Source organism: Dermacentor albipictus, chromosome 6, assembly GCF_038994185.2.
Source record: "Dermacentor albipictus isolate Rhodes 1998 colony chromosome 6, USDA_Dalb.pri_finalv2, whole genome shotgun sequence".
In the NCBI taxonomy this organism is placed as follows: domain Eukaryota; kingdom Metazoa; phylum Arthropoda; class Arachnida; order Ixodida; family Ixodidae; genus Dermacentor; species Dermacentor albipictus.
The window spans coordinates 56,364,483-56,941,198 of record NC_091826.1 but is presented as its reverse complement, the minus strand read 5'-3'; the positions used below and the strand labels follow the sequence as shown (position 1 = coordinate 56,941,198).

General features: G+C 46.8%; 5 protein-coding genes, 2 long non-coding RNA genes and 1 other non-coding gene across 12 annotated transcripts in view; 2 read left to right on the top strand and 6 right to left on the bottom strand.

The window, feature by feature from the left end:
* The window catches only part of FoxP (forkhead box P), a 501,832-nt gene extending 364,119 nt beyond the window's left edge, over nt 1–137,713 (bottom strand). The window contains exons 1-2 of the mRNA XM_065439573.1: nt 135,959–137,713; nt 72,190–72,253 (exon numbers count right to left, since the gene is read on the bottom strand). The gene's annotated coding sequence lies outside the window, so the exon portion shown is untranslated. The remainder of the gene's footprint in view (nt 1–72,189; nt 72,254–135,958) is intronic.
* Nucleotides 137,714–207,883: 70,170 nt separating this feature from the next.
* Nucleotides 207,884–517,456, bottom strand: LOC135907833 (uncharacterized). The gene is made up of 3 exons (XR_010566131.1): nt 517,236–517,456; nt 251,272–251,376; nt 207,884–208,000 (listed from the first exon to the last, which is right to left on the bottom strand). It is a non-coding gene; the product is annotated as an uncharacterized lncRNA (long non-coding RNA).
* LOC135907839 (U2 spliceosomal RNA) lies at nt 280,049–280,247 on the top strand. The gene has a single exon (XR_010566132.1). It is a non-coding gene; the product is annotated as a U2 spliceosomal RNA (small nuclear RNA).
* LOC135907816 (uncharacterized) lies at nt 303,893–315,306 on the bottom strand. The gene is made up of 4 exons (XR_010566126.2): nt 314,973–315,306; nt 313,722–313,778; nt 306,504–306,694; nt 303,893–305,205 (listed from the first exon to the last, which is right to left on the bottom strand). It is a non-coding gene; the product is annotated as an uncharacterized lncRNA (long non-coding RNA).
* LOC135907832 (glutathione S-transferase-like) lies at nt 484,662–529,914 on the top strand. Of its 5 annotated transcripts, none has more exons than XM_070540596.1 (3): nt 484,662–484,743; nt 526,422–526,689; nt 529,426–529,914. In XM_070540596.1, exons 2-3 carry the CDS (start codon nt 526,424–526,426, stop codon nt 529,820–529,822), a joined length of 663 nt encoding a protein of 220 aa, XP_070396697.1. In that variant the 5' UTR covers nt 484,662–484,743; nt 526,422–526,423; the 3' UTR covers nt 529,823–529,914. The 5 variants fall into 5 exon arrangements, with proteins under 5 accessions (XP_070396697.1, XP_070396694.1, XP_070396695.1 ...); XM_070540593.1 differs by lacking the exon at nt 484,662–484,743 and adding an exon at nt 515,889–516,001; XM_070540594.1 differs by lacking the exon at nt 484,662–484,743 and adding an exon at nt 515,897–515,991.
* A 4,439-nt stretch (nt 529,915–534,353) lies between these two features.
* On the bottom strand, nt 534,354–544,394 carry LOC135907831 (uncharacterized). Its single transcript, XM_065439590.1, has 5 exons — nt 544,112–544,394; nt 543,880–543,979; nt 539,903–540,095; nt 536,194–536,363; nt 534,354–534,879 (listed from the first exon to the last, which is right to left on the bottom strand). The coding sequence occupies exons 1-5, from the start codon at nt 544,295–544,297 to the stop codon at nt 534,461–534,463; spliced, it is 1,068 nt and encodes a 355-aa protein (XP_065295662.1). The 5' UTR covers nt 544,298–544,394; the 3' UTR covers nt 534,354–534,460.
* Nucleotides 544,395–546,055: 1,661 nt separating this feature from the next.
* Nucleotides 546,056–557,196, bottom strand: LOC135907830 (uncharacterized). Its single transcript, XM_065439589.1, has 5 exons — nt 556,898–557,196; nt 556,665–556,764; nt 552,046–552,232; nt 547,493–547,662; nt 546,056–546,601 (listed from the first exon to the last, which is right to left on the bottom strand). Exons 1-5 carry the CDS (start codon nt 557,078–557,080, stop codon nt 546,165–546,167), a joined length of 1,077 nt encoding a protein of 358 aa, XP_065295661.1. The 5' UTR covers nt 557,081–557,196; the 3' UTR covers nt 546,056–546,164.
* An 8,415-nt stretch (nt 557,197–565,611) lies between these two features.
* LOC135907815 (uncharacterized) lies at nt 565,612–575,764 on the bottom strand. The gene is made up of 5 exons (XM_065439568.1): nt 575,514–575,764; nt 575,281–575,380; nt 571,152–571,335; nt 569,016–569,185; nt 565,612–566,186 (listed from the first exon to the last, which is right to left on the bottom strand). Exons 1-5 carry the CDS (start codon nt 575,694–575,696, stop codon nt 565,747–565,749), a joined length of 1,077 nt encoding a protein of 358 aa, XP_065295640.1. The 5' UTR covers nt 575,697–575,764; the 3' UTR covers nt 565,612–565,746.
* Between the last annotated feature and the right edge of the window lie 952 nt (nt 575,765–576,716).

The following is a 576,716-nucleotide window of genomic DNA, read 5'->3' as shown; positions in this document are numbered from 1 at the left end:
TTAGGAACAATTGGGCTTTGATACGAGATAGCGTATATACGATCATATACTTTTAAGAACTGACTACAGGGGTTGTGAACCACATCTGCTTTTTCGATAGGAACTGGCTTTCAAAATAATCTAAGGCACCCAATTACGAAGGCTATGCACGGACACTCTCCTAAATTCTGCGAAGAAACATCTATAAATTAATAAAGTAAATTTTACGGGAACAAAGGACAAGAACCGTGCATGCATGCGTCCTGATCCGTCGGATCATTACTGGCTTTCTTTTTTTTTTTAGGAAAGAATGCCACATAACACTCTATTCTTATAAGACCAAGAATACGTGACAAACGCCGTGCAAAACATACGTAGTGCTCGCTCGAAAAGTTCGAAAGCCAAACACATATTTTCGACTGGAACGTAAGACCGAAAATGCCCTACCGGTGACACACATAACGGTCAACTTTCCTTCCCTCATCACCTCACGCAGGTCTCTACTGCCCCCCGGGCTGCATTTCGTTTCCGCTGGCATCCGTTCTTGCACCGTAGACAGCATGCACCGGCTATACAGCTGCCTCTCGTTATCCAGTAGCGTAGGGACAGCGTATGCGCAAGATCGTCTATTCGTTACCCTGCGTGTTTCGATATCTTATTTACGTGTGTCAACAAACAATACCACACTGTCACATGCGTGGGGACATGTTTCTTCGTGGCGACAAACGCGCTACCCATGCTGAAAACACCACAGTTACATGGCACAGAATTCACGCTGCTTTTCGTCGCAAGCGTTCAACTTGCTGTACCTACCGGGGCCGGCCGTCGCACTGAAGGGAAATGGCAGGTGGCCCTGCCAAAAACAGCAAGCCCTGAGTTGTGTGAAACGAAGACACCGGTGACATCGTAATACCTATACGCCTTGCTCTGTAAAGTTTGGAAGTGACACCCATATTAAGGACGGACATGCGAAGCAAAGATAACGGAGTACGAGGAATAGTAAAAAGAAGTAAACAAGGTCAATGGATGTCTAATTGTCTGCACCTGAATGCTCAAGGCAGCGATATGACCAATCACATAGTTCTTACATTTTGCTAAAACATAAAAGTTTAGCGCAACTAAGATCGCCCAGAAACCGTCACAGATTTCTATAGTATTTACGCTTCTGTTCTGAGGCACCCGGTACAGAGAAGCATGGAAGATAATTAAGTCCACGGTGAAATTACCGCGTTCTCGCGCCTCTCGATTTCTCCAGCTGTGGACTATCATTGGAATGCGCGTCTGTCGGGAGGGGAGACGGCGTTTAGACGATGCATACTGCCACCGTAAGACTTAACTCGAACAACGAAGAAACATTCGTAGCGGTTCAAATTTGACGAACAGCGGACTGTTACGAGCAAACGTCGTACGCTTTCGGAAGGAGGCCCCACGAAGCTGTGACTTTCTAGACACTCCCGCGAAGAACCAAATGCCCCATCAGTACTAGAAGCAAAAATGCGCTTAAGGCGCGTTCGGCCGGAATGAGACGGTGGCTGCATCCCAGCGGAGGGGGTGGTCTTCGGTCCTCCCACGTTGCCGTGAAAGCGACGAAACATCACCTGCGGAATCAGCCAAGGAGTGGATGCGAGCCTAACTCACCGGAAGCCGCCCTGACGGCCGGGAGCGTAAGGAACAGCCCAAGGTTATACGTCACGACCGAGACAGAGGGACAGCGACAACCGACCGCCGCCTAAACAAGCAGCGAAAATCCGGCCGGGGGTGGGGGGGGGATGCAGCGTAAAAATGCCAGCGTCACTGAAAACCGGTAGCAGCGGCGGCAGCTGATTACATACTCCCGTCATAGCCCGGAAAAGGCGCGCGCTGGCCGCGATTTTGACGGCGATATTTCGTCGAGCCCGAATAAAGAAAGAAATCTCCACGGCGAGAAACGCCGAGGCAGCGGGAGAGGCAACGCAGGCACGTCCTACACTAACCGGAAGTAGGTTAAAACGTTCCTCCACGAAGGCCGGGAGGGGGGGCAATAAAAGTTGCGCTGGGGAAGTCGCCGCTTCCGGAAGGAAGAGCAGCGAGAAGGCGCTTTGAATTCGCGAACACACACAAGTGTTATAGTGCTCCGCGAGCAGCGCCAAACATACGGGCGAGAAATCGTAAAAGGAAGAACCAAACTTAAAAAAAGAAGGTCGCCACATAGGACCAACGGATACCGCCTCCACCGCGACCTTGGCCCACTAAACCCGAGACGCCGTTTCTTTTTTTTTTCCTCCCAGTCGGTCACATCGTCAACATCGCTCAACCGACTCCCCTGTCCGCTTCGTAAGTCGGCCGTCGGGGTTTCAGCGTCGAGAGATCTTACTTTCACTCCCTACCAAAGAGAAAGCGCCGGCGCGGTACATCGGCGTAGGTGCGCCGACGGTTACTTGCTCTACACGCATCTGGCGCATATGGCGGGCGCCCCATGCATGCGCTATAGACGTGAAACTACCCTGCCCCTACTCTCTCTCCTTCATTTTTCCAACGGCTCTCTCTCTCTCTCTCTCCTGCGAGCGGGAAGTGCTGGAGATAGAGAATATGGGGGAGGATGCAAACCAGATGCCGCGCGATTTGTAGGCCTCTCCTCAAGAGCACGTAAACAGGGTGCTCCTCTGGTAAAGCTTCCACCGAGAGCTCGCGTACGCCCTCCTTTCCCCCCTACCCGTCTCGCAGCTTCCGCGTCTTGGAGGAGTGGGAGGGGAGGGTACGCAACCTTCAGCCGTCTCGAGCGCTCCCACCGTTTTTTTTCTTCGTCGGGCCGTAAACAAAATTCATAACCGCGTGCGCATAAGGCCGCGAAATCGGCCTGCGATCCTTTCATGTGTCTTGCTTTCTTTCGTTCGTTGCTTTCTGTTTTCTTTTTGTTTATTTTTTTCTTTCTTGCGAGAGTTGTTTACCGCATGCCGCAAAGCACGAGCTCATAGGCGCGGGAGGTCGGCAGGCAACTTGTTTACTGCCACTTCCCTTCAGACATACAATTTTCGACTTGCTTTTCTTTTTTTGCAGGTCACAGAGGAACGTTCCCACAGCCTTCATTTTGAAGTCTCAAGCACACAAGAAAAGTGCAACGAAAAAAAAAAAATTCACGGAAGTTCTATTAGGGAAGTAAATACAGTAGAGGGAAATAGAAGAGGAAACATCGCAATCCAGAAAAGAAAAGGCGGCGGGAGTGGCGGGGCTTCTTCAGACGGCGAAGAAACAAAAATAAGAGTTTTTTTTTTTTTCCAGACACCATAAAAGGCGATGGCGTTTTTTATACCTGAGTGACACTTTCACCCACCTTGCATTCATGGTTCCTGATTTCTTTTCCTCTCTTTCATTTTCAATCGATACATAAAAAAAAAACAAGCAGGAGGCCCACGTAGAGCGCACCTGAATCGCATCACCGACTGACCTTGCGCACCGGCGCCGTGCAATCGCCGCAACAACGCAAAAAAAAAAAAACGCGCCCGCCTCAGTGCATCTGTATGCGGGGACCGCATAAACCAGCGTCGCCAGCGCCCTCCGGCGTGTAACAAACAAATCACCCGGAACTGAACGTCGCCATCGTCATCAGCTCACCCGACCCCGCATCGTCGTCTGCCCCACTTTTCAACTCGGGCCGCACCAGCACACAAAGTACCGCGCCACGACCCGAATTCACACGGGGTCGAGCCCTACGCGCCGCACCGGCTTCGGAACGGGTGTTTACAAAGCGTGGGAGACAACCCCGTCCGAAGCAAACAACTAACAACGAACGTCTGCTCCGGGAGGTCAACAACGCGCACAAAGAACGAGACAGCAGCGCCACCAACACGCAACCATCGGCAGCTCTCTCTCTCTCTCTCCTTATTGTGAGGCACGGGTGCGCCAGGCATGGTGTGACAGGTCTTCGCAGATTGCGCGCCAGACAACAATAACACCCTGGGCGCCGCCGGCAGACAGCGAAAGAAAGCGCGAAAAAAGAAAGATGCGGAAAGAAAAAAAAAATGAGTCAGGGGCGATGAATGGGGTAGCGGCGGTGGTGTGGTGCGTTCCGACGCATAAATAAGGAAGCCCGGAGGGGGGACGGACAAGCCACGGTAGCGGCATTGCAAGCGGGGGGGGGGGGGGGGGGTGGAGGGGAAAGTGCTAACCCTAAATATCAACAATCAACATGGACGCCGCCCTCCCTGCCCCCCTCCCTCCGCAATCACCGCTGCGTACCGCATTCCCCGGCCTTTTATTCCGCACGGACGACGGCCCATCCTCTCACTGAAACCAGCTTCCCTCTCGGCGTGCGTTTTATTTCTTGATTTACCCTACAGTCTCTGCAGCCCAGGGTAATGTTGCAGCTATAGTAGACGATAGCGATAGAAAAAAAAAAGAAAGCGAAAGGAAAGAGCTGGCATTTATATTCAGCGCGGGTGTTGTTGTCCATGCAAAGCGATACGCGTTCCCCCGCGGTGGCCGCTTCTGGCCCGATTTGCATGTTTTGTTTGTCGCCAGGAGCACGCGCGCTCGCTAGCCTCTTAACCCTTCATTAATTGGGATGCAAGCAGGCGGGGTGTCGGGTCGCGTGCACGTGTTGCAGGGGGCGTGCTTGTTTATCGTAGTTTGTTTATCGCCGTTGTTTCTTGCGTGTTTAGCTTCCTTTCTCGCCCCGAGAGGGCTTGTTTGTGGGTCAATCTTGATGAGCCGCTGGCAAAGCGAGGCGCGACACCTGTAATTAGGAGCCGAGTGGGCGGCTGCTTTCACGCCCTTTCCAGCGGTGATTGTGAGCCTTATTTAACCAACTAATTGGGAAGGGATGTCAGGCTTGGCTCGACGATGGCACGCTTGAAGAAAAAAAAGAAAGGGGGTAGAGGGAATGATCCGTCCTGCTTGGAGTGCTGAGCCACTCGCAAATGAAGGCGCTGCGTGAAAAGTTTTGGAGTACGTTGTTGTGGTACTAGCAGGCCGTGAAGAAATTACTGCAAATACTAGTTTCATTCGTACAAGAAAAGCTGATTTCTGTGCATTTATATCTTGGCGGGCGGTAATAAACTCAGCTTCGCCTTTAACACGGCGCAGTGTTTGGGATAGTTGCTCGTAAGTTTTCGAATCGTGCTCATGCAATGCAATCGCCACGACAAAACATTAATGCGTTGTCAATTACTTCATTCAATACAGAAGAAATGTTGCAAGCTAAAAAAAAATATACACAGACAGACTCACAGGAAGTTCAATAATAGCTACTGTGCCTTCGTCGGTCGGCTGTCTTGAATTTTCGTTCCTCATGTGTAAGTGTCAACAGGCACAAGTGGGAACTCTGTAACAAGGAATAACATGCAAGCAACAGTTCTAAAGCGAAGCTTTCAGACATTATTTCTTGTGCAGTGTACACCTACCACCACGCGGCAGGTCTACACTTTGCCTACATAAGAAGCACTGCGAAAAACACAAAAGGAAGGCTCATCAGCGCCCCCTGCATGCAGTGTATGGCAGTTTGTGGTAGCATGCAAAACACAAGCCTCTAAAAGAACGATACTATGAGGCTGTGGTTCGTGCGAGTGCTTTGAGAATCGGCGCGGCAGCGCAATTTCAGGGTATTTTCCTTAGAAAAGAGCGTTCTCAGGTCTCCTGGTATTCGCAGACGAAATAAATTATTGCATTACACAAGTAGTCATATGTATCGGGTGCAGCTAAACTCCCACTCTGCCGAGCTGCAAGTAATTGTTTCGAGACGTGTACATTCGTTTCGAATGTGTTGGCTACCCTGTACGAGGTAAGGGAATACGTAGAAAAAAATGAGAAGAAAAAAATTATTATGTGAAATAAAAGTAACTTTTCATACATGCGGCGAGATGCATGTGAACGTTCGAAATTGCTTACGCATCCTCGATGCTTGAAAAAAGAAAAAAAAGAAGAAAGAAAGAAATGCACAGGAAATATTTCTGCTTATTGTCAATGCAAGTGAATAGCCCAATGCTTCTAGAAAGACTTGAGACATCGTTAGTTAGCATAGAAACTTAGGCCCAAACAATGAAACGTTCCTTTCCTTCGAGCGCTTCCTAACCTTACGTGAGGCCTCCTTACAGCGAAGGACCGATGGAGGAAGCAAGCATACTCTGAAAGCTCCCTTCACCCGTCCTCACGTAAGGAGCGGTTGCCGCCATGCCTGGGTTCGAGATTATCTCTTAAAAGCTTTAGGCGAACACCAGAACACCCCTATTCAATAAAAAAGGTTGTATCGTCGCACAATCTCTAAGTTGATGAGCTAATATAGAGAAGCGTGGACGCTATTTTTTAGTTTTGTTTACTAAATCTAAAGAAGCAGTGCATTACAGTGCGAAACTTGACGTGCTCTAGCAACGCTGGCACGCCGGCGTCGTGCAACGCCTAGCAACGCTTCCATGCCGCACGCGTGACTGAAACGAACGTGCCTGGCAAAACGTACCGTGCTTGCGCTTCTCCGAAGGTGGGCGACAGCACGCACGCGCAAGCAAACGTCACGTGGTTAAGCAGTGAGGCGAAGTGCTCGTTCAGGGCCAGGAGCAGCGTAAGAACGCATGAAGGTAGCTTGGCCCAAACAATAAAACGGTCCTTTTAGGGGTGTGCGAATATTGAAATTTTCGATTACGAATCGAATACGAATAAGACGAAGAACTCTCTTCGAATATCGAATCGAATATCGAATACATGTGTAGTATTAAAAAATTGCAAGAGAGGTAACAATAGCTTTATTACCCTTTTAAAAATAACATTGCATTTTACAAAGTTGCTTCAAATTAAAGAGGTACTCAATTATAGATAACGGACTCAGGTAATGCCCTCAGTCAGGTAAAACGCTTGTTACAGATTGTCGTGAAGGAAAATTAACTGCTCAATATGGCCAGAAAGTAAACGCTCTCTATGCACTGTCACATTTCTACCGGTAGAAAAGACTTTCACTAGGAACTGAAGTGGCAGGGATCGCCAAGTACTTCCGGGCGAGTGCACTTAAAAGCGGGTACCTGAAGCGGCCAATGGACTGCCACCACTCACAAGGATTCATGCCCCTTTCCAGAAGAGGCTTTTGCGCGTAGTGTGTACCTTCCCTCTCAGGGGCAGATGCCAAATGTGTCTTCTCTTTGTTCATCACTAGATCGTCAAAAGCATTCCATACACTCGATGCCACCAGTGGACACGAAGTCGACGCTGGCACGGCGGTGTCCCCATGGTGTTCCACGACGGCTTCCTGGAGCTCCCTTGTCACAAGGTTTTTCAGCCAGATCATCTGACATGATCATCTGATGAACTGTGGCCATAAAGCGCGGATCAAGAAACATGCCTAGGCTGGCCACTTCATCAAATTTCCACTCCTCACAAAGAGCCTTGATACATCTTGAATCAATGTTAGCAAACCCTGAGTTGCCTTTGCAACCTTCAAGGCAATGGGGCATTCCAAAATAATTGGAATTATAAAGCTTGGTGAAAAAGAAACCGAAACTGATCATGTCTCAAATGCCTGAAGCAGATAGACTGAAACAGAGCATACAGATAATGAGCGGATCATGCGAAGTTCTCAGTTAATAAACATGTTCTTAGGAGAATGCGGAGCAAGCATACAATTGGTTAATTGCTCAATTATTCGCAGTCTATCCGAATATTCGCCGTTTCCACCGTTATTCGGCCGTCCTCGGATATTCGTGAATTTCCGAACATGCATTTCTCGAATCGAATACGCTTCGAATATGGAAAATATTCGATTCGTATTCGAAATTCCGAATATTCGCACACCCCTAGTTCCTTTCCTCCGAGCGCTTCCTAACCTTACGTGAGGCCTCCTTACAGCGAAGGACCGATGGAGGAAGCAAGCGTACTCTGAAAGCTCCCTTCACCCGTCCTCACCTAAGGAGCGGTTGCCGCGTGCCTGGGTTCGAGATTATCTCTTCAAATCTTTCCGCGAACGCCATTATTCTATTAAAAAATGTTGTATCGTCGCACAATCTTTAAATTGAATAGCTAATATAGAGAAGCGTGGACGCTTTCTTCTAGTTTCGTTTACTAAAGTTAAAAAAAAGTTGCGCATTACAGTGCAAAACTTGATATGCTCCAGCAACGCTGGCACGCCGGCGTCTTGCAACGCCTAGCAACGCCTAGCAATGCTTGCATGCCGCACGCGTGACTGAAACGAACATGCCTGGCAAGACGTACCGTGCTCGCTCTTCTCCGCAGGTGGGCGACAGTGCGCATGCGCAAGCGAATGCCATGTGGTTAAGCAGTGAGGTGAAGCGCTCGTTCAGGGCCAGGAGCGGCGTAAGGACGCATGAAGGTAGCTTTGGAGCTACCTTATGCTGAGGAAGCACCAAGGAAGCCTTCACCGAGGGCCCCTCAGTAAGGAAGCTTTCAGAGTGACATAAGGTAGCCTCACCCCAATGAAGGCTTCCTTAGTGAGGTAAGGAAGATTTCATTGTTTGGCTTCTTATGCTGAGGAAGTACCAAGGAAGCACCAAGGAAGCCTTCACCGAGGGCGCCTCAGTAAGGAACCTTTCAGAGTGACATAAGGTAGCCTCACTGCAATGAAGGCTTCCTTACTAAGGTAAGGAAGATTTCATTGTCTGGCCCTTAGTATATTGATTAAAAGAGGCATGGAACAGTGATGAAAATTAGGAAGCGTTTGTTATTTCATTACGTTATTTCTCAGAGATCAGAGCTCTTAACATGAGCATGTGTGCTGGTAGCTATCGGTGGCTATGCATATATGAGCCATTTCGTCACCTGCATGTTGTCTACTGCTGCGTCAGCGCCGGCTAGGAAGGCGACCTTAAAAGCAACAGCTGTTTGCACCGTAGCCTTCGTATCGGCGGCTAAGTTCAGACTACGACCAACCGCCATCCAACGACCACGAAAACCGGGAGAAAGAGGCAAAGAAAGGCATTCGAATTAAAAACCGTTACTTCAAAGCTCACTCGGTCCGGCGTCGTGGTTGGGACTATCCTACAAACATCTCCTGACTGGAAGTCGACACACCGAGAGAGAGAGAGAGAGGGAGAAAGAAGGAGTTGAGGGCTGCCTTGATGATCTCAGGAGGGTGAAATGACAGGGAAGATCAGCTGCAATGTTGCCAAGTTGAGCCACGTACGACCGGAAGGCTCCGTCAGCTGTCCTTTAGTTCGCGCACAACCCCTTCCCCCCCCCCCCCCCTTCTATCCGCATCTGGACACAACTCTCCTGGATCGCGCTGCAAAGAGGGCTTCACGAGCTCATGCGGTGAAACATTCTTTCGTGCCTGCCTGCGAACGGCCCGCTAACCGAATTCAAGGTGAAGACTTCAGCATCGCGATAAAGGAGCTCGAAAAAAAGAAAGCAAAATAGGATGATGCTATTTTATTCTACTTCAACATACACTTCCCCCCGCCTCTCCTACTGGTCTTTCCTTTTTTAAATTCCTTTATTTATTGTTTCTTTTGCACCCAAGAAGAGCCCCGCCGAGACCTCGTCTCCAGAAAAAGGGGCCCTCAAGTCGGTCTTTCCAGGAACCGCGCGAAATAAACCTCGCGCCAAGCAAATGCATACTATACAGAAAATGCTTGAACGCAAATGCGGCGGGACATAGGGATGCCGCGCGTACGGAGACGGCTGCATGCATCTGCGAGCAAGACCGGTGCGTTCGCACACGCATTCACACACAGACGCGCGCGAGAGAGAGAGAGAAAGGGAAAAGAAAAGGATGTTGCGCGAGTGTGGATTGAGAAGAAAAGAAGGGGAAGTGGCGGTAATTTTTAAGCCTCGCGCGAGACCCCCACCACGCTGTCGTACCGTAAACGCGTAGTATACATACGCTCGCGTACGCTACGCTATACAAGGGGGGTGGGCACGAGAGGAAGTTGCCGGCGTCTCGCTTCCGGTCCGCGAGAGAATTCGATACGGATTTCAAGGTTACGTTGGTTGCGTACACGCCGGCATTCTCCGCCGGTTGTAGCTTCCTCCCCGCCGTCCGTCCCGGCTCTCTGCTCACCCTTTATAGGTACACTACGTAGAGCCGTACGCGTTCTCGCGTTCTCCCTCCTTTACGAACTTTCTCGCAATCTCCGCGTACAATCGGATATTATTTCCCCTCCCCTCTTAGTTTTCTTCTCCCCCCCTCTCTCTCTCCCCTAGATTTCTCTTTTATTTAAGGTTTAATTCCAGCTCCTTGCATCTGGGCGCTTCTGGTGGCGGATGGCGCCATTTTGGTAGCTCTGTTTTTTGTACTTCTTTCCTTTGATTCTTCGTTCGCTTCTCGATTTTGGCGAAGAGTCACGTGTGCGCGCCGCCGTACGGGCGCTCGCTCGGCGTTTCCACACACACGGGGAGTCACGTTTTCTGCGAGTCAGCTGTCTTCCGCTTTGGCTCGGAAGGCGCCCGCGGGTGCTGCTTCTTCGAGGTTCCGCCCGCCTGACTCGGTTCTTTCGTTTACGCGCTTCTCTTTGTTTTGTTCTGTTTCGGCTTACTCTCGGCGTAGTATACTACGCGCGTATCGCACCGCGTACAGGGGAGGAGGTTGCTTTCATTCACGGATTTCATTCATAAGGATCCATGCCGCGCTGCCTCGAGAGCGGAGATGAGATGTTGCTTTAATATTGGTAGCGGAACACCATATATATGCGTTATTTTATTCAGCCCATAAATAAGAACTGTGTCAGAAATTATTGTTCAGGTTCTTCTATTCTTTTTTTTTAGTTTGTCTCGAATTCGGTCAGTAGGAATAACCTTTGCTGCATTTGTTGTCTGGCCAGTTGGCGATCTTCCGAAGCATTAGTTCGTGATTCTTCTAAAGGGTACCCACAAAGAAGTTGTCTGTTCTTTCTTTCTCTCTCTCTCTCTCTCTCTCTGTGTGTGTGTGTGTGTGTGTGTGTGTCTGTCTCTCTCTATTTCTTTTTTATGTGGGCCTTCTGCACACATGTTTATTTCTGAGGCGGTATCGCGTACAAAACTACCCACAAAGCACTCCTGAATCGCTGTGCGCTATAGATCCCGTGTTTCCACAAAACACATAGTTGAACTTCAAATCCGAGCCCTCGGTTGCCGCCGCTGGAAACGTGAGCTACAGGCCGAGTCCCCGCGTACGCCCCATAGCGTCAAGTCGATATACTGTCGACGCCGGCTAGCGGAGAGGCGGCGACAGCTGAATAACGGCCGCTACACGTATATACGGTGACATCTCTCGCGTGTCTCTCTCACCGCCTCTTGTCCCGTCGTCAAGCGACGATGTCGTCCATTGTCTCTGCCGAGACGCGTCGGTGATGTTCGCAACAGTGTCAACTTGGAACGGAGACCGCGTAAGAGGAGACGACCGCACGCGCGCGCGTGGAAATATACATTGCGTCACCATGCCGTCGCACCACGACTGCCTTACTTTTTTTTCCCCCCTATAGCCGAGACTGCGCGCTTGAATCGCGGGGCTCTGTGCCAGTGTGGTGCGGATACGTACACCTTTGTTCTTCTCCTGCCTACACCCCAAGAGAAAGAAGAAAAACAGGGGGAAAAAAGTAAACACTGACGCAATATGCGACAAGAGAAAGGAATGGCTATTGCGACAGCGAGAAGCTTATGCGAAACGTTTCAACTGAGTGAGCGGCGAAGAATTTCGTTAGGCACCCACATACGTTGAGAGCACTGCATGGATATAATGCAAGATATGCGCGTCATTATCTGACAAACCAGCTCGGCCACGCATGCAGTGTGCGCGTGTGCATGTGTGTATTTGTATAGTTATGGTGTTGTATGATTCTCAAGCACTTTTCGGCAAGCACTTGTCAAATGTCACATTGTCGTCGCATATTCATTATCACCAGCCATACTCATTCGCTCTAACAGGGCGTAGGACCACGCAATGATTTTTTTTTAGTGAAAGTAGCGACGCGTTAAGCAAACACTTAAGTATTTTTAGCGTCGGGACGGTCTGCACAGAGAGAGGCGAATTCACCAGAGAGAACCGGAAAGAATCCATTTAGTTCCTCCACCTGACGTCATAAACGCAGGTCACTTTCCCACAAGCTTTGATGCTCGAGGTGAGTAAGGCGGAGTACAATTTAGGCCATGCACTGACGAAGCGAGACCACAGACAGCACGGATGTTACACGTCTCGGCGTCGTGTTCATCCAAATTCTCGCTCGTACTAAACTGCTTTACCGTGTACACACTGATAACACATCTTTATAACTGCAGACTTCAAGCTAGCGTCTATGCAAACGCTTATTTGTAGTTTGTATACGATCTTGGTCACCTTGCTGTGTTAACAGAAATCGTATACTGTTCACTGCAGCTGCTTTATACAAGTAACCCCGCTGTCAAAGCTACAGGCGCTGTTTATTACGGGCTGCCCAAGGTTGCCGCCCGCTAAACAAAGCGACAAAACAACTCGCACCTGCGGCAAGCCTTTGCGGCCGCGGCAGATGTGCCATCCACAAGCTGCAAGGAGCGATGAGAAATCGTTCGGCGCCGTCATACATATTCCGCCGGGCCAAGTTCGCGAAATACGACGTCGCCTCGAACGAGACACGGCCGGCACCTTCGAAGACGTTAATCGATTACGACAACGTCTCTCTGACGCAAACGACTAAAACAATAGCCGACAACACGTCCGAGACTTGAGAGATGCTTCGTCCTCAGAAGACGCACGCACGCCGAGACAAACACATGCACGCACGCACGCACGCACTCAAAATCGCCATTCGGGCGGCAAATCCCTATACGCAACCCGCGCCGAAAACCACGTTGGGCGCGCGGGCGGACTCTTATTCTGAAGGAGAGAGCGCCCACGCCGATGATAAATAATGCTTCACTTCTGGGTTCAAAAACGAAATTTAATTTCCCAATGAGTGAAAGAATGAAAAACAAAAGGGGGGGGGGGGAGAAATGCAGCGACGGTGAAAGCATACCCGTCGTAGGAGACCGAAGAACAAGAGAGAGAAAGGGGACACGTCTCGCGGACGCGTCGTAGCCGCCGTCGCAGTTCGGCGTGTTACAGGCCAAAAAATCGTTGCGAGCGAAAAAGACCGGTCAGGACCATTAATCAAGCGCTCCGTTCCCGTACAAAAATGAGTGTTGATTAACCATTGATATATTGTTGGGGAATTGTTGAAACAACTGACTTCAACAAATTTTCAAGAGCAGTTGAGTTCACTCAACCCTTGCACAACAATATTACCGTTGAGTGTTCTCAATAAACAATTTATTGGGTAATTTCTGTTGATTTTTCTAGTTATTCTTTTGTTGTGTAGCAGTTGAGTCCAGTATACAATAATTAGGACTCGCATATGAAGACATTCCAAACATGTTTTGCGATGCGTTCCAACCTCATTCCTGTCACTTTGCGGCAGGTAGGTTCTTCTTTCGCCTCGCTTTCATTAATAGAAAATTATGTGTGACCGATGGGGTGGAATCGAACGTCGGCCGTCGAGCCCGGTACTCTAACCAATAGGCCACGAGCGCGCGCATACTCCTCTCATTCGAAAGCCAGTGAGCTCTGAAATGCTTGGCGTGTGCGCCGCGTGCCACTTCCCGGTGCTGTCGCTTTGAAGCGCCTATCTCCGGGACCGCCCCACTTTCGTAGCCATTTTCGCTACGTAAAAACTGCAACGTTAGACCAGATTCATGACCGCCCAAGTTCATAACGATTTATTTCTTCGCCGGTGTACAAATGCCATCGTCGTTTTAACATACACTAGATGACATAACCATTGGTACGATCCGAAATGAGCACGTTTTGGGGAGCAGAAGAATGCGAAACTCACTTGCCAACACGGTGACTACGCGCATGTGGAGTTCCCCAAAAGTAGACACGGCGGCAGCGCGGCCGGCGATAAGACAGGTGCCGACAGGCGACGACGCTACCTTCGAGCATCGGACGCACTGTGGGAACCGTAGGATGCAAGCGCGCACACGCTACAAACATACACGGGTGAGGTCTTCGAATTTCCTGCGACGTACCCTCTGTCCATAAAGCAAATATAGTTTTTGTCCAATGTCCGTGGTACTAGAGATCAAAGAATGAACGCGCTTTGAGATCGCAGCGCGCAGCCGCTATAACAATTGACTTCAAAGAGCTTCAGATTCAGCAACAGCCGCAACAGTATCACAGCTAATCGCTGTATCTGCGGCTGCTCCCGTTTCTCGCCTTGCAAGCATCACGCGATTTATTTGAGCCTCGCCGAACGGTCGTCCTCTCCCAAGCCTGCAGGTCTCGTATGTTCAGTTAAGAACACCAAAAGGAAATGAAAGAAACACAGGTAACGGACTCTTATTGTACCTTACTTGTCACCTCGTCATCTGCAAAAACGCTACAAACTATTTCAGAAGCTTTATTTTTGTAAAAATACCAAAACTAGCAATAATTTTTATTTCTAGGTGGCGCGACAAACGTTAAGGTAGCGTTCGGGTGTGTATGTGTGCGCGCAAACGGGTGCAACCGAGCTTCGTTTTGCGCACACTTTTGCAACAGTACACATGGTTACCGCTAGTTTCGTAGTCGCATTTTTTGGTCGTAGTATTTATTGTTTACGCTATAAATTAGGTAGTTCTTAATAATTTATGAAGGTTAGTTGATAAAAAATTATTGCTAATGAATTAGTGGTTCTTAAGTGCCGTTATTTTGTGTTTGAAAGGTTTTTATAACTGAATACGATAGTGAAACCATGTGAAGCTGTGAACGGCTTTCGGACTCAGTTATTCGGTTGCAGTTGTGCGGTGGTTCACGCCTCGAGCTTCTTGATGAAAGTATTTTCTTTGCGGACATCATGACGCACATTTTATTAAATGCTTTAACGACGATAAGTGGGACGTTTATCCGGTGAAGTGGTTGGCTCACCCAACAACTAGTCTTCTACTGATGTGCGAGCCTGACGGTTTTGATGAGTTGCGCGGCAGAGGCCATGATGCCTATTGGAGAGAAGGCACCCCGAAACAGTCGCAGCCGCACTTCTGAAGATAGGTAAGTAATCTCGTTTTCTTGGTCACGTAGCCTTCTTTTCTATTTTGACATTGACGAGCGTGACATGTTAAGCACACCGTTCACTTTCTTGAAGCAAACCGCATGCCCCGGAGCAAATGCGCGCGATACTAACTCTCGCTGCCGCCGTCACTTCGTTTGAAACAATGGTAAGCGAAGAGGCCGCGGCGTCCCATGTGCGTAAAATTGCATTGCTTCATTTGTTCCTGTCTAATAATGTTTCCTTCATTTGTATGAGAGAACACAATTGGAACATAAGGATCGGCTTCTCTGCGCAGTGATAATTTTGTACAGTGGCCACGTCATTTTTCATGGCGGCTCACGTATGCCGTCTAAGCGCTTGTTATCGCGTTCCGATACGCGAGAGGCGCGCTGCCTTTCAAGGTATTTAGACAGGCACTACGAGTTTAGGAGAACCGTGACAAATAATCGTGCAGCAGGTGTGCAGCTGTGCTACGCTTGTACCACACCCGTACCGGAAGGCAGTGTTGCACTTCACGCTTACGCATTTCGTAACTATGGCGGCCTCCGTGACAATTTGGGGATCGAGGTCGTGGATACGATCCCTGCAGCGGCCGCATTCCAAAGGAGCGCAATGTAAAAACGCTCCTGCATTGTGCATTGTATGCACGTAAAAATTTCCAGGAAGTCACAATTAATACGCAACCCCCAACTACGACGTGCCTCATAATCATATCGTTGGTTTGGCACGTGGAACATCAGAATTATTTTTTTTCCGTAGCGGCTCATCGTATACCATACGGTTAGTGTGATCACCTTTTGTGCCGTAGCGGTTAAGCGCGCCTCGATTTAGGTTGCGTCTAATGATGCGGCGCACCGCGAAATATATTTCGCCTCTCTGAGATTTTCGGAGAACGGCCAACCGATTAGTCACAGCTTCCGCGCGGTGACTGTACATGGATACGCAGCGCAAATGAACAGAGGTGTGGTGACGTGGTCAGAGAACACAGCCGCCGACGGGCTCACCTTATCGTCTATCACCGCCAAAACTACCGCAGTAAGCACCTTTATCTAGCGCGGAGGTTTGCCGTTGACGACGTACCGTACAATTTTAATAAGCGATAACCGAAACATGCCACCGTTCTCTGCTGCCTCTTTGAGTTGGACCGATCCGAATATGGGTTGTTTCCAGAAGCGAACGGAGCGCCAATCGGCGCGTTGTCGCCTCGAGCTAAGCGTCGCACTCGAGCACCGTTTGCGCGGTGAAGAATGACGCGTGCATGAAGCAAGCTCACTGCACGGACGCTACCGCGCAACGCAAGGGCGTGTACGCGACGTTCTGCACACAAATCGCGCGGGATGATCGGAGCCACGCCGGAGCGCGGCTAGCTTCAAAGAAGCGGTACATGTTCTCACTCGTACAGGCACGCTCACGCTCGCATCGGTCTCGGCTTATGTTTAGGTCATCCCTTCTACTGGACTTCTACCAAAAGATTCGATATCTGTTTGGTATGGGCTATGCACAGTCGCGTGGTCTTTGGTTCTGCGAGAGAGCCGGGAATATTTTCCCCACTGTGAAACATCGCTGTGCGTGTTTTAGCTAACATTTACCGTAGCAACCCATTCCTTCCTTTTCTCGACGGCACTCGTAAAGAGTCCCAAATTTTTACTTGTCAGTATAGTGTGTACTTCTATTTCGTGCGTAGTTATGTGCAGTGCGTGGCAGATTCTTAATCCGCGCAATCTCATTTTCTGTCCACATTCCCTTCTCACAGGTTACGTATGCAGTAAATTCCCAGATGCTAAAGTGTTCTACGCCAAAAGCACCTTGGCGTCGTGCAAGAGTCACCCGTTGATATGTGGCTGATTCACTAGCAAGCTCGCATCTCTGTTGCCAATCTCCATCAAGTGGTATTTTCAACTATTTTTTGTGTTACTCTTTGGCGTACCAGCTGCTGCATGGACGCTGTGAAGGCTTACTTTCGATTTGCTCTGGCGTTTAGTAGTAAAGGATGGGCTACCTTTTGAGGGGAGGCATTTACTTTTGTTTTTGAGAATGTTTACCAGCCTAACCAAGTGATACGTGGATACTGTAAACAGCAGCACGAACAGAGGCGGACGACGAAATAGGTAGGAGCACACACGAGCGCAAGCTCTACTAAATGTTTGCTTTTGATGACAAAGGTATTAAACACACTGGTCAACTTGGCAAAGGTAAAAATCCGTGCGTGCGTGGCAGAAACAGCCACGTGCGACAAGAAAAAAATATGAAAAAGCCATGTCATGTAGAATAAACGTGCGTGAAAAACGAGAACTATCGGTCAAATCTATTGAAAAAGCGAAAGATTTGTCCGATAAGTGATACTACCCAACGGGAAATACTCTTTTGAGAACAACTTTTTCCCACTAAGGGCAACAGATAACTTGGTTACGCAATTGTTTCGTTTGTGATCAATAAAAATTGGTTCTGGAACTCCTCTGGTGTTGCGGTATAGAGCAGAAAGAACGATTCTTTCATCACAGAGACCAGAACACAAGAGGACTTATGGAAGCATTATTTATTGATCACGAAGAAATATTCATAAACAAGATTTCTGTGACCCTTAGTGGGAAAGAGTCGCTACAGTACTTCTCGTTACTATCGCTTACAGGAGAAACCTTTCAGTTTTGATGTTTTTGTTAGTTTTTGGCGCACATGTTTATTCTACAGGACGTATTTCGGTCTTTTTTTGTTGTGCCGGGCTGTGTATGCTGCGCATCCATGGCTTTTTCTTTGTGAAGTTGGCCAGTGTGTTTAAAGTCTTCGTCTTCACGAATAAACTTCTACTTGAGTCAGCGTTCATGTGTGTTCCTACCTTAATTCATCCTTCTCGTCTCTGTTTGGGTGGTTGTGAAATATAAATGTACACCGAATTGGCGAAGTATCCATAGAATTGATACATGAAGTTATTTGCGCTGTTCATTTCAGGAACAACGCTATAGGGTCTTCTCTTTGTTTTTGACACTGAGTACATTTTTCTAGTTCAATTTCAAGGAGTCCCCTCGGGAAGCCAATAAGAGTGATGATAACTTCCTTTGTGTGTAAGATTTATGAATTTCATCCATTCAAGGCATGACATGGCACATGCCTGATTGTAGGTTACAAGCATTCGTAGTAAGATCTACTTTTCGCTTGCAAGATTACTTTTCGCTTTTCGTGCGACGCATGCAAGCGGGGTCGCTAGCGCATCCAGTGCTCTTGCATAAGATGTTCCCAACAGAGCATGACACTTCATGCCCTTTTTGCAGACGGTCAAAAGGCACTCTAGCACACATCCTTGCAGAGTGCACTAAGCTCAAGAACCCCCCACCACCCCTACCCCCCACCCTCCCCAGCCCCAACCCCCCCGAGCGATGGGAGACCTTGTTGTCCAGCCCTGACCTACCGACCCAGCTCGCGCTGGCGGCTAGGGGCCAGGAACTGCTGGACACATATGGGACCTGAGAATAAGGTTCCACCCCATCTGGTGCAAGCGCGCACCACCCGTCACTAAGGGCTCAGCACAAAAGTTGATTCTCTCTCTCTCTCTACTTTTCGCTTCTCATGACGCTTCTTTGTACTGCGCTGCATTCTCCAGGCACATGAATCTTTTTATGCTCTAAGTGCATGCGTTCTTTTTCTATATGTTGGAGCGAAAATTGTAAACTTAAATATGCATATATATCATTTTCCTTGTAATCTTTTTCAACATGGGTGCGCTGTAGCTCCCTCTGTCTTTCAGTTACTGCTTTGTCCCAATTTTTATGCAACCTTTATATATTTTATGCAGCAAAATTCTGGTGCTATTTTAATAACATTTTATCTGTGAAATTGAGGTAATTGGTGTTTCGTATATGGTTTATTTGCGTTTTTCACTGTCTCAGCAATCGGGCTGTCGAGTCATTGGAACCTTTTCTCATACTGTAAGACTATTTCTGGGGTGCTTGATACTGAAAGTGCAGGTGACCATTTATTTGGCTGTTTGGAATTGTGTTAGCCATGTGTTACTACCAATTTTCTGTGCTAAATAATTATTTTTTCTCTTATCGTTCAAGGTATTAGCCTTTCCTTATCTCTTTATTGACAGAGGTAGCACTTCGTTGCTGGGTATAGGAAAAAAGGCCCCAAAAAGTGCTTTAATTAGCTTTGAGCAAGTCCAGAAATATTACCTGAAAATGAGCTCACTAAATTGAGGAAATGTCACTAATGAACTCTTCTGTACCCCAAATTAACATAATCAAATGGCGTAATGTTTGTTCTTGACTTGTGCCAGGGAGATAAGCTGCTTTCATTACACAAAAGCTTTACAAGTTTATTTCTGAAGAAAGCAATCCTGGCTTGTCAGAAACACGATTCAGGTGTTCATCATGCCCGGCAACTTTCTAAATGATGTTTCGTCAAATAATAGCTGAGTGATGTTATTTTATAAAATAATTGGGCAACATGAAAATATATATATCTCGAAGACAAAGCTCAGGCAAGTCTACTTTGGTACTTCATTAAAATTTAATCACGGTGAAAGACGTGTGCTAAAAGGTTGTATATATTTACGTGAAGTCATTCGTTTCAAGTTGGTTTTTTTGCCTTCTCACAGTCAGCCGTAGCTCTTCCTGTGATGTGTTAGTGTGCGCAACATTTTAATGTAACATATTCAGATGTCTTTTGTGTATTCACATGCAAGCAGCTCCAAGTGTTCATGTGTTCAAAGTTGGTTGTTACAAGGGTATGCTTAAGCCCTGCCTTTCGAGTCGCTTTGCCTTCTAGTCATAAACTTAAGTCGAAAGTGAAGAGCACAATGATCGTTTTGATTGGATTCATATGTATAGGTTTTTTCAGATGTATTTACACTGCTAGAGTGCTGTAGGTACTAGCCTGTGTCTCCAGGTTCGATGTAGTGGTGCCTTATGTACTGTAATAATGTTTCACGTGCACACATCTTTAGTGTAAATAAAGGTACTTCAAGTTGATCAGTCTCTCCTTTGATTTTGTTTGTGTTTGGGAAAGTTATGAGCAGGCACCGGGGCATGCAAGTGTGAACAGCGAAGCAACTTCAATATATGAATAAAAATGCACTAGCCCAACGAAACGTCAATCATATTTCAATGGCGACTTTTGAAATCTCAATGGCATCTCAACTGTGGCACGATATGCTTTTCAATGCTGTGGCAATAATAACTCAACAACAGGTCAACAGAACTACCACAACGTTAGTTCAACGCAGTATCAATGGTAACTCAACAACCATTCAACAAAACGGACACAACGGGCCGTCTAAGCACAATGGACTTTCAATGGTTACTTAACAATTACTCAACATTGAGGTACCCAATGGTGTTTCAATTCGATTTCAGTGGCCAATATTCAAGAGTGCTCAACACTCAACCCAACAATTCTCCAACATACTCTCAATAATTCCTCAATAAAAAACTCAACATTGACCAACAATATTTCAATGCCTTCTCAAGAATTTTTTTTGTACGGGTTCCTCAGTCTGCCGGCAGGCGAGCAGGCGCGCAAGCGTCTCCTTTTGCTCTCCGGGCTCCCGCGTCTTCTTTGCTGCTTCCCGCTCGGAAAAAATAATTAACGGCTTTCTCCTCCGAGGAAAGAAGTAGGGAAGAAAAAATGAGGCGGAGGCGCGTGTTTGAAAAGTAAGCAACAACGACGCCCGAGACCGCGCCGTACATATGCGTTACCTGCGCGGACCAACGGACGCGTACACGCATGCACACATGTATGGCCAGCCGGGGAAGCCACGCGGTCTCTGCATCTTGTGCGTGTCATGCCTCGGTGGACCGGCCGGCTGGTTCATTCGTTTCACAGTTCGCCGCTAATTTTGCGCACCGCGGTTCATAACGCTTTGCTTGCTTGCTCGCTCGCTCGGCGAGTGATGTATTTTTTTATTCTTTCTTTTTTTGGTGATCAAAATGAGCGCCATTTGGCGACCGAGCCTCGAAGAAGACCCGAGAAGCAATGCGCACGTTGCTCGAATGGTTTCGAAGTTTCTGGGCCGGCATGCACGAAACACGAACTGTCCGTAAGGGCGAATTCCAGAGAATCCTGATACTGGACTAGTGAAGATTAGTGAAGATTAGATTAGTGAAGCCGACTTGCCAGTGGTAAAGAGAACTTACGAGCGAAAAAAAAAAATAAAGCTTCGTGGATTCAATCTCTGATGTACGCAGTTCACCTTTCCCACCCGACATGGTTGCTCGATGGCTAAGGCGTTGTGCGGCTCAGCGTGAGGTCAGGGGTTCGGTTACCAGCGACGGCGGCCGCATTAAGATCGGGGCTGAATCTAATGACGCTCCTGTACTTCGATTTAGGTTAGGTTTACATTTAAGTGTACTTGGCCTTAGTGTGCTGGTAAAGAAACCCGGGTGGTGAGGAAACTACCGAGGCCACCTAACTAGATGCCCCCTAATAAACCACTGTGTTGTTTCGGGACCTTAAGTCCATAATTGCTCTAATTATCGTTTCTCGTTGTGCGTTCATGCGTAACCGCCTCCGACTCCTAACGTGAATTGTTTAATCGGTTTGCTCGCTCTTGGTGTGCGCTATTGAATATTAGTGTTCCGCCGAAGTGCAGCGAACTAGATATGTCACCTCAGAGGAGCCACGGTAACAAATTAGTTTCGATACCGAAGAGACCACGAATGGATGAAGCCAAGAGAAGCACTCGAACTAAGTTCGTGTCCATGAAGATTCAAAAATTAATTCCTATGTTCATTGAATTGTTTGTTAATGAGCACTAAAGCAGCGTTTGGGTACACAGTGAATAAATTGAAGACACAGAAAGGTATCAAGAACAAAACACGCATAACTTAGAGGAGTGTAACTCAGTACTTTCCTTTAAGAAAAAAAGAACACAGGTATCATGTATGAAAGATGTCAGCATCGTTATTATGCCTCACAGTGCTAAAAAAAAGCATGAGCCATTTCACTTTGTGAAGGTGGTTGACCAGAGAAGCTGCTTAGCACACAACACGGAGGTGACACATAATTTTGAACAACGGTACGAGCTCGTCCGTTGTCTCGATAGGTGGTCATCATGACGATAGGTACGCACACTCATTTGTCTTGATCGGTGGGGTCATTATTTCACTAGCAACAGCAATCACATTATTTGATAATGTTAAATCGATGCACGTACGCCCCTGGGTGGTCGGTTGGGCCGGATCGGTGTGGCGTCGCAAGGGATATGTCTGCAACATGTGACGCATAAACCACCCCCTCTTTGGTACCGACACATCCACACTGAAATCACCGACAACAGGGGTAGTGTCATCGCAGCTAATTCACGCAAAGTGAGTAGCCATGAACCTTACGGGACTATAAGTTATTGCATTTTTTCTTGCTTACGGGAGTGTGAATGCTTACGGGGGCATGAACCCTTGATGATGATAGTTTTTGTTCACAGAGAACAAAAATGGACGGAACCTTAGCCATATACAGATTCGCTGTAATAACGCCGTGAGTGATAATCCATCAATAAATTATTATCCCTGCAATGAAAATGCCTGAGGACCGCTGTGACTCTGAGGACGGCTGTGACTATGACGAACCGAGCCGAGAACCACCGGGAACTTGGGAGAGAAATCGTGAAAGCGATTGAAACCGAAATTTCGTGCGTCAATCTCATCTGTGTACTGTTCCCACCTGCGTGCTCTGTTGATCTCATAAGATACGTACCAACCTCGTATGCCCCTTCAGCTCTTGGAAACTCCGATGTGTTGTGTACTGTGCAGCCTATATAATCTCGCCGTTAATACAGCATGCCTATTTAGGTTTTCCAACAGGCAGCTTTTCCAGTGTTTTCCAGCCATTTTCATTTCCCGAGAACGGCGACAAATTATTCGTTGAAAGACAAGCGTACGCAACGCAGTCTTCAACGTGTCCGTGCTAAACGTGGACGTGAAGACTTCACAAGCGGGGACATTCGCTTCAGCACGTTCCGTGGATGAATGCCAAGAATACGCGGTAAAAAAAAGAAAAAAAAAGAAACTCCACTTTGGACATTGGCGTGTTGTTTTTACCATGCGCATTTCTTTTTTTCTTCTTTTTGGTGTCGGTGTTTAATTACGTGCAAACACAGCGTTTACAACCGCGCGATAAGAGCGACCCCCCCCCCCCCCCCCCCCCGTCTGCGCTCACATGTGCGACTGTATAAGCGAATGCTAAAAAGGAACCGCGCTTCAAAAAAGCTGCGCGCTGGCATCATCCATTTATAATTTCAATTAGCGGGCCCGCTCAGGACCCGATAGAGCCGGACTCGGAAACCTAAGCTCACTGCAAGAAGGCGAGACAACTGAAAAATAAATATATACATATATAATTACACGCGACGCGAAAGAGAGATAGCCGCAGAAGCACGCACATGCACACACGCGCGCGGGCGCGTGAGCAAGTCGTGAAAAACTTATTAACGAGGCAAAAGCTCGCCGAAAAGCAAGCGAGCCCTGTCCGCTCTTTAGCCAGGGCGGCGAGCAGCTGGCGTACAGCGGTGGTGAAGGCGTCGTCGTCGTCGTCATCGAACCGTCGGCACGGGCATCAACAAAAGAAGCGACTCGGCGCGCGCGACCGCGGCTTCCCACTCGAGCAGCTGCCCCTGAATTTGTGATGCGCAACCTCCGTCTATGCGCTCGCCACGGCTGTAGTGTGTGTATACAGCTATAGCGCCAAAAAAAAAAAAAAAAAAATTTGCGGGATGCAGGTTCCGCGAGAGAAACCTGAATTTCGGCGTCGTTACTCTTTTCAAGTGCGTGTGCGTGTGCGTGTGCGTGCGTGTGCGTGTGCGTGTGCGTGTGTGTGTGTGTGTGTGTGTCAGCTTGGCAGTTTGCCAAGCTGATGACGACACTGCCATACTTGAAATCCACGTATAGAAGAAGTAGGAGTGTTTTATTTCTATTTTGAACATACATATCAAGGAGTCGTGCAGATAAAGATGCCCCCGAGTATAATACTGCAATGAGACCGTTTGTATTTAAATACATAAAGCATACGACTATTAGGAGGATACAAGCAGTTGTAGCATTATCATCTATAGTAAAATAAGTAAAAAAAATAAATGAAGCAGAACAAAGATGAAATACATAGAAGTGATGCATGGAAGCAGAATTACCTCTGTTTTATACATCCATACAGAGAACGCTTAAAAAAAAAGAGGAGCACAGTTAGCCTGTCTTACGGGACGGGAAACGTAGGCGCGGCTGCCATGACGAAACCATGCACGATAGACAAGCCCTTGCAGGTGCAGCTAGCGAGTTGTCTTCGTTTGAACCACGGCAGGCACCGCCAATAGTTGGGCAGATAAGTGATGCGATGAAGAGTCCTTGAGAATTTGGAAACGGGTTACTGCAACACGGTGCAGCCAGCGTATGAGCCCGATTTCTTGAGTGTCGAAAACTTACAAAATCTTATTCCGACTTTGATAACTACGATGTACACTTGTGGAAATAATGGGCTTTTTCTTTCCTCTCGAAGTTTTGCACATATCCGTGTTTCCGAAATCTGCGTCGATACAGTGTTCCCGTGACTATACGGGCGTCATTTCTACTTTAACATGAATATTGCGTTTCAGCGAACTTGTGAAGAATACTTGTCTCTGTGTATTTATACTGCTCGCCCGTATGTGAAGTATGAAAGTGTATTGTTTGTTATAATCTTTCTATTCATTGTTTGTAGCTGTTTTGGAACACATATACATATTAATAAGAGCGGTGTTGCCGCCACCAGCTATAACCCACCACCGACTCCTTGAACACAGTGAATATCATTAATAATAAAAAAAACAGCATTACAATGTTGGCCGCGTATGCACTATAGTGCATGTAAGAAATTGAATTCCAAGGAGCTCACCCTCCGCCCCCCCCCCCCCCCCGCCCCGTGTCGGCTCAATATCAGAATACAATCAGTTGTCTTCCAAGATACCGCGCCGCACGAGACTTTGCGAGTCTCGCTATAGTCGGTCCAACTGAGCAGATGCTTAGTCACAATGCAAGTGGAGAAACACCAGCTACGCAGAAAAGAAATAAGCCTACATCGTCGCACCGTGCACAAGATAATATCGTAAATGAATTAAAAAATACTATCGCATAATGGAAATAAACTGAATCGAATTGAGTTTATGCCGCCTTGTGCTGTCCCCTCCGTAAAGAAACTCGCATCGCAACAGACAACCGATGCGCCGGCACGCCAGAAAAAACAAAAACAAAAAAGAAAAAAATCATTGTAGTCGTATTCGTGCGCATGACAGCCATTAAATAGTGAGTGTGCGACTACGAAATGGCGCATACACGCTTGCACTAACAACAGCGCGCTCAGACAGGAGCTAGACTCCGTTTGACCAGCGGTGTCTGGATAGGTGTGACCACCCATCTCACTACGGGCACCGGGCAAACAAAGCGGACGAGGCGCCATGGGCCACATCGCACAGAAGGCGGCGGTGCCAGAAGCACGGCAAAAAAAGGACAGAAAACAAAAAAGAGCACGCCATCTCTGAGTTGTCACAGAAGGCATCGCGTTATGCGCGCGTGCAAAGGCGCATTCCGCGACGCATTATGTGCACAGCAAACGTGGGCCTCCGCGTGCGCGTATAGTTAAGCCGACGAGCGAGAGACAACATCCGAGACCGATGGTCGTGACGCATCGTGGGTTAGAAAGATGGGCGAGAGTCCTGCTTAAATATCGATCGATAACTCTCGGGGATGATGTTATAGTTTCGCTTTTTCGGAATCATGCTCACGGCGTCCATACTTCCGCGCTCAGCTGGAACGATGTTATGCTCGAATAACCGTGCACTCGAGAGTTACGCGTAGAGTAAATAATAGTGATAGTAGTATTAATGAGGTTCATATAGGATGTGTGTTACTGCTTTCGCGAGACCGATATCCGTTGGGACGCGACCGACGGTGATGCAACTGAAAATGGTCAGTTAGTATGGCGCGCATGAATATGTCGCCACCAAGTGACTTGTCGAAAGAATTCGCGACCAGGTGGAATCGGTCATCTTCTACGTCATGTCGTGTCGTAGACATACCGGCGGGCACGTTGTGGAGGCATGTTTCATCGAAGACGTGCACTGGCCAATCATGTTAGCAGTGCATGAAACCTGCCCTCGGTAGGGTTTTAAAGAGGCGGTAAAGGTAAGCATTGCATCAGTTTAGAATGATGATCATCATTCTAAACTGATACAATGCTTATCATCATTCTAAACTGATGCAATGCTTGCCTCGAGTGCCTCGAGTGTTTAAAAAGTGCCTCGAGGCACTTTTTAAACAAAGCTTTCGTTAATTTCGCCTTAATAGGCTGATTATTAGAACAAATAAAGGTTAAATTTAAAACATTTTTTTTTAGTTAGCATTTGAGCTGTTGCGGCTACAGTTATATTTACAGAAAAATATCAACTTTGGTCTTAGGTGGCGACGGAGCCTTCAAATTCTAGAGACGTCAGCCATGACATCATGAATTTTGGCAGCATCTCCTCGGGGCTAAGTAATTTTCCATCACCGATGATCGACTGCACTGTATCCTGTAAGAGCCAAAGACCAAAGTTGATATTTTTGTGTGTGTGTTTGTGTGTATTGGAGTGCTTACCTTTTTGTGCTTTTTATTGGCTTAGTAAAGTGCTCCTCACTGTAAAAGCATTCTTTTCTTCTTTAGTATTATAAAAGGGTAGTTTACCCATAGAGCTCAGATTGCTTTTCTTTCCAGGGCCTCTGATTGTGACAGAGACACCGAAGAAGTGCGTTTCATAAAGTCTGATCCCAACAAAACCATAGTTTCGCTCCAGGATGCGCTAGACGCTCATCGACTACTGTTTGTGCAATGCTTATGGAAACATCCAATGTCCTATAGGTAGGCCTTTGCACTACTATTACTGATAATAGTCTATATAATTCCGATAGGCAAACTTATTATAATGGTCGATAGATAGCTTTTTTATAGACATATGCCTTATTAAAAAAATTACAGAACAACAAAACAATCTACAATAACTCTACAAAAAGTCTACAATTATCTTAAATTTATTTTACAAGAAGGACGAACAAGACAGACACAAAATAAGCAAATGTCAGTTAAAATTAAATATAATCAAAGATGGCAGGTATCAGTGCCGGCGGAAGTGTGAAAGAAATCTCACACAAAATCTAATCAAAGCGAAAAATTGAATTTCTTTTTGTTCCCCTTCTCGCTGCCTTAACTGCACAATATACCCTACACTCGACTCCAAATACAACCGCCCTCGCGACACGTGCAAATGCGCGTCTAACACGCAAGCTGAATGAAAAGAAAGTTTAAAAAAAGAAGGAGAGAGAGAGTGAGGGAGGGAGAGAGAGAACCGTAGTTCGTGCGATCGGGGCCGTTCTCTTTCGAATAGACCTTTGCCCCGGCCGACCTTTCGTTATAGCGAGCGCGGGATCGGGGGCTTGCGCGTTATACGCGCAAGAGTCTAACTGCCTGCGCGCTGTTTCTTGCAGTGCGAAAGCTTAGATCGCGCGCCCGCGCCCTCCGAACGTACGTTCGCAAGCAGCTCCATCTCCCGCTCCCACCCACCTACATTTTTTTTTCAATATCGTATACATACATGCATCGACTTGTGCCACGACCGAGTTCGCTTTTTTTTTTTTCTGGGGAAGCACGCACGCGCGCGTACGCGCGTTGCTCTGCATAGCCGCATTAAATTTTCATCGTCCTTTAATGCTGATTTATTCCAGGGCGAGCACGGCGCGCGCGGCAAACCGAGAGTTTGGCTGGGGCTGCGTGCATCGGCAGAACATAAAGTAATAAAGATAAAGTACTAAAAAATCACGAAGAACGAGAAAAAGAACAGAAAGAATCTCAAAGAAGGAGTATAGGGAAACACAGTGTGATCGGATCGTGGATATATTGAAAGGAAATGCCTTGTGGGGGGGAAGGGGGAGAAAGAAAGGTGGAAGATATGGAAGTGTTGGGGATAGCAGGGCCGTAAATATGAGCGAGGCAAGCCGGAACGGCGTCGAAATGAGAAAAGCCGTAAAAAACGAATGCAACGGTGGAAACACGACGTATCGGGAAGGAAAGCGACGCATTGAGAGAGAGAATATGGGCTCGGTCGTGTCGGGGTCAGATGTTCTATCACGGCTCGCATGCGGCTCCGGGGAAAGCGTTTAGAAACACTTGTAGCTAGCTGCCTGTGCGAAAGAAAGAAAGAAAGAAGGAAAGAAGGAAGGAAAGAAAGAAAGAAAGAAAGAAAGAAAGAAAGAAAGAAAGAAAGAAAGAAAGAAAGAAAGAAAGGAAAAGGAAGACAGACGAATGCTTTCCTAGGGCGAAAGACCGCGGGGGAGCGTAAAGCAGCGTCGAAAGCTTTAAAGACTGCAGCGGAAGCGATACGCAACTCTGAGGTTTAGTAGTGTTCTCGGCTAGCTTCTGTTTCAAATGGCGAGTACGGCGATTTCTTAGGAGAGCGGGCCACGCCACCTACACACCCAATTTACACGGCTACTTTGGCGACCTTATTTGGGCAATGAACGTACCTTTATTTTGCACACGATATATATATATATATATATATATATATATATATATATATATATATATATATATATATATATATATATATATATATATATATGTATATATATTGTTATGGCTGAGGGAATCACGCGGGCCCCGGTAGTAAAATGAAGAAAATGGGTACGACGTAAGTTGAAAGCAATATATTGGGCTGACGCATCGGCTAGTGGACCAGCCCTTGTCATATATATATATATATATGCGTGTGCGTGTGTACGGTTAACACACGCATAGTACAAACGCGCCGTTGATAGAAGAACGACAAACAAATAAAATTTGCCCGTCTTAACATAAGGCACACAGATCTGGATACGAGAAGCGAGATAATGACATGCCGAAAGCCGGAAAAGGGGATTTAAAGCCCATCTTACGTGCGGGGTCTTGCAGTACGCATAATCGAGTTTAGTTTCGTCCGTAGACTTCTTACCTCTTACGGAACAGCCGATTAAAGAAGCCGTGGCCGGCAATAGCAAAGCCGGCAGCGCAGTGGCGTAGCTAGGTCGTCCGGCACCCGGGGCCCATAGGTCTTCTGTCACCCCCCCCCCCCCCCCCCCCCCGGCTGTAGTCGAGGAAGGCGAGGTTATGAACAAGTTCCGGGTGTTTTCAGACGTACATGGCACCCCCCTCCCCCCCACAGGCCCCTTGCACCCGGGGCCCACGGCCCCCCGGCCCCCCCTGTTGCTACGCCACTGCGGCAGCGACATCTTGTGGTGCTTCGACCAAAATGCAATGCGTTTCAAAAACCTCGGAGGACGCTTAAGCTTCGCCTTTAGGAGTGGATCGAAGGCGATAGCATTCAATGATCCCTGACTGCTGCGCACGCTTCCCGGCAACTGCAGCTCATGTAAGCGTAATGTTTACCGGGAAGCGATGGCGGCGGACGCTACGCTCGAAGGCTAGCGAGCTTTCCGGTAGAAACGCGGCCTCTTGCGTGGGCCGATCCCGGAGGCAATGCACAGCCGTGCGAAAAAAAATAGATCATTTTCAGGTTTTTCGTATTGTTTCGCACTTCTAATATTTCAATCTGATAAGGCTTAACATAAAAGGCATGCGCCATTGGCGTTTCTTTTTTTTTTTCAGGACATGCGTTCGTAGGCCATCATTCTGAATATTCTGAGGAATAACTTTCTCAAGAAAGTAAGATAAGGCATTGGCAACTTTAACGATAGAAAAGCGCGGCAATATAACCCGCGTATACCGCATGTCATATAGCAAGGCGTGAGATATACATATAGCATATATGCGGCAATATGCATACTGCATATATACGGAAATTTTCGCTCACAGGACGCCAGCGCGGGTTACGACGCCGACACCGGATTTTTTTTTTTTTGCGACACTTCGCCCTTAGCGCTGTCGCGTTAAAATCTTTAGGTTGCGTTAGTTTTACGCTCGAGACAAAAATAATAAAAAATCTGCATGTTAAGAATTAGGTTCCTACGAACGGTTTATATCAACAGTTAAGTAAATATGGCAGGTCACCGCTGTGCGTTAGCTTTCAGTGATGGTTAAAGTATGCGTCACAAGATGTGGCTAGCATGCTACCGTAAACCTCTTGCGGCTCTCAGTGAACCAGGTATTCTGCAAACTGTAATCGGTTTACAGGCCAACTAGAACTATCTGAAGTAAAGTCAGCCGCAGAAGTTTACCGACTCTGGCATTTGAGAAAAATCCGAATACATCCACACCTCCGGAACGCAGCTTGTTCGGTTTTCTAGCGCGCACTAGTGTGTGTAGTGTGCGTAGTTACTTTTGAAGGAGAGGAAGAGAGAAGTGCAGTGCCGTAACTTTCTCTCAGAGGAGGACACCTCAACAGCACTGCACAGGGAAAGGAGAGTGGGGAGAAAAAGATCAGGGAGAGAAGGAAAAGAAGGCGAAAAAAGAAATAACAAGAATGTTAAAGTAGCAATGCGGGGCTCACAGCCGCGCTCGCAGCTGCGTTTCACGCACAAAAAGAATGGTGCTGCGAGGGCTTACTAGCTACGGGTCGCAACTTCTCGTAAATTCATCCTCTTCTCAGATCCCACTGTCCGTAAAGTTTTGCACTTGACTGTAAACGTCATACACGGAGGGAGCTCCGAGGGTTTCGGACGGAAATCGGGCTCTGCTGTGCATCCTATGTCGAAAACCTTATACCAATTAGCTGCTGTTTCGACGCTTATACTGTAAAAGTTGTGTCACACATGTATGAGTGACAGCGATTATACAGCGGTTGTCCCATGTGTCCGTGCACCGCATACGCTCAATAAACTAAACAACGCATTTAAGCGTTAATTAAATCGGCACAGAGGCCTTGGTTAGAGCATGATGCAAGCAGGTCTGCGTTGTGAAGCTGCACAGGCAGGATGCCAGCAATGCCAGCGAAAGGAGCTTCAGATTAAGCATGTGTTGTTTTTCTTTGACACCTGCGGAAAACGCAGTACACGGGGTACTCTAACATAACGCTACTATCACAACGAAGATCTTCGGGTTTGGGATACGAACCCGTGACCAAATGCGCCGCAGTAGAGCGCCATCACTTCGGCTATAGTTTAACGATAGCAGGAAGTTATCAGTCAGTTTTAAAAGAAAGAAAGAAAGAACGATTTGGAGGGAGTACTTAAATGGTCATCTTTTCTACACAAATCGTCGTATTGACCGATTTGCGTTAGTCCTAACCGTTCAATATTCTTACAAGCTGCAGAGGTGAATGGGCAACCAGCGCTGAAGCTTCGCGTGCCGACAGCAGCGCCGTAACACACAGCCTAGCGAGCGGTAGACACAGTTTCGAGTAGCACACGCAGTGATTTCGTGTCAGCAAATTCACCGATTGTCTTGAGTCACACTTTTCACGGCTCCTCAAACGGCAGGGAACCGTCGTGCTAGGACGTAGCAGCGCATGCGCTCTACGCAGCGCGCATGGCCATGGACAGAACTTGGCTGGCCGCATCGGGCTAGACAAACATTGATACAGGCGCACGTTTCTTATCGCTAAATATGTCGTGCCATCTTCGTAGCCTCCCTATCGGACGGTTTCAGCATATTTTAGTAACACATGAAAAATGTCGTAGCGCCTCCTGGCCAGCGCTGGTTCCCCATATCAATGCTGGCATGCAGCAGCGGGTACCTACACTGGTATCGTTCACTACACTCGTGGTTCAGTGGCTACGACGTTCTCGTCCTGACGATAAGGCTGCGGGTTTGGTTATCGACCGCGGTGCAAGCCTTCACGCGAGGGTGAAAGAAGAAGAAGAGAGAGAGAAAGAAAGCTCATGGGCACATTGATAAAGGCGCACATTTGAATACGCCAGTTGTCCAATATAAACCTATAGCCCTCCACTACGGTGTCTCTTATAGCCAATATGTTGGTTTGGCGCGTTTCACGAACGAAAGAACGAATGAACGAACGAACCAGTGATGATGCAATTCCGCCTTTTGCAATTGTTCCTTTACCTTGTACAATGTATCGAGCTAGTCCCGAGCATTTTTCTTGCTAAGTCAGAAATTCACCATATGCTTAAATAAATTTGAATGTTGAAGTACGCACTGTCACACCAGATTTGCCACGCTTGTGCTTCTCCCACTTATTATTGTTATTTCATTTTACGCTGCAGTTGCTCCTTCAAGAGTCGCACAGATGACATAAGCATAAAAAAAAAACGTAGACGTAAGGAGTGAATCTAAGAGAAGCGCCTCTCCTCTGGTCGTCTCGGTAAGCCCCGCGTATCCAGCATCGGGTCCCTACACCGAACGATGGGATGCCAATTCTCGCAAGAAACTGCCTAAAGCCCCGCGGGTGTCTCAGAGAGCGTTAGAGAATGAACGACTTGCGGCTTCTGCGCAGAGGAGAAGGGGTTAGCAAGTTTCGGCCTGTCAACCGCCCGCGCTTAGCGCGAATCTTCGAAGAAAGGAGCCGAAAAAAGGAAAAAGAGGAAAAAGCCTGAGCGCAGGATGAGCAGGAAAGATTGCCGCGTCGTTCGAGCTGCAATCGGAATACCAAAGCTCGGAGAGTAAAGAGGGATGGGATGGGGAACCAGGAGACTATACGGTGGACAGTAATGAAATAGAGCGCGCCATACTAGACATCGCGATGGGGAGAAGTGGGGAAAATAACGCCGTCAGAGGGCAGGACGGGCGGATGCGGGGAGAAGGAAGAGAACAGAGTAGCTGCGGCGCTGGCGTTGAATCGGGCAGGCCGACGCGTTGGTTTCTTGCCGAGGAGTTGCAGGGGCGAGGATTACACGGGAAACAGAGGAGAAAGTAAGAGCAGGTGGAAGAAAGAGAGAGAGAGAGAAAGTGAGAGCGAGAAAATAAATAGGCGAAGAGGGAGATACGGTTCGGCAGACGAAACAAAAGCGACTCCGCCCAATCCAAGACGGGCGAAATTGTTTCCGAGCCAAGCGCGGTTTCTACGAAATGAAGAGCGTCGTTTTCGCCTCCTCATCCTCTTTTACGCGTGCAGCACCCCTTCCCCAGCTCCCCCCAACAGACGCACCGATCGTATACAGATGCATGCAGCAGTCACCGTGGTACATCGGGTAGCGAGGAAAGAAAGAAAGAAAGAAAGTTGAAATGGTGCGGTTTGCCTTTCATGGCACGTTGCAAGGCGCACTGCGAGGGTTACGTCATGTGGCGCTCGAAGCCATCTCGTCAAAGTTGGGTGCCAAGGAAGCGGCTAAAACACAAGAGACGGTTGCCCGTTCAACGTAAGACGAAGGAAGAGCAGCATTCCCCTTTCCTACCAGCCCCCCTCCCCCCCTCCAATCTCCAAACCTCTTCCTCCGAAAGCGGAAGTGGCGCCCCCCAACTCTCGCTGCGGGTACTGCAGCAGCTGCACAGGGAACCGCTGCGGTTTCCTGCGAGCGGCAGTGCAGAGAGGTGCACGAAACGTGATCCTACGGATGGCGCCGTTCGTGCTTTTGTTTTCCTTTTCGTATTTTACGTGGCGCAGCCTTGTGAAGGGCATTACTAAGCTGTGCTATCCGTAATAGGAAAAGTATGGCATGATGTAATAGTGGGATGGTCGGTCTGCTTTATTTCGGTTATCAGCCATGGACATCAACAGTGAACACACAGTTGAGGTACTTAATTGAGGCAATACCGAAAAAAATACGCCCATCCGTCGTTCGTGCTTTTCTTTTTTTTTCTTTTCGTATTTTACGTAGTGAAGCCTTGTGAAGTGCATTGCTAAGCTGTGCCATCCGTAATGGGAACAGTATGGCATGATACAAAAGTGGGACGGTCGGTCTGCCTTATTTCAGTTACCAGCCATGGACATCATCAGTGAATACACAGTTGACTTACTTATTGAGGCAATACCGAGAAAAATACGCTAGGGGGAAAGAGACCATCAGGTTCAAGAAGAACGTAGAAACCACGAAGCATGTACTCGAGCGCATTCACAAAAATGTTTAAATGACGGCTAAGAAGAAATTTAATTTGGGAAATAGTGCCAATAAAGTAATAATTTGTTGTTTTACAGTTTCAAGGACTTAGGTACCTGTTTATAAAGCTCGCAGGAAAATCCGAATCTTCCCAAAGAACTAATACGAAGGCGCACGTCATGATATCATGAGCACTGCCACGGATGTAGAGTATACTACAGTATTCACGAAATCCGTCAAACCTCCAGGGTAAGCATGGCATAGCTTCGTAACTATAGATGAAAGTGAGGTACTGTCATATGCCGGACTGAAGCATGAATCTACAAAGGAACTATACGGGGAAGCTACATATACTGAAATCCGTATGGGTTTTCTCTGTAGCTCCATGTTACAATCCGGTGGCTGAGAATTGATCCCTTTCATGAACCTTCCTTCACAATGGGGGCTTATGGCAGAACTGATTTGCTGTTTCCGTGACTTCAGACAAATATTTACGCGCGTACTCAGGTGGCGGTCATCGAATGCTTAGTTCGGCGTTTTCTACGCCTACGAATTCAGTCATATTCCACTGAGTCTGGTCCCCAGCAAGCTGTAGTTCAGTACATCGTTTGCCCAGCACCGCTGCCTATATCCGTATCGTTTACGATCTTCGCAGAAACGAAACAGCGGCCAAGTGTGGCAGCTCGTCGCGACGCCCATAGCGATCACTCCCGTTCGCACTTAGTGTGACGTCAGTCATGCGTAGTGTGATTACGACACCCGTAGTGTTGCGTTAGCACGCGTACATAAGCGCGTACCGGTGTATAATCACGACCAGACACTGTCTCTCAATCTTTTTTTTTCTTTTTGTTTGCTGATGCAGTCGCTCTGCGAGCGGCAAGGGTGTGCCGAATCTCGCTCGACAATTGCGCTTGGTGCGACAAAAATAAATGGCTATAAAAACCGTCCCTATACGTTCGAGCGCTGCAAACGAGAAAACGAAGATCGCGATGGCGAAGGGGGAAGAGGAACCACAGGGGAAGAAAAAAGAAGGAGGAGGAGGAATGAAGGTGTTGTCGCTTAGTAGGAATGGCTTCGAGAATCGGGGGGGGCCCCCTCCATGAACGGCGTCGTCGGAACGGCACTCGACGAAACACGGTAAAGGCGGGAAAACGGCGACGCCCCCTATTAAAGCTTACGACCGCGACGCCAAGGCGATATAGCGGCGATTCTCCCTCTCCACCCCTCCTCTCCACCCCCGGTGTGACGCATCGCGCGTGAAATGGCCGCACCACGGCGCGAGGTGCCAGGTTCGCCGAACCCAATCTCGCCTTAGCACCGTCGTTACATACACCGTGTTACCCGGCCGTCAGCTTCGAGAGTGCGACTGCGAATGGGGGCTGTGTTATTGCAGGTTCGGCAGAGACCGACTCGGTCGCCAACGTTTGTGTCTCCGAGCGTCAGGGTTCGTGTTACCGCCGATGCTAATGGTTAGCCGTCGCGACGTTCGCGGAAGTGAGAAAGCCTTTTAGTCGAGTCGGTTACGTTAAAGAAGGTCTCACTCTTTTCTTTTTTTCAATCAGTTGCGAGCTTAATGACATCGAAGACGAGTTGTGGTTCTGACGCGCGACCCGCTCATGAGCGGAAGACGAGACCTGCCCTATTATCCAGTGACTATAAAGTTTGGTACTAGTTCTCTCGTTTAAGTCAGTATTGGTAGATACCGTGAGTTATCGTCGTTTTCATTAGTACATTGGAAAGAAGGGACACGGAACGGCCTTCTTAAGGTCAACGAACGCCTGGTAGCTTTCTTCTGTCATTGTACGCTGAGGCAGTAAAGGCACACAACTACAGAGCAATCGATTGTTACTGCGCCATGATTCTAGGCAGGGGCACAATTAGAAGATAACACGATGACAACACTGGAGTACACGACATAACGAAACGTCTGAGAAGAATTCGACGGAGTGATACTTAATATTTATACTGATACTGAATATAGAGAGGTAAACAAGCGCCATGATTTCACTTAACGACAATAACAACACATATCACGCGCCTTATAGTGGTAGGAAAATGCAGAATAAGTCGCGAAACAGTGGTTCATCCTTGTACTTCTCTGGCATGAAACACCAGATGCGATTACTGCGTTGTTCGCTCGACGATATTTGCAAGCAAGATGTGCACTACGGGAGCCAAGGCAGTATTGTGATTAATGAGAATTGAAATAATATTTCGCAAGGACACGCGTAGAATTGACCCCGACATATTTCGGCCTCAACAAGCCTGAAGCTTACGCAAAGCAACGCGTTGGCTAGTTCAACCTTAACGCTATTTTCGAGATCTTTTCCAACGAATACTAGGCACTGAGATCTGTGGCACAGTACAGGAGACCGCTGCGTAGAAAAGAATTACACAGGAAGGATAAAATCCACAAAAAAAGAAAAGTTGTCACGTGGTCCTACGTGAGATCACTAACAGCACTGGCGAGGCGCAGGCCTCCACCATATTTACCTGCCCCACCCAAACGCATGCGACAATTTGGTGGTGTGTACGTGTCATCATCCACTCGGCCGCGGAGCTGGTAAATCCCCGAGGGTTCCCTTCCTAAGCCTTCTTGGGGCGGCAACATCTCTCTTATTTACTTCTCTGTCGGTGCCGCGTGATGTCAACGGGGCCCAGACGCTACACAAACAAAAAAACGCCACAACAAAAGCGTTCACGGGGAAGGAAGCACAAAGCCGTAGGCGCCTCTTGGCGTAGTCCATTGTTTTCCCGCCCTTCATGGCCCTATAAAACTTGCACGATTTCTCGACAGGTGTCATAACCTGACGCGGGGCAATGAATTCCAAACAGGAGGGCCCGACCCGGCTTAGCGACGCCAGCGACGCTGCGCGGTCAAAGGATGAACTAAGCATGTGACGCGCCCGGACGCGCGGTTGCCGGCAAAACGACAGGCTTGACGCGGCCTGTCCGCGCTTGGGTTTGTGGCTGAATATCATCGCACACACGCACGCAAGCACGGTAAAAGAAAAAAAAAAGAACAAGAAGCCACGTTCTCAAGACAAAGCACAAACAAACAAGTCGACGTCTCACGCGAACACCGCCTCACTGAGACCCGAGCGCGCGTTGAAAGAATAAAAGGAAACAGAAGAAAAAGAAAAAAAAAATACTCGATTGAAAAAGAAGACTCGAGGGGCCACACCCTGGCCAGGGAGATCGACAGCGATGATGGACGTGCTGGCAATGCATCTCGCCGACATTACGGGTGCTCACCGACGCATGGAGTGGCCGTCGAGGCTTATTCACAATGTGGAAAGTGGTGCGAGTGGTAAATAGGCTACAGTAGTGACTTTGTCCGACCGTATTTCATGAGCCACTCAGCAGAGAGGAAAACACACCGAAGAAACAGTAACTGTCATTGCAATTAGCTCGACTCGTTTACAGCAATCGCGGGCTTATCACCCTTTTTTACACCGCACATTTGCCTTGCTTTAGGAAGGCCGTCACTGGAGTCAATGACAAGTCGAAGATAAAATACGGGATCTATCTAATGTGCGCAGATACTGCAGTGTCTGTCTGTGAAAGGCCGAGATGAAACTGCTTTTGACCTCTTAGCACTACAATCTTTGCATGCCGACTACCCCGAAAATTGGTTACGTGTACTAATCTTGCCTTCGGAGAAAATTAAAGTTATGAGGGTTAGCCCACTCCCCTCCGCCGAAATAAGTAAGTAAGTAAACAAACAAACAAATAAATAAATAAATAAATAAATAAATAAATAAATAAATAAATAAATAAATAAATAAATTACCAGGCTCCGACGCCTGTCAATATAATTTCTCCGTATGTGTCAACGAGAGCGCTGCGATGTCACTAATACGTTGCTGAATGAATGGATTTAAGTTAGGACTGCTGCGTCGTAACCCGTTCTGTCGGTTGCTGTCGCTTCGATTGTACGCTAGAGTATTCTCCTATTCAAAGTGCTATTTTATATAACGCAACACGCACGGTTTCCCGATGATTTGCTCCGTTGGTTTACTTCGATGGTTTAACTTGGTTATATAGGAATACTGCGAGCGAAAAAAAAATATGAACGTGGAAAAGAAATATGAAGTGGCAAGCTCTATGCATAAATTGCACGGTGATTTTGAAACTCCAAAGAAAGCGGCACTTTATGAAAGGTGGCCGTGAGCTATAGATAGTCTGGCCAAGGCAGCATCGTATATGGAAGTCGTATTCGACGAATAAAGATAGGTTTTAAGAAATGGCTCTTTAATATCCTTGCACAAGACGAGGCATGCGCGTGCTTCTGACTCACCGTTTTGCATAACGCGGCGCGGTGTTGGTGGAAGCTCACACGGTAAACATAGTCCGGGAAGCGTGCAAAATACTGAACGAACACGACAGTCTGGTTATTCAACGCAGCGCACACATTAGAGAGAAAGCGAAGAAGCTTAGAAATGAGTTCCAGCATCTCACGCGCGCGAGACCCCGCTTCTTAGAACGGCGCACACTAAATCGCACGCAATACGAAATTCAGGTGATGAAGAGTGGCATGCTTCCGGTTCACTTACGCCGTCATTCCCATTTTTTTTTCTTGGTTCGTTTATTTCAATTTTTTTAGGTGTATTCTAGGCTTTTACCGCACCTACGAATTAAACTGCGCGTTGAGTTATGACTTACGGGGGACGCCTTAGCACAGAACTTTAATTTAGACCACCTGGGGTTTCTTAAACTGAACCCAAACTGCGGTACGCCAGCATTTTTGCATTTGGTCTCCATCTATTCCCGCGGCCGGGCATCGAACAGGAGACCTCGTCCGTATAGCAGCGCTAAGCCGGAGCCACTGAGTCACCGCGGCGCGTTTAAGTTGAACCTACTCGAGGTAATGTAGACGCATAGTCACAGAGCAGAATTTTCTTTTTTTCGCTTTCGACGTACGGTCAAGAAAGAAAGGAAATAAGGATAAAAATATAACGCGGAGCAGAGAGCGGTCTCTAGCAGCACAGCCATGTAGCGGGGGACCACCACGCTATAAACAGCCCTACAGACGTGCCAGCAACGTGCGAATTGACCACGAAGCGAAATCGGGTGCCCCGTGTCAGTCGACACCCACACCAGTTGCGAAAAGGCAAAAAAAAAAATACAGACAAAACAACCGCGAGACGCCAGACGACGCCGAAATGGGCGACACCCTCCCCCGTCTGCAGCCTGTGCCGTTAGTACTCCCCCTCCCCCTCCCCCCTCTTTGCTGGCTTGTGCCTACTTCTGAGCGCTGACTCGTTAAATCCATGCAGTGTGGCTAAAGCTACAACGCGTGTTGTAGCAACAGCCGATGACCGGTAGAAGCTAGCGCAGAACAGTTCCGACGTTGCTCAGTGGCTATGGTGTTAGGCTGCTGAGCACGAGGTCGCGGGATCGAATCCCGGCCACGGCGGCCGCATTTCGATGGGGGCGAAATGCGAAAACACCCGTGTGCTTAGATTTAGGTGCACGTTAAAGAACCCCAGGTGGTCGAAATTTCCGGAGTCCTCCACTACGGCGTGCCTCATAATCAGAAAGTGGTTTTGGCATGTAAAACCCCATAATTTAATTTTTTAAGCTCAAGGAGCATCATCATCATCAGCAGTAGCAACTTCTTCTTTGGCGCCGTTTTCTATAGAACCTTCTTCATTTCTTGCCTCCTCTACTTCACTTCTTCAGTTTATTTTCTGCCACTTCTTCATCGTCATCTTTTTTTTTTTTCTTTCAGGATCATTGCATTGCTACGTCCGCAAATTTCCTAATTTCATCGCGCCACCTAGTAGCTGTCTGCCATCCTCTACTGCGCTTCCCTTCCCCTTGGCGCCCGTTCTGTAACTCTAATGGACCACCTATTATCTGCTCTACGCATTACACGGCCTAGCCCAACTCTATTTCATCCTCTTTATGCCCACACCTGTCTGCTCCCTTATCTGTTTTCTTCCTGTCTCTAGGAGGGACCGCCGCTAATTCCCATTCCATAGCTTGTTGCGCAGTCCTTATTTTCTCAATTTCATTGTCTCCAGTGAACGGATGCGAAGACGCATGCAGTAAACAAACCCGCACTTGTTAAAACCATTAGCGCAAATGTTCTAACTCTCGGCGACGCGGAACAGTTGATGAGTCAGCCACTTCTGCAACTAATCGTATCTCGTTCACTTCCATGCGTAAATGCCAAGCACAGGGGCAAGAATTAGCCTCGCTCGTTCTAATATTGCTGGACGATGTGATACCGGTCTGAAGTACGAAGAAACGGCGCATACGCTTCGGAGTGTAACGTGCTTCAATACCAAGGCTGACACCCTACTTAGGAGTCGCGGAGAGCGCCCTCCAACGTCGTCTGCTCTCCCTTTTCTGCGGCAGACGCCGTGGCTGAGTGCAGAAGTGCAACTGAGTATAGAAAAATGCAGTTCGTTTGTATGACCAAACTATTGAAACTCGCGCTAAACCTTATATCGCAGTACATTTTTTGCCCCTGGTTAAGGGGATGTCCCAGCTTTGTAGGTGGCGCTGCTTAGTCGTCTGCTCAAAGTGGATATCATTAAGACTTGAAAAGCATAAACAGAGTGACATGAGTAATAAAGTTGACGCGCAGAACAAATGCTGCTGGGGAGACCAGAAAACTCAAATCTTTCTGGGCAGGTGCAAATCAGGGCTCCTCAGTGTGCCCAACTACAAGCACACTGCCGACGATAACGGAAGCAACAGCCACGGAAACACGACAACAGGCAAACTAGAATATATGCCATTTCAGAAGGAAATGGTTCAATAAATACGAGATACGAGTTACTAAACTGTGCAATCTTTCCTGCAATTTTTTCTGATGGCTATAGACTCAAGGCGTGGCTTCAGCGAAGAAAACTGCTGGACCGCTTTATGCCAACGACCTAACAGCGGCGGTGTGTGGTGCAGGGTGATGAACTCTCTTAAGGAAGTCACTGCGCAAGCGAAACTTTGGATAAACGCTCGCATAGTCACTATACTTAATACTTATGCAAATGGCTTCCTCCTCTCAATCCTCTTCGCTATCCTTCCTCTCTGTCCTTTTCCTCCCCTCCCCCAAATCGCTATCGACATCGTTCACGTGTCGACAGACTGCTGAAGACAGGTACCGTGTGGTCAGCAGTAATTTACTTCCCTCCCTTTTCTCTTATTTATTTTAATAAGCGACCTATTACTCAGTACACCGTCCGCACCCTCTCAGCTTCCCAGCATTCCCTCGGCGGGCAACTGTGCATAGCAGCGGCGGCAGACGAAGGAAGCTGCAGCGAACAAACCGAAAGCGAGTTCCCGGCTAAACGCCGGGACCTCGTCCATTCCCTCGTTTTCCTCCTCCCCCGACTCTCAGCGGGTGCTCCCTCAATAGTACTACTGCCCCCGCCGCTGTGAGCTCTCAACGCTTCGTGACTGACCCGTCCCGTTCATGCCGTACCGGCCCCCCTGCCTCTCCTGCCACACGCTTCCCAGATCCCGCGTCTACTCCCCTACTCGGACCGGCCTGGTCTTCTTCGTCAACACAAACAGCGCGCAAAGAGACGCTTCGGGAGCTGAGCAGAATCGCGGAACGGAAGTACAGCCGTTTTCACCAACGTCAGAAGACTTGGACGACGGCTCGGGAAGAAAGTGAATTCTGTTCCGGGCTGCGAACGTGCTTCCAGCATTGAATTGTTCTTCTGTTTGTTTCATCTTTCTTGCCCCTCTTTCCTAGTACAAGGTAGCCAACAAGGTAGCCAACTGGGCTCGCCCTGCTTAACCGTGAGTAGGACTTACGTTGGCCTTATTGCTAGGGGAACATATTGGATGAAGTGGCACAATATAAGATACAAAGCTAAACAGAACAGGTGACTGTTCGGTTTCCCAGTCTTATCCGTCGTCTTATTTTGTGCCACTTCTTCCAAGATGGTAAAACTCCCTGCCTTTCTCTGCTCTCTCTCTGCTAATTACAGGGTGAATGGATTAAATATTAAGTAACAGATCAGAGGCGGCTTGCAAGCGATTGAGATGTATTGCAATGTGTAGTGGGCAGTAGAACAAGTCAAATTACCTTCCGGAAAATAAACATTCGCAAAAGAAGAGAGTGGGAGGAAGAAGATCCAAAGAGCGACTACCTTTCTATCCACATCACTGCAGCTACATCCAGCATATCAGCGGGTTTATTATTATTATTATTATTATTATTATTATTATTATTACTATTATTATTGGACGACGCTTAAGCTTCGCCTTTAAGAGTGGAACGCGACAGCATTCAAAAGATCCCTGACTGCTTCTCATGCTTCCCGGCAACTGCAGCTTATGTAACCGGGAAACACTGGCGACGAACACCAGCACGAAGGCGAGCTTTCCGGTAGAATTGCGGCTTCTTGTGTGGGCCCAATCCGAAGGTAGTGCAGAGTCGCGCCAATTTTTTTTTATATTTTCAGCTTTCTGTTATTGTTTCACACTTTTATTATATCAGCCTGAGAATATTTAACATAAAAGGCACGCGCTGTTGGTGTTATGTTTCATGATATTTGTTTTTGGGCGATAAATCTCAAAAATTCCGAGGAATAACATTGTCAAGAATGTAAGACAAGGTATGAGCAACTGTAGTGATAGAATGGTGCGGCAGTATACTCCGCATATACCGCATGTCACATAGTGAAGCGTCGGATATACATATACCTAAATATATATGCGGCGATTTTCGCTCACGGGGGCGCCGGACGCCGACGCCAACACCGGATTTTCTGCGACACGGGGCCCTTAACGCTGTCGCGTTAAAATACGCGTATGCGGGCCGCCTCCTAGGGCGAAGACGTCGTTTGCTCTTCTGTGATCAATAAAGTTTATTACTAGTTGTACTCTACGATGTATGCAAACGTAAACGAACCAGAGTTTTGCTCGATCGTTGTCAACAAGGCCGCTTGCCGTACGGGTGAGAAAATATTGTTAAGACTAATGACCCGACCCGAAAATACCCAGTTTGAGAAGAGAAGAGAAGAGAAGAGAAAGAGAGAAAGAGAGAAAGAGAGAAAGAGAGAAAGAGAGAGAGAGAGATAGATAGATAGATAGATAGATAGATAGATAGATAGATAGATAGATAGATAGATAGATAGATAGATAGATAGATAGATAGATAGATAGATAGATGATAGATAGATAGATAGATAGATAGATAGATAGATAGATAGATAGATAGATAGATAGATAGATAGATAGATAGATAGATAGATAGATAGATAGATAGATAGATAGATAGATAGATAGATAGATAGATAGATAGATAGATAGATTCGAACAGGATACGCCACTAAACAGCGCTGAACAACAAATTTGTTTCTTACACGATCTCAGACCTTCGTTATGTGACCGGCATGCTGCATATTCAGCATCTCGTTACACAGACCATCATGCGCGCTGCCCTTTGGCATAGACCGGGGCTTTTGTCCTTATGTCATTCCTGCTGGTTTGGTAGCTCCGTGTCTCGCTGTTCACACCGCCGTGGTGCGTCGCTTTCCTGCTCTCGATGACCACCTACACCCCTCGTGCGCGTAGTTCATTCGGGCGTCCGGAAAGGGAAGGAGACTGTGAGCTACGCTGAGTGAAGGCGAGCAGCAACGCAGCATACGAGTCACGTGTGCAAACATTGCCTCTACCCGCCGTGGTTGCTCAGTGGCTATGGTGTTGGGCTGCTGATCACGAGGTCGCGGGATCGAATCCCGGCCACGGCGGCCGCATTTCGATGGGGGCGAAATGCGAAAACACCCGTGTACTTAGATTTAGGTGCACGTTAAAGAACCCCAGGTGGTCAAAATTTCCGGAGTCCCCCGCTACGGCGTGCCTCATAATCAGAAAGTGGTTTTGGCACGTAAAACCCCATATATTATTATTATTAAACATTACCTCTGTTTACTTCGGTTATATGGCCACTGGTGGTGGGATCGAATGGAGAGGGGGCAGTGCGGACCGAGAAGCATTGTTTCCTTCGTTTTTCTTGCGAGCGTTTTGTTAGGATGACTGTCAATGTGATGTGTGGATACCTCTATTTGTACGCGCCTTATTTCTTATACTGCTTTACTATCGTACAGCGCTTCGAAAATGCCCCGTCAAAAGTAATTCTTTTATTATATTTTTCTTGCTTAGTTTTACGGTCTTATATAAGCGCACGTTGACTAAAACAGAAAGCGGACAAAGCAAGCGAGGACTCGCGGGGTCGTTGTGAAAGGTGGGCGGCCATAGTCTTCGAAAAAGAAAGAAAAATGGGATTTATATACGTATCCATTACTTGTGTAACGTTATAGCTTTTCCTTCTTTTTTTCTCTCTCTCCATTTTTCTCGTTCGGCTACTTATTCAGAATTTGTGAAACGTGATTAAACTTTGTTTTGTGTTTGTATTCGCCATCGCGCGTGCTTTTGTACAGGCCTTACGCGTCCTCTATTCATCTAGATGCGCTATATATATATATATATATATATATATATATATATATATATATATATATACATATATATATATATATATATAGATTTCAGGGGTGTATGACTATTTGCAGTGGGATGCTTTTTTGTCAATTGTATATTAGGCATCACGGTTTGGTCAGGTCGTTGACAGCGGGCTTTTTTTGGCCTGCTTTAAAGAATTGCGCAACGGGAAGAAATATACTTCCAACGAGAGTGGTCAATGCTCCCTCTTACTGTTACTAGTAGTACTACTAGTATTGGTATTACTAAAAGCATTAACAGTGATAATGGCAGTGTAGCAGTTTATAATGAGAAGAATAGGAAGACGGCAGGGTACTTACAAGGGAAAATATGTTCGCATAGAACGTTTTCTTTTTTCTAATCCGATTAATTTGCTATTTGCTGTTTTTCGCCTTTTGCGTCGCGCATTTGCATCACCGGTTCACGGAAGCCCAACCACGAACTACCAAACACGGAAATGGGCGAACGAGCCAAAGAAAGGTATTGCATTGAAAAAAAAAAAAATGTCGACTCGCGTTTATCTTTGTCGTTATCAAGTTTTCATAGTCGTTTGTTACTCCTACGTCAACTACTAACCTCTGCTACTAATAGTCGTAGAAGCAGTAATAGCACGTGTGCGCCTTTTCAACCCCCCCTTCCCCCCTGCCTGTGGTCTTCTTATGCGGCTCTTTACGTGCATGGTATACTGCAGACAAACTTTCGGACCTATTTCGAGCGCCATTGCGGGCGTTGAACTGTAGTGCTTTCCGTTGCGAGGCTCGGTTACCGTCCGGCAATGTCACCTGTCACGACCGGTGGCGCCTCCTGCAGGCGGCGACCGAAATCGCGCGTTAGTCTAGACTGGTTAACGTTCGAGCACCACACCGAGAAACTGTGTTCAAGAGAAACTGTTCTAGAGAAACTGGCCACCCTGTATACGCAATGCCTCATAACGTCGAGCGTACCGGAATCTTGGAAAAATGGTAACATAATCCTAATCCATAAGAAAGGGGACGCCAAAGACTTGAAAAATTATAGACCAATCAGCTTACTGTCCGTTGCCTACAAACTATTTACTAAGGTAATCGCAAATAGAATCAGGAACACCTTAGACTTCTGTCAAGCAAAGGACCAGGCAGGATTCCGTAAAGGCTACTCAACAATAGATCATATTCACACTATCAATCAGGTGATAGAGAAATGTGCGGAATATAACCAACCCTTATATATAGCTTTCATTGATTACGAGAAAGCATTTGATTCTGTCGAAACCTCAGCAGTCATGGAGGCATTACGGAATCAGGGTGTAGACGAGCCATATGTAAAAATACTGAAAAATATCTATAGCGGCTCCACAGCCACCATAGTCCTCCATAAAGAAAGCAACAAAATCCCAATAAAGAAAGGCGTAAGGCAGGGAGATACGATCTCTCCAATGCTATTCACAGCGTGTTTACAGGAGGTATTCAGAGACCTGGATTGGGAAGACATGGGGATAAAAGTTAATGGAGAATACCTTAGTAACTGGCGATTCGCTGATGATATTGCCTTGCTTAGTAACTCAGGGGACCAACTGCAATGCATGCTCACTGACCTGGAGAGGCAAAGCAGAAGAGTGGGTCTAAAAATTAATCTGCAGAAAACTAAAGTAATGTTTAACAGTCTCGGAAGACAACAGCAGTTTACAATAGGAAGCGAAGCACTGGAAGTCGTAAGGGAATACATCTACTTAGGGCAGGTAGTGACTGCGGATCCGGGTCATGAGACAGAAATAATCAGAAGAATAAGAATGGGCTGGGGTGCGTTTGGCAAGCATTCTCAGATCATGAACAGCAGGTTGCCATTATCCCTCAAGAGAAAAGTGTATAATAGCTGTGTCTTACCAGTACTCACCTACGGGGCAGAAACCTGGAGGCTTACGAAAAGGGTTCTACTCAAATTGAGGACGACGCAACGAGCTATGGAAAGAAGAATGGTAGGTGTAACGTTAAGGGATAAGAAAAGAGCAGAGTGGGTGAGGGAACAAACGCGAGTTAATGACATCTTAGTTGAAATCAAGAAAAAGAAATGGGCATGGGCAGGGCATGTAATGAGGAGGGAAGATAACCGATGGTCATTAAGGGTTACGGACTGGATTCCAAGGGAAGGGAAGCGTAGCAGGGGACGGCAGAAAGTTAGGTGGGCGGATGAGATTAAGAAGTTTGCAGGGACGGCATGGCCACAATTAGTACATGGCCGGGGTTGTTGGAGAAATATGGGAGAGGCCTTTGCCCTGCAGTGGGCGTAACCAGGCTGATGATGATGATGATGATGATGATGATGATGATGACCACACCGAGAAGCGGCGAATCTCGATCCTCCGTAGAGTTGCCTCGGCGCCTGTGTATGGCCTGCCTTTCCCGCCAAACCGAGCGGCCACGGGGAGGTGAACCCCCGCCTCGAATATCTCGGTCGGAAATTCCGGCACTCCATGCAACTATACATACGCGGCCGCCGCAGCCAACGCGAGAAAGAGAGCAGACAGAGACAAAAGGGAAACAAGATAGACGCCCGGTACACACTCGAGCCGGGCCAATGGTGTCCAGATTCCTAACTCTCCGCGTATACGCGCGTCCCATCTTCCTTCGGCGGGAGCGCCGCTTTTGTAAACACCGCGCAAGACAGACCGAAGAGAACCCGCGGCGGCCCAGGAGACGGCAAACAAGAGAGAGAGAAGATGCCCGAGAGGAAGACCTCTACTTCCTCGCTTCGAAGGAGGCAACGCTTTTTCTTCCCTTTCCCTCGCCCTGTCTCCTTCTTCTCGGGGGTCGCGCATCAGACCCCTGCCAGCCTACAGCAGTCCCCCTCCCCCCCTCTCCTCCTCCCGCTGCCAAACTGCGCGGCGCTGTCTCCCGAGCGAGTGGATGCCCCATATGGCTATTGTTTGTGCATCTCGCCTAGGGTAAACAAGACCATCTGCGCAAGCGAGGCATTGCCTCGACCGCCGCCGCCTCTTTCTTCTCGTGCCGACATCGGCCGGCCAAGGACCCTGGTTTTCCGAGAGCCGCGCCAGCCCAGGCCTCTCGGTTCGCTTGGTTTGATGTGCTCCTCTGCTTGCCTGCTTGCTTGCTTGCTTGCTTGCTTGCTTGCTTGCTTGCCTCGTCACCCTCCCGTCCTCTTCAACCTACCATGCAACAGCAGCTTGGCAACTGCGTGCCTCGGTTTTGTTTGTCTCCAGCTCGAGCCTACTCGTTGCGTCTCTTCCTTTCCTTTTCTTCTTTCTTTCTTTTCTTCTTTCTTTCTTTCTTTTTTCTTCTTGCCTTGCGGACCTCTATTTTTCGTCAGTCGATCTGCAGAATAACTTGCCCCCCCCCCCCTCCCCCTTTTTATTTTCTTTTTGTTCTCCTTAGGCATTCGTTAGTGTTTCGTTTGTCTTCGACCACCGGCATAAACTCCAAGTTCGCTGGAGCTGAACAGGTGACTAAAGTGATTCGCCGCAGGTTTCAAGGCTGATAACTCTATGATGAGCTGCGGTGATTTTGGGTCGCACAGGTAGAACATTCCCGCGCCCAAGAATCCTGCAGGGATGGCTAGACGCTGTGCCTTGGCTTCCCGCTGCGAAGAACAAATTACTTCAAGTATAGGTGATCTTATGTTGTTTGGTATCGTTTGCGTCTATGTCGTAAAGGGGGCGCACTGGAAAACAGCTGGTCAAACAATTCAAAGCGGAATGCACCGAAGCCATACGATGGTGACGATGAAGAAGAAGAAGAAAAAAAACACATAAAGATGTGAACTTGAAGGTGGAGTGGTGGCAGTTGTGGCAAACATGCTTTCACCGTCACAATTATTGGAGATAGGAACTGCGGCCCTACGTCAATCCAATCCCACTGTTGTCGTGTTGGCTAGGAGCTCCTCTAAATCTTCATTATGTATTTTTCTTATATTGAATAGCGCAATTGTCGTTAATCCCTACACACGAGTGATGTCGACAACAGGGCCGAACTTATGCTGTTCGAAGGAGGACCTGCAAGCGCTCAAGTTTTTCTTTTTGCTCTGTCAAAGGCAGCTGGCAGCTATAAGAACGATTTGAACGTTAAAGCACAGTGAAAACCCGTTAAGCTGAATTCCTTGCTCCCCACTAGCATCGAAATTGCCAGATTGAGTTTTGCTTCTTCTGCCCATTTTTTACGCGCTTAATGGCCCCGACAACGAGACGCGCCAACCAACAGTGCCTTATGATCGAGCCAGCGCGCCTTGCAGCAAATGTGACAGGGTTGCCCGCAACAATTAACGCTTGTCGCAGCGAAGCTTCTTAGCGTCATAGGCACCAACGTCTGTTTCTTTCAATGGGCCACTCTCTTTAACAAAGCGGGGAGCGTGATTCAGTGGTGCGCTCTCATGAGAAAGCAAAGAAAAAAAAGGAAGAAAGCGCAGACAAAAAAAAAAGAAAGTGTAATATATCGATACAGACAATGGGCAGCAGTACACAGGCGCGCCTCATGTCCAAACCGCCAATTAATATCCATTTAACGTGACAACGGCTTTAATTACCCTTCTATTCTTTCGGTACGCCCGCTTGCATGGATCGCGCTTTCTTTCTGAGACACCTCATTTTCTCATTTTCTCTTTCTTTCTTTTTTGTTATCTAAGCAAAAACAGTGGCTGAGAAGGCAGGCCTGGCATTTAGCTTTTGTGCATCCCTTTTTCTCTAGGCGAGTGTTGAGTGCTATGCGTCTCTTTGTTTCAAGTCCTGCTTGTATCTGTTTGCTTCCTTTATCGTATCCAGGCGCGTCCAGATGCCGTACACGCCTGTAAGACCAGAGGCCATTACTAGTTTTTTTTCCCTCGGTTGCTTTTCCTTTTCTTGTCTACGTATGCACGTCATTAGCCTGTCCCGCAGCTCTTTTTTTACTGCGGCCACAAGGGGGCGTTCCAAACAAGATGCGGGGTTAATTGTTGTCGCTGTTCGACGCTAATGGCGTCCCCATTTTGGTGACGCAGTGACACAGCAGGGCCTTCTTTTTTTCTGCCTTGAGATTTAGTCAATGTATTCTGTTTATTTCTACTTTGGTTCTCCTTGTTTATTTCATTTATTTTTTGCGCGCACAACTCTTGCAGGCGCGCGTGTGCGTTGACTTTGCGCACAGCGATAACGGTTCCGTTCAGAGGGGAGAGCAAGACAGATATCCGAAACGTCTCCACCGCAGAAATCAATGTGGGATTGCTTTTAGGGCAGACTTTTTCGTTTGCACCGGGCAGCTGCTGCGAGGCAGAAACTAGTTACACCAGTATATAGATGAAACGCGTTCCAGATACTTGGCGGAGGCGTTTGGAGGGCATGGCTCGTGGCCAACTGCTGCATTGTCCGTTACGGAAACGGAACAAAAAACATGCCCAGAATTCGACATTGCGCACAATGCGCACAGAACGATTAATTTTGCCAAATTCTGCGGGCGTACGCGCATTCCAGCTTCGGCGGTTTTTCCTTTCGATCAGCGGCACGTTTCTGTGGTCGGCAAACGAGCTGAACAGGTTAGGAATAAAAGGAGGTGGTGTCGGACACGGAGTAACCGCGAACGGGTGTCGGAAGGAGCGCGAAAAATTCGAAAGAAAGGTTCTGCGCTGAATAAAATGTCACGTCGCGGTTGGCAGCCAATGTCTGCGTATTACGCAGGCACGGCTTAAAGTTTGACACAGTTGACAAAGGACTACTAAGCTGCACCGAACAAGAGAGAGGAACGCTAATATCACCGACACGGTCAGAAGTTTATTCGCTTGCCGTTCTGGTCTGCGAACGTGAGTGATACCGGCCGCCAATGCGACAAAACCCAAAATTATATGACAACCAGGTTGCGCTAACACATGTCGGGGTAAAATGGAACCTGGCAGATGTCACCGAAGCTAGATGTCGGTTGTACACGAACCACGAAGTGTTAATGGGGATGAGTAGGCCAATCGCTGCATTCTGAGCTGACTCTGAGAAGTGTGGTTTGCCGTGAAACCGATAGACATTACTCACGGCGAATATGTTCAAATGCATCCAGCCCCCCCATAGGTTTCCGGACTTCCCACTTGAAGCATTCGGAACCTCCCACTGGTGCAACTCCAGTACCTATACTTTCTTAAACATTAAAAGTGGTTGACTCCTCGTGCTGGCTGACGCAGAGCGATAGCTAAGATGGTTACGGGTGTGTCCTTCTTACAGATGCTATGGTCTGAGTTAGTTTCGCGTTACATTAACGTGGTAATTTTCGTTAGTAGGGCTCGACGTCGACTAACAACATTTGGTACGATTAGTCGGACGCGTCAATTTGATTCGTTATCTGATTAATCAAACTTGCGTATCCACAAACGTGAGGTAAATAGCAACATGAACCTGTTGATTTATGCGCGAAACTTCGCAGACAGAAAAGAAAAAGACCACGACATGTGCATTAACAGTGGCCTGTAATAACGCTTGTCATGTCATTCTTACTTTTGTCGGCGTCTTTTGTGCTGTTAAGGCAACCACGCGCATACGTGTAAGGTCACCCAAATTTCAGTCCTTGTTGACCTGTGCGCGACCCTTGCGTGTGGGGCACATCAAGCCCATCAAGCTTCCGCGGGCGCCATCGAAGGTTCAGCTGCTGAGGCGTAAAAGCCCGTTAACTGTTCCCTAGTTGCAAGAAGTTCCTTCGCTTGTTAAATATAGTGCGAGATGCATTGAAAAAGTGTTCGCATGGCATAGCATTTTCTCTTCGCCGGCTGGTAGTGCAACGCGCATAGGTGGCCCAGGTGCCTCAGTGATAAACTGATGCTGTCTTAGTCGTAACGTTGAAGCCCAGTCCGTGGATCAATTGTGTGCTGTCGTACGAGTGGTCAAGTAGGGACATGGGCATCCCGAATTTTCCCACCTTTCTTGTTACTTGTGCCGAGCAAGTAAGGGTAATTTAAAGCATTGTTCGGAAGGCTAGGGGATCAATTGACCAGCCGTTGTTACTGGTTTGCTACGGTTCATGAAATCGACTGACCTCAGTGCCTGGTTGTGGGCGTGTAGTGATGGACAACCGCACGTGTTTCGCATTGATAGCACCTCACTCCCTCCCTTCTTCCTTCTCTGCATCTCTTTTATTTTGATATCTGAACCCCCTTCCTCCGCGCAGGGTAGCAAACAGGATGTGCGTATTCGTTGACTTCCCTGCCTTACTTTCTTTATTTTCCTCCTACTCCTTAGGATACAAAGAACGCCAGAGAATGAAATCAGCCAATTTTGTTCGAGAGAGTGCCTCTCCTATGCGCAGCGCAGTAGCATCAATATTAAAAAAAAAGAAAACGATGGGAAGGTCTTACCCTTCCATACCGAAGATACGCCTACTCATTATTTTGGGAACGCAACGGTTACGAGCCTTACTCCCACTTTCACACGAGAATAAATGCCAACCGAGATTCCAGAGAATGACTGTGCGGTTGGCGCAGTCCTCGACGCAGCCTTAATAACGTTTCGCGTGCTTTGAAGCCACTCATTATTACGCACTGCGCACCACCTTCTGTCAATGCCCTTCACGCACCTTTAACGTTCGGCAACCCCTACATCAAGGAGAGTACCCGAAAGAAAAAAAAAGAGAGGAAAAAAAGAACTATTCCCACAAAAAATCTTCACGCACAACCGACGAGAGACCTAGAATGCGGCACCGCCTCCCAGTGAACGCGCAAACCTGTCCGCAGGCGTCATCATCATAAAAATGCAGCTGACACGCGTATAGTAGCCCGCGTACGTCTTTCACTGTACAATGGCAGGGGCCAGCGCCCTTCCTCACCTGCGCACGTATTTTTTTATCCCTACGCAGAGAAAAATGCCCGTTCCGCACCCAAAAAATCTCGCCGGGCTACGGAAACGGGCATTGTGGAGAGCAATGACTGAAAGGGAGGGTGTACAGAGTGCTCCGAGGGAAACGAGTCTAGACCAGGGCGTAGAAAATAAAATTAGAAAGAAAAAAATTGGAAAGGCGAATATAACAGAAATGACGCGAGGATAGGTACAGGTAGGTGCGTCGGGCAACCTTCGAACACTCCCGCCGCCATACCGTTGCTGTGGGAGAAAGGGAAATGCGCCACGGAGGAAGAAAGGAAATTTCATAATAGAAATGAAAGTAATGGACGGAAAGCACTTGCGGGAAAGCCGAGATCCGTTGAAATGAGGCAGCGAGGCACAAACAGGGAAGAGAAGAAAGAGGAATAATTCCCTCTTTCATTCCCTTTTCCCCTATTTTAGTCGGGCAACTAAGGACAGCCAATCGGGGTTCGAGGGGCATGCTTGCGAACATGCGAAACGGGGGAGATAGCTAGAAAACACCTTTTATTTCTTTTTCTGTGCCACTCCTTTTTTATGCAATTCCATATGCTTCCTCAGCATTGAAACTCCAATGCGTCGTTACTTTCATGTCGATGATAAGTCGCAGCAACACTGATTCGTTACGAAGACTTTATCATTTACTTTTCTGAGTGAATTGGATATTATATGCGAACCAAGATTCCGTTGCAAAAATATAAACAATACATTGAACAATTGTTCGTTTCATGGTGAGAACAGAAGCAGTGGGTGTTAGCGTTAATAGTGCCACCTACGTAACTATGTAGGATTCCAGTTTCGTGAACTATGCACGTTGGTACAGTATCACTGTGGCAGTCAGTAAAGAGTGCCTACATCTCCGACAAATCACATTTGGCCGCGTTCTGACGTACGTAGAAACAATCTTTCGGAGTTGGACATGCATTATTAGAAACAAAAGAGAGACAAGCTTTCCGAGAAACGAAGCTTTCTGAGAAGTGCCTATGGGTTTCCTTTGTAGCTTTGTTGTACAGTCCCTTGACTGACAAATTTTCACTTCCGTGAACCTTCCTCAACCTCACTGGCTTCCGCAGAACTGATTTGCCACAAGGATAGCGCGTGCCAACATGAAAACATTTTGCAGGACAAGGCAGACTTCAGGATCATCAGACTTCACTATCGGAAGTCATTTTATTGTCTCGGTAAAGCTCTATTGATGTTTTCTTCAACTTAGCGCTGCCCCAATGCCCAGAAGCGACCTGCAGAATACCTGTAGGATGGACAATAACCAGCAAAGCGAAAGCTCTGTCGTATTAAATCTGATTATTTTGTAATCCGTTTCTTTTTCTTTTCTTTTGCCTTCATGCTGGATAGACCAGATGTGAATGTGTACTCCTTCCTCGTGCTCCGTTTACACAACCGAAGAGAAATCTCGCACGCGATTGTGTAATTCTCATTGTGGAACGGTTGCGTAGAAACTGAGTTTCTATAGTCAGCCTCGCGCAAGACAAACCCGTTCCTTACAAACGTAGCAGGCGCTGCAGACTAAGGCTACCTGAACCGAGACAAGCAACGGAGCCTGCGGTCTCCAACGGTTTCCCGTATTCGAAACTGTCATCCACAATGCACCGCCGAAGATGCCGGCCCGAGCACAAGACGCTCTTGGTTTCGTCGTTACTTTTGGACAAAAAGAGCGCGCGTTTATTTGAAATGCACGATTTTGGGTCGTGCTACAGCGCCCAATGCAAGCAAGGAAAATACGGACGGACAGGTCGAGCAACTTTCTCATGCACCGGAGAAAAGGAAGGCTGAAGGAACAAGGCGCAGTTTGCATTAAACGAAGGGAAAATAAAAAGAAGAGAGAGGAGGTTATTGTACGTCGCCAGGTCAGAGCCTAAGCATAGTACAAGAAAGCCAGCCTCTGCCATCCAAAGACGCGGCGATTCCCATGCCACATTTTCCTCGGGGTTACGTAAAAATTCGAAACGCGGATGAGCCATGGCCCAGGCGTCCTTTCACAAATTCACCCAAAACAAACTCTTGGCGGATAAAGGGAACACGAGTAGGGAGGGGGAGGGGGGGCGAGGCGCTTGAATGGGACGACAACTCTCGAAACACCCAGCATCTCAGAGAGAGAGAGAAAGCAATGTCCAACGCTGCTCCTGCAAACAAAGTCGGTGTGAGACGGATAAAATGGTGGCGAATCCTGTTGCAAGAAAACCTGTTTTCCTCCGAGAAGCGGAACTTGACGGTGAAGATGAAAAATAACTGTTACACAGAAGTAACAGAACGAGAAACGTGACGGTTCGCACGCCCTCTCTCTTTCTCTCTCTCTGGGGACCCGCTAAAGGGTCAAAGTCCACTACAAAACCAAGCCACCCTGTACGCCGCGGCTTGCCACACCCTTTAGGCGCAGCGCCGACACCTACTTCCCCATCAAGCCACATGTCCACAACTCCCGCGGTGCTCCCATTTTGATCGCGGAATTCCCGCGTATATGCAAAAATCTGGACGACGTGCAGAAGCGAAAGGGAAGGAGCAAACATTAACAAAAGCGGCCGGCTCTCCTTGCCTCCGGAGCCTGCGAGCGCGACACAGGATTCCGTGTACACGCGACATTCCCTTCGAAAGCCATCTTCTGAGGTGCAGCCCGTCAAAAACCTTCAAGATCGCGCCCAGAAACGGTGTCCATAAAAAAACACAAGGAGAAAAAGAACGTAACCCCGTTCCTTTCGCACGCCCCGTCGTGCCCACCAAGCCTTTAAAAAATACCCGGCGAACAAAAAACAAGGGGGAAGCGAAGGAGGGCGGTGTCTTGAGGGGAGGGGGCGCACATCCCGAATCGTGTACACACCACACCCTAAGAAAACCCTTTCCATTCAAGCGAGCTTCGCGAATGCAAAGCCCGTCCGCAAAAACAGTCGCTTGCGCTAGAAGAGAGGCGCGAAAACAGGACCAGGGAGAAAGAGGGAAGCGAGGAAAGAAGTTGCCGACGTCGAAACAGGTTCCACGTGTAAAGAGAGGGAAAAAAAGGGAGAAAGCCAAGACGGGCTCGCGGCGACGACGCAGCTAAACAATGGCCCTACTGTCCGCTGCATCGTCTCGCGACACGGATAGCGTCTCTGCCGGGCGCCGTCCCTTCCCCGTTTCCCTTTACCTGTCCCCACTTTCCCCTGCCCTTTTCCTGACGGCCTCTCCCCCGCTACCCCAAGTACGCCTCTCACCTTCGCATGCCCACGCTGCACCCTCCTTTCCCCCTCCACTCCTACGCCGCGCGCCTGCGCTGGGGGAGCGCGAGAGAGCGCGCGGTTTTCAAAACGGCGTTTTGTTCCCCAAAAAACCAGTTTTTGCGGGAACGAGCGCTCGCCCGTCATTGCAGCATGCTGCGCTGCCGGCGTTCCGTTTTATCCCGATGCGTCGGCGCGCATTCTGTGTTTCTTTTTTTGTGTGTGTGTGTGCGTAATCTGGTAGCGGGTATGCAATCTCACGCAGGGCGTGTTTTTTTCGGGGCCGGCCTGGCTGAGAGACCCGTAGGTTCACCTCGAACTCTCCCCCTTACGGTCCCTCCTCCCCCATCCCAACCTTACACCTTTCTCACCAGTTTTATTTTCTGAACAACCTCGTCGCCCGCGGAGCGTTTCCCACGAGAGGTGAAGAGGACACACCTCGTTTACCTCGTTCCTGCTTCGAAACCAGCTTCCTTTTTTTTTTCATCACAGATAGAAAATGTGAGCAAAAGGAGGAAAATATATATGCCTGTATATACGAGCAATGCAAACTAAGCCTGCATAGCAACGCATCGGTGTGAACAGCGGAGAACGTCCGTGCGGCCGTGCGTGTGAAATACCAGCAGTTTCCTCCCCCCCTTCTTTTTCTCTACGACCCAGCTGTCTCATAAAGCTGAATTCGCGCTGTGAATTGCATCGAAAGATCCGTTGCCGAGAGAGATGACGTCGGCCAGATGTACTGCCGAGACTGGTCTTTGCGAAAAGATTTGAATCTTTGACTACGCGCGCGTTTTTTTTTTGTATTATAGCTGATAAATTTTCAACGCTTTTTCTTTTTCTCTCTCGCAATATTGTCACGTTGATCAACCAGGCAACGCCAAAACTGTGAGTCACGAATAAACAATGTAGGCGTGTCAATATTAGGCTGGTAGGTGCATCTCCCCCCGGCTAGCTGTATGTTACATACTTCTGTTAACTTTTCCTAACATACCTATGCTTTTATGAGGCAGCCCTTATAACCAACATTAGCACTTTCAAGAAACGTTTTTCTCACTCTCTCCGTCAGTAATGTAGACTTAATTTGTAATACCAAGATGCATATCATGCAACAAGTAGAAGAAAAAGCTCGAATCAATGTTGCTAGTTGTGTGGTGAAGTACTTTGTGTCTGTCTTCTTTGAGTTGTAACGCATATACTAAGCATTAGTCAGAGAAGGTTAGTTGAGGTGCCTCGGAATGCAACTGGAAGATGATGCAGGAATAGTTTAAAACGCAACTCAGAGAAGCTGGCCAGTGTGCAAGCCTGGTGCTGGGCAAAGGAGGAGCTGCTCCGTTCAATCTTTGCCTGGTTGTCCTTTACAGTTGCTTAAACCACTGCGAAAATGGACACGACGCACGGATTACTAGCGCACATAGGTATTACTGACGCGAAATTGGATAGTTTACCAGCTTTGCTGTGCTGCCTGCAAGCATGAGCCAAGCTTTCCACAGGTCACTTCACATCAACGCCCAAGACAAACGCATAATAGGAAGGCGAGAACTGAGAGAAAGCTCACTATTTCAAAAAGGAAGAAAGAAACAGTGTCCATATGAACAGAAGCTATAACCCGGCTATTTGCTTCAAATGTATCGTTTCCAGATTGTTATGGGATGTAACGATAGCGAAGCATTCACTGCGCATATCTGGATAATAAGCTCAGACTTCGACTAAAAAAGAAGGTCCTGCAAGACGCTAAACTGCATTACAAGAAAGAATTTGAGCTATTCGAGCAACTTGCCTTGAACCGTTCGGACGTACGTAACTCACTGAAGCACTGTGAAGCTAAATGCCTTGGCAGCACTAATTTGCGCGCTCAGTGGCTATATGGAGCTGCACTGCTGATCACGAGGTCGCGGGGTCTATCCAGCCCAGCGCATTTTGATGGGGGTGGACTGCGAAAACGCTGGTTTTTCCTGAGTGGGGTGCACGCTAAAAAATAAGAAAAAGAATGACTATCCCGTGGTCAAAATTAATGCCGTGTCCTCCACTACGGTGGGCCTTATAATGCCATCGTGGTTCTGGCACGTAAAACCCAAGCATTTAATTAAACGCTGTCTCTACTCATAGCTGTTTACCGCGCCAAAGGGAATCATTAAGTAAATAAGACATAGATAGGGAGAGCCATAGTATTCGACACGTGTTCACCGCCCTGAACGTTTCGCAAAGCTGACTCCAATTTGCAGAAGAAAAAATGGACTGCGGTATATCGAAATTCGACGAAGGGTTACACGAAGATTACGCAGATTACACGAACCAGGGGGGGAAGTGGGCTCGCGTACACACCGACTTCGTTATCGGTAACAAAAAAATAAGGACGCAGTACGTAAATAACCCGAAAACCGGAATCCCGTGACGCAAAGGGTGGATACGAGACCCGGAATAGCAATAACCAAACAGAAGCGGGTTCCAAATCGGCGGGCAAAGCTCCTGATGACCCTGCAACAATGGGCCCGATACATGTATATAAGGCGCTTTTTGCGCGTGAGAAACTGCTGCGCTCGGCAGTCAATAACAGAGGCGGCAACATTAGGGCATCACGGCAGCTTTGATAGCGAGAGAAGTATAGAAGCGAAAGTTAGACAACGAAAAAAAAAACAAACAAATATGAACTCGTCCGGCCAGTTTCTCTCCAGGCCCGCGCCGGTCCAAACCGGTCAGGAGCGCGCAAACCGTAACGGTTCCTTACGGGTGGCGTCTTGTTGATGTTTACAGAGTTCGACCGCCTCCCCCCCCCCCCCCTACCGACGTCAGGGTGGAACCTTTCATTGTTGTCTGTCGGTGATGAGTTCCTCTAAACAGAATCGACCCCTCTAAACAGGGCCAAAGGACTCTGCTAGGCGGCAGCTGCGATGGTCCTTTGTTTGGCGGGATATTAACTGTCGCATCTTGCCGGAGGCTATGCCGCCGGAAGTGCCGAAAGAATGACACATGCCCGAGGAACCTCATATTTCAATAAAACCGGTTGCCCGACGAACGTGGTAGGGACGTGGAAACACGGCGTAAATGGTTTAAGTGGTCTCGATACCATCGAACGCATGAATATTAAGTGAAAAAAAAAAAAACTTTGTGAGTGGAGTGGACGATCACGTGGGGAGTAACATAAGAATGAACTGTGCGAGCCAATAGCAAAGGCCGTCGAGCTGAGCGCGGAATATTGCAGCAGCTGCTGCTTGAAAAAAAGAGATTTTTTTTGTTGTTTTGCGTACAGTGATATCTGTATAAGATATCTGCTTATTACCTCATCATTCTTTCTTTTATACACGCAAACTGTCAGGCTTTCGAGCTGCTTATTCATACAGGCGCTGAAGCTGAATGTGAGGCTAGAAATATGTCTGCGAATAACAACCGTTAACTTCAACAGAAAATAAAACTTCAGCATCCAAATGTTTCCCCACGCTCCATTAGCAATAGGGATATCTAGACTCGCAGTAAGTGCTGTCTGTAATATGGAACGCCTCAACCAGTGGCATCTGCATACACACTTTCACTTGTCTTGGAAACAAAAGTTCCCGAGTGCATTCTGAATGTACGACTCTGTTGTAAATATTGGGCAGCATTCTTGTAGAAAAAAACGAGAGAAGAGCTCAGTGGCCTGGTTCCGAATTGCACGAGTTTGATAAATATTGCTAGAAGCTTTTTCACTAGGCAGAGAAAACTCATTGCGTAAATTGCTAGACGTTCATTTGACTATTCTCACGCAACCTGCTTTTGTTATGGTTCAGGAGCCGGAAATCGATCTCGATTTGTACGTACAGTTGAAAAACCTTGACATATGTTGCAATCTAGAGTTTCTTTCTTTTCGTTTGCCAATAGGCAGCTTGACAACCTACGGGTTGTCGTGCTGCCCAACCCGTAGGTTGACACATTTTGCATCAGCGGGGTCGTGATACATCAAACCCAACAATTTGTTTAGAATTGCTATTCTTAAAAGAGTTATAGCAATAGAGCTTAAACAGCTATGATGTGGATCTTTACGTGGATGAAATCCGCGACAAAAAGAATGAACTAGATAATGTCACGAACTCGCATCCGATATTGCCACGTTCTTCAACAGGCTGGCGTAGTTCAGCCTCCGTTATAAATTCCGAGACTCCTGCAAAATAAATCAGGATAGACGTTTCTGGACCTCGCAAATGTTATCTGATATGTAAGCATGCTTGTATGTCACTCAAAGCACCGGCGTTAAGGTACCTTATACAGCCAACTAATACCGATACGAAGCGCTGGGTGTGTTAGTGCGATTGCGTATGGTGAAAGTCTATAACTGGTACAAGTGGAAGATCAAATCCTTACCAGCCAACGATTGCCTCACGTGACCACCAGTTGCCGTCTTCACAGCGATACTCGATGCTAAACAGAATACTGCAGAGTTCACATGCGGTAGTTTACATACAAAGAAATGTCTCCGCGCGATACGCAGGCCGTAGCCGTACACCTCGTGAAGTGTACAGGAAAGCGGCTGTATGCGATGCAAAAACGACACGTTGCAGGCGGTGCCTCCTGCACAACAAAACGAGCAGACGACGGCGAGCAGACGACGGCGCTAAACTTCCAGACCGGCTAGGATGCGGGCGGCAAATAACAACAGGGGACCAACAGCAACGCAACAACGAAAGAACAAAAAGCCATTAAAAACAGGCGAACCGTCGCGCACAAAAGGCACGTATATAGAGTTCGTTTCGAAACGAAAGCAGATTTAACCAGAAGTTGAAAAAAAAAGAAAACAAGAATGGAATACAAAGCTAGTCAGCATTAGCTTGACCCGAAGCGGAAAACAGGTGGTCGTGAGGTGTTGTCAAGGTCTCCTTGTTTTGTATTTTTTTTTTCACTGGTCTGCTTGAAAAGCCTATAGGCCATGTTTATGCGTCTTACTTTTTTTGCGACGCTCGCACAAACGACTAGGTCGAAGACAGGCGCAACAAAAGATTAGATGCGGTATAGCTTTGGAACGGGCACTGCGTGGACTGAAAGAGTCTTAGACAATGCGGTGTGGAGCTGCTGACATGTGGCGCAAGCGATGTACACGTAGACTATAAAATATGCATATTTTTTCTCTTGCCACACTGATCATAAATACTGAATACGCATTGCAGGCAGTGGTCTCTGAATGTGTGTGTGTGCGCGCGCGTGTGTGTGAGTGTGCGTGTGAGTGTGCGTGTGTGAAGAAAGAGCAAGAGATACAATTCAGAGACCACTGCTGCAATTCGCATTCAACATTTATGATCAGTGTGGTAAGAAAAAAAAAAACATTCATATTCAAGCCCGAAAATTCACGCAAAATTGCCTTGCGACTGGCCGCTCCAAGCACTTTGCGTGCACTCGCGGGCTTCTTTCACGCTCGGAAAAACGCTTTTATGTGGCGCATTTCAAGCGAAAAAAAGCTGTATTGGGAGTTTTTCATGTTACTCTATAATTTTCTCATTGACGCTTTTCATCTAATAATATTGTAGAAGTTGGTTAATCAATTAAGACTAATTATAAAATTAGGCGGAGTGCAAGAAATAATCTCACTATCTCCAAGCGACGGCAAACAACATTACCTTGGTTACGTCCAGCTACGTGGCATTTGCATATCTTTAATGTTTGGTTCAAGTTACGTGCGACACCCTGTACACTTCCGCGTTTTCAACGAATCAATCAATAGACATCAATCGAAAGAGATCAATAGCGGGCATCATATTTCAATATGTAAAATAACCCATATGTTGCCACGCAAATTCATATAGTAACGTGGAAACGGCACTGAGTAAATCGGCCCTTCTCTAACAGGGAGGTATCATTAAATAAATTCGAGGGCTCAATCCCGCCAGGTGTATGATGACACAGGGGACGTCGCAAACTCAGGAAAAAGCTCTCGTAAACTTCAATTTACTTCATTTCTCAACAGGCCTAGAGACACGTGATCGATCTAAACGCACCTGCTTAAAGCCTTTCGTCAAACTTGTTATGCTTCGCGGTTCGCCTGCTTTTTGGCTAACCAGCTTCTGACATTTCATATTTAACGGCCAGACATGGAACGGCGGAATAATACAGACTTCCGCGTGTTCAACCTTCTCACGTGTCTCAGTTCGAGACCGGCCCAGGAGTAGACAACGCTGCTTACGTCGAACAGGTAGGGCGCAAAAACAAAAAGACAGACAAAGGAAGCGTGTTGTCCATTCTCATGGCGATACGAATTATGCATTCAAAAGAAAGCGCTACCGCAAGCCGCAACGGGGGATCGGCGAAGACAAAGTATTACTGAACACATATCCACCCCGTTGTGGCGAGGCCACGTAACAGCCTGGTTGTCTTGTCTCCGGTCCGACGCTAGACATTGTAAACAAGTCGACCGGGGTACATTTTATGCTCGCATCTGTTGTCAGACGTTTTGATGCGTTGCACCTGCTTCCTAGAAGACGGCGCCGTGGAAAAACAACAGAGGGGACCGAGAAAGCAAAATAGAAAAGCAACGCTCTACCATATACTAGCTAAACCAAAAGGCCGACTGCGTTCGAGAAACGTGGCCGACTGTAAGAGTGCGAAAACATTGTAGACGAAAGGAAAAAAAAGAGGAATATGTCGTCAGGTTAAGTCTATTCAATATTCAAGAAGGCTTGTTTTCTTTTCCAGCGGTCGAAGCGGAGACGACAGAGTTTCGAAAGCAGTTTTCGCTCATTCTGCCGCGGCTTCTATATTCTACGCAGCGACGAAACAGACCGATTTCCGCGTGTATTTCAACTCTGGTGCAGACGACGCATACACGTCGCAGAAATACTTGGCGGTACTCCGTGTCGCAGAAGTTGTTTGAAGAATACCTGAAGAAATAATTTGTGGTCTCACTTGGTTCTGCGCAGTTCAAACTTACGGACCTGGTATAGAGAGAGCGAAGTGAAAAGTGAAAGTCGCGAGAACGTTTAAGCAGGCTGAGCCCGATTGGTTACCCTGCACTGGGGAAAGGGCAGGTGAAAAGTTCATGTGGTGTCATTGTTGACAATAACACCACATGCTCGATGGTGTCAACGAACCTCGTGGACCTCGAGAGCGTGTCAAGCTACGGCTTTTCTTCCCAAGGTCCACTGCTCTTTGAAGCAGGAAAATAAAATGGAATGAAATGAAATGAAGTTCGCACTTTTGCACGGGGCCGCTATCGCAACCAAGCGTTCGTCGTTCAGCTCACCCCACGTGGTCGTACAGGCTGGCGCGCATTTCTAGAAGCACTGCAGCGGTTCTGTGACTTTACCTGCCGCTATACTCTGACGTTCGCATCGCTTGCAAAGGGGTCGCAACGTGTTGGCCATACTCAGACAGACAGTCCTTTTACTGACGAGGCGCCAGTTGCAGATCCACGAGTGATAACCCTACTGTTCTCATTAACGGGCGTTATCCATGTGCTCTTACACAACAAGCGCTCCAGGTCGTCTCGACGTACTATGCATGTGCTCGATACACTCAGTGCGGCCCTGACGTGCGTCCCTCGAACGCTCCAAAGTGTAACATCCTTCTGTGCACCGGAGATTGGCATCGCAGAAACGATTCAACGCAGAGTATTTCGCACTTATTCGACCGTTGGCCGGTGAGAGTGGCTGCAATAATCGAACGCGATGTTGTGCTTTCCGTACTCCCGGTCACTGCATTGAGCAAATGGGCGCTATTAACCCCGCAAAGCCGAAATACCATTCCACATCTAAGAAAAAAGAAGTAATGACTTGTTCACATTTATTTCTTACCATAGAGAGCATACGCTCGTGAAGCAAGCAAACAAGCAAACAAGGAAACAAAAATTGAAACAAATTGATTAGTATGGTAAGGTATTATTTATTATTTATATTTGCTGAACTATCCACAAGTAAAAATTATCTCGAATGTATCAAAAACGCTACAACGGGCTTCTCTTAAGTTTAGAGTGGTGAAATCAGAATATTGGGGTACCAGATTTAGCGTATCGAATATGATACGCTAATATACTATATACGTATTGCTTGTATTATCGTATATTACAGAGACAGGGTGTCCCAGTTAACTCGGACCAAGATATATAAACAAACTTGAGCCCTAGGGAAATCGTACCGACTGCATAGTAGCGGCAGTCGTATGTACCTACAGCCAGTATTTTTTTCATCACGAAGTATTATATAGTTAATTGCTTTTAATTAGTGAACGCTTTAATTACTGCTTGAATTACAAACATATTAATTTCAATGTCGTAGGGCACCTCAAATAACCTCCGAATCAAGCATTTCTTTCGCGCTGAAGTGGCCCTGGTTGTTTTATTCCAAGAAAAAACAAAAGCCCGCGAAATACGCGACATTCGAAATAGCTGTGCACTCGCACGCTGCTACTCAAGCCGCCCACAAGCAACCATTCAAAGATATACGGCTGCATTCTCTTATCGCCGCATCGTAGAAGGCTCGGCTACGCTTATCGATGCGTCAGCGGCGTGTTCTCTTCATGCCGCGACCATCATATAGCGTGGGGCTGCTGAGCACGAGGTCGCGGGATCGAATCCCGGCCACGGCGGCCGCATTTCGATGGGGGCGAAATGCGAAAACACCCGTGTGCTTAGATTTAGGTGCACGTTAAAGAACCCCAGGTGGTCGAAATTTCCGGAGTCCTCCACTACGGCGTGCCTCATAATCAGAAAGTGGTTTTGGCACGTAAAACCCCAAATATTATTATTATCATATAGCGTGAAGCCCTGTATCGAGCTGCCGCCGCTAGTAAAGCCGTGTGTGCGTGGTTATTCGCTTGGGAGCGCTTGAGTGGCGGCGCGCGAGCGCGTGTCTATTTCGTGTATTGGATGTGTCGCGCGCTTTTGTTTTTCTTTTCTCGAAAAAACCAACGAGGCAAAGCTGAGAACTAAACAAATGCTTGATTCGGAGGTTATTTGAGGTGCCCTACAACTTTGTAATCGATATGTTTGCGATTCAAGCAATAATTAGTTAATTCCTTTTAATTAGTGAACGCTTTCAGTGATACTTCGGGATGAAAAAAAATGCTGGCCGTAAGTACATACGACTACGGCTACTATGCAGTCGGTACGATTTCTCTCGAGCTCTTGGGTATTTTTTAAATCTTGGTCCAAGCTAGCGTGTGTGTGTGTGTGTGATATACGATAGTATAAGCAATATGCATATAGGATAAGGAATTTTTCGGTCATTCAAAATCTAAAATTGTAATGTAGCGACACGCAAAGGCTACAACGGCAATGTATTTGCCGCTGATCCAGTCGTCTGTCGTATAAAACCATGAAATAACGAAAGCAACCACCACCGCCTCTATCTAGACGGTGTTGAGTCGGCTGTTCTGTCAAAATAAGCCTCGTCAAAATAAAGCTACGGATGTGACCACGGTGTCTAGATGTTAGAACGTGATAGCTTTATAGCGCACGCTCGAAGTAGAACCCGTCTGTGTCGAAATCAGAACGAAATCACCGCCTCCTAAATTGTTTCGTTAATTCGGGTTAATGATAACATCTAACTATATGAGTACCTGCCGGGGAATGCAAATTACTTCGTTAAATTGGGAACTTCGTAAAATTGGGTTTCGCTATATCGAGTTTTAACTGTATACGAATGTCAATCTTGGGATTTGTAGGGTTAAATACAAGGGCAATAAATTCGGTGGATCGACCGCGTCTTGATCCTGACGCCGCAATGACGTCATAAATTGGGGAATAATTTGGACAATTGATATTAACTCACGTTGTCATCGTGGTCCAAGACGCCGTGCACGGAAATGCGCTCGCCCCGTGCTTCTCACCGGCTACAGAATTACATTAACAAAGCAAAACGAGAAACGAATGATCAGCACTGCAGAACGTTGATGTGAGGCTAGGAATGTAAAATTCACCTCCTTGAGAACATTCAAGTTTGATTTCCCAAAGATGAGCTATACTGGCAGAAAAGGGTGTTTCGACGTTTGTTTCACGATCTCGGCCACTATAAAGGGGTTGATTGCTTATGTACAACACTGCGGTTCTGACGTCGTCTTCCGAACACTTACGGAAATTTTAAGGTTGCTGCAAGTAGGTCGGAAGAAGTGCTGATGGGCTTCAAGTCAGTGAAGTTACTGTTGCATACCACACTGTCAACTGAGCGTTCTCCTTGCTTCTTAAAAAAAAAACGAAAGAAAAATATCCCTTTCATTACTGAAGGCTAAGAGAGAGAAAAAGAGCAAGAAGAGGAAAGGCAGGGAGGTCAATCAGAGGAGCACCCGGTTTGCTACCCTTCACTGGGGGTAAGGGAAGGGGGAATAGAAAGAGGAAAAGAGGGAGAGTGAGTACGTAGTGCGCGTGTGGTGATGAACAGGGTCTCAAGCGTCAAGCGCCTGTAAGAGGTCCGTATTCTCGATGTCAAAGGAGCGTACGACAACGTCGCCCATAAGGCCATACTGAGGGCAGGTTTTCAAGCAAAATCTGCAGGTGGACCTTTGTAAGTTCAAGATGTGTTCCGCTGAATGATTCTCGCTAGAATAAGATAAATTCGCGCTCATGTCTTATAACTGCGCGTGTACATGTGTGCGGACTAGATTTGAGTGTAATCACTGTATACACGTATAATGGTGCGTTTGCCCCTTTCCTAAGATCAACTCGTTTTTCTGCTGCGCAAGTTGCTTGCAAGACAGACAATTTTAACAGGGTACTTGAAGTTCAGGTATTGTCGGTTTCACGTGTGTTACGTTGCGTAGAGTTCACAGAAGCCAATCCTTCACACGGGAACGTCAAGAAGGATAAAAGTCTTGGAATACTATCTGGAAGTTTGGTGCCACAATCAACTGATACAGCTTTGCGATCGAGATCTGCTATTGAACTGTGAAAAGGGCTCTTTACTTTGGTTACAAGACTTGCACAACTTTGGAAAAAATTTGATGTTATATAGGTGACCTCCTTGAAGGTTGTATAAAAAATATTCAACTAACGTAAGCCTGTTAAACAATCCTAGTTACGGTGCATACCACGAAATGGCAGAGTTCAACAAGGATAGTTGTGCTGGTGTAAGAATGCCTTGCATTCAGTGCTGAGGCCTGAAGTACCCTGTCCGAAAGCGCTGGTGCGCCAATAACTGAACCAAGTTATTGCACAAGAGAACGATGGAATATATATCCAAAACGGCTATAGTACCGGCTTAGACAACAATACGTTCCAATACTGTGAGCGCTCACTTTATTTGTTAGCGCTTGATGCATTAGATTACAGATAAAAGTTATTTACGAATTTTGAGCTACGTGTACATTCTATAGTCGTCCACTGGTTTTAATGTGTCGCTGAAAAATAATCACTGTTTTATCCCCGTTACATTTCCATTTATAAATGATAATAAAATGAAGCTATCTCAACTCAGCTGAAACGAATGTTACACGTATACAGGCGCTACCACGTTCGTAGATGCAGACATCACATGACCCACCTGAAGTGACTGCCACCAATCGCCGAACAACCTGCATCAGGGTAGAAGTCCACAGAGGAGCACACATATAGTCCGCCAGTCTCGTCACAGTCATAGCGCCGCGTTGAACAAGGATAGTCGTCGCGGCACTCAGTCCTTAGGTCAGAAACAACTTTAGACATGTCGTAGCAAAGTCCAGTTTCGCAAACAGGGGATAACGTGTTGATGCACTCCATTTTCTCTCGCTAATTACGGCCGCACGGCTCTTCACGGTTTCTGCCGAAGTTGAACTTCCAAAGCACGCGGTAATCTTTTCTTCACTTTAGAGCGACACATTGTCGAGGGGACGTATAGTTCACCACACACGTCGAAAATCTGCATTTTCTTGGTACTGATTTACTATGGCTGACTGTACCTGAATGAATAGCAAGCTATAGACAGAGGCTCCGTGCAGTTTAGTCATAACAAAACGTTTTGCACATTTGCACAATCCGGATGCTGAATTAGAATTGTGCGGCTAATTAAAGCAGCCAGGATGCCTTTACGGCAGCAAACACGGTTTTTCGGAGCGCATTTCATGGCGAATCGTCAATGACTAGAGTGAAGAGACGCTTCGAAGAAAGTGCAAAATGGACAACGGACACGTTTCGCCAATTCTCCGCAGCACAACGTCAAACTGAAGCCGGAAAAGAAGAGAACCAAGCGCCGAATGAGAAAGTCCCATCGTAGGTCGGAGTGTGTACCTTGGCGTTTCCGACATGGTCAAGGTGCGCGTGCCTTCAGGCTCCGTCACCCGCGGTGCCGAATTATCGCCGCCGATCGCTGGAATTTCTTCGCTGCGCCGAAATTTCGTCACTTGGCCGAATAGTAAGCCCGAAACGAGTGTTCACTGGCCAGGGGAAGCATTCAATGACGCTGCAGTACTCGCAGACGATGGTTCACTTGCGGTTCACCTTCACTTGCGGGACGTCCGCGAAGCGCGCATTCCGCATGCCACAACTTGACTGCGCCGAGGGGGCAGTCCGGAGTTGTATGTTGCCCAGAATTCCGCGAGAGGGATGCCGTGGACGAATGAAGGAGCTGTGATCGCCTTCTTGCCCACTTCCCTACGCGCCCTTTCTCTCTCCTCCCCCGTTTCGGTTTAGCGCCCTACTAGGGCGTCTCTTCCTCCTTTCCAGCGTGAGGTGCTACTTCAAGACAAGAGCCCGGGACAAGTTATTACGGCTGTCAGGGGAGATTTCGCCTCCTTTCCGGCCCCATTTTCTTGCAATGACGGCTGAAAAGTTTTTCCCATTGCACCTTACCGAGCCCCGCCTTCCCCGTTGCACCTTTCTTTGTCCTACTTTCTTAAACCTGTATTTTTTTCTTCTCACATCAGCGGTGTTTTCTTCCGTTTCCTCGTTCCATTTATTTTAAACGCTAGGCAAGCTTCCCTTTTTTTTTATGCGCCGTCAACCCTTTTGTCCCCAGATTTCGCCTGAACCATGACGTCACGGTTGAACGGTTCACTACTCGGACATTTACCCGGTGTTCTTTTGTTTTCAGTCACGTACTCATTACTCCATGCACTTTTCTGTCTCTCTCTCATGATGATATTTTTTTTATTCCACAATATCGGCGTTTGACACCGAAAGAGACAAACGGTTGTTCCAGCGAGGTAAAGAGAAATGATGGGTTTGTGGATGCACGACACTCATGCTACGCAACGAAAAAAAAAACGTTAACACTTTTCAGTATGCGAAGTGAGGAGCGACGTGGTCGTCGTTTTAGAAATTAGCCGCCTTACGCAGAAATTTGAGGATCCCTCGAAGCCCGCTTCGGGACCAGCGCATGTTTTACCGAGCATGTATTCTCTCAAAGTACTTTTCCCGATAACGCCATACGCGTCCCCGCAGACTTGCATTAATAATGCACTCCTGGTTATAGTATATACGCCTCCGATAGTACATTTTGTGATTGGCTGCGTAGCATCGACAAAATTTATGTGCCTAGCACGTCCCAGCGCATCGGTGGCAGCCAATGCATGGGAGGTGGCTCTAGTGGGCGGAGGTAGCTATACCATGCGCTGTGGCAACGTAAGCCGCTTGTGTATTTGGAGCAGCAGCAGTCATATTAGTAGTCGTCGCAGAAGCAGTAGAAACATTGGCGGAGCCGGTGGTGGAGTGGCAGTAGTCGTGATGTAAGAACTAGCACAGCCGAAGGAGCCACGCTGAAGCACTTTAGTAGCATGAGTTTATAGGTAAACATAGATAGAAATCTGTGTACACTGCGTAATGTCTAACACACCTTTGACACCTAAAGGCTTAGTCACACTAGGCCAACACGACACCGATGGCGACAGCGTAATTTTCCTTCGTGTCGGCACAATGTGACCTCTGTGACAATATGACAGAGGTGCACAATGCACCTCTGTCACACTGTACCGACGCCGAGATCTTCGCCGACCGTCGGCACAATGTGACAGAGGCACCGCCACTAAGGAAAAAACGCTGTCGCCGACAGTCGGCAGACCTAAATCGATGTCGCGTTGGCCTAGTTTGAATGAGCCTTAAATGTGCCGTACGCGCATACATAGACACCATCGAAGGAAACGAGGACCTATAGCTTTCTAGAAGGAGTAATAAGTGCTTGAGAGGTCGCAGGCGTCTCGACAACCGATATGGCAGTTGATATCTATTACAGTGAGCGCCACCAGCCGGTAGTCGGTCGATACACCCTTAATCTCTTTTCAGATAGGTGCCAGTAAGCGAGGCACATTTGCAAAAGTGTTTCACTTGCTATGTTGAGCACATACGTGGAACGAATATCATTGAGCGTCGTCTCTTATCTCTTGCGTCGGGCCTCTTGCGCCGCACTGTTACTGTATATCACACTTAATGTCGTCCCAGATAGGTTCCACTTGGTGCAACATACGTGCAAAACTTTTTTCACTTAGTGAAACTTATGTGAAATCACCGACATGTGAAATGAAATTAAGGGTGTATACGAATGTTGGTGCGCACTAACTGTACTTCGAATAGAACCTTCAAGCAAAGATCCATTGCAGTCTTGTTTCAGTCCCTCTCCATATGGGGAACCGGCGCTCGCCAGAAGGCGCTATGGCAGTTTGGGTGGGCAACTGTACTACGCTGATGGCACGTGGTAAAGGCGCCACGAAAAACAGCGGGACATTCCGAACGTTAAAGGAAGCGCGCCTTCTACCAATGTTCGTTTCAGCCCTAGGCGCGCAGCCAAACTCTGTCCATTGCCACGCGCGCTGAGAGGTGCGCATGCGCACCAACGTTCTATAGCAAGCCGGTGCATAGTCGGCAAAGGAGCTGGACACATGTGCCTCAAGATGAGCGCGGCAATCTTGCCCACGTTAAATCGCAGCACGCGCTACTACTGATAACTGTTCCGTTCGCCCGCTAGGCTGTGTTACGGCGCTGCTGTCGGCGTGCGAAGCTTCAGCGCTGGTCGCGCGTAGCCCGATGTGCAAATTAGTTAAGTCAGCAACAATGACCTCTTCCAACTTCAGGTATCTCGTTATCTGCTCAAACGCTATTCATCCGTAAGTTATCAACCATCCACAGAGTCAAGCGGATAAACAGCCGCAGTATCTACGATTGCCAGTCGTCAAGGTTAAGTCCCACTTCAGCACGTGGAGCCGCGATAGCGTCTCCTAAATATATCAGCCTAGAGTCCAACACACGGAAAGCATAGGGAAGAAGTATTGGACGACAGCAAACAGCAGATAAGGAAATGAGATGAAAGCTATCGATACGATAGATAACTAGAAGCAACTTTTCTGCTTCAGCGAAAGTGGCCAGCCGACCGGGCAGATGATTGAAGTCGGAGACCGCATAGAAAAACTTATCTCATCCGAGAATGTAGCGGCACTTAGAAACGTCGGGGAAAACGCCACAATGCGGCACACCGCGTGTTCTTTATCGTTTCTCAGAACGATGGCTGTAGCTATAGGAGGGAGGGGGGGGGGGGGGGGGCTAAAGGCGCCTATGCTAACATTGAGGGTGCTTGCATCGCGAGAAATATAGGAGCATACGTTGTTGCAGCGTGTTTCTTTTTGAACCTAAGCAATGGTTGTGTCGAAAGAAGAAAAGTTACGGCAGATACGACGCAGACGCTCCCCGGCGATAACCCACGTCACAGCTGCTGTTTCTTTTCCACATCGTACTTCAATTGCAATTACAACATGATACTTTACCCGCGATTTTGCTACAAGAAATCGCCGGTGTGCGTTCATAATCAGAGCTCGTATATCCGCCTCGTGCGTCTGTAACCGTTCCTTGCTTCACCGCAGTAAACAGGACGTACCAATCTAAATCTTAGTTTTGTAGCAAAACGAAAGACGCAAATGTAAAATTTCGAATTGTGCCTGCATTTCTCGGAGATGGTGGGCAGTAAAAACACAACTTTCCGTTATTCACGGGGAAAGCTATGAGAAACGTTGAATAACCAAAAGGATAACAATTTCGTCTTGGCCTGTACAAAAAGATACCCGTGGGCCCGTCAGGTTGCGGTAGGTTGGTTCAGGCTTGAGAGCTTTCATACGCACGCCAATCTCCTGTTTTAACAGCGCTTGGACGCGTGTGTATATCCCTATATATAGCACAACCTATCACTGATAGTTTGGACTATAGCTTAGCTGAGCGTTCAGTTAGAGCAAGAGATTCTGAAAAGATGTAAATACATAGTCGAGGGTTCGTGCTAGGGCATTGCTTTGCGGTGCTAAACATGGCCGATGTCGTAGGTGGGGCACGTACCCAATCAAGTGTTACAAAACGTTATGCCGCGCTCTAGGCGCATTACAGGCCGGTTGTGTGAACACATACTGCGGCGTATCTAGAGCTTGGACACTGTCACGCTGCGGTATACTTTAAATGTATACGGAGTCGTCAACGGAGCAAGTGCCTATAGAGTTCGTAATTTCAAGTTGCGTGCAGGAAGCACTGCTGTACGGTACTGAGCTTATAGTAGCGAATATGAACAATGGGTGATGTAGACTACAGTTAGTCCGTACGAGAGCACGGAGTGGTTGTTTCCGGTTCCGGTTCAAAGATAGAGCTTGATGTTACCCAACACTGCCAGGAGAAATGATACAACCGAGCTCCAAGAATTCGCCGCTCGCGTCAACGCGTAGAGGCAGCTCACGGTTTTTCTGTTTTTTTGTTTTTTTGTTCTTTTCTCTTCGGCACAATTTCTTTGGTGAAACGCGTCGTTGCAAAAACATCGAGGGCGGAAAAAGAGTCGATTCATCCAGCAGGAGTATCGAACAGTCACGATAAGATATAGTCGTCGACGGCTTCATCACAGCCTTGTGTCCTCAAGCGGTACGACAGAGATTGGAAATCACTACCAGCGGAGGGCGAAGTGACAAAAAAAAAATAAAATAAAAAAATAGGGGAAACAAGAAACAACTGACATAGGTTTTTTTTTTTTTTTGATGTCACGTAAGAAAGCGTGGAGGTTGCACACCCGCCACGAAGTCAACAGCTCGGAACTCACCTTCTTAAGTCAGCGAGGCGAAGGGCCAGTCCTCAGCCATGGTGAAGCTCCAATCGCTGTTTCACTGGAACAGATTAAAAAAAAAGACTTCTTTTACTCTGGTGCGAAACTTCGCCAATGGAACTATTAAAAGGGCCAACATCTCCTTCAATCAATTACGCATACAAAAAAAAAGCGGATGGCAAATAAAGTTTAAGGACCAATGCAAATAGATACAAACTAGTAATTACAAATCTGTTTTTATTCTACAGAGACAGAACGTCCACGCTTTCTTCGCGCAATAAATAAACAAACAAACAAATAAATAAATAAATAAATAAATAGAAAGAAAACGTCCCTTTTGTTCGACGGCAAAGCGTTTAAAGGTTTCTCAGAACGCTGGAGCGATAAGGAGCACCTCCAACGGCACCTCTGCGGCGCACGAGATGAGACTGACGAGAAACCGTAAGCGTTATCGTAGGCGACCAAATCAAGAATTACTTGGAGCTTGACGTTCGCAATGTGTTCTGCTCAGACTAGTGTGTGCCACATCGTCTCACAGCAATTGTGCTGTTACCCTAAAGCTACTGCGGTATCACGAATTCTTTACGAATTTTCTAAAAGGCACTCGTTTGGCTGGGAGTCCCCTTGGAGGATATAAATGACCAAAAATACCAGAAGCACTTCAGTAGTATGTGAAAGCTCACGAGAGAACATGAGTTGAAGGTTGCACGTGTGATAAACGTTAATGTTCACAGGGGGGATAATTAGGCATAAGTTATACTTTGCCTATCTTTCTTCCAATATTTGAATGAAGGCTCGGTGCTTGTTTAGGAGTGCAATGTCGAGCCTTCAAAAATGTAGGTATATGCGCAGTTCAGTCGGCTGCATTTGAAAAAAAGTTACGCACAAACCTTGTCCCGCTGTTGTTACTGAAACGAAAGAGGTCTACATCGGAGGAATGAAGATAGCTTAACCCGTAGCCTTCGAATTTGAAAAAAATGGCTGTGGCTTAGGTAAGGTTAAGCCCAGGATGCGAAGCATACTAGCCTTTATTTTAGTTGTTGAACCACTGTTTAGCCTGGTGAACTGCTGTTGCTTGGCTATATTTCGTTCGGCTAGACGAAGAAACAACTCATGCATTACTGCTTCGCCTTCAAGACTGGAACGCGACAGCGTTCCCGTCGACCCGCCAAGGGGTGTAAGACAATGGGCTACAGGGCAGCGACTACGCGCCCCGCATTGGACGCGGTGAGCGTCGAGCAAAGCAGCTTTCGGCGCGGCAACGAAATGTGCGCCTGAGCAAGAGACGCACGCCTTAGAAACAGCTCGTTTCTAAGGCAACACCGCATTCACTAGAGGCGCTTTTGTACCGCTTTGAAGCATCGTACTCGTGGCTCAGTGGTAGCGTCACCGTCCCACACTCCGGAGACCCTGGTTCGATTCCCACCCAGCCCGTCTTGCAAGAGTTGAGCCAAAGCCACTTCTCCTCTGTCGTGACGTCACGGTGTCACGTGGTTTCAAGGCGACACCGCCGCGCCTGAGGAGCTGGGTTGAGCTCTCGTAATATGCTTCGCATAAAAAAGTTACGCACAAACCTTGTCCCGCTGTTGTTACTGAAACGAAAGAGGTCTACATCTCAGGAATGAAGATAGCTTAACCCGTAGCCTTCGAATTTTCACTGAGTACGGAAATATTTCCGGTGCTGCGCTAAATTTTTCAAAATGTCGTTATTTGTTCATTGGTTCACCACAGACACGCCTAAGTCCCCTTTTCCGTCTTCAAAAGAGCAATTCTCTTCGCATTTTAGGCCTTGACTACACCTCTAATGGCATATCAGACTCTGTGTGGCTCTCAATTCTTGAAGATGTAAGGCGAAATATTGAAGATGTTCAAGGTTATGATTTACCCCTATCAGAAAGAAGGTACTTAGCGCAGTCTGTATTTTGCGGCCGAGTGTGGTACGTTTGTCACGTCGTACAGCCACCATTACGGGTTACTAGGTCCTTGCAGTCCCTTCTTGGTGCCTTCTTCTGGTCGGGCCGTACAGAACTAGTCTGTCGCGCGGCGCTTGGGCAACCACGCTCTCGCGGTGGGTTCGCCTTCCCATCCGTGTCTGTCCGCTGCCGGCTGCTTGCTCTGCGATTTCTGCTCCGTCTGTTACAGCATGATCAGTGTCCAGCGCGTGAACTCGCTTGCTATTTCCTTGGCACGAAAATTCGCTACATGTTACCGGGCGTACACTTAAATCGCGGCCCACAAGTGTTAAAGGCGCCTACATTTTACTGTATGACCGTGGCATTTTATCGACACATACAACAGGTATGTCCTGATGTAGACGTTCTCCAAAACCGTGTAGTAGATACTATGTCAGCCTTACTGCTTCCTCTAGTTCCCCCAGCGCGCCTCGCACGTTCCAATAATGTGTCGTGGGATGCGATAACGGCGTCATTTTTGCCTGGCCACCTACGCGACTTCATGTGGCATCTAGGGTGGCAAGTGCTTCCAACTCGGGACAGGCTTGAGCGGTGGGGCGTTGTCCCATCTTCGCAGTGTCCCAATTGCCCCCTTCAAGAATCCAATAAACATGTACTGCTGCAATGCGTCGTTGCCAGGATATTTTGGAGGGCCGTGCATACTGGATTTCGTGGCCTTGGAGTTAACCGCTTTATTACATCTGGTCGCTGCTCACGTGGCCGCTTCGCGCGACTTTTAATTGCTGCGGGGGCCTTCTGTCTATGGCGTAACCGGTGCGAGGCAGCTGCCATGGGACGTCGTCACCGCGCTCTGTTTCCACTTATGGGGAGGCTCTACTCTGAGCTACTGTCGTTTCTGTCGGAGGAGTTGTTCTTCCTTGGAGAAGAAGAGTTCCTTCGACAGTGGTCATGTCGTTTCCTGTCGGTGGCTAATGGACGCGTATGGCTGAATTTTCGTCCAGCCTGGTTCTTGTAGCCAGACCATCAGAATTATTCATTTAATGCACATAGAATGCAGGTGCCCGTGATTTCTGTGTGTGTGTCCTCTCGTATACATGATCATTTTTGTATATACACATCTCGTGCACATCACTTCAAAATTGTGTAAAGAGTTCTATCACATCATCATTGTATATAACCATTGTGCACACTGTATATATTGAAAATCATTTTGTACATGTGGTATTTAGTTTATGTGTAACTGTGCCTTTCCGTTGGTATACGTGTTTATATGTTGGTGCGTGAGGACTCGGACACTACTCGCGTTGACAACGCGCTGTGTTTCGTGTCTTACGTGTTATCGTCCGCGTGGAATTGTGCCGTGATTATGACTCAGTGTGCGTATCGTCTCTTGTCGAAATAAATTTTTTCTAAACACATTAAGCCACACAACGAGCAATGTCTCCTGTGAGATTCAAATTTGGAGTTATCCAGAGGGCCACTTCGTTGTTGATGGTGGAGAACGCTTCCTGCGTCGCGGGGCAACGAAATTCTTGAATGTGTGCAATTAAGACATCTTCGATACTGAACTAACGGGCGCATAAGTAGCTTCATGTCCTCAAATATATCAAATTTTAGTTATTTTAATTAAACAGGCACTACGCATAACATTACTCGAGCGGACATCTTTCTTGCTTGGAACAGAAGCCACAAAGCCAAAAAAACAAAGTCAATGTTTGTGTCACCGGTCGTGACCTGACGCGCTGGTGTAGCGCCGATGCGCTGTTTCTGCAGTAATCGTTTATGGTCGCTGTGAGGTGGTAGGATTAGCAATGTCACTTGCTGCCTTTTCGTTCTTTCACCAGGCAATGTCAAAGAAGCGCACACCACTGGAGAGCCAGTGGACATTTAAGCCGGCTGGCACTGATATTACTCTTAGAGATCGCGAAATAAATGCCGACTATATATCAGTACATATTTTTGCCACTGGAAACATGTTCTCGGTCAGTCCCGTCTTTGCTTTCAATGAAATCAAACGCACACCGATTATTTTTCTTTTCCTTTCGAGAAGCTGTAGAACAGCTTAAACGGCATGCGGGTTGCGCCTGTCTCAATCCTAACGTCGCCGTCGGTCCTGCTCGTAGTTCTCACGAAAAAGAATATGATGATGGGGCTATATCATGGCCTTTCTAGTTGCGGCTATTAACCACGCAGAAATAACGACGGCCTTCAAGCTTTTATTTAATTGTTTTGTAAAGCTCCTCGTCAAGATTTGATAATGCGTGCCGTATGCACTCCAACCCATTTTCATTCTCCGAATAAATTACCCTAGCATGATCAGGGTCACATTATATATATATATATATATATATATATATATATATATATATATATATACAGCAGGTGCACATACACTTGGCGCAAACTTTGCACGTACAGCCGCTAAGGTACCAATGGTGAACAATGCTAAATGTTCAGGAGTACCTACGTTCTCCCTTGGAGTTCACGCGCAGTGTTCAGGTGTGAACTTATTTCTAAGAAACTGAGGGACGAGTGCATTTATAAGTGTAAGTTGTAATGGGAGCACACTTTTTGCTTGCAGTAAGTATAACTACATTTGGAAAGATTCATCAAACGAACGGCTCAGGCTATTACCCTTCGTACATTCTAACTGATTAGCCAAATGACTTACGAGAAGAAGGACATGCATACGATCTACGACGAGGAGTTTTATGCGTCAAGAACAATGCATTTCATTTCCCCGAGCCACGAGAAACCAAGGTCTAGACACTCAAGACAAACTCGACCAGCAGTTACATTTATGGGAACAGACTGAACGGGAAGTTCAGAAAAGAAAAGAAACGAGAAATGAAAAGGCGACGACAGGTTAAGCTGAACAGTAAGGTCTTGTTCCCGAGAACTGCTCTTTTCACCGCTGCTGCATCGTCGGCCCCGACCGAACGTGCTATGCAAATCGACCGAGGCGTGCTCGGTGCTGCTCGGCGATCCAATCGAAATGCTGCGCCGAATAAATAGAGGCGACGTGTGAACGGCAAAAATCAGAGCAAAGAAAGAAAGGAAGAAAGAAAGAGGCAAGCAACGGCTCCTCCAAAACTCGGCTGCCTTAACGGGGAAGAAAGCGACAAAACAACGGCGACAACACGTCGATGAAAAGAAAGTTGCAGCCGCCGTGTACGGCAGGGCGGGTACGCGAAAGAAAGAAAAAAGAAAAGAAATGAAATTTGGAACGCGAGGGGAATAAGAAAGCGAGAAGAAAACAAAAGTAAGGAACGGACGCCTTCGGGAGCACCGCAGCAGCTTTTTTCCGCCAATCGCGACGCCCCCGAACAAAACAAGATGGCGGTCTCGGACCAATGAGAATGACGCGTCCCCTTTCTCTTCCCCCCCCAACGAAGCCCTGCGTTGAGGCGACCAATCGTCGGCGTCGTTGCTTTTTCGTTCCGCCAAACGCTGCCGCGAGCGCGCTGCAGCGGTTGCGGCGATGGAAGGGCCGAAGAAAGGGAGAGGCATTGGAAGCGGGGGGGGGGGAGAGGGTAGAATAAAAAAAGAGAGGCGGTAATAAGGCACCGCGCGCCTCTAGCGAGCAGCAAGCAAGCGCAGGCCGCGAGAAATAAACAACGACCAAAGCCTCCCCGACGCGCAGCGCAACCTCCCCTTCTCGAAAAGCGAGAGAGCCGGGAAGAAAGAAAAAGTTGAAGCGGGAGCAGGCGCATAGCAGACGACGCAAGCGCAGACGACGCCAATGCCGCCGCTACCGCCATCGACGTGCAAACGCGGCGAACTCGGCGCGCGCTGGTCCGGCGCCCATAGGAAACAACAACGTCCTTTCCCGAAAGTGAAAAGAAGGGGACCGCAGGAGAGAGAGAGCGAACGGTTACGATCCCTCTTTCTGCACCCCTCGCTTTGGAAATGTCCGCGGAAACGCCTGTTTCGCAAGCTTTCGAAGTTCTACCCCCGACCCCCTACGCAACACTCCTGCTTCTGATGCTCTTTCAAACACTCCCTTTCCCTGCGCTTTCACGCCAATCGTTCCCGATTTTGACCAACGCGTTCTCGCTTTTCAACGCGAGCGTACCTCCTTTCTCTATACATCCTCTTCCTCTTTTCCATATAATCCACTTCTTTCGCTTTATACCTAGTAAGTACGTGCACCGTGCCTGCACTGTCATTTCGCTACTGGACGTGGATTGAAGAGAAAGAGCGGGAAGGGGGGGAGGGGGTGGAGTTGTATAGGCGCACATTAGCCGGCAACGATCACGAACGACTGGTATCTAATTATGATTTCATCGTCGTTGCCTTTATTTTTGCTCTTAGTAGGCTGACGTGGTCAGGAGGTGAAGAAAAAAAAAATGAAAATGGAGAAAACCCATTCGTGCCTAGTAGAGCGGGCACGTAACTTCTCTGAATCGTACAGGTCGTGTTGTACGACGCTTGTCTCTTCCGTTTTGACGCAACGTTAACATATGACCACAGGACCAATGCGAGAGTTACCGCGAGACACAATCTCATGTAGTAGCTCACGTGCTCCTTCCTGACTTGTTACGAAACTATTCGTTAACAGTCTTTTATCACAGAAAAGGAGGATTCTTTGAAACGCGCACATGAGCATATACAAAAAGCAAAAACCGACGTGTAAGGATGCGGGGTTTGCTTCACTGCATAAATAGTCACTATGTGAGAAAACAAACTTTACAAAAGCATGTGCACAGTTCTTGCGTTTAGCTACCAGTTTACAGCCCACCCGTATCGGTATTTCTTTTCTAGTTTTAAAGATAGACCAATAAGTGCTTTGCTGCACTTGTGGTCGCGCATGTAAAGTGTTAAATAAGTTTATCGACCGCCATTCACACGTTTACAACAAATCGAATTGCTATAGTCACCTTTCCAGAAATGAAACTCTCACCACAAGTTAAAGACGAAAAATCTCTTGCATTAAATGCTTCTCGTAGTCGTCTATTCTGCTTATCGTTTTATCATTTTGCTTCTATCGATGAGAGGGCATGGATTAGTGCCATAAAGTGGAATAGAGAGGGGAATACAGATATAACTGCAGCATACTAGGCCGAACGAATAAGAAAGCCGGTACGCATGTGTGTATGTATGGGTAGCGCCGCTGCGGCAGCAGGGGCCACCGCGAGGGAATGGCATATTGACACATCCCAACCTTGGACTCTTCTATAACAGCCGTACATACACGAGGGGTCACCTCCCGGCATCGGTTCGGTCGACCCCCAAGGGGGGGGGGGGGGGGGGGGGGGAGGCCGTAATAAGCCTCTTTCGGGGGTGGCGTCCTTCCTCGCTTCGAGCAAGACGAGACAAGCCGAGAGCAGACGAGACGAGCCAGACTCGTCAGGTCAACGCACACTGACCTTTCTCTCCTCCCCCGCTCCCTTCTACAGCTTGTGTTACAAAAAGAAGGAAACGATCAACCGTTTTCGAAGTGCGCCTCTCTTCTTACTTGCGTACCCTTGTTTCTTTTTTTTTCTGCTTTCTAACGCCGTTTTTAGTAGAATACGGCGCTTCCCGCTCGTTTGCGGTGCATAAAATGGCCATAAAAAGGGACCTTCGATGCCGGAGGCTCGGAGCGATTTGCCCGATGCAAGGCGCCTGCCAGGTCGGAGCCAATAAAGCGAAACAAAAGAAGACGTGGAGAAACGCCTAGGAGACGACGTTTAAGAGCCCGCGCCGGCGACCCCGATAAGCCAAGGCGAACAGTGTGTAAGTAAAGCAACCCTCGGCCAGAGCGCCTGCGTAGGAGCGATCACGTGAAAGAGGCTTCACGTGCCACCGAGCTCGGCCCCAATACGCCCGTTGTTCGTTGGGAAAAAAACGCGAGAAAAAAAAAAACGCGCCGAGCGATTCCTCGTTTTAGCTGAGACCAGACCCAAAGGAGGAAAAAAAAACATAAGCGACGATGCGTAGAATAGAAATCTTTTCCTCCTAATTTGCAAACGTGCTTCGCCACGCTGCACGTTTTATGCGACTAATTGCAGCACCGGTGAGCGCTCAGGTTTCGCACGCCCTGTAAGGCTCCCGCCAGCCGTAAGAAACTTCTTTTTTCTTTTTTTTCAGAATTAAGCGCTACTCTTCGCGATACTGTAGTGGCTTCTGTTACTCCTATAGGTTGTAGGTAGAAGCATATACCCACAAACCAAAGAACCTTAATATACATAAGCTACTGCGACAACGTCAGCTAAAGGGAAAGAAGATTGTTTTTAGATAACAGTGACTTGGGTGCTGCTGGCCCACGAAGCTGTTAAGGCAATTTTGTCTTTCTTGAGCGCGACTGGCTGGTGTAAACGTGTTTGACTCGCTCAGGCCCTCCGCCTGCGTGCGCCAGCTCACCGCGGCTTGACTCCCCCTCTCCTTCCTCTCTATCTTATCTTTCTATTCCCTCTTTCCCGTAACCCAGAGTAGGGTGCCAACCAGACGCATTTCTGGTTAACATCCCTGCCTTCTCTCTTTATTTTCTCCTCCTCCTCTAATTTCACCTACTTGTGAAGTTTCTGTCAACTTGCTCGAAGCAAGTACAGTCTTGCATCCTTTCACCATCAGAAGACTTCAGAAGACATCTTCAGACATCAGAAGCCAACACTCCCTTTCGAGGTGGTCTACTGGGTCGGGGACCGACAAGCGATATTTGTCCACGAGCAGAATGCGTTTTTCGGAAATATTGATGGAAGATTCGCAAAATCGCAAAACGAGTCCAAGTTCGTAAAGTGTACGAAAACTGCCGGAGAGCTGGCAGGTATGATACGAACAACTTAAGCGCTAGAGTAATATATAAAATCAGCTGGCGGCCAATTACTATCTAGCAAAGCTAAGCATTATTAATGAAGGTGGCCGGAAATTGACGGAGTGCCTGTAAAGGAAGATTTTATAACTGAACACTGCATTTACGTGAATCTAACCACTCCACTTTTATTTAACGGCCACGATGACCAATGTCTGGGTGGATGCTTGGATTCGCAATAAACAAAAGACGATCGATCTATATGTTTATATTCTAGCTCTTCCGTACAAAGAACAAGGGGACACTTAAATTCAGTGGTTTACCTTGAGGAAATACGATGCCTGCCCCCCCCTCCCCCATAAAGTGAGAAAGGGAAAGATCTAAAATAAATTTTGAGGGCGCGAAGTTTCACACAAAACACCACGTATACACACACATAGCCGGCACTTCGGCGGAGTGTTTCAAATTTGAACCGCTCCGCCACATGTGCCATACGATTCCTGCGCAAAACGGGAATCGGTGCTCTTGCATCCCTACTCGAAAGTGTGTTTTTACGCATAACCTGCATCCCGGCTGGCTTACGAACGCAGTCTTCGAAGAAAGAGCCCGTGGCGAAGAAGAAGAAGAAAAAAAAAGAATGCTCTCTCCCACGATAGCCGAAAACCACGACAGTACCACGTCGCGTCTTCCGGTGGGACCGCAGGCATGAGTCGACGTAAACGCCCCGTGTCCCACGGCGTAAATCTTTCGCAACCTCCGCGCACTTAACCGGGAGAGTCAGTAGTGTGCCTCTAAAGACAGGCTTCCGTTATTTCTTGCGATTTCTTCTTCGTCTTCTTTCTCATAGGTACCCACGGAGGGGGGGGGGGGGGGGGGGGGTTGGCACCACACCATCTTGTCAGCTCTGACACGTCGTTCGTCACACAGTTGTTTCTCCGAAGCGGAGGAGTCCCACACTTTCAACGGTCCGCGTCCAATACAGCCAGAGCTAGCCTCGCCAACAGACAGACCACAACAAGCACGCACAAGAACGCGGTCTCCCCAAAAACATGTGTTGTAAACGTGCCAGCTTCGAAACGGCAGAGAGTCGTGTGTACAATCGCCTCCGTGGTGGTATAAGGGAAAAGTTCGAAAGGACATCGAAAAAAAGCCGATACTGTCACGTCAGGGTCTTCTTTTTCTTTGGTTTCCGCAACATTCTCTAAAGAAAACGGCCATTTAGAACATGCATTGGAACGCCCTTCTTAAATACCGGTGTCACATTTCTGACTTGTCAGCCTTTTGGGTTAAAGTGCAAACTTCCTACATTTCAGATTAAAAAAAAAAGCGCACAAGCATCACAGTGGCCCAAAGGAAAGAGCCCGTGGCTCTTTCCTTTGGGCGTTTCTACAGTACTCGGTTCTATTCGGCTAGATACCGATGTGGCGGATGAGTCGTGACGCCATGAAAAAACTGGCTCACTCCTTTCCCGCGATAGCCGCGATTGCCACATGGAGGCATTGTTTCGGCGTGAGGACATCGTGAGATCTTTTTAAATAGCATTTGTGGGAAGAACTTGAAACTTATTACGAGCAGGTGGTAAGAAAAAATGTCGCCCGGCCGATGTCCCCAACTGCCACAACGGCTACCTCGAAGCACTGCCTACGGCATTGCAGTTGAGTCCCCGCTAACTAGTGTGTAGTATAGAGGGAGAACACAACGACACCAATCGCTGATGGAACGAAAGCGTACAGATGGAGATACTGATTCTTCGTGTATGTGTTTGTGGCTCGTGTGTTTGGCTAGGGCCGGCTTTGCAGTATGTACTAAGTGAAATGTTTGCATGTACAATCACCCACAAACTTTTGCGGACCAAGGAATCGGAGAAAAAAGCTTAATATCTCAGCAGCCTCCCAAAGGAGCCTGGTGTTCGCATTTCCAGGCGCTGATGGTATATGCAGAACAGCATAGCGATGCACTGTTTCGCTGGCTACTTTTTACAGGCTGCTCGTAAATGTAACGGTTTACGTAATCCCGTGGTCCGCGAACTTTTGTAGTTGACTGAACCTTGCCAAGTGGATCGCATTGCGCCGAGAAATACGCATAACTCGTATAAGCGGTTTCATGCGTCATATCAAGGGGCTCACTCACCCCAACCTAGTAGCCCACTTATTGTCGGCATCGACAAGCAAAGTCGACTTGTGCCAGCCGAAACTGTTTAAGTGCACCCTATAGGTAGTGTGAGATGCGTGTGTCCTGATCATGCCTGAAATGCCTTTCATGTAACCGCGGAGCTAATTTAAGCGTCCTCAAAGCGCCGCGCTAACTGCCATATACCTAAGCGGCACCCCACTTCGGCTCCGTAATTCATCCAGCGTCGAGTCTTTGCTTTACACCGGAGATGCCGGGACGTATCATGCCGGCGCTTATGAGTCATGTCGCTGTCGCCAGGTGTCACCACAATGCTGCACAGTGTAGCCCCGCCAGGCACCCGTAGAAAAAGGCGTTCAACCTACTCAAAGACATCGCCGTTATGATTTCATTTCTCACGTTCAAAGATGAAGTGATGAGTAACGAGCCAATGCTGGACCTTATGAAGCGTGCGAAGAGCCTGTTTGCGTTCTCCGATGCGACGTTTGATGTAAGTTTGCGCTGAGCTGCGGGAATGTCTTTCTTTCTTCTCCTCAGGTGAATGTCAGCGCAGAAACTGTGCCAGCCCTGTCGGCAAAGGAAATCTCTCGTGTAGATAAAGCACCCAAATTTTCTTCTTCTCACAATATGAGACGAAGGACAATAAGAAGGAAGAAAATAAAAAGGAAGAGGAATGCCTCGAATATAGGTGTGATAAGTTGGCTGCGCAATGGTTTTGTACCAGCCGGCGAAGATTAACATGTCCGTGGGTTTAATTACGCCCATGATCAAAGTAACGTCAACCTGCGTTCGCAATTAAGAACTTGCATTCGGCTGCAAATTTTGAACCATATTGCAGCCACTTTCCCTTAGAACATGTGCACGAGCTGGTTTTAAGCCTGTGTGGTGTGCATTCCTAAAAAGAAAGGAATGAAAAATACAAAGCCATGTTATTACATAGCCCAGCAACCTGTGTTTCGCTGTTGCAAACAAGTTCAAGTATTTGTGACAACTGCGGCTGCCGCATATCGACGGCGCCACGTTTCAAAACGCACCTATTCACTCTGCCACTTTGCTACAAGTCAAGGAGCTACATAGGTCTAACTTAGCGTAAAGGCCTGTCGACTGCAGTGACTATTATTCGGTTCATAGGTTCTAGGCGTAAATAAGTACACAAGCAAGTAAACAGATAGCCCGGCCTATTAATTGGTTTCATTCGATCAAGAGTACCTTTCCCGCGGCTGCGTTTTCACTTATGCATCCCAACAACGACGGCTACGCATTTCGCATTATACGAGAACACTATACTCCCCCCTTGAAATATCAGACAAACGGTTCCTGAGAGGACGCGAGCTTCGCTTGGCTTGAGACTCCCTCTTAAGTTTTCAAGATAGACATAGAAATAATGAGAAAGGGTGTAAGGTGAAAGACATTCCGCATTGCAAGAAACTTCGTCTTTGGTGATGTCACAACGTTTAACATTATCGCCCCCACACGAACTAGTGGCCGCCAAATAAGTTTCCAAACATCTTTCTGCACCAACAACTGACGGCGGCTACGTCAGAAAGACGGTCATATAGCGAACGTTGCTCTCCTCACACACCGACTGGAATCCTGAACGCAACAGGACCGCGACAAAGAGCGGACACCGAACTAAGCCTAACGTCACGTGACCTCGGGCGCAAACTGCGACACCTAGTGAACTCGACCGGCAGTTCCTGGCCGTTCTTCCGAGAAAGACCGCTAGGGAGGGTCGTTGACCTCGCGTTCTCTTCTCCCCAGTGCACTGCGCCCTACACCTCGCGGTGCAACAGTGGCTCTCGCTTGAGGCAATCCCACAGAAAACACTGGCGGGACGCCTACTATAAGGGAGCCGCCGACGTGAGTTGTGTTCGGTCCGGGACTCAACCGTGGCCCCGGCTTCCTGAGCTGGTGCAATCCTACCCGCCCCCCCCCCCTCCTCCCTTTCCACTCATCTTTCGCCCCAGAACAAAAACCAACAACGACGCGCTCATAACCGGGTTCCGCGGAAAAACAGCGGCGGCCGCCTCTTTTTGGCGGCTAAGGGCTCGTAACTAGCGTCACCCTAAACGTTGCGTCCCCTCCTCCCCCATTTCTCAGCCTCCACCTTCTGGCGTTCTCTCCTTACTATACAACGAGTCTGAACCGACAAGCGCATGACCCCTGGGCTAAAACACGGCTATGCGACGGAGCTGCCAAGCAGTGGCGGTCCAGGGCCGCCGCCAGCAGTGCTCGAGGATCATCGCAGTGAAGGCAGTTGCGGAACGTATAACGCAGCAAACGAACGCGTGGCATAACAGGAAAAAAAAAAGAAGGCAGAAAATAAAGTGCGAGGGAAGGAGACGCCGACGCCATATTTGCGGCCCGAGAGCGTTGCGAAGCTGGCCGGCAAGCGAGCAAGTAGGACGACGCAAGCAATCGCGCTGCACCCCCCCCCCCCCCCCTCCCCGACAACCCGGTCCCGTCAAACAAGCAGTGAGCGCAAACAAACCGTTCTACCGCCACGCCGCACAGCGTACCCGTGTGTTTGTACTCAAATTCTGGGCCCTTCCCCTCCTGCAGTCTTGCCAAAGGCATACCACTCCCCCCCCCCCTCCCTCCTTCCCAACAGTGGCGCATCCCCTACTTGGTCGCAAGAGCAGACCACTACACTTCTTCGAGTCGACGGCACGTCTCCAAACGGCGGTTCCCGAACTTCGAGGAGATGGCGTGGTGCCGTAGCGGCGCGACGAACGGCGAGATTTGCGTGTAAATAAAGGTGGCGCTTAGGCGGGGCGGGACGGCCTGAGGATGGAATATGGCCGAAGGAAAGGGGGAGGGGAGGCGCGGGGGGGAGGGGTGGTGTGGTAGTGGTAGTAGACGGCAGGAGCGGTTACGGCCAACTAGGTTGACGCTTCGGCGGCGCCGCCATTTCTGGACGACGACGGCTCCCAGAAGTGCTCGAGACGTTCAACCGTCGCGAGACCAGAGCGCGCGTTTGTGTGCCGAGTCACTGCACGTACTACGTGTGCGTGCGGACTGGTAAACATGACGATAGGAGGTGATCCAACGTGACCTGTCCTCCTCCTCCTTTCCCTCGGTGGCTCTGCTTCACGTGCGAGCGGATGCCGACGCGGGAAACGCGGAGAGGGGGTTAAGACGAAGGAACTGGCTAGAGGAGGTGACCCCCTGGTGAGGTGAGGTGTCATTCTGGCGGGAGTCAGAGGTCAGCGGAGAGATAGCGCCGCCGGCGCCGGGCCGAGCTGTAATCTAGCTAGAGGCCGGAAACCGGAGACGTTAAAAGAAAAGCACTTGCACAGCACGAGGACCCCCTTCTTGTGTGCTGGTTCTGTCATAAACAAGAACAAGCGACGCGGAGGGCTAGGGGAAAAGAATGCTCGTGAGGGCGGAACGTACTTAAGCGAAGAACAACAAAGAAATAAAGAAACCTGCACGATTCAGTGCAGCCCCGTGCAAATTATTTTGATAGTGCACATCCGGGCCATATACTGACCAACACAGCTCATTATTAAACTACCGCAGGCGTAATCTAAGTTGCGGCGCATTCCTGTTGCTCTACAGAAGACCGTGCACGTCCGTTCACTGTCAGTATATACCACATTTACTAGCGCAAGATAAGCTCTTTTTTTATTCTGCTTCAATATTTTGGTAGGTAGGGTCAGGAGACAGTCCAAGCTCAAGTATCCATCAGAACACAAAACAGATGCGATGGTCACAATTTTTTTTCTTTTCCTTCGTTAGGAAAACAATGACACTAAACAACCAATTAACCATCGAAACAGTCACTGGTTGTGGGTGTTACGTAGGTCGAGCGAATGGCTATTTGGTGATATCGCACATTGAGCCTTGACCGCAGATGCCAATATGAAGCCACTGTTGACCTTCCAGGAGGAGGAAGGGGACGGTATAGTCTGAGCTTGCACGTGTGAGTACACTACTCTTTATTGAACGTTTTCCGTCATCATATTTTCAAGTCATGAACGCAATAAGAATTCAGCTAGTCGGTATGAATTCATGATGGCTGAAGGGTCATGTATTCATGTAAGAATCATGAAGTCACGGACGGTCACACCGAGTAAGTTGGGCATCTGCAGGCAACGCTAGCAGCACGGAAAACATGGGTTCGCATCTGTCATTCTAAGGCGGTTCTATCTACGCCACTACAAAACAATTTTGTTTTAATTGGAACGCTAAATTTTAAAACAAAGCTTTCTTTCTCGAAGCGAAGGAAGTCATATGATAGAGTAACCTCTCACTTTAAATATTTAAATTGAAATGGACAAATATTGCTGCCTGTTCTTATCGTCAGCTCGCCCACAACCTTCTCTTTTCTTTATTCTTCCCATTTCCACCGAGCATTGCGGCAAGCCAGAGAACTTATCACTGTCACGCTCTCTGCTTTCTCTCTAATAAATTCTATTCTCTCTCTATTTACAGCAATAACAAAAACATTAAATTAAACACTATACAGATTTCACAAACCGTGGGAATCAATTCTTACGCAAAATTTTTTACAGGTAGCTGGCAATCTAGCATAGCTTGGGCTTTCGCAAAGCGTTAGCAGATGGTGCGACACGTCCATGGAAGTCCAGCAACGTGTGACGCGAGCTGTGTCATGCGACAATGGCAAGGCCCCGGGCCGATGTCAAGACGATGCGATGACGCCCGATTTATTGTACTTCGGTGAATTTTGCAAACTGTTTCGTTACGACCCGAGTCGATCGCGAAGGTGTTGCAATGCCACATATTGCCTCAAAGCGGTAGCTTCGACAGCGAAAGAAACGGGCAAAAAACGACTCTCTGTCGATTTTACGCTCAAATCGTTGCTGAGCGAAGTAACGCGGGCGTCAATCGTCTCATAGCGCTATAGCTTGCACGAGGCAAGGAAAGTGGCACGACTGCTGCTCACTCGTGCCACGCATGCGCATATGCTCTAATTGGTACAGCATCCGTCTATTACGCTGGCGGACCCTTGCCCAAATCTGACAATGTTACTCGCACTTAAGTTTTTTTTTAATTGAAAAGGTCCCCATACGAGGCGATGCGGGAACCTACGTATCGCAAAGTGCGTGGAATCAGGCGAAGAACGCTTCGCATTGAAATTAAACTCAATTTCTCCTGCGCTTCATATACCTTGGCTACAGCTTCGTTTGAATTCCCGTAGCCACTTCTCTTGTCAAGGCCTGATCATACAGGCCTTGATCACGCAGGCCTTGATCATGTAGGCCTTGATCATTTAGGCCTTTATTGAGATGATAGGTGGTGGACATGCATCTGTGTCTTCGAAAGAACTTGCTGCGTTTACGATATCATGTAGGCCTCGATCATGCCGGCCTTGACCGTCCCAACGGGAGACTCTGCCGTGGTACTCGCCTTTAAAACGAGCTCCAACGAGACGTCGCTGAGATTCGCACCACTGTCTGCCCTCGTACAGACGCATCGTATACTATATTTTTTTTCGACTTCGACTCCCATATTGCCATCCTTCTCGCGAACGCACACAGATGCACACCGAACGGCCAAGCAGCAATAGAAGCCAATGGGAGAAGCGCCAGCCGAGAGACTCGGCAAACACAGACACACATGCGTGCGAGTGGGTCTGACTGACTGACGGCCTGCAGAGATGCAGCATCACGAAGAGCTCGCCGAGGCGGCGGCGGCGGCGGCGGCGGCAAAGCATGCAGCCAAGACAAGCCTAGATTAAAGAAAAAAAAAAAGAGAGGGGGAAAGAACGAGAGCTCCGAGTGTTCCTAAAAGAGAAGGGCGCGCCGTCGTTCCAGGAAAGCATGCGTTCGCCAGCCGCCGCCGTCGGTGACGACGATGTTTGCCCGCGTAAACAGGACGCGTGTAAACATGGCGCCGGCGACTTTGGTCGAGGGCGAGAGAGGAACGGCGCTTGCCTCTTCTCCTTCTTCGTCTCTTCGCTCCGAGCCCTCCGAAAGGAGGAGGAGGAGGAGGAAAGGAGCGAAGGAAGGAGAGGCAGTGGACACGCATCTGTGTCTTCGAAAGCACTTGCTGCGTTTACGATATGTATGCGGCTCCCCAATGGCTGATTGGAACTCGACATATGCTTGCTGCCTTGGAGGAGGCAACTTAGGGTTGAGTGTGTATGCTATACGAAGACAGTGCAGAGTAAAAAGACAAAATATAATGCATATGTAATAAAACAATGCGCGAGAAACAGGTTTCTTTAAATTTGAGACAAGAATATGACAGTCTCACTCGCAACAGCTTGTACTCTTTGTTACTATTATTCCCCCCCCTTTTCCTTTTGCCTTAGCGACACGAATCTCTCCTTTGATGTCAGAGACATGCTTGAATCATCAAAAACCGAACAGCTTACTTTACGACCGTTCACATGTTGCCAGATCAAAATTCATACCATGAAATTTATATTGCACAAGAACTAACATTGTGAAGGGCTACAATGCAGAAAACACGAGCTATCGTACAAGCTATTGTTCACTCGGGCCGGTTTGAAGCCACAGCGGCCCGTCTCCAAGCAACATAAGCCTCGCGAAAGCTGCGCATACGAAACGCTATGCGGAAGCGGTGAATCAAATCGGCGATGTTAACTAAAATGTGGGGCATCTCATTTTTTTTTTATAAGCCATTAGCCATTTCCGTTATCTCAGGTGAAACCTTAAGGTCATACGTGTTTCAAGTTTTCAATGCATATTTTACGTATTCTTCCCGACAGAGCGCAGGGTGACAATGACGCTCGCCATCTCCGATTACCGCCTCGCTGACCGATACAGAGCTCGACGACAGAAGTTAGACGTCTGTTCATTCGGTTTGACGCGACGGAACCCACAAGACCACACGGCTCGTATCCCACGCGTGCTACCACGACAGAGCGTAAGCGTTGACATAGGCGAGTACGCGGTTTGTCGAGAACCGCTATGTCGCACTCGACATCACCCTCGCCCCCGAACTCCATGTCCGAACGTCGCGTGAAAAATGTCATAGCTTGTGGGGCATGCAGCTACGGACGACTTACTCACAAGCGACACTAGAGGAGGGGCGGTAGCGTACATCAAATTCAGAAGACAGAGACGGCAATGGCGCGACTCTTTCTCCGAGCAGGGCAGTCTAGTACGACGAAGCGCGCGCGGAAGCAGACGACGAAAAAAAAACTAAACAAGAAGAAACGAGACAAAACGTGAAAACAAAACAAGTCGAAAGACAAACAACAACGCTGGCTGTTCCGAGCGAGGGGCGGCGAACAACAAGCCGTGGCCCAGTAACGAGAAGCGTTCAAAAGCGAAGCGCTTGACACGAAAGGAGGCGGGGAAGGAGCGTGTTTTAGAGGCAGACGAAAGACTGGTGGAGTGCCCGAAGAGAGTGGGGAAGGTAAGGAGGCAGATGCGGACCAGAACATGCACAGGACGGGAAGGAGGAAAGGGGAAAGGAGGCAAGATGCGAGAATGAGAGAGAGAGAGAAGAGGACGAAGCGGCGCGTTTCAGAGGGCATCCGTCAGCGCGGCGTCCAAACAAACAGGCGACTTTTGTCTCGCAAGACACCGCCCTTATTAAACAGAGAAAAGAGGCGCGCTGGCAAAAGGAAGAAGGACGCCCGGCTGACATGCCCTGCGCATGTGCGGGGGGGGGGGGAGGGGGGGGGTCAGCATTTCCGTCCAAACAAGAGACGAGAGACAACATCCGGGCCTTCACAGTCGGCTCGCAGCGGAGACGCGGCGCGGCATCTTCGAAGCTGTGCCGATTCATGCATAGACGTTTTCTCTGCTTGCTTGCGCCCGACTGCCGAGTGTGCTGAGCGCGCGGGAACAATATTCTTCACTATAATCTTTTTTTTTTATGCGAAGCATACTAGCCGCACAACCACGCTCTTCCTTGCTGCGCCGCGCGCGGCCGCGTAGCTACCATATGACGTCATAACAGCTGCAAAAGCGGAGGCTCAACTCGTGCGCTCGCTTGCGGCCGCGTAGCTACATAGCCGGGTCTCAGCTCGTGCGCTCGCCTGCATGAGTTGTTTCTTCGTCTAGCCGAACCAAACATAGCCAAGCAACAGCAGTTCACCAGGCTAAACAGTGGTTCAACAACTAAACTAAAGGCTAGTATGCTTCGCATCCTGGGCTTAACCTTAGCTAAGCCACAGCCATTCTTTATTTACCTGATTAACAATTCTTAGCCTACTTCCTCCACTACAGATTGTAAATAGAGGTGTCTCCCGCAATGTGATGCGTGGCGACATTGCTCTAATGCTAATCGCATTAACGTGATAAGTCGGCGTGAAATGGGTTCTGCGGGATTTTTCGTTCTTTTCTTTTTAAATCGTGACGAAGCATGTGCCTGCTGGTTCTTGGGTGTGGCGGCGTTCTTGTTGGAGCTCGCGATTGTCCCCGGAGCTTTACATGTGGCAAAGGTAAAATGTCAATGCGTGCTACAATAACTCTGATATGAGAACCGTGCACACCCTTTTACAAACAACATGCGGTGGCCGAAGCATCGGTAGGTGAGCCACGTGAGGCGCTGCTTGACGTACGGCCAATATCGTCTGCTCTCTGCGTGGCAGAAACCCCGGCGCATTCGGGAAAGCTGAAGTATAGTTCTACAGCGGCGTTCAGCCTTTTTGCTCTACTGCAAAATATCCTCAATGCTTGTTATCGGGCTAGGTGCTGGTTTCCCTGTTAGGTGAGTACTGCCCGTATATCTAATGTTGGAGGAAAGCCCAGTTCGTGGTTTATAGCATTTATTACGCTAGAAGGCTCGCCACATGCAGCAATGCTTCTTGTAGTAACTAACCATTTAAGTAGAGAAGCGCAACACATATTAGCTGACTCCTGGATCATAGTCGCTGGACCATGACTGGCGCCAACCTCTGACAATGTTGATAGTCTTCGTATTTGAGAGTGACGCAGCGGGTATCATGCTTCTTTTGTTACCACATAAGGCCGATCCTCGCAACCTTTGAAAGCCAAATAAACAGATGATCATTACCCGAAAGACCCTATTCAGAGAACCACATGTACCGAGCGTCTTTAGTGAGAATAAACGCGTCGCTGACTCCAGCTATTAACTCGAAACGGGCGCAGTATCGCCGGCTTAAAATGTTGAAGCATCGTTCAGTGCGCCACAAATCGCGAGAAGCGCCGGCTCCAAGGACACCACGTGGGTGCTCGACAAAAAAAAAAAAAAAAAAAAGCGGTGCTACCGCGCAACATGCAAACCCTTCTCCAGACTTGTACGGCTGTATCTATCGCGCTGAAAAGTTGAAAGCGTTATAAAGACGCGAAATGAACGAGCAATACATCTGCAAGCGAGACAGCGTCGAACAGACGACCCGACATCGTGCGACAAACAGACGACAGCCACCAAAGAGTGCGCCTCGCATGTGCCAGCCTTCCCGACACCCCGCTCCCCTTTCAAGACGCCGGTTGTCGTTGTTTGACTCCTTAATAGACGTGGAGTAGAAAAAAAAATAGAATTGTGGGGTGGGGTGCATGCGCCTTAGCGAAACAGATGGTTAACAAACGCTGAAGGGCCTTCCGATATGCATCCCTGCCCCATCATTTTTTTTTAGTCCCGATGAAAGACTGTTGAATAAAAAAATAAAGAAATGAAAAGAAGCAAAGGTGAGTGTCGTGGGGATAAGTCGCGAGTTTACTTCGGCGTGTACCGTTCGACGTGCATATTGAATGTGTATACCCAGCCATTATGGAGGCTTAAGTGTTCTTTGAGGTGCCGCACATAACAGGGGTGTATAGAAAAAAAAAAGACGGGCATGGAGAGAGAGAGAAAAAAAAGGTTTAGTTTGGCTACTGACGCGTGCGCCATTGGTACAGCAAATCGTGATGGGTGGAGAAGGAAAAAAAAAGTCTACTTCGTATAGGCCGAACTGCAAAGCACGTTCGTAGCCACACCTTGCTAATAACGGGAACCCGTTATTAGTGACACCCCGCCTACGGAAGGGCAAGGTGAACGGGACGCAGACGCGAGCGGGTGGAGTTCGCGGATTTGCCGTTTTTAGTATACACACACTACTTGCTAGTCGAACAACCTAGTAGTAGGAAGTTGTTATCGTAGCGCTGTCTCCGTGTTAAAGTTGCCAGATTTCGCATCCTCAGCAAGGAGTGTTCGTTTGCAACGTTGTTAAAGGGGGAAAAAAAGCACGAAGTTGCAAGATCGCTGGCGTTACGAGGAAATCACATTAGGAGGTGTTTGAAGCGACAGTAGCGACACGACTTCCCCTCAATGGGAGTTAGAGAGAGAGAGAGCAAAGGGAAAGGCAGGGAGGTCAACCAAACGAGCGCCCAGTTTGCTACCCTACTCTGGGAGTTAGGGAAAGGGTTAATAGAAAAATAGTGCATACACCTTATAGTGCAGACGTAATTTCCTTCTCGCTCTTACCTCACCCATTCTCCTCGCAAATGTAAAGTAGCGAACTTCACAAAGCATAGATAACCACGTGTCTTTTCCTTCATTCACCTCCTCTCTCACTTTCTTCGTCTATTCCACACGTTACTGAGCGCAAGTGTTGATATGGAACAAACGAGTGTACATACAGGGGTTGGATTTCGGCCTTGCAAGAACGACGTCTCCTCCAATACTTAGCGAAGAAACTTGGGAGAAAACAGACTTGACGCAACTTCTCGATCGACTTCTGTCCGTTTTGTACAATTTTGCTCCACTGTGCAGCAGTAGAAAAGATACGCCAGGTGCGTTACCTGTGTAGCGTCAATTTGTTTCCTTTGTCATTTCAATGAGATTGTTTTGCAGTCCAAGAAAGAGAGAGAACACTAAAGATGACCGATGTCCCGCCGAGAGAGAGAGAGAGATAAAACTTTGTTATGTCCTTGATGGGGTTCAGGGGTGGGGGGGGGGGGGTCGGGAGACTAACCCCCAATCCCCCCCTTCCTCAGACGGCGGCCAGTCCTTGCTTTCTGGCGGCGTCTTCGGCCATCCGGACGGCCCAGAGCTGCTCCTCTGAGTCCAAGCTGAGCAGCAATGTCTCCCACTGCTCGGCCGTAGTTATGATGCGTGTGTCAGTGCGGGAGGTGTTAGTGGGTGAGGCTTTGGTGCATTGCCAGATAATATGATCGAGGCCAGCGCGGGCCTCGCACGCTTTGCAGAGTGGGGAGTATGCATCGGGGTACATGCGGTTGTAAAGCACTAATACATGGAGGAACGATAGTTTGGCCCGCGGGTATGACCAGGATAATCAGGTCGCTTGTTGTAGTTTAGGTCTACACAGTGTACGTTAACGTCGTGAAGGATGTTCAAGCAGCTTTAAGCAAGAAGACGTTAGATACTCGCCAGGCCGGACAGACGCAAGACAGAATGGACAATTTGTGGAGGTTTGAGTATACGCTCGTTCAACACAGGTTGGAGGCAAGATCGCACTATTCACGCCAGCTGTTTGAAGCGACAATCCCCTCTCGCGAGAAAGAAAACCTGAAGTATGGAAAGCATTTGCAGTACTGAAAGATCACGTGGTGCTCTGGATAGGTTTGTTGCGATTGCGCCGGAGAATTCACGGATGGCTGCTTGATTAGAAGTAGAAGGCATATCAGAAGCTTTAGAGCTTGCTATGCAGCGTCCTCCAAGATATATGAGCATTAGGGCTAGAACACCAATACCAGCTGGTTCGAAGAGGAAAGTGCACAGGCATTTTGAAAGGCTTTGACACATTTTCCTTTCGTTCTTTATTAACCTAAGACAGTAGGTACATTGGAGTACCTCAACGGAATAGTACCTACGACAACGGCTGCACATACTGCTCTCCCTGATATGCAAACTAATCGGTAACAGCTGTCTTTTTAGTTTTTGTATCCATGTTTCGGGCGCCTACTTTTCCGTACCACGACTCTCTACAAAAATACGTCAGCTGTCTGTTGCTGTAAGCGTCCGTCAGCGTTCAAGGAGAAGTCGTTAAACTTCCGGACGTTGCATTGAAACGGTTCCGCCTGATACCCAGTAATGGTGTAGCAGAAGAATGGCGCCTTCGAACACCAACATAAATAGCGCTGTCAGGTAAAAAAATTGGCCCAACGACGTGACGCGTTCATTCCAGCAGATTGTGATCATCGTTACGAGCGCCTGTACCATGTGTCACCGGATGGTTCTTTACTCTCTCTCTCTCTCATCTAAACTCCTCTTTTCTCTTGCCCTTTGCAAGGTAGCCAACTGGAGATTTTCTCTGGCTAACCTATGCGTCTCATTTTCTTTCCCTCTTTCGCAATGCACAGAGAGGCTACGTCTTGCTTCTTGTGATTGTTGCAAGAGATAACAGTTTCTTCTTTGTTTTCAACTGTGCCACAGTCTACCATAAATACACGCTTACGAATAACGCTTTCTTCCCGTGTGTGTGTGTGTGAAAACTTTTATTGTAATGAGGTCCGTAGGCTCGACTTCTTAAGCCAAGGCGGGCCGCTCCCACGTTGGCACTGTCAGGCCAAGCCTTTCAGCGACATCATGGGCCCTCTGGACGGCCCTTAGTTGGCCCTGAAACAATGGGCTTTCTATCCTTTTCTCCCACTGAGTCCATTCTTCAACAAGGTTGTGGAGAGTCGCGGGACACCCCGCCAGCATATGTCTGATTCCAATGATGCCATTACAATCATTGCAGTCCATCTTAATCTCCCTCTCTGGATATATTTTATTAATGGTGTACGGTGTGGGATATGTGCCTGTTTGCAATAGGCGCAGTGAGACTGCCTGAGCCCTGTTCAGTTTTGAATGTGGCAATGAAAATTGCCTGCGTCCTAAATAGTAATGTTTGGTAATGTAATTGTATGTTATTAAATGATCTCTAGATTGCCTGGCTTGATGGTGAACGGCTCGGTTGTGACTGTCACGGTTAGCAAGTCCTCGTGCCAAGTAATGCGCAACCTCATTGATGTTTACTCGAGTCTCATCCACCTTCCCCATATGCGCAGGAAACCATCGGATTTCAGTTCTGATAATCCCAATGTTTTCAAAAAGTTTAGCTGCAATTCCAGCTACGTAGCCTTTGTCAAAACACTTCATAGCGGATTTCTAATAACTGTAAATGCAGGCCCACTTATTACTCCTGATGGCTAGAGCAATCGCCGCTTGTTCCACCGCCATGGGGTCCTGGGTAAAAATAGTGATAGCGTCTTGCACCTTCCCTTGATAATTTGAGACAATGGCCGTATATGCTTCTTTACCTATCACCCAGGCAGCATCAACTACAGCTGCCTGTTGGTTCTGCTGCTCTATTTCCTGCAAGAGTGCTTTAGCTCTTGCCTTTCTCCTTTCGACATTATATTCTGGATGCATGTTTCTGGGGAGAGGGTTGGTCCTGATCTTCCTAACGTCAGTCCTTAATTCTACTTTAGCCTCTACTGGGTTCCTTCATGTATTCAGTTCTGCACCTATTGCCTGTAATATGTTCCTGCCCGCTGGTGATTTTGTCAATCTTTCGTGTTGCGCTAGCTGTTGGGCCTCCGCGATTTCTTGCATTGTCTTGTGCTCCCCTAGACTCATGAGTTTGTCGGTTGCAGCGTTACTGGGTATCCCTAGGGCTACTTTAACGAGATTCATGAGCATCAAATTAAGTTTGTTAAGTTCTGCCTGCTTCCATTTGAATAATCCAGCCACATAAGTGAAGTGACAGAGAGCAAAGGCGTGTATTAGCCCGAAAGCGCTGTCTTCTCCTAAGCCTCTGTGTCTACTCGTAATTCCCCTTAGCAACCCAATGACTTCATCTGTTTTATTCGAGATATGTTGTATTGTTCAATAGTTCGCATTGTTTCCGTCTATGTGATAACCAAGAAGCTTGATTTTTTCAACTAGCCTGATTGCGTATCCTTCATGAGTGTATAAAGACACTCTTGGCTCATCTTCCGGAATGTAACCTCTTGGTTTACGACCTTTTCTGCGATGCTTAATGACCAAGAGTTCTGATTTGGCTGCTGAACATTTCAACCCCATGTCTTTGAGTGTGTTCTCTACAACATATAAACTTTCCTGTAATCTGGTCTCTGTCTGTCCTACATTACCCTTGGCACTCCATATGGTTGTGTCGTCGGCATATACCACATAATGTATACCCTCAATTTTCTCCAGATTTCTTGCAACCTCGGACATTGCTAAATTGAATAGCATGGTTGAGAGCACAGCCCCTTCTGGCTACCTTTGCAAGGTAGCCAACTGGAGATTTTCTCTGGCTAACCTATACGTCCCCTTTTCTTTCCCTCTCTCGCAATGCACAGAGAGGCTACATCTTGCTTCTTATGATTGTTGCAAGGGATAACAGTTTCTTCTTTTTTTTTCCACTGTGCCACAGTCTATACCATAAATACACGCTTACGAATAACGCCTTCTTCCCGTGCCAACGACGACATCATCTCGCTTGGTAACGACGAGGCTGTCAACATTTATTGTTGGACGCGATGCGCTTGATTTAGTTGACACGAGCTGTATATACGGCTGCTCCGCCGTAGTTTAAGCGGCGTCGACCGAAGCTACTGCCTTTACGGCGGGGTGGTCACATGGTCTCACACGGCTACGGATAACGTCGACCTCGGCTAAATCAGCGACTCTTACAGATCGAGCGAGAGAGAGAGGGGGGAAAAAAAAAACGCGTGTACAAGCAGTCGACGACGACTGACTATGCAGCAGGGGCTCGGCTAGCGAGAGCCCAAAACTGCTGCCAAGTCAAACGCGCCAAACGTGCGGCGACCACCCTGTTTACCCAGCGCGGCGACGCGTCAAGGCTTTTTTGGAGCTACGAAACACGCCAGGGTAAACTGCATTTCCAGTGCGGAGTGTCTTGTGCGACTGCGCGGAAAAGCGACGGCTTGGGCGTGCTGAATTATTTCCTGGTTGCACTATAGCCACGCACTTCGCTTCGGGTACACAGTGGACGCGAGGTGCTTACTAAGCCTAACCTTACGCTTCCTCGTGAGCTGAAGCGAGAGGGTGCCCTTAGCAACAAGCGAGTTTTCTCTTTGGTAATCTTCGCATGAAATTATTGATCGTAAGTTATTTTCTGCCGCTACTGTCGCGACTTGGAACCCGTTCGCTCGTTTACTGGCAGTCGCACACGGGCTATCCCTCATACAAAGTTTCACTTATAGTCGTGAGAGCCGGATTGAGCATCCTGATTGAGTATACCTACAGGTAATACCTGCGATACATTTGCACTTTTCTTATGCGAGAAGCAGCAGCCGGCACCATCTTATGGTGCCAACAAATAGTTTGCCTCGTCAGGTCAATAAAGAGATACAGAAAGGACCTCCCGCCCCACCAGCCCCTCCATCATTACCCGAGCACATTGCTGGCGTACATGGAGAACCTAAAAAATATGAGGCAAACGCTAGAAATCACGTGTGCTGCTACTAACAGCGAATTTGTCCATTGCGCTCATGCATGTTCATGTTCCTTTTTCCTAAAAAGCGTTCCGGATGAATCGCCAGCTCGGGGCAGCAGATTTTTGGCTGAAACCTTCAGCCCGCAACGTATCACTCGTCCACTCGCTCGCTCGCCCACTTACTCGCTCGCTCGCCCACTCACTCCCTCGCCCACTTACTCACTCACTCACCCACCCAGCCGCTCGCTCGCTCACTCACTCACTCACTCACTCACTCACTCACTCAGGCCCAAACAATGAAACGTTCCTTTCCTTCGAGCGCTTCCTAACCTTACGTGAGGCCTCCTTACAGCGAAGGACCGATGGAGGAAGCAAGCATACTCTGAAAGCTCCCTTCACCCGTCCTCACGTAAGGAGCGGTTGCCGCCATGCCTGGGTTCGAGATTATCTCTTAAAAGCTTTAGGCGAACACCAGAACACCACTATTCAATAAAAAAGGTTGTATCGTCACACAATCTTTAAGTTGATGAGCTAATATAGAGAAGCGTGGACGCTATTTTCTATTTTTGTTTATTAAACCTAAAGAAGTAGCGTATTACGGTGCAAAACTTGATGTGATCCAGCAACGCTGGTACGCCGGCGTCGTGCAACGCCTAGCAACGCTTCCATGCCGCACGCGTGACTGAAACGAACGTGCCTGGCAAAACGTACCGTGCTCGCGCTTCTCCGAAGGTGGGCGACAGCACGCACGCGCAAGCAAACGTCACGTGGTTAAGCAGTGAGGCGAAGCGCTCGTTCAGGGCCAGGAGCGGCGTAAGGACGCATGAAGGTAGCTTGGTCCAAACAATAAAACGTTCCTTTTAGGTGTGTGCGAATATTGAAATTTTCGATTACGAATCGAATACGAATAAGGCGAAGAACTCTCTTCGAATATCGAATCGAATATCGAATACATGTGTAGTATTAAAAAATTGCAAGAGAGGTAACAATAGCTTTATTACCCTTTTAAAAATAAGATTGCATTCTACAAGGTTGCTTCAAATTAAAGAGGTACTCAATTATAGATAATGGACTCAGGTAATGCCCTCAGTCAGGTAAAACGCTTGTTACAGATTGTAGTGAAGGAAAATTAACTGCTCAATGTGGCCAGAAAGTAAACGCTCTCTATGCACTGTCACATTTCTACCGGTAGAAAAGACTCACTAGGAACTGAAGTGGCAGGGATCGCCAAGTACTTCCGGGCGAGTGCACTTAAAAGCGGGTACCTGAAGCGGCCAATGGACTGCCACCACTCACAAGGATTCATGCCCCTTTCCAGAAGAGGCTTTTGCGCGTAGTCTGTAACTTCCCCCTCAGGGGCAGATGCCAAATGTGTCTTCTCTTTGTTCATCACTAGATCGTCAAAAGCATTCCATACACTCGATGCCACCAGTGGACACGAAGTCGACGATGGCATGGCGGTGTCCCCACGGTGTTCCACGACGGCTTCCTGGAGCTCCCTTGTCACAAGGTTTTTCAGCCAGATAATCTGAACAGATGCCTGATGAACTGTGGCCATAAAGCGCGGATCAAGAAACATGCCTAGGCTGGCCACTTCATCAAATTTCCACTCCGCACAAAGAGCCTTGATACATTTTGGATCAATGTTAGCAAACCCTGAGTTGCCTTTGCAACCTTCAAGGCAATGGGGCATTCCAAAAATAATTGGAATTATAAAGCTTGGTGAAAAAGAAACCGAAACTGATCATGTCTCAAATGCCTGAAGCAGATGGACTGAAACAGAGCATACAGATAATGGCAACTCAGGGTTGCAAAGGCAACCCTGAGTTGCCTTTGCAACCTTCAAGGCAATGGGGCATTCCAAAATAATTGGAATTATAAAGCTTGGTAAAAAAGAAACCGAAACTGATCATGTCTCAAATGCCTGAAGCAGATAGACTGAAACAGAGCATACAGATAATGAGCCGATCATGCGAAATTCTCAGTTAATAAACATGTTCTTAGGAGAATGCGGAGCAAGCATACAATTGGTTAATTGCTCAATTATTCGCAGTCTATCCGAATATTCGCCGTTTCCACCGTTATTCGGCCGTCCTCGGATATTCGTGAATTTCCGAACATGCATTTCTCGAATGGAATACGCTTCGAATATGGAAAATATTCGATTCGTATTCGAAATTCCGAATATTCGCACACCCCTAGTTCCTTTCCTTCGAGCGCTTCCTAACCTTACGTGAGGCCTCCTTACAGCGAAGGACCGATGGAGGAAGCAAGCATACTCTGAAAGCTCCCTTCACCCGTCCTCACCTAAGGAGCGGTTGCCGCGTGCCTGGGTTCGAGATTATCTCTTCAAATCTTTCCGCGAACACCATTACTCTATTAAAAAATGTTGTATCGTCGCACAATCTTTAAATTGAATAGCTAATATAGAGAAGCGTGGACGCTTTCTTCTAGTTTCGTTTACTAAAGTTAAAAAAAAGTTGCGCATTACAGTGCAAAACTTGATGTGCTCCAGCAACGCTGGCACGCCGGCGTCTTGCAACGCCTAGCAACGCCTAGCAATGCTTGCATGCCGCACGCGTGACTGAAACGAACATGCCTGGCAAGACGTACCGTGCTCGCGCTTCTCCGCAGGTGGGCGACAGTGCGCATGCGCAAGCGAATGCCACGTGGTTAAGCAGTGAGGTGAAGCGCTCGTTCAGGGCCAGGAGCGGCGTAAGGACGCATGAAGGTAGCTTTGGAGCTACCTTATGCTGAGGAAGCACCAAGGAAGCCTTCACCGAGGGCCCCTCAGTAAGGAAGCTTTCAGAGTGACATAAGGTAGCCTCACCCCAATGAAGGCTTCCTTAGTGAGGTAAGGAAGGTTTCATTGTTTGGCTTCTTATGCTGAGGAAGTACCAAGGAAGCACCAAGGAAGCCTTCACCGAGGGCGCCTCAGTAAGGAACCTTTCAGAGTGACATAAGGTAGCCTCACTGCAATGAAGGCTTCCTTACTGAGGTAAGGAAGATTTCATTGTCTGGCCCTCACTCACTCACTCACTCACTCACTCACTCACTCACTCACTCACTCACTCACTCACTCACTCACTCACTCACTCGCTCACTCACTCACTCACTCACTCACTCACTCACTCACTCACTCACTCACTCACTCACTCACTCACTCACTCACTCACTCACTCACTCACTCACTCACTCGCCCACCCACTCGCTCACTTGCCCACCCAGCCGCTCCCTCGCCCACTCACTCACGCGTACCTAAGCAGGGTAACCAATCCAAAGACCGCTGGATAGCACGTGCAACAGCCCGCTCAAATTTATCGAGGCTTCCGAATACGCAGTGTTCATCCGTCAGCAGATCTGGTCACAAGAAGCGCGAACAAACTGACGCAATGGCAACAGTCAGGCGACACTGTTGCCTGACTCCGCGCGTGCGTAATTAAGTTGGCCAGTGAATATGGCAATTCATTCATTAAGTCGAGATAATCAGTAACAATAAATAACCGACTGCTGCCATTTATTAAATAATAAGTCGTTTCTGGTGATACGGCAAGCGCCCGTGCAATTTTGAAATCGGAGCCCGCACAGAAGACAAGTGAAGGCAGTTAGCGATAACAACACTCGCTTAATGAGACACGAGGGCAAAGAAACAAAGTTCAGCTACCAACACAGCAAGCGCAAACTAGCCAGGCTATACCGCAACACATTCTGGGTCACACGCCGAAGCGCGCACCCCCTTCGTGAGACCCCAACAGAAGCAAAACCCAGAAACCTAGACGCCGCGGAGGCAACAAGGGCAATGTGTTTGGTGGCGAGAACCGGTGAAGAAACCATTAATCATCATCCCCACGGCGTGCTCCTGGTTCGAAGAGGGAGGCGAAGGAGAGAGATTGGGCGGGGAGGAGTGGGGGGGGGGGTGGCGGTTGTGTCTCGTATCCATGGGCACGTGCCAAAGCGACTCGCAGCCGACCGAAGAAACGTCATAAATGACAACACCCGAGCGACCGACAACACAATGCTGGCGTGAAGAGGTCAGGGTCGAACCCAGAAAGTGGGCTCCCCTGCACGGCGGCGGTGACGCACGGGGTCGCAAGAGCGGCAGTATACCGCGAGCCGCGCTGCTGTCCGGCCGAGTGATTCGGTGATTTATTTTCGCGTCAAATGGCGGTGGACAACGGCAGCCAAAAAGAGGGAGAGAGAGAAAGAGAAGAAGAAATACATGTGTGTGTATGGGTGCGGAGAGAGAAGGCGTAGTTTAGGTAGCAACGAAAGCAGCAACAAGAGGTAGCGTGAAATGCGGGAATTCGGCCGCAATCGATGGAGGTTAGGATCGAAGGGCCCGGGGGCGTGTAAGCAGGCAAAGTTTCAAGGAAGGGGCTTGTGCAAATGGCAAATAAAAAATGTGTATAAAAAAAGAAAGGAAGATAGAAAGTAAATTCAGTTTACTATTGTTGTGAGTCGGGACAGTCGGGACGATGGCTTTAGCTAAGTTGGTGGTGCCTTGAGAATGTGGCCAGATGTTAAAGAAATCGACTATGCGAAGGGTGCCACTGATGTACTGCAACGACACACAAATGTTGTTGGAATGCGTTTGCGTAACGTGGCAAGCTCGAAAGCCTTCGTATCGCTCACGTGTTACAAATTTCGCGAAAGTTGAAGCACCTCTACTTTGACGACTGAGAAGGCAACTTCTCAGACCCAACGGAGATTGAAAAGTGTCTCTGCGCTTCGACACCAACTCGTATTGTTGAAAGAAGCGAAAAAAAAAGTGATACGAAAAATGTAATTTTCTTTGCATTTTATTTTGTCCCCTTTTGAAAGTTTTGCATGTGCCAACATAATGGAAATACAACGTGACTTACTTAATGTAGCCAAGAAAGGCTGTACTACACGTAATTGACAGAGAGAGAGAGACGAACGGAACAGAGAAAAAGCGAGGAGGTTAATCAGACAAACGTATGGTTTGCTACACTGCACATGTTGAAGAGGATATGGCAACACGTAAATTTTATTTTACAGCGATATCTATTATGAGCTAATCAAAGGAACTTGATCCTGCCTTGCTCGTTACTCACTGGAGTCCCGTTTGCACTTAATCAAGGACGCAGCTAAGCTCTGATGAATTAGTATATTATAGTTGTAGCATAAGAAAAAGAAGAAAAAAAAGCTTCTGTACCAGTTAGCAGTGGCTTCGCAAGTTCTAAAAAATACAAGGATAGGAGACAGGTCGCGATGTCATGTTGAAGTTCTCGCAATAGCTGTTTGTCGCGTCACGAATTTGCTTTGCGCGCAGGATTCAGGAAGCTGAAGCTTCGTTTTCATTTTGTCCGTCATCAATCCTGCTCTTTCCGGCATACAAATGCGAAACAAAGTTTTGAACGAACACTTTACGAGTGTGAAACGATTTAATCTCACTCAATAACGTTCTTTTAAGAACTCGTTATGCATGCATTAAGCGCATGTAAAACAACAACAACAAAAACAACAACAACAAAAACAAAAAAAGAACACAGAGATACACCTCGTTCAAGTTTTCCGAACACTGCACGAGCCCAGGAGTCGAGAGAACTCAAAGAAACGGCAAGGGCAGAGCTAAACGAACGACAAATTGAAGACGGAAAACGGAATATCGAATCAGATGCCCACGATTTCTGTCGAGCAGAGCGGCCTGCTCCTGCCGCTGACAGTCGACCACCGAGTATACAAGAAAGCGAAGCAGGAACAGAACACAGGCTGAGACGGACTATAGCATCGCGGGTCTCGGCTCCATGCGCCTCACCAAGGCTTGGGCGCGTGCGGGGAAGTTCGGAAGCACTCCAGCGGCCCATTCACTGCCGCTCGCATTGAAGAACAGGAGCGAGCCAGGGTCTCGCGAATGAGTGCCGGCACGCTTGCACAGTTGATGCGCCCGCATCGGCGGTTGCCAGATGGAGGAAGGCGGGGGGGGGGGGGGGGACTTGAAACCGACGTTCCGATTCGCTCCGCCTTCGTCAGTCGGTTCGCGCTGGCGCGGCGTCTGCACACGGCGCGACGACGTCCCGACGCGTACACGAGCTGGCACGAGCCAACGCAAGAGGAACCTTTCATTCCCTTGTGCCCTACTGCTGTCTCGGGACAATGGGAGGCAACGAAGGGAGGACAAGGAAAAGATAAGGAAAAAAAAAAACGCCGCGACAAGCGGCACCGTGTCGGCCAGGAGGAAAGCGAACGCGTAAGCGCGATGCGCGGAGGAAAAAACAAAAATAAAAGCGATACACGCGACCTTCAAAGACGCGTGACGCGACGATATATGAAGAACGGGAGTTATGAATATGAGCTATGGAACGAACGCGAATACATACAAAAAAAGTATGGGGCAGGGGGTGAAAGGGGAGCAGGTAAGGGGCACGTGGAAAGAAAAAGGGGGCGGAATATGATTGGGAGAGGGGGCGAGAAAGAGATTCGATTCTTTGGGAGGGGCATTCGGTCAAGGTCACACGCGCGCCGATCAGTGAGGAGAAGCGAAAAACAAAAATTGAAATCGTCGTCACCATCATCACCGCCACCCTTCTTCAATTCTATCGCGTGCACGCAGCACCCCCCCTCCCCGTCCCACGTCTCCCTTTCTCCCCAAGAACACCCCGTATATAGCAACCAACACATGTACGCACACATGGCGGAGAAATAGCCTCCACCTCGCCGCAGCCGTCCCGTTCGACGCTGCTGTCAACCGCCGCGCCCCTGCGTCGGACGCCCCGGTGTCATCGTCGCGGAGGACCTACACGGCACACCGCCCGCGTCACCGCATTGTGTGTCCCGCCCGGGCCGGCCCGACCCCTCCCTGCCTGTCCGTACCTACCGGGGCTGGCGAAACGCCGCCGAAGCCTGGCAGAAAAGGTACGCGGAGAACCCGCAAGCCCTACGAGCGGAGTTCCCGTCACCACGCTCCTATATACGGGGGGAGCACGCAACAAACGTCGTAACGGAAACTAATAATATGCAAATAGAATCCGAACAGCCGGAGAGCCGTCGATGAGGAACGACGCAGAAACGAGCCCACGTTGGGTATAGCTCTGTCTACAATCGCAATCGTCGTATCTATATAGGGGAGGGCGAACGCGAGCATGAAGTGTCTGTTACCCGTGACGAGTAGCGGGGAGAAAGACGACGAAGAGAAGTGGCCCGCGAGGAGGGACCCGCTTCTCTTGGCGGCGACGCTATTATTCATACACAGGGCGGGTCGTGGCGTAGCCTACACGCGCTGTTGGCGGCGTCGCCGGCGTCGCGAAGCCAAGCACGCGACTCGACAATGAAGGCGGCTCGAGCGCTGACAAGGAGCACGCCGTGTCTTTGAAGAGAGTGCGGAGAGAGAGACTTGGGTCGCGGCGGCCTCGCCCCATGTGTGTGTCACGTGCGCCTGGAAGGTGTAGTGGTGGTGTGATGTTTCGAAGACGATGGGTCCTCCTTACCTTCGCGCACCGCCCACTTTTTTTTTTTTTTGCTGATTCGACGCCACTCGAGGAAACGTGTTCGGCACTCGCCACCTGTCATGTCTACCGCACTATACTTCCGCGCCCGAGCTCTGGTCCCTCGTCGCGTGGCTGTGACGATGACGATGGCACTTTCAGGTTCCGAAACATCGCTTTTTTGGCACTTCGAGTGCCACAGTTCTTCAGACGTGAACCTCCCTCAAAATAATTTTCAAGGTAGTCATTATGCCTGTCGAATCATTGCGCCCCACTTGCGTATTGATCGCTAGTTACTCTGATAGTGAGGCGGTAAAATGGAAGGCCTGCACTTCTCTTTGGACAGAGTTGCAGAGCCGAAGCGCGTCATCGATACCAGCAGCCAAGCCGTTACACCTGAAAGACGTCTACCTTCACGTTCCCGTTTTTTGTTTTTTTGTTTTTTTGAGAAGTCGCATCGGTCTGCATGTTTCGTAGTCGCAGAGCTTGCGCACCGAGGCATTCAACTGTAGTCCAAAGCCTAAGTATATCAAGTCAAAGCACCTGGAACCCCCCTCTCCTGAACTCTCTGACGAGAAGGTAAAGAACGTATTTTAAAGCGGCTTCTCTTCATGTGCGGAACATGGCTGAATGAATGGCTTGGCGTTGTTTGCCCCACTGTTCGAGAGAAGGAGGCTTCTCCAGGTTCTGTCTACAACCGCTAGAAAGAGAGATAGAGAGGAATATAGGAAGGCAGGGATGTTAACCAGTCAAGTGTCTGGTTGGCTACCATACGCTGGGGTAAGGGAAAAGGGGAAGAGAGAAAAGGGAGAGAGAAGGTGCAGAGACGTAATGAGAGCAGCATTCCGGGCAAGTTGGTAATCCATTACTCAAATGATATTGCGCAACAAAAGACGACACGGACGTGAGAGGACGACACACCAAGCGCAGTGGTGCGCTTGGTGTGTCGTCCTCTCAGGTCCGTGTCGTTTTTTGTTGCGCAATATCATTTGAGTGTAGAGACGTGTACGGACAGTACTTGAGTTAGAGCCGCTCGAGGAAACCAGACGTTCTGAGAAAGCACAAAAGTGCTTTCACTGCCTTCTGAGCCGATGATCGATGGGGACGGTGCTCTAGTACGGTCTGTTGACTGAGAGGACGATCATCTAATTTACAACCGCTAGTACTTCGAAAGATGGTTGCCTTGCTTTTGCACTGTCTGATAATGTGTGGCATCTGCTCTACAAAATGCTATTAACTCGATCGCACACGGTTAGCTCAACATTGTTCGGTAGTAAACTAAACACTGCATTAAACCTACAGCAACTTAGCTATCAACAATCAACTCCAAGTCATGTCGCGAATGGTGCTCCCGACCCTGTGGCAGGGCAGAGGTAATGCTTTTTCAAATTAATTCTCACCTATATAGAGAAAAGGTTTCATTAATGTTTTTTTTTAGCAAATATGACGTCCTGCCTTCTAATGGGTCGTTTTTCACACGAAGTTTAGCGTAGGTATCCCTTCAGAGATATACGATTTCCGAGGATATCGGCAGAATACTGTCGAAAGCTCTAACCGTTAACATGAATAGTAGTGCCAAGTTGTGCCGCTTGCGTGCCATCTATGTCGACATCAATTCCTCTGTACGAGTAATATTGTGGCTGAGAAAAACCTACCCAAACCACTTGCGATAACGCCAACAATACTGTCGTTCAGTACTAAGTTACGCGATTCCTTTAATCGACATCTATGCCTGTTAAACACGGCGCTTCCTCATCTTCTTGAGATATACAATATGCGAAATTTCACAGTACCCTTAAAGAGAATAGTACGTCCCCTGATATTAAACTGAATCAAATTTCAATTCAACATGTTGCGATAAATATCTCGAAAGCACAAACGACGTTGAAAAATGAGTCATGAGTACTGAAATATATGGTGCTGGTAGTGAAATACGCTTTTATTACTCTGTGAACTGAACGACAACAGTGCTCAACTTCAGTTTTTTTTTTAAACGCTACTCTCAACACAGCAGTGCAATGCGACGTGCGCACAGTTAAGTGATACCTCTTCTGTGAGGGAATACAACTCCACTGCATGTGGTGCCCTTGAAAAGACGACTGCGCCTACACTTACAACTCTCTAGGGGCACATTTTTTTTTACTGACGAAACAAACAAAAAAAGAAATAACCTGGCAACGCCACTCCATCAGCCAAGAATTTCGCAACGTCGGCAACGTGACTCAATTTCGGCTCGCGCGAACCGAAAGGCCAAACGCCACAAAACTCGCGCGGCGCGTTTCGCGACGGCGTGATGGAACGACCTTCCCCGAGACTGCGGCGATCCACAGGTTTCCCTAAATCGCCGCAAAACTTGTTTCCTTCTCCCCGCTCCCCTCCCTCAACTCTCTGCTGAACCTAGAACAACGTTTCGCTTTCTCTTTTTGTTTATCGCAGGCGATTACCGCATCACTACACGCACACATTATATGGCGTAGCAGCCACTCCCCGTGGCGCCTCGTATACGGCACGCCCGCGGATAGGGAGAGAGAGAGAGAGCGAGAGACGGAGAGAAGCAGCGATGCCCGTTTTCCCGTGGAAGTGGGGAGGAGGAGGAGAAGGATCTTCGTGCTCCCTAGCTCCCCTATCCTCCTTGCACTTCTCCCCTCCGGTATACCGCCGCCTTTGCCTCAAATCGCGGCGGCGTCGGTTGCGTCGGGCCCGGTGCTCGCCGAGGGGCATTTATTACTTTCTCCCGTGTTTTGTGTACAGCTCCCAATAGCTGCCCGCTCCTTCCACGCACCGCGCCTCTTCTTCACGGCGGGCTGTTCGTACGGCTTTTTTCCTTTTTTTCCTCCCCTGCGCCGCTGTGTTCCTATTCCTTCCCTATATGTGTGTGTATACTTTGCCGCCATTCCGGAATCCATCCCCGTCCCTCCATACCCGGCGCGAGGCTGTCGTTTTCTGGGCCCGATATATCGCATTGAGAATCCTGCCTCTCTCTGTATGTATATATATCTAAGTCTGCAGAGGCAAAGGCAGACGCTGGTGGGGGATTGGCTGAAGAAGGTGGGGGGGTGGGGGAGTTAGGGAGGCATAGGTGAGGTGGTTGGGGAGCGAGAAAAAAACGGACGCGGTAGCGAACAACAATCGGCGAGACGCGGAGTAATATAACGATAAAGGAAGCGCACAAACTGGCAAGGCATGTCCGTAGGAAGAAGCAAATGGCAAAGAGGCGATACACAAAGACGAAAGAAGTGATAATAAAAGAAAAGAAAAGAAAGAAAGAAAGAGGAGGCGTCGCAGAAACGAATAGCAGGAAGCGAGAGCTCAGACACGCGAAAGGAGACGCCAGAATAGGCTTACTGAGGCAGCAGAACGCGAACAGATGTAATGCAGGGAAACTAAGTATGAGAGAAAGAGAGTGGGGAAAAAGAAAAAACACAGAAGCGAAGGCGTGACCTTGAGGCTTGCCCGGGTGCCTCTTGGAACACCCGCTTGTAGGTACAGACGAAGCGTTGCGTAATCGATGTCATACGGACGTGATTTTATTTCTGCGTCTTTTTCTTTTTTCTCCGTCGTATTCACGGTCGCGCGCGGGCAGCTGCGGTAACGTTTTATTTCATGGTGTTTTATTTTGTTTGCTTGTAAGGCATTATCAGTTTCATGTTACTATGCGGTGTCGAGCGTGGTATCTACTTAGCGTTCATATTCGACGGATGCCATGGCGACAGACGCAATGAACTTTGAAGCAAGATAATATCTTTACACATCAGTCCTGTCATCGACGTTGCTGTGCCTTATCTGCAAGATCGCCAGGTTTAAGTATACATATTACATTAGATCTCAAAATCGTGACGTGCATATATGAATGGTGCACCTTGGGTGAGTCGTTCTAACAAGGTTGAAGCGTGTAACTGTCACGACGAAACGATATTATGAGGAACACAAGGAAAAGATGTCTCAACGAATACATGATAAGCGAGTAAGAACCCGACCTCCAAATGTGAAGGCATTCGCAGATTGTCTTAACACCTATGTAGCACATTACAACCGAGTATACGCTAGATCTCGAAGTGTTATACGTTTGGTCCCTTAACTTGTTTCTGTTATGCCGCGAGCTATAGAACATTACGCTGCCGAGGGACGTCTACAAGTCTATAGTGTCTGACGCACAACATACAGCGCTCTTATTTCAAAGATTCCTCAGTACTGCAATAAATTTCGAAGTACATGTGTTCTTTTCAGAGTGACTTGCTTTTTTTCAGTTGCTTGAGCGTTTTGATGATCAGTGACCGGCCAGGTAATCCTTAACTTCGCATAAACGCTACGGCGAAAAACACAATGCAGCCTGGATATATATACGCACACGGATTTCGAAAGGAGCTGCATTTATTATATATGATTTCTTGCGACAGGCATGCGGGCGGTGTGTGCTGCTTAGTGAGGAGGCGACATTTACGTGAAGATCACCTGACATTTACGTGGTATTAACGTTGGCTGAGCGTGCGCGGTAACATGGACTGCGTGTGCTGGATGCGTGTACGCATAAAGCTCTCTCCAGCGCAGATGGCGCAGGTAAGATGGATTCTAAGGAGAGTTTAAGACACACTGTTTAAAGATCTATCTTCTTTCTGATTCCATTAGTTACAAATCAATCAATCAATCAATCAATCAATCAATCAATCAATCAATCAATCAATCAATCAATCAATCATAGCTTCTCCCCCATTTGACAGAGACTACAGGCTCACCTGCACTGACTGCGTTTTAATGTGACCATAAGTGCAGCACAAGGGTCTCATTTTCCGTGTAGAAGCCAGTGGCGAAACTGTATTTTAAAATAGTGAAGGTAAACGGAGAGCTCGGCAATGGCGTATCCGTTCGTTGTGCAACAAAACTGAAAGCGGCAGCCAATGAGCTCCGATAATTTTTTTTTCAAGGGCCTTCGAGATGCTGCAGAGATGCTTCGACGCACAAGAAAGACGAAGATAAACACCGCATCAAAATATGGAGCATCGACATAAATTAAATTATGTGGTTTTACGTTACAAAACCACTTTCTGATTATGAGGCACGCCATAGTGGGGGACTCCCGGTAATTTCGACCATCTGGGGTTCTTTAACGTGCACTTAAATCTAAGTACGCGGGCGTCTTCACATTTCGCCCCCATCGAAATGCGGCCGCCGTGGCCGGGATTCGATCCCGCGACCTCGTGCTCAGCAGCCCAACACCATAGCCACTCGGCAGCCACGGCGGGTAGCATCCATATACGCCCTCGTCAACTGTACACGTGCAAGCATGCAGTGTCTCGCGATATCGCAACACACCCACGTTATCACATAGGACTTTTATCCAGAGGCGGGACCGAGCATGCAGAGAGGGTCACAGAAAGCACATGCAAGCAACAGAGATCTACTGGAGGTGCAGATATATATATAGATAGAAATAACAGTCGCATGGCGCTACATGGGACTCTGCATGTTCGCTGTTTGTCGCGACGACGCACTTCAGCCGTGCCGTTAACGGCGATAATCGAACGACGCTGAGTACAACGGCGTCTCGCTTTCCCTGGAAACATTGCGCAACCGTCTGACCTTTGATGTCGAAAGTGAGAGCACAGCTAGCGGCACGACAGCGTCGCGGAAGTGTGTGCGTGCAGAACGACGGTAGGGCATGGGGAAAAAAAAAAAGGAGCATCCTCACAGAATCTTCCAAGAAGTGTATACCTTATCAGGAATTTGTTATCAACTTGATGATGTGTGGTGTTTTGTGGCGCAAGGGCCAGGTTTGGCCAAAGAGCGCCATGACAGGTGGTAGTGTTATCGATGTATTATGGAAGATGTGACTTGGCTGTAAAGAGGCCTAAAAATAGTCGCTGTAAATGCGTAAAATCTATGTACTATAAAATTATGGCGATGACTAATGGCGAATACTCTAAACACTAAAATCCATCGTAGAATAATGATGCAAAATATAAAATATATAAGATGGTAAAATTACTTGGAGCGCTGCTGCCTCGCCTGAGCCCTTGAACCACAAGGGCCTAGAGGCATGTGCTATTCAAAATAATGATCACAGCGGCATCCTCTGAAGAGAGGAAGCGCTACGAATGTGTGGGGCTAATAACATGCAATACAACATCTTTCAAAAAGCCTAGGACGGCATTGGTGTCAAAGAGTGGTTCTGGACCAAGTAACATAACAGGATGAAGGGGGATCTGCTGCCGGTATGCTAAGAGAAAATGTTTCCTTCTTTCAGATTCGGCTTCCCGACACTCCAGTAGAACGTGGAGGACGGTCAGCCTCTCCCCGCATCTACCACAGGTTGGAGGCTCGTTTCCTGTGAGTAAAAAGTTATGTGTCCCAAAAGTGTGTCCTATTCTTAGACGGCAGAATAGGACATCTGTCCGGCGGGATTTTGTTACAGGAGGCCAGAAGCCTAGTTGTGGCTTTATTACATGCAGTTTATTATTTATTTCTTCGTCCCACATGCGTTGCCAGTGGTTTCGTAGTTTCCTTCTTAAAAAAGGCTTCAGGTCTGTGACAGGGACCGAAGCAGTAGAGTTAACTGCATGCAATGAGATTGATGTGGCCATCTGGTCGGCTAGAACGTTTCCCTCGATGCCCCTATGTCCAGGCATCCAGCATATAATCACATGTTGGTTAGATATATATGATTTGCACAGTGCGGAGTAAAGTTCAATAACTACTGGATTTTTATGATTACAGAAAGACATCAAGGCCTTCACAACACTGAGGGAGTCCGTATATATCACTGATTTCGGGAGTTGTGATTTGTTTATATGATTTACGGCCGACAGCAGGGCGTAGGCCTCAGCCGTAAAGATACTAGTTTCCGGGTGCAGTACGTCGGATTCTGAGAAGGATGGACCGACTGCTGCATAGGACACCCCGTCGTGTGACTTTGATGCATCTGTGTAGAACTCCGTGCAGGAGTATTTGTGCTGGAGTTCCTGGAAATGCATCTTGATTTCAATCTCTGGAGCATGCTTTGTGACTTCCACGAAAGATATATCACATTGTATGAGCTGCCACTCCCAAGGAGGTAGCAGCTTGGCTGGATGCATTAGGCGAAGCTCGAGGAGTGGAATGTGCATTTCTTCACTAAGCTCCCTCACACGCAGCGAGAAAGGCTGTCTTACGGAGGGACGATTGCGAAAGAGTGTAGCATATGTCATGTCATGAATGGTATTAAAACAGGGATGTTGAGGATTTGAGTGGACTTTCAGAAAATATGTATGGCTGATGTATGTTCTCTGGATATGAAGAGACCACTCATTCGATTCTGCATATAAACTTTGTATGGGACTCGTTCTGAATGCGCCAGTGGCCAGACGGATTCCTAGATGGTGGACCGGATCTAGCATCTTTAGCGCGCTCGGGGCTGCAGAATGATAGATCACGGCACCATAGTCTAGTCGTGATTGAATGAGGCTCTTATAGATATTCATTAAACACTTTCTGTCACTACCCCATGTAGTCTGGGATAGAAGTTTGATTATGTTCATTGTTTTCAGACATTTTTCTTTAAGATATTTAATGTGGGGGACGAAAGTGAGTCTGTAGTCAAGTATGACACCTAGGAATTTGTGCTCTTTGCTGATAGGTATTCGTTGTCCACACAGTTCTAAGGAAGGATCCGGAACCAGGCCTCTCTTTCTTGTAAAAAGAACGCAAGAGCTTTTGTTAGGATTGATCTTAAATCCATTCTTGTCTGCCCACACTGAGACTTTATTCAGGCCATGCTGTACCTGTCTCTCGCAGACTGCGAGGTTACAAGATTTGAAAGCTATTTGGATGTCGTCCACGTAGACAGAGTAAAAGATGGCGGGTGGTAAGGATGCACGAAGCGTGTTCATCTTTACGACAAAGAGCATGCAGCTGAGTACGCCACCCTGGGGTACCCCAGTTTCCTGTATAAATGTACGCGACAGTGCAGGACCTATTTTCACTCGAAATGTACGGTTCTCTAGGTAGCTCTCTATAGTATTTAACATATTCCCGCGGATACCTAGCGCGGAAAGATCGCGCAGGATTCCGTACCGCCAGGCTGTGTCGTACGCTTTTTCCATATCCAGAAATACAGATAAGAAAGATTGCTTGTGCACGAAGGCATCGCGAATGCTCGCTTCGATCCGCACAAGATGGTCGATTGTAGATCGCCCTTCACGAAAACCACATTGAAATGGGTCAAGCATTTTACTGGAGTCGAGGAGATGCACGAGACGGCGATTGATCATTTTTTCAAATACCTTACAAAGGCAACTTGTCAGGGCTATCGGGCGGTAACTTGCCACTGAGGAAGGATCTTTGCCTTGTTTCAAAACCGGGATCACAATGGCTTCTTTCCATGCAGTCGGGAAGTATCCCGCAGCCCAAATCGTGTTGAAAATTGTGACTAGTGTAACTTGGGTGTCTTTATGTAAGTTTTTGATCATTTCGTACATGATTCTGTCAGATCCCGGGGCAGAGCTCTTGCATGCGCTCAAGGCAGCTCTCAACTCGGCAATGCTAAAAGGACAATTGTATGGTTCATTCTGTTGACATTTTCTCATGAGTGGCTTACATTCTTCTATTTGTTTATATTTCAGAAAGGATTGCGAGTAATGGTTGGCACTTGACACGCTCTCAAAGTGCTCCCCAAGTGAGTCCGCCTGATCTTGTAGGGTATCGCCTTCTGTGTTTACCAAAGGGAGTGCATGTGCTTGTCGCCCTCTTATGCTATTGACCCTGTTCCAGGCTTTCGCCTCATCTCTGAACGAGTTAATACTTGATAGAAACTTCTGCCAACTTTCTCGTCTGGCCTGTCGGCGGGTTCGCCTGCCTTCGGATTTTACTTTTTTAAAATTGACTAGATTTTCTGCAGTGGGAGAAGCGCGTAGCAACCCCCACGCCCTGTTCTGTTTTTTACGAGCGATCCTACAATCGTCGTTCCACCATGGGACACGCCGTTTGCAGGCCAAGCCTTTTACTTCTGATATGCATTTATATGCGACATCTATTGTGAATGCTGTAAAAAACTCGACTGCAGCGTCAATTCCTAACGAAGACAGGTCAGCCCATGAGATACTAGTTAGAGATCGAAATTTCTCCCAATCAGCTGTCTCAATCTTCCACCTAGGAGCGTATGGTGGATATTCGTTTTCTTTATATGATCTTAGCAGTATAGGGAAGTGGTCGCTACCGTAAGGGTTGTCGGTAACTTCCCATTCAAGTTCAGGCAGTACAGACGGGGAGACTATACTGAGATCTATTGACGAAAAGGATCGGTTTGCAAGAGAGTAATATGTGGGCTCTTTTTTATTGAGAAGGCACGCTCCAGAAGAGAAAAGGAACTGTTCAACAAGGCGACCTCGCGCATCTATACGAGAGTCGCCCCACAGGGAGCTGTGCGCATTGAAATCGCCAAGAACAGCATAAGGTTCTGGCAATTGATCGATCAAGGAGTGAAATTCATGTTTGTTCAGTTGGTAATGCGGGGGTATGTAAAGGGAGCAAATGGTGATGAGTTTGTTTAGTAGGACAACTCGAACCGCCACTGCTTCAAGGGGCGTTTGTAGCTGTAAAGGTTGACATGCAATACTTCTATGAGTAAGAATCGCAACACCACCCGATGATGCGACGGCATCCTCGCGATCTTTGCGAAACGTAAGATACGTACGGAGAAAGTTTGTGTGTTTAGATTTTAAGTGAGTTTCCTGTAAACACAGCACTTTTGGATTATGTTTGTGGATGAGTTCGTGCAAATCATCAAGGTTTCTAAGGAGACCTCTGATGTTCCATTGGATGATTTGTGTATCAATGTTTAAGGTGAATTGGTGCTGTGTTTACGGAGACGGAGTGAATGCCTTATATTACAGAGCCCTTTCGAGGCCCTGTAATAGGTGTTTTGTTCTTTCTGAAGCGTTCGAGCGATTCTCGACGCTCCTTAGGCGTTTGGTGCGCCTTGGGGTCAGGTGTAGTGTCCATTGCCTCGTGTGAGGCGCCGGACAAGCGCTCTTGCGAGCGAGAGGTTTTCAGAGGGAGTCCCGCCTTGGAGGGCAAGACCCCTGCGCCCACCAGCCCGGAGGTCGATGGGGTTCCCTGAGGGATTTGGCTGCGCTGGACGTTGCCAGCGCTGGAAGGGGCCTCGGAGGTTGGGGCAGCCTCGGCTGCACCCACCTTTGGGGTGGATGGTCCCTTCTCCTCGGTTGGCGGAGCAGCGCTAGCTGCAACCGCCGCGGGGGCAGATGGCGTAACTGCCGACTCACTGCCTGTGGGTCTGACAGCCGCCGGAGGCCGTTGCGACGCTGCCCCCTTACGCGCCACATCGGCAAAGCTGCTCTTAGACATGTATGACACCCGCCTACGTGCCTCCTTGAAAGATATATTTTCTTTCACTTTGATTGTCACAATCTCTTTTTCTCTTTTCCAGGACGGACAGGCGCGCGAGTATGCGGCGTGCTCGCCATCACAGTTGACACAATGTGGAGTCTTCTGGCATGTTTCGGAGGAATGTTCAGTGTCACAGCACTTGGCACATGTCAGCCGGCCTCGACAGTTCTGTGAACTGTGGCCGAACCTTTGGCACTTAAAGCATCTGAGAGGATTTGGCACGTATGGCCTAACACGAAGTTTGATATAACCGGCCTCGATGGACTCGGGGAGGACACTTGAACCGAACGTGAGTATCAGGTGTTTCGTGTTGATCTCTTTACCGTCTCGCCTGATCTTAATTCGCTTAACATTTATTACATTCTGTTCACTGAAGCCCTCCAAGAGTTCAGCTTCAGTGAGCTCTAGCATGTCATCGTCCGAGACAACGCCTCGGGTAGTGTTCATGGTACGGTGCGGGGATACTGTTATTTGGGTCTCCCCAAATGAGACAAGTTTCGGCAGTTTCTCGTACTGCTTCTTATCGTGGAGCTCCAAAAGAAGATCACCACTTGTCATTCTCGATGCCTTATATCCTGTTCCAAAAACTTCAGTTAAAGACTTCGAAACAAGGAACGGTGAAATGTTGCGCACTAGTTTGTCTGGGTTTTCCGAGTGAATAACATGGTATCTAGGAAAGTTCTGGACTTGTTGTCCGAAAAACTGGAAGAGGTCTTCGGTGCGCCCTCGTTTCTGAGGGCGATCAGGTAATTTAGGCAGCCGTTGGACCTTTGGATCAACGGTTAATCCACCGTGCGTGCCGTGTGCAGAGGCGAAGTGTCGTGCGCAAATTTGTGGGACTAAATGTTCGTCCTTGCAAGGTAACGGTCGACGGTGGGGATCAACGGCACAATTTAGTCCTCTGACTTTAGTCCCTTAGAGAGGGGGGCTCCGTGTCCTCCCTCTCCTCCCTGCCTGGACGGGGTGGCAGCGGGTCATAAAACACTGTCGCTCTGCTGTCATCCCGCCCGCACGAAGGTCAACAGGCTTTCGCCATTGGCTAACATTTTGGCGGGAATCGGGCCCTGCTTGCGTGCACTCCGGGTAAGCGCGCGCAAGTCGGGTCCCGGGGAGACCACATCGGGGCGTCTGAAGGTGCGTACGTGTTCCTCTCTGCTGGCGGCGGCCCCCTTTGTCCGACGCCGGCCCCCTTTGTCCCGGCGGGCGCGCGCGCACTCTTCCGTCGTCTCGATGTCCTGAGGCAGCGTCTGCCGATTATGCCCCCGTCTGTTCGTCTGTCATTTCTTTCTCGGCTTTTGTTCTCGATTGCCGCAAGGCGTTCATGCGCCGTCTGGGCCGGCAACCGGATACAAGAGGCCGAGACGAGGCATACGGTCGGCCAACCTATTCGAACGCACTAGGCCGGAGTCACAAACAAGAAAAAAAAAACTGCAACATGTGCTGCGAACGAAGAGTACCGAGCGCCGTTGAGTCCCCTGACCGGACCCATATGGGTGACAACACCCGATAGAAAACAAAATAAATAAATAAAATGACACGTGCAAACGATTTGTCTGCTTCGCATGGAGGGTTTGTCGAGAACAACGAGAGGGAGAGTGCGGCACCGTCGTAGACATCGCAAATTGGCAGTGCGTGTCGTCTGCTAGGAAAGTGTCGTCGGTTAGGAAAACAAGTTGTGGGGCTCGCGCGACGGCCGCGCACCGCATTTGGTACGAAATTGCTGTTCTGTCAACAGGCTTTGACGCTGGAATGTCGCACTCACCTACGGTCTCCTCCCAAGAGAATGCACCGCAACGCAACACAGCAGCCCGTTTTAAAGAAGACGAAAAGAGCCTGCCGACGACACTCCTGAACGGCTACAAGCATATTGTGGAATGCAAGAAAACTGATGTCGCGTCGTTGACCAAGAAGAATCAGACATGGAAAGAAATAGCAAAACATTAGAATGCCAACCACGGGATTACGCGGCGCGATCACCTGCAACTGAAAAAATGCTGGACCAACCTGAAGCAAAAGCGGAAAGAGGAAGCTGCGGAAGAAAAGGGAAAGCGCCACAAAACTGGTAAGCGCACATGTTCTGCATGACTGACTTATTTGGGCTACTTTTTATTATATGTAGTCACAGGAGATGAGAAAATACGCTCGCAATCAATCTTTCCGCGACTGCGGGAAGCGCACCAGCATCGGGCGCGGGTGCTTCGCGATGAGCAGTCACCTTTCCAACTGCGCGGCACACTGTTGACTGAGGAATGCGGACCGGACCTCCGGTGACTATTTGAAACGTGCCAGCGCCGTAAAACACACGTAGGCACACAGTCGGTCCTCTGTTGTCCCCGCTTACCCGGATAGGTAACATAGCGAGAAGTCGCACGGCGTTCTTCGTGAATCTGTAGCGACCGAGGAATTGTTCGTCGTCGTACAGCTCCATCGAATTCCCTCGGTCACGTAGGGTGGGTCGCGGAATTTTCGGCAAGGGCTGCGCCTCTGAAAATGCTGTATCCATGGCGTAGCAAGCAAACTCGAAAGCAGCTAACCTCCGCGCGACGTCCGTTCGGGAGGCTGCCATGTTGGAATAACACACGAAGTCAGTTTCAAGCTAGCCCGGGAGCAGACTTCAAACTTGAGCGGACTTCGACGCAGCCAAGTCGTTCCCAAGTCGTCCGCAAGATCAAGCACGATTTACGACGCGCGGCGAAGCTGTCTTGAGACTGCCTGAAGTCAAGTTCGAGCCAAGTTAGATCTCTGCATTCGGGGGTTAAGATTATATTTGACTGTGACTGCTCCTGACTTAATTTTATTTTCATGATTTTACTCTGGCTATGACACCTTTCATCTGCTGTATACTTTGGAGTTGTTTTATTTTGTTTGAACTGCTGCATATTTTCAGTCAATTTTTTTATCTTCTGTATTTATATGTCATTACTGTATACCAAGGACTTGGCATTTGTATGCTAGTATTCCTTTTTTGTTTTGTTAATTGTGGCTCAAGATGATGGTGGCAATATGTAATCAAAAATAAACATGGGTTACTTGAGTTCGATCATTGTTTTTGCTTGAAAAGCTATGGCAACCTGGAATCATTGGAAAAGTGATTTCGGACTAACTGGGAAGGACTAAAAGTTGCTCCTGCAGTTACTCCCTGTGGACTAACCTGAACAGACTAACCGTTGGTCCTCTAGCGACTAACTGGGAAGGACTAAAAGTTGCTCCTACAGTTACTCCCTGTGGACTAACCTTAACAGACTAACTGTTGGTGCCCTAGGGTCTAACTGGGAGGGACTAAAAGTTGCTCCTGCAGTTACTCCTGTAGACTAACTTTAACAGACTAACCGTTGATCCTCTAGGGACTAACTGGGAGGGACTAAAAGTTGCCCTCACTTTTAGTCTGCAGTAGTTGCTCCCCCGGTTAGGCCGCTGCATTTGCTCCCGCAGTTAGTCCAAAATTGGTTCAAAATCTGTGGCAGGTCATTTAGTCCCCCAAGAGACTAACAGCCATACCCGTTTTAGTCCTTTTTGGCTTAGAGTGCACCATGGAGCCCAACAAGGGGGACGTGACAGAAGTTCCTGCAAGGGAAACCCTGCCAACGCCAGCCGTACATCGCTGCTATAACCAAATACAGCATAGCCAAGGCTGGCTAGCTACACAGGGTTAACCCTTGCCGCCGGGAAACTAGGAAGTGAGGAGAAGTGAAGAGAAGACAGGAAAGATGAAAAAGGCAAGAGAGAAAGACGAAGATGGGAGAGGAGGACAGGAAAAGGCGACTGCCGATTTCCCCCGGGTGGGTCAGTCCGGGGGTGCCGTCTACGTGAAGCAGAGGCCAAAGAGGTGTGTTGCCTCCGCCGGGGGGCCTTAAAGGTCCAAACACCCGGCATTGGCTCAACCCCCAGGATCCCCCTTTCCCCGGACACGGCTAAGCCGCGCACGGCTACACGCGGGAGGGTCCAACCCTCGTGTGCTCGGGTACGTGGTGTCGCAACACACCAAACGCCTGCTGACGCAGACGCCCCTGCGGGGTGTTATCAACTTCTCCGCAGATGTATTTCTTTCCGCGCGGCTGGCACAGGCAGAGCTGCGCACAGGTCTCAGATGAATTTCTCATAAAAGCCGTGTCGGAAGAACTGTATAGACCAGAAATGCTATACATTGCGACTAGAGTCACACCTCAGTATCAGTCCACGCTTGCTTGGACACTACCTGTAATAACGAGTAAATCAATCGTGTTTAAAGGTGACTATAAGATCCATGCTCGGTTAAAAATGAGGCGACATTACAGTTTTAACATTTTAGGCTCTATGAATGCCACAGGCTTGAATTTTATTAATACCACGCCGAGTCTCAACCCTGTAGAGAGCGGCGTGTGCGAGACGCCGCCATAATATTGACTGCTCGTGTTTAATTGATGCGCAACGCAAACCTGTGAACACAGGCGCTTTCCCTCGCCCTTGCGTGCGCTCCGTCCCACACATTACGTCACCACCGCGGCTTGCAATGGAGCACGCGAAATCGCTCCCCTCAGCACAACGCCGTACACAACTATAGTAACAGCGGCGGGTGAGTGGCGCAGCTTTTGTAAACCAGCCTGTGGGCTTGCCACGTGACTGCCGAGCGAGAGAAGACGCTCGTTTCGCAATAACACGAAATCTGTGCGCAGTTGTATGACGTCACTCCGTTGAGAAAACTAGCAATACCAGACGAGTGTCCACGGCTCAGCGAACCTGTGGGAGATGTATTCGTTGACCGGACATCGAAAACTCGATATGCACCAGATATAGGTTTTCTGTTAAAACCGGAGGTTTTAACTCTGGTTAACGTCCCTGCCTTTCTCTCATTTGCATCTCACTCTCTCTCTCTCTCTCTCTCTCTGTGTGCGTGTGTGTGTGCGTGTGTGTGTTTATTTAAAACTGCGCACGCGCGAGGCCATTCATTTCCAGGTGGTTTTTGAAGACAACTCGACACGTCAATTTGATCAGAGGTCGTTCTCACATCTATTTTGATAGATTTCTGCCATGCGTGGGAGTTGGCAAAGCAGAAAGAGTGGTTGTGCTTGGACCTTTCCATGGCGCTGAATTTGGTTTCTAGCAGCAAACGGTGGACAAAAATATCCGAATAATTAAAATGCAAGGGGCATCCATACGCACGGAATCTTTCAGCAGTGGTTTGGCATGGTACCTGCTATGCTAGTACTTTGTATTAGTCTCCGTTGCGTTGCGTTTCGTACCATGTTCCATGAACTTAGTAGCACGGTTTTCTATGTGTGTGCATTTTTGTTTATCTTTCCGTCTCCTCTTACCACTTCCCGGCTGCAGGGTAGCAAACTGGATATATTTTTTCCGGTTAACTTCCCAGCCTTTCGCATCTCATTTATCTCCCTCAACTAGCACGGCGGTACGAAACTCAAGGGCCTTACCAGTTGTGGCGCTACCTGCGGCAGAAAACAAATTGGGGTGATATATATTTTTTTCAAGGATGTTTCAATGGAGTGCAAAGGCGCCAGATTGAATGAGAACAAATGGGGACAAAGTTTGCTTCGTCGAACGCGGGAATTTGATCCACAGAACAGACTTGAGCAAATCTTTTGGACACAGTTTTATTCTGTACATGGCGCCTCTTATCTGAGTTACGCGGTAGTGGTGTCGTCAGTTCTATTAAACATATATGACGGGACGTACAGTGCTCAGCCAATTACAACGCAATACTCGAAGCGCATAGCTGCCGACGTTTTCTGCGCCTCCAGTGTCCTCTGGAGACACCGAGCTGACTAATTGTGGCAAAGAAAGAAGTCGAGAGCTTTTGTGACGCACTGCGACTTCACTTGGCCCCTCAGCGATCACTCATCGCTCAGAGCTTGCGTGAGAAGAGCCGACCGCCATGTAGTCCGATTATCGTCTTTGTATCGCCGAACACTGTACCTGGGAGGTGTTATGTAGGAGTCTACCTAGTGGACTGTCCATTTCGGCCGCTGCTGATTGGCTGGGGCCACCCGTCTCCTCCTCGCTCGTACAGCTGCATCCAATTAGCAGCGGCCGAAATGGACAGTCCACTAGGTGGACTCTCACAGAATACCCCCCTGGAGAAGCCACACAGAATACGTTTTCCAGTGGAGAAAGAGATGCCGGAATGGACAAACGAGCAAACATCAAAACATGTTGTCGGAGTTTGAGTGACCCTTTCTGCGAATGGTATGACCCGGCGAAACGTGAGAGAAGATGACATTTGCCGCGAGGCCGTGAGCCACAAAGCGAGGCGTGTAACAGAAACCTGTCACCTCCACCGACACGACACCACGGACAACGCTCCGGGACCGCGTCGGAGGCAGTTACGTATACCACCCCTAGTAATCAAAGCGTCCTCGGCTCGGAATCACCCCAGCAAAAAAAAAAAAAAAAAGAAAAGAGGCTGAACTCATAAAGCGAGGGAACATTGTGAGGAGGACAACAGAGAGAAAGAGAGAACGCTGTAAAACAGAGGGAGGAGAATCGACGACCGCTTTACGCGTTTGTGCGTCCGGGAATGGAACGCAGGCAGTGTGTACACGCATAGACAGCGACGCGAGAACGCGACGAGGGGCGCTTTGGCATGGCGTCGCTCTCCTCCGCCGCTTCTCGATCGCGCTGCCCAATCAGGAGGCGGCGTCCGTATTCTTTCCCCCTCCCCCGCGCTCTCGTCCACCTGTTTACCCACCCACCCCACCCAGCGAGAACTCGTACGCTACCATACACTGCGTCCGTAGGCCGTAGCAGCGCCAGCGCCATCTATCGCCAGAGCCGGGCACAATCTCTTTCATGCGTTTCGGGCCGGGCTCTCGTTTGGCTTTTTTTGATGTTTTGTTTTGTTTTGCTACATGTACTCATCGCAGAGGATAGTTCATCCACCTCTGGGACCCCGTTCCAGCTAACCACTCCTCCCGAATAATATGGGAGTCTTTGTGCGAGTCATTAAAAGCGAATGTTAGCATTCGTGCGGTCGGGCCACTGCCGAGAGAAACAAGTTACACGCTTCAAATAATAATAAAAAATATATGAAAAAGGTTGCAGGAGTCATATTTGGTTATTATTATTATTATTATTATTATTATTATTATTTGAGGCGTCTGGCGACTGTAATAAGAAGGGGCATGACTTCTGCCTACTCTTCAGTAATGAGGATACAGAAGCATAGAAATAGAAGATAGGAAGAAGCGAAGGAAAGAGGAAACAGATAAGATTACAAACCTCAAGCAATAAAGCAAAGAAATAGGGTAAAACCAGTCACTGCAGCTCGTGTTACTAAAGGAGTGTTAAACAATATCGGAAAACGTCCATAAATCATGGATAATGAAGAAAATAAACTTTTTTCGGAGTGTGAGAGCAGCAAACGCATGAAGACCCCAACTCATGCCTTATAGAAAATAATAGCAAAAATATTACGTAGAATCTCCTCCAGGAGTTATCTGAATGATGCTTAAGGATTTCGTAGTAACGAGGTGGTGTTCAGGGCTCACGCTCAACACTGCTGGTGATCCTGGCACTGCTCAGCGGCCGCAATCGTCTCGGCGACATTACGGTAAATGCGACAAGCGCTGCGGCGACACGAAGTGCTGCGGAAGGCGGCGCAACATGAACTGATGAGGCAAGCGGACTACTGCAGGTGGCGGCGCTATAGGTGCGCTGATGACGTTCCGATCCGGAGCCACGGCTGCTCCAGAGTTCTGGCTTAATAAAGGCCCGCTTAGAGCGTGCCTGATTGACACGTCACGTGGTCACAGTGACGCGCTCATGCCACTGCTCTCGCGTTCGTCGTCGTCTTCCACAATTGGCGAAAACAATGCTGCTGCCTCCATATCTTGAAAGCGATCGTCTTCCGCGAAGGACGGAGGGACGGAGGGACGGACAGTTTTGTCGTTGGTTAACGACAGCAATACCTACGCATTTAAAATAAAGGGCGCCCGCATAAATTAATGTTCACGTACAAAACAAAATGATCACGTCACTGCGCACGAGAAAATATCGTGGACATATCTTTGAGAGTGCTGTTTGTTGCCGTATTTAACCGTTACCGAGAAACATAAAGCTCGGCGGATCGCTTAGCCATTCCTTCGGGGGAGTTCTAGATGTTCATAAAAACGCGACCCTTGTAGACGACTATAGAACAAACTATATACATTAAACCAAACCGCTCTGTCGTCTTAGTCGTCGACTATGGACAAACAATTGAGTTCACGCGACATTTTCTATAACGAGGTTATTTCGCGAACCACACGATCTGTGCAGCAAAGCGAGCATCCCGTGCTCGAGTTTCAGGCGAAGGCAGCTGCAGTGACCTGCGAACATGCACAAATTAAGCGGGATAAAAAAAAAAGAAGCCGGAATGTAGCCCGACAATGCACACCTGGAATAAACTTCCAGCTGATCGGGGCATCGGATCACTTAAGAAGCGAACGTTAGTCATTTATGCATTGATACCACTGCGTAGACATCAATAGATGATTATTACGTAAAGCAGATGGCGATGCCATTCGACTTTCACATTTTCTGTACATCTATAGCACAGAAATGCGCATCTAAATTAACCTTTAAATGCGCATTTCGAAATTACCAGATATGTTTCATGGCAAACAATAAAGATAAGTACATTCTGTCGCGAATTATGCGCTTCACTTTCACATGATCACTTATTGGTCGGCGACCAGCGAACTCAGTGAACGAGATTAAATGCGGGAGAATAGGCACTAATAGCTGTACAAACTCTTAGGCACTTGTTGTTTCGACACTAACACGCCTTATAAATCATTCGATAATAGTTATGTGCTCACGTCCAATACGTATACGTTCAAAATCACACTTACTCCAACCTAAATGTCCGTTGGCGAGTTGTGAGTTACTCGGGAGCATGAGTGAAGGGCTCGATGACCAGCCTCAAAGAGCTGCTGCTATTTTGAAAGCTCTGTACCATCACACGTGGCCTGAACAGACGACGAATTGTCATCGAGCCATGTTAACAAAAGTGAATGTAGAGCAATCTACGCATTCATTCTGAAAACCGGTTCCCCATTTTGAGTTTCAAGAAAGTTGTGCGTACTCTGCACGTGAAGCTTTCATCCCGCCCAAGGAAAAAGCACGTTCCAGAGATACGTCGGTGTCCTTGTGGAAGCTTGTGCATTCAGCTGGACTGGACCGTCGAATGTGAAGCGCGCGCGGTCGCTTGCGTGCGTGTGTTCTTTCCCCTTGTTTTCCTATCAAAGTTAGGCCACACTGCCATAACTGTAACCAGCAAATGAGTTTAATCAAATCTTACCACGCGATGACGAGGTTTTGATTGATGCATGCGAGCAGCGTTTGGTCAATAACTGCGCTGTCTACATATACTTCCAGGTCGTGCTAACTTTCAGGAGTGCGAAATTCTCTTGAATTATGAAGTTCTGAACCATTCAGGGCATGCTTAAGGTGCACTTAAGCTGCATGAATTAAACGCCTGTAGGATATGAAAAAAAAAAGAAAACAAATCTGAATGCTATTTCTCGCACTATAGAACGGCGCGATAAAACACAGGCAGCTAAATGATTTGGCATTTGCAAATGTTCAGTGTAGGGTAAGTATTATAGATTTACGCTTTCAGTCCTCCGCTTGTAAAAATAGCAAAGACGGGCAATGCCAGTCTTTCGTTCGTTCTTTCTTTCTTTCTCTTTCTCTTACTCTTTATTCATTTATTCATTTCTTTCGTTATTTCTCTCTTTATTTTCGAGGACTTTACTTTTACACCGCACACTAAAAAAACATTTTACACACTTTGGGGCGTATATATGTTCTCTTCAGGCAACACTCATCATCCGTCTTGCATTCATTTCCATGCTTCAACTTGCCGCGCTCGCTATTTTCACGTCAAGAACCCCATGTCGCGCTGATAGGCGCATGCCGTTCCTGACCTTGATGCAGTGGACGCGCACCATTAAAGAAAGGAAAGGCGCGCCAGGTTAGATTTAGGAGTTTAAAGCCGATTCCCAGATTATTGTTTGGGGACAACGTAAACCACGAAGTGTTCTTACTTTGTGGTACAGAAAAACCACACTGCTCTTACTCAATTTACGCGACTGACAGCCAGAACATACACGAAATGACTATTCTCCGGTCAATATATGCTTAAAGAGCAAACTCCGAGTCGTTCACGATTGTCGGCAATTAAATTTTATCAGCCATGCATGACTGGACTACAATCCCTATTTAATGTCAAAAGAAAAATGGATGTGGCTTAGGTAAGGTTAAGCCCAGGATGCGAAGCATACTAGCCTTTATTTTAGTTGTTGAACCACTGTTTAGCCTGGTGAACTGCTGTTGCTTGGCTATATTTGGTTCGGCTAGACGAAGAAACAACTCATGCGTTTCTCTGCTTCGCCTTCAAGAGTGGAACGCGACAGCGTTCCCGTCGACCCGCCATTACAATGGGCTACGGCGCAGCGACTACGCGCCCCGCATTGGACGCGGTAAGCGTCGAGCAACGCAGCGTTCGGCGCGGCAACGAAATGTGCGCCTGAGCAAGCGACGCACGCCTGAGCGTTGGAAACAGCTCGTTTCTAAGGCAACACCGCATTCACTAGAGGCGCTTTTGTACCGCTTTGAAGCATCGTACTCGTGGCTCACCAATAAAGAAAAAAAAAAGTACTCGTGGCTCAGTGGTAGCGTCTTCGTCTCACACTCCGGAGACCCTGGTTCGATTCCCACCCAGCCCATCTTGCAAGAGTTGAGCCAAAGCCACTTCTCCTCTGTCGTGACGTCACGGTGTCACGTGGTTTGAAGGCGACACCGCCGCGCCTGAGGAGCTGGGTTGAACTCTCGTAATATGCTTCGCATAAAAAAAATATTGTGTGCGACAAATTACTTCAGCGTCAGATATCACTTGAACAAACTGTTCTGGTTGACAGAGAACTTCCTTTGAATGAACTTTAACTTCAGCAAATAGTTATTAGAGGCCCTTAACTATTCTCTAAAAGAAGTGTTGCTGCATTAATTGATGGCGCATGCTTATTAGGCGTCCGACGAGGCTGCGTGCTACGCGGTAAATCACCGTGAATTGAAACAAATAAAATAGCAATACGGACGGGTTTGTTCACTCGGCGACCACATTGCTTGCGTGGTTCGCCTAGGCTTTTCCCACTCCAGTGGCTCGTGCCACACGCGGCAACGCTGACGTCATCGCACCGGATAACGTGACTCGAGATACACGCGAAAGGCAACAACTATAGCTGAAGAGACAAGAGTCACAAGAGGAAACGAGCATTTTGTACGCGTCGCAAAATAAAGGTTGCGCACATGCTACGCACGCACACGCGGAAGTCGGTGCACGCAAAGCTTACACAAGCTGACAAAGATGACACGTTACGAAATAAGACGCTTCTGCGCAGGTTTCGATGAAGAACGCGTACCTCTGCAGCCAGCATGCTTGCACCTTGGAAGCAGTATATAGTTTGACTCAGCATCAAAACTAGTTGAATCAAAACACACGACGCGCTCGACGCGTCGTGTGTTTTGATTCAACTAGAAGGAAGGAAGGAAGGAAAAAGTGGAGAAGGAAAGGCAGGAAGGTTAACCGGTTTGCTACCCTACACATGGGAGCGGGATGGGGGATGAAAGACGGGGAAGAGAGAGACAGAGCACATAGATTGGAGTCACTGTTCTGATTTCAAGCTGCACGATGAGCGCGTAAATAGTCAAGTTCCGTGGACTAGGTTTAAGGAGTTTAAATTCGATAAGACTTAATAGTTTGAAGTCGATTGCCAGTCGCAGATACGTCGGCATTGCGTACCATGCGGCTTGTGCGCAGATCGGTGGTTACGTTCACGAACATGATTTAGGTGCTTGCACCGCCAGAGTTTAGCAGAACCGACGTGCACGAGCCGATGAGGCAAGCAAAATAACTGCAGCAGAACACCCGAACAGGATAGAAAATAGAATGTATTCAAAAAGCGAACAAGCTGAATCGTGTTGCTAAAACGCCCCGATAAGCAGTGATATATTCATTTAGAATCAGTTGACCAAAGAGAGCGGTAATTGGAGATAGCTGGAAGGAACCTTTGTTCTACCCGCCGCGGTGAGCTTTAGTGGCTATGACGTTGCGATGCTAAGCAAGAGGTCGAGGGCCCTATGTCCAGCCACGGCGGCCGAATTTCGACAAGGACGAACTGCGAAAGTGCACGTTTACTTAGTTTATGTGCACCTCAAACAACCCCATGCGGTCTAAATTAATCTGCAGACCCCACTACGGTGTACCTCACAATCATATCGTGAGTTTGACCCGTAAGAGCCAAGAATTTATGTTTCAATAAGCCTTTGTTCTGCTGCGAACATACATAGGCCGATTGTGGTGAGAATGAGCCTCGAAAGAATAAATTACGTTTTTTGGTTCTGCCAGCACTTGACCGCGATATTGTAAAGATTCTATTCCAATGCTATTCCTTCTCTCGCTTCATTAGTGGTCCAAGTGGCAGTCCGCCCATGTCGTTGCCGGGATCGGGTGGCCCTGAACGATGGCTGACAAAGGAATGAAATCGAGCTAAAGGAATCCGTACAAGATACCGGTCCTGACTTATGGATTCGAAACTTCAGAATTAACAAGGGAAACTTAAGCAAGCAGTAATGAAACAAATTAAAATAATAGCCTTAAGTTCCAGGCGGGAAAAGGTGGCCCTGTGGATTGGATATCAATTTGACGTAGGTAGTCTCCTAGTTAGACTTAAGAAAAAGAAGTCGAGTCGGACAGGTAATGTAACACGTGGAAGAGATAAGCGGTAGTCTATACTGGTGCAACAGAAAAGCGCTTTACGGAGAAGGGAACGGACGATGGAAGATTAGATAAAGGGAGGAGATTAACGGAAAATTTCAGGCATTTTACGTTCGAGTACATAGGCTGCGTTTAGTCGGGGATCACGGGTGGACCCCTTTTTCTTGCGGCGGTGTTTAACATTAGGCTCGTTATGACGCTTGTGAATAAACTACATCATTACATCTGAGAACAATATGGGTAGTCGCGCAAAGTGCAGAGGTTGCGCTCGAAGTTTTGATTGCAGATTTGATTGCATTTGTCTAGAACGAATGCGTAGATAATGTTTAACCCCTCCAGTAAGAAATAACGGCGCGATGCCAAGGCTTAAAAGCTATACGCGATTTTATTTCAAGGTGCGGCAGGCTGCATTGAAGAAAGTAAAGATGATAGGATGATCCTTCGCTAATTTTTTAAGTGAGTGGTTATTTTAGGAGTAAATAAATATTGATTTAGCGTGAAGTCAGCGACGCTTTTCTTTTCTTTCATGAAAAAATATGAATCATTGGCTCAAACTCACATGTAGCAACGCTGGGTGTGTGTGTCTGTGTTTCTTCGTCGCGTCTATGCGTTACGCCAATGCATTGAATGTTACGCAACAGCAAGCCCAACCTGCAGCCTTAGTCCACACGTACAAGTTAATCTTCTACTGCAGGCATTACGAGTAAGGAAAAGCTATTCTTCTACTATGGCTAACAAAACAAACTACCTCAAGCATCCCTTCATACAAAGTAGTCCCATTAGTAAAGTGGCCGTGCGCTGCAATGCTATGCAGTCTGGAAAGAAGTGCGGCCATGTTGGACAAACTAAAGCTTTAATTGACCCGCAGCTTAACGTCCGGGAGTTTATTTTTCTTGCTATTACTTCACACAACTGGGACAAAGGCAATCACGCAGTATAATGCGTGCACTGCGAGTGCAGGTTTAACCATGCGCCGCCTGCGAGTATAAATTGCTTCGATACGAACGCTTCTTGGTTCCTAATTCTATGGTACACGCGGCTTTGAAAGTATCCATGCAGCACCTGTCGTGTCAGTGCCCTTCTTTGGAAGTTCAGAGGGTTGCCCTTCCCTGCTGTTTGAAGTACTTGGACGACCGACCACTTCTCAAAGAGAAGATCGTGGGACAGCGGAGTCCCAGATGTCTGCGACGCGAAAGGCCACGACAAGATCCGCGTTTACTGGAATCCGCCGGAACGGGCAATCGCGTGTGATCGACCTAACGATTGGTACGTACAGTCGCGGACAGAATATTACGGACCATGAAATCTAAGAAAAAGCTGAATATCTCCGCAACCTCACAACGCAATCTGGTATTTGCATTTTGGACCTCGACTAGAACACGCTAACAACGTTGTCGTGGGCAGTTTCACTGGTTACTGCTACAGGCTGCTCGGGAATTGAACGTTTTCGGAGATCCCGTGGTCCATTTTATTCTGTCCGCGACTGTACATGTGTGTACCGTATTTCCTTATCTTCTTCTCATCTTTCGGGTCAGCGCTTTCTGCCCTCCCACCTTCAGAGTAGCCAACCGGGATCAGCCTGGTTAATTTTCCTGACTTTCCGTTATGCAATTCCTATCTCCTCCTCTCTCTCGACAGGAATAAAATTGTGCGATCATAAGTGAAGTGGTGATAGTCGCTAGCGTACGAACCCTTTCGGATGACGTCTTCTGGGTTCGCGGGTGCGCGTTCTCCCATACCGAGAAATGACGATCAAGAGGCAGCGCGAAATGAAGGCAGCGTCCCGGCCCAGTGTCTGCACCAAAACGTCACTACCGCAACCTTAGGCACGCCATCTTTTATTCTCTGGGTAAGTGCCGTTTAGAAACTGAGCCTGGAGCTACAGAGCTTTTTGTATGTAACAACGACTACTTAAAGCGGCCGCAGGTGGATTGCGACAGAGAATGCGAGCATATTGTAGTTCTACCTGGTCACGGTTCTTAGGATATTTGTGTTTTTTTAGAATCTGACGTCAGCATCTTCGGAACTCACTCAGCCAAGTGGATGACCGGCCCTTTACAAGGGCAAATATACTGTGTGTTTGGTCTCACTGGAACACAGCCGAAATTTTAGAGAAAGGCAGACAGGACAGCTCTTCTGTAAATTTTTTTTCTGTGTTCCGGTGCCTTTCGAGATCTGTTCGACATGAACTTTACCCACCGGCCCGACTCGCCGCCGTGCTAGTCTCATCCATCCTCAAATCAGAAAGCTAGGCGTGTTCTAATGATTTTTCCTGGGATCCATGTATATGAAAAGACGCTTATAGAGCCCGTGCGCCTACTAATGTCTGAGCGAATAGTTTCCTCTTTCTTTCCTTTCAATCCCTCATCCTCTCTCCCCCATGCAGGGTAGCGAGCCCGTTGTCCTTCTGGGTAAACCCCCTCGCATTTTCTTCTCTCTCTCTCTCTCTCTTAGAAGACTCAACGTTCACGGAGGCCATCATCACTGCACACAGTGTGAGTCACACTTTTCTGAATGGTCGAGTGGCCCAGATGTTGGGCTGCGCGAGCGTCCGCAGGCGGCTCGCACGCGCAGTGCGGTGCAGCTATCTTGCGGGATCTGCTGGGCTATAGACCTGTCATAGACCGAGCACGAGGCGTGGCCTTGCATGGTCCTACTGCGGCGTGGGCCCGAGCCTCTTCTTTTTTTATTTGTTTTGTGAAAGATGGAGACCACATCAGCTAATTGACCCCTCCAGACAAAGCGCGACTCGCACTGCACAGCAAAGCAAAACAAAAGGCAGCCGAAGCCAAATTTCTGTTATGCGCATGCGCAAAGAGGTCAACACCACTTCTCGATATTCGTTTAAGTCTCGCCATTGCGCATGTCTGAATGTTTGAATGCTTTATTTAGACAATAAATTGTCCGGGATGTAGGCGCTAAAGACAGATGCAACTGCCTGACAAAGGCTCCCCTACAAGTATTCAAGTCTACCAGTATACAAGTTTTCAGCCGTTCTATTTATCTATAACTCTTAGTTCCTCGCCTCCTCATAACAAATTGGGCAGTGTGTACATTTGTGGGAGATAAAGTAAAAGCTTCGGGAATAAGGCGACGCGTACACAGAGCGGCCGACGCAAGTAACCATTTTCTACTTCTATCATTTGGTTGTAGCATTACAGTTCTCGCTGAGAATGTAGCTTCTTCAACGAGAATCGTAGACGCCTAGGGTTGCCGCGTGAACGCGCATTTGAAAAGTAATATCTGCTCATATCTTAAACGAGTGCGTTTCGTTTCATGTTATCTAACGCTGTATCACACTTTTGTCGGTCCGGTGCGCAAAACACAGCGATCGGTGCTTCGTATCAGCGATCTGCAACGTCCGCGATGTAACAAATGCAACAGTACGTTTTATCTGCAGACTTCGCACGAGGCTACTTTGTTTCGCAACGGCCACTGCCGTTTTAGAGTGGCGCGAACATGTTTTCCAATCTGGCCTGCTCTCAATTTTCGCGTCAGCGTCGCCTACAAATCGGCTCGGTTAATTCCGAGCGACATACATGCGACCGTGGCATGAAAATCGCCACTCTGCTTTCGGACTTATGCGCGTGTATATATCCTCATAGGGGCATAGATTTAGATACGAGATAACACAATGTTGTCACATATTCTACCAAATGTTCAACAAACTAAAATGTGATATTACACGTCCTCGCACTTAACTGTGACTAGCTCGTTTACACCAGCGATACGGCGGCAAGAAGTTTCTCGAAAGAGGTGCTGTTTTCGAATTATGCGTTTACTGGAACCAACGTGCTATAATTCGGCAGTGACTACAACTCGGTTCATTCATTCAAATAACTTTATTCAGTGCCCTGCGATTTGGTGGGGTGGGCCTGGACCCCGCCTGTTCTGAGAAAATATGTGATAGTTTCCGCAAATGATGATAAAGATTGCGGCACCCCGGTAGATGTTACTGATTTCAATTCAAACCATCAAGCTTCCAACGTTCATCGTTGGGCCTAACGGCGCTATAATCAAACTAATGTGTTACGCTAGAAACGTGCGCGCGGTAATGCCACGCAGAATGTCGAACAGCAAGCACTTATGTAGCTACACGAATTCGTGCTTTTAGAACGGACATTTGAGCACATATAAGCTCAGGAGCTAACATAAAACGACACTCATCGCACGCCTGGTTTTAAGATAGCGCATAGAAAAAGAAAAGAAAACATTCTCATGGAATGACCAGACAACAGCTATTTTCTGGTCATACGAAACCAGCAAATACCCGTACCTTTAAAAACGCTTTCTTTATCCGAAACTTATAGTTACACAAGAAAGTTTGACGATCCTGAAAACGAAAAATGAACGGAAAAAGAAGAAAAAGGAGGAAGAATCTCGCATCATACGCTGGATTATATGCTCTTTGCAACGCACACTCAACTCTTCAGGGCTTTTGCCACGTACCGTGAGATATGACGGGAAGCAGCCGTGCGCCATGCTGAGATAACAAAGCTTTGCGCAACCTCATCGAAGCTGTAGCCTTATCAAGTGCTATGCCATGAATTAGGTTAAAGAATAAAGCTACTCTTTGATTCTTTTGCGGGCGACAAAGATATTTACAGCTATGCGTCATACATGTTCTAACTGGGCTTTGCACATGTTCGCAATATATTTGATACCGCTTAAGCGCGCTGCAGCCTTCAGGATGAAACTTACCTATTGTATTTCTTAGTCCGAACACGAACCATGCCAGAGCCAGCGCAAGATTATTTGACATTTGCCTACGGACTTCCATTTCCGATGTAATAGGGAGCATTCACTTGACCTCATCATGAGACATCTTGTAGTCCTATTCAGAGCGTCCACTGTGCAGATGAGCGGATCGAGATGATGATGATAAAAATGGCTTTATTATTCTAGATAACGCACATATTTTCACCGTGATGGCTATTCTACAATATGCCAACAGCGATCACGTCGGTGCCATAGCCCGATATAGTCGATTTTATAGAGTGGTGGCATCTTCATGGGCATGAAATGATCCTCGGGGCATTTGTGACGGACAGGCTCCGACCGCTTTCCGGGAAAATCAACCGCGTCAAAAGCAATGAGAAGAGGCACACAATGTCTGAGACAAATGCCGTTACCTGCAGGCAACGCGGCATTTAGTAGAAAATTGAAGAGTTTGTACTTTCAAACTGAATTGAAGCTGTATTGTTCATTGAGACGTTTACGACGATTTCTGCGGTTGGCGATGTGGAGCGGGGACCAGAAGCTATCTCGCACCGCGCGAGCTGCAACGAAGTCGTGCGATTAGGAATGGAATTTCGCCCCATGATCGTGTACAGTGTCTTATAGGTCACAAGTGTGCGCCCTGTAAGCATAAAGCTTAGTTCTTCAGATCGCGAGAGCAATATAGTTAAAGACTTACAAGAATTCTCCTTAATTACTAAAAAAGAATCACATTGATCGTTATGAACAAACTCGGCTCTGACGGGATACCGACATCGTGCACGTTGTGCTTGTAATGGCAATTATACGTCCACCCTTGCTTTAAACATGCTAAAAATTTGCCGCTCAGTTTGGTTTCTTTAGCTTTTTCCGTCGATCTCACAAAAGTGGGCCAGCACACCCGCTCGTACATGAAAGTCATCAAGCTGTACCTATAGCCGGCTTCTCGGAAATTCGTTTGCGCGCAGGCTGTTAAACATCCTTGCGTAGCCTACGTGTACGAACTTTACCGAGAAGCATTATGCTTACCATGTTTTGTTTCGTACACTACGAACCATGTTGTTTCATGAATTGCACCAACTCACGCAGGGCCATCCCTCAATCTACGTCATCCGCTGGTAAGAGTGGTGAAGCCGTTCTCGAATAGGAAACTTATCCGTGTTTCTTCGAAGCCAGCAAAATGCTGCGATAAAGATGGGTACGCCTTCATCAGAAATAAGCCCCATCATTGAAGATGGATGCATGCTGGTCCGACAGTCGAACCCAGGACCACTGTCTGACGGGCAAGTCGTTCCTCCAACAGTACAAACCAGGTAAGCCAACGACAGTAACTAAGAAGATTGGTCAGTCGTCTTCAAGGAGGCACCTGCTAGTATTATATCTTAGTTGACATACCTGCAATAGTATGCTTAATTACGCAGTCATGAGTTACTTAGAACGAGCAAACTTCGATGCGGGCTGGACTGTATAGTTAGTTCGGGTCCGGATAACACTAGTCGGAAAAGAACGCTGCGACCCAAGAGTCATTAAACTGAACTCATTGTGGGAAGTGAGCCTTAAAGTCAATCCTTAAACCCGGTTTTCGACCATCCCCACTCCCTGTTTATTTATTTTCACCTATGGTCTGTAAAGAGCGCATGAAATTATATTTTACTAACGAAATGCGTTGATTTACCGAAACACGATAACTTTAGCATGACGGCATAAATAGTAGGAGCTCCAAAATGTCTCAACCTTTTTCCATCTCGGACTCGGTCAGTGACTGCACCTACTTCTCCACTGCGTTACCTGCCCAGACAAATTTCCGTCGAACTGTTCACTACATGGGACAATATGTTTGGGATACGTCCTCCGGATGAAATACCCTGCTTACTTTGGGACAAGTGAGTCGTATAGCGCAGACAAGGCACAAGGACACGATGAGGCACATGTAGAATACCCAAACGCAGCGCCCACGTATTCTGTGTGCACCTTTTCGCGTGCTTGTGCTTTGTCTGTGCTGCACCTCTCTCGCGTCATGAATGAAACACCCAGCAAGCCCGTAATGCCACACTCATTGGTTACTGCGGGTTTGTTTTACGTTGTTTTTGGAACGCCATGATACTTGTTCGCTCGAGTTGATCAGGCAGCACTCTTTCGACAACTCGAAATGTGCCTAGCATAAAGTCGGGACAGCCGATTATGGATGGCGCAGACTCTGCCTGTGCGAGTCCCTCGGACCACCGCCGTTTTCGATTCCGCGGAACTAGCTACTAACTAACTAGTTACCAGGGCGAGAGCTATGCGGTGTCGCAGTGTGCAGGTTGATACCACGGAACTAGCTACTAACTAACTAGTTACCAGGGCGAGAGCTATGCGGTGTCGCAGGGTGCAGGTTGATACCAAGACGGGGCCGAGACTCACCGCCTCACTGCATCCTTCGGCGCCGCGGGAATTGGTCGTCACCGATGGGTAGGGTAGGTGGAGAAGCACGTGGTCCTCGTCGTCGATGTCTCGTCCGAGAGGGGGTCAGCCGCACTGCACTCGTCCGTCAGTCCCGCCCTCTCGCAAGCGTCGTGGTTCCTCTAACGTGCTTTCTTCCTCTTCATCGGTGCCGCCCGATATCACAATGTCACCGGTGTCGCACAGTTCGAAGAACGCGGCAACGGTGCGCAGGATGTCGTCGATTCACGGTTCTTTCCCTCGGAAGCCGCCGTTCGCGGTGAACGAGTCGTGCGGTTATACGCCGTTACGTTCTTTCGGCCTGCAACCGTTCCAGAAGTACGTCTTTCGCGTTAAGATTAAAGAGGAGAGAGCGAGGCTAGTTTGCGGTCACGTGCTCGTAAACGAATGTCGGGATCTTGCAGACGATGTTTGTCAATCGTATCGTGATTTGAACGCCAGGATAGAAAGAAAGTTACGCACTGGAACTGAAGTGCCGGGGGCCGGACAGCAACGCGAGAAATCCAGATGAACAAACAAGAGCCCTCCTTTGAACGTGTGTTTTGCTCACGTGCGAACAAAGCAGAAGAAAATGCAGGAAAGATGACCGTCTGCACGATGGCCGGCGATGGCGTGCAAATCTTTGAACAAATGATAGCGGCTCGCTCTATTTCGTTATTGCAGTGGGAGAGCTCCAAATCCTCTGGGACGGCACCGGAACACGATAAAATATCCGAGGGGATGTGTGTGTTCTTAAAAGGCGCAACAAAACACAACAAACAAAGCACACGCTGGGAACTTGAAGAGCAGCACAGAAGGTAGTCGTTTCTGGGTCTCACGAAGAAGGCGGTCGCGGTTAGCCCGAACTTGTGTATAGAACACAGTCAGAAGAGCACCGGATAGGGGTCGCGGGTGTCGCAACAAAACACACACTCGGAAACAAAGAAAAAGCGGGTGAGGTGACAAACGAGCAAATTTTTGCCGAAGCGAGCAGAAATCAAAACGCGTCACCGGACCACTGGATCGGTGCCCGTTGGGACAGGGGAAACGGTCACTAAGCCTTGGGTTCTCGGCGAATCGGCACTTCCGCGCTGGTTCCTTCGAGAGGAACGACGTCTGCAGTCGGAGCCGGCGCAACAGAAGGAAACGACGAATTAATTAGGTGCGCAGGGCCGTTTAGGAGGGGTTTTCTTCCGGAAAGAACACTTCGGGAGCGAGGGACACCTGCTTGGCTCGATGCCCGAGTGCGTTCTTCTTTCCCGTTTGGGACAACAAGGCAGGCGGGAGGGCTTGCTGCTTCGGCGAGGCGCCGAATGCCACGCAAGGGAAGAGAACACCGGCAGATGCGCAGCGGGGAAGAGGAAACAACACACCGGGTGGGGAGTAAGTAGGGAGCAAAAAAAAGAATAACGGGAGTAGGTAACAGGCTCTCTAAATCGTCTCAGGCGGTTCGTCGACGACCTGCGGCGACGGCAGCGTCTTCCAGTCCGGTGGCCGCGGGGCACTTGGTCGACCCGCGCGTCGGATAACGGTCCGCGACGAGGGGGCGCGTCGAGGCGCCGAGGCAGCAGCAGTCGTAGTCGTAGCGGCGGCGCCGCCAACGGCCGCTGGCGGCGAGGAGGAGAAGGAGGAGGCGGCGACGACTCGTAGCGGTGGTATCCGGAGGAGGCCGAGCTGCGCCGAGCGCGCCAGGGATCATCGCGGCCGCGCGCCCACCAAAGCCGGCGACGTAGCCATGTGCCCGGCTGTGGCTCGTCTGCGACGGACGCTCGGTCGGCGCGGCATCGGCGCGGGAGAGGAGGGTCCCCGTGCGCCCGCGTTTGCGCGCGCGCTCCCGAGCGCGCGCGTCTCTCGCGGGGGGGGCGAGGAGGAACCACCCGCCCACCTCCTCGCCCTCGTCTCGCGTACTCTTGGTTTTCCATGCTTTTTTCTTTTTTTCGCATTGGCATTTCTTTTTCTTCTATGCGCACTGACTCCCCCACCTACGGCGGCAAACGTGTGGAGAGGAGGAAAACGTTTCGGACCGGGGGTTGCTCGGCAAGAAGGAAAAACGAAACTCCTGCACCACGGCGGTGACTCTGTCCCTCACTCTCTAGGCGCCCGTGTGTGCGTGCGCGTGTGTACAGAGGTGAAGAGGGTAGGAGAGGAGGATAGCCGGTGTCTGTGTTGCGAGGCACGCCCTCCCCCCCCCCCCCCCGTCTTTTTTATCCTCTTAAGTTATCCTTCCCGTTGTACCTTACATTTCGGCTTGCATCACAACTAGTAGTAGTTCTAACTATTACTAGTACTACTACTACTCCTACCACTATACCACGACAGTAGCGCCGTCACCGGACTCTTCCACTTCTACGTGTCTCGCTTCGGATGCTGTTTGTTTGATGCTATGCGCAGCGCGCTACGTTTGCTTTCGTTTCTTTTTTCGTTTTGTTTTATTTTCTCCCGTACTCTGTCTTTCCTAGGTAAATAAAAAAGCGCTCTTCTCACCCTCTTCTTTTTTTTTTTCACTGTCCACTGGCTTTTGCTTTTATTCGCGTTCTATCGCGGACACACGTTGTAGCGTCGTTCACCGACAGACGAACGTTCCGCAAGCTCGTTGAGTGGGCCCAGGTCCAGCCAGTCGAAGAGTGATATGAAAATGCAAGAAGATTCATAACGAAAGAAGATTCATTATTTCATCACGTTAGAACACGTCGTATCCGGTTGCTTATATGCCTGGATATTTTTATGAAATGCTAATTGCTTCACTGTTTCCAATAGAAAAAGAAAAGCGAGTTGATGGAGTACCTGCATTGCAGAGTGTATGTCGGCACCGAACGGAAAAAGACGTTTGCTTTTCGGCTTAAAAGCGTGTCAGCTGCGTTTTAGCCTGCTTGCAAGTAAAAGCGAAGCCAAAAGATAATGGCGTTATAGAATAGTCGGAAGGTATCGAGAGAGGCGCCTCTTAAAAGTTAGAGCTTATCAGTTGCACCGGGACGAAGTTCTCGAGTGAGACATGATGTAAGCAAATACACCTGTATCGAGTGGATACAGCGATAAGGAGTTGCCTTGTGCACTCGCTCGTGGTTGTTGTACGTCGCAACACATATGCAGTACATCGTTTCGCTTTCCTGTCGCTCGCCGATTTCGCCGAATTATTCCTGTTATCAAACTGTCGCTCGGTGCAATACGTGCTTGATGTATCCGAAAGTTCGTGAACGCCGCACCCCATTGGGTGGCGAGGCACACGCATCAGGAGAGACGTGAGTGGTTAGAATCCACGCGAGTATACCAGCGATTCTATGGAATGCACTATCAAGCGTGAACTGCTTTGCTTTTTTTTTTTTGCAGGTAGCCGTTCTTCAACGAATTGTCACTGTTATCGAGTTATCGCTCGGATCAAGACGCGCCTACTGCATCCGAAGTTACTCGAATGTTGTCGCTGATTCAAGAATGAGAGGGTCTTGTCTAATCAGACTGGGTGCGTGATGCGAACACTGTTCTACACACTCTCCAACGTTCGCTGGTAATGTACGGTGATTGATGCATAAAAAAAAAAAACTTTCAGGCAGAACCCATCTCACGACGAACGTCGACATTAAAGCGATCAGCAATTAAGCAATGTGAAGACACAATACGCCGACACCGTCGGAAACGCGTTACGGATGAATCATGTACCATAGCCGGGCTCCCGTTTCACGCGTTTTCCTGTGCACGCAGCGTCATCTTGCGGCGCGCACGCGAAGTGTCTGTCCTGTTGCGTGGCTTCCGAGATTGCCGCTGTGGCACGGCGCTAAAGCATCGCGCCACCGTGACCCACAGTGGCTGGAGTAGGTTAAAGAATGATGTGTGCATATTTTCAAAGGGACTTGACCAATCCAGTATTTGGCGACGTACCGATGTCAGTGCTCGCCGCGATTGCTGTGCTTCCAGCTTTGCTTGTTTTTCTTTAGACACAAGTTCTCTCCCCCCTCCCCCCCCCCCCAAAGTTTCAATTCTTAACTCACACATTGGGCAGCATTCATTTCTTGACCCTGACTACATGCGACGAAACAGTGTTGTGGCACATGTACTATAATAAGGAGACGGCCGTGGGTGGGGAAACATTAGATTCGATGACCATCGGCCGAGCTCACCAATATGGTTATCGCTGATATATTGCTATGATTTTTCGGCAGACGTTATTCCAATCACTGGAAACCCACCTCTGTCAGTTTAGTGTGAACGGCACTGACCGTATACAGCCAGATGACAATTATGAAATTGCTTCAAAACAATCATATTATAGTACATTGACATGACAGTAAACACAGCAAAAAAATTCGTCAGAGACACTTTAGACTGCTTACGTGTGGGAATACATCATAGTCACTTTGGTGAAATGTTTGTTTCTGCACGTTCCCTGTCCACCCAAGTTATCGCCTGCGTACTGAGTGCGCCTCGGTAAAGCCAAATCGAAACGTGCCACGCATCTCAACGCACTCGCTTTCTCGCGAGGAGTTCGCGCATAACTCGAAGGACCGCTCAGCGGCGTTCAATCGGACATTAACGCGATTAATTCTATGCACTCATCTTGTACACTCATGACGTGGCGCCACCGATCCCCCATTGGTTGCGCCGTCACGTGCCCAATGACGAGCGCACTAGGCCACGCCTTTCGACGTGACGTGTGGAATGACGCACGCGCGAGGCCCACCTTTAGTTAACCAGAACCGTGGAGCTCCCACGTGTCGGGAAAGGGTCCTCGAGTCTCGTACCCTGGAGGTCTGGGTTCGATTCCTGCCTAGGCGAAAATTTACAGTATTTTTATTTTCAAAGCCATTGGTTTACATCGTTTACGCTCTAAGTTCTGATACTCTAAAACAGTAGCGGGCGGTTGATCTTAATGTCTATCATGCCGGCCCCTAGACCGCAGGAACCTCATAAGCAAATAAAGCTTTCTGTGCGAAGTGAATTTGGGAACACTATCCTAGAATTTTTAATTCTGATAGTTGGAGATTGTCCAATTGGTCCAGCACTACGCGCGCATCACTTGCCTCTCAGAACTATAGTGCGGGCAGACAAAGATAAAGTGCGCGAGTGTCTCAGTTGCATGTGTCGCACGTGGGGCTGTTGGCCATTCTAAAAAGGGGAGGCATAAGAGCTTGTAATTGCGACGCCTAGTCGCAAACGGTTCAGCATGATTTGGTCACGTCGTGGTAGCCAAGGCGGCAGATATGTATCTGTATATCCGGCAACAACGAACGTGAACTACACCTCTGTTGAAAACATTCGAGTCCCGCACGGGCAACGTATGTTCGCGGGACATCGATCGCAGCACAGCCGTAGCGTCGGTTCTCGAAAGCGGAATGAAAATACACTTACCGCTTTCACGTGCAGATTGGGACTTGGCGTTGAAGGGCATGGTCGTTCCCGCTGGTACTTCAGCGTCCCGGAAGACATTTAAAGAATGTGTCATGTCCTTCGCTATGGCTCCGATTATAGGCCTGTCGAATGTCTCAAGCCAGTTGTTCATTGGGCCCGCGGCGCATTGCCTTTCGTATACGCTGAAGGGCTGCCTTGGAATAAAAGAAAACTGCCAAATAGGGCAGAAAAGTAACCAGTAACCCCAGTATGGAGAAAAGTACTCCACAGCAACTGCTGAAAGCCAGTACTATTGCCTCTGTGGTAAGCTTCGTATGAAGAAAGAGTAATTTTCGCAAGAACTGCAGTAGGCAGAAGAAAGTAACCACTGCAGTAACACCAATGGCGAGACAAGCATCATCTGTAGTGCGCCCACTAATTAAGGAAGTTCCGTTGTAACCCCGATAACGGGTAAAGGTAGCACCCGAAGTAACCTCGGTAAATATTTCACCAGTGTAGTAGCCCTGAAGACTCCTCCCATAATATACGTACACGTTCTGCGCAACGCGCACTCACACTTCCAAGGTTACTTGCAAAGTTGTCGACTGCGGTTTTCATGGTCAAACTATATCTACACTGAGTCTACAGTGCTCACGGAATGAAATGGGACACGAAGCATTTAGTAGAATCCTACATATGTGCAAAGTACGCGAGAGCACCGTGTCATGTCACTAGGAATATGGTTACCAAAGGTGACGAGGACTCCGACGTAAGTGTACGCACCAGAATTACGTCGATGTGACACGAACTGCAGCCGGTTGAAACAAAAGTATGCGCATTACTTAGCCCTAAATTGACGCGTTTCATTCCGTGAGCACTGTACATGGTGACTCCATTACAGAAACTTGACACACATTTTGTTCTTGCTCAGTACGCTCTGATACGGATACTGAAGAGCACCTCGTAAAATTATGTGTATATATATAGGAGGAGAAGTTATAGCAAGGTACTTCCTTGTGTGTCTGAGAGCGGCCGCGATGGGACGAGTTGGGGGCGGGGGAGGTGGCGAGAACCTGACCTTCAGGGCCTAGGAATAGAACAGTGCACAGGTGTGCGAACTACACCGCAGTTTGACGTTGTCATGGGTGACATCATGGGCTGATAAAAAGTGCACATCAGATTAGGCGTGGAGCGCAGCGGTGTTGTGTACCGAGGTCAGCGAAAGCTCGTTGCATGCTCGTCGCGCTGGTGACAACTGAAGGCAGCCGGCGGCCAGGGTGACGCGAAAGCGAAACTTTGGGTGAATGAAACTCGAGAACTGATGCAGAATACTCGCCCCCGATAGGCGGGGAAAGGGCGGCATTGTTTGCGCCATAATTAACAGTGCGTTGTTTGTGAGTGCTGACGTTTGTCAGGCGTGCAATAATTGCTCTCACAATTACTGATGCATGCGTGACCGGCCGCAGTGGCCTTTAGTGGCTATGACATTGCGCTAACAAGCATGAGGTCAGGGGTTCGATGCCTGACACATTTATGATGCGGGATGAATGCGAAAATACTCGTGTACTCAAACTTTGTTGCTCGTTAAGGAAACCCAGGTGGTCAAAATAATTCGGAGGCCATCTCAACGGCGCCTTTCATAACTCGCTGTGCAGTCTCTGTGCTCTAAATGTCATAGTTTCATTTTAGCGACATATACACGCCTTCTGAAAGATTGGACACGATTATAAAGATTTCCCCGCAATTCCATTTTTTTGGCAAGTAATTCTTCTGTAGTCACGCCTTCCTTAACTATAACCTAACCATAACTAACACAGTTCGATTTAAAGTTCCCCTGGAAAGCTGACTTCTCCTTTGAAAATAACTTATTGCGGTGAAGCCAGCTATGAGGAACTCTGTTTAAAGAGAGACGCACGAGCAGACGCCATTGTAGAGCAGCGTACGTTTCCACATGAGTGCGGAACTGTACGTGCGGACATTGCTGCTTCACATGCTTCTTCTCATGCGATGGCCCTGAATTGACTGTAAGTGAAAACATACGTGGTTTTAAAGGTGTCTGCACATTTACAGTTTAAAAAAAAAAGTGTTGCTGAAAGATATCTTCTCCAGGCTAAGGGCACTTGCAAGGAGAAGCCACCATCTGCAAATCCAGTCCTCCTGAGGACACAGTCACTATATTGAAATTATTTGTACGTCCGTCCATTTAGAATACCAAGGTAATTTTGGCGTGGTTATAAACATTATAGAGATACAATAACGTAAAATAAATGAATCAGTGAAAATAGACACCTAGTAGGGGTGGACGAATATTCGAATTTTCGTATACGAGCTTATATTACACACTAACTACTTGTATTCAAAGAAAGAACTCGTTCGAAAATTCGAAACTAACCATACATTTCGCAACAACCGACTGTTAAATTCGGGTTCCTGCCCTACGTCTGCTTGACAAGGTATACAAAATTATCAAAAGTGAAAAACCACCACAAAAGCAAAATGGGTAATGCAAGCTGTATTTGCGGTTTCTGGGTGGAGGCCTTCATGAAAACCTGCGGAACTTGTTTGTAGCCTTGCATTTAGTGTTTTTGGCGGACTAGTCGTGTAGCAGCTTTGTCTTCTACGCTGAAACTATGTTTTCCTTGCAACGTGCCCTTCTACATGTATCTAGGGCACAAAGTCCTACAGCTGCTTTCTTTTTTTAAAGCAAGGCTTTTCTTTGCGAGTAACCATGGGTGCTCCGGCCTGGATGTTATCTTTCCGAATAGGCCAACCAATCACAACTGAGGACGCGGGTCACGCGCGCTGCAGGGTTCCTTGCACCGCCATTAGATGGCGCTCGCATCCACGCATATTCAGCAGCGGTGGCACTGGCCGCGTGGGGGAAAGAAAAATAAAGAACCTGAAAGCTCGCCCACACGCATCCGTTGCAGCGGCATTGCATTAGTCTCTCTACAATGCCTGAATAAATCCTTCCTTGTCACTTTTGTGCTGAAGTTAAATAAACACAGACTCGCGTTCCGACTCTTTATGCACTCACACGAAGCTTCGCTGTATATAGATTCTAACTCCTTGTATTTGTTGCATTTTTTTCTTCTTCTGCAACTTTTGCTCTTCTTTAAGCTACCGTTTACTTAGCGCTTCTTTAGAAATCCAGTCATGTGCAGCCTTTCGTAATTGGAAAGCTTGTTCAAAATCAGGCTCTCAGGGTGTTGAGAGCATATTGGTGTGTAATAATGAAAATTAATAACCTCGTGTTTAGAACTGATCCTTTGTCACTGATAGCTAGCTGCCTTTTCTGCACACGTCAGTGCAGGCGTGGTACCTAATTATACCAAAATAAAAATTTCTACTGTTAATATATGCGTCCGCGTCGAACTACGCGCTATTCGATTCCTTATTTGATGCTCACTGTTTGCATACGATAGCGATTCGAAAAAAGGTTGATTTTCACCCACCTGTAATAGATAGATTTAGTTAGCGGATCAGTTGGAGAGGTTTGAAGCATATGTCGCCTGCTACTTGATTTCAGTTTTGATGGGCCAACTGCTATAATAACAATATTATTTGGGGTTTTATGTGCCAAAACCACGTTCTGATTATGAGGCACGCCGTAGTGGAGGACTCCGGAAGTTTTGACCATCTGGGGTTCCTTAAAGTGCACCTAAATCTAAGCACACGGGTGTTTTCGCATTTCGCCCCCATCGAAATGATGCCGCCGTGGCCGGGATTCGATCCCGCGACCTCGTGCTCAGCAGCCCAACACCATAGCCACTGAGCAACCACGGCGGGTGGCCAACTGCTATGAGTGACGAAAAATGCAGAAAAAGAATACTGATAAACATGGGAAAATGATAGAACCGAATGGCGGATGATGCAATGTCACTATTAAGCGCGAGGATGAAAAAAAAAGAACGAGAACAATTCAATTTAATGTTTCAACATATGCGCACTCAGTCCAAGGCAAAAATAAATACATTCAGACTCATATACAGCATCAGTACTTTGAACAAAAGTTGCACAACACAAATAGAAGTTCGGCACAGCACACAATGCCCTATTTAGAATGCCTGGCGAACGGTGCAAAAGTAGACCTTAAAGAGAAAGCAGGGCTCCATATCGTTTTAAACTAGACACAAAAGTTCTCCCCTATGCTTGGCATAAGACGGACAAGCCAACAGAACGTGCGCGATGCCCTCATCTGGTTCGCCACAAGCACGTGATGCTGATTCGGTGCGCCTTATCTTTTGCAGGAAGTGGTCGGTGAAAACTTCGCGTATAGCCAAATTTCACGAAACAATGTTCCTACGGCTCTCGGTAAGTTAACAGAAACTCTGAATTTTAGTTCAAGGTCCAAGGAATAACAAAAAAAAAGGATCTTTTCGCTGCGTCACCAAACCACTTTGTCAAAGACCAATTTTACATGGAGGGTTTCTCCGCGAAGTTTCCTTTATGTCATGGCTGAAAAGAGAAATGACGCACGTTTCGGCGTAATAGTGGACCCGTCTTGACATTTCAACTGCCCGGTCGTTCCCGGGTAATCCAATGTGGCTGTGCAACCAATTGAGATAGAGAAAGATACAAGATTTAATGCTATGCTGGAGTTGTTAGCCTGGCCGTTAACCTGATATGCTACTCCAGGGGCTGGGTGGCAAAGCACCACTTGTGCTTTACACGTCACGATGGCGCTGCTGTCGTCCTTGCGGTTCACGAGCCTTAACGAAACTTTGTAAATGTCTCTATAGTATATATATATATATATATATATATATATATATATATATATATATATATATATATATATATATATATATATATATATATATATATATCTGTGTGTGTGTGCGTGTGTGTGTGACTGTATGTGTTGTTAGGTGTTTATCACTGTATATATCCAAACCCAAATGACGCACAACATCATGGTGGGTATAATTGATTGCCTTCAGTTTCCTTTGGGCTATGCGTTCTAAGTGCGAAGTAATTTATTATTGTAAATGTCTCTTATTTCTTTCTGCTCCTTATTCCTAAGTTATGTTCAAAGCAGTTTAAAGACTAGAAGCTTGCACAATTTAATACTCAAGATTGACTATGCAATTCGTCTTACCGGTAATTTGTGTGAAAGGTTGTAGTGATACATCTTTAATGAGTGTACGTAATGTAGTGTACGCATCCTACGTGTTGTGAATCTTTGTTTTATATACATTCAAGTATTTTATGTATTGTTGTGATGATGTAAGTTGAACTTGCTTTGTTTTGCTTCTAACGCTGCTAGTTGACCATGAGTGAGTGAGTGAGAAAACTTTATTTTGAATCAGAATGATTCGCGTCCGGTGAGTTAGTGGGCTGGGGCACCCGCCGAAGTTACGGCCAAGAGTTCTTGCATCTCGGTGGCTTCCTTGGCCCGCTGGACTGCCCAGAGTTGGTCTTCCAGGTTCGAACTGAGCAGCGCGGCCTGCCATCGCGCGCGGAGGCTGTCGATGGAGGCTTCGCTCGCATTGTCCTTTACTAGTTCCTGGCATTCCCATAGCATGTGTTCTAGCGTGGCTCTGGTGCCACACACCTTGCATCTATCTGTTGTGTATATGTCTGGATAAATGCTATGATTAGTACCGGGCTCCTTCAGGATTTGGTTTGTAGTTGTCGCCACTGGACAGCTTGCAATCTGGTGAGTTGTGGATGGGGTGGTGGATAAGTGCATCTTTGCATCCTGTAATGGTTGGTGATATCGTTAAACCTGGTCATTCTATCTTCTCATTCCCATACTTCGGAGGGCCCTGTCGAGGGCTCTACGTTCGTCGTAGATCGGAAAGTCAGTCCTCGAGCTGCGTTGTGTGCCGCCGCGTTAGGATTGTCCTCTCCCGTTGAGTCGGTGGTGTGGGCTGGTATTCATAGGATTTGGACGCACCTGTCTTCCCGTGTTGCTTTGCCTTTTCTGAGTATGTTTAGCGCCTCAGCTGAGATCTGACCGTTTGAAAAGTTGCGTACTATAGCGTATATAATCGCTGATTATATAGTATGCGCTGGTTTGTGCTATGGCTAACGCTATAGCCGCTTCCTCCGCCATTTCGATGCGTGTCGTGTTTATAGTAAAGCTTGTGCAGCATTGTCTGTTGTGGTTAAGTACTGCTGCGAAAAAGCTGCGTTTGTGTTTATAACGTACAGCGTCTACAAAGACCGCGTCCTTGTTCCTTCCGTAGTTCTTTGCCATGTTCTTTGCCCTGCTTTTTCTCCTGCCCTCGTGGTGTACAGGATGCATATTATTTGGTAAGGGGGGTACTGTAAGTTTGGCCCTTATTTCCTTGGGTATGTCCCGTTTGTCTCCGTGTTGTGTGTGGTAGCGGCACCTTAATTTATATAGGATGTGTCTGCCCGCCGTCGTCTTGGAGAGGCGTTCGTATTGCGCTATACGTTGCGCTTCTATTAGCTCCTCTATCGTGCTGTGCCAGTCCCAGCTCTAGGAGTTTCGCCGTGCTCGTGCTTAGCATGAGTCAAATCGCTTGTTTGTATATCTTCCTAATCAGGCCGTCTAGCTTCTTCTTTTCTGCGACGCACCATCTGTGGTCAGTGGCGTAGCCAGAAATTTTGTTCGGGGGGGGGGGGGGCTACGCCACTGGCCCACGATATATATATATATATATATATATATATATATATATATATATATAGCTGCACGTTGCAGCTCAGCCTCCTCCTTAAGAGGACGCTTTTGCTCGGGTGCTCCTATTTAAGTACATGTAGAAGGGGAATTCGTTTTTCCCTGCAATCACTTAACCAAATTTGAGGAGGTTTGTTGAATTTAAAAGAAAAAGTTTAATTGTAGTGACTATTGAATTCGAATTTTTCATTTAGGTGGTCAATTATTTATTAAAAATTGGCCAAAATTGAAAATTCTGAGAAAACGAAACTATTAAGTTTAGAACTCCGTGACTCAACAATGAAAAATGATATCACAATTCTGTGAATTGCATCTAATAGTACTTCTACAGCGGACAAAACAGATATGTTACACATGAATCTCAAAAAAATCTAGTATTGTGGAAATACGGCTTTTGCAGAACCCTTGTACACAACGTAACCAATTCACGTAAGATACAAATTGACAGACAACTTGTCCGCTTTGACTGTTATAATAAATGCCGTTTACAGAACCACAATATCTGTTCTTCATGCATAGCTATTAGTTTGTAAACGTCGTGCTTCTATTTTTCAAACTTTTCAATTTTCCAAAATATTTTAAACAAAATTCAGGCCCTAAATCGAAGTTCTGTTTCCAACAGACACTAGGATTTAACTTTCTCTCTCAAATGCAACCAATTTCAATAAAAGCGATTAGCAGGATTATCTCAGAAAAGCGTTTCTGCGTTTTACAAGTATTTGAACAGGCCGCGTCGGATTGGGCCCGAGCTAAAGCTTCCTCTTGAACAATTTATCGAGGGATCAAATACATGAATAATAACTACATTGTCATTGCCAAAGACGCTGCAAATGAATTATTGAAAGGTACGCACTGTAAATACAAGTAAAATATGTATTTTTTCATAAAATAATATACTCGTATGTGCCAAAAATTGTGCCCAACATGACTGACGTCAATGCTTCCATGTTTTTTGTCTATTTATTAAGTAAAGAAAATATCACACGAACTTTAGAACTATATCAGTTCGAAACCAGGAAAGCAGTGCATGCCGCTGATATGAAAAATTAAAAGGCAGTGAACTGAACAAGTTGAGGACAAATATGTTAATGAAACTGTCATTCAAGAACCGTGCTCACATTCTTGTATATATGCAATAGCCAGTGAAAAATCTCAATGACGCTGTCGTTTGTTCCAATGTATTACGCAGGAGTAGCTGTCCCTTGTCGTGTATCGTGAGTAATTGCACTGAAGTTATAGTCGCGACAGAGAGCACGTATAAAAAGCAGGAGTTCTGCAAGATATATGAGGGCAAGTCAAATGAATGAGCCAACAACGGGGTACTTTATTTAAAAGTAGTCTTCATGAGAATTTAGACATTTGTCCTATTGACTAACGAGCTGCGTGATTCCCGTCTTATAAAACTGCTTGGGTTGCTGCTTCAAAAAGTCTGTATCTGGTTCCCTTGAGCTGTTTTTTTGGTTGCCCCAAAATGTAGAAGTCGCAAGGTGACAGGTCTGAGCTGTATGGCGGATGTTGCAGTGTTTCCCACTTGAACTTTGCCAGTTTTTTATTAACCACATAAGCGACGTGGGGACAGGCATTGTCGTGGAACAAGATGACCCCATTCGTCAATTTTCCACGTTGTTCGTTCTTGATAGTGACACGCTGCCGTTCTGGCGTTTCACAATATCGGAAACAATTGATAGCCTCTCAAGATTTAGCAAATTCTCTCAGTAATGGACCCTGTCGATCGAAAAAAAAAGTCAGCAACACCTTTCCAGCGGAAATGATGGCCTTTACGTTCTTTTGGCGTGGTGAATTCGAATGTTTCCACTGTAAGCTTTGCCGTCGTGTTTCAGGCTCGTAGTAGTGGCACCAAGGTTCGTCCCCGATCACAGTTGCAAACAAGAAGTCGTCATGCTCATTGTGATACCCGATCAGATGAGTAAAGGCAGCGCGAAACTTTTCCGTCTTCTCGCGATGGATAAAAATCTTGGGGATCCATTGCGCACCAAAGCGCCGATAACCGAGAAGCTCATGAATTATGGCGTGAACCGAACCGTGACTGATGTTCAGACGGTCTGCCAGTTCATCGATGCTTATCCTCCGTTCTTGTTTCAGCAGCTCATGAACCTTTGAAATTGTGTGGGGGGTGATTGCACGATGGTTTTGGCCCGGTCTTGGAATGTCTTTGCAACGTCCTTTGAACCGTTTGCTCCAACGCTTTACAGTGGTCAATGAAATGCAGTGTTCAACGTACGCGGCAGTCATATGGTGATAAGTTTCTGTTTTGGAAACACCTTCAGCTGTCAAAAACTTCGCGACACCGAGCTGTTCAACTTTTGAAGTGTCCATTATGTGACGCAACCATATTCAACCCAGTGTATGAGAGCATTAAAGAACATTTATCTTCACACCTGCGTGTCACTTTTGTAAATGAGACATGCCGTTCTCCTGCGCGCATGCCTCGCAGATAATGAACCGAACCATTATTGCGCGTTTAGAGTAGGCTCACTTTCATTTGACTCGCCCTCGTACATTAGAAATGCAAAGATACAATGGGATATGCAAATGCGAAAATACGGCTTGATAAAGGACAAAAAAGTGTCACTGGAAACAAAGTTCACTGCATGTATACACAAAACCTCGCAACAAGATAGTTAAGTATACGTATAAGTATCCAATGAGTCTATGTATGTAAGAAGAAGTAACTGTATATAATGCGTCAAACAAGGCAAATAAACATGTTGCACAATCATAGATTCACAGAATCCTAGATTCCGCTCCCATTCCATCCACTCCCCCCGATGTATTGCGCGCGACGGAAGGCGGCGCGCTTGCTCCCCGCTTTTCTCCTTTGCGCACACAAGACTGAGCCACCATTGTCGGCTCACCCATTCCACTTCCGCTCCTACGCTTTCACTCGCACATACAGCATGCAGCGCGTGGTCACGATGTTATCACCCTTGGACTTTGTACGAAACGTGAGGGCGATGGCAGGAATGCGCCTGGAGTGTCCATATAATTGCTTTCGCAATAATATAATAAACGTATCCGGCAACTGAAGCGTTCCGTCGCCCATTACTTTTCGCAAAAGAAACATCAAAATCGAACTTTCACCATGCGACAATTCGCTGCGCCGCAACAATGTATTTTTTTTCTGTGAGGCGGAGGCACCGAAATGAAAAAAAAAAACGCATAGGAAAGTATGTTGGCCAGAACCTAATGCCTACTTCCGGCACCTAATGGGGCTACGGAAGGAATACCGAAGAAAACATGAGACGCTTGGTCCACTGAGAACCATACGCATACTGCTCAGTATCCTACAGGGGCGAAACAAGACTTTCCGGAAAGGTTCCGCTCAAGGAATGTGGTGCAATCCTTCGAGTCCCCACAGTGATGGCGGCGAGCGACCATTGTTTTTTTTTCTCGTCTGCTAGCCAGAAAGCGTCCAAAACCCTGTCCGGTGAAAATCCACTCGGCCAGAGCAAACCGAACGCGCACCGAAGTGCACCGCACGGTGGTCGGGGCCATACGAGAAAAACGTATGCGCTCTGGCTGGCTCTGGCAGCCCGCGGGTAGGGTAGCGACAACAAACAAACAAACAAAAATTGAAGAGGCTCAATGTGTCCTCGCGAATAAAAGTCAAAGTAGAAAAAATAAATAAGAACGTAGTTACTTTGGCTGGCTTTAGTGTCATGTTCTGGCGTAGGTTAAAAAAGAAATGTTGATATTTTTATACGTGACATGACGGCACAAATGAACCACCCCAGCGCTTCGTCTTATTGGACCTCGCTGCCTGCTTTGTCAACTCGTCTGCTAGTGTGTTGATTTGGCTTGTCTCGTTGTATGTTCCGATGTAAGACTTTAGAAAAATCAATAGACCTTTGGCGTCAAATGTTTATAAGAACATTAAACCCACAAAGTTCCGCAATTGAAAATCTAAAGCACAACTTTGGAAATGTCAATGCACCTTTCACATCAAGAGCTTATGAGATTTATACCCATAAAGTTTCGCAATTGATATCCATGCGCTCCATAGATTCCGTGGCCTCAGTGAGATGCCGCGGCGCACAATCAAAGCGCCCTTGAAACTTTGTGCTCGGATGGTACTGCTTGGCGTTATGTGACTCCCGGTGTATGGGCGTTGCCACGAAATCCAGCCCGAGTTTGCAATCTTCGCGGTTAAATGTCTTTTCGAGCGTCAAAAAGACTTTCTAGACAAAATCCAGAGTGATTTCCGGCGCCGGGGGTCGCTCTGGTCGGCGGTGCATGGTCAGCACGAAAAAATTTCGGGGGGGGGGGGCTGAAGCCCCATAAGCCCCCCCCCCCCCTGGCTACGCCCCTGTCTGTGGTATGCCGCCACATAAGACATCTGACTTATGACGAACGCTGGATGATTCTCATGACGCTTGCTTATTTCATTCCCTCGCGCCTGTTGGTGATCATCTTGATGAAACGCATCGTCTGAGAAACTTTGGCTTCGATATTGCGAATAGTTTTTCCGTTGGTGCCCTTGGCTTCTATGATAATTCCCAACTTCCTTATCTTCTCGACTTTGGGTATGGATTGTCCATCAAAGACTTACAACTCATACAACTTGACCATGCTGTGTTTATTTTCTGCACTGAATTTGAGCGATCGCCTTTGCCCAATTCTAAGCGCAGCAGGAGCCTCTGTCAGGCGTTGATGCCTTTTGCTCTTGCAGCCGTCGCTGTAACAGACACAAAACGATTCTTTATTTTTGTTTATTAATGTCCACGAGATGCTGCCCTAGGGCACATTTCCTGCAACTGTGACAATAACTTCATTTTACGATTTGATGATGGTGATGTATAGATTTATTGGCGCAAGGAGCAGATAGGGCCAAAGAATGCCAAGCCGAAGATAATAAATGACGTATCGATGGTAGAAAATGACAAATGTCAGGGTTGTGAATCAGTACGTGAATGGTACATGTAACGTGGCAGTAGAAAGGCCTAAAATTAGTAGCTGTAAAGTGCGTAAAATGTACAGGTATTAAAATAATGGCAATGACTAGTGGTGTATGCTATAAACATGAAAGTTATATTACCAAGGGATTATATACTGAACGAGTGAGTAACAGTATCACTCGTGCCTCACCAGTGAGCCCTTGAACTTAAGGGCTGGGAGGCATGTGCTTACAAAAAATCCTATCTTAGCAGCAGCCTCTAGTGAGAGGATGTGCTACGTATACCTTGGTATGATAACTTGCAGTGTGCCAACATCTCGCAAGAACGTTAAAACTAACTTCTTGTCAAATAATGGTTCAATGCCAAAAAACATTGCGGTGTGGTGGAGATATGTTGTCTGTATGCCGAGAAAAGGTACTTTTGTCGTTGAGCTTCTATTTCTCGACACTCTAAAAGGACGCGAACGAGCACAAGCGTCTCAGTCCATTTATCGCAGACAGGAGGATCATCAGCGGTGAATAGGTAGAAGTGAGTTCCATAAGTATGACCTATCCTAAGGTGACAGAAAATTACCTCAGTCTGTCTTCTCTTTGTTAGTGGTGGCTAGTTCCTTACGTTGGCTTGACAACGTGGAGCTTATTAAGCATTTCAGTGTCCCATGTACGTTGCCAATGGCCCCTCAGTTTCTTGCGTATGAAGAGCGTTAAATCTACAACAGGTTCAGCTAAGAAGGAATTACTTGGTTTTGTAGTCACTGCTGTAGGTAGGCGGTCGGTAAGCATATTACCCTCGGAGCCTCCGTGGCCGGGTACCCAGCACAATGTGATACGTTGATGAGATGCGTGCAAAGCGCAGTTGATTGAATAAAGCTCAGTAAAAACAGGATTTTTATTCTTTCGTAGATATATTAAGGCTTTGATGACGCTCAGTGAATCTGTAATTATTATTCCTTTTGTAGTTTTGTTTCTTTGATGTGCCCTGAAGCCGACAAAAGTTCGTAGGCCTCCGCTATAAAGACGCTCCTTTCCGGGTGCAAACAGCCTGACTTTGAGAAGGATGGGCCGACTGCGGCATAAGAAACCCCGGCGTGCGACTTTCAAGTATCTGTGTAGGATTTTGGGCACGAGTACTTCGACTGAAGTTCTAGGAAGTGCGTTTTTATGTGTATTTCTGGGGCATTCTTTGTAACTCCTTCAAAACATGTGTCGAAATTTATCATTTACCACAGTCACGATGGTAATGGCTTGGCTGGAGCGATTAGCGGGTTTTCAAAAATTGGGACAGCCATTGCTTCGCTGAGGCTCCTCACACGCATCGAGAAAGGTTGTCTCACCGTTGGACGATTGTGGAAAAGTGTGGCAGAAGTCGTATTGTTTAGTGTTTTGTTAAAGGAATGTTCAGGGTTAGAGTGTGCTTTAAGGAAATACATGAAACTTGACAACGATCTTTGCGGATGGAGTGACCACTACAAAGAGGGACTCTAAATAGAGACTTTGTACTTGGCTAGTTATGAAAGGGCCTGTGGCCAGACGCATGCCTGAATGATGAACAGAGCGAAGCATATTTAGGGCACTTGGTGTAGCAGATTGATACACTCCAGCACCAAAGTATAGACGCGATCGTACAAGATTCTTTCAATAAGCATCTTCTTTCACGGGCCCAGTTGGTGTGGGAAAGAATTTTCAGCAAGTTCATTGTTTCCAGGCACTTGGCCTTGAGGTATCCGATGTGGAGGATGAAACTTAGTTTTGGATGGAGTATGACACCTAGGATTTTATGTTCTCTATTCACAGGAATGTGCTGTCCTTGCAGTTCGATAGTGGGGTCAGGGGGCAGGCAGCCGTCTCTTTCTTGAAAAAACTACAGAGGAGCTTTTATCGGGGTTGATCTTAAACCCATTTTCGTCTGCCTATTTGTATACTTTCATTAGCCCAAGCTGCACTTGCCTCTCGCAGACTGCAAGCCAACCGGATTTAAAACTTATCTGTACGTCATCTACGCAAACAGAATTGAGAATGCGTGTAGGTAGTAAGTAATGGAGCGTGTTGATCTTCACAATAAAAAGCGTGCAGCTGAGGACGCCTCCCTGAGGTACTCCAGTTTCCAGTGTAAATGAACGAAAGAGTGTGTTGCTTATGTTTACGGGGAAAGTACCTTTCGTGAGGTAACTCAATAACGTTCAGCATGTTCCCTATGATACCTATTCGTGACAGATCTCGGAGGATTCCATGGCGCCATGTCGGGTCGTAGGTCTTTGCCATGTCAAGAAATATGGATAATAACTGCTTATGGACAAAAGCTTCACTAATATTAGCCTCAACACGCACGAGGTGGTCAGTTGTAGACCGGCCTTCTCTAAATACGCATTGGTATGGGCCATGCATTTCGTTTGATTCAAGGCTATGTAGAAAGGGACGATTCATCATTTCCTCAAACAAGTTGCAGAGACAACTTGTTAGCGCTATCGGACGATAGCTCGTTACTGAGGCAGGATCGTTGCCCTGTTTTGACAAAGGGATGACAATAGCTTCTATGAGGATGGAAGATGCCCAGCTGCTCAGGGAGTATTAAAGAGTGGGAGTAGTGTGATTTGTGTGTCTTTGTGAAGCTGTTTAATCATTTCGTACATAGCTGTCGGGACCCGGAGCAGAATTCTGATATGCGTTTAAGGAAGCTTTCAGCTCAGCAACGCGCAAAGTCTGGTGAAAACGTTCGTTTGGGCTACATTTACGGTTGAGTGGCTTCCATTCCTCCGTTTCTTTGTATTTCAGGAAAGATAAGGAATAGTGCATATAGCTAGAAACGCACTCAAAGTACTCACCAAGAGAGTCGGCTTGGTCCTCCAGACTGTCTCCTTGTTCGTTTACCATATCCGTTGCCCCTTCAGCCTTCTCAGCCCGTACCATATTTTCACCTCCTGTGTGTATCAATCAATACCAGAAATAAACCTCGCCCAGCTTGCCCTCCTTGCTTGCCTTCGCGTCCTCCTTCCCTAATATTTAATCTGCTTAAATGCTATAAGGTTTTCCGCATTAGGATATCGACGAAGAATGCCCCATGCTTTCTTTTTATTTCTTTCGCACCTGCATACAGTCATAGTTCTACCAGGGGACTCGTCCTCTGCATGGCTTCCCATTTGTCTGCGGGCTGAATTTTTCTGCTGCATCTATTATAAAACCTGCAAAATACACTACTGCCTCGTCTATGCTAAATTCACTGATAAAATATTGGGATATACAACTTGATTCTTTAAAATTATCCCAGTCAGCGGATGATAGTTTCCACCCAGGAACACTTGGAGGGCATTCGTATTGCTGTATCAGGTTTAGGGTATGCAGGGAAGTGGCCACTTCCAAAGGGATTTTTTATCCCACTCCATTCTAAATACAGGAAGATGGCTGCAGAGCCAACTGCTAAATATATTGAAGAGTACGAATTATGTTCGACACTGTAATACGTGGGCTCTCTTTTATTAAAGGCTCAGAGTATTCATAATCATCATCATCATACCACCACCACCACCACCACGAGGGTATGAGTGATTGGTCACGATAGTTTTTGATCACGGAGAACAAAAATGCACCGAACCATAGTCAAATACAGCTTCGCTGTAAAAACTGAGAGTTAATCGGTGCGCCCTCTTTTTTGAGGGCGATCAGGGAGGGGAGGGAGGAAAGAAATAGCCATAGATTAATGTTTAGTTTTTCAGCCGTAACATTAGCTACCCATCGTGGAGCCCTACAAGCTGCATGGCCTGTAAGAACAGGTCCTACGAACGCCAGCTGTGCGTTACCGCTATAACCAAAAATGACATAACCTAGGTTGGCTACTCACACAAGGTTAACCCTTGCTGCTGTGAATACTGGAAGTAAAAAGAAATGAGAGATGACATGAAAGGCCAAAAGTGCGAGAGAAAGACGAAGGTTGGAGAGGAGGACAGGAAAAGGTAACTACCGATTTCAATCGGGTGGGTCAGTCCGGGGGTGCCGTCCACGTGGAGCCGACGCCAAAGCGATGTATTGCCTCCGCCGGGGGGCCTTAAAGGTCTAAACACTGAGCATCAGCTAAACCCCCCGGATACCCTTTTCCGCGGACACGGCTAAGCCACACACGGTTAAACTAGGGGGGAGGGGGAGGGGGGGGGGAGGTCCTACGCTCATGTGCTCGGGTACGTGGTAACAAACCAATTGCTTGCTGATGCAGACGCCCCTGTGAGGTCATTTTATGGTTTCTCGGCTGCGGGGTTACTCTGGAGCTCTATAGCGCCGACTTCGAGTCCGAGCAAACCCTGGTGCACCCAGTTAACAGGCGCGTCACTTTCGGCAATAAACTTGGTTGCTTCTAGTACGGTACATAGATTTGCTGTGAGTGAAAGACATACCAACCACCATCGAACATGGCCTGTTTGACAATAACATCCTAGATTTTTGCGTAACACACACAACTCTGCATAAAAATACAAAAAAGAAAAAACAAACAAACAAAAGAACTCTTCATGCGACAACGTGGGATTTGAGTGCTGTATACGCTAAAAGTTGATTTTGGTTTGGCAGTCAAGTGGCGGGATAGCTGTGGGACGCATTTATGGGACATGCATTCAAGATTTAGGATGTGGAAGCGATACACCTGTGGTAATGCAGTAATGAGTTTGGATGTTGGCAAGAGTATAAAGTGCGGATATAAGGAGCAGCCCGAAGGTCGCCAACGAGATGCGCTAAATGCAGTCACATCGTAGTGCAGAGCTACTGATGGCTTTGCAAGAGAGCGGTAGGAAGTCATCCGACAGCTCATATATATTGGTCATCTGCTAATTATGATCTCCTTTTTTCTTTCTAGAGCACATGCACGCACGCACGCACGACTATACACTCTTAAACAAAATTACACAATTTGGGTCGTACCTTGCCGCACAACAATAATCGTATCTGTCCTGTGCGCATTTAATTTCTTTAACGCTGCGAGCCCGGTACTTCTAAGTAACGAACGGCATGCGCTTTATCAGCATGACAGATCATTCTCGACAGGAAAGTAGCGAGCTCAGCTTTATCAAGAAAGGAAACGCAAGCAAGACATTGATGACGATTATTGTTGTGTGGCAAATATACACCCCAAATGGTGTACATTTGTTTAAGAGCGTACGCACGCACAATCTCGAAGACGCAGTTAGCATAGAGTTTGGGCAAACGCAAGACAACTAATTCATAACTTGTCTCTTACGTAAGTGCAATTAGTGACTCATTCATGCCCTGGCTTTCGCCTCGCGATCATCTCTATCGCTCTTACATTAGACAGCATCCTGTCAGCGGTGAATACCCAGGCGCGCTGAGTGCTTTGTGAGTACAATGCACTCTTGTTTGAGATATTTCCAACTGTGCAGTATTATTGAATGCACCATGCAACTAGCGATGTAGTGTAGTCGCTGCCAAAGCAACTTAGTCATTCCCCCTGGGCTCTGGAGAAGCTGACGTTGCAATTGCTGTACCAGAGATACCACCAAGGACGCCTGCATATATATATATATATATATATATATATATATATATATATATATATATATATATATATATATATATATATATATATAACGAGAAGAAAGGGGGTTAACCGAGGGACCCGATATTTATTAGTCATATAATGAGAAGCCAACAAACACTGACACCAAGTACAACATAGGGGAAATTGCATGCGCTTAATAAATGAAATAAAGTAATGATAAATTAATGGAAATTAAAGTGGATGAAAAAACAAGTTGCCGCAGGTGGGAACCGAACCCACAACCTTCGCATGTCGCGTGCGATGCTCTACCAATTGAGCTACCGCGGCGGCGTTTCCCCATCCACTTTCTTGGGTATTTATGTGTACTAGTAGAACCCTGGGAGTGTTAGCCAGCGCCCCCACTCACAGACCTTGGCGGCGGACGTGGAACGTCCTTTTTGCCGCAGGCGTCACGAGAACGTGATCTTTTTCGGGTGAAGGCAACTGGTAAATAAACCCACATATGCTACCTGAAGGCATCAATGTTGCCGGATTCGAGACCCTCGTTAAGTAATAAACGAGAAGAAAGGTGGTTAACCGAGGGACCCGATATTTATTAGTCATATAATGAGAAGCCAACAAACACTGACACCAAGTACAACATAGGGGAAATTGCATGCGCTTAATAAATGAAATAAAGTAATGATAAATTAATGGAAATTAAAGTGGATGAAAAAACAACTTGCCGCAGGCGGGAACCGAACCCACCACTTTCATCCACTTTAATTTCCATTAATTTATCATTACTTTATTTCATTTATTAAGCGCATGCAATTTCCCCTATGTTGTACTTGGTGTCAGTGTTTGTTGGCTTCTCATTATATGACTAATATATATATATATATATATATATATATATATATATATATATATATATATATATATATATATATATATATATATATATATATATATATATATATATATATATATATATATATATATATATATAAACAGTGTGGCTTCGCCAACGGGCGAAGCTGCTGTTTTTGCAACTTCAACAAAGCAGGTCTGGCTGAGAGCCTCTGTTGTGGCCACCTCTGTTTATGTAGCGTACTATCGCATCGGCTGTGGCCAAGTTTTTTTTTTTTAACACGAAGTCACCCGTGCATTTGTGCTCTTAAAGTGCACTAAATAATGTCCGGAAATGGCGGAACGCTTGAAAATCAGATTTTTTCTCGGTAATATATAGTAGGGCTTGGAATCAATCGAGTATTTTCGACGCTATATATGTAAATGCGAATTGGATTTGTTTGTGATGTCGTCCATTGAACACTTTCGCACGTTTCCCCTCTACACGCAGTATTCCTATAAGGGCTGAATACCAAAACGATAAATGCTGGTAATTTATGTTTTTCAGTTGATGCCGCCCGGTGGAGCTTCGTACGGGAACCACCAGTGCTCACCTGGTACCACAACGGGCACAAGAAGCCCGGAACGAGCATTTATATACAACGAAATAAACATTTCCTCATTTGCAAGGCGTTTTGCGTCTACTTTATGAAATTGCACGTGGCACAGATTCGACGGAGGCTTGTAAAAATCGTTCGCAATCGTTTTAATTAAATAAACAAGTCCGCACTAAGGCCGCGGGTGACTGAGCAGCAGAAAAAAAAAAGCACAGACAGGTGGCCGACGTTGCCCTCAATGCTCTCAATGAGATAACCAAAATTTTATAAATTTTGGCAGGTCTGTTTGAGTAATTATAGGCAAAAATTTGCTATATTGTATTTTAAACGTACAAGACTCAACGTTAACAAAACTTTTCTTGAGACAAAACGACTGAAATTTGAGTGCACGCTATGGTTTCTTCAACGTTGCACGACGTAACGGCGAATGGCTTTCGACGGGAAGTAATAAACAAGAAAGTAATAATATAAAAGAAATGATTAAATACGATGAGTAACTAAATACTATTAAACTAAATGCGACGCGGACAAGTGCTTTATAGTCGTCCTACGCAACGCATGACCTCATGCAATCTACATGTTCGTACAATACACATGCATGCCGCAATTTCGATGTCACGCTGTGTTTGTGTTTGGGCACTGCACCGCTCACACGTTATGACGAAATGACAACAGCAGTTCACACGAATGCACACTGCGACACGTCGACGTAGTGACGTCACTAGGACGAAGACGATGTTGTTTGATGTTCGTCGATGGAAGAATAGTGAGGAGAGCTGCACGCACACCGAAGTATACGGCGAGAAAAACGGTAGTAAGGTCGACTATTATTCGCCGGTTTTATTCATGAGTTTTATTCCCGCGTAATACACGTACCAATCGTCACATAAATGCATTATAGATTAACTATAGTTGGCGTTTGCCCGATGTAACTACGAGTGCTATCGTGACCTAACCCCTCAACTGAACAAAAAAAAGAATGACGATTGAGGCCTAATGGTTAGAGCATCAGGCTGTTGCGCACAAGGACACAACATCCTACATGTCGCTTTTTCAGAATGCTGCGCGTGAACTGCTTGGCAACACATCAACAATTGGCCTAAGGGTTAGGACAAGTGGTTTTATCGCAATAGTGATAAGGTACGAGTGCGCCAGGCACTGTACCGCCATCGGCGCCACGGCCGTATAGCGATAGTACAGCGATATAGCGATAGTGCGATAGCGATAGTGCAATCGCAAGACACACCCGGAGGTTTAGAGCATGGAGTTTCATACAATGATCACTAGAGGGCACTGTGGCGCTAGTGTCTACGGGAGCTACAGTGGGAGCGGTTGTACCAGCATGGGATTAGTGGGAAGTACATGGATTTGCCTAAACTTTGTACTTCTGACGGCTTCGTGCCTCTGTAAACTCGTCAATTTAAACAATGCATTGCGTAATGAATAAATAAATTAACATTATTCAAATTGTTCGTCGGCAGGATTAGAACACAGGACCTCTAGCACAGATGCCCGATGTTGAAACTAATACGCCACGGACGCACACACCATCAAGCGACATATAACGCCCACCTGAATTTGTCGCGGGCAAGCCAGTGCCTTGAGACGCGTGGCGCGTTTCGATTTGGCCAGCTCGACAAGCTGAACCATTGCAATTGGTAATGATTGTGCGTGCTCGCCGGTTCTTCTGAACTTAGTAAAGTATACATTGCTTTGAAGTTCACGACAATGAAGGCATAGAAAGCGTAATAAACGAATCCACACGAACGTTTGAATCCAAAAGCACGAAGATCGGACAAATCCACGTACATCCCATCATTCCCATGGCGGCTCAACGATTGCAGCTCCTGGGTTACCTGCAGTATATTCTAGGAAACTCTATGGTTTAGAGGCTCTCTAGAGACGCCATGTGCATTTGTCTGCAAAAACCAAGCAGTCGACGCCTCGGTCATTTGGCTCGGTGGCCGAACCATGCAGTCCCGTGCACTTTGCTTTACAACGTCTTCTTACTTGGACCGAAATTTTCATGGCCGAGCCCTGTCTGACGAAGGCGGAGCCGTCAAAATCACCGCCGCTTACTCGGGAGCGGGCATCTCTATTAGATTTTATGGGCAGACGGGCAAGGTAGCATGACGTCATGGATTGAAGCGCACCGGCCTTGTGGCCAGGCCCGCGTTCTGCGTCGCGGTGCTGACATGAGGCGTTGTGCCCGCGCACACTAGTTGCAAGCGCACAAAGCATTCCTATTCGGAGTTGCTGCGTGGGTGCAGCGGTCCCAGTAGAACGGACAGCGAACGTCAAGCCATCCTTATCTAATATTTTCGCTAAGTGCCGACTAGCGTCAAGTGTTTCCCGTCGTTCTCACATCTCACGAACCATCGAACTGCGACGCCTTCCTGACGGCGCTGCCGTCACGCGGGCGTTCTGAGACGCCTGGTAACTTCCGGGGGGCTGTTCCTTCTGCACAACATCAGTTTGCCTTGTGCGCTGCGTCGCGCCAAGATGTAACACTCGCGTTTAATTAGAACACCGTGCGAGTCATGGAGGAAGGAAAAAAAATTGAAGAGAGCATTACGTCATGCAGCCAACTTTGGCAAGCGACTCTCCGTGCAGTCCCATACATTTGCTCGGCGGTTTCCCAACGCGTGACCTCTTGATCATGGAGCAAGAATCGAGATTTACTGAGACGTTTGCTTCCCAGTAGTTATGCCGGTAGTTTTTATTCGGCGCGCGCTTGTTAAGCTGCCCTGCCGTGGCTTTGCCAGCAGAGCGGGAACACTAAAACCAACCGCGCACTTTGACGGGCGACCGCGTGTTTTGCCGACAGATTTGACTTCCGTCGCGTGGCGCGATGCTCCATACAAACTTTTTCCTTCCTCCGTGGTGCGACGAGTTGCAGCGCTTAGCGGAACCTTGGTGTCGTTGCCAGTGCTTCGTCCTTCTGGCAACACTGGCAATGTTTTTCAAATTAAATACATCCTTCAGGTACACGTACAGTTAGTCTATTTGCTTAAAAAGTTCGAAATAACTTTAAATGTTAAAGGAAAAAAAAAGCAATGCATCGAAATCGAAACTGCATCAGGTAAAGGGCTCCACTCGCGTGATGACGTCAGAGCCTATCTTTCGCAAACCCGAAGCGTCCTCTTTCAAGTGTCTGCCGCATAGGTTGGCTTTGCCAGTCCGGAAGCTTCAATCGAGTTCAAATGTAACAACTACACAAAAATCGAACGAGCACGAACGAGCACAGTCTGTGCGCTTTCTTGCTCTATGCCTACAGGACAAGAAATAGCCCTAGTCGCGAGGAGGGTTTGCGTAAAATGACAACTCTGCAAGCACTTGCTCCTCCTCGCTATCATCCGCTAGTAGGCGTTGGCGCCTAGAAACTCAGGCGTGTCAGTGAAACCGAATCCGTGTGCACGAGTCAGGAGCATGTATGACAATACTTAAAATTTATTTGAAGTGAGGCCAGGCTCAATTTTATATTTTACTGGTGAAAGTAAGCTCTCAATGGCACCATTTGACGCAGATGATCCGAGTGGGAAACTTCATAAAAAGTATTCGACCTCAAAAAAAAAAAAAAGGAAGCACCGGAGTTGCCCTCACATCTCCCCCGAGATGGTGGCAGCTGGCATGTGAAGCGAAAATATTTATCCTATTCCCACTTTTTTAATGTTGACATTAAGCATATTAGGCTAAAAGGTAGGCGGTACCAGGGAAACGTACTATGAAGTGGGAAAGCATTGCGTGAATAAAAAATATGCTGCTGAAATAAAAGGGCAAAAGCCTTAAAGGCTACCATAGCAACATATATAGTCGTTACAGTCCCAATAGCTGCAATGTCACTCGAATTGCCGTTTTAATGTCTTAAAAAACTAGGTCCCTTATTCCGTTCATGGTTCAATAATGCTTTTGCGTGGATGCGGTAATGAGTTTTGTTGTTGTTGTTGTGTGTGGCAAAGCCAGTGTCAAGTAGTCACCATTTATTATATCATTTGTTAATCTGTTTAGTTTACATCAAGTATGATGTATTACATGTGATGTACTTGTACTTTTCGTTCATACCACAGTTGTAAGCGTGCCTACGGGTCAATAAATTTCATTGTCAGGTTGAATGTTTGTGTAAGATATAGCGACTCAAGCTTTATTAAAAAGTATTAGCGCATGCGTGTATTCAGCAGCTTCTTGTTTTTGTCGAATAAACTTCGCTTTGTTGGAGTGCATTCTGCAGATGGAAAAAGAAAATATAGGCGAGAAAATAGAGCCACGAAATCTCAAAAGCATGCTATCGCGTACTTAGAATGTGATGATTATGTCCTCACGAAAGCTGGGGGCGCATGCATCCGTGCACATTTCTCACACATGCTTTCAAGCCAAGCTAAAAGATATCCGTAATTAATTTTCATTGGGCGCCGACGAATTCCGACGCTTTTTTTTTACACCTTCGTGTCAGTACCGAGGTTTGACTCCTGCAAAGTGGTCACGGGTGGCTCTCCTAATCACGCTATCGTTGCGACAGGATTGATAGTTACCCGGTTGCTGATTCTGCTAGCAGTTGGTTCACGGGCTGCGCTGCGTAAACATGTCGTCCCTGCGTATTCTTAGAACAGCGTCCACTCGAGCGCAACGCCAAACCTAATTCGAGCGGACGCTCATTCTTCGTTCTACTCTGCTTTAGACGTCTTTCGATGTCATTACGGTGCAATTTTGGCACTTTTCTCTTTCGTTGTTTCGGTGGGATTAGCATTCGTTGTCTAGTTTAGGCACCATTCGGACATTTTGTATGTATGTATGTATGTATGTATGTATGTATGTATGTATGTATGTATGTATGTATGTATGTATGTATGTATGTATGTATGCATGTATGCATGTATGCATGTATGTATGTATGTATGTATGTATGTATGTATGTATGTATGTATGTATGTATGTATGTATGTATGTATGTATGTATGTATGTATGTATGTATGTATGTATGTATGTATGTATGTATGTTGTCAGGATTGGGGGCTCAATCCCATCGCTCGTGGTCCTTTGCCAAGATTGGAGTACGACATGAATTCGAAGGTAGCTGGCCCATGCCGTCGTCCAACTTATTTACGCTGAGGACGTCGATGAAGTGGAGAACTGCTTCTCATCGAGAACGAGGAATATGGGTTTATTTACAGAAATTAAATCAGTCTAACATGACTGCTTGAAAAAGAAGAGTGTCAGTCCAACATGACTGCATGAGAGAAGTGTATCGAGCATTCGCACAACAACAGTTTTTATACACTCGGTCCGCCGGCCATACGAGGCGGCGACTGTTCGTTTACTCATCGCCAACTTGCTGCCGCTCCGTAGAACAGTTTACGTACACAAAGGCACACACATTCCGATGCCCAAACGACGGCGTTGGAGGGGTGCCGTTCCGGGAAGTTTTGGTGCCAATAGTGGGTAGCTCGTTGTCTTGCGTCACGCCGGGGCATGGGAAGCACCAAAATACGGCTTTCCCGCGGCAGCTTGTCCATGCGTATCAGATCAGGTCCGCGCTGGAGAACTCCGGAACCATTGTTCGCACACCGAACTCGTTCCGTCACAATGTCGATGGGGCTGGTGGAAGGAGGCGGTTTTCAGCACAAAGGCCGCTTCTTCGAACGCCTCCTAGCGGCAGCGACGGTGAGTGGGGGATGCGCGTCGTGTCCCCCAGTCGTAACTGGGTGGCAATCTTGCCTTGCAGCTCGCCATTCTTAACAATGTATGTATGTATGTATGTATGTATGTATGTATGTATGTATGTATGTATGTATGTATGTATGTATGTATGTATGTATGTATGTATGTATGTATGTATGTATGTATGTATGTATGTATGTATGTATGTATGTATGTATGTATGTATGTATGTATGTATGTATGTATGTATGTATGTATGTATGTATGTATGTATGTATGTATGTATGTATGTATGTATGTATGTATGTATGTATGTATGTATGTATGTATGTATGTATGACTTGGGTCTGTGGTCAGTGGCCTAATGTGTAAAATGCCAGTCTGTGCTGAGGGAATTGGGTTCGGAACCAACCGTCGGACTAACTTAGGTCCCTTGGTATGTGACACTGGCTACGCGCCTCTCTTCAATGAGCCTCTTTGTCACCAGCTTAGGTCACGGGGTATGCGCTGATCTTCAATGAATATCTTTGGCGCCAACTATGTGACGGTATGCGCCGCTCTTGAATGTATAAAAAAACGAAGAAAGAGAAAGGAATCTTTTAAAGGTTATCCGGCGCTGGGTCACACATGTGACCCCGTGTCATGCATGCTCAATCTTGTCTGTATATACCAGGTATCTCAACTATCATGCACCAAGATTTCAAAATATCCAAACGCCACGTAGCTGGACAGAACGAACGTATTGTTGTTTGCCGTCAATTGGAGATGCTCATACTATTTTCCCGCCCTACGCCTAATTACATAGTCTTAATTAATAATTCAACTTCTCAAATATTATAGTTACATGCATTGAGCGGCCACTCGCGCGGAAATTTCGCGTCTATGCGCAGGCTTCTTTCACGTTCGAAAAAAGAAACACTTATATGTAGCACGTATTTAGCAACAGAAAGCTGTATCGGGAGTTTTTGATGTTGCTCTACAATTTTCTCACTGACATTTTTCATCTAATTAAATATTACAGAAGTTGATCAATGTATTAAGACTAAATATGTATGTAAATATGTAAAAAGCTCCCGTAGAGTTTCTTGTATACTCTATTTCACAAATCATTTAAAAATGAAATTCTAGGTATTTACGTGCCAAAACCACGACCTGATATTGAAGCGCGTCCTAGTGAGGGACTCCTAATTATTTTGACCATCTGGGGATCTGTAACGTGCCCCAAGCGCATGGGAGACAGTAATTTTCTTGCGTTTCACTGCAGTAGACATGCGGCCGTCATATTTTGATCCACCGACCTCGTGCTTAGCAGCCCAACACCACAGCCGCTAAGCCACCGCCTCTGGTACAAGTCGGTTGCAGCGCTGCAGAAGGTGCGAGGTATACACAGGCAATATCCTTGAGCAGCAGAATATAGTTCCGGTTGTGGCTGTCTGATTAGTGGCAGGATTTGAGAGTGTTGCTCTTGCTAACTACGTGATGCATTACAGCGATACGCTACACACTAGGAATTTCGCGCAAGCACTTCATACACCGCGAATTTAGCAGCCGCTGAGCAGACGATACAGCGCGGATCAACACATCTCGAGTCAACACATTCGGCTTTCCTATTGGCTAAGGAGCGCTGCAGCTTCCAAAGTGCTGCAAACTAAATGTGAAATGGAGTGCAGTAATTTTTCTACAGAAACTTTATGGCTTTCATTTCCGATATTAGAACACGCGTCCTAGTGTCAATAGTTACAAAGCTAATTAGCAAATAGTTGGTAAATGATAATCTGACGGGCGATTAATAGCGCGAATGGTTCATTCCGCTACTATTACGAAGCTTTGTCAGCAAAAAGCAACCCCCTTGTCTAGAATTCTACGTATTTAACTATTTGACAAAGCCTTCGCAGAAATACATCGTACTATACATGCTATATATATGTATTATAAATCCTTCCAGTGGATATGTCGTTGAGATTCCGAGCTCTATGTCGCGCGTTGAATCCCATCCGTGGTGGCCACATTTGGATAGGGACGAAACTCAAAAGCGTTCGTGTGCTTAGATTTAATACAGGTTAAAGAACTCCGTATGGTAAAAATTATTCCGGGGTCCCCCGTTATAGTCGTGCCTCATAACCAAATCGTGATTATGGCAAGTGAAACCCCCAGATTTTTAAAAGAAATTATGAATCGTGTTGATATTGACCATAAACGTGTAATTTCTGCTACCATTGCCGCGCTTTAAGCGGCTTCCAGCGATACTAACGTGACTGGACGCTGAAAAGAATGTGAACGTCGCTCGCTGAGAGCTCGTATGATATTGAATTTGATAGAGTCCGCTGTATGACATAAATTCGATTTAATTCAATTCACTGAATTTACCAGATAGTTCTGGCTGGCTACCTGAGGTAAAAGCTGTATGAGCAGCTTGAAAGGGTTACAGGTAGCTACTACAGCACAGACACAGCAAAAATAATGCTAGTAACAAAAATAATTGGCACATGAACAAGGCAAATCACAATACAAGAAGGGCAGTGCGTGCATATTAAAAAAATTAAGAAGCAGCCACAACAACATGAATAACCAGTTCCACCAATTGAGCAACAAGGGTGGTGACATGTAGAATCACTATATGAACCAAATCAAACGAACCGCCATTATTTTTCCCCTCCCTTGTTTTCTCCCACCACGCGTTTGTATCACCATCGATAAGTACGTGTCACGACAGGATAGCCAAACCGCAAGTATCTGCTAACGTGCTCACCTGTATCAATCTTTTGGCGCCGCATATAAAAACAGAACCGCGGGCGTATTTGCATACGTGCTATGAGCAGACAAGAAAAAAAAAAACGTTTCTCGATGAAGGAATGAAACAGCCATAAAAGAGTAGATACAGTATCAGTAAAGCATGAGATACTTACCGTGTTTCACGATGACGCGCATAATTTTAACTGACATATGCCTCACCATCCATGGAAAAATAGAATAACTGCATCCCAATTACACGGCACAACGTGCAGCCGCGTTTTCAAACTTTGTGGCTGGCGTTCGAGCCGTATCAGTGGCACGCATGTCTAATGATGCATCACGGCCTTAACTTTAGAGGAGGACAACATCCTGGTGTATTATTAACTTTGTCAGTGCATCGCACCAGATTTCGCGCTCATCGTTATTCGCATAGCATCGGCTCCAAATGCGACTATCACATGCCGAGTGGCTTTACAAGGTTCGGCTGCACGTGTTTACACTGTATACTCGGTTAAACATCGCTTGCACGAACTGCATGTTGCGCAAGCAAACTGCACTTGACACGTTCGCTGCTGTGCAATGAATGCAATGTGTGTCATGTCTCGAACCATCTCTTACGCATATGCAGGCCCTATTCGGCCTAAAGGGATACATTAATATTTGCTCTGAATTCGCGTGGCAATGTCTTTGAGCTTCTACATGTAGTCAGATCTTGGAGCAGCGTCGGTAGTGCTTTGTCGGCAATGACGGCGCTCCTGTAGCATTACTTGCAGGCTGGCCTCAATGAGGCATGTGTTGGTGTGTGTGAACGTGTGTGTCGTGTGCATTCGTACTGTGCCTGAAAGCGTAATTTCAGGTGTCCCCTTTGTCATTTGTAGTAGCGTACCAGACGCATGGATGGCCACGTATATAACCGGAAACCAATAAATAGTGCTTTCTGCTCTGTCTCTGCAGTCTATGGAGTCACGTGATCAGAAAGGTACACATACGTTTCCTCTTTTGCGTGCTATTGAGGCAATAAAATTGAAGTCGAGATGAAACTCGAGCAGCTTAACCTGCATGCAGAGAACTTCTCGGACGGATAAGCCTTATCCCCATGGGTTACGTTCTGTCATCTTGTGATCATGGTATCGACCGCCGTGATGAGGAGGGCACGGCCTGCGTGGCGGCACTCATGCAAGGCAAGTTTCGGGAGTACTGGAGCTGTGTTCTTTTCTCGCTCGAAGACCTGCCTTGAATATGAGGCTCGGGCAGGTAGGCGCGCCATCTCGTGTGCATGAGAAGAAGGAACGTTTGACGTCACGTTGAAACAGTTCTTTTTTTTCTTTTCACCGGTCTAAGCATCGACCAGCGGCTTGCATCAAAAACGCGGAGTATTCGTTAACAGTCACAAGCGTTCGCACAGTTCAGTCATCTTCAAGAAAAGCAACAATATCATCGCTCCTTTTTCTTATCTGTCTTTCCCCCTTTCTCCTCCCCAAATGTAGGGATAGCCTACCGGACACGTTCTTGGTTAACAGTTATGCCCTCTCCTCTCTTCTTTTCTCTCTCTCTACGTCAGACGCTACAACCGCTGGATTCACTGCATGGGGGTATCATGGTGGTACTCATTTCGCCCAAACGCTACTCAAGAGAACGCTCGTGCTGAGTATAGGCAAGAAGACAGGGTTAGAGAGATGATGCAAGACACGGCGCCATCTTTTCCACGCACTTCACGCAGTACATCTATACCTCGGCTGCAGCTGGCACAGCTGGTGCATACAATTGCAAGGAAATGCGTCACCGCACTTGCGCTGTTTACACCACCGCGTTTCCTGCTAAAGTTACTATTGGAAACTCTGGTGCCGCAATTGTTCAGCCGCATGCATGCCATGAAAATGGTGGGTAGCACTTGCGTATCCCTAAACTTCATGCCTATGGCGTGGGACGTTCCTGTCGTGTTATGAATTACGATTTATTGTTTTTTCCCCATATTTTTCTAAAGGCACCAGAGAGAGAGAGAGAGAAAGAGAAGAGAGAAAGGCATGGAAGTTAACCAATCGTACATCTGGTTGACCACCCTGCGCTAGAGAAAGGAGATATAGGGACGAAAAGAGAGAAAGAAGGGGGAGAGAGAACGCTAGTTACGCGCATGCGTGAAGATGCGCCGTGCGTCTATTAACGGTCGCAGGGACTGAAGGCGATGGGCCTCAGCAAACATGAATAACCATTGCGAATAGTTGTACTTATAATGCAAATATTTGTAGAAAATGTCAATTGACATAATCACGGAGATGATTGAAGCCACAAGGTTGGGGTATGAGCGAATTAATGTAGAACTCCGCATATCTCTCTCTCTCTCTCCCTCTCCCTCTCTCTTTTTATTTTACTGATATGCAATTGAAGGAGAAGTTGGCGTCTTCATTCGCGCCTGCTAGTACTCTTCGTCACTGAGTAAATAGAACTAAAAGCACGAAAGTATTGAGACAGTTAAATATCACAAACGTTTGCGAGGTTCCACACAACAGTAAAGGCAGTCACAGAAAAGAGTAAAAGAACAGTGAGACACGCACACTTCCAAAAAAACAACACCTAATCTGACATCTTCGCAGAATAGGTGGCTCACAAATCGACACATATCTACATAGAAACACACAAAAAAACATTACAAAACCACACCTATGCTGTAAGCAGGCAGACATGAGCTATCTATATACAATCTACAGTATTAAAAATATAACAGTTGCGCGAGCTAGGAACATTTAGTATGAACCAAGTAGTTTTGTACTCCAAACAATGATTTTAAAAGCCATAAGGGCTATTTGCTGTATCGCCATTGTTGGCCATGGACCAGGTATTTTCTTAGCGTGAATGAAAGACGGTCTAACATCATTAAATCAGCTTTTAATCTTCGCGTCGCAGTATCGCGTCACTGAGTAACTGGGTCTCAAAAAGGATGAGTTGTACGCCTTCATCAGTGTGGCAATAATGACAACGCGGACTAGCAACGTGCTGAATTTTCTGCAAAACAAAGTTCCCTGTATATGATGTGCCAAGCCACAAACAGTGAAGTAATGTTAGAAAATTTTTATTCTTGTTCAACTTTGGCGGGATGAACGATTTGATCTTATGGTTTATGGAGAACGAGTCTGAGCACGTTGATTTTTTATCACGCCAGGTGCTTGTGCTAACTCGGCTGGATATCGGTCTGAGCAGCAGGCGGACATTATTACGGGTAGGGTAGCTAACTGGACGTGCGTCTGGTTAACCTTCTTGTCTCTCTCTCTCTCTCTCTCTCTCTCTCATTTTCGCGCAGTGCAGTGCTCTCAAAAATACTGCACTGCACCGGTATCCACTGATACGCCATAACGTGATTTCTAGCGCTGGCTTTTCTTGTGTTTCTTGAGGCTTTTCATATACGAAATGTGTACTCAACGCAGTTCTTTCCGTGCTGATTAGTGACGCGCTGACAGCTTGCGAATCGCAACATTTTAATCCATTTCTGCCCGATCTCTACTGAGGCTATGAAGTGCAAAAGCAAAAAGGACAGCAAATAGTTCGGTGATGGTAGACGACGTCACTCTAGATAACTTAGACGTTCGTTATAACTACAGGTCCGGCAAGGCAAATGCGGATGCAGACGAAATATTCTGGCACGACCCATCCGTATGCAGATGAACACACCGTGGACGTCACAAGGAAATCTGGCAAGCACGAGCTGCCCGCGCAGCTGTAATGAACATACCTCTCTTGCGCACATGATTACCTTCGATTCAGCATCCAATGAGGGTAACTGAGTTGCAATCTGCATATTTCAAATCTCGGCAATAACGTTATGTGGCCCTGAATAACTTATGAATTTTGCGTTTGTTTCCTTCGCTAAGAGAGTCCTTGAGTAGGTGCTCTTCATGTTGCCTTAGGGCATCGGTACGCATGTCTACATGCATCACATGTTCATAAAACTGAAAAAAAAAGCCGCATGACGAGCCTCAGCGATTATTCCACATGTAGGCACAAACTCCATTCTTGTTGCTCCTGCAGGCACGAACGGTATACTTTGTTTTTTTCCTGTAGTAATTATTGCGGGAATGCTCTACGATCTATAATGTCCGAGTCGCACAGCTGCCGAGATGGGCCGATCACCAGAGCCTCGCGAGCGATAATGAGTAAAGGTAGGTGGGTGGGTGGGAGGGGGGCAGGTATGCCCACAGAATACACGTAAGTCGACCTGTATCTATTGCACAGGTAATATCTGCTTTCTTGCGCATTTCGACACCCTTCAACAAGCGCCAACCAGCCCATTTCAGCACACTCGTTTGGACGGCAAACCAGGGGGTGACACTCTGGTAAGCGTCATATTCCGAAATATTTGCCGCGTTCGCCATCTCGACAGCGTTGACAGCATCACGCGACGGCTATATGCGCATTCTCTGATTGGCCCAAAGCGCGAATGTAACAAAATTTTGCAATATGGCAGAAATTTGAAATCGCCCAGAGAATTGTCCAGTCGAGGGCCCGTATTCCGAAATATCCTATTGCGTGACAATGTCCTCCTGTTGGACGGTATCCGGGCGCCCGCTATTCCTGACAGGGATCATCGTTATCAGCGTATAATTACACGCGAAACTTACGCAAGGCTAGTTTCGCGAATGCGCGAGCCGTGTTTTCCGGATCGCAACTGCTTCAGCGCCAAAAAGAGTACGCATAATCGGCAGGGCGAGCCAAGGAGCAACCTGTTCACCGACGTGCTCCGTGTGCGCAGCCATCTTGTCCGTGCCGTCCTCGCAGAACCGTGACAGCGAGCTCAGCAGTTCGCCTTACGTGTCTCCCACCCGTGTGCCGCAATACCTGCCACACTTTTCCCCTGCTCCCCTGCTCCCCCTCCCACCCACCCTTCTGTTTTCGCGTATTTCGGCATCGGAGAAGAGCGCACTCCGCGAGAAAAATAAATCGCACCACCAAACAGGCCGCACCAATCACCACATCGACCGAGTTCCTCGTAATAACGGCCTTCATCCGTCTCCCTTTGGCGAACGTCACATCTCCGTGCGCGCGACGAACGGTTCCTCACGCGAACGAATGTCACCATCAGCGAAACTATGACTCGTACATCTCGCCACGCGCTCCTGTTTTTTCCCCTCTTACTTTATTTATTTTCTGCTTTTTTCAATGTTTCCGTCGCAGTGCATGCGCTTCGCAATCCGTGCCTCGGGTGGGACAAGAATCGAATTCGCAGATCGCACGCGAAAGTGTCTGAACGTCTGTCAGAAGATGAGAGAGAGAGTGAGACAGAGAGAGAGAGAGAGAGAGAGAGAGAGAGAGAGAGAGAGAGAGAGAGAGAGAGAGAGACGCAGCGCGAGAGACGAAGGGTATTCGCGCTGACAAATGTACCAAATGCGTCCCGGCAGAAAGCGGGCTAAATAGACCAAAGGAAGCGGCGGAAAATGAGGCACGGTGTGTGCCGGATAAAAACAGAAACGAGGCAGGCCCACAACGCACACACACACACGCACACATACACGCGCGCACTCTAATCTCCACGACGCGAAAGCACGTGCGCGTATATATGCTTCACCTCCTTCTTCTCTCACACGGGTGCGAGAAAAACTGGCATCGCAAGAGAGCGTCGTCAGCCACAGCCGCATATGATTTTGCTGCCGATGCGAATACGAGTAATGACGAAGTAAAGAAAGAAAAAAAAAGATAGAAGTAACGAGGAAATTACAGGAAACTAAAAACGAAAATGGGAGGAAGGACCAGCTATTCCATTCGTGCTGCAAATCCTGACGGTACCGAAAGCACGTTATTAATGACGGAGAGAGCTTTCAGCTTGCAGTGGAGGAGGAGGAGAGAGAGGACAGGAGACGAGGCCGTGTGCATTCGCTGGTCGATTCTGGATAAAAAAAATAAATAGTACGACCGGGTGCTGAAGAGGGCGTGCGGAGAAGTAATAATCACGGCGCGGGCAAGAAAAGAGGTGCCGGGCCATGCGTGTTGTCAACACGCGCAGCCAGCGAGAGCTGTCATCTCTGTCAGTGTCAGCCGATGAGTCGTCATCAGGAGGCAAGATTACAGCCGCAGCTCCTTTACTTTGAATGCTCACTTTCGACGTTCTTTTTTTTTTCCCTCCATTTCATTCAAGCAAAGAGTTCAATCTCTCCTCGAACGTTTCTCGAAGTTGGTGATTTGCTAAAGCAACTAGGCTAACGATAAAAAAAGAGATAGTGTGATCGATTGGTTGCAGCTGCTAACTTGCAGACGGGCATCAGAGCTGGTGGAGGCAAGTTCGGCTCTCGACAGGTCGTCCTGCTTGGTGAAAAGGTTGTGGAAGCTAGGATTGCCAAATATTTCCAGAGAAATACAGAGAGAGATTTTGTTCACAGAAAACGGCAGAGAGGTCGACCTGAGCTGGTGCGCTCTAGTCTGCTGCACTGCGCTGGGAACGAGGGAACGGGAGTGAAAGTATTGGGATGGATAAATTGTTTCTACGCATAATGAGGCGCGCGGCGATGGAAACATGGAAACGTGAGTGAACGCGAACGAATGCCCCGTTTTATTGCACCATGAAGCTTAAGGACACTGATGCATTGCGGTATCGCTGGCTATTCGTCGATGCGTGTCCACGGGAAGCGGATGTGAACGATAGGGGGAAGAACTGAACAGCACCAGTACTAATTCACAGTGTCCCAACATACGGTTCAGCACGGATCTACTGGGAGAGATTGACGCTTAGCTTTCAAGGACGTTCGCGTGCGCAGGCATACGTAAACGTGCGAAGAGAACGGCGGAGGAAGTATACCACAGAAACTATGTTGCATAAGCTTGGAATGTTGTTTCATTAGGCGCTTGCTCACAACCATCATCATCATCATCATCATCATCATCATCATCATCATCATCATCATCATTATCATTATCATCATCAGCAGCAGCAGCAGCAGCAGCAGCAGCAGCAGCAGCCTGGTTACGCCCACTCCAGGACAAAGGCCTCTCCCACACTTCTCCAACAACCCCGGTCATGTACTAATAGTGGCCATACCCGCCGTGGTTGCTCAGTGGCTATGGTGTTAGGCTGCTGAGCACAAGGTCGCGGGATCGAATCCCGGCCATGGCGGCCGCATTTCGATGGGGGCGAAATGCGAAAACACCCGTGTGCTTAGATTTAGGTGCACGTTAAAGAACCCCAGGTGGTCGAAATTTCCGGAGCCCTCCACTACGGCGTGCCTCATAATCAGAAAGTGGTTTTGGCACGTAAAACCCCATAATTTAATAGTGGCCATGTCGTCCCTGCAAACTTCTTAATCTCATCCGCCCACCTAACTTTCTGCCGCCCCCTGCTACGCTTCCCTTCCCTTGGCATCCAGTCCGTAACCCTTAATGACCATCGGTTATCTTCCCTCCTCATTACATGTCCTGCACATGCCCATTTCTTTTTCTTGATTTCAACTAAGATGTCATTAACTCGCGCTTGTTCCCTCACCCTATCTGCTCTTTTCTTATTCCTTAACGTTACACCTATCATTCTTTCCATAGCTCGTTGCGTCGTCCTCAATTTGAGTAGAACCCTTTTCGTAAGCCTCCAGGTTTCTGCCCCGTAGGTGAGTACTGGTTGCTTGCTCACTTCAATGATTAATTTGGAGCCCAACGAGAAACTTCCTGCTATGACTGAACCTAACGAGAGTTGTTTGTAGAGGTTACAGAACCATTACGAAGAAAGTAACGTATCCAACTTGCTAGTTGCTCATATGAACTCGCACCTGCCAAATCTTCTGCGTAGCTGACATCTTAAATTTTAGCACCATTAGGGACGCCGCATGCCAATGAAAACTGCTGTGTTGGTTTGCATCTTTCAGGTGGTTCTCTCTTGGACAGCTTTCTTCGTTCTTTGACACTGCGGGGCACAGTTGATCGTGATTTTCAATCAAAGTAACATATTAAACAGGTCTTTCGCTACCAGTGCAATAATGAAGTAACAAGAGTTCATCTAATGCCAGGACATTCTGGCAACATCATCCAGTAACAAGAAAAGAAAGAAGGAAGAAGGAACACGTGCAAGGCCGCGGGAAGCACCTTGAGGCTCTATCAGGATTGCTGTGCATACTAGTGTTGTTGCTACCGGTTCTGCCTCACCGAAGCCACGCAGCCAAGCACGTGGGCCCCATCCCGTACACTGCGTGTACACCACGCCGCCGTTGGCCAGCTTGCGCAAGGCTTCTCTGGAGACGCGTAGTGCTGAGTACAAAAGGCCCGGAAGCAAATATTTGCTGACACGCTTCTGTAAACAGTCAAGCTGGGTCCTTCGGTGCTAGGCTTTTAAAATTGTTGCATTGCCCATAAAAGATGATCGTCACAACACGCGAATAGCCGTTACGCGCACAACCCAAATCAAGCGGACACAGTATCAATGCTTCCGGGGTATACTGCTGCCGTCAACGGTGTTTGATGATGGTGGCACAAATGAATAAATCGAAGATTTTCTTGTGTGTGCCTTCGACTTTCCCGTTGCTGCTACGGCTGCTGTTTGCTGCCTCGCCAAACAGCTCATACACACACAGGACGGCACTCTTGGCTTTGCTGCTACTTCTTGTGACAGTTCTGGCGTGGTCATGTCGTCCTAGTTCTTCCATCGTCATCATTCGGTCGTAGTAATTCTAGTGTCGGATTACCATTTAGCATCGCCATGCTATCGCCATTATGTCATCCTCGTCGTTACAGCACCTGCACTGTAGCGCCCCACCATCGTCGCCTTGCCATCAGCATCACCCCAGCATCGGCGTCAGGCTGTCGTCACGCTGTCGTCGTCATAGCAACGTCGTTACTCCAGCGTTGTGATGGCGTCGTTGGTACATCGTCGTCGTTATTCCATCATCGTCATGGCATCGTCGTCATACAGTCATCTGCATGCGTCCGTGGTCGTTCCACAATCATGATGTCCTCGTCGTCATGAGCAGCATGTGTATTATCTAGTTCATGTTGGCTGAGGTGGTTTCGGGTGAAAATGTGTCCAACTGGGTCGTGTGGGCTCTACCTGCAAATGATCGCTAAGCAGGAACAACATTTTTGAGAAATTCCAATTAAAGCTTCTCTTACACTCCCACAAGGTATACAATTCGTACATTTCTTGTCGCCACGGTTGGACACACGATATGAGAGCTTGACGACGATGATCAATTAACGGCGATAGAGGTGATAACGGCTCGACGACGACGGCATGTTCACCAAGCCGTCGTGTCGACCGCAGAATAGTTGCAGCGTGTGGGCGATGGTATGACTACAATGGACCTACGATATCGTCACGGCAACTGCGTGGCAACGGCTGCGCGCCTGCGTTTTCTTCTCCGCTCGTTTAATCCACGGATGCCAGATGCTGCACCGACCAATCTCGCTTCAAAATTGGGCAGTTCTCGAGTACTCCGCAGGTCGAGCAGTGGCGGACCGACAACGCGAAATGGCGCGTCGCGACAACAGCCACGCAGTGGACGTCGGTAACGAATGCTCCATGCAACCGTCAGTCCAGGGGAGGGGGGAAGCGAGGGAGGGGCTATTCTGTACAGTGGCGTAGCAACAGGGGGGGCCGGGGGGCCGCGGGCCCCGGGTGCAAGGGGCCAGTGAGGGAGGGGGGGGGGTGTCATATACGTCTGAAGACACCCCTCTTTCCACCGGCTACACCCAGCAGGGGGGGGGGGGGGGGGAGTGACAGAAGACCTAAGGGCCCCGGGTGCCACGTGACCTAGCTACGCCACTGATTCTGTAAGAGTCCACCTATTGGACGTCTCCATTTTGTCTGCTGCGGAAGTTCTGTTTGGCTGGGCTGGGGCACGCTTTAGTAGGAGGCAGGCACTGCAGCCAATCAGCACTTCAGGAGCAGATGAAATGGACATGTCCATTACGTGGACTTCTGCAGAATACCCCACCTGCCGCCTCCTCCCCCTCCCCTGGTGGCGAAAGAAAGCGACACAACTACCATCGCTCGCGTTAGACTGTCTAAACCATCAGACGTCACAAAGCTGCAGCGCGACAGCACGCGCGTTTTGAAAGAGAGAATTGGCATTCGGTGACGAACGTGCACCGCAACGCGGTCGCGCGAGAGCTCGTGCTATTTGTATTGGTGCCTTTGCATAAGCGAAGAAAGTCCGGCTGGTGACAACGACGACAAAAAGGGCCAAATTTGCCAAAGAAATCTATTCACTTCAAAAAACGTATTTTGGGGGGTTCAAAATTTTGAAGAAACTCTCGTTGATTATGAAATACGACGCAGTGGGGCGCTCCGCATTCCAACATATGATTTACCATACTCCCCTTGAAGCTCCGCATTACTTCTACTAGCTCGATTTCTCTGACGTGCGGCTAGAGCACAATACACAGGTATTGTTTACGTTCCGCGCCCCCCTCAGTACGACACCGACATGGCTGGGAGTCGAAATCGCGACCTCGTGCTCGTCAGCTCAACGCCGTACCGAAAAGTCACACAGCGGCGTGGGTAAGTGCCAGATGGTTCCCAGGATTAAACGAATGTATTGAGAAAGGGTACCACTTCCAATGGCTGATTATACTGTACGTTCGTCGCGACAACTCGCTTGCTCCGCTTCAGGTATATGAAGTGCGCAAGGAAATAAAAAAAAATGCGCGACAGAACGGCACAGAAACGACAGAGGACACAGAAAAACGATCATGCTTGTCTCAGTCGTTTCTGTGCTTTTTGTTTTGTTCACGTTTCGTTGCGCTGGTTTTCTACTTGAAGCTGAAACACACCAACTGCTGTGAGACAACTTTTTCTTATAGCTTTCTCAAGGTGCCCACAGGAACGCTATCTGACAACAGCTGAATGGCGATCTTCCGTGTCCATCGGCACAGCAACAGTTTCAGCTATGCTTCCTGAAGTACACAATATTCGTCAATTATTCCGGAACCATTTCAGCATCGGAGTCGGGTCCTGTTGTGTGAGGTGCTGCAACACGTCCAGCTCTCTTAAGCTCAACATATGATTTTTTGTAGCTATGTGGAAGGTCTACAGGGTGCTGCTCACTATGTGGACCGACGAGTGATTAGGGTCACGAACGCAGCGGCTTCGAGACTTTTATTACAAACTGTGTTTGACAGTTGCAGTGGCGCCCTTTAACCTTGTCCACTTAAGGAAATTTAAAGAACATACCGCGGATGTCGTTGGCGGTCCGCGCTAAGAGGTGTTACTGAAAGCCGCCGCATAGAACCCAGGAGTTAAGGAGCATGTGTTGTCCTTGTCTGCGTTTTGCTCTCTGGCCTTGTCTTTTAATAAACTCATTTTACATGTATTTGGGGATACACCATCACTGTGGTTGTACTCAGCCAGCTTGCCGCCTGTGTTTCCGTTTCCGCACAATGTTTCCATACTGTTGTTCTATCGTGCTTCACTATATTCCGGCTATTTCAGATTCCTCCCCTCTCCTCGTACACTGAAACGTTCGCTTTGTGCAGAGCAGTAAGATGTTATCATTTCCCACCGAGAAGCAGCTTGGTCAAGTGTTTAAAAAATAAAAGAAAGAAAGCAATAATACTCTAATATCGATCTAACTCAAAAAGTAAGATGACTATTATATATATATATATATATATATATATATATGTGTGTGTGTGTGTGTGTGTGTGTGTGTGTGTGTGTGTGTGTGTGTGTGTGTGTGCGTGTGTGGGTGCGTGTGTGTGTGTGTGTGTGTGTGTGTGTTTGTGTGTTTGTGTGTGTGTGTGTGTGCGTGTGTGCGTGTGTGTGTGTACATACCATTATATATAACCGAGTTCTCTGCAAGAGGTAATTTCGGCACTAGTGCTTTTCATGTAAATCAACTGGACAAGATATCGCGGCCTACGTATATTTAATTTTTAGCAGTGCAAGACACGTATACAAAGTCCACTTGCTTTTTTTATTGCCTCTTATTTTCAGTACTCTCAAGACTCATACAACATCACACACACAAAAAAAGAGCGGGATTACATCATATGGTAACGGAACACACTCTTAAGGTTGGTACTGTCGGTGATAGCTGCGACGGAGGTAGGGAAGGGGTTTCATTCTGTACTGGTGCGCGGTATGAAGTAGTTGAGCGTCAAATAAGCACTCTGACCATGGGCTGACGGTCAACGAGTGACGAAATGTAAGAAGAAAGAAGTTAGAAGTTGCTCTTTAAGGTCAAGATTAGTGTAATAAGCTTGATTCAAAAAGACATAGGCGGGAATTCCGGCGCCGCAAGGCGATGTCAGTTAAACCAAGGTTTTGTTTGATGGAGGAGACGCCAGCATGACGATGATAACTGGACAAAATGAAATGGGCGGCGCGGTTATGAATGGACTCAAGAATATTTGAGAGGGAAGCATGCCAAGGGTACCCTATGGAACGCACATATACGAGCTCAGGTCGTATTAGTGCTTTGTTTAACAATAACTTTACCGGGACTGCGGCAGATGACAAATTGCGTCGTAAGAACCCCAGCATTCGATTAGCTTTGTTAGATATGAATTTCCCATTCCATATGAAATGACGCTTATCAGTGGCGTAGTATTGAGAACATGTGCTACTGGGTTAAGATCATTTGAATGACGCGAGATAGGCAGCCTTTTGCACTTGGTTACGTTGAAATTCATTCGGCAGCCGAATCGCCAAAAAGAACTATTATCCAGATCTTTTTTGCAGCATTGCATTGCCAGAAGAGTTAGTTCGATGAAGAACACAGTCGTTAGCAAACAGTTTGAGAGAAAGAGAGAGAAAATAATGCAGAGAAAGGCAGGGAGGTTAACCAGAGGTAGTTCCGGTTGGCTACCCTGCGCAGGGGGAAGCGTTAAGAGGGATAAAAAGAGAAACAGAGTGGAAGGGGGAGATAGAAAGAAAGGGAGACAAGCACGAACAAAGCGCGTACACTACAGAGTGGTAGGGGGCGGCATTCTTAGAGTCTGTTGTGAAGCCCCGTGGACCGCAAGAACATTAATAGCGCGAGTAAGGCCTTCAACGCGGATGTAGATTTGATTTTTGTACGGGGGTCGGTAACTTACATTAGAAACGACAGAGGGCCTGGAACAGAGCCTTGTGGCACGCCGGAGGCCACAGTATATATAGAAGTCTGGAACATGAGCCATTAGAGAGTTTTAGAATAGGGGCCTCAATAGTTTGGGGCCCCAAAGAGCTTTGCGGGCGTAAGCGTTGGGGCTCGCAGAACTGAAGAGTTTTAGAATAAGGCTTTGCGTTTGCGGATAGCGTCTTGGGCGGACAGCGCCACTGCGGCGTCAAAGAAATGGTATGAGAAATAATTAAATAAAACATACCATTTTATTATAAGAATAGTAATTTTGACTTTCCTGTTTAGCTATTAATTACAATTCAAAAGTTATTCTATTAGCAGCAAACAATTTGTTGCGCTTAGTTTAGAGTAAGCAACTTTACCTGCCTTCACCAGCCAAGCTAAGCCATGTTAGGCCTACGAGCCATGAAACTCACAATCAAATTCGAAATCAGCGGCGCCTAATGAATCAATATTCATAACACCCGCTAGTTGAGAGAAAGCGATAACCGCAGTCACTTCTCCTAGCTTGCAAACTTCACGCGTTACCACGAATCGAACCCACTTTGCTGCTAGGCTAGAGCCGTCGCTTCGATGGGTGCCGTCATCTTTGTTTACGCAATCTCTAGGAGCAGCTTTTGGGGCTCCCACTAAATAAGTGAAATAGCGTGCCCGATGCAAAACCCAAACGCAGTTTGCGTCTCGCGCATGCGCAGTGGCTTCGATGCTATTTCTTTGGGGCCCCAAACGCTATTCCAATACTCTCTATTAGCAAACACATATTGGGAGCGGGCGCAAAGAAAACATTTAATCCAGTTGATGATGTTCGGAACGACGTTAAGCTTGGTTTGATTATAGAAAATTAATTAATCTGAAACGGACTCAAAAGCCTTAGCGAAATCGAGAAAAAGGCGCTCTATCAATAGGCCAGAACAAGGGGCTGAAACAAATCATTAGGAAAGGGCAGGAATTGTGTTTCTCACGGGAAAGATATAAAACCGTGTTGACCGGAGTTGAAAAACGAATTTGAGTCAGGAAATTGTACGAAATTTGAGTAGATAAGATGTTCCTTTAGCTTTATATGGGACACTAGCAAGCGATATTGGACGATAGTTAAAAGGCGAGTGACGGCTACCTGATTTATGCACGGGAACCACCTTCCCTACTTTCAAATCCCGTCGCATGCTGCAGGACGGCAATGACTGCGAAAAAATTTCGGGAAGAACGAAAGATGACAGTATGGCAGTACCCTTTGGCAATTTACAATTTGTACCATCAATCCCCAAACAAGCTCATGTTTTTGAGTTCTTACTCAAGGAAACAACACCATCAGAATGAACCGATCGAGACAAGATTCATAGGAATAAATGTTTTTTTTTTTCACAAGCAGATACGTAAGTGGTTGGTGTGTCGTGGGGAAAAAATGAGGTGAAAACATTGTTCAGAACTTAACAACAGCCCTCTTCATTGACAGGCAAGTCATCGTGGTCATAAAATTCAATTGTGTTGCTCTTTTTACCGCCGACTATGTTCCAAATTTTCTGCGGACAGCATTGAAGACAGGAAGGCCAAGTATACTAAAAACAAAAACGGTTCTTTTCGCGTCTGATACTGCTCGCTTGTATTCTTTATCGGCTGCGACGTAGGCATTACAACGCTCGGCAGTTTTCATAATTTAGGCTCGCCGAGAAAAAAAAAACTTTTATTTTTATTTAGCAGACGTTTAAGTTATGCATCGAACTAGGGGGACCGTGAGCTGCAGGTGATATGTTTTTTATGGAATGTACAGAGTTATGAGGGAGGTTAGTTTCTTTTTGAACAGAGTCGAATTTTCTTCGACTGTACGTGCATGGAAGTTAGGGAAATAGACGGCAATGAAAAGTTTTAACTCACTGGCAATGCACCGAAAATCTGCATTTCTGTAATTTCGCATTTTTGTGCATACACTACATGATATGTTAGCCTGCAAATGATACCAAATAACATAGTGACCACTCAATCCCGGTGAATAGACGATATAGAAAGCAAGATGAGGTGTAGTGGTAAGTATTAAATGCAGTGCCCTGTTAAAAAAAGGAAGCATTAAAATTACAGGAACATCCTACGGGACCACATCCGCACGAACACCGTACCTCCCGCGTCTTGTGAGGAGCTTAAACGGCTACGAACCGGTTTCACAACGGAATGTTATTTTAGGGTATGATGAATAGTTATGTTTAGTGTAACGGATGTGTTGAGTATCGTTATTGTCTACGATTGCCAGGAGGCTCATCCTACATCCTTTCCTCTAATGCAGCATTAAAACTTCAATCGAACTAACTTTTTTTGGCTCGGAGTATGTGCGACTGCTCCACCGTACGGAATAACACAGACAGGCGCACGCGGGCCTGGTTTCTGCGGTGCTTTAGGATGTGCGAGCGGCAGCGGCTTCGTCCCGGGTTTAAAAATTTCCCGCGTCTTTAGCTGCCGCGCGGTGCCACCATGGAGTATTGTGGATTCTCCAGCTCCGGTAAAAGGATTGCACGGTAAGTTCGAATGAGCTTGAATGATTTGATGTGTCAAAAAGTTGTTCATCCGCGAATCGCTGATCCACCGCCTGGCCGTGTGCCTGCCTTTCTATATATGGCAAGCTTCGCTGCTATAGGTTAATATTCTAGACCTCATTCGAGTGCGTTTGGGACGTTCAGCCGTCGCCATTCTTTCTGGGCATCCAAGTGAACGGCGTACCTTGCTCTATCACACTCTGGGAATGTGAAATTTGTCGCCGAATTGCCGGCCAGTGCCCGCTTGCCACTTCGTCTAGCCACTCACAGATCCGATATATGTAGTTGATGTGCCTGTGTGGCGGTGATTTGTATAGCGTGTCGTTTGCACGAGTTTCTATCGGCATTGACGGCGCGCGCTGTCTCCTGCGTGTACTTCACAACTGCTAATAATAGGCAGTTTTAGTCGAACGTCCGCAGCTGCTCTGCGTACGCTGCAAACCTGCGGAGGCGTCAGTGCGCATGCGCAGGAGCACGCACGGTATCTTGCGCGCGCCCGCAGCTTTGCAAAAGCTGCGTAGCGTCCGCTGCGGGCTCAGCGGCCTTTGCGGGGCGATCTTTCGCGTGTTCTCGCGTGTCCACGAGAGCGCATTTTTTCTACATCGCTCTTGCCGAAGATATGACTCCGGCTTATGGCTCGGCTTCGTGGCGTCTGATGTTGGCTACACAGTTTCAGAAGGTGGCATGTGGCTGCGCTGAGTAGCGCACTACAGGTTCCTACGCGTGCAAGTCAGCAATCCCCCTGTCAGCTTTTGTGTCTGGCCAACTATTTCCGTATCGTGCGCGCGCGCTACGCTACGCACGCACAACCTCGCGCCCTGCGCACGTAAGTGGTTGCGGACGCCCAACTAAAGCTGTCTAATAACGCGTGAAAGCACCGGCCAGAGATGGCCCCCTCACCTTACACTGGCGCACCGGCGTTAGATAACGCGCCGCTGCTCAGGACCCGTTGTACTAACGCGGAAAAGAAATTCGCAAGTCAGCTGCGGTTATCAGAGCACGATTAGGTTTTGTTGGGGCATCACACACCGTTTCTAACGCTGCCGGCAAACGAGGCGCTAGTAAGACAGCCCTACATCGACAAGAACACCACTCTTATAGCCACGCGCCAGCCGGCTCGGATCAGATATCACGCTGTAATCGTCCCTGGAAAGATGGCCCGGCGAATTCATTTCTTGGTTTGGGTCGAAAAGGCCCTGAGCAGTGCCTATGGCATCTCTGGCGACTCGTTCGCATGTTGTTAACGGATGTGAGGTCTGTACTGCGTTCTAGAGAGGCTCGAGGGACTGCCTAAGTCGGGTCGTGAGACTCTTTCTTCACAGAAGTCCTGCGGAGGAATCGCGGATAATGGGCCACAATTGGCAATAACTCTCACTACAGATATTCGATGCAGAAAGCGGGCCCGTGTCTCACTTTCGGTTTGCCCTCAATACAGGATTCTTGTGATGGAAAGACAGCCTTATTAATTTAGAAGACTTCCGCACGCTCAGAAACACTGAGAAAGACGTTTTGCTCGATTGAACAATTACCGTGCAACATACTTGCACTGTCCAGCATTTCAGGACAACTAGAATAAATGAAACCCCATCTGACCAGTGGATCTCGTTATTCGGGCAACAGGACAGGAATCGATTGAGCGTGTTCACGTAAGCACAAAAATACAGGTGTTTCGAATATGTTTTTGTTTTTGAACCAAATTTTTATTACGTAAAAAAGGTCACACCAAGGAATTGACTCAATATCAGCGACAAATGAGGAAATACTTCAGAAATGCTTCATTTACATGCCTTTCCTGGAGGTGCCTAAAAGAGCCCCGGTCGGCTATCGCTACGGCCATCTACGTCACCGCACCGTGCTTACGTCACCATCTGCGGATGATCCGCACGGAACCACAGAGCTGTTCATCGGTCTAGAATCTCACCTTTGAAACGTTGCCTTCTAAAACACCCCAAAAGTCCAGCTGTAAAAAACTGGGCACGTTTATGCTCATACGAAGCCAAAGTGCTCGAAATTACAATAGAATGACGACAGGCACACTAGTGACGACAGGCATACGCGACCGCAGCCACAAGGGGGCACGAAACTCAAAACCAGACATTTGGGTGTTCATTTCAACTGCTAATAATAAGCCTTCTCGCGCAAATCAATGCAGAAAGTTTTTCAATGAATAAATAAATTTTTGTGAATAAATTCATTCAGGATTTCACTTTAGTGTCCCTTTAATTTCTTTTACGTTGATGTATTCTATGGGGCACATTTTTATGTGTGTCCTGTTAGTATGCCTTGGAATCTAGATAGGATGTGGGCATGAATGTGATTGAGCTCCTGTGAATATGAACATGAGTACTAATTACTATGTATGGGTAGACATTAAGTCTGAACGAGTGTCGACAATTGCAAATATGAGTCGAGGTCCAGTAGCAATGAGTTTATATATGTGTCCTGTTAGTACGCCTTGAAATCGAGAGAGGATGTGGGCATGAATGTGATTGAGCTCCTGTGAATGTGAACGTGAGTACTAAGTACTATGTATGGGTACACATTAAGTCTGAACGAGTGTCGACGATTGCAAATATGAGTCGAGGTCCAGTAGCAGTGAGTTTAGGGACCAGCATGAGGTAGACGCGGTGATGAGAAAGAGTTCTCATAAGTGAGGGCCGGTTAGCGAGTCGACGTTAGTGAACGCCGGTGCGCGTGAGTCCATGTGAATTCAAATCTGAATGGCGATGAATGTGAATTGAATGACTGAGGGAATGCAAGTGTGAATGACAGTGTAACGCCGGAGAGCTAGTTCAGTGTGATGGTGAGTGTTACTGAGTGGCCTTGAAAGTGAGCAAAATATGTTTAGTGCTGGTTAGAGACTGCAGACATGCGCGTCAATGAGTGTCTGTTACAGAGAGTGTGAGTCGACATCATTTTTCCAACAAGCTTCAGTAGTAAGAGCGGATATGCCTGCGCATTAATTCAGTGCCTCTCTGAGTACAGGCGAACGCTACGATATGTGCACTTGTGAGCATGATAGGAAACATGAAATGCGCCTTTAATAAGGAGAAACATACAAAGATGTACAACTACAACATCAATTTCTGAAAACAGAGAAAACTAACATACCATTTCCTTATTTGCACCAAGCGCTTTGCAGGTGTAGCTGTATCCTGTGCTTTGAACTAATTTGATTGAAGTAATTTGGTACACGTACACTTACACAAGCTGTTCATTGCATGGATAATATCATGGCTGCACGTATTTCCGTTGCAGTGTGAAATAGCCTAGGATGAGTGCCACGATTTGCATAGGTGATCGTGTGTGACAGCTGAGATCCGTGCGTATATTAAGTTATGACAGTATTGGCACTGCAATTACATGCCAGGCTTTGCAGGTAATGTGGACTATACCTGGAATTATAAATTAGTTTTAACAGTCGTTTTTTTCATGGGTGTTTTTAATTGTATTTGTAACCTACCTATCGGACATTCATTCCAGATACCTCGTTGGCATATGCAAAGAGGGCGCAAGCCAGAAAATTAATAGAAACATAGGAGCCCGCTCAGAGGCTCCGGTGGCTTGCGCAGAGATTACGATCGTCCAGAAAAATGGCCTTTTTTTATTATTGCTTGGTTGACTTCAGGTACTGACTTACATTTCCTTCTTTTCATTTTCAGCTCCTCTGTCAGCTCAAGACAGGCTCTTCATGTTCTTCAAGTACAGTACAACTGAAAACTGACCTTCTTGTGTTTTTTTTTTTCAAAGGCTACCCGGAGTAATCTGTAACCTTTATGGAATATCAATTATTACTGCATGAAAAACGTATGGTGTTGTTAGACTCAAAAGGAGAAAGCTCACCAATTAAAGTTGAGCTTCTGACTCTCATACACGAGCCAAAGAGGTTTTATTCATTTTTCTGGCTAACATCTCCTTTCTCTAATCGACTCTTGACTGTGTGAGTTCCACTTTAATCAGACTACCTAACAGATGGCTAAAACACTGGGGAATGCTGCACAACACAGACAGAAAGTAGTCACGCACACGAGCACCTGTAACAACCGCTGGTGTTGCGACACCTTTCCTTCCGTGTATTTATGCTGCATTACTTTATGACGTTTTGATTATTCATCAAAAAGCTGCTGTATGGCACAGCAACCATACAAATTCATTGCGGTGTCATCACAGTCACGATGACACAGGGGTGAGATCCCTCACGTGCCAGTTGCGGTTCCGACCCTGAATGGTCCGCGGTATGTGAATGGCAATCTTGGGAGGTACTACGGCTTCAGTGGTAGTTCCTTGCGGCGCGGTAACGTTGGTAAATAAGTACGGCTTCGGAGGTTTTTGGTTATGGTACAGGGCTGTTAATGTTAAGGAGCACTACAGCTTAAAAAGTAGTTTCTTGAGTTACGGCATCGGTAATGATCGTTGGTAACTACGGCTTCAGTAGTATCGTGTATCATTACGGGAACTTCATGGAATCAAGACTTTGCAGGTGGTTGTGCCGCAATATGAAGGGATTTTTTTCAACACTGTACGTTAGCAGAATGGACTGTACGTCGGGTATAGGGTTGAGCACAATTTGAGTCAGGTTGAAATCTAGGCACAGTGATAGAAAATCCGAGCACTGTTATGAATTCACACCTATACATGACGGAATAATAAGCCCATTAATTGTGGGAGGATCAAAATCACCAACTAGAAACACCGGGAGCGAAGGGAAACGGAAAGCGGAAAGCTTAGTGCATCGCGAAGTTCAGATCAGAAAGTGTTAGATGCAGTGGTCGAGCGGTAACAGGCACAAAAAATGAAGTCATTGTAACCTACTGATACTCGTGTGCACAATATTTCTAAAGGTGTCGTGAAGACGACAGGATTGGATTTTGGAAAATAACAAACCTCCTGAGCGCATACAACGATCACAGCGGTAAAATTAGTAGGCGCTTGCGCGCTCGATTAGTTCACTGTCCGCAACTGCATCGGAAAGTCATATGTCTCAGTACGAACGACAGTATGAGCTGAGCACATATTGACAACGGAAGGCAAGGCATCCCATCTACTGCATACGCTGCGTGCATTTGCGTGTAAGATAGAAGCGGATTCGGCTGCATGGTTTTTAGATAGCTACGAAGGGGTGGATGAGCTACTAGGGCCAGACGCGTGAACAAGACAGCTGTGCGACAGACATGCAAGGAAATTCCAGAAACCGTATTCGTTATAGCGTTGTAGTACATGTAGAACTTTTGGTTAATGTACAGCCTATTGTACCGTACCGCGAACTGTTGACCGCTGTCCTTGCCAAATTCTGTTAGTTTCTTACGCAATTGACTTGTGGCTTGACCGAAGTACTCACCAACTGAAGTGCCAGAATGCATGAGCTTGTCGCGCTGGGCAAGAATAGCATCTTTAAGCTTTTAAGACGGAAACTTGTCAATAATTGGAGGGCTCTTATTATTAACATACGACCCTAGCCGATGAGCGCGAGTAATTGCATCATCAGCAACACTAAGGCATCGACGCACACACTTTTAAGCTTGCGGTGTCAGAGGTGTTAGCGATGCCGCAGAACAATAACTTATCTCTACGGGATCTGTCCTCGAGCTCACCGGCACGGGAGTTTAGTGCAGTAGTTTCATCACAAACGACTTTGTTAACAATGTTAGGCCGATCGGCAGTTATCTGTGCAGTGTCAAGCCACTGAAGAGTGGCTTCTACGCTAGAAATCCTTGAGGCTAAATCGAACACATACACTTCTAGTTCTTTGTCGTAACGTCTGCTAGCATGGTAACTAATTCCATATGACGAGTTGGATTTCGAGGAGAGTGCAGCAGTAGCAGCTGAGACATCGTTATTCTGTGAAGTGTCGCCTCTGCGGGAGCCTAGATTTAGCTCAGCGTCAACAGCTAAGACCCGCAATTTGAAAACATCCCGCCACTCGCGGACACAACTCAAGAACATTTGTGCACCAGAGAGGAGCAACAAACAAGTATTAATAGATGGTTTTGGCATAAAGTGATGGGTATCAACGAACATGCACAAGAAAGCGGAATGGGTTTCGAATCGACTGCATTGCTGTCGTTCCACTCCGTCCACTCTGTACATTGAGTACATATGACATGGACAATTGGCCATGGTCATGGTTTAGTCGCTAAATTGTTGCCTTTCTGCTAAGAGCACTGCACTTACTCTTCTAACATGTGCCCGGGACAGCCCGTAATTAATTGTAATTAAACGAGTAGAAAATCACAGGCGATTACGATATTCCCTAATGCGAAATTTTAGCGCAAATGAATACGTGTTTTCATTTCGCGATATCTTGGCTGGCGCGGATAATCTAGTCTCTTGCAACTCGTTCCAAACGAAGCGAAGTGTGGCGCGTCTGCCTCTATAATCGGGAGATCGCGAGAGGAAGCGCATGGGTGACGCGTGGGTGCGATTCACACACACGGAGGAAGGAAACTAAGGAGAGGCCCTACCCCCTCCGCGCGCTAGGAGAAAAGTGTGGCGGAAGTGACGTAGTAGGTTCTCATTTTTTGCTGCTTTTTATTTTTTTTTTGTTGTATGGCCACGCCTTTTGGGCCACAATGGCGGCGTTGTTATGGTTTTGCGCGCTCACACATGTTGCTCTGGTACACGCTCTGGTAGGTTTCGTGCCGTGGCAAAGGCGCTGTGTGGGCGGGTTTGCGTTAGTCACCGTGTCTTGTTGCGCTGTGTTACCTACACCGTGCTCTGCCGGATGTTGCGCGAGCACGCGAAACCACGCCCAGCGCGGCGTGGTTTCGCGAAAGATGTAAACAAGAGAGGAGGGCGGCCCAAAAGGCGGAGCATCGCCGTGAGCAACGCCAACTTCCGGCTTCACTTTTGCTTCACAAAGAGTGACGTCAGGGCCTCTCCTTAGTTTCCTTCCTCCGTGGATTCACAGCAGTCGCCGCAGACAGACCTCCGCTCATGCAGCGCTGCGCTTCCACAGAGACGACACGCGCTACTCTGGCGCCATGTCGTAGCCATCGTCGCCGCACAGCCCGTCTTGCGCGGTGCTACGCCTTCTTTTCACGCTTTCGTTGCACCAATGACTAGAGTGGCCCTACGTCGTGGGGAAGTCGTGCCACCAGTGGTCAGCGGTGACAACACCCGAGGGAGCGTCACATCGAGCCTTGCTCGTAGCCGCTCGCCATCGCTCCTTTCAGGAGCAGTGATCTCCGTCACACACGCTGTTACCGCGAAGCGACCGTAGCCGCAGACTCCGCGGATCACTCCGCGGAGCACTCCACTCCTTACGGCACCGTGGCCCCGCCCCTCGGAAGCGCAGATGAGATCGCCCACGCGGCTGCGGGCGTCACGGCCACTGGGAAATCAGCGCATGCGCAGGCCATTTTCCCTCCAATCCTCCTCTGCTTTCCACCTCATGGTTTCGCTCCACCCTCCTCCTGCGCTTTCCTCCTCCTCTCTTCACTATGCCATTTCTCTCACCTACCGCTGCGTCCGCGTTCGCTTTCATTCTTCGCGGCGCTCTTTCGCTCGCCGATGCCACCGACGCTCACCGCAGGAACGGGCTATTAATAGCTGTGCGCTAAAAAGACGCAATATTTTATTGATATCCATATTGTGCGCAAATAATGAGCACAATATGGCGTGTAGGCAACACTACAGATTCTAATCGTTTGTAGACTCTTATCGGCAAAGCCAAACAGAGACACGTCATGCCGGCTAAAAATGCGAACTCGATGTTAGCTCGTCACTGAATGGCCGGAAGCTTGTCACCGACAACGTAACTTCTCACCCAATTAGGAAGCTATGGAAAAAATCAGGACGGTGCACAATTCAATTTGACAAACTCGACGCAACATGAAGGGCAATCAACCACGCTATCTCGATCTTGAAATTGGATTCTCACGATTTTCACAACAAAATACCTTTAGTGCGATGCTCTGATGCTTCAAAAGGCCGATCATCGCATTTGCTTCATGTGCCGTTCTTTCTACGGCATCTCTGATTTTAGCACGTGCTTTGTTGCGGAATAACTGATAGCGACCTCGAAGGCGCCTGGGGGGGGGGGGGGGAGGGGGGTGCTTATATGTACTTCAAATAGGACCAACAGAGATATCATGAAGAGTAAGTCACAACACGCATCCATATCGTTAATAGTGCCGCAGCATAAATACATAAGGTGTGGCAACCTGTGAGAACGAAATAGAATATAGAAAATTCAGATGAACTTGCCAGCCGCAAACGGAGGCAGTGTGTGTTTTGAATCTCACGTTGCCGGCCCATGCTTCCAATGCGACGATGCTGTATTCTCGGCGCTCAACTTCATGGTTATTCGAATTCGCGCCGAAAAGGTTCCAACTTGGAACTCAGCTTCACCCCTACTATGATGAGCCCAGCATGACCATAGCACCACCCCAACTGTAAGCTATCGCTTTATGTTTTGGGGGTTTATAAACAGAGCGGCTGACAACTTGAGCGTGCGACTGTCGTGATTTTGTATACTGCACGTTAGCGAAAAGAGATTGGTGGTATTGCTTTAACCAGTCTTTAGCGATGTATCATTGCGCAGTTCCTGTTTCAGTCAAGAATGAGCTCGCTTGCGTGCATTTAAGGATGGTCACCTTTGACATTTCATCGGTGTTGGTGTTTCCACGTGAACGAAGCAACCATCGCCGAAACAAATTTCTAGCCATTAGCTCGTTCCGTGAGCACTAAAGATACGCACGAAATGCCCACACTATATCGAAATCACCCCGTTGTTATTCGGTGAAATGAAGAAACAACGCCTTTCAACAGGGGCAGATCAGACGATGTGTGAAATTATTGAAAAAGGTAAGCAGGTCAATTCACCAACAAAAAACAAAGAAAAATCATCATGCAGATCCAACGTACTTGTGAAAGTCCATGCAAAGTGAAGCTTCAGTCATGCAGTGTGCAATAAATCCTATGAGGCTAGCGACAACGGGTACAATTCTCTTTACTTTATTCCAGTGCAGCGTACGACCTCATACAGCATTTATCTCGGTTCCCCACAAAAGTCACAATCTTAATCGCACAAGGAATTTTACGTTCATGTACTACACCTCTCACTAGCTATGCCCAAATCAAAACGTGCTTTGCGAAGATTTTCTCGCCAAGATTAACTCTTCTTTTTTTTTTGTGTTACCTCTTGGGAAACTTCGAATTGTGTAGGCTTGATATGATGCGCACTCACGAGCAACGCTTTGAAAACCGCGGCACTAACAAAACACTGACGTTTCTTTTAGCTCATCCCCGCAACGTGGAATTCTAACTTTTGCTCGCGACTGTGCGTATCAGTATTTTCTTACGGAACATTAGGGAGCTGTTGAAAACTGCGCATATGTGTTTTGCACTTCTTTTTCTTTAGCCACCAAAGGTCACTGTAAGTTTGGAATGAAGACAGCCCCCCGTTCCCGCCTTCAGGCTTAATCGAATCAAGTTCCCTTTGGCGTAGAAGTTCATATTCTTGCACGAGCCCAGAACAGAGATTAGCAAAACGTACATTGGACGCTTGGAGAGCACGCTCTACTGCAGAGAGCAGTCAGGACCACTCAGTTATGCAAACGTCCTTGTTTTTCTGATTGGCAGCGCGATCACTTAGTAGGCTAATCGACACCTAATTAATTACGTAATTCGATGAAATACACGCTTTCAAAAGAAAACATCACGCACTGTTGTGTCCTGCTTGCTGAAGTGATATATTTTCTTGTCGTGTAAAAGCCTCAACGTGAAACACTTTCTTAATCTACGTGCGTATTAAGACCTAATTGTCTCATCAGAGACGAACCTGGGAAGGTGGAGTACTTAATTAAATCTAAACGACCTTTTGGCGTGAATTATCGCTTAGAACCCTCAGTGTGAGAGGAACCTGAGGACGTAAGAAAGCAAACAATTTCGGTACAAGAAGCGAATAGCATGCTGAAAATGCGTCTCTGTGAACACGAAGAGCGATGAAAAAAAATGTAATGAAGGAGGAGGATGTAGGTGGCGGGGGGGATACAAAGGAAGGGGGGGTTAGGTTATTGGAGTAATTCGCGAGCAGCACTGATGCGGCAATTTATACTCGATTCAAATCAATAGATCCACTGAATTATGATAAGGATTAAAGACCAGCGATCTACGCGACCGAGAGTAGGGATTAAAGGCGCAATGGTGAAAACAGAAGAGCGAAACTTTGCCAAATATCGTAAAAAAAAATGCTCAGAAACCACAGCGCGCTTTCTTTTTCGTTCTTTTTCTTTTTTTTTTCTTTTTTCGTAACGTCTTAGCAGGGCACAGTTATAAGGAATAACCATTCGAGAAATAGCAGCTATGCATAAGCTAGGCGAATCGAGGCTTCGGGGGATTCCTAAATAATTAATACGTGTTGGAGCATGCACATCTTTGCGAGGTATTAATAAGCAATCCTCGAAGGAAGATTAGCGCTCTCTCAATTTATTGATAACGCTTTTAGAGCCTTAAGAAAATGGCGTCGCGCTGTGCCTGGGCACGGGCTGGCGGAGATTATCGGCACCAATCACCACGAGGTAAGGGTCAACTCTCAATAGGAACCTCACGACGAGAAAGCATTTATTATCAGAAGGGAAAGTGAAAGAACGCTGAGAGTTAGATTACAGGAGAACACGCTAATAACAGGCTCAGGCAATCAAGTCTGAAAACGACAAGAAAAAGAAAAAAGAACAAATAGAGCTGATCGAACATGTTCAGTTCGGCAGTGCCCTTGCGATATTGCCTATAGAAGTGTTCGCATAGAATCAATTTAGTTAAGTCGGTTTAGACTGCTCCAGCAAACCTTGAAGCGTTCGAATGATGTGTAAAGTGTCAGGAAGGACGTCTTTAGGGCGCGCGTCTTTAATGCATGCCATTAGGGGGCGGAGGTAATGGTTTAATTAGCGAGACCGCTTTTCCTTTACAACACGTTTGTAGAGATTACTAATGTACCGTGTTCCAATGAAATCAATGAAATAGTACGTTCGTTATGGTTTGGATGATGGCGAAAACGAAGGATGACAGCTTGAGAAAGCATCGTTTTAGTGTGAATATCCTGGTGGTATTTTCATTATTAGTTATTAGATCATGAAAATCTGTACTTGATCTAGAGGGGAGAATACGCACACACGTGTATGCATAAACGAAAACAAACGATTATATATGTATATTAAACGGTTTTTTATATTGGATCCTATATGTTTCATTTTCGATTATTGGATATGTGCATTAAGTCGTGATATATTATTTACCTAAACATCTGGTACTTGACGCGACGGAGTCGTTATAGTAGGTGAATATTTAGATATGGCAATTTTATGGAAGTGGCATGTTAGTGGTAGCGTATTTTTGTGAATGCTGGAATACAAGTCACTTGGTTTCCTTCTTCTTTAACATTAACAGCGAAATCGTGCCCTTCGTCAGCACACACGAGTAATTTCACCACACGAAAATACAGCTAGAGGCGTGAGACCGAAGAGCACAAGTTGTCCCTGAAACGTCACGAGCAACCGTTTCTCTACACATACTGTTTTGCAGCATCTTCTAAAGCAACGCAAATAGAGGTTTTGTCTTCTGACTTTCACACTGATCTAACGGCACAATAATACAATATTTGTCCACTCGAAGGTCAACGCCCTAGTCGCCGCTTACAGGGATCGTCGATAGTCGTCGACTGTCGGGCCCCAAGGTCAGAGGTCAACGCCTCGCCCAACCGTGAACTGACGGTCAGCCGGTCACTTTCACCCCGCACCGAAGGCTAACAGGGGAGAGCCGTGTGACCCACATGAAAACAAATACAGAAACACACGAACACACGCACACGCACACACAAAGAAAAAAAAATGACAATGGCTCTCAGCAAACAGGATGACCGGTGGGGTGCTCCAGTGGTTCGTTGTGAGGGCATTCAAAAAGTGACGAAGCCATACGTTTTGTACTGGTACCACGTGCGTTGAGTCTCGTTTTGTAGTCACTTGTTGGCGATTGACAATGCTATTATTTTTTCTGAGAAAGGAAGCTATACGCTTTCTTGCGCTTAGTATGATGCCGGCTTTGGCGACTGTACGTAGACTTACGAAAAAAAAAAACAGCGAGGACAGGTGAAAGGAAAGCGATTACGTGGAATAATTAAAACAATAAATCAGCAAAGCGAATGCAAGTCAAGAAACAAAGAAGCAAGAATTGTCAAAGAGAGAGATAGTTGCCGGGTATGTCAAGAAACAAAGAAGGAAGAATTGTCAGAAAGGCAGAGATAACTGCCGGGTACGTTTGAAAACCGAAGTTACGAACGTGAGAAAAAGAACACAGATATATCAACATAAAAGCTCAACGACCCGAACTTCAGATGCAAGGTGCGCCTCGCCTTGCTCGAAACGATCAAGGTAAGGTGCTGTTTGTTGCTCCTTCGCATACTCTCAGTATCTCTAGCATTCAGATTTCCACGAAACTAATGACGCTGGTACTAAAGGGTCCAATCGCTACGTCCAAGTCTTTTTTGGCAGCGGTTGAATATAAAGTGTATGGTCAGCATTCACTTCAATGTTGCGACAATAATTGTGACTGTTTACGTTAATCAGACCACCGTAGGCTATAGACCACCGTAGGTAGGCACCGTAGACCGCCGTAGAGTGAAATCATTGTCCTTTGCACATAAAACTGCTCGGCGCGGCAAGGGTATACTCCTGACGACAAAGTAAGCTAGTTGTTACGCCTTAAGCAAGACTGCGCCAACTTTAGTGCATTCTTTTTATTTTCTTTATCTTTCGAATGGTTTGCGGGCACGCATGGGTCAGCGTTCATCGCTACGAGCTGGAAAAGAACATAACGCTGAATTCATACCAAAACAAGAAGACAAAGAGCAACAAGAGCAAGGAGGAGTAAGAGACACATTAGCGTTGTCAAAGAGCTCGGCGGACAAGCATACATTACAGGGGTACAAGACGCCAGCACGCATGCAACGCAGACTTATGGCGCGCTGAACAGGCCTTCTCCCTCGTTAACTTTACAGCCGCTTTTGTCTTTAGTTCCCCCCCCCCCCCACCGCCACCTTTTTCCCGACAACCCCTCCTCCCTTACGAGTCAATCATTGGGCCCCTAATTCCTCGCCCGGTACCGGTTACCACTCGAAGAGCGATCGGGTACACGCGCTCATGTGGACCTCGGCAACGGCGCAGCTGTCGGCCGCTCGCGGTCCCAAGCAAAGGCAAAATGCGCGAGATAGGAAGAAGCCGAAAGCGGGCGAGTTTGAGGGATAAACTTAAAAAGGGAGAGATACGCAGGGAGACGAGGCAGGCGAAGGTGGGAGGGGAGTGGGGGTGTAGCGAGCAGGGAGAGAGGATGTTGAGACTGTAGTGGCCACAGATCACGCTAACAGCCGTCGGGCTCCAGCTCTTTCGGGCTCGCGGGTCCTTCCTCCCGGAGTCGGTACGGGCCGTGAGTCAGCTCGTTAAGTAACTGAGTCGCATCAGCGCCTGCAGTGATCTTCATAATGAGACTGGCGCCGCTCCGCGCGGCGTTCTCTGGCTTTCCACTCTCTCTCTCTCTCTCTCTTTCTCTCTCGCGATTTTCCTTTCTCGTTCGCCGTTTGATCTGACCCGGGTTCGGTCAGAACGATGACGAGGGGATCGGTGGTTTCTTTTATTTTTTTTGCTTCATTTCGCACTATCCTTCTGCCTTTCCTGAAACTTATGACGCGTTTTCTAGGTTCTCTTTGGACGTTATGTCTTTTTTTTTCCTTCAGCACGTGCCTTGTCATAGCAACAGATTTCTTACGATCTTTCCTTTTGGTCCTTATGCACCGCCTTTTGGTCCTTTGGTCTGTCACTTTGGATACGTACTACCGCGTCACATCACAGCACTTTCCGGAGCCAAGCGTGCCCTCATAAGCAAACTATATATATCAGTTGAGTGTTGAAACTGTTCCTAGCGTCGGGCACACTTCCTTTGGTCCCATATAGCTGAACGTGTCTATGCAGCAAAATAACTGCCTATACAGGCTATTCTGCCTTTCTGTAAATCTCTCTCTCTCTCTCTCTTTATACAGGCTATGTTTTAGTTGCGTCACATGTGCTGCAGAGCAATGCTGAGCGTCGCTGTGTTACTACCGTGAAGACTACGGGGGACGCTAACACTGTGGAGCCTTACTGAGAAAAAAAAGTCAACTAGGAAGCTTTAGCTGCCACACTCTTCCGCATGTTCCCAGAGAACGCGATCGCACTCGCGGCATCTATCCCGCAAGTTCTTAAGTCCGTGCAAATAAGACTATTCCGTCGGGTACTGTAGCCACTCATTCGCCGCATGAACTGCCTCCAGAACACTCCCAGCTGTCGTCCCTTGAAGTGTCTATTTGAGATTAAGGAAAAGGTGGTAGTCAGACGCAAGAAGTCGGGCGAATAGGGTAGATGGCGCATCACCTGTAAAGCCTGACTAGCTCCCTCACGCCATTACTTCGCCCGCAGCGTTTAACGAGGTGTTGTCATGCAACAGGATTACACCTTTGGCCGCCTTTGCTCGACGTCTTTTCTTGATGTTATGCCTCAACTCCGTCAGTAAAGCGCAGTGGTAGTTGACGTTGGTGGTTGAACCCTGCTGGAGGTATTACGACAGCAGAAATGCCTTCTCATCCCCAGAAACTGTTGCCCTTCGCTTCTGCAGCGTCCTTCGCAGACGGAACTTCTTTGTCCTGGAGGGACCACTGTGTCTTCATTTGTTTAGACTTATTTTCTCACGAGACGCAACAGATTCACGTCTCATCACCAATTACCAGGTTGTCCAAGAAAGCAGACTCACAATTAGTAAACTGTTACAAAACAGCAACCGATGTCACCACAGGTTTCTTTTTTTTTGATGTCGATAGTTTTGGAAGCACTTTCCTGCAAGCTTTCTCACTTCCAAGTTTCCCAAGTTGTCGAGATGATGAAACCAGCTCTCCCACGTGATATTACCATATATGTAGAAATTCGTCTGGCTGATATTCGGCGGTCATCCATGATTCTGTCATGGATGGCTTTCACATTTGCAGGCACATGCACAGAAAGAGGCATTTCACGGGGTTTCTCATATTCAACACCAAAATAGCCAGTTTCGAAATTTGCAACCAGAAGTTTAACGGTAGCACATAAAGGGCCAGTGTATCCTAAACTAAGCGTCTCAAATCGGTTGCTGATTCAGCCATGGACTACACCACACGAAAGGCTTTCTGGAAGTTATGCTGAGCCTTCGTATGACATATAGGGAAACCGGCCCCAGAGCGTCGTTAAGTCCGACTGCTGTTTGCACTATTCAAGCGACTGTATGCCAAAAGAATAATAAAAATGAATAAATGAAGGAAACGAATGAAATGAGATAGATTGTACTTACTCAAGCCATCTGAAAAGAATATTTCTGTAGAGCACTGAAAAACGAGAACAAAGCCTCAGCGGCGAAAAATGAGAAGTTCGAAATACAGGAGACACTGCAGCGGAAATTTGTGTAGGTTGGTTATTCATGGTCATGTGATCACAGCGCATGCAGCGAGGGACGTGACAAGGAAAATGCGTGCACTCTATGTATGTCCTTTTGTAAGGTCTTCTTCTAATCATTTTTATAGATGAAGAACAAACACTGGCTCCACGTAGCGCTTTAACTGAGCCAGAGGAAACGAGAAAGAAGCAGGAGTAGCGCCTCTGGAGAGTTACGTCATCCATTACTGTTAGTACATTGCACTACGGGGCAAACTTCTCACATTTTCGGGAGAAGTTCTTGTGCATGACAAAACGTTATGTAGTGCCACCATGTTGCGTGCTTTTTTCTTTCTTTCTCCTACGACACTTCTTTCTTTCTCCTACGACACAAGGACAGCTATATCTGGTGGCCACTGTGTGAGCTACTGTTTCCTCGCTGCGGTTTAGAAGGCGTATGATCGCAACGCAGGTATGGCGCATGACGCTCAAGACTATTCTTGCTCTTCTCTATCTATCACTAGCGTACTGTGTCATGAATGTAGTCGAAATTCCGTAAACGTCTGTTGTAAAACATTTAGAAGATGCTTTCTCGATGTCTCAATCGGGGTCGGACTGTAGACACAGATGTTTCTTGACCACTTGCGGGGACATCTTCTACAAACCTGTTTGAAATAACAGACCTGATCAGTTGCTGATAGGTGAGGTTGTTTGAGTAGGCGAACGTCTGTGACCAAACACTCTCAGAAACAACCGGGAAACGACCCGAAATCCATTTCCCGGAAACGTCGGGATCGGCTCGAGTTTTCGCGCCACCTCAACGGAAAAGAAGCACCCCCTTGTTAACCAATCGATACGGACCCCAAGGTCTTATTCGGTGAGGTGGGCGCTTTCTCACAAGATCGGGTTGGGACACAACCCCTTTCGCATCTCCCGGCTAGTCGACCTACTTTTCCCCCGTCAACCCGTTAGGCCTCACACTAGCAGGAGGAAGTGGCGTAGGACCACTTCTTCCGCACGCCGTCCCGCCGTTTCCGGGAAGTGCTCGATTTGATTCGCCGCCACCGACGTAAGCGCACGTATAACCTCGACGCAAGATCCGGTGACGGTTCATCCGAAAAAAAAAAATACTTGAACTGTTTTTTTTTCTCACATGACTTCACAAGACGAGGTGGAGGACGCGCTAAGTTGCGGAATCGAGTGAGTTTGCTAAGAAATCCGGCGGTTACGCTGTAAGAAGAGGCGGCTATCACCGCGGATGCCGCGACGAGACCTTCCCACGCAAGAGGGGCTTCCGGCGCTCGCCCTTGAAGCTTCCCGCGATCGACGTATCCCGCCGTTTCCCCCGGCCGTTTTTCCGAATCACAACAACGACGTGCGTTTCACGGTTGCAGGGCGTTCGGGACAGGAAATGCACGAATGCCCGTGCGTGTGTGTGTGCGTGTGAGCGCGCGCTGTAATAAGTGGACGGCCGGACTCAAGGACTCACGCTATAGAGAGGCGCTATAGAGGGAAAAAGCGATGCACATGACTTCCCTTTGAGACTGACTGGTGAAAGCGCACCCTAAATTTCGGGCCTTGCTTTAACGATTACCTGAGCTGGCCTGAGGATTCCGTCATCCTACCGAAAGTGCGTGACTTGCATCATCATCATCATCATCATCATCATCATCATCATCATCACCACCACCACCACCACCACCACCACCACCACCACCACCACCACCACCACCACCACCACCACCACCACCACATTAAAATACAACGCCGTAGCTGCTAAGCCACCACGATGGGTACTCTGCATTACTAACGCTTTAAGTAAGAGGGAGAAAGAAAAAAGATGCAAAGAAGGCAGGGAGGTTAACCAGAGACATATAAAAACTAAGTTACCGCATGCCAAGTAATTCCCATACTGAGAAAACTACAATATTTATTGTCGGAAAGTATATCACGAATGCGGCAAGTCAAGGAAAAAAGGAAACGGTTCCTTCGAAATACCTTCTAGCACAGAATAGCACACAGAAACTTGATGTAATATACAGCCGAAATTTTCTCTTTGTTCGCAGCTGGAGTTTTTTCTTAAAGGCTTATCTCGGACACGTTTTCCTTACGTTATATATGAACTTCGCTGGCGATCGAATAAATTTAGAAAAAGGAAAGTTGCTCAGAGCACGGTAGATCTTACGCCGCAGCCTATCGGGGTCGCTAGATTTATACTTTTCTTCTGTGTCATGTTTTGTTCGAGAAAAGAAAGAAAAAAAAGGAAAAAAGTATTGGTTGGCTATGAGTGCCTACGTCTATACCAAGTCTCTGCTGGAAACTTGTCGCAAAGGACCATGGCCCGTATTGGGTTATTGAGCAACTTTTTTTCGGTGAACTATTTCATCCAACATCTCACGCCTTCTACCGATCTGCGCCGCCGAGGTCGCGAAATTGCACACGTCTCAGGCCATTTTACGAACCATTTGATCTGACAACGCTTCGAGCCGCATGCGTGGCTCCGATTTCAACGGGGGAAATAAATTTAATGAAGAGGCATGCTTCGAGTGCGATTTGCCAACGCAACGCAAAGCTAAAGGTTGTTTCGCCAAAGCCTGACTGTCGCGTCGTTCAGCTTGTGCTTTATGCGCGCCTATGACGTGTTCGGCGATGCTTCTTTACAAGATCAACTTACGCGTGCGGTAAAAAAAAAAGAGGATGGCAGCAAGTCAAGCTAAAAACATACTTCGCTTACATTACACGCACAACAATAATTTGTCCCTCTAAGTTATCTCTAAGTATATGATAAAAGGTGCCTTGAGTGGTTTGTGTTTTGAGCAGAGAGAGACAGAGAGACAGGAGGGAAAGAAAATACAGGTTGGCGAACCAGGCGCACTACCGTATACATGGAGAAAGGAGTTAGGGAACGAACAGAAAAGAAAGAAAGAAAGAAAGAAAGAAAGAAAGAAAGAAAGAAAGAAAGAAAGAAAGAAAGAAAGAAAGAAAGAAAGAAAGAAAGAAAGAAAGAAAGAAAGCAAGCAAGCACAGATTAGCGCCTTCTACTCTGGACAGGATTAGATCACTTTCAAGACAATTCTAGTTGACGAAAGTACTTAGGCTTGGACCATGTCGAAAAACGTCAAAAGCCCGGAAATCCGTACAGGCATTACTGCTGTTCCTGATGTTGTCAGGCCTAAGTGAGTGACGACAGTTTATATGTGCACCACCGAACGAAGCGACTCCTTCACGATTTCAAGCAGGAAGTTTTGTGCACTCGTGCAAGGTCAACGACAAGTGGGACCATAACAAATGTGTATAGCGAACGGAGAACAGCTTCACCACAACTTTCAATTGCACATTCGGTCTCTTTTTAGAATTGAACGCGTACGTACTTGTTAACCAAGGGCAACGGAAGTTCGCAGGAGAATGGGGGCGTGAAGTGATCAACAATGGTTGAACAAGGAATGTAGCGAGAGACAAATTTCCCACAAGGTGACTAGGTTTCGTCGGCAACTTGTCTGGGGCTCCGACCACCTCTCCTTAAAATCTCTGCCTGGCAAATAAAGTCTCTCTCTCTCTCTCTCTCTCTCTCTCTCTCTCTCTATATATATATATATATATATGTGCGTGTGTGTGTGTGTGTGTGTGTGTGTTTTCAACTTGTCTTCGTCAAAGCAGCAAATGTTCAAGCAGTTGCTGCCCAGACGAAGACAAGCCTTCCCTTCAAAACATTGGCTCCATCGATTTATACTATTATTATTATTATTATTATTATTATTATTATTATTATTTTCATTATTATTATCATTATTATTAATTTATTTCAAGTTGCAGACAATTAGCCCTGAGTCAAAAGTGATACAACTGTTAACACCTTTTCTTGCGTCTTCATGTTTCCGTAGCTCCACCGCTTGTATTCGCGATTGTTGTGCTTGAAATGTGGCACTCAAGAAAGATCTTATTTGCAACTTCCCGATAGCATATATACTTTGTGAACATCTACAATTTGTGCACGTGCAGTTTAGAAGTGACACCACTCTGCTTTCTTTCTTATTCTGATGGTTGCTTCTGTTATAAACATCGCTTTGTGCGCAATAATCATGCCACAACAGAGGAGTAGCTGGTGCTCCTTATAGGCACCAAGACCTCCTGAAATACACTTGATAGCAATTATAGTGATGAAAAATAAATGAATCGAGTGTGCCTGACATCAGCTCTATTCACACTGAAGTGCGTCCCAGCTGATTGTGATGAGAGAGGAAAATAAATCACTCATAAGAAAGCCACGCCTTGTACAAAGGGTCGCACCACAAGTTCGCCACCATGCGAAACGATGAAAGGCAATAAAATTGTTATCCACCGGAGCACAGTGCGACGCAACAAAGCAAACTCGTAGGGGCTTCGGAGAAACAAAGCCTCGCAGTTGAAGAAGAAAACAAAAAAAGTAATCATCCTGGTAAGGGGTCCGAACCTGTGACCAACACCTTTCCGGGGTGGTTGCTCTACCATCAGGGCTAACGAGGAGGATCCCAGGTTGGGGCGCGAAGCCGGATTAATCGACTACTCGAAGAACAGGCACACAGAATGCGGATACCCGCCGCGGTTGCTCAGTGGCTGTGGTGTTAGGCTGCTGAGCACGAGTTCGCGGGATCGAATCCCGGCCATGGCGGCCGCATTTCTATGGGGTCGAAGTGCGAAAACACCCATGTGCTTAGATGTAGGTGCACGTTAAGGAACCCTAGGTGGTCGAAATTTCCAGAGTCCTCCACTACGCGGTGCTTCATAATCAGAAAGTGGTTTTGGAACGTAAAACTTCTTAATTTAATGTAATGTAATCAGTTCTGCAGGCTTCGGCGTACCCGATTTTGCCGTATTACGCGAAGTGATAACCGCAAGAAGAAAGGCAGACGCGCTCGTGTCCGTGTTCACCACAACGCACACCGCGAGGGTAGGTTATAGCTTGTAACTTTCGTATTTTTTTCTTATCGCCATCTGGTAAAAGCAAACCCACAACACCAGTGCGTTTCAGGTCCGACCTCCATTCAAGGCACTGAGAGCCATTTCCTGTGACGCCTTCCGCACACCCGAATTCAATGGGCCACGGACCCCGGTAGCGAGGTTCGCACCTTGAAAATCTGACAGAAAAGCGAGAGTGGTAGGGGCTGGCAACGGCCGACGTAGTCTATTTTTTTTTTGAGCGTTTCTTTTTCTTTCTCGTCTAAGGAGAGAAAAAAGAAATACGGAAACAAACCTTTTGTGGAGTTTTTGAGGTGAGCAAACAAAATTCCATCCTTTTTTTTTTATATAACCTACTCCCCGAATTTCACTTTCCACTTTCACTAGTCTTCCGCCCGCATCTCCTGGCTTCTTTTTTACAGACACTACAGGTTGGAACGTTGAAAAAAATATAGAAGCACAAAAATTTAGATATTGCACTTTTAGAAGCATACGGCCTGTTGTGTAAACCTTACTGGCGTCTTTCAGAATTTCATTCAATCTTTTCTTTTTCTTTCGCGACGTATTTTATCCTTGCAGTACCTAAGTTCCCGCTTTCCCTCTGCCTCTTAGACCCTCCACCCCTCCCGCTCCTCCATCTGCCTTGGCTTGTCTTGTCCCACACGCTTTCCCGCCACTTTTCCTCGCTTTCAAGGTGAGACGGACTGAGGCATTCAAGCACCCGCAGCGGTTGAACAATAAGGTAAACGGGAGATGCAGCGGAGATGAGACAGTATGCCGTAATCTCTGAGCCTTTCTGGAAAACTTGCAGAACCCCAACCATAAGACGAGGAGGCAAACGAAAGCAAACAGAACGTCAGAAACAAACGCCTCTCTCAACGCAACAACCACTGGTCAGAACATAGGCAGCACATGAGCAGCAAAAGCGCAAGCAAGTAGCACAAGGGAAGGGCAAATAATCACAGAATAGGCAGGTACACGCCAACATGGCAAGAGAAATCATATCTATCAATATGTAGATATATATAGATATATATATAGAAAGAGAGACAAGAAGGAGACATAAATGAAGCAGCTAAATCAAGGCCGCACGCTAGCTGAAAAATAGCATGAAAAAGAATTCCCAGCGACTACAATGAAATGTGCACGCGCGCGCACCACACGTGCCGAGGGGGAGAGGGGGAAAAGGAGGGGGAGGGGGCGAGCGCCCAACAGCTGCACGCGCGGACGCGAGCCGGCAAAGAAACGCACGGCGCGTGCTCCCGGCTCGAGCCCACGTAAGAACATCTTCGCCGTCGGGGCGACTACAATGTCACGCTTTCTATGGCGGCCCGCCGCCGGCTTTCCCTACCCTGTTATACCTGCGTTCCGCTTGAGGCAGGCCCCCCTCTCCCCATATCCGCCCTCTCTGCTGGCGTCTATCAACTTCACAGATTGAAAGAGAGAGAGACGGAGTAGAACGTCCTGACGTCCCTTCTCTTTTTTTCTCCTCGCAGGTCGCCCAGTTGCCTCGCCGACTCATGATTAAAATAAACACATACATATACGCACGCGCCCCAGTACACTCCGGCCCCTGCCATCTTACTTTCTCGCATTTAACTAACCAAGGCCCTTTCTTCGCGCTCTTATCAAAGGAGGAGAAATGTAGGCTACCCACTCCCCACGCCATGCCTCTTCGCTTTCCTCTTCCGTACTGGGGGAGGAGGGGGAGGCTCGCTGGGAAAGCGCGAGCTCGTGCTTCCGGGGGAGGGGGGGGGAGGAGTCGAGGGAGCAGAGGGGGAGAACTGTCGTCGCGACAAAGCCACGTGTGTGCCGGTGGGGCAAGGGGGCGGTTTAGCCTTGAAACCCACACCGGGCCCGCCAAATCTACCTACGTTCTACAACCATTGCGAAGCTACCCCCCCCCCCCTCCTCCCCTCCGCCCGCCTCCTTTCTTCCTTAGCGTCCCATACGGCGCTGGCATCCTCCGCCAGTCTTGAAAGCCGTGTCTCCTTCAGCCGAGCTCGACTGTCGCGCTGCCACCGACGATACAGACACCGCACCGGCATCCAGAGCCAGTTCCTCTTCCTGGCCCTTGGAAGTAGGGGCAGGGAGGCTGCACGAATGGGGGGGACTCTCCGGCGAGTACGATCTTGCGCTGCCGCGCGAGCGACCCTGAATTGTCATTGTGCCAGGGGGGCACTTCCGCTTTACATTAAGCCTGAATCAAGATGGAAAAGAAAAAAGTCCGAGGGCGCCGCGAGAGTTGCGTGCGTGTGCGTCCACGTGCTGTGAGTCATGGGCGTATGGCGTGTAGGGCCGACTTGTGTCGTCTGCTTGGGAGATTGGAGAGCAGATGATGCACTGTTTCGGAAGAAGGTCTTAACGTGTCCTATTGCCCGTTGATTCCTTCATTGATTGTTTTGTTAAAGATGGGTTTCAAGAGAGAGAGAGAGAGAGAGAGATTGCTGTAGAATACCTCAGCTACTACCTCAGCTATTCTTCTTCCTCCAACGACAAACTTAAAAGACTATCTTAAAGGAAAATAAAAGGCAACTTGTTCTTCGGAGAACTGTGTATGGCTTCCAGCTTCCAAATACAAGTATTCGAAGAACAATTTGAGCTATCGCAGTTATAATCAGTTTGATAACCACATCTCTCATTCTGTCTCTGTTCGTAATTTCTGTCTTTGTGTCTCGCTAGCTGCATGGTATTCTTCGTGAACAAATAGCAAAAGCTTTTCCCTTTCTGTTGATCCAGTAAAATCTTCCGCTAGGCTTTTATGCCGTGAAACGGTTGAATGCTTGGTCCAATATAAGAGAGGGCTTCACAGGAAGATGGAGGCTTCAAGTGATTACCAGTTGTAGAACAAGGAATGTCGCTGATACCAACTTTCGACACGATGCCCTTACGAAGACAATTTCCCATGTCGAAACGGCTTCAGCGACATTCCTGGTTCTATACCACTGTTCACCGCAGTGTTCGTTGCTGACTTACTAATTGAATGTTACTACTACAGCCGTAATTGTACTGATATAACTGGCGGCATGGGGAAAAGGCAACAGAATCACTGCGGCACGCATGTTGTCACATCGAGTATATTCATTATGTTTTATCCACATAATTATACGCGAAATCGTATTCTCTTGTTCGTTTATGCACAGTGTTTTTTTTTCTTTCTGGAAGCCAACATTGCCAACCGTCTGTGCTAACACCACTAAATGTACCCAAATGAAGAGGACGGAGGACCTGCCTAGTAAGCATCTCTGAATCAAGTGTGTGGACCACCAAATAAGTTTTACGATATTATTTTGTTAGTACAGCTATTATGACGAACTTCGCGTAAAATAGCGGTTAATACGTACAAGCCTATAGGCCGATACATTGGCAGCTCAGTAACACGAACACCTCCTTTGGTATCCCTATATGTATTTCCATAGCCTGTGCTTCCAGGAGAAATATCAGTCGCAGTGAAGCACTAACTCTTTCCATATATAGATTGCAAATGTGAAACCGGCAAATATTGTTGAAACATGATGCGAGCGTTAACTAAGCACGGGCTTCAGCTTCCTGCTAGGAACATTGAGGCTATCACATGTTCACCAACAATTGTGTGACGAAACCAAGACTATCTCGAATAAACATGGCTCAAGGCCGAACGCATTTTCTAAAAGTTAAAGAAAGCAGTAATCGACCTTGTTCCAAGAGAAACTGATTGCAGCCTGGAGTAGGATGATGAGTATGAACTCAAACAGCCCTTCTCATTATCAAGGGCTGATCAATACAGCCTGCTTTAACAGGACTCACCTTGCAAGCTCATCTTCATTGCGGCACGTCGAACGAATCTGCCTCTTGTAAAATTGGCGATGTTTTTTACAGGCGCTTGTGCTTGCACACGTGAACCGCCGTTCTGCGGCAACGACTCTGCAAGCATACCAAAGAACATAGCATCACGTTTATACATTGACTCACCCTTCTCCTCCGTGGTGACTAAATGCAATTGTTGTGAGACTTCATTCAACTGGAACCGCACATCGTTTTTTTTAAGTTTACGTGCAGAAATATTTCTTCGCAACCGGTCTGTTACGTGCACGTTTAGAATAGTTACGACACCACGTGAAGCCGTATAGTGCTACCCAACGACAGGCAAGCTGGCGACGCGCAGGGAAAAAAAAAAGAAGAAGAGAAACAACCCAGAAAAAAACCAAACAGACAACATATCGAAATCTATAACAAACACTACTACAGACTGGCACTACTCCCCACCACGTAACCTAAGCAGATTTGTCGGCGCCACCACCGCCATTGTCTCTTTTCCAGGAACACACTTCCGAACGTTTTCCGCTCTCCCGTGATCCCTGCTGGCTCGCGGCGAAGGAGAGCTTGCATGTGGGGACAGCAGGCCACGGTGCACCGAAAGGCAAAACCTTTCGTAAGGAGTTACGCGTGCTATACTGAACAACAAGCAATCGGTTTCCAGCGAAGTGCGGGTCGGATAAGCAAGGGCGACTGGAGGTTGCACAAGGTGAGGCGAAAGGAGAAAGAGAACGACTGCGTCGGTTGGCGTCGCTCATTGCCGAATGCGCGCCAAATGTTACGTGAACCAAGCGCAGGCGCCCTTCAACATCCCTTCCCCCCCCCCCCCCCCCCATCCATGCACCCTACTTCTCTGAATGGGGCTTCTGAGAACACTCGAAATGAGTCGAGCAGCTGAGGCGGAAGGGTGAGAAGGTTAGGCATACGTAATCGACGTTGTGTACCGCTTGTAATGGCTGCTGTTCGTTACGCAACTGCTAAACTGTGCCACCAATATGTTTGTTTCTTTTATTTGTTTTTTATTTCTTTAGTTGGAGGTCAAAAAAGATGTTCGCAAGGGTTGGGAGGGGGGCATAATGACTTTCCGGAGGAATGATGTACTCCTCGGAGACTTACTCTTTGCCGGACAAAGCCGTCGCTGTTTGTTGCAGTCGAACTAGAATCTTACAAAGCCCAACGTGTTATTTTTGATCGACTGAACCTGATACTTACATGCTCTGACTTGGGTGACGTAAACTTCACGCAAAAATCCATAGTAGCGTTTTCTAAAACGCTGGAGCGAAGTTTCAGTCGTGTCTACCTCAGAAAAGCAAGTACTAATTATTTAATCCCTTTTTTGTTCTTGGATAACATTTCATTGTTATGTCGGTACGAATGGCCTCTCCTTAAAACAAAAAAGTTGAAGTGAACAAGTTTTCATAGTTTTATTGGATGTATGATGGTGTTTGGAATTTGCGGGGTTATTCTAATCTACAGTTTTCTATAGCTATAGTTTCCCACCGCAGGACAAAGCTTTTTATGCGGGACAGCTTCAGCACTGTCCCGTTGCCATTAGAAATACAGTAATAGGCAGTTTTAGCCGAGCCAGATTTCCGTGTCAGCCTTATATGGTTCTTCAGTAATCGGCTGCATTGTATATGGTCCATATTGCCGTATACCAAAAGTACTGTGTGGTGATATTTACGTCCGTGCGGCAATACGGTAAGCCTTTCCACGGCAAACTGCTGCAGGTGCCAAGTGGATTGCCGTTTTACCATTTGACCAGGTGCCCTTCAGTAATGTGGAATACAGAGAGAGAGAGAGAGAGAGAGAGAGAGTAGTATAGGAAGGCAGGGATGTTAACCAGTCAATAGTCTGGTTGGCTGCCCTACGCTGGGGGAAGAGAGAAGAGGAAAAGAGAGAAAAGAGAGAGAAGGTGTAGATATGTGTATGGACAGCACTTGAGTCAAAGACGCTAGCGCAAACCAGAAGTTACGAGAAAGCACAAAATTGCCTTCACTGCCTTATGAGCCGATGATAGGGTCGGGACGGTGCTCCAGTAATGTCTGTTCACTCAGAGGACCATCATCTAATTTCCTCAATGTGTTGGACAAAGATTGTCTTTGTGCTTGAAATTGAAGACAATGGCACAATAAGTGTTCTATGTTCCACTCGCATGCGCAAACACCACATACAGGACTATCAGCCATTTCAATTAGTGATGAGTAGGCTTCGGTAAAAGCAACTCCAAGCCATAACACATAACATACAGAGAATACACTCCATTTACGGGGCACAAAGATTTACGCTACGACATGCTACTTTTCCTTATAGGTAAGAAGGTGAGGCTCACATTCTTAATATTTCAAATCACACGGAAATGTTTAGAAACTGAATGAAGTGTTTCCATATGAAGGGCAGAAATCACAGTAATTTTTCTCTTCTTTTTTGTAAGGAAGTATTTGTTGGCCTTCGATAGTGGCGATGGAACGTTGCCGTTCAACCTCTTTCCAATCGTTTTTGCATGAATTTCAACAGAAAGCAGTACAAAGTGGGTTATTCAGTGGTGTGATACAAAGTTAAAAAAGTTAATTTTACGTGAAGCGACCTAGCTTTTGATTGAAACGTTAGTTACATGGAAGACGGCACTGTGTCTGAAATGGCACATAGGGAAGCGCTTGAAGAACAAATGCAATCCTCCAGTATACGGGAAACATTTGAAGTACGCAACAGAAAATGGGCGTTTGACGGAATCCAAATTTCAAATCGAGCTTTGATGCCTTAATTGCGTGCCACACCAATCTACTGACACGTATTAATGAGCAATGAAATCAAATAGGAAAATATCGAGTCGAGTTCATGCCGGGGAACGTTACAATACATTACACAGCCTAATTACTGCGTATGCAGAATGTTACAATGAAGGCTATTACAGATTTGTGGCTAAATTTGCCCATTGCGGCACTGGTGTATACGAGAATCCCGTCGTCATTTGTGTTCTCACATATGCTTCTGGTTCAATGAAATTCCATTTGGTTGCCAGTGGGCGGTCCTGTAATTCTTACACTTATCCTGCACTCTTTCTTCGTGTTCTTCATTCTTTCAACTTCGCATTCTAGCACACACGCTCTCCTTCGCAGAGTGGAATACCGCACGTACAAGGCGCACCAGGCGGCACAGACTGGTGCGCCTTGTACAAAATAACCTTGCACTCTGGTTAACCCTTCGCTGCAACTCAGACCTCCGGCCGGACTGCACCGACGCGAAGCGTCTCTTCTGTGTCGGTTGAGGCTAGGAGTTGCCTTCACAAAAGCTTACTCAGCCCTAATTGGAATGGGTGATAGTCCTGCATGTGATGTTTGCGCATGCGAGGAGAACACTGACCATTTATTGTGCCACTGTCCTCAATTTCAAGCACAAAGACAATCTTTGTCCAACACATTGAGGAAACTAGATGATCGTCCTCTGAGTGTACAGACTACTAGAGCACCGTCCCCACCAATCATCGGCTCAGAAGGCGGTGAAGGTACTTTTGTGCTTTCTCAGAACGTCTGGCTTGCACGAGCGGCTCTGATTTAATGACCGTCTGTGCGCGTCTTTATACTCTCTCTCTATCTCTCTAACTCTCTCTCTCTTCTAACTTCTCCCCTTCTCCCTACCCCCAGCGTAGGGTAGCCAACCAGACTCTTAACTGGTTAACCTCCCTGCCTTTCTTGTATCCCTTTCTCTCTCTCTTCATGCTTTATTGCTCCTTTCTGATCGTGGCCCCCATCCGCTTTTTTTTCAATTTCAATTTTCAGTTTCGGTTTTCAGTTTCAGTTTATTGTTCGTTCAAGATACATAGTTGGTTGTTAATAGTATGCAGGCAAGGGTCCCAAAGTCAAACGACTGCAGCGGGACCCTCGGTTAACAAGAAGGTTGGTATAAAATGATTAATTAATACAGCAGTGAAAAATTATGCAATTTATATGTAAATGAAAAGTGAACGAAGTAATGAAAAGGAATAGATTCGATTTTTATTCAAGGAGTGTTGCGAAATAAAAGAAAATTCGCACATTGCCAACCTAAATTGTATAAACCTATATATAAACCTGTATGCCCCGAAACACAGACTATTCTTGTCGGAGGAGCTAACGGAAGCAAATGCGTAAGAGACACGGCTCACACATAATTGGTACATCATATCCGCTACACTTCTCATATACTTAGCACAATTTATTATTAGGCACAAGTTAACGATAAGTTAAGGATATGAGACAAAATTTTAGCACAAGCTTTAACGTATCATGTGCACGCTGCCATGTTTCTTTGGACGCTCTGAAACATTTTCAATAAAAGTGTTTAATCAAGGCACTTCTTTATAAGCCGAACACTTTCACTTCACGAGACTGTACAAATAGTGTATTTATAACTTTCTTTCTTTCTTTCTTTCTTTCTTTCTTTCTTTCTTTCTTTCTTTCTTTCTTTCTTTCTTTCTTTCTTTCTTTCTTTCTTTCTTTCTTTCTTTCTTTCTTTCTTTCTTTCTTTCTTTTTCTCTTTTCTTCTTTCTTTCTTTCCTTCTTTCTTTCTTTCTTTTCTTTAAAAAAGCACAAGAAAAGGGAAACTTTCTCCAAGTTGCACTTTCTCTAAAATCCTAAGTCCCGAACTCCCCTCATTTCCCTACCCACAGAGCCGAGGCCCTCAAGGTCGCCTCCTATTCTTTTTTCCCCCACCCACTGTTTACTTCCGGAATGCATTTCCTGCCAGCGTATGGTGGCTTTTCCGCCGCCGCCGCACATGCTTACACCTCTCTTTCACTACCAACGCTTTTCTCCCGACCTCTTATACGGCGATTGTATTCCCGACCTTCCCGCCAAAACCTTTTTCCCCCCGTTTACTTACAGCTTCTTTTCCTTTACTTCCAGTTTTCTTCCCGATTTTCGTTCCCGAGCGTAAGGCACCCCCCCCCCCCACACACACATACAAAACTCAAGAGAACCGCCTTTTCCTCGGCGTAAATCTTTTGCATGTGACGACCTTGAAGCAGGAGTCTTCACAATGCGCAGCATCCTATACAGAGAGCGGGTGGAAGGCAGGCAGGCCTGAATCCCCGCTGCCGTATTTCTCCACGCATCCCGAAAGAAGCGAAAACACACAATCCTGGATGGATGCACTCGGAGGGCAGGGAGGAAACAAATCGGATTACGGGTCGAAGTGGGGAGAAGTGTCCCGAAATCGAGGCGCCGAGCTACAGAGACTCCCGTTAGGGAAGAGAACGCCGGAGCCCAATCGCGAAAGCTCCCCCTGATGCGTGCTTTGCGCATTCATCGATGCACGATGCAAGCAAATATGCTCGTCAACCGCCGAGCTTGCAGACAAGCCGCGTGAGCGTGGTTGCTCATATACTGCAAGATTTGGGGCCTCAAATGCGGCGGGAGAGAAAAAAAGGGAGCACGCAATATTCGGGAGTGATATGAGGCGATACCCCTCCTCCGTGTGCGTATGCTAGCAAGCAGCGTCGAGGTGTATGGCCCACGTGGATGATTTGCTTTTGTCCCAGTCACGAATACGCTTTTTTTCACTTTGTAAAACTTTGTTTTGTTTTGCATTTACTTTTTTTTAATATCTTCGGGTTCAGAACTGTAAGGACAACGTATTACCCTGTTTTAAAGGCGCAGGATCTTGCGTGGCGTACTTTCTATGCTGGGTGAAAGCTTAAAGGCCGAGACAATGGAATACGTATGTAAGCAAACATAACAAACAATGCTGTAAAAAATTAACGTTAGTAAAGTAGAATAAAGGATCTTCCTCTTATATCAGCTACATCCCCATGCATTTTATGGGGTTGCATTTCTGAGGAGTTCCTCGTAGTTAATCCCGTAAGTCCACTCCCCCCCCCCCTCCCTTTTCCTTAGCGTTTTGGTGTCAAAGATTCCAAAGCTTCCAAAAGTTCTTGATAATTCTATTCAAGCAATTTATTAAGATCAATTCATTTCATGTGTGAGTTAAAAAGCGCGAACTGAAAGGACAGACACGCGTACATACGCACGCCCACACAGTGATTGTGTGTGTAGTACGTGGGGCGTTTTTATGCGAAGCATATTACGAGGGCTCAACCCAGCTCCTCAGGCGCGGCGGTGACCATGAAATCACGTGACACCGTGACGTCACGACAGAGGAGAAGTGGCTTTGGCTCAACTCTTGCAAGACGGGCTGGGTGGGAATCGAACCAGGGTCTCCGGAGTGTGGGACGGAGACGCTACCACTGAGCCACGAGTACAACGCTTCAAAGCGGTACAAAAGCGCCTCTAGTGAATGCGGTGTTGCCTTAGAAACGCGCTGTTTCTAAGGCGTGCGTCTCTTGCTCAGGCGCACATTTCGTTGCCGCGCCGAACGCTGCTTTGCTCGACGCTCACCGCGTCCAATGCGGGGCGCGTAGTCGCTGCCCTGTAGCCCATTGTCTTACACCCCTTGGCGGGTCGACGGGAACGCTGTCGCGTTCCACTCTTGAAGGCGAAGAAGTAATGCATGAGTTGTTTCTTCGTCTAGCCGAACCAAATATAGCCAAGCAACAGCAGTTCACCAGGCTAAACAGTGGTTCAACAACTAAAATAAAGGCTAGTATGCTTCGCATCCTGGGCTTAACCTTACCTAAGCCACAGCCATTTTTTTTCGTCCCTGTCCAGTTCAGGCCATTTAAGGTTCTTATTGATTATCAACGTGACCATACAGCCACTCTGGTCATTTAATGTTGCCAGCAGGGTCAGTCTCCCTTGCCTTGCTGTCAGTGTAGCTCACCTGTATTTTTCGCAAAGTGGCCGAACCGTAGGAAATCTTCTTCTGTCATGAAAACTTTTCAGCGACTGTTAAAATTACTTGGATATCTTCGTTCACAACATTTATTACATACTGGTCGCTCCGCGCGCCCAATTTGCCTACATTATCTCAGGCACTCTTATCTTCTTAATGTTGTTCGCCTTGATGAGCGCAGCCGGTTTCATCTCATTGTACTTTGCTTGTCACATCACCAACTTGTAAAGTTGTGCTTTCAAGATTATTCACTATTTCTTTTTTAAATACAGAAATGAGATTTCATCGCATCGGTAAACACTTAGAGCGGCACGCAAGATAGCGGATGCTTATTACATTCAAAAGGCACGTGATGCGCGTGTCGCAAGGGCCTCTGTCATGCAGCGCAGGTCGGAAATAAATCACCTCGCGGCAAATCTTTAGGAAGTGTGGCGTCATTCCAGCACTTGTCATGTGTACTTTTACGACTATTTCCTCATGTACTTTCCATAGATAATAGTTTAACGCTTTGTCCCTCGTGTCTCCTTAGTGTCAGTTGCAGTCACCCTGAAGTTCCAAGTATAAATTACCAATACGTGCCTAGCAAACGGTCCTATCGAAAAGAAACGTCCGATCAAAAAGACACATACTCAGACACCAAAGTCCTTTACTGCGCAACGCAGTAAATGACTTAATGACAGTGCAACGGCGACGGCATGACGAAGTCACTGAGTTGACTAACCTTCAAATGCAGAGGAGAGCTGTCCATTAATTAATTAATTAATTTATTTATTTATTATACACGCTTTCAAGGCCCTAAGGCACTACAGAAAGGAGTGGTACATGACAAAGCAATGTAATATGCAGAAAATCGTATGCAGACAACTTCAAGTGATAGCGCGGCACTGCTGTTTTATGTGATCTGAATGATGGAAGCAGGAAGGTGGTTCCAGTCGACACTTGTGCGGGGTAAAAAGTAATCTTGATACTTGTTCATTCGGCAGGATGGGACAGCAACTTTATATCTGGGGTCAGAGCAGGATGAAACGTAGAAAGTTGGGGAGGTAAGTTCATTCTTGGGCACGTGGTTAGAGTGATTAACCTTGCGGAATCGGCAAAGACGAGCACATTTGCGGCGTAATGAAAGATCTGGCAAGATCAGGTCTTTCTAAATACATTTAACACTGCAATGGCGGGAATAGTTAGATAAGATACAGCGAGCTTATGAGAGGAACACTGAGAATTACACCTGAGCTGAAAGCCGCTCTGAAAAAGACCGCGTTGTTCATCGCAATGAATTCGCCTGTATTTAACGAATGATTTTTTACTGTGATGATTCATACATTGCGTCTTCATATCGCCACATAAATGTTCTTTTTTCATTCTATCTATTGAACTTTGAACCCCCCGTTTTGTTTAGTCAGCCCATGAAAATGTCCTAATATGCACGCTGGACGCTCCACTACAATGCGTTTTTTTTTGTAGTTATTGCGACCAAGGCTTGTCTTAAGGCATAACTTAGGGTGCGTGACCAGTGTTGTGTATGGCATCAAGCAGTGTTCTGTGGTACTTGTTGTTGTGTGTCCAGAGATCATAGCTGGCCGTGACAATGTAGCGTAAGCCAATGTGATTTTCAGACGCTGGAAATCCGCTCTCCCAGTGATTAATGTAATACGAAGGGAAATCCGCTATTAAATGGCGCAGTCCGAACACTTCTCGTTATGCACTTGTTACGGGCGCGCGCATGATGCGTGCGCGATACCGAGCCTACAATATGAAATCCCTAATTAGAAGCTTCGCGCTTAGGCCGCAAATTACGCGTGTTTGAGTATTTCGAGCCCCGCTTTACCTCCACTGTGTGCTAGCTGGTACGCTTTATAGAGCAAACGGAGATGTTGGCATGCTGCTTCAGGCAGTGGTCGAAGTGAAACGTTGAAAGTGACAAATAAAAAAAAATATTTAACCTTCTGTACTTAACAGCACCCAATTTCTATATTTTCCCAGTTCGTTCTCAATGTCCACGAAACCGAATGATTCTTCCAGTACACGATTCCGCCATATCAACCAGTACACAGCCGACATCTTTTGCCAGTGATACGCACTTTTTTAATGCCAATTGCAAGCTTTTTGGTAATACTGTGCATGAATTTTATTAAATCTGAATGCTTCTGTTCGTAATTACTCCTTCTTTAACACAACATCATCATTTCCTCTTGCCTAAAGGCCTTTCGGGGTATTATGAATATAGAAGCGTTAGGCACGGATGAAATCTACATATTCTTAGGCTAAATTATGTTGCACACTGTCAACGGCTAGACAGTTCTGGGGAGAAGTAATTGGAGCATCGATTTTGGCGAACGTCTGGAGACGTCGTTAAATCCTTCTTTCCGTCTTTAATGACCAAGAGTGACAGAGCGCTTTCAGACAGGACAGTATGTGGCACTCCTAATCATCAGGTCATTACCACAGCTAATGCTAAGTGCAGCATTAAAAAAGAATAATAAAACTGTGGCAGTGCTAGTTAAATACGTTAACGATACTTCGCACTCTGCGAGGTCCCGGCTAAACGTTAAACCTCGTCCAAAAGAATGCAAAATCTTGTTCAGGAGCTCCCTCGACACATGTCCTGCCTCTTCACACACACAACACACACGCACGCACACGCACACACGAACACAGCCGCACGCACACGCACATACACACACACATGCGCACGCACACAGGTTCTTATAGGCTCTCACAAGTCCGTCTACCTCTGTAGCACTTGACCGGCTTCCCACATTCCACACACATAAACGTTTGTTTTTTGAACTGTGGCACTCCATTAAAAGAAAGATGCTTGGGCCTTTAGGCCAAGCTCAAGATAGACAAGAGGCTTTAAGGGTGAACAGATTCACTCCACCCATTAACCCGACAGACCAACGTTTGCAGCCGAGAAATTACACGATGCACACATCAGCGAAGTGATTGAGCGTGGCGTTGGCGCTGGGTCCACTTTGTTTCGTCATTTTTTGAAGCAAAACAAACTCCGTGGCTCTGAAGACTTTCTAAACATCCGCGCATGCGTGGTCGATAACGGGAACGCAGGATAGCGCCAACGTACCACGAGAGAGAGAGAGAGAGAGAGAGAGATAGAGATGAAGAGGGAAAGGTAGGGAGGTTAACCAAGGACGTACCCGGTTGGCTACCCTACACTGGGGGAGGCGAAAGGTAAGAACACATAAGGATATCAAAGAAAAATAATAGTTAGTCAGTCACAGTCAGTCGCAGAGGAATCTCCACTGTCGCAAGCGTTTCTGTAATCCAGTGTCTTTCAAGAAGCGCAGAATGACTTTTGTGGCCTTTTTCATGCAGGAACGCACAGGCCGTGGTCCAAGGATCTTTTCTTCTGAGAGCGCTCTATGGCAGTAGTGTGTCCAGGACTGTGGAATACTTCTGGTCATGTATTTATGACAGCCAAATTAGGCACGAAAAAGTAAGCATTTTGTCTCATATTTCACTAAAGGTACATGTTTTAAATGTGTTCATATGGAAATAATGTGGCCCTTGCGCCACCTCATGCACGTATCCTTCTTGATATACTTAGCAGTAAAATTCATTTGTCAAACATTCTAGTTGTCTAGCAAAACTGGTGCCAGCTCATATTTATGGACTGTTGTAACGTTCTTTGTTCGCAAGTGCCTAACAGACATTCTTTCGGGAGGTGTGTGCGTAAACATGGTCGCAAGAAAATGTGGTTGTGAAACAATTCTTCAAAACTGCGCTCTCTTAGGACGCACACTTTCTTATGGGACTATGGACGCGAGATCACAAGATTAGCGAAGCGTTTCACATATACCAACACGGTGATTTCTGTGTTAGCGTGCCTTTTATATAGCTGCATTGTAGTGACACGCGTTACTTATCAAATGCGTGATAGCCTACCGCCAACAGTGGCCAGCGATAAATTGGTGTATTTATGAAATCTGCGTGGCATTCTTCTTCTATATAATGCAGTTGACAAGAAATAAACACTGGTTGTTCGATTGCACTGTGTTTGCTGTTTCCATTACGTTTCTTATTTTGTGCTGTTCGATTCCCTTCTAAACACTCAAAATAACACACACTGCCTTTCTCTGCATTATTTTCTCTCTCTCTCTCTCTCTCTCTGCTGTGCACTTAATATTCATCAACATATCCTCTCTTGCCTTAAGGCTGAACTGAAGTTGTGGACTGAAACGTGATTCACGTTATAATTTGCGATAAGCTCCTGAGCGCTGACTATTAAAGGCCAGAGTTGACGTGCGTGCCTAACTCATCACTTGTCGCCCTGCTTGTCAGCGCATGGAATGTGCCAAATTTATTAATTTTCTTTCTTGATATGTGTCGCAATGGGAGCACAAATAAAATAAAGGATGTTGTGCTCGTGCACTACAAGTTTTCTGTTGAAATTAAAAATTAAATTACGGGCTTTCATGCGCCAAAACCACTTTCTGAATATGAGGCACGCCGCAGTGGAGGACTCGAAATTTTGACGACCTGGGGTTCTTTAACGTGCAGCTAAATCTAAATACATGGGTGTTTTCGCCCCCATTGACATGCGGCCGCCGTGGCCGGGATTCGATCCCGCGACCTCGTGATCGATCGGCAGCCTAACACCATAACCACTGAGCAACCACGGCGGGTCAGTTTTCTGTTTAACTGCATCCGTCTTTCTGTACCAGCAATGCGATAAATTATGCGAAAAAAAATAAGGATGTACAAGATTAGCGGGAAGCAGTGACCAAAGGAGCGGGGTAGATACTTTTCTGATTTCATCCTGTTGTAAACAGAGACCTGCCAAATCTGAAACCTCGACCGAGGTGCTGTATATACGTCGCAAAGAAAAAATATCAGTACCATGTTTTTAGTTTTTTTTTTGTCCCATTCGTCGGAGGAACTTCGATCGAACAGAAAAATAGGCGACGTGCTCTATCGGCGGTACGGCTGAGAAATCACGCTGCAAATTTGCACTTTCAACCGAGTGTTTTTCACACATCTTGAGGTTCGCGTTGCTGTTCCCTTCCACGGTCCATCTCGGTTCTTTCTTGAAGCTATCTCAGAAACGTTGCTATAGCCAGCCCCATATTCGTCCCCACATTCGTGCCCCCCCCCCCTTCTCTCGCCCATTTTCCAACGTTCATCTACGACTCGACTACGCCAATCCGCCGTAGGAACCGACGAGCACGCGCGCAAGCGTGTGTCGGAATCGAGACACACAAATCGACCGAGCAGCCAAGGTCAGACCAACGGGAGGGGGACCGCTAAGGCGCCGTGCCCTTGTAGGCGAACAGAGAGACGCACACACACGCACACACACGCACTTACAGACGCACGGGAGTACCAGCATGCGGGGTTTGGGACAGAGGCTTTCGTCGCAGTACGGAGAACAAAGGTGGAAGGGGGGAGAGGGATGAGTCCGTACGGTTATAGGGAGCGTCGCGCAGCGCTACCTGGTGACGGAGGGCGGACGGTCTCCGTTCTCTTATTACTACAACATGTAGAGGCCTTCTTTGTTCAATTTTTTTGGGGTTCGTAGGCACGGACGTGCTTGCGCCCGTGGCTTGCTTTACACTGCTTTTTGTTTGTTTGTATGTACGTAGGTTCTCAGCTTAAGCGACTCCTCCTCTCCGCCAGAGTGCGCGTTCAGACGCGACATCCGGAAGCGACCCAAAGAGGAACAGAAAGCGGCGGCTTTGTAATTTATGGGTCATATCGGGACGGCTGAGCGGTTGGGGCACGGTTGAGGGAAGTTGAACTGCTTCCCCGCGTGGCACGTCTTCAAGGTCAGTATATAGTCGGCCGCGGGACCACCGGGCTTACGGCTGGGGAGACATTTGCAGTCATAATTTAAAGTTGTATGCGTTCTTGGCGGGGTAATGCGGCTACGCGATTGTTGCCGCTTCTAACGGCGGCGCCGGCAAAGTTCGCTTACTGAGTCGAGCACACTCGGTATTTTAGCGGATCCACTACTTCGGGCGCTTCGTAGCAGCTTCCTTGTCACCGGGAAGGAAACGAAACTGTACTAAGTCGTTGTGTTTCCCCACAATTCTCGAGTGCGCAAACTTGAGAAGGGTTGCACGTTGGCGCGCGTCGTTATACGGATGAAAGTGGATGAAAATCGGACGCCGAAGAGGAAGTCGCATAGGAGTAGACTTCGTGGTTGCCGCGTAGTTAACGCCTGCTTAATCTTCAAGTGGAGGCAAATGACATTGCGGAAGAAAGCGATAACCTTGCGAAAACCGCATTTCAAATTCAATTATCTTCAATCCGTATCCCTTCATCGGTCCAAGCTATGTGCATCAATGCCCCTGTTTTGCCTTGGCACGTTAAACCCTGTGATTTGATTTCGCGCTCATTGAGCCGTCGTTCATTTACTATGCCATCTGCAAATTCACTTTCGGTAGCCGGTGCTTGAGACGGCAGAATAAACGAAAGCAAAGCCCCAGTACTGCTTATCGCACAGCCATACAGTCTCCGAAATGTCAACAGTCTGCTTGACAGCAGCATTAAAAGCCACGTGCCGTTCTATGGCAAACACATAGTTACGACACAAGAACGGTGGGAAATGGACGCCCGTGAAAATGACAAGACAACCATTGCGACACACGAGCGAATTCACAGAATGGAGAACAGCCATACAGAGCGGTCGGTATAGGTAGCCATATAGACATGACGGGCTGAATACGAGCAGGTGCAACAGAATACTAACTTCAGCCATGTAATGAGTAACAAGTAAAGGAACAAGAAATGGGACAGAAAAGGAAGCATCTGTTTCCTTTCACATGTCCTGTTTCTTACGCTATTACTCGTTTTAACTTCGACAAGCTTATGCTCATGCATTTTAATTTTTTTTTTGCGTACATTGATGTTCCCACTCAGTAATATTCAGAGGCTAAACATCGCACTGCCACCTTGAATACACTACTCATTGGTTTGGAAGGGCTCCACCAACGAGCCGCTCACCGGGAGGACGCTGTTTCACCGTCCACAAGCAAATTCCCCAGCGTACAATTTTAACTTTTTTTTCCCCATTCTTTTTCGTCGGCAATATTTCCGCGGACGAAGGGTTAGCTTTTACGCCCTTTCACCCCATAAACGCTTCGCAACCGCCGTTTGCACATACAGACGCACAGAACGGCACACACGCACACGCATACAGTATACATACCCGCCGCTCTTCAGGGAGGACTGAGGCAAAGACCTTGAATCCTACCGGGCCTCACTCCTGAGGGTAGAGAAAAATACTCTCACTTGAAAAATAGAAGAAAAAAAAAGGAAATATAGAAGGTAGATTTACGGCGTACGCTTACAAAAATGAAAAAAAAAAGAGTTAACCGGCTGTGCAAAGGAGCTCCGAAACGTTGTAGAATCCCTGATTTTATAACCTTACTTTCTTCCGGTACATATTTTAAGTCGGCAGACTATGCCGTTTTGCCCCGCTGAACCGAATAACGTAGGGAGCGGCGGGATACGGGCCCGTACAGACATAAATAAAGAAAAAAGAAAGAGACTACGAAAAAAGGAGTGAGAGGAGGCGAAGAAAGAGGTGGAAAGAGTTGAAAGGGAAACACCGGAAGCTCGAAGAAAGGCGGGAGAAGACCTGGCGTGTGTGTGTGTGCGTGTCTGCGTGAGCTCGACGTACGTTACCGGCAAATATGCGGAGCTCGCGGGCAAGCAGGCCTCCCCGAACGTCGCCGCCGTCCCGTGTAGTAGTGGAAGGATCGTGCAGAGGGTAGCGTAACCCGAGCAGGGCCGAGCACGTGCGAGACTTCGCGGACTCCGCCGTAGCGCGTATCCGCGGACGTAGTTGTCGGAGGCAGGCACACCTTGCAGGTTAGGTCCGCAGAAAAAATTGTCGCCGTAGTATACTATTGCCCCGGTAGCGAGAATAGCCACCTGTTTCGCAGACTCTCTTGAAAAATTGATATTTTATTTTAGGTTCGGTCGGAGCTCGGCATTCGTTCTGAAGAGATGCATACGCAACTTGGTACGTTGTTTCTTTCTTTTTTTCTTCTTCTTTCTTTCGAAAGTGTAAGTCATATTTGAGGTTTCGAAATTCGTGCGTTGTGGAATTTTCTGTAGTCTGCTAATTCGAGCCGTCGCTATTTCGATTTGTGGCTTACAGGAAGTGGTTTGTTTGAGATTTGAGCGGCGATGCACAGTTATTTAAAAAAGAAACGGATCGTTTAGGGGTTCATATGGGATGAAACCTCGCTACTGTCTGTTGAACGACAAAGTGCACTGCTGAGGAGGGGGGGTCGCCGAGGTGTGTCACTTGGATACGCTGGAAGTCAGCGGTAAGTACTTTATTGTTGTCTTTGAAAGTGCTGCTTTTTGAATATTTGTGGTTCTTGTGAAATTTCTCGAAGCAGTTCGGCTTTCGAAAGATATGAGCCTGTCGCTGAATTTGATATGCAGTGTTCTGCTTTACATAGAGAACCTTTGTGTTGCGATATTTAGGTGTTATATCGATGGCAGTGATCAGGATTACAGTGTCCTAGCTTGTGCACCATGTGTTATCGGGGGCTTAGAACCAAGCGTGATGGTGGTTATTTTGTCGCGGAGCATTGTCTTTTTGTCTTTTAATACAGCATGGGAAATATAAGGCTGCTTTTCTCTTGAATAAAATAGAAATGCGTTCGCAGTTCTTTTGCATGCGATAATTAGCTATAGCATGTAATTTGGAAGTGAAGCTAGTAAACACTTTCTCATATGATGTCTTGAATAATATGATAGTTTATAGCAGGAAGAATGCGGGACACGTGTAATTTTAACAAAATCCACGGCAGCGTATGGACACATTATGTCTCTGATTATTGAGTTTTGCGTTTTCTTTTTCTACACTTTAGTTAAACTTTATTTGCACCCTCGATGCCTTAACCAATGAATAACATAACTTCACTGACATCTTCTTGAGAATGATGATCCATTGTACTTTTCTGAATGATTTTAGCTCAAGTTTTGTACTTGAGCTAACAGCATTTTCAACTGAGGATGGGATCTAACGCGTAAACTTCGTGGCGTAACTACGCTGATGCGATCTAGTCAACCATCACAATATGAAAGCGCATACTACGCACACATTCTTTCAAAGTCAACGACATGCTCTCCGAAGATAATGAACATGCCAAGTACTCCGGTAGAATGTGGCTCACGATTTAAGTTGAATTACTTGTCGACGTAAAAAAAAAAAAAACGTTTCTGTGAAAGTGAGAGTTTGCGCACTTTGCGACTGACGCTTTATTGTTGCACTTGATGCTTTAACTATCTTACAAACTGAACGGAAGTGTACGTAAAACATATTTCAGCTCTTTCTGTAACAAAATATTTAATGCGAACAGAGCGCACTGACAACTACGGAGCAATGAATTAATGCAATCGCTGATGGACCACACAGGGCTGGTACTCTTCATATAGAAGACCCTTTTGTATCATGTCCTTATTAAGTCGCTCAGACATTCATTATCTTTCTTCGTGAGGCAACTGTAGCAGTGACAACTGAAAAGCTTGATTATAAACATTTACGCATTCTGTAATTGATTACATTAGGGTAGGAAGGATAGCGGTGCAACAATTTGTTTGTACTTGTATACCACGCCTGAGACACGTTGAAAGATAACGCAAGACAAAGGTACCGCAAGTGAAAAAAGTAGTGCCTGGTGACCAGGGTCGGTTAATGTTTGAAAAAGACTCATTTAGTAGATCAGAACTAACCATTAGTATATACGAACGTATCATTCATCCGTGTGCTGTATGGGCTCAAGATTACAGCGTGCATGTTGCCATTTGAGCGTTGACTTCGGAGCTGCTGATACACAGCGATAAAGCGACAGAAAAGTGAGCCCATGAAGCTCACTTTCAGATCGCAATAGTGAATAATTCTTTCTTCTCATTTATTTGGAAACCATTAATTCGGCTTTGAAGAAAAATAATATGAAGCAAATTAAAGTGACTTGCTTCATTGCTCAACAATATCAAAAGATTATGTTTGGATGCTGTCGAAAAGTCTTGCCGTCTCTCTTACTTGCTCAAGGAGCGTCCTGAAAGATTGCCCTTAAGTGGAACTTCGTCCACATCTTTCCAGAGGCTTTCTTTAATAAAGGCAAGTATGGCAATGCAAGTGTGACAATGCAAGTCTTCGTGCAAATCATGCGATATTGCGATGAACGATACAGAAAACTTCAGCTGCCCACCGGAAAGAAACGAAAAAAGCAGTCAGATCTCGAAATTTCTGCGATTTTGCCCGGGTCCAAGCGCCGCACGTTAGAGAAATGCGCGCGGACATAACGGAACTTTGAAAGCAAATGTCTACAGACTTGCCTCTCCGGCGTAGATGAAGAAGCCACAGCCATATTCAGCACAGGCGGCCAGCAGGAGTACTACGATTGTGAACGCCTCACGGCGTCTAGCGATACGGACCTCCATATTCTGTTCGATTCGAAAGAAAGCGAAACACAGAAATCCTCTAGTTTGCACGTAAGAAAAAAAAGCAACAACAAGAAAAGCCTTCTAGAGGAATGTTATGAATAGCAAGAGAGCATACATACTTAGTTCGTAACAAAATAAATATGACTGCATTGCAAAACTAATGAGCTAATGTCGCGCACATGAAAAACTGGGCCCGTATACAGAAAAAAGCACTTACGCTAAGATTCTTCGTAAGAGCACATTTCAGCCAGTCGGGGAGTTGGGAATATCCTAAGCGAAGAGCGCCAGCCAAAGACGAAAAGAACTTACGAATGAAAAGCTTTGTCCATATGGCCCCTGGTTTTCATAAGTGGCACCGAAATTGACGTCAGGATACCGATAGTGACATATAAAAATTTTCCACGCGTATTCAAGGAGTTCTCTAAATAACATGTTTATGCACCGCACGCACAACGGTAGCCGGACTCGTTTACTTTTCACTGAATGTTTTAAATAACGGAGGCCATAGCCTCTTAACTCTTCGCAGCAGTTATTTACCCTTTTTATTTACTTGAACTAATTTACAAATTGAAATACAAGTGTTTGCTGACACTGTACAGCCCCACAGCCACCAGTGACTGGGAGTGACGCCATTCACAGAAGTTCAGTTGGCAGTAATCTTAGTTTATAACAATGTATTGCAAATATGGTCAAACAGCCACTAAGTTATAATCACCCATGAATAAAATACATAACAATATAACGCGTATGCAATTCCCAAACGAAACCTAGCACACAATTATAACTTCATTGCCAAACAAGCAAACCTATAACACACGTCAATGCAATGCGTTATACGAGGGCAAAAACAAAAGAATAGAGGCAGGCATTTGTGTAAACATCTGAGCCAAATTACATGGACCAGGGAGTGCGCGATCAGGCTGATTTCCTCCTCTAGTTGCGAATGTAACTTGAAATTGTGAACTGCACTGCAACCTTGCCACTGTGAAGTTTCCAGTACGCTCCTAAATCTCAATTTATGGATGCTAATTGCAAAGAAATTCGGTTTTTCTTTTTCGGCGATCCTGTTTTCCGTACACTGCTGCGCACGGGTGTACGCACACATACTGGCGGCCATACGCACGAAATCTAGCTTTCAGATAGCGTTTTTTTTTGACGGCCTGCTAACGGAACAAACGAAAGAAGAAAAAAGAATGACAACGTTAAATACAGGAACAAGCGAAATAACGGCTCTCCCCCGAAGAAACTTGAAACTCCTTGCATTTAGCGACGAGGAGGAGGCAAATGGCACGGCAGCGTCGGAGGCCTTCTCCCGCAATTCTCTCGCACGAGCAAAACGTTGTGGGCGAAACAAGGGTTCGCTATAATGGCGAACAAAAATGAAGGTCGGGCCCAGACAAAAAAAGAAAAATTAAATAGAAATTATTACAGTGAAGGGTTGGGGTAGGGTTGGCGGGGTAGGTGTAAGGAGGCGGACGCGTCTGTGTGGGGAGAACGGGCGGAAGGGTGTAGTGATGGCGGTGGTGAGTCGCCGCGCAAACGGAAGACGGAGTCAAATTCCTCTCGTCGCCTAGCAACACGCCTTCGCCATGGCAACGCAGAGCAAACAGAGCGAGTTTTCATCCTGCCTACACCCACCATCCACACTCGCGAAGTATTTCCTTTTGTCCCCACGGATTCCCTAAGGAGCAACGCCTCCTCCCTCCACCTCCGCACGACGCTAGCTGCGGGCTCGCACGAGCGATGCGAGCGACTCGTAGCGGTAGAACACATGCACATTCCCGGAGAGCTTGGCGCGTTCCAGACGAAGTAAACGGCTACGCGGTTGTGAGGGACTAGCGCGGGCCCGAGGAAAGGCGAAACCGCGCCCGAACCGAAAATTATAAAGGCACAGAAGGAGAGGCGAAAAAAAAAGAAGTGGTAAGAACCAGTCCACCCGTGAAGAAATGAACAACTAAAGACGAAACGCCGATGAAGAATAACTTGAGAAACGAAAGAAACGCCTTCCTTCTTGTGTCTCAGCTTTTCGGTATCTTTCGTGTCCCATTTTTACCATTGTTCTTGCGTTTCCTTCTTCTGCTGACGGGTCGAATGCTTGAAATTTTCCTCTCGGTATCATTTCCTCACAACTAGTTCCTTGCTTTGTAATTGGAAACTTTTTTCTTCACCGTTAATTGCTCCTTCCTTTATTTTATATTCCTCGGTAACTCCCTAGTAGCGCAAGCAGCCTGCGCTTGACATTACTGCGTCGACGTCGCTTGCCGAGGCTTTGTTAATGACGTTCTGCGGGAGACGCAAGCAGTTGCTCTTGTCGGAAGAAGAAGAAGGAGGAGGAGAAGAAGGAGAAGGAAAGAACGACTTATGATAAAACAGACGGCGGAAATTTGTACAACACTGTGGAGATGCGCGAGATGCATTCTTTCAAGGAAATCACGGGAAAGCAATAGTCTATTTGCACCTCACTAAACTCTGCAGAGGCGAGTTTTAGCGTAGTACGGTTCTCGACAATCTATCCGCAAAGGGAAAAAGCGTGTTCTAGTTGCACAGCGTTGGTGTGAGTAAGAAAGCACTGGGCTTGAAAAGGCGTCCTTCGCAGGTTGCGCTGGGCGTGCAGTAAACATCTGACTGATTAATTGCAAGATCGAAGCATCTCACAAGGCGCCACGAACTTGTACTGGGCCGTTTAATCCTGGAGGGAACACGTTAGTGGTATTCAGCCACTGATGAGAGCTTACACTTTGCACAAGAGCCTGAAGGTTAATCATCCATTAATAAATGTCGTTGTCAAGCATTGCACAGGCAACTATCGCCTTGCAAAGGGGAAAATAATTTGACTTTACATTGGTGTGCACATTAACGAATAATATATATGTAGACGATCCTGTTACTTTGACTGCAAGAAGAGTGCCCCTACAAGTAGATGCCTAACATTTGGAGAGCAGGCCAGTCACAGAGCAAAGAGCGTACGTTGCTAATTGCCGACAGAACACTTACCACGCATGCAAACGAATTCGAGTTAATAAATTCTTCACTTTGCCGGTTGTGCCTGAGGGTGGCTTTAAAGTGTCCTTGCCTTCGCTTGTTTATTGCACTGCTTTTAATCGTGAGATTTCATAGGTTGATAGCTAAATATGCCGCAACAGGACGTCTGAGTGTCAGCGCAGTATTTAAATTTATTCAATAGTTCAAGTTACCATTAGTTATATAGTAACTAACGAAGTTTACTATAGTATATAAAGATATATAACCAGGTATTCAGCTTACGCATTCCTGACTAAATGTGAGATCAAGAAAAGAAATTCACAGGTTAGGAAAGCACACACGCACACAACTTCGACATATTAAACTTTTTCGCTTGCAACTCCATTTGAAAGTCACATACGAAAGAATTGATGACAAAGAATCGCAGAGAAGTTTCGTTGTCCTGAATGTGTGCAACTATTACTTGAACCATTCTGGCTGAAATACTGTGGTTAGGTTCGATCATTTAGCAACGATTTAGTTCCATGGACAACTAGTATAGAAACGTTTTTGTTGTGTTTCTGTTAGGCATTCGACATTACTACAAAAAATGAACATGTTATTGTTGGAAATATGCATCACATATACGTTAGGCGTTTAGCGGATAAAGAATAAATTGGGAGTATTGCTAGATTTCTAAAAAGCTTTCGATGGAGATAACCACAGAACGCTATTAGAAAAATTGAACTGTGATGGTGCATGCGGAATTGTTTTAGATTTAACAAGAACTACATAATCAACAGAAAGTAATGCGTATCAACAAATAGAAAATTATCTTGGTTTGAACTTATTAAGCAGGGTGTGCCTCAAGGTAGCATATTGGAGTCACTTCTATTTATAATTTATATATATGACATTATGAATATTGATGATTCAATTAACTACATTATTCACGCAGATGATACCAATTTATTCTTCTCAGGAACTAAGGAGGATGAATTCATAAATTTGGCAAATGAAATACTCAGCAACATATATAACTGGTCGCTAAATCTCTCCATTTAATTTGCTCCAAGAGAAAACCGGCTCTTTAGAGAGGAGTCCACGCCGCGTGGTCTCAGTCAATGATCACAATGATGACACTCAATGGTACGAAAATAGAGCTTGCCGCTACAGCTAAAATTTTTAGTGCTATCTTTCGTGAACTGATGTTATGGGACCACCACACCGATTACTTACAAAATAATGTTAGTAAAGCGTTAGGTATGTTACCGAGATGCCAGAGGCTAATACCAATACGGGAAAAACTTAATATGTATAAAGCACTATTTGCTTCTCACCTGCACTTTTGTCCCCTCGTTTGGTCAAGTAGTACTAACAGGTCGTTAGGTAATTTAGTTTCGATTCAAACGAATGCCTTACGGACTATTTCAGACTTGCCTTACATGCACATACGCGTGGTATATTCCGCAAGTTTAAAATTTTTCGAGTAGACCACCTTTATATAGTATCAACTTATGCGTTTTTGTAAATGTGATATGATTAAGGGCACTCATTGCTCATATCAGAAACATCGCAAACTTGCAACATAATCCAGCTTTTCGCTTAAACTGATACACTGGACACAGGGCAGATCCACGCCCACGCGCTAATTGCGGTATTCAAACGACCTCCTACTTTCTTTCATCAACACTTAACAAATACAAACTAAGTGATGAAAACACACGTGATATATCCAAGAACACATTACTGCGAATGCTAACTTTTTTGTGTGTCACTTGAAAAGTATGTACCGCTTCAAAGCGGGGACAGTCCTGCTCTCTCTCTCTCTCTCTCTCTCTCTATATATATATATATATATATATATATATATATATATATATATATATATCTTGCTGCAAATTTGCACAATCAATATGTTGTGCACAAATAATAGCTTTGATCCTGCCGTCCTCGCCGCTTATATAGGTCAGTGCACTTCATTGGTGAAAATAAACTTAAGTTCACTTAATTAATACACAAACATGCTCTGAAGGATTCGCACGGAAGGGATATCTATATTTGCCCAAACCTCCCACCGAGCAAATGGCTAATGATGGCTAGTAAGTGTTCCCTATGTAGGGCTTGCGTTATCGCTGTGCGTTTCCCGTATGCTGCGTATACTTTCTTACACGGTCCGCGGAGTGCCAGCTAGGAGAGTGCTTACATTTTCGCTACCGCAGTCGACCTAGGATGAATTTTCATGCTCATTTTCAACAAATTTTTATGTCGTTGACAATTATAAACATGTGACGCTATCTTTGCTTGGACTTTCTTGAAACACCCCTTCCCCGCTCTTGAATCAAAGCTGAAAAAGAAAAAACACTTTTGTATGCGACTTCGTTGACATCGTGTAACTAAATGGTAACTAGCAAAACAACAAAACAGATGGGGGGAAGGAAGGGGTGGTAAAGAAGCAGTAAAAAACAATGCCAGCAAGGGAAACTGCGTTGACATAAAAGGAGGCTGTGCTTGGTTCATTCTCTTATGAATACGAAACAACAGGCAGTGCGCCTGGGTTAAAAAGATAACTGAGAGAACGATCTTTGTTGAGAAAGTGCAGCGAGTGAAGTAGAGTAAACTGCCGGACGGCGAAGATTTCACGACCTAGTCCTAGCAGTGCGCGCCGCTTTGTCGGGAGAATTGGCAGATCTCCAAGCGTTATGCACGCATCGGTCGCTTGCGTCAGTACACACAGCCTCTTATTTCGGGAACCAGTCCCTCTCAGAATCTAGAGTATACCAAATGCCATAGCGATTCTAAAAAAAATATATATAATCTTTCATAACGTACGTCATTATCACGCAGAATGCTTCTGCAGTTACGGCCCTCTACAGGAGCTCACACGGCGTTGACCAAGAATACTTTCTGCGCTGTCCCATAAAACGCGTAGTATCGGGACGTGCTCTTAGTACTAAGATCTACTCCTGGAAGATGCCCAGCTCCTGTACTCTTCAAAGCTAAACTGGTATTTTTTTTTCGAGTGGCTGCATGACACACTGTAACCATTTCGAAGGTTCAAAGGAATCGCCTCAACTGAATCCTGCTTTGCAAATTTAAACCTATTGATTTAATGGCACTTCTAATACGCTGCAATTAAAATATTAAATGTTGGAGCTAACTAAATCCCTAACGAAGTCATTTCACATATTAATTGTTGAATACAAAGTCTCAGTGAACGCATGGAACGAAAGAAAAACAAATCGAACAATGTTTTTAAGCAAAATAATTAATAAGGATAAGCAGAATATTTGATAGCTAATGTGTGAAAAGGATTCGAAGAATAGAGACATTTGTAAGGCGCACATCACTGGTTCCGAGCGACTAACGTTTGTTTTCGAAAAAAAAAAACCCCTAAGTATTAAACCAGACGAGAGAAGTTTCAAACACTTTTGCGGCTGCAGATTTGTAAGCAGTGTTCAACGTTTCTGATGCGGGTTTTTCTCCGCACTGGCCCGGACGCTGTGGCTTGTAGGTGAACATGTGCTGATATTAAACATGATATCGCCGTCATCGATGGCGTATTGGAGCGAAGAAACATTTTGGTCACTTTCGAAACTTTATCCAAGACATTTACCACTAATTGGACATAAACGTACTTGAAATGTGTCTTATCTTTCAAAGGAAAAGAAAGAACAACACTGTCGGATATAAATCAACTAGAGGGCCAGCGTCACGGATATATATATATATATATATATATATATATATATATATATATATATATATATATATATATATATATATATATATATATATATATATATATATATATATATATATATATGCAGCCCTACACCGAAGGCTAAAATTCGTTGAGAGGTTCCGTAAAATTGCTGCCGCAATAAGATTTGCCGACGCTTTCCTTTTGTGAGGTTTTCCGAATGGCCAGCTTGCTGCAGGGAAAAAATTGCCACGAAGCCAGATATTGCTGCTGCGAAATTTCGCATTAATTTGGAGTCAACCAATGAAATACGCCTCGCTGTTCTTTCTACCTGACTGTGCAGCATGTAACACCAATCTTGAATGCGGCTGTTTAATGGTATGAGACTACAGACTCGGCTCTTTGTGCGAGGCATCAAAATAAACGCAGTATCGTGGATGCTAGGTACAGACTTCGTTCACCACACCACTGCTACGGCGATCAATATCCATACCGGTACCCGTGACCAGTATCAATAGCATAATATTGACATTTCGAATTCTATAGAATGACCAAGGACCTAACACGAAACCGACAGGTGCAGTTATCACTCCAATATTCTTGATTATCACAGACATTCAGCACAGTGCAATTATAATTATCACTCCAATCTTCTTGTTTACCCCCCTACCCCCCGCCTCACACACGCACATACGCACGCACACGCACACACACGCTGTCTCTCGTGTTCGCAATAACATCAGCAAGAACGAGAAGTCCGGGGGGTGAAAAGGAATAACTGGCATACGCCATCCTACGCGAGATAAAAAAGCCCTAAGACGAGAAACGCTTGAAGAACGCAGGCTGCATCGGGAGGAGAAAAAAAAAAGCACTGCAAAAATGCGCAATTAGAGACGGGGAGAAAACGAAGCGCGTTCGGCGGAGAAAGACGCAATACTCCAGAGGATGGGATAAAAAAAAAAGTATTGGATCGACAGCGGAGAACGGCAAAGGGGAGGCAAAGGCAAACCTCGATAAGCCGCGCATGCGCATTCGACGACGCTCCTGCCAGCTTCTACCTCTTAATTTTTATTTTCACTGCGATCAGGAGTGCCCAGGAAAAAAAAAAGAAGAAGAGGAAGGCCAGGGAGAATGCGAGGAGTGAAGCGAAGGGATGAATAAAAAAAATGGCGTGGTCGAGGCGCCTGCAATAATAATAATCAAGAAAAGAGTAAAGCATTCAAAGGCGAGGCGCACTAAGCGTAAAATGCAGACGACGTAGAAATCGAGAGAGAAAAGCAGACGACGAAACAGGAGCAGACGACAGGAGCACGAAGCGAAGTGGATGGTGGACGGGAAGAGAAAACAAAATGGCGACAGGAGAATTCCGGTCGGTACGTACGCTGCCTGAGCAGCGCGCGCGATGGCTATGCAGCGTTTTGAGGCACCATGCAACGGCGGCACTTTGGTTTGGTCTTTTCAGCGGGGCCGCTCCTGCGTCCAACCGAGGAAACGAGGGGTGTGGTGTTTCTTCTTGGAGAACTACTTCTGCATCGTTCACTTACATTTCTTGTATTATCCGCCCGGCAATGGTCTTACCCCTGCCCCGTCTGAGCCGTAATAACAATAATGAGATATATAAAGTGCCAAGACCGACAGGAGAGAACGGTACAAAAGGGAAAAAATGGGAACAGGATGATAACGAAAGAAAAATAAGAACTCTAAAGAGACCAGAATCGAACGGCAGGTTAGGGCTAGAAAAGAAAGAACGATATAGGAAGAAGTACCGTAAGAACGGCGAAGGCGACCAGAGGCGCGGGGAGCAATCAGACTACGCACTTGAATACTAACGACGGATCCAATAATGAAAATAATAACAAGCCGCCTCGGTGCCGGGCTTTCCAAGCACGGCTGTAGCCCGTTTGCCGAAGGAAATCGCGTTGGTGGGCCAGAGCCGACGGCCTGCGTGTGCGTAGCTTCTCGCAAGAACCTTTTCTCTCTCTCTTTTCCTCTCTCTCTCTCTCTCTGTCTCGTTTAGTGCCTCGTTATTTGTTTCCTATAATCCTTCGAGACGAAAGCTTCGGTGCTACTAACTCCCCAATCTCATCCTCGTTCTCTTCCGCACGTTTATTTGTTTTCTTTTTTTTTCTGGTGTCTCTAACGCGCCCCCATCAACCCATTTCTTTAAGACGCGACCCCCTCCTCCCCCTTTGGTTCTCAAAGTCGCTTCCTCCCTTTCTCATTCTCTGAAGAAACCAAAGTGAGGCTAAAGGGCTGCATCGGTTCGATACAGTTGGCTCTCGGCCCCTCAAGATCCAGCTCGTCTGCGAAGAAGACGTACTGGTCAATGCGTTGGTCTCGGCACTGCGGCCAGAGTGGATGGGAAGCTGGATGTGAATTATCTCAAAGAAAGTGTCGTAGACACACTGGTGTCTATGTAGAGCACCGGCCTTGATTTGATTCGATTGATTTGATGATATCAAAATCTTTTCCTAACGTTCGTCGCTCACTTCTCAGATGTGATGTGCGACTGTCTTATTTGGAGCAGTTGATTACACTAGGTCTTTCATCGAAGACTTCGAAATGTTGCAGTATTTATTTTATAAAAAAACACGGTTATCTGCTTTCGGAAACACATTATTTGCTTCACTAAATGGTACAGGCTCGGCCGCCGTTTCGCAGGCTGTGGTTGTTTTGTTTCGTGTCGCTGTTCTTATTTAACTGATGTTGAAAGGATGAGCCTTGAAGAAGTAAAACGAAGGACACCGACGAACATAGAAGTGCTAAAAAATGAAAAAATCTAAAAGACGTTTCGGCTTCGCTACGGAAGCCTTGTTCACAAGGATGAGCCTAGCCTACGACAAACATACTGACCTAGTATTTGGTAATCATGTTCTGCTTTTTTTCCGACGACTGCTATAGGCAGTGGATGTGTGAATGAATTCCCGTGGTTGTTTAGCGGATCTGATGCTTTACAGTTGGCCACACTGAAACGGGTTCGTTTCTCGACACCACTGGCCGCATTCCGAGGAAAAAGGAATCCTACAAAAAGAGATTTTCATCTTGGGAGCTTTCGACGACATCTTACGCAATCTAAGGTTGTCAAAATTATTCCAGAGCTCTCCACATCGGCATCTCTCAAAGAAGGTGCACTACACAGAGACAACCTGAAGTCAGGTGCAGATAGCAGCACAAAGAAAGGTTGAATCAAGCGCGGACATGTTTGCAAACAGGATAACTCAAACGTGTCAATGATTTCCAACAATATTTCTTCAATACTTGAGAGCTGGTTGGTCGGTATGCCATCACTTGTAAGCTTCGAATTCGAAGCACAAACAGCAACCGGAGAACGTCACTTGTCCCATTGTACATATTTCATTATTCGCGCTTCAAGTTTACTGATAATGCAAAGAGCCTAGTGCTCGCCTTTGTAATGTATTAGGTGGCCATGGACCTAGGATTTTTTTTACGACTGCTTAAGGACAGAACAGGAGGGTCCAGGACCTCTTGACGTTCCTTGACAAAGACTGATTCATCAACCACTGAGGATGCTTTCATGTTAAATTGTTGGCCCATGAGTGGGTTAGCGGCTTGACGTAAAGACCTCGTAACCAGATAGTGGTGTTGGTGCGTGAAACATCACCATTTAAATAAATCAATAGTGATAAAAAATTCAGTCTGCATATAACGTACGATCTGATGAGAAAATACTACGGTTTATTTGATAAGCATTTCCCTATTGCTTCTCCGTGTTCATTCTGGGTGCGACAAGGCCCCGTCTAGTAGACTCATTCTTTCCTTTTGAATAATTATCATGTTTAATTACACTTAGAGTATTCAAGAATGCACTGCCATAATAACAACTACAGGAAACCCCAGACTGGCTCAGTTTTACTGGCACGCATAGGGATTATAACAGGCTCAGGTCGATTATGACCCTGCCAAAGCAGGAGTTGGTCGATACTATTGTTTAAATTTTGTATTCATTGAGTTGAAACCCATCTCTGTCGTGCAGAATGTCATACATTGCAACACATTGAGAAGTGGTAATAGGCAGTAGTAAGGTGTTTCATATCGGAACGCCTTGCCTTTGAGGTTAACGGCAGCGACAATAAGAGGCCAAGGAGTCATGCTAGTGTGCGCGAACTTCTTTGAGAAGAACAACAATAACAATAAGATTTCGAAGTATTCTTTCTTGGAAAGTACACTTGTACAATTCTCGCACGGTTGAGCTGTTCGACGAGTGCAGTGCACATTGACATAAAGCGCTTTAGCTCTGTTTTATACCAAGAACACTGCGATAAAGAAAATATGCGCATTGACTGTTTCTTCATTTTTTCATTGTAGATTTATCACTAGGTTATAGTTTGAACATACGGTTTAACAAACATGAAGTGGTGTATAAAAAAAAAGAACTTTGCCCTGTATGCGCAGTACTCGACTGCATGCCTTACGTGCCCTCCGTTTTTTGCTAAAAAGATATTGCAGGACTTTAGCAAACACAATGTTGTTATCAATGACGATACTATGCATATATATAAGTTAGAGCTGTCCTTTGCCAGAAATATAGCTCAGCTAATCTACATGCGATCAATTACAAAACGTGAACAAGGATGACAGGTAATACCAAATCTGAAACAAAATAAACCTGATGCATTAAATATTGCATACACAACTTTTGTGACATTGCACATTTTGGTGGAAACATGCAGAAGAGTGGAAGCTTGACTCGAAAAAACGGTTATTATGAAAGAGAAGTAAGCTTCGTGCTGGGCTTCTATTGGCTAGTCGGGGATGGCTACTTACGGAAACCGGCGTCATTCGCTTCAGACATCCCATAGAATGAACTGAATAGAGAGTAGCTAAGCTAGTGAAATCTTTCGAACGAAAGGAAGGAAGGTGCTGACATGCGAGTGTCCTTGTTTGCAAGGCGTATCCACTTGGAACGAATTCTCTGGACAGCACCAGATCCGAGATATTAATCTTCGAAGTGTCCGAAGAAGCGCCATGGCGTTCCAGTTGTTTTGTTTTAAGAAAGCGCCATTTTATGTATTGGAGCACAAAAGTAACTGGAACACCAGTGCATTTCGACGGCCAGCTTGAAAATGAATGTCTCGAAGGTGGTGCTTTCCAGAGAACTCGTTTCAAGTGGTTACGCCGTGCGAACTCAGCGGCTATAATTCGTACATTGAGATATGTGGCCTAAAATAATTAATAGAGAAGTTAATTAGCGTAATTATGTTAATTATTAAAGTGAACATTTCAATTTCTCGTAGAAGTAATGGCCGTCTCATCGAGCAATTTAGATCAACGGTTAGAAATGTGCTATCTGCCATAGGCATTCTAGGGTGCAGCTAAAGAAACAAATGCAATAAGAACACCGTATACAAAAAGCACAGCTGCTTGTCTTTGATAAATTGATAGTAACATTAATAATTATATCTCCCTGAATACGTTTCTTACGCACAGCTTGACAAAATTACTTACAACACCAAGGCGTTTTGTTACATATTCTGCGAAGCAATACGTAGAAATCCGTAGTGTTGCCATGATTTCTGATAAGTGCTACCTTGTAGACTGACTACCTTTGTTTCCAGCACGAAAACATAGACATATAATTTAGAAGGTAATTATTGATTCTTAATTATTGAATCATCGTATAGCAGATCCAAATGCACCGTAGACAAATGCAATTCTGAAGGGGGCTTAACCACTTGTGTGGTAAAAGGACCACATAAGCTCGTAAAAAGTACGAATCGCGCGTCTGACAACAGTACACGAAACTGAAGTTCCAGCAGCGGCATTCCACTTATTTACTGGAGTCGTTGATCACACCACAGCTGCCGGGGTTAGCTTAGTGGCTACGCCGTTGCCCGACTCAACGCGAGGTCGTGGGTACGATTGCCGGTCTCGGCGGCCGCATTCCAATGTGGCCGGAATCCGAAAAAAAAGAAAAAAAGAAAAAAAAAAGAGAGAAATACTTGTAGCGTGCATTAGGGTGCCCGTTAATGAAGCCCCATGCCGTCAAAATTAATTAGTGAGCCCCCTTGCTAAGACGTGCCTCAGAGTCATGTCGCGGATCTCGCACGTAGAAGCCCAGAATCTGAATAAATTAAATTGATCGCACAAAATTAACCTTCATCCACCAGAGGACGAAGGTATAAAAGCAGCTAGATTATCGGGAAGCGCGGCTGGATTAGATATGGCCGAGATAGGTGCAGTAGAAACGCCACGTTTAGGCGCAGCATTAATTACAATTTTAACTAGCGTTTATCTGTCGAAGCGCGAAGGACTGTTTCGCTCATGAAGTGGTAGTTTGCGTAATGCTGCTCTGGCTGTAACAGTGCGCTACCTTGTTTTCCAGGACTACAGGCAATAGATGTTAAGGTCAAAGGGCACTATCCATAAAAAAGAAACTAAGTTTATATGCTGTACGGCCGGATTCAATTCGGTGGACGAAAAATAAACACGCCGCTGGATAGGCTGCAGTTATTAACATTTGGCACCTCCTTTGAATATCAAAGTGCTCTCGCACGTGGATAGTCTAATTCTCTCGCAAAGGCCGATAGAACGAGTCAGCCAAACAAGGCGTACGGAGCGGCCGATATTACAAGCTCTCGGGGAAGGCGCTTCTAAAGGTCAGGAGGGCGTATCTCTGAATGTCTGGCGCGAAGAACTTGCCTTTGAGGCGGCCTGAGCCGCCGGGTTTTTATGGTAATTCAGGATTTACGATCTCTCTGGGCGAGAGCAGGTGTAAGGAAGGACCAAGCCGAACGCGTGGCAAAGGTAGCCTCGGAAATCAACAGGCCGCTGTACGTAGATATCCAGCTCGCTGTCCGGAAAGAAGATGTGAGAAACGTGCACAGGACTCGAGAAATCCTTGCACAAAGGCGCACGCTCTGGCCTCGAAAGGTACAATGGCCATTTGGCTAAGAGGACCACGCGTGTCTAACAAGATTGGCGCGATCAAAAAAGTTGTAGCGGGGAAACATTGACGGCCGCCTGTGGCGCTAGCACACAAAGGCAAGCCTTCCTTTCGAAGGATATGCGCTTGCACAACGTGCTATTCAAATACGGTGATACGGGACCGTGGAAGATGGAACGAATTTCACGCAGACTGGATCAACGGGAAACGTTCCCGGTGCAAGTCGATAGATTCATTGATATATATGAGCATACAGGGCGGCTAAACTCCGGCTAAATTTAGCCGGAGTTTAGAAATATGAGAATGCCACGTAGCTGGACAGAACCAAGGTAATGTGTTTTGTCATCGCTTCGAGATACTCAAACTATATTTTTTAATCTCGCCTAATTAGGCAATTAGTGCTAATTATTTCATCATCTTCTAAAATATTATAATTAGATGAAAGGTGTCAACCAGGAAAGGGTCCAGCGTCATGAAAAACTCCCGATACAGGTTTCTATTGCTCAATGCGTGCTTCATAAAAACGTTTTTCCGAGCGTGAAAGAAGGACGCGAATACAGGCAAAGTGCCTGGAGTGGCCAGTCACGAGGGAGTTTTCCGTGCATTTGCGAACTTCTTTCAAAGAAGTACAGCGCATAAATGTCTGGAAGCCCACGAACCCCCATTGATTTATTAAATATGTATTTATTGATCCGTGGGACGCCGCCTAATTTGTTAATTTCTTAGATGTTTTTTTTCGTGAAGCTTGCGGACTGTGGACGTGTAGAAGAAAGAAATAGAGGCGTAGATATCAGTCACGGAATTAAAAAGAAGTTGCAGTACCTTGTGATGGTGCGATAAAAAAAAATTGCCAGTCACGACGGCGCGCACCAAAGAGGTTGAAGGAGAAAACCAGCTCGCTCAAGAGACACTCAATAAATTACTTGACATTCTGATTCGAATGCGTTCTTACTTCTTAATGCGTGTTTTATCACACCAAAGAACACGGGTTCGAGTGCTTTAGGTTAGGTTACTTTAATTAACGGTGTCTTAATTAAATCCCATAATTAACACCAAGCGACGTGGGTTCGACTTCCACATAAGCTCGAGGGCTCGACTCCCACCGAAGGTCGTCGGTTCGAGTCGCTGAATTAACTCTGTCCTAATCAACTTTGCCTTTTTTGGGGGGCATGATGACTGGTATCAGAGCGAGCTGTGGAAGAAGACGACGGCGAACGCGAGAGCAGTGACACGAGCGCGTGCCTGCGCGAGGCGAGCTCACGTGACTTTCTGTATAATGAATGAATGAATGAATGAATGAATGAATGAATGAATGAATGAATGAAAAATTTTATTTTCACGGAGGAGGTATAGCGGCGAAGGTGGAGCCCTCAGTCCAGGGCCCCTGTGGCATGTGCCATCTTGCTAGCTGTGTCGATCAGCTTGAGCTGTTCTTCAGGCTTCGAGCAAGACAGTGCAGCCCCCCACGGCTCCGGTGTTGGTGTTCTGTGCACTGGCGCTGCCTTTGGTTTTTGGCAGGCCCATGTAACGTGGTAAAGCGCTGCGTGTTCCCCGTATAGCGGGCATATATTGTCATATGTTGCCGGATAGATTTTGCGGAGTAGACTCAGATTGGGGTATCATGAATTGGCTCATACTCCCGCGGCGTTTTCCAGACCATCGGGGGTATGAGCCACTTCAGGGCTCCGCTTTTAAAAAAAAATGTATAATACATTCACAGCATGCGCGCGATAAGTGCGGAAACTTGAAGTTTTTAGCTGTGTGAATCCATAACCCTGTGTCTCGTAGCTACCAACTGCTCGAATGTTTTGTCTATCAGTTGATCTGTACAGCAGCGGGTGCTAATAGAAATACTCACTGTTGTTAGCCCACTGGGCAACGCTGTTTCGTGCTGAGTCACTCACAGGTACCGAGTTCAATTAATACCGTGCAATGAAAACCGCGGCGCAAGTCTGAAAGGCTGCAATATCCGTTAAGAATATTACGAGGATCTCCTGCTCTGCAAGCAACACGCGCATGAAGTTAAGAAATTGAGATAAGCAGTTACAGCGCCTTCTTGAGCTTGTATGTATATATCTTATGTTCATTTTTCCAGTCCTTCCTGTTTTATACGTATGCATGGGTAATTATTCCCGTTTTAAAGCTTGATTATACAGTGTAATACAAAGCTACAGTATTTGCTGCCCTATAAAGATAAAAGCGGCAAATTTTGTTGCACAAACCAGAAAGGAAACAGAAAAATAGAGAGGAGGGATTTTACCTCTTTAATAATTTGCATGATTACAGTAGGCCAATTAGGTTCTTTCGATGGTTATCACGGATAAATTGCCATTCAATAGTACTTTCTTCGGAGCGAAAGGAACCTTTGGACTTGGAAGATCTATAGCCTCGTTCCAGGTTAACATCTCCAGCATATCAATGGTTGTTTCTCTCTCTATAGCCTTGTTGCCAGTGCTTCATCACCCGCGCTAGTACAAACAATGGCAGTACCGATTGGTATGCGTAGTTGTGTTTAGGATTCATCTTAATAAATTTCTCAGGCAATTAAGCATAAATTGTGATACTGAGCAAACCACAAAGGCACTGCTGACCTAGCCACAGAATTAAAAAAAATTACTTCGAAATATTTGCTTGAACCTTGGTGCTTGCCATTTTGATTCTTCTTCGTTGAGTGGCTACATGTGTCCGTATGGTTCCGTATTCTCACAGATATGCGCATAACAATACCCAAATATTAACAAGGCTTATGTGTCCAAATTTTTGGAGCAAAGATTAAATGTTTAAATTTTTTGGGGGGTCATCAGCCCATAACGTTTATTTTACGCTAACGCATCATTCCAAGATTTGCGAGAGGGCAAGAAAGCTTCCTATACAATTTTATATTTTGTCCCACACCCCACATACAGATCTGCTTCTAACCATTTCACAAAATACACAAATAAGAAAAAAAAAACATGACATTAAACATACGTTTTGACGCTTTCGCGGTGATCACGTTTTATCAATTTACCTCGCCTGTGTGGTATAATCAATAACGTATTGGACAAGTATTATCTGTTTCTTGAGTTAGTCACGTTAACTCCTGAACCTATGATCCACAGAGGAGCACATAAGATACCGTGAATGAATAAACGAACGACGCATGCAGCCCTGTACGAAGGGTTGTAATTAGGCGCACGATGTGAAGCAGGCCAAACATGGCCGACAATCGAACGAGAGTGTGTTTAGAGTCAGCGTCCGGCTAGAATGAAGGATGGGATGAAAGGGAAGAGAAAGAGAAGCAAGGAAAGCGTGCTCAGCAGGGTTTGTAAAAGAAAGAGAAGGACGCTGACGAACTTGGGTGAGGGAGAGAGGTGGAGAGGGGGGCGAACCAGTAATGGCATCGACTAACGGCTGTGCCTGCCACCAGCACGCCGAGAGGCGACCGAGTCGCCGGCACTGCTTCTTTTTTTCTTTCTTTTACCCGGTGCGCATGCGTCAAGACGCGTAGAAGGAAGGAGACGCAAGGAGAGAGAGAAGAGAGGGAGGGTGGCTTGGAAGGAGGGCGACGAGGGAGGGGGGAATCAGGTTTAGCAGCGAGAAAATGCGAGAAAAGCGCCTCCTTTCCTCGTTCTCGCATGCGCGGGAAGAAGACGACAGGCCGAGAACGACAGCATTCTTTGCCTCCTCGACGCGAGTGCTTCCTTTCCTTCTTCTTCAACCCGAGCGTTTGTCCTTGCGAAGACCAGCTCTCCATCTCCTTCCATCTGCGGCTTCTTCTTCTTCTTCTGCGTCGCCGTCCCTTCGCCGGCAAAGGTACATACACATGCAAAGCGCCTCCTGGATCGTAAGACAAAACGTACATCAAACATCCCGCACGACGCGAACGTGCATGTGAGTGTGCGCGTGTGCGTGCGCGCACACACACACTAGGGCACACAAGCGGAATGCGCGGAGACGGCGAAAACAAATACAACCGCCTGGCACAAAACGTAGTGGGAGAAGCAAAGAGCCCACCCGCTCGCTCGCTTCGAAGTCAATACGGGCGCCTGCAAGACAAAACTGCAAGAAACTGAAGGAGGTGGGGGGGAGGGGGACGAGAAAAAGAAGGGGGAAGAAGGGCGAGGCCTCTTCCTCCTCGCTAAAAAACAAATATTCGCGTTCTCGGGGACCCGCGGCAGAGCGAAGGCTAGAAAGAAAAGAAGGCCGCGCGCTAAGAAGAATCCGAGGACCGAATTCCGTCCGGCACGCAGCACGGGAGAAGCCGCGAGCGCGCGTTCTATAGCAACACCGAGCGCTCGAACGGCACGAGCAACCTAAAAAGGTATATATGCCGGGCGCGTGCGCAAACTGGACCACGAAGAGAAAGCAGCCGGGGACAAGGAGAGGGGAGGCGTGTGGGCGAAGGGATGGACGGAGGCGACCGGCAACTAGCGCCGGCAAGCAGCAGAAGCGCCATCTTGTACTTTTTTTTTTACTCGCAGCCTCCTCACTCGAGGCACGCTGGCGCAGCAGCGACGCTTTGTTCTTCGTGGCCCTTTTAATTCCTCCGAAGTCCTGCAGGTTTCGTTAGCTTTGCTTTTATTTATGCGCATGCAACTCCCCCCCCCCCCCCCCCCCCTTATGCCCCAACCCCGAGAAGCGGCTCGAGGAACGCGCGCCGCGCGTTTCCTTCTTCCTCTTCCTCCCCAATTTTCTCTTCCATTTCTTCCCTCCTTCCATTTTGCCGACGTCTTCGTCGCGTCGTCCGGGTAGTTGCCAGCGTCAGTGCCAGCGCCTTTTTTTCTTTCTGGTCCTCCTTCGAGGCTGCTTTATTTCGCTGCCCTTCTTCCTAGTTGCGCGGCATTTCCCCTTTCCTCGTTTTTTTCTTCGCTTCCCCACATCTCCCTACCCGCGAGCAACTCCCCCGCTCGGTAATAACAAAAAGAAGGGGGAAAAGTCGGCAGCGTGCACCTAAACCCGGGCGCCATTCACCGCGCAGCGTTGCAATCTTTCCCCCCACCACCGCCGCCCGCGCGACGCCGCTTCCCTTTTATTTTGGGGCGTCTTTCTTCCCTTTTGGGGAAGCGCGCGCCGCGCCGCCATTGGTCGCCCGGGCAACCCGACCCGGGACGCCATTGGGGAAGGAGGCGCGCGTCAACGCCGCGAAGGGAGGGCGAAAAACAACAAGCTCCGCCCACAAATCTCCCCACTGCAACCCCCCTCCCTTACCCCTGCCTCCCTTCACTCACGCATCGCCCCCCTTTCCTGACTTCCCCTTCTTCCCCGATTCTCCGCAAAAGCGTGCCTTGTTTGTTGTTGCTTTGTTTTTGCACTTTGTTGCACGCGCGCACCGGCGCGCCACCGTCGTCTCCATCTAGCAACTCCACCTTACCTCCCCAATTTTTCTTTCCTTTCTCTCCCGTGTCTTGTTCCTTCCTTAACGCCCGTTGTTTCTTTTTCGCTCACGATCCATCTCTTGCGGCGGACGGCACTCGTTCCTTCTTCTCCCCGACACCCTTTCTCTCCCTATTACCGACTCGCCCCCTAAACATCTTTCTTCTCGCTGTTCGAGGCGCCGCCGTCTTATGCTAAAAACCTCTTCTCCTTTTTTTCCTTTTACGCTGCCCTCCCTTGTACACGCACGCGTGCGCGCGTGCGTCTTGCGCGCACCGCACCTCGGCCCGGGGCTAGCCTCGAGCCATTATCATTGTGCCGGTGACGAGCCGAGGGAGATAAAAAATAAATAAACGCGGAGGAAAGATGGCGGAAATAAAGGATAGTGGGGAAGAGATAGAAAAAAAAACTGAAGGTGAGATGGAGCGTGCAGGAGGCTGGACACGAAGCGGCGCCATGGCGTGCTGTCAACGGGCGCACGCAGGCGTCGAGGGCGCGCCGTTTGGAAAGGCATTTTTAAGGAATTCTTTGTCCCTTCCTTCCCTAATCTCAACGTAGCGCCTCGCTGCCGTTCATACTCGGCTCTCTCTGCAATATTTGCCTTTCTTTATTCTTCTTTTTTTTTGCAGCGTGCCAAGCTACGCTTGAATATAGTTTGCTGGGCGCAGAATTACGAGCAATATAATGATTGCAACAGTAAAGACCAAAGAGAGGGACACAAAGGGCTCAAGAAAGAAGGCGGGCTGTTAGCCAGATAGTAGCCCATTTGGCTACGCGCAACGCGAAGGCTGGTAGAACTATATGAGGAGAGACACTCGACCCCTTTCTGCGTATATAGACACCAATTTAATCGTTGGCGCAACCTGATGGGTTCTACTCGGCTGAACTAGATTTTCTCCTAGTTCCCTATGCGTGCTGCAAAAGCGGCCCAGGTGCACTGTCACAGACAAAAGAAAAGTGTGATTACGTTAGAGACGTTATTCTTACTATTTTGCTGCCTATAACCAACCAGTGACAAATGTTTGGAAGCGTTCTCGGACGTGGCTTTCGACTCCATCAAAATCCCACCAAACACCTGTGAAGCTTCTACACAGACTGTGAAGACTGTATACGCAGCGTTTCGAATATACATTAGAGCTGGAGATGATTTTAGTTTCGGGTAAGCTATCTCTCTGCAATCGTTGATGTTACGTTAAGATCGGATCTCTGGTAACCCGTCTGTTCCTACCTCCGCAGAAAAAAGACCTATCTTTGCAAACAACCGACGTTTCGCCGTTATTCTGCTTCACAAGCAGCATCGAACAGCGCGTAATGCACGTTCAGCAGATTTAGTGATCGGTGGGATATCCTAGAACGAAGCAGGATCTACGAGACGTTTCAGTGGACGATTCCAAATCAATTTCTGCGACTTGGGGTCATTTGACACATCCCACAGAGCTCAGTACCCAAATGTCTTTGCATTACACCCACATCGGAACCGTTCCTTGAGGCCAGTGCACGAACCCGCGACCTCGTGCTTCGCGGAAACATGCCATAGCCACGTCGGTGTGTCGCTGAACAAATAGCAAACTGGCTATGCCAGTGGTATAGGTGGGAGGCAAAGTGAAGGCAAGTGCATATATACATACATCTGATGGCGGCACAAACTTCGAATGATGACATTGTTAAATTTGAGTCCATAACTAGGGCTTCATTCTCTCAGCACGCTATTAGTGGGCCTTTCTAAGGGACACTTTTGTCCCACAGCAAACCTAAATAGGCTGACGACGATAACGAAGCAACCGTTGCATTCTTGGTCTTCTCAAACGACTGATTCTCTGCAAGCCCGTATACGACCGCGAAAAAGGAGGCGCCCTTTCCATACGAAAACAGCATGCCTGGAGTTGAACATTACGTCAGGGGATATGGAGTTACTGTAACTTCGGTACGCTTCATAGATTTTGCCTCGGAACTCTATCGCAGATCAAAAGAATCTCAAGTCCTCTTTGAAATGAGCTTCCCGCCATGGAGGTTGAGAAAACCTTTCGGCCCGGTGAGAAAGGTCACCGCATAAGAAGGAAATGTCTGTTGTCAAGCTCTAAACTTCATGTGTCGTGATGCAATGGATCTGCCGCCGAAGCTGCCTAATGGCATCGCAATGCTCACAAAGAAAAACAATCAGTGGTACACACATACGCCACTGCTCGCAAAACACATTGGCGAAGCATGAAAAGATTCTGCTTTACATAACCAGAGGCGCTTCTCTTTCGGTGGCATATTAGGAGCTCTCTTACTGCAGCCATCCTCTTTAAACAGACAGTGGTGAGTCTTTTACATTAGAAAACAAGACCATTACTCCGTAGGATATGGCCTGATTACGAATATGGCCTCAGGTAAACGTACGCCTAAAGGTGCTTTACAGTAGCGAACACCAAAATAGTGGGTAGTATTTTCTGTAACAGCAGACAGCACCGTGAGCAACGCAAAAAGAATATATGAAGAAAGAGAGAGAGCTAAAGAGAGAGAGAGACAGAGAGAGCGAGAGAGGTAGTAAATGACAGGAGAATTGAGCAAGAAACTAGCGAGCGGTACAAAATGTTTTAGAAAGGAGCGCCTCAGTACGAATTAAGCAGCGGAACGCTAGCTAGGCTTGACATCCGATAAAAAAAGAGGAACGAGGCAAAGTCGCCGGTGGGGAGAGTAAAGCCACGTCGATACAGCGACTAGCCCTCGCTGAAGCCAAGCCGGCAGCCGTGCCTAGCCGAGCCAAGGCGGAGGAGGCAGACTGCACGGGCTGCTTGGAGGCAGGGGAAAAAAAAATAGAGTGGTATCAGAGCGGCGGAGAGAGGCGAGATTGGGAAGAGCGAGAGAGTCGCCGCTGTCTCGGTGGCGGCGCTATGCGACTGGACGCGGCCTGTTTACTGTTTACCCTATGGCGGGCCGCGCCTCCGCCAGCGGGCGACACCGGTGCAGCCAATGGGACGCCGGCTCTCAGTTCGATAGCATCCTCCGGTGTTGGCCTGCCTCCCGTTTTGTGCGTGTTTGTTGACTTGTTTACTCTTCCTCAATGCCCTCTCTCTCCGCATCTTGCCGGTTCTCCAAGAGCGCCTTCTTTTTTTTTTCCCCGCCTCGCTCTGGCGCACCTCTAGCTCCATTCCTTGAAGGAAAGGGTTTTCTTTTCCCTCGATGCTACCAATCCAACCTTCTTGCCCAGCACTCTGTACTCTCTATCGCCCTCTTTCGATTTTGATTTGTGGGCGTCTTTTTTATCGCCGCGTTGCTACGCAGAGCATCGGCTCCGGAAAGGCGTCGCTCGCACAAAACTGTCAACCTAGCCTGCTTTCCTCCCTGTCTTTGCTTCTCTCGATTTCTCCTTGCTGGTCCAAGACAAACGCCCCCCTGCCCTTGCCTTCCTCCACGTTCGCCTTTCCTGTCGCGAATCAAATCTAAGGCGACCCATCTTCGAGAAGAGGCGAAGGCGTTGCCTTTCCGTTCTTGTGCGTCGAGCGAGCTTACGGCCACGCCCACTGTGTTCTTTTGTGGGCACTGCTTCTCCGGCAATGCCGCCATGAAAGGATGCAGCCGTAGCAACTGCGTCCTTCGAGGCCGCCCCTTTGCATCTCTGTATCATCTTGCCTTTTTCATGCAACCTCCGCTGATTAGCGCTCAAAGATTTTTGTCTGGAAAAGAGTGTTCGACCTTGCGATGAAGGTAGTAGATTCAACAACCTGATGGACCTTATCGCGTCCACATTTGATCGATTCGTCGAATTCCAAGTCGCGCCGGCTGCAGCACAAATAAGTACAAAAACTTACCGAACTGCAATATGCTCAAGCATCAAAATTATCCGTTAAATGACGCACGTATTACAGAGAAGGTGATGGTACGACCAATTTGATAAAGGTAGAACTGAGATAAGGAAAAATTTCGAAGCGAGGTTCCAAAATCTTTTTTGAGAAACGCATTTTGTAGAGTCATACAAAGAATGAATCCCAAGGCAAGACTGCCGTTGACACGCGAAAATGGTTAATCACAAACGGAAAGCGTGCTTCGCCGTCTAAATACCGCACGTGTGGCAAAGCCAAAGTTGAGGCACAACAGAGCATACTTGTACAAGATTACTTCTTTGCGTGGATGACGGTCGCTCTTCATCACCCCTTGTATGTGTTCACCAGTATTCGCTTACCCGCAAGCGCCAACTATAATAGCAGTATGAAGAAGCACTCTAGATGTAGTAAACCAGCGGCCATGCAGATGCGACCACACCCCACAGCGTATTGAATGAACGAAACTAGAGGCAAGGTTGAAAAGCCTTACAAATTTGAGAAATTCATAATATTTGTTCACTTTAGAATACGTTCTACGACGTGGTAAGCTTTGCCGTTAAGTCTACAGAGAAGCCACTATCACTGGAGCACTAAAGGCTGGTGGCTTAAAACGGCAAACACAAAGAGATTTGAAGTAAGGAATCACTGTTGGACTGGAAGCAAATATAAGCTATTAAATAAAAGCAAAATATTGCGAAGAAGACATACATCTTTATCAATACATACTAGCAGAGACTCTTTGAATCAAAGAGTCTTGACTTTTGTAATGATTCGTAGGCACAGTAGGGAGATCCTTATTTCGCACCAAGAGTTTAAAATGTAGTTTCTCTTTGGCTATCTCTTCGATTGCACTTTGGTCATTCATGCACTTTGGTCATTCATGCCTTTTGTGCACTTAGTGCGTTTCATTGCTTTTTAATTACTGCCGAATGTTTAACGCTAGGTGTTTGATCGTTGTTCATGTTTCTTGTCTTGTTTGCTGTAAATCCCTCATTAGGCATGGGAAAAAGAAATCGCCACTAAATGGCAAATGGTAACATTGTTTACAGACATTTCCTTACTGCGCAAAGCCAACAGCAGTAGGTATACAGTGGTTGTTTATGCTGCCTGTTGTATATGCTGGCAGACTAAAACATTCTGGTGGTTTCTTTTTCGTTGTTCTAAAGCCGGTGCCACGTTAGTGTAGACGTAAAACAGATATCTTCAATTCCGTTCACATATGCTGCAAAGTACAATTTCTTTCTTTTTGCTATGAAGCGATTTTTCTTCCCATTGCCTAGTGTGTGGCCAGAAAGTACTACGGAAATTTCATCCAAGATGCTTTTGGCGTTTATATAAGTGTCCCTTACGGCGCTGACTAAGCGTTTTGGAAATACAAATACTGGCCACAAATTCACGATTGGTCCCAGCTAAAACGGCCAACATCATCTAAGCAAATGTATATCAGAGCAAGAAAAAAATTACACATTCTCTTAATTACTGTGTGCGCTGACTACCTTCGCATAGTGTTTATATTTTTTATTGGCGCGCCAATGCTGTGGCGGATGCTGCTTGTTTCGTAAAAAGTTGTATAAAAAATAAGGTGCTATGCCATCTGATATTCTTTTTATGTAACGTGTACATAAGACGTACAGTGTATATATGGCGCAATGTACAACATACGCCTATTTTCTGCGATGCATAGACAACACGCACAAGTACTGCATATGTGCAGAGTATGCATTCTTTTACTTAAAAGTATAAAGAAAACAGCACTGCAAAGAAACAACGAAAACGACAGTGCCAACTCAACATCGGACCAGATAATGCAGAAAAACGTCAGGACGAGAGTTAAATCAAAACCCTCATACAGGCAAGACCTTTCTTTTCGAGAATAAGAGCGTGTGTTATATGCACATGCTACTTTGTCTGTACGTCCAGTGACGTCACATTAACACAGTTCTGCTCCTTAAACACAACGTATCGCAGTCGTTCACGGCAGCTTCAACGTGTCAGTGACACTTTGCGCTCTTTCGTGGGATCTATATCTCTTTATCCCCAACTTAACACGCCCTGACGACTATCTCGAGCCATGTACTTTTCGTGCGCTTTGCTATGACCTCAACGATCGCGGCTTGATACTCACGATTTTCGCAGGTCGTGCATTGGCACCTTACGCGTGATATGCACATATTTCAAAATTTTCTGTCATGATCTTCGTATGTAGTCCTAGTTCTCAGTGAGGACTTCCTTGATTTTTATCTTTGTTGAAAGATTTAGTTATTCTTTAAAATTTTGTACTTATTTAGCACTTTGGTGCTTTATTTTGAGCTATGATTTCTGGATTTTTGATAAGTTAAGGTTGGCGCGTTTTGCATAATAAGATGGGCGTGTCATAAGTACACGGATAACATTTGTCGGCCACAACAGGCGTCACAGCTCACTCGCGTAGTATCTAATGTTCTACCTGCCGCAATAAGTTTATTGAACGCTAAATCAGACGCTCAATTTACCGCCACTTCATGATTACCGTTTTATTTTTTATTCTAAGTTCCCCAATCAGTGTGTGGTGGAAAGTATGAGTCATTATATAAGAAAATTGCAATCGGAGACGACACTTCGTTTTAAAATTCGCTTGAGCTAGAACTGAAAGAAAAAGAAGCATAACAGCGCTACCTAACAGATTTTACAACATTTTGACATATGACGGTGCCATGTCATTCTGAACGATAAGATGCAAAAATTAAGAAAAAGAATGAAGTGGATTCATTTTCTTTTTGTGGGTCTTTAGGGTTGTCTATTGAGTCGCGTTCCACTTACTGCGATTCCACGAATAACTGGCCTCTACTGCTATTTGTGAATAACGACCTCTTCCCGTATAAATAAAGACATGTATATCTGTGTAAAAGAGACCTTTCTGCTACTTCAATAGGCTAAATTGTCGATAGAGATTCAATTCATTGTCTTCTGCAGAGACAACTTGAGACAATGCGTACAAAATTTTTCATTTTATCTCTCAACTTTTCGCAATAAAGTGTCTTTTCTTTCTTTTTGTTTCCTCAGGTTTCGACAGTCGTCGGCCCCTTCTTCGTTCTTTGCCATTTGTTCTGTGCGGATGTACGCTCGGGAGAATGGAAGAAACCACTCTTCGTCTCAGACAGGGATGAACGAAAATTCTCTAGGTGCTAAATAAATTGTCGATCTCTCTTTGTGATGATCTCCATTAATGCTTGTGTGGTACACCGTCTAGTGAAGCTGAAAGATCCGTTCGGCCTGCTTCCGTGGGAACTTGAAATTCCTTCGGAAATGTGCGCCTTCCTTGAACTGAGACTTGGGCGAAAAGGAGAGCAGTCTCGCATACTTTGGTTAACCTAACCTAACGACGAGGCCACCGCAGACGTGGCCGCGTCGTTGAGTGTCCGCCTCGGCTGCCGGAGGTCGTGGGTTCAAATCCACGCGGCCGCCGGGTACCCACCGGTTATCCAAATGGGCGCAGACGTCTCCCGGCCGGACAGTTGGCATTCTTCGGGGGTGAATCCCTCTGGGAAAAGATCCCGCGCCATGCAAATCCCGTCGAACCCTGTGGACACAAGCAAACCCTGATATGATATCAGAGGGAGCGACAACACTGCACCGTGCGCTCGACGCCGGCAACAAACCTAACGTAACCTAACCTAACGCCTCTTATACTTTTTCACTTCAGCTATGTGACTACTGGCAAGGGTCGATCACAAAACGAAAAGAAAGTACAAACATATCCTTGTCATCATTGTCATCATCATCATCATAACTAGAGTTACAGGAAAATCGAATATTTTCGATGAATAGGTAAATGTACGCAGTATGGTAGTTGCTCCGCCATACTGTTTGACGTCCTACTATTAGCGATTATCTATGACTTTGCCGGGAGAGAGAGAGAGAGAGAGGAAAGGGGAAAGGCAGGGAGGTTAACCAGAGAAAAAAAATCCGGTTGGCTACCCTACGCTGGGGAGAGAGGGGAGGGGGAGGTAAAGTGGAAACAAAGTAGAGATAAGGAAAGGAAGGAGCATAGACACACAATCACATCGCCGGGAGAAAAATACGGCAGAATATGGTGCTCAACAAAGCAAGTACGATGCTTCGATTTAGGTAACATAATAAGCTGATTTTCGTCCTAAGTAACGAGTTGTCTCCAGAACTAAAGCAAATTTCGCTCACCTGGTTTACTAATCTAAGGCGTATGCTAAACAAGAAGGATGTGTTCGGTTCATGGGTTCGTAAGCATGTCCATGGGATGAAGCAGCCGATGAATACCGGTACGAATAAATAAAACATTCAAAAAGTGATGCGGCTGCTGCAGTTTGAACTGTCGTGGCGCAAGACTTTGTATGACTTGCCGTGTGATCCAGCAATATGGTGATACCGATTTTGTATAGGGCATTAGATCACGCCATTATCGTTTGTGTGCAAGCAGAAGTAGTTCTGGGTAATTACGACAGTTGCCTTTCTCCTTCTAGACCGTTGCCGCTCGTCTAGCCTCATTAGTTCAATTTCAATCAATCTTCAAATCAACTTCGTGTGAGTATCAACACAACGACTTGCAGAACTTCATCTTGCAAGTCATCATTTGCAGCGTATTGGCTGGGGCCTGTACGTAGCGCTAAAAATAAAATAAAATAAAATAGGAAATATGAAAATAAAGAAGCAGTCAGGACAAAGGCAAGAGACGGAGAACACTTAGCGAGGGTCTCAGTGTCATTTTTGTCCTACTTTATTGTGCACAGTTCACAGTGAAAGGAGACGCAATTTATGTTTGATGAATAAACAATTTTTTTACCACTTCAAATTTCAGTGAAAGCGTGCGGAGGATGCTCATTCCGTACATAAACGAAGAGCATAACCTTTACGCGTGCACCATGTTTTGGCCATGATTCTTGGTGTTTTTCATTTGATTACTGCTTCTCTCAAATCAAATTTCGTCAGAATACTAACAAAATAATCTTAAAGAAAAGTAAGAAATATAAGAGTAAGCATCAGTGTCCACGTTCGCGAAACTATTACAAAACTTCATTTCCTTGAAGTCAAAGTGTTTTGGCGCGAAAATCATTATGATAGAGTTTGGCTTGATAACGAGACAATGGCTTTGGCGGTAGCCAATCGCAGACCGCAATTACGAAACGGAAGCTCTGTGAACACGTGTTGGGCTCTGGAAGTTACTGGAGTATACCGGTTTATTACTGCATATCTTCCGAGAATGAATAAGTGATTGAATTTTTTTGAAGAGAGTATTATTAGCGCACCAGCTTGAGGTTTCTGTTTTCCCTTGTTGAAGGTTAAGGTAAGACTTAAAAGAATGAGATTATGTTCACCATAAAGCCAATGAGTGACGAGGTCTTCCTTTACTGCAGTGTACATCCAGCAACCTAGTATTCTGTGTTGTCCCTTGTACTTGTCTGACTAGTTTTGCTCTACAGTATTGTTATTATTTTGAAAATACTGCCAGTGAACAAATTTGACCATACAGGAATGGCTACGAAATCACATAATAAAGCAAATGACGGAAGAACAAAATTTACATGAAGAGAACAAATAAAACACCTGCAATATCGGTACGAAAATGGCAGGTAACAAAATTTTAAAAACAGGAGAAACATTGTTAGATTTCTGTAGCGAAATCACTCGACGTGGGGGACAACAGACTCGGGAAGTGAGTTCCAGTCTTCAGTTGTCCTGCGGAGCACGAATAGATTTTTAAAGTCTTGTGTGCCACTGCCGCTTCTGAAGCAGGTTACTTTGGTTGCTGCTGAGTCATATGCAGGCAGCTGCCTCCAGGAAGTTGCTGCGGTTTCATTTTTTTTTTGCAAGCCCCGTATTTAGCCATAACATCTTCTGTAAAGGCTGCTCCTCTTCATAGCTTGCTTGTAAGTGTCCCCTGTGCTCCGCTGATTTCTCGAGGCCGAAGGCGTTCGTTCGCAAAGGTACTGCAGTGCGGGCTTTCTCTGTTCGGTGCTTTGATAGCTTTGAGTGTTAGTCTAGGGTTTCCTGTCGTTCCGTCCAGTTGGGAATGTGCCCTGAAAAAGTGGGGCAGAAATTTAAGAAAACTCCTTTGTCGTCACGTAGGCTGTTTCTTTGACGAAACAGCCCGCATATCCCGAGAAACAATCCATCCGAGGGATGACGGTATCTGTGGTCTGTAATGTCCTGCGGTTTTCTTTGATGTGTTAGGAAATCGTATTGCTGAGGCAGCCTTGGAGACATACACGGGAGGGCTCATTTAGAGCTTGGGCTTATTTGAATGCGCATGGAGTTTTTATCCGATTGTAGTTTCAGAGTCTACCCTTCGAGGAGCCCGATGTGTGCCGTGAGAATGATAGGTTTAGTTTGTAGTCTCATTATAAACATTCAGTCGCAGTTACTGCTTGGTTAAAGAACTGCTAGGACTTCCTAGAACTGCTTGGTGGGCTAGTCGGTGCATATTAGATAGCATGGTGGTCTACGCACAAAACCAAAACGACACATGGACATATTGCCAGGACTGTCAATGTGTCCTAGTGTGATTGTGATTTTACGTGTAGATTATTAAGGGATGAGTCGCAGGCAAGTTGTCCTCTTTTGTGCAATTCCGCTTGAATGCCTGCAACAACCTCTAGAACGTCTCCAGTGGCTCACCAACGCCCTCAAGCATAGGTAGTGTCTTGAGCCGTCGTGCCAATTGAAGCTTTTGTATCCAGATGTTATTCATGCAATCTAATATTTATCAGTTGAATAAGTAACCGCTTTTCATTTCAACTGACGTACAGTGTAAACACACGCTACTGCATACATCCGGTATACAATAATGAAAATTGAACCTGCGATTTAGTCGTAGCTGCTACCATACATTAGTGATGTTTATTCTTTCGTTTTTTTTTCCCGCGTCGTGAGCATTTGCGACAAAGAGAGTTGCAAAATTGTTCTTTAATGTTTAAGCAACGATGAGGAGCAGCTGCTTTGCGCTCGAAAAGAATGAATAGAAAGTAGAGATGCTCGTCAGCGTCAGAGGGTTCGCTGCAGTCAGCTTTCGCAACCTCATATAAGTCGACTTCCGTAAGAGCTCCAAAGTGCGACGAAATGCTGAGGCACGAGTTCTCGTTCCTCTATTGGTTTCGCTAGAAAGGCGTAGGCCGTACGCAAGGTGTTTTGAAACAACTCTTACGAAACGATAAAGGGTAGAAAGTAGCGTTAATTAAATGGCTTGCTCAAGAGTGTGCGGTGTTGCCGCCACTGGTGCTAGATTAGCTGTAGAGTAGCGTCGGCAGTTAAGATCATAGTAAACTGCAGGTAGCCTAGAAAGAGTGTTATGGCGAGAATGGTGTGAAAGTAGCGCGCGACAAAGGACGAGACAATGCAGCATGCGCCTTATTGATTGAGTGATTGATTGACTGAGTGAGTGATTGAATGGTTGGTTGATTGATTGATTGATTGATTGATTGATTGATTGATTGATTGATTGATTGTGACGTTAAAAAGGAACGCATGGCCTACGTAGACACTATAGTGAAGGGCTCTAGATTAATTTTTTACCACAACAAGTTCTCTAGCTGGAGATCTTTAACTTGAGGACTTTAACCTAGTCAAAGGTGGCATTGTCCTCCTTCGCATTATAATTTTTAGAGGGTAGTAGAGCCATGTCATCGGAACGTCGGCTAGCCCGTCTGAGTAATTTTACCCCGGTTCGTCCAACTTCTATCCCACAGTGTGTTTCCGTATGTCAGCTTATATTTTGAGGTTTTGATTTTGATAGTTACGTGGATAGTTCTAGGTCTGTCGTGATTTTGAGAGCCATGCATTGCCGCACCACTTCCTTCCGAAATCATCCACTTTCTGTTCCAGTCATTTCTGGCACAGTATATATATTTGCTAAGTGGTGTGACGATGACGTCACTTGGTGGCGGACAAGTTTTCCACATGTAGTACGAGACGCATTCACGAACAACAAGGTGTAGACAGGGTGCAGTGAAAATAAAGGACATCACAAATGCTATCATGCATGACCAGCGCTTTCCCTCGCTGTTATTACTGATGTTGGTCATCCTGTCATGCTGTTAAGTATATTTGATAAGTCAAGTGACCCGCTTATAACGAATGGCGTAACTTGCGCATCATCCCCGAAGTGATGGCTCCAGGATGAGCCCTACCTGGTGAATACAAGGGAATGCTCTGAATGGCTTCGTGGCAATTGGGTCTGTTCACGACAACTATGAAAAAACCAAGTCTCTTCAAAATGACATTTTGTAATGGGAGAGGTTTGTGCATTCGATTACACCGGCTACTTCCAGTCACATGACAACAAATAAATTACAAATTGTAGCTAAAAAGAAAAAAAAAAGACACGGGGACACAATGACCTAGCCCACAATACAGCAAGACAAGCTCATGCGTTTCAGCGTGGTAAATATATCGGGTTCGCGTAAAAGACCCGTGCGGAATTACGCTTTTCATCAAAGAGGAAATCGAATAAACGTTGTGTTTTATGATGCACGCCCGTTCTGCCATTACAATTTCATCACAGAGCACCGCTGTCTTCAACTCGAACTTTCATACCGAGTACGTCGTCAACCGTAGCCTTTTCGGGCTCGTTCATCTGGCCTTACGTTACACGCCAGAACCAGGAAACCCGCTATCGAGGAGCAACGAAATCTATCAATTGCGTAAAGTAATCTAAAGCTGCGTAAAAGCGGCGCCAATGGCATCTGATGGCGCCTGAACAACCAGCCTTTCGAGTATAATGGTTATGCACACTGCAGGGAGGGTGAAATAGATCCTCGTCATCACTCTTACTTTATTTGGTTGCTGCTCTGGGCTTTTTACTCGCAACTCATCGGGAAGGGCACGGAGATAACGTGTAACTCGCTCATTTGCGAAGCGTCAATCTTGCGCCCTTACGCATATGCGTATAACTTTCGTTAACGACGTGCGTCAGAAAATGAATGCCCCCTCTTGCGCTGAACGCTGACGAACAAGATGAAACCCTTTTCGGAAATCAGTTGCACGTTAATTGTTACGAGTACGGTGGCGTAAGAAAACACGAGCACGAGAAAGGAAACGTCGCGGGCGCTCACTCACAACTGTACAGGGGCGTCCCTTCACTTTTGTTCCTGATACACGCCTTGTCTTACGCTACCGTCCTCACACAGCGCCATTACCAAATAGCCCAGTTTTCAGTTCCATAACCTGTTGTATAGATGTGACTCACAGCACCGACGTTCGGAAAAGAGGACGCGGCGAGCACAAAAACAAAGTATAAGTCACTTTTATAATGCATAAAAATAACCCTATACTGCTCCGACTACCCTACAGAACCGAAAGAAAGGGTTACGGTCGTCACAGAATGCAAACACGTGCAGCGACGCTGTCGTTCTGAGGCTCGTTTTCTTCATTGCAATCGCACGGTCCTTCTGTCAAAGAACAGCACCCGAGGCTGTTAGGAGTGAGGTAAAAGCCACATCAGCGTCACTTCGGAAGCCAAACAGCGCCGCTCTCCTTCATAAACTAGACAGCTAGAGGCCATGAATATCAATAGAGAATGCCACGACGACACACTCCGGCGTCTTAATAAACGAAACGAAACGAAAAAAAAAAAGAATCAATGGATTCTCGCATCACCGTCAAACCGAATCTGCGTTGCACATCTATCGTATACCACCTTCGCGGCGCAAAAAAAGAAAGAAAAAAAAGAAAAACATACTCTAGGAAAATGAAAATAACGAACCATGGTGCGCACCAAATAACGCGCCCGCTGGAATAACATATACGCCGAAAAAATGGGAGCGCAGGAATAGGAGGGGGGTGCCGAGTTTTAAAAGAGTGATTTCACGCGCGTTTTGCCCGAGGCATTCCGAGTACAAACAAGCGCGCGGAGAGATGGGTGAATGGCGATGCGCCCATAAAAGCAGCATATGTACCGCACACGAGTTTTACTTTACACAGGAGCGAAGAAAAAAAAAGAACGCCGAGAGGGACAAATGCGAATGATAAAAAGAAAAATGAAATTTACAACCCTCAAGCCCGACGCCCACGCATAATATTTCTGCGCACTCAGGCCACGGTGCAAAATGCGGTGTGACTTTCGGCGTCGACTGGCAGAGTCGGGAAGAAGACAGTGTCACTGCGTCTGCGAGCTGAACAAGTAAAAAAAAAGAAAAAGAAATAGTTATAGAACGGATATTCGGGAGGTGGGGGATATTGGCAGAGGGTGTGGTAGGGATGAAAAGGAAGCATAAGGGAAATCTTGAACTGCGTTCGCCTTTTAAGAACGCGGAAAAGCAGCTAAATCAATTAAACAAAAGGGAAAGCGAGAGCGTACCAACCGGAAGGCGTGCTTATGATGCAACGTTACTTGGAAAGAAAACAATCGAGCAGAACGAAAGACGCCAGACAGAGGATAAAGGGAGACCGCTAACAGTATGCAAAAGCCCGCGTAAGCAAGAAATAGTAAGAATGCAGAATGAAGCGAAGGAGGAGGCAAAGTGCATTCATAAGTCACAAGATCTCGCCCTGCTAATATATATATATATATATATATATATATATATATATGCATCTGTGCTGCGTATGCGGGATTCTTTTTACTTTTCTTTCTCGTTGCGACATACTCGCGATTCAACCCCATTTTTTCGCTGTTCGCTCCTTAAACGCGGTCGACCACTCACAATTCGCAAAGTCCATAGCGTTAGAACGGGGGGAGCGAAGCATTTTAGAAAGGAAAAAAAATACAAGAAGAACGTTAAAAAAAAGAAGGAGCGACCATTATATCAACGACCAAGATGCAAAAAAGAGGGAAAAAGAAAAGACAAGTAACTCGAGGCAGTGTGACCCTCTCATGTAAAACAAACGTTTTTTACCGTGCGTAAAAGCGAAGAAAGAAAACATGAACTTGCGGAAAAGGATGGGGACCGAGGGTGTAAATGTTATCAAAAAAATTTTATCAAGCAGCAGACAGATAAAAAATATATATGGGCAGCAAAGGTAGGAGTCACTTGGTTTTTGGGTCGAAAAACGGGGAAAAAACCGGGAGCCCCAGCGAGATGCGATAAAACGCGAAGAAGCAACAAAAACGTGGCACAGAAGTGGGGAGTGTTGGTGTAGGCAAGGGCTCTCGAAAGACGAAGCACTGTCGCGGGGGTGGGGAAGGTTTGGAGGCGAGGGGTGGGGGCTGGCCTCCGAAGGAGCTGCAGGAATGCGAGTAAAAAAAAAGAAATAACGAGAAATAAGTTAGGAAATCATGGCCTCGACCTTTTTACGCGCACTGACTCTCACACGCACGCACACATACCCACACCACCTAGGGGGACGGTGGCTTCAAAGGGCTAGCAAAATGCACCAGAGCAGCATCGATGGTATGCGAAGGCAGAAGGTGCATAGGAATAACATAAAGGAAGTAGCGTGAGAAGTGGAAGTGGCGGGCATGGCTTCGAAGTACAGTCACCAGCAATGCGTGGGAGTAGAGCAGAAATAGGCGTTCCGGAACGCGGCGTATTTTGCCCACTATATATATATATATATATATATATATATATATATATATATATATATATATATATATATATATATATATATATATATATATATATATATATATATATATATATATATATATATATATATATATATATATATATATATATGCCTTCCGGAATGGACTTTTACCCCAATCTTCGAAAAGCGTGAGTAAAAGTGCTGGCGAGAGAGAAACGTCGCGGCGTATTTTTTTTTTGGGGGGGGGGGGAGGGAGGGCAGGCAACTGGGGGCGTTTAGTTAATGGCTCAGTATTTCACGCCTTTCTACAGATGCTGCTCGCTTTCGCCCATTATTGTAAGCCTATAGATTCAGATCGCCAGCTTGCTTGATGTGGCGTTGGCTTTTCGTCTTTGGGCTTATTGGGAAAAATTGAACTAACTCTATCTCTCGGGCTTGACGAGCGATTTGTGTTGCTGCGAAGCCCAGTTGCGAAGCGGTTTCGAGGCGGTTACAGGTTGGGGCGCAGACGAGCACTAAAGCGTGACACACGCGCGTGGCAGTGAAGTCGTAGTGCAATCATAGCCAGCACAATCGTAGCGCAGGTGTTTACTTTTGAAATCTAAAAACCTCGGGTTTGCAGTACTTGGTACTGCAAAGCCGAGGTACTCCGTGTCCAACGTTCGCCAAGCTATGGTAAATACATACATACATACATACATACATACATACATACATACATACATACATACATACATACATACATACATACATACATACATACATACATACATACATACATACATACATACATACATACATACATACATACATACATACATACATACATACATACATACATACATACATACATACATACATACATACATACATACATACATACATACATACATACATACATACATACATACATACATACATACATACATACATACATACATACATACATACATACATACATACATACATACATACATACATACATACATACATACATACATACATACATACATACATGTGTTTGTGTGTGTATGTGTGTGTATGTGCACATATACGGGATCGTTCTGCAGACTTGCCGCAATTTTTTAATGTAATCTATGGCAGATAGCACAATTGTAATCCGTTAGCTAGATCGCATAAGCAAGCGAACATTATCTGAACGATAAATGGAAATTATTATTTGTTTTGAACACATATACACATATACACACGTATTAGGAAAGGGAAAGCGAGGGGCAGGCTGGCAACTGCCACCGGAAGGGGCACAACGCCTGCCTACTCTTCTGAAGGGAGGTGACAGCAACACAGAAATAGAGGATAGGAAGGAGGGGAGGAAAACGGAAAGAGGAAAGGAGAGCAACAGGACACTGGAACAGGACAAATCTAAAGACTAAAGTAGAACTCAGCATCCGGAAATTAAAGTGACGCCGCGTCGAACAGCCTCCACAATTATCAACCACATCCATGGCTAGTTCGCTATGCGGCTAATTGTGTTCTCCACGATGAGACGCCAAGTAAAGCTGCACGTAATCACCGTTTCACCGTTAGTCGGTTCACAATATACACTATAAGGTGTTTGAACTCGCCACCTCCCATCTTCGAAGGAAGAAGCCTTAGAACACAGTACAGATCACACACAGTAGGGCCGGTCACTGAAGGTCACGCTACTACAGAATGTTCAATGATCATGCTACAAACGTGAACCTAAGTTAGTTACTTCTATAAAGGTTAGTAGGGCGCGATGGGCCTGATCACGTTTAGATGCACAGCCACTGGGGTATAAACATTCCTCGAGTGTCGCACACCGCAGGCCAAGGAGATGATAGTTTCTCACTAGCGACGTGCGCTGCGCACTGAAAGCGGGACACTCAAGTATAAGGTGCTGAAGTGTCTCGTAGCAGCCACAAGACGTACACAATGGACTTTCCGCACGCCCTTGTCTGTATAAACGTTCGTGCACGTTCACGCAACCAACCCTCAGCTTGAGCAGTTGTGCTCTAGCGCGACGAGGCAAGCCTCGACCACGAACACGGGGCGGGAACGTTCCATTTGCGACGCGCTGATCTGGATGCTGCTTGAGTAGGTGGCGACGAATCAGCAGACGAGCGTCATCAAGCTTGCACAAAATTTCTGGGCAGTCACAGTTGTTATGAACGCAACTTGAAGCGAGCCGATCAGCCTCTTCATTTCCGGTGATTCCTACGTGTGAAGGTATCCATTGAGCAACGAGAGATACCCCACGTGATGTAATTTTGCTCGCAGAGTCATTAATACTGCGCATAAGTGGACAATCAAGCTCACTGCGTTGTATCCTGCTAAGGGCAGCACGGGGTCCGTAAAGATGACGACCTTCGATGTAATTAACTCCTCTAGCACGTATTTCAATGCAACATTAATCGCTGCTAGTTCCGCAGTTGTTGACGAAGTTGGATGAGGTATCTGAAAGATACGTCGTACTTGAGTTGAAGGGCAGTAAAAAGCTGCAGAGGCGCCTTGACCGTCGTTGTGTACAGATGCATCTGTGAAAACTTGAAGATGATCTGGAAACTTTTCGAACAAGTGTGATTGAGCCAATTGGAATATTGCCGAAACAGCCATATCAGACTTTTTGTGCATGCCAGGGATTGTGAGGAAAATGGGGAATACATGTGTCGTGATACCTTTTGGAGGCGGAGACGTATCTGAAGCAGCATGATCAGAAATGGTAGTGATATCCATAAATAATGCCGCCATTTTTCCCATGCGAGATAATGGGCGGTGAATCAGACGATCAAGGAGCGCTTGACCATTCGATGCGCGGTGCAGACGCTCAATATGATATAGAGTTCTCTGATCTGCTTGCAGCCTCAGGGGTAACTGATGCGCTTCAGTAAGTAATGCAATAGACTGCGCCTCACGAGGTAAGCCAAGCATTAGTCGAAGGGCAACGCGATGATCTCGCTCCAGTTGGGCCATCAAACTAGGTGGTATGTTCAAAAGTGGTAATGCGTACAGTATGCCTGAGAGTACAGATGACTGGTACACCTGAAGAGCCGTTGTTTGGTCGCAACCAGCACCTCGAGCAGTCAATGCGGTCACATACTTAAGAAGGGAGTGCGATTTGCGTCGTACAGATTTAACGGCAGGACGCCAAGAGATGCGATCATCCACAATTAACCCCAAATAACGGTGTTGTCGCACCCAGTTTATAGGCGTTTCGTCAAGATACAGTCGGCTCATTGTTCGACGAGCGCGTTGTTTAGGGTGATATGCTATTGCAGCCGACTTAGCAGGTGATATGAGCAGGCCAACTTCACCCAAGTACTCCGAAGTAGCGTTGAGAGCTCTTTGCAAGCTTGCACGAAGCCGCGGACCAAGGTGCGAAGGGCCGCTTATCCACAGAGCAATGTCATCTGCGTAGACAGCTATGCTCACAGGGAAGTCAGTGTCTCGAGGCAAACGACTTGGAAGCGCGGCGAGTGCCGCGTTAAACAAAAGCGGCGATAATACGCTGCCCTGTGGAACACCGCACTTCACATTTCGGTATTCACTGGTTACTCCTCCGACACGCACTTTCATGCGGCGCTCCGATAGAAAATTATGCACAAACTGGAGTAGACGACCCGAAATTCCCGCGGTTGCAAGTGCGAAAATAATCGCCTTATGCGGAACTGAATCGAAAGCTTGCTGTATGTCTAGGAAGAGCATGTAGGCGGAATGCTTGTTTTCTTTAGCAAATTCGAGTGCTGAGACAAGGTCTGATATGCTGTCCAGAGCCGAACGGCGGCGACGAAAGCCACTCATGACATCAGGGAAAAAATTCAGCTCCTCTAGCCTGACATCTAAGCGAAACAAGACCATTCGCTTCATTAACTTGACGATGTTTGAAGTTAGGGAAATTGGTCGGTAGGACTTGAGGTGTCTTGCCGGACGCCTGGGCTTTAAAATTGGTATTACAACGGACGATTTCCACTCAGCAGGGATTACACCGGTTCTCCATACTTCATTGTACTCGTCCAATATACGGTCATGGAAACTCTTATCAACGTTCCGCAATGCTTGGTACGTCACACCATCTGCGCCTGGAGCAGTGCGGCATTTGGAGAGGCTCAGCGCGTGTCGCAGCTCCTCAAGAGTGAAATCTGCCTCGTCCATCTGGCAAGCTGGACCACAGGAAGCGGTTACGGTGCTGTGAGTTGTCAAAGAAGGAATATCGCTAATTGTGGTGTCTCTGGATGCAGGAGAGACGAAAATGTCTGCAAATGCCTCTGCTATTACCTTTGGTGACTGGCCAGTCGCTATGCTCAATGTAGCCGTTGGATTCTTGCAGATTTCAGGAGTGCGGAGAGCCTTCAGTATGCGCCATACATTTCCAAAACCACTTCCAGTATGCAACGAACTACACAAAGCTTCCCAGCTCTTGCGACGAAGCTGTTTTGTATGCCGCCGTATGGCTGCATCAAGGCGATTGTATATAGTCCAGTCTGTGCGTCGTTTAGAGCGCTGTGCCCGTCTATAAGCGCGCCGTCGACATGCGCGGAGCCGCAAAAGCTTGAGATCGGGGTTTGGTTTGCCGATATTCCGTCTTCGTTGTGCTGTAGCTTTTTGTAAGCACTCACTCATATATTTAAATAGGCTGTCTTGAGATGGTGCCTCTGAGATGAGCTGTCGGAACTTGTCCCAGTTAGTAACCGTATAAACGACATCCTGGCGACCCGCAGTATGTGTTGGTGTTAACCAAATGTGTAGGTGATCTGAGCCCCACGGGTCGGGTTCACATGACCAGGCTAAGCACACATCTCTCGTTGTTATCGCAAGGTCTATAGTGGAATGCTCCTTTCCTCTACCAATAAAAGTAGGTGAACCATCATTAAGTATTTGGAGATCGTTCTTGATAATGAACTCGTTGATCTCTTCCCCACGATTGTCTTGGGGACGGCTACACCATCGTGGATGGTGGGCATTAAAGTCTCCGCATAACACAAACGATGCACCACACCGAGACACTAAGCCCTCAAGTAGCGAGGTATCGGAAGAACGTGTAGGCCTATTGTATATGCTTGCCACCGTCGTACACACACCTCTGAGGCTCACAGTAACAGCTACACACTCAAACTCATCGTCACAGAGGCCGTCTGTGTCTATAGCCGCGAAGTCCAAGTCAGCACTAACGTACACTGATGCTTTTGAAGCATTGCTCGTATGCGCCGCCTCCACACACTGGAAAGAGCCACAAGCTGGTTCCGCGCATCGAGTGTTACTGTGGACACCTACAAAGCCTGGCAATCGATATTCGTCTTTCCTTACGTTAGTCTTCTGAAGCGCTATAACGTCCGGAGGAGTCTTCATAGCGACTAGTCGAAGGGCTAAATCAGCGTGCCGTGGTCGCATCGACCTGACATTCCATTGCAGCACAAAGGGGCGAGGCTGCTGACAACTGTTAGAATTATTTCCGGTAAAACGTCTAGTGAAGGCCTTCGAGGACAGGAACGAGTGCCTCCAAAAGTTGCTCTGCTGCTGACGCTGCTGGTGTCTGGCGACCGGAGATTAGAGATCTGATGACGTTGACAAGCATCTTTAGAAGATTGACAAGTTGTACATCGTCGTTGGCTGATATCGGTTTAGGTACTGCGTTTGCAGTGCTTTCCACTATGGTCGAAGTCTTTGTAGATACTTGTTCCGGCGGTTTCGATGGAAGCGCTGGCCACGATGTGTCTGAGAGGCAAAAGGTCCGCCCCCCTACTTTCTGATGTGTTGTTTCTTTGTCACTCTTTGAACGCGCTGCTTTTCCAGTTGCTGGGGCAGCACTACGGCGACGGGAGCTCTCATCTCCTGCTGCCTTCTTTATGGCTTTCTCTTTTAGTGCCTTTAGTTCATTCTTCAATGAGGGACATCCTTTATCCGTTGCCAAATGTTCACCATTACAGTTAGGGCACCGATATGCCTGACTTTCACAGGAATCTACATGGTGATTCCCACCGCATTTGGCACAGACCAGATCTCTGGTGCAAAAGCCCTGAACATGACCAATCTTGAAACATTTATGGCATTGCAAAGGCCGTGGTATGAAAGGTCGAACAGGGTAGCGCACAAGTCCAGCCTTTATATGACTAGGCAGCTTTCCAGAGGCGAAAAGTATCTTCACGCACTTTGACGTGCCCAGCCTTCGGACACTAATTATTTTGCATGGTGGCGTGCAAACGATCATGTTCTTAAAAACGTCGTCCTTTAGATCCAAGTCCACATCAGATACGACACCAGCCACTATATTTGTACCCTGTGGTATGTAGGGACGCGTGTGGACCCCGCAGATTTCAGACAAACCAAGTAGTGTTTGCACCATCTTATCATCAGTCGTGTCAACGGCAATGACATTTTTCCATGGGTTCACGCGAACCTCTTGGATTAGTCCAGGGGCAAGTTTGAAGAAGAAATCATTAAGTTTCTGTCGAGAGATAGCATTCAGGCTTACCATCGCGTCGATGGGAATGAAAGCTACGGTCGTAGTCTTGATGGTGCTGTATATGATAGTCCCTTCACTTGAGGACGACGCCGGAGACGTCCGTCGTGGGCGGCGGTGTTTGACAGGTATGAAACCATCCGAATCTTCCGATCTTGAGTCAGAAAGCTCGGAATCAGTAGCGTCGGATCCTACTGCCGAACTGAGCCGCTTCCGAGCCGCAGGCGGTCTATGCTGACCGCCAGACGCGTCCAAGACCATATCTTCCATGGCAAGCTCCGCGGGGAGGATCTCCCAGCAGAGTAGAAGACTTCAGGGTGCAGCACAAACGTCGTTGCCTGTTACTGATGCACGAAAATAAGGTGAACAGAGAAAACTGCAGCACCAGAGGAAAACCAGCAACCGAGCACAGTAACTTCGTCGTCGTCCCTCAAGGAAATGCACTATCGAATAATTAACAAAAATTCACCATATTCACTTCACTTTGCAGCACCTTTTGCAATTTACAAAGGAGTTCGCAAGGTATATCCGATCGGAACGGATTCTCAGGCTGACACCTGTTTCTAGACATTAATTCCCGATCTTTGCAACAAATACATTGGCGGTACACTTGTTTTTGTTCTAGAGTTCATGAAGGAGCACGTCGTAAAGAAAAAAGCAAGTGGAACGACGGTGAATTTTTGCAGCAAGTTTGATTCTGCGTATCTCAAAAGTGATGTCATCCACAGAATTCTCTTCAAGTAGATATGCCTTGCATCTTCAGAAGCTACAATTTGTAAATTGCAACACGTGACGTAACGTAAGCAGGTAATACTTAATAAGAAATTTTCGGTAATTTGTGTAATTAGTTTTAAAGTAATTAATGTAATTAGTCAGTAATTAGTTTTGTTAATACATTTCGATTTATCGTGCAAGTAATGTCCGCCTCTTCGAGTAGACCAGCCCAAGAACTAGAATTGTGCTGTAACTCAAGTACTGTCCGTACACGTCTACAGCTTCTCTCTCCCTTCTCTCTTTTCGCCTTCTCCCTTCCCCCAGCGTAGGGTAGCTAACCAGACTCTTGACTGGTTAACATCCCTGCCTTCCTATATTCCTCTCTCTCTCTCTCCATTAAAAGAAATTTCTTTAATTACTTAGTCATCGCAAAAACACCTGGCATATGTGTGTGCATATAAAGAGAGAGTGAAAGAGTCGTGGTGGTTTAATTCACCCGTGGAAAAGCCTGGCGGGTTGTGCATGCATAATTTTGAACCATGCGAAAGATGCTGCCCTGCAAGTTTAAGTGGGCGTCCTCTACAGTGCAGCCAATTGCTAAAGGGAGCCCCTCTAATGCTTAACTCTCACATTGCTGGCGGTCTTGCTGAAAGGGCCGGCTGAAGCTATGAGGGCGCAGTGTGCAGCTCTGTAGAAGGTGCCAGCGCCACCAACTACAAGTCGTCTGCAGCACATCCGGGAACTTGGCATCGTACACTTGCCAGACAGGAAACACACACCCACGTGTTCGACACTACGTGCTCCAGTTAACAGTTGATCGCTCTGATCAAGTAAGACGTGTCTATGAATTTACTCGACCCTCCGTAGCACACACTGTTCGCCATGCTTTTCTGCATAGCAATTATTGGCTGTGCCTGATTTATATGATGGGACGTTGTAAGTGATATAAGAAGATAATACGAGTAAAGTAAGCTCTACAGATCTGAAAACGTGCTTTTTCATTGCGAAGGGTGTCCACTGGCCTAAGACGACAACCAATAACAGAAGTCGCCGTTTCGTTCCAAGGGCGAGGCATTGGCAGCGATTGCAAATAATTGGAATATTAGATGACGTAAGCATTGTAGATTTCTCGTGTGTATAAACTGCCGTAAGCACTCGTTTAAGGATTAAAGACGCGAGACGTCGCGTTCCCAAAGACACGAATGTGTACAATTTACTCGATTACCATGGACGCTCGCCGCCGTATCGCTGGCTTGATGAGGAGCTCTGGCTGCAAGAAACATGCCTGCTCTTTCCGAAGCGAACGTTCTGTAAGAAACCCGCACATAATAAACAGACAGGGTACTCCTCATGTACTCCTCATTTCGGCATTTCTAGCTTCCTTCTTTGTCTACTGCCTGAACACGCTTCACTCTACCCGCCCTTGTTTTCATACCTTCTGGGAAGGCATTTAAGAATGTTTGCTATAGAGGCTGAATTTGCGGTGCCGCTGGGGCCTACATACCAGGCAGTCTTTAATATTGCCAGTTGGCTTGCTGTTTTGACGACAGAGAATGGCCATCTGTGATTTGAACCTGAGTTCGACAATTGATTTTTTTTAACTCGCACCAGGTTCTTTGCGGCCGGTCCCTCTACCACGTCTCCAAGCTTCAGCAGATCACGTGGCTTCCAACACTCGGTGCGCGGGAAGACAGCGCGCATTTAGGCACCACCTTTCTGGCCTTCATTGCTCACTTTGGCATGGCTTGCCCTCACGCTTGCAACTGACACCGCGACCTCCAGCGCTTAGCGCACAAGCTGCGCATGCGCCGTTGAACACGGTACAGCAGGACGACCGCACAATGGCTATCGCAGTGAGAATATGCTTCCGTCGGGTTTTTCATCCCCCGCCGGTTAGCGATATCGAGTTCCAAGTAGTTCGCGCTGTGTCGCCCACCAGGTGTAAAGGTAACTGGCTATTACGTCCGAAAGCCCTACTTGGACTATGCGATATGTCGTGGCTCAATTTCGATTGCTATGCCGTATTGCGATTGCTTGCCGTATTGCTATGCGATACGTCGTGGCTCAATTTCGATTGCTATGTCGTATTGCGATTGCTTGTCGTATTGCTATGCGATACGTCGTGGCTCAAAATTTTTCAATTTTCTTTTTCCTTTTTTTTCTTTCCTACTTCCTTTCTTTTTCACGTGGTCAGAATTTGCCTCCACTGAGAGCGAGCGGAAGAACGCGACGACCAAGGGAGGACACTGGTCGTGATTACCGAGACCGCGTATCACCGCGTATGACCGATAAAGTATAGCCGTAGTCGTTCCACAAGAAGTTGAATGTGTAGGGAACAGAACATCTGCCCAGCCATCGCGCGAATTGTCAAGAGTCGCAGAGGTCGTGCGACCAAGGTGGTCGAAAAGCGATGAAATATACACTGTTGGAAGGAATGCCGCAAGTTACAAACGAAGTCGTTTTCTGGGACAAACCATGTGCCTAAGAGAAACTCGTGATTCTACGCCAACATTGGGTGCGGTAATGGGTAAGCAAATCAGTTCAAAACTACTCGTTCACGAGAGGAGAAAAAGCCAATGCCATATGCGAACGTCAGAGAGAGAGAAACGTTTATTAGACGAAACAGTGTCCCGAGCGAGGCCGGGTATCACCCTAAGGTGGGAGGGCTCCTTAGTCCAGGAACCCTCTGGCTTCGACTGCCCTCTTAGCCCTGGAGACGAGTTGTCGTTGGTCTTCCAGGTCCCCGAGGGTTAGCTTGGCCTCCCACGTTTCGCACAGGTCGTTTGCCTGCGTTTCTGGTTGCATTTCGCTGCCTTCCTGCCACGGGCATTCCAGGAGCAAGTGTGCCAGAGTGTCGGGTACGTTGCACAGTGGGCAGAGGTAGCCGTGGAGTGTCCGGTAGAGGCGATGCATCATCGTTCCGTGCGTGTATGTGTTACTTTGCAGGCGTCTAAGGATTAGGCTTTCTTCTCTGTCGAGTTTAGGGTGCGGTGGAGGGTACACTCGACGCTCGAGCCTGTAATGCTGCAATATGGCCGAATAGTTGGTGGGTACGGCCTCCGCCTCTTCTGTCACGGGTCCGAGAGCGCGTGGGAAGTGGGGAGCCCGGCTGACGTGCTCGCGGGCAGCGGCGTGGGCCGCTTCGTTCCCCTCTAGTCCCTCGTGTCCGGGTACCCACGTTACGCAGGTGTACGGGAGCGGAGTGCTTCGTCTTTTTAGTATCTTGAGTGCATCGGCCGAGATGCGGCCCCTCAAGAAGTTTCTGCAGGCGGCCTGAGAGTCGGTGAATATAATTGCTGCGTCTGTGCATGTGGTGGTGGCGAGAGCGATTGCCGCTTCTTCAGCCGTTTCCGGGTTGCGTGCCTTGATGGTTGCCGATGCAAGCTCGGAGCCTTGGGAGTCGACGACGCTCAGAGCGTACGCGTTTCGATGCGGATACTTGGCCGCATCGGTGTAGCGGGCATTCGGGTCATGCTTGAAACTTCTTTTGATGGCGTTGGCTCTAGCCTGTCTTCTACTCTTGTGATATATGGGATGCATGTTACGCGGGACACGTGCGATGGAAATGCACTCTCGAACGTCCGGTGGTATTCGCTCTTTCTTGTCCGTGTCTGCGACATACGTCTCGCTGTAGTTTAGGTTTCGGAGTACTGATCTCCCTGTGGGCGTGAGCTTGAGTCGTTCCAGCTGGCTGTTCTTGTGCGCTTCGGCGAGCTCTTGCCACGTGTTGTGGACGCCCATCTTAAGGAGACGTGATGTAGAGGCCATGGCGGGGAGTCCCAGGGCGGCTTTGATTGCCTTCCTTATCATGATGTTCAGTTTTTCTATTTCAGCATTCTTTAAAGCCAGGTACGGCGTGCCGTATGTGATGCGGCTGGTGAGGAGCGCTTGTACTATTCTTAGAGTGTCTTGCTCCTTGAGCCCGCTTCTTTGGCTTGAGATCCGTTTGATGAGGTGCGTTAGTTGCGAAAGGGTGCGTTCTAGTCTCGGTAGGCTGGCAGCTCCCGATCCGTCTTTGTGGATGTGGAGTCCAAGTATTCGCACGCTGTCGACTTTCGGGATTGTTGTCCCGTTGAGTGTGATGCTGGGGTCGGGCTCTTCGTAGTTGGGTGGTCGGCCTCTCGTTCTTGCTTTCAGGACGAGGTGTTCAGACTTCTCCGGGGCGCAGCGGAGGCCGCAGTTTCGGAGATAGCTTTCGATGGTGTCGACAGCTTCTTGTAAGCTACTTTCTTGCCTTCCAACGTTCGTAGCTCTGGTCCAGAGCGTGATGTCATCAGCATACATCGCGTGACGCAGATCTGGTATGGTCTCGAGTAGTGGGGGTAGCTTGATCATAGCTACGTTAAAGAGTAGCGGTGAAATGACCGACCCTTGCGGGGTGCCTCTGTTTGGAAGTAGGAAGCTTTCACTGCGGATGTTGCAGATTCCGACTGTTGCCGTGCGGTCCATCAGAAAGTTTCTGACGTATGCGTAGGTCCTAGTGCCGCAGCCGGTGCTTTCGAGATTGTTGAGGATCGCGTCGTGGCTAACGTTATCAAAGGCTCCCTTGACGTCTATTGCCACTATGGAGTATTTGCTTCGACTGTTTAGGTGATCTAGAAGGCCTTCTTTTAGTTGTAAGAGTACATCCTGCGTTGAGAGGTGCTGCCTGAAACCGAACATGGTGTCTGGTAGGTGGTCGTTGTCTTCTAGGTACTGGGTAATGCGGTCGTGCACCATATGTTCGAAAAGCTTTCCCGCGCACGAGGTGAGGGAGATCGGGCGTAGGTTCTCCAAGCTGAGAGGTTTGTTGGCCTTGGGGATCATGGTGATGTCCGAGTGTTTCCACACAGCAGGCAGTTCTCCTTTCTCCCAGCACTCATTGTAGTAACAGAGGAGAGCCTCGGTGGCCTGCTGCGGTAGGTTGCGTAGGTGTTTGTTAACGATCCTGTCTTTACCTGGGCTGGTATTTCTAGTCAGCTTGGATAGGGCTACGTGGATTTCGGCCTCCGTGAAGGGTCGGTCGAGTTCTAGGTTTGGTTTTCCAGAGTATTCTTTGCAGCGAGTTGACGCGGTAGAGGGTGCATCTCCGCATAGTTTCTTTTGTAGTTCTCGCAGGAGGTGTTCTTCTGATCCGGCGTGGTTGTGGATAAGACTGTGAAGATGTTGCTTCTGTTTCGTTTTGGTGGGTTCAGTGGCGAGGAGTGCGCGTAGGAGGTGCCAGGTCCTCTTCGTGCTCAAAGTCCCCTGTAGCTTGTCACAGAAAGCGTGCCAGTTCTGCCTGACGAGGTGTTCCGCATAGTCTTGAGCCTGCTTGGTAAGGAGAGCGATGCGTGTTTTTAGCTTTCTGTTAAGCTTTTGTCGCTTCCATCTCTTCAGGAGGCCACTTCTTGCCTCCCAGAGATGTAGGAGGTGCGCGTCGACCGCGGGTGTATCGGCATCAAGTCGTATGATCTTGGTGTGACGTTCTGCTGCGTCTAATACATTTTTGAGCCACTCGTCAATGTCACTTATGCTTGCTCCGGAATCTAGCTTGTCCCTGAAGGATTTCCAATCGGTTAGCCGTGCAATTCCGGTCTTGGTCTGTTTACGGGTGTGTGCTACATCTAATTGGAGGATATGGTGATCGCTGCCTAAGGTTTCCAGGAGTCGACTCCACTCTGCCCAGGGGACGTCCGCAGTAAAGGTAAGATCGGGGTTTGTGTCCCTGGAGACGCTGTTTCCAATTCTCGTGGTCTGGAAGGGATCATTCCAGAGGGTGAGTCTGTGTTGCTGTGCGGCATCGTGCACTCTAGCACCCTTCTTTGTGGTGGTAGGATAGCCCCATGCCGTGTGCGAGGCGTTAAAGTCACCCACTATGGCGAGTTGGTGTCCATTCGTGGATTTCCTGATTTCTCGTACAAAGTGATCGAAATCCGGTAGCTGGTCGCGAGGCGGGCTGTACACGCTGGCCACGAATAGGCTTTTCTGCGTCTTTCGTTCCGGTAAAACCTCGATTAAGGTGTGTTCGATCTGGGTGTTCTCTATGTCATGTTTTTGGGCTGTCAGAGTTTTCTTCACCAGTATGGCAGTTCGTCGGGTTTGTGCATATGTGGCGTATCCTTGCAGTCGGACATTCTGCGTATTCGTTTCTTGTAGTGCTATGACGTCGGGTTGATTCAGCTTGACGAATTCTTGTAGATTGGCGTGTCGAGGGCGGTATGATCGACAGTTCCATTGCCATATGCGTATAGTAGAATGCTGTTTCTTTGCCTTGTGGTTAGGAATCGCCATCGTCGATGGATTGGAATTCGCGTCGGCGATCGCGAGTGGGCGAGACCGAGCAAGAATCGCTGTGGCTGTTCGCCCGTGCCTTCTTCCGACTCGTGGGGCGCGAATTGTCGAGCTGTGCCTTGGTGATGTAGTTGTTCTTTACGTGCGCAATAAAATTGGTGAGCTGTGGTGCGATCCCATCTATTTTGGCGTTTAACGTGGCGATCTTGTTTTCGAAGGTAGCGGCTGTTTTTTCGACTGCTGATTGTACAACTTTTTCCAGTGTGGCGTGAATGTTCTTCATAAAGGCTTCTTGAAATATCAGGCACCTTGCATCTACTATGGCTTCAACGTCGGCCTTAGTCAACGTCGTTCCCGACGCTCTGTTTATGTTTTCGAGCTCCTGGCATTTTTGATGCAGCTTGTCTGTGAGTTCTTGTTGCTCTTTGCATTTTTGAAGCAGTTTATCGGTGAGCTCTTGTTGTTTCTGTTGACTGCGGAGTAGCTTGTCTATGAGGTTTTGCTGGCTTTGCAATTGGCTGTGCTGATTCTCCAGTTTGCTCTGCTGGTTCTGCTTTTTGTTTTCTAGGACCCGTATGACTGCGGCTTGGGCCGATGCATCCAAGCTGCTCGTACCACCCGAGTCGCTCGAGCCGCTTACCGCGTCGGCGTAGCTCGCGCGCTTGACTGAGCGGGAGCGAGAGCGGGAACGTGAGCGCGAAGCACTTCGCAGTATTGGCTTGGAGCTGCTGCCTCTAGGGGAGCTGCTCGCGCTGACACTGCTCGAGCTGGTGGCCGAGGTGCCCAGCTCCGGGAACTCTTCACTGCTGGAGTTCCAGTGGTTGTCTCTTTCTTGTAGTCTGTTAAGGCGCTGTTGGCGTATATTGTAGGGTGGAGGACTTGGCTTCAGTCTCTTCTTGCACTCTGTACTTGCGGTTTCGTGCGCTTCTCCGCAGAGCTTGCAGGTCGGTGTGCAGTCATGGTCTTTTGGTAGTCCAGTCTTGCCGCATTTGTAGCAAAAATCTGGGATCGGTTTCGGACAGACGTCTTGGCGGTGTCCCATGTTGCCACAGGTGCGGCAGTACTGCACTGACTTGCGATATGGTCTGCAGCGGAAGTCTACGCTCTGGAAGATGATGTAGTAGGGAACGTGCGGTCCCTCGAAGAATACGACTGCCGCGGTCGACTGACCCATCATTCGGGCATGAAGAACGGTGTAACGCGCCGGTGCTCGGATTCCTGCCATAAGTTCTGCGGTGCTTGTTCCTGGTATGAGGCCATTGATGACGCCTCGGGAGACGTCGTCAGGAGTTCGTATGTTGCCTTTGACGTTGTGGTAAGTGCCTCCGAGCTGTATTCTGTTGATGCTGACCAGCAGCTTTGCGTCTTCCTTGTCGGCCGTGCTTGCGATGATTAAATTTTCGATTCTCTGTACTTGCACGCGTACTTTGTCATTGAAGTCCTGCTGTGATAGTCCACTCGCTCTACCGATGGCGTGCACGACTGCGACGGTATTCCATTTGGCGAGGTCGAGACCTGCTTGCGGGCGGTAGACGATCTTAAAGTCGTCAAGCGGCAGGGGCGGCATCCTGGGTCTGCGTTGTTGGTGTGAAGGTGCTGCATTTGGCGTTTGCTCATCGGTTGGTTTTTTTGCCGGCGTCTTTGAATTCAAGGTGTCCTTCTTGGCTTTCTTGTTTCTTGTGATCCAGGCGCTTTCGGCTTCGATTGTTCGGCCGCTTTCTGGGTCATAGTTCCAGGTACCTTCCCCGGTGTTTTCTTCCGTCCGGTCTGTTTGCATAGCATTTGCTTCATCTTCTTTCTGGTTTGACATTTTGCTTGCAGCAGCTCGGCTCATCGTAGGGGCTCTTCGCCGCGGCGTGGGCGAGCGCTCGTGTGCTCGTGCTCACGCGGCGCGCGGCGCGCGGAGCTGGTTCTGGCGTTAGGCTTAACCGGGCGTGGGGGCGGTCTTTGGGAATAACGCTTGATATCTTGTGATACGGGGCACTCACCCGAAAGCGGCTAGTGTCCGCCGGTTTCTTTCGTCTTGCCGGTCGCACCGGTGCAAAACTTTGGTTCGTCACTGGCCTTGTTCCGGGGTGAGAAGCACGAAAAGCGGGAGCCCATGTGAGAGACGTCGGTGCTCCACGGCCCCCTGGCGGGCAATCTGCGAACGTCAACTTTTCCTTTTTATCATCCCAGTGACCATGAACATATAGATAAGAAAAGAAGAAGGGAAAGCAGGGAGGTTAACCATAAAAACGTCTGTTTAGCTACGCTATCCTGTGCGAAGGGAACAAGATAGTCGAAAGAAGAGAGAGACAGGAAGGAAAGACGCAGTGAATGTCTCAACCCACGCTGATAGAACCGTGCCGTCAGAGGCACCTGTACAAACCTAGTCCTTCTCGAATGGCTATCTTTCGCGACTCGAAGCCGGCATTTCGCTGTGCATGCACTGTGTTTCTCGAATATGGAACTACCGACCAGTTGACTTGGCAAATCGCAGAGGTTCGCCAGCACTCGAAATAGAACGATCGTGAGATTTCTTTCCGGTGGTTCCACGGCCGTTGGAGGATGGCTGCAAACTGTGATGCTCGCAAGGCTGCTCGAATGTCACACGAAAGAGACCACTGCATCCCGATCCACACTATAGGACAGACGATACGTGACTGCTTCGCGCTTTCTGGCGCGCACAATCTCGCTACCCGAGTGAAATGCCGCACATAATGAGGCACGCTAGCCTACACACACTGAAATGTTCGTGCCAAGTCCAACCTCCACCTGAACTGCAGGTGTGCGAGGCATCTCTTCCGGGTCGGTTGCGGTTTGGAGTTGCCTTCACGAAAGCTTGTTCAGCGCTAATTGCCAGATAGACTACACGTAACATCTGCGGATGCAATGAAAACATCGACTTTTTATCGTGCCGCTGTCCATGATTTGAAATAAGAAATCTGATCAATGTTCACTGCACTGCTGCGACTAGACGATCGCCCACTCTCCATGCAGGCTCTACTGGAACACCGTCAATACCGATGCAAGCACAACAACCGACAGACCAGGACTTTATATTCAGACAAGTTCTGTTTTCTTGAAACGTCTCCCCATTGAAAGTGTTTTCGGAAGCCCGTCACTCGTGAGAGCGATCGACGTGAGAAGACAATTGTCACCGCATGGGCCGATCACGGACGGAGAGAGATTATGGGGTTTTACGTGCCAAAACCACTTTCTGATTATGAGGCACGCCGTAGTGGAGGACTCCGGAAATTTCGACCACCTGGGGTTCTTTAACGTGCAGCTAAATCTAAGTACACGGGTGCTTTCGCATTTCGCTCCCACCTAAATGCGGCCGCCGTGGCCGGGATTCGATCCCGCGACCTCGTGCTCAGCAGCCTAACACCATAGCCACTGAGCAACCGCGGCGGGTATCTCGGACGGTACATGCGAAAGTTAACTAATGATACTACAGGCCCAGGTCAAAGTAATATGCTGTTTGATTTTACTACCTAAAAAATGCAACCAAAACACCCTGCAGCTCTCGCGAACGAGAAAAATGAGTGGATATCCCAGGGGCTCGATTTTGTGTTGTTTACGACTTTACGATGAAAAGAGAGAATGGAGGCAGAGGAGGCATAGGAGAAATGAATGGTTACGTTTACTTGAAACGTAGAAATAATAAGAAAAAAAAGTAAACGAAAGCGCACGAAAAGAAATCTTGCCGCTGGTGGGAGGTATAAACCCGCACACTGCACGGTGCTTTACCAATTCGGCTACCGCGTAAAAGCCATCCTCATGTCCGTCCACTTTCTTGTGTATTTGTGTACGTGTACGAGGTTGGGCCTCGGAAGTGTCAGCCAGCACCTCTTGCGACCATAGTGGCGAATGTGGTGCTTCTTTTTTTTTTACCGCATTCTTCACGTAGTGTACGCGAGCTTGGGAGCAGGAAACCGGCCAATACAGCCCCGTATGTGACTACTTCACGCCATCAAGATTGCCAAATTCGAGGACCTCGCCATGCAAAGAGCGAAAAAAAAAAGAAAAATAAGGGTATCATAGCGACCAAATTTTCGGTTAGTTAAAACCACATCAAGAAACATACAGCAGCTGCCCGGGCACGTGGGTAACTTCAATGACAGGCCCATGCTCGCCTCTATTGGGTCGACGTCAAACTAATTCTGCAAAATGAAGTTTGTCGGAACTGCACACTTTTTATTATTAACCGTCGGTGGTTAGCATCGTAATTTCGGGAGCTGAAACGAAAAGTGAACGCTTGTTTTCGTTTGACGTAGTAGTTCTGCGGAAACCCGCAAGGTGGAGAGAAATCTTGTTGTCCATTAGTATCATAGTATCCTTAGTATCAGCTGAATGCAGCACTACCGGTAATTCTTCGCAATTAGTACTGAATATTTCGCTAGAAGCTTAGAAATAATGCCCGAAAGCATATATATATATATATATATATATATATATATATATATATATATATATATATATATATACACACACACATGCGCGCGGAAAGTTGGGCGGAGGCATGGCGTCGCGCGCTTCGGCACGCGCCATTGCCATTGCTAGGCCTAATTTCTTCCTTATTTCTTGGCTTCCCCGAAAACATTAGCGAAAGGACCACCGCCGCTCTACAGCGTCTACATAGGTGCATGCCTGCTCGCTTCAACCGCTTCCCCGGCAACGCATGCGTCATTCGAACTTACCCCTTTCGTGCCCAGACGCCCGCGGTTCTCGTGCTTTCCTTTATCATTAAGAAATTTATTTCTCGTTTATTACTTTTCTTTTTTACGTCGGCAGCGGCACAAACAAAAGAACAACGGAAGGAACACGACTACCAGACGACGGCATAGTCCTAAAAAGACGGGATACAAAGATATAGAAGGCAACGCGGCGGGGAGCATTAATACGGCAAAAACAAAAGACAAAAGTCAACGTAGCGCGCGGTCGAGAAAAGGGCTCTAAAGGACTGCGCCGACAAAAACATAAAAAAGAAAAAAACAACAACCAAAGAACAGAAAATTCGCGCTACCTTCGGTAGTGATAGCGACTACAGCATAAAAAAGAAAAGAAAAACAATGGGCAAGAAAAGTAATAGCCTAAAAATAGAAAGGCGCGAAAAGAAAGAAATAAAATGAACGAGCCGAAAAGAAAACAAGTTCATAAAAGCATCCAGAGCCAAGAAATAAGAATCCCATACAGCAGAGTAAGGAAAAAGAAAAAAATACAAATTACAAAAATGAAATACAAGAAAAGACACGCTCACGCCGTGATGGCGCGTGCTGAGCGCCATTTCTGCACGTGCCAACCCTTTGGGTCCCCGTCTGCGCGCCCCCTTTCCCCGCGATTTAGAACGCCCTCTCCCCTTTCCTACCCCCGTTCCCTAATTTGTTTCTTAATTTTTATGCCGCGCCGCGGCGCCACCGCTCATTCTAATACCTCCTCGGCGGCTGGGGCGAGCCTGCGGGGAAGGGTGAGACCAGGAACCGGAGGGTTACGGGAAGAGGGGAGAGGGGGGAGCAGCATCGGTACCCCTCTCCCCCGCACCAACCCCTTTCCGAGCCCCCTGAGGCACGCGAGTCAGCGCGAGCTTGCGCGCGAACGCATGTTTGAATAGGCGAGAGGCCCCGACGCCAGCGGCGGCCTCTCCCGACGCATCCCTAAAGCTTGCTGGCGGCCGGGAGGACAGGCAGGAGATCCGACGCCGCGGGAGCGCGGAAGCGACGGGGTCTTGACTTCAAATCAAAAAGAAGTTGGCAAAGCGACGATAAGAATTAAAAGAATAACGCTAGGGAGAGATTAAATAAAAAAGAAGCAACGAAGAAAAGGGGACTCGCAGTAAAAGATTGCAGAAGAAATGAAGCGGAGGGGGCATTAGGGAAGAAAACAGAGACAAGTCGAAAATGAAGAACAGGGTGGGTGCGGAGGCTCCGATCCCTAAAGAAGAAAATGAAAATTACGGGGAGTGGCGGCGATGAGGAAAGGGGGCGAGGAGACAAAAACAGAAGGGCGAAGGCTGGCGGAGGAGGGAGGGCGAAGCTCCATCAGGAAAGCTTAGCGCAGGAACTCAATATCTCGATGCAAACACACGACGGCCGTACGCACGTACAGACACGCGTCGTGAGACGCAAGCCAGGCAAAAAGCTGGCGGGGGTGGAGGGCGAGGGTAGGTGCGCCCAGAAAGCGGCCGCGGAGGAGAGAGAGGTTGGGGGATCGGAGCCTGCAGCGAAAGGGTTGAAACGGGATAGCGGCAACGTCGGGTATGTAGGGAACCGAGAGGCAGCGAAGAACGGTCGCATTGGAGGAAGCACAACAGCGGAAACCTGGTATACAGCGGGATGAACTTGCGAGAGACAAAAAGGACATTGTGTATGGAAAAATATCCACCCCGTATACTTACCGCATTATAGCGCATATCTATCTACTACCGCAATAGCACTGTCAAGGTATTGCTGTCAGGTTCTCCTTTTAAGGACAATAGCTCCTACATGACACATGAGTCAGCTGATGAGAATACCGTGTGTCCCAGCTAAGGGAAAAAGGAAATGAAAACATGGTGCAGGATACAAGCGCAAGTGCTACGTTGTTCGGTCATCAGCGTTGTGACGAGAGAACGCAGTACGGTTTAAAATAGTAACTTGCACAGAGTTGTTTTTTTAACGATGAGCAGCATGGATCACGTTAGATGGGACATATCTTAAACGTATATAGGAAACAAATGCGTTACCGGTTAGACAGGGAATTTATTTATAAAACATTGATTGCCATTCCATCCTGTGAAAGCGGATGACCAGCGAAGCTGTGTATCTGGGGCCCTTGATGGCGAACTGTCCATTGCCGTGCTTCAAACGCCGTATGCACATAAGTGGAAGGCGAGGCGCGACTAGTCGCTCCCCCATGATGTTGAGCCTCGGAAGATGATGAGGCACCGTGGGGTGTACGTACCCACGTACTGTTGCAAAACGCGCCACGACACCTCTTACTAACGAATGCCGACACGTAGAACAGACACGCGCCTCACCGCACTCCGAGGGTACGCACTGCTTCACGGTTGCCAAGGCGATCGTGCCTTGGTCAACGTCCCGCAGTGCAGTAACGATTACGAGGTCACTCGAAAGCCCTAAGCGGTCACACACAACAGAGGCCACACAAAATTGGTTCCCCACAAACTCCCTCTGAAACCGGGCTGTTGCTCCGGTGAAACGTTCCAAGTTCGCGGGATCGGGGCCACATGGAGGCTTCGCATTTCTTTCCGCCTTGCGGCCCTGGCGGACAGCACGCTTGCGGGAGTGCCACCACGGGAGAGCGGAAGGAAAGGAAAGGAGATACGCAAGCGCTTGGAACGCCGACAAAGAGAGGGCGGTGCGAACGTAGACGTGGCCGACGTGGGTCAAAGTGCGGTATCTGTTCTTATCAGTTTAATATCCGATACGGGTTGTATTTATACCAAAGATATTAAGATTATTTGTGCAAGTTGGCAGAGTGATTAAAGCCTGCTTCCCCTCCACCACTGGTCGGCGTGCGTATGAGGATAAATTTTAGATTTACACTGCTCGATAGACGCACGCCATTTTTTCCAGAACGTAGCCATATACAGCTTCTCTGTAACTTTTTGGATGATGGTCGAAGCTTACTCGCCTTCGCCTGTTACTCTGCACTGGGGCAGGAGCATGGTGAGGGGAAACACGTACGAAGGAGAAAAATAATTCCTATACAAGTTCGCTACGCTGAGACATCTCTAAAGCTGTGTGTGGGTAGCCCAGTGTCTCACCGCATGGCTCGAGCTGTTCTCATAATCACTGCTTCGCAGTTTGCTTCATGGCGAGATTGAAAAACGAGGTATTGAGATAGTCTTCGGCTATCGACGTGTTCAGTCAAAGAGGCCAAATGCCGTCATTCTCGCACGTACGCGAGAGAAAACGCGAAACGTGCGCAATTGTTCCGGGCACCAGTCAGCTTTCACAACTCGCTCTGTTGGTCACTGCTATACAGGCGAGGTGTTCATAGCACCTGGTGAAGCCGTCACTGGTCAATAAAACACACGCCACTGCGACGAAAGACTGCTATGCGACGTACAGCGATAGGATAGCTTTCAGAAATAAAATCCCTGAAAACGAAATTACCGCTTAAACGAAATGACCAGTTCAACGGAACAGCAGCGTTATCATTGTTTCGTTTTGCATTACGGCAATGCAAAAAAAAAAGTTCGTTGAACGAAACCACATTTTTTTAAGAATAATTAAGAATATAACCGAAAATGAAGCTGAGCAGCCATTCCCAGCGGCATCGCGAGGGGCATGCCGGTTCGCGCCTTTGCATTTCTGGTTTTCTCGCCCGTTCTCTAAGTTATTGCCAAGGCACCTTTTGCTCGCGCTTATTGGTGCCGTGATTAGCCACTCTATCGTGGTTGTGCGGATCTGTGTGACTTCTGCGGGTGCAATGAAACAATCGCGCACCTTCTTTGTGAGTGCTCTCGTTTCAACCCGCAGAGAGCAGTCCTCTCAGCCACCCTAGACAAACTGGACAAGCGCCCACTGACAGAAAACAAGATCCTTGGATACTGGCCTATGCGAACATCAGCGCGATCGGCTATGAAGGCTCTGCTGCGGTATTTAAAAGACACTGGACTTTCAGTCAGATTGTGACTTCACTGTGTGACGCAGGATTGTATACTGCATAACACTAGGAACGCCTTTGCGGGCTGCGTGACAGCGCCCACAGAAACAGTTTGTGTGTACGTGCGCATGTGTGCAGTTCTTTTTTTTAATCGTTCTCTCTCTCACCTATCGCATCCCCTTGCCCCTCCCCCAGTACAGGGTAGCCAATCGGAGATAATCTCTGTTTAACCTCCCTGTCTTTCCTTTGCCTTTCTCTCTCTCTCTCTTTCTCTCTCTCTCTAGCGTGGTTGTGAACAACGCCATTCATTCCAGTGTGTCTTGAATATACTGGACGATATGCCATTTACAGAAGCAAATGTCTTGGGAGCCTGGCCTCGCAGCTCTTCAGCCCAGAAAGCTATTCGAGCTATTCTTCAGTACCCGAAGGCGACAGACTTGACTGCCCGGCTTTAGACATGCTACACCTGGCTAAGTGCATGTAAAAGGGCGATCAAGACACGTGTCTTCTCTCTCTTTTTTTTTCACATCGCCCTCCCCGTCCCTACATGTAGGGTACCAGACTCGACAAAGTCTGGTTAACCTCCCTGCCTTTCGTTCCTCTCTTCTGACTCTACCGCGGCTGTGGCTTGCTGGGGTGTCTTAGTACTGGTGTTATCAGAGATTGGGTGAGCTTGCTTAGAGCTTTCATTTTTCGTAAATGGCTTCTTCTTTTCTTTTGAAATTATGTTTTGTGCTGTTAGCTCTAGTCAGCGGCGGCGACCAAGTCGGAACTTCGTAAGAAGCTTCGTAATCAAATCGTCTATACCTATTATCTGCCGCTACAATGAAATCTCCGCCCATTTCCAAAGAGGCGTCATCTGTGCCCTTGAGCTCAATTTCTAGATAAGTGGAACTCCTGATAAAAGGAACTTATTTACGTGGTTGCTTGATGTTCCGTTTACCGAGAGTCCGCTGTACGTGCTTCGTTATTGGAATGGCCGGTACCACAGCACATAAATACGAGCCAGTCTAGCACACCTAAAAGGCGACACTAAGTCAAGACGATGAAGAGGCCAATCCACAAGGCTATGCGTGTTGAACGTATAAGGGGTTTCAGCAAGTACGGACGCGAGCACAAGTACGAATCTTCCCACTCCTAATTAATAATATTTGGCACAGTTTCCTTGTAGGAATGGTACGTACGATGCAGTGCTTGACGAATGCTCTTAACAAGAGTTGCATCGACTCATTGCAGGAGAGTTTTGAAGCCCAGAAGGCGAGGTCACTGTCGGCAGAGTACCCGGTCTCACTTTTGATGGCTGTGGCTTAATCCGTGTTTAGAAAGTTGACAGAAACGAAACCCCTGGAAACCGCGGACGACAATGAATCTTCAAAAAGAAAAAGGTCGTAGGGATGTGGTATTTGCATGGCTTGTCTCATAACCTTAAGAGGGTGGCCACTAGGAATGGCGTCACACTAGTGTTTTCGGCGCCGAGCGAACTGGTTGGGTCGTGCAAAGGCATCACAGGAGAGAAGAAAGATGCGACTAGTGGCTGTGGTTTAAAAAAAGCACAACACTTCTTTTCACAAAAAGTTTGCATCTTCGGTCCTATATCACATACCTCTCTCGTGCGGACTGTCCTATATTGGCCAGACAGGTCGTTGCATTAATGACCGCATGCGTGAGCATCGCTATTTGCTACAGGTACAGGAGGCAACTTGCCATTGCATTTCGAAAAGCACGATTGCAGGCCAGCTTTCGATAGTGTATCGATTGTGGGGAGAGAGCGCAGTAAACTAGAAAGGGAAATAAGCGAAGCATTCCAGATCAAAAAGATGGGCGCGCATACATGTGTGAGTGAACCTTCGTAATTAACACGGCAAGCTGGGCGAGTTGGTGATTGAACATGTTCCTATGGGTGGGCAGTGCAATCCGGACGAAGGACGAGAGGAAGCAGACAATACGAGCGCAGACTAACAACTGGTTTATTATTTCAAGCAACGGACTATAATATACAGAAAATGTAAACACGTGTAAACCCTTGTAAACGTCACTTTACACGTGTTTACATTTTCTGTATATTATAGTCCGTTGCTTGAAGAAATAAACCAGTTGTTAGTGTGCACTCGTATTGTCTACTTCCTCTCGTCCTTCGTCCGGGTTGCGCTGCCCACACATAGGAACATGAACCTTCGGTCCATATCAGTGATAAAGAACTGCAATTTTCAAATTTATCATGTTAATTCAAGTGTTATTGCCCTTGTCGGGAAGGGGTGTGACTTGGATTTTGTGCACGTGTATACCTTTTGTTGATATTTGACTATAATCTTTGTTATTGTTCTTGGGTGTATACGCATGCGTTGCGGAGATTTGCGGAATGTATTCCCAATAAATTTCAATTGTAAGTCCAGCGTTGTCCTGTGCGTTTCTTTTTACTTGTACTCGCGTCCGTACTTGCTGGAACCCCCCCCCCCCCCCCCCAGCCCCAACCCCTTCCGAGCGATGGGAGACCTTTCTGTCCAGCCCCCACCTACCGACCCAGATCGCGCTGGAGACTACGGGTCAGGAACTGCTGGACGAATATGGGACCTGAGAAGAAGGTTCCACCCCGTCTGGTGCCAGCGCGCACCAACCTTTACCAAGGGCTCAATAAAAGTTGATTCTCTCTCTTTCTCTGGAACCCCTTATGCGTTCACCATGCACCAACTGGCCCAGCAAACCACACTACTAGGCGTGTTTTAGATCTGCTACGTTGGCCGTGATGTCTGCTTTTGCAAATTTGTATGGGCAAGTTGTCAGGTAACTTGGCACATTCCTTAAGCTTCTGGTAATGTTAATTGACTAAACATTTCACCGGCCACTGCCATCGTCTATAGCAAGGCGTCTATCTCTTAAGTGCAGGTTAAGCCGACTTGATGCTCTGAATGCTTACGAAAGCAAATATGGTTGGTGTATGGCCACGCATAGCTCGTGCCTGATGCTTTCTTTGCTGCATCACATTTTAAACAGTCGCCAGCGGCACACGGCACAATTCTAACATGGTGGAACACTGCGCTGCGAAGCAATGCCTTCGACACAGATGTGAAGAACTAGGACATTAAACACACAAATCCTTGTTCTTCCCACTCGTGTCGAAAGTATTGCTTCGCTGCGCAGCGTTTCATGAAGCCACAGAATCAACTGGCCCGCTACGACACACTACTGGACGATTCTAGCCCTCAAGCTAAAATACTCTGTGAGACGGACGTTACTTCCGAGAAAAAAAAATGGGAGTTTCGCCCGAAGTAGGAAGCACTGACTACGTCAGCAAGGTTTAGCGCTGCGCTTCTCGGACGGTGTTCGAACTACGCGAGGGTCCAGTTAAAGTTCTGAGATATTAAATTAAATTAACTTCTGGGGCTTTACATGCCAAAACCACCATACGATTATGAGGCGCGCCGTAGTGGGGGACTCCGGAACAATTTTGACCCCATGGGCTTCTTTAATGTGCACCCAGTGCATGGTACACTGGCGTTTTTTTTAGTTTTTTTTTTGCATTTCGCCTCCCTCCAAGGACTTCGAGCCGCCACCTGAGGCCACCACAGCAAGAACTGTCGGACTATTCTTCAACAAAGTTTCTTCTTCTTCTTCTTCGCCTTCACGTCTTCGGTCTTCGCTTTAAACGACGGATACTAAAATGCGGCGCCAAGTATACATGGCTGAGATCCGTGAAGGGCGGCTGTACACTGCGCCAGCTTGTGACACAGAGAGGGTGACTCTCCGGAACGCACGTATAACACGCACGCAGGCACGCACCAGACGGTGGAGTCATTATGCAACTCGCAGTCGCTTTTGTACTTCGGCCGGCTTCAACTTGGTCGTCGCCGCAGTTCCGCCCGCTCCCCCGCTCACGCACACACTCTATCTCTTTCTCTCTCGAAGTCCGGGTCCGGCCGCTCATTTATTTCCGCGTAAAAGCCGGATCGATGCCGAACGCACCGTTTGGTACGGCGATACGGCCCTGCGCCGCTCTTTCCTTTGATCTTCAATCTTTTTTGGCGACGTTTCGTTTAGGAGCGCTCGAAGCGACCTAGCGCCGCGTTCCGACGCCGTCACGACAACTGATTCGATGTCCGCTCGCTCTGGACCCTGTGTAGTTTCCCTCCCTCCCTTCCTCCCCTCGCGCGCGCACACACACACACGCACACGCACACGCACGCACGCGCACGCACACACACACACACACACACACACACACACACACACACACACACGCACACACGCGCACACACACACACACACACACACACACACACACACACACACACACACACACACACACACACACACACACACACACACACACACACACACACACACACACACACACACACACACACACACACACACACACACACACACACACACACACACACACACACACACACACACACACACACACACACACACACACACACACACACGCTCTCGTAGTTTTCTGAACACAATAGGAAAATCACTCTTTACGCACACGCGCAATCATTGCCAGCTATTGTTACGTAGAACGCAATATTTCGCTGAAGATGGTCGCGGTCGGAAAAGCCACAGAGCCGTTTGAATCCAGAATGAAGAAGTTTGCCTAAATTCGTGTTAGGTGTCCGTCAGCTCTGCTATGTACGCTGAGCCGCCATAATGGAGCACCCGTAGACGCTGGCGCTAGGGTTACTTCCAGCAGGAGAAAGAGAGAGAGAGAGGAAGGGCAGAGAGGTTAATCAAAGGAGAAGTTCCAGTTTGCTACCCTCCATTTGTATGGGGGATATAGGGGTTGGAGAGAGGGCAGTAAATCTTGTGGGAAATTTCATGTGGATCCCAGACGTATGACTATTGTATTTTGTGTCTTTGCAACCGATACGCCGCGGCTTTCTATTGTTCCTTCCGAATTATCGGTTCGCGAGTGCAGCCATTCGTTAGCTACGTAAAAGAAAGAAAGAAAGGGAAAACAGGGAAAAGATAGAAAGAAAGCAAATTAAATTACATTACGGTGTTTTACGTGCCAAAACCAAAGAAAGAAAGAAAGCGGAAGAAGCGAAGGACGCAAGGAGACAAGCAAGCAAGCGAGCGATGCTGAAGATCACTGAAGGAGTAAAGAATTAACGGACCGTCTGTCAGAGCGAGGGTGTAGGAGAGCCGAGAACTACGAAACGGGGGAGAGGCTGTTGAGAAAGGATCGAGGCAAGCTCCTAAAAAAAAAGAAAAACGCAAGTGAGGATTCAGGAACACAAGGCGGGGCAGGACGCCTTCCAGGAACAGGGAATGTGCACCTATAGAAAGGATGCTGCAGCGTGAGCAGAGGAAACGGTAAAGGAAAAAAAATTACTTCCCAAAAAAATCCCGAAAAGCACAGTAACAATAATACGGAGGACAAAGCCCTAGGGCTCAGAGCGAAAGCGGCACGCGCGCCATTAAAATAAAGAAGTCAATTAAACAAACGAGCATCCTAACGAGAAAAGCGAAAGAATGGAGCCGTAAGTTCGCGATGGAGGGTGAAAGAAGCGGCAAAATAAAAATAGATGAAGGAAAAAAAAGCAAGACAAAAAAAAAGAGGAAAGAAAGCCCGCGCTGGAGTGTGTGGGTGGGGCCGTTCTCGCAACCCTCTCGCTCCCTTTCTCGTTGCGCTTTCCCAATCTAGCGTCCTCAATTCCCGACAGCAGCGATGCCATCGGAGTCTCCTCATCCCGGCTTTCGTCCCTAAAAATAATAATGACAATTAGATAGAGCGACGCTGGCGGTGGTCGTAGACGGAGGGGAGCTCCAAGGCGGCCCGAACAACAGCTAACAACATATAAAGAAGTGGCAAGCTTACTTCCCGGCGTATAGCGAATTTCTGTCCTCAAGCAAAAAGGTGACGATAAAAAAATATGAGAAGGGAAGACCGCGCTGAAACAAATTAAAAGGAAGGAAAGAAACGGGAAGAGCCTAAAGGGTTTGCCCGACGTCGCGAATTCCCTAGTTAGTCGACGTGGCTGCCCCGTCGAATGAAGTGCCACGGCGGTGTCGCTATGTACGGGGAGCTGCAAAGGAAAGGTTGATGCACAGCTAGTAATTTTTGTTAATAATTTTTTTTCGTTAACTCTGATAATCGATAAGCTGTGCGGTTTTTCATGCTAGCGGTTGCAAAATGGTGAGCCTTGATTGCAATGAACAGGTATGATCAATAAATAAATAGGTAATTAAAATCTATCTATCTATCTATCTATCTATCTATCTATCTATCTATCTATCTATCTATCTATCTATCTATCTATCTATCTATCTATCTATCTATCTATCTATCTATCTATCTATCTATCTATCTATCTATCTATCTATCTATCTATCTATCTATCTATCTATCTATCTATCTATCTATCTATCTATCTATCTATCTATCTATCTATCTATCTATCTATCTATCTATCTATCTATCTATCTATCTATCTATCTATCTATCTATCTATCTATCTATCTATCTATCTATCTATCTATCTATCTATCTATCTATCTATCTATCTATCTATCTATCTATCTATCTATCTATCTATCTATCTATCTATCTATCTACCTATCTATCTATCTATCTATCTATCTATCTATCTATCTATCTATCTATCTATCTATCTATCTATCTATCTATCTATCTATCTATCTATCTATCTATCTATCTATCTATCTATCTATCTATCTATCTATCTATCTACTTTTCAAATATTCAAGCGCAAATTGCAGAAAATGCGATTGCCTTCCTTATATAAAAGAAAAAAACGCATACAGGGACTATAACACCCGCCATACAAAATAATAATAGCCTAACGAAACAATTATAACACTCGGAATGACCATATCGCATGTACGGCCACGGGATATGCGCCCTTCCATTGAATGTCCTTTGAGGTAAAATTAACAATGTTTAAATTGGAAATAAACATTCCATCCTTGCACATAAGAGCCACGGATGGTGACGGTGGTCAAACGCAGCAGCCGCGAATTAGGTGACGCTTGCTCAAAGCCGTGTGGGCAGATTTGTGCTCGTGTCAAGAGAGAGAGAGGCACATAAGGAAGGCAGGGATGTTAACTAGTCAGGAGTCCGGTTGGCTACCCTACACTGGGGGAAGGGAGAAGGAGAATAGAGAGAGAGAGAGAAAGAGGGTATGCGTCTGAAGAGGACAAAAGACGAAGGTCTTGTTTAATGAAACGGCAAGCAGACGAAGCACGGACAGAAGGACACTCTGCGCGCATGCGTGCCTACCCTCACGACTTTCGCAGGTGCGCTAAGTGGCATCGGGTTGACCGTTGCGTCGGTCCATGCTTCCAACGAGAATATGAATACTAAGAACTTCAAGAGCCGCACAAAGCCGATGATCCAATACCGAGAAGTTGTAAGCCGGGAACATTGAGGATCGATATCGTAATTCCGACTTTTTTTTTTTTCGCTGCACGTTTCATCGTTGGTAACACGCTTACACAAGGTTGGAACTAAGGGATGGGGGTGCTGGTAGCTTTGTTTAAATGGAATGTTGCATATGCAAAACAACTTCTTTGCAATCAATTGAGTACTCGACTGATCCGCAATATTCAGCAAAAGATGAAGAAAAAAAATAGTGATGAGAGAAGCGTAAGGCATCACACGTGGGATGAAGTCTGCTTCTAGGGAAAGGATTGGCGAGCACGTTGAAGCGTAGATTAAATTGCTCTCACGCAAATGAAACGATACATAGAACGGCGTTAGATCAGAACGAGTAAATGCGCTTGAAGTACCACTAACGAAAGAACAAAATCAAAGCGTGTATTCCATGGGAACCCCTTTCCCCGGAAGAAAATCCCGAAATATAGAATAAAAGACAAAAAAAAAAACGCGAGAGGAACAGAAAAGGAGTGGGTGAAAGGGTTGCTCGAAAATCAATAACCTCATCCTAACAACCGTCAGAGGGACGGCGTGGGGAATATAAGTCCCACGCATGCGCAGTAGCCGTGAGTGGTAGGCGCGGCTTGTGTCGTCTAAGTATACACTGCACTATAGCACTCGTCGCAAAAAAAGGCAGTCAGCTACAAGCAAGCCTTTCTCGGTGCTTGCTCGTCATTTTCTTTTTTTCGGCGTACTACGCTGGTAGAAAAGCGTTCTCATGTTTCGCCTCTCGACGTTCTACGCTGGGCCTCCGTTTCTGGCTGTTTTTTTCCCATTCCCTATTAGCCTAGGAAGCTCCTGTGATTTAATTTTCCTGCATCCAGAAAACATTCGGTTTTCTTATTTTGTGCTTAGTTACTTTAAGTATGCGATCTTCGTTCTATTTACGTCGCTCGCTTGTGGAGACAGCGTGTCATACAGAATTTTCTGTCCATCTTATTTGGAGCATTCAGCCGTTTAGGTTTTCAACAAAAAAACGAGTCACGAAAAAGAAACAGAAAAGAAAACTGAACTCGTCTTTCCAACAAAAGCGGCGACTCGGTTCTGTCGGTAAGTGGTTTCATGCGCATTTGTCCGCTATCTTGTGAGGTCGCCAGTTTGCGAGAACTGGTATGCTTGTCGAGCTTACGTTATTCGAGTTTACTTGAAGACAAAAGCGTAGAGTTAGTAGGTTCATTTCAGATTTGGTTACGACACTTCTGGAAGACTTAATCTGCCTTGAAACATTCCACCGTTGTCGTGGTGCTTGTCTCCTTGCGTGCGTTTTCGCAAAGTAATATATTTATTCTGCTGCTTTTCTAAATAAATTACCAACGTAAATTGGTTACGTCTAATAGAAGCTAAAAGTAAAAAAGAAGCACGGTCCCGTATATTTCAGGGATCCCTGCTCTGTGCACATTTCATACAACATGTTTTAAAGGCCATTTCAGGGGCTACAGCTCTTTCCTGCAAAAGGCCATTCGTTGTCCAGTCTAGGTCAGATCAGATCACATCAGTTAGACATTCGGTCAGTCGTTTGATCGGTCAATCAGACATATAAGATTAGATGAGAGCATAATTCGGTGGTCAGTCGATCGCTCGATTGGGCAGCGTTGTGTCATGTCAGAACGGACCGGGTCGGATCTGATAACGCCAGGTTATATGGCTGTCAGGTGATTGTTATTTAGCGTAGATAAAATTGTTACAAGTTTTAGGCATGAAGGCTGACTTAGATACTCACATAAGAGCTGTCTACAGATAGTTATTACTGAAAAAAAATCAATTATATAGTTATGCACAGGAAATTTGACGAGAATTTTACCTACCCACATCCAACCAGAATGGCTGACCAGAACTTTCTCGCATAATTGCTCGTCGCTGTATGTAAAGCTGCTACTACGAAACTTCCTGGAAAGTTCGAAGGCCGATGTCGTAAGGCATATTACGACCTTGCCCACGCTTCGTTCAGTGTGCGACATTTATTTCTTCACTGCACAAAGTGTGTGAAAATGCACAAGCGTAACATGCAGAATGGTCTAGCATAGCCTAAATTGCTATAGCGCTTACTTGCACTCTTCGGTACAGTGTTGATCTTCTTGAGCGTGAATACGGGAGGGCGTGGCTTTCACTGCTGCGAATCTAGCCTAACGGTATCGCAGAATCCCTGTGCGCGTGTGTAATAAGAGTAGCCTTTCCTGCGCACATTACGTCATCGCAGCTTTCACATGTCGTCTGCTAGGCGCTTTTCTTTCATTCAAATTGGGACACAGCTAACTGATAGGCCACACATATACGCAGTTGCAAGATGACACGGTGCGAATTCCTTAACCTAGTGCTTCACAGCTAAAGACCATGGAGTATTTCTTCGCTATCATTTCTGCACACAAACTTATTCGGCCGGAAATTTCAGAAACGAATGAAATAGGGTGCCCGAAAGAAAGCTACAGATAATTTTCTTCATTTAGTCCATGTTTGTAGTTTAGATACAATCATAAACTCATAAGCCGCTGGCTGGGATTAACCACTGCTTGCATCGGGATGCTTGGCAAAACATTCTTTGGCCGTAACCATTTCTGCGGTTTTGCAGAGGAGTAAATCACAGACAGTTGGCAAGAAGTTCATGTCTGCTCTATGATTTCCCAATTCTTATCAAACAAATGCTCACCGCTAGTCCGCAGTGGTAGAACTGATTGACATTCCACCGCGGCTTATTTCAAGCACCCCGATATACGTTTCCCAGAGGCTAATGCTTGGTTTCTGGGCCGTAACACTTGGTGTAGCGGACGACGAGCGCCATGGCGTGACGTCATACACGCTAGTCAATAATTCCTTTACACTGCACCCACTCAGCATGCGCAAAAGTTTTCGGAGCCACCGCTAGACTGCGCTTATACTATACGGAATGCCAAGGGCTTTCGTGTTCGCGTTTAAGAAGATTAAGACAGTACAACAACAGGGTGCACACAACTTTAGTGCGAAAATTCGAGCACGAAGCAAGCACACTGCGTCGTTCCAGACGCGAGGGTCACACTAACTCAGTGAAGCAAAGACGACGAACGTATCTGCGGCCACAGGACTGATATTTCTGCTACTAATGGGAAATTTATTGGCGCACTACTGTAGTAACAATAGCACAGGTGACAGTAACTTAGAAAACCACGATAACGACTTTACTTATAGCCCACACAGCCACGCCACATGCCAGTTGTATGCGCGACTTATTTTTGCCATTTCTGTGCAGCGGTGCCAAGAAATAGACCAGGAACATTAGGATTCGGGTAAATTGACCAATCTGCTCACCGGAAGTACGTCCATTTTAATTCTGGGTGAAATGCATCGCTCAAGACAGCCGATGCGGTGAATGAAATACCGCGTTTGACGGGTTGTTTGATGTGAAGCATTTCCATAGCAAATGCGAAATATTTTTTTTCCCTTTCTAGTAATGCTCGCAGCGAATACTTATATTTTGCATGCAATTCGAGTATGTCATCCAATTCTTTTTATGAATAAACGTAGCGTGACTGACGGCATAATGCATAGATATTTATTTACTCTGTAATTATGAATGACTTTGTTCATTTATCTGAACACCTTTGTCGTAAGCAAAAAGAGGGTGGAGGGTTGGCGGGGTACTTTAGGGACACATTTTCTCATTAGCTGTTAGATAATTTCTCAACTGTCAACGCTGATTTCTATTGTTTATCCCTACTTATTGGAAAAATAGTGGTGATCACGTTTTACTGGCCCCCGATTGGACGCAAAGGTAGCGTCTTAGAATTCAGAAACTTGTTGTTGGAACCCCTTGCCTTTTCTAAGACATACTGCGTAATAATAGGTGGCATCAATGTAGACTTAGCTTCCAATCATCCTTACGCGGAAAATCTTGAGCCTGTCGTATCAACGTGTGGCTTCGCAAATTATATAAGGCAGCTAACTAGACTAACACAGCAAACTGCCAGTTTTGGATGTCTGCATAACAAACGCTAATCCTCAGCAAATTAACAGTAGAGTATCTTCGTATGATCTGAACGATCATTTGCCAGTGTTTCTGCTTTTTTCAGTTTCAAAGCGCCAGATCAAACTTAACAATGAAGGAGGAGGGCGACGACCTATTGACTCAGAAACACAGAAAGAATTTTTTCGTCTAGTGTAGCTGATTGACTGGAGGGAGATACATAATGAAGATAATATGAACGTAGCTTACGAGAAATTCTATTCTTTACTATGCGCTTCATATAATGCTGCATTTTCAGTGTAAAGGTGTCCTCTCGTGCTAGACAGAAACTCGGCGTATCGAAATAAAGAAAAAGCGCTCATACCACCACTTTATTTGCTCACGAGATCTAGTCATACATTGGTGGAATTCAAGAAACATCGTGATACTTTAACGGCCCACTTAAGGAAAGCGAAATGACATTACTACCAGAATCTTTTTGAGGGCGTATATCATAATCCACGTAGAGTATGGGAGGCTGTAAACTCACTAACTTCAAGAAGGGAAACCAGCGATAAAATTACGCAACTCGTAGTTAATGCTTTGATTATCAGCGGTGAAAGGCTAGCTAATGCACTAAACAAACATTTTGTGTATGCAGGTTCTCATGTCCATACCAATCTAAACGTGTGCGTTGGCACAATGGCAGTGGGTGCAACACTGTGTTAATGTCTTTTTATGCGGCCTACTGACACAAGTGACATCTCAGATATAATCAACAAAGTTAAAGGTGACGTAACTCCTCGTGTTGACGAACTTGGCTCAAATGAAATAAAATTGATGTCGCCATTGATATGCGAATTCCTTAGCTATATAATGAACCTCACTTTGATGGCGTATTCCCGACAAATTGAATATCGCTAAATTTACTGCAGTATACAAAGGTGGGGACGTAAACGGTTTATCTAACAACAGACCTATTTCAGCACTTATACTGTAATGTCTAAACTATTTGAAAGCAATATTTATGACAGATTGGTTTTATTTCTTGAAAGACATCAATTAATAACTCAGTGCCAGTATGGCTTTTGGAAACACCAGTCGACTGAACAAGTTCTTGTGTACATGAAAGTCAGAATAATTGAAAACATAGAACGTAGAAAACATACAGTAGGTGTGTTTTTACACATTCTGAAGGCATTTGATTTTATACAGTCCGATTTAATACTCGTTAAATTATCAAGATACGGAGTGCGCGCTTTTGCATCAGACCTTCCTAATATTTATCTGTATTATTAATACGTATTTGTCAAAACTAATGACGCTGGGTCGATGCTTGCGAAGCTAAAATAAGGAGCGCCGCAGGGATCTATATTGGGTCCATTATTCTTTCTCATTCATATCAATTATGTTGCCGAGATAGATAGTTCCGTTCAATCTATAATGTGTGCAGGTGACCACTAATATATTCTTCACTTCACCTAATCTACCGACACCACAAAGTTCTGTAAATACCTACCTTGCACACCTATTAAACTGGTTAAGAAGAAATACATAACGGTCAAATGCCATTTCGTCCTGTCAATAAACATTTACGGAACGAACTTAGTGTAAAACTTGATACTTGAATGAATCAAGTTCAAGAGCAACAGCTTTTCGGGGTTACGTTTCACAAAGACTAAAGCTAGTCTTTGCGCATAAAGAACTAAAGAACTTAAGTATGGAAGTAGCTCGTACAGTTGGGTGTCTGTACAGGATATCGCATCTCAGATGTCTCTGGCTACAAAGAATATTTATTTTTTCCTCTTTTACAAGAAGTTAATATATGGTTTATTGGCGCGGAGAACCACTACACAACACAACTACACTAAACTAATTACTTTACAAAAACGTTTTGCGCTGCTTCGAATCGTTTCATGGAAACGTACATGATTTAAAAACAGCTCTTCTGTTCAAGAAACATGGCCTCCACAGGGCGCAGCAGTTATATTTAAACGTTTTGCAAGAAATACACATAAAGAAACTTTACGAAAGTAATGGCTCTGAAAACACTCAATATTTTTTAAGGCACCAAAAGCATGCAACACCAAAAATAAGAACAAACTGCGGGATGCAAACAATGACTTATCAAATACTTGCAATCCAAAACAAATTGTGAGGAATGCTAAGCATTGAATGTATGCCACCTATGTTTAAACACCATGTTATGGAGGCACTGCTGTCATCTGGTATAAAGCAGAATCAGAACATTTTTGTTCCAGAAGTACAAAACGTATGCAACACAGAAATATTGTTTTCTGTCCTTGTTATTGTACATATTTTATCAATGTTTTCTGGTTTTCACAGTCTACAAGTGCAATGCATCTTTTATTTTGTGTGTAAATTTAGATAGTGTCGCGCAGTGTGTGATCTGTTGTGTGCGCTACTGTACAAGTGACACGTTCTCGTAGCTCCAGGACAGTGTAAAATCTCGCGTTGTATATCTTCTCTTGTTAAGCACAGTTATCTTATGAATATTTTCTCACTGTATCGCGCCGAACTGTGTAAGGTCAGAGGACTCGCCAGGAACCAACTGCCTTTGGCTTCGGTCCCTGCATCAAGCCTTATATTCTGTCTGGTCCTAAAACTTATCATCATCATCATCACCAGCCTGGTTACGCCCACTGCAGGGCAAAGGCCTCTCCCATATTTCTCCAACAACCAAAAACTTAAATAAACAATAAATAAATAAATAAATAAATAAATAAATAAATAAATAAAAATAAATAAATAAACAAATAATAAATAAATAAATAAATAAATAAATAAATACAGAAACAGTCAATCTATCCCCTTGACTTGCTTTCAAAGAAGTCTCCAGTGCCTTGGCATAAAATTACGTAAATTTCATACATGTGTCGACAACCGGTAATTATTACTGACCGGAGGGAATAGCTAAAACAATAAATTAGTTTCTCCGTCAACGTTCATCCACGAAAGACCTTACGTTTTGGATCAATGACCAGAAAAAAGAGAGAAAAAAAGAAACATTAGCAACGATTTAGCTATAGATGGGCGACTCTGAGGCCCGGGATACATGATTGAGACTGCGCTCATCAAATCGAAATGTGTTGTTCAGGAGCTCACTTGACACACGTCCTGCCTATTCGACGAGCGAAGCGCAATGTAATTGCGATATAGATTATATATATATACATATATATATATATATATATATATATATATATATATATATATATATATATATATATATATATATATATAGAGAGAGAGAGAGAGAGAGAGAGAGAGAGCCACACCAAATCATGCTCGTGCAAGCAACGTCGGCGGTATAAATGTTGACAAGAACCGGTGGTTCGTTGCTCAGCTCACTGTAACGAGTGAACGCGATAATTCGAGGAAGCCGCAGGCAATAGAAAACAATATGAGGCTTTTCAATGTGGGAAAAATGCTGCAGTCGCAGCAGGTGAGTTGCGAACCGACGGAATCGTTGAATGCTGTGTTTTTGCTTCTGCAAATGCGCCACAAGCACTGCGGATGCGCCCAGTGGTCCATTTTAACTTTTGCGAGTGCGGCCGTTAACTTTCACGCATCCAGTGCCACTAAAGCCCCTTAAACTTCGCAAAGTACTGCCACGCTTTGAAGAATGCCGCCTCTCCCTCGCGCGCTCTGAACGAGGCCAACGCCGCGTCGCTATTGGCCTAATAGAATCACGTGGGCCTTGGCGCCGTGTATCAGCGCCATTTTTGCTCGAGAAGCGTCTACGGAGTGGCGAGGAGCGCATGTTGGCGCCGTTGCTACGCTCGAGCAGTGTAGGCGGCGCCACGGTCGGGCAGGGAGCATGAAAGAGATTAGAAACGAGGCGGATTGAAGGCGGAGGAGGAGAGTGTCGCTACTTTACGAAGTTTCAGGGGCTTTAAGTGCCACATTCCCTGTTGCACTTAACCAATGGTACAAATTGTATAATACGCAAGACAGCATAAGTAGACAACCAGCACCCGCAAAGTGGAGAAAATGGACAAAGTTAGTTTCGCTTTATAAATACAGGAGGGATAATTAGGGTAAAACATAATTTTGCTAACTTTCTATTAAAACTTCAGCATAAGGTTATGTGCTACATTTGTAAAGTATAGTTCAGACATATATGAAAAAAAGATATGCTGCAGTTTAGAAGAATTGCTTTAAAGAATGTTAGAGAGGAAGGTTGTGACACCATTGCGGCTAAAACGACAAAGTCTAACGTTGAGCTGCGTAGCTGCTTGCTTCCATTGGCAATAGTTCATCGAGTTCAATAAACACGCCGAAGTTTTGGACACGGCTATAACACCTGGCCTTGCAAATTTTGCGCTTGCTAAACAGACGAAGCCTGTGGTGGCTTCATGCGGCTCAGTTGCGGCGCTTACAACGCCCCATCCTATTTCTGGCTCTTTTGCAGCAGCCACTGCGCCGTTGCATCTGAATGAGCCCCCGGCTGCCGAATTTGTCGGTGGCAATGGCATCGATCCCGCAGCCCAACCGCTTCCAGCTTCATCATAATCTGAAAATAGCTTCAGCCTCGGAATTGATAGTAGCGTTGGACTCTCACCAAGCCTGGATGGACTCGACGTTGAAATGGCGGTCGCACAAGAAGCAAAGTGTGCCCTCGCGTCAGCTTCTGGCCCGGACGGCGCCCGGGATCGCCGCGCCGAGTTACAACGGCCAAAGTAACCTCGGCCTTCTTCGAGAGGGTCGAAGAAGTGACGTGTGTGCTGCATATCCCCTGGCCTTGTTCCCAGGGCGCTGACTTGAACAACACGACCAGGTCAGTTCAGGGACACTTTTAATAAAATATGGCTGACACATTGAATAATATTTCATTAAACGCACAGGGGTTCCGAAATCCTATAAAACAAGCCGAAACTATCAGCGTGGCCCGCGCTAAAAACTGTGACATTCTGTGTTTGCAAGAAACAATTTTTTTTCACTATTGGACATGTTCCTGCCTTCAAACGCACTTTCAACCTAGATTGCTTTTTCTCTTTTGCGACATCACGCTCTAAATGAGTCGGTATTATTATTTTCAACAGAGCTCTCTTGCGAGATCATGGTTTTTGTGGTGGGACATGGCGCATATTGGCATTTGATTGTCTGCTATCTTCATTTAGGTTACGTATTTTCTGCATCTATGGGCCCGCTCAAGCCACTAAGTCCAATGATTTTTTTTCGTATCCTGGACGTGTATTTCCTGGACGATCGTCCCGTGGTGCTTGATGGGGATGTTAACTGCGTTTTAGACACGCGAACAGATGTGCGAGGCCTGGGCTGGGGTCGCCCTGATTGGAACGTACGGGAGTTGCGTCGCCTCGTCCAGCACTTCTCGTTTGCTGGAGACACATAGACTTTTCCATGGTACCTTATTGGCGTGGACGTGGCGACGTGGCACGTCGTCAAGCAGGTTAGGCCGTGCCTATGTGCCAACCAATTTAGCTCAGTGTGTCTCCCAATATGATGTAATAACTTTACCTTCATCTCCTGTTTATATTTCCGATCACCGACCAGTTATGCTTGAAGTTTGCTTCCCTGCGTCTTCAGCAGCAAAACCTTGGCGCCTCGACATCTGCGTTCTACATGACACGTCTACATAACACCTCAATAGTCTTGCGAGCCTCTGTTTCTTGTTCTGACCCAGAGTCATGGGACGCGCTCAAGGTGCATTGGCGTCTGCATTGTTCAGTTGAAGGTCGTGCACTCAGACGACGCACGTCAGAAGAACTGGCGGATACTGCCACGAAGCTCCGTATCGCCCTTCGGGTCAATCAACTGACTCCGCTGATGAGGTCATGGCAGCGTGAGCTACGCAGGCGTTTCCAACGCCTCATCGCAGCGTCGTCTTTGCCAGCTGCTGCTTGGCGATGCAGACGTAATCCGTGTGCACACCCTCAAATCCTGCGCTTAAGAAATTAGCTTTTTAGACAGCCGAATGCATTCGGTTCTGTGGCCCCTACACACTAAGAAAAAAAAAGAGTATCCCTTACTCTTTTCGAAGAGTCTGGACTCGTCACGTATATGACACACTTTGTGGGAGACACCCGAACTCTCTTTTGGCAGAGAGTCCCGAGACTATCTGTGCTCCATACAAGGTGTTTGCGTGACTCCGCACACAATAGTCATGCATACTCTGTTGTAGTAGTTGCCTATACTCTCTCAAAAGGGTTACAACACTAGTGCTAAGGGAGTCGGTTAACAATTCTAGATGAGTCAGACGACTCAAGATAAAGTGTCACATGAAAACTGCACGAATGATTCCGGTAACTATTTTAGACGAGTTTGATGACTCCAGCAGTGTGTGTCAAGTTACCCTTAGTCCGTGGTGCCGGTCTCTTGCAAATAAAGTAAAGCAACTGATCCATGTAAGGCATTTCACTCTTGGATGGCAGTGTCGAGCCGCTTTTCAAGATGTGTCAACAACTCTTGCTGCAAGTACACACGACTACGGCTAGTTTTCAAGAAGACTACTGTGAAAAGACAACAGGATAACAAAGAATCCACAGCAAACGTGCCAAAAAGCACATGGCAGGCTAGCAAGAAAAAGTTAATATTTCATCAATCTTTGTTATTGTCTTCTGGAAAATTCAAATGTATCAGTCAGCACAGAATCACTATGAAAGCAAGACAGTTCTCATTACTATTAAACTGGAATCAATAGCCAACCAAGCAAAATGTAGCAAAAGCAAAATCCAATATGTAGCCTGCAGCTGCATATGCATGACACTGCAATGCCACTCAAAACCTTGATGAGACCCCAAAATATTATGTAACTCATGTAGAAGTTTAATTCACCACCGCACAAGTCTCTTATAATATGTCAAAAGATTTATAAGTTCAACCTATTTCCCTGTTCTAAACTTACAACTTAACATTCTAAGCAAGTAAGCTACACATAACAAATAAGAAAGGCTGCACTTATGTGCAAATGAGACCCATATAATGAAGTGCAATAAAAACAACATTCCAACTTAGATTACATTATCTATGCATTATACTATGCTTGTTAAAAACAACTGGTTGGCAATTGATAATCCAATCTAACAGTAAAAACAGCTGTCTTACCTTATGGTACTCTTGTTGGCACTTTTTCCCACACAATTTGTGCATGTTAGCGTGAGATGAAAATTGATCTGAAAAACACCACATTAAAAAGTTGTGCATCAATTTTATTCTGTCATACAACATGCAACAGTGTATAAAAACTTCATAACTGACAAAATTACAAAAATAAATACAGCAACACTTATACTGATCATTTATTTATGTTGAGAAACATACTTTCGCAAGACAAAGTATAATAGCTGACACAGACAATTTCACAGGCAGAAATAACCGCTAATACAAAACTTTCCATAATGCAAACACATTGACAAAATAAGTAGCACAGGTAGCTGTATTTTGTTACGGCAAAGATGGCGCATGAATTACGAGGACAAGGAAGGAAGCAGAACACATAAACTATACCCAGCTACATGCACGCAGCTGTAACAATACACATAGTGCACAAAGATCCAGAAGAAACAAAGAGGAAGATGTGAGGAAGGCTTCTTTTACGCATCACAAGTCATCCTGTAAGAGCACATTATGCACTGGCTGTAATCTATCCTCAGCCCATACATGAATAAGTTACATTAGGTGCCACATTTACAAATCACTCATACAATGTTCTTGTGATTTCTCTTATTCCAATCTTTACCTAAGCAAGCATGACTGAGTTACATAAAGCCTCCCTACGGCTTGGCACATATACAGAAAGAAGTGTTTCTATAAACACTGGAGGTCACGGACGGATGACTGACACACACCTCTTTTAATTCTTTTGTCTTTGTCATTATGATTATCTATCACAGTAGTCTTTTGTAGAGTGAAACACTTCCAGATAATACACTGTGTGCAACCAAGTGTGAATACCTGTTCTCGATTTTATTTATTTCTACCTTTCTCTGGTGTCCCGCTAAGGTAACAATGGCGCAAAGGATTGTCTTCCCAATGTATGCGTTCCAATACAACAGGAGCAGATGATAAGCCACATTAATGGTGCGTGAAATAAAACATCTGTGCTGAACTTTCTGCTGCCGCTCCAATCTGGAGTGATTTTTTTTGCTTTCTGTACACTAGCACAGGTGCTACGTAGTCCCCTTGGTGCCCAAAGCAACTCTCACACCCGAGCAGGATGTCCATTTTTTTTAATTCTAAGCAAAACTCTGGTTATGGGGGACAATTGCGAACTTATATTTTTGCTTTGTATCTTAGTTATGTTGTTGACCTTTAACTTTAGCCACTTCACTACTTTTCTGCAGGTGCAGACAGGCCATTGCACCAATGCTAGGTTTTGAAAACACCAGAGCAGGGTAGAAAGCAAGAACAGATATTTATAATTTGGGTGCCCACTCTGCATTGCATGGATATGTTTCAATGAACGATAAAACTACTTGGTAGATAAACATATGAAAGATAAGGGAATTAAGCTCGAAGCCTACCATACCAGTAACTGGGAATTTCATGTATAAATGAAATTTAGAGATTCCCAGTGATGAAGAAACAGTTTTGACAATATGTGCCAAGGTCACCAACTCACTCATGCTCACAAAGGAAACAAAATAAAAACAAGCAAGATTAAAAGAATTCGAACTTGCAACCTAAAGTGAGACACCTCGCATGACTGATTTATGTATTTACTGAGCATAAATTACATCTGGCACATAATCTGCTTGTACATGACAAACAATGAGTTCTGTAAGCCTTGTGGGACAATTCTGTGTGAAAGAGAAATCTATTTGATCATTACCTTTTGGGTATGTGTATCTCAGAACTGGTGCTAGTCTGAGTTCTTACAAAGTAGACGTCATTGAGTACTGTAATTCTAATGCCTGCCACTGCTATAAATTTCTGTTAGTCGCACTGTCATGAAGCAGTTATGTTCAATAATTAGCGGCAGTCACCGCTGAAACACTCAGTACAAAACACGAAATAAATATATGCAGTCGGAATGTAAATCTCGAACAAAGTTATAATCAAGTCTACATTTCACAGAACTGTCTTTTTTTCTGCTAGTGTGCCAATACCATTTTCACATTCACAAACATTTTTGTATTGCTCTCCTGACAAATGCAGGAAAATGCAGTCTTTAACAGAAGCCCTTGGGAAGACAGCCCAGAGTCGCTTTGACAAGAGGACTTCCCTTAAACTTTTGTCGCTATGTTGTAGGTCACTGTAGCAAGGGGAACATTTTGCTGATTGAATATTACTCGAAATATTTTTATTATTTGTACTAGAGGTTTGAAAAGAGAGCCAATTGTAGAGTTCTTCATGCAGATATTATATATTCCATTAGTTTTTGTTTAGCTGCTTCTCAAGTTATGTCCTACACAACAGCAAAATACATAGTCATATTTGCAGGCACTTTCTTGTGTAATAAATTTTCACAAAAGGCAGTGTGCTGCAGCTAACGCAGCTCTTTGTAGACTGCAAAGTGCCAATATCTATTCAAACAGCATGTAAAGTTACTAGAAGTATGCAATATTAGTAGGCAGGCAGACAGGCCTGCCTACTAATCTAGCATACTTCTCATGCTATTGTGAAAAAAATTACAATATATCTCAAAAACTTGTTTTCACAATAGCATGACAATAACCTTATGCACTTATAATTGTCCTATACTAACGAAATTTGGCATACATACTATTCAAGATATGCAGAATGCTGATATCTCATTGAAAGTGCAATCTGTAAAATTATTTAATGTGGCCTAATATTTTTTGCATAGTTCCAGTAATTGTACAAGCCGTTTCGATAGGTGTCATCACTTTGCAGTATATAACTAGCTAAATAAGATACAGCATGAAGCTATTTCTGAAAATTTTATACACAGGAAAGTGCCCACAAGAACATTTTGCCACTGTGTAGGACCATAACTAAAGAACAGCAGCTACACAAAAAACAATGACAATTCAAATCTAATAAAACACTTTATGAATGACAGTATATTCAAATCTCTAGTACAAATATATAAAAAAGTTGTTTTGAGGAGTATTTCCCCTTAATAAGTGGGTGTCAGTGTTTTCTACCAAAGTGTTAGCAAATGCCTTCAGGCATACCATGGGGAGCTTTATAAATAGCACACGCATGCATCTGCCTAAAAAGCCCCACGCCCTGCTTGCATTCATTAGTCATTTTTGCATTCTGTTGTATGTCACCATTTGCATCCCTTAACATTGAGTGCGTAAAACCAAAAGCAACCTAATACCGTATTTACTCACATAATGATCGCACTCGCGTAATGATCGCACCCCTAAATTCTGATGTCAAAAGTCGATTTTTTTATTTCTCGGGTAAGATTGCACCCCAAACTTGCCGCAGCGATATGTCATGTGCCAAGTCTAGCTAATAATGATCGCGCTTACCATCTGTCAACTGCTATGAGAACAACTCTTCAAGACAAACCAAGTAGTCTGCACGCACCAAACATTCTTAAGCAGATGCCCCATTTCATTCCTTCCATCACTTTCCGCACTTATATGACAAAAAAAAGCTACAACCAAACTTGCCTTTATTATGTGTAGTCTTTGTAATGGTTGTGGTCAACAAAAACAACAAAAAAGGCGTCTTTCGTTTCTCCTCGTCTGCCCTTGTGGGCACGCAACAAATCGCGAGTGGCAATGATAGCAGCCACGTTTACAGTGATACGTTAGAAGTGTACCCTATTCATTCGCCGACGTTTGTAACGCAGCTAAGATATTCGCCCACCCTTAGCGGAAACGTGCCATATTAGGATAGTGGTGAAGACAAATGCCGCAGTTTCCGCAGCATGCCCGCCATGTGTTCCTATGTCACAGGCAGCTAAGCGCGCCCATCTGTTTCTGTCCCCTCAAAGTGGACATGGCTATGTTATTGCCGCAAACTTGCCGATATTATTCATTACTGATACGGAAGAAACTGTTTGAATGCACGTAATGTACTCACGAAAAGAAAAAAAAATAGTGTTCGGCGCGTTCAGCTTGCTCTGCCGGCCACCATGTTTTTGTTTTGTGTGTGTGTCCCGCAGTACATACAGAGGCAGCCACCTCTTTGTTGACCTGTTGTCATCCCGTAGCAAATGCCAGAGGATATATTTTTTTCTTTTGGTGGGAAATTTACCCAGCGTAATGATCGCACCTCTGAATTTGAGTCAATTTTTTTACAATAAAGTGCGATCATTATGCGAGTAAATAGGATAACACACTGAATTTTCAGCATGTAAAGGGGTTGTATAAAAATCGGGGCAGCCAACTCTAGTGTGACAATAAACAAATATTTGTTCTCACAATAATGAAACCAGTCATAAAATATATCCTACAAATTTGGAAATGAATACCCAAAGAACCTTGCTGATTGTCACATTAATTTCCTAAACAAGATCTTTTGATGTTTATAATTCCTAGTTTAATTCACTTTCTCTAGTAAATGAGCTCTGACCTAGACTATTCAGTGTAGGAGACTAACCCAGACTTGGAAGCCAATATTTAAATCTGAAATAAAGTCATTCATCCCACGACCACGTCACTGCTATGTCATCAGAAGCGTGCATCCATGGACATATAGTCTGTAAAAAAATTTTTACATGATCTGTACTGTTCCTCTTGCACTAATAAATTAGGAAATGCATTTGCTATTTAAAGCACTGCTGTAAACCTTTGTGTTTGAGAAATGCAATACTCAAAAGTTTAACACAACCAATGTGTACATGAAACCTACGATGCCTTTGGCATTCGTCAGTGTGACAAATAGGCACTGAGAAATGCCAAGGGCATCATAGCTTTCTTGTTTCAAACCTTGTATGCGAGTATATTACTGGTGTCTTTGCAGTGAAGGGAAGTCACATTATTATCAGACTTATGAGGGGAACTCATGTTTCTCTAGTTTAATATTTTCTTTTTTGTGCTCCTATATTCTTTACTTTTCCAAAAATAATGGGTGCTTGAAATAAGTACTCTATATTGCTCTTAAATATTTCCTGCACCAGAGCCCACGTTGGGTTACATTTCTTGAACACTTTGCAGTGCTGTAGATTATCAAAAGGAAGAAAAAAATGCCGTAAGTTTGCATTTTAGCCTTCTGTATAACAAGAAGTATGAACCTATCAATTACATAGACAAGTACAAAAGAACTATGAAAAACTGTGCATAAAGACAGACATACATTATAATAGCAGGAATCGATGGCGAGAATTCTAATAGAAAGGAACCATTAAAAACTAGGCACTAAAGACACATATTAATTATAATAACACAAGTATTTGCTAAGGATTTGAAGAGACAAAAAAAATGTCTCTTCAAATCACTCCACCCCAACATTCATCCATGGTTCGATGAGTGACCACAGCTGGCGATGCGGTTTGGATAGGTGGAAGCTGAGTGCAGCTGTGAAATAGGTGGAACATATTGAGGGTCACCAAAGGTTGCACGCTGGTTGCACAGCAGGTTGCCTCGATCTCCGGACTCACTCGACGTCCTGCGTTGAGCCTGGTTATACGTCGTTTGCAAGAGGCCTGGCCCAAGTGTGTGGCACGGCTTGGGTAAAATTTCGAGGCAACCTGAAAAACACAGATCCATATCTATAAGCAACAAAATATTCTCCATCATAGGGCAAACCTGAAGTTTACCATCGGCACAAAGCAGATAATGAAAACAGACACAAGTCACCAGACTTGAGGTATACAGATGTGCAAAAGTATAAATGAATGTGAAGAGCTGCTTATAGGACAGAATGTTTCATTCCGTCTTTTGTAGACCAATAATAGTATCTTAACATAAAGTCAAGTGTACTGGGCCCTCCCTAAAAAAATTCAAATAATGGGGTTTTACGTGCTAAAACCACTTTCTGATTATGAGGCACGCCGTAGTGGAGGACACCGGAAAGTTCGACCCCCTGAGGTTCTTTAATGTGCACCTTAATCTAAGTACACGGGTGTTTTCGCATTTCGCCCACCTCGAAATGCGGCCGCCGTGGCCGGGGTTCAATCCTGCGACCTCGTGCTCAGCAGCCCAACACCATAGCCACTGAGCAACCACGGCGGGTATGGCCCTCCCTATTTCTGTAAGTAGGCTATTTCATGCGAGCTGTCCCGACCTGGCACACGACCACTTGAAATTTCTTTTCGAAAAACTGGAGGCCCTTCAATATAGGACAAATGTTCATTTCAAGAAATACTTGTGTAACGCACTAAACTATGCATCATAAAAGGCATAGCCAAAAAATTTGTTCCTTCATTAAGGGGGCCAAATTTTTCAGGACAATAAAGAGAGGCCTTACACCAAAAATTGAACTGCTTATTAGCCACTGCTCAGTTTATTATGGGTCATTAAAAATGGACAAAATGGCCTATTAACTTTATTTTCATAGAACTCGCTTACAGCAAAAGCTGCAAATTTATGTAATCCACATATTTAGGACTTGTGCTGCACGCAAAAACTGGTTTCAGGAAGATAAATTATGCAGCAGTGCACAGAGATGAGGATGAACTAGCAAAAAATGTCAGTTTTGGTGTAAGTTTATCGGCATACTTACTATTGAGACAGTCCTAGTAAATTTATGCCCAATAACATGTATGAAAGTACACTGTATTGTTTTTAAATTGCTAAAGCTTTATCAAAGCAGTTTTGTGTCAAGCAAGAAAAAAAATTGTACAAGTGGTCTCCTACTAGTTTCAAAATTTGCATCGCATTTCGTCTAATACACATAGCCTCTTGGCGGCTAAGGCAAAATAGATGGACTTGAGCATTCCTGCACCGATAGCAGGGAGTCTAAACTGCTTCTAAGTTAATTCTTTTATTGCCGAGTGGCTACAAGCCACTTCACTCAAAAATTTGCCACTTAATTACATGTATTTACCTCGATCGTTCTGTCAGCTTCCAGCCTGCTTGGCATCATCACGAAGGCTGCCAACTCCCTAGTGGACGTAGCCAGGACACGGTGGTGGCAGGACGCAGTGGCAGGAGCCGCCAAAGGCTTCGAACTCCCTAGTGAACATAGTGAGGACACGGTGGTCGTAGGATGCAGGGGCGGGAGCCACCAGAGTGTACCTGCAGCAAATTTGCACAAACGCTCTTAGTCCTACCATGTCACAGTTTACAAGAAAAATTCAGCTGTCTGTGTAACATGGATACCAATACAAATAAATGTAAACAGTTAGGTCCTACAACACAACTAGAACATCGACAAAGAAGAAATGGTACTTATGTTTACGAAAATCCAAGCAATGAAAAAAAAAATGTGCATCCGATTTGTGCGTGGAAGCTCAATGGTAACCTGAGCACATACCATCAAGTGATTTGCTAGTCAACTGCAAGCCTCTTAAAATGTCATTGTATATTTTTTACATGCACTATGTTAAGCTGCATTAAAACAAGTTCAATATCTCTGAATATAAGTAAATCACGAAGCAATTCAATTAATGAATTCCAGAGGTCATTAATGCAACAAAGTGCAAGCTCTGAATGAAGCTGGCCAAACTGGGTAGTGACAAATAACAATGTGGTTCTCTACATCTTGTTTTTCTGGCTTTCGCTGTAGCATTAAAATACACAAGAAATTTCACATTCCTGACATTTAACCCTGCAAATTTTTATTTCATAATGCATAATACTTCAGCAAGAGCACTAATGCTGTCTTTTAATCGTAAATAGTGATAGAACAAGAAATTTTACTGGAGCCAATGTTTGGCAAGAAAACTTATCTCCTTCTCTTTGTCGAAACATTGGCTCCAGCGATGCTCCTTGTTCTACGGATCTTATCATTTCAAGTCTCTGTCTTCCTGTGAACCTCTGTACTTTCAATGTTGTATCAATTAAATTGTAATAACGGAGAATTAGTAGATGTAGCTGATGAAGAATTTGTGCTTGTTGGTAGATAATGACAGAGTAACTGCGCAACATAGATATTGACACGTGTACTTATCTTTATCGGGCGACCACGTTTCGCCGCTTGACAACTGTAATCGCACAGCGAGGGACGCGCCTGAATGTATCCGATGTTTCTGGAAAGTTATCGATGCTTCTACCCGGCTGTCTGTTGTCGCCGAACCTTGTGTTATCTGATTTCATCGCGTAACGCGAATGGTGTAGAACTTTGTGGAAGGCACACGGGTCCGAACGATTAGTCTGGAACATTCGACGACTGCTCTATAAAAGCCGACGCACTTGACCCGCCGATCAGATTTTCGACGATCGCCGACTGTGTTCGCCGCTATCGTTGTGCTTTAAGTGTAGCCTGTTTTGTGGGCACAGGTTCGCCCAATAAAAGCTAGTTTCGTCTTTCACAGTACTGCTACTGTGTTCTCTCTTCACCGTCACTACCACGTGACATCTGGTGGAGGTGCCAGTGCGTTCATGTACCGAACGCCCCCGCAAAGCCGCGATCCAAGCCCGAAGCCCGAGGACCAAACTAACATCGCCGAAGACCAGCGTGCTAGCCGCAGACTGCAAGGACTGCCCCCAGAGCACGGACTTCTACCTGAGTCGACAAAGAAGATCGTGGTCAAAACAACTCCAATGGCTGCCCCAGCGTCCCCCGTTATCCTACAACAACCTCGGGACCCACCGACCTTCCATGGAGCAGCGACTGAAGACCCAGAATCCTGGCTGGAGACCTACGAACGAATCGCGACTTTTAACAACTGGGACTCCGACGACAAGCTGCGGCATGTGTACTTTGCCTTGGAAGATGCCGCCAGAACGTGGTTTGAGAACCGGGAGTCGACCTTGACGACATGGGACCTCTTCCGTACCGGCTTCCTGCGCACCTTTACGAGCGTCGTGCGCAAGGAAAGGGCCGAAGCCATGCTCGACGCCCGAGTGCAGCTACCTAACGAGAATGTTGCCACCTTCACGGAAGAAATGAAACGTCTATTCCGCCATGCCGACCCGGATATGCCCGAGGAGAAGAAAGTCCGCCTTCTCATGCGTGGTGTGAAGGAAGAACTTTTCGGCGCAATGATACGAAGCCCACCGAAGACCGTAGAAGAGTTCCTTCGCGAGGCCGCCAGCATCGAGAAGACACTCGAAATGCGGAACCGGCAATTCAACCGCCGTACAAGCTCTGCCCACTACGGAGGAATTCAATCACTGGCCGCCGACGACCTACGCGACACTATCCGAGCTGTCGTGCGGGAGGAGCTACAAAAGCTGTTCCCATCATCACAGCCTCAAGTGGCTTCGATTGCCGACGCCGTGCGTGAGGAACTCCAACAACAACTTGGAGTAGCCCCTGAATCGCCGCAACGTGAGCCGCAAGCGATGACCTACGCCGCCGTCGCACGCCGTCAAGGACCCCCTCCGCGACCGCGCCAGGGCCCTGTCACGCCACAGTTTCGTCGTCCGCCGCCGCCGCCGCCAGCACGACCACCCGTCGCCCAGCGCACCTACGCGAGGAAGACGGACATCTGGCGTGCTCCTGACCACCGCCCGCTCTGCTACCACTGCGGAGAAGCGGGTCACGTCTACCGACGATGTCCGTACCGGGAGATGGGACTGCGAGGTTTCGCCGTCAACGCGCCGCGTCCACAGCTTGGCGAGCGCCCACGTGACATCGCCGATTACCTCGCCGCTACTCAGTGGAGCCCTCGACGGCCGTCCCGTTCGCCATCACCAGGCCGCTACCTGTCGCCGCAGCGCCGACCATACACTGGCCCAGCCCGGGGCCGGTCAGCGAGCCCATATCCGGAAAACTAAAAGCAGCAACCGATGGAGGTGCGGTTGCTGTTCGTCGAACTGACGAAGATCCTCCGCCGCCGACGAAGACGACGACGAAACGATCTCGACGACATAACAAAGACACGCCGCCGTCCCGACGAAGTCAGGAAGGCAAGACTACACCGACGAACGACGACTTGACGACGCGACGTTCCAACTTCAGTTCAACACGACGCAGCCGTGATCCGACGCCACGACCTAACTGCAACGCCAGACAAAGAACCACCGACCTCGACGTGCTTCTCGACGGCCACGCAGTCACTGCCTTAGTCGACACAGGGGCTGATTACTCCGTCATGCGTGGACACATCGCCGCCCAGTTGAAGAAAGTTAAGACTACGTGGGAAGGCCCTCAAATTCGAACCGCTGGAGGACACCTCATAACGCCGTCTGGAGTCTGCACGGCAAGAATTACCATTCATGACCGGACATACCCTGCCACCTTCGTTATCCTCCAACAGTGTTCTCGAGACGTCATTCTCGGTATGGACTTCCTGAACCAACACGGCGCAGTCATCGACCTGAAGTCGAAGTCAATAACGCTGTCGGAAGATAAAGCGATACCGCCAGAGAGCCCTCGTAGTCACCACGCCTTGAGTGTGCTCGAAGACCACGTGAGCATCCCGCCCCGCTCCAGCATTATTATTTCGGTCGGCACCGAAATACCCGCTGACGTAGAAGGTGTCATCGAAGGCGACCAACGTCTCCTGCTAGACCGTGAAATTTGCATCGCAAGAGGGATCGCTCGACTGCATGGAGGGAAAACTGAAGTGTTGCTGACAAACTTCAGCCCGGAGTTCAAGCACATCAACAAGGGCACGACGATCGCGTACATCGAGGAAATTCTGGAAACCGGTCCTCTCGGATTCCGCCGCATCTACCCCGACGACCATGGTTCCCGAACCAGACTACGACATTAATCCAAGTCTCCCAGTGATTAAGCAACAGCAGCTCAGAAGTCTGCTTCGACGATACAAAGACTGCTTTTCGACGTCATCGAGGATTCGACAAACCCCAGTCACAAAGCATCGCATAATAACCGAAGAGTGCGCTCGACCACTCCGCCAGAGCCCTTACCGAGTTTCGACGAGAGAACGCGAAGCTATAAGACACCAAGTCGACGAAATGCTGCGCGACGACATCATCCAGCCGTCGAAAAGCCCGTGGGCGTCTCCAGTTGTTTTAGTGAAGAAAAAGGACGGAACCCTACGTTTCTGCGTCGATTATCGTCGATTGAACAAAATCACGAAGAAAGACGTATACCCCCTCCCACGGATAGACGACGCATTGGATCGGCTCTTCAATGCTAAATACTTCTCATCGATGGACCTCAAGTCTGGCTACTGGCAAATAGAAGTCGACGAAAGGGATCGCGAAAAGACCGCCTTCATCACGCCAGATGGCCTCTACGAGTTCAAGGTTATGCCATTCGGACTGTGTTCGGCGCCTGCAACGTTCCAGCGCGTCATGGACACAGTATTAGCAGGACTGAAGTGGCAGACTTGTCTCGTTTACTTGGATGACGTCGTCGTCTTCGCCGGAAATTTCGACGATCACCTTAGGCGGCTTGCCACAGTACTAGAGGCCATCAAGTCATCAGGGCTCACTCTGAAGCCAGAAAAATGCCGGTTCGCTTACGACGAGCTTCTGTTCCTAGGTCACGTCATCAGTAAATCCGGAGTACGCCCCGACCCGCAGAAAACAGCTGCCATCGCAAAGTTCCCGCAGCCCACCGACAAGAAGGCAGTGCGTAGATTCCTTGGCATGTGTGCCTACTACAGGCGCTTTGTCAAGGACTTTTCACGCACCGCCGAGCCGTTGACACGTCTAACTAAATGTGATGTTGAGTTCAAGTGGGAAACGCCGCAGGCCGACGCATTTGAAGAACTCAAACGACGCATGCAGTCACCGCCGGTACTTGCGCACTTCGACGAGTACGCCGATACAGAAATCCATACCGACGCCAGTAGCCTAGGCCTCGGTGCCGTTCTAGTCCAGAGGAAAAACGGAGTCGAAGAGGTGATATCTTACGCTAGCCGGTCGCTGTCAAAAGCGGAAGGCAACTATTCTACGACCGAAAAGGAATGCCTCGCCATCGTTTGGGCTACAGCTAAATTTCGCCCCTATCTTTATGGCAGGCCATTCAAAGTCGTCAGTGACCATCACGCTTTGTGTTGGCTAGCGAGTATAAAGGATCCTTCAGGACGACTGGCGCGGTGGAGCCTCAGACTACAAGAATACGACATCACTGTAACCTACAAGTCCGGACGAAAACACTCCGATGCCGATTGCCTATCGCGCGCCCCCATTGACCCGCCGCCGCAAGATGACGAAGATGACGATGCCTTCCTTGGCATGATAAGCGCGGAAGACTTCGCTGAACAGCAACGGGCAGACCCGGAGCTAAAAGGCCTGGTGGAATATTTGGAAGGGCACACCGACGTTGTCCCCAGGGCATTTAAGCGCGGACTATCTTCCTTCACGCTTCAAAACAGTCTCCTCGTGAAGAAGAACTTTTCACCAGTCCGCGCCAACTACCTTCTTGTTGTCCCGTCAGGACTTCGTCCAGAAGTATTGCACGCCCTACATGACGATCCGACCGCTGGACACCTCGGTTTTTCCCGGACACTCTCGAGGATACAACAAAAGTATTATTGGCCGCGCCTGACCGCCGACGTCGCCCATTATGTCAGAACATGCCGAGACTGTCAGCGACGTAAGACACCGCCGACAAGGCCAGCCGGATTACTACAGCCAATCGAGCCTCCTTGCCGACCATTCCAGCAGATCGGGATGGACTTGCTGGGACCCTTTCCGACGTCAACAACCGGAAATAAGTGGATCGTCGTGGCGACAGACTACCTCACCCGCTTCGCTGAAACTAAAGCACTGCCGAAAGGTAGCGCAGCCGAAGTGGCGAAATTTTTTGTCGAAAACATCCTGCTTCGACATGGCGCCCCAGAAGTCCTCATCACGGACAGAGGAACGGCCTTTACAGCGGAGCTCACCCAAGCCATTCTGAAATATAGTCAGACAAGGCACAGGAGGACCACGGCCTACCACCCGCAGACGAATGGTCTTACGGAGCGGCTGAATAAGACCCTCGCCGACATGCTAGCGATGTACGTCGACGTCGAACACAAGACCTGGGATGCCGTCCTGCCGTACGTGACATTTGCTTACAACACGGCGGTGCAAGAAACAACACAGATCACGCCGTTTAAGCTGGTTTACGGCAGGAACCCGACGACGACGCTCGACGCCATGCTGCCCCACGTCACTGACGAAGAGAATGTTGACGTCGCTAGCTACCTCCAGCACGCCGAAGAAGCCCGACAGCTCGCCCGCCTACGGATCAAGAACCAACAGAGGACCGACAGCCGACACTACAACCTCCGACGACGCTTTGTTGAGTACCAGCCCGGCGACCGTGTTTGGGTTTGGACACCGATACGCCGGCGAGGACTCAGTGAGAAGCTGCTGCGACGCTATTTCGGACCCTACAAGGTCATCCGACGTATTGGCGCACTAGACTATGAGGTCGTGCCAGACGGTATTTCGCACTCACAGCGGCGCCGCGCACGATCTGAAGTGGTCCACGTGGTGCGCCTTAAACCATTTTACGGACGCTGATGAACTTCCTTAGTTTGTTTTCTTTGCTACGAGTGCTTTTCTTTGTTACTTTCGTTTGTTTGCAGCATCGGGTCGATGCTTTTTAAGAGGGGGGTAATGACACGTGTACTTATCTTTATCGGGCGACCACGTTTCGCCGCTTGACAACTGTAATCGCACAGCGAGGGACGCGCCTGAATGTATCCGATGTTTCTGGAAAGTTATCGATGCTTCTACCCGGCTGTCTGTTGTCGCCGAACCTTGTGTTATCTGATTTCATCGCGTAACGCGAATGGTGTAGAACTTTGTGGAAGGCACACGGGTCCGAACGATTAGTCTGGAACATTCGACGACTGCTCTATAAAAGTCGACGCACTTGACCCGCCGATCAGATTTTCGACGATCGCCGACTGTGTTCGCCGCTATCGTTGTGCTTTAAGTGTAGCCTGTTTTGTGGGCACAGGTTCGCCCAATAAAAGCTAGTTTCGTCTTTCACAGTACTGCTACTGTGTTCTCTCTTCACCGTCACTACCACGTGACAATATACAGACAAAGGAGGCTTATGTGTGTCGTCTCCTACAGCCATGTTTCTCTCTTTTGGACGATTACTCTATCTAGATGTAAAAGTATTACCCTTTGCACAATAATGCTGAAATGAAAAAGGCCAGGAAAGTGGACACAAAAATTAAAACAAATAGCATCATATGCTAATGAGATATGCAAAAGTGCCTGCTACGATCTGTCTCACCCATAACGTGCTGGATAAGATGGTGTCTTCTTCTGGATGTTGCCATTTCTTGAATACCTAAAATAAAGTACATTTCAAAATTACAAAGATACACAGAACAACAGCAGTAGCAGAGGAGATAATGCATTGTTTAGTAAAAGAAAGTAAACTAATCTCTGATACACCACAGACGAAATTTCCTTTATTAAATTAGTAGAAAAATACACCACACCTCATTTCATTCAATGATGTGAGCGTTTCTTGGTACAAGAAAAAAAGGTATTTCTGCATGAAAACAGTAATATAATCATAGCATTCTACTCTTACAAAATACGCTACAGTGACAAAGCCAACTACGGCTGTATATACTTAAAATTGTTATATGCACCTTACAATAGCCAAGACATGATAAACTTGGGTTCATGTGCAGCTCACCGGGAGATACAACTTTGCAATCAACTCATTTCTGCTTGCCAAATATCTGCATTAACATAAGACTACAAATAAAAAGACCCTCTTTTTCATAAAACACCGGACTCAAAATAGAAAATCCAGTAGGAATAGCACAAATTCTCTACACAACACAGCCAGGTTTTGTGCGCCTAGTACGATTTACTATATAAAGGTTGCAGCAAATTCATGCTTTTAAATATTTACAACCGTGAAAATAAAGATGACAAAAAATAGTAGCATTATACATCGGCTTATACTGTAAGCCAATGTGTTTCCGACTTGACGCCAAATGCACATTTAATTTGTTCTGTTTCAGCGCTTTTAAAGGGTTGTGTCTGTTCGCTCGTGCATGCAGCCGCCTTACTGCTACGAAAATATCTGTGCTGCCACATCGCCTGACACTGCCATACAGCGTGGTAGCGTTTTTATTATTCGCGGTAATATACCTAAAGCGCTAGTAAATCTTCAGAATAGACAACTGTTTTTTCGACAACCTGTCTTCGCCAGCGAAAGTCACACTGGTCACACTACACTTCAAGTTACGCAGTACTTGGTATTCTACGGATTTTTCGATGCGACAGGCCACTCGTCATTGGAGTCGTTAAGAACGGTGTTTATCTATGGCAGTACAGCTTTGCTATAATTTCAGATGCTCTCCTGAGGCTTCCGTCTGCCAGTAGTATTTTCGCATACATACGCCCACGCATGCCTAAGAAACGTCTGTGAACTGCCAAGAGAAACGTGGCGCAAAATGTAGCCGTGCCGGAAGGGCCGATTACGCGCCGTTTGTAAACTCGGAACAAAAGCTGATATGCTTACCTGAGAGGTTAAGAGAAATATGCCACAGGTCACTCTCCGCTGGTAGTCTCGTGTGCATCTGGTCGTCTCTGCGTGGCGATCTCCCATATCACAAGGAAAATACAGTGCAAAACGCAACACTTCCGGCGCTGCACTTGCTCGATGTCGGCAAAGATGAAATCGGCGACACGCCGCTGCTGGCGGCAGTCGTCCTCGTCGCAATCACACAGCACGGACAGAAGTTCCCACCGTAACTTGCCGCAACGCCTGGTTGCAGTCGCCCCTAACGCAGCGCTTTCAGAACCACTCCATAGAATAAAGAACCACCACTCGACGACAACGTACTCGCGCGAGATGCAACACAATTGAAAAATGGCGTCATACTACTGACGGCTTCGGCTTTGGATTATTTGAATCCGCACAACTAGTTTCGGTTTTCTTTCCTTGCGTTGAAACAAAAACTGTTTTGCTCACTGATAATTTTACGTCACGTAAGTAATGCTCACGAATGAAACAGCCATGAATTTAACACGCGTCTTGAAATACCCGCTACGTTCACTTCGCAGAAGCAAAATTTGCTCGTCCGAGTGCGGTTACGTTTGAAATATCTATCGTTGGGCTGTCGGAGCGTGCTCGAAGTGGGAAGACGCGGCGTAATTGTTCTTAATTTGCTTAGCTATAACGGTGCGGCTGCCCTTGATCTCTGTCGAGTGCAGTTTGCTCTGATGTAAGGCATAACTACAAAGCCGCCGACGTTACTGAATAATCTAGTGCACCTGAAGCTGCCAGAACTCCGGTATTTTCTCCACAATTTCTTGCGACTGCGTTCCGGTGTCACCAAATGCGAGCGTAGTGTTTGACGGAGATTTAGCAACACATTTTCCCGAAATATCGTTCACCGCTGTATCACGACGTGGAGAAGCAGCGTTGTTGGTCCTCAGTAAAATTTTCTGTTTATTGCGAATTTTGCGATAGCAGTTATATGGGCACAACCGTCGAAATATATCTGTCGGTTTTACCGCGAGCTTACGTATAAAGTCAAGTGCGATAAGATCCCATCCCGCGCCGTTGACTGTGCGCGTTAAAGGAAGTGTTCGAGGCTGAGCCGGGCTGGATTAGGCTGGATGGGCGCCCCAAGTATCTAAGGAGGTCACGTGATAAAACGCGCGCAAGCCGGGAGAGGGAGGCGCTAGTTTAGCGCGCTTCTCCTCCTCTAGCCGTTGCTCTAGCCCGGTCTTGCGCCACCCTCGCTCTGTTTTGGAGATAATTTCCGATGGATGCAAAGCTGGGAGTGGGGGGGCGGGGGGGGGGGGGAGGGGGAGGTAAGGGCGTGCTCAGATAGCGCAAATTTTCGGAGACGCTTTGAAGGAAGAGGCAGCAGAAGCGTTCGGTCCGCTCTGCTCGCGCCCTTCATCACACCAACGCTGTGACAGCGAGTGTTCGCCGTCATTGAGTGAGATCTGTTGATGTTTGCACGTGCGCGCGTGACCCAGTGCTTGCTAATTTCAGGAGTAAGCGAATGTTTACTGCAGTTTATTCAGCCGATGAAACTACGAACCTTGGTTCATGCAATAGTTCGTGCAGTGGTTCATGCAGCATTGGGGTGAAACTGCTGTGTTATTGCTTTTATATTTCTAGGGGGTTCCAAAGCAGTGTTGCGTACACTAATATTTGTTTCTGGTCGCGGAACGCAACACACTGCGGTAGCCCAGTGGCTTTGGTGTTGCGCTGCTGAGCTCGAGGTGACGGGTCCAACCACAACCGCGGCAGTCACATTCCAACGGGGTCAGAATGCGAAAATGCGCGTATACCGTGGATTCCGTACACGTTAAATAACCCGAGCTGCTGAAAATAAATCTGCAGCTTTCCATTACCGTGCGCCTCATAACAAGATCTTGATTTTTGAACTTAAATCTTCAAAATTAAATTTTAAGTCGCGGAATTACACTTACAATCGACACTGTTGAGGGCGCCTACTGAACTTATCTCGTTGCTGTGCTCTCTTTAGTAGCCAATACTTTTTTTTTAGATTTACTTATGGTCAGAATCCAGTGTGGCAAATCCAGGTCTTCCTTAGCATAGGAAACCAGCTATCGCTTAAGCGTGCGAGGTATCAACAAACATGGTCAAGGAAAATCAATATATAGAGTTCGAAGTAATTGCAGAACATAACAAGGATGAAAGAATGATACACCGCATTACAACCAGGACAGGAACCCGAAGGCCTGCCTAAAACAGAAGAGTTTATCTGGTATTTCTTCTCCTGCATTAAAATCTTTCTCTCGCCAGACTCATCTCAAATACCAGAGGAATGGCGATCTTCCACGACGACTCTTCGCGTGCTATTGAGAGTCAAACGACCCACGCGCAAATGTTGACTCTTGTTTTCCGACTCTACTCGCGTAAAAGTGGGTCTTCGGAAGAAAAAAGAGAGTCAAGTTGCCGTGACTCACTTTTTACTCTCTTTTTTCTTAGAGTGTAGAGGGGCCTGTTATGTCGCCTCCCATGCCTGATCATTCCATCAGCTGTAAAACCACACGCGTCAGCGAACTTGCCGCAATTTCCTTCTTTCCTTCCCTCCTCTCTCTCCCTGTGATCTTTGCTTTCCCCTTTCCCATTCCCCCGGTGTAGGGTAGCCAACCGGACGTTATTCTGGTTAACCTCCCTGCCTTCTTCTTTTCTCTTTCCTCCTTCCTCCATCAGCTGATGAGGTGAAGGCAGCATTATCTTCCATGAAGCATGACTCCGTCCCAGGGCCGGGCGGGTTACCCGTTGAGTTTCATCTAACGTTCTGGGAAGATATCGGTGTCACTTTCTTATCTGTTGTCAGCCGCTGCTTTGAGAACTTTGAATTCCCGGCTAGTTTCCGCGACGGCCCTATTGTGCTGATACCTAAGCACAATCCATCATCAGTTCATTCAGTGGAATGGAGGGCAATCACGCTTCTCAACGTTGACTACAAAAGACAAATAACTGCGCTACCTTTGTCACTTTTAATTATGCGTCAGTTCGCCGCAGTTGCCTTGGCGTATCTATGTGTCTCGCACACGTCATGGTTTTTGAACTGGCACTTGTACATATGTCAGACGTATCTTCAATAAATTAGCAGTTGAGAGTCAGCGTCCTGTCGTCGTTTTTACCTTTCTTTTGTCCGTGTCTTGTGTTGCGCTGTTACGAACCTTACAATGAATCCGAACAAACTGGCCCAACCAGCCGTCTTGATCCATTACAAATGTAGGTGTCCATGCATTCGGGGTGTGTTGAGGATCCTCAGGGTGGTCAAAATTAATACGTAGTGTACCCGCTACAGCGTGCCTCATAATCACATCGTGGTTGTGGCATGTGAAACCCTGGAATTGATTCGTACGCACACACGTACTCGGAAGGAACGTTGACGAGTGTGCGAGAGACGCTCATGCCGTGACAGTCGAGTGCCTCAACTACGATCTCATTATGCGGCACACAGTAGTGGGACTCCGGAATAATTTTAACGGGATTTTCAACGTACCCCCGCAATGCACGGACACCTACGTTTTTAATGGAGGCCGACTGCCAGCATTCGACCTTCAACGTCATTACAGCATTCAACTTCATTCCAACAGTCAACTTCAGCATTCGGCCTTCGACAGCATTCGGCAGAGCTTACTGAGCGGAGCGTGGCACTGCGTCCACTTGGCTTCGTCGGTTTTCGAACATGGCTTTCAGTGAGCCGCAGACTATGGCTTCGAGGGCTACGTTTATCTGTTCTAATATTATGCGCCGGGCCAGCAGCTACTCCTGTTATCAAAGAAGGATGGCTGCTAACGGCGCTAACTGGAAAATTTAGGCTTCACTGCTTCAAGTTTTGAGTCGTGTTTGATGGCCTCCAGGGAAACGTCTAATCGCACGAAGCGAGACACCGACTTCCTTTTAAAATAGGCCATCTATTGCGGACGTGTCCTGGGGAAAAGACAGTCCGCAGAAGTGTACTTATAGGGGGTGGGAGGGAGGGGGGGAGGTAAAGAAGTGACCAACCCGAAAACTATGAATGATGGCTCATGGGCCGCGCATTCTGGTACTTGTTCTGGAGGAGCGATGAATACGCGAGAAAATTTTTGCGACACAACGCTCTAGGTGAAAACTGAAAGAAAAATGAAGTGGCCGTAAACCGGGGTCCTCATGCCAGCCACTGTGACTTGAAAATTTTTTTTTTATACAGTCCTTACCTTTGTAGTAAGAACACAGGCTAAACACAAGCACGAACTGCAACGACTCTTTATTTGCAGGCACTACGTGAATCTAGAGTCGCTAAACGAATATAAGTGGCTCTGGCCGACCTATTCAGAGTTGGTGACAAAACTGACTTTGACAGTCGCGGCTTCATCGCTAGCCTCGTCACCACTAACGGCCTTATCAACAGCCGGTACAAGCCGGCAACAGAAACTGCAGTAATTTTCTCAGATGCGATGACTACTCATGGCAAAAAAAATCTAAATTTCATGCAACTAATAGGCGGGGGGGGGGGGATTATGCGAGTAAATACGCTATAGATATAGAAATTTCGAGTAACTAAACAGGATACAGGCAGCTGACATGTCGTTTATTTTTAAAAAAATATTTTCTCTAACACATCTTGCGCTTATTTTGGTTAGCTAAATATTTTTTAGAGATCTGGCTACACACGACGCCTCAAGAGAGCCAATAATGAGGGCTCCGTTATATAACAGCGTCATTCTTCGAGTTCTTGAGAGTAGCCTTGCTCGTTTTGATGGATATGAGTGGGAGGAACTTAAATGCTTCAGAAACCGCGGCTATCGCCTAGATCTCAGTCAACGCAAATTGTCTTCTACGGCGCGCGGACAAGATAAATGGAACAAGTTAACTCCGATTTTCCCTTTCAGGCCTTGCCAGCTGGCCTCGCTACGTCAAACGTCAGACGTAGAAATCAAAGTCCTTTTTTTTCCTTTTTTTCTTTCACAAAGGAAATGAACGAGAAAACTCAGGGCCACACAAAAAATGAGCTCGGACCGCTTTCGCCACCTCTTCCGGAGCAATCGCACCTCACCACCTCGTGTGTAAGTGTGGGAGGCGTAGGAGGACGGTGTGCGTTGGGGGTGGGTTGGGTGAAGGGAGAGAGAGAGAGGCATGTCTGACGCGCCATCCAGGGTCAGCAGTCCCGGTGCATGTCTGTCGCGCGTGATATAAAAGCCGTTAAAAACCATTAGGGACGAAGCGTGTACTCTGTTTGCGCCGAGCAGGAGGCCCACCAAGTGTGCAGAGAGGCCAGCTTTCGGGGCGGCAGCACATTGTCCATTTCGAGCCATCGCCATGTGGGAACCACAGCCGTCCTGTACCCGGGTTCCGCGTTCTATAAATGACCTTCGCTCGCCTCCGCAGTCTCTCTCACTCTCTCTCTCTTCCCTCTCCTTTGGTGCTCTTTCTTTATCGTGACTCACTTCATCACTCATTCCTTCTCACTTTTGTAGGACCAGCACGTTTTTTCGCCGAGTAACATGCACGTATTTCCTCATCTCCCTCTGACATAGATTTCTATAAAAAGTGACTAGAAAACTTTGGCACGCTAGTGTTCACGGAAGCTGCAAGGGCGGTGGTTCAACGAGAGTGCATATGATGGCCAGTACATGTATTCGCGTAAACGTCGTCATGTGTTGTCTTGAAATGCTTTGGGGACTTGAAAATTTAAAGGAAATAGCAAGGAAATATTGAGTTATATGTGTAATGGTTTGCAATTATTATGCACGTGCGCAGACACATTAAAAAAATTAGATTATGGGGTTTTACGTGCCTAAACCACTTTCTGATTATGAGGCACGCCGTAGTGGAGGACTCCAGAAATTTTGACCACCTGGGGTTCTTTAACCTGCACCTAAATCTGAGTACACGGGTGTTTTCGCATTTCGCCCCCATCGAAATGCGGCCGCCGCGGCCGGGATTCGATCCCGCGACTTTGTGCTCAGCAGCCCAACACCATAGCCACTGAGCAACCACGGCGGGTGCGCAGAGACACTGGGTGTGCTTCGATTCTGGCCTGTATTTTAGGTAGCTAACTTTCACAGCTAAGAAGACATCTTCGAGCCAAAGCAATGCAACGTGTCCGGAACCACTTGGAAGACGTCTTTGCCACATGACGCCATCCCCTGTCGACAAGAAAAAGCTGAGAAAAGCACAATTTACTGCTGTATGTAGATCACTTTGCGTGTTCAAGCTTAGGAAGAAAACACAACGTCGTTTGCGCTAAGCACACAGGAAAGCTTGATTACTTTATCTTGTAAGCAGACGACCACCCCGTCGAGTTTCCGAGACCCCTGTTCAGCCGCCATCTTGCATGGATAGCAAATAAGCTGAATCCTTTTTGGCTACTATTTCGTCTCCGCGAATCAGTCTCTCTTGCTGGTTTTGCCAGAACTGGAACGAAACTCAAGACGGCCGCTGTCTGCGTAGCGTTTGTTTAGCCGTCTACGGCATTGCAACACAGCCATTATCCCTGTACGTTTTAAAGTATTTGAGTGCACGGAGAAGAAAAAAAGAAAAAAAAAACGTAATAAATAACGTCATACGGGAACGACATTTGAAACCACGAGCACAAAGATTAGACAGATCCATCTATATCCCATCATTCCCATAGTAACGGTACGATCGCAGCGCCAGAGCTCCCTCTAGTGATTTTTCTAGGAGACTATTACATCGGCATGGCCTCTGTGATCCGGCGGCGCTCTGCGTTATCTCGGAGGCGATCCCCTCGGAGACCCACAACTTGTGCGCCCTTCGCTTAAACGCTCAAACAAATGCAGTCGAGTCTTCGTTTGAAGCACAGCTCTTGTAAGGTTTGGATGCAGACGTCACTTCTTCGGGTTTTTCGTCCTTCTACTTCTTCTCCGTATCGAGCTTGCATCGAACTAGTTCTTCCCGTAAACTCATTTTAGCATCGCCATGAGCCACAGCGTAGATACCAAAGATGCCTAGAAAATAATCGCAGCGCTGCCCATTTAGACACGCGGGCAGAGCACAGGCAGGCGACTTAGGGCATTCGAATTCGGAAACGAGCAAATACAACGTATATCGCTGCCGCTATAAAGCGCTAGATGTAAGCCGCGATTGGGTCGACCGCAAGCTCTCCCGTCGCCAACACGTTCGCACGTACTCCCCCCCCCCCCCCCCTTCCCCACCGGCCCAGAACGGAACGCCAAATGCATCGCCTCGACGTCAAAGCGCGCTCCGCAAAACGCGCGTTTTGATGGAGACACCCGGGCCCGATTGCCTAGAGCAGGCAGCGCACATCCAAAGACGACCCCCCCCTATTTCACTGTCGGTCTCGCAAACGTCTTTTCCATTGGCTCCACACGGAACGGCCTCGCCGCTCCAACGCGCACGGAGCGTATCGCCGCGCCACGACACTCGCTAAACGCACAAACGTTTTGATCCCAATACAAACGCGCGCGCGATTCTCCGATTGAGAACCTCCCCAACATACGCGCGTATCGTACACAGCAGTAATGCGTTCGATCGGCGCAAGCGAATTCTATGTGCGTGCGTGTGCGTGCGTGTGCGTGCGTGTGTGCGTGCGCGGTTCAGTTGCTCCGGCGTGGGCGGTGCGGGCCGATTCGCTTTCCGCAGTTTTGACGACGACGGTGCCCGCGTCGCGTATCCTGTCTTGCGACTCATGCGAGACCTTCTCTGTGCGCTCGTACGGCGTGGGCTCGCTTGCGCGTTTGTCAGTGCGTTTGTATCGCAGTCGGAGGGGGAGCTGCTGCCGTACGCCCGGCGATATTGCGGAAGGTGGGGTTGGAAGGACACACACTTTTCTCCCCAAAAAAGGAGCCAGGGGCTTTGTCGGGGAGTACGGAAAGAAGGAGGAGGGGGGGGGGGGTATATATACGGGTTGCTGCGTAGCGAGAGATGGGCGGCATCATTCATCATGCAGCTCATTTCTCATCGTCAAAAAACTCGGCGCGCGCCGTGTGCTCAATCCCAGCCTGCCCGTTGGCCGACCGCCGCCTTCACCTCGGTGGCGCCGCTGTCTCTGACGTTGCGCGCGGGCGCCGTTGTAACAGCTAGCGCGCCTCTCCTTCGCTGGATTCAACCGACTGAGCTCTTTAGGGAGGCGAACGCCGGGAGGAAAAAAAGAAAGGGGGGAACGCGCACAATTTCTACGTCTTTTTACCCCTTTCGAACCCTATTTCGTCAAAATGTTCGTTTTTGTCTTCCCTGTCTCTCGTCTCGGCGTGGCCCCCCCTTTATAAAGAATCATTTTCCCGAATTTACTTTTTGCTCATGCACTGTTCGGTCGTGTCCTTAATATGGTTTCCCCGTCGTTCCGCATGTTTCGTTCCTTTCGTAGTGTTGCACTTTTTTTTTTTTTTGCGGGGGTGGAGGGAGGGTAGGGGTGCCTGTATCTATAGCGTTGGCGTTCAACTGGCCGTATGGTGCACTTATTTTTCACTCCATGCCGGTGAGAAAGAAAAGACAATCGTAAAACAGTCACAAAAGACCAAACTTGTCGCTTGCCCTTACCCGATGTCCACAGTTCACGACTGCTCATCTTATTAGCTCATGGGCGCCTGCTGCTTGCGCAACGTACAGTGATGTGGCTAGTGAACCGCGCTACGCATACGGCACGTTTTCGAAGCATGATTATCGAGCGAACGCTTAAACTGCGTCTGGATGCAGGACAGCCAGCATGCACAGATGTGAATGCGACACACATACACATGCTTGGCCGGGAGCGCACTCGTAGCTATTTTAGTGGGATGCTCCCGGCGGCAGCATTAGTATGCCTCCGAGATCAGCGGAGGATATTCCACTATTTCACCAAAGCGAGGTGGGAGAAGTGGTGCTCAGAGACCCCCGCAAATTTCTCTAGCGGCCCCTGTAGAGATGAGAGCCGATGTAAACAACCGAGCACCAGGTCGGGGTGCATCTCGACTCATTAGACGAAACCGGTGGGTTTCCGGCGGCACCGGGATTCGAACCTAGTACATCCCCCGCATACGAGGTGGACACTGTACAATTGTGCCATGGCTGCGGTGGTGAAACGCACGCACGCACACACACACACACACACACACACGCGCGCACGCAAACACCCCCCCCCCCCCCACACACACACACACTTTGTAGATTGATGAGTTATCACGCGCGTTAAAATAGCCGTGAAACGCTGGCACTGGTCTGTACAATCATTTTTATACAGACGAATGAACGGTAGCACTGCGCAACTATTGTCACAGTTATAAAACACTGTGCTTGTTTCTTAAGAAGTCCATCGTGGCAGCACATCAGAGCATCTTTAACATAGTCGATAGTGGCAGACGGCAGGACAGAAAGTGAGAAGTTTGCAGTGCGGGTCACGTGTAGGCATGTCTACCTGATTCAGTGCCTCGCCGTCTGATGCTAGTTGCAGCTTCTATTACATTGTCACACTGTTTCTGAACAGGACCGTCCGTGACGCAACCCCTACGTCGCAACAACTGCGAAATCACGAGAAATAGCACGCCCAAAGTGGATAGCATGTCAAGCGAATGTAAAGCGTAAACTATATTATATGCTGCGCTTCCAGAACACTTCTCGGGAAATCTCCCACCCAAGAGTCGCATATCCACAAAGGTCAATCGGCCCACATTTACCTTTTTTTTTCAGCTAATAAGTCGAGACAACAGAGCATCTTTAGTTGAACAAGATTAACTACTTGGAATAAAATTTGCTTATAGAAGACTTGTGATTAGGGTGTATTCACAAACTGTTTCCTTCCAGTGATGGAAGCAGACATTCATAGCTTACTATGGAGACTTGTGCAGGCTTGCATGCGAGATGCGCCCGTCTTCTACAGCAAGCTGGCCCGAGTTACAGTACCACGACCAGTTGTGATCGCTGAGTACACGACAACAGATACCACAAAACACTGCTTTCATTCATAGGAAACACGCGCATCACAACACGCATATAATACACACCAGCTATTATGCACTAAGGCAAATCTGCATTGCAAAGATAAATATCAATATAAGAATATTATTAATAATAACGTATCGTTGCTCGTCAGCGGAAATCCAAGACTTCACGGTCGGGCGTGAAGGTCTCTTTTCCCAGCTATAACCTTCTTTGGGACAATGCGAATCGTTCACTTATTATAACCTTCTTTGGGACAATGCGAATCGTTTTGCTTAACGACTCAATCTCTGTCGGAGTTATTGAGGTGTTCCTCTCACAGACAGAAATTACAGCTCACCTGTGGGTATTGGGTAACTTTCTTTGTTTGTGTGTGTTTTTCAAATTAGAGAAAATGATGAAGAAGCAGGGGGTGCGCTAACCCTTCGAAGGTGGCTCACCTCTGTGGGACTTACGGCGAAGAGTGTTCTAATATAATGACGATAATAATAATATATAATATTATATATTAATATAATATAATAATATAATAATGACGATGACGTCACGCGGTGCAGTTTGCTGCGGGTATGTGACCTTTAGAAAAGCAGTAAATTCGCTGCTGTGAATTCCGTTACATGTGTCATTTCCTGAAAGACAAATTAAGTGCGTTCGTGTCCTTTGTGACTCACGTTGAATCTTACAGTTGAGCGTATCCGTAAATTATTACCATTTCCCCTATAACGGAAAACCAGAGACGTGGTGTACTGAAAGGGCCATCTTGTTACCGCTTAGTTCAACTTGAGTACATATAACTGAAATGTTAACGACTATTTTCTATTTAACTGTTTGTAGTGTATAGGCGTCGACAGTAACAATCACTGATGTACAGTGACATTTAATGATAGAGATAACTGTCATCAATCTGAAAGTAGCACAAAACCATATACGTGCAAGAAATTATCCTATCCCTACTGCAACGCATTATCCGTCCGCATTTCAATAATTTTATTTATTTTATGTTTGCTTTCCGTATTATGCTTCCGGAATCTCTAGGGATCCCATATGAATTCCGTTTATTTCCGTAAGAGTAGTACCGAAAACTCATACAATTGTTGTTAAAACGCGTCGAAGTTTTTGCATGCAGCTTTGGGCAGCTCTTAGGTGGACCACAATTTTCTCTATCATGAAGCTTCCTTCATTATGTGGATTTCCACGGAACTGTTCTGCCTGTGACACTTATTTTTCGAACTAATTTCTTTGCGCCGAAGATACTAATGCACCATAATATGTGTGTCTAACACGTTTTTTTCTTCTAATATTATGTCACAGGCGAACGCAATTTTAAGATGAATCAGTTCGCAAGGTCACTTCATGATCCAGACATATCTGTAAAGAAAAAACGCAGAACATCATTAATAATCGCCTGCTATTTGCTTAAAGGCACACTAAGACAAACTGCAAATCAATATATACTGGCGCAGAATTCTGTCAAAACACTGTTTTCCTTAATTTCAGGGCAAGATGTTGATTACAGCAAAACCAAAGTGTAGCCAGACGTACACTTTCTTAATTAGGCACCGAAACCTGAGCACCGGTACGTCACTGTAACGTCATGGATCTCAAAGTACTTATTCCTATTTTGTCCGTTGAGACGCAGCAATCGTTCTCCAAATTTGCCAAGTTCTGTCTTCGGTTCCTTCGGAATACAATGTTGTCCATCCGTCCAGATTAACTGGGCACGAGCAGGCGATGTCCAAATCCAAAACGTTGTGGCGAGCCGGTGCGTCAACCTGAAGGCGGCGTCCCGCCACAGGTATTTCGCTTTTTGCAACTTTCCTGACGTTTCTTCGTCACAGTGGCCTATTAGAAAGACTATAATGACCCCATTTCATCCCTTTTCATATTTTTTTTTTCTCACGCTCCTATTTTTGTCACGCTCTTCTTTCCGTCTTTACTTCTCCTTTCCCTTCCCCTAGTGCAGGCTAGCAAACCGGAAGTTTTAAGTCTGGTTAACCTCCCTGCCTTTCTCTCATTTGCATCTCTCTCTCTCTCTTCCTGGCTTGCGAAGGCTACCTGTCGCGGTAACCATGCCTTTCAATGGCAATGTATCTATTGGCAATCAAACATTGTATCGGTCCAGTTGGTGCATATAAACTTCAAGGTATTCTTTTCATTGCTGTACTTTTCCATTGCTATTGTTTTTTTAATTAGGTGCCTACTTCTTTTATTTTTGCCTTTTCTCTACATAGTTCGTAACTGACGCTTTCTTTGGCTCGTTCGCCAAATTTCGAGCTCAGCGGGACGACTTCCTTTACGAATGCAGAGGCCACGTGCTTTTGCGCAACGATGTTGCTCTCGCGCAATCACGTTGCTCTCGCGAAGTCACGTGGCTCTCGCGCAACACCAAAAACTCTTTGAGGCTCACGTTCTCTCACGCGAGCGCTTTGGTTGCGTCTGAAACTTAGGATGGCTGGCTGTGGTCGCTGGTGACGGTGTGTCGCGTTGCTCAGCCACCTAGGTTGACAGTTTCGGGGAGCGTTCCTGGTCGAAGTCGTTGCGCGTCTCTCATTGAGAGAGAGAGAGAGAGAGAGAGAATAAACTTTATTCAAGAACCCCGGTCCGGGTTCGCCCACTTTGTTCTAGTTGTCTGCCAAGCCGAGCGTCGTGATGAGCTCGGTCATGGCACGTACGTAGTCGGAGCAGGAGTCCGCCAGCCACTCCTCAAGTGTCGTAGGTCTACGGGTGGGTGAGAGTTTGGCAAGGCTAGCCTAAATAGCGAGACGGCTCCCCGGACAATCCCAAAGAATGTGCGAATTATCCGAGAAGCCGCCACATGCCATGCAGGCAGGTGTAAGCAACGAACACTGCGCCTTCACTGCAAGATCCGTTTTTCTAAGAAATCGAGGTGCCTAGAGGACATTGAGGAGACAGTCCCACAAGCGGCGGGCTGCATGCCTGCAGCCTCGCCGCCACCCCTGGTTCGACCCCCCTTCGCTGACCGCAGGCATCTCCCTCCGCCTCGAGTCCCGCGTTTTACGACCCTGGCGGTGTACAGTAGTGTTGTGTCGCAGAGAGAGTAAAGTTGCATTTCAAAGAGAAAGGTTGTGTGTCTGCTTGCTCCCCCAAGTTCGCGAGGCGCCCTTGTTGCGTGGGAGCCGCTTGGGGCGAGTGTGTACGCGTGAGCCTTACTTTGCGTCGCGTTTTCTGGCCCACAGTGGCACATTCGCGGCCCGCTCTCGGCCAGAGCTAGTTTTGTAACCAAGTGCGCGGTTAGCTAGCTGAGTCCGCGGTAGAGAACCCCTTTTTGTTTACACTCAGAAGTGGGATAATCCCAACAAGCCCGTCAAGATGAACCAGGAAGGCGAACACCCGTACAACACACGTCTTGCTGCCCAGTCGCGCGCTGCTGAGGAGGTGACAAGCGCCACCGAGCTCCAACGAGACAGCAGGCAACGCAATGATCGCGGCGCATCAGACCAGCTCCAAGAAAAAGTCGCCCAGCTTTCGCAACTGCAGGAGGAGATTCGGGAGCTCGGCGGCTCTACTCCTGCTGCCTCAACACCGTCGTTCCAGCCGGATTCAGGCCCGAGCAACGCCATCTTGGGACAGCTCACCGAGGCCTTCACTGCAATGGCCCGCATGATGGAGAGGATGAATGCGCCCTCGACAGCGACAACTGTTCATGTGAGTCCGGACCCCTCTACCGCAATCCCGAGCTTTAACGGAGACAGCGCCCAAATTAGTGCTGAAGATTGGCTGCAAACATTTTCGCGCGTTGCGGATTTAGCCAACTGGTCTGAACAACAACGCCTAACTGCAATTCACCTCAAGCTGCAGGGCCCCGCTAAGGATTGGCTAATCTCGTCAGCAACAAGGCATCAGTCATGGCAAGAGTTCGAAACTGCATTTAAATCAGCCTTCGTGACTGAAGAAAGCTTGCCGGACTTATGGAGGAGAATGGCCGAACGAATTCAGAGTCGTGACGAGGAGGTGACGAAGTACGTCAGAGAAAAGGAAGGAATGTGCACCAGGCTCAAGCTAAGTCTGCCGGACACAATTACCGAGATTGTCAGATGCCTCTGGTCGACTGAAATGAGTTTCGCGCTGCGGGACAGAAGCTACAGAAGTGTGGACGAGTTGCTTCGAGCTATCAAAGCGTATGAAAATTTTACAGAAAGCCGCGAAAAGCAATACCCATCGGCACAAAGATTCGGCAGCCGAAGCCGACCGAGCAGTGGCCACCAGCCATTTCCTTCGCCAACAGAAGTAGACGATGCTCTACGCAGCAGTACCGTGCGAGAAGGAGTGCGACACGCGGACAGAGTACGTTGTTACAACTGCCAAAATACGGGCCACCTGTCGCGTCAGTGTTCTGAGCCACGGCGCCCACTTCACTGCACGAAGTGCAATTACGATGGGCACAGCGCGAAATTTTGTCCGAATCAGGGCAGCTCAGAGAACTTGACCAATATTGTACGCACCACGCCTTCAAAGAGGGTGTACAAATGCGTTTGTATTGACGGCGAATGGATGCCCGCTCTTCTCGATACGGGTGCCGATGTGAGCTTGATAAAGCTGACGCGTGCCGTGCAGCTGAGCAGGGAGCTTACGGCACCTCCGGGAGCGGCCATACGTGGTGTGGGTGGACAGCGGTCATCCCTTGGCGAACTATACTTAAGGGTGCGCGTCGATGATGTTGATCTTCCCGCCGTCCACTTTTACATAGTCAGCGACGACGCCTTTGTTGGACCGGACGTCATCATTGGTACGGACGTGATTGACTTGCCCGATTTGCTTCTGGTCCGTAGTGGTGGGTGTGCCCATTTACTAAACCAAAGGGAAGCACAACAGCTGGCAGGTCTTGTTGCAGAATTGGAAAGACCGAGAGAGGTCGTCAAGTGTCGCGAAAGAGTTGAGGCTGCCCCTCGGACGATTCTGTCTGTGTCGGGAACGCCTTCCCTTGATGAACCTGATGTTTTCAGTGACCCGGTTGCGAACTACAGCGACGTCAAGTTGCCCATGAAGCAAAGTCAAATACTCAAGTGTACACCCGCTCCTTGCAACATGCCAGAGCAAGTTTTAGTGACCACCAATGAGGAGGCCCATGCGCTGCAATTAATAAGCCGAAGTGATAATAATGTTGGCTCGATCGTCTATGGAGAGGAGAAAACACAGCCCTGCGTGTTGCTTAACAAGCATAATAATTGTTGTGCAGTGCAAATCGAAGAACTGGGGTGCACCGGCATCGCTGAAATGAAAATAATGGAGCTCCCTGGAAGCAAGCCGGTTTTCCAGCCACCATGCCGCAGCTCTTACTATGAAAAGGGGGTACTGAAGGACATTACTGATGAGCTGAAGTCATGTGGATTAATCCGTGACAGTAGTTTCCAGTACAGCAGCCCTGTTCTTCTCGCACAGAAGAAAGGATTTCGCATACAAGAAGGTGATCAACTACCGCCGCCTCCGTGGCCACAAACAGTTAAGGACACAGGACAGCCTACGAACACGCAACCTAAACACAGAGGCCCGTGCATTGTTACAGAGGTGCTGCCTGCAGACACATATCGCATCTCGAACCTACCAATATCGAAGGGATCGACGCGGCCAGACTACGTCACGAGCGCCCATGCAAGCCAGATGAAACAATTTAAATTGGCGTCGGACAGCGAGTGCGAAAGCGAGTCAGACTGATGAGACTCTCTCGGGACGAGATCGTGCAGGATGGTCGAGTGTAAGCAACGAACACTGCGCCTTCACTGCAAGATCCGTTTTTCTAAGAAATCGAGGTTCCTAGAGGACATTGAGGAGACAGTCCCACAAGCGGCGGGCTGCATGCCTGCAGCCTCGCCGCCACCCCTGGTTCGACCCCCCTTCGCTGACCGCAGGCATCTCCCTCCGCCTCGAGTCCCGCGTTTTACGACCCTGGCGGTGTACAGTAGTGTTGTGTCGCAGAGAGAGTAAAGTTGCATTTCAAAGAGAAAGGTTGTGTGTCTGCTTGCTCCCCCAAGTTCGCGAGGCGCCCTTGTTGCGTGGGAGCCGCTTGGGGCGAGTGTGTACGCGTGAGCCTTACTTTGCGTCGCGTTTTCTGGCCCACAGTGGCACATTCGCGGCCCGCTCTCGGCCAGAGCTAGTTTTGTAACCAAGTGCGCGGTTAGCTAGCTGAGTCCGCGGTAGAGAACCCCTTTTTGTTTACACAGGTTTGCCGTTTCAGCTTGCCGGATCACTACAGCCTCGCTTAGGGCGACTACCGCAGTGCGTGAAACGTGCGCGATCTTAAATCAAATGGCCGGAGGTGTATACACCCTCCGCGGGTTGAACGAGTGGAGAAGAACGCGCAGGCGCGCAGCCGTTGTGACGCCATCGTCGTCCTGCTGACGTCATCACGCGGTCGTGATTGCGCTGTCGTCGCGACGTCTTGGGTCGAGCCGCCATCTCCGTCGTGTCCTCATCCTCTCCATAGTCATCAAACCATCGTCATCATCGTCATCGTCATCACGCTGTCGTAATTACGTTGCCGTCATGTCGCCTCGGTCCAGCTGTCATCTTCCTCGCACCGCCGCCATCTCCATCGTCATTGCACCATCGTGGTCACGTGGACCCCGTCAATGTCACGTTTTGATGCCATTTACCAAACCACGTCGAAATAACGTCTGCTGTCATCACCAAATATCATCACCGATTTTAAGCCGCATACTGCAGAATTGTATTAAAGTACAGAAGTATAGAAGTATTGTACAGAAGTGTTGCTAGTCCTTTTGAATTTTGTGGTTCGCGTATGTTATCGCTCTTGACGTTCATTTTCAATGGTTTGGAGAAGCGTAATTTACTAATACAACTGAACTCGTGTTTGTTTTAGTGTCGTTTTATGATCTGACAACGGCAATAGACGTCAGTGAATAATTATGAAAAAAAAAGAACAGGCTTCGCATAAAAAGAAAAAAAAACGAAAGAGAAAAAAAAGAAAGGAAGAAAGAAAGCGAGAGAGAATTACGCAAACGAGATAAACCGTTAGAGCAACGTACAAGAAAGAATGAGCTGCCAGTTCGTAAAATGTCAAGAAACGTCCCAGAATACGTTGGGTCGAACGTAGGCGTAACAAAAAATATTAAAAAAATAAATAAAGCTAAAAAGAAAACCAAGAGAAGAAAAGAAAGGAAACGCACCCGACATCTCAAGGTCGAACGTCAAAAAATTTTGCCAGGTTGCCTGCCGATACACAGCCCCATTTATATTCACTCCTCAGGGAGATATTCTCTCTTTCTTTTTTCACTTCAGAGTTTTCCGCTTTTCCCGCCACCCGGGCCGCTTGGAGGCCCCTTTGTAGTGTGTTTGTCAGTTTCAGCGCTGCCCTCATATTTCGCTGCTCGGCTTTTGGCCAACAACTGGCACGGTGATCCACATTCACGCGTTCGAGGTGTTTTGTTGGTTGTCGTTGTTTCGCAACAAAGCACGCTTTCCAGCTGATGTTTGGTGGCTAACGGCTTTGTTCTCAAGTGAATCTCCGTTATGCACTACGACGCTGGTGGTCAGGTTTGCTGCGGCCTTAAAGGTGGCGCTCTGTGACGATTGAAGGGCGCTTAAGTGCTTCGTGATAGGTTTTCTTCTGCGTGTTATGAGCAGGTTATTTTGCACTCATAGCAGTTCTTCTGGTTCGTCTAGTTGGTGACGCATAGCTTTATGAAAAGGAACGCAAATTCTCAACACGGAGAGGAAAGTGATAGGACAGGCGCCTCGTCTTCTCTCCCTCCTCTGCATGTTGTTAATGTGCGCTCCTCTTCTAATACGTTTGCCGTCGTGCATGTATTCGATTGTTTCTGCGCATCTTTTTTCTATGAGGAGTATCTAAAAGAGCTAGAACATAAAAAAAAGAAAAGCCAAAGGTCGCCCTGTTAATATGATCAGCCACGTCTATGAGAGCAATAAAAGCATGTCTGTGCGAGCACCTGACGGAAATTGACCTTGGAACACGGAAATGTTACGAGCCTCGTTAAGGCAGCAAATCAGCACCTACTGAATTTATTCGAACAAATTAGTGCGCGAAAAATTTAGAGATGATTCAAGCGAGCTTTTATAGTAACTGTAGGAGTGTAATAACACACAGTTGCAGCATTCTTTTTTCGGCGCCAGCACCCTTTAGCCAGCGTTAACGATGCTTGCCTACATCGAGAATTCATTATGGCGCAACCCACAGTGGAGCTGGTTCAGAAGTACGAAGCTTCGTTACACAGTGACATACTTGATACCAGTGACGTCCAGCCCCGGCTGCTACAGCCGTACATTTTTTTTTTTTTAGTGTAGCGTATACTGCCTGGCGCGTTGTGAAGAGGGGGTTCGATTCCTACCCCTAAGACAACGTCCTTCCACCAGTAAATGCAAGATGCCAAAGAAAAAAGCCTGTTGGTAAAACTTATAGCTTTATTACTCTTGAAAAGTACATACTATGAAGAGTCGTCATCGAATATTTAGTTAATACGGAAGAAACTTGGTGCTGATGTTATCGGAATGCTCAAGTACCTTGTTTTTCTTTTTTTTTTCTCGAGTTCTAGGATCTCCAGGCTGCCTTCGACTCGCACGAAAAAAAAAAAACCATTACAGCCGTACCGATACATAATGCTCCCAGCACACTCCCTAGAGGAAGCTACCTTCCGAGCTCTGAGGCTCGTCTGGACCGTTTCTTCCGGCTTCCGCGCGGAGGAGATGCCACCGCCTGTACCTATGCCGGCACAGAGACCACAACGAAGCTCGGCATCGCGCACAAAAAAAAAAAGTCAAGAAGAAGAAGAAGAAAGAAACGACTGGCGACAGGCCTTCGGCAAGAGCCCCCTGCAATGCATGCGCGCCGAGGAAATTCATCTTCCTCGTCGCCAACGACGCGCACCCCCTCGATTCTTCATTGCCCCGGCATCATTTTCTCGTTTTCGCCGGGCGGAGGCGCCACGAGCAGAACGCGTGCTCTCCAGACGCCCGCCTCGGACGCGAAGAAAAAAGAGGAAGCGAACGCCTTTCACGCGTTTTGCCGGCACGCTCGCGCCTCACGCTAGGCGCGAGCAAAACGCAACAGTTATAGTAATAATACCATACGGCCAGCGAACGGGACCAGCCGTTCTTCTCTGGGTTACGCGCCACAAGCTGCTGGTCGCGCGACGCTCAACCGCGCCAGCGGCGTCCGGCGACGCGTTGTGTTGGGGGTACAGGGGGGGGGGGGGGAGCCGTCAGTTCGTCATCATCAATAATCATTCTCGCCATTCAAGGCGCTGCCGGGACAGCGCGGCCCGGCGTGGCGTAGTTGCCCGAGAGAAAGCGAAGAAAAGCGTCCCGTCGCGTCGTTGCTGCGAGGGATGGAAAGGGGGGGGGGGGGGGTGCGAGCAACGACAAAAGGTGTCGAATCTGAAAACCGAGTCAAGGTCGCGTCTCCATCGGAGGCGCGCGCGTGCCGCGTCTGTCTCGCCTGTTTATAACGCCATCTTTCGCTGTTTCCTTTTTAGGGATAACTGATCGTTCCGACCGTCGCAACCCCGTGCCCCTTTTTTTTTCTTTCCTCGCGATTCCCCCCCTCTCTCTCTCGCCCTCCTCCTCCACGCTTCCTTTCACTTAGAAAGTGACGTGTGCCACACGCACTCTCTTCCTCTTTTATTTGTTTCGTTTTTGGACGGCGCGTTCGCTTTCTTGCGTGTTTACTGCTCTGCGCAAGAATCACTTTCGCCCTCGGCGTTGCTAATGTGTCCGGCCGGTGGCATCGTTAACTAAGTTTTATTGTTGTGTAGTCGCCGGTGAAGCACAGTTGAAGGAATGGATCCTTTTGAAGAGTGCACACTGTTGTTTAGTAAGAAGCCTTTGAACTTCCAAGGCATGTGGTGAAAGGAAGCAGTTTGTACAGTTCTTCGTCTTGAGCATTATGTTTAGAACCAAAACGGCAAACCTGGTCAGTGAGCCTGACTACGCTCCTGATTTGGTGATGACTTCAGCTGCGATTCCTCTAGTGCCGCACTACTGGGAAATAATGTGCAGAGAAGGTACTGACCTTGTATCTGAATGTGTTATTTGCCTGGGATGTCCGAAGAAGTTCATGCCTTTGTGGCGTACCTGCGGGGCACAGTCTGTCTTTCCTCTACTTTGAATGATGCCTTGCGGAATCGTCGTATTACAACACTGCGTGAATATCTGCCGGCATCTCAGCTTCTTTGTAGCTATGTGCATTGTTCATTGTGTCGCGAGGCAGATGTATAACTGCATCGTCCATCAGACACTTAGCTGATCGGCTTTCTTTCCGAATTGTGCCGTATCGGTGTACGGGACGCCCATGCTTTGCACGTATCCCGCGCGTTCCGGTGAAAGTGGACGCGAAACAGGAGCCGGTGGTGTATGTATCCGAGCTCTCCTCAACTTGCTCGTGCGACCAACCGGCGACGTCTCTTTTGATCAAATCGTACACGCTTCAAGTATCTCGAATGATTGCTTTCGAAGAAACCTGAGCCATGCTTGCAATGAAAGACAGTCTTTCGGAAGGTGAAAACATACGTAAATTTACTGAAAATAGTTCCCTAACAGCTCAGGCTAACAAGTATTCCAAGGTTAACCACTTCTTAGCGTGATACAACATACATGCCGTGTGCGCGTCCACGCTCTACCGCCGTGTGCGTGTTTTGTTAGACTAAGAGCGAGAAAGAGAGAGAGAAGGCAAGGAAAGAAAACAATAGAGATCACCCAGGTAGCACATGATGTGCTATTCTACACTGCTTGAGAAGGAAAGTGAAAGAAAAGAAGAAAGGAAAGAGGAAGGAAAAATGATAAGCGATACGCGACTAAGAAGTTAGTGAAAAGCTCAGATATTTGGGGGACGCTTAAGCGTCGCCTTTAAGAGGGGAAACCGGTAGCATTCAAATATTCCTGACTGCTTCTCACGCTTCCTGGCAACTGCAGCTTATGCAACCGTAATGTTTACCGGGAAACACGCGGCAGACGCCACGCACGAAGGCTAGCTTTCTGGGAAAAACGGGGCAGATCTTGCGTGGGCCGCGAAAACGTGGAGGCAAGCGCCATCTGGATGGTGTTGTTGCAAGGAAACGAGCTTGCCGCGCCACTCTGTGAATGGTAGAAACGCTGAACAAAGGGTTGATGTTTGAGTTTCTGTATATCACAATAATGTTTTCTGGCATATTAGAATTGCAATTCGACGTTATCATGTCTGTAGGTTGTCGTTAGGTTGTACTTTACGATTTTTGTGACGCATCTTACTTCGAGGAATTCAATTAGTTTATTAACTTCTTTGCTCCACGCGTAGGGACTGCGTGGTTGTGGTTCGAAATTATTTTTTTCGCCCAACGATGTCCGACGCAAGACGCCAACACCAGGTTATTTTTGCGGCACGGGGCCTTTAACGCTACCCCGTTAAAAACAAACGGCGCGAGACATCTGCTCGCTGAGTTTGGGCCATGCACTGAGGGCATGCTTTTCATTTCGTCTTCAGTGCTCCAAAGCTTTCAAATAGTGACAACTACATTGCTTGCGCTGCAAAAGCCCGGAATGTTAGAAACGTCGCAGGAGAGCCACGACACCGCAGTGAATGACTTTCGTCACACCACGCAGTGGGTTGCAGTTGAGCTAGAGCGTTCCAAGCGAGAAAAAATTATTTCGAAGGTAAAGTAGACTTCTAGTACAGAAGCGAAAACAGGGCGATTCGGTAGGTTTATACGTTGTAAAAACACCGCCAACAACAGAAGACGCACGAAAATGAACAGACAATACTCCTAGTTAGGACTCCAACTAAACAGAAAGAACAAGAGAAAGAGAAACAAGGCAATTAAGGGAAAGGGAGCACAGTGATGCCAGATATTGCTGACATGGCAGACCCGGCCAGCAGTCAGTAATGCATGTTTTCAAAAAGTCCGACCGTTGAAATAGGAAGCAGAGATCTAACGGGAAGCAAGATATTCGCAATTACACGTTGATAAATTAATCAGAAACTTGAAGAGAAGCACGGGATACGGCACCAAGTAGGACTTCTTAGGGCCATTTCAGGGGTAGCTCTACTAAAAAAACGCCTTTGTTGAGCTGTCCTGCAAGGGGCAGCATCTGAAAGTTATACCGCTGTCAAATTCAGCCCCTTTGTGTGCCGCGTTCCAGGAGATGTCGGTCCTCTCGCCCCACCTCGCCGTAAGAACTGGAGCGTTCAGCATACGCCTAGCAAGCGGCCAGCGATTAGGCCCGAAGTGGCTTGGCTACTGTTGGAAAGAGTTGGTCTGACAGCGAAACGACGCACGATTATGGAAGCCGGAGCGACAACACGAAAACTGCCGAAGAATGGTAGGTGCGACGTTTGACCTCGAGTACCTCGGCCGACGGCGTGGCGTCCGACATCTGCGCCAATCAACGACGCGAAGGCGGCCGCTGTCACGTCAGCGTATCTCTAATGTTTAGTCGAGGGGACCCGAAGAACAGTCAAGCAGGGATGCTGTTATTACACCGCGCAAACGCTGTTCACCTTCCCACTCGGCACTCGCACATGTCCCTTTTGCACGCGACACCTTTTTCGGACGTGTGTTTAATTTTGTTTTAAACGTGTACTTATGTAGACCGACATCTACGGTCGTGATGGACACCCCGCTTTATTGTGTGCTTGGTGAAAGACATAACGTGGAAGGAACGAGAGAAATGGAAGGTGCAATAGCGTGACCCTAGTTCCAGGTTCACTGAACCTCAAACAATGCCCACTTCTTTGAGGTAGAACGTTGGTGGCAGAACAGAAAAATATGCAGTGCTTTGCTTTTTTATAAACCGCTTTTGATGCTGTACATTGAATATGCGTCTACAGTGGGCACCGTTATTCGTTTTCTTTTTTACGCATTTATTACGTTCTTGCAGGAGGGGAGTGACGAGGCTGGCATCCACTTGACAGGTTCCAAAACAGTGTCCTTTTCAGTGTCCTTCGTATAGGATGTCCCAAAAGAAGACGTCGTTTTTGCAATCTACAAAGCAATGGTCTGTAGTTTCAGCTTGAGTACATAGACGACAATTGGATGACCGTGGGACAAAACAACCTCTAATCTCCAACCACGCAGAAGGAATGCGCATGCGACGCACACGTCTTAGCACACCTCGAATATTTGCATACTAAATAACAGAAACGTACATTGCGGGAAGCACTGAAGATGTGCCCGATGTAGAAACGTACAATTACGAAAAGGAAATTTCGGACGACTTGATTGAGGAAACCACACTGTCTCCCCAGCACTTCATTGAAGGTGCACGATACAACTGTGTTTGGAAGATGAATTACTGGATGTGGCTGCAACATTCCATAAATGAACGGATGCGTAGCATTACGGGAGAAAAGGTAACCGGGGAAGCTCACGCTGTCTGACGATAAGGTACGTGAGCTAAACCAAAGCCTGCCCACTTCGAGGGGAAGCCCACAAGCGTACGTATGCTTCCCTCGTGCCAACGCGAACTAGCTCTCGTGCCAACGCCAACTATATGATCGCCATATTGACACGTGTACTTGTCTTTATAGGGCGACAAGTTTTGCCGCCTAACAAATGTTATCGCACAGCGCGGTACGCGCCTGCATGTATCCGACGTTTCTGGAAAGTTATCGATGCTTCTACCCGGCTGTCTGTTGTCGCCGAACCTTGTGTTATCTGATTTCATCGCGTAACGCGAATGGTGTAGAACTTCGTGGAAGGCACGCGGGTCCGAACGATTAGTCTGGAACATTCGAAGACTGCTCTATAAAAGCCGACGCGCTTGACCCACCGATCAGATTTACGACGATCGCCGACTGTGTTCGCCGCTATCGTTGTGCTTTAGGTGTAGCCTATTTTGTGGGCACAGGTTCGCCCAATAAAAGCTAGTTTTGTCTTTCACAGTACTGCTACTGTGTTCTTTGACGTCACGACCACGTGACAATATCATCATCGTTACTATGGTGATGATGATGCCTACGCTATAACGCGCGCCCACAACGGGCGGTGCACTTAGAATAAATAAGAATAAATTAAGATATATAAGCCAATATAACATTTGTCATATTGCGTACCACAGGTGCGCGACAGCGCATGCGCGGGCCAGTTTCTGGTACGCCAGAAACGAAGGAACGAAATAATCAAAGTCATAGGATTTTCATAATCGTCCACCTGCGTCCTATTTCCCTTCGTCGTCATCTTTTAGACGGTGCAAAACTCTTTGCAAGGTAACCACGTACGTGCACCAACCAGCACTTTTCGTCGCTTTACTATATATCATTTTATTAACCGCTTCGTGAGAGCTTCCCTCCTCACAGATTCCAAGCTGTGCGTTGGATCGGCATGACATTTATAGACAAATATGTTTCTCATTCAATTTTTTCATTGTATTGACATTTACACACACACACGCACATAGAAATAGGTATAGAGAATGAGGGGAAAACAGGAAAAGACAGGAAGTTTAGCCAGATGGAAATATTCGGTTTGCTAACTTGCACTGTGGAAGGGGGAAATGGGCACGACAAAACGTAAAGGAAGAGAAAAAATTGCGTGATAGAGTTGAGCGCCGCACCGGTCTTTAAGTTATGGGGTCTTAGGAGCCAGAACCACTTTCCGATTATGAGGCACGCCGTAGTTTTTTCGACCACCTCGGTATCTTGAACGTGCACCTAAATCTAAGTGCACAGGCGTTTTCGCACTTCGCGCCCATTGAGATGCGGCCGCCGTGGCCGGGAATCAATCCCACGAACTCGTGCTCACTAGCCCAACACCATAGCCACTGAGCAACCACGGCGGGTCGGCACACTGGTTAAAAATTCTTGGTTTTTAATTGCCAAAACTACGATCTGATGATGAGGAACACCTTAGTCAGGGACTCCGGATTGATTTGACACTACCTTGGGTTATGTAAGGTGCACCCAATGTACTGTAAACGGGAGTTTTTGCATTTCACTCCACCCCCCCCCCCTTCTTCTTCTTCTTCTTCTTCTTCTTCCTCCTCCTCCTCCTCCTCCTCCTTCTCGAAATGATGCCGCGATCTCGGGCTTAGCAGCGCAACGTAGTTATAGCCCCTAGGCCACCACGGCGGGTCGCCACCGTAGGTGCGAAAAATAGAGATAACAAAACATCCGGTTGAAGGGTAGTAAACGTTCGCACAGGCCAGCTGTCTGACAAAGCTCACCGCCTTCCGTGTCGAGCCGTCTCCTTTTTTTGTGTGTGTTTGTGATGCCCGTCTTCTGTACACAAGAAGATGCTACCTTGTGGAGCGTTCCTCGACTCGAGGCGATTGGCAGATCTGCGCATCGGTGGAAACCATGTACAGTCAAACCGCAAAAGTTTACGGGACGCATGATCTGCCAAGAAGCTGAATTCTCGCGGAGCGTGATCACACAGCCTCGTATTAAATGATCCAGCATGCAGTAGCCTTCATGACCTGCACAGTGATTCATTAAATACGAATTGTCATACCTTAACAGTGCAGGAATTCACATTTGGAGGGGAAACCGCATCCCGTAAGCTTTTGCTGGTGCCTGTACGTGCGTTGAGCACTTTGAGCCGACGGGGAGTGCTGGTTGTGCTGCAAACTGCACACAGATAATGCGGATTAATGAACGCAGCATAGACATAAATTGACGGCGTGCCAGGGAGTCACGTCGTGCGGGATCTGTACCATGACACGCAGTGCTCCTAGTGATGAGATGTTCGTTGCAGAGCTTTCACACAATCTTTAGACATTCCTAGGCTATGGTTTGAATAAGCGTGCGAGGGCCTATACTCCCATAACATTCCATGAATTATCTACGGTTGGCCAACAGTAGTGCAGGGAAACTATTAAAGTTGCCCGGCAGCCAGAAATACGGCGTGAGAAAAGTGCCTGAAGAATATTTGCGGAGTGGCGAAATAATATATTCAGCGCGGTTCGGCTGAAACGTGACAATCCACTCTTTTGCCGTCTTCTTTTTTGCTGAATAAACTCCCGCTAACACAAGAAAGATAGAGATAAAAGAACAAGGGAAGAAAACGGAGGAACAAACATTATTAATATAATCGCCAAAGACACGTCAAACGGAGCAGTGATCCAGCTTTTAGGCATTTGAGAGAAACCCCGGATATATTTTCTTGGCTCGGAAACTGTGCAGCACATGAAGTAAAACAGCGAACTAAAGAGAAAAAAATATTAACGGCAGTATCGAAAAAAGAAGTAAGATCGATTGGTGAACAAAAACTGTTTCAGCTCTCACTTTTCCAGATGCTGTGCGGGAACATAAATATATAAGACGCGGCGACGAAAGACCTCTGGGATGCGCTGATGCCCCATAAACACGGGACTTATATAGGATCCCTGCGGGCGATCCTTATCGGAAGCTATAAACAGGCGCCTGGAAATGGTTCGTCGATTTCAATGCATTCCTTTTTTTTTTCTTTTACGCTTCCAGCGCGTGAATCCCGGTGCCTCTGCTACCGCCTGGCGTCAAACTGCGCAAACGGCGATTGAATGGAATGGAGACGCTGCGTCAATGATACAAGGGACGATGAAACGTATGGAGAGATGAAGAATATAGGAACTCGCAGGAGCTAATGGTTCTCGCGTATGGCGGTACTGTCTCGCGTTTTCCTTTACCTTGAAGCTTTGTTACCGAGAGCTATCTTGCCGCTGCGCCCTGTGATTTTGGTGATCAAACTGCTTGCGAAAGCGCACTATAGTGTCTTTTTTTTCTATGTTTATTGGGTACCAGAACCATGCACAGTTTTACGAGAAAGACGTTTTAGCAACTGTTGTGTCTCAGTTTTGTAGTCGTCTTAGATAACATTCCCTAAATCACATACGCATGGACTCCAAGAACACAATTGTAAGCTGCAGTCGTCCCCGATGCTCCGGCTTTTATCTGGCACGTACCTAAGCGCGTAATATTATTTTCGTAAATCCGAAACATTTGCGGATAGACGGGGACACAAAAACATTTTTCCCCCCATAGGCTACGTTGGGTCGTATGTTTTTTGTCTGTGAACACGAAGCTTACGTGTCACGACTCGGGAACTGTTTGCGAAAACTCGTCCTTGAAAACTTTTTTGTTCTTTTATTTAGCGCTCTGGCTTTGTTCTCAGGGTGCTTTTCTCTTCAACTCGGGTTGTAACAAAGGATCAGGCCTCTATACGAGGCGCCTACGTCTACCCACAACACTTCAATAATTATAGTTAAAAACAATAACTGCGACAGACAAGCAGGGAACCTGTTTCAGAACTCGAAATCACCCCCTGATCCGTCTCAACGAATAAGCTTTATTTGCATATGATTACTAATGTATACGACCGCGCCGATCCCACAAGTGAAACACGCCCACCCACTCACCTACAGTGGAAGCGAGGATGCGCAAGACAAAGACCCCTCGCGCACACCCTCTATCCTGCTTTAGAAAGATGCCTCCTACATGCTCGTCCTGGTCATTCATTCAACCGAGCCAAAGCCACACACGATCCAAACAAACTGGCAGCAACCGTCGACAACAATCCGATCACATGTCGTGAACCCTCGGGGGCGCGCCCGCTAGGGGCTCAGCAGCCCATCGCGAGCCTTCAACGTATACGAGCGTGGCAGCCCGTCGACGCCAACCAAACTCGCATTTGTTGTTAACCGATCACACACACACACTAACGTACACCCTTACAAGCCTGACCCGAAGCCGTAGCCCAAGCTTCTTAGGATCCGACGGCGCCCGGCCTTTTCGTTTCCTCCCTTGAGCAGCGCTCAAAATCGCTCAGGCAACGCCGCGCGGCGATCCGTTTGCTCGGCTGAACACTTGACTCAACTATACCACGACGCAACCAGTACAGGACACCCCCCCCCCTCCCCCCTCCCCCCCTCCACGGCTCAAGATCCGCGTATGCGCATTGTGCGGCTTTGCGAGCAGGTCGTGTTTGTACAGTGTATAACATTGCTCGCGCCCGTAGCGACGCTTTTTTTTGTTTTGCTTCTTTTTGCCTTCATCCTCTCCTGCCCTCTCCTTTCTGATAGGCCTAGCCGGCAAGATCGCTGGCGCAGTCTTTGATCTCAAACCCTTCCCTCCCTATACCTTACCCTCTTACCCGCTCGGTGAGCATGCCCTCCCATCGTGGAGCCCTTCCTCTCGACTCTTGATTCCGTTCCTTGCTGAACTGCGTGTTGCTCGTACCTGGGGCGCAAGGTGCGGTGAACAGCGGGACCTCCCAAGAGGTCGACACGCGACGACGCAGAACCCCAGAAAAAAAAAAAAAGAGGAACCTGGCACCATTCTGAACGCGCCGCATCCATTAGGGCACCAGCAGGGTTTTCTTAGCCACCGGCCACGTGCAGTTTCCGTTTCTTTCTTTTTTTATTTGTTATTTTCCTGTGCGATTGGTGGCGCGGCTCCTGACACGCTCGCAGTTCTAGCTTGTTCTCACTTGTTCTCCTTTCTTTTTTCGCTTTAGCTTAAGTAAGCCTTTGGCCCGTCTTTACGTGATCGCCTTGAGGGCAACACGTGCTGGATCTACTATCACACTTTAGTATCACACTTATCACACCAACCAAAGCTTTGGCATTCTGTTCGCAGAGGATACGCGCTCTGTTAACCTAAATACTAAGATTGTATAAGTTAGTATAGGAGCAGTTGGTCAGTGGCTATGGTGTTGAACTGCCGAGTACTAGGTGCCGGGTTCGGCTCCAGGACATGGTGACAAAGCTTCGATAAGGACGGAATATTAGACAGAAGACCTTTCACTCTAAAAAAAATACTTGGCCCATGGCCAACCGCGGGCCTTCAAAAAAGAGCGCTTCTTGCTCTGAAAAAGTTTTTAGAGGAGACCAACATTTTGGGAAAATATTAGGCATCAGATGATCCGAATGCGCTAAATGAATAACATAAACGTTGTTCGTGATTCATAACTGGTTTATGAGGTGATCGCAACTTTTATGCAATATGTATAATTCTGTTCTGTACTTGCAGTGCATTACATGTGTTGAGTGTTATGACTGTTCTAAATGTCTGACTTTATATATGCGTACGTGGACTGGACTTATGCACAGAACTTTGCGACTCATATACTGTTGGACTGTATATTTTTTATTCATCCAGTGTTCTACTGAGTGCCATCTTTCGTGTCGCTATTCTCCCTTTTTACGCAAACTTGTTTTCCTTTGCCAAGTGACAAGGAGTAGCCGGTGCCACCATAAAGGCGCCAACCTCTCCTAATATTCATCTCAATAAAAAAAAAAAGGACGGAATGCATAAAGAAAAAAAAAACACGTGTACCATGCTTTGAGTGACGAAATAAAGAACCGGGTGTGGTCAACGTTATTTCGTAGTTCTCCGCTGCGCCGTCCCTGAGAAACCAACGTGCAGTTCTGGCGCGTTCAATAGCGCAATTTATTTCTAAAGCCTATTTATAATAGCTGCTCCAAGAGCATTGAGTGCACGCGCATAGAACAGATGTTTGTTACACAGTTGGAAAGAGAAAAAAACACGAACCCTTGGAGAGTTCGCTGTTCAACGTGTTGCAACACACCGGACTAAGTTCTTGCTGTTGTGCTTTCTTGCCTGCTATGAACAACACAACGAATTTTTGATGTCTAAGCTACGAAAGCCGTGATGAGCGCCGTAGTGTGAAGGCTCTGGATTTCCTTGGCCACCCAGAGTTCCTGATGGTGCGCCGAAGTCCCGGAAAACATTTTTTAAAATAAGGTTTCTGTCAGAATATAACCGCAGCCAATCAGTTATTGAGCCCGCTGCCTCGTTCCCAGGAGCAGTACATAATTATCACCATTTACATCATTTGACGTACCAACGCTTAACGTGGTTGACGCAGCTTAAGCTGTGTCACCACGTGAACTTTAAGCTTGCTACGTCATCAAGGAATACTGCGGTATGTTACGGTCGTGCACTTACGTTCAAGGCACGCTTTTGCGAAACTGTCAGTCTTAGTATTCGTTCACGGAAAAATTGAAATACTTGTGTTCAGATATGCAATTGTATGCGTGTCCATGTTCCTTGGGTTCCTAAACTCCCATGTACGGAACGTTGTGTTCGTGCTGACTGACTGTACTTCGTGATACAATTGCGACACAGGTTGCGACAAATTTTCTATAACATTTTTCTTCACCAAGCGACGATTAGTAACCGGTGGTACCATAAAGGCATCAATATATTCTATTACATCATGTCAGAATTAAAGAAATAATAAATACAGCTAGCCTACAACCAAGCCAGTAGGACTTTCTGCCTGGTTGTTGTAGAATGGCGTGAACGTTGGATCTTGTTGGTCTAAGTTTCGAACGACTGACACACAGCGAGCGCACAAATTTTGACGCATGCGAAGACACACAAGGTAACGAGCACACCAACTTCCGTTAAATACCATTGGACGTTTGGCGGGTGAGCTGAGGAGAGACAAGAGCGAATTTCTTTCCCTCTTCCCCTTTTCCCAACGCCGAGTAGCTGGCTAGAGGAATATACCTCAGGCCGACCTCTCTGCATTTCGCATCATTAAACTCTTTTCTCTCTCTCTCTCTCTCTCTCTGGATATTTGGCCACCTTAGGTTGCTTATCCGACACCAAACACTCGATACAGATGGGTAACACAGTGGACTCAGCGTTCCTCTCACTGTATTTGCTCAAATTTTTGGCTCAGCATGGGCATTAAAAAAAATTATGGGGTTTTACGTGCCAAAACCACTTTCTGATTATGAGGCACGCCGTAGTGGAGGACTTCGGAAATATCGACCAACTGGGGATCTTTAACGTGCACCTAAATCTAAGTACACGGGTGTTTTCGCATTTCGCCCCCATTGAAATGCGGCCGCCATGGTCAGCATGGGCGTTAAGAAAAGCTTCAAGGCACGCTCACACTGCATCGTTCACACTGCCGAAGATAAGAGACAATGCCAAAAGGCGTATTGCACGCGTAATGTGCAATGTGTGGGCTCGGATCCCACGTCGAGCAAGTCACGTCTTCGTGTCATTTAATTTACACTTCCCTAATTATTTCTACGTATCAAGTAAACATAACGATTATTTCACTGATGCTTTGTGTGACTTCATTGTCTGAATTACTCGTATGCTTGAGACTAATAATTTAAAAAATCGACCCCTCAGATCCCCTTAGCCTCTTCTCTTAAAGAAAACAGGAAGCAGGGCCCAACATGTCATCATTCCATAATAACGTTACTGTTCCTCGAAATTTACGCTTACTTTAGGCGTAGGAGGGGGGCAAGGGGGAGAACCAGCTGAGCACTCTGGGCACGCAAAGTATCAACGGAAAAAAATGTTCACGGAAAGAGACGTGAGGCGGATCGCGCAATAACCCTCATGACTTGATTGCTTCCTTGGAAATGTGCGCCTTTGGTGGCCAAACCTCAGATTGTATAAAATTGCGAGTCGACCACGGTGGCTTTAGGAACACCACGCTGTTTCAGCAGGTGCTGCAGCGCACGAAAACGCTAAGCGAGAAGGGTTAACCGGCATCACCCACGACGCCAACCTCTCCTACACGCGTTTAGGAATAATAACAATTACAATACAGAAAAGAAAGAGAAAAAAACGCTATGTACCTCGAAAAAGCTCACGACACTTGCTTTCTTCATTCTAAGAGCGGACGCAGCGTCGAGTGTGCCGCCACCTGCCGGCTGAGGATTAAGCGGCGACGGGTCGCCCCTGGGTGGCGCGGGGCGACGCGTCAACGACCCCCCGACCAGGCCTAACCTGACTGCTGCCCGCCTCACGCCGGCGCGCTCGCGTGAGCGATGACCCGCGTGAGCGGAATGAACGGAATACGGACGCCCTGTGTACAGAGGAGACGGGGAGGCCCTCGCAAGAACGCATCGCGTCTGGCGTCCTTCCTGTCTAAGTCAGTGCCGAGCCCGTATCGGTAGGTCAGCGATCTCGGCACGATCGCGGCGTTCGACGGCTTGGCTTTCCTGCGCAAACGCGAGTACGGGGTACGGCTTCGCGCGCCTCGTGGCGCCATCTATCGGCCGTTGGGAGCGTGACTCCGCGTGACATTATGACAAAAGGAATTCGAAAGAAAAATAAATAATTACAAGTATTCAACGCTCACGTTGGAATTTATGTCTAGCAAACTTTGATCGAGGCGGTCAATTAACTGTTATACAACTAAATGCGATGGGGAAGGAAGTGGCGGGGAAGGGTAAGCAATTAAAGCTTTGCATTATTATACCACCTTCAGTCCTTTGTCAATCCACAGTATAGTCAGGACGATAGCTGTAATATCAGGGAAAAAAATAAAAAGAGATCCTGTAGAGGTTTCTCAATGCAAAGCAGTGAGAGATATAGTATTTTACCTGACCCTACCGTGTCCTTGCATAGCGCACACATCGACTGGAAAGTGCTTGGCAGATTGGCACGCTGGTAACAAAAATAGAGAACAAAACTGAGAAGGGAGCACCCGTACTGTCCCAGCTTACCTTTGTCCTCACCTATATTGAGTTCAGCTTTACTTTACGAGAGCAGCGTTCTTTTCAAAAGCTTAAACAAGAAGTTGCGCCAACACGGATGCCGTGAGCGGGTGGGATCTGCTTTTAGAGCGCAGCTCTTTGGCGTCCGTTCCTGGGTTTCGCGTCGTCGTCGGCGTTGTCGTCGGCCTCGTAACCAGCTCCGCCCCCCTTTCATCCCCCCAGCGCTAGCAGCGACCGACTGATACCGCTGGATGCCGCTGACGCCGCTAGAGAGTCAAGATAACGTGACTGCATAGAACACCGTCGCCGCCATGCAGAAAGAGGAGGAAAGGGTCCCCCCCCCCCCTGTTCTTGTGTGGCGGATAGGGTGCTCTTCAATTGCCGACGCGCCGGTTATTTCACGTAGGCCCCGGCACGTCGACGAATACGTGACCACCTTCCCACGGCTAGACCTGGTTCTTAGCGCTGCGGAAGCGAGGGTATCATATTGTTTGTGTCGGCATCGGCGGCGTTGTCCCTGTAACCAACTCCGCAGCTGGGGTTGACTCACTATCGGCGTCAGCGGCATCAGTCAGTCGCTGCTATCTCTTCCCTCCTCCCTTTATCGTGTTGTCCGCTTGCTGCGCGCGCTTCTGCCCCCATCGTTTGCCGCTGGGTGTACACGCCGCCCCCCTCCCCCTCTTCCTGCGAGTCTCCGGTTGTCAAAGCGCCGGCTCGAACTTAATTCCTTTCTTCGCTCCTCCTACAATGCAACCCCTGTGCGGTGGCAATCAGAGAGCCAGATCGGTGGCGGCGGATCTGTATATGTGCACCGCCCGAGCCGAAATTGCCGCTGCCGTTCGCCCTGTGCGGTGGCAATCAGAGAGCCAGATCGGTGGCGGCGGATCTGTATATGAGCACCGCCCGAGCCGAAATTGCCGCTGCCGTCCGCCACTGCGAAATTACCTGCCAGTTCTTTCTGAGCCAAGAGCGAGACGACCGATGGAAGTCCTCCGTCTGCTGCTGCTGCTGCTGTTTCTAAACGAGCTGCCAGAGCAGAGGCCCAGCGCCGTCGCCGTCAGAATCCAGAGGTGCGTGCCGCCGAAGCAGAAGCTTACCGTCGCCGCCGTCGAGATGATCCAGCAGTAAGCGAGGCTGAAGCAGAGGCTAAGCGCCGCCGCCGAGAAGACCCTGCCGTTCGCGCCGCCGAAGCGGAGGCTCATCGCCGCCGCCGAGAGCAACCAGCAGTAAGCGAGGCTGAAGCAGAAGCTCATCGCCGCCGCCGAGAAGACCCTGCCGTTCGCACCGCCGAAGCGGAGGCTCATCGCCGCCGTCGAGAGCAACCAGCAGTAAGCGAGGCTGAAGCAGAAGCTCATCGCCGTCGCAGAGAAGACTCTACCGTTCGCGCGGCCGAGGCCGAGGCCAAACGCAAACAAAGGCTCGCAAACAGCTGCGCTCAAATTTCGCATTAGGAAGTAACGTAATCGTCGGTAATTTTTTTTTTGCTGTCCCTGTGCTGGCCTGCGGGAGTCATTGCGATTTTCTTCCAATCAACATCTGTGAACTTTGTGACGTCACTTGCGGCGCACCAATTCGAGTGGTGGCACATGCCTAACCGCTTAGATTTTGGCCTACGACCACTCATAGCAGCCGTAAACAGTTCATCCAGCTGTCACTGTGAACCAAACATCACAGATTAGATTTCCATCGCTCTTCGGTGCACATTTATGCTTCCTAGTCACCTGTCAAAAATTTTAAGCATTGCTTGAATAAATAGTGCCTTCCTGTAACACCTGTAACCACTAAATGGTGCTAGCTCACACTAAGCAGGCCTTTAAAACTGCACCACGTAGCCGTGCCCTATCCTTGATGGCGCAAAACTGGTACTAAATATAAAACTTAACTGTCGGTATTAGATGTATTAGTTTCCTGGCTTCAATGCACGTAAATTACTTCGAGTTTGCTGTAAAGGCGAAAGGAAACTAAGAAAAGGAATGACACAATCACGGCTGCTTTTGCGACTATAATGTGTCAAAACAGAGACAATAAGGGTGCGTGAGCATCTTCTTGTTTAACGAAAATATGAAGAAGGTAATGAATAGGGAAAGCTAGAAGCTTTCAAAGCTAGAAGCGCGGGAACTTGATGTCAAGGGCACCAGGCTACGCGTGCTACAGATTATGTGTGACCTGTTCGTATGAACTAATCATTGTTGCGTCAGTGGATATAGAAAGAAAAGCGAGTAAGCGGGGAATAAACTACAGTTGAACTATCAAGTGAACGTTAGAGAATGCATATTAGGAAGGGAGGTTCAACTATGGAGGAAGCCAGCCAGTTGGACCACAAATATTACAAATTAATGTTTTGGGAAGAGATCTCTATCAATCCTTTTCAAAAAGTTAGTATGCGATTGCGTGGAAAACCTTTCCTGTCCTTTATTGATCTATGATAAAAAAGTGCATTTAAACTATTTGCACATGGGACTGATCCCTTTTAATTGAAATAATTATTCATTTTTCTCCCATAAAGAGCAAAATGAGTTCAAGAAACATCCTTCACGAATGCATGTCCATAATGGTTCCCATTTAGTGTTCTTTCTGTACTTGTTTTCCCTTGTAGCAAGTTAACTAGTAATTAACATAAATTATTCTGGAAACAATGACAAATATGGCGCCCCTACCGCTTCTCAACAAGCGACAAATTGTTCAAGGGTCAAGGGATGATGAGATTACGCGATATCAAAAACGTTCGGGTGATAAAACACACTTCGCCAATGTGCCTAGACAAGGAAACTGTGCCTAAATAATAATAATAATAATAATAATAATAATAATAATAATAATAATAATAATAATAATAATAACGACAAAGCATCACGTTCGGCACATTCTGCACAAGCCAATCCCCCAATGAAAATAAATGAAAAAATTCATAAAGACATACGCACAAGGGCATGCCGTGTCAACTGGCTTACTTCTGAGCTGAGAAGCAAGCGGATACTGCATGTAACATTGCCTGTCTAGTTTGCGATATTTCGCATTTTTTTCGACATTTTAAGCTTGCACGCACGCGCGCACACACACATACACACACAAAGACAGAGACACACAGACACACACAATCACAAAGCGTTTTTGACTGTTACGTACGCCACTTCAAAGGAAGCCGGCCTTGCGATCATTGCCGCCATTAGTACTATTAATATCGCGCTAGACTTCCGGATGCTCTTGGACAGAAGTGACACGATAGCAACATCAAAACCGAGTTGACTCAGGCGATCAATCACTGGCCCGGTTTCTTTCCTTCACAAGACATCTTCTGTCCTATCTCGCGAGTGCCGCATCTCTTCTTGCTCTGTCTCCGTTGTCCCAGCTTAACGCCGAGTTCCAGCTTGGCCAGAAGCAACTGAGGCAGGCAGGTAAGGCTCGCGCCCGACTATAAGCCATTTCTTCCGACGGACGCGGAAACCCCAGGCATGGTGCGAACACCAACGTCGACGCCAGGTTTGCATTCCTTTCCTCATCTAGCGTGGCGGCACACCGCGAAGGGCAGAAAATAAAACACGAAACTAACGCGGGATCTTTCGCGCGCTTTCTGTCGTTTTCTTTCTTTCTTCTTTTTTTCTTTACGCCCCTCGCGCGTTACACCCGTAACCTGTGAGGACGCCTGCCAAACGCCTTTAGGTGGGAGACCCGCGGTGTGATTTGCGGCCGGCGCGAATCTTCGCGTGCTGCGAGACGGTACAACGTAACCGAGGAGAGAGGTAAGCCCAAAGCGTACGCAGATAACTCTGGATAGGCTCTACTGTGTGATATAGCCGGAGAAGGGGAAGGGGGGGGGGCGTGTAACCAGGAAGCCAGGGCCAACGTAAACCGACCTCCCACACGGCTGGCTACTGAATTCGGTAGAACGTGTCGTTCTTTTTTTACGTCTATAGGTTCTTTTTCTTTATCTCTCCTTTCAGCGCGGATTTCCCGAAGAAGACAACTCGCACGGCAAGTTTTTTTTTTTTCGGGGGTGGGGGTGGGGGGGGGGGAGCTCCTTTGGGTGCCGCAGAATGCTACCTGGCGTTAATCTGTCGCGGCGCATTCACACGTTGGGTGTAGTGTAAGCGGAGGTAATGTTAAGGAACGGGCCGATTCATCTCGCGCGATTCGGACGTGTAGAAAAAAATAAATTGTGTGGGTCTTTTTTTTTCCCCTTTTAGTCATGGTACATTGAAGTCTCCCGTGGTGGTAGCTTATTGGCTTTGATGCTGCGCTGCTAAACCCGAGAGCGCGGAATCCAATCTCAACTGCGGCGGCCGAATTTTGATGGGGGCGGGTTGGGGATGGAAAAGCACACGTGTACCATACATTTGCTGCCCGTTAAAGAACCCCAGGTGGTCAAAATTAATACAAAGTCCCTCACTACGGCTTGCCTCATAGTCACATTGTAGTTTTAGAACTTACAGGGGCCCTAAACCACTTTTTATCGAAGTGGAGCAAGTCATTCGAAGCGAAAATAGGCTATCGCAGAAATACTTTGCCGCAAGAAGTACTCCAATGCGTTCGGCAGAGGCGGAGTCATACGCAATCAAACACGGACTACGCTGGGCCCCCGTTCTTTCTTCAATGCTCTGCACTGCGAAGGCTACTGCGCAGTAGGACGTGCGCACAACACTCCGCCTTCTAAATGTCATCGCGGCACGTAGTTAAAATTTCATTCTGGATGTTAACGTACACGCCACGACTTCCGCCTTTGGTGCCATACGACGCGCTAAACATAAGCCAAACGCGGTTGTCTTCAGCAGCCGCAATGTAGTACTTAGCCAGTGTACTCGTGGCGGCACCTCGCGGCGGCCGCGGTTACTACGCTATGTAGCCGACCGCAGCTTGATGTCAGCCATCGGCCAATAGCAGACGTCTAAGGGAATGACGCAATAATGGGTCCGATGACCAAATAAAGCGTCTAGAAGAGAGTGAGGACAGGACCTTCTGTCGAAGAGAGAGCGTTTGAGAAAAAAGTGTCTACGCGATCCGCTTGCGAGTTCCACGCGCCGCGTATATACGACAGTAAAACTTGGCTAAGATGTTCACAGCAGCGTATGCTACCCGCGCACTATGTTATTGCACCAAGCCCGAAGGGTGGTTCAGGGCTCCTTTAAAACCCCTGAACTGAATTCTACATCGAAGTTTAACCCATATTTAGTTATGGATGATGAAGGAGTTCCGTTCGCTGGTCGGACTGCAACTCGCGGAGCAGTGCATCCATACACGTGCAGTGAACTCTTTCGGTGCATGTTTTCAATGCAGAAAAAGTTCGACGAACTTTGCGAAGCCGGTCAGGAGCGAACCATGAACGCTTTGTACGCTTTGTAATGTGCGTGCGCTGATATCTCAGTCAAATTAGGGCAGGAAAGTACGTAACTAGCCCAGAACGCGTCATGGCTCCATAAAGAATTGCCTATAGACCCTTTCTTTCTAAGTTTCTTTTTTTATGCATAGCACAGGAGACACCTGTGTGTCTTGCGGACTGTATAGCTCCGTGTAGCTTATCTCTGTAAATACAGCATGTGCCCACTGCATTTTATTCCGCCAGGTGGTGGCCCCCATCGATGCCTACAAGTGGTAAGTATGTCACCGTTACCAGCCAGCGCACCGATCAGAGCACCAGATCAAGCTACTGAATTCGGAAGCGGTGCCACCTCCCCCTTCCTCGCTCTTCTTCGTCTACATATACTGCCTCCCAGTGCTCTAACCAACGAAACTTCTATCAAACTTTAACCATAGGGAATTTAGGCATAAGTAAATGCTCTGAGATCAAAACGTGCTACCTTTTCATACGACCAAAGCCGAGCGTAGACAGCTCACGATGACCCTGCTTGCCCAACAACAGGAAATTCAACCTCTCCGTCGCTCCTTGCACAAGCTTAAACCTACGCATGGGATAGAGCCGGCAAATAAATAAAACAGAAATAGGCCTTTCGAAGTTATTTCTCCGTAAATACCGAGCTATAAACCCAGAAGATCCGACGCGCCAACTTCCAGCCTTCTAGAGACAACAGCGAAGAGAGCACCACGTCACGTGGTTAGGCACTTTAAAAAGAACCCCCACACAGGCCTGACCTTTTGCATCGCGCCGGGTGCTCAGCGGAAGCCCGCCTCGAGAAACATTGTTTCCGAAAGCTGCAACGTATGGTGTAATGCATAGGCGCTATTCAACTGCAGCGGGTCGTCTTCCTTCGGCATTCTGTTGCGATGCGCCCAACCTGTTTCTCGAGATCGCCGCCACTCTGACTAACCGATCGCGGCGACCTTGGACCCTGCACGGCGCGCGCACGCATACACGAGGTATACACAAGCTCGACTTGTCCGTTTGTGCGCTTGGGCAAACACTCCATCTACGTTCTAGCTGCCGCCCGCACAAAAAGCAGCGACTCTCGACGGAAGCGCACAACGCACGAGGCTTCGCCTTTCTTTGTGCGACTTTTCGTCGTCTTCCGAGCCGTTCTTTCCGAGAACGGCGCGTTACACGCCTGCACTCGATAGTTACGAAACAGCGAAGTCATACCTACCCCCTTCGTGCATTTCATCCCCACAACGCTGAGGTCGCTCGTGCTTTTATGCTTACCAGCGCGGTCAATTTGTCTATAAAAAAAAAAGACCGCTCCGCGATTCCAGCTTATCGCGGGCGCAGCGCGGCACGCAACATGGGAAGAAGAGATGTGTAATCGAGGCAAACATAACCGAGGACGCACGCGGCGTGTGCGGCCTGTAAATCACGTAACCTGCCTTGCCCCGCTGCTGCGGCAAGGCGGACGAGACGCTACCGCTCGCAGCGCCCCCTCGCAGATCGAGCGGCGTCTGCCGTAACCACTCCTTCATACGCCGCCTTAACTTTACTACACCACGCGTTCTTTTCGCTCTTTCCTTTTTTTTTCCTGTTACGTTCCGAGGATTGTTGTGTTTACCCGATCCGTTTGCGTTTGTGCTCGAGCTGACCTCGGCCGTGACCTTCTGTCTTGGCGCAAAGCCTCTGCTCGATCTCGGGGTCTCCGATGAAACGGCTTCAGGCGGATACAGCGTTTCACAATGCAACAACTGCGTGAGGCTTTTTCAAATGGGCGCGGAAGCAATGTGCACTATTCTTTCGTGGACTTATCTATTTCCGTGGCCATTTTAACGTGCGTGATTGTGCCTAGCAAATTAGGCCTAGGCCTAGGCCTATTTCTGTTTTATTTATTTGCCGGCTCTATCGAGTGCGTAGGGTTTAAGTTTGTGCAAGGAGCGACGAAGAGGTTGAATTTCCTGTTGTTGGGCAAGCAGGGTCATCGTGAGCTAATATCTTGACCACCGAGATATCACCGCCGAACTTGCCCACATATTTAATCGCGACATGTAGCCACTGTAGTTTGATACTTGCACTTTAGGCCGAGGAGGATAAAGGTACATGTCAAACAGACAATTAGTTGTTCCTAGGCTACTAGGAAACACGCCTCTCGCACAAGTGCGTTTGGCAACCGGTTTATAATGAGCGCATGAAAGAGATAAAGAATATTTATATGCGTTATTTAGTGATATCATAACAGCACGTATTGAAGATAACTATATAGTAAGTAATGTGCATATACGTGTATATATAAGCAGTAATGTTGATACAAGAAAATTATATAATCACTTCTGTACCTTTTTTTCCTTTCGCGATATACACTTGCTTTGGAGCCCTACATCTTTCTTTTCACCCTTTAATATGAGCACCGCTCAAAAGAACATGAAGCAGGGTTCATCGGCTCGATTTGAAGCACCACCTGTGTAATTATATGCTGGTGAAGATTCAGCTCTATGAACAAGATGAGTTCCATTCACTATTGGATGCGATGTATGCCTAGTCGGAGGACTGGCCTTCTACTGCAGATGACTAGGGTGACATAAAATTCCACCAGAACTAATATCTATCTATAATGGCAACGTTAATCCAATTAGCATCGAAACAATGTTGCGACATACCATACAGCCAAATTATACACTCATATGTAGCCCACTTCAATTTTCTGTTACTGACATTTTCATAGGAGGGTGATGGTTTGGGCTAGTTGGTTTCCACGACACTAGGTGGTGCACCGCAAAGCGCCACAGGGGTCGCAGGAAAAAGCGAGGACAAGCGCTTACTGCCAAATGAAACTTAGTCTGAACCCGCCGTGGTTGCTCAACAGTGGCTATGGTTTTGGACTGCTGAGCACGAGGTCGCGGGATCGAATGCCGGCCACGGCGGCGGCATTTCGATGGGGGCGAAATGCGAAAACACCCGTGTGCTTAGATTTAGGCGCACGTTAAAGAACCGCAGGTGGTCGAAATTTCCGGAGTCCTCAACTACGGCGTGCCTCATAATAATAAGAATGTCATCTCCCTGCTTGATAAGGCCAGGGATGGCTTACTTATGCATGGGCATACTACACGTGCCGTGCTAGCGGATTCAACGTTGATGCCCGTTCGATCGTCCCTGTGTGTGAAGAACACTTTTGTTTTTCCCAACAAAGGGGTGCATCTTCATGTGCTGCAATGCAGGGCATTGCAGCACATGCCGTCCTTTCCATTCTTAACATTATTCGCATGTTCAGGCAGATGATTGCTCAGACACCTGCCTGTCTGACCCACGTAGCATGCACCGCATTTCATGGGCGATTATACACACAAACCTCCTGCACACAATCCACGTAACGGCTGCGGTGTTTAACTTCACACTGAGCTTTTTCGTTTCTTGATAGGGGTGCTTCTCTTTGATATCGAACAAGCTTGCGTGGGGCAGAAAACACACGTACACCAACCCGCTCACCGGTTTTTTAAAATGCGATGGGCAATTTGATGTTTGTACGAAACTACCGCGACCTTACGGTCCCTTTCTGTCGGCTGCTCTTCGGCGACCATGGCTTCTCTGTTTGGTTTCATTCTTTTCGTACGCGTTGCCACAGCTACTGGGACGAGTAATCCGTCAGGATAGCGCGAGGCTTTCAGGCGTTCAACTTGTGCTTGAAAACTGCCATTTAGTCTGTGATGGCAGGACCGGCCTGATGCATTAGAGAAGCAAGTCTGAACAATAGCTCTCTTTGCTAGTTTACTGTGCGCTGATGAGAAGGGCGGGGGTGCTTTGTGCGTACGGGGCTCATATGTATAGCAAACGTGATCATTAGACAAAACGAGCTTAAGGTCGAGGAAGCGGAGGAAATCATCTCGTGGCATTCATTCATTCTACCCGGCTCATCCTAGGTGCCTCCCTGAGTTGTTTCTGTCGTAACCTATACTGCCGCTGACGTCTTGCATGTTTGTCGCAGTTGCGAAACACGACAGGTATGTAGTTTCGCGCCGCTTTGCGGGTATGGATGGGTAGCGCAGTTAATTAACGAAATGAAAATATTCGTTTTCCGAAGCCAACTGTTCCCTTCGTAAAGTGCCTGAAGCAATCGAACACTGTTCTATTGATTGTCAAGAAATGGCAGTTTATTCGGGGATGTCCTCTACAGAAATTTGCAGGAATACCTTAATTCTCACAGCATTCGATATCTTGTTGTTCCGTGTGCTGACTTACAGTTCGATATGTTTTTCTTTTTCTTGGTAGGCCTGCATTATAAGCCTATGGAAAACTCGCACACAGGACCGAAGTGCAGAAAGAACAATTTCCTCAAGATCGCATTTCGCTCAAATGATTGCGCACTTACAACGTCATTTAACATCAAAAACAGTCATCCCGGTTGGTATGCAAGTTTGATTAGGCGTTTAACTTCCCCTTTCAAGTTTTTATTGTGACGGATGCTGTTACGTTGTGTGACGTTTTCTTTGTATGTACTGCTTGTTGATCTGTGATTGCGGATGACCATCTTGTGTTCATAACACTGTACACAGTTCCAGTACATACAGAATTTCATTCCTTCTAAAAATAACACGTAAAGAAGAAATGATGGGTAGCGCAGCTGCTAAGATACCAGGCTTTGAATCAAAAAGTCGCAGGCTGGAAACTAATTGTCGCTATATTGTTCTTTACTGATATTTTATTTCCCTTGTTTTTTAAAATTTTATTCTTGCCATTGCATTTGATTTTTATTAATACAACATTTTCTTTATGCAGTGCTAGTGTCACGCGTCAGCGATAGTTTTCCTCCGTTAGTCGATATATAAATGGTTACGCACTTAAAAGATACAAAAAAGGAAGAACGAGTCCGCGTCGATCAAGCTTGAACTTACTGCACACAGGGATGGCAAACCAGAGGAGCTTGTTAGCGATACCACAGACACGAACGCATCGATTAAAGTTTAAAAAAGAGAGGTAAGGCCAAGTATATAAACATGCACGCAAAGACGCGTGAAATTAGCCTCGCCGAAACTCGAACTGAAGCAAAACGAAGAGCATGGCTTTACAACAGGAACGTGCGAAACAACGCGATAAAGAAGCGAGGGACGCATCAAGAACATGCCAGACCAGGCGTTCTCGTAATTAGCCAGGGGCTAATTTATCGCGCTATATGGGAAAACCAAAAGCAAGACGAAACGAATCAACAAGAAAAAGAAAGAAAGAACTGCCTCTCCGAAATTTTGCCTCAGCTCTTAAACGTAATATCTTCCCCTTAACTTCAATGCATACTTTCGTGTTCGTTTTGCTAAGCAAGATGTTGTACGTATTTCGTTCTTTTTGTTCTTTTTTCACATTTTACAACAGCGCACAGTGTTTTTTGGCTTCGTTTATTCCATCTCTCGCAGGCGTGCAGCAACTATTACCACCGGGGAAGCGACAACAAGAAAACGATGCCCACGCGGTTTGACGTCCCCATCGGGCCGCAGGACGACGCGTTGTTAAAAAAGTCCAGAGGCCACCGCACCACGCTCCCCGCAGACAAGACCCATTACAGAAACCGTCCCTATCACAGCTGCAGCTTCTTCTTTCTTTCTCGGCGCCCTTTGAGTGTTTGTACAGTTCGTCCAAACTTAATCTTTTTTTTTTGTTCTCTCGTCTCGGATCGTCATTAAAGTACCAGCGGCGACAACACCCGCTGCGACGCACCCCGACGATGAACTAAACAAACAGGATCACAGAGATGTGGGCTTGCTGGCGTGTGTATATGACTCCCGCAGGAGTAGCGCGCGTGTCCTTCGAAAAAGATATGGCCGAAACGAAAGGAAAGAAAGAAAAGAGCCTCGTGGAAGGGGAGCCTTGCCACGAGGAGCTCCAGTCAAGCCGAGAAAGACAGACGTGGCCCAAGAGAGAGGATCTTGCAGCCACGAGGGAGTTGTAGTGGAAAATTAATACATACATACATACACATACATACATACATACATACATACATACATACATACATACATACATACGCACATACATACATACGCACATACATACATACATACATACATACATACATACATACATACATACATACATACATACATACATACATACATACATACATACATACATACATACATACATACATACATACATACATACATACATACATACATACATACATACATACATACATACATACATACATACATACATACATACATACATACATACATACATACATACACACACACACACACACACACACACACACATACATACATACATACATACATACATACATACATACATACATACATACATACATACATACATACATTAAAAATGCAGGTTGTATATTTCACGTCAAGTTTTTGACACTACGTTTGTCGTTGACCGCCTTTCGACGGACATCCTTCTTGCAGTTGGTATTGCATCCGAATTTATTCCAGTGTTTTTCTGGAATTTGTGGTCCTCTGCTCATCAGTAGTTGGCATGACACAGCGACTCGTCCCGCGTTTGTCGTCAATAAGAAGCACAACTATATAAGCTATCTTCATTCCTGAGACATAATGTGATGTCATCGGCGAAGACTGTCACCTTCACAACACCGCTACCAGGCAGGCAGTGGGAGACTGCATACGTAAGGGTATCTACTACTGAGCGCAGAAATGGTTCAAGGCTGAGCACAAGGAGTCCTGGAGATAGAGGGCACCCTTTACGAACATTACGAGTAACGGGCAATGATGCACTTTCACGGCCATGAAGAAATATTATACTTCGGATATCTGAATAGCCAGTCCTAATAAGTTGAACAAAGTTTGACGAAAAGCCGAACAATTAAGGTCCGTACATTAAATATGTCGCTATGTTCAAGGCGATCGAACGCCTTTTCTTGATTTAGTCAAACTAAGAGACCACATGCTGACGTGGTCAGCTTGTATGTCATTATGTCACGCAAAACGAATGAGAGACTGCATATCTTTCTGCCAGGGAATGAGCATGCCTGATGGTGTATTATTAAGGAAGGCATCAGGCTTCCCAAGTGTTGGGTGAGAACAGCTGCGAAGGTTTTGTAGTCAACGTTGAGAAGCGTGATTGCGCTCCATTCTTCTGGACAAACTGATCAAGAATCGTGCTTAGGTATCAGCACCACAACACCGTCGCGAAAACTAGACGGGAATTCAAAGTTCTCAAAGCAGCGGCTAAAAATAGGCATGAAAGTGGCACCAGTATCTTCCCAGAACATTACACAAAACTCAACGGCTAAACCGTCCGGCCCTGGGGCCGAGCCACGCTTCAAGGAAGATCATGTTGCTTTCACCTCGTGAGCTGACGGTCGTGCACACAGATGTTCAGCGACTTTAGGTGGAACCTGAGGCAGCTCACTAAGCATTTCGACGTTACCATGATCCATTCGCATATTCGTACGCGCCACATTTTCAATATGTCATGCAAATAGCGAATAATCACGCGCGGGAGGCGACATAACAGGAAGCCTTTGGGGCGCCACAGAACCGAATACATTCGGCTGTCTAAAAAGAGAGTTTTTTTTGTTGTTGTTGCAAAGCAAAGAACTTCCGGGTGTGCACACGGATTACGCCTGCATCGCCAAGCAGCAGCTGCCAAAGAAGACGCTGCGATGAGCCGTTGTAAGCGCCTACGTAGCTCCCACTGCCATGACCGCATCAGCGGAATCAGTTGATTGAACCGAAGGGCAATAAGGAGCTTCGTGGCAGTATCCACCAGTTCTTCTTACGTGCGTTGTCTGAGTGCACGACCTTCGACTGAACAATGCCGACACCACTGCACCTTTAGCACGTCCCACGACTCTGGGTCCGAATAAGAAACAGAGGCTCGCAAGACTATTGAAAAACAAGAGCGTGAATGCGTGTCATGTAGAACGCGAATGTCGAGGCGCCAAGGTTTTGCTAATGAAGAAGCAGGGAAGCAAACTTCAAGCATAACCGGTCTGTGATCACAAATATTGACAGGAGATGAAGGCAAAATTATCACATCAGATTGCCAGACATACTGAGCTAAATTGGTTGGCACATAGGCACCGTCTAACCTGCTTGACGACGTGCGACGTCGCCACGTCCAGGCCAATAAGGAACCATGAGAAAGTCTATATGTGTCCAGCAACGAAAAGTGCTGGACGAGGCGACGCAACTCCCGTGCGTTCCAATCAGGGTGACCCCCGCCCGGGCCTTGCACATTTGCTGGCGCGTCTAAAACGTAGTTCAAATCCTCAACAAGAACCACGTGACGACCGTCCAGGAAATACACGTTCAGGTCACGATAAAAATCGTTGGACGTAGTGGCTTTAGCGGGCCTATAGATGCCCAATATACGTAACCTAAATGTAGGTAGCACACAATCAAATGCTGACATCCGCCTTGTCTCATCATAAAAAACGATCTCGCAAGAGAGCTCTGTTGAAAATAATAATACCGACTCCACTAGAGCATGATGGCGCTATAGAGAAAAAAAAAACAATTTAGGTTTAAAGTGCGTTTGAAAGCAAGAACATGTCCAATAGTGAAAAAATTCTGATTCATGCAAACACAGAATGACACAAATTTTAGCGCAGGCCACGCTGATAATTTCGGCTTGTTTTATAGGATTTCGGAACCCCTGTGTGTTTAATGAAATAATATTCAGGGTGTCAGCCATATTTAATTAAAAGTGTCACCGGACCGACCTGGTCGTGTTGTTCAAGTCGGCACCCCGGGAACAAGTCCAAGGGTTAAATAGTGCACGCATCACTTCATCGACCCTCTCGAAGAAGGCCGAGGTTTCTTTGGCCGTTGTAACTCAGCGCGGCGATCCGGGGCGCCGTCCGAGCCAGAGGCTGACGCGTCGGCACGCTTTGCTTCTTGTGCGACCGCCATTTCAACGTCGAGTCCATTCAGGCTTGGTGATAGTCCAACACTGCTATCAACTCTGAGGCTGAAGCTATTTTCAAATGATGATGATGCTGGAAGCGGTTGGGCTGCGGGATCGATGTCATCGCTGCCGACAACTTCGGCAGCCGGGGTCTTATTCGGATGCAACGGCGCAGTGGCTGTTGCAGAAGAGCCACAAATAGGATGTGGCGTTGTAGGCGACGCAACTGAGGCACATGAAGCCATCGCAGACTTCGGTGGTGTAGCGAGCGCATAAATTGCAGGGCCAGGTGTTTTAGCCGTGTCCAAAACTTCCGTGTGATCAGGACTGATGGTAGCAGCCAAAGCTGAGGTGCCACCGGCCATAGCTCGCGTGCCCCTCGCTGCCTGGGAGGCCAGGGAACATGGCCGGCTGCGATCGGCCACGTCACCAGTAGCACTGTCCTCCCTTTAGGCCAACGAGTCCGGCGAACATGGCGTGTTGCTATTGCTCGAGCTGCATGCTTCTTTGTCATTTGCCGACGCTGGTTGATGCGGTGTCAAGGCAACCTCTTTGATTACGGCGTCGTGCGCAGTCGTGACCGGAGTTGACGCCGGCGGTACTGGGGGAAAGGTGCCAGCAGTGGCGTCTGAATATGGGCACACGACTATAGGGTGAGTGTCCCCGCAACTCCGACAAGGACGGTTACATCCGTCGCTTTCGTGGCCAACGATACCACAACGGCCACAGGACGCGGCAGTGCACTCTGTAAGGTAGTTGTCGCTGGGGCCGCACCGACGACACACGCATTGCAAGCCTGTCACAAAAGTCGCGTAATTTCTTCAATTCTCCACCCCCGCATCCTATGTATACACGCCTATTAAGCTTCGCTTTTTTAAGAGTGGGCCGCAAGCCTACGTACCGCACCGTTTCGCAAAAAATAGGGAACGTGATCTAGGGCACATCCAGAGGACGTTGAGCTATGTGTGTTCGTGACTGCTGCTTTGTGCGTGAAAAAATTGTTCGCAGGAGAAGGTGACCGCTGGCAGGGTCGAAACCGTGGTGGCTACACACCCGAGCTACGTGAGGCTGGGTGCGTCCGTGGCTTTTGTTTTGCGTGCTATTAAATTGACAGCCGGTGAAGGTGACCGTCAGTGGAGTCTGAAATACGGCGAAAACCAGTGTGCGCGTCTGTGATCCATGTCTAGACGGCAAGAAGTGAACGCCGACGCCTCGAGAAGTTTATAAAAGCGGACCGATCCGACACTTCACCAGTCTGTTCCGGGGACGATAAACGAACGCCGAGCAACTCCGGGGCTAATAAGTTGCCGACTTTACGCCCCGACACCGAATACCGTCAGCCACCGTGGAAGCCAGCCGCCGACGTCGAGGCGCCGACTTCGAGGATCACTTACGGGCCGCATCGGTTGGGACTGTATGTCCCCTTTGATTTTGTGGACTGTGGACTCTAAATATTTGCTTTCCCGATTACTGTTTAGGAATGCAGTTTGAACTGATGTTGCTTGTTCGCGTTGCGATTGCACATAGTAATTGTTCAACATTGTTACATTACAGCTGTTCTTTGGAATTGTCACTTTCATATTTTTTCTGTCTAACATAATCACATCCACTGCTTAATAACGCCAGTTTGTTTTGTTGCTGAGAAATCGCATTAAATTAGTGCTCTTTGCTTGATTTCATCAGGCCTTTGTCTCGTTCACGAGGGCAATTGGCGAAAGCCAGGCAATAGACTCCATCCCCTTATGCCGCAACTCAGGAGGTGCTAACGCATCGACTCTGAGTCGTGACAAAGCCACGGTAGTCAAACGTCACACGATGACCAGATACTTGCAGATAATTGGGGACAGGGATTGCGGTGCTCATTTCCATCCGAACGAAGCGGGTGGCCGTGAGGACACCACGTCGTCCGCTCATAAGACCAGCGTTGACAGACAGAACCTTGCCGTATGGTGGTAGTGCCTGGACGAGGGCTTCGTTAGGAACGAAGGACGGCAAGTAGAGGCCGGTTACGTTGGTGACCTGCGGACCGACGGGAACGACAGGGCAACGCTCGCCACCGATGACAAGGCAGCCAGCATCGACGATTAGAGCCATGGAAGCCATGCTCTTGACGGTGACTTGGAAGTTGAAGCCTCCACTAAAACTCTTGCTTGGGCTAGTTGGTTCATGCTTGAAGTAGGTAAAGGCAAGGCGCAGGAGACCAGGACTTAGGAAGAAGAACACAAACGACAAGACGGGCGCCACTCACAACTCAGTTTATTTTCGCAACAATAAGCCTGCCTTATGTAGGTCATTCACGCCGAGTCACGCACAAAACTTTAGAAGTAAAAAAACAAAAACACACAGCAATCTATCGACCATTCAGGAATGTTATCTGCACAGCTATCGAAAGAGCAAACAAGAACCACACGTGGATCAGCACAGGAGCCAACTGATCTAGTGCAGCCTTTTTCAAAGCCAACAGGGACAAAAAACCAGACATAAAAAGTACCGTCTACACTTCACTACCAACCAATCTAACCACAACATAACACACTTCAAACGCCTAAGGCCCAGTCAGTGATAAAACCCGCAGGACGATGGGAATAATGACCAACGAATAACACGGAAATAACATGAAAAATGCGTCTAAGAACAGTGTCTGCGTCAAAACTAAAATTTCTAATAGTCACTCACCTAAAAATTGATAGACATGTAACCACGCGAAAAAAGAACCACGCGACAAACAATGAAATGGACAGACGTGATGAACGATAAAGGTCTAAGAACAGCGTCTGCGTCAAAAAAGCAACAAAAGCCTAAGAGCCACTAGAAAATCGTCAGCAAAATAAAAACTAGTTAAATAAAAGGATGACAGACGGTAAAACAAACGAAATCACTCTAACAAGAGGCCTAAATGAAACCTTCTAGAAAAGTCGTCTCCTTGTCACTAAGCATAATGGACGGCCTGCTGACGCATGCGTTCCCCTCTTTTTTCTTGAAAAAGGCTTCCACTATTTCCCGCTCATACTTGTCTTTTCCATACTTCAAAAATTTGGTTTTGTCAAACTGAGGGCGGCAATTAGAGCAGTCTCTGCAATGCTCTGCAAGGAAACTCCCTTCCTTGTTGCGCAGATTACGACAATGTTCCATTGCCCGCTCATTGAAACATCGACCTGTTTGTCCGATATAGCTGCGCCCACAGCTTAGGGGTATTCGGTAGACTACACGTGTCCTGCATTCAGTGAACTTCTTCTGATGCTGGATTGAACAAGCCGGGCGTTTCTCTCCGTTCATGGCACAAAGCTTAGACAGCTTGCAAGGCGCCGAGAAAACAACCTGAACGTTATGCCTACTTGCCACTTTCTTAATGTTGTGCGATACCTTTTGAATGTACGGAATTACCGCAACAGAACTGCGTGAAACTGGCTCCCTGATAAGAGGCGGGTGCTTTAGTTTTTGGAGCATCGTTTCGCAGACAGCTTAAATCAGACATGGCGGGAAGCCTGCCTGTTGTAGTCGTTCCACTTGAGCGCTAAAGCTACTTGACACCAAATGGATGCAAGACTTAGTTAAAGCCGCTTGCAGAGAATTTGTAGCAATTGCACGCTTTACAATCTTGGAATGGGCGCTCTCAAACGGAAGCAGGCCTTTCAAAGAACGCGGATTGTACATCCAACAAAGGCCTTCCTTTGGAAACGCTAGCCTGATATCCAAGAACTGGAGTTTACCGCAGCTCGGAACTTCCTTGGTAAACCTGAGACCCTGACTGTGGTTCGAGAAGATAGTCATGGTTCCCTCAACGGTAGAAACTAATTCGTGCTCAGGGACGTCCTTCAATATGACCAAGAAATCATCAACATATCTGTAAATGGACACTACATGAGGATCACAAAAATTATTACTGATGTCAGTTCCCACAACAGATACGAAGATATCGCAAAGGACAGGAGCTACAGAAGAACCGATGCATATCCCTTTCTTCTGCACATAAAACTTGCCTTCAAACAAAATGGCGGTTGAGTTCAGGTAGAACTCTAATAAGGAAATGAAATTGTCCACGCTTACACCTGCCGCATTCTGGAAGCGGACTTCACCATTTGATTGGATCTTGTCCCTGACCACCGCTAAGAGACCTTGGTGAGGGACCGAATAGGAGAGATCTTCAATGTCTATGGAGAACGCATTGTATTGACGAGGCGGCAGGTTGTCCAGATCCTTCAGCACCTCCAGAGAACTACGCACCAGGAAAGGGTCGTCGCTCACCACGTTTCGCAGATGTGTCTGAAGGTACCGGCTAACCAGACGTTGCCATGTTCCCCTTTCTGAAACAATGGTGCGCAGCCGACATTCAGACTTGTGTGTCTTCACAGTGAAGAAGATCTCAAGAAACCTCCCTTTTTCCTCCTTTGCCATCTTGTGCAGGTTTTCCAAATTCATTTCTCCCAAAAGTTGAAGAGCCTGACATTTTTTGCTTCCGAACCTTGAACGCCACTTGTTTGAAGTTCTTCTTTATAGCAACCAAGGCTTTCTCACGAAAAACACCAGTCGGCATAACAGCAAAGCCGCGCTCCTTATCGGCCTGTAGCACCACAAGGTCGTTGTCCTTCAGATCCTGTGAAATCCTCTGGAGGCGAGCCTTTCTCGGCGGAATGGATGCACCACTCGCCATCAGGCAGGAAACACCGTCACTTACAATTATTTCTTTTTCTTCTTGGTTCTTTCCGCGGCTAGCCACTCTTCTCACCATGGCAAGCAATTCTTGGCGCTGGGATCCTTGTTCGAGGCTGAACTTCGGTCCTTTTTCCAAAAAGCGCTCTACTTGTCTAGGCAGAGCTGCGTCTCCTAGCACGGTGACCTGGCCGGTGCTTGCATCGTGAGACTTTTTTGACCGGGATATTAGGCTCACTAACGCTCGATGCCAAAGAAACTCAGTGGACGTTGCTGCCAGACGCTTCATCTGCTGCAACCGCCTGTTTTCGCTTTCTGGTTCTTTCCCGAGAACAACAAGCACACGCAGCCAATCTTGAAACAATCTAACTTGCCTCCAATACTCGGACTTGAGTATTTTGCATACGCGCCTGACGTGCCCAGAAGACGGTTCCAAGACGCCGAAGATAGACTGTACTTCCAAAGGCACCAGCTTTTTTCTCAAGCAATACGACACCACTCGAGACTGGCAAGCTGAGACGGCGATCAAGTTGACACACAACAGTTGACACTCCCATGTGCTGAACGCAATAGACCCCAGAGAGGCCAACTACTGAGGCCATCGCGTCGTCGACATCGAATGCCTGGGCCTTCGAAGGAGTCCACTGAACTGTAGGTGTCATGGCGTGAAAGGTGGACGCCCCTGACGTGAAACACTCCTTCTTCCCGTACGATGCAAACAGTCAATAAATCGGAATGATACCGAAGCAGCTAACATACGCTGTTCTGAAAAGCCTCTATGCTTGCTCTGGTGAGATTAAAAGCTTTATTAACATATCTAATCAGCATCACGGAAAACCGCGACACAAATCTGCTTAGACAAAAATCATTGCACTCGCATCATATGCTTTAGTTGAACATTAACAAATGCAAGATGATATATATATGTAACTGCATTGTTGAACGTTGGCTAGTAATAGATACCACAAACGGCGGCTCTACGCCGAGGGGCGTTCAATATTGCTGGGAAAAAAAATCAATGTACCGCCCGAAAGGCGAAGCACCGATTGCGATTGCATATTAGTAGATATGTGTATGAAGTAAGGATAGCAGTTTTATCCGCCATATAAACTTGTAAACATTCGCTTGCTAAGTAAAGTGACAATGATAGAATGTGTAAGCGTGACTCAGCGAGGACGTAGAAAAAGACAGCCACAGAGAAACAGCGCTGTCTCTGTCGTCTGGTTCTTTCTACATGCTTGTTCAGTCGCGCTTACACATATCATGGATTCAAACCAACTGGCATCATTTCTGCCTGGCCACCTATGCGATTTCATGTGGCGTCTAGGGTGGCAAGTGCTCCCAACGCGTGAGGGCGGTGGGGCATAGTCCCATCTTCGCTGTGTCCCAATTGCCCCCTTCAATAATCCAGCAAACATGTGCTGCTGCAGTGCGTCGTTGTCAGGGTGTTTTGGAGGGCCGTGCATGATGGTTTCCTTGCCCCCTTCAATAATCCAACAAACATGTGCTGCTGCAGTGCGTCCTTGCCAGGGTATTTTGGAGGGTCGTGCATGATGGTTTCCGTGGCCTTAGAGTTAACCGCCTTATTAGATCTGGTCGCTGCTCATGTGGCCGCTTCGCGCGACCTTTAATTGCTGCGATGGCCTTTTGTCTAACCGGTTGCGATGCAGTTGCCGCGGGACATCGTCGCCGCACTCTGTTTCCACTTTTGGAGAGGCTGTACTCTGAGCTACTGTCGTTTCTGTCAGAGGAGTTGTTCTTCCTCGGTGGAAGAGGAGTCCCTTCGACAGTGGCCATGCCGTTTCCTGCCGGTGGCTGATGGACGCGCATGGATTAATTTTTGACCAGCCCGCTTCTTGTAGCCAGGACATCAAAAGTATTCATTGAATGTGCATAGAACATATACGCGCCGCGCTTTCTCTGTGTGCGTGCTCTCGCATACATGATCATTTCTGTATATACACATCTCATAACATCCCTACAAAATTATGTAAAGTGTCTTTGTCACATCATCATTGTACATAACCATTGTGTACATTGCATATCTTGAACATCATTTTATATGTGTGACAATTAATTTACGTATAACTGTGCGCTTCCGTTGGTCTATGTAGCTATAGGTTAGTGAGTGAGGACTCGGACACTACTTTCAAAACATGTTGTGTATGCAAAATTCATTGTATATGTTATCGTCCTGGTGTAATTGTGCCGTGATTTCGTGTCGTCTCTTGTTGAAATAAAATTTTTCTAAACACTAGCCCGGCAACGTGTTTTAACTAAATTAACCAGCACGGTGTCAACTGCGCACAGGTAAACATGAACACATCTCACTCGATTAGCACGGAAACTCAATGTCGAAATTCTGGAGTCAGGAATCGCGGCAGCAGCAAGCGAGTTGGCATTCATGCATCTCTCGCTTCAACGCGAACGAAACGTCAAAAGCACAGCACATACGAAGCTACCGGCACCACGCGCTCTGCAAGCATCGCAGATCGCTTCGAAGACGAGGCCCGCGCGGGCGCGCAAGTTTCTCCACGTCGCAGATCGCTTTCAAGACACACGAGCGCCGGCAACGCGTCCTTACCGGGTCCGCTAGAGGCGTCTACTACGGCGTCCAGGATTCGCGTAGCCAACGCCGCAGTAGAAGCCGCAGTTGTCTCCACTCTGTACAGAGCAGCGGGCGAGGAGGACATCGAGGCACCGTAGCAGCCACTGGAGAAGAACGCCCCTCCACCCTCGCCTGACCCCCCCCTGCCTCGCGCGCGACAGGAGAGGGCACGCATCCGGGCCGCGTTCCTCACTCGAGCACGCGAGATCGACCCGCTCACCTTCACACGCTTTCACTCATGCGGAACCTCAGGGCGACGCGGAAGGCAGAAATGCCCCTGGAGTGTCCATGTAATTGATGTCGCAGTAAAAGAAAATTAGTGGAGATGTAGCGGAAAATGCGAGAGAAATGCGCTAGTCTTACGTCGCCCCTCTTTGAGGTCCCCAAGCCATGCTCCCTGAAAGATGGCAGAAAATAGCGCCTCTTCAGCTTCACAGTCTCTCTCTCTCTCTGTCTGTCTCTCTGATTTGAAACAGCGTTAAATAAATCCGCGTTCTTTTCCATTTTTTCCATCCATTCTCTATCTCTACCGCGTGACCGGCTTGCCACACCTCACATGTACACCTAAACTTTTAGAGCGCAGCTCTTAATGCCTGTTGCTGCGGCAAGCATCGGCGGCGGCGTAAGCGAGCGAAGGAGCAAAACAGCGAAGGATGAAAGAGAGAACGTGGTGCGGCAGATGAAAGAAGGGAGCCGCAAACGGCGGAGGCTAATGAGAGCGGCCCTTGCAGTAGCACGCGCGCGAGGACTTGGTTTCATGCGGAGTAGCTCGACCGCTCGATGCGCACTCGTATCTGGTCCAATTCAGGTGCATGCTCACTGACCTAGAGAGGCAAAGCAGAAGAGTGGGTCTAAAAATTAATCTGCAGAAAACTAAAGTAATGTTTAACAGTCTCGGAAGAGAACAGCAGTTTACAATAGGTAGCGAGGCACTGGAAGTGGTAAGGGAATACATCTACTTAGGGCAGGTAGTGACGGCGGATCCGGATCATGAGACGGAAATAATCAGAAGGATACGAATGGGCTGGGGTGCGTTAGGCAGGTATTCTCAGGTCATGAACAACAGGTTGCCATTATCCCTCAAGAGAAAAGTGTATAATAGCTGTGTCTTACCAGTACTCACCTACGGGGCAGAAACCTGGAGGCTTACGAAAAGGGTTCTACTCAAATTGAGGGCGACGCAACGAGCTATGGAAAGAAGAATGATAGGTGTAACGTTAAGGGATAAGAAAAGAGCAGAGTGGGTGAGGGAACAAACGCGAGTTCATGACATCTTAGTTGAAGTCAAGAAAAAGAAATGGGCATGGGCTGGATATGTAATGAGGAGTTAAGATAGCCGATGGTCATTAAGGGTTACGGACTGGATTCCAAGGGAAGGAAAGCGTAGCAGGGGGCGGCAGAAAGTTAGGTGGGCGGATGAGATTAAGAAGTTTGCAGGGATGGCATGGCCACAATTAGTACATGACCGGGGTTGTTGGAGAAGTATTGGAGAGGCCTTTGCCCTGCAGTGGGCGTAACCAGGCTGATGATGGTGACGATGATGATGATGATCTGGTCTCAGCCGGACCGCTCCTTTCGTACTATCGACTGCAAGCGTCAGCTCTCGTTCGCGCTTGTATAGTTTGCTTGATTAGCTCTCGTTCGCGCTTGTTTCTATTGCGAGGGTTGCATATTGTTGTGTAATCTGAACGAATGCGCAACGCGATTGTGTAGTATTTTCTGGAAGCCAAGCGGCCACAGCGATTGCACTAGAACCTGCGACGAGTCATGCATGAAAGCCGACGGGCTTGACCCGCAGATCAGATTGTCGACGATAGCCCACCATGCTACTTGTCTCTATCAAATTCTTTGCCTGAATATACCACGAAATGAAAACACGCATAGGGCTGCGCTCATACTTCGCCTTAGCGAGTATCGTAATCGTGGGTGAATTTTCTTTCCACTCTGACCCTCCTGATGTTAGTGCAATAAAAACTACCGACGGAACCAATCTTGAATTAATAGCTCTGTAAGCGATGGCTGGTGCATTATACAGCAACAGAAGCGCTGCAAATTTCAATGATGAACATGCACCTCAGCCATCATCATTGTCCTTGCAGAGAAAGTGGCACCTTTAGTTCAATATTAAAACGTGTTCATCACAAGACACGACGTGCTTCAACTTGCAGAAACGTGCTGCAGTGCAAGAGTACGATGACAGACGGGCAACAAATTTCGGGAACGAACACCTGTTGCAACTTTTTGCTTCATCGTTACCTAGCTGTATTCTATCTCGTAAGTAACCTGCAGCAATACCGAAAATACTGGTGAACACAGCCAACATCCTTGCGCTTGACGCAACTGTCAAATTATTGGAGGGGATAGACAGGTTAAGGGTTTCTTGGAACATATGCGCTAAGACGATAGCTTAGGCCCCCTGCACATATAAGTCGTATACCTTAATTTAGGTTACCGCCGGTTACCATGATTACGTGACAACATGGAAGCGCCTAGACAGCCTAGTTCACCCGCTTCCATCCGAATTCGCGTTTTTTACTATCTCTCAGCCCTGAAAGCAAGAAATAACCACCAAATCAGCCGTCGTCAAGTATCATTACACTGTGAAGGGAAATAATTACGTATATGAGCATTGAGATCAGCTGTGCAGCACCGACCCACAAAAAGTCATCATCATCATCAGTCTGGTTACGCCCACTGCAGAGCAAAGGCCTCTCCTATACTTCTCCAACAACCCCGGTAATGTACTAATTGTGGCCATGTCGTCCCTGCAAACTTCTTAATCTCATCCACCCACCTAACTTTCTGCCGCCCCCTGCTAGGCTTCCCTTCCCTTGGAATCCAGTCCGTAACCCTTAATGACTATCGGTTATCTTCCCTCCTCATTACATGTCTTGCCCATGCCCATTTCTTTTTCTTGATTTCACCAAACCAAACCACAAAAAGTGGTTTGGTTTAAATGTAAGAGATGGCGCCACAACATTGGCGCTGGTTATGCGTTGACAATACGGGACACTCTGAAAGCCTGCGTCAATAATCTACTGCACTCCCCTCTACTATACGCTACGTGACGTCGGCGGCGAGCAAAGGCCCATTTTGACGACTAGCTGATGATACGCGTCTGCGAAGACATTTAGAAGGTCGTTCGCCTCCTACCTGCTGACTAAGGAGGCTGCGAGGAACTGCTGAGAAAGGTTACGCATGAAGCGAAGCCCTACTGTTGCGTTCATTTAAACGTGGCTTATGGGTTGCAGCGTCAAAACATTTGTTACATCAACGCACCGGGAAGTCTGCACGGCGAGCAGACGCCGAGCAGACGATGCTGCGCGTTTAAAGGCACATTGAGGGGCTTTCGCTCTTTGCATCGGTTGATCAGTCTTGAAGCTTCCAGAGTACTGCAAGGGACTACGGCCATAGAGTAAAGAATATGGACAATCGCTATATATAAGGAAATTGTTGCCACGCGACGCGCCTATAGCTGCCAAGCGTCTGAAACGCTGCCTTGCACGAGTTTGTTCTGCCTTTGCTTGGGCATGCGTCCAGAGTTGCTGGTCCGAACTTTGGCCCACAAACGGCAATAAAGTTTATTACTCCTCCTCCTCCGTCAGTGGTCTAATGGTGAATGTATCCAGCCACTGGGCCGGTGCTCCAGGGCTCGAGACGGACTATAAGACATTTTTATTTATTTGTTCCGTTTATTTGTAAGGACAAAAAGTGGCATCTAGTGTCACATATTGGTTATAAACGAACATAGGCATACAAACCGCAATCTAGGGAGAAGGGCCAGAGAAAGCTCAGGCTTTAATAAAATCATAATAAAGATCGTTTATCTCGCAAGAATGTTACAACATTCCTGCTTTGATGAAAGCACCCAGCATGCGAGTTGAGCCAGAGATACGTCGCCGTGAAGTACCCAACGTGTATTTAACCAAGAAAAAGAAATTAATGCAGTATTTGAAAGAGAAAAGAATGATAATGAAATTAGCCGTATTGAACATGAAAAACGAAGTTGGCTCGATTTCAACTAGATAGCATACAGCGGAAGCAGCCGTGTAAATAACCCTTGTGTGAAGTAAAATTGATTTAAGGGCAGACTGTCCAATAATATTCGTTTCATAGACCACACATTTCAATTTATGTAACAGAAAAAAAAAGAAAACGCAAAAGAAAGCTATTCCCAAGTGCATACACACTTCTTTCCGGATTGAGTTACTGATCGATCTCTTTGCTGCAAGATCAATCGGTCGATCTTTTGGTAGGTCCTATCCCTCCGTAAGAAATGCAGTGCATATTTGGAAGTATGCTGTACGTTGAATGGCGGGGGTCTGATTTTGACTACTCGAACTTCTTCCAATTAACGCAACAGCATAAATAAAGTGCGCAAATTGTTTGTAGGATCTAACAAAGATGAATTTCACCGACACATGACGTGCGGGAGAGTGGGGACTGCCATTAAAAGAAGATTCGGTGCTCGGAAGAGTCTGCCACTGCATTGAAAGCAGTAACGTCCTCGCGCCTAACCACGCACCACGTGGAAGCGGGTAAGGACGGCACACTGCGAACCTTGCATCAAGCTTTAATGCAAGAATGCGTAACACGCATACGATGCTCTCATATGTACGGAGTCAGGCATAAGCCGTGGCAGCGACCCTCCTTTTCTCATTAAAGCCAGCATCTTCCTCCTGCCTCTTCGCAAACGAGGAACAATTCCAGACGTCGGAAGGGAAACGGATGTCTTCTCGGAACTGGAGGTTCTTAGCTTTCGTTGTTAAGTCGCCCCATATCCGAGGCCCTCCCCCATGCGAGTCACCAGTGGCCCCACGGGGCGCGTAGCAATTCTTTGCCCTGGGCACATGCGAAAATCCTAAATAAAACAAACAAACTCCGGCTGAGAACTCCAGAAATTAAAGAAGCGAACAGAAAATACACGCTCAGATGAAGACGCGAAAACGAAAAACAGAGGCGTGCAGCAGACACTGGCAACATTTCGAAAACAAAAGGAGCGGCTGGGCCCCCCCCCCCCCCCCTTCCCGTGTGTATACGCTGGATGCAAATGTCGTCGAGGGCCCATTTGAACTAAGCAACGACGAGAAAACCCAGAACAAGTACAAACTGAAACGAAAGCCTCCAATACTTCGCACCGAACTGGAGAAGACAAAGACGACCGCTAAGAACAGCAAACAGGGAAAGCATTGACGGTGGCACGTACGGTCTCACTGGACAAGAAAAAAAAAAAAAGAAATCGTTAAGAGTGTGGCTAACACAAGAAGAAAGAGGGACACGCGCAACAAACAAAATAAAAAATAAGAAAGAGAAAGGAAACAAACGCAAAGTGAACTGGAATTAACGAGAGAGGAATGAATGACTCGAGGAAAGGGCAGCAGGAGGGTCTCTGAGGAAACACGGGAAGGGGAAAAGGATGTGGGGTCCGGGTCGACAACAATCCCGACTCCTTAAAAAAAAAAGAACTTTAAATGGTCAGAAAGAATAAGAGAGGAATGAAATGAGAAGAACAGAAAGGAGTGTGTTTTGCCGGGGAGCAGCTCGGTGAACAAGCAGGCTGAAGCCGGCCCCAGGGAATAAATTAGAATCGCAACGAGCGCCGGACAAAACAGGGGTGTACGGTCACGACGGTGCAACGAAGAGGATGTCCGGGCGTGATGGGCGATAGCTGGGACTCCCAGGGCGGGGGCCCGACGCTTTGACCCGCCGAAAAACGAGACGACGGCGGAGCGGGTCAGCTGAGCGAAATGATTGCCGTATCACCACGTCACATTTCATTTGTTAGTACATGGGCGATATAGCGTTGGTAATGGCTATATTTTCTAAATAGCATAGCTTGGTATACAAAAAAGAAAACAAAAACAAGCCATTATAACTCATGACTCGTGTAGCAGTTGAACTTGTAGCTGGTTTTCGCGAATGTGAGACGTTCCGGTTTCCAGCTGTGAGGGAACTGAGGCGCTTCATCGAGAGAAATACGGACTGTGACATCATGTGTTCTTGTCCAGCAAACTAAATTTTGATAAATTACAGTCTCTCTCTTGGAAAACAATGCTCTAGACGTAGAGTTCCTACCGAAGGTGTATACATTGAGAACCTTGTGCTGCTGCATATATTGACCTAAATAAGAATAAATGAAAAAATCTGGATTTCCTTTTTTTACGGGCTAGTACCACAATTTGATTATGTGGCGCGCAGCAGTGGAAGACTTGGGATTATTTTTACAACCTGGGGTTTTTTATAGTGCACCTAAATCTAATATGTACACGAGCGTTTTTGCCCCAGGCGATCAGCACTTCAACAGCAGACGAAATTAACATGTCCACTTGGTGCACACTTACAGAATAACCCCCCCCCCTCCCCTACTGCCTTATTCTTGTTACAAGCTTGAGCGGCAAATATTTTAAAACTCATAGTATACTTCCTCACTTATCGTACAGGTATTTTTAATGCAGAAGCGAGGTTTTTTTGTTTTGTTTTTCAGCAACTGTGTCGCGACAACACACATTTGTTCTGGTTACCTTATTTCCCCTCTTATTACAAATTCGATCACTTGGCATGATTAACAAAGAACGCTTGAGTACCCGGCATTTATTTATTGCGATTCTCAGCAAAGTACGCCCAGTGCTTGCTACCAGTAAACAGTTTGGCACTTCCCATACCACGAATACTAAGTGCAAGGTAGTCTTCATAAGATTGGCTGGAACGTGTCCCAGTATGAAAAGTCAGAAAGACGATGTTCTGCCCTTGATGAGTCTGCACGTGTGTGTGTCTTTGTTTTCTAGGCTTATAACTTTACCGACTTCACCCTTAAGCATAGACAAGTAGGTGTGGTTAGCTTATATGGGCCACTCGGTGTAAGATGCATCATATATGGTCGCACTAGTCAGCCTTACCGGCGCTAACACAATAACTTTTGAGTCTTGTTCTACATAAAACAGGTGGTGCGAACAAAAGAACACACAAAAAAAGTATCTTATCTGCTCTGTTGACTCTTGCGCTAAGAGTCTCAAGTCATCCCGAGAAAACCTGCGAAGACACTGTCCAGCAAAATCTTAAGCGCCTTTACTTATGCTGGAACAAGTTAAGATTTTCCGCGAAGCACGTATTGTTGTTTATGTTGTCGCACAAAAGCAGCAACTGCTGTTACGATGCATGTTGACATAAAATAGCGTTAGTCATTGTTGCTTGACTCACAGAACGGCTAAGAAAGTGTTTTGTAACTTGTGGCCGAATGTGAATGGCTATTAACATGCATGAGCTTGAGGAAGAAGATGATAGCTGATAGGTTGAAGCGAAATGAGTCATTATTGTTCACACCAAGTCCTCACCACTTGCATGGCGTTTTTTTTTTGCTGGGCAAACGAAGCACGCAACAGCTTTTTCTTGCGATTAATAAAAACAGAAGGAAGTTGTGGCCGAAACCCTAAACAATTACAGTGATACCAATATTTAGTGATGCGCTCGCGAGCTCTTGGGATGTTGTTCCAACTATACGTCGGTGCAACATGTTGGCACGAAGCAGAACGCAAGACAACTGCTGCTGGTCAGAAGAAACAGCTCCCTGGCAGTTGCCAGGCGTCTCACAACGTTTGCTTGATGAAGATCGCCGGTGGCGTTGCAAGTGGCCCACCTCAGTAGTGCACGAGACGAGGTCGAGAAGGAAACCATCGGTGTTTGTCGGCTCCCAGTTAAACATTAGATATTGTTAGCTTGACGTTTAAAGTCTGTCCCACTTCGACTAGTATGCCTACACACAGCAGCTCAACAAAAACTCTACTGTGCTTATAGCGCACGAGCACACAGTGCTCATGCCAGTAGCGGTATGTACAGCGGTGTCCAGGCAATTAAAAAAAAGCTGTTGAATAATTAAAAAGAATCAGAAAATGACAAGGGATTTTAGCTTTAAGTGTATAACCCTATAACAGAGCAGTAGAAATGATATTGCAATACTTTAAACTTCATTTCTTGAGGAGTATTAAGGCGGAGAGAATTGATGCGTTATAACCCACTTTTAAGCATAACTCTAATTTATCAGTACGACTTTTTCAAAAACCTTCGTAAACATTGCAACATCTTCATGTAAGCAATAAAGCGATAGTATAATCTTTCACCGTCTCGTATTTTCTAAGAGACGCAGTTTAAAGAACCTCGGTACACGTTTTTGGTGCAGATTTATGGATTGGGAAACATCGTGCTTTAATATCTTTTTAATGTAGCGATTTCCAGCAATCTTCGCAAAAAAATAATCAGTTCCTAAATCTAAATCTTGCCTTCTACAGTTTCTAGAATTCAGCTTTCTTGTAAATTAAATAAAGTTTATTCAGACCAGTTGAGCGGCTGTAAATTGAGAGCATGAATTTAGGCGTTTAACCTGTAGCTTAATAGCTAAAGAAAGGCGTTTCAACCGAAGCTGCAGCACATCAGTAGCGCCATTAAATGAAGAAGTAAAACATTATTGTGCAAAAAGACGAGGACAACGAGGACACACAGCACAGGTCAGTGTCTTTGTCGTCGTATCTGGAGCTGTGATGTTTGCTTTCTTGTTGGGAACCAACTCACCCGAGACAGCGTTTGGCGAAACTTAAAATCTGCAGAATGAATAACAGACTGCACAGGAATTCAGCTTCCAGTCCGGTAGTTCCTCTAGTTCGAGAAAATGGAGCGAGACGTTTCAGGCAGAAACCTGACGAAAATGCTCCATCGACTTGGTCCTATAATTACTTGAGACAAAGAAAAATCCAATTTAGTGCGCTAAGCTTCCGAGGAATGAAGAAAGTTGCAGCACGAAAATAGGGCAGGAGAAAGAATGCGACAGGAGGAACAAAGGACAGGAGCAAGAAGGCGACAGCACGCCTGTCGTTTTCTTTCTTCCTTTATTGTTTTGCGCACCAGAACGGGGTTTTCCTTGTCTTAAGTAATGTTTCACCACTTTCGTCTTAAAGGGACCCTGAAACCACTTGGCGATTTGTCATAAACGTACTGAGCGGTTAGGGTAGTTGTTTCTTATCATTAAGTGGCGCATTTAAGCGCTCCACGTAAAACGTGTAATTTATTATGTTTTAAAAATGTGCATCGCTACGAATCGCAGCGGCGCCACTCCCCTGTGTTTTCAGCCGTCCCCTCACAATTGACGTAGTTAGCCCAATTGACGTCAGTTGGGCGAGATATCCGATTTGCTAACAAGGTCGCGTCATAGATAATTTTTCGGACCATATGGTAAACAAATGTTGTTCGTAATAATTGGAAGGTTGGATAATTTGTTTCTGTAAAAAAGTAACAGAAAGAGAATACGAAACGACAGTTTATCACTACACTCAAGCACTTCCGGCGCACAACTAGTGTCGTCTGCTTGCGTTACAACGTTTCTCCGCTGGACGCGAGGTGCGCAGTCATCGCAGTCATCGCCGTTGCTACGTTGTGGGCTGCAAATCTAGCGATCCAGGTGACATGTCGAGCTACGACGTCGTGTTTACCTGCAAGGCAAGATGCGAGCGGAGTGGCTGCAGGTCATCGAACTGCCGGTATCCGACCGGCAGTTCGATGACCTGCCGCATCTACCTGCCGGTGACCTGCCGATGACCTGGCGCCAGCATCTACTGCCCCGTCATCATCATCAGCATCATCATCATCATCATCATCATCATGGTTACGCCCACTGCAGGGCAAGGGCATCTCCCATTCTTCTCCAACTCCACACTTCTCCATCGGGGCATTACTGCCCCAGTGGAGAGCTTTTGCGTGCCCGGTATTGGGGTAAAGGCAAGTGCAAACGGAGTGTGCCGGGGCATTTTACTGTATGACTAAAGCACGCGCTCCGCACACACTTTGGCTGTGCGCTGAGATGCATGGAGTACATCTCAGCGTATGGAAACACTCACAGAATCCTGGTGATACGAATTGCTACAACCGTTGGGTGATAGACATCAGGGGGCGAATGTATAAAGCTTTGCGGTCGTAAGCGATGGTTCCCAATGGCCGGCCACCTTTACTAATGATATGTGTATAGTTTCGCTATTGGCTGGAATTTGCTCTTGCGATAAATGACAGCGTAAGAATTTTTTGTGAATGCGGGCCCTAAATGGTTCGCGAAGACGTTATCAGAGCACCTGTATGGTGCAGGGCTTCATACTTTTCTTGGCACCACTGGCACTCTCTTCTTTTTCGATAACACACCTTATAGCTTACTATTTCATTAAACATGAAACACGTTCATAGTACAAACGGCATTTTCGAGAAGCATCGACACCGAGGATACTCTTCAAGGTTGTGCCCCTCCTGAGAGGTCCATAGTTAAGGAACATACAGCTCACTTTTGTTTTTCAGCAGAAAGTACACATGTCTGTAGATTTGATTACCTTGTAGCTGCGTAGCGTAGATCAAATTTAGACATGTTAGTCATATCACTGCTTCAATAATGAGTATTATATTTTACTAGTTCATGTCGTATTATGTCTTATTTCATTAGTGCCGACACGAAAGCGATTCTGTTCTGTGCAGTGTTTTGTATGGTATATTCCCGCAGGTCTCTGCATTGAAGTAAGGCACCTATATAGCAATGAATTGCACAGAAGTTCCAAGCTGGACTTGGTTTACGTTTACGACAGCAAATTAGCATAGAGGACGGGACGGATGAAAGAGACGAGACAGCGCGCTGAATGAATCAGCGGTCGCGTAAAAATGAATCATGGTGTTTTTTTTTGTTCTAAATTTTACATCAGTACTAAATATCTACAAATGAGTGCCCTTTATATCCGTATTTTTTTATGCAATACGGATGACATTCCGCGAGGCCTTATGAGAAAATAAAAGCAAGTAAAAAACATCATATAGGAACAGGCTGCTATACTCATCGTGCAGGAACTGCAACAATGCCTCTGAAAACTTGTGCTTGATCACCCACCGGTTACGTTAGGTAGCTCTGAGTGCGGATTTGTTCATAGAGTCAGTCTTGATTTGACAGGGTTATGACTATATATGCAACGACACTTTTTATCTGAATGCCGTTACACTCGCTTGGGCCGTACTTCTCGTTGTTAACAATGCCATTCGCCAACCATAGAAGCAAAAATCTAAAGGATGAATTTAAACCTCAAAGCCCATTTTCTGAAGACTAAGCACCGACGTATTCTTGTCTCGTCTGACGACCTACAACAACAGCGTACTCCGCATTGTGCAATTCAACGTGCGGTCGCTCCGCTTTGTTAGCGCGCATCGGTCCGGCGCGTCTCGGACTCGAGACCAGGGCGGCTAGGTTATCTTCCGCCTGCATCCTGGCGTCGTTCATTAGCGAGCGGATGGAAACAGCATCGTTTTCTCGTAAGGTCATGTCCAGACCAGACAAAACGGTTTGCGTTTCAACTCCCTTCACACTGCGTACTTCCCCCCTCCTTTCCTCCTTTCCTGACCTTTTACCGTTGTTAGTTTCTTTCACTCGACCGCTGCTTTGTCCCCGCCGCCATTCTTTCGGCTGGTTTGTCCGCTCAGCGACCGTAAGACTGCGCAGGGGACTTGTTCGCCCGTGCACACTCGATATTTGCATGTTGTCCCTTTGCTCTGTGCGTTGTCGCGTCCTTCTGTCACAAGGAGTGAGCCTTGTACGGGCCCGTTTTTGTGGTTGTTCAAACGGGGCTGCTGCTTAGTGCTTCTCGGGGGGTGTTCCTGTTGTTCCGGCTTGAGCGTTATGCTTCGTCTTCGTTTGCACGCTTAGATCATAGTGTCTTGAGCCCATAAACTCGAGTCTCACGCACAAGATACTGTTACTTCAGAAGCCACTTCGAAAAGCGTATACATAAGCACAAAAGCAAGAGAGACTTTCCCGTGACATGCCCTGCCGTGCGTTTTCTTTACAGAGAATCATTCGTCCACTGTCTCGAGGCAGCGCGAAGGAACAGTAACAATGCAATCAACGATCAAAATTTTCCTTCTCGAACGCCTTCATAAATGGAGGACGCTTAGTACTGTGAGAGTTTAGATCATGGCCAACCCTAACGTTTCCAAAAGCCCCGTGCAGCCGTCGCTGCTTCAATCGTTCGCACAATGAAGCTGACAAAACAGTAGTAATGCCAATTATGTCTTTTTTATGCAAGCCTCAAGCTGGCCTCGCGCGACGAAGCATCTTTCTCAACATGTTTTCCAGTTCTTTCCAAATAATCGTGTTTTTTGTTGTCAACACAATAACAGAGCTTTCAAGGGAAAATTTACGGCTCGATTTCAAATCGGAATTCTCAGGCTAACGTGGGAACTAGGGGGTATACATGATCAGTGACTACAGGATGCGCACGTCAGAGTAGGCGGCGTACTCTCACAAAATATCTTAATATGCAACACAGAGCGTACGTAGACGCGTCACGCCGTGGTGTCTCGGTGATTACGGCATTTTGCTGCTGCGTATCGCGGGGCGGGCTGAATCGCGCTACCATGGTTGCACACTTCGACCATCTGTGAGTATTCATGAAATTTCTGTAAGCCCACACACGTCAGCGAACTCACCGCAATTTCCTTCTTTCCTTCCCTCCTCTCTTTCCCTGTTATCTTTGTTATCCCCTTTCCCATTCGCCCGGTGTAGGGTAGCAAACCGGACGTTATTCTGGTTAACCTCCCTGCCTTCTCCTTATCTCTTTCCTCCTCCTCCTTGACAAGGCAAGAAAGCAAAAAAAGAAATAATAATAAGAAATAACAAAAGCACCCTTGTGGCATGCCTTATCTCCCGTTATCAGGTCGTTAAGAGGTAAATTCAATTTGGTTCCAAGAGTTTAAAACAAAGTAGTTTAAGTTTGCATGTATGTATGTATGTATGTATGTATGTATGTATGTATGTATGTATGTATGTATGTATGTATGTATGTATGTATGTATGTATGTATGTATGTATGTATGTATGTATGGGTGTATGGGTGTATGCATGTATGTATGGGTGTATGCATGTATGCGTGTATGCGTGTATGCATGTATGTGTGTATGCGTGTATGTATGTATGCGTGTATGTATGTATGTATGTATGTATGTATGTATGTATGTATGTATGTATGTATGTATGTATGTATGTATGTATGTATGCGTGTATGTATGTATGTATGTATGTATGTATGTATGTATGTATGTATGTATGTATGTATGTATGTATGTATGTATGTATGTATGTATGTATGTATGTATGTATGTATGTATGTATGTATGTATGTATGTATGTATGTATGTATGTATGTATGTATGTATGCTTTATTTCCACAGAAACTAAATACAGCCTTGCGGGAGTAAAGTGGGGAAAAAAGCTGCTCGTAGCAGCTTGACCAGCCCCAAATACCCTTAATACAAAAGAAAGAAGGAGCAGGAGAGCGGAAATACAGTTTTCCCAAGTACTTAAAGTTCAAGCACTATAACATATCCTGCATACACATCGTAAATCAGGCGAGGAAGAAAAAAAAGGAAAAGAAAAAACAACAAAAGCAACATGCGAGCAACCAAGCTAAAAACGCACAAAATCTCACTGCACTTGATAAGCATATAGGCATTGTACAACTCCCATATCAGAGAAAGAAATCAAGAATATCAGGAGGAACACAAGTCGCAATATGAATTTTATTAACAATAAGATCATTTAATAACCGAGGTAGCCTAGAGCAGAGGATTGTTTGTGCGCGATTTTGGTACATGCCAGTACTCTGGCTTTCTTGTGCTGTATGGAGTTTCGTGTAGCTTCAAGTTAGCCATAAAAGTAATGTAGTTTATGTTTCTTTTTCTGTTCATTTTGTTTCACACCGTGAACAAGACAACAACGAGTGTCTTATAGATAAAATGAATGTAATTGCATGAAAACTGCAATATATCCCTTGGACTGAGTTTTCTGCTGTGGTACTCAAGTTAATTTACCGAATAGTGCACTGAAAGCAATTCTGCGCTCATATTTGGATCCTCTTGTTTGCAAACTTTGTTCTTGAGCGCCTTTAGCTCATTGTCATGCTTCGCAACGGTCCCAAGAATTTTGTCATACCTGGTTGATAACAGACTCACCGATTCCTCAATATCTTTTACCGTTTGCTTGAAGGGGCAGTAATACATCAAGTTTCCTGCTCATCTCGACCAGCATCGTGGCTATTTTGCCATCAGTTTCCTTTGGCACACACGAGCTCTGTCCGGCTTTGCCCCTACGACATGACGAGCGTCGCCAACACTTCCTGTAGTCTTCCCCTTTACATCGGTACGTGCTCTCAGAAACTCCGGAGCATGCAGTTCCAATATAATAATAGGCTGAACACTCAGAGCATTCCATAAATTGGTCATCGTCCTTAAAGGCATAGCAACACTTGCCCCACTCTGATTCACTTGAAGGACCCATGACGACGGATAGCAATCAGTAATTGTAGAAATGCAAGTAAGTAAGGTTCAAGTTTCAATCATGGAGATTGCTCAATGGCAGCAGAAGCAATAACAACAAGAAAAGTGTCACAAGTTATGTGTGACTGTTTCCTGCGCACTATGCAAATACGATCGCTCGCGGCTGCGCTGGCTGGTGAAGAATGCAGAAAATTTCAGACTGTTGACATTATAAGCTATCGCAGCAGAGGTTGACAAAGGCGCTGCTATTTATCCATGAAATACTATGCTATCCGTGACGTCACAGTGACCTACTGGCCCTGGGGCCTCGGAGTGAAAAAAGAAAGAAAGCAACCTCGAACGTCATTTTCTCTTCTTATAATCATCATATTTATGCAAAATTGGCGGTTCTTCTAGAACACTTTATCAATCAATACTGATTCATTGTTCAAGGACAAGATACCTGCACAAAAGGCCTTAGTACGTGCCCATAGTATGGCACATGATTCTGCGCTGTGATAGTGTGCGTGATAGTGATCGGCTGTGAGGTGTGTTTGTTCTCCTTGTCCCTCTATACTTTCTTATCTGTCTACTTCCCTCTCCCCTGTTCCCCATATAGCTAACCGGATCTTCACTTCTGGCAAGCCTCGCTTGCCTTTCTCCTTCCTTTCATCTCTCTCTCTTGGTTCAAGTGAATGCTCAAGCAATATCCATCTTTAGACTAACGATCATACTGCTCATTAAGGAAAGTCGTGCGCGGTTATTTTTCATTTTTAATAAGCCATTATAGAGATCTTAGACTAACACCGTGGTGATGCACGTGCTTCGACCCATTCGCGCCCAGAACAAGCCAGGAATTAAGCGGCATTCCTGGTAGATCTGTCTCCATCCCCGATATTCCTGCCTGAAAGTCGATCCGTTACGGAGAATTTGCTATTTGATCATATTCTTGTTGACAGGTCACTCAACGTGCTCATCGATACAGCGTCTGCTGCGCAAACGCTACAGACGAATTCAACGGAACGAAGTCTCGATCGGTTGAAGAGGAAATGCGAACCGCAAAAAGTTGAAAACGAAACAGGAAGGGGCGCTCTTTACAGAACCTGGCCTCCATAAACATGGCATGGCGACTGCGACGTTTCTCTGTTCGTGACAACAGAGCTAAGCCTATACGCAATAAAAAATATATAAAAAACACGAGAGAAGGAAAGGGCGAGTCGAGGGCAGCCGGAACGGGAGGGAGACATGTTTACGCGCCCGATTCCAAAGTGGCGCATTCCCATTGGTCGTTCGGCTTTCCGGATGCATAATAAACTTCGCAAGAGCGGTGCGCGCTGCTTTCGGAGGGCTTCCGCTGTTTACTCAGGCGCGCACGCGCGCGCGCGTCGCTTTTTTTGCGAGCGGTATACGCAACCGGCACACAGGTCGGGTGCACAATAAAGAATGCGACCTCGCCTCCGGCAACACCGATACTACACGTATCGGGTTCACACAGGGAGCTGTTCCTCTTCTTTTTTTTTTATGGTCGGTGTCTTTACGTTGATTCCTGCCTGCTCATCTTTCTCTGTGCGAACATGGACCCACATCTTGAGTACGAATCGACGTCTGCTTCAGACGTAGATTCGCACTCAAGACTGAAGACTGCAAAAAGAAAAATGGGCAGTGTACACATGACGGAAGCCGAAAAGGCGTAATGGGGCTTGAAGGAGTTCACCCGCGATTCCGATGGCTCTATCATGCCGCATTGCGGAGGTAATAATGCGCTGATTTTTATATTCCTGAGCAAATAGAGTGCACTGGGGTTAAAGGCCACGGCCTGTGATGCCCCAACTGCAGCGCGTGTCAGTTCCGATGCATGGCAACCTACACAAACTTTTCTCTGTGCAGGCCCACGTCAATAGTTGTCTTAAGGGACCTTACAGAAAAAGGTCAGGGCCCGTATACATAGCGGTTCGTGCGCTGAAGTGCTTCGTAGGAGCAGGTGCTGGCCAATCAAGATATATAGGTGAATTTTCGACGTCGCCATGATGATCCACGTAGATGATTAGAAATGCCAAGTAGCAGTGGCTCCAAATTTTTTTTAGAGCGTGTTGGTAAACTGAGACAACGAAGTCGCTAAATTTTCGCTAGACGTTGCTCGAGAGTCGCTAAAGTTTACAGTGAGACTGGCTAGTGAAATTTATATAATGTAGGTGTTTTCAGGACACTATAATATAGGTTAACATGGGTCACGGTATCACTCTAAAGGTTTCGCGTTCGTTTATCATCTGTGCTCGTGAGGAATAACCTGTGAATTTACCGGCCGGATGTAGCAGGCCGTATACGTACATATTATAGTAACTTGAAAAACAATGCACGATGACAGGTGAAATCCAGCGTTTAGCTGCAGATTTTCAGATTAAAAACCCAGCATGGCCCATAAGATCACGGGTCACCTGAATCTCCCAAAACGAAAACACACTTAGTCCACGTTATGGCTGCCTATTTTCAGCACTCGTCCGAATATAGCTAACTTATGCGACACAATGTTCGTCGTGTAAACAGGCCAATGACAATTACACGACCTTCACATAAATGAAATTTTACATTACTACATCACCACCTCTTACTCTACCTGGTCCACATTATGCACCAGGTGTACATGATCAGGTTAAGTTGAATTCGAATCTCGCTAATGCCTCCAAGCGGTGCGCAGAATTTGGCGTGACTATTAATACCGATAAAACTGTTTATCTTCGTGTAACGCTTAGGAGAACTCCACCTAAATATGCTTGCAAACTGACATATATTATTTTGAAAGCGGTTAACAGTTACAAGTACCTATTGTTATGATCGACCTGTCAAGTGTGAGAGACATTCAGGCGTGCGTTCCCATGACAAGATGATTTGCATCTTCCCAGAAAAGGTGGTTACGATAAGCCTGGACATTGACCTGTCAAGTGTGAGAAGCGTTCACGCGGGCGTCCCCATGTCGACAGAATTGCCCTCTTCTCCGAAACAGCGTCACCCCTCTTATTCCCCGAGCCGACACAAAGGGAAGGATGAAGAGAAGACAAACCGAAGGACAGGAGGTCGTCGACGAGACAACCTGACGAAAGAACTAATACTTCCACAGGCTCCCCAAGACGACATCGATGATCACGCGACCGCAAGGGGGTAACTAAGGCCGTCTTGGCCCCCGTGTTAATCAGAACCACTCGAGACTCGAATGAGAGTCACAACCATGTACCAATGAAGGGAATGCAATCTTTTCTACTTTTTTTCATCATCCCAATGCCCGGCTTCGTCGTCGTTTCCTGATTCTTGCGGTGAAGACCCACCTCATTCGTTCGAGATCGTATCACCATATAGGAGTGACAATCACTAATGTCTGCTCTTTAGACCAGAACACTGACAACACTTCCTGTTCTGCTTTTCACACACTTTGTTACTTAAAACATAAACTTCAATATGTTCCCTCTAACGTGAAACTGCTTGGCTATTTGACATTTATACTTACTAAGCCAGAACATAGTTCTATTGTTTGCGATCCTCACACTCAATTTAACTTTAAAAAACTAAAAAGTATTCAGCGAAAATCTTTCAAGTTTATCTGTTCTAAATTTAAGTACGCTGATTCTCCTTTTGAACTAATGACTACTAACAAATTTGAATTATTTTAATCAGGAAGAAAACATCGCGTTTGATCTTTTTGAGCTTATTTCTTAACAGTAAAATGCATATTGATCCCACATTTCCTTACCCTCTTGTCTGCAAGACCTACGTGACATTACCAGAGTCTTTATAACCCCTTACTTTGCAAGAGCTAACATTTATGGGTTTTTTTCGCGCGTTCTCTATGCGACTGGAATAGCCTAATAGGACCTTATAACGCACTGAGTATGAACAGACGATCAAACTGATTTTTATTCTTTCCAGACATGCGATCCCGTTTTTTTTTTGTAATAGAGATATTTTGTTACTTGTATTGCCCGTCTTGCAGCGATTACATTGGTCTGCTGTATGGGAAAAATAAATCTAATTAAAAAAAAGAGGTCTCCCTGCAGTACTAATTTGTACGAAAGCCGTGAGAAATGGAGATGGTGGGATTAGATCGGTGCGAACGAACCCAGTCGCTTCGATATGTGCGCCTAATATTCTCTCGCTACGTTCTAAATCTCGCCATTACGTTTATTGCAGTGTGTTTTGTTAATTTAATTTTCTACTTCCCTTGAGAACGCCCACCTGTCGAACTCACTTAGTGGAACTGGAGCATCGGCAACATTAAATAAACATCCTGATGGGTTTTATGTAGAATAAGCAAAAAAGTCGCGCATTTCGTTAGCACAAGGTGAAGCCAGTATCTCTCGGTACAATTAACCGCAGCGTCGCGGTTAATTGGTTAAAGCAACGGCACAAAAACCATTGCTTCCTCATGGTCTCTGCAGAGCCTACGTGCCGTGGAGCCAATTCTGTCAGCCTTTCTCAGGCTTTTGAGTAATAAAGCGCATTCTGGAGAGAATTAAAACTTCAAAGTGAGTTTCTCAACTTCGAAGTCGCTAAAATGTCGCCAATTGCTCTGTCCCGTCGCTATGAAAAAGTAACCGGTCGCTAAACGACAAAATTTGTCTCTTAGCAGAACGAAAGGTCGCTAAATCTGGCGACAACATCTTTTAAAGAAACATGGCAAGACAGGTAGGTGGCTGCCGTAACACCGAAGCGCCAAAGTAACTCAGAATTTAATTTTTTGATAAGATTTAAAATAAAGCTCGTATACTGTGAAGGAAAATTCTGATAACTGTTCTTTACGCACTTTCTAATTGTCGAACATTCTGATCAATAATTAAAGATTGCAATGCCAATGTTAGGGCTCGCGATCCGAAAGTACGGGTAGTATCACAGCCGCTGGCCCCAGGGCTGCTATTACGGGCAGCTCTGGGGCACCGCCGTGACTCCATTACGGGCTCTACTTGCTGTGCTGAAGCCTTTAAGGGTGTCATAAATTTTGGCGCTCACAGAAATTGGCACATTAAAATTGACTGAATACGCGTGAAGAGGGTACGTGATTGAAAGCTTTTAGTGCTATCGCTGGAGGAGTCTTCAAGCCTTTGTGCCCTCCGCCACTACCGCCGCTGTCGTACTTCTCCGCTGATGCCGCATGCAAGTTCGGAGGATTGGAGGGGACTCCAGGCACGCATTGTATGATTGAATGCAAAAATTCGCCGAAGATTACGATAATTCCAAATGCAGAACTTGAGCGCAGCTCTAAGTTTGTTTTTGTTTTCATTTCGCCGATATCCTGAGCCACTACAGACTGGGTAGGAGGATCTATCCACCCCCGCATCCCAAGCTGACAAGAGAAGAGGCGGTGACCTCCCGAAAACTACAGACCGGCACATTCCCGCACGGCACCCTGCTACACGCCATGTATCCTACGAGCTACACTAAAAAATGGGCCTTCTACTCTACGCCCAATACCCTCTACCACACGGTATGGGAATGTCAACAAAACCCATCGACACCGTCCATCACCGGACCAACCGTCGAGCAGTGGGAGGCCCAGCTGACAAGCTCGAGCCCTGGAGACCAGCATCGCCTGGTGAGCAGGACCAAGCTATCGGCCCAGGCCCACGGCATCCTGGACAAGGGACGCCGCCCACCTCGGATGATTTTACCGTCGGCTCATTTCTCCTAATAAAGTTTATTTCTCCTCCCTCATTTCGCGATGTATTGGTTGGCGCGGACAACCTGTCTCCTGCGGCACGTTGCAAACGGAGCCAAATGGGGAGCGACTGCCTCGCTATGCGGGAGGTCAAGAGAGGCAGCGCGTGGGTGACGGGTTCCGGCTGTTTACAGCAGCCACGGTCATCAAACCCTCCGCTAATGCAGCGCCTTGTTTTCATATACAGAGTGCCCCAGCTATCATGCACGAAGATGTTAAAATATGCAAATGTCACGAAGCTGGACAGAACTGAGGTAATGTTGTTCACCGTCGCTTGGAGATACTCAGATTATGTGTTTAATTCCGCGAACTACGTAATTAGTCTTAATTAATAATTCAACTCCTCAAATACTATAAATAGATCAAAAGTGTAAATGAGAAAATCGTAGAGAAGTAGGAAAAAACTCCCCGATATCGCTTTCTCTTGCTCAATATTGATACGTACTGCGTGAAAGTGTTTTTTCGAGCGCGAAAGAAGCCCGCGAATACTAACAAAGTGCCTCGAGCGGTGAGTCGCGTGGCAATTATTACACAAGTAAATGTAATAGAAAAGCGCAAATATTAGACAGGCATTGCGCGGAAGCCGTCTCAGAACGCTGGCGCTGCTGGCGTCGGACCTCTGTGGTACCCGAGGTGAAACCTAACGAGTACCGTCAGCGCCTGTGAGTGACCAAAAAAAAAAGGACTGCATAGATTTAGCTTGGCGTTAACTGTGCGTTCTGCTAAGAATAGCGAATGCAGCGACACGTTACGCCACGGCGTTTCGATCGAGCGGCCGTGGTTATGCACAAAGCGGGAATGCTGATGTGTTTACGCTCAACGCTTATGCTGCAGCAGCGGAAGCCCGAACGCTGCCGTGGTGCTGCCGGAGCCAATCGAGCGGAGAGTGACGGTGCATCCACTTGGCTTTTTCTTCTTCGCAGGCGAAGTGTAGATCATAGAGTTTCATATTAGTATACCTAGAGGCAAATCTGGCGCTGCGATCGTTCAACCATCATGGGAATGATGGGACTTAAGTACAGGCTTCGGATTGGCATTCTATTGACTGGCAAACTAGCCTACAAGTATTTTTTCGGCAGTTTTGGTTTCGCTTCAAGCGCAATTGCTATAACCTGCAGTGGGGCAGTGCAACGAAAAGCTCTCTGCCTTTGTTATGTTGCTCAGAGAGGCAATCGCGCCATAGCGCGCTGGGCCAGCGACTGGGACGATGCTTGTGTCGCGGTGTGGCGTCGAAGCCGTGACGAGAAAGCGGCGGCATCGTAAACATTGAAAGAACATGTTTTGAGCGTTTGGACCTTTGTTTGTTAAGTGTGTTAGGTTGGCACTGTAGCGTTACGTGCTTTATGAAACTTCAGAATACGACAAAGAAGGCACTACTGATACAAGACGTATACAGTTGTACTCTTAGTGGCTTGACAATGAAATCTTATTGAGGGCTTCAGTATGTGCTCATCGAAATGTGTATTTTAGGACTTTGAGAACACAAACTTACTTGTGGTAGAAAAGATAGCTGCTTCCTAGCTGTAGTCTAGTGTCGCACAATGGGCACCCGCAAAGCCACGCTGTAACGCTTCGGAAGCGGTACGCCAATATAAAATATGATGAAGCATACTCGTAGGAGGCCACTAGCGTCCTAGCTAGCACTGCAGCAGATGTGCTTAAAAGTACTTGAAGACGTTCAGCAATCGTGACAACCGACGCAACCTTTCGAAAGAGCGAGAGAGTTCGCAAGTGGCTGTCGTCTGCGAGAAAAGTCTCGCGTTTGCAGCGAGCAGGCGTCGTAGCAGACGACACTTGTAGCATTCCGATCAAGGGCGCAACGCTTTGTCACAATACAACATTTATATTTCCAGAAATACTTGATGAGTATTTTTATATAAGTACATGCACGGTTGTTTTGCTGTTGCAAAAATGAATAAATAATTATTCTTTGGCGTTAAATTGGGAACAGAATCACACAAGTATGCATACCCTGGTGTGTCCTGGTGACAAACCATAGTAAACCATGCTTCCATCTCAAAGTCATACAAAGTTTATCTAGCGTGTTGTACATTATATAACATACTGCAGAAATAGAATTAGATTTTACGCGATAATATTTCAGTATAGCTTTGTTTACTGCGCCAGAAGCAAACGCCACTAGTCTAAAGACCGAAGTCAATCCGAAGCCTGCACTTCCCATCATTCCCATGTAGGTTGAGGCAACGCTCATGAGAACCCCCGTAGACACTAGCGCCACATTTCCCTCTAGGGTAATTATTTAGAAACTCTATGGTGTAGATGCCTTGTAACCCTTCAGACGCGGACTGCGCATGCGCCACAGATTGCGGCACAGCACGAGGGCTACGTTGCGCGAACGCGCGCCAAGCGGCCATGCAATTGTTATTGCTCTCATACTGTACTACTAGCACCCAACGAAGTTTTCCCGAATTCCTTAACGCAACTTGTTCAGGAGGGCGGTCCCCTTGGAGCATTTAAACGATCATTAAAGGGAAATATTAAGCTGAGCTAGATTGATAGATTATTCATCTACAAGTCTATCAGCGTTTTCATGAGTGCCAATGGGTCCTTTTGTTGCGCCGAAAATTGCCGCGGAAGCCCCTCCCCCTCACCCTGTTGCTTAAGTTGAAACACCCACTTCGAAACGGACTAGTTCACGCAAACTCCACGTGACCGCTTTCTGTGGCGCTCATTGTGAACCAGCCAGTGCTGTAGTCGCAGGCGAGGTACCATAGTGGACAGCAGGTGGCTCAGCTCTGATATTTTAATTTTAATTTTATAGTTTACAAAATCTTTGTTCGCACTACGAATTACGAATTTGTTTTCACAGAAACCTAATCTTTTCGTCTAGGTGACATTTTCCTGTTGTGTCCATTTAAGATGGCTAAAATGCGGGAGCTTCAGAAAGATCTAAAAACGGCAAAAACGCAAGGAGGAATTTGGTAGTAATGATTGCATATTAGGGGTAATTAGTAGGCTTCAAGCAGACTTTTGTTATCTGTTTTCAAATCTCTGAAATAAACTTCGGTACGTATTTACAAAGAAAATATCGTGGCTTTTAAGAATAATATATATTTGCAGGCTGGATGATTCCATTCAAAAAATCTTGCAGAGAAACCTTGTGCCACAGTGGATGCTGAAATGAGGGAGTCCTACATTGAAATGCTTGCTGCATTGGCTCCAACCGCAGTATGTGTGCTAAAGTTCCAGGTCGGGGTCCAGCGTCATTTATGCTTGTCAAGCGTCAACCCGCCGTTGGCTTTCCGTGTGCGTTGTGTTTGTGAACTCAGTGGACCAAGCTTTACGGCAAGTGCGACGTCACTTTGCGGCGTTTTATTTTAGAGTAAGCTGCAGCGTCTTCGCACGTCGAAATAGATTCAGCAAAGGCAAAGAGCTTTCTGCGATAGCGCCCGGTAAACGCGACAGATTAATAAGGAAGACGTGGGCTCAAAGGATTGGGAGGGAGAAACTCAGACTGACATCCTCCGCACGACTATGCGAGCTAAGTCATAGCTGATGGTATGGTATGCGTCGAGGCTTGCGTAATTTGCTGCGCGCCATAACGTAGCAGGTGTGACACAGTTCACTGAGCATGCTGCCATTTATCTGCACGTTTTAACACAATTCCTACACGGCGTGCACTTTGTTTATATAAGCACTACGTGGTCGCATTTTGGGCGCTTATTCGTCATGTGCGCCGATAGGCTTGCATTCGCAGGCAAGCGAGGCAGCGTGTGAGAACTTGATTACGAAACTTTTGGATTCAGCAAAGTGCTTTTGTCTAAATTTGAGGCTCGAGCACGAAAACTCACCTTAGGAAAGGAACTCTCATCCTTTTGTGGTTACTTACGAACCTTCTTTAGAGCGAAAAGCTTTCTTTGCCTCTCGTTCGTGTTCATCGTTGGCGATTGGCCGGTGAATTAGGGATACAAAGGCACTGATGAAAAACGTGCTTGCTCTCCTGAGAGTTGCGGGGCGCGTTCTTCACCGAACGACACCATCATATACCTTTGAGGCGTATACGTGCTAATTCACGTGAGCTCTAAAGTGTGTGAAGGTTTAGATATGGGCAGTGGACCCCTGGGAAAGAAAAGGTGCGGTTGCCCGCACGTTCGCTGGCACGTTTAGTCGTCTCTTCTTTAGTCGTTCACTCGCTTCAGTCATTTGCTCGGTCGTGACTTCACAAAAGTCATATCTCGCAAACGTTATTGCAGAGCAAGCCCGATCGTGCTCAATGCATGCACCTCTAAGTTACCGATGGCGAAACTAGGCTCGCGACAACTGCATCACTTCGCGAACAGACGAACTAACGCAGGATGAAGTGTTGCTCGTGATCAGTCACTAACCTGAAAGACTAAAGATAATTTATTCAAGGTAAGCTCACTGTGCTCTTGTTAGAGCCTGAGCGAAACGCTGTAATCGCGTTCGCGCTTCGCGAACAAATGCTAAAAGACTGATTTTATTTTTTATGTACGCCGGGTCCCGACTCGACGATCAGCTGCGCGCATCTCTGTCAACCTTAAGGCACGAGATACATAATAGCACCGGCGCCCTTCGCTGAGCCTCTGTGCGTGCTTAGAATGTTATCAAGCATGCACGAAGGCTAGCGCGCAGGCGGCATTGTAGCTTGTAAAAAATTGGAGGACGTTTAAGCTTCGCCTTCAAGAGTGGAGCGCGATAGCGTTATCGCACCCTGTTCGCACCGCCCACTCATCCGCTCGGCATGCTCTTGACGAGACGAAGGGGAGAAGCGGGCGAGTGGCGCGCCACCTGTCGGGGCAACACCGTACATTGCGAGGAGGGGGTCTACTGCGTTTGTCGCAAGATGGCTCTGCGTGTGCGCCAAGCGCAGAAGAAATCTAGCGGAAACGTACTTCGCTACTCGTTTAACTGCGACTTCTGTAATTCACATGCTCATAATTACCGATATACACCGCAGTAGAACTTTCTACGGCACGTTTCTAAGGCAACACCGCATTCACTAGAGGCGCTTTTGTCCGGCTTTGAACCAACGAACTCATGGCTAAGTGGTAGCGTCTCGATCTCACACTCCCGAGACCCTGGTTCGATTCTTACCCAGCCCATCTTGCAAGTTGTTTTTATTTATGAATTGCTTTTCGGGATTTTTCGCTCACGGCCAACGCCGACGACACCGGCTTTTCTGCGAAAGTGGAGTATTAACATCGAGCCTTCAGAGCAGCGATCGCTCGTGCCCTCTGCAAGCCTTTGTGCGTCATAGCGGATATGCATCGTGAATTCACCTGGTAAGGACGGCGCGGATTATTTAGGTTACTGAAGGTTTGCTGGATGCCGGGATGTTGGTGTTCGATAGCGTACGTGTTATTCACAACAGTTCGCAACAAGATCTTGCGACAAGCGCTTGACAAATATTGCGTACCTAATTGTAGCGTACGCGATACATTCGGCCGGGTCAATCATGTTACAGCGTTAGAGCTAAGTTATAGTTCCCCGAAATAATGTTTGTTGTACGAAAATAATTCCATGCTCCGCAGCCGCTCCAAGTAGCTAGTGCTGGAATAATCGGTGGGTAGCCATCTTCTGTTCCTTTTGGAACGGGGCAGCCTCCGGTCATTCGGAAAAAAATTCAGCTTTGTTGTGCATATTAATGCGTCTTTAACGCGTACACGTCACTTTGACGCATGAGTTTTAGCGGTTTTGTGACGTCGCGTGACAGACAGCCGAATTGGGCACAGCCCGAGAACGTTTGATCAATGCCAGAGTATTATGCGAAAAGCGGATCGAATGAGAAATAATTGTTTATCTCTCGCTCGGCCTAACCATGCATAATGAGTGTACAGGCATCATAGCAGATGGTTTCGGAATTTCGCGGTTTTCGTAACGTCGCGTGTGACAGGTGAAGTGGGGGTGGTCAGAAAATTTTTTGACCAGTCATGGAGGGCTGATTGCAAAATTGGAATAGAAAAGTTTGGAGTAGCTTTACGTTATAGCGCCCCTAGCCACATCAGCCAGCTCATTCGCTGCCATCTCGATGTAGGAATTCTGGAGAGAGAGCGAGAGTACCTTATCCTCATTCGGATTGATTTTCACCGCGACCTTGCGAACGAGAAAGCGCTGAGCTGAACGGAGAGGGGGTACGGCATAGGTCGGCAAACTCACCCATGAGTCGACTCACTCAAACTTACATTGACCCGCGAGTTTGAGGCTGGCTGAGTAGAATTTTCGTGAGTCTGAGTCAGAGTGAAACTCAAGCAAAACAATTAGTGTACTGAATATTTTTTGGCTATACGGTTAATTAAAGAAGAAAAAGGGCATCGCCAAAATCGTTCCGACAGTGGCAACCCTGAACTTCCCAACCCGCTTTTTTTCATTTTCCTGTGCTTCTATCCGCCGCACACTAGTGATAACGTTTTGGAAGGGTGCCGGGGCTTTCGCCGGTTGATTTCTGTACCTGGGTCCACGTAGAGTACGCGTCGGATGTGCGTTTCCTGGACCGCGAGTCATCATTAATGGCTGTTTCGAGGCAGCGTGTCGTTCCTGGAAGCCACGGAGCACTCACCGACTGTTAGGTGAGCAGGCCTGAGTGCGCTGTTGTGCAGACAGTGCGGCCGACACGGCTCCCTTGGAGTTTGTTGTCGCTGATTTCTGCACTTGGAGCTCGCTTTGTGTATTATTTTTGCGCAATATTTAGACATTTCATATGTCCAAGAACTCTTACAGCGCAGCCTTACGCGTCGGATTTACCGAAGTGCTGCACTTGTTTACAACGACCTCTACAGCCGCAGATCGTTGTTAGCGTCAAATATTGTGGAAAAGGTGCATCGCTGATATGAAATAATGTCAAAACGTAGCAGAACTTACACATCTGCGCAAATGTGCCTTGTTGTTTCATGCTGAGATGCGTCAATATAGTGTCCAAACCACTTAAACAAAAGCCACTATGATCCAGATACACATACTACGGGCCGGTAATTTATTACTGATTCTCGCTTCTCTTTAAGTCCGTCATACTTACAGATTGTGCGTGCAATAAAGCAATATTAGAGAAAACTACCCTTGCATAAGCGCTCATCTACAGGCCGTGCTGTTCTCTCGCGAAAACGCGGATGCCATCACTGATACCGTTGATATAACTGAGAGAGACGGTTGTTTATGCTGGTTTCTACCGAATGCGCAGGCTCTTGTTTTCCGTTTGACGCAGAGTTAGTTAAACAGTGCATCTCTAGAACTGAGAAATGTGTCGGCATAACAACGTAGCGTATGCGACTGGCTGCCTGAAGGTACGGTGACGTACAGATGTAGGCACACCGCTGTGTAGTGTTCTGTACGCGCCATGCGAAGCGAAGTGTAGTTGATTTGAAGTGGGTAAGGCCAGAACTTAACTATAAAGGCCGTTTCCTTCGTCCTAACTGCTTACTTTTCAGGTCAGGTCCGCCGGTAACGGGCGCGCGAACTCGACGGTGCCAGGCTTAACCTTCGCTGAACAGGATCAACAGTGGGCGGAAACTTCATGTGCACGGCTTTAATCTTGTGCATTTCAACTTGGTAGACATGTTTGGCTCATTTTGAGCGCGATTAATTATATATACCAGTGAAGACGCTGCAGCTATCGTGTTGTCGGTTCGACGGCCGATCGCGCGGGGTTCGGTCGAACGACAGTGGGCACGCTGATTTCACGGTTGTTTCACTTCATGGCTGCTTTTCGCCGCTCCTGCGACAGCATAACAACGCATGCCAAATTACTGCATGTTTTCTGCGACGATGATGGCAAGAATATAAATAAACTGTTTCTATACACTTCCGCAGGCACCTGACTTCATATCCGGTACGATTATATTACGCAGTCGTTCTGGAAATACCGTTGAAATGCCTTGAAGCCAGTGTGCAGCACTACAATGTACGAATGGGCCCTCAGGAGGACAAGCAGAGGATCGTTCTTGCTGAACTACTGCGCGAACGCACTTCTCTGAGCTGAATTAGCAGTAAACGTCAAGCTAACGTTGTCTAATATTTCACTGGGCGCTGACTAGCACTGACTATTTTACGTCGGTCTCATCTCGTGCATCATCGAGTTGAGACGCCTAACTGCGACATCACTGGCTATGTTGCTGATATCCTGAGACACCTGGTAGCTGCCGGAGGCGCTGTTCCTTCTGCACAACAGCGGTTGCCTTGCATGATCCGTATTGCCAACACCTCGCTTCCACGAACGGTTAGAACAACGTCCGAGGAGTTCAAACGCAACGCTTAACCTTCGAATCACTGTCAAATGCTTCGTCATCCGGGACAAACAGGCTTTTTTTTTCTATCACGAACAGCACAAATGCCAGACTTCACGGGCACGTGGCCTGAGAAGCAGATTTAAAATAAAATAAAAGGACAATAATGAACGTCGTACTTCCGAACAAATGCCAATAGTTTTACGGCAAAGAATTTTAAAAGCAACCCTGACTGCGAGCGTACGGAACGCGCTCTCCGGTGGACTGCTACACATTGCTCGCGCTCTATGAACAAACACAAGCGCACGTAATCGTATCGCCGACTTGGTGCCAGCGTCCGGATTGCTCGTTGCTAGCGGTTAATTCGAAAACAAGCGGTGACTCGGCCGAATGCGTTTCCGTGTTTACGCAGCCACCGCCACAACGTTGGTTGTCAGAGTCGGCCGAATATTAATCGCAACGCCGCTGCAACGCATGCATACATAACGCTCGCATCATAACCTGCCTTTTTTGTGTGTGTGTGGAGAAAGAGGCCGTGGTGGAGAGAGAGCGGTATTATGCAGCACAGCGCAATATAGCGCTTGCTTTTGCAACGCTGGCTGCCGAGTTTGCCTTGGCAACCGGTGACTGCTCGGGGCCGAGCTATGAGCTCTTGAATATGTGTGTCCGGTGTAACAGAAAATGCAACAGAAATTGAATGTTGTTTTTCCGACTTCCGGCTACAGAATTAAAAGTCAACCACGAGGAACGCATTTGCAACGAATCTTCGGCGTGACGTCAACCACTGTGGTCCCAGCGTCATCTCGTTAATTTTTACACTGTGCGTTGTACTTTCTAACAAAATACGCTCCGTAAAAACGTGACTCAAATTGAGATGCCGCAGTGCATATACCAGTATAGGGCAAAAATTATCGTCTTTGTGAAGCGGCGCGAAAAATACCATCTGACACAGCGTGACGCCAAGGGCGGAATACGCAGGAAATTCCAAAATGAGGTTGCGGCTTAGAAATGTATTGTAATGGGATATACCATACTTTATTTTCCCGAAAGCGCCTACAAATTAAGCTATGCAACAATAACGGTGAATAGCTTTGGCTATGAACATCTCAAGGCTAGCGACAGGGGTGTCACTGCTCTAATATGTCTTTCCTTGCTTAACTTGGCGTCCAATTAGTTATTTTCATAGGCTGAAGGTGGTTCTCACATTCGACTCAGCCCCTCAGACATGGCAGGTGACAAGTGGTGTGGCAGTTCGTTTGAAGTGTTCGCTATGACACTACGTTACGCTTTTCATTACTTTCGTCGCACCATTACTCGCAGTTTCTGATATCGGTATCGGAACGATAGACGAAATATGAGCTGGAGGTGTAGATCATCTACTATTTATTAATTTTTGAAAGCTAAAGTAACCCATTCTCCCTCCCCAAAGATACATTGGCAATTTAGCAGTAAGTGCGAGAGAAATTCGTTAGCATTACTTTGCACTTCATTGAGGTCTTGGATCCATGATTTAAACCGTGTTCACCACATTGCCAAGTGTGGTTCAGAACCTCAATCGACACACGACCTGCTTCTTCGAAGACCGAAGTGCAACTTACGGTGGTCTGCTCTGGACAACCGTCAATTGCATTTTACTATATATATATATCACGTGACCGACTTCACACATACACTTTTTTTTCCCGCTTTGACACTGCTCACGATAACGCATTAAAAATCATTCGCAGATGTATGCAAATCCAAGCAAATCATACAACAACGACAGCGAAGCTGTATAAGGGAGCTCTCACACCCTCCTGATTTCTTATAGCGGTCAGGTTTGCACGGGCCAAAACCTATGCCCGAGATTTTACAAACGCTTCACTATATCCTCTGCAATGCGTTCGCTATATCCGAGTTGGTTAAAGCGTTTCACTATACGCGAGCCTATCACTTCTATACTCTCCGTTATATCGGGCGTATGTTCCCTGATACTACGCCAGCTCCATTCTATAGGATGCTCCTGTGTCTCCTCAATACCGACCTCCTTGCCCTTGTGAACTTCCTGTACGGTGACACTGCGTAAGACTAGGAACGCCTTTGCGGGCTGCGTGACAGTGCCCGCAGAAATAGTTCGTGTGTACGTGCGTGTGTGTGCTTTGGTTTTTCTCCCCTTTTTTTACCCTTCTTTCTTTCTCACCTATTGCATCCCCTTGCCCCTCCCCCAGTACAGGGTAGCCAACCGGAGATTATCTCTGGTTAACCTCCCGGTCTTTCCTTTGCCTTCCTCTCTCTCTCTCTCTCTCTCTCCCTCCTTATGTGCAGCTTCAGTGTAAAAGGATTAGAACCCGCAATTTAGTCTCACACCACGAAAATCCTCGTGTCTGCAAAATTCTTTCATCCGTGCCAACACGGTTTCCTTATGTATGTATCTTGTATTATATCCGGCTGACCAAGTTTGCCAACGATACAAGCTCTAGAGTAGTGTTACTAAGATACAAATCGATGCACTCTTCCTAGAATTCCAGGTAGCTTTTGACAATGTTGCTCATAAGCGCACATGAACGTACATCTTAAACTTTGAACGCCCTAGCATTCAAAGCTTAAGAGCAGCAAACCATGTTCTCTCTTTACTTGTTTACGAGAGTATGGCGATGTCGGTATTTTATCAAAATACGCTTGTAATTCTTCTCTTTGCTTGACCACCATCACAAGTACTTCGTTGCTTTCATTGCTTTCAGAGGGAACTTACTTTCCTACGACAAAACAGTGCGATAATGTTGCCGGTACTTCACGGAAACCGTTAGTTTGGTGCATGGTTCGCGTGAGTTTGTATGAAATGATAAGTACAAAAAAATATTCGCTGAATAACGCACATAAAACGGAAGGCGTCTCGTCAAAACGTGGCAATAAGCAAAATTTGAGGCATGCCGAGCAACTCCATAGGGCGACTCTCGATCTGCACGTTTCATTAGCGCCTAATAATCCCACCTCCCGCATGCGCCCAAGGTGCGCATGCGCGAAGGAGATCGATAACCGGCTTTCTGTCAAACGCAGCGGCGGTTCAATGCCAAGAAAAATATTCTTCGGCGCCACTTTGAAGCGATCCGCGAAACGACGGCGCAAGAACAAGTCGCAGTCGGTGAGCTATGAGAAACAGACGTCGAAACAGCGACGAGCGCGACTGACTCCGAGTTTCTCAACTTGCTCCACCACTAAATGAAATTGAAAAAAAAATGCCACTAGGGGACACGGAGAACGTCAGTCCGCGTTAAGCGTCGACATACCATAGACAAGCCAATATTCCTTGTTGTATATGAGAGACAGCGAAGGCTGCAGTAGAGAGTGGGGCCTGTCGCAAACCGAAAAAAAAAATAAAAGTAAGCGCCCACACATGCTCGCGTCCTGGTAACACAACAGAAGTACAGCGCAGGAAGACGGGAAGAGGACGCCCATGCGTGGACGCTTAATTAAAACTGTCCCGGTCGACGCGGCGGCCCAGTTTATTTACCGTTCCTTTCGGGATCCCTTCCTTTGACGTGCGCCCGCCGCTCGGCGGAATAACGCGGGCCCCTCCCACGTGTCTTAACCCGCTTTCCAAATATGAACTTCCTTCTTCTTCATCCTCCTCGACTGCTTGAATTAAATTCGCCTCGTCTCCGCTTCATTGTTGTTTGCCCTCGCGTGCCCTTGTCTTTCGTTTGCCCCCGCTGCGCACGTGTGCCTGAGTTCACTCCACGCATTGTGCATGTTTAATTAAATTCACTCTGTGTCGTTTCTTTTCTTTTTTTTTCTACGTCTCACGGTACGATATGTGTGCTTACGGTTTCTCTCCGCGCACGCTGCCTTTGTTTTTTCGTCGTCGACACTTTGGCCGGGGTTTGAACCCGAGTGCTTCGCACTAGCATTAGAAATGCAAGCGCCCACTGCAGTTTCGAGATACAGAGACCAGTTGGCGTTCTGCGAAGCGATAGAACACGTTTGCGGACAGCCAGTCAGCTAATGACTGGCCACGCAGCTACACGAATGATCCGGCAGGCCGTAGTCTTACGGCAAACCATATATAAACCGCATAGAAGCCATATCACTCTTCACTCTGTCGTGTTTCTCACAAGGAACTCGAGTGACATTTTCCGAAGTTGTCGCCACTCACAAAGAAAGTATTCCACCAGTGTATACACCAGCAGCGAGACCGTCATCTTCATTGTTATGTCGCCACCAGCCACGGGTGCGCCGTGCTATTCCGGAACTAATAGGTCGATAACACAAAAATAGGTTTGAAACAAATAACGCTGCTGCGATCGAATGCGGCATATGGGGACCGAATGCATCTCTGTACCGATGGGTCGGCCTCGTCCCACCAGCTCAACAGGTGGCGCCTTTGTCATACCGGCGTGTGGTAGTCACAACGAAATTTATATTGCCGCATATAAGAACATCTATGGAGGCAAAGCTTGCTGCCCTGTGTGCTGCCATGCAACACGTCCTACAAGAGCGACCGCGCAATCGGGTCATATTTTGCTACTCAGAGGCAGCCCTTGAGAGCTTGCGATTTCCCTTGGGTCACAGGAGTCACGAGAAATGGAAAGCAAGCGCATTTCATTGGAATGTCTGACGCACCTACGCGTGACTCCTGCGGCGTCGAGAAAAAATATTGAACACCCCGTGTGTCTTTGCTCTCGTTATGGCATCCGGCTCCACCCTCTCCGGAGAGTACAAAACCGGCTGGACTCAAGACCGTTTTCAGAAGCCAAGGTTCTCGGACCATAGCCGCGTGCATCGCTGGCGCACAAAGCAACGAAGGCGTTGTTACACGATTTGAAATCGACCGGTCCTAATGTGTGCCAAAACACATGCAACCACCTCGTAAAGAAAATCCTTTAGTCTCTATTAAATAGCGCAAACAATAAAACTTCGTGCAGAGCTTCTTTTAGAATGTGAAAACAAACAAAATGGGAAAATCGGTATTTCTGGCGAACTTTGTGATTTTAGCGATACATTCCCCTTAAGGAAGTAAAAATAAACGAGTGAATAATGTAGATACCACTGGAGCTCAATGCGACAGCTTGATTTTACGGACACTGGCGTATTGCGGCGTCTAGAAGACTGACTGATTCATAGCTCCACGTTCCAGAGAAAAAGAATAAGAGTTAAAATAAGAGAACCAAAATATATGAACACAACGAAAAAAATAGCGTTATAAGCGCTACTGTAATAACGCCCTGCGAAAACACAGCTTCAACCTTTCGGTAAGCACATGAACAACATCATTACGCACTTCTTTATAGAAGGATGCTTGAAGAAACTACAGCTGTATTATCATGTTTGAATACTGGATAGAATGTCTGCAAGTGTCACTGCATTGACCTAACCCGAACGCAAAAAAAAAAAATTACGAAACAATCTCGTGATGGCTGTCGACCGCAATGCGATTAGCATTCTGACAATGTAGCGACACATCGTATTACCGAAGTCACGTTTATTTAACATCTCGAGCGGTCATTCTGATACTTACCTCTCGCTTCGACTGTATGCGAAATACCCCGGTCGGGTCTCTCTTTGCTGTGGCACTCGCTTGTCAAGGTCGCCCATGAGCATGGCGACGTGACAAGTAATAAAACACCGACGACGGAACGATGAAGGAAGAATGACGTCGATGGAACACCGAAGGGGGTATGGCGATAATGGCACGACGGCGATGAGATGACGATTCTTAAGCGGTGACGGTTTCATAATGACGAGAGCGTGATGACGATGGCAACATATGAGGAGAATGGGATGACGACAACGCGCACGACGACTAAGACGGCACGACGATAACCCTGTGACGAAGCCGGAATAACGATGACGTCACGACCACGACGGCACAACGACGAGAGCGACGAAGCGCCACTGAAAGGGATAATGTCAAACAAGAAGAAAGATCACGGGAAGGTGGAGTAGAAACGGTGAATTATGGGAATCCTTTGGCTGGAGTCAGAGTTCTTTTTTTTTATTATGGGGTTTTACGTGCCAAAACCACTTTCTGAGTATGAGGCACGCCGTAGTGGGGGACTCCGGAAATTTCGACCACCTGGGGTTCCTTATTGCGCACCTAAATGTAAGTACCACGGGTGCTTTCGCATTTCGCCCCCATCGAAATGCGGCCGCCGTGGCCGGGATTCGATCCCGCGACCTCGTGCTCAGCAGCCTAACACCATAGCCACTGAGCAACTGCGGCGGGTTGGTGTCAGCGTTTCCACAAGGCTCTTCGTCAGAGCGAAGACAAATATACCTTGTCGGAACGCGACACCATTGGCATCCCTTGCTCGACTATACTGTTGGTCACTCGAAAGGGATAATAAGGTCGCGGGTTTAATACCAGCGGCGGCGGCCGCATTCGATAGGAGCAAGAGAGAGAGAGAGAGAGAGAGAGAGAGAGAGAGAAAGGCAAAGGAAAGACAGGGAGGTTAACCGGAGATTATCTCCGGTTGGTTACCCTGTACTGGGGGCGGGGGGGGGGCAAGGGGATGCAATATGTGAGAGAGAGAAGGATAAAAAAAGAAAAAACCTAAACACACACACGCACGTACACACGAACTGTTTCTGTGGGCACTGTCACGCAGCCCGCAAAGGCGTACCTAGTCTTACGCAGTGTCACCGTACAGTCCTACGTCCCACAGTGTACAGTCACAATTTGTCAGAAAGTCCCGTATTTTTGAAGTATCGCAGCAGCGCCTTCATCTGCGCGATCTGCTATCGATAGGAGCGAAATGCAAAAACACCTGTGTACGAGATTTAGGTGCACGTTAAAGAGCCCCAGAAGGGCAAAGTCAATCCTGCGTCTCCCGATTGCGGCGTGCCTGATAATAAGATCGTGGTTCTTGCACGGGGGATCCCGAGATGTAATTAAATAAATAATTAATAATTAAGGCGCTAACAAGTTGTCCGAGACATCCGTCGCGCATCAGGTGGACACTTCTCTGGTGAAGATGGCGCCTAGCAATGTCCATTCGTTGTGCCGAATACGTAGCCATTCTTTATTTTGTTCTAACATCATCCTTATTCGTCCCGTCACCATGCTCCCATTATTTTCATCATGCGCTCTTGGCAACTCTCTTATCACTGCTCCATTTTGTTAGGAGGGACACGTCATGCGAACGGCGTATACCGGTTGTAGGAGCGCATCCTTTTCCTGACTGGTGTGGAGAAACGAGCTTGTGGGTCAGAGCACGCTGAGCGGTCGACGACCAGAGGAACTAGACGCGTTGGAGTGTGCGGTGCGTTTCTTACAGATGTAATATTCCTGAGACGAGATAAGGGGACACTATTGGATATGTGTTCGAAATGTGTAACGCATTGGGTAACAGCTAATTTCTTGCCGGTAAAGACGGACTAATGTTACATTCTTAAAAGTATCAGACACTGGACTTATCAAGGCTCGAGAATTTCTGCTTCGCCACAACAGCACAAATACGGCAAAATAATTTGAAATTCATTACGTCGCACCGACCTAGCGGCGTTGGGTTTTGGTGCAAAACTCAGAACATGGGACATTTTTCTCTTGTAGTAATTAGAGTTCTCCCATGTCATAAATAAGAATTGCGTTAGAAAGCATACTTTATCGGCTAAGACTGATTTACTGTTCTTCTTTAGCGTATGTGTGCAAGCTGGTGTGAACGTGTTAGCTTGTCTGCCTGGTTCACGCGTGTCTATGTGCGTGCGCACGTGTGTTTACGTGTTGACAGGTGATGGGTAAAAGGGGCTGCGAGCAGGCGGCCACAGGCAGGCGACTCCCCCTGTCGGTGCTTCTTAGCATCACAAGTCTGCAATCAGCTTCGGGAAGAGACATACCGGTTTGCATGTAAGCAAATTGCAAGTGAGGAGGAGGAGGAGGGTAGGGGTGCGCAGCTCGCCAGGCGGGACACACAAATAGAATGGAAGAGAAGGAGCGAGTATAGCATCGTCCAAAAAAGAAGCAGACGACGAAAGGAAGCGGACCTTGAAGCGTTTCAAGAGTCTACGATGCGGCAGCCCATTGCCGTCTGGTTGTGCAGACGGCACGCGCCAAGTCTTTCTATGGCCGCGCAAACAAGGCGATCGCGAGGAATGCGAGGCGCCCTCTTACCAGAAGCACGGTGAATAAAAAAAAAGTGTAAAGAAAGGAAGTTGAAAGCGAGAAACTGCTCACCGATGGCTTGGTGGTGTTGGATACGCGTCGGGCAAAACAACCGTTGGCTGATTTCCAGCTGCGAGACTGTAAACAGTCCAGTCGGCGTAGTTGCAGGTTTTCATTTCTTTGTCGTCTGCCGCAGCCGCCTACACTCAAATCCTATATTGCGCCGTTACCTAATAGCCAGGAGCGATATTGCCCGTGCGCGTTCAATTGACGTTACGCAGCGTAACATCGATTTCAGAAACTGAGGTGACGTGCGCTTGTTGCACCAGCAGGGAGCTAGCCGCTACAGAAAATCCGAAGCGTGTGGTCTTAAAGATCACGTGTTCACAAAATGCGCGGAGTGAAAATGGCTAATGGAAAATCCGAATCCGTTAGCGGAGGACCTGCGCAGGAACGGAAGTAGAGTGTGGTCTATCGAATTGAACTAAATATATGCATTTATATTTGAAATGGTGAATTGCAGGTAAACACAAGCATGGAAAGAAAGCGCGGTAATACTAACAAAAACTAATATTGTTGTACTAAAGAATGTGCGCACTCCATAAGGAAATATTATTTGTATATTGGAAGCTAATTTAATTTTGGTAGTCTCCTGGGATTACCTTATGCTAGGCAATGTGCTTCCGCACAGAAGTTAACATTGCCGAACCAGAGCATGTTATCTAGATCTAGTCTTCTTGAGTTAACTTAAGATGGAGAACACTTACCCTAGCGACGTTTATAGTGCATAACCGGAAAATGTTCGATTTAGGCCTATGCAAGCTGACGCAACAAGATAATGCAGATCAAATGCACATGTGATCTACGTGAAGTGACTAAATAAGTGCTTTACAATTAACGGTGGTGTGTACGGTTTTCTTTACGTACCCGCTATGCAGAATGTAATATTATGGGATGCTTATGCTTGTCCAACACAAAGGTCACATCTCTATTCTCATGCAATTTTTTTTCTGTTTACGCTCACAAGCTATGCCGAAATACAAACTCCAAATCAGGCTTATGTACAGTGCGAGGCTTACACAGGGATCCTATCTGTATGGTGATAGTCGGGGAAGAGGGGTAATTACACTGGAAACATAGCGCAGGAAAAGACGATCGACAAAGACTAGACAGGACTAGTGCTTGTCCTGTTTGTAATCTTTGTCGATCGTCTTTTCCCGCGCTATGCTTCCAATGTAACTATGTATTACCAACCAGCCCAAGCTTGTACTCTTAAGAAGGGTGATGACCGGTGTACGGCACATGAAAGCATGACAAGGCATCAAGTTTTAGGGCTTATGTACCTCTTATGGACCAGCCCAGCATGCCCATTTCTGATGCTATCCTTCTGATCCGATAATTCGTGATGCGTCGGTTCATATCTAGGAACCTTATACACAGCAATAGGTTTCCTGCTGAACGTTTAGTCTCATTGAAAACTTTTGTATGCAGGGCATGTGTATTTAGCCCCAACGGGCGTTTGACAAGAATCTGGGTGTTCACTTTCATACTGATTACTACTCTACTTCGTTTCCCGCTGCAACTTAGCCCAAGAGAGGTAATTCGGTGGAGCTTAAAGCTCCTTTCAAACTTGTAATTTTCATTACTTAGCACAATATTGCCGACGTGGCCTCCAGCAATGGTAACCTTCTTCACACGACAGCCCCCCCCCCCAAAAAAAAAGAAGAAAAAAACAAGTTCTGTAAGTGGCCAAAATGACTTAGGATTACTCGATTACGTTGTAGAGCATATATAGCTCAGGCGTATAGTCTTGGCACGCAAAGGCCTTGGGAGTGCTAATCACACTGTGTGTAACCATATGGTTCCACATGTCGAGAAATATCTAAAGTTCGAACAAAGCAACGAACCAATGAACTGGCGGTGAGCCACTGCTTTGCGACGCTCTAAGACTTGGAAGAGGTCGTGAAAGGCTTAGTGTCTTCTTTCGGCAGATTCAATGTGATCAATGTAGTACTTATTCAAATTCCAACGTTCCAATTGAAAGGAAGATTACGACTATACATTTTCAAGTGCCTTGCTTGCAAATTTCGAGTCATCGTCGTAGTATTCAGCTTGACAGTGTTCAAAATATGGGATAGCTGACCCGTACCATGTCAACTTCTTTTCTTTGGGGCTGTTTTTTTGTGCTGTTTAATAATGCCAGGTATGCGCAAACTAGGCTATCTGGAAGTCCTTTAAAGTCATATCCCTGAGTCTTAACGTTCACTTCTCTCTCTCTCTTTTTTTAAACTCTTGCACAGAGACATTGCATTTTTTGGTCAGCGGGAACATATACGTTCGCGATCGAAAGAACACGGACCAGGATTCCTGCGAAAAATCTACATTTCCTTGCTGTCTTGGCATGCAATAGAACACTGCATTTAAAACTTGATCCGACAAACATCGCAATCCGTTCGCCAGGTTCAGTTTGTCAGTCTTAGCGGCCAAGAAATTCGGTTTTTTCTTTTTTAATGTGAAACATCCTCTGGTCCACATACTCTGGATCCCAGCTGTACATTTTCGAGTGACAATCATCAGCATTTTTATCCTAGTCAGCTACCTTTCTCCTCTTTTGGCCGAGTATTTGTGCCACTGGAGCCAGAATTAGAATCGCTGTCCAAAGTGACCTTTGACCTCCGTTTCGATTGCACGATGCGGGCTTATCACGACCATTAACTTTCGCTACCCGCGTGAATGCTGTCTAATTGAGAATGTCGGACGGTTACAGCAGAAAACAGGATAAAGCTGTCGCGCTCCCTCCGCAGCACCGGTAAATGCGCGGCAAGAGGAGGAAATAACGGACCCCCCCTTTCCTCGGCCTCTGCCATCCGGGTACCGGCGCGAGCTTGTTTACGCGTCGCCCACGAAGGCACACGCTGCATATAGCCGGCCGCGGCTGGCGCTGCTGTAAGCAAGGAGATGCGAGTCGAAGGCCGTCGTTTTTAACAGGTCCCAACCGACGCTGACCTTCCAGGCGACGGCAGGCGGCGATGCAAACAAGCCGCGTCGTCGCAGCCACGGGGGCCAGCGGTCGGGCACGTTCTGGGTGTAACAAGGAAGCACGCCGACCTCCTCCCCCCCGCCACTGCTGCGTGGACACAACCGGGTGTTTGTGTGGTGCGGGCGACTCCCAAGGACCCGCTGGATGCCTCCTCTCCATTTTGCTTGCGAGATTATGATATGCACGAGCTTCACAACGCGACGCCCAGATTTGTGCTGACATGACCACATCGACCTTTCATTTCTTGCAGTTTCAATGAACGTCTTCAGACTTCGAAAGACCACAAGAAATGTACTGGAATGTCTGAGGGCCGCCTGCGTGATTAGTTACGATAGCTTCTCTACGAGCCAGTTTTGGTTTCGTTTCTTAAGAAGTGTATATATGCGTCGGGTCGTCATTACGCAGAAGGTGGTCACGTGGAAGCAGGACATCGCGACGTTTTCACACTAACTCAGGCTCGCGCGGTGGTGTTTTATGCTTCAGTATTGAGCCGGGAAATGAGCCTGGTTGAGTATGTGGGACATCGTCCCACATTCTCAGCCGTGGTTCCGGTTACAAATGTGTGAAAGAATCTTCTAGATAGTAATTACAGGTTTCTGGAATATCGCTGGTGATAACAGTGGCTATTTCACTGGAACATATATTTCCAGTGTTAGTGTTTATATACGTCGTTAGTGCTTTGTGATTTAACCAGTAAAAAAGCTGGTATATATATATATATATATATATATATACTCAAGGGCGCCGCCTAGCAATCATCCCCGGGTGCAGAAATTGGCCGCCTCTCAAACAGCAACGGTCCTACCAAATCACGGCCTGTCAGAAATCTTGCGTGCCTGTCCGCTTCTTGGCGCACCCACCAGGTGGCAGCAGCTGACAGAGCGCACGAAAAAAAAAAAGAAAACGCTGTCGAGAAGCCGCGGGTTGTTTTCATCGGGCACGCGACCTTAGCGTACACCGACGACTATAGCGCGAAACACAAGGCGAGAGAGGGAGGGGTGGCTGGACTTGGCCACAGTCAACAGCGGCGGCAAGTGGACAGGACGACGAATAAAGTAGTTGGCCTAGAGGTCGGGGGGAAGGGGGGGGGGCGCAAGGTGGAAAGGAGGCAGGAGGAAATGCCGCCGCCGTTGCCACGAGCGCGTGCAAAACGAAATCGAAACAAACAAGGAAACCGGACGACGACCTCCGTGTCCACATAACCGGCGACGCGCTCTCTCTCTCGTTTGCAACGGCTTCACTCTCTCCCTCGCTTCGCTGGCTCCGTCGGCGCAATGAACGCCTTTCGGGCTGAGATGGCTGTTTTACGCGCCAGGCGTACCTGCTGGCCCATTCGAGCGTTAAGCTTGGCCAGAGGTGCCGGCGCACTCGGCTGTCATCGCTTCAGCGGGTGCGTCGCCACTTCAGTTGGCGCGATAGCTTGAGGAATAATAGCCTGGGCTGCCATAAACGTTCGCGCAACGATTTGCGGGAAGAAATTGCGCGATCTCGACTGGTGCTGTAAAAGACGAGTCGTCCAAGTTGGCGTGGATATATATTAGGGCCGATTCAGCCGGCTAGCGTACCATGGATAGATGAAACCCTCCGCCTCTGCGAAGCGGTTTTACGTGGTCAAATGGATACATTGTTGGGCATCGCGTTACACCAGGAAGGAATAGGCTGCCGTGAATACGACTAGAGTAATGCGCCAGCTCATGCCCCCATTTTTTTTTTGCAGCGTTCACTTTTTCGATGTTGGTTGAGTTTCCTTCTACTTAATGAAGCTCGGACGTATAGGTAATACTCATAAAGTAGCGGTGTCGATTGCTATTCGACTTGCAGATTACGTGCCACAAAACAAAGGAAACAATATTGTCACTCTGATCACATGATGCGCTCACGAAATGACTGCCTTAACCTGTTTTCATCCACTATCCGTAGCAGAGCCTAGCAAGGCCCGGATACTCTTATTTTGAATACATTTCCTCGCTCTGTCCTACACTAGTTACTTTCTATTTGTGCTTATGACACTGAAGCTTCTAATCTATTTTTAACATATGGTTACGTTTCTGATAAATGTATGCTATTTAAAGAATATGTATCGTGTTCACACATTTTACTTCATTTATGTAAACATTACTTCTCTCCATTTACCGCGTTTTCACTTTGATAAATGGATGAGTATTATTGTTCATATGTAGCACATTTCAGGGAACTGCCCGATTTTGTCAATACGCTGGGTGCTGGTCCGTCGGTCTTATCAATACCTCTTACTGGCTTTCTCACCACGGTTCTAATTATGTCAAGCTCCACCAACATTGGAATAAAGATTGTTGATTTATTTGTCGCTTCGTGGATCCATTTTCGTACAACGTCGCAGTACCAAAGGCACCTGCAAGAACGGAAACGGGACCAGTGGCAGCTCGCTCGCGTGTCAGTGACCCGACGGGCCTCCTCCTGTTTGTTCCTCACAAGCGCGACGTCGCGGGCTCGTCGTCAAAACAGCGGCTGTTCAATCGCTCCCGTCGCGCGGCGAACAGCGCGCCCTCCTCTCCCTGCAAGCTCGGGAGGAATTCGTCTTCCCACCCTCCGCCCGCCAAACACATCCTGCGCAAACAACGCAAGAAATTGCTCACGCGGTGCCGGTACTGTTTGCGCCCAACGCGCCTGCGGCACCCAGTGGCCACTATGGACGAGAGGAAAGGGTCACGCCACCGGCCGCATGCAGCCGTGCCATATTTTTTTTTTCTCTTTCCTTCCTCGATCTTCCTGTTGTTGCCCCTCGCGTTACGTCCCAATCACCCTACTCTCTCCTACTCTACGCAACCCTTACCCTCCCGCTACCGCCTGCTCGGCCTCCAACCCCTACCACCACCATCACCTCCTCCTCGTCCGTGACAAATAGTCAATTGAGCCTCGCATTGGCGTATGGTTAAGGATGTCTGTTCCTGAATACAAGTTCCTGACGAGCACGATACCTGATTCCAGCGACAAACAGGCAACGGGCTGAACGCAGGGCCACGACCGGTTGCTGCACACTTGAAACACAATAATTTGTACTACAAAGTCGACTTGCGCTTTCACACTTGAGATGCACTTGCACTCTTACCATTTAGATGATGGCTGCAGCCGCGCCGGGCTTGTGTGTTGAGCTACCCCCGCCGTTCCGCCTTGCTTTCCCAGCCATCTCCTCCTCACTAACACGTCGACAACTGAGTCATTGCATGATAGATGCGTTAAACTATCCGTAAACTTGCGTTCCTAGCCCTCACAACTACCTGCACATTTCAGCGACGAACAGGCACCATCTTAAGCCCGGCACCTTGACCGGTAGCAAGGGGACCGTATACTTCACCCTCACCTCGGTAGGAAGTAACGAGTCATAGAGGCATGTCTTCCGATAAGCTGCACTTGCTTTTGTTGTCATGTGAACCTATTTCTCTGTCTTTCCAGCACACCAACGGCGGGTTGATGTTTGTCTCTTGCAAGCCATTAAAATTTGTGATGAAAAAAAAATATGGGGTTTTACGTGCCGAAACCACTTTATGATTATGAGGCTCGCCGTAGTGGAGGACTCCGGAAATTTCGACCACATGGGGTTCTTTAACGTGCACTTAAACCTAAGTAAACGGGTGTCTCCGCATTTCGCCCCCATCGGAATGCGGCCGCCGTGGCCGGGATTCGATCCCGCGACCTCGTGCTCAGCCGTTCAACACCGTAGCCACTGAGCAACCACGGCGGGTAAATTAGTGATCGATGACAGACCAAATTTCCAATACGACGCTTGCCTTTCTTCTTTTTTTTTTGACTTTGAACAGACTCTTGAAAATCACCTGTGGCTGAGAGAGCAATGGCGTCTCTCCAGGCGCATTTCCTCGTCTTCTCTGCAGGAGGCCCGGAAACGTGTGTAGACGCGGTCTAAAATAACTCCGGCTTGTCACTGCATGCTCCTCAACGTACAGATAACGACGTCAAACGACAGAAAAATTACGCCATAGGTATACTACCACCGCGTGGTAGTATACCTATGGCCTACCTATACCTATGGCCTATACCTATGGCCTACCTATACCCACCTATAAGTATTTTGTGTGATGTTACGATATTGCAAAATAGAGTGTACTTTGTTCACCTATATGGGGTCGCACGTGGCCGGCCTGCACATATTATGGCAGCTAAACTAAAAGCTAAACCTTCCTCGTTCGTCTGCCGGTGCCTCTTCTAGCTTTAAGCAGAGCACTTCTCCGTGAACGTGAGCGGCGATAACAACCGACTTCACAGAATTTCTTTTCGTTATTTAAAGCGTTCACTTTCCTTACGCTGCCGTTTTCCAAAGCTAAGTGGCTTCCGTGATCACCGTATTTACGTCCACTCTAGGACGAGGGCCTCTCACAGCATTCTCCAATTACACAATTTGAGGCAAAGGCGTCACATCACATCCAGGGTGATGTGTTCACGTTTGCTTGTGCGTGTTGACACCATGGTTGTTAATTCAGTTGCTAAGCGAGCGTTTCCGCGTTTATACGGACGATAACTCTACCATCCTTACTTCGCATTGCTGTTATACTGCTTTGCTATCGCAATCGATGCTTCTTCGCCTTTCGGGTGAAGCTGCGACTTTTTGTTTTCTATTTTCTTTTACTCGTGTCATTGCCTCGAATATGACTCACGCCGCCGCGCCTCCGTTATCGCTCGGATCGGTGATTCGGCTCGCCGCGCGATAAGAAAAAAAAATAATAAAAAATTAAACGGAACGTCCCAAACAAAAATAAGAAAAGACAGGGTCAATGGGCAGTCAGTGTTGCGGCTGTCTGCGCTAACCAACAGGAAAGGCCGTAACATCAACAATTATGGATCTATAGCGAGGCGAAAAGCTTCTCTCTACGAGCAAAATCGACCAAGGGCCATGGCCGATATCCCTCGGAACTTCGCCTGCCAATCGCTCTCATCTCTCCGTTCGGGATCAGCTGATCAAACAGCAGGGAAAAAACGGCATCTTGGGCCGTTTTCCGTTCTGGTGCCGCGCTCTTCCGCTCTTTCACGGCCACGGCCATCTTGTTTTTTTTTGTACGTTAAGGCATCGATCCTTTCGAAGCAAACAAAGGGCAAGCTCTCCCCGAAATGGGCGACCTTCAAGCCTCAACTTTTCATGGCGCTCCCCAAACAACAAACCCTGTCTGGTACTTAAATTTTACCCCACAAGAGCACGCGCGCCACCTCCTGAGTAATGCTTCCTCTTTTTTCTGAAAAAAAATAAAATATGTACAAAGCAGGAATAACATTCAGGCGCAAATAAAGTCAAACTCAGGAACGGGACTCGCCAAAGGTGAGGGGGGGGGAGGGTAAGGGGAGCAGAAATCGCGATCAAAACCAGCCGACAACCGCCAATTCTTTCGCTTTCGTTACTCAATAGCCTACTTCCGGTTTGGCGGTATCCACGTAACCGGAAGTCGGTTGGCTGCGTCTTTGCCCGCCCCTCCACTACTATGCTTCGTATACCTTTCTCCCCCCTCTATCTATTCCTCGGCTCTCGGTGGTGATCCCGTCTAGTTCTCTGAATTGCCGCCAGGTGGAGCGGTTACTTACGCAACAGCCACGTGGAGACCATCCAAAAACAAGCACACGTCAGTAGTTGACGATACCTGGCGAAATAAAAGTTCGCAGTTGTGGGCGGTTGCATCAAACGCGCGGCTTGTCACCACACATGACAGGAATGGTTAGAAAAAAAAAGAGGGAAAAGGAAAGTCGCCAACAACGAAATACGACACACAAAAATATATAATACATATGTTTACAGGCAGACTGTTAATACTGGGCACGCTGTCGTAGCATGCGGGAACGCTTACTTCACAGAAATGCTTTGTAGACCTTTTAAAGGCAAGTTGAAGTATGACGTAACAAAACAAGGCTTTACACGAGTACTCAAGGGGGCGTGGCGTATCTTCGCACTGCTCCCTACACCCGGTTTGAAAGCGTTGGTCGTTGGCGAATAACAAGCCAAGCGTAAGACCTAAGTTGAATCGTTCTTCAACTTACGTAAAAACAACGGAAAGGCCGCAGATATTGTTTTCATACCTGCGTGGATAATGCTGTCAGCGTAATACGCCAAGGATTTTGTTCATGGGAATCACCAACTCCTGCGGTATTATGCGGAGCTCTACATCTCCTTCTTACGGTGTAGAAGAAAAAGAAAAAAAAAGAACAGCCGGCATTAATAAGGATGCGCGTGCCCTCTATATACACGCTGTAAATAAGAATAAAGAACTTTACAAAAAAAAACCCGCTGTTTTGCATTATAGCATTCGAACTGGGTTCTTCAATTTTCAGGGTAGCTTGACTATAGTCGAGAATTGGGGGCGTAGCATACTTCTTAAGCAATGCAATACTTTATGTGAAACCTAAAATATGTTTTCAGTGTCCCTAAACACACTCACAGGCTGTGAGAAGCGCCCTAGTGACGATCTAAATATCAATTAGGAACACATATGGTGGTTCTCTAACGCGCGTAGAGCACAGGCGATTTTTTTTTTCTCGCTCTGGCGCTGTTTCAGTACAACAGCCTCTGCTGTCGGGAATCGAACCCACGTGACCCCACGCTCAGCAGCAGAAACGCCATAACCACTGAATCACAGCGACCGAGAGATACAAGCATAGTTTTTCACTGCGGAAGAGGCAAAAACGGAGACGCACTCTGCCTTAATGTTTCAATTATGATTTTTTTTTTGCAAATAAAAAAAAGAAGCTACTACCTTGTCCAATGTGCGCTTATCCAGAAGCATAACTTAAGCTATTGCAATCGAAATGTCCCGTTGAAGCTTTCGCACAGCAAAAGCAGCAAAATTGAGCATACCTATCCGACTACATATACGCCACGTCGATTCTCTCCTCCAACGTGTTGGTTGCGTAAGACTCCGACAGGAAACCCTGCTAAAGGGAAATCGCCCCACGCACAATAAGCTCCGCGACAACAGTGCACCATCCAACGAAACATATTTAGAAAACTGAGAGGGGGGAGGGAATAAATAAACAGCAAGAAGTTGCAAAAATGCTGCACCAGTAACACTAAATCCCCAGAAAGGCGGACCAGATTTCCCAACCGTGTTACGCAATCACGAGCCCTATTCGAGAGTCGCGTAACCTTTAGACAAATCACACGCACATATTCGCACCAGAAAGCCTTCAACAGGGAAAACGAAATACATAAAAGAAGGAGATAAGAATGACGTAAAAAATATAAGGATGCGTTGGAGCGAACAGACAAGCCACAAGAGAGCCGCAACCGAAAGGAAAGCCTGCGAGAGATTGCGCGAGGTCTTTATCGCATAACACCGGTTCCCCTGCCCTTCCCGCCACTCTCCGCTCACAACACCCTTAAAAAGCGCGCGCGCAAAACACGGCAGGGCCTGCAACGCAAGCTCGCCGTACAGCTCGCCGCCGCGCCAACACACACTCTTCGCGCCGTTGCTTCAAAGAGCGCGTACAACGATGTGCACTGCACTCATAAGCCACCGGCGCCTCCGCCGCGCATCGGAGGAGCTCAATTGGATTCTCGGAAATTTCGGGGTTCGGAAACCGACACAACCAATCTCTCTCTCTCTCTCTCTCTCTCTACCACACTGTAGCTTTTCTCGCTCCGGGGCACCCTGGGATTACACCGAACGCGCGCATCTCTGTGCTCGCCGGGATGTCTGTTTCACAGCGGAGGGTGGAGCGTTATACAGGGGAGGGAACGGAAAGAAACCCACTTGGCCGATTCCTTTATCTTCGCCGCAACGGCTGCCGGCTATTTTCGCCCTATTCCAAGCTTTACCGCAAGCTGCCCCGCCCCGGCCCGCGCTTCTCTCGCTTCCTGTGTACTTTGTTCGCGGTGGCTTCCTATGCGCCAAGGGGGCCTGAGCCGTGTTTTGTGCGTCTGCACGCGCCTTGCGGCCACAAGAACGCTCTTAACGTCTGCTTCAAATTTACGTCGCGGCTCCTTCGAACTGTTGCAACAGATTCTTAAACCTCGGAGCTGCTATAGTGCTTGCGCCGGGCCGCTGGTGTAAACTAGGCGCCGTAGATGCTTATTATTGTATATACTTGGGCCTCTTACATGAACATGTGGGTGTACGGTGTCTGGCCGGGTGATTTCATGCGTCGCAAGTCTCACCTACAGTAGCATGGCTAGGCGTATACACCAGGGAAACATCTCTAGGACTCGACAAAGAGTCTCTCTCTCTCTCTCTATCTCTCTCTCTCCGAAAAACACGCACTGACGCCAGCAACCTACCATACCTACGAGGCGCACAAAGACACCTCATATATTGCCAAATGCAGAAGCTGCATGGTAGCGTAGCGATTAGCCATTATACAGCTCCCAACTACGTGTTACCGTTGGGGCATGACATCGACCCCGAGTGAAAGCGGTGAGCAAAGTTTTGTTTCGATTCAATCCAATCCTCTTCATTTCATGTTCCATCTGCATTGGCAGCAATCTCATTCGCCGTGAGACGAGGACAAAACTGAACACGAGAAGTTTTGAATGCAGATGACGCGATGACGACGGCATAACGGAGAGGACAGACGGACACATCGAAACTAGCTTCGACCTTTCAAATGCTGTGGTGGAAAAAGCGTGTCTGCTGTTTCAGTAAGCGTGACTACAGTCTGCTAAATCTTATATCCCCATGGTAATGATTTCGTTCAAACTCTAACGAAATGTTCAGCCGTTATGAAAGCAGATGGCAACCGCATATGCGTTATTCCGCGTCAATCCGGGGAGGCGACACGCGATTTGAAACCCGCTCACGGCGCGTTAGCTAGTTTCGAGGCATACGGAACCGAGAGCGGTTTCTACTTCACGAAGAACAGAAACACGGACCCAGATTGTCGCGTTGCCTGCCCTCGAACTTGAAAGGAAGTATAACGGCGGGAGCTAAGTTTAAGGACAGCGAACACGCGACTACCCAAAGGAACGAGGGCTGAAAAGAAGAGGGAAGCAGAACAGACTAAAGCATCAATGGAGAAAACGCGTCCTCGAGGCCTGGCGCTCACTTTCTTGTGTGTGCGCACCCCTAGTGCCACACTTCCCGCCTCCAGCCGCTTTGCTCTTGCCCTTGAAAACTACATCGGCGACCTCAAGAACCCTCCTTCCCCACTCCCCAGGGTGCCGTACTCCTTCCTACGCTACAACGAGAGAAACCGAAGGTCTTGATCTCTTTCATCCCCCTCCCTCCCCACCTAACTCCCCCCCAAGCTACGATTCTCGCCGTTTTGGGGAAAAAATGTGGCTTCCTCCCTTTTATTACGCGGTGTTCTCCTTTCATCCCCAATTTAGCCTCCCCTGCCGCGTCTGTCTTTTTCGAATCCTTCTTTTTTTTACCCGTTACCCTAGCTTATGCAGTCTACGCAAATCGTGCGCCGTTCAAACGACGAAAGAGTTTCCGATTTGTCCACCAAAAAACCTGCTTGAGCTTAACCCACTGAGCACCCACCGGACATCCGTAAGAGGGCTAAAAGAAGCCTGCAAGGCCGAGGGCTTTGCCGACGCTCGAGAAGGTGTAGGAAGCAAAGGCCAAGGTTGGTCTTTGAAGGGGTAGACGTTGCAGACAGGAAGACACTCAAGCTGGCTCGAGGTTCCCTCAACGCTTTCTTGCTTGTTGCGCAGCGATTTCTTGTAGATTTCTCGATCGGACATCCTACTGGAAGCCACTCCTTCCCGCCATTGCATTGTCAGCCAAAATCGAGGTGTCTTGACGCCGAACTGATCACGTTAGGTGTTTTCGCGGCACCAAACGGGAGATACGGCGCGAACGTAGCTCCTGGTGGTTGCGGCGCCACGTGTAGGGCATCTGTTGACGCGTGTGTATATCTTGGCTGTCTAAACGACTCCCCGTTTGAAGCCAGGCGCCCAGTGCCGCGCCCTTCGTATCTTGTGTGTCGTCCTCCTCAGCGTTATCAACCCAGAAAACCTTCCAGAAACGTCCATGGCTTTTAAAGGATACGGCGTTTCATTAGTGTGCGAGTTGCTACCAGCTCAAAACGTAAGTCAATGTTTCACCTTCTCCATCTTTGTTCATGTCTAGTCGCACTTTGGTCAGTTCTGAAAATGGCTGAAAATGGAAAACGAAGTCAGATATAGATGCACGTGCTTTTCCTGGGCAACTACGTTAACTGCGGCTCCTTGTTCGTCTATCAAATTCGTGCCCGTGCGTGCGACCCGTTTACTGAAACGCAGACGCCTGCAACATTTTATCAACGTTATCCTGGCTGTTGCGAAACCTTGCTTCCTCTTTATCGCTCTCGGTCCATGTCTTGTCACGTGGCTTGCATGCGGGGCTTAGCTGTCTGATCCGAAGCTTTGCGTGTTCGAGAGTTGTGTTTCAGAATGAGTTGGTGGGCCAAAAATATAGTGGTTGTAGAGCCAAGTCCACCCTTGATATGATATATTTGTTCAAAAATATCACTCAGTGTTGGGTGCATATGCTTCGTGAACGGCTTCCTCGAAATATTCCAAGTGGCCGTTACAGTGTTACAATTACAATGAGGAGAGGCGAATCTTACGACTAACCATGACACTTTGCTTACTCTGGATCCATAATAAGCGGCCTGGAGATTCCGAGTCCCCATCGTATTCCAATGCACGATGTAATAACAGCCTCCGCATAAGAAATGAAGCAACCGTACAAATGAATTCCCACGCGATTCCCTTCAGGCATTATGTGCACGGTTTTGCGCGCTAGGCTAGTTATTCAAAAAGCAAAACCACTGTTAAAAATAGCAGAATTTCAAAGGTAATTCCTCCATGTTGAAATACTTCTGCAATGACCTCTGCTGCAAGTGTGTACAGAATTTGCAAAATGTTTGAGTAATAATAATTGCAAAGTGAATGGTTGTGTGCTTTCTCGCAGTGTCAGTATGTCGACGTGTAGTATGTCATGTCAGTGTGTCGGCACCTTCTTTCATTGATTTCTGCACCTTATATATTTACAATCATGCATATTTTTCATGCGGCTGTGTAGGTTATCTCTAATCATGATGGGCATGAAATAGTTGATGTGGTCCTCAATATGGCGCTCCTTTACAGAGCTTTCGCGTCGAGTTCCCATTTTTTAATAAACTTAACAAGACTCCCTCATAATTGAAAAATCTTTATTCATTCTGCATCCGTACGCTTTTCGCGATTCTGAAGGTGCAAGAGATGTGCTGAAAAAGTTTTCAATGAACATGCTTAACTGGCACCTGAAGGCGCAATAGAGGACCACGTGAGGTGGCAACTGTTATACTTCGCGGCGGTCATTTATTATACACGTTACGACATACAAGACACAGGTCTCTCAATCCCAACGGGACTGACTAACTAACACTTGCAGTACGGAGAAACTTCCACGAAGACTCTGCGCAGCTGAAGCGTTGTAACAGAGAATTGCTCGTCATTAAGAAGTCAAGCAGTTTCGCTTAGAGAAATAGGGGGTTTTAGGGCACGGGCTGCGTGACTCAGCATTCACTGACTACAGCCAATTGGCTAGAACAGTGCTCGCTGGCAACCGCTTAGTGTCGCGCCTTGTGTGTGAGCTGTGCGTATAGAGCGGTGTACCGCGTCATATTTGTGATACGTGTTGTGGCATGACATCTCCTTCTTCAAGCGACGAGATGAGTACGGTAAAGCCGCTGCTGTGCGTGCCTAGCGTTCTTTCATGCCGAGGCAACTTCAAATACATTGAGACGCAAGTTCACGGCAATCTTATCGTAAAGAGAAATCACTAAGAAGGATGGGGAAGCCCTATCAGCAACCGGCTTCACCGTCAGGCAGCGTTGGCGTAGATCAAGTTTTCGACGTGCCTGTGTTCAATACTTTAGCTTAGAAACTGATAAAAATAGAAAAAAGGACCCTGAGAACGGAAGTGGTCGCGAAGATTTCGCCAGGCTAGGTGTAACGAAAATATTTTAAGATATCTACGATAACTGACATGCGATTCCTGAGTGACTGTTGAGATTTTGCAGGTGGCCAGCCGACTCACTTGTAAGCAGGGTAAAAATTAGAACAGCCATATAGCGCCACCTTGCTTCTATATTCCTACTAAAACGCACTTGCGCAGGCAGTGCAGAGGTAAAGGTTGTTTACCACGTTCTGGTTCGGTGTCGACACCCGAACGGATAACGCAAAACACCGTTCGTGACATGTGGCCACACACTACGGCCGTTCTATTTCTCCCAGTTCTGAAGATACTTGCCTCTCTTTATTAAACCTTGTCGGTGAGTGAGCTGATTGTACTTCAAGTAATATATACAAGGGCCATGAGAAGAAAACACCTGTGGAAGAAGGCTTGTGCGATCCCCTTCCACGCTCGATGTTGCTTTGTAGCGTTAATACGTAAACGTCGTTTGTCGCGGCACATGTCGCGTAACGCGCCCTGTGTTATAAACACCAGTCATGGTTTATTTATTTATTTATTTATTTATTTCGGATACTTTCCTGGCCCGAAGGCATTACAGAAAGGAGTGGTAAGTGAACAAAAAAGTACATCATTATACAATAATAGGTATTACAAAATGGCAGAAAATAGAGCAGTTTTGAAGTTGCCAACGTCAGAAATGGCAGCGATGGAGGGAGGAAGGTCGTTCCAGTCGGCGCTGGTTTTAGGAATAAAAGAACCATGACACATCTTTGTTCTAAAATATGGAACACCAACTTTAAACATGTGATCGAAACGGGATGAAATGTATGAGGGGCGAGTAATAAGATGATCCTTTAATAGTGGGTTGTGGTGATACAGCCTGTGGAAAAGACACAGTCTAAAACATTTACGGCGCAAGGAAAGCTCCGGTAATGTAAGTGTGTTTTTCATGGAAGTAATGCTGGCGTAACGGGAATAGTTAGATAAGATAAAACGTGCTGCGCGATTTTGGATGGATTCTAGTTGACAGAGAAGACACATGATCATAGCTAATTTCAGACCGAAAATTGCTAGGAAATGAGCTACTCTCGTAAAATGTTTGTTACACGTATGCAAATGGATATACACCGGCTTTAAACAAAAATACACAGCCGGAGGTCACACAGCACTAGCAGTATAATTGAAATGAGACTGATCGCCTAGTCTACAGGGTCATTTTTTCTTCGAGCCAAGCTTGATTGGCCTAACATTATGTCTTGTCGTTCGAAACCGTAGAAGTTGGTTTGGTAGTAATTGTGAGCTTCCTAAAAAAATCACCTTCATTGTCTTAGCAGACAAAACAATAATTCCGTTTTCATAAATCTTTCCGTCTGCAACAAAAGTCGTTTATCTCAAAACTGTCTTTCTAAAAATTATAATAAGTGAAATCGCGACTTGAATGCTTATATTTGGCAAAAACTCCCTTTTTAGCTACAACTTGGATGCCGACCACTGATGTAAAGACAGCCTTGTGGGACTCCGCCAAATCACAACAGGAATTTCCAGTGAAGCTGTTTGTTTCGAGCACGAAGAGCTTCAGTTGCCCGTAATTAAATCAAGTACATGAAATTGTTGCCCGCATGACCATTCCATTCTAAACCTTCCTAACAGAAGACGCTATCGAGCACTTGTGAATAATTTTTTTTTACAAAGACAACAATCTTTCACACACAAATTTGTCAGAATGTTGTCCACTAGAATATTAGCCAATGTACTATAAACATTGTGCAAATTACAGTTATGGCCGGATATGGGTAAACATGGGTGGCAGCGGCCGTATGACATTTGATGACTATTTTTTTCACGAGGGCTCCATTTGTATCCCAATAATTTAACTTCCAATCCAGGTTTACCATAGCTTTCGAATTATTTTCTGTAAATTCGATGTCGGTGCCAGTTATATCTCTGTCAGAACAACAGGCTACATTCCGCACCGCTCGTAAGACACACTCATGATGGTGTAGATCACTTGCATATGTAATTTATTACGAAGGCTCTAATTAACCCACCCAATTTCAACTGTCGATAAATATAAGTTGTTACCTGGTCCTGACTGTCACCAAACATAAGAAGCTGCCTAGGACACCAGGAGAACCCTGCATCCCGCATAGAAAATCCGAAGAAATGGGCGTTTCCGACTCTAAGAATCTCAATGGAGCCATAAATATTAACATTTCGCGAAAAATTGCACTTCAAGTACCCGCTCCTCCCCCATAAGCTTTTTTTATAAACTTTGTGCAAAGCGGAGTTCTTTAAGGTCATTGACAAACGTATCTAATAACGGTTACGCGACACTTTCGAGCTCTCGCTTAAGAATTCTCTTGAAAAACATGTACTAAATCAGCACGCATTTGACTTTGTACAGAGATTTGCCACATCTTTTTTCCCAAGTTTGCTGAATTGGACCTCGGTGGAACTTGTAGTTACGCCAGGGTGGCGGGACAAATATTACCCAGCTTTTAAAACACATTCATAATGCTCCGGAGCACTTGCATGCCTAATTTTAGCAAAACGCGCTCTTAACTCACACTTTTGAAACTTCGCCTAAATATCGCCCATAATGTGGCCCTTATTTGCAGCCAGTATAAACATTGTGCGTTGTATATTTCTTTGAGAACGTTGGAGGAAGAAACAACGAAGCCCATATCATGCATGAGAAAAAACCGAAAAAGAGCGTTGGATAGTTATTTCTAATGTTCCTAATTAAGCCAGAAAAGTTGAAATTGCACTAAGGACCCACCCCCCCCCCCCCCTCATTTATATAAATTTAAACCTTGTGAAGCCATAAATTGCCACCCGTTTCCTCAAGATATGAAATTTCTCGTGTTTTCAGTCCTCCAATGGAAGCGGTGAAACTTTTGACCTGTTTCCTGTAACGTCTGTTTCCTGTAACAGGCCGAAAACAAGGATTTAGCTATATTCAGTTAAACCCTTCCTGACAAACAAACTTCAAAGCGTGCCTGCAAAATGCCGCTTACATTCCTCACATTTTGTTCCTTCGAAATGTAGGCTTCATAAGTTGTCTACTTTTCTAAACCGTGAAAACTAGTTTCCAACGTTGTAGAGCGCTTCTAGTCGCGTTAACAAATTCGCTGTAATGTTGGCAGTTTCTAACGAAGGCGAGGCATCTTAGGAAGCAACAGCCGCAAGGTTTAGTGTTCGATCATGTTTCTAACGCGGTGTTCTGACAACACGTCGTTCTGACAACATGTAGCAGGCGAGTAAAGCTGCTGCGAAACGCCAAGAACATCCACCCATGCAGAAAGATTCCAGGTGTTTCGCAATGCTTACGCGATAAGGTACCCTGTCAGCATGCTTCCACGTGCTTCACCTCGACGGGGCACAAGGTTACAGCGTGGGAATGCCATCGACGTTTTTCCAAAGCCCAAATGAAAGATTGCACAACATTCAGCGTGACCTTTATTGTCCGCTCCACCGAGGTCACCGGTCGCACCCACAGTGCATGTGGTATGCACACAGTTTCTCAGCGGTTAAGCCTAATATGTGTACGCCCGACGCTCATGCCAGCAGCGGAAACACTGGGAACGGGTGCCCTGGCTCCAGCAGAGCCGACTGAGCGGATCGTCAGCTGACTTGGCTCCGTCCATGTTGCGCCCAAACGCGAGACGCGTCTCGTGGAAGCCTTGCAACTCTCCGAACGCTGTCCGCGAGTGGCTGCGTCGATACGAGGACAGCACGACGATTGCGGCGACTCCAACGGCTGACAGCGTCCTGCGCTCGTTGTCGTCTAGTCCTCTCCTTCGTCCGTGTGCTTCGTGCGAGAGCCAAAGTATGAATAGGCATAGGGCACCAACTGACACTGTGTTTGCGGTTCTTCCACTCCGACGGCGGCAGCAAAGGCACGAAGGCGCTGCGAGTGTTCACATCATTGCATTCATAATGAAATTGAGGCTGTACTCACCCCCCCCCCCCCCTCCATAAGCAGAACTTGCTGCTGCTGATCGTACGGGCAGGCTGGTATAACTGGAGGTAAAGACGCTGTTTGGTTCGCGAATTTCTTTTAATGTTTGTGGGCACAGCCGGTTCTTCAGTGATCTATTTTCCCACCAGGCAAACATGATCTATCGAAAAATAAACGACAGCACCAATCCGCATTACTGCCAACGTTTGTACAACAATGGTTGATAGAAGCGTTGAAAGCGGTCTTGTTTCTCGGAACACGGACATGTTTTCCGCTTCCTTGGGACACACCATGCCCTGAGCTTTTTATTAAAACACTGGCTCATTGCATGGGCCCTCTTATACTGCGCTTTATTTTGAACGCGCCGCGACGGTCATCAATCACACCGGTATGCATCGGACTCCGAAGAAAGTTTGGCTTGCGCGACGGGGAAACGTGTTATTGCAGAAGAATTTGCCGCTTCGGACTTCTCTAAAATGGTGCTTACGTTTCATTTTCACAGTTCTAATGAAAGTGACGACTTGAGATAGTGCGTACTAAAGCCTACTGATTCCTTATTGGAATGTCCGACACACCGATCTGTGACACGTGCAACTGTGAAGAGACGATTTCGCACGTGTTGTGTTTTTGTGACCTCTATGCCCTGTATTGGGACGTTCTTCAGAAGATGCTATACCGATTAGATAACAGGCCATTTTCAGAGACTAAGATTCTCGGACCAGAGGCGCATGCGTCGCAGACTTACAAAGCGACGAGGACACTCCTGCATTTCATGAAAGCGACTGACCTCAGTGACCGATTGTAGGAGTGAAGTTATGGACATCCGCATGCACTCACACCGATAGTACCCTCTTCCCGCCCTCCCCTTTCTTCCCTTGAACCCCTTCCTCTGTCTGGGCGTCTGGTTGAGCTCCCTACCTTTCCTTCCTTCTGTTTCATCCTCCTCCTGAGATAGTGCTAAAAGATCTACATCTCATACAAATGAGACAAAAAGAAATAACTGCCAGTATTGTAAGAGCTATATACACTCGCACTCGCGTAAGAGATATATACACTCGCACTGAGCGCACACCACTGCTGCAGTAATGAATGTCGCAAATATTGCCATGATTTGCCAGTACTAGTTAGTGTTCACAATCATGCATGTCAGGCATCGTTTCGATTGTACAACTGCATGTTAGAATGAAACTAGGTGTTCAACAAGAAAGGACACCATAGAAAATTTTTTTTTCCTGTTCATAGATTAAACAGGTTCTCGGATAGTGCTCCCACTAGTGGCCTCAATGTGCTTTACAATATCGGTAATATTAAATGTGCCAGTGTTTTTCATAATGAACTTAAGAACGAAATCAATGCAATTACTAAACATAAATGCTAGTGAAATCAATGATTTGTCGACATCTTGTCTCATTGGGTACGAAAATTAGCCAAAATAAATAAAAGCATGCCGGTACCTTTTGACGTGGAGATGCTATTCCCGTAGATCTAGCGGTGGAAGTGCGCAAAGATGTTCTGCAGTCGGACGAGAAGCTAATCGACAAGACACCGATAGAAGCGCATATTCTGAAGCTCCGGAAGCTTTGCGTGGAAAACGCTTACATCATGTTCTGGCACGTTGTATATAACTAGATTGATGTAAAAGCAAAAGCTTCTTCAATTTCTGTGGAAGCTGTAGATGTAGAGGAGGAAAAAAGAGAGGAAATGACAGAGAGATTCAGCCAGTGTGTGTAGCGGCTGGCTACCTAGTGGTGAAAAAAATGGGGAAAGAAAACAAAAGGGTAATATAACGAGAGAAGGAATAAAAAATAGAGATCAAAAGATGCGCACAACAGCGATTCAATGCGCTGGAACTTTGAGTCAGTCCCAAAGACCACAAGCCCTTGAGCATCGCAGGAACCCGTTTAAAGCCTGAAGTGCGGAACCCGGTCTAAACCAGTGTCTCTGGACTCTCCTTCGTTAGGGGACAACCATCCAGTGTTTCAAACACGCTCGACAGCCCTTTTATTGCCACATTGTAGCGGTGACTGTCACAGGCGGGGACTACTTTATCGTCTCGTCGGAGCCACAGTTGTCGCAAGCAGGACTGTCGGCGACTCCACGTGCTGGCTTTTGACGTCCTTCAACCGTCTTCCAAAGGCTTGCGTACGATACATTGGTGATTGTTTCTTTGTCATCAAAAAACGATGCAGTAGAGCCATTCACAGTGCACTTAAACAGCATGGAGGAAGCCATATGGTTCACTACCGAGAAGGAATTTGCTAACTTTGTGCCGCTCTTGGACGTACTGGCAAGAAACCAAAGTTCGTCTCCTGTCTTGCACACCACGTAGTTACCTTTATTCTACATCCGCTGACACGGCCTGCTACCAGCACCAAGTGCTTGTCGTGTGTAGATTTGCTCGAATCAGGGCCTATGGCATACTTAGGGTACGTCACGAACTTTCAGAGTGCATTAACCTCGAATGTTTAAGTCGTTCCCTGAAACATCGTTCACAGAAACCTGCGACATCAAAAGGCGCGCCTCCTGGAGCCCTCGTCGCCATCTTCTACGTCCCTGGAGTGAGCGAGGCCTTGGCACGTGTTCTGCAAAACTATGAAGTTCAAGATGCAGCACGATCGAACTGGTACATGTGGAAGACAAACTGAAAAAGAGAAATGTTTTCGGGCCGTTTTCTGCGCAACATGCGACTACGTTGACATAAGCGAAAGCGGCAGTATTTTAACGAAAAGCGCTTGAAGCAACATTTTTATGATGCCAAAAACAAGAATTTGGCTTACAGCGCACTTGCGGTGCAAAAGGGACCTCTAGATGCCTGAGTGACTGCGAAAGAGGCACGAAGTAAAAAAAGAAAATGGGTTGCACGGCAGTATACTTCGAGACTCTGGCTATCCAGACTGCAAGAAAAATTTCCGAATTGGAACAAAGCCAATATACCGCCTAATAAGCAAGATGTGCATTTATTTGTGCTAGAATGTATACTTAATCTCACTGTTTCGAGCAGTTAGTGTTTGTGAACAAGGCTTTCCTACAGAGTACAGAAACCAGAACATCGTACCTATATTTAAAGCGCATTTTTACTCGGCGTCCTTCTCCATATTTTGATATAAAAGACTAATTCAAACTCAAAAGTGTGCAATTGTTCGTGGGCCTTTTGCAGTTCTGGTAAGTATGTCTTTCAGGAGACAGTCTACTGAAACACCTAAGCAAGCTTCAAGCCCATGGAAGTAATGGAACGTTTCTTGACGACGGCTGAGCTTTCAACGCCACCACGCACGTGGGCAGTAAAAGCCAAGAAAGCAAATATCGTGGCTATCACTGCTATTTGATATATTTTTCTTGTTCTTTTTGCGTGCGAACCTATATGGAAAGCACAATGTAACTTATATTACGCAGAAAAGAAAGCGCGACTACGTTTTCTTGTGCGCGGACTAATTTACCGTTGAGTTTCGAAGAATTAGGCTCAGCCACAAGCTGTGTAGTTTGGACAGCAGACCTGCATTACTTTTGTCTTCGACACTGTCTTCGCAAAGGTGCCTTTTCGCTGGCTTTCAGAATCGGAACAAGATTCATTAAGTGCAGTGTCTGTTTAGCTATGCGTTTAACCGTTTACCGAGAGTATAGGAAAACAGCCCAGGCCATGCAAGATTGCTTGCCGGAACTTGGCCAAAAAAAAAAAAATGCTGTTGTTAGGCTGTATTGTGGATCAGTGGGATCAGCCAGAGAGAATCATCCGAAATGCTTCGAAAATGATACACAGAGCTTATCATTGGAGACTGCTGATCGCACTAGCGCCACAGTAAACACAATTCAAGTATGCGCACGTGGTTCCACCGAGCAACAACGAATGAGAATTATGGCGTACCGAGCACAGCTATCCTTCTTTTTATTGATATAAGGAAATCTTGACGCACGATTAAGGCGCTGGCTACTCCTTAGCTCTTCAATAGGTCTAACCTACAACATATAACGTTCAAGATTACATGTCAAACAACCTTCTCATACAAGCACCAGACCTTCTCAAGCGATGTTTTCACAGTAACACTATGACGTAAAGAATACGCCTGAGCAGCCCACGATACCTTCCAACCATGTTTCAGAAACGAGTGAGTTCTTGTTGAAGCTTTATACAGCCGCCGTCGGCAATGTTTTCCCAAATTCCCGGAAAAACAAGCTGCAGCAACCGAATTTAAGGTTTAGTTATAGGGGCCGTGGCATGGATCATGGGTTGGTGAAGTTAGGATTGTGTAGTGCAACTACAACTTTTGCGGCAAGTTATTCATAGAAGTGTATCAAAGCGGTGCGTCCATGTTTACGCGCAGCGTAGCAAGTTTCACCACATTCCTGGAAAAACCAAGAGTGGAACCGAACTCATAGTAGAAGAAAATTTGGGGCACGTTAAGGCTGATGTGCACGTAAAATATAAATTGTGTTGATTAACTGCGACACTGGCATGTCATTGGTAAATGTATCTCTTCAAAGCATTATGCTAGAGCTATAAGCATGTTTTCCCGGTGTTCAGGGAGAACAATGTGTGCCCATGAATTTACATTTGGAGGAAATGGATGTCATGCCATAAGGCACGTATGGGAAGACCTTTAAATCTTGTGGTTAGTCTACAGCAAATAAAATCACTAATAAAATTTCTCCGAAAAAAAAAAACGGCTTCACTGGAAATTGGGATGTGATTCTGCAAGGAAATCAATAAGTCGATTGGGCTTTTCGAATAAGCTTTCATGCCAAGCACACTGCTTTATGCATACATATTTAAAGAAACCCCATCACATATCTTTAACGCACGTTTAAATCTGTGCAATAAAGTCAGGCATTTGCATCTAAAGCTGCAGTGATGTACAGTTATGTAATTTCATGTTGTTCCGCGCCTATGCGAAAGGCCGCATGTCTGTCCGTGTTTTCGGGCCCATGAGCACTTACTGCTTCACTAATTTCTGAAAGGGTCATCAATCTGCATCTTCTTGTAGTTCTTTCTGCGCCATGCTTTCACTCGTGTGCGAAACTTTGTGTTTTACTCCTAGGCGTCACTTAGTGTTTCGCTGTTCTTATCAACAGTCCCACTGATGCTGACGTTATAACGCTAAGGAGAATAGCGCTATGCGTTTTCAGACTTTATATGTCGCGATGCCTACATGGATGTCCAGCCCACGGCTCCGAGTCATATTTTGTTTTCGTTGACACTTCGATTCCTAGTAAACGGGCGGTGTTTTCCGACTCGAAACCGTCTTTGCAGGGTACGCAGTCGGTTCTTCGACTTGAAGCTCACAGCCAGCTGAGGTACGCAATCGAAAAACTTAAATATCGCGTGAAAATTGTTTGCAGTGGTCATTAGCTGGCCATTCAGGGATCTCTGGAAGTTGTTGTTAGGCAGGCAATTATGTTCCAGAATCACTTGGAAATTACCACTGCGTTACCGTTTCGTTCGCCAGGAAAGACGCGCTGTCGGGAAGCTTCGTCACCTGACACACATACTCCAGTAAGCAGAGTGGAGCGCCCCAAGCATAAGGGGCACCAGAGACCGCACGAACTGAACCCTTCGCGGCAGCGGCGACCTCCGCCACGGGCGTCAACAACGTCAAATATAGTTCCTGGGTCGTCTGTGATCTGGAGTTGACGCCGCCGAAGCTTAGACTACACTAATTACTTTGGCCGATAGTGATATCGAGTGCGAAGAGAACATCGAGCATTTGTTCCGCTACTGTCCTCGACTTAAATAACAAAGACAATCTCTCTCCAACGCACTGCGACTGCTAGACGATTGGCCACTGTCCACGCAGGCGCTACTCGATTACCGTCTCCGTCGCTCGGCCCCTTGCATGGAAGTGAATGCACTTTTTCGCTTCTCGAGGGTGACTGACCCGTGTGAACATCTTCGACTGCATGGCGCTGTGGGCGAGCCTACACGTATTCACCACGTCTTTCATTCCTCACCCTTGCTCATTTTTTATACGTTCTGTTCTTCTCCCCCACCTTATAGGGTAGCCAACTAGACGCGCTCTTTTGGTTAACTGGCCTTCGTGCCTTTTCTCGTGGAGACGTCGTAGTGTATTTTGTTTCATTTTATTTATTCGCACTTTCTGACAAAATAAGTACTTGCACAAATTTTCTAACGCTGGGGAGAAGTGCGAAAAAAATATACGCACCACATCTACAGCTTTTGATCAGATACTCGCGGGATGGCAGAATTAAGGACAAGAGACCACTGGGGCTTGATGTTACACTGTTAGTAATTTCTTCCGTTAAGTACAGAGTACTTAAAACGTCATAAAACGCATCCTGTAGTTAAAAACAACACCGAAGGTAGCTATAATATAGTGCAATGTTCGTTTTCTTCAATAATCCTAACCTATACCCGATGACGAAAAAGAAAGAAGCGGTATTATGGCTATACTACAAGCCAGAAATGAGTCAGAGGGCTGGTCGTTGCCCTTTTCAAGCCCCGTAAGCCGTCCATTTTTTAAATTTTGTTATTTTCTCTCGTTGATTACAGAATATCATTTCCCAAAATGCTGGTGGTAGAAATAAAAAAAAATCGCTACAGCACAAGAAACAAGACCAAACTGTGCCAACAACGCGTACTACACGAAGCCCTTCTATCTTTTAACGAAACAGTGTAGATTAAGCAAGCTAAGGAGAGCCCCTTCGTTAGAAATTACGTCATTCCCAGAGTGACGTCATGCAGTCTGTGGACGACGGGAAAAAGATACTTAAAAACGATGCAAAGCAAGAGGAATAGGGAGGCCTAACCCTTCCTTGGGAAAAAAAGAAAAAGAAAAAAACGCGCCTCACGGTAGCAGCGGCAGGGCGTGCCCCAACATTAGGAATAATACTGTCGTTTTTCTCTGGCCCGATCTCCCTCGCTTTCTCTTTTATTTCCGCCGTCCTTCATTTCCGCATCCTTGTCACAATTCTTGCTGTCACAATTCTTCGCACCACCTCGAGCGCGGTTATTTTTCCGTCAGGCACGTACAGTTCCAACCTTCTCCGCATAACCCGTCTGGCTTTCCCACGTTTGTTTCAAATTTTGTTTCTCTGGGAACAGACCTTTCCTGCATCGGGGCATGCAGCCTTCGCGATAAACCCTCACTCGAGAGGGGAAAAAAAGGAAGAGGGAAAAGAGTTCCCGTATAGACCATTCTCAATTTTACAACTTCCAACCGTAAGGTTACGAGTGCATGGAAAACAGCGCATAAAGAACAGGGACAGAAATTGGGGAAATTGAAAGAGAGAAAGAGAAATAGAAACAGCTGAAATCGAGGCTTACGGTGTATGCGCAATCTGCCGCGTCAAACGTTGATTCGTTGCAAAAACGCTGCCGTGTACAGGGAACAACCCCTTTACGCGGGCGTTACCCGCTTCCCTTAGTCGCGCTATACTTTCGCGACGCAGACGCCACTAAACCCTTTCCTCCCTACCAACCCCTTTCCTCACGTAGCATCGGCGCAACCTTCCCCCCTCCAGTTTCTTACACCAAGTGGCGATTCGCAATTCCTGGCCTCTGCTGCTGCTGGCGCTGGTTCTCCTTTTATTTTGCGCCCGAATCTGCCCGCCCGCCAGCATTCGATTCGTTTTGTTCCGTTCTCCAGTTTTCCCGCTGTCGAAGTTATCTCTCCCCACGTTCGTGGGGAAAGGGAAAGAAGGTGAAACGAATGATTCTGCGTAGATGCGCGAGTTTTTTTGCGCCACGTTTTGGGGCGAGATTTGGGGATGGAAATAAAAGCGAGCGAGTGGGTAAGGGTGGGTGGGGAAGTGTTGGGAGGCAGGGGTGTGGCGCGCATGAGTGCGCTCTCCCGCCGGCAGCACGAGCTGCGCGCGAAGAACCCTTGAAAAAGAAAAAACGGAGAGCGTTGAACCAATCGTAACGAGGCGGCGTTTTCGCGTTTGCGAATCGGTGATACCCGCACCGGCGTCGTCCAACTGGCGTTCGGGATTTCAGAATCCGGGATGCCGAGCGTGGCGATTTTCTTGCTTTTCTTGATGCGCATTACCCGCTCGCCGTTCCCGAAACGGGTGTATTTTGAATAAACAGTTGACATTCGCCCTACGTGGCACAGCACGATATTTTTTCTCATAATTTGAATAAACCAATGAGAATCGGGAGCGTATGGCGTTCTGCGTGAATGAGTCGTTTATCATACTAAAACTTGGATGTCCCGACATGCATTGTGCTGGCAACATTGCCGTAGCAAGCATGTATGGCGCGAAATGAAAGGTTATCGTAATTTTGGGCGACTAAGTCAGTTTTTCGGAAGTCGCAAATTTGGGGAAAAATTGTACGTTCTGACAGAAAAATTTATCGAATCGGTGGTTTGATGTCTCATCATACTCACACGTACTTCGTTGAAATTGCAAATGAGGCCACGATACACTGAAACTAGGTAGAACTGGCCAAAATGTTTCCTATTACAAATCGCAATTTACCAATATTCGAATGTACGGCAAAGCAAGGGCAATCGTTCCCGAAACTTTCTAATAGCTTTCTGGCAACATTGCCTATAGCGCTATAATATTTTCTTTGAGGTACGCCACCAGTCCCATTCTTCCTGTATAATTAACGCTAAGTGGGATTGGTTTTCGGCTGAAATGCGGTCTTCACTAACGTGTAAAAAAATGTCTTCTGGATCTTGAAGGCGGCACTTTATACATTTCATAAAACAATGGGATCACACATTTTTTTAGCTCGGATCCTTGCTATCTAAATGTATGAAAAAAAGAAGAAAAGAACAAGAATATTATTTTATTATGCATTCTCTACTATTAGTAGAGAATTCAGGTTTAGCACCGACAATTTTAGAAGAGTTCACGGCAAAAAAAGAAAAAAAAAAAGATAGAGAAAATATATTAGACGAGACGTTTTCAACTGCGTAGCTTCACGGAAAGAAAGACATCGCTATTCTGCATAGTTCTTTTCGGGAAGAGTTTAAAGTGTACGGAATGAACATTTCACATTACGGATTTTGCACAGGTTAGATATCATGCTTAGTTGAACTCTAAGTTCGGAACCAAGGATATATAGTTCAATTTGATGTTTAAAAACAAAGACCTTGGGAAGCTTCCGATTTTTCTGAAAGAAGTAACAGAAATATAACGAGTGCAATTGCCAGTGGTGAGCCGCAGTAGTTTGGCAAAGCGGAAGCCCGTAAATTTCCGAGAAGTGAATTTCACATACATGACGCGTGAAATTACGAATATCGGCGATTGAGGCACGACATGCATACTTCTAATTTCTAAACCTAAAAAGTGATTTCGTTTTCTGACATTATACAGTGATAGGACACGTGTTGGGAAGTTATTTGTGGCACAGTCTCACTGTTGTATAAGAAAACTTTATAAACTTTCAGCGCCGTATTATCGATAAAAACATATAAGTGAAGAATTTACATATGTGCACTCCCAGGTTTAGTTTTGGTAGATAAACATAATTACCCCAGAAAGTGGATGGGAAAACGGTGACGCGGTGGCTCAATTGGTGATTGCTACATGGTTTTACTCTGGATGTAATGCAGTTGTGATATGGTGGTGCTAAAGTGGAAGCTCGGACGACTTGGCATATGGCTTACTTGCGATTACGAAACAGCGCAGCAAGACAGTACACGGGACGAGAAAAGACACAGACGCAGCGCTGGCACAGTGCTTGTACATTTCGTTAAATTTTCACAGCTTCCATGATTTGCATATTCTTTGAACATCAGGACCATAATTGATGTAAAGATAGAATAAAGACTCTTGTTTCTTAGTTTTAGTGCAACAAATTTTATTCAAGTCCATACAGTGGCTACCTGTAGTAAAAATCGTGGTTACTTGTTACCTGTCTCTGAAAAAAGGGCGATCCAAGGTGACCGTTCGTCCTAAGGTGTTCAAGATGCTATACATTTTGTAAGAGAAAGCGTTTCCTCCCGCAATGCTCATCACCTGCTGCAAGCCACTGCAAAACGGCCGAAGGAGGTGAAGATTTTAATGAAGAGAATAGAAAAGAGATCGGCCTGAAGAGCGTGTCTCTATCCTATTACTCCTCACAGAGGTAAGGGGAAGTGGTAAAGACAAGGAGAGAGGGAGGTAGATGACAGAAGACTACGCCGTGGGACAATGAGCGACTATGTTCTCGTTGTCTAATGCGCGGATGTTCACTATGGTCGCACTACACGCAGAAGACGTTCTCTCGCAAATGCATTTGGCACAGTATTTACGCGACACATGTTTTCTAGGGATGTGCGGATGTTCGAAACTTTCAAATAATGAATCTAATAGTGTCCTATTCGATTCGGGCTTCAATTCAAATAGTCGCAATTCTTAAACGTGAATATTTTATGAATACTTCTGGAGTATTTCAAAACGCCATCTGCGCCCAGATAAACATAAATTTGCAGTGAAAGTGCGGTAAGTTTTCACCTCTTAGGGCATATTATAGACATAAACCATGAGAACGTGCGTGGTGGAGCAGGCTACGTACGTCACTTCGGTTGTTAAACTTTGCAGGCTGTACAGCGGCCATTCGCACTCTCTGAAGAGCCCTATCTATGCGGAGAAACTACTTCTTTGCTTCGAATGCTCCATTTGTGCTTTTAACAAACAACGCTTCATAACGTACTGTGTGATGGCAGTAACTTGTTAACGTTAAGAACACCGAGTTGTGAACATCATTTTGAATTAATTGTGATAACGGCTTCTCATTATCCGAAAACTATTTAAAAAGTGTTCGATTCGCTTCTCGCACTTTTCTACTCGTATTCGATTCGGTCTCAAGAATCGCTATTCGCACACCTCTACATTTTCTACAGATGGACGTCTAAGCCCACCTCACGTAGAAAGTGCAGGAGGGACTTCAGGGCCCGTCGGGGATGGTCAACCTGTCTGCACGCGCCCACAATATTCTCCTCTGTAAGGGGCGGTACTCCAAACGGTTAATAACAGTTCGGCAACATGTTGCACTCCGGCAACACGTGAAGGCGAAGGCCTGGTGCGACCTTAGTAATGCATTAGGTTATAACATTCGAGAGCTCAGACTTCTTGCAAGACATGATGAGCCGCAGTGTGAAGCAAACGTGCGGCGAGCAGTTGTCTGCGAGATTCAGCCTTCTCTTTACGTTGCCGTCTCGCATCGTCGCGTTGCTGCCTTCACAGTTCGGCTTCTTGGGCTCGTTTTCGACGCTTAACTGTGGCTTCAGACTCGCGCCAACGTTGCTCTACGACTTTACGTTGCATCCTTTCAGCAGGGGAAAGGAGCGCTCACGTTCGAACGCCTTGTCCCCGCCGCTTCGCACGTCGCACCTCATTTTTCTCTTGGCGAGCATCCTCGGCCGTAGCGTGCTTCCGAGGGGAAGTATGCAATGCTTTAATGATGGTTCGGATACTTGTTTCGAGCTTGTTCTTCATTGAAACATGAGCTGTTCCATGTGTTGTATGGGTGATTTCAATAAATTTATACTCTGTTTGCTTCACTTTGCTGAGCGCTTGGAGCTTCTGCCTTTAGCAGGTATGAGCTATTGCATATTTACTTCCTTACGGAGGTATGAGCCATTGCTGATGATGATATCTTTTGTACCATTCGACTAGACGCTGCGTTTTTTAGGTATGAGCCATTGCATTGCGTCATTCGATCGGCCGGATAGTGAGAGCCCGCGCAAAATATACAGTCTATTGTTTTGAGAGTGGGACAAACACTACAGTCAGGGTCGCGTTCCCGTCCTATCTTATGAATTGTATCCCTGAGTGTACGGCACACCGGGCCGTAATCAATGGAGTACCGTTTCCTGGCCTGTCTCGCAGTCGAAGCGGAAGCCGGAAAATAGAATGTTGCTTATATATGCACATATGTGCATCAACCCATGATTTTATAGTGAATATGTGGCCCGAGCTGGATATTTATCGGAAGTAGCTGGCACACTGACATGTTTTCTCTACGGCGACGACGCATAGTGACCTCTTCATTATTGTAAAGCTACAGCAGAATAAATGAATCACTATGTTTCCAGCACCATGTGCGTTTATCCTAGACACATATACTTTTTTTTACTTGGGCAACACAGCATACATAGCATATTGTTTCAGACTTACATGTTGTTTTCAAGCTATAAATCAAAGATGGCATACATTTTGCGTACAAAAAGCGTGATCTACTGTTTTCCTTAGAATGCAACCACTACAGTAGAGCATCACAGCTGAATACAGCAAGTTGCGAAAGGAAATTTACTGAGCCTACACATACTATCCTCTCAACAATATAAAGTTTGAATACCTTGCATGTGATAAAATGTATTTGTAAACGTTTAAGTGGATGGAACTTCCATTACGTACTGGTGAAATTTATGATTACTAACGTTATGCGAAATTGCGTAACGCTACACTGGATTTATCGCGAAGAACATGTATTTTTACTCGTAGGCAATGGTTTGTTTGAACTTTGCGTTTTCTGCTTACAAATGTGCAATCAATAAAAAAAAGAAGAAAGTTCAGAACAGGAACGCAGTGCGGCAATACAAGAAGCTTAAACCCCTAAAATAATTCTTGTTCTACGCTGTGCAAAGAAAGACTTAGTACTTTAACGCTACTTAAGGCTTTCCGAAGTACACCTGTAAGCAACTTGAATTAGGATCCGGCGGAACAATTGCCGGCTATGTATGCCAGGCTAACCCCGCCTGCTTCAACATCACCACCACCACCACCACCACCACCACCTACACCTGTAAGCAATTCACGAGCTGCAACAATAGAAAAGCGGCAGCAATTAATCGCGATGATCGAAGGACTGACGTACGCTACAACGATGCTGATGTTTAGCTCCTTTTCACGCGGCGTACAGTTGCCGTGCAACAAGAGGAAACGAACGAAAATGATAACGCAGTGTGTATTAAACTGAAATGACATGTAAATGAAGGCGGGAAGAGTCATTGCAAATACTTACAGACTCACTAAAAGCCATTTTAGCACGTTTCGCACGGTGAAGTTTACTTGAACATGACGTGCACGAATCTAAAAAAATAGCATGACTGCCTAACAAATCACTACATAGAGACTGCAAGTTTAGTGCCGGCTTATTGGTATCTCTAAATGGCATGGACTTTTTAATGATGCAACGCATGGCTTTTCAACGGCCTCTTCGAATTTCTCATATAGCTCTACATTTAGTGAATTCGGCCGACACCATCGCTGGTCACGTGCCACCAGATATATGCGCAACCGATTATGCGCTTAATCTTGGCCGCTCCTGAAGAACGTTTCTTGCGATGAATGCTTGTACAATGGGCCGTGTGGGCAATATAGTTAATTTGTCTCCCTCTCCAAGGAATAGGCGCATGCCACTGTTACACGATGAGTGCAAGTGTGGAAGCCTCAAATGTATTTACATATTCATAGTTGACGCATTCACCGGTCTCTCTGCGTAAACCTCTCCTCCCCATTCTTGCCCTCGACAAATGTCAAACAGCACCTTCGTCCTTTTCACATCGCGGCGTCGACCACACCCAGTGTGCATTCGTATGCACCGCAGTTTGCATTTCGGCATAGCTTGTGAGAGGTGCAGTGCCTAAACATAAACGTTGCATGAAATCAGAGTTGTGACCAGTGCTATGCCGTAAACAAATACTTCATAAGAATAAACTTCGCACAGGAATAAAAACTGAGATCATTGGACGCATCGCTTTAGTTTTGTACCATTTATTAAGTGCTTCAGGAAAGCTTCGTTTCGCATAGATCGTATGTATTGAAAGATGTAATTTAAAGTACGCATACCAATTTCGCATGGCGGTAATTTATATTGGCGGAAGACGGAGCTGTAAGTCAGGGGCTATATAGTCAATGTAGGCGAGCGTTCGCGAAAGGTGGTGAGTTTTACGGAGCCAATGTACGACTTAGTGACACCAAGCCAAGTCGAGCGGGTTGCTGTCGCTCCTCGAGAGTGGACTCGAGACGCATGTGTTGTGGCCCGGGGTGAACTCATTTCCAGTAATTCGCGGTTACAAACAACGCTCGACGCTAACGCAAGAGACGAAAAAAGAAGTGCACGACAGGAGTGCTGTCTCACAACGGAGATTTCTATCGGGATTTAGCGGGAATATCTACACATGCAGAATGGAAAAGCAAACATTGCAACAAATGCTGCTGCGCACCAGAACTCAGCAGATCTTTAGATTCCTTAGATCCTTAAAGTATTGCTAGCCGTGAGCTTACAGGCTTTTCTCACTAGGAAACGCAACGGCGCATGTGCGAGCTAGGAGTTGCTAACCATACACAATATGGAATATCATTACATGGACAAATCTTTTTCAACAGCGTGTGCCGATTGATGGAGTGCCGCGTGTGATTTTATTTGCACTTTCGCTGCGTTGTGTTTTCCTTTTTTTTCTTCTTTTGGCGTTCTTAAGTTTTCAGTTACCTTCCCTTGCTTTGCTATTTGTTTCCGCATCTTTATATGATCCTGGTAGATTCCGATAAAAAATTGTAGTTGAGACAGCGCTCGCGTCATATGATTCTTTCTTTGTCCCTTGCGTTGGCGCTGAGTTTTGCTTTAATCCTTGAATCCGATACAACTTGCCCAATTTACAGTCGTAATTTCCGCCGATCGCACAGCGCCCAGCCAGATAATGCATATCTCTGTTGTCCCTGGTGCTACGTGGTGTCTCTATCGCTACCTGGTGCACTTGTCCTGCCGCCGATACCAGATATTCATCAAATCCGTGGTGCACTATATTTAGCATGTCTTACAGTTTGTATCGCCTTATAACAAGTGGAGAAATCATGGCGAAGAAAGAGGAAGCACAAATGTCCTGTCTTCTTTTATGAGGTGCTGCTCCTGTTAGCGCGATAGAAATTCTAAAGTGTGCGGGATAGCAAACCAGACTTTTTCTCTCTTTGTTTCCTTTATTTAGATCCCTATAATGTTGGACCCAACTGGCCAAGCTGTGCGCGCCATTACGCTACATTTTGATTGTTTAGCGAGGCTGGGAGCGGCATTGTAGTCGTAAAATAACTCACGGGAAGGAAGCGAGTGTGAATAGCTGTGATGCAGGGCAACCGTTTCCTCTCGCGATTTCGAGCTTGCTGAATCGCTGGGGAGTGTTAAGATGCCGCGTCTTCCGTGCCATTTTAGTTTAAAGGTTGTTTTAATGGCGCTCTAGTTTTAAGCGATACGGGCTGATTTTTACGCCACAAAGGCAGCGATGGCTTGAAGCAAGCGCAAATTCTGATGACAGGCCGGCATACTGCTTTGAAATAACGTCGTTAATGTGGTAGACGCTTCGACGGACAAATGCGGCACTGCGGCGACAGCGGAGTAGGATGGTTGATACGTGCTCTCAGGCTCGCAGTTAAAACGAACGTAGTGCCAACAACTTCATCTGGCCGGGTTGATTCATCTTGAGTGTAACTCGAAGCAGAGCGAAGAAGACGAGGACCGGAATCGAAAAGAAACAACGCTATTTTCGACAACGCCAACAAGAAATAAAAGGTTCATACTGCCTTCAAGTAGAGGTGTTTATCTGGAAAATTCACCTGAAGCTTCGCTAGGCCGAATGACGCTGTGCTGTCACATCCATCTTCGGCTTTAGTAATACAGTAGGGTTCTACGAATACTTTTTTTTTTGCTTTTTGCGTGATTCAGAAACCTAGGGCATAATCGGAGATCGTTGTTCGGCATGCGCAGCGCAACCGAACGCGCGCTCCAAACAACGATGTCCCATCGCGTCCTTAGCGTCACTGAACATTGGAGTGCTTGCGCACTTGTTGCAATGCGCAGCTAAATGGCTACCATACCTATGTTTTGCAAGTAAGTGGAAGTGCTTTATTTTTCTGTACATAATCATTGTTATACAGATATCTGGACCGACAGCCAGGGAAAGTTAGTTTGCGGTCCAGTGACAAATTACAAAAGACAGGTCAGGCGCAGTTTTGAACAGCACAGTATTCCGGAACATGTCATGAGTTATACAGACAAGAAACATTTTGAAAATACTCGTACATAATGAAAGTTAGAGATTCTGGTTATCAAGAAAAAAGAATTTGCTACATTGCTTGAAATTACATGCGGTTTTGACTTCTAGGGAAAAAATATTCCACATTTTTGCGCCAATGAATTCAATTAACCTTTCACTGTATACATTTAACACTTTGGTAAGTTGAGGTTACCTTTTAAAGCATGTCTTGTACTGCGAGTTGTAAATGAAAAGACGTTTCGAGGAATAGGAAAGTTAGTGCATAAAATATTATTAACTGAAATTGAGATCTTCTGATTACTTAGTGCATTAACGGATAACACATGTTGTGTTTCGAAAACATCATTAAATGTATCACTGGCATAATTTGAAGGGCTAATTGCTGCTAAGTTGGGGAAGAGTGCACATTGTTTTTATGCTTCCTTGCACTATCATTAAACATCACCCGGTTTGTCCGATGTGCACTCTTCCGCAACTTAGCAGCATCTTAAGGGTTATTGACTTTAGAGTATCAACCTTTCGGTTCTTGTTTGCATCTTTTTCTTGACATGATGTAAAGCTGGTTGTCCTTTAAGCAAAAGTTTGAGTTGGCAATTCAACGCTGGTCCTCTTGCGTTTGCTTTCAATTCCAGTCCCCGTCGTCTTCGCGCTGCTTTGAGTTATAGTGAACGTATAGTAAGTGTGTGGCGACAACGTACCAATTTCCTTGCCGCGAGTTTACTACACTAATAAGAGAGAGAGAGAGAGAGAGAAGGGAAGACGGAAAGGCAGAGAGGTTAACCAGACTGAGTCCAGTTTGCTACCCTACGCGCGGGGAGGGGAATGGGGGTGAAAGAGAGAGATAGAGAGAGAGGGAGAGAACCTAGGTGTAGGATGTCTATAGTCGGGGACTCAAGTCTGTTGCCCTCAGGTAGCGAAAAACCGCTCGAACTGCTTTCTGGGCTTTTGAACTGTGAGGCCAGGCTCCCAAGATCTTCGCTTCCGTAAATGGCCTCTCATCCAGTCTACTTAAGGCACACTGGAGAGTCTCACGTTGACTATCGAAGCGAGAACAGTGGCACAGAAGGTGACCGATGGTCTCTTCACACTTGCACTTAGCACACATTGGTGAATCCGCCATTCCAATACGATAGCTGTAGGGGTTGGTGAACGCTACCCCTACCCACAGCCGACACAGCAGTGTTGCGTCACGTCGTGGAAGGTTCGCTGGTAATTTGCGATACTAACAAAGTCAGGCACGACGTGAAAAAATTTCTCGCCAGAGAGCCAGCTGCGAAGTGGTTATCTCAATACTTCTGCCGCTGTTCCTTCAGCACATCGATCAGTGGCGTAGCAACAGGGGGGGCCGGGGGGCCGTCGGCCCCCGGGTGCAAGGAGCGAATGGGGGGGGGGGGGGGGTAGGTGTAGGTGTAGGTGTAGGGTAGGCACGAAGTCGCGGGTACGATCCCTATGGTGGCGGTCGCATTCCGATGGAGGCGAATGCGATAACACTCGCGTACATATATTTAAAAGCACGTTAAGGAACCCAAGGCGAACATAATTATTTCGGAGCCTACGACGTAACTTATGCTGTCAAGTTCCTGGATGTGAAAAGCCGCTGTCAAATTTCTGGGTGCTAAATACCACAAATTAACTTTTCTTCAAGGACAGCGTTAAAAGATGCTTCTCGAGTGCATCTGAGGTGTTAATAAAACATTATAATAAAAAGAAAGAACCTAACTTTTTAAGAAGGGCCTCGCTAAAATTATAATAAGAAACATGAAATGCTAGTTGCCCAGACCAAATCACACTTGTCTATAAAGGGGTTAATCAACCAATTTGTGCGCCATTTCCCGCACAAACAAAGAAAAAAAGAAAACGCGCAAGCTGAAGCTGCAATGAGATCACGCATGATCATGCTATATGCTGGGTCCATGGGCTGCTGGATAAACACATGTGGAACTTAGCGGCTACCACAAGGTAGCAGCTGCGGATGCTGTCACAGCCGGTTAATCTATCGCTCTAGACAAGTGTGGTTCCGTGTGTACAGCAAAAGGCGCCTGCAGTTAATTTGTACGAATTCGTAAATTGTAGTCCAAGTTTTCAACGACACTATGACGTCGTTCTCGAGTGTGAGAAGACTAATGTTCCTACGAGACAAGCATATAAAGCACTGTTAATATATATATATATATATATATATATATATATATATATATATATATATATATATATATATATAATAAGGGATATTGACGCAAGCCGATTACAGTTAGCAGAGAGAGACGCTCAACCCTAATCAAAAGAAGGGCTTTCTTTTTCGAAACTTGATGCTATAAGGAATAGCACGCGAAAGGGGTTCGAGCTACGAAGCAAACCCGTCCCAAAAAAAGCCACAGTACTAAAAAAGAAACTTATCCTCTGACTAATCAGCGCAGGTCTAAAGAACCGCTGATCTCAGCGCGTTCGGCGCCGATCGCGAACAAAGCGCTAGAAAATAAAAACAAAACGAGCTCGCCTCGTACGCCCTCTGCGTGGGACGAGGAATTAGCGGGAACTTGCTCGTCCTCTCTTCCTAACGTTTCTCTATTTTCTTTATCTTTTTTTTTCTATTCGCTAGTTTTTTGAGAAATTAGTGAGCACGCACATCTACCAATGTGCAGGGACGAACTCGGAAACCCGTGGTTGCGAGACGCCTTCTTTTTTTTTTAATACTTCCAATTCTTTAAATTGTTGGCGGCATCAGTGCTAAAAGAAAAGGGGTGAGAGGGAAGTGAGGGTACGCAAGCTTCTCTTCGTTATCGCTTTTGTTTTTTTGTTGTTGCGCCAGCCTTTTTCCCGTTTCTTTCGCGAGCTATCCTATATAGGTGCCACGCCCAATCCTGCAAAAAAGCCAACGCTCCAATCCCCCAACGTTATGGCAACGCCACTGCCTTCACGTGGGCGCGCGTGTGCGTGGCTTTCGGCGAAAAGATAGACAGGTCTTCCGAGCTGGCTTTCGCGAGGGAACCACTAAACGAATTTCTCCAACAAATTTTTTTCTTATTCTCCAGTTACTTTAAATTACGTCTATATGTGCGTCCTTTTAGGAGAGAGAGAGAAAGGAGCAATCCGTTTCCTTCGAGTTGCACGTTCTGGTATATATACACTTTCACACTTTATTTTCTTCGAATTTCTTTTATCTGTCTTCCGTTCCCCACCGGAATTAATACCTCGCCCTCTTTTGCGAGGAGGCAGCGCGTTCTGCGTCAGGGCGCATGCGCGGCGAAGAGTGTTGAGATAAAAGAAAAGGGTTGGCGTCCGCGCTTTTCGCGTTTCGTTTCTTTTCGTTGCTCGTTTTCTGCTGGTGTTGCGTGATAGCTCCGAGCAGGCGATGCGAGGTGCCAGACTGATGCACCGTATTCGCTACATATACGGTCCCCGGCTCATCGAGTGTAGAGAGGAACTCTGCACGACTTGGTCGGGACGGCGCGAATTTTGGTCGTATAGGAGACTGTGGAAGTTTGGACCGAGGATTTCGGTGAACTTGAGCGAGTTCGTCGAAAGGTCGTTGAAAAATTGGCAGCTGAGCGAAATTGAGTGCATGCGTTTGCTGCCAAGCGCACGGCACATCTGCCGAGTGCGGACAAGTATGATTTGCAGGCCCAAGACGAGACATGTTTGTATACAAGTATCTGATAAGCCCGGGGAAACTTAGCTAGCAAGAAAGATAGCGCAAATTAACATAAACAGATATGAGGCGCTCGTAGCATTGTAATGAAGGACGTATATATGCCCAATTTAGACACCTGCGAAAATATGGCGGATTAGGGAAGGGGCAACTTGGTTGCAACCAAAATGACGTGTCAGAAAGATAAAGAAATTTATCGGGAACTGAGTAGTGCAATATTTGTAAGGGAACGTTGATTGACTGGCCGAAGAAACAGTCATGTTAAGATGAAGATGTGCAGTTGAAGATAACTGCAAAGGATGAGTAGAATTCCTCCCTGACGGCAGCGCAGAGGAGAATATGAGGTGTCGGGTTAATGTACGCGGCCTCAATGTGTGTGTCTGTATATATATATATATATATATATATATATATATATATATATATATATATATATATATATATATATATATATATATATATATATATATATATATATATATATATATATAAATATATAAATGGGAGTCGGCTCCTCCCAAATGTTATGATCGAAATTTAGCGTGAAGATTTTATCTTTGCAAGATGCAACTTTAAGAGTTCCTTACGCTACAATAGGTTGGTTGTGTTTGTGTTTTTTACAGATATGCTTTACACTTTGCCCGTCGGTCACGTGGGCCATGACGAAGACATTGTAATGACTTCTTTAGATGAAGATGCAGTGAAAGCCGAGTCAAATGTGCAATTCGCGTCATCTTGTTTATCCGCCTTTAATTTGTAAATAACTGTAAGTAGACATTTCCTCGTACAAATACTGTCACCCTAAAGAAGAAAAAAATTGCCTGCGTCTGTGTGGTGAGCTTCAAAAGTTACTGATTACATGTTTTCATCATTTTTGTCTTGCCTGGGCCACATAAGATTTAGATATAGACTGTTCACAAGACATTAAAAGTAGTAGTCTTCCATGTCCGATGAGAATACTGTGCGGCTGATTACGTTTGCGGCAGCATTCCCTTGGTACTTTATGCAAATTGCGTGACTGGTGTTTCTATGCATGTTATGTAATTGGCAGTTCATGCAAGTTGCACGGGAAGTTCATGTGTCAGCGGCTTCACACTGACTACTGAACAGGATTCCAGCAATGTGGGGTATTACGATTGAAAATGTGCGCTGATACATTAGTGTATGCCATGGCGGACTTATGTTCGGCACTGTGCGCTGAACTTGAACGGAGCTATGCCTTTAAACTTGTTATTCATGATAGTACACACATGGTAAAATCCTGTATGAAATGCTAATTAATGACTGCGAAGCACTTTCCCCATTTGTACCATGGCACAAATGGGGAATGGGAAGCTAGAGGTTGACAGAAATCTCGCTCGTGACATAATTTTATTTCTTATAAGTTATCTTTGACATCCCTTACCTGATTTATTTCTTGCAGCAAAACATAGGCAAACAAAGTAGCTAAGAAATTTTCCTACGTCATGCCAATACCTAAACAGCGACCCATCTCTAACCCAATAAAAGGTAATAAAATTTAAAAAAAACGCATGAACCCTAAGTTTGTCGGCACGGAAATTGCGATCAGTGCTGAGTGATCTGAATCTTTGTTAATTTTCTTCACATTGTGCAAGCTTCTTGTTGATACGTGATGCGACTAAGGTTGTATACACTGCATTAAGTGCACATTCCGACCGTATTTAACTCATTGAACTCCATGCAAGGTTGGCTTGGGCTGGTTGGTTATAATCCAACGTGAAACATACGTCGTAATTCCTCCATGAATTGTTTTATTTTTACTTGGAATGGAAATCAACCACATTTGGCTGCACGCACTTCTTTAAATAATAAATAAGTAATAATAACAATAAGCAAATCAAATAATAATCTAGTGTTTGTGTTTTACAAGTATTTTTGACAAATAGAGGGGCTGAGCTGCAACACCGCATCGGGTGATGAGGAGCTGGAAACACTGGTAGTATTGCCACCCGTTCGTCAAAAAACTAAACAAAAAAAGAATAAAACAATCTAGAAAGATGGAGTCACACGCAGACGAAAAAAAAAAGAATAAAGCAAATAATCGGGGGGGGGGGGGGGAACTACATTTAAGATATGTGCGTGAAAAGAAAGCTTGTTGATAACTTTCGCTTAAAAAAGAATACCACAGGCAGAACGAGCTCTTTCCGGCTGCTGGTTCGATTTGCTGAAGCAATAATAACGAACGCAGTTGGCATATGGTTCGCAGCCTAAATCAGATAAATAACGAAATTGAAAAAAAAAAGGGTTAATAGGATACATGTGGGCAAACCGTGACGGCCCGCAACGTCACCGATGTGGTTCCTGGTTCCCACGCATTTTTGACCGTTGCCAGCGACGCTAAAAAAACAAAAGAAAAACACACACAGCAAGTGAAACGTTTTCTTTCTACCAGACTTTGCAGTTTATCCTAGAGCATTCAGATTATTTCAGCTTCTCTCTCCGCTGCTTCGAAAGCACACCAACCTTCGAGCGTTCTTCGGCATTCTTGCTGCGCTCACTGAATGGGCTATTACACGCTATATATACATACGAGCTTTTGCTTAGATTATTGCGGCTGTTGAGATTGATTCGCGAACGGCAGTCAAGTGCAGTATGATGTAAAGCGACCCTGAAATGGTTTTTATAGTGTGCCTGGACACCGAGGGTATCTCTCGAGGAATGCTTTCTCATAGGAATATTGTGTCAGCTCGCCATAATAAAACAAGTACGAGTGGTTAAACATTAGCCTCCTTCTCAAGCCGCCGCGTTATCGCTACTCAGATTTTACACAGGGCGGCCATCGCTGTGTGCAGCCTCCTTCAAGCGGTGACGTGAGTGGTCTGTACTTCCGGTTGATTTCAAGCGAGTGTGTTGGTGATCCGTGTATAAAGAGCAAAAGAACGCTTTTTGCTTTCCACGCAAGAGAACGACTGTCAGATTTCCATCATGCAAGTTTTTCTACATCTATATGCCTGCTGCAGCTGAGAATAATATGCAATTTTTAAATACTTTGTATCGCTCCTTATAACCACTAAGCCCTTGTGTCTTATACGTAGGAGATAACGCCATATCTTGCACTGATGGACTAATCCGAATGTAATAAATATTATGCTGTTCCTTAGACGGTAGTGAATCCATACAAAACGATGAAAAAAAGATTATGCACGTTAAAAAATTCTGGTCTGAAAGCATTAAGGAAAGTACTGGACATCGGGAATCAAAATCACGCTTTTTGAGTAGGAGGACGAGAAGCAAGCAGAGCGCTAAAATCCATCTAAAGATGGCAGCTTTCTGGCAGATGTTTTGACACGTTGTAAGGCACGTTCGATTTCCTTCGCAACTCTTTGTTTGTTCCGGATCGGGGCTTATCATTCTGTTATGATACAATTCTAGACAAATTATGCCCAAAATCTGGCTCGCTGAACAATGCGGATCTTGTAGTTTCGGGTAAAAGCGCATTTATTTTCGAAACTGCGTGCGATCGCTTTGTTGAAGGTTGGCGTTGAGATTGTCGTACAGCGCTCGCGCCTCCTACAGCTTGCGGTCTCTGCAATTTACTTCCTACGCACGTGTGCAGTGCAAAACGAGCGAAATACAGTGTTGGTACCACTGATGTTCCTGCAGCCGAAGAATACGCCGCAGAACCTATATTTATTGAGGATCCCACCGTAACCAGTCGGCTGCCGTCGCCACAGTAGCAGCAGACGATCCGCATTCTCAGGCAGAAGTGGGTCATTGGTTTGAAGGAACTCATATACGCGTCATATTTATTGCATTCGCGTATTTATATTTTCGGGCATACAAATTATTATGCATACGCATGCTATTCAAGCTAAGCTTCACGAAGCGATATGCTTGTAGCATTCCCGATGACGTTGTACGGGTAGCCAATCGGACAGCTCGTCCGACTGACGTCACGCGCCGCCGCTATACGCAGAAGGGGATGTGGGCGGCTGAAAACTCGGGGAAGCGGTGCCGCTGAGATTGGTAGCGATGCACATTCTTAAGACCTTTAATAAAATACACGCTTTGCGGAGAGGTCCTAAATCTGTATCTCAATGTTCGGAAAGACCTACCCTAACGACTTGGTACGTTTGTACGCAATAGTTTCAGGGTCGCAATAGTTTCAGGTTGTACGCAATAGTTTCAGGGTCCCTTTAAGCATTTGGTTCCTCAGCGATGCCTAGCTCAATGCGATGCGACACACACACACACACACATACACGCACACACACGCACGCACACACACACACACACACACACAAATGCACGCACACACACACAGAGAGAGAGATACGAGTCTACGCTTATCTTACTCCTCGCGTTGATTCTGAGGAAATCTCCACGCCGGAGGTAGTGATATAGCAAGAGGGAGTGGCCATTTGCTAAATTTTTTATATACATTCTTGACTTTTGCGTGCCAGAACTACGATCTGACCATGAGGCACACCCTAGCGGGAGACTCGAATTAAGTTTGATCACGTGAGCTTGTTTAAAGTGTGCTTAAATCTAAGTACACGAGCATTCTTGTATTCCGCATGATTCCACCCCCCACCCCCCCGGGCATTGAACGAATGAATTTTGGGGTTTTACGCACCAAAACCACTATTTGATTAAGATGCACGCCATAGTGGGGGGACTCCGAATTAATTTTGACTACCAGGGGATCTTTACCATGCCCCCATTGCACGGCATGCGGGCGCTTTGCATTTCGTCCCCTTCGAAATGCGGGCGCCGCGGCCGGATTTCGAACTTGCGACCTCGTTCTTAGCAGCGAAACAATGTAGCCGCTAAGCTCCTGACGCCCCCCCCCCCCCTCTCGATATGCAGCCGCCGCGGCCTGGATTGAACCCATGACCTATGACCTCGGACTTAGCAGCGCAAACGCCATTACAGCGGAGGCTGCCAAATTCCTTGTGCGGATTGTGAGTTTGCAGTTCGTGCTTACCAATCTCGTCAAGACCAAGTCTCCCGGGCTTTCTTTGATGCGCATGAAAATGCCGAAAAGCTTTAAAAAAAGGGGAGAGAAGTGAAGCTATCATTGGTGCTCGTGGTTATCATTTCAACTTTGATCACGTTGCGAAAGATTCGCCCGGGTGCACGGGCAATACGTCTGTCGATGAGAAAAAAAAAAAGAAGCCGAAAAGAAGAGGAGAAGGCAAAAATTAATCCCAATAACGAGCGTGGATTGCCTTCGACCACACCGGTGAAATAAGAGACCGCCGTAAGCCTCTTCCGAGCGCATTCGGCTCTCCGCAGTGCGCCGACGTGCTCCTATACCTTCCTCGAAGAATAAAACTATGCATCGGGCAGAGGAACGTGCTTTGAAGGAGTCACGGTCTCCTGGATCTTCATCCACTTACACATTGACCGTCCAGCGTCGAATGATAAATTAAGAACCTCCCTACAGCCCTCGACATGAAAGGACCCCTATGGTCTCTTTCTTTCCTTTTGTACGGGCTTCTGTTCTTCCCTGAAACTACTCATTTCTCAGGTTTCTTTCTTTCTCTCGTTAATGTTCTTTTTTTCAGAAAACGAAGTAACGACCCCGGTAGATCGAAATGCAGTGTGACAGAAAGAAAGAAAGAAAGAAAGAAAGAAAGAAAGAAAGAAAGAAAGAAAGAAAGAAAGAAAGAAAGAAAGAAAGAAAGAAAGAAAGAAAGAAAGAAAGAAAGAAAGAAAGAAAGAAAGGAAATTAGAATGGAAAGAAGGAATTCCCTAGGAACACGAAGACGTGGACAGTCAATCAGCTCATTTGCCCAGTAAGAATCCACATCTTGAGAACTTCACATTTGCGTTTCCTTTCTTTCTTTTTGATGGCAGGACACGTGTCGATACCGCGGCGTGGGGGAACGTAAAGAGAAGCGATCTCAAGAAAGTACGAGAAGGACGACATATGCAGTGGGCGATTCGACGATGTCCAAGTATGCCGGGGTTCTTTGAGAATGCTTCAGCCCTCTCCCCCTTTTTCTTTTTTTTCTTAACCAGCCATGTAGTACAGTTTCTTTTTCTTTTGCCAGAAGATGAAGCACACTGAATCGCTGTCTGTTCGATCCTCTCTCTCTCTCTCTCTCTCTCTATCTTCAATAGCAAAGATACACTTTTCCACTACAGGATCAGATTTCTAAACTCGCCTCTCGTTAACCTCCCTGCCTTTCCTCTCTGTCCTACTGATTGGTTGCGGCATCTAAAATAATGACGCACGCTGTTCATCCCCCTTGCCATCGAATGCCTGCACGCAACAATATTTTTTTTTATATTTGCCACCACACGGATAATATCATAACTCCGCGAGAGAAAGATACCCGATGAACCGACGCAGCTTCACGACGTGTGTAACACTCAGTATTTGCTCTGCAGGTATATCTAAGTGCTAAGTGACGTAGTGTATGTATCCTAACGTGTAGTTCTGTAAACATGATTCGTTCAGGGGAGCTTTCGAGACGTGAGTTTTCGCGAGAGGCGAGCTTTCGCTGATGTCATCGGCTGGGACATCCAATGACATCAGCGGCTGCGGAGCTTGCTCCTCTTGGCGCTCTGAACCTCGAAGAATGCCCAAATACTGCGACTGAAAGGCATCGCTGCAATCCTTACTTATCAGCGAAGTACTATAGCGCCAAACAGACGACACAAGAAGAAGAGACACGGACGAACGCTTCTTCTTGTGTCGTCTGTTTGGCGCTATAGTACTTCAGTAATATGCACTAACTAGCCCAACAAAAAGTTCTACTGGAATATCTTACTTATCAGCCATTGCGGCGTGGACCACACGGTGAAGTCATGCTCGAGATTAGATATCTTGTTCAAGCTTCTGCCGAGAGAGGACGCCTATCACTTTCTAGTGGCTTCCGAGCCACTGCGGCAGGCGTCATAGATAATGAGCACGCCGATGAGTCTGCTCGCTCAGATCTAACCGCGCACTGGAAGCGTAGTCAGGCATATTTCGCGCGTTTGCGCGAAATCACGCTTTCTGTATAGCGCGCACGCAGTTATCTGCAAAAGCGTATAATTTCTTTAATTATGGGGTTTTACGTGCCAAAACCACTTTCTGATTAGGAGGGACGCCGTAGTGGAGGACTCCGGAAATTTCGACCACCTGGGGTTCTTTAACGTGCACCTAAATCTAAGCACACGGGTGTTTTCGCATTTCGCCCCCGTCGAAATGTGGCCGCCGTGGCCGGGATTCGAACCCGTGACCTCGTGCTCAGCAGCCCAACAACATAGCCACTGAGCAACCACGGCGGGTCCAAAAGCGTGTACAGTACGTATGTATACAGCAAAATGCGGACTTTTGGCTCCACCGTTTCATACGAAATGGGCTCTGCTAACGCGAGGTAGACCTGGATTGTCAGCTACGGCTAGGAGTGGCCTTTCCGAACTCTTCTTGCCTCTCCTATTTTGATGGTCGAAAACGTGGTGCGTGATTACTCACGTCGCAGAAGAAAAAGAACATTGAATATGTTTTGTTTTGGTCTTCCGTATTTTCTCATGTTGTAGCGGTGACGAAGAATCCCTTTGTGATAGAGCTCCGAGTAACGAAAAATTAATTAAGTTCAATTATGGGTCTTTACGTGCCAAAACCGCTTCCTGATTATGAGGCACGCCGTAGTAGAGGACTCCGGAAATTGTGACCACCTGGGGCTCTTTAACGTGCACCTAAATCTAAGTACACAGGCGTTTTCGCATTTCGCCTCCATCGAAATGCGGCCGCCGTGGCCGGGATTCTGTGTAACGAATCTAACTGCTTAGGGTGTAAACTTGTGCCTATATAGATAAAGAAGTAACGCTCAAAACACAACGGTGCGGGCGAGCAGAGTCGTCGGTGGTCAAAACCTGCTCTAGAGGTCAAGTGCATCCGACACTTACACGAGAGTTATAATTCATCATCATCATCAGCCTGGTGACGCCCACTGCAGGGCAACGACCTCTCCTATACTTCTCCAACAACCCCGGTCATGTACTAATTGTGGCCATGTCGTCCCTGCAAACTTCTTAATCTCATCCGCCCACCTAACTTTCTGCCGCCCCCTGCTACGCTTCCCTTCCCTTGGGATCCAGTCCGTAACCCTTAATGACCATCGGTTATCTTCCCTCCTCATTACATGTCCTGCCCATGCCCATTTCTTTTTCTTGATTTCAACTAAGATGTCATTAACTCGCGTTTGTTCCCTCACCCAATCTGCTCTTTTCTTATCCCTTAACGTTACACCTATCATTCAGTATCAGTTATAATTGGGCATCAGCAACTCGCTTGTGTGTACACAGGGAGCCCTCGGAGGTGGCAATGCGCATGCGCAGTACGCAGGCTATCCAGGAGCTGCACAGCGTCCGGTGCGACCGCTGCGGCATCATCTCCGCAACGTCACCGCGTGTGTTCTCGTCTGCCCGCGAGAGCGCATTTTCCAAGATGGCTGCGAACGCAAGAAGGCGCGTCTGTTGGCCACAGTAGTCTTCGAAGTTGGCGTTTGGCGGCGCTGAGCAGCATGCGACCGGCTCCCGCGCGTGCTAGCGAGCAATGCACCTTTCAAACTTTGCACCTGGCCAAGTATTGCGGGTGCAATAGCCTGGTGACACCCTGCAGTGGGCGTAACCAGGCTGCTGCTGCTGCTGCTGCTGCTGATGATGATGAAGAAGTATTGCGGCTTCGCGGGCGCCCCATTCGCTTCGCACGCGCGCTTCTTGCTCGCTGCGCACGTACGTGGGTGGTCGCGGAAGTGCAGTCATAACTGTCTATACACAGTACTCACCATCACAGGACATTCCCGAGTAATCGCTCGAGAATGTATACACTCTAGGATCGCTCGATTTTAGAATGTATAGCAGCATTGGCGTCCCGCGCGCAGTCTGGTTAGAGAAGATAATTTCGCTACGAAATTCATAACGTGAAATTTTCGAATACAGTTTGCCCGTCTTGCGCCGAGTGACAAATAGGTATCGGTGACACACCGCTGAAAAACGGACACCGTCAGAAAGCAAAGCAATGTGCGGATGGTAATATTGTACAGGTACGATCGCTCATGGCTGCGCAAGTTCGTGTCGGTGACAGAAATATTTTGGAACTAATCCTTCGGGAAAGCCGATCTTATCAGCATCCGCATGATAAGGCGACGAAGGCATGCTAAGATCCGCATGATAAGGCGACTCACGACGGCATGCACAAAACACGGGAGCAGCGACTTCTGTTATTTGAGATTGTGTGCTGTGAAGGGGACGTGATGGTATACACATGGGCTTGGTGTCTGTTCCTTTATTATTCTACCTTTTACCACCCATTCCCCAGTGTAGGGTAGCAAATCGGATTTTCCATTATGCTTGACCTTCTCGCGTTCCTCCCTTTCAAGGCAAGAGCCCTAAGTGGCTGGTTACAATGGCTCATACCCGAAAGAAGCGGCGTCTAGTCTAGTGAGACAAAAACTATCATCATCAGGAATGGCTCATACCCCCGTAAGCAAGGAAAGATGAAATAGCTGAATACGAATGGAGAAAAGAAAGAAAATGAAAGAAAAAACGAAATAAAGAACACACAAAAAAGAAAAATGGACGGGAAGAAAGAGAGAATGAAATAAAGGGCGAGAGAATCTTTACGCAGTGTATTAGGTACTCGCATGTGCCGTTAAGGTAGTCGACCTACAGCCCCTACGTTTCCTTCACAATGCAGTTCGTTATGCCTTACAAGATGTCGATCCCTCCGATAGTATAATATAACGCACTACTATGTGTGCAGCAGGCTTTCGCCTTCATGTGTGACAGGAGTGTAACATGCTGCTGAACGTTTTCCAGTCTCTCTCTGTCCTCAGGCGAGCCAGTACACTGGTCTATAGTTCCCAGTTCGCCACCGTTGCAAAAAGTACCTTCAGCAGCTCGCCATAAACTCACGGCCACACGAACGATGATATACAAAATTGCGTACGCTAACACATAAAACCAGTCTCACAAACAGTATTTATTATTATTATTTGCGTAAACATTCATAAGCACCACACATAGAGCAAGCGAAGCGGGCTAGCCAGTGTGTCCTAAAAGGGACGCCACATCCACACACGCTAGAAGAGGAGGCAATAAAATCCGAGTAAGAGGAAGGAGAAACAGAAAGGAAAAAGGTAGATGAAGTCACGCTGCAACACACCACGTCACACACCGAGTACGGGCATTACACTAACAGCAGTGTGTCATGCTAGGGATAGCGTTAAGTGCAAGCGCATGTGCTTGAGCTTCAAGCCTGCTTCACTGCGTAAAGTCAAAGCTCAGGCAAAGAGCGTTATCTTCAACAGCCGGCCGAAAGCAAAAGCTCACTAAATTCTGGAACACTGCTCCCACCTAAATAACAAAACGCAGGGTTTGCGTAAACGTTGCACAGAGTACAGCGTTGAAGCATATGTGCGTTTTGCTTACGTAACCAGCCTGCCTGCACAGGAAACAAGCTACACTTAGACGAAAGAATCAGTGCGAGAGGCCGATCGCGGATTACGTCGTCCGCGCATCGCATACGTGAGGGGCCAACGGCTCAGCGATATCCTGTCACGCTTAGCGCAGGAGAAAAAACATTGTCTCAGGCGTCACACACGGGGACCTGTATCTGCCTACAAATATCTGCAAGAGACAATTCGAGGTGCCGGCCGAACAGCTGCCAAGACGATGGGGAAGAGCATCCCCCGCCATTCCGCCTCCTCGGCATTTTCCACCCAGGATGCTTCCGTCTTCAGTCTCGTTACACTAACTCATAGAATACTTATAGAAGCAGCGCCACTGCGCATGCGCAGTATGTATATGTGAGCGCAAAACCGGCGAAAAATAATAGCGCATGCAACAAAAGCTGAAGCACCGGTGTGAAAAGTTGTACGAAACACGGTCCTCAATCATTACGGTTTATGCGAGACGTCATTGCCAATTCATCGCTTCAAAAAACGCTGTCACGCCTGAACTCCCCCCCTCTCTCTCTCTTTCTTTCTTAGCCGAAAAATCGCCAGCTGCGCGTTCGAATTTCCGTTATTTATCGTTCCTAGTCTCCCCGCCCGACTACTGCTTATGCGTCGAACTCCTTCGTCCGAGCGCCTTGCTTCTCCCATCGCGTCAGCAAGTATCAAGTTCTTACTTTGTTCTCGAACTTTCGGCGCACCGACGCTACCATATGTCTCAGTGAGTCTGCCGCCGCGCCGAGTGGCCCTACGGAATGCGAGACCCTTCGAGCGGCTACAGCAGGCTCGAACGAGCGCGAGATGATATGCCTCCTCCGTCGACCGGTTGTCTACTCCGCGGAGCGCAGTCATTCTTACGAGAGAGAGAGAGAGCCTCGGCTGCAGACACGGCGAAGCGAGAGGACAGTCCGTAATGCACAACGGGCCTGCGCTCGCAAGATCGAAAACACGCTTCAGTTAACTCGAGTTGGAGAAGCGAAAAAAAGATAAACGCTAGATACAAGGGGCTAAGGTCACCTAGTCGAGAGAAATTTATCAAATAGACGAACGCTGTTTGAATCTCGACTCGAACGTCGTACACTTTGTCAGCGACAGCAGAATACGGAAGCGTAGTCGACGCCTTAGCGTCTGGGCGCTAGATCTCTCTCTCTCTCTCTTTTTTTTTTTTTTTGCTTTCAGAGCGTACGCGCGACGCTCAAGCGCGCGTGAATGAAGTGATGAGAGTAGGAAGTTACGCTTTTGCGCAGAGCATTGAAGGTATTGGAACGCGATATCAATCGCTCAGTCGGTGAGCCTTTCGCCTCGCAGGTCGCCTTGGAAAAAAAAAAAAGATGGCAAATTGAATCACGGCGCATGCACGGCGTTTGAAGTTTAGACGAGAGAGAATAATAAGTAGTCCTCGAAGTCGAAAAACGACCCACCCGTCCTCGTACTCGTTGCGGAACAGCACGGGGGGGGGGGGGGGGGGCAAGAAAGAATTGTTTTCGCTCCTCTTCCGTTAGGCAGCGCTTGGGAGCTTGGCCAGTTCAATCGGAATTTGGAAGCATTAATATCAATTGAGAACACGTCGAGCTGGAAGAGACCTGCGAAGTGTTACGATTTGTGGAGGGTATACGGGTGCTTTGTTTCTCGTACGCGAGTTTAAAGTGACGTATTGAGCACGCAACGAGAAAGAAAGCTATGCTTGCCTGTGCATTTACATTTTCCCTCGCAATCTTTCGCTCTTGCAGAAGAGCATGTGCGGTATGATTTGTTTCTCAGAAGACAGCAGTCTGAAACTATCTCTAGTAGTGTCACTAATCCTTTCTGTCACGCTATCTCTATGTGAAGAAATAACGTATTTTTGGACGTTCCGACTATCTAGTGGCTACAAGAAGGTAATCCCAAACATAGTGCATAATATAAACGTAACGCTCTGCTAACGGCAGCACGACAGTGATAGCATGATGAAGATGGTTTGACGAGAGCCGAATGACAAAGCTTGAATAACGACAATGCAACGATCACGACGGTCTCACGACCCCAAACCCATATCTATGACCCCAGCTATATATCAACTGTTTGCAGGGACAACATGGCCACAATTAGTACGTGACCGGGCTAGTTGGAGAAGTATGGGAGAGGCCTTTGCCCTGCAGTGGGCGTAACCAGGATGATGATGATGACAACTGGGGCGAGTGGGTCGGAGCAGAAGGCGCAAAGACGACAGCATGACTACAGTCAGATCACGAAGCTGGAATGACGAAAATTGAACGACCACGATGGCATCACTATGTCACTGTGACAACGAATGAATGACGAATGTATGTGGACAATGGCGTGACGACCACTAGCCTGTACGCGCGCTATTGACGCCGCCTAGCGGCGCAAGCTATTAGATGACTTGTGGCACCGGGTAGGGGTTTAAGGCGTGACGCGAGTAACATACCGAAGCTGGAAAGACGACAATGCAACGATCACGATGGCATCGCGAATAGGAGCGCGTATACCTAGAGGCCTAAGCAAGTAGACAACTCGGGTCACTGGGGCCAAGACGTCATGAGACACCAAGGCACCGATTGAAACCGACTTTAGTAGCATTTATTCATAGACCACTCAGTTTAAATATACTATTATGTCCATGGCCCAAAAGAGTCATGCAAAAGAGCAAGCTAGCGTATTAGTAACGTTAAAGGATTTATCTCGAAAAGTTGCACTCTCGGCGGTAATAATGCGCTTTAAACGAAAACGACGGCTTAAAAGAGCATTCTTTATTAGCACTGTCGTTTACGTAGGTGTAGTAATATTGTGGTTTGCATCGTTTCTTTCGAATGTCACTATGTTATACGGTATTGTTGTTCGCATTGCCGTTTTGAGAGCTTCTTTGTAATGGTCGTGTTATTGTTTTGGCTGTTACGTCATAGAATCGATGTGGTTGCACTAACTGTTCTTATGCTATTTCTCGTTCAAAGTTGTTTAGAACAGTATAAAAAACTGTGCAGGATGTTTCACGTAACTTGAACCGAGGATTTAAAAAGAAAATATGGTTAACCGCGACTGCATGAAACTAACGACATATGGTTTGCCGTCATGTGACACTCCTTAGAATATGTTTTACATTCCGCTTTATTATAATTAACTAGCATCATGTACGCAAAATTTTCAATATTCCCTTTAGGCCCACGCGCGTTTCGTTACGTTGTAGATGGCATCTAAAAACGACCGGTCCAATTTTTCGTGGCAACGTACACACAGCGCAGTGACTTTTTTCCGGCGTTTGAGAAAACCCGCGAAATATGAAATAAAACCACGTGACTGCGCTCGTGAGCTATCGTATTGCAGCGTGCTCAACCGTGCATCGAGCCTATCAGGGACGACGGTGCTGCCTTCTCGTGTGCCACCGTCAAAGACGTTGACGCACTGTGAAGCCAATGTCTAGAGCCGCGGCGGCTCGCCTCGCCACAGTCCGCGCGCACAGTTCTTTGGCACGAAGCGTGGTTGAGAGCGCAGCAATACGATAGCGCATGAGCACAGTCACGTGGTTTTATGTCGCGCAAATTCATTCAACGGGCGAATGCCATTAGCTGCGAATGTCCTTCACCATGGCCGTGTAGAAAGAAGCAACAAAAATGGCATTAAGATGTAATGCCATTCGCTGCGTATGACATTACACGTGTCGTGTAACAGATGTATAAGGCTGCCGTGAAAGCCTAGAGTCTTGGAGATCAATTAGTGGACTTGTAAAGAAACATCCTTATTGGCTCTACACGAACGGCTTCTGACACATGGTGTGCCGTTCTCGCATGAGTAGACATGAGTTCAATGTAGTGGTGTCTTTCCACTTGTTTTGTCGGTAGGAAATACAAAAAAAAAACATTCCTCTGCACATCCAAATTATGTCAACATAAAGATAACGATGTATGAAAGGCCTTATACAGTAGCATTTTAGTTCCCATTCTGTTTGAAACAGATGGAAGTGACGCAGCTGTCGCCTGCTACAACACATAATTGTGCCTGTGCAACATAATCGGAGATATCTGTTACACTACAGGTCCATCTACACCACAAGGAGGCAGATATTGCTTGCTTAAAATGTCAGTCATTCCAGCATTTCCAGCAACTGCGATAACCCTGAGAAATTATGTACAGTGATATTACCACCTATTCACTCAATATCGTTGCGCACACAACGTCGCAGAATAATCCAGTTTGGAGATTCAGGCTTTATAGAGTTAATGCCCGAGTGCAATCGTCTTCACAAGAACACTGCACGTACGACGTTCACGCTGCCTCGTGGCTATCAAGGCGGTGTTGTTTTCACTCACTCTGTTATTGCTCCGCACGCAGTCCCATCAAAGGTCCTTTTATAGCGTGGCGTTGTGCTAGACAGACATTCATTATTTACATTTTCGCACTAAATCTCTCTCTCTCTGTCTCTCTGTCTTGAGGAAAGTGGCATTTCACGTCAGGGTTATTGTCATAAACCCGACGATTGTTTTCATAATGCATTACATTGTCTCTTCACCGGGCACACGGGAACGTGGAGCACGCGTTGCCGTTATTAGACCCAGAAAGAGCGTCCGCTAGGTTACAAACAAAGCTCCGGAAAACCCCGCATTGTCCTTCGGGACAGCACCTTGACAATGACCCGCTAATAGCCTCCAAAGGATAGCTTTGGTTCTGCCAGAAAAAAAAACAAGAAACGTCAATAGAACGGACATGAGGTAAAAATTTTACGGACCAGGTGACGTACAGCGACTGGACGTTCGTCATACGCCATTTCGTATTTATTTCGCATTCAGTCACGTATCAGCGTTTGGTGGTGCTATGCATTTCGCATTTAAGTACCTCCTTCACGCCAGAATTTCACGCGCACATGAGAAACTGTCTGACCTTTGCACCCCGATCGTTCGTACGGTTGGCTCTTCCGGTTGGCGGCTGGCCAGTGTCCGGTGCTGTCTGTGCTAAAGCGGGCTGTGCTAACGCGGCAAAGGGAACCAACGTCCAGCCGCTTCCTTTATACAGGATTTCCTATCATTATACTTCTCTCTCTCTCTGTCTCCCAGGTAACTTGGACCAAGATTTTGAAAAAGCGTATGCGTTCTTCAGAACAGAAATCGCGTGGATGTTGTTAGCGTTTATCTAAACTTGCAGTTCCATTTCTTTGCTCGTCCTTCTTTGAGTGATTAGCCGAGATAAATTGACTTTTTAATTATAGCTTGAAAACTTCAGGCGTCAATAGGAAAGAATGTGGAGCTTCACAAATATTGCCCAACCCAGGTACTTCCAACGGGATAGACTTAGCGGGGCCGTTTTTATTCAGGGAAGAACGAAAGCCCGCGGAGTTTAAGGAGCAGCACATGACAGCGTGCTATGTGCGCCCGAATGAATGGATGAATGGATGGATGTTATGAGCGTCCCCTTTGGAACAGGGCGCTGGGTTGTGTCACCAAGCTCTTGCTACATTGAATGTGCCGCGATTACAGAGCCCTCATGAGTGATTTGTAAAAACATCGTCAGCACCACGCCTTCCCTTCACTTACGAGAAAGTGCTTCAGCCTTCGCTCGGCTCTGACATTACCGGCAGCGGCTAACGAAGCGCCTTTTCGGAGCGCCGTCATGAACTCACTTTTTTATTACTTTTCACAGAACCCGTAGGAAATAGTTGAGGTTGCGCGTGTGAGCACCTCGATGGTCGCGACTCGAGACAATGATTGCCGTACTGCAGCTGCTGCTCCTAGAGGGCACCGCATGTCAGCCTGGAAAAACATTGTCGCAGACGGGTTACAACCGGCACTTGAGCCGGAAAACACAATGGCAGGGCATAGGCGGTACTTATTTGGTTTGTCTCTATAGGGTTTGTACGTGCTGAAGCATAGTTTCTTTCTTTCTTTCTTTCTTTCTTTCTTTCTTTCTTTCTTTCTTTCTTTCTTTCTTTCTTTCTTTCTTTCTTTCTTTCTTTCTTTCTTTCTTTCTTTCTTTCTTTCTTTCTTTCTTTCTTTCTTTCTTTCTTTCTTTCTTTCTTTCTTTCTTTCTTTCTTTTATTGTTGTTGTGACTAAATAAATAAAATAACTTAGAACAAAGGAAGTTGCATTTCCTCGATAAATGCAATAAAGCAACTGGAAGCATGCTATACCTCAAACCCCTTCCGTAGTACTCTAATAAACTTTACTTTTCTTTTGAGTAAACTTCACGCTTTTACTCGGGGGCATCTACAACACTGCATTTAGTCCTCGAGGAAATGCTTACGCTATACGCATATTCAATACCTGCGACATTTACTGTAGGTTGATAGCGTCTAAAAGCGTTCAATGGCTCGTTCAACTTCAGATTTAGGTCAAATGAGCAGCTTGCCTCAGGATACCTTTTCTATAACGTATGCGTAAGATCCTAGTGTATCGATATTAAATGGGAAAGTATTTCTTGGTTCTTTGCCTTATTCGTCCGTCATCAATCTCAAGAGCGCGAAATTCGCCGAGGAATTATATACCACCTTCATATGTGTCTTCGCGCTTTTTTTCTTTTTCTTTTTTCTTTTTCCTTTTCTTCTTTTTTCTTTTTTTTTTCTTTGCTTTTTCTCTTCTCTTTTTTTTCTTTTCTTTTTTTAAGCCGATTTACAGTACGGACAGCAAGCCACGGCCTTGAACACGTCGAAAAGAATTCCGAGTAAATCGATGAATTCCGAGTTAATCACAAGCTCTCGGTTCAGGGTTCGTACCCCTCGTGAAAACGTTTACCCCACTACCAATAGAGAACAACCCGAGCCACGATTGCTATTGGTGGTGCTGAACTCGTCACCTATGTGTCGCGCGCACACTGTAAAATAATTTACACCCTAAAAAGTGAAAAAAGGTGTAAATGTGTCTAACTCACACCCTTAGGGTGTCCGTTATATAGAAAACACCCTAAGGGTGTGAGTTATAGACACATTTACACCCTTTTTCACTTTTTAGGGTCTAAATTATTTTACAGTGCAGCGTTGTCGTTCCCGGAGTCCATGAGGACATAGTAACCCTGCCCGAGGCAATGAGATTTAGAGATGGTAAAGGAACGCCTAATGAATTTGCGGAGGAGAATAGTAAAGTAAGATTGGTGCATTGGCATAGTGCAAAAGCAGGGAACATAAAGAATCAATTTTAGGACAATATATTTGTTTCAGTATTAATGATACGTTAAGAAGAACTGTGAACCCTGTAACGACCGATGAAAGGTAAAGGTGACGAGCTCGATGGCATAGGTGGCGCCACCTGGTTTCATAAGGGAAATGCCGGCAATATTCGCCCCTCCAACTTAGCCAGTGATTACGAGTAAAACTAGCGTCTTCAAGTAAGCAACGCGCCATGTCGCGTCCAGTTTACTCGCTCACGCTTTCTTGCGCCACAACTCAAACAAAAACAAAGGTAACGGACAGTCCCACCTTGCGAATCTCGAAAGCTCATTCAGAAGCAAAAAAACGAAACAGGCTCTGACAAAATAAATAAAACAAATCAATTACAGCAGGAAAGAGATCTCGGAACAATGCGTCCAGTGCAACGTGTACGTTCAGAGAAAGTGCGAACTCCGCACCTTGCCCATCAAGAATGCCGTCGCTCGAAAGTAAGGGTGCTCTCTCTCTTGCCTCGCAGGAGAAAAGAAAAGACGCTACCGGAAGGTTAAGAGGTGGACGGACGGAAGGAAGCAAGGAAGGAAGGAAGCGAGGGCCAGAGGGTAAAACGCCGCAAGGGGATCCGGCTCCGTGGCCTTTGAATGGAAGACGTCAGCGCTGGGGGCGCGGCCTGTCAGTTCCACGAGCCGGCGGCCATGGGGGTGCATTCTTCGAGAACTCATTCTTCGCGCTTACGAGCGCGGCGCCCCGGAAGCCAAGCGCCAAGCCAAGCCAAGCTGCGTTCCGCGCTGTCCAGAAGCTCCTCTGAGTGTTGCAGGAAGAAAAACATTGTCTCGGACTCACCACCGACACCATGGACGTGTCCCCGCCACCTCTGCTGGGATTAAGAATGTTTTCATAGTGAATACTCCTGCTTGTGCTTGGGGTATTCTGGAGTGCATTGAGGTGCAGAAAACACGGTGCATCTGTTTCTTACGGGTCGGACCTTAGACATTTTCGGTAATTCGTACGGTTCAGGCTTAATTATTGTTGTACTTGATGTAACTCGCAGAGAGTAACCAAAGAAGCTTGATTGCAGTAGCAGTTAGCGCAAGGAACCTCACAAGAGGAATTGATTATGTGCGTATTGCGAATCATTTATGATTGCAACTGTCTTACACAATTAAAAACAAAAGAAGGTGTTGCTAAACATAAAAATAAAATAAAAATAAAAAGTAGGATTGCTTTACATTACCGGGACCGAAAAGCAAAAAAAAAAGGTAATCTGAAGGCGGCAACTGTTGGAATTCGTCGTTATACCCTTCTTTTTTACTGATGTATGTCTCACAACATTGCGATTCTGTTTTTTTTTTTCAATTCAGGAAGGCATCTTTTGAAGTAGTGTACATGAAATTGATTGGCACTGGCCCAATTACAAGCGTCTGAAGCGGTATAGGTCTAAAACGGAGTATGCGATGCTTTCTCCGTAAGGTGGTGGACGAACACTGTGTTAACTGAAATTACACTCCTTCATTGTTAGCAGCTGCGTACGTAGCGTGTTTCGTAAAACAGCAGGGGCTCTATTTTGAATTCCACACAAAGCATATGACCTTGGACCAAAGGACCCCTTAAATGAAAATGCTTTGAATAACCGGGTAGCCGTGCGGCACTTGTCACGATGTTTACACAAAAGCGAAAGTGGACCTACTGTACGCAGATATTCCACTGCAGTTATTTAACAGATGGCGACACCTTCGGCAATGTTAAGAAAATACCAAGCACGTTTTCTCCTACTGACAGCGCGGGTTAATGTTCGTAAGCTGCTCATTGTTCGATAATCTTTTTGTCTCAGAATAAAAAAAAATATTACCAGTGACCTCACCGTGATTCTGTAAAGAGGCAAAGAAAATTCTACACTTCTAAAGAGTTATATTAACTTGGGTACTGCATTGTTAAAGCTAGCAAAAAATTGCCTAATGTTCCTGTTGATTTTCTACGCAGCATACGTTACACGCGCAAGATATACTATGACCTTGTACACGGAACAAAGAATTGCGGCAGTTATAAGTAATTCACTTCATATTAGCTTTTGTGATGATTAAGGTTGCGGACACTTGTTATATCTTTCCCTTTCACTTGGTCATGCAATGGACTTTGCATACAGAAGAACAGACAGTCAACTTCAAATAATAATACGCCAAGAAAGAAAGTAAGTTTTGCCGGTTTTGTGTAGTAATTCAATACCGGTTGTCGGGAAGTGAACGCCAAGGAGGCAATCTCAACAGTACGAACAGCCGTAGCACTGCTCGGCAAAGTATGAAGTGTCTGACAACTGAAATATTCACAGGACTTCATGTTACTTTATAGACGACTTGAAGGCGAAAGCCCAAGTGCCCATGCACTAAAGACGGACACATGACGTGCACAACCCCCTTAATTCGCTTAGTCTTCCCTCGTAATTCGTTTACTCATCTTCTTAATTCGCGTACTCATTCACTTAATTCGCTTACTCGACCATTTATATCGCTTACTCATCCACTTCATTCGCCTAGTCATCCCCCTTAATTCGCCTATATAGTGTACTTCGCTTAGTCATCCCTTTTAATTCCGAAGGTTGAGGGGTTCGACTCCCACTCGAGGTTGCGGATTCGAGTGCTCAGCTCTATCTTAAGTAACTGTGCCTGATCGATCGAGTTAACGTACATTCATTAACACTAAAGGTCGTGGGTTCGTGTACCTTAATTAACTGTACATTAATTAATTTCGTCTTCATTAACACCAAAGGTTATGGGTGCAACTCTCACAAATGGTCGTGGCTCCGATCCCACCAAAGATCATGGGTTCGACTACCACAAGGAACTTCGAGGGTTCGTGGCCCATTTGTAGTTTTCGTGTCGTCGACACGTTTTCGCTGAAGGTCGACGGACCGATGAGAAGGCTTTCGCCTTAATAAGTCCAATTAAACTACTGGCCCAATATCACTCAAGCAACATTCAGAAAGCCTACATTCCGTCATCTTAAATGGAACAGAACGTACGCATAACAACGTATAACAGGTCGTCTAGGCCTGAAAAAAAATTTTTTTTTATGAATTAGTACCTACGACTACTGGATAGAGAGATAGGCTCCATTCTAACCCGGTCTTAATAAGATTGAGTAAGTACATCTTGAAGGCAAGCCATCTCTCTACTCTACGTGTCCAAATATACAGACTGCTGCAGGAATGTGTGTTATAGGGCACGGTAGAAGCGTGCACAGATATTGCACGGAAAAGGAACAACTCAGAATAGGTGCTCACTTGCAAGTGATGCTTATTGAAACCAGCCAGCTCGCATGCCTCCTTACTGCTAGAAGACCTGGTGCGAGCCGATGGTGGTGTGTATTACGTTGCTCGGAACACGTAATAAAATTGTGGCACGCTATCCGGTAGAGGCATACTTTTCTCGCCGAAATGGCGTCGCGTCTATCAGTTGATTGATACATTAGTTGTGTTGATTAAAACTGTGATCGATATGATTGGCAAGCTTCTTTGAATCCATCTGGCAGCTGCTTGTCTTCACTTTGCGCATGTTGGACAATATGGAGGAATGTTAATTTCGACAGCTGGACTCCGATAAGCTTCAGTAGTCGTTTAGCGCCTGTCCTATATTTTTTATTCGTGTTATTTCTGCGTTCATGTCCACCATCTAAAGAGACTATCATGCCATGAACATTGTAATACGCGCTCCCATAGTACTGCGCTATTATACTTATCAGTAGCAGTTCTGTGCTCTCATGTACAAGTATCCTCCCTCCTGATAATAGAAGCGCGCATCTAGCGTGCTGTGGAAATCTCCGAATCTGATGTGAAAAGGACGCTGGGCGCCTGTCCACTTTCAGTAAGGGCTCAGTTTGAGTGGTACCGAGTATGCATGTAGCTCCTTACATTGTCGTAGAAATCTGTCGGAATGTTTGAAGTGAGCGGCGATTAAAAAAAAAAGAACGCCTGTTTTGCGTCGTTCCGGGCAAGTAGAGGTTATAGTGACTGCTATAATTATTGCGGAAGCTCTCAACAAACTCAGCGAGACAAGCAAACTATCCAGCAAGTAAAGAAGCCCTAGCAGGGACCCAGCCGTCGTTCCCCATATACACAAGTTGGCTGCCAAGCTTGAGTTTGTTTGTTTTTCATGTTATTAGTTTAGGTTAAGTAACGATTACTAATTTAACAAAAACAAAGTCTTCATATGCCGATGAAACAAAGTAATGAAACAGAATAATTTGCCTTGGTGGAGGTCTCTCTTTCTCTCTCTCTCTCTCTTCCCCCCACACACACAAATCAAGGCCGCAATGAGGAGGTTAAAGAAACGCCGGTACTCTCGGCCAACTTAACGTTCTTGCATGTTTGCTTTGTTCTTGGCATCAACTTTGACTATAATTTCGTGCCAAATTGCCTACTAAGCATTTTGTAGTCACATCTTTCCCTCTGCACGCAATCACACATGCAAACGCACGCAGTGCAACAAGTACAGCCACGAACTTTCATGCACAAAAGAGTCCTTTAAATTGTAAGCCTACCTTGCTTGAACATGTAGAGTTACGCGATATCTCTTGAGTATTCTATTCTTTCAATACTTAGTGATGTAAAAATTAGGCCACGCATTTCATCCCGCTTTCATCGAGCTGTACTGTTGAGTTTTCATAGACCGCACTGAGTTATTGCAGGATCACTAACTTCAATCCCATATACAGGAAGGATCAAACGTTTACCGGATGCGGGTTCCACGAGAGAGTCGAATGTCAGCCCAGTTTTAGCTCGCCGACATCAAAACAGCACAAGGCTCTGTTGGTCGCGTACACCTGGTACACGCAGCACATTTAAATTTCATGCTGTTGGCTCAAGCTCAGTAAACATTCTTAGGAGTATTTATTCTTGGGCACCAGTTCACGAAACATAGCTTCTAGACGAGAGACACTAATTGACACGCATGCGCAAACAAGTCATGTCTGCCCTTCTTTGTGTGTGAATGTGAGTTTTCACCACTCTTGCAATCGAAAATATTGCATTATTTCCTAGAACCGGTATCCCGGAGACTTTTTACACTGACTGCGCACACCGAGAAGCTTCTGCAAGACTATCATACCATTTGCAAAACGACAAGTCCAGATCACAACTTGCTTTTCAACAAATTGAAAACTGTACAAGCGCGAGCACATTGAAGAACTTTCTTTGCAACGAGAGAACGCAGAAGCAGAGCCAGATGTTGAAGCGTATGGTGGCGCCGAGACAACGTCATCACAACGAAAAGGCGAGCAGCTAGCGACACATGACAGCACAGCGAACCCCTCCGAAACTCCTCCCAGAAAAGAAGAACCATGAAAAAAAGACAAATCGGAGCAGACGGCTGACACGCGACCTTGGAGGAGCGGGGCACGGCAATTGAATAGGGGAAACCAGAAGAACGCCGTCAACAAAAGATTTCGCCATTGTTGTTGACCCCCGTATTTTCAGCACCCGGACATACGACGAGGGGGCAACACTCCTCCGACTGCTCCTATCTCTGTGTGTATGCTTCAACCGAGGGCAGAAAAAAAAACACACAGACGAAACAATTGAGAATAAGGCTATCGTCTGCGTATAAAGACACGGCCACGAAGACAGCAGGAAGGGAAAGCCTATAATGACTTCTTCAAGAGGTCCTCTTTGAACTTGCTAGCGAAGTAAGAAGATGACCAAGCGAGGCAGCCGGTATCTTTCGTGAAGGATGATTCGGGAAGCCCTGACGCAGTCCGGCACCAGTTTGAGTGGAATGGTTAGATGTTGGGGAAAAAGATACGCCTGGTACTTTTCACCATGGCGATAGCCTTGCACTTATGCATTTATTCATTAGGAAAACGTCCTACAGGTGCTGATACTGATAAACGTGGTTACAATTAAGGTAAATAAAGATGCGGGTAACCAGAACAAAGCAAAAATCTTTCTACACTAAAGAGCGTAGAAACTAGGTTGCCTGCAGTACCTCGCAGGCGTCATGTAGTGAGCTGGTCTAGGTATTTGGTTTATATCCGCATGTCCTGGCGCGAATAAGGAGAAGATATACGGAGAATGAAGCGATCGATGCGGGCTGTCATGTTTTAGGTCATAAGACGCCACGCGAATGCCCATAAACGTTGAAGACTAACGAAAAAGAGTACTCCAACATCAAATGACAAAATCACAAAGAACTAAAGCAACAAAAGACTCGTGATTTGAAGACGCCACACAACAATCGAACTCCCCACTTGTTAACACTTACATTTAATCAGTTCTTTGTCATATCGTATTTCACCGATGCATTCTTCGTGTTTCGTTTGCGAAACATGCGAATATTTCATTTCGAGTTCAAGAACGGCCCCAATTTCTGTCGTAACTCCCTCCCACCTCCTCTCTTTCTTACCCACTCAGCTGTTTACACCTATGTACTGGTAATAAATGGTAGGCAATACCCAATGCCCTGGCTTGACCCAGTCGTTATTGCTTTTCCCGCATCCCGTGTAATAATAGCCCCTGAGTCGCAATGACGACATAAAACACACAGAAAGAATCGGAATATGTGGCTCTTATACGCTAAGCTGATCCTGTGACAGCTCGCAATCTGTCATTGTTTTGCAGAAGTAACCTTTTCTATTGAGTCCCAGCAACGTCTGCTATGATCAACAAAACATTTGTGTATTGGCGCAGAGGTCGAAGAGCGCTGTCTTATCTGCACGTGCTGACATCTCGTTTGCGTAAACAAGCGTCCATGGCCAGGTGCGTGTCTCTACGCAGTGACACTTGTTCACTGCCGCTAAGACGTACTTGAAAGACACAAGCACGAAATGTTGTTTACGTTAGCCGTAAGGCCGAGAAAAGCTCGCCCCTCGCCACTCACTCCTCAAACTTTGTTCCGCTATTATGAGCTGACATAACGTTAAACGAGAGGTGTCACCTGGTGCCTTGCCAGAGTCAACAACGCGCCAACCTAATGTTTCGCAAACTACGCTTTCGAATGCATTATGGTCACGCGAAGGACGTTTAACTGTAACTATAAGAACGCCGGCAAAGAGTGACATCTTAGTCACGGCATGCCCACGTCTAAAGAACTCCAGCTTATCAGCGAACAATTTTAGACAGACGGAACGCGCAGGTGTGAGCTATCTCTCGGCGTGCCTATACTGCGGTAGTGTACAAACGTTTTGTTTACCTGACCCCTCAACCAACCCAAAAGACCCTCGTTGCCCCATCGTGTGCGCGTCGAAAACACCAAGCCATCAGTCGCCGTAGGCTGGGCGTAACCAAAACATGACCTCCCCACTGCCTCTATCTACATTCTCGGAGACTGAGGCGGGGGAGGGGGGGGGGGTGGGGGGCGAGGTCTATATGCTGCGGTTGGATAGACTCCTCCTCCGCAACGAAATGCGCCTGGGACGAGAACTGATGCGAAGCGGGAGAAAGCAAAGGAAGAGCAGAGAAAAACAGCGTCGTTGGCGCCGAATGGGCAACACGCGCCAAAGCTTCCCCTCCTTCAAGGATTGTTTACTATCGAGAGGCTGACCGTGCCGTGGGTCGGTTCGGCCATGACACGCATCTGTCTGGCACGAAGTTGCAGGCGGGCGCGCGCGCGTGTGTGACCGGCCTTCTGGGAGCTGTAATCTTGGAACCGCAATCAACAAGGCAAAAGAACAGAAACGTGCGGGGCAAAAAAATATTTACGTTGACAAACCCCGCGTTCGCTGACACGTGGAGACGAGCGATGTACGCTGGCCTTATATAGCGCTAAGTTTTGACGGGTGTCGGCGGGAAGTCTTTTTTTTTCGTGAGCCGTTAATTAGCGAAGGAAGGCAAATAAAAGCGCGAAGGGAAGAAATTGTGCTTAGAGGTCGTATGCAAATTAGCTAGGGGCTATTTCTTCCGCAGCAGCTTGTGTATGGAAAAGGATGCGCGATAAAAATATGAGACAAGGGCGCGGTAGTTCCACAAAGCGAAGGCGGAAATATTGTTGGCACTAACTTTAGAAACACCGTTCTCATCTTCCTTGTTTACGTTTATATGTGGGTGCTATCAAGCACAGCCTTGACCTAAGGGAAATCATCATTAACATCATCTAACGGCAGCGCGTTTGGCCCGCTTCTCAACACCGACAGTGTGTTCAGTATCCTGGAATTATGTGCAGCACCCACTAACAGAGACAAGATGGACACTGGATTAGAACTAAGGCGCAAACTGACGCCTCTTCGCTTCCATTCAGTGTCCATCTTGTCACCGTTAGTGTGTTCCACAAAGCGTAATAACAATGAGCGTACGCCAATTGGCCTAATTCACCGCTCTGTTAAATCGACAGTATAGGGCTTTGCGAGCACCCAGCAACAGCCTAAACCAGTCTTAGTCCTTTTGGTGGACGTAGTTGAGGAGGAGGAGGAGGGCAGTTGCTTGCTGCAGGCGGACCTATAAGCCTTGAAAAAGGTTCCGGCAAATGCTCCACCCGAGCACCGCTTATCAGTTGCGGTAGGAACTGAAGCCTGTATAAACTCATCCGGTAACGAAACAGCAATAATTTTGATAACAAAAGGGAATACTACTGGCGAGGACGAATTTTAACCGGAGTGCGACAGGCTCAGCAACCGTACGTTCTAAGTGGACCGATATAGGGTTCGCCATTCAATTTATAATTCCGTATCACGGGGAAATTTTAGGAGGAATCAAAGCGCCTAGCCCTCTCGTAAATATCCGGTATCCTTGCCCGTACAAATTGTCACTTGCCGCTGGGGCATGGGGCCATATTTCGTTTCAGCCCATTTACTAACATTCTACGTTGTTCGACGCGTTCAGGACACTCCAACAAATTATGATTTACGTCACTAAGAGGCTGACGGTGACCGCACGGCAATGACGTACTAAGTGCTGTTTTACATCTCCACGCTCGAATGGGCGCTGACCGCGCGCAGATGCGCTAAAACAACGTTTCAGGTCTACGAAATCTCTTAGTCGCACAAAGTTGGTGCGGTTAGAGACCAGGTTTAACGCAGGTGGCTTAAGCTGACGTGCGTGCCCGGTGTGGACGGATTTGTGCACGTTTCCGTGTGGCGGCTCCTGCGTTTTAGTGCGGGAAAGGCGAATGTGTAGTTGCTAGCACGGTCAACGCCTGTGTTTATTGTATAATCGGTTCCTAAGACAGCGGGTCGTCGTCTAGCCCGGCCTGAAGTGGTAGGAGTGTGCGTGTGTGTTTGCCAACGCGCCAAACAAGCTGACCTTGCAAACGTCCGGTGTAGTGGCGGCAACCTTCTGTGGCCTGAAATGAAGGTTGCAGGTTCGCGAGGAGGACGGGGCTTAACACGCACGATCCGGCTATCTTGTCACGATAACAGAAGTTTTAGAACGCTTTCAAACATTGTATCCAACAGCGAAATATTCGTGTTTTTGGAATGGCGCCAGTGCGTAGGTCAGGAAAAGTTGCCGCCGTCATTACGGCTCAAGTATTCTCCTGCGTACCCATCAAGCGTTCGCGTGATAAACTTTAATGACTGTTTTCACTTTCGCCTGATGCTGCACTCACTCATTCTAAACTAAGAGCAGGCATAATGTAGAAAATAAATGAATGCTTGAGAGGTTGCCCAAACAAATACCTACGCTGCGCAGAGAAGACATTCACTGCCAAAAGGCGGCTATTGTCCGGTGTCACTTGTAAATAGTCTAGAGAGAGAGAGATAAAAATTTAAATAGAAAGGAACACGGCAGAAAGCGGGGTAGAAAAAAAAAAGAAATAGGCTGAGGGCACGAGGCGGGTGGCTAAGCCGGCATTGTTGATGGCATCACGCCGTTAGAGCTTGCGTAAAAGAAGCCCGACGCACAATGAGTGCGCTTTAATCCACAATCAATAACAACGCTTTCTAGGAGCTATTGTCATGCAACTCCAAAATACGCTTCGCCTATCAGATTAGGAGGAAGCCCGAGACGGTAGCCGTGGCTGTTCTATTTCCTCTTTACTTTTTTTTTTAGCGCTTGTTTGCAAATCTTTGAAAAGACCCGAGCACGAAAGCCACGCATCACTGCCTCTTCAGACTGCTCTTAGAGTATACCGTATGTGCTGAAATAAGGGCCGCACTTGCAATCTGGCATCCTAATGTCTGAAAAAAAATTAAGATAAAAGTATTTGAGGACTGAAGAGAGTGGCACCGTAGTTAGTGTGCATGCTCTAGAAGTCTGAGCGTGAGGCTGGCGCGGTCCTCGGACATCGCTGTAAAAGCTTTGACGTCACATTCAAGCCTCATGTGACGCATAACGTGACGCCTAACGTGACGCCTAACGTGACGCCTAACGTGACGCCTAACGTGACGCATAGCGTGACGCTTAACGTGACGCTTAACGTGACGGCTACGAACTGCGTGGCGCGCTTTCCTTATGAAAACAACAGCGTTCGCTATTTCTGCAAAAATAAATCAGTGGTATTGCGCACGGCTACAAAAACTTTGACTGTAATCGCCCAAATCCGTGTTAGCGGCCAACTTCGAGAAGATAAAAAGAAAACGGTCCTTACTCGTGTGTATGCAGTACCTACTGCAGTAATATCCTTACGTGAGAAATTTAGCAATGGAACAGAAAGAAAAAAGAAATGGAGCACGATTTTTTTTAGAGAGCAAGTGACTGAGGTAAGTCCTTTTTGTATTATTTGTCATCCTGTTCTTGCGTCTCTTGATTGCAGTGGTATAGGGCGTCTTGTTGCTATAATCTTATTAGAAGAGAATAAACTTAAGTATGCATCGCCCTTAAGTCTCTAGAAGGATGGTTGCTGCACCATAGGGCACAAATATTGTACATCATGGCGCCGAAAGCGGCATGGGTTATTGCGTGCACAATTGCAAGAGTAAGCAATCTTAAGATACGGAAATTTTTGATAAGCCAATTGGACGCCAGGGTGAAGTACAGACTTTCCGTTCAAAAGTATAGTCATCTTTGCTGGGTGATACAGTTACATGCTTCGAGAGACAGAGAAATGAAAAGGGAGGGGGGGGGGAGGTTAACCAGGTTGCACCCGGTTCTTTTTACGGTACCTTGTGGGAGGGGCGAAGCGGTTAGAAAGAAAAGAGACAACAGTCTTTGAACAGGGATTCCTTTGGGGCTGCATTCACCGCAACACCAGCATTCCTCTGCAGTAAAGACCGCCATCTTACTTTCCCTCGCTTGCTATTTCCTTGAATGTGTGCGTTCGCCCACTAAGGGGAACTGGACAAGACCTACTTGTTATTGGGAGGTTTGGTAGAAGGAAGCGGTGCGGCCGTATAGAGATGTGCTAATTTAAAGTCAAAATTTGAAAATAAGTTATTGTAAGGACAGGGGGTAGCGAACGGCCGGGGCCCACAGATTCCTGTACTGAGAATCCCATAAGGCTAAGCATCTCATTTGCTCATTGCCTTATTAAAATATCTTCTGCCTCGTGTTATATATTTAAGAGATAGTTATAACTGTGTCACAACATGCCAAGGATAGTGCGGCTTATAAATAACTTTACTTTGTGATGTACACAACTTCCTTCCTGTACGACATTAAGGACCAAGCCGTTCCCATCCATCGTGTATTCTTGACACCGCGCCCCGTGCTTCCCCACAGACACCATGCGGCTCAACGTTACTAGACTAGCTTCAGTTTTAAAACTCGGCGCCGTTGCGCGGAACCGCCACCCGCCCGCGCCTTCGTGGCGCTGCAGTCGCGCCCGGCTTAAAGGGGCTTTAGCCCGGCTTCACTTCCTCACTGGCCGGCTACGCGGGCGGGCCGGACTAAGCACGCGGTGCAGCGTTGGTGTAGTCTGTGGTTCGTTGTCGACGGCGAATTTCAGCAAGCATGTCATCCTTGAAACTGTAGCCTTCGCCGAGTTTATTAAGAATATCAGCAGACGATGCCGACGTGCTGCGTACCTGGCTGCATAGACGAGCGCACGCCAAGTTTCGCCCGAGACGCCAGCGCTCGTTTCTCCCCTGGCGGCACGGTTTCCAATCCCCCGGGGGTTTGCTTCCGCCGGTTCCCTTCGCTCGCGCTGAGCCAGAGGAGGCCAGGCTGAGCGCGCGCTGCACGAGAGAAGGCTTTCTCGCGCGCGCTGCACGCGAGAAGGTGTAGGTTTCCGTCGCCGCTTCCCTTCGCGGTCGCGCCCGCGTTCAGTTCGCGCTGCGCGCGAAACGTCTCTTGTTTGCGACGGCGCCTCTTCGGATGACCGGAAATTATTATTGTGTTGTTAACTGTAACGACAGCAATGTAAACATGAAAAGGTTGATGCCACCAGTGAAATTCTGCCGATTCACAAGAAAATGGTACGAAAGAAGCAGACGACAGACATGGATTACTGCGGTGCGCCGAGCGAAGTAAACATCTGGCAAACGAAGCGAGATCGTTTATTGATCACTCCTGAGTGTATGACGGTTTCTATATCTAACCCATGTGAAATTAATAATTACTCGGTACATAATCCTTTTATTCATACAAAAACTTTAAGTTCAACGAGTGCTTGTCCTGTCTTCTTTCTCGTGTTTCGTTTGTGTGTGCGCTGTCTGAGAATGGAAACCACATCTGTTGTATGCGCTAGCAGTGGCCGAAGTTCACGCGTGCCGAGAAATTGAATATGTGCATGATGCATTGAACATGACCGGAGTTCATTCCCGCTTCACCACTGCACCGATCGATCGGGTTACTGGACGATACACACCCGCGTCTTGGTCGCGCCGGCATTGCTGAAGCAGGAATGATTAATAATACTTTCAACTTCCGTCTCTTGAGTACTGTTAAAAAATGACCAAGCTGTCTATATAGCAAAAATAAAGCGTGTGCAGTTTGTTTCACACTAAGGAGAAAACTCGGAACGTATTGCATCGCGATGCGGCAAGCAATGGAGTCGTGCGGCGGCAGCAGCTCGAGCAGGCGCACACGCTTGAGGGGCGGTGTCGTGATCTGCGTCGTCTGCTACGGCGGCGCGCGCTGGCCGCATTTTCGGGAAGCGTGGTACTGTCAGGGGCAGTGCACCGATTTCATCGGTACTGCGGGAACTGAGCTGATGTTCTTTACTAAACGTTGTGCGTCGCCCCACTCTGATCCTTCATTGGCGCTAATGGAGTTCCACAAACTTCTTTTGACAACATGGTTCATTTGTAATTTCGAAGGGCCGGAGTACTGAGCGTGTGCACATATATTTCTTCACTGTGTGTGCTACCGTAATGAGCAGCGACAAAACGCACCAAGATGTGCGCGCAACGTGCTCAGTCTTTGTTTGACTCAAAAGGAAAACAAAGCACTCAACAATGGGAGTCGAACACGGTGAAACAAACGGACACGATTAAATGAACGTTTTAGGTTCAGACAATGAGCTGGAAGTGATTTTTCTCGATAATCATTCGCTACACCAGACAGACCCTGCCCGCCGGTGGGGAATTGGACACGTCACGCTCGGAACTTCAGTTAGTATCTCGTCATGTCCCCAGCGGCAGCGATGACAGCGCTCATCCTGGAAGGCAGTGAAGTGTAGAATGACTTGATCAGGGATGTGTTCATTCGCTGCACGTCTCAGTCACTGACGATGGTGGATCGAAGCCTATCCTCGGGCGACTGATAGAGGGGATGTTGCGCCAGCGATACTTTCAACGAGCCCCAGACATTTTAAATGATGTTGGCGCCCGGGGATTGAGGCGGCCGCTCCAAGAGAGTGACTGCGCGCTCTTCTAGCAGTTCTTGCACAGCACGAGCAGTGTGGATCGGCGTCCTATCGCGTTAGAATATATAGTCGCCTTCCAGAAACGGGCCGTCAAGAATGTATGGAATCAGTACGTCGTCTATGACTGCCATGCAGCGATGAACTTACATTCGAGGCGTATCAGTGGGCGTCGCGCAACGCTTAGCAAAGAATACCGGCTCCTTTCACGCAGTAACGATGTGATCAGCGCCCTGCACCTGACAGTAGAACGTTTCTCGACAATGCGGCCAGCGTGCGCCGCCGTAGCAGACGACGCCGTTCAAGATCCCGCCCCTCGAGCATCTGCGCGAGCTGCTGCGCTTCGAGTTTTCCCCTAAATGTGAGAGAGACTGTACACCGCCCTTCGAAGGAAATGTCCACGCGCACACACCGCGCGCGGCGCGAAACGTGCCCAAACACGCGCAGTGCAGGAGGCAATCAAGGCGGCGCGAACGAGAGAGGGGTACCACCGCTAATAGAATTTTGCTCCGCATGCGGCGCTCTCAACGCCGGCGCAGCAGCGCCGCTCTCGGTGCCGTTCTTGTCTATAGGCCGCTATCGGAACGATGTCAACAGTTTGGCGCACCACTTTTTCCGTGCTCCCAGCAATGCGATGCTTCGCTCGGCGTGAAAAAGAGATTCCTCGTGCTGACCGGGAACAGTTGTTGTTGTTGTTGTAGCCTGTGATGCGTGTGGCTCCTACCCACGATGGGGCATTGGCCAAGAAATGGGTGGATTATTCGAAATTATCATGGAGCAGAAATTTCCTAATAGCTATTAAAATAGCATTGAATAGCGCAGAATTATCTGTTAAATAAAATCAGGAAGGTCATATTGAATGAGTGATAATTAATTTAATGGTCAAAACAAAAAGAAAGGAATTTAGTAGGGAATTCGTTTAGATTCCGTAGGGAATGTTCTGACAGCGAAGCATGCATCCTTGCGGCTGAATTCCAATGTGGACGCTCCGAACGAAAGAAGACCGGGATAGATGGATAGAATAAACTTTAATGTCCAACGGAAAGGGTGATCTACCCACCCCCCGACACGCAGGTCAGGGGGCGAGTGCCGCCGCCTCAGATGCAGGCTGGGAGGAAGACCGGGAACACTGCGAAATCAACAGCACGCGCTCGTGCCACTGCTCCCACGTTCGTCGTCGTCTTCCACAGCTGGCTGCATGGCCGTTCATCTTTCCAGCGTAGAATATCGCTTCAGTTCTGTCGTCGTAATGGGGAGGCTGCGTTTACGGGGGTATGAACCATTGCTTGAGTATGAGCCACTCATGGTCTTACGTAACGGAAAGATTTATATTTTGAAGAAATTTAATTTCAAAGAATCACCAGCGGCAAATCGCAGGCGATGGCTGCTAACCACGCCGCCGAGCAAACTCGAGACATCGAACGCAAGCGACAACTGCGGACTGCGGGCATACCATCAGTGACGTCGTTCTCTCTCGCAGCCGATTGTCTGTGTAACCTCATAACTGAGAAATACTTTAATGAACCCTCGGGATTAACCCAGTGCTAAACACAGGGGCCGCATCTTTCAGCGTCGCTCATTAAGCATCTTGACGGAATGAAAAATCCGGATTCTTTTTTTTGTGTGTGTGGGTGTGTTGTGTGTGGCTTGTGTGTACAAAGACCGACCTCATCTTTCTTTTTGTAGCGCTTCTTTGGCGTGGTGACAAGCTTCGGTGGGGATGAAGATCATCCTAAAATCACGCACTTTGGTCAGATATTCAGGCTCCTGAGCCTAAACTGCGCGAAACGTTAGGACGACAGGAAGAAACACACGACATTTAGAGGCGCAGCTTCTGCGCTTCGCTGTATGCGTTTCTTCCTTTCGTGCAGTTTACCCTTCTTTCAGTATTAACGAACTGGTGCGATAAATCTTATTGCTGTAGGTGGATATCGCTTTCTCGTGGTCTCACTAATTCGGACAAGGGGAACGCCAGCGAGCGTGAAACACGCACCAACGGCGGCCCGTCCGCACGAGCTCAAGGCTGTGACGAGGCGTCTGCAGTGGAGCCCGATGGAACAGCGTTGCCCTCTGGCGGCTGACACAGAAGTGGCGACAGCGGCTGTAAGCGCGCGGGCGGGGAGTTTTACAACTGAAGCTAGTCTAGCAACGTTGATGCGGCTATCATCTAGACTTCAACGTTTCCCACCGCACCGACGATAGGCCACATAGCTACCCTCAACTACCTCACGCCATTCTTTTAGCCTCCTCTTCCCTCGGCTGCTCCGCGCTGACCGACCGACCGGCCGACCCATTCTTCGTGAACCACCAACGAATACTGTTTACACTTATGGTTCTGGGGCCTGTTCCCTCAGACTGCTCATCCCGACTCCGACCCCGCTCTTTCATTTTTCTTTTCCCACCTCCTCTCCACATTCCATGCTCTCTACCCTCGCCTACCAACTCCGTCTTTCCCACCACCAATGCCTGGAAACGCGAAATGACAGCGCTCATTTTCTTTACAGTGTCTTTATTGAGAGACAGCGGCCAACGACAACGACGCCACCTAGTGTCACCCTACTAACCCACTAAAACTAACTCGCCAAGGATGACGAAGCTGCCTGTGACAAACGTAGACCCGCCTATCCACACATCGGCCAGCTTGTCTGTGGCGCTTTATCCCCGTCTATACAACTTTTATCCTTCTATGAGACATAACGCAAGTTGGGGGAACCCGAACTACGTACCTAGACAGACTTCGTACTCTAAACTCACCTTGTTACGTAGACGAGATTTATTTAGTTCAAACACATTGGTTTACGGTATCTTTATTCGCGGCTGTTTGGCCAAAGGCTTGTGCTAATATTTTTGTCTGTTTTTTAGCAGTCCAACATTTTTACTGTTTGAACATATTTGAACCCGTTCATTCTTGTGCATCATGTTTCCTTTCGTTTCTTTCGTGTGTGATCAATGCGAGGTGGTGCTGTGGTCAGGGTAACAAATTTCGAGAACTGATGTAAAGCAGTCAGAGTCAGTAGGACAGCATTCATGCACCTAGCTGCCCGAAGGTACTGCAGCGTTGGACTTGAGATGACTTTCACATTTCAAGTCTTCTCACACTACTTGAGAATTAATTCACTTTCAACTATGCCGCAAGCTGTGTCGGTGAACTGACGGGTAGAGCATCTCGCTATTCGCAATGTCCGTAAACTGTCGCGCCGCACCGCGGTGCACGAGAGCAAGGAGACCAGGAGGAGCAGACGACAACGCCGTATAGCTACGTTTTCACTTGGCTAGACCGGGTTAGTGCACCACCTGCCGTGCAGGCACCGGCTTTTGTTTACCTCTTTCGCTGGTAGGATGTTCAAACACAACGATAGTAAGCGCACGTGATACTTTTTCCAGTGCATAAACCGAATTTCCCACAACGAGACAAGCCTTCTTCTTTCCGGCAAAATCCGCCGAGAAACGATGGGTGGTGAGGCTGTGGATAGGCAGGGTCGTCTCCCCACCAATGAACAGGATCATGTGCAACTACAGAGAGTGGCAGCGGGCACTTTCTTTAAGAAGAATAAGAAAGCGCGAACTTCTCAGTAAATAGAGAGACTGGCCGAAAGAGCACAGGCTCTATGGCGGCCAGATCTTATGGACGGTAGGGAGCTTGGCTGTGCGCTGACTGGTAGGTTGCAAGCTCCTGACGCAGGAACGTGGTGCGAGCTTTATGGCCGCCAGTTCTTTAAATGCGTTACCATTAGGAGTGTAAATCGGCAAAAAAGCGTGTAAGGTGCGTGAAGGCGGCCCGAGGTGTGTGAAGCTGGTCACGTGGTATAGGTTGAGATAGGTAGTAGAGGTAGATCTCCTGTGCCACCGCCCGCCCTAAACCCACAACCAACCGCCATGGTCGCTCAACTACGCCATATGGGATTAGTAGCGGTTTCGGGAAAGGGCCTCATCTTCCCAGCCCGCCATCACAGCTCGTCTTCAAGGCAGTCCTCAGCTTCCTTGAGGAAACTAAGTTTCAGCAATCAGCTACCTTTGGGTGGGTGTCTAATTTTCCCTTTTTGAATTACGTCTCGCCACCTTGTGGGTTTCCGCATAACTATTTCATCACACTCTTGCATTTGCTTCGAGTTGTTGAGAAAATCGACTTCGCCCTGCCATTTGGTAGCTGCATGGTTAGCTCAGATGGTAGAGTGGCTGGTAGAAAGGCGGTGGTCCCGGGTTCGAGTCCCGGATCAGGACGAAATTTTCTTCAGCTGCGAAGCTTTGCTTTCGAGGCACCCGTATGGGTTTCCGTTGTAGCAATTAGCTACGTTTGGGGGATGTCCCATTTTCCCTTTATTATTTAGGCTCTTCTTTTTTGATTACATAGTGTGATAATACTAAACGTTAGCACATTTAGGTGGCACCGACTACGCCTCGTCGCTTGGCAAAGAAAAATGTTATCAAATACGTGGCGAAAAACATTGAATACAGTCTGAGATTATGGCTCTTCTATAATGGACCACACTCTACGTACAACCATAATTTCAAATCAGCGAAAAACGACGGCGAGTCCAAGGGAAGGAGAAAGTAAGAACGCTATTTGCCAAGAGAAGTTTAAAGTAAGAGAAACACGCATAGAGAAAGGCAACGTCTGCGAGCGCATGTCATTTGGATGCATGGCGGAATATTTCAGACAGTCGCTCCATCTCACAGTTTGGTAGAGAGAAAGGAGGTTCAGACACACAAGTACACTCCTTTTCTACATGGAAAGCTTCGGCAAGACCAGGTACTTTCTGATTTGATTGCTTGATGATAAGTTTGGTTCGAGTGAATAAAGACTTGCAATCACGAGTGTGCAACCATTCCAACAATGTCTCCGCATTCAACCACGTTTTACATCCATTAGTTCTGGCGCTCTAAATGGACGCGCTGCCGCTGTCACACTGATGTTAGCCCGCGGACATATCTGCACTATTGAGTGCTCGCAAGTATGGTTTGCATTCTCTACACTATTCTTAGCATGGTATGACCAAACAGCTCGCTCAAAGGTACGTCACGTGAACTTATGAAATTATCCAACATCGTACATAAGGAGTGGTGGAAGGAACGTGCAGAAGTGAGGGAGGGAAGCAGCGCAAGAAAGCGTGAGAAACAGAATAGCAGAAACAGAGGCAGTGAATAGTGGAGCAAAAGCAGCAAGTTGTATTTTGCTGAGGTTAGAACTAAGGCGCAGGAAAGCAGCAGCAAAGCTCACAACTTTTGTTCGGTGTATAATGACGCAGTAACGAGTATTGTAAAGAAAAAGAAGAAGAAGAAGAAGAAAAGAAATGACTAAACACATTTTCCTATGCTAAGTTATTGCTTAGAACGTCCCCACTTACCTATAGTGCCCTGACTGCGCAAAGCTAAAAAGCGTTTTTGTAAACGACATACACATGCGCACGCACACACTAATGCACACACGCATATTCTGGATAGCAAACGAGAACCTTGTAGTTAAAGACAGGAAGACGAAAAACCGAAGAAAAACAAGAGAATTCCGAAGCCACGAAGCCAAGGGGGAATTGGGGAAGGCGGCAGCAGCAGCAGCAGCACCGCTTCTGTAGACGCCGGAATTAAAGAGATCCCGCGAAATGAGAATTAACAATGAATGCTGAAGTCCCTGGCAGCTTGGCTTGCTAGCGAGCTTCCCTATAGGCAGCGCTTGCTACGAAAGAAAGAACTGCCATTCGTTCAGATCCCCTTCTCTCCTCTCCATCCATGACGCTCTCATAATTAGTAGAACGGCGGGAAACTAAAGCTAAAGCAAGACGGCAGGGCATTTATGTTATTATTACTTCTTTTTAGCGCGCTTTTCCTCGCTGCATCTGCATCGTGGGCTGGCGCGACGCTCCCCGAGGCCATCCCGTTCCACTTGCGAGAAAAGTTTTATTTCGCTCGGAAGAAGCTGGAAGGGAATTGTCTGTTAATACGAATGATAAAACGCACCAAGCGGGGGCAGGGAAGACACGACCCCAGGTGTGGGCAAAAGACGGGAAAGTGGGGAGTGGCCGTACATATAGCTCCGTGAGCTGCGGGTCTTTTCGTTCGCTCATCTATCCTTTCCCTCTTTCTCCGGGGGGGAGGGGGGTGGAAGCAGTCAGACTGGGGTTGCCCTGAGAAAGGCAAAGTTTCTAGAGACCGTGTTCGGCGAACTCTTCCCTCGAAATTAGCGGTACGCCAATGCATCCCCCCCTCCCTCCCCTTCCCCCACTGGAACGAGGGAAGGACGTCTCTAAATGGTCGCTCTTATTCCACCAGTGCGCCCGAACCCACGGGTGCGCCAGGTAATGCGGAACAATTAAGGGGAAATAAAGGTGGTCTCTCTCTCTCTCTCATTCTCTCATGTATGTTCGATGCGGGAGGCTCGCGAGACGGGCGGGGCTCTATCTCTTGGAACGTCAGTTAGTTACATTTAGCTTCACATTCTTCTAATCGGCTCTCTCTCTCTCGTGAAGGAATCGTCTTTTCTGCCCTGTATTTTCTGCCTTTCATTCCGGCTTCTATACCTCCGAGAAAAGTCTCCTCCGAGGCCAGTCGGCTCTGTTCGGTCGGGCCACCGAGTTCGCTCATTACCTTTCGTTAAACGAGCTCAATCTGTTTTCTCTCGCCCTCCCCTCTCCGCCTTCCTCTCCCTTTCTCAACTGTTCGTATTCGACAGTTAATTTCTGGCGCTCTCAGTTTATCAGTCTTAATTTGCAACTCGACTTCTTCGCTTGGAAGGCGGGGTGAAACGTCCCTGTAGTTATGCCACTTGGAAGGTGTTTCCGAGCCCATCGGCCATCCACTGTTTATTTCCGTGGGAATTGGTAGACTGATGCAAATGCTTGTTTTTCACGAAAAGCGACGTGCGGCTTCGTGAAGCCAACTAGCTTCATCTATTACCTTGAGAAATCGAGCACTTTGCTTGCAAAAGGATAAATTAGTTGCACTGCTTTAGCGCGTTGTCAATTTCATTAAAGAATTTTAGCAGAGCTTGACAGTTATTTCGTTACCATTGCCGGTACCACGCTGGCCAAATGCGCATGCGCAGTATATTCTGCGTGCGTGCAGTCTATGGCAGATGATATTCGCAATGGTAAAAGCGCAGTGCTACGCAATAATACTCTATTGACTGTGGCCACTGTTGCCGTTTCCCTTATTTTATTCAACACACCGCCGTGCGGAAAGGAACCCTTTGCATATCGGAGAGGGTTCACGTGAGTCGATTAGCGATATTTTCCGATGAATGGTATGACCTACAGTACAAGCAACGGTGAGAGGTGTTCTTTTGCAGAAACAAATGATGCGAGTTCGAAAATCACGTAGGGTGGAGTAAATAGATGGGCTTCGCGCTGCCGCCGGCAACATTTCTTACAGTGTACATGCCTGAAACTTTGAGAGTTGGATTTTGGGCAAAACCAGACACTTTAGAAAAAAAAAAAAGAACGACAGCTTCACCCATTGTTAGTGATAGCTAGGTTTTAACGTTTAAGCTTGAACTTTGCGTACGGCGTCCTGGGAGTTCTACATCTTGGCGAGACGCAGCACCCCAGGCAACTTCCTGCTGGGCCTAAGGAACAGTGCCCTGGCAGCTACTAGGCACTGATACACTTTAAAAATTTTTACACCCTTAAGGGTGTTTTAAGAGTGTTTTTTGTCGCTTGGTAGCACCCTTACCGTGAGAGCCCTAAAAAATTTATAGAGGACAACAGCGGAGTTCTGACGAGACGTGCGATGACAAAAGACGTAGTTGAAAACTATGTAATAGTTCTGACAGCATTGGGTGCACAGAAATATCCGACAAGAGAATTCCACAGGGAGCGATAGGAAACTCTCCCGTCGGATATAAACATGCGCTCAAGGCTGCAAGAATGATTACATAGTTTTCAACTACGTCTTTCGTTATCACACGTCTCGTTAGAGCCCTCGGAACCCGTAGCATGTGTAACCTTTATATCTTAATAAATGAGATTACGATGTCGATCATCTGGTGTGGAAGGCACCGGTTGAGGATAGCGGTTTCGTTTTTCGGAGCCCAACGCATCCAAGATCGCCTGGTTGCAAAGCCGCTTTCTTCTAGTAAGGTAAAGGGAAACGAAATAGAAAAAATTATTGTGAGCTATCTCACTGAATTACCGAAAAAAAAAGTCTTACCACCAGAAGAGGCTCGGTATACCAGAAAAGACGCCACCACAAGACAGGTGGCGCCGCCGCCATGAATTTCCCGCATCTCCTCACCGTAGCGTCATACATTTTGGCGGCCGCCTGCATGGGCCTAGTTAATTTTTTTGGTCGACGAAGGGACTCTTTTGTACTCTAAAAGAATCACGGAGTTCACTTAGCCAGTTTCAAAAAACTTCATTTAGCCACAACGACAAAAAGAAAAAAAAATCTAATTCGAATAACTAACGTCACACTGACGTATACCGGTGGTTTCTTGCCCGAAATAAAAAAAAAAGTTAGTTTCACATTTTCTTCTAATAATCAATGCGTAAAAATCAAAGAGCGAGTTTTTCAAAGAGCTATTTATCAGTGTAAAGTAGGTTAGCATTTCAATTTTGCGTCACTTTAAGTAAAGCTTTAGCTCGGGACCAGCTTCTAATACTCTGTTAAACTACGCGCACCACGGAGAGATGGTCTCATGACCAGGCAACCATTCAACAAGTTTGCGTGAAATTTCTTGCGTTGTCTAGCTTGAGGAGAAATGAGACTATTGGGAGATTTCTTTTCTTGAACTTTGTGCTTTATGTCATTCAATATATATATATATATATATATATATATATATATATATATATATATATATATATATATATATATATATATAGTTTACATTTGTTCCACGTATAGATCATTATGCAGAGACAGGCTTAAGTAAACTTACGTTTATTAACTGACATCAATGCGCGATCCTTCAGGAAATTCTTCCGCTGCTTCCTCAGAGACATCATAATTTAAGGAATTGTGAGATTTAACTACAAATCTTAGTCAAGATAGTGTCGTACTTGTCTGATCAGCATTTCTGCGTTTCATGTGTGTTCGTCAGGCCTTGCAGGTTCATATTTAATGGCGGACGACTGAGGGTCGGAGCGAGCAATGCCCATGCCGAAAACACTTAAACGCCAGTCTACATAGCTATCTTGCAAGCCACTCTGAAGTGTTCTCTCAAGCTTTCTCCGAAGAAAATTTTGTCAAGCGTGTAGGGGCAGAATATCTCATATGTGAAATCGCGAGTCCTACGGAACTCTTGATTTCACGCTCAAAATTCCGTGTCTGGTGCCTGGACGTCTTGAATTTCTGAAAGGCATGCTTCCAGAGGCATATCTATTATCAAAGAGGCTGTGCAGCTAACGAAAGCTTTATGTCGAGATGTTGCTAGCTCAGGAACACACGCGCGTTAATTAACACAACAGCGAGCGAGGGCAGTCGTTTTGATGGTAAGCGATTAGAACAAAAAAAAGAAGAACCTCGATGAGGACTCGATGAGATCTTATTGTAACGCACGGAAGCTCCACACTGACAGCCAGGAATTGAAGGATGGCAGAAGGGAAGGGCACGGAAGCAAAGTGCGAAATTGAGTGACCCTGGGCTGAAGAAGCGCGGTATATATATATATATATATATATATATATATATATATATATATATATATATATATATATATATATATATATATATATATATATATATATATATATATATATATAGACTGTTCGCAGGTATTGTCGACTGTCGGAATAAAAATTGCTGAAGCAGCGATGAAATCTTACCAAACGAAAAAAACAAAGCGCGCAAATTTACGACCAAGCTTCGCAAGTATCTCAGCTATCCACGAAGTCACGTCAAAACTCTACCGAAGTAGCGGCGCAGCTCAATGACTTGTCGGTACCTTGCAAAATTAAGGAATGCAGCGCCATCTCTGCATGGCAAATATAACCTACCCATTGAGGCGGGGAAAAAATTCATTCAAAATAACGCGATAGTAGTTGCTTTTGCGTACGACAGATGCCACCACTCTCCTCGTGCCGGGCAATCAACCCGTCGGAAAATATATATTTATTTTTTCTAAACACAAATCCCAGCAAAACCTTTAGCTTAATGGTGGTTTTCAATGCACACAGGAACTTGCTGCATGGTACGTTTACGAAGCCGTCTGTTCCCTCGAGAGTACTTGGTGCCAGCTTTAGCTCGGGCCCTACTCCGATGCGGCCTATTCACGTAAGTGTAAAACGCAAAAACGTTTTTTCTGAGATAACCCCTGGACATATTTTAATGAAATTTATTGCATTTGAGAGAGAAAGTTAATTTCTAGTGACTTTTGGAAGCAGAATATCGATTTAGGGGGTAAATATTGTTACAAGAATTTTTTTTAATTCGGAAGTTTGAAAAATATAGAAGCACGAAGTTTAAATATTCATAGCTCTGCATCAAGAACAGATATCGCGGTTATGTAAGCAGCATCCATAAGATCATTGAAAGAGGACAAATTCGATATGTCTTTTGACATCTTACGTCAATTTGTTACGTTACTTACAAGGGTTCTGCAAAAGCTGTATTACCATCTTGTTAAATTTTTTGAGATTCATGTGTAACATATAAATTTTGTCCGCTTTGGACGTACTATTAGATGTATCTCACAGAATTGTATTATCATTTTTCGTTGATGAGTTACAGGGTTGTAAACTTGATAGTATCGTCTTTTCGAAAATTTTCGATTTTCACCAATTTTTAATAAAACATTCATAACCTAAATACACACACAAAAAAACGAAACCAACAGTCACTAGATTTTAAGTTTTTCTTCTAAGTGCAACAAACCTCGTCAAATTTGGTGCAGTGGTTGCCCCCCTCCCCCCAAAAAACGAATTCTCCGTTTATATGTATTTAGATAGGAGCACCCGAGCTAAAGCTTCCTTTTAAGAGTATCAGGTTCCCGTTTCACCCACTACATACGTAGGGCTTCGTATTAATATAATTAATAATGTACTTTTCTTGTCTAAGGAACAACTTAACCCGTTGCGCTATAAGTGTGAAAGGAAACTCAGTGTCAAACGATGACCAACTGTTACACAATGATTCTCGCCTTCTTTGGCGTAAGCGTTATCTATTCCACTCATCTTCAGCGGAAATTTATCTTACGAAAATGCAACCGACACGGCAACTGTGACATTACAACTTTTTTCATTCGGCACAACGAAAATGTGTGCTGTTGCTCTTCGAGTGCCGTCGCTATATAACCTCTAGCAACATATATATATATATATATATATATATAAACGAGAAGACAGGGGGTTAGCCGAGGGGCCCCGTTTTTATTAGTCATATCATAAGAAGCCAACAACCATTGACACCAAGGCCAAGGACAACATAGGGGAAATTACTTGTGCTTAATACATGAAAATAAAGAAATGATAAATCAAGGGAAGTTAAAGTGGAGGAAAAACAATTTGTCGCAGGTGGGAACCGAAGCCACAACCCACAACCTTATATATATATATATATATATATATATATATATATAAGGTTGTACAAGGTAGACGTAGTCAGGCCCACAGCCGCAACGTTTGACAGTAAAAAAGAACGTGGGATCCCGTACATGTACGTAGCGTTTATTCTGTTGTGATATATATATATATATATATATATATATTTATAATGTTTTTACTTGCTTGACATGCAAGACAGTAATTCACGTACGTATGAACACTAACAAGGGTTGTTTCTTTCAATTCGGGCCTATAGCAAATTGTGACAGATTTTGTGCCGTGCACTGCAAGAGCCTGCTGATTACTCACTACGAATAGAACAATACTTTAATCAAATTGCGTCAAAATGACAATGCAATAAAGCAGCTATACGTTGTAATTTGTCGCTGTGCAATTCTATTCCTTGTCTCAACTTCTTGGAACATCATATATAGGAACACCAAAATGCAGTCATGCTAAAGCACTAACTTAAACTCAGCTATAGGTGAAAAAGATGTCTTAGTTTAATACACTTCTAGAACAGAATGTCTGTGTACGAGATCTGACAACAGTGCCCTCTGTAGGGGTTAATCTACAACCTCTCTGCATCGCGAAATGTATGTGGAATAAAACATGGAAAGCAGCGACATCTGGTACGTTCAAACTTCTTTTCAATACACTTTGCTGCATACTTTCAATAGTCCATAACATGTCTAAGGATGCATGCTTCTCAGCTAGAAGATTTAAGTGCATTGGATACTTGATTTATCGATGCCTACTTTAATCAGCTTTCCGCTAGTTTAAGAAAACGTTTACTAAAGGCAACGCAAAGCCCAGGTAGCCTCAATCATTAATTATATTTATATATAAGTACCTTACGTGAGGCATTGTACAAAGGGAGCAGTGCAGAAAATACATGCATAAAGATCAAAATACATTGGCACCTAACAAAGTAACACATCTATTAGTGCAGAAAGAAGCGAATGAACCCAATAACTTGACAAGATCGACAATAAAAGCAAGGGAGCAACAATTGCATTCAAAGTTGAAGAAAAACGCAAATTAAACGCAAAAACGAACAAAAAAAAGAGAGGACTACGTAGAAAAAAGAAAGCAATTTTAGCTCAATGGCAACACTGCTACAGAGAATAAAAACGATATTCGATGAATAAAACAATCACCGAAGGTGCAACGCGATTTGTCGATGTCACGGCAATATATAGTGTCAGAAAGGCGGACACAGACATGATCAGGAATACGACGAACGTATTCCATCTCGACATTGTGAAGGGAACACTAATGGTATAGAAAACTTTTCTGAATTGGCCTCTCAACCAGTGCGCCGATTTTGTATGATTAACCGCGACATTTGGAAGCGTGTGTCTTGTTTAGAGGCAACAGTGAGGTATTAGCGGCCTGCGGGTAACAGAAAATACTTCTAATCGTAGTTCTAAATATTTACTAAAACGACAATGCATTATTGTAATGTTTCAAACGTTCTATTAGCGGATGCAAAAAACAGATGGCACATATATGTGTCATTTAGTTAACATATTCCAAGGAACGGCACAAATACAGAACGGCATCTAAAAGGCACGGAACACAAAATTAGTTATTTTTCTTCTTGAAGCACGACGTGTGCTTTTGTGTATTTCTTGTGAAATCTCTGATGTTACCAGCCTTACTATTCTCAAAGTGAATTGTTTTGGCTAGTACATATGCCCCCTTGCTATTCCCACTTGTTTCTGCGTACATATCAATTAGGACTGGGTGTGGAGTGGAGAGGGCATAACTTTGAATTGATTTATTGGGTATGTCGTCAAATTTCTGTATGCACGACAGCTGATGAACCTGGTAATAGATTATGACTATGGTTTTTGTATACGGTATGAAAATGGATACACAGTGTGTCAGTGTGCGTAAAAGTGCGAATAAATTGAATTGAAATTGAACTGACACAACGCTGACTACCAAGTGAGCGTTCCATTAAAAAGAAAGGGAAAAACATCCGTTTAATATCTTAGAGATTAAATGAGCTCTGTTGCTACTTTTTCGTGTTTGTTGACTTCTGGGCACACGTATAATTGTTCAGCGACGTCTCTAGTGTTTCCTTTAGCCGATGTCGCGTGTTAGCGCGGTTTCTTCCCCGCGTATTGGCAGGAAGTAGGCGACAGTGAATTTCCCTAACGCAATTTGACGGGCAAACATTGCATTGCAATTTGCCTATGTGCAACTCTACCGTCATTTTTTTCTTTTAGTTTGCCGCATATACACTTTTCGTGGCTCATGAAACAAGCATCATGCCTCCTAAGCTACATTATATTAGATGTGCTTTTCTCCTTTTTCGTAAGTTCTTTTTCTTAGTAACTATTTTATGCGCTAGTTAACTACCATTTCATTCGTTTCATTTTTGCTCCACACGATTTTCTTCGTGGGCTACACTTAGTTGTGCTGTTGTATCGTCACTGCTGGAATAGAACGAGCACTACGTAAAAAAGTACGCGGGGTAAGATAATATGTACAGAACGATAGAAATAAAACTGCATCCACGTCGAGAACACACAGGCAGGGTTTAAGAGAGAAAGAAACTGCATCGCCACTATTGCTTGTCTAACCTGGCCCTCCCTTTTATACGCTCATGCACTATTTCTAACGTTTCCAGAGACTTTAGAGGCGTTCAGAAACTTCCTCGGAGCCTGCTTAGCGTTCCCGCGAAACCTCTGCCAACCACAGAGCGCCAAGAACTTGAACAATCTTCTTGAACGATAAGTTGAACATTATTCTTACAAATGCTGTATTTTCCTCTTTGCTTCAAATTGCCTTGGTGGATTACTTTTTTCCCCATTTATATTCGCTTGTCTCTTCTGCGACGTTTCGTCGCAGCTTTATTCCTCCTCGCAACATAATTCCGGTTTCTTTTACCTGCCCAGCGCATTTCATCAAATGTGGAATTATTAACCTGTACCTGAAGTGCCGTCAACTCTTGCAAATTATGGTCATTACCGTCATATATCGACGGTTTCTTTTAGGCTTTTTAATACACTGTGCTCGTTGCTAGTTCTCGTCTCTCATGTAATGAATGTTCATGTCCCGCGCCTCACAGGCCAATAATTTCTCTTTCATGGTTCATATGTTACGGTTAATATATCGCGGTCACTCACGACACGATGGATCTTTTTATCTTCTCCTGCGATTTTATTACTACATATTTTTTTCGTCCGAACCATCCTGTATTGCCCGACTTCGACGCCGCAGATATAGCTCCGGTATCCCATATCATGGTGCACTGGTGCCACAGGGTACCCGAATAAGGCCCGAACTAATCGAAAAGTTCTTGCGCGAGAACTGTTCTTATGAGCGACGTCATCCAATGGCGGTAGGGAGCATAGTATTTGCGCAGAATAACAAAAGCAAAGAGAACTTACGTACGAACAAGTTTATGGATTCGGCTCTAGGCGGTCGTTGAGAAGCTCCCATTTACTCATCTCTTCATTTTACATTTTATTTTTATTTTTACTTCGACAGCCTCAAGTAACGTATTAAATTAAACCGCGAGTTTTTATATGCAAGTCCCGACAACGTCATGGTAGTGCCACATATCGGGCGCCGCACTCACTGCGCGTTTTTAGTTTAGTAAAACGTCACCTAGGTGGCGCCACTTACCCTATATTTTACAGCAGGCATTGATTATGCAGTCCGCTGGAAAGCGCGTTCTGGCTCGTGAGGGCTTCAACAAACCGTGAAATTTCACAAAGCTATATCACTGAAAATTACTGGCGTTGTTGCAGAAATTGTAACGCGGAAGTTCGTTGGCTGTTAAAACAGAAGTATAGGCTAGTTGGTGCTTGCACAAAAGAAGGAAGGTTGTACATGTCCGGACAGTGATTGAAGAAAGAGGGGTTGAATTCACAATGCTCCTTGTTCGTTAGTGCTCTTGCCCATTGGCTGACCACCTTCATAAATTATATATTCAGCATCAGGAGCTACTGGAATTGCCTCTTACGAAAATTTCTAGCGGAAGAGCTTTCTGCGAATAGGGGACCAACATAATGCCTACACGAGAAACCAGAAACATTACGTGAATAGATTTCTTTTGTATTTAAGAAACACAGAATGGTTCGTCTTTAATGATCAGATTGTTAGTTTAGCATAATTTGTGCATGTCAAAAATTGAAACAATGGTTACAAGGTTCGAGTTCAGATTTGAGAAGCAAATACCTTGTTTTCTAAAAACTATTTGCATAGTTTCTAAATATGTGCGTTATATTTGCACAATAAAAAAGTGCGATCTGATTATATGTCATTGCTCAGAATATTTTTGGTACATCTTTACGGGCTCGTAAATGATGGCTTAGAGAACTTAATGACACGTCGCCTCATAAAAAACTGCCGGCAGATACCACGCACTGTGGGAATCGATGATATGCCACACAGTGTGGGTCGAAAGTTAACGAAACGGCCATGAGGGCACCAAGACATAGGCGGCCGTTTCATGACCTACATGACACGCATTTCATGACATTCGTGTCACGATCTGTCGTTTATGTTCGTCACAAACGCTCTTGTCATACTATGCCAATTTTGGTACATATGCAAAGACGTAGGCGGCTATGCAAGACCTACCTGACACGCATGTGACGACATTCATGTCATGGCCTGTAATTTATGTTCGTCATAATATGTCAATTTTGGTACATACTAAGTTAACGAAAGGACCACGAGAACTTCAAGACGTAGGTGGCTAGATAGATAGATAGATAGATAGATAGATAGATAGATAGATAGATAGATAGATAGATAGATAGATAGATAGATAGATAGATAGATAGATAGATAGATAGATAGATAGATAGATAGATAGATAGATAGATAGATAGATAGATAGATAGATAGATAGATAGATAGATAGATAGATAGATACTGTCAAAGTGGCAAATGTATAACCACGTCAGGCGTGTCGCATAGCAGCATTTCGTTTATACAAAACTTAGCGCAGGCATCTCATGGCTGGCGATGAAGAAATACGAAGTAAAGGGACGCGTTCCAACAGTCGCACCATGCGTCACAGACGGTTCTACCAATGAAATAGACACGCGTTCTAAGGCGTATAACAGGGCGCTCTGTAGTGGTTTTCTCTCAGTCCTCAGTGTGAAGAACTGAGTGTAAAGGCAGTATTGAAGGAGGAGAACAGCAATATCAACAGGGCCGCATTGAACTTGTATATGAGAAGATAGTATGGCAGAAGAACGAAAATAAGAAGGAGAAAGTGCGGACAATTAAGGAAACCTTTCTTGTAAAAACAAAAATAAAACAAAAACTATTACCTGCGTACACGGCAGCCGTCGGACGGAGCAACGCCGAGAGCCTACGGGTTGCCAAAAGTTCACAAAGACGGCTGCCCCCTACGCCCTATTGTTTCTTTTGTTGGGTCGCCGACATATAATTTGTCTAAGCTTCTGGTTGAAATTTTAAAGCCGCTTGCGGAAGGGAGCACGTTCACGGTCAAGAATTCTAAAGAGTTTGTTACCGCGGTACGCCAGCAGCAGCTTCGGGACGACGATGTTATGGTATCCTACGATGTAGTGTCCTTGTTCACGAATGTGCCGATAGCATTGGCTACGGATATTATTGAGAAACGCCTGCAGGAGAACTGTACGTTAGAAAGCCGTACTTCCCTGACTGTTGACGACATCATGATTCTGCTTAGGTTCTGCTTGAAGCAAACATATTTCTCGTTTGCCGGTACCATATATCACCAGATAGAAGGCGTCCCGATGGGTATTCCTGTTTCTGTAATCGTGGCTGATCTGTTAATGCAACACGTGGAAACGGCTGTGATGACGTCGTTACCCTTCCCTGTCAAAATGTACTGCCGCTATGTAGATGACACCTTTGTGATTGTCGAAAAGAAAAACCTGCGTGCCATGCATGAGGCGCTTAATGCCGTCCATCATGCCATTCAATTTACATGTGAGACGGAGAATAGTGGCAGCCTAGCCTTTCTAGACGTGCTGGTACAACGGAGCGAAGGAGGTTCGGTGGAGACAGCCGTATATCGCAAATCTTGCGACAGCGGGAATGTGCTGAGTTTTGACTCTCACCACCCTATAGAACACAAACATGCCGTGGTACGCACTCTCCTGTCTCGTTGCGATGCGCTCTCGTCAACGCAAACTTTGAGGGAGCAAGAATTAACGAATGTGGCCACTCTTTTGCATAAACGGAGTTACCCTGAGCACTTTGTCAATGATACGCAGCGCCGCATGCAAAAACCTCGTGAGAGCAAGGCCGAAAGGCCAGCTTCCTTTGTGTGCATTCCGTATGTCCGCGGTGTATCAGAAGCAGTGCGCAGGCCTTTACGGCCCTTAGGTGTTCGAACTGTGTTTAAACCCTCGTACACGTTGGCAAACGTGTTCCCGAAGCCAAAGGACCGCACACCTCCGGACGAACAAAGTGGTGTCGTCTACAAGGTCAACTGCTCGGACTGTGATGCCAGCTACATTGGCGAGACAGGGCGGCGACGTCGCACCCGTATCAAGGAACATCTAAGAGATGCTACGAAAGCCACCCATGCTACACGTGCCAAGACAGAATTGGTTGATCATTGTTTATCAAAGGGACACATGTTCGATTTTAACAATGTAACCACACTAGCACGGGAACACCGATGGGGCCCAAGAAAGTTCGTAGAATCATGGTTCATCCGTCGTAATCAATCTTCATGTAACTCTAACCGTGGCCCCCTGCCGGATGTTTACCGCAGTTTCATAGATAAATAGGATGTATTTCTCATTTGTTGCCATTGTGTACTGACGATGCCACCCGCATAGGTGGCGAAACGTCTATGTTTTTGTTATACTTTGTTCTTGAGCAAAGCCAGTGAAAACAACACTTTGAAGCATGTGCTTACGTGTAGGTTACCATATGACATGCTATGTTGAGGGACATTTACAAATCTAACGCTTCGAGAGATATCAACCCAAGGTTGGCTGTACCAGTGTTTTTTTCCTGTTTAATATTACACGCAAAAGAAAAAAACGCTTTTAATTAATCAGCACGACTTCTTGCTAGGATGTGCTATAGGCGTCAAATGGAACGCGGAAAGCGGAGCATCATGCCCGAAGCACAACTGAAGGGACGCGACGTCGGTCAGTGGACACTCTTGACCGACGCTCATCCGGTTTGACCACACGGTGCGGTCATGCTTTTATATATATATGTATATATATATATATATATATATATATATATATATATATATATATATATATATATATAACGTGATACTGTTACGGGCTCCGTGCAGCAGCAAATCTGGTGTCGGTATCGGCGTCGGCGTCCGGCGTCGGCGTCTCCGTGAGTGAAAATTCGCGCATTTATTTAGCCATATGTATATGCCACGCCTCGCTATATATGGCATGCGGTACATACAGGTTATATTGCCGTACCGTTCTATCACTTAGGTTGCTCATGCTCTGTATTACATTCTTAGCCAAGTTATCCCACAGAAATTTGAGAACGACAGCCCACAAACAAATTTCACCTAACAAAGCACAGGCAGCGCATGCCTTTTATGTTCAATCTAAGACTTACATACCAAAAGTGCGAAACAATAACAGCAAACTAAAGATGGTGTAATTTTTTTGGCGCGGCTTTGCACTACCTCCGTGATGGGCCCACGCAAGGGGCCGCGTTTCTACCAGAAAGCTCGCCTTGGTGCGTTGCGTTCGCCGCCAGCGTTTCCCTGTAAACGTTGCGGTTACATAAGCAGCAGTTGCCGGCAAGCGTGAGAAGCAGTGAGGGATCTTTGAATGCTATCGCATTTCACTCTTAAATTCGAAGCTTACGCATCCTCCAAATTTTGTTCTTTTTCTCACTTACAAATAGAAGAAAACCAAATACAGAAGTGAAAATATCGCAGTATGCGAGCAGAGCATCCTCGCACAGTGCACAAGTCACAGCGAACGTTCGCGCGCCTGTGAATGAAGATCATTCCCCAACGGCGCCTACTGTATACCGTCAGTTATGCTTCGGGCGCGGTTACCGCTGTTCGCGTATTATTTGACGCCGCTAGTACAGTTGGACGATACGTAAAAATATACCGGCGGGATGCCAAAGTTGGACGATGGACGACAATATATGTACGCGCTGTGGTACAGTTACCGGCGTCTGTTCTTGTTTACCTCGTTCGCTCATGTAGAGTACATGAGTGAGCTTTATCGAAAGATGTAGCAAGTATGAGAGAAAACGTGTTTTTAGAGCGCAGCTCTTTGGCGTCCGTTCCTGGGTTTCGCGTCGTCGTCGGCGTTGTCGTCGGCCTCGTAACCAGCTCCGCCCCCCTTTCATCCCCCCAGCGCTAGCAGCGACCGACTGATACCGCTGGATGCCGCTGACGCCGCTAGAGAGTCAAGATAACGTGACTGCATAGAACACCGTCGCCGCCATGCAGAAAGAGGAGGAAAGGGTCCCCCCCCCCCCCCCCTGTTCTTGTGTGGCGGATAGGGTGCTCTTCAGTTGCCGACGCGCCGGTTATTTCACGTAGGCCCCGGCACGTCGACGAATACGTGACCACCTTCCCACGGCTAGACCTGGTTCTTAGCGCTGCGGAAGCGAGGGTATCATATTGTTTGTGTCGGCATCGGCGGCGTTGTCCCTGAAACCAACTCCGCAGCTGGGCTTGACTCACTATCGGCGTCAGCGGCATCAGTCAGTCGCTGCTATCTCTTCCCTCCTCCCTTTATCGTGTTGTCCGCTTGCTGCGCGCGCTTCTGCCCCCATCGTTTGCCGCTGGGTGTACACGCCGCCCCCCTCCCCCCTCTTCCTGCGAGTCTCCGGTTGTCAAAGCGCCGGCTCGAACTTAATTCCTTTCTTCGCTCCTCCTCCAATGCAACCCCTGTGCGGTGGCAATCAGAGAGCCAGATCGGTGGCGGCGGATCTGTATATGTGCACCGCCCGAGCCGAAATTGCCGCTGCCGTTCGCCCTGTGCGGTGGCAATCAGAGAGCCAGATCGGTGGCGGCGGATCTGTATATGTGCACCACCCGAGCCGACATTGCCGCTGCCGTTCGCCACTGCGAAATTATCTGCCAGTTCTTTCTGAGCCATGAGCGAGACGACCGATGGAAGTCCTCCGTCTGCTGCTGCTGCTGCTGCTGCTAAACGAGCTGCCAGAGCAGAGGCCCAGCGCCGTCGCCGTCAGAATCCAGAGGTGCGTGCCGCCGAAGCAGAAGCTTACCGTCATGACTGTCAAGAACTGTTAGTGGAGTCTTTGTTAAAGGAATACGTGTGAAAAATAAAAAAAAAATTCTGTGATAGCGCATACATGTGTTGCTCGATTCCTTTGCCTCAATCTATCGAAAAGGTGAAACAGCTTATTTGTTGCGCTCAAATTTCGCATTAGGAAGTAACGTAATCGTCGGTAATTTTTTTTTGAAGAATTTACTTTAAGAAAGCCCACCCGTGTAGCCATGACAGTTTAGGTCAAGCTGCATTCCAGATAAGGCCTCTCACACCCACATCCCGGCATTTCCAAGTCAGCAGAACGAACGTTAGAAGACGCGTCTAAACGGCGGCGTATACCATTTCCAACTAAGCAACGTGGTAAGAAACTCTATGAATTTTGGCCAAGTGTGGGTGAACAGTCGCGCTCAATATGGGCGCTAGTAAGTATATAGTGGGCCTGCTCCTTCCTTTAGAGCTATACGCCTGCCAGAAAAAAAAGAATAAAAAAACGGCTATAGAGGTTGCACTAAACGTGAATTTCTGGTCAAGCACAGTGTCCGTTCATTATGAAACGAGATCGATCAAGTCGAAAGCCTTACGGCAGCCAATTTATCCTGGAGAACAGATGCTGTCTTAGGACTCGCAAAGATGCGTCCTGATGCACCGGCTAAATTACTAATAAAGGTAACGACGTTTCCGTTTCAATACGGTAGCGTTGTTCACAAGTTCTTAAATAAAGAATTGTTGAGGAAACCGTTGATTGTGATTGTCGAGCGAGAGAGTTAAGGTATCAGGGTTAGCCATGTGTGACTTTCTGGTTGGCTACCCTGCACTGGGCTAGCAGAACTAGGGATTGGAAATTAAGCAGATAGAGATAGAGAGAGAGAGAGAAAGAGAGAGAGTACGCGTGTCAAAATGGGAGCTAATGGATTATGCAGTCCGCCGACGTTAAATGGTTTAGAGCTGCAAAAATATGTATCCGCCCTTCCCTAAAGGGCAATGGACACACCAGCACTACTTCCGAAGTATGCCATGCCCCATCCTTCCGGAAAGAAGTCAAGGCTGCGTCCGTTATCCAGTGGAACGCCAGAGGGCTAAAATCACGAATTTCAGATTTTCGTCAGTTTGTGTACACCAATCTGTTTCCCCTCATCGTCATTTGTGAGCCCAACTTGTCGAAATCAATAAGACTGTCAGGATACGAATTTATCATGTCATCAACAAATGGTGCATGCAGCAAAATCGTCATTTTTGTTCGTCGTGAACTCACCTATGTTTTGCAACCAATTGCGCCCCACGACGACAACCAATATATATGCATCACAGTTAAAAAGAACAAACTCTTGTTTACACTCATAGGCGTGTATATATCGCCTTCCAACAATTTCGATACCAAAAGATTTGCGGATATCTTGAGTGTTTGTCCCGCCCCATGGGTCATCATAGGAGATTTCAATGCACACCATCCAGCATGGGGAAGTACAAGGACAAATGCAAGAGGACGAAGATTAGCAAGCATCGCCCACAACTATGGCCTTACTCTCCTGAACGATGGTAGCCCCACCTTTCTTCGAGGCGTGACATACGGCAGCTGCCTCGACCTTGCTTTCGTCTCCAACTCTCTCGCCAGATGTGTGAAGTGGTTTCCAGACATTGAGACACATGGGAGTGACCACATTCCCACCTATCTGAACATCAAAGGCTTGTCGTCTAGATCAGGCTTACGGAATACCATTCGGACGATTCAATGGGCCAACTTCAAATCTGAGATGGAAGATGCCTGCCGCGAGGGCCTACCATCAGGGTTAGAGCAAACGATTAAAATGACGATGCAAAACGCCACTCGCATGATGACGATCTCTTCCACGCGGAATGACTTCGACATAGAATTAGAGCGCCTTCGAGCGCTTCGTCGCCGGGCGGAACGTCGATATCGGCGTACAAAATCAATTCATGACCTTAGGGCAGCCAGGAGGATGCAAAAGAAGATTCAGCGTCGTATGGATAGATTAGCGTCGGAACGCTGGGCAACGTTTTGCCAGAAACTCGACCCCCGCAAGCCACTGTCTCACATTTGGAAAACGGTGCAAGGTCTGCGTTGCCTTCCGGAACGGCGTTTCCCATTCAAGGCGCTAGCGCTTTTCCAAGGGCGGCAAGACATCGATGTCGCAGAAGACTTTTGTGCGCGGATCGCAGACCAAGCGACTCGTCCAGATCCTCCAGCCCGAGCTGACGTCCCCCATTCCCGTGATTACCGCATGGACCTTCCTTTTACAACGGAGGAGCTGGAAGCGGCTCTAGCTCTCTGCAGGCGCTCATCATCTCCGGGTCCGGATGGTATATCATACCGGGCCTTGTGCTACCTCGGAGAGTCCGCACGGATAGAGTTGTTGAGCCTTTACAACTCCTCATGGCAGGAGGGAAATGTTCCTGACGAATGGAAAGTAAGCCGCCTGGTGCCACTCTTAAAGCAGGGCAAATCCCCATTAGAACTCACCTCTTACCGCCCAATAGCGCTGGCCAGCTGTGTAGGAAAGATAATGGAACGGATGATCCTTGGCCGCCTGGAATGGTACCTTGAATACTACAAAATTTATCCGAGTTCCATAGCTGGTTTCCGACGTGACCGCTCTTCCATCGACAATGTAGTTGATCTCGTTTCATATGTCCAGCACGAAAGGTCCCGTAAGCGTTTCTCTGCAGCATTATTCTTAGATGTGAAAAAGGCATACGATAACGTATTACATGAGGCCATTCTCGACGCCCTTGCGACGGTTGGCTTAGGTGGTCGAGTTTTTTTGTGGATTGCAAGCTACCTGTCTGCACGATCATTCTTTGTGTTAACTGACGATGGCCCAACTACGCGACGCTATACCAGCAGGGGCGTTCCTCAAGGCGGTGCTCTCAGCCCGACGCTATTCAACCTCGCTCTTGTTGGACTTGCCGAATACTTGCCAACTACCATCAAAATTTCAATATACGCTGACGACATCTGTGTCTGGACTTCGGCAGTTACACGTCCTCAGATATGTGCGCGACTTCAAAGAGCGGCCAGTTTGACAGCGAACTACTTGTGTAAACAGGGTCTCAGCATATCACCAGAAAAATGCGCACTAGTAGCATTTACTCGCAAACCGATGACGCCTTATATCATCTCAATCAATGGGCGGACCATTTGCTATGTCCGAACCCACAGATTCCTTGGCGTAATTATTGACCGAGACCTCTGTTGGAGCCCGCACGTGGCCTACATGAAACGGCGCCTGACAGCAACTTCCCAGTTGTTTATATACTTGGCAGGAAAGACGTGGGGGATGTCAGTAGACGCAATGCTTAAACTCTACAGAGCTCTCTTTCTCGGTTTTCTAAGATATAGTCTACCTGTACTGACCAACACCTGCAAGACAAATATTCGTGTTCTGCAGGCAGCACAAGTTCAAGCACTCAGAGTCTGCCTTGGTTTGCCCAGATGCACGTCAACAGAGGCAACTCTTGTGATTGCTCGGGACCATCCAATGCGAACTCACATTACGGTGGAAGCCCTGAGAACGCACATCAGACATTTTGCACGTGCCACCTATCACCACCTTGCAGCACTACCTTCAGACAGGCACCAATCATCATTCTCTAAAACTATCATCAAATACAACGACAAACTTCCGTCGGGCTTCACCGCTGCATCTAAACCATCGTTACCCCCTTGGTGTCTTATCAGCCCCACAGTCCGTCTCAGTGTACCAGGAATCGGAAAAAAGTCTGAACTGTCGTCGCCTGTGCTGAAACAACTGTCTCTGCTTCTTCTGCACGAGAGGTACGCGGACAGGGAACACATTTATACTGATGGTTCCACAAACATCCAGTGTTCGTCCGGTGCTGTGGTTGTCCCAGCAAAAGCTATTACCATCAGCTTTAGGACTGACCACCCAACAACATCGACATCTGCTGAACTAGCTGCTCTTCGTGTCGTCAATCGGGAGCCACCTCGACAATGGTCAATCTTCAGCGATTCAAAGGCAGCCCTACAATCTGTACTATCAGCTCTGCGTCGCGGGTCATTCGAACAGCTCGTATTCGCTATTAGATGCCTACTCCATACATCACAGGAGAAAGGACACCACGTGACGTTTCAGTGGCTGCCAAGTTACTGCGGCGTCAGTGGAAATGAAGACGCCGATAATGCCACTCGGGCAGCTCTTGAAGACGCACAAGAAGAGGCCATACCATTTTCACGATCCGACGCAGCTAGCAGACTTCGAGTGCTTGCACAGGAGATCACGCTATCTCTGTGGTGCACACCAAACAGCCAGACCACCCAGAGCAACCGTCAATACCACCTGCCCTCTTTGATGCCTCTCTATATGCCAACTGGACTCCGTCAAAGAGAGGCGGCTCTGCTTTATCGCTTATGGCTAGGGGTGGCTTTCACTAAATCTTACTCCTTCCGCATTGGAATGGCCGACAACGCTCTCTGTAATGCCTGTCTTTGCGAGGAGGCGCTGGAACATGTTCTGTGTGACTGTCCTGAATATAATGTTCAGCGACAGTCCCTGGCATCTGTTCTAGCGCGCCTTGACAGTAGACCATGGTCCCTCGACACGATTTTCACATGCCGCCGACAGAAGACATCGCAGGTGAAGGCGACAAAGGGACTACTTCGGTTTTTGAAAGAGACGGGATTGGACAAGCGGCTGTGAGAGTGATGTCGCGTACCATGCCAGATTGATGGACTCCAACGGACGATGTGTGCTGTGCTATGTGCTCTCTCTCCCCCTCCCCCTTCCCCATCTTTAATCTCCCCCATCCCTCTCCCATGTGTAGGGTAGCAAACCGGTTAAGCTAAACTGGTTAACCTCCCTACCTTTCCTTCTCCACTTTTTCCTTCCTTCCGAAGTATGCACCTGAATTTGATAACAGCGTTTGTAATCGCGGCATTGATTATTGCTGGCATGTTTTAGTAGAAGGCGATGACATCATGACGAGGACAGCCGCGTGACAACGTGGATACATATGACGACAACGGAGACGACGACGGCAACATCGCCAATACGGCGTGACGACAACGAAATGACGACCACGTGACGACAACGGCTGCGCACGTGAGCGCCTTTCTCTTCCGACCACTGACTTTAAAACCACGCAGATCTCCCACATGGTCCGTGGAAGTCGGTCTCAGCGATGAGGAACAGACAAGACGAGACGGCGCGTCTCGACAGGAGACGCGCAACAGATACCGGCTTCTGCCACGTGCTTCGCAACGACCACGTCAAGGCGACGGAGATATTTACGAAGGTACGCAACGCAGCGCAGCCACCGACCAGAGCATCTAAACGACGGAGGGAAGAAAACTTTTCTCCCCCCACCCCCTGCCCTGGTCCCCCTTGATCGAAGCCTCTCGAGGCCACAAAGCCCCCGTGCGATAGCACGTGCATCGCAGGGGCTTTCAAGACACTAACCCCCGTATGAAGATATGCATCTTAATTTGAAGCCCATGCTTGACTTGATTTAAACGACGCCTGTCGTCAACGCACCAAAAGAAACGCAATGAGCGTCTTCAGCGCGTTCACACCCGGCGTCATTTATATCAAGACGAGCATAAGCTTCAAGTTAAGTTGCATTTCTGAATACGGAGGTAAGGCGGGCTAGTCGGTTACGAGCATTGTCCCATATGCTAGCTGGCGTTCGCGAACGAACGCGGCCCGCAACTCGGTTGTGCGACTGAACGCGCTCCTTGCGTCGGTGCGTTTATGGACGCCGCGTGCGAGACAACAGCGATACCAAGTGTACGGCATTTAGCAGAGTAGTGCTCTGAATTTCACAGAAGCCGTCAAATGTGGCTAACGCCATTGGCCCAGTACCGGCGCTGGGCTAATGGACATCTCCGCAAGCAGAGGCCCGCGAACGTCACCTACAGCGCTCGACGAGTTCGCAAAGGAGACTGTAATAATATGCACGATTTGATACCGCATGCCCGGTTTCCCATCCCTACTTCCACTCCCGCTTTTTTGCAGCGAAAGCAGTATAACTCTACCACCCAGTGGGTATTTTATGTCGGTAGGCAAAACTCGGACGATGCGCGACGCGTGGGCCACGTGGGCGGCGGGCCACGCTGGGTTCATTGCAGCACCGGCAAATGGCTCTCGGCTCCGCGCATACTAAGCCCGTTAAGCCATAGAGTTTCCTACAGAAATTACGTAGGAAACTCTTCGCTTTAAGCTTCGTAAAGTGCTGCCACACTTTGAAGAATGCCGCCTCCTCGTCGCGCGCTCTGGACGAGGCAGACGCCGCGTCGCTATTGCCCTAATAGCATCACGTGGGCCCTCGCGCCGTGCATCAGCGCCATTTTTGCTCGAGAAGCGACTACGGAGTGGCGAGGAGCGCATGTTGGCGCCATTGCTACGCTCGAGCAGTGTGGGCGGCGCCACGGTCGAGGAGAGGGTCGAAAGAGAGGAGAAACGAGGAGGAGTGAAGACGGAGGAGGAGAGTGTCGCTACATTACGAAGTTTAAGAGGTTTTAGCGCATACGCGGCAGCGGCGGCTACGGCCGTGCGGGGCAACGAAAAACAAAATGATTCGAAATAAAAAGAACCAGAAAGGTCGCCTTCGCGCATAGCGTTCACCGCAAGCGTTTCCCGGTAAAATTTGTGGTTACATAGGGTGCAGTTGCCGCTTCCCGGCAACTGCAACTGACTTGTGTTGTGACAGTGCAATGGGATGGTCACGCATTGTGTGGACTCCTTAAGAGCAGCGTGCTCTTAAGAGTTGCGCGGTTTACGAGGCGCGGCGAAGGTGTGGTTAAGTGCATTTCTCTTCTTCCTGGTTCACTCGTAGGTGCAAGAAGTAGTGGCGGAAGCCAAGTCGCAGGCCGTAGAAGCGTCTTAGGCTAGTATTTAGGTAAAGTACACGTGAATGTCGCGATGTGAATAATTTCAAACTACGTAGCAAAGGGTGATCGTCCTAGCTGTCGCTTACAGCTTCGCTGCCCTACCCCCTTCACGGCACGGATTGGGGAACAAGTTTTATGCGAAGCATATTACGAGCGCTCAACCCAGCTCCTCAGGCGCGGCGGTGTCGCCTTCAATACCACGTGACATCGTGACGTCACGGCAGAGGAGAAACGGGGCTCCAACTCGCGCCGTCGCTCGAGAGCTCAACCCAGCTCCTCAGGCGCGGCGGTGTCGCCTTCAATACCACGTGGCACCATGACGTCACGACAGAGGAGAAACGGGGCTCCAACTCGCGCCGTCGCTCGCGGCGTCGCCCCCCACATCGGACACGGTGAGCGTCGAGCAACGCAGCGTTCGGCGCGACAACGAAATGTGCGCCTGAGCAAGCGCCGCACGCCTGAGCCGACGCCGACGACACCGGCTTTTCTGCGACACGAGCTCCTTAACGCTGTCGCGTTAAAATAAAGGCTAGCATGCTTCGCATCCTGGGCTTAACCTTAGCTAAGCCACAGCCATTTTTTTATTATATTTTATATCCACCACCTTTATTACACTATCATTCTTAGTGGTATTATTCAATCGTGCGCTTTATGCTCCTGCCATCCTCTTCCCTAATGAGCCCTCCTGTCAATAAATTATCCATTTATTATTTGGTTCGCCTAACATAGATCAATCCGCCATCACCTTGCATAATAAAGCTTTCTCTTGTGCAATCTAAGTGCGGGCCCAGAGGCCAGTATTTTTTTTTAATAAAGACAATTCGACCATCAAACGTCGTGGGAGAACAAGTGACCGCCGAAGGCCACGAAAACGGGTGAAGGAGCGAAAGAAGGCTATTCGGTTTCAAAACGACTGAACAATGTATCTCGTATGTGAGCCTCAAAGTAATTGAATTCTGGCTACGTTCAATTGCAAGAGCAGTGCAGCATTGCTGCTGTGTAGAACACGTCCGTAAACAAATAATTACACTGTTCCTACTGTTCATTTGCTTTCAGGGTGCAACGATGAAGGCCGGGCTTGATGGTCTGTTTCATACAGTCGTAGATCCAGCCATAATTGGGGAGCGACGTTGGGGAAAAGCTAGTTCATGCTCTGCTCTGAGAGATGTCGTTTTTATACATTGAAATAAAAGAAACAGAATATGTATTCAGGGTCGGAGTATGCACATTTTTCATATTGATTCAAAGTAAAGATTATTTATGTATAGAGATGAAATATCGAGTAACACTGGAGGCAGCTGGAGGGTCCTAGGTAGACAGGCTCCCTGAAAAATTGCCACTTCTTAACTTTCGAACTATCTGTAGTTTATATGGCGGATATTTGCATCGTCCTATTCCACGCTTAAAATTTGGATATCTAATTTTCGACACAAGTATCAGCTCGTTGAGCATCAAAGTGTTTAAGCAGAAGTGTATTTTACTGCGGCACAATAGCGAAATTTCACACTAGTACAAGTTGTTCTTGTCAAAAACTCGGTCACTATGACACTGTATGCTAGGGTAGTACCAGGGTCCTTCTATACTTTCCTTCTGATCATGAAGCTACTCCGAAAGTTTCATACAGTGACAGTATGTGGCACCAGTGAGGCTGGCGTAAGAAGAGGGGATCAAGCAGGTTACGCGACCCTTTCCCACTGCTCCGTTTCAAAGGGGACGCCAAGAAATAATAATCATCGTCAGGCTCAGTCTGCCGCGGTAGATGCAAAGCTTTCGCCAATAAAGGGACCCCTGTCACATTTGTGTAATCTTGTTTGAAGAGTGAAGCTACAACGGAAACTTTAGGCAAACTGCATTAACGTGCGATGCGCTTGTGCTGATATTATACATGGCACCATTGTGTGATTACCGTGCCTCCACCACCCCGCTTCTTCCTATAGTAACATTCCTCACTCAAAATATTTCGATCGGCTGTCTCTATTCACAGTATTGTCAAGTTAGATAAGTGTTAAGTTATAAGATATGATTAGCTAGCTTAACAAGCAAATTATTAGTTGAATAATTACGTTAGGTTACTTAGCTTTGCTAGTAAATTTGCTTAGGCAGGTTATTAGTTTTGCTAGTTAGAAAATAGCTTGGTTAATTACCGTGCAAAAACTGAAACGCAAGTGCTTCAAACTAGAAACGCGGGCATTTTAGGCGTAACTACAAAAAAGGGGTGACGGGCAGTGGCTCTGCAGCAGGTTTCTACCAATTTTTCCCAATAGAGGTGAACATGGAAATGAAACAAGGCATTGTAGTTGCGAAATAGTCCGATTTTAAATGTTTTAGCACCGTTCAGAAACAGGACGGTTATTTCCACATTGCACCGACAATATTCACACGGTGATAGCGGCACTCGACCTTTGCACCAACGCGGGCGTATGCACGAAAAATGGCTGCGGCGTCCGTCGGGCGTCGGCTCCATTGCCCGATGATGATGATGATGATCCATTGGCATCCCCTTTGAAATGGCGCGATGGCAAATAGTCGCCTAGCCCGCTTGATTTATTCGGGTCTGCTTTTCATTCTAGCATTTTTGTATACAACTACTTCATCCTCTTCTTTTCTCTTCCTCAAAGCTTTTATATCTACCTTGCTATGCCTGCAACGGATCCGGTAGTATCAATCTAATCCCTGGTTTTTTCCCACCGTTACTCTAAGCTGCTCTTGATTATGTTGACATATGGCCGGTTGATGCTTTCTTCAACTTTAAACCCAAGCGCTTCTGGAAGGTGGACGTCACCTGCGTGTCTCATTGGGTAAATTCCTTCGAATTGCATTAGGATGTGCTGTTTCTGGATTTTTCCTGACGCATACACATGCTTCATCTTGTTACAAATATTTCCTCCCATACGTATTTGTACTTGGACAATTAGCTAGAGCTTTAAATAGCAAGGCACTGCCCTTTGTGTTATCGTACAGATTTTTTCTTGTAATTTTTTTTCTTGTCATTCTTGTCCATCTCCATGGTCTTATCAGTTTCTGCTCTTTCCATCCAATTCGCTGTCTGTATCGCTCACTTTATTTCATGACTCCTCGTTGTCTATTTACGCTTTAAATTGCGCTGTGCTCGTTTACCAACTTTCTCGACCTCTTCCTCCATTCTGTGTCCACGCTTTTCAGGTACAGATATTTGTGGACTTCAGCTGCTCACTTATTTTGACCCATGTTCCTGAGTATTTCTTAAAAACTGATTTTGCTACGTGCTTCTCTGACGTCAAAAGATGCCCAACCCATGGATGTCACCCGGCACTTCCACATTTGCAGTTTTACCGTGGGCTCTCAAAGCCAAGCCGCCTACCAATGTATGGTTAACTTTCAACCCGGATAAGATGTGCGATTTCAGGCACAGAATATGATTTGCGAACTTTTGCGCTGACACCATTGTTACTTTTCAGCTTCCACGTACCACCTCACATTTAATCCTGCCCCAGGGTGTTCTATGTTTCATTATTGCTGTATTCCACTTCCCCTTTATTTTCAGGCTATCTTGGCGGGTGCTAGAGTAATTCTTTCCCTCGTTTATGCATATGCCGAGGTATTTATATTGCTTGACTATAGGTGTGACTTCCTGTTGACACTGCGTGATTAGACGTCTCTTCATTGAATATCGTAATTCCCTATTTCTAAGTGCTAAACTTGTGGCTCAGATTTGTCACTACGTTGCCACACATATTCGCAAGTGTCTGTAAAACCTCTTTGATTGTCCGCTAGTAGCACTATGTCATCTGCAAACATCCGTGGACCTCCAGTTGCACCATTTGTCAAAGCCTAGTTCATGGTCTTTCTGTCGTGATTCTATAGACTCAACATAAAGCGTAAACAACAACGGAGACAAAGAACATCCTTGCTTCAGTCCTTGGTAAAATTTTCGCCCCTTGATCATCATTTTCGGCCTCGCTATACAATTTGTACTCGGCTGTCTCTATATATCTCCCTCAGCAGCTCCACAATATTGTCATACATGCCTTCGTGCTACAGGATATCCCGTAACGATTTCCTGTCTATGTTGCCGTAGGTTCCCTTAATATCTAGAAATGCCGTCTCTAAAGGTCAATTCCGAGCTACTGAAGTTTTCATGAACTGAGTTAGTATAAACACATCTTCTAAGCGTCTGCCTGTGCTGGTCTCATTCTGTAGCTTCCCCAGTACATAACTTTTCTCCGTGTACTTGGACTGTTTATTTCCATAGCTTGCACTGCTGCCGTTCTATATATCGCCGACGTTACTGTAACTGTAACTGGCCTGTCACCTTCGCCTTTGCAGATTGGGTTCATTTTGCTTTCACGGCATATAAACGGATCTTTCCTTTTTCGTTTTAATCGCTTTCTCCATGGCATTAGGCAGCAGTGCGTTGCTCTTTGGACGGATGCTTTTGAGCAGCTGTATTGAGATTTAACCAGGCCTTGCGGCCTTGTTATCAGGATAATTTTCTTCGGTTGTTTTTTTTAGCGAACTTTTCTATCCTAAATTTTGACGTCATGGGTTGTTGTTGAAACTGTTTGAGTATGAACTACGCTTTCTTTCGTGCCGGTTATCCTTAATAACGTCCGTGATATACCACAGCGTGACGACTCCTTCGAAGATGTCACCATCTTTATCCCTTACAGCCGTTTGCGAATTTTCGGTTGCGCATCAAAACGCTCTTGCATGGTTCCAGAATCTTTTCGGCGTGCATTTGTCTCTTTCGCGTATGTTGTATGCAACAAACGTCCACTTGTGTATGTAATTTTTCTCTTACACGAGCTCACACGTGACCTTTATATTCTCGGTATTTGTTCTACCTAAGAAACACTTCATGTAATCTCAACGTTTTGGCCTCTCGATGACCCCTATAGACCCATGCTTACGCTCTTCTACACCTTGTTTCGTTTCCCTGTTCCACCACTTAGCCTTTCTAATCTAACAATTTTGCCTGCGGCAAAACTGTAGGATTTTAAATCGAGGCCGCTCAGGTGGAGTGCGCCAACGTGTTATAATCTCGCGTTACCTGCACGTGAGCTGCCTCCCTCACCGGCTCTAGAAGCTATAGTCGCACCGCTACAAGCATCTTACATTTCCTGAAATTTAGCAGACTTGGCACAAGTGGAAGGGATCGAGGTAGACGACAGTTTCGTGACCAAAGGAATATTTACTGACGCTATTACGCCCACGTGAGGAACTCTCGAAACACACGCACACAGGCACGCACATGCACACATGCACACGAGAGGGTACCATGCAGTGAATTCACGGTGTTTTTCGGCGCATCGTCAGACACATCTTTTTTTCAACCATCCAGCGTCGTTGCTGAAACTAGTCGGAGAACACATAGCCAGGCTAACAGGGTCAAGTGTTCGATGCCCCGCCGCCATGCCGGCGCATTCACATTGGGACGCGTGCTTGTTCATCTTTTTTATTCCCGTGGACCGTTTTTCACCAGTTAACAAATAACGTTATCGCTCAGTGCCACAGGGGCCTCTCTGTATCGGACTTTTCACGAAGGCTGTGGCCATTGCTAACGGTTGTCTAAGTTGCTGGCCGTAGCTTGTGTAATCGGAGATTGCATGCATGACTCGAACAGTGTTGTACACCGTTGAAAGTTTTCAAGTGAAGCTTGTATTGGCTCAGAAGTTTCGGTGGCGGTCTGGTCACGCAAAAACCCATTTGCTCCCAGAGCAGAGCAGCTGCTGGAAAGGGCGGTTTGATGAGTTGGCAGCTGCACCGGCGCCGGAGCGTGAGTCATTAGCAATGATTGCAGCTGCATAAGCGCGCGCTCATGCCGCGCGCGCAACCAATCAGAGGTTTCGCTTCCGCCTTGTACGGAAATGGCAGGCACGTGCTGTGCCGGCTTCGTTTCCGTTCATTTCAGTCTCGGAAAGCGGATGGGCCGGCCACACATTCTACGTTCCCCGGAGAAGCAGGCAGCCTTCGACGAGCGGCGGCGAGAACTCGCCCGCGTAATGCCCCAACCACTGGCACGCGCTGGAAAGCTTTGGCGCGCGCCGAAGGGTCAAGTGCGTCAGCGCGTCGGTCGCAAACGCGGTGAAGCGGAACGTCGCGCAGCGATTATCTCTTCTGCCGATGCTTGAAGTTTGCCGACGCGCGGCGAAGCTGCGCCGGCGTGCACCAATGAGAGGCTGCGACGCCTCGCAGGCGTCAACCAATCGGAGGCTGCGGAGTCTGCGGCTGCCTATGCCTGTAATGGCCGTCCGTGGGGAGACGCCGGCACCAACGATCATCCGAGTTTTTTGGACGCACGACGCGCGCGACAGTGTTCCTGAAAGAGTGTTGTAATAGTAGGCCGACAACGACACGACCGACCGACCGTCGACCGTGGGTTGTGGCAGTGCGACGTGGATCCGAAGCGACTTCGAACGACGCCGACTAATCCAACCTGCCCACTGGGTTCCGCCGGGCTCGGTACGATCGTCTGCTAAAACAGCCAACCGAATCACGATTGCCGCAACGTCTGTGCTTGTTGTATGTGCATTTTGTTGTGCTCAAAACTAATGGAAACACGTTTACGAGCTCCGAAGTCTTGATAATCAACACTCGCCTATCGCCGATGTGGTTTACGTTAATCGTAGGCCTAGCGCGTCCATCGAGTTCGTAACTGGCGAGTGAACGAACTCACCTGAGAAACTCTGTCGAAGGAAATGAATGTTCAGGTCCGTTTGGTGCTGCAGTGATTTAAAATATTGCACTCTTGACTTCGTGTGGCCTGTGATGTGGTGAATGAACCGTGTGGAAGTTGGGTTGGTCAACCGCGGCGTGTTTCGTGTGGTGTCGGTTGACTCAAGTTTAACGGGCAAGCTCTGCGCCGTTTCCAGTGGTAAAGATAACTTCCGAAAGCGAAATACACTAGTAGCCGAACTATTGGAAGTACTTACATAATCAGCCGTGCCGCCTGTTTCAGCTGACACTGCGCTCTTCTATTCGGCATGTGAATCCAGTTCAGTACAAGTTCACTGTACTCATTCACTCACTTCTTTCTAGTGCGTCCGTCTTTTGGGCTAGTTGGGGATAATTCGCTCGTGTAGCAATCAAGAACGCTGACGCACTGAAGCATACGTGACAATGCAGTCATGTTTGAGTCAGTGTGTCGTTATAGTTGAGCACTGCAAGAAGAAATGAACTGTTTGCAACGTGTACCATGTGTGCAGTGCATAGCAGGACCTGCATCATGCAAGACCTATGCATGTAGCAGCGTATACTACGATTGCTTCGATGCCCGCTTCAGAAGCAGCAAGTACTGAGTCAATGAAACTGTAATTGATTTTTTATCTCACTTTTTGCTTGCGGAAAAAGTAGATGATGTGAGTGCATTGTGGGGAAGGTCAAAAGGTGTCATCAGTGTTTTGTGCAGTCAGTATGCTTAAACTGCTGGAATCCCTTCAGCCTCTACTAAAATGTTTCTTGCTGCGATACTAAAAATTGTAGTCAGGACAAAGATCTACTCAAAACCAAGTTACTAATGCATCTGCGCAGAATGTGTTTGATTAACAAGTTAACGCTCCACAACAACAATATGCCGATGCACAGCATATGTGCTTACAATAAATACATTCCGTAAAGGTGAACGACTGGGCCTACAATATCAAACTTTGTAGTAGCACCGTAAAAAGTGCTGCCATGCGTATCAGCCACAACGAAACTGCTGCACGTCCAACCTTCTTCCTTGGAGGCACTTCTATAAAGACTGTTCGGGCCCTTCCCATTCTGGGTGTAGCATTTAGCTGTTCTCTCAACTTTTCCGCATATGTCACCAGCACTGTATGTAAGCACTGGCCCTTTCTTGGGTTTGTGTCCCGTGTCTCCCTTCCCTGATGACCTAAGGTTTTCCGAGCACTCTACACTTCTATCATTCTGTCACGACTCGAGTACTGCTCATCATTATAGTTCCCATGCCAAACTCGCGACGCTAACAAACTTAAGCTTGTTCAGTGCCAGACAATACGTACCCTTTACTCCCGTCTTTTCGGTTGTCACAAGCTCATGCCAGCCTTCGAGGATTGCCTCAAACCCCACAAGTAGCACACCCTGCAATACCAACGCAACATTGCACTAGTCTATACTGCAGGGTGTTTGACGTCTCTCTGGACAGCACTAATCTTTCTTCAGTTTGTCTGAACAAGTGGTCAGCACAGCCTGAGCCCTCATCACGCCTCTATGGCCCGACACCACAACTCCATGATTATATCTGGCATGCAGAGCTTTCTCTCCACCCCCCTGGCGATTTGGATTCTCCTTCCTTGGAACCAGACTTCAGTGGCACTCCTGTGTGTTGTGCACCTGTCGAATGTGTGCGTGTGTGCCGTGCTGTGTTATTGAGCAAGTGTGTGTGCACGTGGAGGGGAAGGAAGTGTCTTCTGCATCCTGCAAATTCCTGCTTTAGATGGCTGGTTATCAGATGCTCTAACATACAGGCATCAGCCTTCTTTTTAGTCTAGTGTGCCAAGTTACCACTAAGATTATTATTATTATTATTATTATTAGAATCATCACTTTGACCACATTGATTGTGTTGAAGCCAGCGTGACACATGATTCAAAATATTTCTGGAGCTTTGTGGGCTCTCTATTCTAAGAGTAGTGTCAAAGATGTACGTCTTCTTCAGGAAAATAGTAGTGTTGTCTCGAACACTGCTGATGCCTTTGCAGAACATTTCTGTTTGCTATATGGTGTGAAATATGCTTCAAGTAACCTTCCTTCTCAGTCTGGCGCAGTGTATGCTAACAGTCAATGAAAACCTCGTTTCCAAGTATATGAAGTGCCTTAAACATTCCCTTTCTTGTGGTGTTGATAGTATTTCCTCCACAGAGCTTAACCCTTTGAGACGCTGTCTACACAATTGGGCACAGCAGGAGCGTGCATCAATAGCAAAAGCACTGATGAAAGTAATGGTATTTAAAATGGGTTTCGTACATCTTGAAACACTTATTATTGGAACTGTGCTGCAATTTTGAATAATGTGCAGAATGTTTTAACAAAATGAGTGGGAAGGTAGGCGGCTGGGTGTTGTTACTCTGTGTCAGTATGTTGTATGTAGCGGGTTCACTTCTTTCATTGTTTTTTACAATGTCGTGCACCAGGAATAATTGTCAAGTGGCTGGATAAGTGCTTTTCAAGCTTTTCAAAACACGAAATAGTACATGTTCTCATATTTTGTGTTCCTGTAGTGAGTTTTCGTATGGAGTCGAAATTTTGTAAACTTGACAAAACTCGCTAAACAATTGAAAATTCTTAATATTTGCTGCAGCTGTACACTTTCTACGATTCTGAGGATGCAAGAGATGTGGTGAAAGCAACTTTTCAATCAACGGGATAAAGTGGTGTCTGAAAGGGTTAAGACGTATGGAAGCATACTTGTTCCTCGTTCTCACAAGCATCTTCAATAGTTCCCTAAAGTCTAGTACCTTTTCTAGCACTCGGAAGGTAGCATGAACATTGCCCATGCACAAATCAGGTGCTAGATGTGCAGTTACTAACTGCCGACCTATATCTATCCTCTTCAGTGCGTCAGGTGTTTGAATCGATATGGGATTCCTCACTTTGTGTTAGTGCTAAGAGCATTTTAATAAATGAACAGCATGACTTTGTGTGCCGACATTTCAGACTATTTCAGACTGTACACAGCGTTGACCACTGCATCGACTTCCAAATAGACATTTTTTCACTCTCAAACTGGCGCAGAAGCAATAAGTACTCTTAAATGCTTCCAACACTATGGCATTAAGTTATATGCACAAAACGCACCATGTGAAATTTTGATACACCCTACGTGATGCTCCACTCCTTAGGGTCAATGAAATGAAAGATCTTGGTGTGTACTTCGACAAAATGCTAAGCTTCTCTTCACATAGATAATTACACAAGATGCCCTTCATGCTCTTGGAATTGCATGCCGTATATTGCATGATTTTCACTCCCCTGTTGTGTTTCTGAAATTCTGCTGTGTGCCTCCAACTACTAGAGTATGCCTCTGTAGGAGGGGGGTGCAATGGGCAAATCTAATTCTGACCTCACTGAACGCATCCAGAATAAATTGATGTCTATCTTCAAGCACCACTTTTGCCATTCTGGCAACCACAGTTGAGCCTTCTCAAATATACTTCAACTCGCACCTCTAGATTCAAGTCTTAATTAATCGAACTTTTTGTTCCTGTATAAGGTGGTCCATGACATTATACATTCCTTAAAGCTTCTTGATCATATGCATTTGTTTGTGCCGCAACAGTATACCAGGTAGCATTCCACATTCGTTGCCTGGGCTTGTTACAAGATTGTGCTAATAAGACTGGAGTCCAAAACATACTTCAGAATTCATTTCCTGTGTTTTGTGTATCTGTAGATAATCACGTAGGATTAACTCCCTTTTACTTTTCCGCGTTTTCTTTTTTCCCTATTTGTTTCTCTATCTTCCATTTTTTTGTCTACTACATTCATGTTTTCTCTCCATTTTGTCTCACATAGTGCTCGTTAAGTGCACCAGTACAAAGGCTCTCTAGCTGTTCCTGGGCACTACAATAAAAATTTGAATGATTGATTGTTATCGTAGTATAAAATTGTGCTTTTTAAGTATGTACTAGTATACTATTTTAGTGCAGTAGCTGTCGTGCAATTAAAAAAAGGGCATGAATTAAGAAGAGAGAGGGAAAATGATAAATGAAAGGTAGGGAGGTTAACCACGGCTGAGCCCGGTTGGCTACCCTACACTGGGGAAAGGGAAAGGGGGACGGAAAGATTAAAAGAAGAGAAAGTCCACTGGGGATATCAGTCGGTCACTCAGTCTGGATCACAGACGCTGACTCAATCCGGTATATTTCAAATATCGCAGCAGCACTTTTGTGGCCTTTTGTAGCTGCGATATGCGAGGCCATGGTCCCAAGATCTTGTTCAAGGTGAATGGCTTTCCATCTAGCTGATTGAGAGCTCTGCAGAGGTCTTGCCTTTCATCTTCAAAAGATGGGGCAGTAGCACATTAAGTGTTCTATGGTTTCCTCGACACCACAGGCATTGCACTCGGCGCTATCAGCCATTCCAATCAAAAATGCATATGCACTGGTGAATGCGACGCCCAAACGTAAGCAGCACAGCACTGTTTGCTCATTTCGCAGAAGACCTGGTAACAGCCGCAGTTGCATAGAGCAATCAAGGGAATGCAATCGATGTTGAGTGAATTCAGGTGTGTGCCACTTTTCCAATGTCAAAAGAGTGCGCTAGCTTGCCTAAGTGTTGGGCTGCGTCGGTCCGCGATAAAGGTACAGAAACAAGGGTTGCTCCTTCGTGGGCTTTCCTAGCAGCTTCATCTCGTTGCTGGAGATACCGCAATGACCAGGCAGCCACTGAAACACGACGTCGTGTCCTTTCATGATCATGTGATGGTGCATTTCTCGTATCTCCGACACGAGTTGTTCACATGACCCGCGACACATGACTCACATGACCCGCGACAGAAGACATTGTAAGGCCGCCTTTGAATCGCAGAATATTGCCCACCGATTAGCCGGTTGGTTATTAATGATAATCAACGACACCTCTGAGGGCAGCAAGCTCCGAACCGGTCGATGTTGTCAAGTGAGAACTCTTGTATTGGATGCTTAGTGATGGTGATGGTATAACCACTGCGCTGGTGGAGCTGGTCTGAGTGGAAGAACGATCCGTATATGTGTGGACTTGATCAAAGAAAGTGTGCAAACAATCCAGAGCTGCTTGCTTCAAGGCCAAGGTAGGCAGGACGGTCTTCTTTCTTATCCCTGGAACCGTAAGACGAACTTGAGGTTGTTTTAAACACCACAAAGCTGAGGTTGAACGTGCTGAGGGTGTGAAGCCCGATGGTAAGAGGCACGACGGATGTTGACCTTGTTGGAGAAGGACGCCTGTGGTCGTCGTTCTGGCATGAATTAAGAAAGTGCAATAATATGCTATGTGCCTGGTCATATGCATTGTGCTATTAATTTCTTCTGAGTTTTAATAATGGCTGGCTACTGTATGCAGTGCTGTGCAATAAAATAATATGCCACAGCAATTATTGCGTGCCTCACAGAACAAATTGAATATATCTTTCTCAGTCAAAATATCATAGCAGGCTGAAAACAATAAACTGCAATTTTTCTTTTTGTGGTGACGAGGCGTATAAATTGTGAAAATAACCTGTTTATATATTTCTTATACTATGCAAATGAGCTGCTCCCATACATTCGAATAAGTGCTTCAATAGTACGACTTGGCAAAGGGCAACGAAAGACTCCTATTAAAACCCTCTAATTCTCAAGCTTGTATTATCTGACGGTATGTCATTTCATTAATTTAAAGAAAGGCAAACTTTATATGTGGAAACCAGTTACAATAGAACATGGCCCTTACCCTGTGAAAATTTTGTAGCAATACACTCAATGTGAAGGCCTCCGGATGCGGTGTTGATGCATCAAAACAACCTAGAATAATAGAGGTGCTCCATGGGCTAGATTCGGCAGAATCAAGAATTGGGGGGAGACAAGATGCGAATTACATACATTTTAGCTATTCTAGTTTTTTTTTTGTGAGTGCTACAGGTGTTTCAATTCTGTTTTGCTGATTTTCTCAACCCACTTTTTCACGTTTCTCTCATGCACCAACAAGCAGAATTATATTGACACGGATGCTTTATCTGTATCTGGTTACCGTATTTCACCGGCTAAACAATTTTAAACGTTATCGCTCGGTGCAGGATGCGCCTGAACGTATCGGAAGTTTCGCGAATGTTATCGATGGTTCTGTCTGTTGTTGACGAACCTTGCTAATCTGATTGCATACGCGACACGGATTGTGTTGTAGTTTCTGGAAGGCGCGCGGGCCCCAGCGAATAGGCTGTAACTTTCGACGACTGCCGTATGCAAACCGACGCGCTTGACCCGCATAAGAGATTTTCTACGATTGCCGACATTGCTCGCCGCTATCGTTGCGATTGAGCCGGTACTTTTTATTTACCGTCACTACTACGTGGCAATATTTCCAACACAGATTTTTTTCAGTTATACATTGCACGCCTAATTCTTACATAGTTGGCTGTGCAATAAGCTACCAAAAAATGTAATGGTGCAACAGTACTTGATATATGGCATGGTCGTGCAGGTGTTTGCAAAGCGATCTTGCAGACAGACGACGCGCGAGCGCTGATGTCGATATTTTGTACACTATTGTTACTTCAAAAATAAAAACAAACTGTTGCGGTAGGTGTATATTCATTATTCAAACATGTTTTTTATATCTAACAGCACATACACATCATTAACTTATTGTTTCAAGCTTAGTTTACAGCAGGCTGTTTTAGGCCGGACTTTGACGGATGAAGATGGAATAGTCCAGCAACAGTGCGCCGCAGCCGAGGAGCGGGCTTCGGCGCGCGTCGGAGCTTGTCTCCAGTGGTTGCGCGCCCTTTCCCTCCAGCCGAAGCGAAGCGACGCGTTCGCTTGCCAGCGCGCGCCGAAGCTTTCGGCGCGTGCCAGTGGTTGGGGCATAAGGTCTCGCCGTCGGCGCGCCGATCCAGCCGTTAAGGGCAAAATGTGGTCCGATGTAGCGTGAGCGCGCGAACACGGACTTACGTCACGTTGACTAGAACAAAAGCGTCTGTGGGTTGACAGATGGTCCGACGCAGGGGCGCAGCCACCGTAATTGGACGCGACCAACGCGTTCCGACGCGCGCTGCGTCGAGCGACGCTCGCCTGCGCGCCGATAACGTCAAACAATAAACGCGCCTTTAGACAGCAACGAGAAGAAGACCCCGAGCTGTGGGAGCGGGAGGCCGAAGCAATCCGGCCCAGTTGCCTGTGTGTTACTAAATCGCGACGAAGGTCAGGTTCGCGCAGGACAAGCTTCGCTTACCCCCATTTTTTCGGTACGAGAAGGTCTGTAAATTTTTTTTTCATACAACGCGAGTGTCGGTCAGGCGGCCTGTCAGCGGCCTTGTGGCGGTGAGAGATGGGAGAATCGGCGACAGTACGCACGGGCGCGCGCAAGGCAACTTCTGGTTCGCGTGTATCCTGCTGCGATGTTCGCTTCGGCGGTAGCCCTTGCCGCTACAACGCCGATGACATGCCGTGCGGTAAGCGCTCGCGCAACATTAAGAAAATTTGTAAGAGTGTAGTACATTCTAGACCGCATGCGAGCACCAGGGATTACGCTAGAATGTATACGACGAGTCATACACCCACCAGACTTTAATCCAGACTTTAATGCCAGACTTTAATCAACTGCTGCTGGAAACTGTTGTGCTAAAACACTTCTGGGAGAGTAATTTCAGGGTGAAGTACGTTCCCTCACGTTGTTTGCGGCCTAAGAATCTTTACCTCGTACCCAGGCGTTGTACAAGATATGGCAGGAGAATACGAGACTACTATGTTCCTGTATATTTTAACAAATTGTCTCAAACCGCCTTGCGCGCTCGAACAAAATACAAGTTAGAAAAGGCACTCAGGCAAATTGACTAGTCGCCTCAGGGAATCATTAGTTTTTTTTGCTTTTTATTTTTTTTCTCATATACTACTTTAAATGTGAAAAGTACATGTCAATTGAATAATTGCTTGTTCCGCTGCCTGCCAGGCACTGCCGCTCAAGACCTGTGTGGCTTTGGCAGGCCTGTTATGCACGCTGCTTTTTTGTGACTTTGTGGAATAAAGTATTATTATTATTATTATACGTTAGAAATAGCGTCTGACCTGTGGACCAGATTTCGGCCATCAAAAAATGTGGCCGCCGCGTTCGTTTTGCTTTAAGTGTGAACTGCGTTCCTGCGCGCAAGTCCGCCAGATAACGCGCTAAATTCCTTACAGCTTTGCTACTGCCTGGTTGTTCACCGTCACTAAAACGTGTGTAATATGGAATCAGAATTCAAAGACGGCTACGTACCGTGCATTGAGTACGTGTTAAACTTCTGGAGGTACAAAACTATTCAGAAGCCGCCCACTATGGCAACCATCGTAGCTCAGGAGACGATTTCTGGGCGCTCAGTTCCACAGACACCGATAATCAGGCTCTGCAGCAATCGCCTTCACTGAAACACATCCTATGCATCACGCCATACGACTTCGAACGGACGGACGACAACAAAGTAGCCTTTTTTTGTCTCACGGCAGTACTTACAATTACGGGCTCTGCCGGACAGTGTAGCAGACCAATCCTGGAACAGTAGTCACCAGCAGGAACACGGCGATTCGTTGCACTCCATTATGTTGTCCGCCGTGGAACGAAGAGTATCAATGTGGTCGTTTAAGTATTCACAAACACACAAGGACAGGATGCTTTCAAAAAGTCACAGACGCCGCCATTTACACCCAAAACGAGACAGCTAAGTTGGAAGCACAGCGAAGTGAAGCGCGGAGAAACGTAGAAATAAAGGAAAACGTAACAAGAAGTGCCAACCGTGCGGTCACGTGTCACTTCAGGATGGTTTTGTTTATCGTATTTTATTTTTATCGCCAACAGACCTCGTGACGCAAATTAACCTATTAAATAACGAGTTCATGGAACTCGGAGGCCGAAGGAGGAGCATGCGTTTGAGATCTCAGAACCGTTTCATTTCATTATACATTCGAGAACTGGCAAAAACTATACGATAAGATTACCTTGCGTTGTTCGGTGCGCTAAGCCTTTAGGCGTAATCAATAATGTGTTTTCTTCTGGTGATCGTCTGCAAAATTGATGGCAACCTTTTGATCTCCACTTGTTGCCTTGGTCAAGCAGACGACTAAGTTGAAAACAAATTCAACGCTGTGTCGTCATTCAGCTATATCAAGAACAGAATTCATCTCATCAAGTAATATTACTTCAGAAATAAAAAAAAAATATGCGGAAAAAAATTGCGCTTTGTTTCTGGTTGTGTTTTCCAAGAAAAAACAAAAGCCCGCGAAATACGCCAAATATAAAATATACGCGGCGCCTCTACACAGGCGCCTTCAAGCAACCTTTGAAAGATATACGGCTGCATTCGTTCATCGCCGCATCCTATGAGGCTTCGTCATGTAGGATGGATCGAGAGGTTTCATGACCTCACTGCGTGGTGCGCTAAGCGTCAGCATCTGTGGTCGCAAGAATGTTGTGCTCGATCATGAGGCACTCGGCATAGCTTTAACCTTCGTGTATCATGAAACAAAGCTACAAAACAATTTGTACCAATGTTAAAAAAGAACAGCAAAAAAGTACGAAAAAAGGAAAAGAAGGCAGGTCTCGGAAGAACAGAAAAAAGCTACTCAGGAGTTTACTTAAAAAAAAAACCAAAAGCAAGAAAAAAGGAAAAAAAAGGCAGCTCTCGGAAGAACAGAAAAAAGCTACTCAGGAGTTTACTTAAAGAAAATAAACCAAAAGCACGTAAGGCATTTCACTCGCCCCCCAAAAAAACATCCAGAGGCACAACTGGTTAGTCATTTACACTTTCTGTTTCTTGAACTCTGGAAAAGAGGCTAAACAAAGCAATTTTTGTCTATTTCTATCTTTGTTGCAAACTTTTCAAAGTAAGGATACAGCGACATCATTGAGGTGCGTTTAAACAGCCGCCTTTTACACTAGTTTTGAGCAGTTATGGTCCACTGTCACTTATAGCACGTGCTCAAACAGGTCACCGTCTGAAGAAATACAGTACTTGCGTTTTTCCAACACTTGTGCTGTTGCCGCTATTACCAACGGCGTTGGAATCTCACAGCAGATTCTGCTTATTTTTGCCTTTGAGGCGTCTGGTGTTGTAGTTTCGCTGCTATACATGCGATCTTTCACGTATTCCCACAAGAAGAAGTCCAGCGGTCCCATGTCCGGTGACTTTGCAGGCCAGGGTACAGGTCTATGCAGGTCAGTCCACGGTACAGGAAAAAGCTTTTCGAGCCACGCTCAAGACTGATTACTACTACGCGCAGGAGCAGCATCTTGTTCAAACGAGATGTTCCCAAAGTGTGCAAGTGGAACGTTGCAACAGAGGTCGTTCACGGGGGCCTATAGGACGTCGTTGACGTAGCGTTGCGTCGTTAGTGTGTTGTCGAAAAAGACGGGTCCGATAGTGTTGCCATCAAAAATACCGCAACACACATTGAACGACCACTGGTATTGGTGTCGTGTTTGTACCAGCCAGTGGGGATTCCTATCACTCCAGTAGTGCGGGTTGTGAAGATTAACTTGCACCTTTCTGGAGAAATTAGCCTCATCCGTCCAAAGCACACGAGTGAAAAAGTTCGTTTTTTTTTCACATTTCGTGAAAATCCAAGTGACAAAGTCAAGTCTGTTTTCAAAATCTCGGTCTTCAAGTTTTTGATGAAGATGTACATGGTACAGGTGCAAATGATTTTTTTATATCCCCCACGCTGACGACCTTGAGGTTCCGGTCTCCGCATCGGCATCGCACACACTACCGTGAGGTTTAGCAGCAAAGAATGCCAAAACGCCCCTTTCCGCTTCTTGAACTACCGTCGCAATCCTGTGTGGCTTTCTTGTGAGGCTACCCGTCTCGCAAAGGACTTCGTACGTTCTAAACATTGTTGATGGACTAGGCGTCCTCCACAATGCCAGATCCGGAATAGCTTGGCTGCCTTCCTCTCGTCGCCGTGCGGCACCCTCAGAGCCAGGATAACTTTAGCCTTCTGATCATTCGTGAAAGGCATGACTGTCTTAAGACAGTCATGCTTGAAGACAGCTAAAGGCAACAAAAGGAACCTATGTTCTGGGCGAGCCTACCTACAGAACAAGATGAGTGCGCAAAATTACAGTCCCAAGTGCGCCGTCACGGTTTCCCAGCTTCGAAATCCGCGCCTCGCCTCCGATACGATGACGCCACGGAAAGCATAGGGGAAATTACCTCTGCTTTCAATTTATATGTAGAAAATAATGAGGAAAAGGGAAGGTGAACGTGGACGAAAAGAACTTGCTGCAGGTGGGATCCGAACCTACAACCTCCGCATTACGCATGCATTGCACTACTAATTGTGCTACGGCAACGGCTATCAATGCGGTCACTATATTAGGTATTTATGTGTACCAGATCAAACCCCGGAAGTGCTATCCAGCGCCATGCATTTTGATTAGCGTTGGAACAATTAAGAATCTCATTGATATTATTCCACATGGCTTTAGGCTTTCAACAGTGGCAGCTATGTTCTATATGAGCGATAATTGCCCAGACATTCGCGTTTCACGTTGCGCAGAAACGTATTAGTTTTGTGTCTACACTATGTTTGCAGAGTAAACTTCATTCCTTAGAGCTGCCCGTTAGAACTCTGAAATTTTCTTTCTTGAATAGTATTCGGCAATAGTTACCTATATATGGTTTTACGAGATCGCGTAGCTTTCATACTAAGGAAACCCGGTTACGATTCAGCACAAAAACTTATTATAGACTCCGGCGACATGTTTGACCTTTGACTTCGTCGAGTGTAAGTTTATTATTATTTTGTACTTTTCTACGTTTCCAAATAGCTTTTTTTTCATCCTTATAGGAGGATTTAATTAGCGAAAATATAAGCAAGTGATCACTAACTTGTTAGGCAAGAACGCCACCTATTTGCTAGAGAATACGGGATATTTATTATGCTAATTTCTAAATCTGCTCTCAAAGTCCACTATAGAACACACGTGTACACAAAAAGCATTCAGTATCAACACTCAATAAAGCAAGGTTCAATACTCGATGGCCTTTCTGTATAATATGCACTTGGTGGTGAAAAACCAATACAGAAAATTCTTTAGCTACTTAATTATTATGAAGTGTGTGTAAAGAGTTTGGTATCGTGTGTGACGTTGGCCAATCCTTCTCGTACAGCCAAACAATACATGTCAAAATTTAGCTGGCTCAAACAAACAAACAAACAAACAAACAAACAAACAAACAAACAAACAAACAAACAAACAAACAAACAAACAAACAAACAAACAAACAAACAAACAAACAAACAAACAAACAAACAAACACCCAAACAAACAAACAAACAAACAAACAAACAAACAAACAAACAAACAAACAAACAGGCCGATAAACAAACAAACAAAGAATCGCTCAATCAATCAAACGAACCACAAACATAAACAACTCAGCAAGCAAGAAAGCAAGCAAACCAGCAAACAAGACAAGCAGATAAACAAACAAACAAACAAACAAACAAACAAACAAACAAACAAACAAACAAACAAACAAACAAACAAACAAACAAACAAACAAATAAACCAGCAAGCAAGACAAACAAAATAAGAAAAGAATAAAGCGTCGAGGCATGATGTTTAACTAGAAAGTCTTCGCTCAAATGAACAGATATTTGGATCGGTTGCCGACAAACGCCAGCCGTTTTTTGTCAGTCTCATCTCGTGCACTGGAAACTAAAGCGCCGCGCTTTACCACCCAGCGCTGTGCCTTGACTAACGCTGCATGGTTGTTTGATTCAATTTGTTTTATCCGACTCCTTTTTGGAGTGGCGCATACGTGTATCAACTAAGAAATCGCCCGCTTTTCTGTTGTTCATTTTTTTGTAGCAATTTGACATTTCGGAAACTTAGCGCCTAATCGACTAAGGCTCTAGTATACACACTCTCACCACATTTTTCTTGGTTACTTGTGGTACAAAAGTATACAGCTTAAACAGCACCGGTCACTGGTTGAAGCCTGTTTCTTTGGAGCAGTGACACCCGTCATCTCCATGTTTGAATATCAAGTTCTCTGCTGAAAGATTTAATTACAAAATATAACAAGGAAACGCTTCTCCTGAGTCGAATCAATACGAAGAGTTGGCGCCCGTGTACGAAGAGCACGCACGGTACTCAAGCTTAGGCGACAGCACGTGCGAGATTTCGATTGATTGCGGCCAACACGTCCTACCAGTCACGGCACCGTTGCCATGACAACAAACGCGACAGGACTGCCTGTCTTCTTTTCTTCCGGCGCAAATTTATTACATTCGACTCGCTGATTTATTCGTTTACTCCTTCTTTTTTTACTCCCTTCGATCCAGGTGGATCGAACAGGACACTATTGTTATTTTTGTGTTCGAATTTATTCCGAGCAACGGTCGGGCTCTGATCGCGTAGTCACGGTTGGACTGTTCGGAGTACCGGCTCGCTCCAAGCACTTGTCGGATTGGCTGGCGGCGTGCCATAGGCGTTCTTCAGCAGAGCCCTGTTCTTCGGTCACCTCAGACGTCTTTTTCGTCTCTTTTCCGATCACGTGTTCATTAGCCAGCAGTCGAGTAAAAGAAGGAGTAGCAGTTCTCATCCGGTAAGTTTTTATTTTATTTTTTTTATTTAGTACATACTGCAGACCTTTCGGTCCAAGCAGAGGGGCAATAGAATGCAGACAGACAAAAGAGAACAAATTAGGAACAAGCAAATGCAAATTTATGCAATTTTTAGTCACACTGTGTCTGTAAACTGCCGTTCCAGTCTGATATTGCTCTGGGAAAAAAAGAAAATTTCAACTTGTCCGTTCGAGCATAATAGGGTGTTAGTGAGTCCGGATGATGCTGTTTTGTGTGCCGTGTTATTGCAGGTGTTAAGTAAGTCGATGGTTTAACTTCAAGCCTGTTGTTGAGAAGAAGGGAAAGGAATTCAAGCCTTAGCAGCTTTCGGCGTGATTAAAGAGTGGGTATGAAATTTTCTGTCATAATTTTAAAGGGATAGTGCAGTCTTGCGAATTTATGAAATATAAACCTGACTGCCTTTCTTTGTATTTTTTCAAGACGCACGATATTTGACTTAGTGCAAGGATTCCATAATGTACATGCATACCCTAACATTGGTCTAATAAATGTAAAATAACACAGTAATTTCACATTAGGAGGGGCATCTTTCAGTTTGCGTCTTTTTTTTTATCGAGCATATTTTGTTATTTCAGGCAGCGAATTCTCTTTAGCAAAGTCAAGTCAAATCGGCTAAGTCGTGCCTTGAAAGCGGCGAAGTGCATTGTGGTAAAAGAGGAAATGGCCTACACTGCGATCACGATGCAAGACTTTTAAATTAATTATTTCTCATTCAACAGCACCTTCCTGATTTTATTTTAGCCGGTTATTCAACCCTATTAAATGCTATTCCCATAGATAATAGGAAATTTATGCTATAAAATATTTTGGAATAATCCATCCATTTCTTGGCCAATCCCCCATCGTGGGTAGGAGCCACACGTGCCACAGGCTACAACAACAACAACAACAACAAGATGATCGTGCGTCATTCAAGTGTTCGCGAAGCTACATTCACTGGTGCATTGGGCAAACTAGTACACTCTTCAAACCAGCTTACTGACAACCGCGGTGACGACCCAGGCACTAAATATAAAGTTCAGCGACCCAGAGCAGCACATAAGGGAGAGGCGTCACACTGGAGGGCTCTCGATTATTTTGACCACCTGTGGTTTTTTGGCGTGCACATGAATATATATGCACGGACGTTTTCTGCATCGCAATCATCTAAATGCGGCCGCCTAAGGCGGGAATCGAACCCCCTACTTGGTGCTGAACAGCACAACGTCATAGAGACTGCGTGACCCCGGCGCGTGCTAAAGACAACTATCAAAAGGCCGTATTCTTCAGGTACTGACGGTAGACAACGTGTCAGGCCTATTTCTGCTTTTCGAGCTGCTGTTGTGAAGAAATGATACATTCAAAGTGAGCAATAGTCTATGCCATTCAAGAAAACCGGGTAGAGGGAATGAACAAATGATGCGGTGTTAATTAGGGTATCATGAGGTCATAACAAGTCGCATAGGAAGAAGACGCAATGAAAGTTGAATTAGTCACATTAATTGCCTTATTTGGCGCTGTAAGGAGTGTTTTCACATGTTAGTTTTTACTACCTGCCGCGGCCGTGGTATCTCAGCTCCAGGTTGTTGGTCACCATTAATTGAAATTTAATAACTGCACCAGAAGTAGAAGGCAGCTTTTCTTCTTTTTTTGAGAACGGCGATTTCACCATGACAATTCAGTGTCGAAGGCCTTCTTTTATTATCGCGAGGTCATCGCTCCATTTTTTCTTTCTGCAATGTTACCGGCGTTACTTCGCGTTCCACCTTTCGAAAAAGAAAAGAAAGCAACATTTTGTGCACATTTTGATTAGGCGCCCAATATTTCTCGGTTACTGAATGGCAAGAGAATCTCAGTCGAGGACGGCAGGAAATTAGCTGGCGGGATGAAATAAGGAGTTTTGTAAGCGCATGCTGGAATCAGCTAGCGCAAGACAGGGGTGATTGGAGGTCACTGGGAGAGGTCTTCCGACTGCAGTGGACATAATAATAGGTTGAAGAAACAAAGAAAAAAAGAAGAGAAAGAAGAAGAAAGAGGCGACGATTTACAGGCTCCCAGCCGCAACATTTGTTAAACAACAAATGACTGTTCTCAAATGCCACACTATTTCTGTCGTGTATATTCACTTGATCGAAGTGCTCTCTCATTGTGGAGCCTTGACACTGACGCCGATTAGTGCGCAGTCTTTGTTGAAACGTTCTGGTATACAATTCTATAATGCAGTTTATTTATCTGCCGCAGATAACAGGGACTTATGATGTAGCTCTCGAGAAACGTTGATGTAAATTCCTTATTAAGACAAGCGAACTTGGCTGCGATCGATGGTGGTCGTCGCTGGTGTTCCTCGCTTTCCGGCGTTGTCTTCAGTGAGGATGCTAGCAATGGATACAAATTTCGCTAGCATAAAATATACAAAGAAAACATATATATAGTACAATTGAATTGCGTTGCGACGCTTTTCAGTAGCGATGGGAGAGTGAAATTACAATGCACGCTCATAGCAAATGTTATATCACAAACGAGGTCAGGCTAACTCGATTACTTGTGTCACAAGTTTACAGAAAGGACCAGGGCGTTGCTTTTTTTTACAATGAAACGCTGAGAAGCAGGAATTCTGGGTGATTTATTTCTTCTCATTTGTAGGCATAATATGTTTCTGTGTTCATTATTTCGTGTCCAGCAGTTTACTCTTGATATTCTTGTATGCTACCCCCGCTCGCCATAGCGTTATAAGAATCCTTCCCGTTCGAGATTCCGTTTTTGATTTTGGTGTTTTTTTTAATGCTGACCGCCTTTAGCTTGTAATGTTACCCTGCGAAGTAATTTCTGCTTATAGGGACGAAAAAAAAAGAAATATTGGTTTGAATTACTGCGTCATATTTCGGTGAATATTCCAGAAGTTCCAAGAGATCAGCGTAATTGGTTTAGGTGGCCCACACAGCGAAGAGCAAATAGCTAAACAGAGCTTGCACTTATGAGCAGAATTATATTCCTGGTCATATCACTGCAATGACGCACACATTATTTATTTTATTTATTTATTCAAATAACTCACAGGCTCCTTTACATGGGAGCATTGTGGGAGTGGGACAGTATACACGAACATCGCGAAAGCATAGCAGGAAAAAGATCGATTGAAGAAAAACGCTGTACGTTTGCTAGCGACAAACACTAGACATTACACTCTTGAAATACCCTGACGTCATTCGCTTTCGCATTTATAATGAATCAATTTCTCTTCTTTCAATTTTTCGATCAAAAATGATTACGATGTCCCTTGATCGTGCAAAGCAGTATGTTTTTTTGTTTGTGTGTGTTGGTGTATCAGGAGCGTAACGCCCCAGCCGCTGATACAGCGCGGTAAGTCAGCCGCCTGTTCGACTTCCTCCGGTTAATGTTTATCTATCTATCTATCTTCTATCTATCTATCTATCTATCTATCTATCTATCTATCTATCTATCTATCTATCTATCTATCTATCTATCTATCTATCTATCTATCTATCTATCTATCTATCTATCTATCTATCTATCTATCTATCTATCTATCTATCTATCTATCTATCTATCTATCTATCTATCTATCTATCTATCTATCTATCTATCTATCTATCTATCTATCTATCTATCTATCTATCTATCTATCTATCTATCTATCTATCTATCTATCTATCTATCTATCTATCTATCTATCTATCTATCTATCTATCTATCTATCTATCTATCTATCTATCTATCTATCTATCTATCTATCTATCTATCCATCCATCCATCCATCCATCCATCCATCCATCCATCCATCCATCCATCCATCCATCCATCCATCCATCCATCTATCTATCTATCTATCTATCTATCTATCTATCTATCTATCTATCTATCTATCTATCTATCTATCTATCTATCTATCTATCTATCTATCTATCTATCTATCACTCACTCACTCACTCACTCACTCACTCACTCACTCACTCACTCACTCACTCGCTCGCTCACTCTCTCTCTCTTTTAAACGAAATAGCGCGCTGCAAATGACGCGTGTTGTTCGTGTCTTATGCCTCCGGCGCAGCGATGACGCCCATCGTCGGCTACTGGGACGTTCGGGGACTGGCGCAGCCCATCCGCAACCTCCTGATCTACCAGGGCGTCGAGTTCGAAGACAAGCGGTACAAGTTCGGCCCGGAGCCCGACTTCGACCGCGAGGAGTGGCTGGGCGAGAAGCCGACGCTGGGCCTCAGGTTTCCAAACCTGCCCTACTACTTCGACGACGACGTCAAGGTGACGCAGAGCCTCGCCATCGTGCGCTACCTGGCGAGAAAGCACGACCTCGCCGCAAGGTACGGGACAGTGTCATCATCGTCATCAGCCTGGTTGCGCCCACTGCAGGGCAAAGTCCTCTCCCATATTTCTCCAACAACCCCGGTCATGTACTAATTCTGGCCATGCCGTGCCTGCAAACTTCTTAATCTCATCCGCCCACCTAACTTTCCCGCCCTCTGCTACGCTTCCCATCCCTTGGAATCCAGTCCGTAACCCTTAATGACCATCGGTTATCTTCCCTCCTCATTACATGTCCTGCCCATGCCCATTTCTTTTTCTTGATTTCAACTAAGATGTCATTAACTCGCGTTTGTTCCCTCACCCAATCTGGTCTATCCCTCCCGGAATAATAAAAGATAACCCGGGATATCCCGGGCCAGTGTAAACGTGCGAAAGTCAAGTTGATCACTGAGAACGACAGAAAGCTGAGCTAGTTGGTAAGGATCCATTATGCAAAATAGAAGTGAGGCGTGCAGACAGGACACAAGAGTAGAGATGTGGACAACACGAACGCCAGGCGTTCACACAGGCGTTCGTGTTGTCTACTTCTCTACTCTTGTGTCCTGTCTGCACGCCTCACTTCTATTTTGCATAATGAAGTTGATCCCTCTCTCCCTGTTCCTTTCAGTGAGCGGCCCCATTTGTCATTTGGCATGTCCGGAAATTTCCTCCTGCAAGATTGCTCAGCCTGATCCCAGTCCCTGTCCCAGCACGATTTCTGCATTGTTTACTAATCTTTAGCTTACCGATTCATGCGTCCTTTTCACTAAAATTTCGCAGCAAGAACACGTCTTTTCCCCCTCGTTGTTCAACCAAAGATGCCTTATAGTTGGTTGTCGGATTCGCCCTTTTAAAAAAAATACTCCATGTTATACGCACAACTTGTCATTGCCAAAAACTAGCTGTTGCAAAGACCTGATCTGGTTTCATCGCAATCGGCAACTAAACTACGTTCCACTGAAAGTTTCAGTATGCAGAGGCAAACTCTCGCATAAACGGCTAACAGCTGTAAAATTAGCCATCCTATCGATTCGCACCGCAAAGTTCAGACCTGCACTTTTCGCCATTTCGCGCACTGCAATCGAACTCTGGTAGTGCAGAGAGGCAAATACCCTGTGCTTGAAGTAGCCACTGCACGTTGTTAGCGGGGCCCAACCATTACCGAGGCTAGCAATGAATGGTACTTTCTTTTTTTCTGTCAAAGGAAGTGCTCCGAACAAGAAGGGCGTTTCTCAAACAGCTGTCCACAGTAGGAATCGCCGAGGAAAGTTTGTAAACGCCCAACCGACTACGTAGGCAAAGAGGCAGCACTCACCTCCGCTCCAAGAGGAGGAAGTGCGGCCCGTGAAAGAAAACGCTACACAACAACTGTACATGCGCCCGCCCCCTCCACCCCCTTTTTCCTCAGCACAGGTGATGCACGGACAAGTAAAAAAAGAAAAGAAACAACATGCTCTGCTTGTGATGCGTTTGAAAATGAAACTGCGGGCCGTCTTACAGTCATCAAAACTGTCATCGCGCCGTCGCCCTGATATCCTTACAATAACCAACAGCACAATTATCGTGTTCTTTCATGGACATTGTTATTGCTCCGTCGTCTTTGTTATCTCTTTTTCTTATCGACATCTTGGCCATTTTCTTCCAGAAGGTTACCGCTGTTTGTGCAGGGCACGCAGCATCTTTACTTGAATGATGATGGCCACTAGGAGTGGGCAGGGCCGAGTGACCGGAAAACACCGGGAAAATAGCGGTAGCTTATATTACTCGGGACACTGAAGGCGCAATTCTGTTATAAATGTTTACTTCATGCAGAACAGAGGATGGAGAAGCAGCGGCGTTTAGCAGTCACTACATTACAGAAAAAGAAATTAAAAAAAAATTCGAAGATGTAAAAACAACAGTTAGGAAAAAAAAAGAGTAAGAAGAGAATATAAACCGAAGTTATAAGACTATGAATTTACCTAGGAATTTGATACGCAGCAAGTACTACAGCATTCGAGAACATTAGAAGAACAAAAGACAGGAATATCCACCGCTACACGGAAGCTTAATGGAGAAGAAGAAGCCGTCATACTACTTCGACTTCAGATGACCTACACGGCACTCCACTGCACGCGATGTACCCCTCAAAATTTACAAGAGACTGTCAATTCTTTAGTATGCCAAACATGCTTTAGCAGATGGTCTGGGAAAGCAAAAAAGAACCCACGGGCAAGGCCTATTCAAGCACCACTAGAAGGCCAGTGGGAGGCCCAGCTGACAAGCCAAAGAGATGAGGACCAGCTACGGCTGGTAAACAGGTCTACACTACCAACGCAGGGTCACGGCTACCTAGAAAAGAGTGGTCGCCCACCCTTAGCCATTAGCAGCTTGGTCTCCGCAATAAAGTTAATTCACTCGCACAAAGAATTTCAATCAGAGATATAGGTTAGTGTCATATTCGCGCAAAAAATCATTTTGCGCTACAAATGAAATTGCACACGGCAAGGGAAAATACCTTGTGGTTGAAGCCTCGAGAGACAGGATTATTGGGAAAAGGTAAGGAAAGAGCAAGATTCCAGAAAAGAGTTTCGAATGTCGTTTTCTTTGTATCTGAGTGAACCGATACAGGTTCTTCCTTTAATCTCTTTTTAGCTTTTTTAGAACAAAAGGGAGTTTCGTCAGCGCGAACCTGCTCTTGTTATAAACGCCATAGTTTTTGAATTTTATCACCTCTATCCAGGGTGATATCACCTTTATCACCTTTTTTGCAGGGACGAGGAGGAAACGCTGGAGCTGGACATGCTTGAGCAACACGCTCGCGACCTACTCTGGGGACTAATGATGGCCATCGCTTCCCCAAATTACGAGGAGACTCGGCCCAAGTACGAGGAAAAGATGGAGAGTCTGCTGCAGCCGTGGGACGAGCAGCTGCAGGAGAAGGAGTGGGTCATTGGAGACCGGGTCACGTACGTGGACTTTCTGCTGTACGAGGCGCTCGACTGGAACTACGAGCTGAACGCGGCCGCGTTCGAGGGCTTTCCGGCGCTGACTGCCTACACGAAGCGCTTCGAAGAGCTGCCAAACATCGACGAGTACTTCGGCTCGGACAAGTACAATAAGTATCCCATGCTAGGACCGATGTTTCAGTGGGGCTTCGAAAAGGAGTAGCGCACTGCTCTCCTGGTTTTGAACGGCTTTCTTCGTTTGAACGAAATGTCGGCATACTGTTCCACGAGAAGACACACTCAGCAAAGAAAGCATGTTACGCCTGATGGAAAACGCTAATAAATGTTGTAGAGGGTGTATATTAAGACGGTATGTGGAATGTTATATTCTAAGGAAGCAGCGGATTGAGCAACATGAAAATATAGCGAATCCATTCCCTTGTGCGATATAAAACGTTTCTTAATTTATCTGTATTGCGCGGAAATCACACTTTCCTGCAAGATTGCCACACAGGGAGGAAAAAAAAAAGTATGAGCGATGCCGCATGTGATACAGCGTGCTTCCATAGGTAAGTATGCAGTTATAGATTTGATAAGTGGACAATAATAAGTACGGCGCTGCCATCGACCTAAAACCTCCTCTTTATGACGACACCAAGATGGTGGCATTGCGGTAATGGAAAGTTTCGCTAACTGCGGTACGGTCATAAAATTAGAACCGCGGTCAATCACAAAGGTGTACGGTGAGCCGGGACAGCGGGCCCACCGCGGAGAAAACCCTGGTCCCACCTTTAAGTAGCATACCTTTAGAATTACTTTGCGCTCAAATGGGTGGAACGGTTTTCCACATAATATCACAAATGGTAAGTATCTGTATATTATTAATTGGATTTTTTATGCTTTAAAAACCCACATCATAACAAGTGGGCGCAAATGCGGTCTACATATCTACAACACTTAAGCGCAACATCGTTCTACACATCACTACCCGGAACTGTGTTTAACTTTCTGCGACGGTGTCCTGGATAGATAAATATGGTTCCGAGCGGAGATCACGAGCGTACAGAACAGGCTGTCCTGCATGGAAGAGGGCCAGGGCAGCGGGGCACCGCCACTTGGACGTCACCCGCTGACGAGTGCAACGTAAGCGGCCTTCAAAGTTCACACTGTAGTTATCAGTGCTTCGGCAATGAAGTGACATTGATCTGTCCCTCAGATCAATGATAACGTAGACGAGTACGGCATCCACATTCCGAAATCGCGAAACTCGCGAATGACAATGCTAAAATGTGGGAGAGTCAAAATCTTCAACTGTTCACTTAGCCACCACCCAATAGTCTCACTCTTTGTCACGTGCCCCGAAACGTCCATCCCGTCCACAACGAGGGCAGACGCAAGGCCAGAGCAGCAGCCATCCTCAAGCAGATCAAGCGACACGACATTAGCGCAAGCTTCGTCGGCGCTGCGGAGTACAGTGACGGGAAGACCTTTGCCGTCGTTGTGGTCGACTCGAGCGGAAACATTTCCAATAGCCCCTCGATTCGCACTTCAGACCCCGGAGTCGCCGAGCAAGTCGCCATCGCCCTCGCCCTGCGAGACGGTCGTGGGTCCGAAATCTATAGTGATTCCAAAATGGCAGTTAGGGCTTTTCAAAAGGGTTGCATCGCCAAGGAAGCTGTTCGTCTTCTTAGCGGCTCGAGTCCACATGCTCTCACAAACCATTCAATTCACTGGTTTCCCGCTCACGTAGGATTGGTCGAGGGTGCTCCCCCGAACCTCAATGAGTGTGCCCACGAGGCTGCGCGTGACCTCACCGACCGCGCTTCCTCTATAAGGAGCACTGACTCCCCTCCTCTCTACGGTCACAGGGACGCTCCCGCTCCTCACAACGAGGTTATTAAATATTCCTACATGTCCAGAAGGGTCTTTCCACCCCCTCACCCCAAGTTGAATAGGGCGCAAGCCGTTTCGCTTAGGCTCCTACAGACCAGCACATATCGGTGTCTGTCCGCTCTCCACGAGGCTTACCCCGACGTGTATAGCGACGACGCCTGCCCGTCCTGCGGCCAGACCTCCACTCTACCTCACATACTCTGGGAGTGCGGGTCGACATACCCCAAGTTCATCAAGGAGGAGTGGGACTCGCTTTTGCGTAGCCCCGCTCTAGAGAAGCAAATCCTGGCCGTCCGGCGTGCCCGCGACCGGGCCGGTGGGCTAGACCTGCCGGTCCCGACGTGCGACTAGCCGGGTGCGCGACGAGTTCGCGTCCTCGCCGGACCAACAATAAAGTTTATTCACTCACTCACTTTGTCGCGTGCCTCATTTAACGTAACGCCAGAAGCTTCGTGAACTCAGGCGCCTGTGCTATGGTACTTTTGCTTGGGTATAGATCAGCCTTGAAGATTTCTGTGTGCGCCTTTTTTTTTCGCATAGGAAACCTCTTAGTTTTGTAATACATATAAGAGGAGGGAGTGCTTGCACGATATATATTTATGGAGCCCATCAACCGATATATTATTGATTATGTGATTGATTCATTGACTGATTGATTGACTGACTGATGTGGTTTAGCATCCCCAAGCAATTCAAAAACTTCGAGAAATGGGGTGTTCGGGCGAAGACCGGACTTAATTGGACCAGGAGTTTTGGAATGACAAACGCTGCCACCCCGTAGATATCTCGTGCCTTGTAAAGGGGAACGCTGAATTTCGTTCTAAAATACCTCACCAGGCTTCGTAAAGCGTCAAACCATTGTGGAAGATCTACTTCAGTATAAACCTTGTTTCGTGATTTAAGAACGCAAATGTTAAGCAAATGCGAATTTTGTCTATCATCGCCAAAAGTAACCTTAAGAACGACATTAGGTACACCGAAGTTCACAAAAAATATTTTTGTTTTTTTTTCAGTTGCAGAATCGCAATTTGTAACGAATTTTAAATTCTCCCAATCACAGTTACAAAAAACAGCACTGCCCTTCCACTCTGTGAAGAAGGATGACAAGCGAAACTGCGTATGTGGGCCCCTTCACGGGGCCCTGAACCACCCCTCGGGCTTGGTGAAGGAACATAGTCCGCGGGTAGCGTACGCTGTTGTAAACATCTCGGGCAAGTTTTGCTGTCGTACGCGGTCCGTGGAGCTCGAAATGGGAGCGTGAAGTGACCTTTTCTCTCCAATGCTATTCAAAGCGTGTTTACAGGAGGTATTCAGAGACCTGGACAGAGAAGAATTGGGGATAGAAGTTAATGGAGAATACCTTAGTAACTTGCGATTCACTGATGATAATGCCTTGCTTGGTAACTCAGGGGACCAATTGCAATGCATGCTCACTGACCTGGAGATGCAAAGCAGAAGAGTGGGTCTAAAAATTATTCTGCAGAAAACTAAAGTAATGTTTAACCGTCTCGGAAGAGAACTGCAATTTACAATAGGTAGCGAGGCACTGGAAGTGGTAAGGGAATACATCTACTTAGGGCAGGTAGTGAGGGCAGATCCGGATCATGAGACTGAAATAACCAGAAGAATAAGAATGGGCTGGGGTGCGTTTGGCAGGCATTCTCAGATCATGAACAGCAGGTTGCCATTATCCCTCAAGAGAAAAGTGTATAATAGCTGTGTGTTACCAGTACTCACGTACGGGGCAGAAACCTGGAGGCTTACGAAAAGGGTTCTACTCAAATTGAGGACGACGCAACGAGCGAGGGAAAGAAGAATGATGGGTGTAACGTTAAGGGATAAGAAAAGAGCAGAATGGGTGAAGGAACAAACGCGAGTTAATGACATCTTAGTTGAAATAAAGAAAGAAGAAATGGGCATGGGCAGGACATGTAATGAGGAGGGAAGATAACCGATGGTCATTAAGGATTACGGACTGGATTCCAAGGGAAGGGAAGCGTAGCAGGAGGCGGCAGAAAGTTAGGTGGGCGGATGAGATTAAGAAGTTTGCAGGGACGACATGGCCACAATTAGTACATGACCGGGGTTGTTGGAGAAGTATGGGAGAGGCTTTTGCCCTGCAGTGGGCGTAATCAGGCTGCTGCTGCTGCTGCTGATGATGATGAAGAACAAGAGTTCATATGACATTCGCGCATATAACGAATCAGCTAAACCTTTTCCTGCCGTAAAGGTGTGCCCTTCACATATAAAATTATGCAGAATATGAACCAGAACCGGAATACATACTCGAATCCGGCTTATGCTACACAGACGCACCATCCATGAAAGGAGGGTATAGGATAGCAGACAGTATAGCACACATGAGTGTGGCTTGTAGGGCTAGTGGGTATATGGTTATACTAGGAGAATGCCAGCAAACGTAAATGTAGCAAAAATCGAGAGGCAGACATAAACTAAGAGAACGGAAGGCAGCTCGAGCCCAGCCGCCTTCCTGTCTTTTTGTCTATGTCTGTCTCTCGATTTTTTTTTACTCTCAATTGCGAAAGAAAGCCCGCCAGCATGAATAAAACGCATTTGTCACGCCCACTCCTTTCTCGACCTTCCTGTCAACGCAATTTTGTGTAGATTTTGTAGTGTGTTGAACTTTATTCAAAGCAAGGATACAACAAACACACAAACACACACACACAAACACGCAGGCGCACACGCACGCACGCACGCACGCACACACACAAACACACACACACACACAAACACACACAAACACACACACACACACACACACACACACACACACACACGCGCGCGCACACACACACACACACACACACATGAAATGACAGGACAAGCGTTCCTTTTTAACTGACAAGGCACGTTTTTGTTCTCAGAATATTGATGTGATGTGCGGGAGGCCCCTTTATCCAATAGCTAAAACACGTAAAAGCTCTATACCGTGAGGCCACTATGTTCAAGGTGGCGCGGTTGCCCGGAGGTTTAAAGAGCGCTTGACTTCGGGCGACTTCAGCCTCAGCACAGCCTTGGACAACTTAGCGGAAGAAAGCGAGAGCCCCTTTCGGCAGCGAATATCTGGACGCGTTTCTGCGTCATCGGTGCCCTCGGATTTCCTTTCCGAGGGGCGTTTCTCGGAGCGACGCTCGCCTCCTGGAGGTCCCAGAGCGTCGGCGCTCACACTGGCATCTTCGAGCACCGTGCTGAACACGGCGCCGTAGTCTCGGTCGATCCAGCGCTGGCTGTTCGGCGGCGGAGTGTCGATGCTGGACCGAGATGACGTGCGCTGTAGACGCCAGCGCTTGAACTCGGTGCGCGCCCAGCGCTGAATCACCGCCGCCGCCGCATCTTCCCTCGACAACTGGGTGGCTTCTAATCCTGTGACGAATTGAAAAAGCACGGTGGATACCTAATTCAGAGGAATGTGTAGAACACGCAAGTGAAACGCGTGTTCACAGAAGCTCTTGCACGCTTACTGTACTTGAAGAATTAGGTTGCAAGTAGCCGTCAGCGGCGCCCTATACCACTGCACAGGGATCCTGGACAATTGCCACACAAGCGAAAGTTGTCGAATGACTCGCCACCGGGGACAAAGCCCGGATACACTGCATTGTACGCACCGGGGCACTGCGCAAGTTCGCCGTAAATGACATGCATTCGCGAACCGCATAAACAAAACCGAACGGGTTGTTAGTAAATCGCTTCGTGAACTCGCGGGCAGCTGCAGCGAAAGACTCGATTTGCGGGTCGGTGACCATGTTGCAGGTTTGCTTGGCGCGCGGCGTCCAGCTGCCCATCCGCTTTGGTGAAAGCATGAGCATTTTAGCCCGGCTCCGCAGTGTTATTGCTCAGCAGTGGTGGGCGAACTATACTCTTAATCTTGCTCCACATAGTATCGATATACGAATACTATACTTTAGGTGCAACATTTTTTCCAAGTATGTTTCACTCACGCGGTGGAACTTAATTGGCTGGCGATTAGAAGTGCTACACAGCAGCAGAAACAAGCTACTTCACCGGAAAGCCGACGCTGGTCGAAACTCTATTTATGGATGTTCTAGTTGGTTGAACTTGTGTATAACGAGATTAGCGTGTCCCGCTCGATGAAATTTACGTGAAACGGTCTATCAGTGTTATACGGTAACATTCGCAAGATGTACGCAGGGCGAGTTGGTATTGCAAACTGACGAAGAATATCGTGATTCAAAACAAGAACGAAATATTCTCCACGCAACAGTGGGAAATGGCTCAACCGAAGATAGTGGCGGCGCTCTAGAACATTTGATATACATAGATTTCGTTTATAATATGTAAGTTATGTGCTGAAGTTTTTTTATTATCTTGTGGCAGTTATGTGGAACGAGATTCAAAGTGTAGGAATGCAAGCCTCAGAGTGGAACATGAGGCTCGAGTTGGAGGCTACAGGCCTAAGTTTTTATTGCTGCATCATTCTAAATGACTGAGCTTTTATTTTCATAAAGATATCTGTTTTGCATGATCATTTTAGGTGAGTGCTTCGTTTGAGCTTGACCATCGGATTAGCGATTGCCCAGTGAACGGGCTGATCGTTATCACGAATCGCGGCCTCCCAGACGAAGGCCATTCCGAAAAACCTTCTATGTCAAGATAAATGTTGCGTGAGTGGATTCTGGGGGGCTAATCAACTTTCGTAGTGGCCGTTATAGAGCTCACCTCCCGGGTAGATGTAGCCACCTTCATGGCGATAACTGTGAATGTTTTGATGCGCCATATCGGACATGCTGAACTTGGATTTCCAGCCGACAGCCGTGGCTTGGCTGGAGTTCCCCGGCGATGTGTCGGCGTCGCTTGGGGTATCTTTAGAGCCCCTTTTACAACACCACCTGGACAAAGGGTTTTAGTTTTGATAAGTCACCCACACAGAGCCATGAAACAATACTTTAGTGCAACGCTCGATATAGTATTCGAAGAGTACACTCTCAGGTCAGCTAAGCAGCTGACTAGTCAGATTTTACAGCAAAGCTGTTTACCGCCACCACCCAACGGCACAATCGCGTCCGCGGACAAAGAAGTGCGACCAGTGGCTCACACCTCCCTAAGCAAGGAAAAAAGTGCAACGGCTCGTAGCCCCATAAATCACACTAACCAGTGTATCACGATAATAAGATGAACGTCTGCCAATGTTTGCTGTTTATCTCGTCGCAATATTGTAGGTGGCGGTCCGCCCACAGCTTCGCTGTCCAACGACCTTCACAGGGTGGAATGGGTCCTGATATCTTTTTTTACAGACCCCTCTTTTTGTATATATCTTTACCAGAAACTAAATATTGATTGATTGATTGATTGATTGATTAACTAATTGATGCTTCTTTAATGGACTATTTGATTGATTGAATAACTGATTTCTGTTACAGACAAGCCTGTTACAGATATGAGGCCGTTAGACCTTTCATATTTCCATGGATGCTTGCTTCACCTATAAAACTACAGCATTGAAGCAGTGGCACTAACCCGTGCGAAAATTTCAAGGTATAAGTCAATAAAATCATGTCTGCAGCGTGACTCTTCATGCAGCGTCACCACTTCAGCCCGTAGCGGGTTTCTATCGAACAAGAAACCTTGCCTCCATGAGCTCCACCATCTGTCAATGATTTTATTTGTGAGTGTCGGTCACGAGACTAGGTGCTCATAAGCGGTGGCTGTGCTCAGGAAAAAATAGCGCGTGTTTCGGATGTTCTTTGTTATTTCGCTATTTATTATGCAGAAAAGGTGAGGCCTGCAGACAGGACACAAGAGAAGTGGACAGCACGAACGCCTCTTTGTGTGTTTGTGTTGTCCACTTCTCTCCTTTTTGTTTCCTGTCTGCACGCCTCCCCTTTTTTGCATAATGAATCCTTACCAACTAGCTCAGCTTTCTGTCGTTCTAAGCTTCGCTATTTACACAATTTATTTTCTCTCAATCTTCGGTTGTTATGGTTGACAACATTTAACGACGTCATACACGACCGCAGTTTAGTGCTTTGTTTGAGAACTAAGTAATGAGCGATGTTGGTTCGCACGGCGTAAGCAACAATTGTATTTCCTTCAACGGTGTACTAAAGCTGTACTCGCCAGAATTTTTCTTCCGTGTAAATTCACGAACGTACTACACCAAGTATATTGTACCACTCGTGCTAACAGGCGCCGCAAAAATCTTTTATCTGAACGTGACATTCAAAAATTCGGTCGCACTTCCTGTTAGCTAGTTTTCCGCGCTGGCATTTTATGTCTTCTTTACTTGCGCATTGGATGGGTCAAAGCCTAGTTGATGGCCTTGTAGGTTTCCCGTGACCTATTGAAGCATGCAGAACTGTTATTCTCGAATGACATGCTGACAGGCAGTTGCTGCAAATATGTCAACGTGGCGAATTTTGCCACGTTTCGAACTTGTCTAATGTATTAAATAGTCAAGAACTGTGCGCGCCCCGCTCTTTATTCGAGAGCAAAATAAATAAAAAGAGGTAAGGAAATTTTTTGTCATGTATGAGTTGTGCTATTACAAGTGTTCCATTTATACAATTCCAATACATGACAATTATCGTTTATATATATATATATATATATATATATATATATATATATATAACGCATATATTGTCTAGATTGACTATAAAGATTTCTAGATTGGCCAAGAACAATCCATACGATACGTGATACTCCACTTCCATCCAAAGTGGCTCCTCGTGAAAATGTTATCTACATCGTCAGTGATTTTCGCCGCAGATGTAGTCCGTAATCCCGCACTCGATTAGATGTAGGTGTTACGAAACTAATAATTCAGTATGCACGTATATGTTACAACCTAGTTCCCACATTTGTGTCTTACAGTGGTTGTTCTGTCCATATTTATTTCACCAAATATTATTAGGGACTTCATTGCTGTAGGCGCTCGGTGAAACACCTCTGATGGGAATCACATTTATTGTACCAAGCCCTGCGTCGCAAGCCTGGTTGTAAAAATTGAGGTGGTGCTTATTTTACGCGTGATAACTTTCCTTGAGAGCGCCACGCTTTACAGACGAGGGCTTGAGAATGCCCATTGTCAAAGCGTTTAAACGTAACATGGGCGTATTGCAAGTTTGCCATCATTCAAGACTCTCCTACAGTTAGCCAGACATTCAACATATACCATTGTTTTTATTGTTTTACACGTAGTACCAGATTGAACTGGCACAGGAAGATTACACAGACCAGGTTAAAAATACCCCAGCTGTCTTTGACTGTAGAAAAAATTTCGGCTCCCAGAATAATGTATACGCCCGCAGCAAGGCAATTGCGCTGCGAAGCACCATCACTTCAAGCCCCGCCGCAGGTGGCTCAGATATCCTGCCTTCGTAAAACGTTGTTGCTATTTAATAATTTTTTTTTGCGTTTTGTTGAGAATGCGATGCGCGGCGACGGGCAGCACTTCACTGCATTCTAAAGTGCTAACGCTACAGCATTTTAGAGCGCAACCCTCAAGCGCTAAGCTTAAGCGTTCCTGTGCTGAACGTCGGTGTGACTCGGCGCCGTCGTCGGCGTAACCGAGTGAACGAACAGCGCAAAGGATGAAAGAATGAGTGGGAGGTGGAAAGGGAAGAGAACGTGAGGAGGACAGCGGAGGAGGAGGCTATACAGTGAAAACATGGGGCGCCAAGTGGAGTAAGAAGGAATGGTAAAAGCGTGACAAGAAATGCGTAGTGCCGCGCTGCGGCGACGATGGCTACTAGATCGCGCCAGCGTAGCGTGCATCGTCTGTTCACCGATGACGCGCGGCAAGCGCGTCCAACGATGCTATATATGAAACCAAAGCGCTGTTGTAGCGGATGTCTGTTTGCAGCTGCTTCTGTGAATTGCTCCCACGCGTAAGCCACGCGCTGTCTCTAGCGATCTCCGGATTAGCGAGGCAGTTGCGCCACACTTCGCTATCTATCTATCTATCTATCTATCTATCTATCTATCTATCTATCTATCTATCTATCTATCTATCTATCTATCTATCTATCTATCTATCTATCTATCTATCTATCTATCTATCTATCTATCTATCTATCTATCTATCTATCTATCTATCTATCTATCTATCTATCTATCTATCTATCTATCTATCTATCTATCTATCTATCTATCTATCTATCTATCTATCTATCTATCTATCTATCTATCTATCTATCTATCTATCTATCTATCTATCTATCTACACTTTGAACTTAGCCGATGGGCGGGAAAGCGATATCAATCAATCAATCAATCAATCAATCAATCAATCAATCAATCAATCAATCAATCAATCAATCAATCAATCAATCAATCAATCAATCAATCAATCAATCAATCAATCAATGATAGGTAACAAATATATTGTGTTTCGTGATCGTGAGAAAAAAGCACGGAGGAAACGTACGCTGCAATGACGAAGCACGGTATGGACGCCAGCAGGAGGCATGCCTTGTAGAAGCCAACGTCTGATACCCATTCCACGTCTTTCACAGCTGTCAGGGTGGCTCGGAGATGACGTTCCAAGTCAATGGAGACCAGTGCGTCGAACATGTGCCCTGGCAGAATAGCTACTGCCCTTAACCAAGCGCGCACTGCCACTGGAAATGAAACATAAAGAAAACAGGGCGCCAACGACAATCTTCCAATTTCGGAACGTTCATATGTACTTAGAATATATAAGCCATGTAAATGTCAAGAAATAGTGTACTGAAAAAAACCCGCATGTATAGCAATAACTTTACCTTGCGCCAGAAATATTTCAGAGTACTATTACCTTGCGTATTGTTTTGGCCTTTCGAAATTTCACCAGGGTGTTGCAAAAGGCAATGTCCCAAGGGAAATAAACTAAGATATTTTTAGATGTTTCAATAAAAAGTTACAGCGACGTTTAACTTCGTGAACGCAGATGACGCGCAAGCATATGGGTGCTGTAGAACACACACTACCGGCTCTCGGTGCGCCTAGACGCCTACGCTGACCGCATCACAGATCGTATGAAGACAGGGCTCGCGCGGCTGCGCCTTACGCAGCAGCTACAAGGAGTAGAAGGCCCCATCGTAAACATTCGGTCACTATTTAAGTTACGCGGCGTGGTGTAAGCGCGCACAGACAAACGGGAACACGTCAGACTCGATGACCGCGAACACTCACTGTCAGAACGCTGGCCTGAGCAATGGTGGCATCAGCAGCGAACGAAGTGATACTCGTTCTATCACTTCAACGTAAACTGATCGGTGAGAAGCAAGCGCACGGAAAGCTACGAGCCGTCGGCCCACCTAGACTGGGCCCCCAAAGATTGCCTTCAAGTTAAAGGGACACTAAAGGCAACTATGACTGTTTAAATACCAATCCAGATACTTCACAATGCTTGTATCGTGCCAAGAAAAGACTTAGTTTACGAGAAAATTGCATCTGAAGGATCTGAATAGCCTTTTCGCAATTCGAATCTTCCGCCACCACACCGGGGGAGTGGTGACGTTGCATGGGCCATCGCCGCCCTTTACTGCCATCGGTGAGTAAAATGGTGCCCGACTGCCGGCGGCATCGAGCCAAGACAGAAAGGTGGATTAGTCGCTGCAGCTGCTTTTCGGTCGATTGGCGTAGACCACTCGGCCATCCCACGATGTCACATGGAATGAATGAATGAATGAATGAATGAATGAATGAATGAATGAATGAATGAATGAATGAATGAATGTGTGGTGTTTGTTGGCGCAAGGGCATATCGCCGAAGTTGAATACTCCACTACATGCAGTTTAGGCGAGTTTCGCGAGCCAGCAAAACCAGCGCAGCAAAACCAGCGCAGCTCTACGTGACAACGAAACTGCTGAATCGTGAAAGCATGGGCGGCGCGGAGCCGAGCGAAAACTAAACCTTTCGACCACCCGCTTCGACGCCAAGGGCAAATTGATTTTTTTTTTCTGGAATAGAACTGGACAAGTAGCATGTGATTTCGCCTTGTTATATAATACAATAATGTTTTTTGCCACCAATGAGGGAGTACTACCGACAGAATTTAAAGGGTCATTCACACCGGTCACTGACAGTGGTCGCACGACCAAGTTGGTCGCAAAGCGACCAATCGCAAATGGTCGCTTTTCTCGAAAAGCGACCATTTTGGGTCAGTCGCTCGCTGCTCGATTTGTCAGTCGCGCGACTGTGGTCGCAAAACTGATAAACCAATCAGCGGCACACCGGAAGTGATCTTTCATGTGTCTACATCCGGCCGCCTCCCGCGTCGCGGCAAATACAAAGTGCACGCCACCATAGATTCCGAGAGTTCTCGTTGAGAACGGTAATCGTCGGGATTGCGACTTGCAGGTCGCGTTCAGCAGGGCTTGCCGGTGTAAACATCAGTCGCCTTCGGTCGCTTTTGAGTCGCGAGTCGCAAATGGTCGCGCGACCTTCTCAAGTCACCGGTGTGAATGAGTCCTAACTGAGGAGTGCTTTCGTCATCAGACAGATACTTCAATGTAACGAGGGAGTCTATAATCGTGTCCTGCATTTACCTCTATACCCGCTGTGGTTGCTCAGTGGCTATGGTGTTGGGCTGCTGAGCACGAGGTCGCGGGATCGAATCCCGGCCACGGCGGCCGCATTTCGATGGGGGCGAAATGCGAAAACACCCGTGTGCTTAGATTTAGGCGCACGTTAAAGAACCCCAGTTGGTCAAAATTTCCGGAGTCCTCCACTACGGCGTGCCTCATTATCAGAAAGTGGTTTTGGCACGTAAAACACCAAATATTAAAATATTAAAAAAAATTCAATTTACCTCAATTTTCCGATTATTGAGGCTTTGTTCGCGATAATATTCACGCCTTAGAGATGCTCGAGCACTAATCTATCACTTTAGCTTTACCTAATAATTGCCTGTAGTGTCCTTTTAGTGACCGCGTACAAACGCGCCGTGGACAGTATGGTGGTACCGCTGGCAGGGTAGTACCATTCAGTACCGCATGGTGCCAGGATGGTAAGCGGAGCGTTTTCGCATGGTTCCCTCATGACAGTTAGCGATTTGAGACGCTGTCATTGAAACTCTGCTCCTCTGGTTGCAGCATCAGAGACGGTGTGGGGCGCAGCGCGGGATTTAAAACGCGTTGCTTGAGGAACTGGCGCTTGAAGTACCGGTTCGTTTTCGCGAAAGGGTAAAGCATGCTGGTAAGGGGGAGCACCCCCCATAACAGAGTGCAGTATAGTGCCGCGGGTAACCACCTCCGAATGCACGCTCAACGTATTCTCGAATAGTAAGCGGGGTTCGTACTTTATAAATCTTTTTTTTTTGATATCATAATATAAACGTTTCTGCCACACAATTTCAGGCATACGCATGTCAGCCTTTATGTTAGAATTTGAAGAGTATGAGGGACAGTCAACGATTTTTATCCTCAAATTCCTGCGTTGTAGCTGCCCATAGTGCTAATTAAATGTGCAGACTAAGTTTGCAGACAAACCGGTGCCAGCACGGAGGCCCAGGCGCGTTCCTCATTCGCTTGCTTCACAGCTTCTGACAAACATCGCCGATTACATGAGCTGGTCAGTCACGCTTGTGCGCCAAATAAAAACGAAAAGAGTGACTTGGCCGTCAGACTGCAGTATGTGTTTGGGAGCAAAAGCGGGTAGAACAAAGCTTAAGTTTGGTAAATGGTAAAAAATGCAGGGCGCGAAGTTGTTTTCAAACAAGAGCGTTAGACACAGAAAAAAATTATCATTCTCGTTGGCAAGGTGGTCTCTCCAAATACAGTGCGTTGTCTTGTAAAACAATTCACTTGTTACTGAGTACTCATAAGAATGAGTGGACAAACCTTTTTCAACGAATAATCGGAAGCACAATAGAGGTAGAATATGGTCTTTGATGTGATTGCAGCCACCTAGTTTTCATGTTCCGTTATGACTAAAAGCAACACCTGATCTCGATTAGACTCGGTTCGCGTTAACTGTAGTCAATATCAGTTGTATATCGAAGATTGTGGTCAAAGCTGTAACTAGGATTTCAACCGAGCCATCTTTCACTTCCTGCTATTATTATTTCTTTATTTTACGCCCGAGAGATGTTTATACAGCATATTCGCCCGGGAAATCTGCTAGTTATTTGAATTGGACTGCGGTAAGGAATCGTGGATAAAAATGATTGCTCTTTTGAATAGTTCATTGCAAATAAAGATAAGAAACAAAGGAAAACACAGAAAAGCGTGATCGCTTACATTGTCCTTAGAAGGCCGAAGAAACACTTTTGTCCTTAGTATAAGCGGGAAGTGTAATAATTTTCTTCTTATGTGCAACAGAAAACTACATATTTTGCAATCTCTCCCTTTATTGAAACTAAAATGCTCTTACAATTATTTTTGCCTTATGCTGAGACCGGTCAGATAGTAAACGCTTACCGGCGATGACATCAATGTAGTCGAAAGATCCCGCTCCAAGATCACCGGCGGGTGCCTCGTGGCCTTGAGTCGCTGAGCCGGGTTCACCAGTGCCGGCACCCTGCGGATAATTTTTGTGAACATCGGTCGCCCGGCACGTATTACACGCGGGTCATCACTGCCAGCCTTTCCCGAAAAGGCTCGCGTTCGCTTGCTACTGGACGGCATTCGCGGTTTCAAAATGTCGGCTTGCCTCGATGGCGGTGTCCTTTGTGTCCTTCCCTTCCCTGTCCGCGATGGCAGAGGCCCCTGAACTGCAGACGGTTATTGGGATTTTGCTGGCGACACCGATTTGCGGAAGCCATCCGGGCGCCACTTTGTCCACCGCGTACCAACCCACGCCGAAAACGCAGAAGCCGGCGAAGATGCGAAGCGCCATTTGAGGCACGTAGAACTCGGCAGCTTTGCCTGTCAAGCGCCGGCTCGTCAAATAATGCCGAGATGACCGAATGTTCTTCGCGTGGCACCTGGCTCGAGCTCGGGGATGATGATGATGATGATGACGACGACGACGACGATGATGATGATGATGATGGTCCACATTTATGGCACGTACCAAGTAAAGTGGATAAGTAAAACTCTTGCTTGGGCTAGTTGGTTCATGCTTGAATGAGTAAAGAGCAAGGCGCAATAGTTCGGCTTGGTTGACTTACATAAGGCAGGCTTATGGCTCGGCAGCCGACCTGCATAAGGCAGGTCGGCTGCCGCGCCATACGCAGCAGCCGACGTCATCCTGCACCACGGCGCCCCACGCCAGTTGTTACCGCGGCCGCTACTTTCTATCGAAGGTCATCGATGATCTGCTCTGCTGCTGTTCTACACAACACCAGGTTGCTACCGCGTACCACCCTGAAACGAACGGCCTCACCGAGCGACTCAACCGCACACTAACTTAAAAGCTGGCCATGTAGGGTTCCGACAATCACCGCGACTGGGACGTCGCTTTGCCGTACATCACTTTCACATACAACTCGACCCGCCACGACACTGCCGGATTTTCAGCATTTTACCTTTTGTATGGCCGTGACCCCACCTTGCCCTTTGACACGTTGCTACCTTCCGCAGTACAATCACCCAGCACTGGTTACGCTCGCGATGCTATTGACTTAGCCGCCCAGGCCCGAGATGTCGCCCGTCATCGCCTCACAGCCTCGCAAGCTACTCAAAAGCGACGCTACGACCTTCGGCACCGAGACCACCATTTTTCACCTGGTTCCCTTGTCCTTCTCTGGACGCCTTCACGTCGCGTCGGCTTGTCGGAAAAACTACTTTCCCGTTATTCTGGTTCGTACCAGATCTTACGCCAACTGTCCGACGTAACATATGAGATCGCCCCAGTCGGTCAGCCTTCAGTGCCTCCCAACGTCACCAGCGATGTTGTCCACGTCGCCAGGCTCAATCCCTATGTCCCCACATTAAGTGAGGCTTTATAACTTGCACCGGGACGGAGCTGCCGCGCCGGGATGGTGATGGTACGGTGAAGGAAAGGAAGAAGTTGATTTAGACTAGACGAAGACGAAGTCTGGCAGTTGCCCGAATGCCATATACACCAGTTGTAAATATACGCTTTACAGTTGTGGGCCTGCTTTCTTCCTGCAACCATATCATTAGCGCATATAAAGAACTAGCTAATCAGTTCCGTGCCGAAGAGGTGTGCCCGCCACATATAAACTTATTCACCCTGTAAAACAGAACCGGAATACTTTCTACAAGCCGGTTCATACGCTACACAGTACCATCAGGCATGAATGGGAGAATAGACACTAGCGCAAAAATCTCGAATTATGCAAGAAAGGATGCCAGCGCGCACAAAAAATGAGGCTGCATGATAAACACGGGCACAACAAGGAAAACCCCAGGCTGAAGCCATATCGACGAGAGGGTTTGCCTCCGTCAGGACAACAACTGCACTGTTTGGCAGCATTTCTTCACGCCCATTCTTTCCTCGATGCACCGGTGAACCAGTTTTTTGGCTTCCATTTTGCAATGTGTTGAACTTTCTTCAAAGCAAGGGTAGAAAATCAGAATGTACTTCAGTGTATAAGGCAAAGTAACCACCCCCTGCGAACCTTCTTATACACACGCATGCACGCACGCACACACACGCTCACACATACGCACAAAAAGAGGACAAGTGTTCCGTTTTAACTGATAGGTCATATTTTAGGTGTCAGAATTTTGTTCCTCTGTGGCCCCTTAATCGACCAGTAAAAATACCTAAAACTTCTACCACGTGGCCACTATGTTCAAGGTGGCGTGGATGCCGGGCCCTTTGCAGTGTGCTGGACTGCGGGTGACTTCAGCCTCAGTACAGCCTTGGAGAGCTTCGCCGAGGAAAGCGAGAGCCCCCGGCGGCAGCGAATATCTGGACGCGATTCCGCGTCATCGCCGCCTTCGTATTTCCTTTCCGAGAGGCGTTTCTCGGGGGGACGCTCGTTGCCGGGGCAACGCTCGCCTCCTGGAGGCCCCAGTGCGTCGGCGCTCACACTGGAATCTTCGAGCACCGTGCTGACAACGGCGCCGTAGTCTTCGTCGGTCCAGCGCCGACTGTCCGGCGGCGGAGTGTCGACGCTGGACCGAGATGACGCGCGGTCCAGACGCCAGCGCTTGAACTCCGTGCGCGCCCAGTGCTGAATCACCGCGGCCGCCGCATCTTCCTTCGACAACTGGGCGGCTGCTATTCCTGGGGTCAAATGGAAGAGAGAGATAAAAAAAATAATATGAGGACTTTATTCATATTGCAACTATTTTCTGTGGAGTGCTGAACAACAGTCGCACTACACCCCTAATCACATTCCACATGGCTTTCATACATTAAGCGTAGCGTTTTTGCAAATATGCTCCACTTGCGAGGTGGAACCGATCTGGAACGCTACTAAATGCGCTACACGGCAGCAGAAACAATCTTCATCACCGATGTGCCTACGCTGATGGACGTTACGCTCATACGAAAGTTACACTTGGATAAACTTGTGAGGAGCGAGATTGGGATCTCCCGCTTACTAAAATTTCGTGGAAAGCTCTGATCAGTAATGTACAGTAACATTGTCAAAAGTACCATATGCAGAGTAAATTAGTATCCCTTACTGACGAAGAATAGCATGATTAAAAAAAAGCGAGACGAAGGGATGTCGACACAGCAGCTCAACCGAAGGTATACAGGCGGCGCTCAGGAACATTTGTGCCACATCATTTTCACCTCTAAAGTTTAACCCATTTTCGCCGAAGTTTTTCATTTACATTGTGGCAGTTGTGTAGAAAGAGATTCAGAGTGCATAGGAATCGATGCCTCCACTAGAAAATGAGGCTCGATTTTGAGGCTACAGAAGTATAGACATTTAGAGCTTGATGTTTGTAAACGGCTCAGCTCTTGCTAAAGACTTTTTTGTTTGAATATTTTAGGTGAGTACCGCGTTCGAGCAACGATTGCCTAAGTTAAAGGGCTGATCGCTATCATGAAACATTCTCCTAGACGAAGGCCATTCCGAAAAACCCTTTACGTCCAGGTAAATTTGTTCGGTGAGTGGATTCTCGGGAGCTAATTAACTCTCGTAGTGACCGTTATAGTGCTCACCTCTCGGGTAGATGTAGCCGCCTTCATGTCGATAACCGTGAATGTTTAGACGAGCCATATCGGACATGCTGAAGTTGGATTTCCAGTCGACAGCCGTGCCATGAATGGGGTTCGCTGGCGATGTGTCGGCATTGCTTGTGGTTTTCTTTGGGCCACTTTTACAACACCACCTGTGCCAATAATTTTTGATTCGGGTGAACCAGCAACGCGAGTAATTGAAGAGTACCTAAATGTACCACTTAATATATTGCCTAAATAGTACACTCTTAGTCCAGCTGAACAGCTGGCCTAAGACCCCCTGTCCGTATTATGTGTTGAGGAAATCGTTGAATAGATAGCTTGATTTATTGATTTATTGATTGGCTGTTTGACTGAGTGACTTATTAGTTTTGTTGCACATATGTTCGACTGAGTAAGGGAAACATAGCCTATGTGGATTGTGCAGGGGCTCTTCCTTCGTTCGACCTTCTTGCCGGTACTTTGCCTATATTCTATGTGGACCAAAGATGATATGCATGCGAATGGGACTGCTTTGGAGGAAAATATATGAAAGAGGAGTTTCTTTTTCTAGGTATTTACTTATTTACGTCAGACAGCTAAAAACTCAGAGGATCACGCGCTTCGTTGAAGCAGCCGCGTTTAACGTTTTGCTTCTTGTTCCGGCTGAGCCTGCAGCACGAGGTCGTTAGACTCTTTGATCCTCTCATGGAGCCTTGCTTTGCCGGTGAAACTACTTTGTTGGAGCAGCGGCACAAATGAGTGCCAACATTTCAAGGTATGCGTCTATATAAGGGTGGTGACGCCTGCGTGACCACGTCCGAGAGTACGGGGATGCTACAGAACAAAAGCACTTGTGTCCGTGAGCAACATTATGTTTCAATTATTTACCTTGCGAGTACCCGTTACATGGCTAGGTAAATAATCAGCTGCAGCTGTATTCGGAGAAAAATGGCATATTTATGGGACGGCGTACTCATTTGCAGAGTAATCCAGGGTTTTTGTAAGTGGAGCTGCCGGGGCGGAATTCCCGAAGCCATCGGACGCATCATCCTGCGGTATTTGCGAATGCGATGGGTATCTGGTCTTTTGATATTACAATGTGGGAAACGTAATACCATCCCGTGCTCTTGGAAAGTGCGTAATTTCGGCCATTCTTTTGTAACTTCGTTCCTCGGCATGTTCTTTCTAGTTGTCTCGGTCTGTTACGGTTGGCTAAAGTTCCTGACGATGCGGGCTGCCAGAACTTACTGCTTTATTGGCGAACCGAGTAGTGAGCGTTGTTTGTTCGCACGAGCAGGCCCCGTAAAGCGAGCATTGCATTTTACTTATTTGTACTAAAGCTTTGGTCAGGATAATTTTTCTCCCGCAGAAATTCACAAACGTCGCCAAGTTTATTGTACCACCTGGTGTAACTGGCGCAGTTTAAGCTGTTCGACTCAGCATGGCATTCAGTCATTCGTTCGGCCCTCCTGTAAACGTCAAAGAGTGTTCTGTATTGGCCCAAAGTTTCTTCGTTATTTACGCACTGGCTGGGTCAAAGCCGTACTGCTGGCCTTGTAGATTTGTAGTGACCTGTCGAAGAATGCTGTGTTCAACTGTTTATCATGAGTGGCATGCTGACAGGCAGTTGCTGCAAATATATGAGACTGGCGGGTTTCGACACGTTCAGAACTGTCTAAGGGATTAAACAGTCAAGCACGATGCGTGCTCAGCACCTCATTCTAGATCAAACTATAATTAAAGACACATAAAAACATTTCGTGTCATGTGTCTAATGTTATATTACAAGTGCTCTAGTGCACACTTGTATTAATTGCTTTATTATTGGTCAATATTTATTGAACGCAATGCTTCTGATATGTGACTGTTTTAAACTGGATTAATTCAGCCTGTCTTTCTGCGATGAGAGCTAGCTTACAATCTAGTGGCAGAAACCAAAAGGCACATTAAAAAAATTAGTGCTTGTGACACAACTTCGAGAAATCAATTGACCCATGTGCACATAAATACTTCCACCTTCTAAATAGCTTCCTTGTACAGCAATACAGCGCTCCAAGAGCTCCTGCCAATTTCCAAATACGCCCGGAAGGTCTTTGTTACGGTTAGAAGTCGAACACCTTTCTACGATGTGGACTTGGTTTAAGCAATCGTGTCAAAACGGCGACCATTCAAGTGGGTTTCCATTCATGTTAGGAGAGGAAAATAAGCATGCGAATCCTTACGAATTACCTGCCTCACGCCGAGGGTCAAGCTTAACAAATAACTTAGATGTACGAGCACAACCCCGAGACAAAGCAACTGTTGTCGTCGTGGAAAAGGCCTACGTTTCCACCCCCGTAAAAAGGGCATATACATTTCCGCAGCCCCACAAAGTGAATGGTTTTTGTGCGTTCTTTTGGGGGGGGAAGGCAGTCACGCTGTTGTGCGCAGGAAATTCATCCCGAATGGCCCAGGCTAAGAGCAAGTTTCACTGCCAAGTTTCAGGGCATCTGGGGGAAGCCGGCCCGGTGAGGGGTGGGCAATAAGCTGGATGCTGCACGACGACGATACACCTTGTTATAGATCACTCCGCACATGTGAGCTACTCGCAAAAATAGCATCGTTTCGATACTACTTGTCAGATTTTGTTTGCGCTTATTTCTCGTCCTTAGCCACATTAAGCTCACTCGTCGTAGTTGCTTAGTGGCTATGGTGTGGGGCTGCTAATCTCGAGATCGCGGTATCGAATACCGGCCACGGCAGCCGCATTTAGATGGAGCCGAGATTTTGGTGCACGTTAAAGAGCCCCAGGCTCTCCAAGTTTCCGGAGTCCCTCACGACAGCGTGTCTCATAATCATATCGTGGTTTTGGCACAAATAACCCAACAATTTAATTATAACATCGAAGACGAAGCTCGAAAGTAGCCGTACGGGACAAATTGTCCTGATCAAGCTTGACTCACCTTAGTGTGCTCGAGTCCTTGCAGAAAGACATCACATTCCAGAAAGACGGACACATTCGCGAAGTGGCAGGAACGCTGGGAGTGTTTTATTGCAGCAGAAGGGAGCTATTTCATAGGTTGCATTAAACATATGCGTTTTTACACAAAAAAAAGGTGGCCTCGGAACTTTTTGACACCCCCATGTATGTAATTGGGGGCATACCCCGTGGCCTAAGTCTTAGCCTGATGCTATAACCAATTGGCCAGAATTGCACGTATACATATATAGTGGCAAGGCTAGCTCACTCATCAATATAATCGCCTCCTCTTAATGATGATCTCCATACCATGACACATACTGACAAATGGGTGGTCGGCCATGAAGCGGGCGGCACATCTTTGCCAACCGCAACTAATTCCTGGAGATGTTCGGCACGTGTTCATGACGATGATACTTTCCATATGACACCTATCCACAACGTGTGACTGCTAAAGACGTGGGCGGTACATTTACAATAAGTAAGAATAAATACGAGAGTTGTTGCATTGCGTAGCACAGGCGTGCTACAGCTTATGCCCTCGCGCAAATTTCACTTAAATCAGAAAGGCTGGAATGACATGAGCGAATTGAGAGCATTGCTTTACCCGTTTCCCGAAAGGTTCGCTTCAAATGGGTTCGAAAAAGTGCATTGTATCCGCATATTTTTTTTTAAAGTGCAGATGCCCCCCGCCTTGTGCTCGGCTACATGTGCGGGTTCTCATCTCAAAAGTGGTTCCAATAGATTACTGAAATAGTCTCTGAATGCCCTTTGTCCAACCACAGTGGGCCTTGTTGTAGATCACGTGCCGCGGCATTGGAATGGAGACTAAAGTGGCCGCCGGACACCGACCGGCCACCTACCGGTCAGGTGTGCTGCCATTATGCGACCTACACGCTAGTAAAGTGCTTCAACCCCTATCGAGGTCATCCCCACATAATAGGTGATTCGGGCCACCACTGCCTATATGGATAACCGGCGGGTGACTGACGCACGCGTAACAGGAATACCGCGGCCCATCACGCAGAAAGACGGACGGACTTTTTCTATCTATCTATCTATCTATCTATCTATCTATCTATCTATCTATCTATCTATCTATCTATCTATCTATCTATCTATCTATCTATCTATCTATCTATCTATCTATCTATCTATCTATCTATCTATCTATCTATCTATCTATCTATCTATCTATCTATCTATCTATCTATCTATCTATCTATCTATCTATCTATCTATCTATCTATCTATCTATCTATCTATCTATCTATCTATCTATCTATCTATCTATCTATCTATCTATCTATCTATCTATCTATCTATCTATCTATCTATCTATCTATCTATCAATCAATCAATCAATCAATCAATCAATCAATCAATCAATCAATCAATCAATCAATCAATCAATCAATCAATCAATGAATCAATCTCGGTCTGTCTGTCTCTGCATGTCAATAAATAAATAAATAAATAAATAAATAAATAAATAAATAAATAAATAAATAAATAAATAAATAAATCAATCAATGGTAGACAACCTGCCAAACGTTATTCAGGATGGTGAAAAAATAGCACGGCGGAAACCTACGTTGCAATGCTGAGGCACAGTATGGACGCCAGCAGGATGCATGCCTTGTCGTAGCCAACGTCTGGCACCCACTCCCCGTCTTGCACAGCTGCCCAGGTGGTTCGGACAAGGTGTTGCAACTCAGTGGACACCAGTGCGTCCATCATGTGTTCGGAAAGAATGGTTTGCGCCCTCGACCACACGCGCGCTGCCACCAGAAAGGAATCGCAAAGAAAACAGGGCGCCAATGAGGCTCTTCCAGTTACGGGACGTTCAAATGTAGCTCGATTGCAGCAGCCATAATAATTTAGTCAGGAGTATTCCGAACAATTCTATTTGAACATGATAAACTTTAACTTGCGCTAGAAACATGTTCGGAGTACTACTACATTGTTTCTTGCTACGAGAAGTAATGCTTCTTGGGAAGGAAAATAAGGATATTTTTGCACACCCAAATAACAATAAAAATTAAAAGAGTGCATTGGCCTTGAGAATGCCTTCTCTGTTCGCAAGCTAAAGCGGGTCGAGTAAAAACTTGATCTTTGTAAGTGTAAGAGGAGGGAGGGAGGGAAAACTTTTGAGTCTTTCGAGAGTTTCGCGGTTATGAGGTCTCCGTCGTCTTCATCTTCTTGGCGCTGGCGACTGGAGACTTCTCTTCAGCAAGGGTGGGCCCCTATTCCAGGGCTCAACTGAGTCGCGCTGCATCGCTCGCGTGCTGCACTAGGGCCCTTTGGGCCGTGAGCTCGCTGCTGGTGAGCCGACTCTCCCATTGCTCCGCACTCGGGTGTTCGTGTTTGTGGAATGCTTTGTTGCGTTCGCACTCCCAGGTGAAGTGGTAGAGTGTAGGTTTGGCACCGCACCAAGGGCAGGTGGCCCTGTATTGTGTCGGAAACATCTTATTGAGCACGTGTAAGTTGGGGAAGGAGTTTGTCTGTAGTCTGCGCCAGCTGGTCGCTTCCTCCTTTGAGAGGTCTTTGTGTGGTGGCGGATATCTAATTCTAGTTCCTCTATGTAAGTTCAGGGTCTCTGCGTATCCCCCCTCGCAAGCCTGTAGGTGGGTCTCCGGGGCATTCGACCACCCAGCTAAGAAAAAAAATGCAGAGTGTGAAGTTGTTTTCGAAGAGGGATAACCACAAAAATTTTTTTTTTGCACTTGGCAGAGGTGTCTTTACAAGCACAGTGTGCTGTCTTGTAAAGCAATTGATTTCTTACTTAATACTCATAACAACAAGACATGATCCCTTTTCGACGCATTGGTGAAAGCTCAATTCAAGTAGAATGTTGTCATTGATGTCATTGCAGCTATTCTTTTTTCGTATTGCACAAGTAAACGCTACACCTGATTTCCGTACGACTTGGTTTGCGTTTACTCTATCATGTGTATCTCACAGATCGTGGTGGAAGCTGTAACTAGGATTTCCACAGAGGCATTTGTCACTTGCTGTCAATCATGTCTCTATATATTATGCCGAGGGATGTTTGGTGCAGCCTATTTGGCCAAGTCATCTGCTATTTATTTAAACTTGAGTGGGGTAAAGAATCATCTTTAAGGATGAGTGCTGCTTGAAATATTTCAGTGCATTCAAGACTAAGAAACGAAGGAAAAGACACAAAAAGATAATCGCTTACGTAGTCTTTTGAAGGCCGAAGACCAGCTTTTCTCCTTAGCTCACGCACTGCCTTTCGTGTTGAATGCTAGCATTAACACTTTCGTGACTGCGGGAAAATCGGTAGTTTTAGGGTAGTCAGGTAATTATTTTTTTTCCTGCCACAGAAAATGATTCATGTTGAAGTGTATAATATCAAATTGTAGAAGAAGAAATTATCTTTCCAGCTGTATTAATTTCAAACAACATTTTTATTAATAATAGTACGAAAAAATTAAGCAAAACGAAAAAATTGCAACAAAAGTGAGAAGGATCGATAAAAACATCAATGCTGCTTTGCACAAAAATAATATTTAAAAAAATCGAAATATACATTCTCAACAAAAGGGCAATATGAAATCAGCCTGCAAATATTAGCTCTGTATCTACAAAAGTTCTTCAGGTACACAAGAAAACATTAGACCTACTGTCGTCTATCGTGCCACCGTGCGAAGCAGTTTCTGGATGAAGTGAAACAGAGGTTAGCTGCATGTTTCGCAGATTTGTTTTTTGCGCAACTTTTCTTTCTTCATAGCACAGTTTACACTTTCTATATCTTTAGATTTTTTTGTGTTTTATGCTGTTGAACCTAAGGTGCGCTCCGAGAGGGAACAACAGGCGCAACTGGGGGGTCCGCAAAATGTGGTTCATCATATCCCAGCAGCTGGTCGATTAGTTCTAACCTGAAGGCAAACTGGTTGAAGTGCGAACTTCGCGATAATTCTGGGACTTCTGGATGCTGCTGATGATGCTCGTCAAACATCATAAAGCTATTTACTACAGCTATATCGATACAGTGGAAAAACAGTGTCTTCCACCAACGCACGGACTTCATAAGAATGTTGTAGGATCCGATGAGCTGGTCATATTTATCCCCTCCAAGCATGCCCACATTGTATTTCTTGATCAGCACCGGCTTCTCACGGACACTTCTGTCCTCATATTCCCAACTTTCTTTCTTCGCTTTGTAAGGACGAGTTTATTCGCTGTCTGCGCGGTAGACATATTCACAACCCGCCTGTCTTTCCATTGCAAGTACAAAACATCCTGCTCCCGCAGCCATAGAACTCTGCCTTCTCTTTTCGCTTTTCGCCTTCTTTTCCCACTGTGTGCCTTTGAGTTCACTTAGAAAGCCACGCCGATCTTTCCACATTATCCCACATGGAAGTGTCTTGCGCTCCAGTAAATGAACTAACAAAGATGTGGAAGTGTAGGAATTGGCCAAAGAAATGATGCAACCCTGATCAAGATAATTTTTGCACAGCCGCGTCACAACATCGAATGCCAAACCTTGCACGCTAGGCTCTGCGCGCTTTCCCGTGTAGACGCTGAACTGAACAGTGTACCCCGTTTCCGAATCTGCCAAAACCCATAATTTGTAACATTTGCAATGGCGAATTGAGACCGACCTTTTGATTTCACCATTTTCTCCCCGACGGAGAGGTTCCGACGCGGTTGAAAAAATAACGTGGAAGAATCGTTGATGTGCTGAAGCAGAGAGGATATGCGGTGAAGCTTGCCATGGGATGCGACGGTCGTCTTCCCTGGATCAGACACCCTCAGGAAGGCAAGCAACGCCTTGAACCATTTCCTTGGTATCACTGTAGGCAGAAGAAGCCCAGAGAATAATCTGCATGTGCTCCAATAACAATGCAAGCATGGGACTTGCACGATTCCCATGTATACGAGAAGTCCGATGAACTTGAGCATCTCCTCTTGAGTGACTTCCTTCCGCGATCTATCTCTCGCTGTACGTGGGCTTCTCGAAAATATGCATCCACGCATACTTATTTGTGTTGTTGCATATATCCCTGATGATTTCGGCGGCGTAAAACAACAAGAAATTGACGGCTCTTGCGAACCGCCACGCAGCACTCCAGAGCGCGATTCCAAGGTCCTCTCCCGGCGGTCTTCATATACAAAACTCCACTCTCTGCGTGGCCGCCGGCAAGTGGTCCTGTCTGAATGACATTGCCACCCTGCAGATAGGAACTGTAACCCTTAGAACACGGCGGAAATCCTTACGATGCGATGACATGGTCCGAGAAGAAAGCAAAACTCACCGGCGGATACTTGTCGATGTTCCACGGCAGTTTGCTGCACTGTCGTCGTCCGTACTGAAGTCCGACGAATCGAAATCGTCTTCCGAGTTTGTGGTGCTGTTATCATCCACAAATTCGAGCCCAGATGCGTCGGAATCCGTCGAAACTCACCGTTTTCATGGAGCGGATGCGCACGACGTAAATGCCATCTCGAAAACAACGAGCGCTCGTCACCCCGACCATGCAGGCGCTTTAAAAATCCCTACACGGTGGAAAAGAGAAACACAAACCTGAACCTGATAAAATAGTCTCTCTTTAACCTGTTCGATGGCGCTAGCTGTCCTAAGCGCTCGGAGAAGCACCAAAATTCGAACTTGTACCATCGAGAACATACTGTCGACGGGAATAGGTGCGGTCACGAAAGTGTTAAGGAAAACTATCTTCAAATGTAACAGGTCACTGCGCGCTCCCTACACGCCATAAGAGAACTAAAGGTGAAAGGAAATCTGAAACAATTCATTATCAGTCAGTGGAGTCTCAGACAATGGCAGTTTAGGAATAAAAGTAAGAAATATCTTCCCGTGCGACGTTGCCAAAAAAAGCCATGGTTGTACAACTCTTTGTTATGAGCCACAAAAGCATTATTTTGCGCTATGTACTTCCTGATAGCGTAAAGAAAACATTCCTTACTGTTTGATACCAAAAGACACCATAGGTGCACCATGCATTACGTGGTACACTGTTTTTGTTTGATAAGTATTTATTTTGTATTGAAACAATAAATTGCGGTTTCAATATGCACTACTTTTACCGGTTTGGAAAGTGTAACAATTGTCTACATATGCGTCACAGAAAACAACATATTCTGAAGTCCCTCCTTTTGGTGACACCAAAATGATTGCGCAATTACTTTTTGGCCTATACTGAGTCGGCTTGGATAGTAAACGCTTACCGGTGATGTCATTAATGTTCTCCAAAGGTTCCACTCCAAGATAACCGGCAGGTGCCCCGAGGCCTTGAGTCGCTGAGCCGGATTCACCAACACCGGTTCCCTGCGGAAAATTTTTGTGAACATCGGTAGGCGGGTAAGTATTAGATGCGAGTCATCGCTTCCAGGCTTTGCCCTAAAAGGCTCGCATTCGCTTCCAACTGGACAGCGTTCGCGGTTTCAAACTGTCGGCTTGCCTTAATGGTGGTGTCCTTTGTGTCCTTCCCTTGATTGTCCTCGATAGCAGAGACCGCTGAACCGCGGAGGGCTGCGATCCTTCCGGCCACGTCGATTTGCGGGAGTAGCCCGGGCCGCACCTTGTCCACCGCGTACCATCCCACGCCGAAAATGCAGCAGCCGACGAAGATGCGAAACGCCATTTCGGCAAAGAGAACTCAACGGCTTTGCCTGCCAAGTGTCTGCTCCTCGAATAATACCGAGATGGCCGAATGTACTTCGCGTGGCTCCTGGCTCGAGCTCGGGGATGAAGATGATGCTGCTGCTGCTGCTGCTGCTGCTGCTGCTGATGATGATGATAATCAACATTTATGGCACGTGCCGGCTAAGAAGGATAGGCCAGGAATCGGGCGGCAAGAGGTAGTATAGAGTAAACTCTTATTCAAAACCGTGAAAGGGAAAAAGTAAGGACAATGAGAAAGACCAGCAAAAACAAAAAAAAATAGGAAAAAAATGCGAGCGAGCAGTCAGACTAAATGAAGTAAAATATGAAAGAGGCATTACTGTAGAACAGATTTAAAGTTGCGTTATCAAAGGATTTCGAGAAACAGTTGCAGTGGAATAAGTGGTGAACCGGGAAGTAGATCATGAAGAGGCGCAAGTTCTTTTTTGTGTGCGTGATTGTCAGCTTTGTGGTCGTATAAAACTTAATAGAACGCGAAACTGGGCTTGTTGGTTTACACTAAGGATGGTCTTAAGTAGCACCAACTTATAGAAACACGTACACGAAAAAGGGAGACGCACACTAGGCGATACGTTTAGCGCTTGGTGTGTAGTCCGCTGCAGATATTTACCGCAGTGCACTGGCCAGGAATCCGGCTGTAGTAGGGACAAAGTGAAGAAAAGAAAGATAAGTTATACGAAGAAGGAGTGAGTGAGTGAGTGAAAAACTTTATCAGCTCTAGATTCGCTGGTCTTCTGCGGTCTTCAGATGGAATCGTCCATCTTCTAACACAACGGTCGGTTGCCCTTAGTCCAGGGCTCCGCTGGATGCTGCTGCCAGTTGTGCTCGCCGAATCAGACCTTCTTGGTCGACCTGGCGATCGCTGGAGAGCACTCCCTCCCATTGTTCCGCACTCGGGTTTGGTATAACGGGTGCCACGTCTATCTTCTGGCATGCCCACGTTATGTGATACAGCGTGGGTGTTTCGTGGCACCAGGGGCATTTGTCATTGTATTGTGTCGGATAAATTTTGCTGAGTACGTGTAGGTTCGGGTAAGAGCCCATTTGTAGCTGCCTCAACGCGACAGAGTCCTCTCTGCTAAGGGAGCTGTGCGGTGGTGGATACCGCTTTCTGCAGCCCTTGTAGTAATTTAGTATCGCCGAATAGTCTTGGGGTACAGGTTCGGTCTCCTCGAGGTCGCCTACGTGGGATGCTCGGTAATAAGTGTGCCCTCGAGCTATCCTGTCCGCCTCTTGGTTCCCTGCGACTCCCGTGTGTCCCGGCGTCCATACTATTGTATGCCTAATTGGTTCTTCTTTTGTTTGTCGTTTTGTTATGTGGTCTCCGGTGCGGAGTATGCGGAGCGCTCCGTGCCCTATTCTGCCGCGTAGGTAGTTGCGGCACGCTGTTTGCGAGTCTGTAAGGATTGTTAAAGACCGTTTAGAACGATATCCCTCCGCTGCCGCTAGAGCGACGGCCGCTTCTTCAGCCTCGATTATCGTACAGCCTTGTAGTGATGCGCTGGTGATCTCGCGTAGGTTCGAATCAATCACCGTTGCTACCGCGTTGCTGTTGCTCTGCCCCGCTGCTCTGGCGTATGTGGCTGCGTCCACATATACCGTCGTTTCTTGGGGTGCTAGTGTTTTTTGTAGGAAATCGTTTTTTGTAGGAAATACGAAGAAGGAAATCTAATCCTATCCAAACACTGTTGACGATCGTCAATTCAAGCGAATAACCTGTGCGAACCAACCAAAGAAACTAACAAACGTGCGAACGAATGAACGAACGAACGAACGAACGAACGAACGAACGAACGAACGAACGAACGAACGAACGAACGAACGAACGAACGAACGAACGAACGAACGAACGAACGAACGAACGAACGAACGAACGAGTGAATGAATGATCAAACGAACATATATATTCTTCAGAAGGGCAGCGGATTGGGCGAATCGGTGTTCCATGGTAAATATAGAATTCAAACAGCGCTAGACGACAGGACGAGAAAGAGGAGGAGACAAACACGGCGCTGAACATACAACTGTTGTATGTTCAGCGCCGTGTTTGTTTCCTCTTCTTTCTGGTCCTGTCGTCTAGCGCTGTTTGAATTTTATTGTTACTATTCTTGTCGAGTCCGACCCCCGTACCATCAGTACCCGCGCCGAACCACTAATACTTTATAATGGTCAATCATTTCTTGTATTTCATTTCTCAGTGCTGAATTATTTTATCTTAAGATCTCTAAGAATACTTTTTTATAATTTCTGAATTTATCTTTCTTTAACCGATGCTTCGCAATGGAAATTTTATTTTCAATATAATCTAGTAATTGCACACGTGAGACCACCGGCTTCTCGACCAATCGCCCGTAGTGGGAAAGAGCCAGTGTGTGATCAGAAGAACAAGAACAAGCAAATGGGCGAAGCAGGCAGAGAGAGTTCGTCGCTATTAATATGTAGTACCTACACGTGTACATATCCTCCTGAGAGCGCAATACAGCTATGAGGCATAATCGCTCTTCGAGGTCGTTTTTATTGTCTACGGTTATATTACAAATGTCAAAAACAAATTTTAAAATTCAAGTACCACAATTACGTACCAAACGCTGCGTCTCCATGTATGTAGTTGCTATCTAGGCTGCGTCGCCTCTGGTTGCTATGGTAAAAAATTGCATTTCGTTGCCTAAACGCAGACATGAAAAGGACACTACGTGTAGTAAATTGCCATGTCGTTCCCGCGCCCGGTATTTTCACGCAATGTCAGTGATTTTGAAACAAACCTCAAGGTTGCTTTCAGCCATCTGTGACGACACGGAGGTCGAGATCAACTTAGTGTCACATTCCTAGAAAGCAGATGGCAAGAATATGAATAAACCACTTCGTTGCAGTTAGACATGAAGCGTACTTTATGCCAAGAATGAAATTATTGCGTAGTAGCTTCCCCCTGAACTTCGAAAAAAAGTTGAAGGCAATGCGCAATGTATCGTACAATGGGTATTATTACCTAGCTTATATGAAAAAACAGGTGTAACTATTATCTGGAGTAGCCTTCCACAAACCGACAAATGGTACTGTCCTTTAAGTATCTGCGATATCCGTACTTAATCATGGCTCTGGTTTTGGGTCTGTGGAAGAATGTTTCAGATAGTAGGTATAGATATGCAGAGCCTGCTCTGAATAACAAAGGTTACTCCGATATAATGCATTTACACATTATTGTCGTAAGCATTCAAGTAATAATGAGGTCATATATATGGAAGTGGAAGGCTGTGCGCGCGCGCACACACACACACACACACACACACACACACACACACACATATATATATATATATATATATATATATATATATATATATATATATATATATATATATATATATATATATATATATATATATATATATATATATATATATATATATATAGTGATTTTATATTGAACAACATGCAAATTGGGCGTGTTTCAGATATGTGCACCGCGGCATTCACATTTCGATATGGCAAAACTCGAGATCGCTAATGTGTGTTAACGGAAGCGCTGTCATTGTGGGAAATTCAACGTCGTTGTGAATTATTTACTTTGCCACTGTCTAATATTCGCAGTTTTGTCCCGTAGTCCCCTTCGAATAGCCTTAGAAGCCTCGCCAATCACGGCGTCTTCGCAGTAGTGATTTTGCTCTAACATGAAAGCCCCTAATGTTTTTTTTCTACTTTTTTTTCCTGAAGTTGTTGTGCTCTAAAAAAGAAAATACTGAGGCGGAATTCACCAAGTAAACTCGCGACCAAATATTGGCGTAAGAAATATGTTACAAAAGAAGCGCATTCACAAAGCTAGAACTGCCGGCAAAATCAGCAAGCTTGCAATGCCCGCCGCTGCATAAACGAGTGCTGTACTCGAAAAAAAATATGCGTATATGTAAGGGCAGTGCAGGTGAGAACTTTAGTAGTTCCGCCAAAAAGTAAGCGTAAGTACTTTCATGAAACCTAAACAGCCGTCACAGATGACTTAGGAAGAAATTTCTACCATAGGAGTGTAGCGGTCTTACGAACATAATGACGTCTATCTGCGCGGCTACAGGTGACGCCAGTAAGTGTTGGAACACGCTGCTGCGGCTCATTGGCCACAGGCCACAGCTGACAGCCGAGGATGGCGCGTGCCATCCTCTTTGTCACATATCATATGTATTTATATTTTTGTGGCACGCTCTGATTTGGCATCTCAAAGTGCATTTAACTGTTTCAGTGCGTAATTGTTTTGAGCATGCGCTGCTATGGAAGGCAGTAATATTGGTGATGTGCGGCGAAGTTCTGCTTAATTTCTGATAGGCTATGTTTCTGTATGCGCGTTATCACCCGAATTTATTATTCGTCATGACACTTGAGTGAGTGAGTGAGTGAGTGAGTGAGTGAGTGAGTGAGTGAGTGAGTGAGTGAGTGAGTGAGTGAGTGAGTGAGTGAGTGAGTGAGTGAGTGAGTGAGTAAGTGAGTGAGTGAGTGAGTGAGTGAGTGAGTGAGTGAGTGAGTGAGTGAGTGAGTGAGTGAGTGAGTGAGTGAGTGAGTGAGTGAGTGAGTGAGTGAGTGAAGAAACTTTATTGCAGGTCCGGCGAGGACGCGAAATCGTCGCGTACCCGGCTAGTCCCACGTCGGGACCGGCAGGTCTAGCCCACCGGCCCGGTCGCGGGCACACCGGACAGCCAGGATTTGCTTTTCTAGAGCGGGGCTACGCAGAAGCGAGTCCCACTCCTCCTTGATGAACTTGGGGTACGTCGACCCGCACTCCCAGAGCATGTGAGGTAGAGTGGAGGTCTGCCCGCAGGAGGGGCAGGCATCGTCACGATACACGTCCGGGTAAGCCTCGTGGAGCGTGGACAGGCACGGATACGTCCTGGTCTGCAGAAGCCTAAGCGAAACGGCTTGCGCCCTATTCAACTTGGGGTGAGGGGGTGGAAAGACCCTTCTAGACATGTAGAAATATTTAATAATCTCATCGTGAGTAGCGGGATGGGTGGTAGGAAATAGACAGGTAGTGTCTGTCCCTAACAACGGTCAAGTTTAGCCCCTCGAACGCACTTGTGCCACATCTCGAGCCTTCGTCGTCGTCTTCTTTCACAGCTGGCTCCGATGGTGATGATCATGGTAACGTTCCCATACTGCCCCTTTCTCTGTGACCTCTGTGAAGGCGCTAAGAGCACTGGCCCACTGCCAGTCGGTGCGGCGATTTCGGTCTCAAATTCTTGTTCGCGTTCTTGTTGCCTTGTGAAATGGCGCAACCCACTTTGAGGGATCGGCAATGAATGGCGCGGTGAAGGAACTGTTATCAATTATTTCTTTTGATGAATTAAGGCGAAATGAAGTAAGTATGTTGCTGATTGGATTTAAAGTGTCTACCGCGTTACAGATATTAATAATAAATTTTCTAAAATAACTAAGCATATCAATCATTAAGAAGAATCCTAGCATGTAGTTCTTTTTGTCTCACGCAGAAAGATGCGGAGGGCTTCACAAGCGTTTCTGTGGCTGTAACCCAGTACGGTAGCCCCAAAGGAAACTACAGGAAGTGTGAAATTCGAGCCGAGCTTTTGGAAGGGTTCTCCTAAAAATTTTTCCGTTCAATAATGAAACAGCGGCGTGTCTAAAACCAGCGTTTCAGATGTTCACTCTCGTTGCATAAAGGGCACAAAGGTGCCATAGCCGGGCCAGACCTGTGGAGGTAAATGTGCCAGTGTTCCCATACTGCCCCCCCCCCCCCCCCCATCCCACCCCACCTCTGCGAAGGCCCTGACGGCACTGGCACGCTACCAGCCGGTGCGGTGATATGTGTCTCAAGTTCTTGGTCTCAGTATATCGCGAAATGAAAACAGCTACACCGCTGCGCTCAAATTTCGCATTAGGCAGCGTCGTAATCGTCGGGCATTTGTAGAGCTGCTTTAATAGCTCTCCGTGCACTCCACGGTGATCCTATGCAAAGTGAACGCGTGTTTCGTGGTCAGTTGGCGCTCAACGACGTCATCGACCAGCACCTCAGAAGATACCGCCTGCCGAGAGAACTGATACTGAGCCTATGCACGGCATTAGAACCACAAAAAAAAAATTATGGGGTTTTGAATGCCACAACCATGATCTGATTTTGGGGCACGCCACAGGGGTGGGCTCCGGAAATTTCGACCACCTGGGGTTCTGTGCCATGAACCTAAATCTAAGTACACGGTTGTTTTCGCATTTCGCCCCCATCGAAATCCGACCACCGTGGCCGGGATTCACGACCTCGTGCTTAGCAGCCCAACACCATAGTCACTAAGCAGCCACGGCGGATGCAACTGTGTGCAGCGCGACCACATACCATACCGGTGAACCTACGTGCACATGTGCTGTGGCTCTTGCCTTGAGCCCATAGGAACTATGTATTTCGGAGTTTTTTTTCATATCAGTAACTAGTATCGAAATAAAGACATTTAGTCGCTTTGTAGTATATGGCGGTGGTGGTGATGTATACATTGTGTATAGAGGATGCCCCACGTAAATTTAGCCACGCTTTAAAAACATGCAAATGCCTTGTAGCTGGAAAGAACAAATGTAATGTTGTTTGTCGTCGCTTGGAGATGCATAATTCTTTGGATTCCGGCTAATTGCATATTTACTATTAATTAATTGTTGAACTTCTCGAATATTATAATTACATGAAAAATGTCAATGAGACAATTATAGAGCTAGTTGAAAAAACTCCCGTTACAGCTTTCTGCTGTTCAGTACGTGCTACGTAAAAGTTTTTCTCGAGCGTGAAAAAGCCCGCAAATACACGCAAAGTGACTCGAGCGCCCAGTAGTGCGGCAATTTTGCTTGTATTTCCGGGCTTCTTTTACGCCCGGGAAACACCTTTATGTAGCGCGTATTGAGCAGCAGGAAGCTGTATCGTGACTTCATGTTGCTATGGAATATTTTCATTGACACTTTTTATCTAATTATAATATTCTAGAACCTCGTTAATAAACACTAATTATCTAATTAGGCAGTATGCGAAAAATCGCCAGAGTATCTCCAAGCGATGGCAAACTACATTATCTTGGTTCTTTCCAGCTGTGTGGCATTTGCATATTGTTAAGGTTTGGCTCATGTTACGTGGGACACCATGTATATACAGGCGGGGTTAGCCTGGCAGACCTGGCCGGCAATTGTTCCGACTGAGCGTCTGTTTCTGCGCCAAATGTGTCACCATGAGTCCATCAGTCCCGTTTCTCGGAGAAATGTGAGAAGAATGCGTAAGACTTCCACTGTAGTTGTTTTGACGGTTGTGTGGTGAAGGGCGAAAGCGGTAGCGCTAGTCAGTGCTGCAGCAGGAGCCGAAAAAAAGAAGCTGTCGTATGGGGGGGCGCGCACTGATTTGCTGCAAGTACATAGCCTCAACTACACATGCATGATGTGCCATCATGCTATCAGTTAAGCGGACTTCTTTCATTCATTGTCGTTTAATCCGTGCTCTGCTTCCTCCTCGCTCTACTACGACACGGCAAGTTAAGGGCACTGCCACTTCGGTTGCACCCTTATCTCAGCGTAAGAACTTTTTGGCTAAGAAATTGCTTGCGAACAGCGCTCCTTAGTGAATTACACCCCTGGAGTCGTGCGTTACAAAACCTCGACCTCATTAACACACACGTAGGAGTTGGGAACTCTAAAATATTTTTGACCTCCTAGGGTTCTTTAACGTGCACTTAAATCTAAGTAATGGCGTCCTTTTTGAATTGCCCACCCATAAACATTCAACTCCCATGGTCGAGATCCATTCTGAATCCACTTTGCTACCACAGTAGACCTTTCCCAAATAATTAGATTTGAAGGAAAACTATTTTCAATTTCTCAGTACGATAACCAAAAGAGCAAGGACCGCTTGTACGAAGCATTGTTAACGCTTGAATTGCTGACTGATTAATCGGTTCATTGATATAACTTGGTGCGGTTAAAGCCGTAAAGGACCTCATGTACTTCAAGAAATGCTATATTAGGGACACTGCGGACTAATTTTCAGCACAAGTTCATAAACGAGAAAGGTTGTCACCCCTCAGGTATGGGATGTCGTAAAGATTGAAGCAAGCCCTTTCTGTCATTTATACTTGCCTCACCTGCAGGTCTCGTAAAGCTCAGAACAAATGTTGAAACACCACTTCATCATGACTCTCGCTTTGTGTTCGACAGACGAAGAATTGCGAGAACCTGTTATATTTATCACCATTCGAGAGGATACTCATTAGCAAAGACTTTAGTGACGCCGAAGTTTGTAACAAAATACTTTCACGTCGCAAGCACTTTTATTTATCGCGGATTATCACCGTTCCTTTTCAGAGTGTAGAAAGGCGTAAACCTAGAGCAACTCGGAAGCACGAGGATTCTAGGACACGCTTCTTACATCGGCGGTCTATGACCTATTTGAGATCGCTGCTAAGAATCAGTCATATCTAAGAGTGACAGCCAAAATCAGAAACAGCCATGTCACAGACGCACAAGCACAAAAAGAAAGGAATAAAAATATATTACTTTTATAACTAACAAAGCGAAGTAATGTTGTTGCGAGAATTTCGTGATTTATCCGCGATTTATCATCGACCAGTAAAATAATTGCGCAAACATTGTAACCTGCACATACGAAATTCAAGGGTTGATCGATGCCACGCTCTTTTTACCCCGCTGCACTACGGGTGATTTCAACCTAAGCACAGCCTTCGGAAGCTTCGCCGAGGAAGGCGGAAGTGCTTTTCGGCACTCGCGAACTCGAAGCGATGCTTCCTCTTCGCCACCTTGGTCACTGCTTTCCGAGGGGCGCTTCCCGTAGGAGAAAAGCTCGTCTTCGGAGCAATGCTCAGCGCCTGGAGGCCCCAGTGCGTCGGCGCTAACACTGGGGTCTTCGAGCACCGTGCCGAATACGGCGCCGTAGTCTTCGTCGATCCAGCGCTGGCTGCTCGACGGCGATGTAGCCACGCGGAGCCGAGACGGCGTGCCGTTTCGAAGCCATCGTTTGAACTCGGTGCGAAACCAGCGCTGAATCACCGCGGCCGCCACACCTTCCCGCAACAACTGGTCGGCGGCTTTTCCTGCGGTCGATTGAAGTACGTGGGTGCCAATATTCAGGAAACGTATCCTCCCTACAACAAAGGTAGAACTACACTCTTGATCTCAATCCACACTGGCGCCCCAAAGTAAGTGAAACATTGTTGCAAATATGTACCGCTTACTTAGGGAATCTTATGTGGAATTCGATTAAGATGTTGAACACAGTATGATATACAGTCTAACGGTTCCACAACGAAGCGCTCGGCGCCTCCGAAATCCTTCGTTATATAGGTCGCATCGTTGAAAGGTAAAGCACCGTTCAGCTCCCGATAGAGATGGCCTAGAACGTTCAGTCAAATAAAACCTTGCAATAATACGAATTGAAAAGATGCTTAGTGACAGAAGTAGCAGAGTTTCTTCAACGCACTTACTACGACGGAACTACCCAGTGCGACCGACCTCAGACCACGGACATTAAGCACGCTCCGCGGTGAAACCCGTGGGCGATGGAAGTACAGCTGCTGAGTGTTCAGGCAAGCTACTGACACCACTGTCGATAAAATTTTAAATTTCCGTTCATCTTTGGGATCTTTATCACTGTTGGCTTCGTCGACTTTCCTTGCCTGTTTCCAGTTCTTGTGGCTTTCGACGATATCGTGGGTCGTGTGACTCACTTCGACATCAACCTCGACGTACTCGTGAGCGGTCACAGCCGCTGGTTTGTTGCAAAAGGCGGCTTGTGAGTTGAGTTGGGCGATTTCTGCAGCTGAGCTGCAGGACTAAAACACTTGCTGGGATCGACACGCCCTTCAAGCACACCGCTGGTTGACCGCAGCTCAGTCGCAGCGGTGAAGGGCAGTGGTGGTACTTCTAGGAGAATTAGTTGTAAAGCAACAAATTATCCATGGGGGGACGCCTCAGCTGCTTCGTTGTACGGGTAAGTTATTTTTAGTGGTCTTCGTTGTATAGGCATTCACAATTAGTACATAAGGAAGACAGGCATTAAGCCAGGACACAGAATGTTTCGTTTTGCAGGTAATTTTGTTGTAGTGGTATCATTGTGGAGGCGTTCAAAAGTATTAGGTCTAACATTTTTGCAATTATGCAAATTTTGTTTACCCAAGGGAGCCAACGTGGAAAGCCATTAAGAACGCAACATAGTAGCATATTTATTCCATAGAAGTTCCACTTAGTGAAACATAGTTCCCAAAACGTTCTACTTAGTTGGTCTGGAGCTATATGGAACGAGGACCAGCTCTTTTTTATACTGCGTTAAGCTTGTGTGAAATGATATTAAGTGCTATACCATGAGAAATGCAAGAACCTCAATAGAAGGGAAAGGAGGCGTGCCAGATCCTTCGTTCTGCTTATGGTCCACTTAATAAATATAAATTTTTTGCCGATGTGTTCCATTTACTTAGCGAAAGGTATGCGCCATGATATTAGGAATGCATGGATGCCAGAAGCTGGAACAAGGGCCTGAAGGCAACAGCCCCAGGCTATCCTTGCCTCTATCATTGTTTATATCTTCAAGTTTTCATATTTCTGCAAACGTCTCATTGGTTTAGACACGGTAATTGAATGCCAGATTCAAAATTGACCAGCCGAGCAGCGATCGTCTAGTTACTGGGCTGATAGCTACCCCGAATAATCGTCTCTTATGTGGAAGCCGATCTGTATAAAGCTCACACGTCAAGATAAATGTTGCGTGAGTGGCTTACAATAAGCCAAGTGTCCCAAAGTGGGTGCACGGGTGCCCCTCTTGGCGTCGCCGACTCTACCCCCCCCCCCCCCCTCTCCTCTAGTTGAGGCGGCGCTTAAGAGACTGTGGTGAGTGAAGTTCTTTTTCTGCTGTCCCGTGTTGCCAGACCGCTTCCTCATCACGTGGTAGCCTCATCACGTGGTAGCAACGGTAGAAGCGGCGAGAGGAAGAGTTTATTCGGAAGCCAGGGCGGTGAGAACGTGCAGTGGGAATCAGCGGCCGGCAGACTCAATTCCCAAAACTGGAGTCCTCGACCAGAGGCCGTGCCTCGGCAATAGGCCGACACGCGGTACAAGTCTGCCGTCGTGTTCGGCAACGCGGAACCGTGAGCCTGGAAAATCTACCAACCGCACTTTTGACTCGCACTCCGTAGAGAAGCCCACGTGTTCTAATTTGCCCTCGGACTTTCCGTCGGGCAATCATTTTTATCGCGTGTAATCCATCCATTTGATTCACCGCCACCTGTCATTTTTGTGCACTTTTGTACTAGTGTATTTCTCATGTTCATTGCCCTTTATACATATACATATATACATATACATACGTATATATATATATATATATATATATATATATATATATATATATATATATATATATATATATATACATATATATATATATATATATATATATATATATATATATATATATATATATATATATATATATATATATTTATATATATAATTTTCGAGTTTCTCCACTTGGCTTTTTAACAATCATAAATCTCCTTGTGGTGGCGGTTTGTTGTATATTTTTTTTTTTGGGGGGGGGGGGGGGGGGGGCTTTCCTATGTTTTTTGTTACCGTCTCCCGATCAGCGAAGCTTTTCACGTTTGCGTTTCTTTTGTGCAGAATATTTTGTCGCGTATGCTTGTTTTATTTAGGCGCTCAGATGTTTTTCTCGACAAGTCTCGTCTGATGCGTCAACGTCGGCGGTTCATCATCCTGTGGACCAATCATATCGGTCAGCTGTCGAACCACGCTCAAAATGCACGCGGAAGGGTTCTTCTGCAGCCCCATCTTCTCCGTTACGCAGAGTGCCACATCTAGAAACCAAGCGTCCTTCGTAATTGCCTATACAGCAGACGAACCGCAGCGCTCACCTCTCGGGCAGATGTGGCCGCCTTCATACCGGTAACCAAAGAACCTTCCACGAGCCATACTTAAGATGCTAAAGATGGATTTCCAGCCGGCAGCTGTGGCAGGAGCGGTGTTCCCTGGCGATGTGTCGTCATCGCTTGGGTTCGCCTCGGCGCAGCCTCCACAAAATAACCTAGACAAAAAGAAAAAGGTGTTTAGTTGTGGTAGGCAGCGCACGTTACCGTCTGCTTCACCTCCGCCGCGGGTAGGCCCCGCATCGCACTAACTTCGGGATCGACCCACCTATGGGGAGCGCTTAACGCCTGCTTCAACTCCAATATTGTAATGCATCATGTAACCGCTCAAACAACAAAGGACAAAGAAGGAAACACACAGGACAGGGGCGGTTGCATTCCCAGTGTGGTTACATGATGCATTCCAATATCGACCACCAACTAGCCCGCCTATCCCTGTTCAACTCCAACGCGGGTGGGCCGATATCGTACTTCAGGATCGGCCAACGTATGGGGAGTTTTTTGCTTACGACAAGAAAATTTCCTTGGAGGATAGAGGTATGCAGCTTCGCTGTAAAAAAACTGCGAACTTTCTCAAGGCTCGAAGAGGGTAACATCTTCGAAAAGAATGACGCACTGCTGTATACGAGTGACGCAATCAGCAACAGCGTCCCCAAGAAAGAAAGCGTAGTCCGGAGCCAACCAGATCCAGCAACGGAGAAGCCTGACAGCTCATACTTTAATGTGAAAAACGTTCAAAGAAGATAGCAGAAGGAAATGTCCCTTAAAACAAAGCAGGACCAAATAACATCCCCAATGAAGCTAAGCAAACAGCTAGGTCCGAAGAGCAACGTACGGCAACGTTCGTAAAACTCGTCCCCAAGAGGAAGTTATTAAAATAAATAAAATTCTGATTGCATGGTATGAAAGCAGGATGAAAACTTATCTATGAAGGTGAAGGACGCCGATGTGATAGAAAGCGGCATTGCAAGCGTAACACTAGAAGTGTCGAAATGGGTGGACAAAATTGATATACTGGGCGAGCTACAGAATGGGGTCAGGGCAGGCAAACACTCGGACGATAATATCGTTGTATTAACTAAGCGCATACAAGTTCCGATAGCTGAGAAAAGATCTTTATAGATAGAAAACCTATACTTTATGGAGCTATGGGATATTCTCCTGCATGGTGATGAGTGATACTGGCTCGGCCTCTGTCTCCATCTTTATTTCCGCTTGATGTTAAAGGTCCCTTCACCTGGCCTTATCACAAATGTTGGTTATACATGGATGGAGGGATGAATGGATGGGTGGATGGATGCTACGAGCGTTCCCTTTGAACGATGCAGTGAGAGCGCCACCAAGCTCCTTATCGTAGTTTCCCTATTGTCCAGCCTCTCTTATTTATTTTTTTACTGGTTTGTAAAACTCCGTCTAATGAGGGTCTTATCGGATCCATTGAAAAAACTGAATCGTTCAGTCACCATCATAGGCGAGCGCGACTACCAACAGATAGTCTGTCGCGCTTTGCCTCGATTAGCATTCGCAAGCGGATTAGCATGAGCATTCCATGCCTGCTTACTACTTTACCGAAGCCGAGGTGCCATGTCCCGTTCATCTGATGAGCCCCACCCGCTTTTTCTGATCGATCTATCTATCTATCTATCTATCTATCTATCTATCTATCTATCTATCTATCTATCTATCTATCTATCTATCTATCTATCTATCTATCTATCTATCTATCTATCTATCTATCTATCTATCTATCTATCTATCTATCTATCTATCTATCTATCTATCTATCTATCTATCTATCTATCTATCTATCTATCTATCTATCTATCTATCTATCTATCTATCTATCTATCTATCTATCTATCTATCTATCTATCTATCTATCTATCTATCTATCTATCTATCTATCTATCTATCTATCTATCTATCTATCTATCTATCTATCTATCTATCTATCTATCTATCTATCTATCTATCTATCTATCTATCTATCTATCTATCTATCTATCTATCTATCTATCTATCTATCTATCTATCTATCTATCTATCTATCTATCTATCTATCTATCTATCTATCTATCATGATGGTTTGATGGCTAGCAGACAAGCGGCATGGAGAACATATACCTTGAGACGGCGAAGCACACAATCGACGCCATCAGCACTCGCGCCTTTTCACTGCGAATGATTGCCGTCCACTCCACGCCTTGCAGAGCTGTCCAGGCGGCTCGGAGCCGACGTTGCAAGTCAGTGGGGACCAGTGTATCCATCAGGTGCTCGCACAGGGATTGCGCATTTGACCACATGCGCGCTGCGACAGAGTGAATCGGGAGAAAAAAATAAAGAAAGAACCAGGCGCCAAAGAGTCTCTTCCGACATAGGAATGTTTACAAGTAGTTCAGTTGAATCGTGTATGTTAATGCAAATAGCACCGCGAACCACACTGTTTTCATCTTATTAACTTTACTTCTAGCTAAAACGTATACCGAAAATAAATTCCTTTTTTTATGTTAGAATCTCCGGTCTGACTTCGCGCCTCACGTTACATACGTGTTCATGACATGGATGTAACGCGTTTTTTATTCTCTTTGGCGCTACAGAGTGCAGTGATCAAAAGTGCTAGCCAACACTGCGATCACTAACGTGTACGGAGCCGTGTTCAAAACACCCATAATCGACCATGGCTTTGCCATCTTCGTCAGCTGTGACAAAACAAAGACGTGAGCAGTGACAACGAGTGTGTCGTGCTTGCACTTGTCCTTTCCCGTCTTTTTCTTATGGCAGTTCGTAGTAACGATGAACAATGCGTCTCGTAGGCTTTCGCTTTTGTGAGTCATTTCCTTTTGCGGCATCGCTTCGCGTTATAATCGCATGTTATTTTTTTTTCTTTTTTTGAGTGACCCAATAACCCTGTCCCGTCATATTCGTGGGCGGGCTATTTACGTGCAGAGACTGCATTAAGAGCCTTATTACGTTGTATGTGGCTTTAGACTAGAGAAATTTCACGAATCTTATGCCAGGGATAATGCCACACACACACAAAAAAAAGCCTAATACATTTTATAGACAAACTGAAATAAAATCTAAAAGGCTACAATTACCTTACCACTTTCTGCCTGAAAGCTAAAGGGGGTACAACAAGAAGCCTAACTTTGATTTATGAGACTGCTGGTAAAGATCATCGTAAATATAGGTGAAAACGTGCTTCTTTTATAATTTCTAAGAAATGTTTAAACTGTAGACTGCGCAGTTATTTTCATAAAAAAGCAATGACCCCCAGAGTAAGTGTAGCGGTTTATTTACAAAGAAGTCGTTCCGACTATAGTACGCTGTCTTTCAATGCAATCTGCTTGTTAGTTCATACTGAGAAAAAGAACGCTGCATAAGCTTTCTATTACTATGAGAAAGCTCAATACAAGCGGGTTGTTGTCAGTGATGCCATTGCAACCGCCTTGCGGGCGTCCTGCCACTGAATACATAGCTGGCCCTTGGACACCGTGCAAGATGGATAGATGGATACACGGCTTCTCTCTGGCCTCGTGTCTACAGCTGGGGTTAAGGTTTGAACACAGATGTTTGTTAGATCCTGCGAATTCTCTCTATTGCATGCTGAGGGGGTTGTTTGATGCGGCGCAGTCCTTCCGGGCCACTGCAACTAACGTTTAAGTTTCCTCCAGTAAATAATCCTTCAAGGAGGATATTTGTTGGTTGGAATAGTTCGGTGCACTTCAGGTAATAAAACAACAGAAAAGACCGACGACACAGATAACTTTAAATGCCGTGGGTGGCCTTTTAATGTGAGTGTACAAATTGTCTTCGTTTTTTTTTCTTTTGAATACCAGTGTTAGAAATGCTCTATTCGAATTTGACTCCACCAATTCGGAAAACTATTTTACAAAGAAAATTCAAACAACTTGTTCGCATTTATTTCTGGCCATGGAGAGTGTACTGCTACGAAGAGAACATCGAAATAATAATCGATTAAAATTAATTAGTATGATAATTAATTAATTAGTAACTGATTTGCTGTGCTCGCCGTAACCGGAAACTCACGTCAGCGCATCAAAAAGCTAGTATAAGCTCTACACTGAATTTCCAGCGCTTAAATTCGAGTTTTTAACTCTCAATATCAGCGTATCAAAAATGATACTTTAGGATTTCTGAGGTTACAGGGACACACGAGCACTCGGAACATGAATAGATATAGCCCAGCTGAAGGAAACCTTGTGTTTTTTTTTTTCATTGACTGAAAGAAGCACTGTATTTCTCATTAAACGAGGATTCATATTTCTAATGGTTCGCGAGTCGTGGAAAATAATTTTGGCGCCACCACGTGCCGAAAGCATCACAACATTAGGGATGACCTAACGCGTGACCTTCTACGAGTACGCAGCTTCAGGGCCTTTTCTAGAATATTGAAATGCAATATCATTTTTTTTTTCTGTTATATGTTTTTCGACAGCTTGCAATATGCAGCTAAATATTCGATTGTTATACGTATAGAGAGAGAGAGAGAGAGAGAGAGAGAAGGGCAAGGGAAAGACAGGGAGGTCAACCAGAGATTATCTCCGGTTGGCTACCCTGTACTGGGGGAGGGGAAAGGGGAAGCGATAGGTGAGAGGGAGAAGGATTAAAAAAAAAACTACACACACACGCACGTACACACAAACTGTTTCTGTGGGCATTGTCACGCAGCCCGCAAAGGCGTTCCTACTGTGATGCAGTGCACCGTACAATCCTGAGTCACACAGTGAAGTCACAATCTGGCAGAAAGTCCAGTGTCTTTTAAATACCGCAGCAGCGCCTTCATAGCCGATCGCGCTGATGTTCGCGTAGGCCAGTGTCCATGGATCTTGTTGTCTGACAGTGGGCGCTTGTCCAGTTTGTCTAGGGTGGCTGAGAGGACTGCTCTTTGCGGGTTGAAACGAGAGCACTCACAAAGAAGGTGCGCGATTGTTTCATTGCACCCGCAGAAGTCACAAAGTGGGTTGTCGGACATTCCGATAAGAAAGGAGTACGCATTTGAAAATGCTACTCCAAGCCATAGACGAACTAGAAGGGTACAGTCGCGTCGTGGAAGCTCGGGCGGAATACGGAGTTGTAAAGTAGGGTCCAGGGTATGAAGTCGTGCACTTGTGAATTCGGATGAATTCACAAGAAATAGAACAACGGCCTCTGAGATGAAGCGGTGTACGCTGTAGGTCGATCTTGGGGGCCATAGTTCTGCTATGAGTACTTGAGCTTAGACCCACGAGAGGGCACTACATTGCCACTAGCACTGGGACGTGCAGTAGTCTCAGAACTAGTAACTCACTGCGGCAGCCTTTTTTTTTTAAGAGTAGCTCCCCCCCCCCCCCAAATGCGGATGGTTAATGAAAGTCGCACTCACTCCTGCGAAAGCCGCCAATCATTAGGCTTTCCGAATTTGCGAGGGGGGAATTTGGCATCATTACAACTTTTCAGCGCTGCTGGCGTTGGCCGTCCAATTTTTTACAGATTGGTAGCATCGAAAAATTTTGCGTACAGTATTTCCACGCAACTTTTGAACGTGACTGCTGCAAATAAACAAGCTTCCCAGGATGAGCTTCTTTCCTGCGCCACAAGAAAATTGTTACTTAAAATTCGGTTGTTAGACCATTTAACGCCACACTGCGCTCCTGCTACACTCCACAAAATAAATAGAGGTGAAATAAAATCCGGAAGAATTCATTATCAATCAGTAATTTTCAACAATCCTGAAGCGATAAGGGTAATTAAACTATTTCATCGAGATGTTTTCAAGAACGCTGTGGTGGCGCTACGTTTTCATCCCAGTTCATGAAGCGATATTTACCATTTCGTACTTGACAGCGTCAAGACGACAACCTTTGCTACGTGCTGACAATAGACGCTGTAGGTGATCGTGCATGGTACATGTTTTCTGTTTTATAACTATTATTTCTTTGACGTAATAGTTCTGCGGAAACACGCAAGGTGGAGAGAAATAGTGAAGGGAAAATCAGACATCCACCCATTCGTAGGATGAATGGGTGGATGTCTGATTTTCCCTTGATTATTATTTATTTGGTATTGAGACCTAAAACTGCATTTTCAGTACCTACAACTTGTACATGTTCGGTAAGTGAAATTATTTTGTTTATAGTATGTAAAAAGAAAAAAGAACATATCCTAAGGTTTCCTTACCCCTCCTCGGAACCTTTACATGATCGTATAGCGCTTGTTCTATACAAAAAGCTGGAGGATAGTAAATGCTTACCGCCGATGACATAAATGTTTTCCATAGATCCCACTCCAAGATCACTGGCAGGTGCCACATGGCCTTGAGTCGCTGAGCCGGATTCACCAACGCTGGTGCCCTGCGTGGAATTTTAGCGAACATCTGCAGCCGGACACGACATACGTGCAAGTCATCGCCCCCAGGCTTTGCCCCAAACGGCTCGCGTTCGCTTCCCACTGGAGAGCGTTCGCGGTTTCAAACTGTCGGCTTGCCTGGACGGCAGTGTCCTTTGTGTCCTTCCCTTCCTTGACCTCGATTGCAGGGACCGCTGAAGTGCGGAGGGCTGCGATCTTGCCGGCAACGTCGATCTGCTGGAGCAGTCCGGGCCGCACCCTGTCCACCGCGTACCATCCCACGCCGAAAATGCAGCAGCCGACGAAGATGCGAAACGCCATTTCGGCAGAGAGAACTCAACGGCTTTGCCTGCTGGTGCTTGCTCTGTGACGCGGAGATGTTCTTAGCGCGCCGCGTGGCACGGGCTTGTTTGATAATGATGATGATGACGATGATGATGAAGGCTCCATCAATGGCACAAACCCACTATGGGAGATAGGCCACGAATCGGGTGGCAATATGAGTGAATAAATAAAAGAATTTGGTTAATAAATAACTAACGCAAAAAAGTAAAATAAATATACAATCCAAGATGAAAAATAAACTATGAATACGTGAGTAAAACAAGTGATCAATACTATAGTAAACCTTCGCGGGATAGGAATAGTAAAAAAAATAGAATAATTTGCATGCTTGTTTGCTTGCTCCTTATGTCATGGCGCCTGCCCACTACACCGTGAGGAAAACTACGCCCTCGTGGGCGGATTGGATTTCGAAACGACATTTTACAGCGAAGCTGTTAGCTTCTAGTTGGCGGGAATGCTTCGTTTCGGCGTCCGTTAGCAAGAATATGAGCAGATCCTGGTGGCAGCGAAGGCCCACAAGCAGTGACTCGTACCCCGTTAAGGCAGAGGCAAGCACTCGGCAAAGTGAAGCGAACTGCGCATGCATTCTTTAGAATCACGCATACAACGGACAGAACAGCATACGTTTCAATAAAGAACAAGCACAAAACAAGCATCCGAACCACATAATTCATGAAAAGCGCGCCCGATAACAATAAAAAGGACGTAGCTCTCCTCGCACACGTTCCCAAGTAAGGATTATTGTTGCGCAAGTTGTCGCAGCGACGACAGCTTGCGACTTGGGGAATAATAACAGAACCAGCTTGGTAACTGATTTCAATGTTCTTGCAGCACCGCCATGAGCGGCGGCGTGCGGTCAAAATTATCATTCCTCCCATTACTATCATTGCTCTAAATTACGATTAGTGCCATTACTCTAAAGCGATAAAGCCTTGCATACCCCCGTCAGCAGTTCTAGTGATGGTTCTCACTTGTTTCGCCGGGCATCGAGTTTCC

Bases quoted from the DNA above. Each gene is read 5' to 3' on its own strand.
- LOC135907815 (XM_065439568.1), bottom strand. From the start codon at position 575,696: ATGGCGTTTCGCATCTTCGTCGGCTGCTGCATTTTCGGCGTGGGATGG. The intron at 575,381-575,513 runs GCAAGCCGACAG...AATTCCACGCAG, and splicing joins CAAAGGACACTGCCGTCCAG to GGCACCAGCGTTGGTGAATC. The intron at 571,336-575,280 runs GTAAGCATTTAC...ACTCTGTCGCAG, and splicing joins AAACATTTATGTCATCGGCG to CGCGCATGTGGTCAAATGCG.
- LOC135907831 (XM_065439590.1), bottom strand. From the start codon at position 544,297: ATGGCGCTTCGCATCTTCGCCGGCTTCTGCGTTTTCGGCGTGGGTTGG. The intron at 540,096-543,879 runs GTAAGCGTTTAC...TTTCATTTCCAG, and splicing joins CTACATTGATGTCATCGCCG to TGGCAGTGCGCGCTTGGTTA. The intron at 534,880-536,193 runs GTGAGCTCTATA...AATTCGTCACAG, and splicing joins TGGCTACATCTACCCGGGAG to GATTAGAAGCCACCCAGTTG.
- LOC135907832 (XM_070540592.1), top strand. The intron at 526,690-529,425 runs GTACGGGACAGT...CCTTTTTTGCAG, and splicing joins AAGCACGACCTCGCCGCAAG to GGACGAGGAGGAAACGCTGG.
- LOC135907830 (XM_065439589.1), bottom strand. From the start codon at position 557,080: ATGGCGTTTCGCATCTTCGTCGGCTGCTGCATTTTCGGCGTGGGATGG. The intron at 556,765-556,897 runs GCAAGCCGACAG...AATTTTCCGCAG, and splicing joins CAAAGGACACCACCATTAAG to GGAACCGGTGTTGGTGAATC. The intron at 546,602-547,492 runs GTGAGCACTATA...ATTTGACCCCAG, and splicing joins CGGCTACATCTACCCGAGAG to GAATAGCAGCCGCCCAGTTG.